Source organism: Bombina bombina, chromosome 5 (assembly GCF_027579735.1).
Source record: "Bombina bombina isolate aBomBom1 chromosome 5, aBomBom1.pri, whole genome shotgun sequence".
NCBI classification, from domain to species: domain Eukaryota; kingdom Metazoa; phylum Chordata; class Amphibia; order Anura; family Bombinatoridae; genus Bombina; species Bombina bombina.
In genome coordinates, this window is record NC_069503.1 from 13,758,800 (window position 1) to 14,257,236 (window position 498,437).

At 39.1% G+C, this 498,437-nt stretch overlaps 1 protein-coding gene across 1 annotated transcript; it reads left to right on the top strand.

The window, feature by feature from the left end:
• Window positions 1-182,901: 182,901 nt before the first annotated feature.
• On the top strand, window positions 182,902-487,159 carry LOC128659695 (uncharacterized). The gene is made up of 7 exons (XM_053713266.1): window positions 182,902-182,967; window positions 265,251-265,375; window positions 321,023-323,826; window positions 366,758-366,931; window positions 367,165-367,380; window positions 368,794-368,899; window positions 481,517-487,159. Exons 2-7 carry the CDS (start codon window positions 265,273-265,275, stop codon window positions 485,218-485,220), a joined length of 7,107 nt encoding a protein of 2,368 aa, XP_053569241.1. The 5' UTR covers window positions 182,902-182,967; window positions 265,251-265,272; the 3' UTR covers window positions 485,221-487,159.
• The last annotated feature ends 11,278 nt before the right edge of the window (window positions 487,160-498,437 follow it).

The window sequence follows — 498,437 nt, forward strand, 5'->3', positions numbered from 1 at the left end:
TCCTCCATTAACAAAGGTACTACTCTGCAGGCATGACACATGGGAACAGGCTCTGGGCAGCGGAGAACATGCGGCTAATACACCAGAGACTATGCTTTCTGAGTTGAGTGGAACATCCCAGCTAAAACCTCAGCATCCGCTGAATGACTGTCAGCTCCTGGCTTCATCTGTGCCTAGACAAGGGACATTCTACAAGGCAAGCTGTCAGATTGCAGCTACTAAATTCCAGCTAGAGAATAACAAAAACAGGCACAAGTTGAAGATTCTCTACATGCAAATCGCTCAGGGGCATAGCCTGGAAGAAAGTCTTCTAGAGCGCAGAGGAGTCGGTTAGGCATAGTTACTTCTTTAATTAATGACACATTTGCAACGGACTCAAAAACAGACTTATGTGAAACATGTTTTATCTTATAATCCTTCTTGCCTAATGGGTATTGCTATTATTTATAATTAAGAGGCTGTAACAGCTTACTTGGCTGCATATGATCGCATCAACTAGCTCAATGATGCTTATCTAACTAGAATATGACACTGCCTAAATGGTACACGAGGTATTTGGCCAAATATTTTAAACGGCAGTCTGTAGATAGATAATTAAATATTCAAAGACATGATGTTTATACCATTTGTCTCCACTAGAGGGGAGTCAAGGATTGGTTTCAGTTTAGTATAGGAAGCTGGTGTCCGTGATTCTGTAGCTGGCTCTTTTTTACTTGTTCAGGTCTGCTTCAAGCTGACCCTAGACCTGCTTAAACTGGGCTAAATATGTATATATAGATCCTCTTAAGCAGCATGTATTTTACTGCACACCAGATATGACCCAGCCAAATACTTCTCAACAGGTAACTCTAAGATCTTCTATAATACTAATAACTCTTAAAGGCTGTTATAATGCATACTATATTGTATATACACTGACACAAATGTATTTTACACAGTTTTATCCTTGATATCTAGACTTATAAGGGCATCATTGCTGTTTGATAACAATGATATTGGTCACTATATGTTTTGTTCTGCTTAAATGCTTGCTAAGCTTTGTATTCAATTATCTTCTACACATGTATGTTCATGATATGTTTTACATGTTCTGATGCCTGCGTATATATTTACCTACAGACCATTAGTATGCCTTATTAGACTGTTTTCCAGCTTAGGTTATCTTAACTCAGATTCCTCACTTAATACAATAGGCATTGTAAAATGTTATATAGATAATTGAGAGAAAGTTGAGTGTTTGCTTGTTGTTAGGACATAGGGCCCGTGTCTTGACAGCAAGATTTCTAAGTGTGTGGAAAAACCTAAATCTTACTCTCTGTTCAAATTAGAATGCCTAAATGATCATCATGCCTGAAATACTGGAGTTACTTCTATCTTTTTATAATCAGGTAGGCATTGTTAGTAGAGGATTCAATTGCTTTAGACACTCATACATAGCTTTATTGGTGAGCGAGGAAGACACTACAATCAAAACTTGCAGCTCCCTAATTATATCAAGAGATAGGCATCTCTTACTAGAGCTTAACAGGATCTTCAAGACCAAAAAATAACATATATGTATAGGATGGTTGGGCAGCTTAAACTTCCTAACAATTTCTAACGTAATATGTTCTATAACTTAAATATAGCCATCTTATTGAGATGTTAAACATTACCTCACTACCCCCTGTGTCTCTGTTACTTAGCCTATTACTGCATGTTGGACTCATTGAAGCTAATATTTTATGTAATACGAGCAATCCTGTATACCTTTTCCTATGAGTCCCTAATCTTACACTTAAAATAATATGCAGCAACTGAGAAGTCTATCTCTAACTTGGCATACATGACAGCAATGTAACTGTTGACTCGCACCTGCTTCTCTAGAGACAGTATTTCCCGTAGATAATGGAGTATGTATCAAACCTGGCCTAACACTGTATATACTTTTGGCTGGTCCTACTCGCTAACGTCAGATAGAATGAGAACCCTAGTCCCTGATTCCGCTCATTTAGATTTAACTCCCCCTTTTACATCACATTCCTTAATATGCCCCGCTACATAGTTTCAGGTATAACTATTTCATTACTAGCATATATAATGTGGCATATCTCCTTACATTGTATTTGCATAGCTCACTATTGCGTGTTTAATCTCTCCCTGTTCATGTTTTATATAGTAAAGATAGTTCTAAGTGCATTTTATTTCGTTTTAATGCTCCTAAACGGTGAGATATTCCTGAAAACATGAAAAATACCACCTCCTCCCCCCCCCCCCCTACAATAATGTATTCCCTACTCCAGGGAAACTAACAAGGCGGTTTATCTCGTCCATACCGCACCTGTATCACAGCTATTGAATGCTCACCTAGAACCTAACCCTTCATAACACAATAAGAATGCGTTCATATGACCTGTCTGGATCAGCAGGTCTGACCGCTAATGTGTATCACCTACGCATGCTATTTTAACTCAGCTGCTAGCTAATTTTATGGAGGTGTTCCAATGTTTCAACATAAACACATTTACCAGACAGGGAGCTTGACATTATATTATCCTAAAAAACAAAAAATGAGGTTTTTCAACAGGGGCCCATGAGTGGCTCTTTCCAATTTATGTTCATTCACTCTTTGTTTTATTTACAGTATCCCCATATAGCCTAATAATGACTGCTTGGTTCATATAGTGGGTCTTCAGCTACCTTGGGGTTTACTGTATAATGTGAAAAAGTATTTGTTTTTCAATCATTTGGTTTACCTATCTGGCATATGTTTGCAGTTTATTCTGTAATACTTTTCTGATTTCTTTTTTATTGCATATTGATAATTACCAAATGTTTATTTTGACAAAAAAAAAACCTCAATAAAAAAACTATTTAAAAAAAAAAAAAAAAAGCATTCGCTGTATATTTATTCGACAACATCTGATTTATATGTAACATCATAATTACAATAAGTAGTTTTTTTAAATAACCTTATGTTAATAAATGAGATTTCCGCTATGATTTAACATTGAAACGAAAAAATACATTCCAATATAGCATTCTATATAACTCTGAAGATGATGGAACGCATGACAGGTTGTTATTTTTTCATGCATGTTTCATTCTCCCTATAATAATATAAACAATGACATTAAAGTCATACACTGTATACTTATATACATTTGTGTAGATTTATAGTCATATTTAATTAATATTGTTGCTTAGCTACTTTGCTTTGTGTATAATATAAAATGGATAGATTTAAACTTTGTTATCTAGATACATTAATTATACATCTTGTAATTAAGAATATTTGTTGTCAGAATACAACAGTCACCAGGTATAAACAGGAATGCTCTCAGTATTATCTGTGCATTTTGATGTTTTTTTCTTAATTCATCTACATTAGGATTTTAGTAAATTTTGTTAGCTCAATATCTATCATTGTATTTTAATGCATATACGATTAATCATTTATTCTTATGCTGAACACCTGTTGTTATAACTTTGGTCCAGTCTAAACATGCAAATGAACCATTGCAATTGTATGATACCCATGACGAATCCAGCTATTATGCTTTTCATTGGTCCGGGTCATGTTGCTTAGTTTTGATTGGTCCAGGTATGTATTTAACAGGTGAGCAGTTAACCCTTCACTATCCCTGACGAAGTGCTGTACCAGCACGAAACATGTTGGTTTGTTTGATATAGAGCTATTGGGCTGACATGCTTAAAGGCTGTGATATTGTATCTTTACTCTGTGACTGTTCACAGTACTCTTTTTACGGATATCAATAAAGAAACTTTTAAACTCTTAATCTCGATCCATTTCCTGCTGGAATTTTTCCACCTGTGTGGACGTACCTGGATTGTGCCATCTGCCATATTCTGCACGCAACCCCTTTGATGATTGACGCTAAAAATGTGTCACCTGCAAGCAGAGATCGTTACTTCTGTCTAAATCTTCCTGGTATGGACAGGCCACTGTTTCCCACAGCAAGTCATAAGCTTGAACTACAAGATTGTCTTGAGTATGGTAGGAAATCATAGTTTATTAAAGTCTGTACTATCACCACAAAAGCTGAACTTCTTGAAGCAATGAAAATGCCAGCAATTTCCTGTTCTTATGGATGACAAGGAGGACGTCCTGTCGTGCACAGAGATGGAGAGGATTTTTGGTTTCCCTGTACACAACACAGAGATGTCTCCAACATCACCATAAACACAAGACAGCGACTCTTGGGAAGTTCCTGGAGTGTTCCGGTAGCCATCTCTTTGCGCCCCGAAAGGAATACTTTATCAGTCTTTTTGTATACATTTGACATCAGATTTGGAGACTGTGGTGACGCACATTTTATTTACTGTTGTGCAAGCTGTGGCAATTTCAATTGGCATTAAAAAGTAAGATTTGGAGAGGTGACGCACATTTTATGCATGCTGTGGCAATTGCAATTTGCAGTGAAAATAATCTGCTAACAACCACTACCTAGGACCACGCCTGACTCCTGAAGTCATGCTTCAGTTAGTAACTCAAGTTAAATTAAATTTTTTTATTTTATTATTATTATGCTCAGCAGATTCAAAACATACCATTCTTCTAGTCATATCACACGACATGTCAAAATGCTGCATGGAAAATGACAGTGTGCAAAGTCATAATCTTAGTGAACCTATAAGTGCATTAAATTTTCTAAAATAAACAATCCTTTTGAACAATAGATTACATTTAAGGCATTGATTTTAGAAACCCAGAGATAATTTTTTGCAACCGGGAAATCTAAAAAAAACATTGATTAGACACCCAGTACACGTATTTATCCTTAGGCCTTTTTATAAGAGGGTCCCGGAGCCTCAACAAAAACAGCAGCAGGAAAGAGGACATATGGCATCCTTTGGAATAATAGATTACAGGAAAGGCATTGATTTTAGAAACCCAGAGATAATTTGTTGCAACCGGGAAATCTAAAAAACATTGATTAGACACCCAGTACACTTATTTATCCTTAGGCCTTTTTAGCAGAGGCTCCAGGACCCTCAACAAAACCAGCAGCAGGAAAGAGGACATATGGCATCCTTTTGAAAAATAGATTACAGGAAAGGCATTGATTTTAGAAACCCGGAGATAATTTGTTGCAAACGGGAAATCTAAAAAAACATTGATTAGACACCCAGTACACTTATTTATCCTTAGGCCTTTTTATAAGAGGGTCCCGGAGCATCAACAAAAACAGCAGCAGGAAAGAGGACATATGGCATCCTTTGGAATAATAGATTACAGGAAAGGCATTGATTTTAGAAACCCAGAGATAATTTTGGGCAAATGGGAAATAGAAAAAAACATTGAGTGGATACCCAGTACACTTCTTTCTCCTTAGGCCTTTTTATAAGAGGGTCCAGGACCCTCAAACAAAACACCAGCAGGAAAGAGGACATATGGCATCCTTGTGAACAATAGAGTACAGGTACAGCATTGATTTTACAAACCCAGAGATAATTTTGGGCAAATGGGAAATAGAAAAATACATTGAGTGGACACCAGTACACTTCTTTCTCCTTAGGCCTTTTTATAAGGACCCTCAAAAAAAACACCAGCAGGAAAGAGAACATATGGCATCCTTTTGAACAATAGAGTACAGGTATAGCATTGATTTTACAAACCCAGAGATAATTTTGGGCAAATGGGAAATAGAAAAAAACATTGAGTGGACACCCAGTACACTTCTTTCTCCTTAGGCCTTTTTATAAGAGGGTCCAGGACCCTCAAACAAAACACCAGCAGGAAAGAGAACATATGGCATCCTTTTGAACAATAGAGTACTGGTACGGCATTGATTTTAGAAACCCAGAGATAATTGTTTGGAAAAGTGAAATTGCCCAAAAAAAACATGCTTGGACACCCACTCCAGGTCATTCTCCTTCAGCCTTTTTATAAGAGGGTCCAGCACCCTCAACAGAAACAACTGCAGGAAACACCACCACATATGCCATCCTTTTGTACAAGCGAGTACAGGTATGGCATCCATTTTAGAAACCCGGAGATAATTGAGAGGAACCGGGAAAATTTTTCTAAAAATTTGCTGGGGCACCCATTACAGGTCGTTCTCCTTCAGCCTTTTTATACCATGAGCCACGACCCGCAACAGGCACAACAGCATGAAACACCACATATGCCACCCTTTTGCACAATAGAGTACAGGTATGGCATAGATGGAACACGGAGATAATTTAGAGCAACCAAGAGACGGATAAAGATGCTTGGTCGGTCCTCCTCCTTCAAATTTGTGGCAATTCGCGTTCAATTTAATGGTCCACCAGATATGAGTGGTGTGCTAAGTTGTACTATTCGTAACAGTTTAATCACTGTTATGTGCCTTATTTTTTTTATTTGAGTTTTGTACCCACAGAGCAGTAGCAGAGGCCAGAAAAATTAGGAATGTACAAATGACTGAAAAATGTGGGTATTGTTGTAGCAACTGCTGTAGCAGCAGCCAGAAAAATTGATGTTTGTAAAACATTTATAAAGTGCCCTAAAAGCTTGTGGCTTGAACACTAGTTGTTGGCGGATAAGTCAAGCAAGTCCTCCGGCTTTATAACAAAAAAAAAGGCCAGCCTGTGTACCAGTTGTAGCCCAAGCCAGCTCATCTCATCATCAGGCCTTTTTTATTCAAATGTATCGCCCAATGTCAGTCCCTTTTGGATCCATCCCTCATTCATTTTTATAAAAGTGAGATAGTCAAGGCTTTTTTGACCTAGGCGACTTCTCTTCTCAGTGACAAAACCTCCTGCTGCACTGAAAGTCCTTTCGGACAGGACACTTGAAGCGGGGAAGGCCAGAAGTTGCATTGCAAATTGGGATAGCTCAGGCCACAAGTCAAGCCTGCACACCCAGTAGTCAAGGGGTCCATCGCTCCTGAGAGTGTCGAGATCCGCAGTTAAAGCTAGGTAGTCTGCTACCTGTCGGTTGAGTCTTTCTCTAAGGCTGGATCCCGAAAGGCTCTGATGATGCATGGGAGTTAAAAAGGTACACATGTCCTCCATCAACAAGACGTCAGGAAAGCGTCCTGTCCTTGCTGCCATGGTCGTGGGAGGAGGAGGATTAATTTGATCTCTTCCCCTGTTACATTCCCGTGGTGCTGTGACATCACCCTTATACGCTGTGTAAAGCATAGTTTTTAATTTATTCTTAAAATGCTCCATCCTTTCCGACTTGTGGGAATTTGGTAACATTTCAGGCACTTTATGCTTATACTGGGGGTAGAGGAGCGTGGACACCCAGTACAGGTCGTTCTCCTTCAGCTTTTTTATACGAGGGTCCCTCAACAGGCACGACAGCATGAAAGAACCCCTTCGAACAAGGTTGGATGCCGAGCTAATCATGTCCCTTTCCTCATCCTCACTGATCTCACTGAGGGTATCTTCTTCCCCCCAGCCACGTACAACACCACGGGTACCAGAGAGGTGACAACAGCAAGCACCATGGGATGCCTGTTGTGCTCTGTCTTCCTCCTCCTCCTCAAAGCCACATTCCTCCTCTGACTCCTCTTCCTCACAATCCTCTTCCTGCGTTGCCGCAGGTCCAGCAAGCGATGCTGATAAGGCTGTTTTTGGGGGTGATGGACACCACAACTCTTCCTCTTCACGCTCATCTACTGCCTGATCCAGCACTCTTCGCAGGGCACGCTCCAGGAAGAAAACAAATGGTATGATGTCGCTGATGGTGCCTTCGGTGCGACTGACAAGGTTTGTCACCTCCTCAAAAGGACGCATGAGCCTACAGGCATTGCGCATGTGCGTCCAGTAATTTGGCAAAAATATCCCCAGCTCCCCAGAGGCTGTCCTAGCACCCCGGTCATACAAATACTCATTAACAGCTTTTTCTTGTTGGAGCAGGCGGTCAAACATTAGGAGTGCTGAATTCCACCGTGTCGGGCTGTCGCAAATCAAGCGCCTCACTGGCAGGTTGTTTCGCCGCTGGATATCGGACAAGTGCACCATGGCCGTGTAGGAACGCCTGAAATGGCCACACACCTTCCTGGCCTGCTTCAGGACGTCCTGGAAGCCTGGGTACTTATGGACAAATCGTTGTACAATTAGATTACTCACATGTGCCATGCACGGCACATGTGTCAACTTGCCCAATTTCAATGCCGCCACCAAATTACTTCCATTGTCAGAAACAACCTTGCCAATCTCCAGTTGGTGCGGAGTCAGCCACTGATCCACCTGTGCGTTCAGGGCGGTCAGGAGTGCTGGTGCGGTGTGACTCTCCGCTTTCAGACAAGTCAACCCCAAGACGGCGTGACACTGCCGTACCCGGGATGTAGTATAGTACCTGGGGAGCTGGGAGGGTGCCATAGATGTGGAGCAAGATGCAGAAGTTGAAGAGGACTCAGCCGAGGAAGAGGTTATGGAAGAGGATGGAGTAGAAGGAGTAGAGGAGGTAGCAGCAGGCCTGCCTTCAAGTCATGGCGGTGTCACAAACTCTTCTGCAGAGCCACGCATTCCATGCTTGTCAGAAGTCAGCAGGTTTACCCAATGTAGGTGATATACCTGCCCTGACCATGCTTTGCAGACCAGCTATCCGTGGTCATATGGACCATTGCCCCAACGCTGTGTGCCAGACATGCCATAACTTCCTTTCTCACAACAGAGTACAGGTTTGGGATTGCCTTTTGTGAAAAGAAATTTCTGCCAGGTACCTTCCACTGCGGTGTCCCAATAGATACAAATTTTTTGAAAGCATCAGAATCCACCAGCTTGTATGGTAAAAGCTGGCGGGCTAAGAGTTCAGACAAGCCAGCTGTCAGACGCCGGGCAAAGGGGTGACTTTGAGAAATTGGCTTCTTACGCTCAAACATGTCCTTGACAGACACCTGACTGTGGGCAGATGACCAGGAACTGCTATGTAAGAGAGACTGAGTGGAGGATGGTTGAGAGGGGGCAAGGAGGACAGCACTGGTTGATGTGGCTGAAGATGCTGGAGCAGGAGGGCGGCTTTCACTTCGTGTGCTGCTTCTACTCATGTGTTCTTCCCATCGGCCTTTGTGATGGGAGACCATGTGCCTTCGCAAATCAGTTGTACCTAGGTGGCTGTTGGACTTCCCACGATTCAGTTTCTTTTGGCACAGGTTGCAAATGGCATCGCTGTTGTCAGAGGCAGACACACAAAAAAAATGCCACACTGCTGAGCTCTGCGATGACGGCATTCTGGTGGTGGCAACAGCATGCGTTGATGGGCGTCGGCGTGCTGTCTGGCTGACCCCGGGTGCCAATGCATGCTGTCTGACTGTGCCACTAGCTCCTTGAGACGACCTCCCCATGCTTCCAAATCGTCTCCTCCTCTCTGTCTCCCCATCTGAACTTTCCCCCTCTTCTTCTTCTCTTCTAGCAGGCACCCACATGACATCCACCGACACATCATCATCATCAACCGCTTCACTTGTATCTGACACATCAAGAAAGGAAGCAGCAGCGGGTACAACATCATCATCCTCACACCGTACCTCCATATCGGTAATGCTGCCTGACTGAGACTGATCACTATTATCTACATCCTCTGTCAATGATGGTTGCGCATCACTCATTTCTTCTAACTGATGTGTCAATAACTCCTGTGACAGATCAAGTGAAGCGTATGTGGTGCTAGTGTTGGCGACAGGCGGGCAAGTGGCACTGGTCACTTGAGACCTGCCCAAAGCACAGCTGGATGTAGATGGTGCGTCAAGGTTAGGAGGACTAGCAGCGGAAGCTGAAGAAGATTGGGTATCCTGTGTTAGCCATTCAACTAGGTCCTCCTCAGAACTTTTCGCATCCCCCCTGGCACCCGGCATCTGAACAATGTGCATATTTGTAGGGTCTAAAGGAATCACAACACCACGACCACGGAACCTGCGGGGTGGCCTGCCTCTGCCTGTCATTTTTTTTTAAATGGACACTAACAATACTATTACACCAATTATATGAGTGGTGGCACTGTGCAAGTGGGCACAGTATACGCTGTGAGACTGACAACAACAAAAAAGACAGATGTTTTAAAAATCACAAATTGTTAATTTTTTAAAATATTAAAAGTACTGTGACAACAAATATGATTGTTGGCACTAGTTGGCAAATGGGCATGTCTGGCACACATGCTGGGAGAAAGGAAACTGCAATTCAATGGCACTAGGAGACTGAAGAATCACAGTCAAAACAGTTATGATTAACAAAAATTCCAATCCTGTTACCATAAATATGATTGGTGGCACTAATTTGGCTAGTTGGGACTGGCACACAGGCATGATGAAAATGCAATTCAAGGGCACTAGTAGACTGCAGATTGACAGTCAAAACAGTGATGATTGACAATTTTTGCAATACTGTTAAAAGAAATATGATTGCTGGGAATAATTGGCTAGGTGGGCCTGGCACACAGGCTGCAAGACAGGAGGAAAGTGCAATTCAATGGCACGAGCAAACTGAGGATTCAGAACAACAATTACCAAGAATTTTAATTTTTAATTATTAAGAATACTGTGACAACAAATATGATTGGTGTAAATATTTTGAAAGTAGGCCTGGCACACAGGCTGGCAGGCAGGAGAAAAGTGCAATTCAATGGCACGAGCAAACTGAGGATTAAGAACAACAATCAAAAACATTTTAATTTTAATTAGTAACAATACTGTGACAACAATTATGATTGGTGTAAATAGTTGGCAAGACGGCCGGGCACACAGGCTGGCAGGCAGGAGGTAAATGCAATTCAAGGACACTAGGAGACTGAATATTGACAGTCAAAAAAGTGATGATTGACAATTTTTGCAATACTGTTAAAAGAAATATGATTGCTGGGAATAATTGGCTAGGTGGGCCTGGCACACAGGCTGCAAGGCAGGAGGAAAGTGCAATTCAATGGCACGAGCAAACTGAGGATTCAGAACAACTATTGCCAAAAATTTTAATTTTTAATTATTAAGAATACTGTGACAACAAATATGATTGGTGTAAATATTTTGAAAGGCGGCCTGGCACACAGGCTGCCAGGCAGGAGGAAAATGCAATTCAATGGCACTAGGAGACTGAATACTGACAGTCAAAAAAGTGAGGATTGACAATTTTTGCAATACTGTTAAAAGAAATATGATTGCTGGCAATAATTGGCTAGGTGGGCCTGGCACACAGGCTGCAAGGCAGGAGGAAAGTGCAATTCAATGGCACGAGCAAACTGAGGATTCAGAAGAACTCTTACCAAAAATTTTAATTTTTAATTATTAAGAATACTGTGACAACAAATATGATTTGTGTAAATATTTTGAAAGTCGGCCTGGCACACAGGCTGGCAGGCAGGAGGAAAATGCAATTCAATGGCACTAGGAGACTGAATATTTGCAGTCCAAAAAATTATGATTTTTATTTTTTTATATACTGTTACAAGAATTATGATTGGTTCCACTAATTGGCTAGTTGGGCCTGGAAAACACGCTGGCAGGCAGGAGGAAAGTGCAATTCAATGGCACGAGCAAACTGATGAATCACAAGCGATCAATTTGGAATTTTAAAGATTAACAATACTTTTACAACAACTAGGATTGGTGGCACTAATTGGCTAGTTTGTGCCTGGCACACAGGCTGCCAGGCAGGAGGAAACTGCAATTCAATGGCACTAGTAGACTGAATATTTGCAGTCCAAAAAATTATGATTTTTAATTTTTTTGATACTGTTACAAGAATTATGATTGGTGCCACTAATTGGCTAGTTGGGCCTGGCACACAGGCTGGCAGATATGAGTTGTGGCTGGTAGGTAGGGCAGCAATTTAACACAGTATGCTGTGTAAGTGACAAAAACACAGGCCTGATAGAAAATTAAGTTAGATTACACTAGCAAAATATTTTAAAATTTTAGATTTTAATATTAAAATTATGTTAAGAAGTGCAATGCACATATGACTATGAGTGGTCGCACTGGCTGGCTGCTATGTAGGGCAGCAATTATAACAACAGTATGCTGTGTAAGTCAGATAGACAGTTAGACACAGGCCTGCTAGAAAATACAATTAGATTACACTAGCATAATGATTTAAAGACTTTTTTGGGGGAATTTAAAGAAAAAGGTTAAGCACATACATATGAGTCGTGGCTGATAGCCTTGGAAGGGCAGCTATTAAAAACAGTAGGCTCTGTAAGTCAGATACACACACGCCTGATAGAAAATACTATTAGATTACACTAGAAAATTGATTTAAATTATTTTTTTTTGGGGGGGGGATTAAAAAAAGGTTAAACACATATGAGTCGTGGCTCATAGACTATGGAGGGCAGCAAGTAAACACAGTAGACTCTGTATGTCAACAAAACACACAGGCCTGATAGAAAATTATATTAGATTACACTATCAAACAAATTTAAACTTTTTTTTTTTTTATATTTAAATTAAGGTGAAGAATATATGAGTGGTGGCTGCCTGGCACAGACCAATTAAGCAAAAGACTGAAAAAAAAGCACAGAGCAATGAACCAGAGTATATGCTGTGTGACACAGGCCTGATAGAAAATGAAAAAAAATTACACTAGCAAAATAATTAAAAATTTTTGTTAGTTAAATTTAAACTAATGTTGTTAGGGAGATATCAATGGTGGCAGTAATCACAGCATATGCTGTGAGCCTTAAACACACAGCTGAAAGCCAGGCAAATGCTAATAAAAATACGGAGAAAAAAAAACGGCACAAAATATAGCCCTAAAAAGGGCTTTTTGGGGTGCTGTCTTTGCAGCAGAGATGAGTGGAGTCCTTCTGGACTGTAGTGGACACTAAATACACTAGCCTAGCTATGTATTTCCCTATAATGTCAGGAGCACACACACAACACGTCCTCTCATTAAGAAAGCAAGGTCGTTATGAGTCTAAAATGGCGGCTTCCGAGTAGCTGGGAGGGTCTGTGAGGGAGTGTCTGATGTTGATTGGCTCTAATGTGTCAGACGGCTGTGACATACAGGGTCAAAGTTTCCTCAATGATGACACATAGGGGGCAGATCGAACATTGCCATGTGTTCGCCCGCAGCTGCGAACGCGAACAAGCTATGTTCGCTGTGAACCGTTCGCGGGCGAACAGTTCGGGACATCACTATTCTCAGTTTCTCAAGCTTCTCATATAGTACTTCCCTTGTAGCTTATTGGTTAATTAAAAGGGTTGTGTGGGAGTGCAGTCGGTTCAAAAAGGTGGTATAACATAGTTATTAATCCCTTGTGCTCCTTGTCTCTCATTAGTTAGTAAGGCTATTATTTTACACATTTCTTCCAGGGTGAAGTGCAGTTGTTTAAGGTGGTATACTTAATTCTCTTAATAAAGGTATATTACATACGCACATGAATACTTCATAGTATTATAAGACAGGGGTATATATAGAGTATTATCCAAGTTTCAAGAAGGAAATCAGAAGATCGATAAATAAGTGCATAGACAAAATCCCTTATTCATATATAAATGGCGGTACGTCAAGTTCAGAGTTTAGACCCATAGGGTGTAGGGTTCTCCTACTATATATAAGTTCTGCTTCTTTTTTAAGCAACTTAGTTTCAAAGTTGCCTCCCCTCCATTCTGGTCTCACTTTAACTATACCCCAGAAGCTGAAATCCTTTGGTTTTTTTTAGAGAGGGACCCCCCTGTACTTGGCATAGGGTAGATATTTAGCGCCAATTCTCCTACTCTTTCTAAATTTACTTTTGTCTCTCTTTTGAGTTGAGCAGCTTTTATCATTACTTCACATTAAAAGAATACTATATATTGCTATATATCTGCACTGTATTTACACTTTAGATCTGTACATATTAAAAATGGATCTCTTCACTACTAGGAGTAATATCCTATCCGAACTAGAATGTGATGAAATCACTACTGAACCAGAAAATATACAGGGAAATAATATCAGTACAAAATAACTTACGAGTGAATTAGAGAAAATAATGATAAAGGAATTGAAACAAAAAACAGAAATGAATTATCTAGATAAATATATTGCCCAAAATATGGTCCCAAAGGGTCTAAGACTGGAAAAAAGGTGTACATTTGAACTGAACGAGAGCCTACAAGAAGAATGGTTCACCACTCTAGAAAAGGCCTCATTCACCCTTATAGAAATTATTAAAAAAGCAAGAACAATTAGTCTGGATATGATAGATAAAAGAATAAATGAGATTTGTGAGATCCTTGAGAATAGAAAGGACTCAGACAAATTTAAAGAAATGCAAGTAGAGATAATAAGAACATTAAAAATGACTAATATAGAGCTACAAAGAATAAAAAAGAAAAAAATGAAAAGAGACAAAGATGATTATACAACCAATACTGATAATACTATTAATAACACTGATCCAGATACACTTACATTAGAGCTAGACAACATCTCAGTCCCTAATAAACCAGTAAAACAAGCTACTCAGGCTAACCATGAGAAGTACAATTCTTATAAGAATCCTAACAAATATCAACAACCGGTTGACTATACGTCTAGAAATAAACATAGTACATCTAATATCTACAGGGAGAGAAATTATTGTGATAATCTACGCAGATGGCAGGATGAACCTTATAAAAGACAAGAATCTAGAAATTATCAGTCTAGGTACTATCCCCCTATGAGAGAGAGTATATGAATCACCATATCAGATGCCCCCCCTCCAGATGGAGAGAAGATATATACAGAAGATCAATTAAAATATAGAAAGGATACACACTAAGCTAAGGAACACATTTTTTAGGAGACAGTCCAAGGGCAGAAACTTCAAGAGGGAATATTGTAGAAAGAGTACAACTAGCCCCTTTGATGAATCAAAGAAAACGAGTTCTAGAGGAAAGAGAGGAGGAAGGGACAGAAACAATAAAGAAACCAAGAGAAAGATGGGAGATATGGTAGAGCCTCTAAATCAAGGAATATTTAATATAAGTAAAGTTAATCTTAATGAGGAAGAAAAAAAAGAGTTCTAGGACTTGGATTATCCTTCGCACCCACCTCCAAACTAAACAAATTTGAAACCCATATTAATGTAACACAATTCATCAGGAAACTAACATTAAAGAGATACTTCATCAAACATCCAATAGAATTTAATACTCCCAAATATAGTACAGAGGATCCCAAATATGTACACACAGAATTGAAACCCAAGTCTAAATTCTACCCCACACAAGAGAAAGGGAAAAATGTGGAATTATTTGAAAAACTGGTACTTAGAGGTATAGAAAAATGTGAGACTAACAAAAGACTGCCCTTTAATTTGAAAAAAATCTGAAAATGACACCCTAAAAAAGTTAAAAGGGAACAAAGACATCATAATTAAGCCCGCTGATAAAGAGGAGGAGTAGTAATAATGGATAGGGACTACTACTTATTAGAAGCGGATAGACTCTTAAAAGACAATACTACTTATAAAGAACTAAAAAGGGACCCCACCAGGGCCGACCATATACTAGTGAAACTACATCTAGAGGCTGCTAGAAATAAAGGGATCCTTAGCACAAAAGAGTATAACTTCCTTAATCCCGAATTCCCAAGAATCCCAATTTTTTATTTCCTACCAAAAATACACAAGAATTTAGAGAACACACCTGGCCGCCCAATAATTTCAGGTATAAATTCACTCAACTCTAATCTGTCTCAGTATATTGATAGATACCTCCGGAAATACGTCAAACAACTGCCATCATACCTTAAAGACTCTACCTAAGTGCTACAATTATTGGAGAATTTAAAAATTGAAGGTGATGTAACATCGCTGTACACGAACATTGCACATGATCTGGGTATAAAGGCCGTCTCAAACTTCCTAAAAAAAGATGAGACTATAAATAAAGAACAAAGAGAATTTCAACTAGAAAGCATCAGATTCATTCTTGATAATAATACCTTCTCTTTCAATCAAAAAATGTATGTACAAATTAAAGGTATCGCTATGGGCACCAGATTTGCACCAAGCTATGCCAACCTTTTTATGGGAGATTGGGAGTCAAATTTTGGGGGGATTAATAGCTTGGTGCAATATCTGGTGACCTATAAGCGGTACATCGATGATATCCTAATCATCTAGAAGGGGAACGAAGAAACACTAAATGAATTCTTTATGTCTATGAATACAAATAACAGAGGCTTACAATTCACTCACAAAATAAATAAAAGTAGAATCTCTTTCTTAGATTTAGACATAGAGATAATCTCTGACAAATTCAGTACAAAAACTTTCTTTAAGAAAGTAGATTCAAATAATTTTGTGCATGCGGAAAGCTGTCACCTACCTAGGTGGAAAGAAAACATCTCTAAAGCACAGTTCCTAAGGATAAGGAAAAACTGCACTAATATAGTATATTACGAAGAGCAATCAAGAATTCTAATTAAGAAATTTGGGGATAAAGGTTATGAAGAGAAACTTATTAAAGATAACTATATTAGAACAAAAGAAGTAGAGAGGAAGAGAATGCTCCAATATAAAGACAAAACAAGAGACTCTACACCAAAAGAGACACAAGATTTATCAGTACCATTTATTACCAACTACAATGGAGAGTATAAGACAATAGAACGAATTTTCAAAAAACACTGGCATATTATCAGAGAGGATCCTATTATCAGAGATAAAATCTCTATCAACCCAAAGTTCATCTATAGAAAATCAAAAAACCTAAAGAGCCTGCTAGCGCCAAGTGAACTTAGAGCTAGCTCACAGTCAAAACAATGTGACCTTCTGGGAAATATAGTTAAAGGTTTTTTTCCCTGCCATTGTTGCAGGTCTTGCAATTATAGAAATAAAACTAAAGAGTACACATTCACTCAAACAGGGAAAATCTATCACATTAATGACACTATTAGATGTACAGATAAAGGTGTTATTTACCTAATACAATGTAGCTGCAAAAAGCAATACTTGGGAGAGACCTCTAGGACTCTACGAGCGAGAATAAGAGAGCATTTATGCATAATTGAAAAAGGGAACAAAGACACACACCTATATAGACATTTTAGGGATGTCCATAAGAAAAGATTAAAAGATTTCAGCTTCTGGGGTATTGTTAAAGTGAGACCAGAATGGAGGGGAGGCAACTTTGAAACTAAGTTGCTTAAAAAAGAAGCAGAACTTATATATAGTATGAGAACCCTACACCCTATGGGTCTAAACTCTGAATTTGACGTAATGCCATTTATGTATGAATAAGGGATTTTGTCTATGCACTTATTTATCTATCTTCTGATTTCCTTCTTGAAACTTGGATAATACTCTATATATACCCCTGTCTTATAATACAATGAAGTATTCATGTGAGTATGTAATATACCTTTATTAAGAGAATTAAGTATACCACCTTAAATAACTGCACTTCACCCTGGAACAAATGTGTAGAATAATACCCTTACTAACTAACTAATGAGAGACAAGGAGCACAAGGGATTAATAACTATGTTATACCACCTTTTTGAACCGACTGCACTCCCACACACCCCTATTAATTAACCAATGAGCTTCAAGGGAAGTACTATATGAGAAGCTTAAGAAACTGAGAACACATCTTGAATAAGCCCAGAGTGAGGGGAGAAACGCGTTGATTGTGTCTTGAGTGATTTTGGATATCTGCCTATAGATATCATTTACAATCTTCATATTTCAGCTACTTGGACTGTTGCCGTTAAGGTCTGGTGTCTATACAGCCTTATGAAGTAAGACTTCACTTAACCCCTTAGTGACCAGACCACTTTTCAATTTGTTGACCATCTGGGACCAAGGCTATTTTTGCATTTCTGCGATGTTTGTGTTTAACTGTAATTTTCCTCTTACTCATTTACTGTACCCACACATATTATATACTGTTTTTCTCGCCATTAAATATCTTATAATTTACTATAAAAAAAATATAAAATATGAGTAAAAAATGAAAAATAAATGCACTTTTTCTAACTTTGAGCCCCAAAATCTCTTACACATCTACAACCACCATAAAATACCAATGCTAAACAGTTTCTAAATTTTGTCCTGAGTTTATAAATACCCAATTTTTACATGTTCTTTGCTTGTTTTGCAAGTTATAGGGCAATAAGTACAAGTAGCACTTTGCTATTTCAAAACCATGTTTTTTCAAAATTGGCGATAGTTACATTGTAACACCAATATCTGTCAGGAATCCCTGAATAACCCTTCAAATGTATATATTTTTTAAAAGAAGACAACCTAAGGTATTAAACTTGGGGTATTTTGACTTTTTTCATGCAACCATTTTACCACAAATCTATGCCAAAGTTTGGGGGGGGAAAAAAAATAATTAGATTTTTTTGACAAAATAGCAATTTAAGAATACATTTACTGATAATATTAAGAGTTACTGCCAAATAACACCCTAATATGTCTTCAGCAGCATCTCCTGGGTACAGTGATACCACCCATGTATAGGTGTGTCGGGTTCTCGGGGGGCTAAAAGCTCTTATTTTGAGAGCGCATTCCAGTTTTTCAACTTGGAATTTTCACATCGGTCATCATGCACCCATGTCCTATTTGGGACATTTCTGAAGCTGGCCAAAGGAATTTACCCCCATCAAACCATATATTTTTGAAAAGTAGACACCCTAGGGTATTTCAAATGCTGGTATTTTAACACTTTTCATGCACTAATTCAACCACCAGTCTTTGTCAAACGTTTGGGTAGTCATTTTTTTGTGTTATTTTTCACACACATTGCACTTTAGGCATGGATTCTCATTTCCTGTTATGTGTTACTGCCAAAAAAAACCTCAATATGTGTTCAACAACATCTCCTGAGTATAGTGATACCACCCAAGTATAGGTGTATCGGGTTCTCTGGGGGCTAAAAAGCCTTAATTTTAGGAAGCGCATTCCAGTTTTTCAACTTGGAATTTTCACATCGGTCATCATGCACCCATGTCCTATTTGGGACATTTCTGAAGCTGGTCAATGGAATTTACCCCCATCAAACCATATATTTTTGAAAAGTAGATACCCTAGGGTATTTCAAATGCTGGTATTTTAACACTTTCCATGCACTAATGCAACCACCAGTCTTTGTCAAACTTTTGGGTAGTCATTTTTTTGTGTTATTTTTCACACACATTGTACTTTAGGCATGGATTCTCAGTTCCTGTTATGTGTTACTGCCAAAAAAACACCTTAATATGTGTTCAACAACATCTCCTGAGTACAGTGATACCACCCATGTATAGGTGTGTCGGGTTCTCTGGGGGCTAAAAGGCCTTAATTTTAGGAAGCGCATTCCAGTTTTTCAACTTGGAATTTTCACATCGGTCATCATGCACCCATGTCCTATTTGGGACATTTCTGAAGCCGGCCAATGAAATTTACCCCCATAAAACCATATATTTTTGAGAAGTAGACCCCCTAGGGTATTTGAAATGCTGGTATTTTCACACTTTCCATGAACTTATTTAACCACCAGTCTTTGTCAAACTTTTGGGTAGTCATTTTTTTGTGTTATTTTTCACACACATTGTACTTTAGGCATGGATTCTCAGTTCCTGTTATGTGTTACTGCCAAAAAACACCTCAATATGTGTTCAACAACATCTCCTGAGTACAGTGATACCACCCATGTATAGGTGTGTCAGGTTCTCTGGGGGCTATAAGGCCTTATTTTTAGGATGCGCATTCCATTTTTTACACTTCCCATTTTCATATCCCATGCACCCATGTTCTATTTAAGACATTTCTGAAGCCGGCCAATGTAATTTACCCCCATCAAACCATATATTTTTGAAAAGTAGACATCCTAGGGTATTTCAAATGCAGGTATTTTAACACTTTCCATACACTAATTCAACCACTAGTCTTTGTCAAACTATTGGGCATTCATTTGTTTGTGTTATTTTTCACATACATTGTAATATAGACATGGATTCACAGCTCCTGTTATGTGTTACTACCAAAGAAGACACCAATATGTGGTCACCAACATCTCCTGAGTTCAGTGATACCACCTATGCATAGGTTTGGTGGCTTGTTTGGGCGGTGCAATGCCAAATGTCTGACATGTGTTTGTGATTTTTTTTCACATTTAACATATTTTCTTTGCCTATCGTCTTTTTTGGGGGTCTTTTAACATACCCCAATTTATTTGTTTTCCAGAAATGTGATTATATTTAAAAAGTTGACACCCCAAGGTATTATACATGGAGTGGTTTGATGACTTTGATGCAACCGTTTTAGCCCAAAAAATTGGAGAAAGTATATGGTGGTAATTTTTCAATTTTCATTGTTACAGACACATTGCTTTTTTACTATGATTTAGGAGAGACTGTTGTAAGTTATTGCAAAAGAATACTTCAGGTTGTTTTCTGCAAGGCACCCTGAGTACACCTATGCCCCCCATGCATAGGTTTGCCAGTATTTTGGGAAGGTTATGTTACATGATTTTAGTTATTAAAAATGAGAGTATTTCTTCTGATAGGCCTATCTTTAGTTTGGGGCCTATCGCATACCCCACTTTTATTTATTGCATTCAAAGTGTATATTTTTTAAATGTTGACACCCCAAGGTATTGTATATGGTGTGCTTTGATGCCTTTGAAGCAACCGTTTTAGCGCAAAAAATTGGAGAAAGTGTATGGTGGTAATTTTTCAATTTTCATTTTTACAGACACATTGCTTTTTGACTATAATTTAGGAGAGACTGTTGTAAGTTATTACAAAAACATACTTCAGGTTGTTTTCTGCAAGGCACCCTGAGAACACCTATATCCCCCATGCATAGGTTTGACAGGGGTTTTGGTTAAAAAAAAAACAGGCCCAATTTTAGAAAAAAATAGAGTAGTGAAATGTAAAAATCTGGCACAGTAAAAGTTAAAAAAACAAAAAAACATCTAACTGTAAACATAACCAAAAATAAAATATATATATATATATATATAACAGCAAATGTATTTATTTTTTAAAAAATTGACCATTGTATGGTACCGCTTGAAGCAGTCCCCAATGCAGAGTGCAGGCTGTCCAGGGCAATCAGGACAGTGATATATGGTGTCCCTTCTCTTCCCCCTCTTGGTACAGACTCTGCATTTTTTTTGTGGTTTCTGCTTTGCGGCAGTAGGGGGGGATTTTAAAAATAAAATGGGTAGCCCCAACTCTGCTCTCTCCCATCACCGCCCGGGGAGCAGGTGCATCATGGTACAAAATCCCCGTAATAATCTGGAGCTGAAACTGTAAAAAAGTATTTTTAACTCTGGGGTTTGCTTTTTTGAACAACAAAAAAGCATTGTGGGTTGCAATCTGCATTAGGTAAATTGCAACCTTTTTGTACCAGGCCCTTGTCTTCCGCATAATTAGGTAGGGCTGCAGCAGCTGATCAGCCAGATCAACCCCACCCATATGCCGGTTATAAGACTTGATGCACACTGTCTTCCTTATGATCTCAGCTCTGCCACGTACAGAAACCGCCACCGTCCTCTCTGTGTGGATGGTGGTAAGAAGGTATACATCCTTCTTGTCTCTGTACTTAAGTGCCAACAGCTCGTCTTGGCGCAGAGCTGAGGTCTCCCCCCTTCGTAGCCGGGTGCGTACAAGCTGTCCTGGGAAACCTGCGCGGTTCTTTTTAATTGTACCGCAAGCTACTGTATCAAAGCAATACAGTAGCTTGAACAAAAGGACACTTGTATAAAAATTGTCTAAGTACAAGTGATACCCTTTGTTCATTAGGGGTAATATCAGGTCCCAGACAATCTTGCTAGTGGTTCTCATATGTTCTGGGCAACCTGGAGGGTCAAGGTGGCTATCCTTTCCCTCATACACCCAGAAGGCCTGAGTATACCCATTCTCGCTGTCACAGAGCTTATACACCTTTACCCCATATCTGGAGCGCTTGGAAGGAATAAACTGCTTGAATCCCAGCCTTCCCTTATACTTCATTAGGGATTCATCAACACATATATTCCTTCCAGGTGTATAAGCTTCTGCAAACCTGGCAGAAAAGTGGGTTATCAGGGGGCGGATTTTATACAGCCTGTCAAATTGGGGATGCTCCCTAGGGGGGCACAGGCTGCTGTCGCTGAAGTGCATGAAATGCAGAATCATTTCATACCTCTTCCTCGACATAATCTGGGAGAAAATGGGGGTAGAGCAGATGGGGCTAGTACTCCAGTAGGAGCGAATGGAGGGTTTCTTTATGATGCCCATCAGCATGGTCAATGCCCAGAATTTTTTGAATTCTGGCACATTGATGGGGGCCCATTGCTGCTTTGCCAAATATGTTCCAGGCTTTGCAGCACGGAACTGATGGGCATATAAATTAGTTTGGGCGACAATGTTCCCCAATACATCATCGCCCAGAAACACTTCCAGAAACTGCTGGGGGCTAAAACCTGCCACATCTATATTTATGCCAGCATTTGCTGTGAAGGGTGGGATATCTGGCCTCTGGAGATGAGGTGTTACCCACTCTTCAGCAGCAATGGCAGCAACACGCCTCCTACTGGCAGGGGGGCTAGCAGGGGGGCTGGTAGGGGGTCTAGCAGCCACAGATACATCACTATCAGTTGAGACTGCATCTAGTGATGTATCTGAGCATAAGGCAGGGTCAAAATTGTGGTCTGAGTCAGACATAGAGGCATCTGACTCTGACGCAAGGATGGCATACGCCTCCTCAGCACTATATATTTTCTGTGACATTTTTGTATCTGTCACAGAAAAAATGTACTAAATTTTTTTAAATTAAATTAATTAACTAAATTAATTAACTAAATAAACTAGCAAAAAAGTACTGCTATGCTACTGCCAGTGATTTATAGCGATCACTGGCAAGCTAGGGGTTAATGGCTCTGAAAATTAAATTAAATTAACTAAATGGTTCTGAAAAGAGCCTCTGGATTTTTTAAAAATTACAACAACAAAATTAACCCCTAAAAAAATGCACAAACAGCAAAAAAGTACAACTATGCTACTGCCAGTGATTTATAGCGATCACTGGCAAGCTAGGGGTTAATGGCTCTGAAAATTAAATTAAATTAACTAAATGTTTCTGAAAAGAGCCTCTGGATTTTTAAAAAATTACAACAACAAAATTAACCCCTAAAAAAATGCACAGACAGCAAAATGCAGCAAAAAAAGTGCACCTATGCTACTGCCAGTGATATATAGTGATCACTGGCAAGCTAGGGGTTAATGGCTCTGAAAAGAGCCTTTGGTTCTATATTTTTTAACAAATAAAAGAAATAAATCTCTCTCTCTGCTAAATACAGGTCTCTCTCTCTCTCCAACAAAATGGCAAGTGAGGAGAGGGAGGGAGATCCACACTGATCAGTGCCAATATTTACAAATATTGACATGATCAGACAAATGGGGTATTTTATTATTATTATTTTTTTTAGGGTGGGAGGCTCAGATTGGGTGACCCTAGCTTGCCCCTATGATGATGCAGGCTAGGGACACCCCCAGAGGCCCCATGATGCACTAGGCATCGCCATCTTGGATGCCTAGTGAAGGGGGAGGGGGGGGGGGCTATTTAGGGCTTTTTTTTATTTAATTCGGTTTTTTTTTTTTACTTTTTTAATTTTATTTTATAACTAACTAAGTGCCTCGACCCACCGAGGCACTTAGCACACAAGCAGAGCATCGGAAGCATGTCCGATCGCTTCCGATGCTCTGAAACACTGCCGGGCTCCACGTGGAGCGAAACCGGAAGTGATCACTCTTGGGGGAGTGATCAATCCGGTCCCGGCACTCGGGAACAGTATTGCAGGATGCCTAGACATCAAGGCAAGCCTGCAATACTGTTAGAGCAGCTGGAAGCGATTTTGATCGCTTCCAGTTCTCTGTTTAACCGACGACGTATGCCATACGTCCTCGGTCGTTAAGTGCTTTTTTTTTGAGGACGTATGACATACGTCGTCGGTCGTTAAGGGGTTAACAGCCACTACTGAAATACATGAACTTATTCGGAACGAAGAAGGACAGTACAGATACTAGCTGTACACACCAGGTTCTATCACAAGCTCCTAACGCAGGTGGACCTCACTTCGTTAGTAAGAGCCTACAGCAACCAGAACAACGGTCAGAATAGTGATTCAGAGTATCAGAACTACCGGAACTCCTGAGTACAAAGATCAGCTGGATACGTCTGACATCACATGAGCTGCTGACGTAGGTGGACGGTAACCTGAGAACACACGCTCACAATACCAACACAGCCACCAGATTGAAAGGACATAAGAACTGCTCAAGGATATACTTCTATATATTGGATATCCCCTGCTTCTACACAGACAAGAGGTACTGCTCTCGTATGATATTACAGTTTGATCCTATACTTATATAGCACGATCATCTGCATACGAGAGTACTCCGCTAAGTGCACTTTAATACTCTGTTATTTTACTTTAGAGTTTTTATCTGCATCCTGCATTACTATTTTATCTATATATTAACCATTATTTTAGCCAGTATTTGCTCTGGACGTCCAGGTATCCCTGTTTACATTGTTTATACACTTCTAACACATCAATATATTTGTTTTATGTAATTAACTTTTACTCTTCTGTAATCTGCTTTTATTCGAGCTAATCCTAAGAGCCTAAGTAATTACCTATTCTTTATATTTTATAACCATCATATCCTATCATCCTATTAGGAGAGTGTAATCATTTTTTATCCTGTATCCTGTATATTTTATATTACATTCTTATTTTTTCGTAGCTATTTGTTGTTATATTCAGTATACTACTTTTTAACATCTATATTCTGTTTCGTTTTGACGATGAGTGATATTTCCTCACACTTTGATAATTTAGCCATTACCCTAGCTCTAGCGCCAGTACTTCTCCTAGTTCTCTGTCTTTTCCTTTGGGGTTTTTTTTTGAGAGGGACCCCCCTGTACTTGGCATAGGGTAGATATTTAGCACCAATTCTGCTACTCTTTCTAAATTCACATCCTGCTAACCCCAAACACACTCCTATCTTAGACACACACAACTCCCCACAACTAACCCCAAACACACTCCTATCCCAGACAGCCCCCCCACACACACACACACAACTCCCCATAGCCAACCCAAACACACTCGTATCCCAGACACTCATACACAAACGCCACACAGCCAACCCCATACACACTCCTATCCTAGACACTCACACACACACACACTCCCCACAGCAGCTAACCCAAACACACTCCTTTAACAGACATTCCCCCATACACACACACAACTCCCTAGTGCCAACCCCAAACACACTCCTATCCCAGACAGCCCCACACACACACACAACTCCCCACAGCCAACCCAAACACACTCGTATCCCAGACACACATACACAAACGCCACACAGCCAACCCCATACACACTCCTATCCCAGACACTTACACACACAGCAGCTAACCCCACACACAACTCCCCACAGCAAACCTTAAACACAGTCCTATCTGAGACAGCCCCCCCCTACACACACACACACACACACACAATTCCCTACAGCCAACCCCAAACACACTCCTATTCTAGAGAGCCCCACACACAACTCCCCACAGCCAACTCAAACAGACTCTTATCCCAGACACTCACACAACTCCCCATTACTAAACCCAAACACACTCCCAGCCCAGGCAGCCCCCCCACACACACACATACACACAAATGCCAACAACTATCCCCAAACACACTCCTATCCCAGGAACTCACACAAACACACACACACAACACCCCACAGCCAACCCAAACACACTCGTATCTCAGATACTCATACACAAACGCCACACAGCCAACCCCATACACACTCCCATAACAGACAGTCCCACACACAATTCCCTACAGCCAACCCCAAACACACTTCTATCCCAGACAGCCCCACACACAACTCCCCACAGCAAACCTCAAACACAATCCTATCTGAGACAGCCCCCCCACAAACTCACACAATTCCCTACAGCCAACCCCAAACACACTCCTATTCCAAAGAGCCCCCCACACAACTCCCAACAGTCAACCCAAAGACTCTTATCCCAGACACTCGCACAACTCCCCACAGCTAACCCCAAACCCACTCCCATCCCAAACAGCCCCCCCACACACACATACACACAAATACCAACAACCATTCCCAAACACACTCCTATCACAGACAGCCCCACACACATACACACAACTCCCCATAGCTAACCCTAAACACACTCCTATCCCAGACAGCCCCACACAACTCCCCACAGCCAACCCCAGACACACTCTTATCCCAGACACGCACACAAAACTCCTCACAGCTTACCCCAAACACACTCCCATCCCAGACAGCCCCCTCACACATACACATCTCCCTAAAGCCAATAACAGACACACTTCTACCCCAGACAGCCCCACACACACACAAATCCCAAAAACCAAGTCCAAACACACTTGTGATGGTTTACCGGCTACAACAACTGGATAGCTCAGCCAACCACTCTCCCAATGTGTGGAACCAGCCGCTATGTAGTGGAGACAAAGTAATTCAGCAGGAACCCACCCAAATAACTAGACATACAAGCATTCAGGTGAAACAAGAAGAACAACCTTTATACAGAAAACTCATCTTGATAAGAGCATGGTTCATCCCACAAGTTTCCCGCCATTCCCGCTCCTCCAGACAAGCTGGCGCCATCCCCAGAGTCCATTGTCCCATACTGTTCAGCGGTATACCGTTGCCCTTTTCCAGAGGTAACAATCCCAAGGAGAGCAGAGCTTTGGGGCTAGTGGCTCCTTAAGTGGCTGGAGGTTAAGAGGCCGGAAATGCAGGTGCGTGCAGCCGACCAATAGTTTGAGGTTGGCTGGCTGCAGAGACAATAGACAGTAAGAAACCATCTCTGTCAAGACAAGTTCAGGACACAAAAACCAAGGTAAGAAAAGACTCCTAGAGATTGAGGTTGCTGTGAGGAGCTCAAAACCGCTGAGAAACCAGAGGTGATGTAGTAGGGGGGGGTTGGGATTTAATCCTTGCAGCCCGGTGTCCGTGACAACCCCCCCCCTTCCAGTTGCTCTTTCCTGGCCTATACTGAACGTCGAAGGTAAAGGGCTGCAGGGCTAAACTCCACCTTAGTAAACGTCCATTATCTCTTGCCCTTCTTCGTCTACCTGGCTTAGCACATCTCCCAACCCAAACATGGAGGCATCTGTGTGGACACAAAAATGTTTGGTGGGGTTTAGGAGCGGCCAGGACGAGAGCAGAGATCAAGGCATACTTGAGGCTCTGAAAGGCAGTTTCGCATTCTGGGGACAACAGTACCTGTTGGGGAAGTCTTCTATGAGTCAGGTCGGTCAGGGGTTTGACGAGAGTGCTATAAATGGGGACGAATCTTCAGTAATAGCCGGCGGTTCCTAGGAAGGCTAAGACCTGGGTCTTGGTGTGAGGAGTGGGCCAGTTTGCCACAGCCCACTTGGTTGCCCAGGAACTGGACTTCTAAGCTGCCTAAGGAGCATTTATTGGGCTTTAGTGTCAGCCCGGTGGCTCTGAGGCAATCTAGATCGATGCCCAGGTGGATCAAATGGTCCTCCCAGGTGTCGCTGAAGATGGCGATGTTGTCCAAGTATGCGCAGGCATAGTCTTGGAGGCCATACAGCAGCTGATCCCCCGAAAGGTGGCTGGAGCGTTCTTCATCCCAAACGGCATGACTTGGTAGAGGCCAAATCAGGGGTGATGAAGGCGGACTTGGGGATGAATGTAGGGTCTAGGGGTATCTGCTAATACCCCTTGCAGAGGTCAATGGTAGTTAGGAAGTGACCTCTCGCTATTCTAAGAGGTCATCGACGTGGGGCCGGTGTCGGTTGTGGTTCTGTCATTGAGCTTCTAGTAGTCAATGCAGAACCAGGTATTACCATCCTTTTTAGGGATCAGCACCACCTGGGAGGCCCAGGGACTATTGGACGGTTCAACAACACCAATGTCCAAAATTCCCCGAAGCTCCTGGTGCATACTGTCTCTGACAGCATCAGGTACTTTGTAAGCTGCCTGCCTCTGGGGGTCTTGTCCCGGGGTTTCCACTCAGTGCACCACTGCTGTGGTGTACCCAGGGACATTGAAGAACTTCTCCTGGCAGTCCTCTAGTAAATGCCGGACCTGCTGTCTGACCAGCCGCTAACCTCTCATCCAGGGTTATGTCGGCTACTCCTTGAGGGGTCTCAACCGTCCCGGGGAGCTCCAGCATGGGAAGGCTCTCTGAGTCTTCCACAGCTGGAGCACAGATAGTGTTTACATCTTGGGGTCTTTCTACGTACTCCTTGAGCATGTTAACATGAAAGGTCCGTTGGACCCGGTCATCAGAGCATTTGGCTACAAGGTAGGTGGTGTTATTCAATTGTTCTTGCCAGGAAACCTGTAATTTGTCCATTTTGACAGGCTTCAAGGCTAGAACCTTCTGTCCTACTGTCAGAATTCGGCTATGATTGTTACGGTCGTACCACTGTTTCTGTTTCCTTTGAGGGCCCTGAAGGTTCTCCCACACCATGGCAGTGAGGTCCTTCAGTTGATCACTGAACTTCAGGACATACTCCACAATGGAGAGTCCTTTCTCCCCAGCTGATCCCTACCAGTGGGCTCTCAATAAGTCTAGGGGTCCCCTTATTTTCTCGCCATACAGCAGCTCAAAGGGTGAGAACCCGGTGGATTCCTAGGAGCACCTCTCTGTAGGCGAATAGGAGGTGCAGAATGAATCTTTCCCATTGGCTGAGAACATCTGAAGCAATTGCTTCAGTGTCCCGTTAAACCACTCACAATGCCCATTGGTCTGAGGGTGATATGGGGCACTGTACAGGGGTTTTATCCCACACAGTTTCCATAGCTTCTGGGTGATCTCTGCTGTGAACTGGGTCCCCTGGTCAGAGACCATTTCGTGGGGGAAGCCTACCCTGGTGAATATCTGAAGCAAGGCACTTGTCACTGTCTCCGCCTAGATATTCACCAGAGGTATTGCCTCCGGGTACCTAGTGGCATAGTCTTCTACCGTGAGAATGTACATTTTCCTGGACCAGGGTAGGTTGTCAGGGAAGGAGAGGAGTCAGGGTAGGGGGTTTTACCTGGGTCCCCAGCTGCGATGTGTTGGCTTGATGCTGAGCTTGCCGGCGGGTGGTCGCTGGTCAGGTGTCCGGGGAGGTATCCCAAAAAGGTGGAGACAAGTAGGCCAATGTCGTTTCCTAGTAGGACCTCTGCAGGAAGATCTGGCATAATGTCCACATAATGTGCTCCGGTGCCCCAAGCCAGATGGACACAGGCCATAGGGACCCATACAGTGCAACTCCAGCCACTTGAACAGCAAGAGTCCTTCCAGTAGCAGTAGAAGCAGAGGCCAGATGAGGCTGGATAGGGTTGATGGTGGACCCAGTGTCCCATAATCCCTGGGCTGCCTTTCCATTGACCCAAATGGTCTGACGGTGATGCTGACAGTTATCGGGGGACACCAGGTAGGCTTCTTGTAGAATGCCGACCTCCTCTTCTGTCCATTCAGGGTAGTCAGCTGATGCATACGCATAATGGGCAGCGGCTGGGTAGTTCGGGCTAGCGCGCTCAACCAGGCTGGTGGCGGGGGGTGTCTTGGCTGAGCTGCTGTTTGGTCGTGAGCCCATATCGAGCAAGGATACCCTCTTTTACTTTGTTATAATCCTTTTGGTCCTCCAAATGGCTAACGTGGAAAACTGCCAAAGCCCACCCTGGCAATTTGCCAATCAGGACAGACAGTCTCTTGGCATAGGCTACCCCCTGCAGTTCGCATTGGGTCTCAAAGACTTGATGATGACAGTCAATGTCCTCCTCATCTTCCTAGTAGGCTTGGAAGGCCCCATGAAGTAGCTTGGGCAGTCGGGAGCCAGCACTCAGAGGGATGAGGGAGCCCCTCCTGTGGACTGGTGGAGTTCCGCTAACTTGAGCTGGGTAGAGTCCGAGATGATCTTTGTGATGAACTCTTGAGGTGGCCGGATATCATACAAGGCCAACCGCCACTCCACTTCCTGATGTATATCAGACGTGGATGTTCCCTGGTTTGGATACTGTGCTGGGCGCTGTGACTGATGGCTCATTGCCCTGGTCATCTGACCCACTGGCCACCTGGTCCTATCCCAGCATTTTTCCGGTGGGGGTCATTTGGCTCAAGGAAATCACATTCTTTCCTCGAGTCTCCATTCAAGATTACTTCTACATGGTGGTTTGAAGGTCCCAGGAAGTTGTAAGCATCCCACCGCTGCCACCAACGTTCGGACTACCGGCTATCCCAACTGGGTAGCTCCGCCAACCACTCTCCCAACGCCTGGAACCAGCCACTATGAAGCAGAGACAAAGTAATTCAGCAGAAACCCACCCAAATAACTAGACATACTAGCATTCAGGTGAAACAAGAAGAACAACCTTTATTGAGATAAACAACATTTATACAGAAAACACATCTTGATAAGAGCATGGTTCATCCCACTATTGTCCCACCCCTCCAGACATGCTGGTGCCATTGCAGGGTGTCATTAGAAAGCTATTGGTCCCCAGAAGCTACAGTCCAAAATGCGATGTGATCCATTGCTGGGGACCGGAGTTATACGGGTTTAAATGCACACAGGAAATCCAGGGAAAATGGGGTTTGTAGAGGGTGTCCAGAACCCCCGGTTCCCAAAGGAGCTCCCCTCCGGCAATCACCCCACCTCTGGCCCACCCTACGGGACACAAAATCCCAAAAAAGTGGAACTCTGTGACAAATGGCCACTGGAGCGACCAGGGTTGAAGGGGATCGGGTACCCGAGCTGACACGGCCGACTGGCAGTTCCATAGACCAGTCGGCCAAAAGACCGATCTGCTAAGATGGCTCGGGAAAAACTCCAGTTCGCAATGGAACACATCTCCGGCAATTGGCTCATGTCCTGTCCTCTTCCAGAGGTACCAATCCCCAGGACTGCGGACCTCTGGGCTAGTGGCTCCTGAAGCAGCCGGTGGTTAAGAGGCCAGAAATGTGGGTGAGTGCAGCTGACCAATAGTTCCAGGAGGTCAGCCGGCTACAGAGGCTAAAGACAGTCAGGAGCCATCTGTGTCAAGACAAGTTCAGGACACAAAAACAAGGGAACGAAGACTCCTAGAGATTGCAGTTGCTCTGCGGATCCCAAAACCACTGAGAAACCACAGGGGTGAGGTAGTAGGGGGTAGAAGTTTAACCCTTGCAGCCCAGTGTAATGTGACAACACTCCTATCCCAGACACACCCCCCCCACAACAGTCAACCCCAAACACACTCCTTTGCCAGATAGCCCCACACACATGCACACAACTCCTCCAATCAAACTACTATCTCAGACAGCCCTACACACATGCACACAATTCCCCCACAGCCAACCCCATACACACTCCTATCCCAGACAGCCACACATACACACATGACACACCAACAACCCCAAAAACACTCCTATCCCAGACACTCTTACACACACACACACACACACAACTCCCCACACCTAACCCCAAACACACTCCTATACCAAACACACACTCAACTCTACACAGCCAACCCCAAACACACTCCTATCCCAGACACACACACACACATTCTACACAGCCATTCCCATAATTACTCCCAACCCAGATTGCCACGCACACACACAACTCCACACAGCCCTTCCCATACACACTGCCATCCCAGACAGCTACACACACACCTACACACTCCCATCCTAGACAGTCAAATACACACACACACCTCCACACAGCCAGTCCTATACACACATGCACAACTCCCCATAGCCAACCCCAAACATTCTTATCCTAGAGACTCACAACTCCCCACAGCTAAATTCCAGACATACATACACACTCCCATCCAAGATAGCTACACACACACACAAACACACACACACACCTCCACACAGCCAGTCCTATACACACATGCACAACTCCCCATAGCCAACCCCATACAAACTCCCATCCCAGATAACTCTACACAGCCAACCCCATACACACTCCCAAACCAGACAGCTACACACAACTCTACACTCTTATCCCACACACTATAACACACAACTCCCCACAGCTAACCCCAAACACACTCCCATCCCAGATAGCCCCCCACACACACACAAATCCCAAAAACCAACCCCAAACACACACCTTTCCCAGACAGCCCCACACACAAACACACACAACTTCCCACAGCTAACCCCAAACACACTCCTATCTGAGACAGCCCCACACACAACTCCCCACAGCCAACCCAAAACACACTCCTATCCTAAACTGCCCCACACACACACACATATCTCTCCACACATCTCCCCACAGCCAACCCCAAACATACTCCTATCCTAGACAACCACACACACACATATCTCCCCACAGACAACCCCAAACATTCTTATCCTAGACAATCACAAATCCCCACAGCTAACCCCAAACACACTCCTATCCCAGACACATATACACACTCCCATCCCAGATAGCTACACACACACAAACACACACACACACAAACTACACACAGCTAGTCCTATACACACTCCCATCACAGACATACACACACACACAACTCCCCAAAGCCAACCCCATACACACTCCTATTCCAGACAGCCAAACAAACTCACACAGCTCCCCAGAGCTAACCCCAAACACACTCCTATCCCATACAAACACAGCTCTACACAACAAACCCCATACACACTCCTATCCAAGACAGCCACACACACATACATACACACACACACACACACACAAACCCTACACAGCCCTTCCCACACACATGTACACAACACCCCACAGTCAACCCCCAAAAAAATCCTTTCCCAGACAACCACAATGACACACAGACAACCCCAAACACGCAACTCCCCACAGCTAACCCCAAACACTCTTATCCCAGACGCACACACACCACTCTACACAACCAACCCCATACACAACTCCCCACAGCCCTTCCCATACACACTCCTATCCCAGACAGCTACACACACACCTACACACTCCCATCCTAGACAGTCAAATACACACACACACACACACACACACCTCCTCACAGCCAGTCCTATACACACATGCACAACTCCCCATAGCCAACTCCATACAAACTCCCATCCCAGATAACTCTACACAGCCAACCCCATACACACTCCTATCCCAGATAGCCCCCCCCCACACACACACACACACAAATCTCAAAAAACAACCCCAAACACACTCCTTTCCCAGACAGCCCCACACACACAAACACACACACAACTTCCCACAGCTAACACCAAACACACTCCTATCTGAGACAGCCCCACACACAACTCCCCACAGCCAACCCCAAAACACACTCCTATCCTAGACAGCCCCACACACACACACCTCCCCACAAATCTCCCCACAGCCAACCCCAAACATACTCCTATCCTAGACAGCCACACACACACACACACATATCTCCCCACAGCCAACCCCAAACATTCTTATCCTAGACACTCACAACTCCCCACAGCTAAATTCCAGACATACATACACACTCCCATCCCAGATAGCTACACACACACACAAACAAACTACACACAGCTAGTCCTATACACACTCCCATCACAGACAGACATACACACCACTCCCCAAAGCCAACCCCATACACACTCCTATTCCAGACAGCCAAACAAACTCAGACAGCTGCCAACAGCTAACCACAAACACACTCCTATCCCAGACAAACACAGCTCTACACAACCAACCCCATACACACTCCTATCTGAGACAGCCCCACACACAACTCCCCACAGCCAACCCCAAAACACACTCCTATCCTAGACAGCCCCACACACACACACCTCCCCACAAATCTCCCCACAGCCAACCCCAAACATACTCCTATCCTAGACAGCCACACACACATATCTCCCCACAGCCAACTCCAAACATTCTTATCCTAGACACTCACAACTCCCCACAGCTAAATTCCAGACATACATACACACTCCCATCCCAGATAGCTACACACACACACAAACACACACACACACAAACTACACACAGCTAGTCCTATACACACTCCCATCACAGACAGACATACACACCACTCCCCAAAGCCAACCCCATACACACTCCTATTCCAGACAGCCAAACAAACTCAGACAGCTGCCAACAGCTTACCACAAACACACTCCTATCCCAGACAAACACAGCTCTACACAACCAACCCCATACACACTCCTATCCCAGACAGCCACACACATACATACACACACACAAACTCTACACAGACCTTCCCACACACATGCACACAACTCCCCACAGTCAACCCCAAACAAACTCCTTTCCCAGACAACCCCAATGACACACAGACAACCCCAAACACGCAACTCCCCACAGCTAACCCCAAACACTCCTATCGCAGACACACACACACACCACTCTACACAACCAACCCCATACACAACTCTACACAGCCAACCCCATACACACTCCCATCCCAGACAGCCCCCACACACACACACACACACACACACACACATACAACTCCCCACAGCCCTTCCCATACACACTCCCATCCCAGACAGCCCCACACAGAACTCCCCACAGCCAAACCCATACACACAACTCTACACAGCCAAACCAATATGCAATCCTATCCCAGACACCCCCCCCCCCCCCACACACACACACACACAAAACTCTACACAGTCAAACCCATATACAATCTCCCATATACAAACTCCCCACAGCCCTACCCATACACACTCCCATCCCAGACAGCCCCACACAGAACTCCCCACAGCCAAACCCATACACACAACTCTACACAGCCAAACCAATATACAATCCTATCCCAGACAGCCACACACACACAAACTACACACATCTCACATTACAGACAGACACACACAACTCCCCACAGCCATTCCCATACACACTCCCATCACAGACAGCCACACAACTCTCCAAAGTTAACCCCATACACACCTATTCCAGACAGCCATACAAACACACAACTCCCCACAGAAACCCCATATACACTCCCATCACAGACAGCCCCACACACATACTACACCACACAGCCATCCCCATACACACTCCCATACCAGACAGCTACACACACACACACACCTACACACTCCTATCCCAGACAGCCACACACACACACAACTCCACACAGCCAAGGTACTGGACTCCGAGAGCCTTATTGTGCATTTGTCAGGGCTTTGGGGTCAGATTGTTGGCCCTGATGCAATCTAGAATGACGCCAAGGTGGACCAAATGGTCCTACCAGGTGTTGGCTGTAGATGGCGATGTCATCCAGGTATGCACAGGCATAGTTCTTGAGGCCATCCAGGAGGTGATCCACTATCCTCTGGAAGGAGGCCGGAGCATTCTTCATCCCAAATGGCATCACCTTGAACAGGTAGAGGCCAAAGGGGGTGATGAAGGCTGACTTGGGGATGGACCCTGGGTCCAAGGGGATCTGCCAGTATCCCTTGCAGATGTCAAGGGTGGTCAGAAAGGGGCCACTGGTGATTCAGTCCAGTAGGTCATCAACTCAGGGTATAGGGTAGACATCAGTCATAGTTCAGTCATTGAGCCTACGGTAGTCTATGCAATTCCGCTTGGGTACCAGCACTACTGGGGAGGCCCAGGAACTGTTGGACAGTTCAACAACACCTAGGTCTAAGATTTCCCTGAGCTCCCAGTGCATACTGCCTCAGGGACCCTGTACGCTGCTTGTCGTAGGGGCACCTGTCCAGGGGTCTCCACTCGGTGTATTGCCACCATAGTGTATCCCGGGACAGTAGAGAACATGTCTTGTCTGTCCTCATTTCCCAGACTTGCTCCTTCTGTCTAGCCCCTAGCCTCTCATCCAGCGGGATGTCGGCTATGCCTGGGGGGGACCTCCTCTCGCCCAGGGAGCTCCGGCAAGGGAAGACTCTGAGTCCTCCACAGCTGGAGCACAAATGGCAGCCACATCCTCTGCCCTTTCTAGGTATGCTTTCAGCATGTTCACATGAAAGGTCCAGCGGACTTGGTATTCTGAACATTTAGCTACCAGGTAGGTGGTATCATTCAGCTGCTCTACCACTCGGTAGGGTCCCTGCCAGGAGGCCTGTAGCTTGTCCGTTTTGACAGGCTTCAAGGCTAGGACCTTCTGCCCTACTGCCAGGGTCCGGTTATGAGTATTCCAGTCATACAACCGATTCTGCCTACATTGAGTGACCTGAAGTTCCTCTCACACCCTTTCGGCAAGGTCCTTCAGTCGGTCCCTGAATTCGAGAATGCACTCCACAACGGAGTGTCCCTCCTCCCCTGTGGTTCCCTCCCAGTGAGCTCTCACTAGGTCTAGGGGTCCCCTTATCTTCTGGCCATACAAGAGCTCAAATGGGGAGAATCCTGTGGATTCCTGGGGCACCTCTCTGTATGCAAATAGAACATGTGGCAGGTATTTTTCCCAGTCCCTGTGAGAGGCTGAGAACGTCCTAAGCAACTGCTTTAGGGTCCCATTGAACCTCTCACATAACCCATTAGTCTGGGGTGGTATGGAGCACTGTGCAGGGTTTTATCCCGTAAAGTTTCCATAACTGCTGGGTGATCTCTGCAGTGAACTGGGTTCCCAGGTCAGATATCACTTCACGGGGATTGCCTCTGGGTATCTAGTGGCATAATCCACCACTGTGAGGGTATATTTATTCCCTGTGGGGCTGGGTCAGGCCAGGGGACCAATGATGTCTACAGCGACCCTGCTGAAGGGTTAGCCAATTATGGGAGGGGGTTTAAGGAGGCTTTGGAATGGTCCCCTGTCTTCCCTACTGTGATCCCTTGCAAATTGAAGGTCTGGGTTAGTCAGTGGTGGGTCCTGGTCTTTCCTAGATGTCCTGCTAGGGGGATATCATGCCCTATCCTCAGCAGGCAGTACTGATATTTCTTTGTTACCACCAGCTGGCGCTTGGGCAGTGGCCCTTTTCTCCTCTCAGAGATTCGGTATAGGAGCCTGAAAACGTTCCTCCCCATGGCCTTGGGGGTCTGTCCCTACTCAGTCACGGTAAGAGGCTAGGGATGGGTTGTTAAGGGTCTCCTGTGCGAAGTCAGAGGGGGATGCCTAGGAGAGGAGTTTGGGGGCTAGGGTAGGAGTCAGGGTGGAAGATCTTACCTGGTTCCCCAGATCAGATATGTTGTCTGAATTGGCAGGTGGTAACTGCAGCAACATCCATGGGGTTATCCCCAGGTATTGGTCAGCCAGGATGGTCGCCTGGTCGGATGTTGTGGGCCTCTTATCCTTTACCCAGTCCTGTACCTCCTGGGGTGAGTGGTCGTAGATGTGCTCCAACAAAATGAGCTGGGTGGCTTCTTCCAGGGTGGTTACTTTACAACCCTTGAACCAGGAGTCCAGGGACCGGGTAAGCCTTGTGGTTCCAATTTGTAAATGGCTGTCCCTCTTTTTAGTTCCCGGAACCTTAGCCGGTGATCCTCCGGTGTGAAACCATAGCGATATCCCTCTGGAGGTTAGACATTGTAGTCTCCTGGGAGGATGCCTCGCTGAGCCATTCACTGCGCTGGCTGCTAATGGCCCCGCTAGGTGGCTTGCTAGCCCGTTCGCTTTCCATGAGTTTGGCTATGATTGACATCTTGGACTTGTGGCCAGCAACAATCCCTCTAGCTTCCAGCAAGTCTTTCTTACGGAGCCCAGCATATTGCTGCTCCATCGAATATGTCTTCAGTTGGTGGACGTTCCAGGTAGACAGAAGAATCCCACCGCTGCCAACTAATGTGATGGATTCCGAATACCCCAACTGGGTAGCTCCATCAAAGGAATATTCCTGTACCTGGAACCTGCCGCTTTGTAGTGGAGAAAGTGATTTTAGGCAATCCCACCCAAATAACTAGACAGACTAGCATTCAGGTGGAAACACAAAGTACATTTTTATCGAGAAAACATGTAGTTTATATACACATTCTTATCTTGATAAAAGCCTTATCAGTCCCCCAAATCTCCTGCCATTCCCACCCCTCTAGACCGGCTGATGCCTCCATAGAGTCCCAATGTCTCCAAGTGTCCAGTGGTACAGTGATAGTGGTTTTGGGGTGATCCTGGGGAAGCTGTAGCAATTCCAGGGTATTGCTGTAAAGCACTCGGTCCTCAGCTGCTATTGTACAAAAAGTGACATGATCCATGGCTGGGGGCCAGAGTTATGGGCAATCAAACGTACACCAGGAAGACCAAGCGGAAATAGGAGTTGTAGGTGGGTGCAAAACCCCCAGTTCCTAAGGGAGCTCCCTTCTGGCAATCACCTCATATCTTGCCCTCCCTAGGAGGTACTAATCCCCAAAAGAATGGAGCTCTGGGACAAAGAGCCGCTGGAGCAACCTGGGGTAAAGGACTCTGGGACGATGCGGATGACCGTCAGTTCCAGGGGCCTGGCCAGCCGAAGAGGGGAGTGACGGTTAGAAGCCAGCTCTTTCAAGACAAGTTTCAAACACAGAATTACAGTAGAGGGAAGGTCTAGGAGATTATGAATGCTTCCAAGTGCTCAAATCAGGGGAGAAACAAAAGGGGGTTAGGTGGTAGGGGGTTGAGGTTTAACCCTTGCAGCCCGGTATCCGTGGCAACTCCTATCCAAGACAGCCAAACACACTGACACAACTCCCCACAGCCAAACCCATACCTACTCCTATCTCAGAGAGCCCCACAAATATGCACACAATTGAACACAGCCAACCACAAACACACTCCTATCCCAGAGAGCCAAACATACACACACAACTCCACACAGCCAAACGTATACACACTCGTATCCCAGAAAGCTCTGCAAAAACACACAACTCCCTACAGCCAACTCCAAACACACTCATATCCCAGACAGCCACAGACACACACACACACGTGCCCACAGCCAACCCCATACACACTCCTTTCGCAGACACTCATGCAACCCCATTCACACTCCTATCCCAGACACTCTCTCACACAACTCTACACAGCCAACCTCATAAACACTCTTATCCCAGACAGCCACACACATACACACACACACAACTCCCACAGCCGACCCCATACACACTCATGCAACCCCATTCACACTCCTATCCCAGACACTCTCTCACACAACTCTACACAGCCCACCTCATAAAAACTCCTATCCCAGACAGCCAGCCACACACACACATACACACAACTCCCCACAGCCAACCCCATGCACACTCCTATCCCTGACACACGCACACAACTCGACACTGAAAAACCCATATAGAATCCTATCCCAGACAGCCACACACAACTACACAGCCATTCCCATACACACTCCCATCCCAGATGGGTACACACACACACACACAACTATACACAGGCAGTCCTATACACACTCCCATCACTGACAGTCACACATACACAACTCTACACAGCCAACCCCATATACACTACCATCCCAGACAGCTAAACTCACACACAGAACTCCACACAGCCAAACCCAAACACACTTCCATCCCAGACAGTCACACAAAAACAAACACATACACTCACACAACTCCCCACAGCCAACCCAAAACACACTCCAAACTCAGACAGCCCCACACACATGCACACAAGTGCCCACAGCCAACCCCATACACACTCCTATCCCAGACACACACAACTCTACACAGCCAACCCTATACACACTCCTATCCCAGAGGGCCACACAAACTCGACTCCCCACAGCCAACCCCATACCCAGACAACTTTACACAGCCAACCCCATATAAAAATATGAAAAAACAGAAAAAGGTGCTCCAATGGTCCTGAAGATCACAACAATTGTAGAAAATTGTATCAATACATTACTCTACAGAATGATACTACAGAATTATACTGATAAAGTTTTGCACTATGTGGCAGTGCAAGTCAGGCAGGCTGGATAGATCAGAGCCCACCATCTGGCTCACTCCGGATCGTGGATATACCAATGGTTGCTACAAAATAAGATACAAAGAGGGAGGGGGAAGGGTACTCCAATAGTGCATGAAATCACTACAAAATAGAGAAAAATCCCAAAGACCCTCCAAAGAATATACTCACAAAAGTGGCGCACTATATTGCAGTGCAAGTCAGACCAGCTGGGTTAATATGAGCCCACCAGCTAGCTCATTCAGGCAAACAGGTACCAGATCTGCAGATGGAATAAAAACCTGAATATAATCTTCTTATGGCACTCTTTTCTCAGGCAGTGAATAAAACAAATGAACATCACATCATATATAAAGCATTTAACAAATATACAATGTTTAAAAAAATATCCAATGAAATGGAAGAATCCTGTTCATATGACCGTAATAATATATTAGCTACTGCTGTGTGAGCAGAGGGAAACGGGTGATTAATCTCCTCTGAGGCTCACTATCCGTTAACCCCCTGTTATCCTTAATCTATTGGAGTTTATTAGAGCATATATATTAATAAAGATGTTTGCCATGAAACTATACCTCCCAAATTCATAAGCATGACAGCAAAAAAGCGCAATGTTATATTATAACCGTGTTTAGCTGTGACAATCCTGATTGGGAATGATACACAAATCTGGTGAATTGCACTAATAAAGCATTCTGCTGCCATGCTTATATAACTTGCTTGGGCTCAAATTGCAGTCACACCAAACATCTACACACACATATAATATAAACAAGAGTTTCACCTACTATTCCTTTCAATATTGTGTCATTTTGTAAAATAGGCCAATATTTCTCTAGTGTGCATTTAATTTCTCTGTAGTTACTGTGAATTGTGTTATAAATTTTGGTGCATTCTCATATTTATTCTCTGTCCTGACGTTAGGCTGTAACAGTTCACCCCTATCTCTAGTTGCGGCCTTTATGTACCTCTGAGATAGTATTCGTAAATTATATCCTTTTTCTTTGAACCTATTCATTAAAAGGTTTACTTCCTCTCTAAAATCATGCTCCTTATTGCAATTTCTACGTAGTCTACAGAATTGGCTATACGGAATATTATTCCACCATCTAGGATGAGGGTTACTCCTTCTATCAATGTAGCTATTACAATCTACCTTCTTAAAGAAGGTTTTGGAGTATACACTCCCATCTGTATCCCACCCTAGGGTGACATCCAAAAACTCCATACTCTCTACATTGATATTATGTGAGAAAGATCCCAAACATATTATCATTTAGAAATTATATGAAGCTTGTGGCCTCTTCCTCAGTATATATATATTTGTTTTGTCTCTCAATCAGCAAAAAAGCCTAGGACTTATTATCTACGGGCTTCAGTTAATGTAATAGTAAAAACAGGAACAGAGATTACTAGTGTCAAATCAAATAATGTAACTTTAATATAGCTTTCTTAAAAACTGCATATAGTACTCAAAACAATTGTAGTTAAAATTCAAATGTTTTACTAATTTGGCCAAAATTTCATAAAATATAACGCAATAAATCAGCAAATAAACTGGATACAATTTGAAAAAACAAATACACTTTAAAAACACTTTAAAAAGAGCAACACTGTGTGCACAAAACGCACAAAAATTAATTAACTTCCCAAGGAGTGTTCCTTATCCTTGTTTGGTGTAGGTGATAGTTTCTGAGGACCCTCCAAAACTTCCTCGATAGATAGATGGATTTAACCTCGAGAGTCCTTCCAACTGGCAGAAACACTGTGAGTGAATAGCATGTGAAAGCCGCAAGTCGTCTAAATAGGAAGACAAAATCGGCTGCTTAAATATGTATCAATATTCTCATAACAAGATATACCCGTACTTACACATAGGTAAGCAGATGTCGGCGTTGTCTCCCCGGCTCTCCTGCTTCCAGATGCTCCTTATGGAAACCTCCTGCACCTATGGATACAGTCGCTTTCCAGGGAACCTGCTTAGCCATTAGAAACAAGCCCAGAGGAGATGAATGAGCGCGAAAAAGGAGATTGCTGCACTTAATGGTCAGTTACCAGGGTGTCCAGCTTGGAAAATTACATATCATAAAAACCCATACAGAAGTTGTGGTAGGGAAGCGGCACTCACTGGATTTGAAATTTAAAGCAAACAACTTCAGGGTCGCAAGCCCCTTCCTCAGACAGTCTGAGGAAGGGGCTTGCGACCGGACCTCGCCGCCACAATAATAAATGTATTAACCCCTAAACTGCCGCACTCCCGCCTCGCAAACCCTATAATAAATAGTATTAACCTCTAATCTGCCCTCCCTAACATCGCCGCCACCTAACTTCAAGTATTAACCCCTAATCTGCTGACCGGACCTCGCCACTACTCTAATAAATGTATTAACCCCTTAACTATTTAATAGCTACCTAGTTAAAATTATTACAAAATTACCTGTAAAATAAATCCTAACCTAAGTTATAATTAAACCTAACACTACACTATCAATAAATTAATTAAATACATTACCTACAATTATATACAATTAAATAAACTAAACTAAATTACAAAAACAAACAAACACTAAATTACAAAAAATAAAAAAAGATTACAAGAATATTAGGCTAATTACACCTACTCTAAGCCCCCTAATAAAATAAAAAAGCCCCCCAAAATAATAAAGGTCCCTACCCTATTCTAATTTAAAAGTAACCAGCTCTTTTACCATCCCTTAAAAGGGCTTTTTGCGGGGCATTGCCCCAAAGTAATCAGCTCTTTTGCCTGTAAAAAAAATACAACCCCCGCCCCCAACATTAAAACCCACCACCCACATACCCCTACTCTAACCCAAACCCCCCTTAAATAAAACTAACACTACCCCCCTGAAGATCACCCTACCTTGAGCTGTGTTCACCCAGCTGGGCACCGATGGACCAAAAGTGTACATCCGGAGCGGCAGAAGTCTTCATCCTATCCGGGCAGAAGAGGACATCCGGACCGGCAGACATCTTCATCCAAGCGGCATCTTCTATCTTCATCCATCCGACGAGGAGCGGCTCCATCTTCAAGACCTCCGGCGCGGAACATCCTTCTTCCCCGACGACTATACAACAAATGACGGTTCCTTTAAATGACATAATCCAAGATGGCGTCCCTCAAATTCCGATTGGCTGATAGGATTCTATCAGCCAATCGGAATTAAGGTAGGAAAAATCTGATTGGCTGATTGAATCCCCCAATCAGATTGAGCTTGCATTCTATTGGCTGATCGGAACAGCCAATAGAATGCAAGCTCAATCTGATTGGCTGATTGGATCAGCCAATCGGATTGAACTTGAATCTGATTGGCTGATTCAATCAAGAAGGATGTTCCGCGCCGGATGTCTTGAAGATGGAGCCGCTCCTCGTCGGATGGATGAAGATAGAATATGCCGCTTGGATGAAGATGTCTGCCGGTCCGGATGTCCTCTTCTGCCCGGATAGGATGAAGACTTCTGCCGCTCCGGATGTCCTCTTTTGGTCCATCGGTGCCCGGCTGGGTGAACACGGTTCAAGGTAGGGTGATCTTCAGGGGTGTTAGGTTTATTTAAGGGGGGTTTGGGTTAGAGTAGGGGTATGTGGGTGGTGGGTTTTAATGTTGGGGGGGTTGTATTTTTTTTTACAGGCAAAAGAGCTGATTACTTTGGGGCATGCCCCGCAAAAAGCCCTTTTAAGGGCTGGTAAAAGAGCTGGTTACTTTTTAATTTAGAATAGGGTAGGCACCTTTATTATTTTGGGGGGCTTTTTTATTTTATTAGGGGGCTTAGAGTAGGTGTAATTAGCCTAATATTCCTGTAATCTTTTTTTATTTTTTGTAATTTAGTGTTTTTTTTTGTAACTTAGTTTAGTTTATTTAATTGTATGTAATTGTAGGTAATTTATTTGATAAATTTATTGATAGTGTAGTATTAGGTTTAATTGTAACTTAGGTTAGGATTTATTTTACAGGTAATTTTGTAATTATTTTAACTAGGTAGCTATTAAATAGTTAATAACTATTTAATAGCTATTATACCTAGTTAAAATAAATACAAAGTTGCCTGTAAAATAAATATAAATCCTAAAATAGCTACAATATAATTATTCGTTATATTGTAGCTGTATTAGGGTTTATTTTACAGGTAAGTATTTAGTTTTAAATAGGAATACTTTAGTTAATAAGATTTAATTTATTTTGTTAGATTAAAATTATATTTAATTTAGGGGGGTGTCAGGGTTAGGGTTAGACTTAGCTTTAGGGGTTAATACATTTATTAGTGTAGCGGCGAGGTCCGGTCGGTAGATTAGGGGTTAATACTTGAAGTTAGGTGGCGGCGACGTTGGGGGGGCAGATTAGGGGTTAATACTATTTATTATAGGGTTTGCAAGGCAGGAGTGCGGCGGTTTAGGGGTTAATAACTTTATTAGAGTAGCGGCGAAGTCCAGTCGGCAGATTAGGGGTTAATAAGTGTAGGTAAGGTAGCGGTGACGTTGGGGGGGGCAGATTAGGGGTTAATAAATATAATATAGGGGTCGGCGGTGTTAGGGGCAGTAGATTAGGGGATCATAGGGATAATGTAGGTTGCGGCAGTGTATGGAGCGGCAGATTAGGGGTTAATAATATAATGCAGGTGTCAGCGATAGCGGGGGCAGCAGATTAGGGGTTAATAAGTGTAAGGTTAGGGGTGTTTAGACTCTGGGTTCATGTTAGGGTGTTAGGTGCAGACTTAGAAAGTGTTTCCCCATAGGAAACAATGGGGCTGCGTTGGGAGTTTAACGCTGCTTTTTTGCAGGTGTTAGGTTTTTTTTCATCCCAAACTGCCCCATTGTTTCCTATGGGGGAATCGTGCACAAGCACGTTTTGCCAGCTTACCGCTACCGTAAGCAACGCTGGTATTGAGGGTTGACGTGACGGTACATTCGGCTCAACGCACCCTTTTTGGCACCAAACGCAGCCCCTCAGACAACTCTAAATACCAGCGTTGTCTTAAGGGTGCGTTGGGAAAAAAAGCTGCGTTAGCTACGAGGGTCTTTACCGACAAAACTCTAAATCTAGGCGTTAGTGTTTGAATCCTGTATCTTTGGGAGTTTTTTGGGAGTACTTCCTTTTGAATTTTTGTGTGTTTATAAGTCATTTTGCGCTAGTCTAAGATTTGCTTTTTGGCCTCTTCCTTAGTCCCACTCCATATAAAGAGGTTATCTATGAAACGGCCATAGTAGACAAAACACTTGCCCAAAACTTAGATGGGTACATATGTTGTAATTCAAAGTAACCCATAAATAAATTAGCAAAGCTTGGGGCGAATGTTGTCCCCATGGTCGTTCCACATGTCTGCAAAATAAATGTATCCTGATATATAAAATAATTGTGTTTCAACTCAAAATTAAAAGATTCAAGAATAAAGTTTCTCTGTTTCTCAGGCATGTAAATATCCTGCTCTAAAAAAGTAATTTACTGCACTTAAACCATTGCAACTAATCCAAATATTCTTTTTAGTCAGTGATCTTGGAAGAGACCTTATTTTACCCAATAAATCCGTAGTGTCTTTTATATAGGATCCTAAATGTATCATTTTTTTTTCAAAAACCCCATACACGCTCCTATCCCAGACACTCACACACACAGAACTCCACACAGCAAACTCCAAACACCCTCCCATTCCAGACAGTCACGCACAAACAAACACATACACTCAAACAACTCCACACAGCCAACCTCATACACACTCCTATCCCAGAAACACACACACAACTCTACACAGACAACCCCATGCACGCTCCTATCCCAGACACTCACACACACACACACACCACTCTACACAGACAACCCCATGCACGCTCCTATCCCAGACACTCACACACACACACACAACTCTACACATCCAACCCCATATACACTCCCATCCCAGACAACCACAAACACACACACAACTCTACACAGACAACCCCATGCACGCTCCTATCCCAGACACTCACACACACAACTCTACACATCCAACCCTATATACACTCCCATCCCAGACAACCACAAACACACACACAACTCTACACAGACAACCCCATGCACGCTCCTATCCCAGACACACACACACACAACTCTACACATCCAACCCCATATACACTCCCATCCCAGACAACCACAAACACACACAACTCTACACAGACAACCCCATGCACGCTCCTATCCCAGACACTCACAAACACACATAACTCCACACAGCAAACTCCAAACACCCTCCCATTCCAGACAGTCACACACAAACAACTCCACACAGCCAACCTCATACACACTCCTATCCCAGACAGCCACACACACACAACTCCACACAGTGAACCTCATACACATTCGTATCCTATACAGCCATACAAACACACACACAACTCCATGAAGCCAACCCCAAACACGCTCCTATCTCAGAAAAAAACACACACACAACTCCATGCAGCCAACCCCAAACACGCTCCTAGCTCAGAGAGAAAAACACACACAACTCCACACAGCCAACTCCATACACACTCATATCCCAGACAGACACAAACACACACACACACACACACACAACTCCACACAGTGAACCCCATACACACTTGTATCCCAGACAGCCACACAACTCCACACACACAACTCTACACAGACAACCCCATGCACGCTCCTATCCCAGACACTCACACACACACACACAACTCTGCACAGCCAACCCCATATAACACTCCCATCCCAGACACTCACACACACACACAACTCTACACAGTCAACCCCATATACACTCCCATCCCAGACACTCACACACACACACAACTCCACACAGCAAACTCCAAACACCCTCCCATTCCAGACACTCACACACACACACACAACTCTACACAGTCAACCCCATATACACTCCCATCCCAGACACTCACACTCAAACAACTCCACACAGCCAACCCCATATACACTCCCATCCCAGACAACCACAAACACACACACAACTCTACACAGACAACCCCATGCACGCTCCTATCCCAGACACTCACACACACACACAACTCTACACATCCAACCCCATATACACTCCCATCCCAGACAACCACAAACACACACACAACTCTACACAGACAACCCCATGCACGCTCCTATCCCAGACACTCACACACACACACACACAACTCTACACATCCAACCCCATATACACTCCCATCCCAGACAACCACAAACACACACACAACTCTACACAGACAACCCCATGCACGCTCCTATCCCAGACACTCACACACACACACACAACTCTACACATCCAACCCTATATACACTCCCATCCCAGACAACCACAAACACACACACAACTCTACACAGACAACCCCATGCACACTCCTATCCCAGACACTCACACACACACACACACAACTCTACACATCCAACCCCATATACACTCCCATCCCAGACAACCACAAACACACACAACTCTACACAGACAACCCCATGCACGCTCCTATCCCAGACACTCACAAACACACATAACTCCACACAGCAAACTCCAAACACCCTCCCATTCCATACAGTCACACACAAACAAACACATACACTCAAACAACTCCACACAGCCAACCTCATACACACTCCTATCCCAGACAGCCACACACACACACACACACACACAACTCCACACAGTGAACCTCATACACATTCGTATCCTATACAGCCATACAAACACACACACAACTCCATGAAGCCAACCCCAAACACGCTCCTATCTCAGAAAAAAACACACACACAACTCCATGCAGCCAACCCCAAACACGCTCCTAGCTCAGAGAGAAAAACACACACAACTCCACACAGCCAACTCCATACACACTCATATCCCAGACAGACACAAACACACACACACACACAACTCCACACAGTGAACCCCATACACACTTGTATCCCAGACAGCCACACAACTCCACACACACAACTCCACACAGCCAACCCCAAACACACTCCTATCCCAGAAAGAAACACACACAACTCCACACAGTGAACCCCATACACACTTGTATCCCAGACAGCCACACAACTCCAAACAGCCAACCCCAAACACACTCCTATCCCAGACAGAAACACACACAACTCCACACAGTGAACACCATACACACTTGTATCCCAGACAGCCACACAACTCCACACAGCCAACCCCAAACACACTCCTATCCCAGACAGAAACACACACAACTCCACAGAGTGAACCCCATACACACTGGTATCCTAGACAGCCACACAAACACACACACAACTCCACGCAGACAACCCCAAACACGCTCCTATCTCAGAGAGAAACACACACACAACTCCACACAGCCAACCCCATACACACTCTTATCCCAGACAGAAACACACACACAACTCCACAAAGCCAACCCTATACACACTCCTATCCCAGACAGAAACACACACACAACTACACACAGCCAACCCCATACACACGCCTATCCCAGGCAGCCACACACACACACAACTCCACACAGCCAAACCCAGAAAAACTCCTATCCCAGACACTCACATACACACACACACACAACTCTACGCAGCCAACCCCATACACACACCTATCTCAGAAAGTCACACACATACACACACACACCACTTCACACAGCCAACCCCAAACACACTCCGATCCCAGACAGAAACACACACACACAACTCCACACAGCCAACTCCATACACACGCCTATCCCAGACAGCCTGGCACACACACACACACCTCCCAACAGCCAACCCTAAACACACTCCTATCCCAGACAGCCCCACACACACATAACTCAACACAGCCAACTCCATACACATTCCCATCTGAGACAGCCCCCCAACAAACACAGACACACAACTCCACACAGCCAACCCCATACACACTCCTATCCCAGACAGTCACACACACACCTCCCCACAGCCAACCCTAAACACACTCCTATCCCAGACAGCCCCCCACACACACACAACTGCACACAGCCAACTGCATACACATTTCCATCTGAGACAGCCCCCCCCCACAAACACACATACACACACACACAACGCCTCACAGCCAACCCCATACACACTCCTATCCCAGACAGTCAAACACACACACCTCCCCACAGCCAACCCTAAACACACTCATATCCCAGACAGCCCCCCACACACACACACACAACTCCAAACAGCCAACTGCATACACATTCCCATCTGAGACAGCCCCCCCCACACAAACACACACACACACACCTCGCCACAACTAACCCCAAACACACTCATATGCCAGACAGCCCCACACACATGCACAACTCTACACAGACAACCCCATGCACGCTCCTATCCCAGACACTCACACACAACTCTACACAGCCAACCCCATATACACTCCCATCCCATCCCAGACAACCACAAACACACACACAACTCTACACAGACAACCCCATACACGCTCCTATCTCAGACACTCACACACACACAACTCTACACCTCCAACTCCATATACACTCCCATCCCAGACAACCACAAACACACGCAACTCTACACAGACAACCCCATGCACGCTCCTATCCCAGACACTCACACACACAATTCTACACAGCCAACCCCATATACTCGAAGTAATATACTATATAGTTTCTATGCTATAGTCCGGGATATGGTAAAGGTGGATATGTAGATGTGTCGTCTATAATATACTATACACCATAAAAGATCATCAAAATTATCAATCAAATGTATTTATATAAAAATAAATAAAGCAAAAATGAGGATTAGATAAAAATTACAAATAACAAATATAAAATGTGTGACCGGTCACTTACACATAGAAATTACACATTAAATCATCAGTGCGTTTCACAGAAATTGCGCTATTTGAGGCCAAACGTTAAAAATAAAATGTCCGATTCATAAATCCACAAATTAAACCTCTCATGCAGTAATCCACCATATGCACTTGATAAACCTGTTTAACTTGTTCACTGAAGTCAAAATATATATTATATTATTTGTATTATAGTTCACCTTAGAGTTATGCTGATGCATGTAATAGATGTTACTTGTAAATACAAATGTAGCAAGTAGTTGACACTATTACCTTTCCGCTTTTTGTACCTTTAGACATATGTGTCTCTGGGTGATCCCACTTCCACAGTTTTACCTTTAGAACGTGTTTTTCCTCCCTGACCTGGGTTTAGTGACTTCCAGGCTTCACTCTCGTAGTGGGAGCTCAGCGTTTTCTATTGCCTTCCTCATTCTCTGACTGCTTTGTGCGAGGTCCCAGGTGAGCTGTGTGTGGTGTCACCTGGTCACATGGGATGTTTTACCCAATCTGTGCGTCCGATTTTTGGCTTTGCAGCTTTGTGGTAGTTTTAAAGTGTAAACTGTAAGTGACCGGTCACGCATTTTATATTTATTTGTAATTTTTATCTGAGCCTCATTTTTTGCTTTATTTATTTTTATATAAATACATTTGATTGATAATTTTGATGATCTTTTTCTCTTTTTTCAACATATGTATGTTGTATAGTATACGATAGACAACACATCTACATATCCACCTTTATCATATCCAAGACTATAGCATCAAAACTATAAGGTATATTACTTCTAGGATATATATACATATTCTGTATTCTCTTTTTGGTTTATTTTCCGCACTAATATTATACATGTTGTATATATATATATATATATATATATATATATATTGTTACGGTTGCCTCCAGGCTGGCTGGAAGTTGGACCGTAGAAAAGGATGCTCCTAGCGCTCACCAAAGGAGCAGCAGCACCGTAGACACTCTAACTGCTGCGTAGCCACCATCAGTAATGCAGACTCTATGAACCACCGCTGCTGGGCTGGTATCTTGCCGTCTGCTCTGCGCCCTGGACCTACTCCTAAGGAAGTATATAGAGCATAGCAATCCCTGTAGTGATTATAGCTGAAGCTGTCCCCTACAAACATGAGTCAAAGCTGCAAGTTAGAGGGACAGAAATAGGTCTGATGTACTGGAGCACACAGCCTGCTTTTTATTGAGGTTACATGCAAACAGGACACTCTCAGGGGGAGGCATAAAATCCCCCATCACACATTTGATATTAGATAGAGAGACACTCCCTTTGACAGGCCACAACATTACTTCAGCAGATAACATTTTACACACAATAAAACAATGCAGTCCACCTTATCACTACTAGAAGTCTGATTAGACAATTGGAATGTTTTATCACTAAACTTAATTAGAGCTGATCCCAGCAAACTTGTATTTAGAATGCTTCTTGAAGCTGAACAAAGTTATCTCTGTAGTTCTGACCGAAGGGTCTGTCACATAGCACTTAATGGCACACAATGAAACTGAACCAAGTGGGAGAAAGCCAGGGACAAGTCATTTCACAGGTCTGGGGACATAGTCTTAAAGGGGCATTGTTCACCAAAGTCACAATATGTCCCCAGACGGTTCTTAAAGGGCCACACACACCCAACAAAAGTCAATATGTCCTCAGGGGCACAATCTTCCAGGGGCAATAGTCATGTGGAAGGAGGCTGGCAAATAGGCTTCTCCAAAATCCAGGGAAGCAGGGCAATTTTCCATTTAAAGGGCCAGTTACAAACAGCATTTTGTAACATATCTCCCCTTTTGGAGGGAGACTAACCAGGCACCTGACCTTCTGCCGGTCAGTGCCTAAGTTAGTCTCGCAACCCACCCACAAATAATCGTTAGCAGCAAAGTAGCCCCCCCACAATACGTAGTACTGGCCTGTAAGTTCCAGGTTGTAGGATGAAAGTGTAGCATCCTCGGCCTTCCTGGCGCAGCTGGGCAAATAGCTGATGGTACTTGGGGGGCAGAGGCCAGCGGCACTCTGCCCTGGTGCCAGCGCTTCTGCTGGGGTGAGGGGTTTGCAGGCCAGTTCTGTAACAAGGACAAGGTCTGTAGGGCAGAGGCCAGCAGCGCTCTGTCCTGATGCCAGCTCTTCTGCTGGGGGAATTGGGGCATAGTCCTGCCCGGTGGCAAAGGGAACGTGGGGGTCAGTGGGGGTTAACATCTCCACTGTTAACCCTGGGCCCAAGTTAGGAGTTAGCTGGGGAGGGAGAGATTGGCTTACCTCCTCCTCCTGATACTCTGGCGGCCGTTGGGAAGGGAGGTCGATGCTCTCCGCTTCCTGTGGAACGTGCTGCGGCTGGGGAGAGAGACCAGTTGTCTCCTCTCCCTGGAAGGCACACTCTGGCTGGGGAGGGAGGTCGATACTCTCCCCTCCCTGTAGCTGGGTCTGTCGCTGGGGATCTGGGCCGCCTGCCCAGCATCCCTGTAGGGCCGGTAGAGAGACTGCGGTCCCATCTCCACCTGCCTGCTGGGGGTCCTCCCAGGACCAGTCTATGAGGCCTGCTGCCTCTGGTATCTCTGGTTGGGGTTGGGGAAGGAGACCGGTTGTCTCTTCCCTCTGCACAGTATACTGCCGCTGGGGAGGGAGGTCGCTGCTCTCCTCTCCCTGTGGAACATGCTGTGGCTGGGGAGAGAGACCAGGTGTCCATACCCTCAAACTCCACAGTTGGCGCTCAAAGGCTCGTGCCGCTTCGTTCTCAGTAGCCAATTCCCGGATGAGGCGACTGACTACCTCCTGTGCAGGGTCTGCACCATATCGGACTAGCCGCCTCTTTACCTCTGGAACGAAATCAGCGCCCTCATAGCGACGGATCAGGTTGAGGTGCTCTTCACAGGGTTCTGACCAGTGTCTTGTCAGCTCCATGCTGCTGTAGGTAGGGACGCTGCGCAGTGGCTAGCGTTGCCCTCAATTACTCTCCTACAATACCAGTGCTGTTGTGGTGCTGCTCCTTGCGCTAGGACGCGATCCCACCGCTGCCGCCAAATGTTACGGTTGCCTCCAGGCTGGCTGGAAGTTGGACCGTAGAAAAGGATGCTCCTAGCGCTCACGAAAGGAGCAGCAGCACCGTAGACACTCTAACTGCTGCGTAGCCATCATCAGTAATGCAGACTCTATGAACCACCGCTGCTGGGCTGGTATCTTGCCGTCTGCTCTGCGCCCTGGACCTACTCCTAAGGAAGTATATAGAGCATAGCAATCCCTGTAGTGATTATAGCTGAAGCTGTCCCCTACAAACATGAGTCAAAGCTGCAAGTTAGAGGGACAGAAATAGGTCTGATTTACTGGAGCACACAGCCTGCTTTTTATTGAGGTTACATGCAAACAGGACACTCTCAGGGGGAGGCATAAAATCCCCCATCACACATTTTATATTAGATAGAGAGACACTCCCTTTGACAGGCCACAACATTACTTCAGCAGATAACATTTTACACACAATAAAACAATGCAGTCCACCTTATCACTACTAGAAGTCTGATTAGACAATGGGAATGTTTTATCACTAAACTTAATTAGAGCTGATCCCAGCAAACTTGTATTTAGAATGCTTCTTGAAGCTGAACAAAGTTATCTCTGTAGTTCTGACTGAAGGGTCTGTCACATAGCACTTAATGGCACACAATGAAACTGAACCAAGTGGGAGAAAGCCAGGGACAAGTCATTTCACAGGTCTGGGGACATAGTCTTAAAGGGGCATTGTTCACCAAAGTCACAATATGTCCCCAGACGGTTCTTAAAGGGCCACACACACCCAACAAAAGTCAATATGTCCTCAGGGGCACAATCTTCCAGGGGCCATAGTCATGTGGAAGGAGGCTGGCAAATAGGCTTCTCCAAAATCCAGGGAAGCAGGGCAATTTTCCATTTAAAGGGCCAGTTACAAACAGCATTTTGTAACATATATATATATATATATATATATATATATATATATATATATATATATATATATATATATAGCATTTTACTAGGCATTTTCCTCTGCAGTTTTGCGCTCCTTAGAGACTATCCTTTACATTAGACACACACACAACTCCACACAGCCAACCCCATACACACTACTATCCCAGACACTCTCACACACACAACTCCCAACAGCCAACCCCATATACACTCCTATCCCAGACAGCCACACACACAACTCTTCACAGCCAACCCCAAACACACTCCTATCTCAGACAGCCCCACACACATACACACAACTGAACACAGCCAACCCCAAACACACCCCTATCCCAGAAAGTCACACATACACACACAACACCACACAGCCAACCCCAAACACACTCCTATCCCAGACACTCACACACACAACTCCCAACAGCTATATGAAAACTCAGGTTGTATAACACTATTTAGTTATTTTTTTATTTCTCCTCAGACTTATTTATCAACTGTTCTATATAGTAAACACGCAAATTAAACAGCGCTAACTACTACTAAAGGGAGATCAATAACACAGTAATATAAAAAAGGAAATCAGTTTGTAATACAAAACACTAAAAGAATGAATATACAATACTAAACATACAAGACATACAAGTTAAATAAAAGAATAAACGCTGCAAATTATATGCAAATAATAAAAAAATGTAACCCAAAATAGAGAACAATATCATAAAGACCACAATAAACAAAGTGAATATAATTGAATACGAGACCTGCTGCTGCCGCTTTACCGGTGGTGTCCTGCGTGCCTCCCGGAGTACAAAAAATCAACACAGACCTTCTCACTTAACTCCTGCAACTGCCATTTAACTTTCTACAGATAGCCTTCTGGAAAACAGCTTCATTATATTTTACCTGCTAAGTTGTTTATTGTATGTGTTTGTATATTTAGTGATAATTCTTTTTGTCTTGTTTTTATTTTAAATGTATATATTACAGGCTGTGCTAGTCATAATTTGCATAGTTTAAGCACCTCTCGTCCACTTATCTGTATATGTTTGAATGGTTTTATTTCACCCCTTGTCTGTCTTGTATGTCTGTCTTATCTCTGTAATATTTTGTTTTTTGATGTGTTTTTTTTTTGGTTTCTGCATGATTGACCCTTAGCTTAAAATGTCCATAAATGTACCCTCCCACTCATTTTAACACACTTTCTCTGGACCATCATTAACCAATTTATCTCTCTCCCTTTAAACAGTCTATCCCAGAACACAGAAAAAAAAAATCAACACAGACCTTCACACTTAACTCCTGCAACTGCCATTTAACTTTCTACAGGTAGCCTTCTGGAAAACAGCTTCCCCCCCCCCCCCCAAGCTCATTTCCTCATTTATAGATAGTCTCACACACAACTTTAACTCTCCTGAAATAACAGGTGCAAACACTGATCAGCACATCCTTCCATTCCCTTAACCCCATAGAATACACAGTACTTTTATTATATTACGTTTCATATACCCTTTGTTCCCTTATGCAATTGTTACAGTAATTCTGTGTCTTATGTTTTTAACTGGTTCCCAATTCTGTAAAAATGCTCAATATATTCATATTCCTTTTTGCTACCCTTTGTCTCTATAACAAACTACAATATTCAATTACTCCTTTTCCCTCTCCACCTGCACTGTTCATTAGCCCATCTCTCTTAAACTCACCTTACTTTTCTACTCATGAACTTTACCTATTCCTAAACACTCTCTCTACCCCCTGCAGCTCATCTCAAAAGCAGTCTCACTATTGCAAATCTGTATCTCATCTCATGTCACTCTCCCTCTTGCTTCTACTTACTGCTGGTGACATCTCCCCTAATCCCGGTCCCCAACCACTGACAAGCCATGCACATCCATGTGTACCATCCCATAGACTCAGAAAACAAAACTCTGCACACCTTTCTCACATTCCTCTTGCATCTAAAGCCACTACCCTTTTCACCTGTGCACTCTGGAACTCTCGCTCTGTCTGCAACAAACTCACTTCTATACATGACCTCTTCATCTCCTGCTCCCTCAACCTTCTGGCCCTAACAGAAACCTGGCTCTCTCCCCTAGACACAGCATCCACTGCTTCTCTGTCACATGGGGGTCTCCACTTCAGCCACACTCCTAGGTCTGGTAATAGACAAGGAGGTGGTGTAGGTATTTTACTTTCCTCTCGTTGCACCTTTCAACAAATACTCCCTATCTCTTCCCTCACTTTTCCCTCATTCGAAACCCACATGATTCGCTTATTCTCCCCTCTCTCTGTACGTGTTGCAGTCATATACCGACCCCCTGGCTCCACAACTCAATTTCTAGATCACTTGGCTGCCTGGCTACCCTACTTCCTTTCCTCAGACACCCCTGCCCTCATTCTTGGTGACTTCAACATCCCCCTTAACAATCCCACTGCCTCATCTGCTAAACAACTTCTGCAACTCACTTCCTCTTTCGGTCTGTCACAATGGACTGATTCTCCCACTCACAAAGACGGTCACTCCCTTGACCTGATCTTTAGCTATCGATGCCCTCTCTCAAACTTCTCAAACTCCCCTTTTCCTCTTTCTGACCACCATCTCCTTACCTGCAACATATCATCCCTTCCTATAACTCTCCCACCTTCTACTCCTCACACCAAACTTCACAGAAGCATTAGGTCTTTAGATCAGCAACAACTTGCTAATTCCCTTCAACCACTCCTCTCATCCTTCTCCACCTTTTCCTGCCCTGAACAATCTATCTGCCACTATAATTCCACCCTTATATCCGTCCTTGACAATCTCGCCCCCCTTACCACTGTTAGGAAATCACACACTCATCCCCAGCCCTGGCATACTCCTCTGACACGGTACCTACGCAGATGTTCCCGTACTGCTGAACGGCATTGGAGAAAATCACGGAGTTCAGCTGATTTTCTTCATTACAAATTCATCTTGAACTCCTACTACTCTGCCCTTAATCTACACAAGCAACACTACTTCTCTACTCTTATCTCTAATCTTTCTTCAAACCCAAAACGTCTGTTCTCCACTTTCAATACTCTCCTCCGCCCTCCCCCACTTCCTAATACAACTTCTCTGTCAGCCCACGACTTTGCCAGTCACTTCATTAATAAAATTGACTCCATCAGACATGAAATCAGCTCTCAACACAATTCCATTCTCTCCCCCCCTCAAATACTCCCACTCACCCACAAACCTCATAACCTGAAACTTAGTTAATTCTCCCCTGTTACTGAGGACGAAGTTTCAGCACTTATACTACGCTCTCACCTCACTACCTGTCCCATTGACCCTATCCCCTCACAGCTGCTCCCCTCTCTCTCTGCTACCCTTACCCCTATACTAACACACACTTTCAACCTCTCCCTCAGCACTGGTACATTTCCCTCATCAATGAAACATGCGCTGGTCACACCTATCCTCAAAAAACCTTCCCTTGATCCTACCTCCCCATCCAACTACCGCCCAATTTCCCTCCTCCCTCTTGCTTCTAAGCTTCTCGAAAAACTAGTACATGCACGCCTATCCCATTTCCTTATGTTAAACTCCCTTCTTGACCCGCTGCAATCTGGATTTCGTCCCTATCACTCCACAGAGACAGCTATTGTTAAGGTCACCAACGACCTACTTACAGCTAAATCAAAAGGCCACTTCTCTCTGCTTATCCTCCTTGATCTGTCCGCAGCCTTTGACACTGTTGACCATCCTCTTCTGCTCCAAACCCTCCAATCCTTCGGCATCTGTGACACAGCCCTTTCGTGGCTCTCTTCCTATCTGTCAAACCGTACCTTCAGTGTAGCCTTCGCTGGGGCCTCCTCCGCCCCGTCACCACTTTCTGTCAGAGTACCACAAGGCTCTGTCCTTGGTCCCCTTCTCTTCTCAATCTACACATCATCACTAGGTTCCATAATTAAGTCCCACGGTTTCCAATATCTTTTGTACGCCAATGACACCCAAATCTACTTCTCTGCACCAGAACTATCTCCTTCCTTGCATACCCGTGTCACTAACCATCTTTCTCACATCTCTTCCTGGATGTCCTCTCACTACCTCAAGCTAAATCTCTCCAAAACTGAGCTCCTCATTTTCCCCCCTTCTTCCAAAATCTCCACCCCCGATATCTCTATAACTGTCGACAACTCCATCATTACCCCTACGCCGCACGCCCGATGTCTCAGGATCACATTCGACTCAGATCTTTCCTTCACTCCTCACATTCAGTCATTGGCTAAAGCCTGCCGCTTCCACCTTAAAAACATCTCTAAAATTAGACACTTCCTTACACAAGACACAACTAAGATTTTAATCCACTCTCTCATTCTTTCCCGCCTTGATTACTGCAACTCTGTCCTCTCTGGTCTCCCCACCTGCCGCCTAGCTCCTTTACAATCCATAATGAATGCCTCTGCCAGACTCATCTTCCTTACACGTCGCTCTTCATCTGCTGCGCCTCTCTGCCAATCCCTTCACTGGCTTCCACTTGCCTCTAGGATCAAACACAAAACTCTCACTCTGACATACAAAGCCCTCAACTGCACTGCTCCCCCCTACATCTCCGACCTTGTCTCCAGATACTCTCCCTCCCGTCCCCTTAGCTCTGCTCATGACCTCCTACTCTCCTCTCTTGTCACCTCATCACACTCCCGTTTACAGGACTTCTCCAGACTGGCTCCCATCTTATGGAACTCTCTGCCTTTCTCCACAAGACTCTCTTCTAGTTTTAAAAGCTTCAAGTGCTCCCTAAAGACTCTACTGTTCAGGGACGCATACAACCTACGCTAACCTTTCCTAATACTAGTTCCTCTCCTCCACTGCAATCCCCTGAACCCTCTTAGCATGTAAGCCTAATAGTCCAGCTGTTAGTAGATCACCTTCTTAAGAGCTGACTACAACAGTGCAACTATTGGCAGGGGCCTCTACCCTATAATTGATTTGTTGTACTCCCCCTTTGTTTATAGCGCTGTGGAATCTGTTGGCGCTCTACAAATAACCGATAATAATAAAATAATAATACAATAGAATCCCAAAAATCTGTAGAAAAACAAAGCGCAAACAGACTCAAGTGTGGATTGATAAGACAAAAACACCACGCTATTAGATTGCACTTACAATGTAAAATGTTTAATCGGGCATTTGTTTAAAACATCAGAGTTCCAGATGAATCGTGCATAGACAGTAAAATCAATATGGGTCCTTAAAACAAACTGTGCGAGTCCCTCAGGATAGTCGTCACAAAACTAAGTAGTTCAAACCCTTGCCAACTTCCGTAATTGCGGCTCTGGTTGCAATAGCCGTGTTGGAGTCTCAGGTGCCAATGACGTCTCTGCAGAGCACTACGGGTCCTCGGATAGTCCAAAATAAGCCTCAAAGTGTTTCAACCGCCAGCGTGCGGTCTTTCTCAAGAGGTAAGGTGAATGCTAGATCCTACGGTACAAGCTAATTTATAGCCACCAGGCCTATTCCATTGGTGCCATGGTGACTGACAATTTCCATAGTCTGTTGACATGTTGCACTCGCATCCATGCAAGACTGGTGAACGTGACTTGAAAATACATAACATAAAAGAATTACATGCTGAATATATTAAAAACGAATTACATGCTGAATATATTAAAAACCCTAAGCTAAAAATAAATATTAAATTGAACACAAAATTAATATTTAATATGTTTGCAAACAATGAGTAGTATAAGAACAATATAAAAACATTGTGAGAAAAGCTATATACCAATACTATGAAAGATGACTATGAATTAAAATAAAAAACAGAAGTATGAAAAAAGACACAGAGCTATGAGTAAAAAACAATATAAAAATTTAGGTTAACAATAGAGGTATTCCAAAACTTATTCACTAAGCTGGCATATATGGGGGGAACAGCCATTTCATTCCTCATTATGTAGAACTGATATGTTAGGGAAAACAACCATTTCTTTCATTATTGCTAAGTTAATTTGATATGAGTTTCTTAAGATAACTATATTATCACAACATACATAAATAAATTTCATTTTAATCAGAATAATAAATTTCAAATTATTTTATTTTATATTTTATTTATTAATTTTTATTTTTTATTATTATTAATTATAACATTAAAATTATATATCACAACTTTCCCTATCACCACTATTTACTCTATGGAGCTTAATCACATCACATGAAGGCAGCCAGATCTAAATCCACGTTAAGACCACCTGGACACAGACAATTTAATTTCTGTATCCAGTAAGTCTCACGTTTATGAAGAGTTAACAATCTATTATGTGTTGTCGGAGGTATCCAGTCAATGACCTGTACTTTCAAAGATCTAGAGTCTCCACCATGTACATCTCTGTAGTGCCAGGGGACACTGTGATTATCCATTTTATTTTTGATATTAAGATGTTCAGATACTCTCCGCCTGATCTTCCTTTTGGTGCGACCCACATACATTAGGTCACACCCACATGTTAATAAATATATCACATATCTAGAGTCACAGGTACAACGGCACTGGATTTGAAAATCACGTGATTGGTCACTATTTGTGAAACTAGGTTCTTTCTTCACATGTTTGCACATTCCACAGTTATATTTGCCACATTTGTATGTACCCTCTTTTAGGCTCACCCAATTGCTTTTATGAGATATCACTTTATCTTTCTTTACAGGTTTTAATTTACTAGGGGCTAATAGGTTCCTCAAATTTTTCCCTTTCCTGAAGGTAATTGAAGGATGTTCAGGTAGTGAGGATGCTAACAAACTATCTGATTTTAGAATGCCCCAATGTTTATTAAACACCTCTTTAATAATTTTATGTCCTTCATTAAAGGTCGTAATAAACCTAATATGATCCTTATTGTGTTTGACATTATGGTGGCTTCTACCTCTCAAATCATGTTCCTCTTTTTTAAACAGGGAATCCCTTGTGCGCCCTAAAGCCTTCATTCTTGAGTTATCTATGATGGCTGAATCATAACCTTTAACTATAAATTTGTTGGCTAAAATGTCAGCTTCTTTATTGAAATCACTAATGGAACTACAATTTCTTCTCAATCTAAGAAATTGGCTGTATGGGATATTGTCTTTCCAATTGCGTTGATGTGCACTCTTATAATCTATGAAGCTGTTTCTTTCAGTAGGCTTCCTGAAATTAGATACTGCAATTTTATTTTCATTGTTAATAAATAATCGCAAATCAAGAAATTCAATTTCAGTTTTTGAATGTTTTTCAGTAAATTTGAGATTATAATCATTGTTATTGATATATTTAACAAATTCATCAACCAAAGTGAAATCACCCTGCCACAAGATTATCACGTCGTCAATATATCTATGATATTTGACTATATTGTTGCTAAATTTATGAGATTTCCAAATATATTCGTCTTCGAAGGTGTGCATATACAGATTTGCATATGATGGTGCAAAAGTTGTGCCCATCGCTGTGCCTCTGATCTGTCTGTAATGCACACCCTCGAAGACGAAATAATTGTGTTCCAAGATAAATTGTATACATTGTAAGATAAATTGTTGATGGGCCATATTAAATCCCCATTTAACTAGTTCTATTTCTACAGCTTTAATCCCTTTATCATGTGGTATCGACGTATATAACGCCGATACGTCACAAGTAATCCAGCAAAAATTGCTATTCCATTCGATTCCCTCAAAGATCCCAATGACATGTGAGGTGTCCTTCAGGTAAGCCCTAGTGTTTTTCACTATATCTTGTAGAAAATAATCAATATACTTGGAAACCTTGTCAGTGATGGACCAAATCCCAGAAATAATGGGCCTACCTGGAGGACACTCCACACTCTTGTGGACCTTTGGAAGGTGATAAAAATACGGGATTTTAGGATCCAATTCTTGTAAATATTTAAATTCGTCATTATTCAATATCCCCTCAGATTTAGCATTAACTAGAATAGAATTTAATTTAGACATGTAAGATCTGGTCGGATCATTTTTGAGGATGCAATAGGTGTCTCTATCCCCTAGACGTTTGTATGCTTCTTTGAGATACTCAGATCTTAGTTGAATCACTAGTCCCCCTCCCTTATCCGCTGCCCTAAAAACAACAGTATCATCATTCATTAACGTTTTGAGAGAATGTCTTATTTATCAACTGTGACATTATTCTATATATAGTCAGAAAAGTTTTGTTGTGTAGCACTCTGTACAATTCCTAAGTAAATATATGCAGGGGGTGTGTGCAGGTAACAGGGTCAAAGCTCCTTCAGAATATGTGTAGCAAAAATATAACAATATACAAGATACTATGCATCATCGCAGCTTCAGTGGATGTAAAAACGGACTTAAGTCAATTTACTCACCCCGCAATTTCTAGCGGTCGCCTCTTATGCTCGCTCAGCTTCAGTCGGCTCCCAGTGAGATCCTATCCGGGGGAAGGAAGGACTTACTTGATGATGTGAAGAAATCCTATACCTTTTCACCCACTTCCACATACAGTGGACGCTGCTCTGTTGAGTAGCTGCTACCCGTCATCCTTGTCTGATGAATCGACCGCTACTGCACACCTCCTTTTTCGTTGCTCTCTCTGTGGTACTGGATCCATTTAGCAAACTCCTCCCAGTTTGCAAAGTAGACGTGAAAAAGCAAAAAGATAGATCCAGACTCGCTTCAAAAGGTAACAGTTCCTTTTATTACATAAACTCAATTATTTATTCCAAAACAATGAAAACAGGATATTCATGGAAGTGTAAAACCGCACGTTCTTACACGTTTCGGCAGGACAAGTACGCTTTAATCATAGACCATAACAAACAACCTCACACCTGCGGCTTAAATGCCCAGGTGACAGTACACTCCCACTATCGTTCTACTCAAATCTCCTCCCTTCAGACAGGGAAAAACAAAGCAAAATTTCTGTACATATATAAGCTGTAATACCAATATCTTACTCTTATAGATTCACAGCAAAAACTGATTGGCTAAACTATTGGAGAATTAGTGTGTACAAATAAACACTGATACACAAATAATTTAATTCTATGTAACCAGTTTGCCACCACAAATACTGTAGTTTGTACCTTAAGATTGCAACAGTACAGATTTCTATTCATGCAACTTTTTACCACCTCAGAGCTATTTAATCTAAGACCAAGTAAGAGCACCAGTGTATGTAATGGACAACATATTTACATCAATAGCATAGGGTAATTTTCAGTATATATCATTTTAAAATTAACAATTGATAACATGTTCAGAATTAAACCCCAAAGGCACCAGTGTTTTAAATATGAATATCTAATATGCTTCTTGTTTATGTAGCATATTGATACTGTACAGAGAACCTATTATATATACGGATTGGATTATTCTCTGTCTATTTTCTGTTAATATTGCATCTATTAGATGCAGTAATATCAATTATTGGATATGTCAATCTTTTGAATAGGAGTTTATTCTATATATGAAAACTTAGGTTGTATAACACTATTTAGTTCTTTTTTGATCTCCGAGTCCTCAGACTTATTTATCAACTGATACATTATTCTATATATCTAATATTATAATCAATATACTATATAGATCAAATGTATATGGAAATGTATATCTAGTTTTCCCTATTTAAGAACTTTTTTTTTTCTACTTAGCAGGTTATAACAATTTTTTTTATAGAAAGCAGTTCATAACATAGCTTAATAATAGAATAATCAGACGAAAGATCATATGTATTAGGCGACTTTAGTGAAGATCGTGATAGTGAAGACGAACAAATAGTATATACATTGGACAGCCTGTTTTATGAGATTGATATGCTAAGAAAAAGGGATATCAAATTGTTTGCTTCGGGCATAGGCTCCCTCTTGGAGCCTGTGTCTCGTAGTCAGCTTGTACAGCTATGTTAGAGATTCAAGTAATCTACTTGAAAATCTTAAGAAGATCTCATGGAAGAACACGTTTAGCTGGGTCACGATCTGGGAATAAGGGCCATTAAATGGTTTTTGGATAGAGACACCCTATATCAACAGGAAGAGAAGATATTCTTATGTGATTGTTTGGAGTTTCTACTAACCCACAACTATTTCATTTTTGACAAGGAGTTTTATCTCTAACTTTGTGGTACGGCAATGGGGGCAAAGTTTGCCCCCTCTTATGCCAATTTGTATGTGGGTTGGTGGGAACTCAATCATATCTATTCTGATCTTAATATATACATTGACAGAACTGTTTTTTATAACAGGTTTATCGATGATATGATATTCATTATGGATTAAACTGACCAGGGAGGTTTCTCCATTCTTGACTTCCTTGAATACCTCAATACGAATAATAATAAGCTGAAATTTACTGGAGAACTTAATTCTTCAGTAGTAAACTTTTTGGATCTTACCTTGGAGAGTGTTGCGGAACATGGCACCATTATATCAAGTACATACAGAAAGCCTACTGCAGCCAATACCATTCTTCACACTAAGTCGGCACATCCGCCACACCTTCTAAGGTCAATTCCAAAAAGTCAATTTCTCAGACTCAAAAGAAACACTAACAGCGATCATATCTATGACAAACAGTCCAATGATTTTAAGAATAGACTATTTGCCAGGGGTTATGACTCCAGTCTTCTGGAGACAGCACAATATGAAGCTAGAATTGGTCCTACAGCTAAATCAAAGAAATGTAATAAACAATTTGCAGAAGGATCAGTGGTGTTTAGCACCCCTTACTCCAACCAGTTTAACGAGATTGTTAACATCTTAAGAAAACATATCCCACTTCTTAAAAATGATCCCCTGTTATCAACATCTTTTAATAATTGCAAATTTGTGTCCAGGAGACCAGAAACCTTGGGCTCTAAACTAGCCCCAAGTATGGTACAAACTACATGGTCTAATAGTACAACATGGCTCCACAGTAACCGTAGAGGTAATTTCAAATGCAACAACTTCAATTGTAAAGCTTGTAAATCAATCACACTTGGAAAAAAACTTTTATTCCAGTGTCACGCACAGATCATTTGAAATTAACGTCTATGCTACCTGTAGAACAAAATGAACAGTTTACTTATTAACCTGTAACCACTGCCAACAACAGTATGTTGGTCAAACCTCTCAAGAATTTCAAGACAGGGTGAAAGAGCATCTGAGGGATGTTGAAAAATTCAATAAGGACTCAGCTGTAGCCAAACATTTTAATGGCCTGCACCTCACTGGCCTGCACCTCACTGGAGTCCCCAGTTTTGGAGTGCAAATCATTGAAGTGGTTCATAAAACCACAAGAGGTGGTGACAGACACAAGTCTCTCACTAAAAAAAAAACTATTTTGCATTCTAAAACTTGATACCAGACATCCAAAAGGTATCAACTTAGAATGGGATATTTAATATTTCATTGACTAATGCATTCATTCCCTATCCCATATCAGCCTTTCCCAAATCATCAAATTTACATATAAATTTATTATAAATGATCATATTTAATTACTATATAAAAAAAGTTTCACTTATTTATATTACTTAAATCGTTATATATGCATTATTATTATAACCATTTAAGATACTTATAAAATAAAAAAATGTTTTTTAAGCAATTTATCAGATACATTAACATCCTAGGTAGTTTTGAATGTGTACACTTCTGCTATAGATTTGTATTCTGACATTCATAATAGTATTTATTTCACCCTTAATGTAATTGAGCCTGATAGCTAATACACAAGGATTTTGTACTGCTATTTTATTACCTGCTATTGTTTTAATTCCACTCTTTTTTTTGAAGGTGTGGGCTGTGGGTTGCGGGAGCAATCTCCATATGTGCCTTGATTCAGGGCCCTGATTGGTTGGGTGTTCCTTTAACTTCCAGCAAGCACCTTGAGCACCCATTCCTATGACTAAGCGCCACTAGAGGGCGCGAAACGCATCAGGATTGTTATCCTTGTCTCCTTGCATAATGATGCACTTTTAACTTTTGCATAAATAAAGATATTTTTTAATACTATCTTGCCCCTTGAGTGCTCAGATACCTGTTTTTCTGTTCTTCATGTTGGGGGTTCTGTTCCTACAAAACAGGCCCTTCATTACAAAAACTGACCAGGTCACTGACAGGACATTGGTATATTATGTACATATGTGGGTTAAAACTGTTATAACTTAAAGGAAGGTAAATATGACAACCTATGGCATATTTGATATCAAACTGACTCTCCCAATAAAACTAAAAAGTTCTAAATATGTAAATATAGAAATTTCTTACCTAGCAGAAATTATACTGGATTGTATAAATTCAGGCAAGAAATTAGTCTATTGTAAAGACAGGGGGGTTTCTTAGCCCGCCCAGGAGGGTGTGGTTAAGCAACCTGATCTCTGAAAAGTAGGGTTTAAGAATCTTATTTTTTAACAATAAGATTGTCATTCTTACAAGGGGAGCAGCTGTACAGAAGTAAGGAGCCATCATTTTCATGCCAACCCCTGGCGCAGATCTTGAAGACTAGGAAAGTATTCAATTCTGTTTTTCTCCTTTTTATTTTAAAATACTGTTTGCGTGTGTAATTTTATTTGTAACAACTTTTTATTAATAATGCATTGTGCATAATATTTTTGGCATAATAAATAATTCCTTTATTAAGTTTGGCCTTTGTCTAATAATTGAACCACGTTACTGAAAGAGACTGGAATATTAGAACTGTATAATTTAGGTTATTTTCTGCTAAATTGTATTTCTAGAGTTAATGTGTAAAGTCTGGGGTTTTCCTTAAGATTTTCCCTTTAATAAATTTTAAGTTTTGGCAGCATCTGAGCTATAGGATTCATAGTTTATTGTGGGTGGCATTGAAAAGGGAGTGTTGGGCATTTCTCTTACGTCTAGTACAGATTAAGGGAGTGCGAATTAACTCTTGCACCCACTAAACTGAATCACAAGCTTGCCTGGTGTGGCTAGATTGTGACCTATAGGTGACAGAAAAGGGGGCTGAAAACCCTTTCTGTGCCAAATAAGTGACTGGCGCAGGGTTGGATAACCTTGGTTCGTCACAAATTGGTGGGCAGCGGTGTAGATACATTTTTTTATTATTAGATTTTAGTGCTTGTGGATTTGCTAGTGTGAAAATCCCGGTACTAAAATAAATTGTTTCTTACAATTTCCAAAGGCTAAAACTCAGTGCATTATATAGTCACACATTGCAAACAGTCCCCTTCCCTATTCTCTGTTTTTCTTTTCTATTTTATTTTTGCTATGGAGGCATACGAGCAGCGATCTAGAGAGGCACTTATACTCCTATGCCAGGAGCAGGATATTCCAATACGTTCAAAGAACAAAGATTTACTAATACAAGCTCTTGTTGAATATGATAACAGCCATATCACACCAGTTGAAGTCTCAGGAGAGATGTCTGCAGCTGTGGGCGGTGATTCATCAGGATCTGGGGATCCATTGGACTGTTATTTGCAAACTGTTCTTAAACATATGGGCTCAGTGGATGCAAGTTTGCGCATGGAACTGATTACAAAGTTTTATGAAAGACAGGCTGCTGTGGCTGAGAGACAGGCGTCTCTGGCAGCTGAGAGAGAGGCTCTGGCAGCTGAAAGACAGGCTGCTGAATGACAGGCGGAGAGAGAGTATCAACTACAGCTTGCACGGTTGGAGAGAGGGATGGTCTCACCTGTTAGTGAACCTAGAGACCCCCCTGCTCCCAGAGTGCGTGCAGAGAATTTTCCCACCCTGGAGAAAGATGGAGATGTGGATGTATTCCTGCGTAGCTTTGAGAAAGTTTGCAGACAGTTCCAGTTGCCAAGGGAGCAGTGGGCCAAGTACCTTACCCCTGGCCTGAAAGGTCCTGCACTGGAGGCGTTTGCTGAACTACCCCCAGAGTTTGATCAGGACTAAGATTCCATTAAAGCTGCACTGCAGAGGAGATACAATCTTACTCCTGAAGTTTACCGAAAGAAATTCCGTTCTCTGCAGAAAGGTTTGTCAGAGAGCTATATTAAAGCTGTTGGGAACTTGAGGACAGCCTTTAAACAGTGGGTCAGAGGATTAAACGTTGCCACTATGGAGGAGCTGGAAGATTTGATTGTGAAAGAGCAATTTATGCAGCTGTGCCCAGCCGGAGTTCAAGAATGGGTTTTATGTCGGAAGCCCATAACAGCATTGGAAGCTGGAGAGCTGGCTGATTTTTACACAGCTAACAGGTCTCCAGAGAATGGGAGGAAATCCTTTTCTAAGGGGGGATCCACCTGTAAAGGAGCTGCTGCACGACCCCCCTTCACAAAACCTGCTGTGCCTTTATCCAGTGTGTCTGCTCCCTCTGGGAAAGGAGGGGCGAGTGCTACATCTGGGCAGGGGGATACCCGCAGATGTTTTGTTTGCAACCAAGTGGGCCACATCAGCTCCACTTGCCCAGAGAGGATTAACTTGGGGCAATCAGCTGGAGGGAGTAATCCCTCAGAAGTCCCAGCATCTTTTTTGTTTGTTACCTGTCCAGAGGAAAACAACCATGAGAACTTGCAACCTGTGACTGTTGGAGATAAGGTAACCCTAGGGCTAAGGGACACAGGTGCAGAAGTGACTATGGTGCATCCAAAGCTAGTGAACTCTGAGAACATTATCCCTGGAAAGACTCTAGCAGTTAAAGGGATTGGGGGAATGAAACTTGCAGTGCCTATGGCACATGTATATCTTGATTGGGGAGTGGGGAGAGGTTTAAGAAATGTGGGGGTATCTAAAAATATTCCTAATGATGTTTTACTGGGTACTGATTTGGGTAGATTGTTATCTCTTTATGTGCCTGACAATGCTACATGTGACCTAGTGACATTAGTTGCAGACCCTTATGTGGAAAGGGCTGTGTGTAAAAATGCTCAGAGACATTACGACCAGGAGGGAGGACAGAGTGCATGTGTGCGACGTGCTGTTCCTGAACTGGGGGTGTCTGTGCTGAGAGGTAAAGCTGTACGAGGAGATGCTGACTGGGGAGAACGACAGACAGACGGTGTGTGTCTTCCTGTACTTTAACCAGCAGTATCGGCAGAATTACCATTAGCTGTTCAGGGTGAGACTGATGGGGGAGAAAGGCAGATAGACTGTGTGGGTCTGTCTGTGCCTGAACTGAGTTTACCTGTACAGGGAGAAGCTGTTTGTGAGAGAAGGCAGATGAGGGGTGCGTGCCTGTCTGTGATTGAATCAGTGGATTCTATAGAAGGAGGTGAGATTGACGGGGGAGAGAATGACTGGGTGACTGGGCTGCTGGATGATGTGTGCCAGTCTCTGCCAGGGACAATTCCGTACCCTGTGAAAAGACACAATAGTTGTGATAAATGGCAGAAGGAAGATGTGTGCTTGTCTGCACCAGTGTCAAAAGGATCTCAGATTCTGTGTGATTATGCAAAGTGGCAGACTGACTGTGAGTGAGAGCAGGGTGGCAAACTAGCCCACTCTATGACAGAAGCAGCAAAGCCACAGATTTCATAGTGTGTGGGGGAGGAGGGTACAGGATACTCTTTGAGGGACCCCCAGAGTGAGTGTGAAAGATTGTGGGTGACAGAGACCCCAGTAACCTCAGCTGTGACCTATAAACAGACTGCACAGGCTAGGGGACAGAGACTGACACAGACTGCAGGCACAGGGGGGAGGAGTACAGAGAAGTGTATTTACACAGCCCCACAGTGCCATTCAGCAAATACACTGATAGATGTGCAGCATCAGTGTCCCCAGCAGTTAGAACCCACAGTCAGGAGGAGGGGGGCAGTTAGTCAACCCCCTACCAACCATAACAGAGTGCAGGAGTACAGGAATTCTACTCCAGTGGGAGGGCAAGAGCCTATGGTAGTTAAACAGCAACTGACAGCACACAATATGTTTAGAGAGCACACCATAGGTAGCAAGACACTAGGTTTCACAGGCACCTCTGTAACAGGGGATGATGTGTTATTCCTGGATAAGATGCAGACCTTATTGGGGGAGGTACCTGCAAAACCCAGAGATGCCATATTCGCACAAAAACAGTTGCAGGAGTTTACTGCCAGAGAGGGAGTGTGTGAGATGGTCCATAATGTTCTTGTACTCACGCCCATGAGACAGAACAAACTAGAGGCTGCATGGGAGGGGCCCTGCAATATATTCAATCAGTTGGGTAGAGCAACTAGTGTGTTACTTTTAAAAGGAGGGCATCCTGCTGCCAAAACTGCTAAGTGCAATCTGTCTGGCAATGGTGTTCTCACCGCAAGGGGAAGCTCCTTTTGATACGCATCGGGAGTGGCTCGTAGCCACCCCCTTTTGCGTCTCTTATTGGGGGAGGTGTCACAAATATCTCAGGATTCAGCTGCTAAGGAGTTAACTTTGTGTAGCTTGCACTCAAAACAGTTATTTGTTTTCAAGAAGAATTGTGTTTGTATTTTCTTTGAAGTGCCATAACTCCCTAAATAGCCACCAAATGTTAGTGTGTATGCATTGGGTCATAAAGTCACTGAAGCTCTTAGTCACAGAGATACACAGGATAAAGTTTATGGCTTAAGCTGTCAATAGAATGCCTGATGCAAAACAGGCCCTTCATTACAAAAACTGACCAGGTCACTGACAGGACATTGGTATATTATGTACATATGTGGGTTAAAACTGTTATAACTTAAAGGAAGGTAAATATGACAACCTATGGCATATTTGATATCAAACTGACTCTCCCAATAAAACTAAAAGGTTCTAAATATGTAAATATAGAAATTTCTTAAATAGCAGAAATTATACTGGATTGTATAAATTCAGGCAAGAAATTAGTCTATTGAAGGTTGTAAAGACAGGGGGGTTTCTTAGCCCGCCCAGGAGGGTGTGGTTAAGCAACCTGATCTCTGAAAAGTAGGGTTTAAGAATCTTATTTTTTAACAATAAGATTGTCATTCTTACAAGGGGAGCTGCTGTACAGAAGTAAGGAGCCATCATTTTCATGCCAGCCCCTGGCGCAGATCTTGAAGACTAGGAAAGTATTCAATTCTGTTTTTCTCTTTTTTATTTTAAAATACTGTTTGCGTGTGTAATTTTATTTGTAACAACTTTTTATTAATAATGCATTGTGCATAATATTTTTGGCATAATAAATAATTCCTTTATTAAGTTTGGCCTTTGTCTAATAATTGAACCACGTTACTGAAAGAGACTGGAATATTAGAACTGTATAATTTAGGTTATTTTCTGCTAAATTGTATTTCTAGAGTTAATGTGTAAAGTCTGGGGTTTTCCTTAAGATTTTCCCTTTAATAAATTTTAAGTTTTGGCAGCATCTGAGCTATAGGATTCATAGTTTATTGTGGGTGGCATTGAAAAGGGAGTGTTGGGCATTTCTCTTACGTCTAGTACAGATTAAGGGAGTGTGAATTAACTCTTGCACCCACTAAACTGAATCACAAGCTTGCCTGGTGTGCCTAGATTGTGACCTATAGGTGACAGAAAAGTGGGCTAAAAACCCTTTCTGTGCTAAATAAGTGACTGGCGCAGGGTTGGATAACCTTGGTTCGTCACAACACAATAATGTAATTAATCAGCAGACTAAAGAATCTCTCATACCTCCTTTTCCTGTCACTCCTATTTTTCATTATTATTATTATTGTTTTCAAGATTTAGTAAAGAGAGGTACTTTAGCCATATATAAAGTTATATTGTTATCTGTCCTAGACTAACTGCTAGGAATTTTATTTACAAAAATGTTAATGGTGTTATCATTGTTTTATATAGTGTTGGAAACCTAAGAATCCTTATTGACATATAAGATCCGCAGACTGTAATTAATAGAAATTAATTCATTAACGTCATTAGCTAATGAGATGGGTCATTAACACTCTTGGTCTATTATCAAACCATATTTATCTATTATTGGATATGTCTCTCTCTACAACAAATAAATATAAGAGTTCCTGTAGGGAAGCTAGATCTATATAAGGTTGATTCACTTCAGTCTCTATAAATATATGGGGTGTGGAGCCATGTATATTGTATCTATTTAGTATGCAAACTCACGCCTAGTCTATAGTATCGTTATTTATCTAGATACTCATATAGCATATCCCATGTATTGTATCAGTTGCTAAATGATGTACATTTTACATTACAAAGACGTTATTTGCATATGCCAATCAGGCTACATATACTGTTTCAGTTACCATAAGTGTACATTATATACAGATAATGTTGAGTTTTAACTTATCTCTCATCTTACCCTGACTAAGAGTGGCTCTGTATCACTCTAATTTACCAAACTCCAAGGTCCAAGAGTGAACGTATGAAACATTAGGGCACCTTTAAACTATTTAGGCTACATAGGTCCATGAGTGGCCTAGTGAAGGTCTGGAGGCACATTCATTTTCTTTAAACAAAAAAAGTGGGGACCCAGTTTATAGGTTCAGTGTTACTCTATTTAAAACTATTGTGTTGTCTGCTTGATTATATAACGTAATGCAATATATTATACATAAGTGTGTTAGTAATACTATATTAGCATTGGTCGTTGTATTTATGCAGCTGAACTTTTGATGATTGTTTTACTCATACAAGCTCAATAAAAATATTTAAAAATGAAAAAAAAGGTAGAAAAGGCTTTTACAGATGCATGAGAGCTACTTGTAAAACATACAATTTTATTACTGAAGGTGACACTTTCAAATCTAATACCACAGGTCATGAACACAAAACTAAATATTTTGTTAATTGTTATACCACTCATGTGATATATCTTTTAGCTTGTCATCTTTGTAAAAAACAATATATAGAGAAAACCAAAAGGTCCATAAAGGATAGGTTCCTGGAACACCTTAGATCTATTGAAGATCCGGAATCAGATACTCCAGTTTCTAGACACTTTAAAAGTCTTCATAACTCTGATACCTCCTCACTTACATTGCAGGGCATTGATCATGTCCCAATATGGAAGAGAGGAGGTAATAGGGAAAACAAATTAAATTTTCTCTTTGAAAACCACAAACCCATCAGGAATTAATATGAGGAGAGATCTAGATCTTTTTACATAAATAAATTAGGCAGTTTACTGTGATATTTGGGAGCCCTATCTTAAACAAACTAGATAATAAACAAACATATAAATAATATATTTCTTTAAATTTGCCTTTCTAAACATGTCCCTGTATTCTAATCTTAATCTACTGCCTTCCTAAATGTTCCTGTACCCTAAATTAAAACATATTAGGTTAAACTTGATTAGATTTAATCTGTACCCCCTTTTTTTCTCCCTATACTGTTTTCAGTAAGTTTACTGTGATTGCTGAGTAGACATAATTCACTGGTGTGTGAACTATGTGCGGCAAGTATGCTTCTATGCACTGTTGGTAATTATCAATTGCACAATAGTGCTGTAAACGGAAAAAAGTTTCTTATAAAATGTAACTTTTATTGTGTATATATTAAAAAAGACAGCTTGTGTTTTGTAATAATCTCCTGCCCTCACTTGAGTTAAAAACACTTCTCCTTTAAGTTGATATTTATTCTGTGGGTATACATTTGATGGTATGAAAATAAGATCTCTGAGGTTTCAATCTTATATTAGATTTTTATATTATTGATGGTGTACTTATTAGGTCTGGTTTATCTTAGCCTTATTGATGGCTTGTTTTATAATCCGATTAAAACAATGAATTTACAAAATGATCTACTTGCTAGACAGCAAAAGAGAGTACAAGATTTCAACACAATGTTTAATGTCTCCAATGAACAACCACAAAATGTAGGAGAGGATCAAATAAACAACTTATTATGCCAGTCTCATAACACACTTTACAGACACTCAAAGAGATGGTGGAATTTACACTTCTTTCAAAAATACCAACAAGAAAATATGATACCCAGGGGGCTTCGTATAAAAATGTTCCCAGCATATGAGCACAAAAGACAGGAACATATTGATAGGTGGGAGAAAGCACTTACAACATGCTCACTAATATTAATCCAAATCCTGATAGAAGCAGATCAAGGTGAAGTGGCATTACTAGAAGAAACAATACAAACGCACAATGAGAATCTAAAAGCTTTTGAAAACCTAGATAAATTCAACAGTCTCTACAAACAATATCAAGCTTGTGGATCTTGTGGAACTTTCTGCCTCGCCCCACAAGACTCTCCCCTAGTTTTGAAAGCTTCATGCGCTCCCTAAAGACTCTACTGTTCAGGGACGCATACAACCTATGCTAACCTTACTTTATACCAGTTCCACTCCTCCATTGCTATCCCCTGAACCCCCTTAAGTCCAGCTGTTTGTAGATCACCTTCTTAAGAGCTGATTACAACAGTGCAACTCTTGGCAGAGCCCTCTACCCATTTGATCCTTTTAATTGTTTTGTTGTACTACCCTCTGTTTATAGGGCTGCGGAATCTGTTGGCGCTCTACAAATAACCGATAATAATAATAATAATAATAATAATAATAATAATAATAATAATAATAATAATAAGCTGAACTGGATAATTTAGAAAATGAATTAATAAAAAGTAAAAAAGTAAAATACCAGAGGGATAAAGAAGATTACCCCAACAAAAGGGTATACAAATGGCAAAAGAGATGCAACACACGCCCTCATAATAGCAACAGATCAATTTAATGAAAGTGAAATAGAGATGTCAGAATCAGACACATCTACAGATAGTATTAATTCTGAAATAAGCAGTCAACCTAGAACATACACCAGATCCCAGTTACAAGCATTAGATAATAGTAATAAAGCCACCCCCTCTACTTCAACAGGATCTTTTTTAGGATTAGGAACTTACATTCAGAACATCCCTCCCATCAAAAATGCAACCAAAGATTCAAGACCCAACAAACGCAAAACACAAACAGCATCCCCCAGGGAAACAAGAAGGAGACCACCGAGCCCCTTCTCATAAATAAGAATGGGAACTTAAAAATTATTAATCTTACTGAACATATCCTCAAGTAAGATCACATTTCAAGTCTATCTAAAGATCTAAGTTTCTGCCCTACAAACACCCTAAATAAATTTGAAGTGGTCAAAGATGTAAATTTGTTTACCAGAAAATTATTGCTCAAAAAACTGTATGCTTAAAAAAGAACTAGGGGAGGATTGGACAATGACAGATCAATCAGCCTTACAGGATCTACAAGAGCAGTTACAAGAGAACACACAAGAAACATATTCAGAAACTGATTGGAGACAAAAAATAAAAAAATAAATCCAAATACATTCCCCCCAGTAATCTATCATCCCAAATACAAGTATTTAATGAAATAGTATGCCAAAAAATTGAAGAATTACCTGAATATAGGCCTACTTCTAATCTAACCAGACAGGAACAAAAGGCATTACAAGAAATTCAAACATGGCAAGACACAATCATTAAAACATCTGATAAGGGACGAAAAATAGTCCTTTGGGACAGGGAGATGTATTTGGAAGAAGCCAAGAAACAAATGAACAATGTTACAAGAAATTATTTGGGAACCCTACCCAAATGTATATAGAAAGATATAATAAAATAATGGATACAGCATATAAAGATCAAATAATTAACAGAACAGAAAATCAATTTTTAACACAAACATATCCAACTACGGGAACATTTTTCTTATTCCTAAGATACATAAAGACATTCATAAACCTCCTGGTCATCCAATTGTCTCTGGAAATAACAGTCTCACAGAAAAGCCAAGTCAATACATAGATCAAAGACTTAGAGAATATTTATACACTCCTATGTAAAAGACACTATGGAGGTACTCCAAAAACTTGAGAATCTACAATTGTCTCCAAACTCAATTCTAGTAACCGCAGATGTTGAATCTCCCTTTACAAACATCAAACATAACCTGGGAGAGCAGGCAATTTCATACTTCCTCACAACAAATGCAACTGATAATCAAGATCATAATCAGTTTATTAAACAATTACTACATTTCATCTTGCATCACAATTATTTTAGAGATACAATTAGATCCACAAGGACAAGTAAGCACAACATTATACAGGAAGGCCACAGCCACTAATACCTTACTACATCAAACAAGTGCACATGCCCCCAGTACTCTTAATGACATTCCAAAAGGAGAATTTACACGACTTAGGAGAAACTGTTCAGATATATCAGTATACAAACAGGAAGCCAAGCAACTTAGCAGCAGACTACAAGACAGAGGATATAGCAAGCATTCAATTAAAAGGGCCAATAAACAGGTTATCAAAATGGATTGCCAAAACCATAAGACCACGCGTTAAAAAACCTGACAATAAAACCCGATTAATTACAACGTTTAAGCCACAAATTAAACAAGTTACAAAAATAATGAATGAAAACTGGCATATTCTACTAAATGATCCCCTACTAGCCAGTCAAATTGGAGAAAGGATATCTGTTGGGTATAAAAAACCAAAAAATTTGAAAGACACTTTGGTCAAAAGCCATTATATCCATAGACCAAAAAAGCAGAGCAAATCAACAGGCATGTTTCAATGTGGAACATGTAGCACATGCTCCAAAGTATGGAAAATAAAAGAAATTCTAGACAAATATGGAAATAAAATATTTTTTCAGCCCATTTTTCAATCACCTCAATAGGTGTAATTTACGCTCTGCAGTGTCCATGTAAACTTTTTTATGTCGATATGACATCACGACAAGTAAGAACAAGAATCATGGAACACAGTAGAAATATCTGTAATGCAAAGAAAGATCTAGAAAAGGGTAGAACCATAACAAGTGTGGCAAAACATTTTTCTCTTAAACATAACAACAACGACCAACTACTAAGGTTTACAGTTCTACAACAAGCCACTTTGGGTATAAGAGGAGGCAATATAGAACAAACCCTTTTAAAAATGGAATGCAAATGGATACACCTATTACAAAGTGTGAAACAATATGGACTAAATGATAATAACAGCTACAACGTATATCTATGAAAGAATCTCTAAGATGCAATCAGACAAATCAAAATATTTCAGTAACAGTTATGAAACTGAATAATAATAACATATACTAATAGTAAAAATGAGTATGAGGAATATATTATTCTATTATATATCATCCTTGTAGAAATATTCCATCAAGCTATACAATGTAAAACATAATAGAGTCTCCATGTGAATATTTACAATATACCAACCAATAATAACATATTTCTATCAAAACAGGTAATAAAAGATTCAGTGAATTTTAAGGTGACATCACAGATCAGATAAATTTGAGTCTTTGGGGGGTAGTTATCAACGTGTCTATTTTACCTGCCTTCGCCGGTTTAATACGCCCGTCTAAGCTCGCCTCACATCGCCGCCGTGGACCTGCAAAAATTAGCCTAAGTTATCAAAAAAGCTGTCAAAAAGCCGCGCACCAAGTACGGGGCGATGAGCAGCGGACTGTGAGAGTTATCACTCATCTGATCTCGCTGCTTTTTGGCTTTTTTACAGCTTTATTGCTAGCCTGTCACTAAGCACCCACACTAAACTACACTGTTCTACCCCCTATACCGGCGCCCCTGGAGCCTCCCGCAACTAAATAAAGTTACTAACCCCTAAACCGCTACTCCTAGACCCCGCCGCAACTCTTATAAATGTATTAACCCCTAAACCGCCGCTCCCGGACACCGCTGCCACCTACATTATACCTAGTAACCCCTATCCTGCCCCCCCTATACCGTCGCCCTCAATAATAAAGTTATTAACCCCTATCCTGCTGATCCCGAACCTCGCCGCAACTAAATAGTTTAACCCCTAAACCGCCGCTCCCTGACCCCGCCGCAACCTATATTAAATTTATTAACCCCTATCCTGCCCCCCCTACATGGTTGCCACCTATAATAAATTTATTAACCCCTATCCTGCCCCCCACTACACCGCCGCCACTGTAATAAAATTATTAACCCCTAAACCTAAGTCTAACACTAACTCTAACACCCCCCCTAACTTAAATATTAATTAAATAAATCTAAATAATATTTCTATTATGAACTAAATTAATCCTATTTAAAACTAAATACTTACCTTTAAAATAAACCCTAATATAGCTACAATATAAATAATAATTATATTGTAGCTATCTTAGGATTTATTTTTATTTTACAGGCATCTTTAAATTTATTTTAACTAGGTACAATAGCTATTAAATAGTTATTAACTATTTAATAGCTACCTAGTTAAAATAAAGACACATTTACCTGTAAAATAAAAACTAACCTAAGTTACAATTACACCTAACACTACACTATACTTTAATAAATTATTCCTATTTAAAACTAAATACTTACCTGTAAAATAAACCCTAAGGCCTAGATTTGGAGTTTGGCGGTAGCCGTGAAAACCAGCGTTAGAGGCTCCTAACGCTGGTTTTAGGCTACCTCCGGTATTTGGAGTAACTCAAAAAAGGGTCTAACGCTCACTTTTCAGCCGCGACTTTTCCATACCGCAGATCTCCTTACGTAAATTGCGTATCCTATCTTTTCAATGGGATTTTTCTAACTCCGGTATTTAGGGTCGTGTCTGAAGTGAGCGTTAGAAATCTAACGACAAAACTCCAGCCGCAGAAAAAAGTCAGTAGTTAAGAGCTTTCTGGGCTAACGCCGGTTTATAAAACTCTTAACTACTGTGCTCTAAAGTACACTAACACCCATAAACTACCTATGTACCCCTAAACCGAGGTCCCCCCACATCGCCGCAACTCGATTAAATTTTTTTAACCCCTAATCTGCGGACCGCCACCTACGTTATCCTTATGTACCCCTAATCTGCTGCCCCTAACACCGCCGACCCCTATATTATATTTATTAACCCCTAATCTGCCCCCCACAACGTCGCCGCCAGCTACCTACACTTATTAACCCCTAATCTGCCATCCGCACGCCGCCGCCAGCTACATTATCCCTATGTACCCCTAATCTGCTGTCCTAACATCGCCGACCCCTATATTATATTTATTAACCCCTAACCGGCCCCACACAACGTCGCCGCCACCTACCTACAATAATTAACCCCTAATCTGCCGACCGCAAAGAGCCGCCAGCTACATTATAGCTATATATCCCTAATCTGCTGCCCCTAACACCGCCGACCCCTATATTATATTTATTAACCCCTAACCTGCCCTCCCTAACATCGCCGACACCTAACTTCAATTATTAACCCCTAATCTGCCGACCGAATCTCGCCGCTATTCTAATAAATGTATTAACCCCTAAAGCTAAGTCTAACCCTAACACTAACATCCCCCTAAGTTAAATATAATTTTAATCTAACGAAATTAATTAACTCTTATTAAATAAATTATTCCTATTTAAAGCTAAATACTTACCTGTAAAATAAATCCTAATATAGCTACAACATAAATTATAATTATATTATAGCTATTTTAGGATTAATATTTATTTTACAGGTAACTTTGTATTTATTTTAACCAGGTACAATAGCTATTAAATAGTTAAGAACTATTTAATAGCTAAAATAGTTAAAATAATTACAAATTTACCTGTAAAATAAATCCTAACCTAAGTTACAATTAAACCTAACACTACACTATCAATAAATTAATTAAATAAAATACCTACAATTACCTACAATTAAACCTAACACTACACTATCAATAAATAAATTAAATACAATACCTACAAATAACTACAATACCTACAAATAACGGTTCCTTTAAGGGACGTCATCCAAGATGGCGTCCCTCGAATTCCGATTGGCTGATAGGATTCTATCAGCCAATCGGAATTAAGGTAGGAATATTCTGATTGGCTGATGGAATCAGCCAATCAGAATCAAGTTCAATCCGATTGGCTGATCCAATCAGCCAATCACATTGAGCTCGCATTCTATTGGCTGTTCCGATCAGCCAATAGAATGCAAGCTCAATCTGATTGGCTGATTGGATCAGCCAATCGGATTGATCTTGATTCTGATTGGCTGATTCCATCAGCCAATCAGAATATTCCTACCTTAATTTCGATTGGCTGATAGAATCCTATCAGCCAATCGGAATTCGAGGGACGCCATCTTGGATGACGTCCCTTAAAGGAACCGTCATTCTTCAGTTGGACGTCGCCGGATGAAGATGGGTCCGCGGTGGAGGTCTTCAGGATGGAGCCTGTCCTCATCAGATGAAGATAGAAGATGCCGCTTGGAAGATGATGGTTGCCGGTCCGGATCTACTCTTCTTCCCGGATAGGATGAAGACTTTGGAGCCTCTTCTGGACCTCTTCAGCCGCCGGAAGATGGATCGCCAGCCCCCGCTTGGGTTGGATGAAGATTTTGGAGCCAGGACGGATCGGTGAACCTGGTATGGTGAAGACAAGGTAGGATGATCTTCAGGGGCTTAGTGTTAGGTTTATTTAAGGGGGGTTTGGGTTAGATTAGGGGTATGTGGGTGGTGGGTTGTAATGTTGGGGGGGTATTGTATGTTTTTTTTTTACAGGCAAAAGAGCTGAACTTCTTGGGGCATGCCCCGCAAAGGGCCCTGTTCAGGGCTGGTAAGGTAAAAGAGCTTTGAACTTTAGTAATTTAGAATAGGGTAGGGCATTTTTTATTTTGGGGGGCTTTGTTATTTTATTAGGGGGCTTAGAGTAGGTGTAATTAGTTTAAAATTGTTGTAAGATTTTTCTGATGTTTGTAAATATTTTTTTATTTTTTGTAACTTAGTTCTTTTTATTTTTTGTACTTTAGTTAGTTTATTTCATTGTAGTTATTTGTAGATATTGTATTTAATTAATGTATTGATAGTGTAGTGTTAGGTTTGATTGTAGGTAATTGTAGATATTTTATTTAATTAATTTAATGATAGTGTAGTGTTAGGTTTAATTGTAACTTAGGTTAGGATTTATTTTACAGGTAATTTTGTTATTATTTTAACTAGGTAACTATTAAATAGTTATTAACTATTTAATAGCTATTGTACCTGGTTAAAATAATTACAAAGTTACCTGTAAAATAAATATTAATCCTAAAATAGCTATAATATAATTATAATTTATAGTGTAGCTATATTAGGATTTATTTTACAGGTAAGTATTTAGCTTTAAATAGGAATAATTTATTTAATAAGAGATAATTAATTTCGTTAGATGTAAATTATATTTAACTTAGGGGGGTGTTAGTGTTAGGGTTAGACTTAGCTTTAGGGGTTAATACATTTATTAGAATAGCGGTGAGCTCCAGTCGGCAGATTAGGGGTTAATAATTGAAGTTAGGTGTCGGCGATGTTAGGGAGGGCAGATTAGGGGTTAATACTATTTATTATAGGGTTAGTGAGGCGGTTTAGGGGTTAATAACTTTATTATAGTAGCGCTCAGGTCCGGTCGGCAGATTAGGGGTTAATAAGTGTAGGCAGGTGGAGGCGACGTTGTGGGGGGCAGATTAGGGGTTAATAAATATAATATAGGGGTCGGCGATGTTAGGGCAGCAGATTAGGGGTACATAGGGGAGATAGGGATCTCTGATGAAGCGCATGTGCCCATGCGCGAAACGCGTAAGATAGGAGCTCACCTGATATGCTGAAGTCTGCTCCATAATAAACTCTTACTAAAATTGACTCCAGGGCTCAGCCTCCTTTTTCCTCATCTTGTATACATAGGGATATTGTAAGTAGCGGCAGTTTACGGAGCGGCAGATTAGGGGTTAATAATAATATGCAGGGGTCAGCGATAGCGGGGGCGGCAGAATAGGGGTTAATAAGTGTAAGGTTAGGGGTGTTTAGACTCGGGGTACATGTTAGAGTGTTAGGTGCAGACGTAGGAAGTGTTTCCGCATAGCAAACAATGGGGCTGCGTTAGGAGCTGTCGCGGCTTTTTTGCAGGTGTTAGGTTTTTTTTCAGCTCAAACATCCCCATTGTTTCCTATGGGGGAATCGTGCACGAGCACGTTTTTGAGGCTGGCCGCGTCCGTAAGCAACTCTGGTATCGAGAGTTGAAGCTGCGTTAAATATGCTCTACGCTCCAAGATGGCGTCCCTTCAATTCCGATTGGCTGATAGGATTCTATCAGCCAATTGGAATTAAGGTAGGAAAAATCTGATTGGCTGATTGAATCAGCCAATCAGATTCAAGTTCAATCCGATTGGCTGATCCAATCAGCCAATCAGATTGAGCTCGCATTCTATTGGCTGTTCCGATTCAATCAGCCAATCAGATTTTTCCTACCTTAATTCCGATTGGCTGATAGAATCCTATCAGCCAATCGGAATTGAAGGGACGCCATCTTGGATGACGTCCCTTAAAGGAGCCTTCATTCGTCAGTAGTCCGTCGGTAAAGAAGGATGTTTCGCATCGGCGGGATGAAGATTGAAGACCCCGCTTGGAAGATGACATCGCCCGGATAGAAGACTTCTTCAGCGCCTCTTGGAAGATGACATCGCCCGGATGGAAGACTTCTTCAGCGCCGACTGGAGGATCACTTCATCGGATGGAAGATTTCTTCAGCGCCGCTTGGAGGATAACTTCTGCCGCTCCGGGTCTCCTCTTCGGTTCCATCGCTGCTTGGCTGAGTGAAGATGACTCAAGGTAGGATGATCTTCAGGGGATTAGTGTTAGGTTATTTTAAGGGGGGTTTGGGTTAGATTAGGGGTATGTGGGTGGTGGGTTTTAATGTTGGGGGGGTTGTATTTTTCTTTTACAGGCAAAAGAGCTGAATTCTTTGGGGCATGCCCCACAAAAAGCCCTTTTAAGGGCTGGTAAGGTAAAAGAGCTTTGAACTTTTTTAATTTAGAATAGGGTAGGGCATTTTTTTATTTTGGGGGGGTTTGTTATTTTATTAGGGGGCTTAGATTAGGTGTAAGTAGCTTAAAATTGTTGTAATATTTTTAAAATGTTTGTAACTTATTTTTTTTATTTTTTTGTAACTTAGCTTTTTTTATTTTTTGTACTTTAGTTAGTTTATGTAATTGTATTTAATTGTAGTTATTTGTAGTTAATTTATTTAATTAATTTAATGATAGTGTAGTGTTAGGTTTAATTGTAACTTAGGTTAGGATTTATTTTACAGGTAATTTTGTATTTCTTATAAATCCTAAGATAGCTACAATGTAATTATTAATTATATTGTAGCTATCTTAGGGTTTATTTTACAGGTAAGTATTTAGTTTTAAATAGGAATAATTTATTAAAGTATAGTGTAGTGTTAGGTGTAATTGTAACTTAGGTTAGTTTATATTTTACAGGTTAATTTCTCTTTATTTTAGCTAGGTAAGCTATTAAATAGTTAATAACTATTTAATAGCTATTGTACCTAGTTAAAATAAATTTAAAGATGCCTGTAAAATAAAAATAAATCCTAAGATAGCTACAATATAATTATTATTTATATTGTAGCTATATTAGGGTTTATTTTAAAGGTAAGTATTTAGTTTTAAATAGGATTAATTTAGTTCATAATAGAAATATTATTTAGATTTATTTAATTAATATTTACGTTAGGGGGGTGTTAGGGTTAGTGTTAGACTTAGGTTTAGGGGTTAATAAATTTATTACAGTGGCGGCGGTGTAGTGGGGGGCAGGATAGGGGTTAATAAATGTATTATAGGTGGCGACGGTGTAGGGGGGGCAGGATAGGGGTTACTAGGTATAATGTAGGTGGCAGTGGGCTCCGGGAGCGGCGGTTTAGGGGTTAATACATTTATTATAGTTGCGGCGGGGTCAGGGAGCTGCGGTTTAGGGGTTAATATGTATAGAGTAGCTTGCGGTTGGCTCCGGGAGCGGCGGTTTAGGGGTTAATACATATATTATAGTTGCGGTGGGCTCTGGGAGCGGTGGTTTAGGGGTTAATATGTCTAGAGTAGCTTGCGGTGGGCTCCGGGAGCGGCGGTTTAGGGGGTAAACACTTTATTTACTTGCGGCGGTGTAGGGGGGACAGATTAGGGGTGTTTAGACTCAGGGTACATGTTAGGGTGTTAGGTGCAGACAGCTCCCATAGGAATCAATGGGATGTCTGGCAGCAGCGAACTTGTACTTTCGCTATGGTCATACTCCCATTGATTCCTATGGGATCCGCCACCTCCAGGGCGGCGGTTTGAAAACCAGGTACGCTGGGCCGGAAAAGTGCCGAGCGTACCTGCTAGTTTTTTGATAACTAGCAAAAGTAGTCAGATTGTGCCGCACTTGTGGAACATCTGGTGTGACATAAGAATCGATCTGTGTCGGACTGAGTCCAGCGGATCGAAGTTTACGTCACAAAATTCTACTTTTGCCGGTCTCTAGCCTTTGATAACTAAGGCGAATCAGCCTCGCCACAAATACGCTGCGGAATTCCAGCATGTTTGAGGTTGACGGCTTGATAACTAGGCCCCTTTATCTAGATATTTCAGCTCCAAATTTCATGCACACTGTAATTTCTCACGAGTAGCAATTTGTCACTAAATAGCACCTTTTTGATATTCGGTTCTAAGCACTCACTTAGAATACACATGTACTGATATATCCCACATCACATCCACTTATGATATACACAGAACATAACGTCAATAGTTATAATTTAACAGCACTGTAATATATATTTTTTTCTGTATACTTTTTCTATTCTTAAAATTTTAAACATATGAGTTTAATACCACCAACTACAATTAACACGGCAAAACTACTGGTAACTAGCACTTTAATTTAGAGAGTGGTACACGAGTAAGCACATTGTCAACTCATATAATCTGGGGTAAATAAAGAGATATTATATAGTTAATATCTTCTACTTAGCACTATACTATAGAGATCATCTCACAACAAGTTCACGTATGTAATATATAAATAAGTAAAATCACATTTTCAATTCAGTAACAAACTTATATACCCAACATTCATAATATTATTATAATACAATACAAAATGAATTTAGAAATACAAATCAACAAAATATATGTTTGCTGTGCAAAGAATAAATTTATTATCTCATACATCAATGTTATCAAAAATTGATAGGTCCATTGGCATTCAAGTATTATTCATGAGAGGGATTAAATATACATCTACATCGTTACATTATAATAAGTATTTAATATCCATACATTTAGAATAATGCCGTTGCTGAACACTGACGAGAACTAGCCGAATGATTGACAGACGGTCAAACGAATAACAACAGACCCTTCTATCCAATCAATGAAGAAGGAGGAGGCAGGGACATTGACCCAATAAAGATACGATCTTCTGCCGCCTCGCGTAACCCCCTCTGAGGAAGCGTATGAGAAACGCCGTGTCAGGGGTTCTCCAATTTTAAATAGCTCTCCTATAAGTTGATAAAAGATCACAATAAATTATCTATTCAATGGTGGTAAATAACGGTAATAGGAATCTACAGAGTGGTAGTCTCACTCCAGTTGTGGGCTAGTCTACGGACAGTACAAAAATTAAACTAACAGTGTAATTGTAGCGGTACTGTTGTTACTATCGACTATTTAGCATAACTATTATGTGACAATATGTACTAACTTTACAAACGTTCACTGTTGTTGATATTAAGACACAAGAGAACAGAATCAATAATGTGGAATAGCAAAGATCTAATATTTGATATTACACTATTACAAGTCTTAGGCCTCTAGTTATCAAGCCGTCAACCTCAAATACGCTGGAATTCCACAGCGTATTTGTGGCAAGGCTGATTCTCCTAAGTTATCAAGCCCTGCTGCCTGGCAAAAGTAGAATCTAGTGACGTAAGCTTCGATCCGCCGGACTCAGTCCAACACAGATCAATTCTTACGTCACTCCAGATGTTCCGAACGCAAGTTCAGCACAATCTGACTACTTTTGGAAGTTATCAAATGACTACCAGGTACGCTCGGCACTTTTCCAGCCCAGCGTACCTGGTTTTCAATCCGCCGCCCTGGAGGCGGCGGATCCCATAGGAATCGATGGGAGTCTGACCATAGTGAAAGTTCATGTTCGCTGCTGCCCGACATCCCATTGATTCCTATGGGAGCTGTCTACACCTAACACCCTAACATGTACCCCGAGTCTAAACACCCCTAATCTGCCCCCCCTACACCGCCGCCACCTATATTAAACATGGTAACCCCTAAACCGCCGCTCCCAGAGCCCACCGCCACTCTAATAAACTGATTAACCCCTAAACAGCTGCTCCCAGACCCTCCTGCCACCTACATAATACCTATTAACCCCTATCCTGCCCCCCCCTATACCGTCGCCACCTATAATAAATTTATTAACCCCTATCCTGCCAATCCCGTACCCCGCCGCAACTAAATAAATTGTTTAACCCCTAAACCGCCGCTCCCAGACCCCGCCGCCACCTATATTAAACTTATTAACCCCTATCCGGCCCCCCTATACCGCCACCATCTATATTAAACTAATTAACCCCTAAACATAAGTCTAACCCTAACACCCCCCTAACTTAAATATTATTTTAATAAATCTAAATAAAAATTACTCTTATTAACTAAATTAATCCTATTTAAAACTAAATACTTACCTATAAAATAAACCCTAATATAGCTACAATATAACTAATAATTATATTGTAGCTATTTTAGGATTTATTTTTATTTTACAGGCAAATTTCAATTTATTTTAACTAGGCACAATAGCTATTAAATAGTTATTAAAGGGACACTGTACCCAATTTTTTTCTTTTGAAATTCAGAAAGAGCATGCAATTTTAAGCAACTTTCTAATTTACTCCTATTATCAATTTTTCTTCGTTCTCTTGCTATCATTATTTGAAAAAGAAGGCATCTAAGCTTTTTTTTGGTTTCAGTACTCTGGACAGCACTTTTTTATTGGTGGATGAATTTATCCACCAATCAGCAAGGACAACCCAGGTTGTTCACCAAAAATGGGCCGGCATCTAAACTTACATTCTTGCATTTCAAATAAAGATACCAAGAGAATGAAGAAAATTTGATAATAGGAGTAAATTAGAAAGATGCTTAAAATTGCATGCTCAATCTGAATCACAAAAGAAAATTTTTGGGTACAGTGTCCCTTTAACTTTTTAATAGCTACCTAGATAAAATAAAAAAAAATTTACCTGTAAAATAAAAACTAACCTAAGTTACAATTACACCTAACACTACACTATCATTAACTAAATTATTCCTATGTAAAAATAAATACTTACCTGTAAAATGAACCCTAACGCCTAGATTTAGAGGTCTGCATTAGCCGTCAAAACCAGCGTTAGGGGCTCCTAACACTGGTTTTGGGCTACCGCTGGTATTTAGAGTCATGTAGGTAAAGGTCTAACGCTCACTTTACTCACTTTGCAGCCGCGACTTTTCCATACCACAGATCCCCTTACGCCAATTGAGTATCCTATCTTTTCAATGGAATCTTTCTAATGCCGGTATTTAGAGTCTTGGCTGAAGTGAGCGTTAGAACTCTAACGACAAAACTCCAGCCGCAGACTTTAAGCCTAAATCTCAGGTGGATAGACAGCTAAGTTCAGAGTCCTTGAATATTCTTTCAACCACCGAAAGTGAGCTGTTTGATCAGTATTCTCAGACAACAGGAGAACTTCAATCTACTATGGCATCTGAAATTGTCAACACAATCACCCAAAAAATCACTAACCTGCAAGACTCTCTTACTAAGACTTTCAAAAGTTCCATAGCAGATCTGCGAAAAGACATAGGCACAATCAGTGAGAGAGTTGAGGCCTTGGAGCAAAAACAGGAAGATTTGGCGGTAGAACAGGCGCACCTCTCTAACCATTCTCATGTAGTGGTTGATATGCTAGACACAGTGGAAGCAAAGATGGCTGACATTGAGGATCGCTCCCGCCACAACAACCTCAGTTTTCGGGGAATTTCTGAGGAAATTCCCGCTGCCGACTTAGAATCTTTCTTAGCTGAATTCTGTGGCCACCTCAAATCACCACAACTGCCTAACGAAAATTTGCTTGACAGAGTTCACAGGCTACCCAGAGGGCGAAATATTCCATTCGAAAAGCCCAGAGATGTGATAGCCCGCTTCCATTTTTTTCACATATAAAGAGCAGATTGCCAAGGCGATGTTCTCCAATCCTGCTTTACCTGAAAAATTCAGAGACATTCAAGTCTTTCCAGACCTCTCTCAGTTTACTATCCAAAAGAGGGCCACATTTAGAGAGGTTACTAAAATCCTCTGACAGCAAGGAATTAAATACAGATGGGGTTACCCAACAAAGCTCCTAATCCACAAAGATAACCAACTTTTGGCTGCTAATTCCCCGGATAGAGCCCGTCAATATCTCAAAGAATGGGATCTACTCCACACACCGGGGCCCAGGGGTCACCCTCCACCTCCGGGGGAGAAGCCTTCTGCAACTCCACTAGCTGCTCCACTAAAGCCCCAGTCTACACTAATCAGACCTGCTTCTGAATGGCAACTTTTGCCACAGAGATCACCTACCCATAAGACACCATCTTTGGCCTTTAGTTTATCTTCAGACCCTACATCATCTTCTACGGCTGGTCTGCTCCGGCCGGAGTCTCCTGTTCCAGATTCTGAATAACTGATTAACCCAGGATGATAAGTATCTTAGTTGGTAAAGGAGGGACTGTATCTTCTTTTGTTGTGTTATTGCTTGGATCCATGTTTCTTTTTCCCTGACAGGGTGGCTTGCAACTCCATAGACTGTTTATCTTGGGTTATAGAAAACCCCCTGATATTATACTTTGGGACCTTGTCCAGTCTCTCAACAGTCCACGGACCGTAATGACTCCCCGGGACCTGAGGTCCACCAGGTTGTGGGGAGAGGGGTGTGGAGGGAATGTCTGGGGGGAAGAGAAATGTTTTGAGAAATGTAAAAGTTCTTTCTCTTGTGATGTGATGTACTTCATTTTCTGATTTAATTGTCAAGGTTTGAATTTAACTCATAACATTTTTTTTTTCTCTCTCTTTCCCTTCCTCTCTCTCCCCTCCCCCCTATTGTTGACGTATAGACCACATCTTTAAGCCTTCTCACAAGATATTCCATATGTAGGATATACCAACACCCCATAGTTGATAAGGTTTGAATATCAAGTACGGCACCCCAGGAGAGTAACCCCTTCCCCTCCCTCCCTCTTTTCCCCTCCTTCTCCTTTTATTTAAATTTTTTTCTTCTTCTTCTGTAATGCATTGACGTGTATGTGTTTTTATTCTTATGTAGGTTACACAGTCATATGTTTTCTCTGTTTATATTGTTGTACACCAACTAGTAATTGTTTATTCTAGTTTTATGACTTCTTAGTCCATTCAGACATAGGTCATGACCTACTCATTTCTCCCTAGATTCCTTACCCTTTGAGTTTAACTTCCCTAGTAAACCTCTACACCCACCACGACAAGTCCCGCAGAATGTTTCCCGCCATAAACATGGGTCCAGGCTTATTATTGCATATTGACTGTCCCCCCCATGCCCCTAATCTAACCAGTTAATTGTTTCTTACTTCTTAGTAAGGTTTTTGTCAGGATGTTTTAGAATTCATCTAGGTTAAGTACCCCGTAGCTGCTGGCTACCACGTTTATCTACTTAAAAACTTAAGCAACCCTATCCAACAGGTTCTCGCCCCCCCCCCAGAATTGTAGTTTACACTGTAAACACGTGAACACAGATTCTAAATTTCTACCTCATTTCCCTACATTATTAGATAGTGTCCAGGCGTGGTTTCATATTTGGTCAGTACTCCATTGGCTGACCCCTCACTCTTTGAAGGGGTCTAGCTCTTGGACAGCGCATCTTCCCCTATACTCCAGTACTTTGCTTCTCTCTCCCTGTTTTTCTCTTACCCCTTGCTTACCTCTCTCTCTTCCCACCTTGGGGTCTCCCCCCCCTTTTTTTTTTTCTTTTCCTCTCCTCCCTTTCCTGAGCGTTACAAAATAGAAGTAAGCCTACTATGGTGCTAACCTTCCTCACTCTGAATGTGAAGGGTCTGAACTCTCCGAACAAGCGCAGTCTGTTAAGAAACTTTCTTAAATCTCGTAATCCTGATGTAGTCTATTTGCAAGAGACTCATTGGTCGACTGCACATATGCCTACACTCAAGTTCACAGATTACTCTGAAATATTCCATTCTACCTACAAAGACAAAACGAGAGGCGTTCCCATCCTGATTAATAAAAGGGTTGCATTCCATTTGGTTCATGTGGAACGGGATGAGGAAGGTTGTTTCCTTATTTTGATAGGGAAACTTAATGAACAATTGGTCACTCTAGTTAATGTATACAGTCCTAACCAAAGACAGGTTTCCTTCTTGAAAAGGACTCTCCTTTTAGTTGATAGACTGAAACAAGGCACCCTGGTCCTAGGGGGCGATTTCAACCTTGTCTGGGATCCTCTCCTAGACAAGAAAATCCCTTCCAATAAACGGATTGACTCTTATACCATATCGGTGGCCCCGAAGTTTCAACATTTGGTCGCACAGCACTCCCTTTTTGATGTATGGCGGGCACATCATCCTGAAGTGAAAGATTTCACATACTTCTCAGCCTCTCATAGATCCTACTCCAGGCTCGATTATTTTTTTGTTGATTCATGGATGCTGAACTCTATTAATGAGGCGCGTATACACTATTGTACTTGGTCAGATCACGATGCCGTCACATTTCAGATGTATGGCCCGAGGGCATCTATAGATAGGCCTTATTGGAGGTTCCCTCGGTTCTTGTGGAAGGATACTTCCTTCCTACTGGGGCTTGAGGATGAAATCACTAAGTTTCTGCAAGACAATCGAGAGGGGCAAACGTCCCACCAGATTAGATTTGCGGCCTTGAAAGCTTACCTTCGAGGTTTCTGTATTACTAAGGTGGCAGAATTGCGTCGTACAAAGGGGGCTCCCTTGGGTAAGCTCCATTGTGATCTTCGTGTGGCCGAAACACTAAATAGACAAAATCCCACCCAGGCACTCTCTATTAAGGTACAGAGTCTGAGAAGTCAGATCAAGGAGCTGGAATTACAGAGAATCCAAAATGCCCTCTCAGTTTTCAAACAACTTCTATACCATAAAAGTAATAGGGCGGATTCGCTTTTGGCCGGTAAATTGAAAAAGCGAGCAGCTACAGCAAGAATACCTTACATCACACAAGATGGAAAGAGAGTCTATGCCCCAGCTGCCATCGGATCAGCTTTTGCTATGTTCTATGACAAATTATATAACATTTCCAAAAGTGAGCTCCCTCGATCTGCCTCGAATACGGAAATTGGCGATTTCCTTAGGGATCTCGGTCTGCCGACACTGTCAGAAGAGGATGGTGAGTCTCTCCTAGCACCGTTCACTGACAGTGAAATTTCACTACTTCTCAAAAATTTGAAAAACAACAAGGCCCCGGGACCAGATGGTTTCCCTGGTGCATTCTATAAGAGATTCTCGAAATTATTGACTCCAGTGCTAGGACAACTTAACGAAATTAAATCAGATGGCCAAATATTGAGAGAAAATCTTGAGGCGTCAATCGTCGCTATTCCTAAACCGAATAAAGATACGACGCTATGCAGTAGTTATCGCCCGATCTTGTTAATAAACGTTGATACGAAACTCTATTCAAAACTCCTGGCAGACAGGCTAGTTAACCTACTACCTTCCCTAATACAGTCGGACCAGGTTAGCTTTACTAAAGGCCGACAGGGGCCTGACAACACAAGACGCTTAATTACGATTTTCTCAGATGCCCGAAGGAATGGTACCCCACTGGTTGCCCTGTCCTTGGATGCCGAAAAAGGCTTTCGACAGGGTACGGTGGGAGTACCTATGGGAAGTCCTCAGAGTGTTCAACTTTCCCCCCCAAATCGTTTTAGCCATTCAAGCCCTCTACACCTCTCCCCACGCTCGCATCAGGGGCCCAGGCTTCTGTTCGCCGTTAATAAACAACTCCAATGGCACCAGACAGGGGTGTCCCCTCTCCCCTTTAATTTTCTCCCTGGTGATGGAACCCTTTGCTCAAGCAATATGTTTATCAGATGGAATTACTGGTGTTCCATATCCGTCACGCGAAGAAAAGATTGCCCTCTTTGCGGATGACGTGACCCTCTTATTGACTAACCCGGAGTCCTCGATCCCGAAGGTCTTTGACCTCATTGATAAATTTGGCTGGTATAGCTACTACAAATCTAATGTAGCTAAGACCGAAGCATACGCTATGAACATTACCGCAGAGTGACTCCGTGCACTGCAGGATAAATTTGAATTCCAGTGGTCCACAGAATGCCTATCTCACTTAGGTGTAATGCTCAGCGACAACGTAGACACCATGATCAAACTTAACTTTGATAAGCTGACGGCCGAAATAAAATCCTTGGCGACATCATGGGACCATTGTGAGATTTCTTGGCTAGGCCAAGTCGCTACGCTTAAGATGTCACTCCTCCCGAAGGCCTTATACTTATTCCATTGCCTCCCCTTCAATGTTCCTCATCGAATTCTTCAGCAGATCCATAGAATCTTCCTCCGATATGTGTGGGGACGCGGGATTCCTCGAATAGCATATAAAATCCTCCAGAGACCCTTCTCCAAGGGAGGTGTTGCGTTTCCAAACATATATCTTTATTATGAAGCAACGAGACTCACACATATCACCGCATGGCGAGTAGAGACGGATAGACCAGGCTGGCACCACCTGGAACAACTAGCTCTGCCGGTAGATCTAGACCTCCGAGATGCCATCTGGGTACCCAAACATGCGAATCTCTTAGCTAGGATCAATAATCCCATTGTTAGTCAATCTCTACGTATCTGGTACGAGCTTCGTCACAGACAGGGTGTTTCACCCTACGCTTCTCCTATTCAGAGCTTGAGGGGTCTGCTGTGGAACTCACCGGAGATCCATTTTGATTTTTGGAAAAGCAAAGACATCAGAAAGGTTTCCGATTTGTACCACTTGGGTACTCTTACCACGGCTTCACAATTAGCGGAACCCGGGGGGTAAAACCCCCTATGGTTCCGCTTCAAGAGCTTCAGAGTGCTCAGTATTGTCAAGGCAAGGAGATTCCCCACGACTGCCCTCAGAGGGAAAACAGGTTGGGAATCTAGGTGGTGTACGGGAGTACTGAGATCCCGTCCCATTTCGTTTCACTATACCACACTCCTAAATGACTGTACACCGGGTGTGCCATGGCAGATACGTGCCTGGTGTCGTGAGCTCAACATTTCCATTTCTGAGGGTGACCTTGCTTATGCAATTACCCTCACTAAAAAGACGCTTCACTGTGTCACAGTCTTTGAGACATATATGAAAGGGGTGCTGAAGTGGTATAGAGTCCCAACCCGATTGGCAGCGATGTTCCCGTCCTCCACCAGAGAGTGCTGGAGACAGTGTAACGGTGAGGGCTCCGATATCCATGTGTGGTGGAGCTGTCCGAAGGTCACCTCCCTATGGAAAGAGGTTGAATTATTGCTTAGCTCCATGAACCTAGACGTCCACCTGACACCTGGGATGGCTTTGCTCCATATTCTTCCGAGATCTTTCTCCTTGAACACCAAGAAGTTCTTAATTTACGTTCTGGCAGCGACTAAATTGTGCATAGCTAGGGCTTGGAAACAAACAGAGCCTCCAAATCTCAATGAGATCTGTGATGTGATAAATCACTTCGCCACTATGGAGAGATATGTCACCGGTGAAAACGGCACCCTGGACTCTTACTGGGAGACGTGGTCTGACTGGATTGAACTCCGATGAGTGAGATCCATCAACAGCGCGATCTACCCCTGAAATGGGAGGAGAGAGTTTATGTAGTCTCCCCCCCCGCTCCCTCTCCTTTCTGCCCTTTTTTTTTTTTCTCTCTCTCTTGCTCCTCTTTCTTCCTCTTCATTCTTATTTCTTCTCTTTATCTCCTTCTGTACCCCCCATATGGGGGAGATGTGTATAACCCCTATTTATCAAGTTGTCTGGAAAATTTGTACGTGGGCCCTGTTGGCTCATCTTCTATTTACCCTTCTCCTAGGGCCAAATAATGCCCGATACCTGATTTTTCTTTGCTTCCAATATTGGCTACTACACTGTGTGCAGAATTATTAGGCAAATGAGTATTTTGACCACATCATCCTCTTTATGCATGTTGTCTTACTCCAAGCTGTATAGGCTCGAAAGTCTACTACCAATTAAGCATATTAGGTGATGTGCATCTCTGTAATGAGAAGGGGTGTGGTCTAATGACATCAACACCCTATATCAGGTGTGCATAATTATTAGGCAACTTCCTTTCCTTTGGCAAAATGGGTCAAAAGAAGGACTTGACAGGCTCAGAAAAGTCAAAAATAGTGAGATATTTTGCAGAGGGATGCAGCACTCTTAAAATTGCAAAGCTTCTGAAGCGTGATCATCGAACAATCAAGCGTTTCATTCAAAATAGTCAACAGGGTCGCAAGAAGCGTGTGGAATAACCAAGGCACAAAATAACTGCCCATGAACTGAGAAAAGTCAAGCGTGCAGTTGCCAAGATGCCACTTGCCACCAGTTTGGCCATATTTCAGAGCTGCAACATCACTGGAGTGCCCAAAAGCACAAGGTGTGCAATACTCAGAGACATGGCCAAGGTAAGAAAGGCTGAAAGACGACCACCACTGAACAAGACACACAAGCTGAAACGTCAAGACTGGGCCAAGAAATATCTCAAGACTGATTTTTCTAAGGTTTTATGGACTGATGAAATGAGAGTGAGTCTTGATGGGCCCGTGGCTGGATTGGTAAAGGGCAGAGAGCTCCAGTCCGACTCAGACGCCAGCAAGGTGGAGGTGGAGTACTGGTTTGGGCTGGTATCATCAAAGATGAGCTTGTGGGGCCTTTTCGGGGTGAGGATGGAGTCAAGCTCAACTCCCAGTCCTACTGCCAGTTTCTGGAAGACACCTTCTTCAAGCAGTGGTACAGGAAGAAGTCTGCATCCTTCAAGAAAAACATGATTTTCATGCAGGACAATGCTCCATCACACGCGTCCAAGTACTCCACAGCGTGGCTGGCAAGAAAGGGTGTAAAAGAAGAAAATCTAATGACATGGCCTCCTTGTTCACCTGATCTGAACCCCATTGAGAACCTGTGGTCCATCATCAAATGTGAGATTTACAAGGAGGGAAAACAGTACACCTCTCTGAACAGTGTCTGGGAGGCTGTGGTTGCTGCTGCACGCAATGTTGATGGTGAACAGATCAAAACACTGACAGAATCCATGGATGGCAGGCTTTTGAGTGTCCTTGCAAAGAAAGGTGGCTATATTGGTCACTGATTTGTTTTTGTTTTGTTTTTGAATGTCAGAAATGTATATTTGTGAATGTTGAGATGTTATATTGGTTTCACTGGTAAAAATAAATAATTGAAATGGGTATATATTTGTTTTTTGTTAAGTTGCCTAATAATTATGCACAGTAATAGTCACCTGCACACACAGATATCCCCCTAAAATAGCTATAACTAAAAACAAACTAAAAACTACTTCCAAAACTATTCAGCTTTGATATTAATGAGTTTTTTGGGTTCATTGAGAACATGGTTGTTGTTCAATAATAAAATTAATCCTCAAAAATACAACTTGCCTAATAATTCTGCACTCCCTGTATGTGAATATACACTGTTTACACACCAATTCTACTATTTCTGATTGTATCAACATGTGAGAGGTATGTCTCTGTTAACCATGCAAAGTGTTATATTTTGTTATAAGATATGCCTTGTTCTATTGCTATTCTAATATTACTGTACGGTGATTTTCTATTCAATAAAGAAAAATATTTAAAGAAAAAAAAAAAAAAAAACCTCCAGCCGCAGAGAAAATCCAGGAGTTAAGAGCTTTCTGGGGTAACGCCGGTTCATAAAGCTCTTAACTACTGTGCTCTAAAGTACACTAACACCCATAAACTACCTATGTAACCCTAAACCGAGGCCCCCCCACATGGCCGCCACTCTAATCATTTTTTTTAACCCCTAATCTACCGACCGCACACCGCCGCAACCTACATTATCCCTATGTACCCCTAATCTGCTGCCCCTAACACCGCCGACCCCTATATTATATTTATAATTATTATATTATATTAATTATATTAATTAAGAAATAATTTATTTCGTTAGATAAAAATTATATTTAATTTAGGGGGGTGTTAGGGTTAGACTTAGGGGTTAATACATTTATTAGAGTAGCGGTGAGGTCCGGTCGGCAGATTAGGGGTTAATACTTGAAGTTAGGTGTCGGCGATGTTAGGGAGGGCAGATTAGGGGTTAATACTATTTATTATAGGGTTTGCGAGGAGGGAGTGAGGCGGATTAGGGGTTAATAACTTTATTATAGTAGCGGTGAGGTCCGGTCGGCAGATTAGGGGTTAATAATTGTAGGTAGTGGCGGCGACGTTGGGGGAGGCAGATTAGGGGTTAATAAATATAATATAGGGGTCGGCGGTGTTAGGGGCAGCAGATAAGGGGTTCATAGGGATAACGTAGGTTGCGTTTGTGTACGGAGTGGCAGATTAGGGGTTAATAATATAATGCAGGTGTCAGCGATAGCGGGGGCGGCAGATTAGGGGTTAATAAGTGTAAGGTTAGGGGTGTTTAGACTCTGGGTACATGTTAGGGTGTTAGGTGCAGACATAGGAAGTGTTTCCCCATAGGAATCAATGGGGCTGCGTTAGGAGCTGAACGCTGCTTTTTTGCAAGTGCTAGTTTTTTTTTTCAGCTCAGACAGCCCCATTGTTTCCTATGGGGGAATCGTGCACAAGCACGTTTTTTAAGCTGGCCGCGTCCGTAAGCACCGCTGGTATTTAGAGTTGCAGTGGTGGTAAATTATGCTCTACGCTCCCTTTTTGGAGCCTAACGCAGCCCTTCTGTGAACTCTAAATACCAGCGGTATTTAAAAGGTGCAGGGGAACAAATACACGCATAGCTAACGCACCCCTTTGGCCGCAGAACTCTAAATTTAGCCGTAAGATAGCTACAATGTAATTAATCATTACATTGTAGCTATTTTAGGATGTATATTTATTTTACAGGTAATTTATATTTATTTTAACTAGGTACAATAGTTATTAAATTGTTATTAACTATTTAATAGCCACCTAGCTAAAAGAAATACAAAATTACCTGTAAAATAAATCCTAACCTAAGTTACAATTAAACCTAACACTACACTATCATTAAATAAATTAAATTAATTAACTACAAATACCTACAATTAAATACAATTAAATAAACTAACTAAAGTACAAAAAAAAAAAAAACTAAATTACAAAAAAAAAAAAATATTACAAGATTTTTAAGATAATTACACCTCCAGAAAAAGATTCAAGTGTGCTAAAGCAGAGACCAGACTGGGAGAGCAAGTTATCTGGCATTAATCTGAATACCCCAGGGAACGGGTCAATACGGACGAGAGTGGGAGTTAGCTGGACGACTCATAAAGTTCCAGAAGGCGTTTGTGACACTTCTCAAGTGTCAGGGAGCTTGTAAGTACCAGTTTTTCATGCGCATCTGAAGCTTGTCTTTATCGATTGATCGTACACTATGGTGGCGCCTTCTTTTTTATTCTACATTTCTACAGATTCTGTTCTTTTGGGACACCAGCAAAAGGTTTGAAGAAGCTGTGAGCCATCTGTGGACCGAGCCTGAGAGAGTACTCTCACATATGTGGACCCCCTTTGGTTTCACTAAGAAATATCGACGTAGCAATATCAGCTAAGTCATTGAACATTCACACTTTGGTTATTCACCAACCAATATAAATTGACATTCACTGTGATAGTTTTATTTGTGTTATATTTTATATATATTTTTGTGGTATAGCACCACTTTTTCACTTTATCTGTTGGCGCACTGTTCATTCATAATATATATTGTTGTTCACTTTTTTTGGGATTGGAACAGTTTTTGCGACATTCATTTTAATGTATATTTAGAATTTTGAGTACCATTTAATTTGGTCACAATAACATTTGATTGATGTATCTGTTATTAATTAATATTAAGTGGTAATATCCTGTGTGTACATATTGTGTGACTTTAGAATCACAATAATTACCACTGTGGCACAAGCAAAATATTAGATTGCTGCACGAATATTAATTTTTCAATATCACATAGATATAGACTAATATCAATATCAGTGTGTGTATATATTTAGTTTTAAATTGCGTGTTTCTCACATCACATCTTTTATTATTTTATATATTATTTGCACATAATATATAGGTACTCCTACAGAGATTTCATAACAAGAAAATCTTTGGTTGTATTTTATATATCACCTTCATCACATAACAATTTATATAATATTGAATAGACTTTTAAACACTGATAATTTCAAATATCACTAATTATCACATTATATTAGGAGATTCACATCGATTTATACAATGCAAAACAAAGATCAAAGGATTAATAGGAAGGCTCTGATGAACACAGACAATACAATTGATATGTCTAGGACACCAATGGTGATTTATCTATGGTACAGTTATTTCAGAAATTAGAGGAAGTTTTAAAAAATGAACATAGGCATTGGTGGGATATAGATACCCTTCAGAAATATAAAGAAAGAGGACATATCCCTAGGGGGCTGAGAATTTCAAAATCATGCTCTTTTAAACATGATAGTGAGCTCACTATAAAATGGCAAGAAATTTTATCAGAATGCTCTATGAAATTGATTGATTTATTAATTGAATATAGGGGAACAATTTTGCACAAAACTGAGCTAGAAATTGAAGACTTGCAGAATACTTTAGTCAAATTTGAATCTAACCCTGAATATGTGAAGTACACCAGGGAAGTACAAGAAAAAGCAGATATATTTCAGAAAAAAATTATTCACACGAAAATGTAAAAACTAGCTAGAGATGAGAAAGACTATGTAGAAGGCACAGTCTAGGACTTTAATCCTAAAAATAAGGAAGTCAATACCAGTAATGATCCCCCTACAACAAAAGAAGAGACTGTATGGACTAAGGTTAACCATTATAGGAAACCAAAAGGTAAAAGGAAACACATAATTCATAATGGTAATAAAAACAACAGTAATAACAATAGGAACAATGTTAATACAAACCATTATGATACCCCTAAACCATATGGCCATCATCCTACCCATAATTGGGAATATGATAATCAGAGGTCTAGTAAGAATTCATACCATCAATATACACCTGAGCATAGGCCACAATCACATTATAAAGAATATGAAAATTCTCCAACCAGTTTAGACTATAGAAGTTTTAATGACAACAGGAACAATTATTCATCTTATAATAATAGGGGGCTAGCCTCTAACAAACCACAGGGTTTTCAGTACGACCAGAAACAAACGTACAATCCACCACATTTGAGACAGGCCCGATTCGTTTAAAGCAACTAGAAAGGGCAGAAGAGAGGGTATATCACCCAACACCATCACCACTAGCACCAAAAAAAGGTCGTACGCAAACGTGGCAGCAGAGGGAGAGCCAAGTCATTCAAAAAGGCGAAACTTAAACGAATGAAAGGGAACATTTACAATCAGACCATGTCCTCACAAATGAGGAAATCTGTGTTCTAAATAGAGGTCTTTCTTTTTGTCCCTCAAATAATCATGATTTATTTGAGCTCTTTGTAGATCTCAACAAATTTGTACGCAAATTGTCCATTCAACGCTATTTCTGTGAGAAAAAGCTTAAAGGCTTAGACAAACAGCCCATCCTTACAAATGAGATGGTTGAACGCCCCCAGACTGATATAATTTATTATGACCCTGATGACCTTTGTGAAGATCTATTTGAAAATTACATTCATTCTGATTTAATTTCCAAATCTAATTTTAATCCAATAAACAAGGGAAATAACATAGAACTTTTTCAGAATTTGGTCCTAGATGAATTTGAAAAAATACCCAGAGGAGATGTAAAACATTCTAATTTAAATAGCTATGAAGCCAAAGCACTGTCAAGACTGGCATCTAATAAAAACCTTGCCATTAGGCAAGCAGACAAAGGGGGAGGAATTGTCCTGCAAAATATGGCTGATTATATAAAAGAAGCTGATAGGTTACTCCTTGACACAGATTATTACAAAATGCTTACATTTAACCCCACAAAGAAATATCTTGCCAACCTAATTAAATTAGTTGATACAGGTTGGCTGGAAGGGATCCTTACGAAAAAAAGAAAGAGATTATTTGATTCCATATACACCAAATTTAGCATATTACTATCATCTTCCCAAGATTCACAAAAATTTGGTGGATCCACCGGGGACACCGATTATTTCGGGAATTGGTAATTTGACATGCTATTTATCTGAATATGTCGACCAATTCTTAAAGAAATCAGTAGTTATGTTACCTTCCTATCTTAAAGATACCCCTGACCTTATATATAAAATTTCTAATATCCATAAAATGGGGAGAGAATTGCTATGGTTGACGTGTGACATCTCAGCGTTACACTCAAATATAGCACACCACTTGGGTGTCAAGGCAAGTGAGCATTATCTCAGAAAAGATATTTATCTACCTGAGAAACAGAGAGAATTTCTGCTTAAATGTATTGATTTTGTTCTTAAGAACAATTATTTTGTATACCAAGAAAGATTCTTCTTGCAAACCAAAGGAACGGCCATGGGGACCAGATTCGCCCCGAGTTTTGCAAATTTATTCATGGGTATGTTTGAGGAAAATTATATATATCCATCAGAATTTGGGGCGAGTCTGGTCTTCTATGGTCGTTTTATAGACGACCTGCTGTTCATCTGGGAGGGCACAAAAACAGAAGCGCAATGCTTTGTTAATAGCCTAAATGATAATGACATGGGCATTAGTTTTACTGCCAAAATGGACCCTGTGAGTATAGAATTTTTAGATCTAGTATTAGAATGGGATAAAGAGGGGAAAATAACAACCAAAACCTTCTTCAAGTCAGTTGATGCGAACAGCTATCTGAATTATAGGAGTAACCATCATATGTCCTGGAAGAAAAATATTCCCTATAATCAGTTCTGTAGGATACGAAGAAACTGCACCAGCTTAGGTACATTTGACAGTCAAGCAGAAATACTTAAAAACAGATTTCTAGAGAAGAAGTATCCTAACACCTTAGTGGAGGAAAGCTATCTGAAAGCTAGACAGAAGTGCAGAGAAGATTTCTTTGTTAAGTATACGAACAAAGAAATGATCCCACAGGAATTAAAAGTAGGGGCCGAATTAGTGAAGAAAAATAAAAGACCATCTAATGAAGTACGCTTCATTACACAATACAACAATAACCATCAGAAAATTAGAAACATTCTGAGCAAATATTGGCATATTTTGACAGGGGATCCCCTATTGAAAGAGAACATAGGATCTTTTCCTAATTGTACTTTTAGAAGAGCGCCAACTCTGAAAAGTAAACTTGCACCTAGCAAAATTGTAATGAAGAAATATTGCTTAAGTGAAAGTAGACATAACACCACCAGCAATACAACCACAAGTAAGCTGATAGGTAAACCAGGATTCTTCAAATGTAGTCGTTCGAATTGTGGACTTTGTGCATATACAAATGACAAACAAATTGAATATAGATCTTTTGTAACTAAAGAAAAGTTCCACATCACTACCCATTTTACCTGTGACTCCTCATTTGTGGTGTACATGCTGGAATGCAGTTGTGGGGTCCAGTATGTAGGAAGGACCTCTAGACCCCTCAAAAAAAGATGGGGCGAACATAAGAGGAATATAGATAAAAATATAAAAAAATCATAGTGTCCCCAGGCATGTTGCAGAATGCCACAGAGGAGAAACAAATACCTTCAGTATTTTTCCCTTAGAGCTCATTGTCCCCAAGTGGGGTAGAAATAGATTTTTGCATTTGAGACAGAGGGAGACCTTTTGGATATGGAAACTTAAGACCCTGTCTCCCGGTGGCTTAAATGTAAATATTGATATGGCTGCATTCAATTGAAAATTAACAATAACATTCAGTTTTTCGAACTTGAGTCCATTATGTTTATATCTAAGTTTATGAAACCCAGTATAGTATAATATAGTATAATATATAGGATTGTACCAATGACCCAATAGGTTGGATTATCACATTACATCTACTATGTATGTAGTGTCCCAAGCGCTAAAAAGACAGCCTAAAGCTCACTACCAAATAAGTCCCCTAGCGGACTACAAGAGGAAACAGTGGAAAAGGTATGGAGTGAGCGCTAAAACAAGCTTAATAGGCCAATAGGATGAAGAAGTGCACTAAAATGGTTCAAATGGGCTAGAACGATATAATACTGATCTCAATAAAATGGACAATTTAATATGCATATAAACAAAAATAGGTAGTAGACGTGGATAAAGTTAAAATACTTAACATTAGCATGGATCCATGTAATGACTAAAACAGGTATACAACAACGGTAAAAACAATGATAAAAACAGTGATAAACAGACATATAAGAAGTCAGTGAGATCCTCTGCGAATTAGGTCAGAGGTCTCTTGCTATGTGTAGATGTAGGTGCGAATAGACACAGTAGAAACAATAATAATGGTGTCTGAGTGATAAAATGCAATAAGTGAAAAAATGCAATAATGGTTGGTGAAAATTCAATTACAATTGGTAAAAAACAAAACAAAAATAATCCCAAATATGATTCAAAGTTCAAAGTACAAGTGAGAAAGTAAACAGTGACCAAGGGTGATCCAAATCAGATAAATCAACAATCCATAAAATCCATATGTTGAAAAAATTAGTGGTGTAAAGTGTCAGTCCAAAAATCCATATATAAAAAGTGATCCAGAAACAAAACAGAAATGGTGATCCAAAAATTGCAGATAATAGTTCAAAAGTAGAATCCAAGGTAATATAAAAATAAAAGTCTATGTAGAAAAACCTTCCATATCAAAATATGTTGTGGAGAAATGACACGTGAAAAACAAAACGTTGGTACAATAAATACACAAAAATTGATAATAAACAAACGATCCAAACCTGTGAAAAGACAGAAACAATTTACACCACTAATTTTTTCAACATATGGATTTTATGGATTGTTGATTTATCTGATTTGGATCACCCTTGGTCACTGTTTACTTTCTCACTTGTACTTTGAACTTTGAATCATATTTGGGATTATTTTTGTTTTGTTTTTTACCAATTGTAATTGAATTTTCACCAACCAGACACCATTATTATTGTTTCTACTGTGTCTATTCGCACCTATATCTACACATAGCAAGAGACCTCTGACCTAATTCGCAGAGGATCTCTGTTTATCACTGTTTTTATCATTGTTTTTACCGTTGTTGTATACCTGTTTTAGTCATTACATGGATCCATGTTAATGTTAAGTATTTTAACTTTATCCACGTCTACTACCTATTTTTGTTTATATGCATATTAAATTGTCCATTTTATTGAGATCAGTATTATATCGTTCTAGCCCATTTGAACCATTTTAGTGCACTTCTTCATCCTATTGGCGTATTAAGCTTGTTTTAGCGCTCACTCCATACCTTTTCCATTATCACATTACATCACCAACAATTACCATATACATTATATGGGTGGGGAATCTTTCTGATAGTACACCTTGTGGCACATGACAGTACCTGAAAACCAGCTCAATCTAGTAAGACTGATTTAATGAGCTATAGTTTGCTTGATTACACCAATTTTATCCCACATTCATCATTCAGTACCGCATTGGTTTGGAACCCAGTGACATTTAACCCTAGGTGGTAGTATGACTCTATATATAATTTTATATATATGTTGGGCTTGTATATATTGGTTATAGATTTGAGGTTTTTATTAGACATCCATATAGACATTAATAGTATATTTGATCAATTGACAGGAGGAGTGTATCCACATTTGAATTTGTACCTCCTATCTAGTGAGGTCTTTTAAGGTAATGAATCGGCACGCTATTGCGACTGATTTTATATACCACATTGTTATATTTTTATGTATTTATTTTCACATATGTCTTTTTTATTATTATTCCATATTATATTGGTTCAATTTTTAACAATTTATTTTATTTGATCAAATATTTTATTTTTAAATTTATTATTTTGGTTTGTATTTGTTTTTACTTTTAAATTTATCCACCATATTATCAGTTTCCAGACATTGGAGCTAATATTAGTCACATTGTTTTAGGCAGAATGCTAGTAATATGTATTTGAGCATGTATTCTATGTGTTATTCAATGTAAATCAATATCGAGCCCATATGCGGAGGTTACATATGAAATGTATAAAATACGATCCATGCGTGAATGTGTGTCTGGACACTGACCCACTGCAAAATTGCCCAAAAAGACTAATAACAAATCTTTGCTATAGTATAAATGGGACATAAAAGTCTCGACTTACCAAAGGTGTGACATACTTACTAACAACAGTGACACGCCAGAAACATTCACACACCCATATTGGATTGTCCAATGGGTTAAACAGGGTCCGGACACACCTCCACACATGCGCAATGGGCAACCATAGACGCCGAAAAATCGGCAATAAAAGTTCGGGGTTTTACTAATGTCAATATACACCTGATGAAACGGTCACTTAAGACCGAGAAACGTTGTGTTATAAAATAAAGTTAAGTTTTATAAGATGGATCCACGAACTTTAGTTTACTAATTTTAGCAGTTGGTTTTATATTCTTTGGAGTGTGCTGTTCACGGTGCTATACGGTTATCACTGTTATCACTGATCGGAACAGCCAATAGAATGTGAACTCAATCTGATTGGCTGATTGGATCAGCCAATCGGATTGAACTTGAATCTGATTGGCTGATTGCATCAGCCAATCAGATTTTTCCTAACTTAATTCCGCTGGGAGCGGCGGTTTAGGGGTTAATACATTTATTATAGTTGCGGCGGGGTCTAGGAGTGGCGGTTTAGGGGTTAATAACTTTATTTAGTTGCGGGGGCTCCGGGGGCGTCGGTATAGGGGGTAGAACAGTGTAGTTTAGTGTGGGTGCTTAGTGACAGCTTATCAATAAAGCTGGGAAAAAGCCGAAGAGCAGCGAGATCGGATGAGTGATAACTATCACAGTCCGCTGTTCATCGCCCCGTACTTGATGCGCGGCTTTTTGACAGCTTTTTTGATAACTTTGGCGAGCGTATTCAGGTCCGCAGCGGCGATGTGAGGCGAGCTTAGGCGGGCGTATTGGGGCCGGCGAAGGCAGGTAAGTAGACGGCTTAATAACTAGAGGCTCATGTCTCAATAATATTTTGCTATAGTTGTAGCTACCAATATAAAGCTATAAAAATGATATAACTTTTTGCCACAAAGTAACGGTTGTTGCAAAAGACAAGTCAACGTGACTAGCTCTGCAAATAATTAACCGTGTGGAGATCTTAATATCTTTGAATTACAGAGTAAAGGTGTAAACGGATATAGTACAACATAAGGTACAACAGTGTGTCTTATTATCACAGAATATTAGCGTACAATAAATTATAGTGTTTTCACTTCCACAACAGAATTAACTGGCACTGTATCTGTACTTCAGGCGAATATATCTTTAATGACTTAATAATACATCCAAGCTGCACAATTATAGTACGAATTTAAAGGGACAGCCAGAATATAAAAACACAACACGGTTGTTGCACAACTTTGTTTCAACCTGCACTTTCTTAAAGGCTACTAAAGTAATACAATAGAAAAACTAATTAACAATATAATTGCTTTATCCGCTAATAATAACAAGTCTTGTTCGCCATTGGAATACCATAATGGAAAAAGAAAAATAGAGATTTGATAGTAAGATTGAGTGTGGTAACATCTGCAACATATATTGAGAATTAATGTGTACTTTATAAAACAAGCCATCAATAAGGCTAAGATAAACCAGACCTAATAAGTACACCATCAATAATATAAAAATCTAAAAATCTAATATAAGATTGAAACCTCAGAGATCTTATTTTCATACCACCAAATGTATGCCCACAGAATAAATATCAACTTAAAGGAGAAGTGTTTTTAACTCAAATGAGGGCAGCAGATTATCACAAAACACAAGCTGTCTTTTTTAATATATACACAATATAAGAAACTTTTTTCCGTTTACAGCACTATTGTGCAATTGATAATTACCAACAGTGCATAGAAGCATACTTTCCTAACATAGTTCACACACCAGTGAATTATGTCTACTCAGTCAGCAGTAACTATATTCATGCTAAGCACTGCTCCTTATGAAGACCTATATAACAAATATACATTTTTTACAAGGTACCTAAGGAGAAATATAACCTTATCTATATAAAAATAAACTTGATATTCTTTGATTATTGTTCCAAACCTTTTGATAAAGTTTACTGTGATATCTGGGAGCCTTATCTTAAATGAACTTGACAATACATGAATGTATAAATAATTTATGTCTCTAAATTTGTCTACCTATATATGTCCATGTACTCTAATCTTAATATATTAGGTTATAAATTTACCTTCCTAACGCCTAGATTTAGAGTTCTGCGGCCAAAGGGGTGCGTTAGCTACGCTGGCTTTTTTCTGGCCGCACCTTTTAAATACCGCTGGTATTTAGAGTTCACAAAATGGCTGCGTTAGGCTCCAAAAAAGGAGAGTATAGCATATTTACCGCAACTTCAACTCTCGATACCAGCGGTGCTTACGGACTCGGCCAGCTTCAAAAACGTGCTCGTGCACGATTCCCCCATAGAAAACAATGGGGCTGTTTGAGCTGAAAAAAAACCTAACAACTGCAAAAAAGCCGTGTTCAGCTCCTAACGCAGCCCCATTGTTTGCTATGTGGAAACACTTCCTACGTCTGCACCTAACACTCTAACATGTACCCCGAGTCTAAACACCCCTAACCTTACATTTATTAACCCCTAATCTGCCGCCCCCGCTATCGCTGACACCTGCATATTATTTTTAACCCCTAATCTGCCGCACCGTACACCCCCGCCACCTACATTATCCCTATGTACCCCTAATCTGCTGCCCTAACATCGCCGACCCCTATATTATATTTATTAACCCCTAATCTGCCGCCCCCAACGTCGCCTCCACCTAACTACACTTATTAACCCCTAATCTGCCGACCGGACCTGAGCGCTACTATAATAAATGTATTAACCCCTAATCCGCCTCACTCCCGCCTCAATAACCCTATAAAAAATAGTATTAACCCCTAATCTGCCCTCCCTAACATTGCCGACACCTAACTTCAAGTATTAACCCCTAATCTACCGACAGGAGCTCACCGCTACTCTAATAAATGTATTAACCCCTAAAGCTAAGTCTAACTTCAACCCTAACACCCCCCTAAATTAAATATAATTTAAATCTAACGAAATAAATTAACTCTTATTAAATAAATGATTCCTATTTAAAGCTAAATACTTACCTGTAAAATAAACCCTAATATAGCTACAATATAAATTATAATTATATTATAGCTATTTTAGGATTTATATTTATTTTACAGGTAACTTTGTATTTATTTTAACCAGGTACAATAGCTATTAAATAGTTAAGAACTATTTAATAGCTACCTAGTTAAAATAATTACAAAATTACCTGTAAAATAAATCCTAACCTAAGTTACAATTAAACCTAACACTACACTATCAATAAATAAATTAAATAAACTACCTACAATTATCTACAATTAAACCTAACACTACACTATCAATAAATACAATTCCTAAAAATAAATACAATTAAATAAACTAACTAAAGTACAAAAAATAAAAAAGAACTAAGTTACAAAAAATAAAAAAATATTTACAAACATTAATTTTAAACTAATTACACCTACTCTAAGCCCCCTAATAAAATAACAAAGACCCCCAAAATAAAAAAATGCCCTACCCTATTCTAAATTACAAAAGTTCAAAGCTCTTTTACCTTACCAGCCCTGAAAAGGGCCCTTTGCGGGGCATGCCCCAAAGAATTCGACTCTTTTGCCTGTAAAAAAAACAACATACAATACCCCCCCCCAACATTACAACCCACCACCCACATACCCCTAATCTAACCCAAACCCCCCTTAAATAAACCTAACACTAAGCCCCTGAAGATCTTCCTACCTTATCTTCACCTCGCCGGGTATCACCGATCGGTACTGGCTCCAAAATCTTCATCCAACCCATAAGCCTGTCGATCCATAAGCCTGCGGCTGAAGAGGTCCAGAAGAGGCTCCAAAGTCTTCATCCTATCCGGGAAGAAGAGGTGATCCAGACCGGCAACCATCTTGATCCAAGCAGCATCTTCTATCTTCATCCGATGAGGAACGGCTCCATCGTGAAGACCTCCAGCGAGGATCAATCTTCTTCCTCCGACGTCCAACTGAAGAATGACGGTTCCTTTAAGGGACGTCATCCAAGATGGCGTCCCTCGAATTCCGATTGGCTGATAGGATTCTATCAGCCAATCGGAATTAAGGTAGGAAAATTCAGCCAATAAGATTGAGCTTGCATTCTATTGGCTTATCGGAACAGCCAATAGAATGCAAGCTCAATCTGATTGGCTGATTGGATCAGCCAATCGGATTGAACTTGATTATGATTGGCTGATACCATCAGCCAATCAGAATATTCCTACCTTAATTCCGATTGGCTGATAGAATCCTATCAGCCAATCGGAATTCGAGGGACGCCATCTTGGATGACGTCATTTAAAGGAACCGTCATTCGGCGAGTAGGCATCGGTTGAAGAGGTTGGATCCACGTCGGTTGGAAAGAAGATGGCTCCGCTCCGCTCCAGAAGAAAGAAGATTGAAGATGCGGCTTGATAGAAGACTTCATCCCGATGATAGACTTCCGACTTCAGCTCGATGATGGAGTTCTTCAGCCGCCGCTTGGATCCAGAATTCAGCCCGAGGATGGACGTCACTCTTCAGCCCCCCGCTTGGGCTTGGATCAAGACATCGGAGGCTCTTCTGGACAGATCGGGACCCGGTGAGGTGAAGATAAGGTAGGAAGATCTTCAGGGGCTTAGTGTTAGGTTTATTTAAGGGGGGTTTGGGTTAGATTAGGGGTATGTGGTTGGTGGGTTGTAATGTTGGGGTGGGGTATTGTATGTGGTTTTTTTTACAGGCAAAAGAGCTGAATTTTTTGGGGCATGCCCCGCAAAGGGCCCTGTTCAGGGCTGGTAAGGTAAAAGAGCTTTGAACTTTTTTAATTTAGAATAGGGTAGGGAATTTTTTTATTTTGGGGGGCTTTGTTATTTTATTAGGGGGCTTAGAGTAGGTGTAATTAGTTTAAAATTGTAATATTTTTCTAATGTTTGTAAATATTTTTTTATTTTTTGTAACTTAGTTCTTTTTTATTTTTTGTACTTTAGTTAGTTTATTTCATTGTATTTATTTGTAGATATTGCATTTAATTAATTTATTGATAGTGTAGTGTTAGGTTTAATTGTAGATAATTGTAGGTATTTTATTTAATTAATTTATTGATCGTGTAGTGTTAGGTTTAATTGTAATTTAGGTTAGGATTTATTTTACAGGTAATTTTGTAATTATTTTAACTAGGTAACTATTAAATAGTTATTAACTATTTAATAGCTATTGTACCTGGTTAAAATAAATACAAAGTTGCCTGTAAAATAAATATAAATCCTAAAATAGCTACAATATAATTATAATTTATATTGTAGCTATATTAGGGTTTATTTTACAGGTAAGTATTTAGCTTTAAATAGGAATAATTTATTTAATAAGAGTTAATTTATTTCGTTAGATTTAAATTATATTTAACTTAGGTGGGTGTTAGTGTTAGGGTTAGACTTAGCTTTAGGGGTTAATCCATTTATTACAGTAGCGGCGAGATTCGGTCGGCAGATTAGGGGTTAATAATTGAAGTTAGGTGTCGGCGATGTTAAGGAGGGCAGATTAGGGGTTAATACTATTTATTATAGGGTTATTGAGGCTGGAGTGAGGCGGATTAGGGGTTAATAACTTTATTATAGTAGCAGTGCGGTCCGCTCGGCAGATTAGGGGTTAATAAGTGTAGGCAGGTGGAGGCGACATTGAGGGGGGCAGATTAGGGGTTAATAAATATAATATAGGGGTCGGCAGTGTTAGGGGCAGCAGATTAGGGGTACATAAGGATAACGTAGGTAGCGGCGCTTTGCGGTCGGCAGATTATGGGTTAATTATTGTAGGTAGCTGGCGGCGACGTTGTGGGGGGCAGGTTAGGGGTTAATAAATATAATATAGGGGTCGGCGGTGTTAGGGGCAGCAGATTAGGGGTACATAAGTATAACGTAGGTGGCGGTCGGCAGATAAAATTTATCGAGTGGCGGCGATGTTGGGGGGACCTCGGTTTAGGGGTACATAGGTAGTTTATGGGTGTTAGTGTACTTTAGAGCACAGTAGTTAAGAGCTTTATAAACCGGCGTTAGCCCAGAAAGCTCTTAACTACTGACTTTTTTCTGCGGCTGGAGTTTTGTCGTTAGATTTCTAACGCTCACTTCAGCCACGACTCTAAATACCGGCGTTAGAAAGATCCCATTGAAAAGATAGGATACGCAATTGACGTAAGGGGATCTGAGGTATGGAAAAGTCGCGGCTGAAAAGTGAGCGTTAGACCCTTTAATGACTGACTCCAAATACCAGAGGGCGGTAACAACCAGCGTTAGGAGCCTCTAACGCTGGTTTTGACAGCTACCGCCCAACTCTAAATCTAGGCCCAAGTATGTCCTTGAACCTGGAATCAAAACAAGTTTAATGTGTCATCTGGTAGCCCTATTTTAAATACATTGGATAATACATGAATGTATAAATAATATATTTCTTTAAATTTGCCTACCTTTTCAATCTAAATATATGAGGCTATAAATTTGCCTTGCCAATTGTGTCCCTGTACGCTGAACTAAAACATATGAGGTTATACTTGATTAGATCTAATCTATATACTTCTTTCTTTTTCCTCATTCTACTAAACAAGTTGATTTTGACTTATTGAGGTATTTGTAAGAATCAGAGGGATTTGTGAATGTTTAGAAGTTTATATAATCACTTAAAGTGTAAACCGTTTATCAAGAGTTCTATTAAGTGAGATTTCTGTAATCACTTTATTGTAATTAGTATTCAGGTATCATTTGTTTCTGTTGCATTTGCTTACCAGGTAATATATACATTACAATCTGAAACATATACAGCTTTACATTGGGTATAAAAGTGTGTGTGGTCCGGTCACCGGCATGCAGTGACCAAGTGCGCATGCACACGAAACGCATCTGCGTTTGACCTGGACCACACTTACCTGTGTTTGTTCTTATCTGGAGTTTTCACTTCCCTATGCTTTTAACTTCTGGAAATAAAAGGGATGATTTCTATAACCTATGCTGACTGTCATATGTTGGGAACCGGAGCGCACTACACTTTGGTCTCATAGCATTATTTAATTTGTATACATTTTAGTGAAGAAGGTTGTCTAACGAAAGTGAAAGCAAAACCCATATGAACCAGATATAGCTCATGGTCTGCAGGAATCTGATCTCTATATCAGGTTAAATTGCTGTTAGGTTTATAGGAAATGTTCAGTTTCGTTTTCCTGGAAAGAATAAACAGCACAGGCAGCTGTTGTACCCCCCCCCCCCCCTCACACCCTGGCTTGGTCAGAAGCCCAGAGACTGATTATGTTTGTGTAAAGATACAATTCCTATAGCTCTGATGCACTACAGACTACATGAATTTATCTCTGCTATAAATAAACCAACATAACATCTCAGTAAAGATACAATTCCTATAGCTCTGATGCACTACAGACTACATGAATTTATCTCTGCTATAAATAAACCAACATAACATCTCAGTAAAGATACAATTCCTATAGCTCTGATGCATTACAGACTACATGAATTTATCTCTGATATAAATAAACCAACATAACATCTCAGTAAAGATACAATTCCTATAGCTCTGATGCACTACAGACTACATGAATTTATCTCTGCTATAGATAAACCAACATAACATCTCAGTAAAGATACAATTCCTATAGCTCTGATGCACTACACACTACATGAATTTATCTCTGATATAGATAAACCAACATAACATCTCAGTAAAGATACAATTCCTATAGCTCTGATGCACTACACACTACATGAATTTATCTCTGCTATAAATAAAACAACATAACATCTCAGTAAAGATACAATTCCTATAGCTCTGATGCATTACAGACTACATGAATTTATCTCTGATATAAATAAACCAACATAACATCTCAGTAAAGATACAATTCCTATAGCTCTGATGCACTACAGACTACATGAATTTATCTCTGCTATAGATAAACCAACATAACATCTCAGTAAAGATACAATTCCTATAGCTCTGATGCACTACACACTACATGAATTTATCTCTGATATAGATAAACCAACATAACATCTCAGTAAAGATACAATTCCTATAGCTCTGATGCACTACACACTACATGAATTTATCTCTGCTATAAATAAAACAACATAACATCTCAGTAAAGATACAATTCCTATAGCTCTGATGCACTACACACTACATGAATTTATCTCTGCTATAGATAAACCAACATAACATCTCAGTAAAGATACAATTCCTATAGCTCTGATGCACTACACACTACATGAATTTATCTCTGCTATAGATAAACCAACATAACATCTCAGTAAAGATACAATTCCTATAGCTCTGATGCACTACACACTACATGAATTTATCTCTGCTATAGATAAACCAACATAACATCTCAGTAAAGATACAATTCCTATAGCTCTGATGCACTACACACTACATGAATTTATCTCTGCTATAGATAAAACAACATAACATCTCAGTAAAGATACAATTCCTATAGCTCTGATGCACTACACACTACATGAATTTATCTCTGCTATAGATAAACCAACATAACATCTCAGTAAAGATACAATTCCTATAGCTCTGATGCACTACAGACTACATGAATTTATCTCTGCTATAGATAAACCAACATAACATCTCAGTAAAGATACAATTCCTATAGCTCTGATGCACTACACACTACATGAATTTATCTCTGCTATAGATAAACCAACATAACATCTCAGTAAAGATACAATTCCTATAGCTCTGATGCACTACACACTACATGAATTTATCTCTGCTATAGATAAACCAACATAACATCTCAGTAAAGATACAATTCCTATAGCTCTGATGCACTACACACTACATGAATTTATCTCTGATATAGATAAACCAACATAACATCTCAGTAAAGATACAATTCCTATAGCTCTGATGCACTACAGACTACATGAATTTATCTCTGATATAGATAAACCAACATAACATCTCAGTAAAGATACAATTCCTATAGCTCTGATGCACTACACACTACATGAATTTTTCTCTGCTATAGATAAACCAACATAACATCTCAGTAAAGATACAATTCCTATAGCTCTGATGCACTACAGACTACATGAATTTATCTCTGATATAAATAAACCAACATAACATCTCAGTAAAGATACAATTCCTATAGCTCTGATGCACTACACACTACATGAATTTATCTCTGCTATAGATAAACCAACATAACATCTCAGTAAAGATACAATTCCTATAGCTCTGATGCACTACAGACTACATGAATTTATCTCTGCTATAGATAAACAACATAACATCTCAGTAAAGATACAATTCCTATAGCTCTGATGCACTACAGACTACATGAATTTATCTCTGCTATAGATAAACCAACATAACATCTCAGTAAAGATACAATTCCTATAGCTCTGATGCACTACACACTACATGAATTTATCTCTGCTATAGATAAACCAACATAACATCTCAGTAAAGATACAATTCCTATAGCTCTGATGCACTACAGACTACATGAATTTATCTCTGCTATAGATAAACAACATAACATCTCAGTAAAGATACAATTCCTATAGCTCTGATGCACTACACACTACACGAATTTATCTCTGCTATAGATAAACCAACATAACATCTCAGTAAAGATACAATTCCTATAGCTCTGATACACTACAGACTACATGAATTTATCTCTGCTATAGATAAAACAACATAACATCTCAGTAAAGATACAATTCCTACAGCTCTGATGCACTACAGACTACACGAATTTATCTCTGATATAAATAAAACAACATAACATCTCAGTAAAGATACAATTCCTATAACTCTGATGCACTACACACTACATGAATTTATCTCTGCTATAGATAAACCAACATAACATCTCAGTAAAGATACAATTCCTATAGCTCTGATGCACTACACACTACATGAATTTATCTCTGCTATAGATAAACCAACATAACATCTCAGTAATGATACAATTCCTATAGCTCTGATGCACTACAGACTACATGAATTTATCTCTTCTATAGATAAACCAACATAACATCTCAGTAAAGATACAATTCCTATAGCTCTGATGCACTACAGACTACATGAATGTATCTCTGATATAGATAAAACAACATAACATCTCAGTGAAGATACAATTCCTATAGCTCTGATGCACTACAGACTACATGAATTTATCTCTGCTATAGATAAAACAACATAACATCTCAGTGAAGATACAATTCCTATAGCTCTGATGCACTATACACTACATGAATTTATCTCTGCTATAGATAAAACAACATAACATCTCAGTAAAGATACAATTCCTATAGCTCTGATGCACTACACACTACATGAATTTATCTCTGATATAGATAAACCAACATAACATCTCAGTAAAGATACAATTCCTATAGCTCTGATGCACTACACACTACATGAATTTATCTCTGCTATAGATAAACCAACATAACATCTCAGTAAAGATACAATTCCTATAGCTCTGATGCACTACACACTACATGAATTTATCTCTGCTATAGATAAACCAACATAACATCTCAGTAAAGATACAATTCCTATAGCTCTGATGCACTACAGACTACATGAATTTATCTCTGCTATAGATAAAACAACATAACATCTCAGTAAAGATACAATTCCTATAGCTCTGATGCACTACAGACTACATGAATTTATCTCTGCTATAGATAAAACAACATAACATCTCAGTAAAGATACAATTCCTATAGCTCTGATGCACTACACACTACATGAATTTATCTATGCTATAGATAAACCAACATAACATCTCAGTAAAGATACAATTCCTATAGCTCTGATGCACTACAGACTACATGAATTTATCTCTGATATAAATAAAACAACATAACATCTCAGTAAAGATACAATTCCTATAGCTCTGATGCACTACACACTACATGAATTTATCTCTGCTATAGATAAACCAACATAACATCTCAGTGAAGATACAATTCCTATAGCTCTGATGCACTACATGAAGTTATCTCTGCTATAGATAAACCAACATAACATCTCAGTGAAGATACAATTCCTATAGCTCTGATGCACTACACACTACATGAATTTATCTCTGCTATAGATAAACCAACATAACATCTCAGTAAAGATACAATTCCTATAGCTCTGATGCACTACACACTACATGAATTTATCTCTGCTACAGTATAAATAAACCAACATAACATCTCAGTAAAGATACAATTCCTATAGCTCTGATGCACTACACACTACATGAATTTATCTCTGCTATAGATAAACCAACATAACATCTCAGTAAAGATACAATTCCTATAGCTCTGATGCACTACACACTACATGAATTTATCTCTGATATAGATAAAACAACATAACATCTCAGTAAAGATACAATTCCTATAGCTCTGATGCACTACACACTACATGAATTTATCTCTGATATAGATAAACCAACATAACATCTCAGTAATGATACAATTCCTATAGCTCTGATGCACTACACACTACATGAATTTATCTCTGCTATAGATAAACCAACATAACATCTCAGTAAAGATACAATTCCTATAGCTCTGATGTACTACAGACTACATGAATTTATCTCTGCTATAGATAAACCAACATAACATCTCAGTAAAGATACAATTCCTATAGCTCTGATGCACTACAGACTACATGAATTTATCTCTGATATAAATAAACCAACATAACATCTCAGTAAAGATACAATTCCTATAGCTCTGATGCACTACACACTACATGAATTTATCTCTGATATAAATAAACCAACATAACATCTCAGTAAAGATACAATTCCTATAGCTCTGATGCACTACACACTACATGAATTTATCTCTGCTATAGATAAAACAACATAACATCTCAGTAAAGATACAATTCCTATAGCTCTGAAGCATTACAGACTACATGAATTTATATCTGCTATAGATAAACCAACATAACATCTCAGTAAAGTTACAATTCCTATAGCTCTGATGCACTACATGAAGTTATCTCTGCTATAGATAAACCAACATAACATCTCAGTAAAGATACAATTCCTATAGCTCTGATGCACTACACACTACATGACTTTATCTCTGCTATAGATAAACCAACATAACATCTCAGTAAAGATACAATTCCTATAGCTCTGATGCACTACAGACTGCATGAATTTATCTCTGCTATAGATAAACCAACATAACATCTCAGTAAAGATACAATTCCTATAGCTCTGATGCACTACACACTACATGAATTTATCTCTGCTATAGATAAACCAACATAACATCTCAGTAAAGATACAATTCCTATAGCTCTGATGCACTACACACTACATGAATTTATCTCTGCTATAAATAAAACAACATAACATCTCAGTAAAGATACAATTCCTATAGCTCTGATGCACTACAGACTACATGAATTTATCTCTGATATAGATAAACCAACATAACATCTCAGTAAAGATACAATTCCTATAGCTCTGATGCACTACACACTACATGAATTTATCTCTGATATAAATAAACCAACATAACATCTCAGTAAAGATACAATTCCTATAGCTCTGATGCACTACAGACTACATGAATTTATCTCTGCTATAGATAAACCAACATAACATCTCAGTAAAGATACAATTCCTATAGCTCTGATGCACTACACACTACATGACTTTATCTCTGCTATAGATAAACCAACATAACATCTCAGTAAAGATACAATTCCTATAGCTCTGATGCACTACAGACTGCATGAATTTATCTCTGCTATAGATAAACCAACATAACATCTCAGTAAAGATACAATTCCTATAGCTCTGATGCACTACACACTACATGAATTTATCTCTGCTATAGATAAACCAACATAACATCTCAGTAAAGATACAATTCCTATAGCTCTGATGCACTACAGACTACATGAATTTATCTCTGATATAGATAAACCAACATAACATCTCAGTAAAGATACAATTCCTATAGCTCTGATGCACTACACACTACATGAATTTATCTCTGATATAAATAAACCAACATAACATCTCAGTAAAGATACAATTCCTATAGCTCTGATGCACTACAGACTACATGAATTTATCTCTGCTATAGATAAACCAACATAACATCTCAGTAATGATACAATTCCTATAGCTCTGATGCACTACAGACTACATGAATTTATCTCTGCTATAGATAAACCAACATAACATCTCAGTAAAGATACAATTCCTATAGCTCTGATGCACTACACACTACATGAATTTATTTCTGATATAAATAAACCAACATAACATCTCAGTAAAGATACAATTCCTATAGCTCTGATGCACTTCAGACTACATGAATTTATCTCTGCTATAGATAAACCAACATAACATCTCAGTAAAGATACAAGTCCTATAGCTCTGATGCACTACACACTACATGAATTTATCTCTGCTATAGATAAACCAACATAACATCTCAGTAAAGATACAATTCCTATAGCTCTGATGCACTACATGAAGTTATCTCTGCTATGGATAAACCAACATAACATCTCAGTAAAGATACAATTCCTATAGCTCTGATGCACTACACACTACATGAATTTATCTCTGCTATAGATAAACCAACATAACATCTCAGTAAAGATACAATTCCTATAGCTCTGATGCACTACACACTACATGACTTTATCTCTGCTATAGATAAACCAACATAACATCTCAGTAAAGATACAATTCCTATAGCTCTGATGCACTACAGACTACATGAATTTATCTCTGCTATAGATAAAACAACATAACATCTCAGTAAAGATACAATTCCTATAGCTCTGATGCACTACACACTACATGAATTTATCTCTGCTATAGATAAACCAACATAACATCTCAGTAAAGATACAATTCCTATAGCTCTGATGCACTACACACTACATGAATTTATCTCTGCTATAGATAAACCAACATAACATCTCAGTAAAGATACAATTCCTATAGCTCTGATGCACTACACACTACATGAATTTATCTCTGCTATAGATAAACCAACATAACATCTCAGTAAAGATACAATTCCTATAGCTCTGATGCACTACACACTACATGAATTTATCTCTGATATAGATAAACCAACATAACATCTCAGTAAAGATACAATTCCTATAGCTCTGATGCACTACACACTACATGAATTTATCTCTGCTATAGATAAACCAACATAACATCTCAGTAAAGATACAATTCCTATAGCTCTGATGCACTACACACTACATGAATTTATCTCTGCTATAGATAAACCAACATAACATCTCAGTAAAGATACAATTCCTATAGCTCTGATGCACTACACACTACATGAATTTATCTCTGCTATAGATAAACCAACATAACATCTCAGTAAAGATACAATTCCTATAGCTCTGATGCACTACAGACTACATGAATTTATCTCTGCTATAGATAAACCAACATAACATCTCAGTAAAGATACAATTCCTATAGCTCTGATGCACTACACACTACATGAATTTATCTCTGATATAGATAAACCAACATAACATCTCAGTAAAGATACAATTCCTATAGCTCTGATGCACTACACACTACATGAATTTATCTCTGCTATAGATAAACCAACATAACATCTCAGTAAAGATACAATTCCTATAGCTCTGATGCACTACACACTACATGAATTTATCTCTGCTATAGATAAACCAACATAACATCTCAGTAAAGATACAATTCCTATAGCTCTGATGCACTACAGACTACATGAATTTATCTCTGATATAGATAAACCAACATAACATCTCAGTAAAGATACAATTCCTATAGCTCTGATGCACTACACACTACATGAATTTATCTCTGCTATAGATAAAACCAACATAACATCTCAGTAAAGATACAATTCCTATAGCTCTGATGCACTACAGACTACATGAATTTATCTCTGCTATAGATAAACCAACATAACATCTCAGTAAAGATACAATTCCTATAGCTCTGATGCACTACACACTACATGAATTTATCTCTGCTATAGATAAACCAACATAACATCTCAGTAAAGATACAATTCCTATAGCTCTGATGCACTACACACTACATGAATTTATCTCTGCTATAGATAAACCAACATAACATCTCAGTAAAGATACAATTCCTATAGCTCTGATGCACTACAGACTACATGAATTTATCTCTGCTATAGATAAACCAACATAACATCTCAGTAAAGATACAATTCCTATAGCTCTGATGCACTACACACTACATGAATTTATCTCTGCTATAGATAAACCAACATAACATCTCAGTAAAGATACAAATCCTATAGCTCTGATGCACTACACACTACATGAATTTATCTCTGCTATAGATAAAACAACATAACATCTCAGTAAAGATACAATTCCTATAGCTCTGATGCACTACAGACTACATGAATTTATCTCTGCTATAGATAAACCAACATAACATCTCAGTAAAGATACAATTCCTATAGCTCTGATGCACTACACACTACATGAATTTATCTCTGATATAAATAAACCAACATAACATCTCAGTAAAGATACAATTCCTATAGCTCTGATGCACTACAGACTACATGAATTTATCTCTGCTATAGATAAACCAACATAACATCTCAGTAAAGATACAATTCCTATAGCTCTGATGCACTACACACTACATGAATTTATCTCTGCTATAGATAAACCAACATAACATCTCAGTAAAGATACAATTCCTATAGCTCTGATGCACTACACACTACATGAATTTATCTCTGCTATAGATAAACCAACATAACATCTCAGTAAAGATACAATTCCTATAGCTCTGATGCACTACAGACTACATGAATTTATCTCTGCTATAGATAAACCAACATAACATCTCAGTAAAGATACAATTCCTATAGCTCTGATGCACTACACACTACATGAATTTATCTCTGCTATAGATAAAACAACATAACATCTCAGTAAAGATACAATTCCTATAGCTCTGATGCACTACACACTACATGAATTTATCTCTGCTATAGATAAACCAACATAACATCTCAGTAAAGATACAATTCCTATAGCTCTGATGCACTACAGACTACATGAATTTATCTCTGCTATAGATAAACCAACATAACATCTCAGTAAAGATACAATTCCTATAGCTCTGATGCACTACAGACTACATGAATTTATCTCTGCTATAGATAAACCAACATAACATCTCAGTAAAGATACAATTCCTATAGCTCTGATGCACTACAGACTACATGAATTTATCTCTGATATAGATAAACCAACATAACATCTCAGTAAAGATACAATTCCTATAGCTCTGATGCACTACACACTACATGAATTTATCTCTGATATAGATAAACCAACATAACATCTCAGTAAAGATACAATTCCTATAGCTCTGATGCACTACACACTACATGAATTTATCTCTGCTATAGATAAACCAACATAACATCTCAGTAAAGATACAATTCCTATAGCTCTGATGCACTACACACTACATGAATTTATCTCTGCTATAGATAAACCAACATAACATCTCAGTAAAGATACAATTCCTATAGCTCTGATGCACTACACACTACATGAATTTATCTCTGATATAGATAAACCAACATAACATCTCAGTAAAGATACAATTCCTATAGCTCTGATGCACTACACACTACATGAATTTATCTCTGCTATAGATAAACCAACATAACATCTCAGTAAAGATACAATTCCTATAGCTCTGATGCACTACAGACTACATGAATTTATCTCTGCTATAGATAAACCAACATAACATCTCAGTAAAGATACAATTCCTATAGCTCTGATGCACTACACACTACATGAATTTATCTCTGTTATAGATAAACCAACATAACATCTCAGTAAAGATACAATTCCTATAGCTCTGATGCACTACACACTACATGAATTTATCTCTGCTATAGATAAACCAACATAACATCTCAGTAAAGATACAATTCCTATAGCTCTGATGCACTACACACTACATGAATTTATCTCTGCTATAGATAAACCAACATAACATCTCAGTAAAGATACAATTCCTATAGCTCTGATGCACTACAGACTACATGAATTTATCTCTGCTATAGATAAACCAACATAACATCTCAGTAAAGATACAATTCCTATAGCTCTGATGCACTACACACTACATGAATTTATCTCTGCTATAGATAAACCAACATAACATCTCAGTAAAGATACAATTCCTATAGCTCTGATGCACTACACACTACATGAATTTATCTCTGATATAGATAAACCAACATAACATCTCAGTAAAGATACAATTCCTATAGCTCTGATGCACTACACACTACATGAATTTATCTCTGCTATAGATAAACCAACATAACATCTCAGTAAAGATACAATTCCTATAGCTCTGATGCACTACAGACTACATGAATTTATCTCTGCTATAGATAAACCAACATAACATCTCAGTAAAGATACAATTCCTATAGCTCTGATGCACTACAGACTACATGAATTTATCTCTGCTATAGATAAACCAACATAACATCTCAGTAAAGATACAATTCCTATAGCTCTGATGCACTACAGACTACATGAATTTATCTCTGATATAGATAAACCAACATAACATCTCAGTAAAGATACAATTCCTATAGCTCTGATGCACTACAGACTACATGAATTTATCTCTGCTATAGATAAACCAACATAACATCTCAGTAAAGATACAATTCCTATAGCTCTGATGCACTACACACTACATGAAGTTATCTCTGCTATAAATAAACCAACATAACATCTCAGTAAAGATACAATTCCTATAGCTCTGATGCACTACAGACTACATGAATTTATCTCTGCTATAGATAAACCAACATAACATCTCAGTAAAGATACAATTCCTATAGCTCTGATGCACTACACACTACATGAATTTATCTCTGCTATAGATAAACCAACATAACATCTCAGTAAAGATACAATTCCTATAGCTCTGATGCACTACAGACTACATGAATTTATCTCTGCTATAGATAAACCAACATAACATCTCAGTAAAGATACAATTCCTATAGCTCTGATGCACTACACACTACATGAATTTATCTCTGCTATAGATAAAACAACATAACATCTCAGTAAAGATACAATTCCTATAGCTCTGATGCACTACAGACTACATGAATTTATCTCTGCTATAGATAAACCAACATAACATCTCAGTAAAGATACAATTCCTATAGCTCTGATGCACTACAGACTACATGAATTTATCTCTGCTATAGATAAACCAACATAACATCTCAGTAAAGATACAATTCCTATAGCTCTGATGCACTACACACTACATGAATTTATCTCTGATATAGATAAACCAACATAACATCTCAGTAAAGATACAATTCCTATAGCTCTGATGCACTACACACTACATGAATTTATCTCTGCTATAGATAAACCAACATAACATCTCAGTAAAGATACAATTCCTATAGCTCTGATGCACTACACACTACATGAATTTATCTCTGCTATAGATAAACCAACATAACATCTCAGTAAAGATACAATTCCTATAGCTCTGATGCACTACACACTACATGAATTTATCTCTGCTATAGATAAACCAACATAACATCTCAGTAAAGATACAATTCCTATAGCTCTGATGCACTACAGACTACATGAATTTATCTCTGCTATAGATAAAACAACATAACATCTCAGTAAAGATACAATTCCTATAGCTCTGATGCACTACACACTACATGAATTTATCTCTGCTATAGATAAACCAACATAACATCTCAGTAAAGATACAATTCCTATAGCTCTGATGCACTACACACTACATGAATTTATCTCTGCTATAGATAAACCAACATAACATCTCAGTAAAGATACAATTCCTATAGCTCTGATGCACTACAGACTACATGAATTTATCTCTGCTATAGATAAACCAACATAACATCTCAGTAAAGATACAATTCCTATAGCTCTGATGCACTACACACTACATGAATTTATCTCTGCTATAGATAAACCAACATAACATCTCAGTAAAGATACAATTCCTATAGCTCTGATGCACTACACACTACATGAATTTATCTCTGCTATAGATAAACCAACATAACATCTCAGTAAAGATACAATTCCTATAGCTCTGATGCACTACAGACTACATGAATTTATCTCTGCTATAGATAAACCAACATAACATCTCAGTAAAGATACAATTCCTATAGCTCTGATGCACTACAGACTACATGAATTTATCTCTGCTATAGATAAACCAACATAACATCTCAGTAAAGATACAATTCCTATAGCTCTGATGCACTACACACTACATGAATTTATCTCTGCTATAGATAAACCAACATAACATCTCAGTAAAGATACAATTCCTATAGCTCTGATGCACTACACACTACATGAATTTATCTCTGATATAGATAAAACAACATAACATCTCAGTAAAGATACAATTCCTATAGCTCTGATGCACTACACACTACATGAATTTATCTCTGCTATAGATAAACCAACATAACATCTCAGTAAAGATACAATTCCTATAGCTCTGATGCACTACACACTACATGAATTTATCTCTGCTATAGATAAACCAACATAACATCTCAGTAAAGATACAATTCCTATAGCTCTGATGCACTACACACTACATGAATTTATCTCTGCTATAGATAAACCAACATAACATCTCAGTAAAGATACAATTCCTATAGCTCTGATGCACTACAGACTACATGAATTTATCTCTGCTATAGATAAACCAACATAACATCTCAGTAAAGATACAATTCCTATAGCTCTGATGCACTACACACTACATGAATTTATCTCTGCTATAGATAAACCAACATAACATCTCAGTAAAGATACAATTCCTATAGCTCTGATGCACTACAGACTACATGAATTTATCTCTGCTATAGATAAACCAACATAACATCTCAGTAAAGATACAATTCCTATAGCTCTGATGCACTACACACTACATGAATTTATCTCTGCTATAGATAAACCAACATAACATCTCAGTAAAGATACAATTCCTATAGCTCTGATGCACTACAGACTACATGAATTTATCTCTGCTATAGATAAACCAACATAACATCTCAGTAAAGATACAATTCCTATAGCTCTGATGCACTACACACTACATGAATTTATCTCTGCTATAGATAAACCAACATAACATCTCAGTAAAGATACAATTCCTATAGCTCTGATGCACTACAGCACTACATGAATTTATCTCTGCTATAGATAAACCAACATAACATCTCAGTAAAGATACAATTCCTATAGCTCTGATGCACTACAGACTACATGAATTTATCTCTGCTATAGATAAACCAACATAACATCTCAGTAAAGATACAATTCCTATAGCTCTGATGCACTACACACTACATGAATTTATCTCTGATATAGATAAACCAACATAACATCTCAGTAAAGATACAATTCCTATAGCTCTGATGCACTACAGACTACATGAATTTATCTCTGCTATAGATAAACCAACATAACATCTCAGTAAAGATACAATTCCTATAGCTCTGATGCACTACACACTACATGAATTTATCTCTGCTATAGATAAACCAACATAACATCTCAGTAAAGATACAATTCCTATAGCTCTGATGCACTACAGACTACATGAATTTATCTCTGATATAGATAAACCAACATAACATCTCAGTAAAGATACAATTCCTATAGCTCTGATGCACTACAGACTACATGAATTTATCTCTGCTATAGATAAACCAACATAACATCTCAGTAAAGATACAATTCCTATAGCTCTGATGCACTACACACTACATGAATTTATCTCTGCTATAGATAAACCAACATAACATCTCAGTAAAGATACAATTCCTATAGCTCTGATGCACTACACGTCTACATGAATTTATCTCTGCTATAGATAAACCAACATAACATCTCAGTAAAGATACAATTCCTATAGCTCTGATGCACTACAGACTACATGAATTTATCTCTGCTATAGATAAACCAACATAACATCTCAGTAAAGATACAATTCCTATAGCTCTGATGCACTACAGACTACATGAATTTATCTCTGCTATAGATAAACCAACATAACATCTCAGTAAAGATACAATTCCTATAGCTCTGATGCACTACAGACTACATGAATTTATCTCTGCTATAGATAAACCAACATAACATCTCAGTAAAGATACAATTCCTATAGCTCTGATGCACTACAGACTACATGAATTTATCTCTGCTATAGATAAACCAACATAACATCTCAGTAAAGATACAATTCCTATAGCTCTGATGCACTACACACTACATGAATTTATCTCTGCTATAGATAAACCAACATAACATCTCAGTAAAGATACAATTCCTATAGCTCTGATGCACTACACACTACATGAATTTATCTCTGCTATAGATAAACCAACATAACATCTCAGTAAAGATACAATTCCTATAGCTCTGATGCACTACAGACTACATGAATTTATCTCTGATATAGATAAAACAACATAACATCTCAGTAAAGATACAATTCCTATAGCTCTGATGCACTACACACTACATGAATTTATCTCTGCTATAGATAAACCAACATAACATCTCAGTAAAGATACAATTCCTATAGCTCTGATGCACTACACACTACATGAATTTATCTCTGATATAGATAAACCAACATAACATCTCAGTAAAGATACAATTCCTATAGCTCTGATGCACTACACACTACATGAATTTATCTCTGCTATAGATAAACCAACATAACATCTCAGTAAAGATACAATTCCTATAGCTCTGATGCACTACATGAATTTATCTCTGCTATAGATAAACCAACATAACATCTCAGTAAAGATACAATTCCTATAGCTCTGATGCACTACAGACTACATGAATTTATCTCTGCTATAGATAAACCAACATAACATCTCAGTAAAGATACAATTCCTATAGCTCTGATGCACTACACACTACATGAATTTATCTCTGCTATAGATAAACCAACATAACATCTCAGTAAAGATACAATTCCTATAGCTCTGATGCACTACAGACTACATGAATTTATCTCTGCTATAGATAAACCAACATAACATCTCAGTAAAGATACAATTCCTATAGCTCTGATGCACTACACACTACATGAATTTATCTCTGCTATAGATAAACCAACATAACATCTCAGTAAAGATACAATTCCTATAGCTCTGATGCACTACACACTACATGAATTTATCTCTGCTATAGATAAACCAACATAACATCTCAGTAAAGATACAATTCCTATAGCTCTGATGCACTACACACTACATGAATTTATCTCTGCTATAGATAAACCAACATAACATCTCAGTAATGATACAATTCCTATAGCTCTGATGCACTACACACTACATGAATTTATCTCTGCTATAGATAAACCAACATAACATCTCAGTAAAGATACAATTCCTATAGCTCTGATGCACTACAGACTACATGAATTTATCTCTGCTATAGATAAACCAACATAACATCTCAGTAAAGATACAATTCCTATAGCTCTGATGCACTACACACTACATGAATTTATCTCTGCTATAGATAAACCAACATAACATCTCAGTAAAGATACAATTCCTATAGCTCTGATGCACTACAGACTACATGAATTTATCTCTGCTATAGATAAACCAACATAACATCTCAGTAAAGATACAATTCCTATAGCTCTGATGCACTACACACTACATGAATTTATCTCTGCTATAGATAAACCAACATAACATCTCAGTAAAGATACAATTCCTATAGCTCTGATGCACTACAGACTACATGAATTTATCTCTGCTATAGATAAACCAACATAACATCTCAGTAAAGATACAATTCCTATAGCTCTGATGCACTACACACTACATGAATTTATCTCTGCTATAGATAAACCAACATAACATCTCAGTAAAGATACAATTCCTATAGCTCTGATGCACTACACACTACATGAATTTATCTCTGCTATAGATAAACCAACATAACATCTCAGTAAAGATACAATTCCTATAGCTCTGATGCACTACACACTACATGAATTTATCTCTGCTATAGATAAACCAACATAACATCTCAGTAAAGATACAATTCCTATAGCTCTGATGCACTACAGACTACATGAATTTATCTCTGCTATAGATAAAACAACATAACATCTCAGTAAAGATACAATTCCTATAGCTCTGATGCACTACACACTACATGAATTTATCTCTGCTATAGATAAACCAACATAACATCTCAGTAAAGATACAATTCCTATAGCTCTGATGCACTACACACTACATGAATTTATCTCTGCTATAGATAAACCAACATAACATCTCAGTAAAGATACAATTCCTATAGCTCTGATGCACTACAGACTACATGAATTTATCTCTGATATAGATAAACCAACATAACATCTCAGTAAAGATACAATTCCTATAGCTCTGATGCACTACAGACTACATGAATTTATCTCTGCTATAGATAAACCAACATAACATCTCAGTAAAGATACAATTCCTATAGCTCTGATGCACTACAGACTACATGAATTTATCTCTGATATAGATAAACCAACATAACATCTCAGTAAAGATACAATTCCTATAGCTCTGATGCACTACACACTACATGAATTTATCTCTGCTATAGATAAACCAACATAACATCTCAGTAAAGATACAATTCCTATAGCTCTGATGCACTACAGACTACATGAATTTATCTCTGATATAGATAAACCAACATAACATCTCAGTAAAGATACAATTCCTATAGCTCTGATGCACTACAGACTACATGAATTTATCTCTGCTATAGATAAACCAACATAACATCTCAGTAAAGATACAATTCCTATAGCTCTGATGCACTACACACTACATGAATTTATCTCTGCTATAGATAAAACAACATAACATCTCAGTAAAGATACAATTCCTATAGCTCTGATGCACTACAGACTACATGAATTTATCTCTGCTATAGATAAACCAACATAACATCTCAGTAAAGATACAATTCCTATAGCTCTGATGCACTACAGACTACATGAATTTATCTCTGATATAGATAAACCAACATAACATCTCAGTAAAGATACAATTCCTATAGCTCTGATGCACTACAGACTACATGAATTTATCTCTGCTATAGATAAACCAACATAACATCTCAGTAAAGATACAATTCCTATAGCTCTGATGCACTACAGACTACATGAATTTATCTCTGCTATAAATAAACCAACATAACATCTCAGTAAAGATACAATTCCTATAGCTCTGATGCACTACAGACTACATGAATTTATCTCTGCTATAGATAAAACAACATAACATCTCAGTAAAGATACAATTCCTATAGCTCTGATGCACTACACACTACATGAATTTATCTCTGCTATAGATAAACCAACATAACATCTCAGTAAAGATACAATTCCTATAGCTCTGATGCACTACAGACTACATGAATTTATCTCTGCTATAGATAAACCAACATAACATCTCAGTAAAGATACAATTCCTATAGCTCTGATGCACTACACACTACATGAATTTATCTCTGCTATAGATAAACCAACATAACATCTCAGTAAAGATACAATTCCTATAGCTCTGATGCACTACACACTACATGAATTTATCTCTGCTATAGATAAACCAACATAACATCTCAGTAAAGATACAATTCCTATAGCTCTGATGCACTACACACTACATGAATTTATCTCTGCTATAGATAAACCAACATAACATCTCAGTAAAGATACAATTCCTATAGCTCTGATGCACTACACACTACATGAATTTATCTCTGCTATAGATAAACCAACATAACATCTCAGTAAAGATACAATTCCTATAGCTCTGATGCACTACACACTACATGAATTTATCTCTGCTATAGATAAACCAACATAACATCTCAGTAAAGATACAATTCCTATAGCTCTGATGCACTACACACTACATGAATTTATCTCTGCTATAGATAAACCAACATAACATCTCAGTAAAGATACAATTCCTATAGCTCTGATGCACTACACACTACATGAATTTATCTCTGCTATAGATAAACCAACATAACATCTCAGTAAAGATACAATTCCTATAGCTCTGATGCACTACAGACTACATGAATTTATCTCTGCTATAGATAAACCAACATAACATCTCAGTAAAGATACAATTCCTATAGCTCTGATGCACTACACACTACATGAATTTATCTCTGCTATAGATAAACCAACATAACATCTCAGTAAAGATACAATTCCTATAGCTCTGATGCACTACACACTACATGAATTTATCTCTGCTATAGATAAACCAACATAACATCTCAGTAAAGATACAATTCCTATAGCTCTGATGCACTACACACTACATGAATTTATCTCTGCTATAGATAAAACAACATAACATCTCAGTAAAGATACAATTCCTATAGCTCTGATGCACTACAGACTACATGAATTTATCTCTGCTATAGATAAACCAACATAACATCTCAGTAAAGATACAATTCCTATAGCTCTGATGCACTACACACTACATGAATTTATCTCTGATATAGATAAAACAACATAACATCTCAGTAAAGATACAATTCCTATAGCTCTGATGCACTACACACTACATGAATTTATCTCTGCTATAGATAAACCAACATAACATCTCAGTAAAGATACAATTCCTATAGCTCTGATGCACTACACACTACATGAATTTATCTCTGATATAGATAAACCAACATAACATCTCAGTAAAGATACAATTCCTATAGCTCTGATGCACTACACACTACATGAATTTATCTCTGCTATAGATAAACCAACATAACATCTCAGTAAAGATACAATTCCTATAGCTCTGATGCACTACACACTACATGAATTTATCTCTGCTATAGATAAACCAACATAACATCTCAGTAAAGATACAATTCCTATAGCTCTGATGCACTACAGACTACATGAATTTATCTCTGCTATAGATAAACCAACATAACATCTCAGTAAAGATACAATTCCTATAGCTCTGATGCACTACACACTACATGAATTTATCTCTGCTATAGATAAACCAACATAACATCTCAGTAAAGATACAATTCCTATAGCTCTGATGCACTACAGACTACATGAATTTATCTCTGATATAAATAAACCAACATAACATCTCAGTAAAGATACAATTCCTATAGCTCTGATGCACTACACACTACATGAATTTATCTCTGCTATAGATAAACCAACATAACATCTCAGTAAAGATACAATTCCTATAGCTCTGATGCACTACAGACTACATGAATTTATCTCTGCTATAGATAAACCAACATAACATCTCAGTAAAGATACAATTCCTATAGCTCTGATGCACTACACACTACATGAATTTATCTCTGCTATAGATAAACCAACATAACATCTCAGTAAAGATACAATTCCTATAGCTCTGATGCACTACACACTACATGAATTTATCTCTGCTATAGATAAACCAACATAACATCTCAGTAAAGATACAATTCCTATAGCTCTGATGCACTACAGACTACATGAATTTATCTCTGATATAGATAAACCAACATAACATCTCAGTAAAGATACAATTCCTATAGCTCTGATGCACTACACACTACATGAATTTATCTCTGATATAAATAAACCAACATAACATCTCAGTAAAGATACAATTCCTATAGCTCTGATGCACTACAGACTACATGAATTTATCTCTGCTATAGATAAACCAACATAACATCTCAGTAATGATACAATTCCTATAGCTCTGATGCACTACACACTACATGAATTTATCTCTGATATAAATAAACCAACATAACATCTCAGTAAAGATACAATTCCTATAGCTCTGATGCACTACAGACTACATGAATTTATCTCTGCTATAGATAAACCAACATAACATCTCAGTAAAGATACAATTCCTATAGCTCTGATGCACTACACACTACATGAATTTATCTCTGCTATAGATAAACCAACATAACATCTCAGTAAAGATACAATTCCTATAGCTCTGATGCACTACAGACTACATGAATTTATCTCTGCTATAGATAAACCAACATAACATCTCAGTAAAGATACAATTCCTATAGCTCTGATGCACTACACACTACATGAATTTATCTCTGCTATAGATAAACCAACATAACATCTCAGTAAAGATACAATTCCTATAGCTCTGATGCACTACAGACTACATGAATTTATCTCTGCTATAGATAAAACAACATAACATCTCAGTAAAGATACAATTCCTATAGCTCTGATGCACTACACACTACATGAATTTATCTCTGCTATAGATAAACCAACATAACATCTCAGTAAAGATACAATTCCTATAGCTCTGATGCACTACACACTACATGAATTTATCTCTGCTATAGATAAACCAACATAACATCTCAGTAAAGATACAATTCCTATAGCTCTGATGCACTACACACTACATGAATTTATCTCTGATATAGATAAACCAACATAACATCTCAGTAAAGATACAATTCCTATAGCTCTGATGCACTACACACTACATGAATTTATCTCTGCTATAGATAAACCAACATAACATCTCAGTAAAGATACAATTCCTATAGCTCTGATGCACTACATACTACATGAATTTATCTCTGCTATAGATAAACCAACATAACATCTCAGTAAAGATACAATTCCTATAGCTCTGATGCACTACACACTACATGAATTTATCTCTGCTATAGATAAACCAACATAACATCTCAGTAAAGATACAATTCCTATAGCTCTGATGCACTACACACTACATGAATTTATCTCTGATATAGATAAACCAACATAACATCTCAGTAAAGATACAATTCCTATAGCTCTGATGCACTACAGACTACATGAATTTATCTCTGCTATAGATAAACCAACATAACATCTCAGTAAAGATACAATTCCTATAGCTCTGATGCACTACAGACTACATGAATTTATCTCTGCTATAGATAAAACAACATAACATCTCAGTAAAGATACAATTCCTATAGCTCTGATGCACTACACACTACATGAATTTATCTCTGATATAAATAAACCAACATAACATCTCAGTAAAGATACAATTCCTATAGCTCTGATGCACTACACACTACATGAATTTATCTCTGCTATAGATAAACCAACATAACATCTCAGTAAAGATACAATTCCTATAGCTCTGATGCACTACACACTACATGAATTTATCTCTGCTATAGATAAACCAACATAACATCTCAGTAAAGATACAATTCCTATAGCTCTGATGCACTACAGACTACATGAATTTATCTCTGATATAGATAAACCAACATAACATCTCAGTAAAGATACAATTCCTATAGCTCTGATGCACTACAGACTACATGAATTTATCTCTGCTATAGATAAACCAACATAACATCTCAGTAAAGATACAATTCCTATAGCTCTGATGCACTACACACTACATGAATTTATCTCTGCTATAGATAAAACAACATAACATCTCAGTAAAGATACAATTCCTATAGCTCTGATGCACTACACACTACATGAATTTATCTCTGATATAGATAAACCAACATAACATCTCAGTAAAGATACAATTCCTATAGCTCTGATGCACTACAGACTACATGAATTTATCTCTGCTATAGATAAACCAACATAACATCTCAGTAAAGATACAATTCCTATAGCTCTGATGCACTACACACTACATGAATTTATCTCTGCTATAGATAAACCAACATAACATCTCAGTAAAGATACAATTCCTATAGCTCTGATGCACTACACACTACATGAATTTATCTCTGCTATAGATAAACAACATAACATCTCAGTAAAGATACAATTCCTATAGCTCTGATGCACTACACACTACATGAATTTATCTCTGCTATAGATAAACCAACATAACATCTCAGTAAAGATACAATTCCTATAGCTCTGATGCACTACACACTACATGAATTTATCTCTGATATAGATAAACCAACATAACATCTCAGTAAAGATACAATTCCTATAGCTCTGATGCACTACACACTACATGAATTTATCTCTGCTATAGATAAACCAACATAACATCTCAGTAAAGATACAATTCCTATAGCTCTGATGCACTACACACTACATGAATTTATCTCTGCTATAGATAAACCAACATAACATCTCAGTAAAGATACAATTCCTATAGCTCTGATGCACTACAGACTACATGAATTTATCTCTGCTATAGATAAACCAACATAACATCTCAGTAAAGATACAATTCCTATAGCTCTGATGCACTACACACTACATGAATTTATCTCTGCTATAGATAAACCAACATAACATCTCAGTAAAGATACAATTCCTATAGCTCTGATGCACTACACACTACATGAATTTATCTCTGCTATAGATAAAACAACATAACATCTCAGTAAAGATACAATTCCTATAGCTCTGATGCACTACAGACTACATGAATTTATCTCTGCTATAGATAAAACCAACATAACATCTCAGTAAAGATACAATTCCTATAGCTCTGATGCACTACAGACTACATGAATTTATCTCTGCTATAGATAAACCAACATAACATCTCAGTAAAGATACAATTCCTATAGCTCTGATGCACTACACACTACATGAATTTATCTCTGCTATAGATAAAACAACATAACATCTCAGTAAAGATACAATTCCTATAGCTCTGATGCACTACACACTACATGAATTTATCTCTGCTATAGATAAACCAACATAACATCTCAGTAAAGATACAATTCCTATAGCTCTGATGCACTACACACTACATGAATTTATCTCTGCTATAGATAAACCAACATAACATCTCAGTAAAGATACAATTCCTATAGCTCTGATGCACTACACACTACATGAATTTATCTCTGATATAGATAAACCAACATAACATCTCAGTAAAGATACAATTCCTATAGCTCTGATGCACTACAGACTACATGAATTTATCTCTGATATAGATAAACCAACATAACATCTCAGTAAAGATACAATTCCTATAGCTCTGATGCACTACAGACTACATGAATTTATCTCTGATATAGATAAACCAACATAACATCTCAGTAAAGATACAATTCCTATAGCTCTGATGCACTACAGACTACATGAATTTATCTCTGCTATAGATAAACCAACATAACATCTCAGTAAAGATACAATTCCTATAGCTCTGATGCACTACACACTACATGAATTTATCTCTGCTATAGATAAACCAACATAACATCTCAGTAAAGATACAATTCCTATAGCTCTGATGCACTACAGACTACATTAATTTATCTCTGATATAGATAAACCAACATAACATCTCAGTAAAGATACAATTCCTATAGCTCTGATGCACTACAGACTACATTAATTTATCTCTGATATAGATAAACCAACATAACATCTCAGTAAAGATACAATTCCTATAGCTCTGATGCACTACAGACTACATGAATTTATCTCTGCTATAGATAAACCAACATAACATCTCAGTAAAGATACAATTCCTATAGCTCTGATGCACTACACACTACATGAATTTATCTCTGCTATAGATAAACCAACATAACATCTCAGTAAAGATACAATTCCTATAGCTCTGATGCACTACAGACTACATGAATTTATCTCTGCTATAGATAAACCAACATAACATCTCAGTAAAGATACAACTCCTATAGTTCTGATGCACTACACACTACATGAATTTATCTCTGCTATAGATAAACCAACATAACATCTCAGTAAAGATACAATTCCTATAGCTCTGATGCACTACAGACTACATGAATTTATCTCTGCTATAGATAAACCAACATAACATCTCAGTAAAGATACAATTCCTATAGCTCTGATGCACTACAGACTACATGAATTTATCTCTGCTATAAATAAACCAACATAACATCTCAGTAAAGATACAATTCCTATAGCTCTGATGCACTACAGACTACATGAATTTATCTCTGCTATAAATAAACCAACATAACATCTCAGTAAAGATACAATTCCTATAGCTCTGATGCACTACACACTACATGAATTTATCTCTGATATAGATAAACCAACATAACATCTCAGTAAAGATACAATTCCTATAGCTCTGATGCACTACACACTACATGAATTTATCTCTGATATAGATAAACCAACATAACATCTCAGTAAAGATACAATTCCTATAGCTCTGATGCACTACACACTACATGAATTTATCTCTGCTATAGATAAACCAACATAACATCTCAGTAAAGATTCAATTCCTATAGCTCTGATGCACTACACACTACATGAATTTATCTCTGATATAAATAAACCAACATAACATCTCAGTAAAGATACAATTCCTATAGCTCTGATGCACTACAGACTGCATGAATTTATCTCTGATATAAATAAAACAACATAACATCTCAGTAATGATACAATTCCTATATCTCTGATGCACTACACACTACATGAATTTATCTCTGATATAAATAAACCAACATAACATCTCAGTAAAGATACAATTCCTATAGCTCTGATACACTACAGACTACATGAATTTATCTCTGATATAAATAAACCAACATAACATCTCAGTAAAGATACAATTCCTATAGCTCTGATGCACTACAGACTACATGAATTTATCTCTGATATAGATAAAACAACATAACATCTCAGTAAAGATACAATTCCTATAGCTCTGATACACTACAGACTACATGAATTTATCTCTGATATAAATAAACCAACATAACATCTCAGTAAAGATACAATTCCTATAGCTCTGATGCACTACAGACTACATGAATTTATCTCTGATATAGATAAAACAACATAACATCTCAGTAAAGATACAATTCCTATAGCTCTGATGCACTACACACTACATGAATTTATCTCTGCTATAGATAAACCAACATAACATCTCAGTAAAGATACAATTCCTATAGCTCTGATACACTACAGACTACATGAATTTATCTCTGATATAAATAAACCAACATAACATCTCAGTAAAGATACAATTCCTATAGCTCTGATGCACTACAGACTACATGAATTTATCTCTGCTATAGATAAACAACATAACATCTCAGTAAAGATACAATTCCTATAGCTCTGATTCACTACACACTACATGAATTTATCTCTGCTATAGATAAACCAACATAACATCTCAGTAAAGATACAATTCCTATAGCTATGATGCACTACAGACTACATGAATTTATCTCTGCTATAGATAAACAACATAACATCTCAGTAATGATACAATTCCTATAGCTCTGATGCACTACACACTACATGAATTTATCTCTGCTATAAATAAACCAACATAACATCTCAGTAAAGATACAATTCCTATAGCTCTGATGCACTACAGACTACATGAATTTATCTCTGCTATAAATAAACCAACATAACATCTCAGTAAAGATACAATTCCTATAGCTCTGATGCACTACACACTACATGAATTTATCTCTGATATAGATAAACCAACATAACATCTCAGTAAAGATACAATTCCTATAGCTCTGATGCACTACACACTACATGAATTTATCTCTGCTATAGATAAACTAACATAACATCTCAGTAAAGATACAATTCCTATAGCTCTGATGCACTACAGACTACATGAATTTATCTCTGCTATAAATAAACCAACATAACATCTCAGTAAAGATACAATTCCTATAGCTCTGATGCACTACACACTACATGAATTTATCTCTGATATAGATAAACCAACATAACATCTCAGTAAAGATACAATTCCTATAGCTCTGATGCACTACACACTACATGAATTTATCTCTGATATAGATAAACCAACATAACATCTCAGTAAAGATACAATTCCTATAGCTCTGATGCACTACACACTACATGAATTTATCTCTGCTATAGATAAACCAACATAACATCTCAGTAAAGATACAATTCCTATAGCTCTGATGCACTACACACTACATGAATTTATCTCTGATATAAATAAACCAACATAACATGTCAGTAAAGATACAATTCCTATAGCTCTGATGCACTACAGACTACATGACTTTATCTCTGCTATAGATAAAACAACATAACATCTCAGTAAAGATACAATTCCTATAGCTCTGATGCACTACAGACTGCATGAATTTATCTCTGATATAAATAAAACAACATAACATCTCAGTAATGATACAATTCCTATAGCTCTGATGCACTACACACTACATGAATTTATCTCTGATATAAATAAACCAACATAACATCTCAGTAATGATACAATTCCTATAGCTCTGATGCACTACACACTACATGAATTTATCTCTGATATAAATAAACCAACATAACATCTCAGTAATGATACAATTCCTATAGCTCTGATGCACTACAGACTGCATGAATTTATCTCTGATATAAATAAACCAACATGTAACATCAACTCTGTGCATCTATCTCTATATATAGGAGCCAGCTCGCTTAATATAGGGTGTCTGTCCATTCACATAACTATTTAGGTTTTATTATCTAAAGGGGTTAAAGGGCCATTACAGTGCAAAATAATACCTGTTCAGATTCATTACAGCATGAATGTTTTCTCTATTCCCCCCCAATATTCAAAACATTGAGGGCTAACCAACAAAGTGCCGATAAGTGACAATGTGTTTCCCATAGGAAATAACAGGGATTGCTGCTTCTGCAAAAGTCCGCCGACATCGTCACTTGTCAGCACTTTCAGCAGGTGTGTGTGTGTGGGGGGGTCTGAAGTTCCTACACAGCACAAAGCGCTCGCTGAAACCAAACAGTGTAGGAACACTTCAAATAATGCATGAAAAGTGGTGAAACAAACATGGCTGAACCCCTACACGTAACCTGTTTCAGAGATTGGAATACATCACACTACTGGCGATTTTTCCCAATCTACTGTATATGTAGGTTACTCCCCTGGAAAGCCCACAGAACGTTTACATCTACGCCATGTCTTCACTATACCTGACTAATTAAAGACAAAAATAACTCTCTATTATATCTATAGGAGCTGTGTCAATACATTTATATACAATGTTTAACCCCTTAGTGACCAGACCATTTTTCATTTATGCAGTGTGTGTTTTTATAAAAGGGTATTGTAGAAAAGTGGATGGACCGAGATAAGGTGCATCCAAATGACCAGATATAAAGCACACTCACTATCTATAATAAATTACAGAGACCAGTAAGGTAATAAGCAAATAGAATGCATAAATGCCTAATGTTTTGGGAGCAATAGATTGATCCCATGTTGCTCTGCGGGCTCCACCATCACACGAGGTTCATTACCAAAATCGCAAACATTTTCATTCTTTTAACGTGCAATTCATTTGCGACGCATGGATGCGAATAATGAATCCGCTTGCGAATTTCGATGGTGCCGTTAACGATGCCCATATCCTCAGGCAATCATCAGTCTGGCATCAGTTTGAGGACAGGCAGTTTCCTTACAGTTGGCTCTTTGGAGAGTACTCGTGCACAGAACGCTTATATTGGCTAATAGTTTAGACAATTGCCACTGTAATGTACTCAAACAGTTGTGATTGTGTAATGTGCATATGTAGAATGATGTTTAACCATTATATTGTCTGTCTTTCAGCAAATGTCTAGGTTTCACTCAAACCAGATATGTAGCAGGTCAGATTTAAATGTGCAGATATAGAATTATGTTTAAACATTTACTTGTCTCTCTTTCAGCAAATGTCTAGGTTTAGCTCAAAGCAGATATGTAGCAGGTCAGATTTAAATGTGCAGATATAGAATTATGTTTAAACATTTACTTGTCTCTCTTTCAGCAAATGTCTAGGTTTAGCTCAAAGCAGATATGTAGCAGGTCAGATTTAAAATGTGAAGATATAGAATTATGTTTAAACATTTACTTGTCTCTCTTTCAGCAAATGTCTAGGTTTAGCTCAAAGCAGATATGTAGCAGGTCAGATTTAAAATGTGAAGATATAGAATTATGTTTAAACATTTACTTGTCTCTCTTTCAGCAAATGTCTAGGTTTAGCTCAAAACAGATACGTAGCAAGCGATAGCCTTCACAATACTTTTAAAAGGACAGTGTAGCTCTTTAAACAAAACTGATGTAGACAACAGTTTAGCAGTTTGAAAGACTCTTTCAAATCAGCAAATTCACTAGCAGAGCAATTAACGTATTTTACTAGACAGGTTTAATTCATTTCGGACTAATTTTGGCAGATTCGGAGATTCGAAGGAATCCGAATTTCCGATTCAGCATCATAACTAAAATCCCAGAAAATTCTGAAAATGTAGGTTGTTTGCGCCCATTGATCCATACACAAAGTGGGCGGATTTCAGAGTCCTTTAACATTGACAGTTGAGTTGGGCTGGCACTAGTAGAGGGGAACACACCTCCAATTTGATAGGCTATGACTCACTTCCCACAACAGAGAGCGAACACATGGGCCAATCAGTGTATAGCGCATTTAAAATACGGTAACACACTATAACGGATATATTCATTCCAGATAGTCTTATGGTAGTTAATACAACAGAAAAACAATTCGGTATAATCCCAAATAATTAAATATACACATATGTTTGCGAAAAAGGAACTGATTGGCTGTACATTCAGAGGTAAGATCAGGCGATATAAGCCTATAGGTAATCAGCACAAAAGATAATATACGTGTTTAACAAGAAAAGTAAAAATAAAAACAAGTAAGAAAGATAAAGTTCATTTAGCGCTCAATGGCCGCAACAAAACCTCTTGTGCACAAATCTTTTTTGTGCTAAATGTGTGACCAATATATTTGTTGGAAGATAAACCGACACAACTGGTATGCATGCATATATATATATATATATATATATATATATATATATATATATACATATATATATATATATACATACATATATATATATATATATATATATATATATATATATACATACATATATATATATATATATATATATATATATATATATACACATACATATATAAATGTTCTTTTTTTAAAAACTATAAGGCTGCAAGTTCTTGTGAGATAATAAAATCCATTAGTCAGCTTTTTACATATAAAAAACATTCTTGATGGGGTTGACATCATGTGATATAAAGTTGAAACAAAATGATACAAAAATGAAGTGAGATTCCAACAATGAATTGTATCTAAATGTGAAACTTTTACTCATATATTGTATATCATTTGAATTATATCCAACCACTATTGTGTCTTGATGTATAAGAATTGTTGGTTACATATATTTATAAGACAATGTAATTTAATATGTAGATATATATACTGTATATATATGTATATATATATATATATATATATATATATATATATATATATATATATATATATATATATATATATATATATATATATTCTGTGTCAATATAGAAAATACACATGCCTGGCAACTATGTAGTTAAAACTGGAAAAGTCAGGTGTTTGATATTAATTAGTAAGCATGCCCCCCTGAAGGGAGACTAGTGTTAGTTTGTGTTAGGCAGTAGGGATTTAAAGCAGAGACAACAGTAAGGTGAATAATATGCCTGAGGAAACAGCTTGTTATGCCAAGAAACGCGTTGAATTTATAGGGGAAGATTTGAATACCCCTAGTCCACTCTTTTATACATTGGTTTTAATCTGTTTTTACAATAAATAGTATTTTTTATGAAACATTTTTATGAGTGGATACACCTATCTTTGCCTGCTTTAATGGTTATTTTTTGGGAGCCTGACCATCAAGACATTGCTTCACTTGGATACTACACATTGAGGAAAAGTCTCCTTGTGGTGAGCTGTCACACCTCATTCCAATTTGCCAGCTTGTTTCTACCAGCACATTGGTGTGCTAATTTAGCATGTGAGTACCCATTTGGCATCTTTATAAAGTAAATACAAATTATACTCTGAGTGATCTGCACAATTGGTGCTTGTTTTGTGTTTCATCTTTCCACTGCAGTAGATGAGTAATTTCCACTGTGGGTGAGCTGCCACACCTGTTAAATCTGCAGCCTGTTCCTACAAGCACATTGGTGTGCTAGATGAACATGTGAGTACCCACTCGGCTCTTAATATACTGTGTTTTTGTACAAGCTTGATGATACCCCACATGAGGCGCCCCTCTGTTCTGTTTTATTTTTTATAGTTTACCTGGACCTATTGGTGAGGAGGAGGCTGCCAACACATATCTATGTTTGGTCTAAAAGAAGACTCACCCCACATCATGGAAGTGAACCTTGAAACAAAATAGTTTCACATATTTTGGGACATTGTGTTATACTTATAACTCTATATGTATGATAATTAATGTCATCAATAGGTAAATTTAAGTTGTTGAGGAATCTAAATCATTTTTGTATTTAGGTACATATTAGCGCCCCCTTCTATTGACTAGAGTGAAAATGAATAAATCAATTTCCGATTTTTCGGATCCATTCTTTATTCATATTTGGAATTTTTCATTGTTCTAATCTAAACCGCAGTTCCCAAACATCGCCGACAATATCTAAATCACTAAATAAAGCTATTAACCCCTAAAGTGTTGTTTCCCGGAATCGCCAAAACTAACTATATCTATTAACCCCTAAACCGCAGTTCCCTGACATTGCCGACACTAACTAAACCTATTAACCCCTAAACCGAAGATCCCCATCATCGCCGGCACTGACTAAAATAGTAAATAAATCTATTAACCCCAAAACCGCAGTTCCCTGACATCGCTGACACTAACTAAACCTATTATTCAAAAGGCAGAAAAAAGAGAGAAGATTCCACAAATAAGTGAAATCTCAAAGTCTAGGATACAAAGCACATATAGAGACGGAACCAGTAAATTCAATGCAAAAAAGAAATATTTTAATCTATATAGTAAGCAATAAAGTATACAAAAATATACATTCAACAAATCATTCATAATAATTCATACACACACATACTTCATAAAAAGGGGTACCCCAATTTGCAGCAAAAGAGAAAAATATTATCGTGGTGCACCACAAAAGTCCAGAGACTGTAGATCACAAATAGCACAGGATGTAAAAGCCAGGCACTAAGTAGATGCAAGTAGTTGTATTAGCAAGGTGCAATAGAGCAGTAATTAGTACATTTATCCAATGGTTGTAAATGCAGGTTTGTTAATGCGTTAAGCTTATGAGTCACAGTCCCATCCAGACATACTTTAGATGCAAGCAGTTGCGTTAATAGCGTGCAGTGAACCAAAATTCAGCACATTTTCTCTTAAATGCAGAAAAGTTTGTAAAGCACAGCTTCAGCCAAACACACTGCTATGTAGGAAGTTGGTATCAAAGTAGTGTATACGTCTCATTGGTGCATACTTTCTCACAATGGACAAGAGCCAAAGCAAATATAAAGTCACTTGCAGTTCCCAAACAAATGCTTAGCAAGCACAATAAAAAGACACAGACAGGTAATTACATACCAGCCGCATCGAGCGGCATACTTGGTTACAGAACACAGTGATCCTCATCCGTCTGTATGAAGCGTAAGTGGCAAGTGGTTTTTTCCACACATGATCTTTTTGGTTTTGCATACAAACGATGGGCCTTCCCAGTAGCGGGCAAACAGTGTGAGGTAGCGACCTACCAACGCGTCCCTGTGCGCGTTTCGCTCCGCTCTCGTGGCCGCTCGGAGCTTCTTCCGGGTTTGACGTCACTACAGCTTACGTGTCTATTTATTGGTTGTTCTAACCACATAACTTAGAGGCTTGTCCTGTTTTCCTTGTTACGTTAAAGTTCCTCATTGGCTGCAGCTGACAACAAGCGTAGTATAGCTGACACGCTTCTATGTTAGTTCAATATCGTGCCAATATTTAGTCAATTCTTAAGAACACATAAAGCCTTTTAAGCTAAGTGATTTTAAAGCTGCAGAACATCAACAGAATACACCATACATACTAAAACATACATACAATAATAATGCTAACAATTTACAAAATTTTTCTAGATTTTCCAAGATCAAAATCACAGGAACATATTATTTACACGGTATAAGTAATAAATACTGAATATAGCATACAAAGTTAGTAATTGGTTATTCTTCACGCGTGGCCAAAACCCCAGAACATCATGACGAAAGCATAATAGTTGTCTTAATTTTTAATTTTAAATAAACAAGAGACAAATTTTTCAAAGAAGGAAAAAATGTGTCAGTTCAAGAAAGAGGCAAACTCTAATTTCTCCTTTAGCCCATGTGGGGATAAAGTATTTAGATAATAAATCCAGCGAGTTTCTTTTTGTAAAAGAATGGTGTCAATGTCACCACCTCTTTTACTGGCTTTCACTGTTTCAATCCCAATGAATTTCAAGTCATCTGTCCTAGATTGATGGTACTGGGCAAAATGCCTCGCTATGGGACTGTCAATATTAAAGTCCTTTACATCATCGCGATGTTCAGTTATTCGAGAGCGAAACTCTCTATAGGTTTTTCCTACATAAAATAAAGGGCAGGAACATGATAGCAGGTATATAACACCTGTCGTTGAACAATTTATAAAAGATTTGATTTGATAAATTTTATCGGTATTACTTGCAAAAGTTTTTGTTCTCTTTACATATTGGCAGCAAACGCAATGACTGCACGGGGAGCAACCCACAATTTTCTGAGAGTGCGTCTCTAGCCAATTAGTGTTCTTAACCTGATTAAACTCACTCCTGACCAGAAAATCCTTTAGTTTTCTAGCCCTTCGTGCCGTCATCAGGGAATATTCCCCCACATGTTCCTTTAGAACGGGATCAGGAGAGAGTAGATGCCAATTTTTCTGTAGTATACTTTTAATCTTTCCCCAATGGGAGTTGTAACTCGTAATGTACCTAATTTTAGTAGTTGTCGTTTCTCTTACATTTTCAGTAGTTTGATTTTTAAATAGAAGATCCCTTCTATTCATATTTCTTACTCTAAAAAGAGCCCTTTTTACACATCTTCTAGAGTACCCTCTAGCATAGAATCTCTCAGCCATCTCCACAGCCTGCTTATTGAAGATCCACTCATCAGTGCAAATTCGATGTAGTCTTAGAAATTGCCCATAAGGGATATTTTTCTTTAGATTTTCAGGATGGTGACTGGATCCCAAAACCAGGCTGTTGGATGCAGTCGGTTTCCTGTACACCTGAGTTACCACCAAATTCTCCCTTCTGCCAACAAGAAGATCCAGAAAGCTTATTTAATTTACATGATAATTGCAGGGTAGAAATATATTGAGATCATTTTGATTAAGAACAGAAACAAATTCCAACAGCTCTTGCTCAGTTCCATCCCATAGGATAAGGATGTCATCCACATAGCGGATCCAGAGGGCCACATGTGCATCAACCCACTCAGAATGTTCACTAAACACAATGTTATCTTCCCACCATCCAAGATGGAGGCAGGCGTAGGTTAATGCACATGTGGCCCCCATGGCTGTACCGCGTTTCTGTTTGTAGTATCTTCCATTGAAGAGAAAAATATTGTTACTTATAACAAACTCCAAAAGATCAACAACAAACTGAGTATGTTTCAAATAGCCTGGTCCCCTAGTCGTTAAATAGGACCTACAGGCCTCAATTGCAACTGAATGCAGGATCGAAGAGTATAAAGACTCAACGTCCAGAGAAACAAACAACATATTTTCAGATATAGTAATACCATCCAGTTTTTTAATCATGTCAGTGGAGTCCTGTACGAAAGTACGGAGTCCATTGACAAATGGTTTCAAGAAATAGTCAATGTATCTACCGATACCTTCAGTTGGACCGTCGATCCCAGAAATAATGGGACGGCCCAGAGGTTTTTCCAAGGATTTATGTAATTTCGGTATCCAGTAGAACACAGGAGTTACTGGTTTAGCATTATATATATATCCTTGTTCTTGACTAGTGATTAGATTAGATCTTCTCGCATCATTGAGAATGAATAACAATTCATTGTGAGATTTCTGGAAATCATCAAAAGTAACTGATACATATTGCTCATCATCTTGAAGTTGGCACATTGCCTCACTGATATAGTAATTTTGGTCAAGAATGACCACATTTCCGCCCTTATTGGCTGGTTTTACCACAAGCTCATTATGAGCTATTAATTCCTCCAAGGCTTTTCGCTCACCTTTTGATAGATTATCATTCAGTACACCAGTGAACTGAATCTGTGCAAACTGTTCAGTCACACTCTGCACAAATACCGCGATGTTTGGAATAGATGAAAAATATGGCATGTAGGTAGATCTTTTTTTCATATCAGTATGAGGACATATCATCATTGGTTCTATAGATTGTTCAAACGCTAAGGTTTCAAGATTATGAATAGCCTCCCTATCTTCAGCACTCCTAAGATTAATAGTTGTTCGCGGAGTCATAATCTTTTTTAGGGCCAGCTTTCGTGCAAAAAGATGCAGATCTTTGGTAATTTCAAATAGATCAAGCCTGTTAGAGGGACAGAAACTAAGACCTTTTTCCAACAAACTAATATGTTGTTGATTAAGGGGAAAAGAAGACAAATTTACAACGTTAGATTTTTGTTCAAAAGGGGGTTCACCTAAAAGGGATACAGGATCAGATGTTAATTGAACTTCAACCTGTTTCTTGTGATCATATAGTGACCCCTGTTCCTTCTCCCTCCCCCATCTCTTCTTTCTAGGGGGGCCTTCGCGTGTCTCCACTTCCCCCCTCTCCTGGTCCAACCCCTAAACGGCATGACTCTTGAGTGATTTCCATATCAGAGCCATCAGTTCCAGAATCGTAATGATTTCTGCTGTTAAATCTATTACGATAAATGTAAACTTTATTTCTCCTATAATCATCCTGATCTCTGATCAATTTACGTCTCTTTCTTAATTTAATTTCACTTAAATTAGTTTCTGGGTCTCCTTATTTAGCTTTTCAAAAGAGGAATCACTTTCATAATATTTCAATTTCTCATAGATAGTATCAACCTCAATCTTACAATTTTCCAATTTTTTCTCATCTTCTGCAATCATTAAGGTAAATAAATCAAGTGAGCATTTTGTCAATATCTCATTCCATTTCTCAATAAATTCATTATTGGCATCTATCCCTCTCAGGTTGATGCCAGGATCTAACCTAATCCTCAAACCTCTAGGGATAATTTCCATTTTTAAATAATTGGATAAACTCTGATACTCCCATTTGATCTTAACTTGCTTTGTTAGTTTTTTCTTATAACATTTAAATGCAGAGACAACATCATTTATCAAATCCTCCTCCCCCTCGATCTGCACACTCTCCTTCATCGAAAAAGCCTCAGAAATATCTGTATTCCAATGCTCATCAGTTAATTTAAACGCCATGATTGTAATAGGGTATCGGCCACCCAGAATAAAAAAATAACAAAATCACTTTAATAATTGTAATAGTTACTCTATCTTGTTATTAGGGAGCTATTTACTAGAGACTCAATGGTTAGGGCAACTCTTATCAAGAGCTAATATGTTAATAAACACACAAAAAACTGTTTAGTAAAGCTCTCCTTTAAATTAATAAATTCAATAAATTTAACTATAGTGCAACTTAGAAAACAGTATATTTAAAAGGCAGAAAAAAGAGAGAAGATTCCACAAATAAGTGAAATCTCAAAGTCTAGGATAAAAAGCACATGTAGAGACGGAACCAGTAAATTCAATGCAAAAAAGATATATTTTAATCTATATAGTAAGCAATAAAGTATACAAAAATATACATTCAACAAATCATTCATAATAATTCATACACATAAAATTGATAAATGATGTTGATAAATGATGTTGTCTCTGCATTTAAATGTTATAAGAAAAAACTAACAAAGCAAGTTAAGATCAAATGGGAGTATCAGAGTTTATCCAATTAGTTAAAAATGGAAATTATCCCTAGAGGTTTGCGGATTAGGTTAGATCCTGGCATCAACCTGAGAGGGATAGATGCCAATAATGAATTTATTGAGAAATGGAATGAGATATTGACAAAATGCTCACTTGATTTATTTACCTTAATGATTGCAGAAGATGAGAAAAAAATGGAAAATTGTAAGATTGAGGTTGATACTATCTATGAGAAATTGAAATATTATGAAAGTGATTCCTCTTTTAAAAAGCTAAATAAGGAGACCCAGAAACTAATTGAAAAATTGCAGAGTGAAATTAAATTAAGAAAGAGACGTAAATTGATCAGAGATCAGGATGATTATAGGAGAAATAAAGTTTACATTTATCGTAATAGATTTAACAGCAGAAATCATTACGATTCTGGAACTGATGGCTCTGATATGGATTCTGATCAGGATAATGTAAATCAAGAAATCACTCAAGAGTCACACCCATTAGGGGTAGGACCAGGAGAGGGGGGAAGTGGAGACACGCGAAGGCCCCCCCTAGAAAGAAGAGATGGGGGAGGGAGAAGGAACAGGGGTCACTATATGATCACAAGAAACAGGTTGAGGTTCAATTAACATCTGATCCTGTATCCCTTTTAGGTGAACTCCCTTTTGAACAAAAATCTAACATTGTAAATTTGTCTTCTTTTCCCCTTAATCAACAACATATTAGTTTGTTGGAAAAAGGTCTTAGTTTCTGTCCCTCTAACAAGCTTGATCTATTTGAAATTACCAAAGATCTGCATCTTTTTGCACGAAAGCTGGCCCTAAAAAAGATTATGACTCCGCGAACAACTATTAATCTTAGGAGTGCTGAAGATAGGGAGGCTATTCATAATCTTGAAACCTTAGCGTTTGAACAATCTATAGAACCAATGATGATATGTCCTCATACTGATATGAAAAAAAGATCTACCTACATGCCATCTTTTTCATCTATTCCAAATATTGCGGTATTTGTGCAGAGTGTGACTGAACAGTTTGCACAGATTCAGTTCACTGGTGTACTGAATGATAATCTATCAAAAGGTGAGCGAAAAGCCTTGGAGGAATTAATAGCTCATAATGAGCTTGTGGTAAAACCAGCCGATAAGGGCGGAAATGTGGTCATTCTTGACCAAAATTACTATATCCGTGAGGCAATGCGCCAACTTCAAGATGATGAGCAATATGTATCAGTTACTTTTGATGATTTCCAGAAATCTCACAATGAACTGTTATTCATTCTCAATGATGCGAGAAGATCTAATCTAATCACTAGTCAAGAACAAGGGTATATGTATAATGCTAAACCAGTAACTCCTGTGATCTACTGGATACCGACATTGCATAAATCCTTGGAAAAACCTCCAGGCCATCCCATTATTTCTGGGATCGGCGGTCCAACTGAAGGTATCAGTAGATACATTGACTATTTCTTGAAACCATTTGTCAATGGACTCCACTGACGTGATTAAAAAACTAGATGGTATTACTATATCTGAAAATATGTTGTTTGTTTCTCTGGACGTTGAGTCTTTATACTCTTCGATCCCGCATTCAGTTGGAATTGAGGTCTGTAGGTCCTATTTAACGACCAGGGGACCAGGATATTTGAAACATACTCAGTTTGTTGTTGATCTTTTGGAGTTTGTTCTAAGTAACAATATTTTTCTCTTCAATGGAAGATACTACAAACAGAAACGAGGTACAGCCATGGGGGCAACATGTGCACCAACCTACGCCTGCCTCCATCTTGGATAGTGGGAAGATAACATTGTTTTTAGTGAACATTCTGAGTGGGTTGATGCACATGTGGCCCTCTGGATCCGCTATGTCGATGACATCCTTATTCTATGGAATGGTAAAGAGCAAGAGCTGTTGGAATTTGTTTCTGTTCTTAATCAAAATGATCTCAATATATTTCTAACCTGCAATTATCATGTAAATTAAATAAGGTTTCTGGATCTTCTTGTTGGCAGAAGGGAGAATTTGGTGGTAACTAAGGTGTACAGGAAACCGACTGCATCCAACAGCCTGCTTTTAAGATCCAGTCATCATCCTGAAAATCAAAAGAAAAATATCCCTTATGGGCAATTTCTAAGACTACGTCGAATTTGCACTGATGAGCGGATCTTCAATAAGCAGGCTGGGGAGATGGCTGAGAGATTCTATGCTAGAGGGTACTCTAGAAGATGTGTAAAAAGGGCTCTTTCTAGAGCAAGACATATGAATAGAAGGGAACTTCTATTTCAAAATCAAACTACTGAAAATGTAAGAGAAACGACAACTACTAAAATTAGGTACATTACGAGTTACAACTCCCATTGGGGAAAGATTAAAAGTATACTACAGAAAAATTGGCATCTACTCTCTCTTGATCCCATTCTAAAGGAACATGTGGGGGAATATCCCCTGATGACGGCACAAAGGGCTAGAAATCTAAAGGATTTTCTGGTCAGGAGTGAGTTTAACCAGGTTAAGAACACTAATTGGCTAGAGAAGCACTCTCAGAAAATTGTGGGTTGCTCCCCGTGCAATCATTGCGTTTGCTGCCAATATGTAAAGAGAACAAAAACTTTTGCAAGTAATACCGATAAAATTTAACAAATCAAATCTTTATAAATTGTTCAACGACAGGTGTTATATACCTGCTATCATGTTCCTGCCCTTTATTTTATGTAGGAAAAACCTATAGAGAGTTAACTGAATATCACGATGATGTAAACGACTTTAATATTGACAGTCCCATAGCGAGGCATTTTGCCCAGTACCATCAATCTAGGACAGATGACTTGAAATTCATTGGGATTGAAACAGTGAAAGCCAGTAAAAGAGGTGGTGACATTGACACCATTCTTTTACAAAAAGAAACTTGATGGATTTATTATCTAAATACTTCATCCCCACATGGGCTAAATGAGAAATTAGAGTTTGCCTCTTTCTTGAACTGACACATTTTTTCCTTCTTTGAAAAATTTGTCTCTTTTTTATTTAACATTAAAAATTAAGGCAACTATTATGCTTTCGTCATGATGTTCTGGGGTTTTGGCCACCCGTGATTCGATAAGAATAACCAATTACTAACTTTGTATGCTATATTAAGTATTTATTACTTATACCGTGTAAATAATATGTTCCTGTGATTTTGATCTTGGAAAATCTAGAAAAATTTTGTAAATTGTTAGCATTATTATTGTATGTATGTTTTAGTATGTATGGTGTATTCTGTTGATGTTCTGCAGCTTTAAAATCACTTAGCTTAAAAGGCTTTATGTGTTCTTAAGAATTGACTAAATATTGGCACGATATTGAACTAACATAGAAGTGTGTCAGCTATACTACGCTTGTTGTCAGCTGCAGCCAATGAGGAACTTTAATGTAACAAGGAAAACAGAACGAGCCTCTAAGTTATGTGGTTAGAACAACCAATAAATAGACACGTAAGCTGTAGTGACGTCAAACCCGGAAGAAGCTCCGAGCGGCCACGAGAGTGGAGCGAAATGCGCACAGGGACGCGTTGGTAGGTCGCTAACTCACACTGTTTGCCCGCTACTGGGAGGCCCATCATTTGCATGCAAAAGCCAAAAAGATCATGTGTGGAAAACACCACTTGCCACTTACGCTTCATACAGACGGATGAGGATCACTGTGTTCTGTAACCAAGTATGCCGCTCGATGCGGCTGGTATGTGATTACCTGTCTGTGTCTTTTTATTGTGCTTGCTAAGCATTTGTTTGGGAACTGCAAGTGACTTTATATTTGCTTTGGCTCTTGTCCATTGTGAGAAAGTATGCACCAATGAGACGTATACACTACTTTGATACCAACTTTCTACATAGCAGTGTGTTTGGCTGAAGCTGTGCTTTACAAACTTTTCTGCATTTAAGAGAAAATGTGCTGAATTTTGCTTCACTGCACGCTATTAACGCAACTGCTTGCATCTAAAGTATGTCTGGATGGGACTGTGACTCATAAGCTTAACGCATTAACAAACCTGCATTTACAACCATTGGATAAATGTACTAATTACTGCTCTATTGCACCTTGCTAATACAACTACTTGCATCTACTTAGTGCCTGGCTTTTACATCCTGTGCTATTTGTGATCTACAGTCTCTGGACTTTTGTGGTGCACCACGATAATATTTTTCTCTTTTGCTGCAAATTGGGGTACCCCTTTTTATGAAGTATGTGTGTGTATGAATTATTATGAATGATTTGTTGAATGTATATTTTTGTATACTTTATTGCTTACTATATAGATTAAAATATATCTTTTTTGCATTGAATTTACTGGTTCCGTCTCTATATGTGCTTTGTATCCTAGACTTTGAGATTTCACTTATTTGTGGAATCTTCTCTCTTTTTTCTGCCTTTTAAATGTAATGTTTTCTAGGTTGCACTATAGTTAAATTTATTGAATTTATTAATTTAAAGGACAGCTTTACTAAACAGTTTTTTGTGTGTTTATAAACCTATTATTCCCTAAACCGCCGTACACTTACATTGCCAATATTAACTAATACACTAAATAAACCTATTAACCCCTAAACCACCGTACACCCACATTGCCAACAATAACTAAACCTATTACCCCCTAAACCACCAGCCTCTACTTTGCAACAATCTAAATTAAACTATATTAACCCCTAAACCAAACACCCCCTAACTTTAACATTATTAAAATAGACCTTAATTAAAGTTAACATTTGTTATTTTTTATTTTATTTTTTATTGAGAATCGTTTTAGTTACAATCTCACAAACAAAGTGATACATCCATAAATGACATGTTAAATTGCAATATTTTCCTCTTACGTCTATAAATAATGTGTAAATGTTTTATATCAGCACATTACAAACAATATAAATTATGTAAATTTTTACAGCCCAATATGTTACATGCTAACACATCCGCTTCTACACATCTACCAAAAATTTGCCATCCACTTTGTTATCATGTATCCTATGATTAACTTTTTTTTAATTAATTAAACCATTCTCTTTTTAATTATATAAGAACTTGGTTATTTCTCCAAATAAATAAAAAAAAATGAAAACTTAGTATCACATCCTATTCCTTGATGTGTTTAGCTATTAAATACATTTTACCATCTCATAAAAAAAAAAATAATTAAAAATTGATCATTTAAACTCCCAGTTCCCATCCCTCTCCCTCCCTACGTCAGCCAGCTTCCCCTAAGTTGTTCCTCTTGGATATATATATCCTATAACACTATCAGATCATGCACCGATAGGTTTAGTATATGGACCTCAAATTAAGATAGGAAATAATTTTTTCCCCCAAATATTTGGCAGAAAACACAGAATTTTTTATTTTTCTAAAAAAATAAGGTAAACGGGTTTGAGAACACTAATACTCAACATATAAGGAAACCATTATTATATTGGGAAACTGCAAAAGCGGTCTTAAAATCAGAAATGATTACATTTATGGCCTATAAGAGAAAAAAACTAGGTAAACGAGATCTACAGCTATTAAACACCTTAAATAATGCATATAATCAATATCTAAGAGATGCTTCCGTAGAGAATTGGAATAAATATATATTGGCTAATAATCAAAGGAATCTATTTTTGATGCAAAAAGCTATGCAAGAGGAGATCAGGGGTAAAAGTAGATTCCAAAGATTCGGTAATAAGACCGGTAAATATCTGGCAGGTCTAAATAAAATACATAAGAAAGGAACAGTCATAGCCAATATTAAAATAAATGAAATTAATATATCTTCTCAAGAAGGGATTTTAAAAGCGTTTAAGGAATATTATTCAGATTATCAGATATATATAGAACACAAGGAATAAATCAGGAAAGAAAAAGGAAGTTTTGTGATAAAGTTAGAGTCCCTCAAATCCCTTTAGTCCAATTGGACTGGTTAAATCGCCCGATAGAGTTAGAGGAAATAGTTGAGAAGATTAAATCTTTACCTGTAAATAAAGATAGTGGTCCGCATAATCTACCAAACGAGTTCTATAGATTAATGAATAGTGAAATCGCACCAATCTTGAAAAGGATCTATAATTATGTATTTTCTTCTCTTCAGAAACCTAGAACAGATAGGTTTATGGATTCTATTACTATATTTTTACTTAAACCAGGGAAAGATTATCAAGATATGGCATCTTATAGACCAATTTCATTACTAAACTCGGATTTAAAGATATTAACAAGTATTATAGCAGACAGGTTACAAAAAATGATTCCAACTTTAATACACCCAGATCAATTGGGGTTCATAAACGGTAGATCATCTTTCTATAATATTAGAAGAGTTACTAATGTTATCTCATATGTATGGGCCAATAAGGATACATTTATTAAAAAAGGAGAGTACTTATTATTATTAACATTGGACGCACAAAAAGCCTTTGATTCGGTAGAATGGGATCATCTTTTTCAGACTTTAAGCATGTTTGGGTTTAAAGGCAATATTTTGGAATGCATCAAGAATTTATATTCCTCCCCAAAACCCGCTTTTTGTATAAACGGTTAACAATCAGAATATATAAAAATGTCTAGAGGTACCCGGCAGGGTTGCCCCCTCTCACCAATACTATTTTATTTAGCTCTTGAACCATTAATTAATCAAGTCAGGGGAACAATTCAAGGTATAAGGATTGGGATCACTGAATTAAAAGTAGTAGCATACACGTTAATATTTTTAAGAAATTCTAAAAAACAGATTCCATTAATATCGGAAAAAATAGAAACATTCGGGTCATTCTCCGGGTATAGAGTTAATATACAAAAATCAGAGATTCTCTGGTTATTAAAACAGAAGGGCTCTATTATAAATCCTAATTTTAAGTTAGCAGATGCATATATAAAATATTTAGGAGTAAATTTTTCTAATGTACAAGGCGACTGTTATAAATTAAACTATGAGCCCTTATTTCTTAAAATTATAGAAGAGGTTAAGAGATGGGCACATTTACCAATAACCCTTGCGGGGGAAATTAATATGTTTAAGATGATAACAACACCTAAAATTCTATATTTAATGCAAAACCTATCATTAAAAATGAAAAACAAGGATTTATTATGAATTAAAAAAGCGTTATTTCAATTTTGTTGGAAAGGTAAAAAAGCTAGAATATCATATGCAAAACTTTTCATCTCAAAAGATTGGGGTGGAATGGGGTTACCTGATCTAAATTTATACAATCAGGTTTTTCTGGCTAAAATGGTTCTGGCTTGGATTACCAACAATAACAGGTTTTTAGATTTAGATCTAGATTAAAATATAGTAAAACCTTTTAGGTTAAATTCCTTAATACATATAGATTATAAAAGGCTACCGGATAGTGTTAAAAAACTGGATAATATAGCAAATCTTATAATAGCGTGGCATAAAATATGTAAGTTTTTCAAAATAGATTTTCATTTTTCAAAAATTTTACCTTTAAAAGGGAATCTTGAAGTAATGATTAATGCTTTATATGTCAGGGCTAGCAGGAAAGAGGCCTTATACATTTATATCAGATAATTGATAATGAGAAGAAATGTATTTGGGATTTCAATTAATTGAAAGCTAAGTATGGTTTGGAGAATACACAATTTTTTATTTACCTCCAGCTGAGATATTACTGTAACACACTGGGAAAAGTAATTTACATGAATGATAACTGGGATCATTTGACTCCAATAATGAATAAGTTCTCCCAAGGTAGCACTAAATGCTCATTATTATATAACAAACTTAATGATTGTACTAGGATGAAATACATATATGAATCAATCAATAAATGGTTGAGAATTTCTCCAGAGCTTGAAATAACTAAGGAGGATATAAGAGAGAGCATTAATAGAACAAAGAAAGCTACCTTATTATCTAGCTGGAGAGAGTCACAAGTTAAAATATTGCATCATGTATATTTAACCCCTTATGCCTTGGCTAAGTGGGGTAATTCCCAAGACAATTTTTGTAAGAGATGCAGATATGAAAAAGCAGACATAGTACACTGTATGTACTCATGCCCTAAAATTAACATCTTTTGGTTAAAAATAACTTACTGGCTAAAAAAAATGTAAAATCAATGTGGACTTTAGTCTGAAGGAAACAGAAGAATGCACAAGCACCAAGGTAATCCCCACCTGTGGGTATGCAACAAACTGTTTGCAGGTGTGCTAGCTATTAGACCTGCACCATGGTCCAAAGTATACAGTTCAAAGGAGTGATATAGCCGCACCACCAACTGTATTTAAAACATTATTGCTTTATTGTGCCAATTAAAACAGACAACGTTTCGGACCCATGTCCTTATTCATGTCTAACATAAAACATTAAAATCAAACCTTAAATAGGCTGAAGCTCCGCCTTCCACACCTGATTTCACCTGTGTTAACCTTTAGTTATCCTTTCCTGAACTCAATGCCATCTAGTGGCCAATTTCTGAATTTTTTCAAAATACATTCAAGGTGACCTTCAACAAAGAATATATAAAGAAGTTAGTCAAATAAATTTCTCTATATCTTTACATTTTTAACATCAAGTTCTTGAACAAAAGACATTTTGTTGTTAGGTGTATAGTTATTAATCTTAACTGGCATATACTCAAATTTTCAAAATACATTCAAGGTGACCTTCAACAAAGGATATATAGAGAATTTAGTCAAATACATTTCTCTGTATCTTTACATTTTTAACATCCAATCCTTGAACAAGACACCTGATTTCACTTGTGTTAACCTTTAGTTATCCTTTCCTGAACCCAATGCCATCTAGTGGCCAATTTCTGAATTTCTCAAAATACATTCGAGGTGACCTTCAACAAAGGATATATAAAGAAGTTAGTCAAATACATTTCTCTATATCTTTACATTTTTAACATCAAGTTCTTGAACAAAAGAAATTTTGTTGTTAGGTGTATAGTTATTAATATTAACTGGCATATACTCAAATTTTCAAAATACATTCAAGATGACCTACAACAAAGGATATATAGAGAAGTTAGTCAAATAAATTTCTTTGTATCTTTGCATTTTTAACATCCAATCCTTGAACAAAAGACACCTGATTTCACCTGTGTTAACCTTTAGTTATCCTTTCCTGAACTCAATGCCATCTAGTGGCTAATTTATGAATTTCTCAAAATACATTCAAGGTGACCTTCAACAAAGGATATATAAAGAAGTTAGTCAAATACATTTCTCTATATCTTTGCATTTTTAACATCAAGTTCTTGAACAAAAAGCATTTCGTTGTTAGGTGTATAATTATTAATATTAACTGGCATATACCCAAATTTTCAAAATACATTCAAGGTGATCTTCAACAAAGGATATATAGAGAATTTAGTCAAATAAATTTCTTTGTATCTTTGCATTTTTAACATCCAGTCCTTGAACAAAAGACATTTTGTTGTTAAGTGTATAGTTATTAATATTCACTGGCATAAACTCCAATCCATTTCCCTGTTTATTCCATTAGGGGTCATAGTCCCTAACTCATGAATCCAGTACAATTCCCTGTACTTTAACATCTTTGTTCTATTCCCACCTCTCCTAGGTATTTTTATATGTTCAAGTACCTGGAATCTGAGCTGATTAATTTGATGTCCAGCCATAATAAAATGGTTGGACACAGGAGCATCTAATTTACCTGTCCTGATATTGCTTTTATGTTGGTTAATGCGCTCCCATACCTTCTGGGTGGTCTCGCCAACGTACCCCAAACCACATGGACACTTAATTAGGTATATCATGAACTTAGAATTACAGGTATAGTAATCCCTCAACCTATATTTTTTACCTGTAGAGGGGTGAGTAAAGGTTGGGCCTTTGATAACATTATTGCAATTCTGGCAGTTGAGACATGGAAAACATCCCAAGTTCTTATCCCCAATGTGCCCCTGATTTATATTTCTCTTTGGGCCCACATCAGCTTTAACTAATGTGTCTTTAAGGTTTTTACCCCTTCTAAATGCAGTCATGGGGGGACTAGAAAACTCTTTTACATGTGGATTTGAGATCTGTAAAATATGCCAATGTTTTCTTAATACTTTCTGTATTTGATTGCTCCAAGGGGAGTATTCATTAACAAAGATCATTTTTGTATTATTTTTGTTACTTCTTATCCTCTCTTTGAGTAAATCGGTCCTAGGGGTTTGTAATGCATCCCTAATTCCCTGCTGAATTAAATCTGTCGGATATCCTCTCTGTTTGAAGTGTTTACCCATTTCTGATAGCCTTTCTTTTACTAGATTTTCATCAGAGACAATCCGTTAGACATGTGCGATTCGTTTCGATTCGGAAAATTCGGCAAATTCGGCGATTCGGATCGAACCGAATTTCCAAATTAAAATTCTGCTGAATTTTCTGAATCGAACCGAATCGAATCGATTCGTAAATTCGGATGGCCATTGGGATTACACTAGTATTGTACAGTATGTTAGGTTAACACCTAATATACAGTATAATACTAGTCTAATCCCACCTAACACTTACCGAAATGCCGAATTTACGAACCGAATCGAACCGAATTTCTTCGAATCCGAATGAATCCGAAACGAATCCGAAACGAATCGATTCAGAATTTTCCGAATTCGAATCGATTAGAAACCGAACTTCGAAAAATTCCGAATCGATCCAAACCGAACCGAATTTTTTCGCCATGCACATGTCTACAATCCGTCTCACATGCATGAATTGGCTCCTGGGTAAACTCTTCAACAGTGCAGGAGGGTGTGCACTACTAAAGTGCAACAAATTGTTATAGTCTGTTTGCTTTTTGTAAAGATCCACAGCTAGCAAACCCTCTTGTTTATAAATAGAGGTATCAAGAAAATCAATTCTCTCCTCACTAACAGTCAATTTAAATTTTATATGCTGTGTAGCACAATTCAGATCATTAACAAATTGTTCCAGGGTTCCAATGTCGCCCAACCAAATGCCAAAGATATCATCTATATACCGCCACCAGGTGGCGCCATATAGATGAAACAACTGATGACTGTAGACAAAATACTCTTCAAATGTGTTCATGTATATATTTGCATAGGTTGGGGCGACATTGGAACCCATGGCAGTGCCCTGTAATTGCAGATTGAAATTATCCTGAAATAGGAAGAAATTACATCTTAATATAATGTTCAAAAGATCCAAAACAAAAGTTCGCTGTTCCTTGCTTATATTTATATCTTGTGTTAAACACCTATTTACTGCACCCATGCCTGCCTCATGGGTGATTGAGGTGTAAAGGCTTGTTACATCAAGACTAAATAGTATACCCTTGTTGTTATCTAGAGTTACATTTTGTACTTTGTTAATAAAATCCCCTGTATCTTTAATATAGGAGGTGGAGTATATATAGGGTCTAAGGACTCTATCTAGATATATGGATGCTTTAGACAGTGTAGAGCCCACCCCTGCCACTATTGGGCGGCCTGGAGGTCTTTCCAAATTTTTATGGACTTTAGGGAGTGTATATAGGACAGGTATAATGTCTTCTGTATCCAAAATAAATTTCACTGTTTTGTTGTCAATCACCCCAATTTTTTGAGCTCTTGTTACACACACTGCCAGCTCCTTCTTTATTTTGTAAACTGGATTCATTGACAACAATTGATAAACTTCCCCATCTGCCAATTGATCCATAATTTCCTGTATATAGTAATCCTTCTCCAGAATTACCAAGGCACCACCCTTGTCAGCCTCTTTAAAGATGAGTTTGGTATTCTCTCTCAGGCTCTTAAGATTACTCCTATCTTCCCTATTAAAGTTATGAGTTCCATATAAATGTTTGGAATAATTCTTTTCTATGTTTCTGCATAGATTTTCAATGTCATGTTCCACCAATTGTATGTAGGTGTTAATACCTGAGTTCACTGTTTGTGGCATGAAATTACTTTTATTATGCAACCCCAGTGATTTTAACCCAAACCTATTACATACATTGTCCTTACAGACAGCCCAATCTGAATTATCCACATTTACCTCTGAAAAATGACATTTCAATTTAAGGGATCTAAAAAAATGCTGTAAATCATTTTTTAGTGCAAAAATATTAAGTCTCTGTTGGACTGGACAAAATGAAAGTCCCTTAGAGAGAGTTCTATGTTCTTCTTGTCTCAGAGGGTGGGTACTCAAATTGAGCACTACTGACCGTGTTTGCTGCGTGTCATCACACGACAGGTGCTCCGGCCTCCACCTCTCTGGCCCCTCTGCCCTCTCCGGTGGTTCCTGGTTCCTCCACCGCATCCGATGTCTCCTGCCGCCCCGCCTGCATCGCTGCCTTTGTCCGGATCGGAGTCCCCCGACCCTGAATCAGACGTTTGGCTCCAGGAGCCTGCATAATTGCTCCTAGCATCACGGCGTCTGTAACCGGAAGTGGATCCTTGTGCACTTCCAGTCCGTCCACCAAGTCCCCGGTAAACAGTTCCGGATTGGTAGTCCCTCTCATCTCGGTTCCACTTGCGTTCTTGGATCTCCTCCTTCAACTGTGTAATCTGTTTCTCCACCGTGACATTGGAACCCTGGAACAATTTGTGATGTGGGCCCAAAGAGAAATATAAATCAGGGGCACATTGTGGATAAGAGCTTGGGATGTTTTCCATGTCTCAACTGCCAGAATTGCAATAATGTTATCAAAGGCCCAACCTTTACTCACCCCTCTACAGGTAAAAAATATAGGTTGAGGGATTATTATACCTGTAATTCTAAGTTCATGATATACCTAATTAAGTGTCCATGTGGTTTGGGGTACGTTGGCGAGACCACCCAGAAGGTACGGGAGCGCATTAACCAACATAAAAGCAATATCAGGACAGGTAAATTAGATGCTCCTGTGTCCAACCATTTTATTATGGCTGTACATCAAATTAATCAGCTCAGATTCCAGGTACTTGAACATATAAAAATACCTAGGAGAGGTGGGAATAGAACAAAGATGTTAAAGTACAGGGAATTGTACTGGATTCATGAGTTAGGGACTATGACCCCTAATGGAATGAACAGGGAAATGGATTGGAGTATATGCCAGTGAATATTAATAACTATACACTTAACAACAAAATGTCTTTTGTTCAAGGACTGGATGTTAAAAATGCAAAGATACAAAGAAATTTATTTGACTAAATTCTCTATATATCCTTTGTTGAAGATCACCTTGAATGTATTTTGAAAATTTGGGTATATGCCAGTTAATATTAATAACTATACACCTAACAACGAAATGCTTTTTGTTCAAGAACTTGATGTTAAAAATGCAAAGATATAGAGAAATGTATTTGACTAACTTCTTTATATATCCTTTGTTGAAGGTCACCTTGAATGTATTTTGAGAAATTCATAAATTAGCCACTAGATGGCATTGAGTTCAGGAAAGGATAACTAAAGGTTAACACATGTGAAATCAGGTGTCTTTTGTTCAAGGATTGGATGTTAAAAATGCAAAGATACAAATAAATTTATTTGACTAACTTCTCTATATATCCTTTGTTGTAGGTCATCTTGAATGTATTTTGAAAATTTGAGTATATGCCAGTTAATATTAATAACTATACACCTAACAACAAAATGTCTTTTGTTCAAGAACTTGATGTTAAAAATGCAAAGATATAGAGAAATTTATTTGACTAACTTCTTTATATATCCTTTGTTGAAGGTCACCTCGAATGTATTTTGAGAAATTCAGAAATTGGCCACTAGATGGCATTGGGTTCAGGAAAGGATAACTAAAGGTTAACACAAGTGAAATCAGGTGTCTTGTTCAAGGATTGAATGTTAAAAATGTAAAGATACAGAGAAATGTATTTGACTAAATTCTCTATATATCCTTTGTTGAAGGTCACCTTGAATGTATTTTGAAAATTTGAGTATATGCCAGTTAAGATTAATAACTATACACCAAACAAAAAAATGTCTTTGGTTCAAGAACTTGATGTTAAAAATGTAAAGATATAGAGAAATTTATTTGACTAACTTCTTTATATATTCTTTGTTGAAGGTCACCTTGAATGTATTTTGAAAAATTCAGAAATTGGCCACTAGATGGCATTGAGTTCAGGAAAGGATAACTAAAAGTTAACACAGGTGAAATCAGGTGTGGTAGGCGGAGCTTCAGCCTATTTAAGGTTTGATTTTAATGTTTTATGTTAGACATGAATAAGGACATGGGTCCGAAACGTTGTCTGTTTTAATTGGCACAATAAAGCAATAATGTTTTAAATACAGTTGGTGGTGCGGCTATATCACTCCTTTGAACTGTATACTTTGGACCATGGTGCAGGTCTAATAGCTAGCACACCTGCAAACAGTTTGTTGCATACCCACAGGTGGGGATTACCTTTGTGCTTGTGCATTCTTCTGATTCACAGTTTTCTAGCACCTGCTTCAGGCACAGGGTAATATGGAAGAACAAACAGAGATGCAAAAAATTGAGCCACATACCTTTTGCTACACAGAGACTGAAGCTGCTCGCATTACCACCCTTATACGTGGGTCCAGGGACTTTTTGCAAACCACACCATTGCAGACAACAAACAAGGATTTTGAACATCTAAAGAAGAAAAACACTGCATATGAACTGCATGCGGTTACCCTGGCGGAATACCATAGGGTTAGACGCATTCCTAGAGGTTTACGCATGAATGTGCGGCCCACACTGCTGAAAGAAAACCAAGATTATTGCCAAAAGTTTGAAAGAATCCTTAACAAGTGCTCCTTTGACCTAATGGTCTTAACAGTGGAATATCTACAATTGGAGCTGGACAAACAGAAAAGTCAAATAGAGGCCCTAAAGAAAGATCTGCAAACTAACCTGTCTCCAGATGCCCTGCTACAGTACAATGAAGCGGTGGAGAAACAGATTACACAGTTGAAGGAGGAGATCCAAGAACGCAAGAGAAGCAAGTGGAACCGAGATGAGAGGGACTACCAATCCGGAACTGTTTACCGGGGACTTGGTGGACGGACCGGAAGTGCACGAGGATCCACTTCCGGTTACAGACGCCGTGATGCTAGGAGCAATTATGCAGGCTCCTGGAGCCAAACGTCTGATTCAGGGTCGGGGGACTCCGATCCGGACAAAGGCAGCGATGCAGGCGGGGCGGCAGGAGACATCGGATGCGGTGGAGGAACCAGGAACCACCGGAGAGGGCAGAGGGGCCAGAGAGGTGGAGGCCGGAGCACCTGTCGTGTGATGACACGCAGCAAACACGGTCAGTAGTGCTCAATTTGAGTACCCACCCTCTGAGACAAGAAGAACATAGAACTCTCTCTAAGGGACTTTCATTTTGTCCAGTCCAACAGAGACTTAATATTTTTGCACTAAAAAATGATTTACAGCATTTTTTTAGATCCCTTAAATTGAAATGTCATTTTTCAGAGGTAAATGTGGATAATTCAGATTGGGCTGTCTGTAAGGACAATGTATGTAATAGGTTTGGGTTAAAATCACTGGGGTTGCATAATAAAAGTAATTTCATGCCACAAACAGTGAACTCAGGTATTAACACCTACATACAATTGGTGGAACATGACATTGAAAATCTATGCAGAAACATAGAAAAGAATTATTCCAAACATTTATATGGAACTCATAACTTTAATAGGGAAGATAGGAGTAATCTTAAGAGCCTGAGAGAGAATACCAAACTCATCTTTAAAGAGGCTGACAAGGGTGGTGCCTTGGTAATTCTGGAGAAGGATTACTATATACAGGAAATTATGGATCAATTGGCAGATGGGGAAGTTTATCAATTGTTGTCAATGAATCCAGTTTACAAAATAAAGAAGGAGCTGGCAGTGTGTGTAACAAGAGCTCAAAAAATTGGGGTGATTGACAACAAAACAGTGAAATTTATTTTGGATACAGAAGACATTATACCTGTCCTATATACACTCCCTAAAGTCCATAAAAATTTGGAAAGACCTCCAGGCCGCCCAATAGTGGCAGGGGTGGGCTCTACACTGTCTAAAGCATCCATATATCTAGATAGAGTCCTTAGACCCTATATATACTCCACCTCCTATATTAAAGATACAGGGGATTTTATTAACAAAGTACAAAATGTAACTCTAGATAACAACAAGGGTATACTATTTAGTCTTGATGTAACAAGCCTTTACACCTCAATCACCCATGAGGCAGGCATGGGTGCAGTAAATAGGTGTTTAACACAAGATATAAATATAAGCAAGGAACAGCGAACTTTTGTTTTGGATCTTTTGAACATTATATTAAGATGTAATTTCTTCCTATTTCAGGATAATTTCTATCTGCAATTACAGGGCACTGCCATGGGTTCCAATGTCGCCCCAACCTATGCAAATATATACATGAACACATTTGAAGAGTATTTTGTCTACAGTCATCAGTTGTTTCACCTGGTGGCGGTATATAGATGATATCTTTGGCATTTGGTTGGGCGACATTGGAACCCTGGAACAATTTGTTAATGATCTGAATTGTGCTACACAGCATATAAAATTTTAATTGACTGTTAGTGAGGAGAGAATTGATTTTCTTGATACCTCTATTTATAAACAAGAGGGTTTGCTAGCTGTGGATCTTTACAAAAAACAAACAGACTATAACAATTTGTTGCACTTTAATAGTGCACACCCTCCTGCACTGTTGAAGAGTTTACCCAGGAGCCAATTCATGCGTGTGAGACGGATTGTCTCTGATGAAAATCTAGTAAAAGAAAGGCTATCAGAAATGGGTAAACACTTCAAACAGAGAGGATATCCGACAGATTTAATTCAGCAGGGAATTAGGGATGCATTACAAACCCCTAGGACCGATTTACTCAAAGAGAGGATAAGAAGTAACAAAAATAATACAAAAATGATCTTTGTTAATGAATACTCCCCTTGGAGCAATCAAATACAGAAAGTATTAAGAAAACATTGGCATATTTTACAGATCTCAAATCCACATGTAAAAGAGTTTTCTAGTCCCCCCATGACTGCATTTAGAAGGGGTAAAAACCTTAAAGACACATTAGTTAAAGCTGATGTGGGCCCAAAGAGAAATATAAATCAGGGGCACATTGGGGATAAGAACTTGGGATGTTTTCCATGTCTCAACTGCCAGAATTGCAATAATGTTATCAAAGGCATTACCTTCTGGGTGGTCTCGCCAACGTACCCCAAACCACATGGACACTTAATTAGGTATATCACGAACTTAGAATTACAGGTATAATAATCCTTCAACCTATATTTTTTACCTGTAGAGGGGTGAGTCACCCCTCTACAGGTAAAAAATATAGGTTGAAGGATTATTATACCTGTAATTCTAAGTTTGTGATATACCTAATTAAGTGTCCATGTGGTTTGGGGTACGTTGGCGAGACCACCCAGAAGGTACGGGAGCGCATTAACCAACATAAAAGCAATATCAGGACAGGTAAATTAGATGCTCCTGTGTCCAACCATTTTATTATGGCTGGACATCAAATTAATCAGCTCAGATTCCAGGTACTTGAACATATAAAAATACCTAGCAGAGGTGGGAATAGAACAAAGATGTTAAAGTACAGGGAATTGTACTGGATTCATGAGTTAGGGACTATGACCCCTAATGGAATAAACAGGGAAATGGATTGGAGTTTATGCCAGTGAATATTAATAACTATACACTTAACAACAAAATGTCTTTTGTTCAAGGACTGGATGTTAAAAATGCAAAGATACAAAGAAATTTATTTGACTAACTTCTCTATATATCCTTTGTTGAAGATCACCTTGAATGTATTTTGAAAATTTGGGTATATGTCAGTTAATATTAATAATTATACACCTAACAACGAAATGCTTTTTGTTCAAGAACTTGATGTTAAAAATGCAAAGATGTAGAGAAATTTATTTGACTAACTTCTTTATATATCCTTTGTTGAAGGTCACCTTGAATGTATTTTGAGAAATTCATAAATTAGCCACTAGATGGCATTGAGTTCAGGAAAGGATAACTAAAGGTTAACACAGGTGAAATCAGGTGTCTTGTTCAAGGATTGGATGTTAAAAATGTAAAGATACAGAGAAATGTATTTGACTAAATTCTCTATATATCCTTTGTTGAAGGTCACCTTGAATGTATTTTGAAAATTTGAGTATATTCCAGTTAAGATTAATAACTATACACCTGACAACAAAATGTCTTTTGTTCAAGAACTTGATGTTAAAAATGTAAAGATATAGAGAAATTTATTTGACTAACTTCTTTATATATTCTTTGTTGAAGGTCACCTTGAATGTATTTTGAAAAATTCAGAAATTGGCCACTAGATGGCATTGAGTTCAGGAAAGGATAACTAAAGGTTAACACAGGTGAAATCAGGTGTGGAAGGCGGAGCTTCAGCCTATTTAAGGTTTGATTTTAATGTTTTATGTTAGACATGAATAAGGACATGGGTCCGAAACGTTGTCTGTTTTAATTGGCACAATAAAGCAATAATGTTTTAAATACAGTTGGTGGTGCGGCTATATCACTCCTTTGAACTTTAGTCTGAAGTAAGTTCATTTCCTAGTAAAGGGTTCAGTTTATGGGTCGCTTACCCGCTTATTAAATACTATAATTTTAATCGTTAGAAATATGATATTATGTGAATGGAATTCCAAAAAGAGTTTGAGCATAAAGATTTTTTGGGGTTCATGTTAGGGCGTTAGGTGTAAACATAAATTTTGTTTCTGTGCGGTATGGAGCTCAATCTTGCTCTACACTCACTTCTTGCCTGTTAACGCCGAGTTTCTGAAAACCTGTAATACCAGCGCTGTAGGAAAGTGAGCGGTGACAATAACGTGCAAGTTAGCACTGCACCTCTCATAACGCAAAACTCGTAATCTAGCCGTATATACTTTAATCATAAAATAAAAAGGATAGATTGAAGGTTTATACAATTAAAGTGACAGATCAAAACCACATTTTATTCCATTTAAAAATTTCACAATTTTCACTTTCAACTGGAGTTTATTTAATTTTTTATACTTAAATTTCCCTTTCCCATATTTTAAATAGCTGATTTTTAATGTTGTTTGAGCTATTGTTTAACAACATTTAAAACCAGCCAGCATTATAACATAAAGTAATGGTTTTGAGTACAGGATAGTTAATTAATATAATTTAAATTATACCTTGTTATCTCTTGTCTTGAAATTAAACAAAGAAATAGAAGATAAGGATGCATGTGTGTAGACAATAATGTGATAGCAAAATTAAGTTTAAAGGGACAGTCTATTCAAAATTAAAGTTTCATTATTCAGATATGACTTTTAATTTTAATTAACTTTCCTTTGTACTTTTATCATCCAATTTGATTTGTTCTTGTGTTATTCTTGTTTTGAACAAAACCTAGGGAGTGTCATATGCTAATTTAAAATCCATAGAGGAATACCTCTTATCAAATCTTTTTTAAATTCATTTTCACAACAAGAGACTGTTAAGTTGATGTGGGTCATATAGATAACACTGTGTTAATGCTCAGGGAGTTATTTAAGAGTTAGCACAACACAATACTAAATACTAAATAGTCAATACATAATAAACAGTCACAGTCATCTGATCAGGGGGCTGAATGAAGGTTCTTACATGCAAGGTAATCACAGAGGTAAAAAATGTATTAATATAACTGAGATAAGGAGCAGTCTGCAGAGGCTTAGATACAAGGTAATCCCAGAGGTAAAAGTGTATTAATATAATTGAGATAAGGAGCAGTCTGCAGAGGGTTAGATACAGGGTAATCACAGAGGTAAAAAGTATATTAAAATAACTGAGATAAGGGGCAGTCTGCAGAGGGTTAGATACAGGGTAATCACAGAGGTAAAAAGTATATTAATATAACTGAGATAAGGGGCAGTCTGCAGAGGCTTAGATACAGGGTAATCACAGAGGTAAAAAGTATATTAATATAACTGAGATAAGGAGCAGTCTGCAGAGGCTTAGATACAAGGTAATCCCAGAGGTAAAAGTGTATTAATATAATTGAGATAAGGAGCAGTCTGCAGAGGCTTAGATACAAGGTAATCACAGAGGTAAAAAGTATATTAATATAACTGAGATAAGGGGCAGTCTGCAGAGGCTTAGATACAGGGTAATCACAGAGGTAAAAAGTATATTAATATAACTGAGATAAGGAGCAGTCTGCAGAGGCTGAGATACAAGGTAATCACAAAGGTAAAAAGTATATTAATATAACTGAGATAAGGGGCAGTTTGCAGAGGGTTAGTTACAAGGTAATCACAGAGGTAAAAAATATATTTTAATATAACTGAGATAAGGGGGCAGTCTGCAGAGGCTTAGATACAAGGTAATCACAGAGGTAAAAAGTATATTAATATAACTGAGATAAGGGGCAGTGTGCAGAGGCTTAGATACAGGGTACTCACAGAGGTAAAAAGTATATTAATATAACTGTGTTGGTTATGCAAAACTGTGGAATGGGTAATAAAGGGATTATCTATCTTGTAAAACGATAAACAATTGTATTGCAGAATGTCCCTTTAAGATATATGCCAACTTTGTGGAAGTATAAAATTCAAACAATCTCTACAAGAGTGCTGAAATTTAAGAAATTAATATGTTTCATAATTGTCAAGCTGTAACTACACACAACAATTTTTTTATGCTGTATCTTTGTTTATTGTTCTATTCTTAAATATCAAGGGCGCGATCCAATATACGGCGCAGGTTTCAGCGCAAGCGTGTAAACCTGCGCCGCCCGTAGTTTCAGCTCGCACAGCGAGCTATCACATATACGGCGCCGGCAGTTGCTAAAGTACCGTAAGTCTGACAAACTAGCAATGTCCAGAAATCTGCGTAAGTACAAATTTCTGGAGTCGCCAGTGACTTACGGCACTTTAGAAACTGCCGCCGCCGCCTACAAAAACTGACTAAAATATTAAATCTCCCGTTACTGTCTAACACGCCTCCCAAACATAGCCCGAAACGTATACCCCTCTATCCGCAATCCCCCCTCTCACTCCTAACAATAAATGTATCACCCCCTAATGTGAGCCCCCTACACCGCCGCCACCTATATTATATATATTACCCCCTAATGTGAGCCCCCTACACCGCCGCCAGCTACATTAAATGTCTAACCCCCTAATGTGAGCCCCCTACCCCGCCCCCACCTATATTAAAATTATTAACCCTTAATCTAATCACCCTACCCAACCGCCACCTACATTAAAATGATAACCCCCTAATGTGAGCCCCTACACCGCCGCCACCTATATTAAAATGATTAACCACTAAACCTAAGTCTAACCCTAATACCCCCTAACGTAATTATTATTAAAATAAATCTAAATAATATTAATCATATTAACTATATTATTCCTATTTAAAACTAAATACTTACCTATAAAATAAACCCTAAGATAGCTACAATATAATTAATAATTACATTGTAGCTATGTTAGGGTTTATATTTATTTTACAGGTAACTTGGTATTTATTTTATTATACACAAATATATAGAGAGAGAGAACTGTACCAAAATAAGGTGCAGCACTAAAGACCAGGATTCAAAATGCCCATCTAGTAATAATAATAAATAATAATAATAATAATAATAATGACAAACAATACTGAGACTGAATTTGCCAGATAATCACCATGCACAATGTTGAATATCTGGCAAATTCAGTCTCAGTATTGTTTGTCATTATTATTATTATTGTCATTTGTCGATTCAAACATCATTTCTGCTGTGACATTGGAAATATCTCTCATTATCATACCATATACCATATCCATTCATTTGATACATTTGTGTGTCTTATTCATTTTTCATTTCATCTATGAGTGGTTTGTGTCATCATTGAAAGTACATATTTTATCCTCCAGTTGTTTTTCACCATCATTGGAAACTTTAATCCTTACATACTGGACTCTTTTGCCGGCTTACGATATTTTGAGTGGTATGAGGGGCCCATGTGATTTGTCTGTTTGTCTTCTGTGTGTGTCCTAATGTTATAAGTGTTGCATTTATGTATTCTGTATTTTATGGAAGCCATTAGTCATTTAATGTCTTTTATTCTATATGAAATCATGTTACATTAAACTGTATATATTTTTTGCTATTTTTGTACTCTATTTATTATTATTACTAGGTGGGCATTTTGAATCCTGGTCTTTAGTGCTGCACCTTATTTTGGTACAGTTCTCTCTATATATATATTTGTGTATATTACATTTATTTACCAGGCTATAGCCCCCTTTTTGTCATAATTGTGAATCATATATTGGTTGAACTTCTTCCTGTTTGTCGTACTGGTATTTATTTTAACTAGGTACAATAGCTATTAAATAGTTAATAACTATTTAATAGCTACCTAGTTAAAATAATTACCAAATTACCTGTAAAATAAATCCTAACTTCAGTTACAAATACACCTACACTATCAATAAATTAATTAAATAAACTACAATTATCTAAACTAAAATATAATTAAATACACTAAACTAAATTACAAAAAACAAACAAACACTAAATTACAAAAAATAAAAAAAGATTACAAGAATTTTAAACTAATTACACCTAATCTAAGCCCCCTAATAAAATAACAAAGCCCCCCAAAATGAAAAAAATGTCCCTACCCTAAACTAAATTACAAAAAGTAATCAGCTCTATTACCAGCCCTTAAAAGTGCCTTTTGTGGGGCATTGCCCCAAAGTAATCAGCTCTTTTACCTGTAAAAAAAAAGAACAACTCCCCATTACAACCCACCACCCACACACCCCTACTCTAAAACCCACCCTATCCCCCACTTAAAAAAACCTAAGTCTAACCCCCAAGTGGTCCTTACCTGTCCTAAAGACCGGCGGAGAAGGTCCTGTTCCAGGCGGAGAAGTCTTCTTCCAGGCGGCGACCTCTTCTTCTTCCAGGAACCAGCCAGCGTGGAGCGGAGGAGTTGAAGACCGATGACCGCGGAGCTAAAGACTGTCCTCTCTGGAACTGAAGACCGGCAATGTAGGAACTGAAGATCGGCGACGCTGGAACTGAAGACCGGAGCCATGGAGTGTGGAGGATCCTCTTCATACGATCGCCGCCGTACACTGAATAGGAATTCAAGGTAAGCGATTAAAAATGGCGTCCCTTGAATTCCTATTGGCTGATTTGAGCCTTCAAATTCAAATCAGCCAATCGGATGAGAACTACTATAATTCTATTGGCTGATTTGAATAGCCAATAGAATAAGAGCTACTGTAATTCTATTGGCTATTCTAATCAGCGCATGCGTTAGGTGTTAGGTTTTATTTTGCAGGTAGTTTAGGGAGTTACGGGGCTCCAATACTCAGCGTAAGGCTTACTATGCCTGCAATTTGTGGCAAGGTGAAAATGGAGTAAGATTTCTCCATTTTCGCCACGTAAGTCCTTACGCTGTATATTGGATACCAAACTGCGCTGGTTTGGTATACCTGTCTATGGGCCAAAAAACTTCTAGGTTACCCGTATATAGGATACCAAACCCGCGCAAAATTTGGCATTGCTGGCTTTTGCAGGCGACGCTGCATATCGGATCGGGCCCCAAGACTGAGTAGGGATTATCAGATGGCCATGGCTAGAAACCACTGTCAACAAATTTGGAATAGACACTAATAATAGTGCGGGAGTTTGTAATTACCGCAGCTTTCAAAAAGTCCTTTTTCAATGGGACTTCCTTTGTGCCGGTATTACGATTCTGCCTGGGAGGCCAAAAAGTGTGCGGTACAGCCTATACTGACAAGATCCATACCGTAAACTGAAAGTCAGTAGTTATGGGTTTTACGCTACAAATCTGTAGCATAAAACTCATAACTAAAGTGCTAAAAAGTACACTAAAACCCATAAACTACCTATTAACCCCTAAACCGAGGCCCTCCCACATCGCAAACACTAAAATTAAATTATTAACCCCTAATCTGCCACTCCCGACATCGCCGCCACTATATTAGACATATTAAAACCATAAACCGCATTGCAAACACTAGTTAAATATTATTAACCCCTAATCTGCTGCCCCTTACATCGCCGCCACCTACCTACATTTATTAACCCCAAATCTGCCGCCCCCAACGTCGCCGCCACTATACTAAATTTATTAACCCCTAAACCTAAGTCTAACCCTAACCCTAACACCCCTAACTTAAATATAATTAAAATAAATCTAAATAAAACCTGCTATCATTACCTAAATAATTCCTAATTAAAACTAAATACGTATCTGTAAAATAAACCCTAAGCTAGCTACAATATAACTAATAGTTACATTGTATCTATCTTAGGTTTTATTTTTATTTCACAGGCAAGTTTGTATTTATTTTAACTAGGTAGAATAGTTAGTAAATAGTTATTAACTATTTAATAGCTACCTAGTTAAAATAAATACAAACTTGCCTGTGAAATAAAACCTAACCTGTCTTACACTACATCTAATAGCCCTATCAAAATAAAAAAGCCCCCCCAAAATTAAAAAAACCCCTAGCCTAAACTAAACTACCAATAGCCATTAAAAGGGCCTTTTGCAGGGCATTGCCCCAAAGAAATCAGCTCTTTTACTTGTAAAAAATATACAAACAACACCCCAACAGTAAAACCCACCACACACATAACCAACCCCCCAAATAAAATCCTAACTAAAAAAACCTAAGCTCCCCATTGCCCTGAAAAGGGCATTTAGCTCTTTTTTAAGTGCCCAAACCCTAATCTAAAAATAAAATCCACCCATTAAACCCTTAAAAAAACCTAACATTAACCCCCGAAGATCCACTTACAGTTTTGAAGACCGGACATCCATCCTCAAATGAAGCCGGGAGAAGTCTTCATCCAAGCGGCAAGAAGTCCTCAACGAAGCCGGGAGAAGTCTTCATCCAGGCCGGCAGAATTGGTCCTCCAGACGGGCAGAAGTCTTCATCCAGACGGCATCTTCTATCTTCATTCATCCGGCACGGAGCGGGTCCATCTTCAAGACATACGGCACGGAGCATCCTCTTCAATCGAAGTCTTCTTGCAGAATGAAGGTTCCTTTAAGTGACGTCATGCAAGATGGTATCCCTTGAATCCCGATTGGCTCTATCATCCAATTGGAATTAAAGGTGAAAAAATCCTATTGGCTGATTGGATCAGCCAATAGGATTGAGCTCACATTCTATTGGCTGATTGGAGCAGCCAATAGAATGCAAGCTCAATCCTATTGGCTGATTGCATCTTTATGACCTTTGGGAGGAATACTCTTGTTACTCTTCTTCTCCTTTTTCTGTCATCATCCACAGGAGCTTCTTGAATTTGCCTTTGACTTCTAATTTGGATGTATCTAAGCATTAACGATTGCACATGTGACTCCATCACTGATAACAAATCAGTAAGTAATACAGTTCTGCAATAGACTGAGCAATACAAATGGTGTCAGTTTTGATTCTACTATCAAATTGTATTGTGCTCGCCACCTTAATGGTGGCGAGCATATTTGCGTGAATACAATGTGTAAAAAGTTACGAGCGGATAAGTTGATTGTTTAGTAATTAGGAATAATTGCGAGTTATTTGGCGAGCGAGGACTTTTATAGTGGGAAAAACAAGTCAGATCTAGTAGTAGCGAACACGTACGCTCACAAGTAACAAACAGTGGATTTAGCCATGTTTGACTGCTTAGTACATCTGAATTGTGATTTGTGCACAGATAAAGATGCGAGATTGGACACGAAAAGCAAAATGACTGCTTAGTACATAGAGCCCATGGTTACTTTTACTTTACTATGACTGGGAATTCATTTAAATGTTTCCTGTGCCAGGCATACCAGTAACATATGCGTGCTAATAAAAAAAGTTTCAACATGAAATTCTCATGTTTCAGACAAGCAGTTGTGGAATTACAATAATTTCCAAGGGCTCACAAGACGGTATATAAATACAGCACGATCAGGGCACAACTTACTTTCACTTCTGCAGACAGTGAAGTTTATCTGCTGATCACTAATTGTGTTACAAAACCCGTTATAATTGGAGTTTGCCTGTGATTTACAGTAAGTATAGTGTGATATTGCTATATATTACCTGCACGCTATATTATATTATACTATACATATATATTTACAGTGTATATATTTATATAGTTTGTTTTTTATCACTCATACAGATGTACTTACTCATACTCACTGAGATGTGTTCACTCACTCATACATATGTACTTATACACACTGAGATGTGCTCACTCACTCATACATATGTACTTACTTATACACACTGAGATGTGCTCACTCACTCATACATATGTACTTACTCATACTCACTGAGATGTGTTCACTCACTCATACAGATGTACTTACTTATACACACTGAGATGTGCTCACTCACTCATACATATGTACTTACTTATACACACTGAGATGTGCTCACTCACTCATACATATGTACTTACTTATACACACTGAGATGTGCTCACTCACTCATACAGATGTACTTACTTATACACACTGAAATGTGCTCACTCACTCATACATATGTACTTACTTATACACACTGAGATGTGCTCACTCACCCATACATATGTACTTACTTATACACACTGAGATGTGCTCACTCACCCATACATATGTACTTACTTATACACACTGAGATGTGCTCACTCACTCATACAGATGTACTTACTTACACTCACTGAGATGTGCTCACTCACTCATACATATGTACTTACTTATACACACTGACATGTGCTCACTCACTCATACAGATGTACTTACTTATACACACTGAGATGTGCTCACTCACTCATACATATGTACTTACTTATACACACTGAGATGTGTTCTCTCACTCATACAGATGTACTTATTTATACACACTGAGATGTGCTCACTCACTCATACATATGCACTTACTTATACACACTGAGATGTGCTCACTCACTCATACATATGTTCTTACTTATACACACTGAGATGTGCTCACTCACTCATACAGATGTACTTACTTATACACACTGAGATGTGCTCACTCACTCATACAGATGTACTTACTTATACACACTGAGATGTGCTCACTCACTCATACAGATGCACTTACTTATACACACTGAGATGTGATTTTAAGATTGGATATCAGAGCGCCAAACAACGTAGGCAGGGTCTATGGGCAGATAGTCAAATACCAAAGGTAACAATAGGTTGAAATAATATGATTTAATACATAAGATAAAAAAGTTGGTACATTTAAAATTATACAACAATTAGTCATGGATCCATGTTACACTTTAAAATATATATTGAAACACTTGGAACAATTTAAAAATGCTTGTAGAACAATTAATAACAACAACAACAAAAAAACTAACAAATAATGTCTATCGCATAAAACTTAAATTCTAATATGTGAATGCTAGGAGCGCTTATGCACACTCTATTTATAAAAACAAAGGGTTACAATGCACAGGTGGATAGATTCCAGGTTTGCTTGAAACCGGTGGGTGTGAAATGTTAGTGGCTCCGAATTGGGGTTTTGCCTATGTGTTTATCCACAATTATGTAAATCCTAACAGATGGACAAAAAATGTTATAGGAATGTCTAGAACCTGAATTCAAAATATAAGACCTGAGGCTGTGCCTATGTGTTTATCCAAAAAGGGTGTAAATCCTAACAAGTGAAAAAATGTGAGAAACATATTGCAGGGGTGTGTGAACCTTATTTTTAAAATAAACAATGAATTCAAAATAAAACGATATACAAGTAAATTTTTGACAAATCAACTAATGCAAACATAAAGCATAAATAGAACCAAATAAAAACAACAGCACAACTTTAACGTGTGTTCGAACGTGTTTCTGCTTGCAAACTGTGATGTGATGTGAACAAATATCTGTTATAAACACTGAATAGTGGCAAAACTTTGTGATTGGATTGAAATTGAACACAGGCTCTAAATTGATTCCCTAAAATACAAATCTAAAGGGCTCAGAGTTGCTGAGCTAGATATAAGGGACTTGCTCAAAGAGCCTCGAGATGTTAATTAAAAGAGACCACATAACAACATTGGGTTAAAAAACTGATGATATAACATAAAATACTTAAAAGTCCAAATAAATGTTCAAATTGGATAATAAGAATCTTGCTATAGTCTGTCTCAATATGGATCCCAACTGCTGATTATGTAGAAATCTTCTTGGGCGGTAGTTAACAAATAATTCCAACTTGCAATGTTGTCCCTTACCTGCCAAAAAAGGAAAGGCAAACAATAGTGCAGATGGCTTCTTAATGTGATCACAAAATACTCCTTACCAGTCAACCCGTTTCGGTCTCCACTGACCTTTCTCAAGACTCGCCTGTGTTCAGTTTCAATCCAATCACAAAGTGTTGCCACTATTCAGTGTTTATAACAGATATTTGTTCACATCACATCACAGTTTGCAAGCAGAAACACATTCGAACACACGTTAAAGTTGTGCTGTTGTTTTTATTTGGTTCTATTTATGTTTTATGTTTGCATTAGTTGATTCGTCAAAAATTTACTTGTATATCGTTTTATTTTGAATTCATTGTTTATTTTGAAAATAAGGTTCACACACCCCTGCAATATTTTTCTCACATTTTTTCACTTGTTAGGATTTACACCCTTTTTGGATAAACACATAGGCACAGCCTCAGGTCTTATATTTTGAATTCAGGTTCTAGATATTCCTATAACATTTTTTGTCCACCTGTTAGGATTTAAATAATTTTGGATAAACACATAGGCAAAACCCCAATTCGGAGCCACTAACATTTCACACCTACCGGTTTCAAGCAACCTGGAATCTATCCACCTGTGCATTGTAACGCTTTGTTTTTATAAATAGAGTGTGCATAAGCGCTCCTAGCATTCACATATTAGAATTTAAGTTTTATGCGATAGACATTATTTGTTAGGTTTTTTGTTGTTGTTGTTATTAATTGTTCTACAAGCATTTTTAAATTGTTCCAAGTGTTTCAATATATATTTTAAAGTGTAACATGGATCCATGACTAATTGTTGTATAATTTTAAATGTACCAACATTTTTATCTTATGTATTAAATCATAATATTTCAATCAATTGTTACCTTTGGAATTTGACTATCTGCCCATAGACCCTGCTTACGTTGTTTGGCGCTCTGATATCCAATCTTAAAATTGAATCCACCCTTGGCAACTAGGTGCGAATTTATTAGAGCTTGAGGTCTGTTGCGTTATATAGTTGGCGCTTAGTTATCACCTTTCCACACACTGAGATGTGCTCACTCACTCATACATATGTACTTACTTATACACACTGAGATGTGCTCACTCACTCATACATATGTACTTACTTATACACACTGAGATGTGCTCACTCACTCATACAGATGTACTTACTTATACACACTGAGATGTGCTCACTCATACATATGTACTTACTTATACACACTGAGATGTGCTCACTTACTCATACATATGTACTTACTTATACACACTGAGATGTGCTCACTCACTCATACATATGTACTTACTTATACACACTGAGATGTGCTCACTCACTCATACAGATGTGCTTACTTATACACTGAGATGTGCTCACTCACTCATACATATGTACTTACTTATACACACTGAGATGTGCTCACTCACCCATACATATGTACTTACTTATACACACTGATATGTGCTCACTCACACATATGTACTTACTTATACACACTGATATGTGCTCACTCACTCATACATATGTACTTACTTATACATACTGAGATGTGCTCACTCACCCATACATATGTACTTACTTATACACACTGAGATGTGCTCACTCACTCATACATATGTACTTACTTATACACACTGATATGTGCTCACTCACACATATGTACTTACTTATACACACTGATATGTGCTCACTCACTCATACATATGTACTTACTTATACACACTGAGATGTGCTCACTCACTCATACATATGTACTTACTTATACACACTGAGATGTGCACACTCACTCATACAGATGTACTTACTTATACACACTGAGATGTGCTCACTCATACATATGTACTTACTTATACACACTGAGATGTGCTCACTCACTTATACAGATGTACTTACTTATACACACTGAGATGTGCTCACTTACCCATATATATGTACTTACTTATACACACTGAGATGCGCTCACTCACCCATACATATGTACTTACTTATACACACTGAGATGTGCTCACTCACTCATACATATGTACTTACTTATACACACTGAGATGTGCTCACTCACTCATACAGATGCACTTACTTATACACACTGAGATGTGCTCACTCACTCATACATATGTACTTACTTATACACACTGAGATGTGCTCACTCACTCATACATATGTACTTACTTATACACACTGAGACGTGCTCACTCACCCATACATATGTACTTACTTATACACACTGAGATGTGCTCACTCATTTATACATATATACTTACTTATACACACTGAGATGTGCTCACTCACTCATACATATGTACTTACTTATACACACTGAGATGTGCTCACTTACTCATACATATGTACTTACTTATACACACTGAGATGTGCTCACTCACTCATACAGATGTACTTACTTATACACACTGAGATGCGCTCACTCACCCATACATATGTACTTACTTATACACACTGAGATGTGCTCACTCACTCATACATATGTACTTACTTATACACACTGAGATGTGCTCACTCACTCATACAGATGTACTTACTTATACACACTGAGATGTGCTCACTCACTTATACATATGTACTTACTTATACACACTGAGATGTGCTCACTTACTCATACATATGTACTTACTTATACACACTGAGATGTGCTCACTCACTCATACAGATGTACTTACTTATACACACTGAGATGCGCTCACTCACCCATACATATGTACTTACTTATACACACTGAGATGTGCTCACTCACTCATACAGATGTACTTACTTATACACACTGAGATGTGCTCACTCACTCATACATATGTACTTACTTATACACACTGAGATGTGCTCACTCACTCATACAGATGTACTTACTTATACACACTGAGATGCGCTCACTCACCCATACATATGTACTTACTTATACACACTGAGATGTGCTCACTCTTTCATACATATGTACTTACTTATACACACTGAGATGTGCTCACTCACCCATACATATGTACTTACTTATACACACTGAGATGTGCTCACTCACTTATACATATGTACTTACTTATACACACTGAGATGTGCTCACTCACTTATACATATGTACTTACTTATACACACTGAGATGTGCTCACTAGTGATGTCGCGAACAGTTCGCCGGATAACAGTTCCCGGCGTTTATAGCTTGTTCGCGTTCGCCGCGGCGGGCGAACATATACAATGTCCGATCCGCCCCTATTCGTCATCATTGAGTAAACTTTGAACCTGTATCTCACAGTCTGCAGACACATTTCAGCCAATCAGCAGCAGACACTCCCTCCCAGACCCTCCCAGCTCCTGGGCAGCAGCCATTTTAGATTCATTCTGATCCTGCATTCTTAGTGAGAGGAGGGATAGTGCTGCTGCTGCTGCTGATTTTATAGGGAAATTGATAGCTAGGCTAGTGTATTCAGTGTCCACTACAGTCCTGAAGGACTCATCTAATCTCTGCTGTAAGGACAGCACCCCAAAAAGCCCTTTTTAGGGCTACATCAGTGGGGTTTTTTTTGTTTTTTTTCTTTGTAATCTAATAGCAGTTGCCTGCCTGGCACTGCCAGCCTGTGTGTCAGACTCACAGCATATACTGTGCCTACATGCTCAGTGCCACCAGTCATATCTGGTATAACATTAGTGTGAATTTAAAAAAAAAAAAACTTTTACATCAGTCTGCTAGTGTAATCTAAATTCAGTTGCCAGGCCAGCCTGCCACTGCCAGCCAGCCTGTGTGTCAGGTTCACAGCATATACTGTGCATACTTCCTCAGTGCCACCAGTCATATCTGGTGTAACATTAGTGTAAATTTAAAAAAAAAAAACTTTTACATCAGTCTGCTAGTGTAATCTAATTGCAGTTGCCTGTCTGTCAGCGTGTGTGTCAGGCCCACTTGCCAACTAGTGCCACCAATCATATTTGTTATAAAAGTAGTGTAAATATTTAAAAAAAAAAACTTTTTTGACTGTGAAACATCAGTCTGCTAGTGTAATCTTATTGCAGTTGCCTGCCTGCCAGCGTGTGTGCCAGGCCCACTTGCCAACTAGTGCCACCAATCATGGGCCCCATCCGATATGCAGCGTCGCCCGCAAAAGCTGGCGACGCCGAAATTTGCGCTGGTTTGGTATCCTATATACGGCGTAACCTAGAAGTTAGGCTCGTATATTTCTGCCTTCGCCCATAGTTTTTTGGGCCATAGGCAGGTATACCAAACCAGCGCAGTTTGGTATCCAATATACAGCGTAAGGACTTATGTGGCGAAAATGGAGAAATCTTACTCCATTTTCACCTCGCCACAAAATGCAGTCGTAGTAAGCCTTACGCTGTCTATTGGAGCCCCGTAACTCCCTAAACTACCTGCTAAATAAACCTAACACCTAACACATGCGCAATGTCTATCTACCTGTCAACCGCGATCCCCCGCCGCAATCCCTAATAAAGTATTTAACCCCTAAACCACCACACACGGACCCCGCCGCCACCTACATTAAAAGTATAACCCCCTAATGTGATCCCCCTACACCGTTGCAAGCTACATTACATACCCCCTAATGTGAGTCCCTTACACTGCCGCCATCTACCTTACCTACCCCCTAAAGTGAGCCCCTACCCCGCCGCCATCTACCTTACCTACCCCCTAAAGTGAGCACCTACCCCGCCGCCATCTATCTTACCTACCCCCTAAAGTGAACCCCTACCCCGCCGCCATCTATCTTACCTACCCCCTAAAGTGAGCCCCTTACACCGCCGCCATCTATTTTAAAAATATTAACCCCTAATTTAATCCCCCTACACCGCCGCCAGCTATAAGCTATATTAATTATATTAGGGTTAATATAGTTAATATAGTTATTATATTATATATATTAACTATATTAACCCTATTTATATTAGGGTTAATATAGTTAATATCGTTATTATATTATTTATATATATATATATATATATATATATATATATATATATATATATATATTAAGTATAATAACCCTATCTAACTCTAACATCCCTAACTAAATTCTTATTAAAATAAATCTAATTAATATTAATATTATTAATTAAAATATTGCTATTTAAATCTAAATACTTACCTATAAAATAAACCCTAAGATAGCTACAATGTAATTAATAATTACATTGTAGCTATTTTAGGGTATATTTATTTTACAGGTAACTTGGTATTTATTTTAACTAGGTACAATAGCTATTAAATAGTTAATAACTATTTAATAGCTACCTAGTTAAAATAATTACCAATTTACCTGTAAAATAAATCCTAACCTAAGTTACAAATACACCTACACTATCAATAAATTAAATAAACTACAAATATCTAAACTAAAATACAATAAAATAATCTAAACTAAATACAAAAAAACAAACACTAAATTACAAAAAATAAAAAAAATATTCCAAGATTTTTAAGCTAATTACACCTATTCTAAGCCCCCTAATAAAATAATAAAGCCCCCCAAAATAAAAAAATTTCCCTACCCTATTCTAAATTAAAAAAGTTCACAGTTTTTTTTACCTTACCAGCCCTTCAAAGGGCCTTTTGCGGGGCATGTCCCAAAGAAAACAGCTCTTTTGCCTGTAAAAGAAAAACACAATACCACCCCCAACATTACAACCCACCACCCACATACCCCTATTCTAAACCCACCCAAACCCCCCTTAAAAAAACCTAACACTACCCCCCTGAAGATCTCCCTACCTTGTCTTCACCCAGCTGGGCCGAACTCTTCATCCGATCCGGGCGATGTCCAATCAAGCGGCAGTGAAGTCTTCTTCCATCCGGGCGATGTCTTCAATCAAGCGGCAGCGAAGTCTTCTTCCATCCGGCGATGTCTTCAATCAAGCGGCAGTGAAGTCTTCTTCCATCCGGCGATGTCTTCTTCCATCCGGCGATGTCTTCTTCCATCCGGCGATGTCTTCAAGCAAAGTGGCATCTTCAATCTTCTTTCTTCGCTCCTCCGCCGCGGAGCATCCATCCGGCAAGAAGACTAAACGAGGAATGAGGTACCTTTAAATTACGTCATCCACATGGAAGCCTTAAACACAGAAATAACAATAAACGAAATTGCCCTAGCAATAAAAGATCTTAAAATAGGCAAGGCGGCGGGTCCTGACGGGTTCTCAGGTGAATATTATAAAGTATTTAAAAAATGTCTGGTCCCCCACTTGCACAAATTCTGCAATGACATCATGCAGGGTACCCGTATCCCACAGGACATATTGCAGGCCAAAATAGTGGTTATACCCAAACCAGGAAGGAATCCCAAAAAATACCAAAACTATAGGCCGATCTCATTGATTAACCAAGATTTAAAAAATTTTACAAAAATTTTAGCAAATAGACTCAAATTATATCTACCCTCATTGATACATCCCGACCAGGTAGGATTCATAAAAGAAAGGGAAGCCCCAGATAATGTGAGACGAACGGTGTCTCTGGTGGAGTACTTGGTGGGGACAAAAACGCCTTCTCTGCTCCTATCTCTGGACGCAGAGAAGGCGTTTGATAGGGTCGACTGGGAATATATATTTGAGACACTAACATTCATGGGTTTCAAAGGACAATTCATGACGGCTATTAAAAACCTGTATTCAGACCCAACAGCAACTATCAGAGCAACGGGCCATCAGTCTAGGCCAATTAAAATATTAAATGGGACACGTCAGGGCTGCCCGCTATCTCCTCTATTATTTGCACTAAGCATAGAACCTTTAGCGGCCTACATCAGGGGAGCAAAAGACATTACCGGAGTAAAAATTAACAAAGAAGAATATAAACTCACCTTATTTGCGGATGACATTTTGCTTACATTGACGAAACCTTTAAGATCACTCCCTCATCTATATCAAGTCATTGATGAATTTTCAAAAATCTCAGGCTTCAAAATAAATTCAGATAAGTGTGAGGCTATACCACTGACACTACCACTACATACTCTTAAGTTGATAGAAGCGAATTTTGACTTTATCCAGGCCGGCAGAATTGGTCCTCCAGACGGGCAGAAGTCTTCATCCAGACGGCATCTTCTATCTTCATTCATCCGGCACGGAGCGGGTCCATCTTCAAGACATACGGCACGGAGCATCCTCTTCAATCGAAGTCTTCTTGCAGAATGAAGGTTCCTTTAAGTGACGTCATGCAAGATGGTATCCCTTGAATCCCGATTGGCTCTATCATCCAATTGGAATTAAAGGTGAAAAAATCCTATTGGCTGATTGGATCAGCCAATAGGATTGAGCTCACATTCTATTGGCTGATTGGAGCAGCCAATAGAATGCAAGCTCAATCCTATTGGCTGATTGCATCTTTATGACCTTTGGGAGGAATACTCTTGTTACTCTTCTTCTCCTTTTTCTGTCATCATCCACAGGAGCTTCTTGAATTTGCCTTTGACTTCTAATTTGGATGTATCTAAGCATTAACGATTGCACATGTGACTCCATCACTGATAACAAATCAGTAAGTAATACAGTTCTGCAATAGACTGAGCAATACAAATGGTGTCAGTTTTGATTCTACTATCAAATTGTATTGTGCTCGCCACCTTAATGGTGGCGAGCATATTTGCGTGAATACAATGTGTAAAAAGTTACGAGCGGATAAGTTGATTGTTTAGTAATTAGGAATAATTGCGAGTTATTTGGCGAGCGAGGACTTTTATAGTGGGAAAAACAAGTCAGATCTAGTAGTAGCGAACACGTACGCTCACAAGTAACAAACAGTGGATTTAGCCATGTTTGACTGCTTAGTACATCTGAATTGTGATTTGTGCACAGATAAAGATGCGAGATTGGACACGAAAAGCAAAATGACTGCTTAGTACATAGAGCCCATGGTTACTTTTACTTTACTATGACTGGGAATTCATTTAAATGTTTCCTGTGCCAGGCATACCAGTAACATATGCGTGCTAATAAAAAAAGTTTCAACATGAAATTCTCATGTTTCAGACAAGCAGTTGTGGAATTACAATAATTTCCAAGGGCTCACAAGACGGTATATAAATACAGCACGATCAGGGCACAACTTACTTTCACTTCTGCAGACAGTGAAGTTTATCTGCTGATCACTAATTGTGTTACAAAACCCGTTATAATTGGAGTTTGCCTGTGATTTACAGTAAGTATAGTGTGATATTGCTATATATTACCTGCACGCTATATTATATTATACTATACATATATATTTACAGTGTATATATTTATATAGTTTGTTTTTTATCACTCATACAGATGTACTTACTCATACTCACTGAGATGTGTTCACTCACTCATACATATGTACTTATACACACTGAGATGTGCTCACTCACTCATACATATGTACTTACTTATACACACTGAGATGTGCTCACTCACTCATACATATGTACTTACTCATACTCACTGAGATGTGTTCACTCACTCATACAGATGTACTTACTTATACACACTGAGATGTGCTCACTCACTCATACATATGTACTTACTTATACACACTGAGATGTGCTCACTCACTCATACATATGTACTTACTTATACACACTGAGATGTGCTCACTCACTCATACAGATGTACTTACTTATACACACTGAAATGTGCTCACTCACTCATACATATGTACTTACTTATACACACTGAGATGTGCTCACTCACCCATACATATGTACTTACTTATACACACTGAGATGTGCTCACTCACCCATACATATGTACTTACTTATACACACTGAGATGTGCTCACTCACTCATACAGATGTACTTACTTACACTCACTGAGATGTGCTCACTCACTCATACATATGTACTTACTTATACACACTGACATGTGCTCACTCACTCATACAGATGTACTTACTTATACACACTGAGATGTGCTCACTCACTCATACATATGTACTTACTTATACACACTGAGATGTGTTCTCTCACTCATACAGATGTACTTATTTATACACACTGAGATGTGCTCACTCACTCATACATATGCACTTACTTATACACACTGAGATGTGCTCACTCACTCATACATATGTTCTTACTTATACACACTGAGATGTGCTCACTCACTCATACAGATGTACTTACTTATACACACTGAGATGTGCTCACTCACTCATACAGATGTACTTACTTATACACACTGAGATGTGCTCACTCACTCATACAGATGCACTTACTTATACACACTGAGATGTGATTTTAAGATTGGATATCAGAGCGCCAAACAACGTAGGCAGGGTCTATGGGCAGATAGTCAAATACCAAAGGTAACAATAGGTTGAAATAATATGATTTAATACATAAGATAAAAAAGTTGGTACATTTAAAATTATACAACAATTAGTCATGGATCCATGTTACACTTTAAAATATATATTGAAACACTTGGAACAATTTAAAAATGCTTGTAGAACAATTAATAACAACAACAACAAAAAAACTAACAAATAATGTCTATCGCATAAAACTTAAATTCTAATATGTGAATGCTAGGAGCGCTTATGCACACTCTATTTATAAAAACAAAGGGTTACAATGCACAGGTGGATAGATTCCAGGTTTGCTTGAAACCGGTGGGTGTGAAATGTTAGTGGCTCCGAATTGGGGTTTTGCCTATGTGTTTATCCACAATTATGTAAATCCTAACAGATGGACAAAAAATGTTATAGGAATGTCTAGAACCTGAATTCAAAATATAAGACCTGAGGCTGTGCCTATGTGTTTATCCAAAAAGGGTGTAAATCCTAACAAGTGAAAAAATGTGAGAAACATATTGCAGGGGTGTGTGAACCTTATTTTTAAAATAAACAATGAATTCAAAATAAAACGATATACAAGTAAATTTTTGACAAATCAACTAATGCAAACATAAAGCATAAATAGAACCAAATAAAAACAACAGCACAACTTTAACGTGTGTTCGAACGTGTTTCTGCTTGCAAACTGTGATGTGATGTGAACAAATATCTGTTATAAACACTGAATAGTGGCAAAACTTTGTGATTGGATTGAAATTGAACACAGGCTCTAAATTGATTCCCTAAAATACAAATCTAAAGGGCTCAGAGTTGCTGAGCTAGATATAAGGGACTTGCTCAAAGAGCCTCGAGATGTTAATTAAAAGAGACCACATAACAACATTGGGTTAAAAAACTGATGATATAACATAAAATACTTAAAAGTCCAAATAAATGTTCAAATTGGATAATAAGAATCTTGCTATAGTCTGTCTCAATATGGATCCCAACTGCTGATTATGTAGAAATCTTCTTGGGCGGTAGTTAACAAATAATTCCAACTTGCAATGTTGTCCCTTACCTGCCAAAAAAGGAAAGGCAAACAATAGTGCAGATGGCTTCTTAATGTGATCACAAAATACTCCTTACCAGTCAACCCGTTTCGGTCTCCACTGACCTTTCTCAAGACTCGCCTGTGTTCAGTTTCAATCCAATCACAAAGTGTTGCCACTATTCAGTGTTTATAACAGATATTTGTTCACATCACATCACAGTTTGCAAGCAGAAACACATTCGAACACACGTTAAAGTTGTGCTGTTGTTTTTATTTGGTTCTATTTATGTTTTATGTTTGCATTAGTTGATTCGTCAAAAATTTACTTGTATATCGTTTTATTTTGAATTCATTGTTTATTTTGAAAATAAGGTTCACACACCCCTGCAATATTTTTCTCACATTTTTTCACTTGTTAGGATTTACACCCTTTTTGGATAAACACATAGGCACAGCCTCAGGTCTTATATTTTGAATTCAGGTTCTAGATATTCCTATAACATTTTTTGTCCACCTGTTAGGATTTAAATAATTTTGGATAAACACATAGGCAAAACCCCAATTCGGAGCCACTAACATTTCACACCTACCGGTTTCAAGCAACCTGGAATCTATCCACCTGTGCATTGTAACGCTTTGTTTTTATAAATAGAGTGTGCATAAGCGCTCCTAGCATTCACATATTAGAATTTAAGTTTTATGCGATAGACATTATTTGTTAGGTTTTTTGTTGTTGTTGTTATTAATTGTTCTACAAGCATTTTTAAATTGTTCCAAGTGTTTCAATATATATTTTAAAGTGTAACATGGATCCATGACTAATTGTTGTATAATTTTAAATGTACCAACATTTTTATCTTATGTATTAAATCATAATATTTCAATCAATTGTTACCTTTGGAATTTGACTATCTGCCCATAGACCCTGCTTACGTTGTTTGGCGCTCTGATATCCAATCTTAAAATTGAATCCACCCTTGGCAACTAGGTGCGAATTTATTAGAGCTTGAGGTCTGTTGCGTTATATAGTTGGCGCTTAGTTATCACCTTTCCACACACTGAGATGTGCTCACTCACTCATACATATGTACTTACTTATACACACTGAGATGTGCTCACTCACTCATACATATGTACTTACTTATACACACTGAGATGTGCTCACTCACTCATACAGATGTACTTACTTATACACACTGAGATGTGCTCACTCATACATATGTACTTACTTATACACACTGAGATGTGCTCACTTACTCATACATATGTACTTACTTATACACACTGAGATGTGCTCACTCACTCATACATATGTACTTACTTATACACACTGAGATGTGCTCACTCACTCATACAGATGTGCTTACTTATACACTGAGATGTGCTCACTCACTCATACATATGTACTTACTTATACACACTGAGATGTGCTCACTCACCCATACATATGTACTTACTTATACACACTGATATGTGCTCACTCACACATATGTACTTACTTATACACACTGATATGTGCTCACTCACTCATACATATGTACTTACTTATACATACTGAGATGTGCTCACTCACCCATACATATGTACTTACTTATACACACTGAGATGTGCTCACTCACTCATACATATGTACTTACTTATACACACTGATATGTGCTCACTCACACATATGTACTTACTTATACACACTGATATGTGCTCACTCACTCATACATATGTACTTACTTATACACACTGAGATGTGCTCACTCACTCATACATATGTACTTACTTATACACACTGAGATGTGCACACTCACTCATACAGATGTACTTACTTATACACACTGAGATGTGCTCACTCATACATATGTACTTACTTATACACACTGAGATGTGCTCACTCACTTATACAGATGTACTTACTTATACACACTGAGATGTGCTCACTTACCCATATATATGTACTTACTTATACACACTGAGATGCGCTCACTCACCCATACATATGTACTTACTTATACACACTGAGATGTGCTCACTCACTCATACATATGTACTTACTTATACACACTGAGATGTGCTCACTCACTCATACAGATGCACTTACTTATACACACTGAGATGTGCTCACTCACTCATACATATGTACTTACTTATACACACTGAGATGTGCTCACTCACTCATACATATGTACTTACTTATACACACTGAGACGTGCTCACTCACCCATACATATGTACTTACTTATACACACTGAGATGTGCTCACTCATTTATACATATATACTTACTTATACACACTGAGATGTGCTCACTCACTCATACATATGTACTTACTTATACACACTGAGATGTGCTCACTTACTCATACATATGTACTTACTTATACACACTGAGATGTGCTCACTCACTCATACAGATGTACTTACTTATACACACTGAGATGCGCTCACTCACCCATACATATGTACTTACTTATACACACTGAGATGTGCTCACTCACTCATACATATGTACTTACTTATACACACTGAGATGTGCTCACTCACTCATACAGATGTACTTACTTATACACACTGAGATGTGCTCACTCACTTATACATATGTACTTACTTATACACACTGAGATGTGCTCACTTACTCATACATATGTACTTACTTATACACACTGAGATGTGCTCACTCACTCATACAGATGTACTTACTTATACACACTGAGATGCGCTCACTCACCCATACATATGTACTTACTTATACACACTGAGATGTGCTCACTCACTCATACAGATGTACTTACTTATACACACTGAGATGTGCTCACTCACTCATACATATGTACTTACTTATACACACTGAGATGTGCTCACTCACTCATACAGATGTACTTACTTATACACACTGAGATGCGCTCACTCACCCATACATATGTACTTACTTATACACACTGAGATGTGCTCACTCTTTCATACATATGTACTTACTTATACACACTGAGATGTGCTCACTCACCCATACATATGTACTTACTTATACACACTGAGATGTGCTCACTCACTTATACATATGTACTTACTTATACACACTGAGATGTGCTCACTCACTTATACATATGTACTTACTTATACACACTGAGATGTGCTCACTAGTGATGTCGCGAACAGTTCGCCGGATAACAGTTCCCGGCGTTTATAGCTTGTTCGCGTTCGCCGCGGCGGGCGAACATATACAATGTCCGATCCGCCCCTATTCGTCATCATTGAGTAAACTTTGAACCTGTATCTCACAGTCTGCAGACACATTTCAGCCAATCAGCAGCAGACACTCCCTCCCAGACCCTCCCAGCTCCTGGGCAGCAGCCATTTTAGATTCATTCTGATCCTGCATTCTTAGTGAGAGGAGGGATAGTGCTGCTGCTGCTGCTGATTTTATAGGGAAATTGATAGCTAGGCTAGTGTATTCAGTGTCCACTACAGTCCTGAAGGACTCATCTAATCTCTGCTGTAAGGACAGCACCCCAAAAAGCCCTTTTTAGGGCTACATCAGTGGGGTTTTTTTTGTTTTTTTTCTTTGTAATCTAATAGCAGTTGCCTGCCTGGCACTGCCAGCCTGTGTGTCAGACTCACAGCATATACTGTGCCTACATGCTCAGTGCCACCAGTCATATCTGGTATAACATTAGTGTGAATTTAAAAAAAAAAAAACTTTTACATCAGTCTGCTAGTGTAATCTAAATTCAGTTGCCAGGCCAGCCTGCCACTGCCAGCCAGCCTGTGTGTCAGGTTCACAGCATATACTGTGCATACTTCCTCAGTGCCACCAGTCATATCTGGTGTAACATTAGTGTAAATTTAAAAAAAAAAAACTTTTACATCAGTCTGCTAGTGTAATCTAATTGCAGTTGCCTGTCTGTCAGCGTGTGTGTCAGGCCCACTTGCCAACTAGTGCCACCAATCATATTTGTTATAAAAGTAGTGTAAATATTTAAAAAAAAAAACTTTTTTGACTGTGAAACATCAGTCTGCTAGTGTAATCTTATTGCAGTTGCCTGCCTGCCAGCGTGTGTGCCAGGCCCACTTGCCAACTAGTGCCACCAATCATGGGCCCCATCCGATATGCAGCGTCGCCCGCAAAAGCTGGCGACGCCGAAATTTGCGCTGGTTTGGTATCCTATATACGGCGTAACCTAGAAGTTAGGCTCGTATATTTCTGCCTTCGCCCATAGTTTTTTGGGCCATAGGCAGGTATACCAAACCAGCGCAGTTTGGTATCCAATATACAGCGTAAGGACTTATGTGGCGAAAATGGAGAAATCTTACTCCATTTTCACCTCGCCACAAAATGCAGTCGTAGTAAGCCTTACGCTGTCTATTGGAGCCCCGTAACTCCCTAAACTACCTGCTAAATAAACCTAACACCTAACACATGCGCAATGTCTATCTACCTGTCAACCGCGATCCCCCGCCGCAATCCCTAATAAAGTATTTAACCCCTAAACCACCACACACGGACCCCGCCGCCACCTACATTAAAAGTATAACCCCCTAATGTGATCCCCCTACACCGTTGCAAGCTACATTACATACCCCCTAATGTGAGTCCCTTACACTGCCGCCATCTACCTTACCTACCCCCTAAAGTGAGCCCCTACCCCGCCGCCATCTACCTTACCTACCCCCTAAAGTGAGCACCTACCCCGCCGCCATCTATCTTACCTACCCCCTAAAGTGAACCCCTACCCCGCCGCCATCTATCTTACCTACCCCCTAAAGTGAGCCCCTTACACCGCCGCCATCTATTTTAAAAATATTAACCCCTAATTTAATCCCCCTACACCGCCGCCAGCTATAAGCTATATTAATTATATTAGGGTTAATATAGTTAATATAGTTATTATATTATATATATTAACTATATTAACCCTATTTATATTAGGGTTAATATAGTTAATATCGTTATTATATTATTTATATATATATATATATATATATATATATATATATATATATATATATATTAAGTATAATAACCCTATCTAACTCTAACATCCCTAACTAAATTCTTATTAAAATAAATCTAATTAATATTAATATTATTAATTAAAATATTGCTATTTAAATCTAAATACTTACCTATAAAATAAACCCTAAGATAGCTACAATGTAATTAATAATTACATTGTAGCTATTTTAGGGTATATTTATTTTACAGGTAACTTGGTATTTATTTTAACTAGGTACAATAGCTATTAAATAGTTAATAACTATTTAATAGCTACCTAGTTAAAATAATTACCAATTTACCTGTAAAATAAATCCTAACCTAAGTTACAAATACACCTACACTATCAATAAATTAAATAAACTACAAATATCTAAACTAAAATACAATAAAATAATCTAAACTAAATACAAAAAAACAAACACTAAATTACAAAAAATAAAAAAAATATTCCAAGATTTTTAAGCTAATTACACCTATTCTAAGCCCCCTAATAAAATAATAAAGCCCCCCAAAATAAAAAAATTTCCCTACCCTATTCTAAATTAAAAAAGTTCACAGTTTTTTTTACCTTACCAGCCCTTCAAAGGGCCTTTTGCGGGGCATGTCCCAAAGAAAACAGCTCTTTTGCCTGTAAAAGAAAAACACAATACCACCCCCAACATTACAACCCACCACCCACATACCCCTATTCTAAACCCACCCAAACCCCCCTTAAAAAAACCTAACACTACCCCCCTGAAGATCTCCCTACCTTGTCTTCACCCAGCTGGGCCGAACTCTTCATCCGATCCGGGCGATGTCCAATCAAGCGGCAGTGAAGTCTTCTTCCATCCGGGCGATGTCTTCAATCAAGCGGCAGCGAAGTCTTCTTCCATCCGGCGATGTCTTCAATCAAGCGGCAGTGAAGTCTTCTTCCATCCGGCGATGTCTTCTTCCATCCGGCGATGTCTTCTTCCATCCGGCGATGTCTTCAAGCAAAGTGGCATCTTCAATCTTCTTTCTTCGCTCCTCCGCCGCGGAGCATCCATCCGGCAAGAAGACTAAACGAGGAATGAGGTACCTTTAAATTACGTCATCCACATGGAAGCCTTAAACACAGAAATAACAATAAACGAAATTGCCCTAGCAATAAAAGATCTTAAAATAGGCAAGGCGGCGGGTCCTGACGGGTTCTCAGGTGAATATTATAAAGTATTTAAAAAATGTCTGGTCCCCCACTTGCACAAATTCTGCAATGACATCATGCAGGGTACCCGTATCCCACAGGACATATTGCAGGCCAAAATAGTGGTTATACCCAAACCAGGAAGGAATCCCAAAAAATACCAAAACTATAGGCCGATCTCATTGATTAACCAAGATTTAAAAAATTTTACAAAAATTTTAGCAAATAGACTCAAATTATATCTACCCTCATTGATACATCCCGACCAGGTAGGATTCATAAAAGAAAGGGAAGCCCCAGATAATGTGAGACGAACGGTGTCTCTGGTGGAGTACTTGGTGGGGACAAAAACGCCTTCTCTGCTCCTATCTCTGGACGCAGAGAAGGCGTTTGATAGGGTCGACTGGGAATATATATTTGAGACACTAACATTCATGGGTTTCAAAGGACAATTCATGACGGCTATTAAAAACCTGTATTCAGACCCAACAGCAACTATCAGAGCAACGGGCCATCAGTCTAGGCCAATTAAAATATTAAATGGGACACGTCAGGGCTGCCCGCTATCTCCTCTATTATTTGCACTAAGCATAGAACCTTTAGCGGCCTACATCAGGGGAGCAAAAGACATTACCGGAGTAAAAATTAACAAAGAAGAATATAAACTCACCTTATTTGCGGATGACATTTTGCTTACATTGACGAAACCTTTAAGATCACTCCCTCATCTATATCAAGTCATTGATGAATTTTCAAAAATCTCAGGCTTCAAAATAAATTCAGATAAGTGTGAGGCTATACCACTGACACTACCACTACATACTCTTAAGTTGATAGAAGCGAATTTTGACTTTAAGTGGGCTAAAAAATATATCAAATATTTGGGAGTTAACATAACAAACACACTAGAGGGACTCTATAAGGCAAACTATACTGAGATCTTTAAGACCGTAAGAAGGGATTTGGGTAGATGGAGGAGGGGGTGTTTCTCCTGGTATGGCAGATTATCGATTATAAAGATGAATATTCTACCGAGAATATTATATCTCTTCAGAGCATTACCAATCAAAGTACCGCAAAGAGAGCTAGCAGATCTCCAGATGGACCTAATTAGGTTCCTACGAGGACCCAAAACAGCTAGAATAGCCTCCCAACTATTAAAACAACACAAACAGCTGGGGGGAGTGGGGGTGCCCAATTTGTTAGACTACTATCAGGCAGCTAGGTTATCACAAATTACGCTGATAAGCAAAAACTGTCGAGAAATAACTTGGACTAGACTAGAGGCAGACTTAGCTGGGGTGAATGATCCAGCCACGATTGTTTGGAATACCTCAAACACTACAAACAAAACACTATACAAACTCAAGGTGACAGAGGAGTCCAAGCATATGTGGAAATACCTCACATCTTCTCTAGGCCTCATACCCAAGGGTACTAAGATAATACCACTGGGTGCTATACTTCCTGCAGAATTTCAAACACTAATATGTAAGTGGGAAAATAAGGGCCTCTACAGAGTTGCAGACTTTTTAGATAAAGGTAAAATGCTCACATACACCCAACTGAAAGATAAACTTCAGCCGGACACCTTACATTGGTTCCTATATCTTCAGATATCCACCACAATATACAAATACAGACAAAACAAACCATTAAACCCATACACTACAACAGAATGCATTATTGCAACCCCAGGTAGAAATAAAAAACTAATATCACAACTGTACTTGGCAATACAAGATGCAAAAAAAGGCTCCAAATTGCCGCTTCATGAGAATTGGGAAAGAGACTTAGGTGAAACATATGATGATGACAGATGGACACAAATACTTTCTAGGATTAGCAAGGGGCTGATATGCGCAGACCTTATCGAAAATTCTATTAAAACATCTTACAGGTGGTATCTTACACCCATAAGAACTGCACATTATACATTGCAGAAAAGTAGACTCTGTTACAGAGGCTGTGCAGAAATTGGAAATTATATGCATATGTGGTGGGAATGTGGGGAGATTAAACAAATTTGGAACAAACTTTCTAAATTGATAAGTATCCTATTAGATAAATCTATGACGCTAACGGCGGCGCAGGCCCTCTTGCATGTTTCAGATGAATCCTTAAACTTAGCTACCAATATATTCATAAATATACTTTGTACAACCACGAGGATATGTATAGCCAAACACTGGAGAACAGGTTCACCAACGTGGTCAGAAGTGATTAACAGGTTAGATAATATATATGCTATGTCAGAATCTGCCTCTTGGTTGCAGGATACAACAACACATTTCCAAAAGATTTGGGTCCACTGGATCATGAACAGAGATAGAAGTGAGATAAGGGAAATTTAAGTCTTTCAAGAGTTATAACACGATAGGGGATCTCTCCTAAACTTATTACCACTAAGTCTTTTATGGGGAACTTATATACATCTTAGATACAATTTGATGGTTCTCTCTCTGCTCGACGGGAAAGGTTATACAGTTATGAGTTTATTGTTTTACAGTTTCAAAAGTTTATGTTTAATGTTTATAATTATTAAAATAAAAGGAAAACACATTAGAAAAGGGAGGGGAAGGAAGACTATAGATAATTTCGTTCCTACTTCAGGAAAATAAGCAGGACCTCATATATTTCCTATGCCTGAAGGCAACTTCAGTAGGTGGGAGCTTTTCCTAGGACTCTATGGACTTTCAGAGATTTCAGTAATGATGGAGATACATTGGGAAAGCCGGATGGATATACTAATTGCTGAAAGAAGTTGTTTCATCCTCCAACTCATTTTCATGTTGTTTGAGACAGATATATGGAATTATAAAACTTTATCGAACAGGATAAGAGGTCCTGAGACTGTAACAATGAATATAAATATGTTTATCTGAACTAGGGGCATGATGTATTAGATATGTCTCTTGTCTTCCTTTTTGACAATAAAGATTATTTCAACTAAATTACGTCATCCAAGATGGCGTCCATTGAATTCTGATTGGCTGATAGGATTCTATCAGCTAATCGGAATTAAGGTAGAAAAATCTGATTGGCTGATTGAATCAGCCAATCAGATTCAAGTTCAATCCGATTGGCTGAACCAATCAGCCAATCGGATTGAACTTGAATCTGATTACAGGTAAATTGGTAATTATTTTAACTAGGTAGCTATTAAATAGTTATTATAGTTATTAAATAGTTATTAACTAGTTATTACCTGTAAAATAAATATAAACCCTAAAATAGCTACAATGTAATTATTGATTACATTGTAGCTATCTTAGGGTTTATTTTATAGGTAAGTATTTAGATTTAAATAGGAATATTTTAATTAATAATATTAATATTAATTAGATTTATTTTAATAAGAATTTAGTTAGGGATGTTAGAGTTAGATAGGGTTATAATACTTAATATAAATATAATATAATAACGATATTAACAATATTAACCCTAATATAATTAGGGTTAATATAGTTAATATATATAAAATAATAACTATATTAACCCTAATATAATTAGGGTTAATATAGTTAATATAGCTGGCGGAGGTGTAGGGGGATTAAATTAGGGGTTAATATTTTTAAAATAGATGGCGGCGGTGTAAGAGGCTCACTTTAGGGGGTAGGTAAGATAGATGGCGGCGGGTTAGGGGCTCACTTTAGGGGGTAGGTAAGATAGATGGCGGCGGGGTAGGGGCTCACTTTAGGGGGTAGGTAAGGAAGATGGCGGCGGGGTAGGGGCTCACTTTAGGGGGTAGGTAAGGTAGATGGCGGCGGGGTAGGTGCTCACTTTAGGAGGTAGGTAAGGTAGATGGCGGCGGGGTAGGGGCTCACTTTAGGGGGTAGGTAAGGTAGATGGCGGCGGGGTAGGGGCTCACATTAGGGGGTTATAGATTTAATATAGCTGGCGGCGGGGTCCAGGAGCGGCGGTTTAGGGGTTATTACATTTTTATTGTTAGGATAGTGAGGGGGGATAGCGGAAAGAGGGTTAGACGTGTCGGGCTATGTTTAGGAGGCGTGTTAGACAGTACAGGAGATTTAATAACTTTAGTCAGGTTTTGTAGGCCCTGGCAGTTTCTAAAGTGCCGTAAGTCTCTGGCGACTCCAGAAATTTGTGCTTAAGCAGATTTCTGGACATCGCTGGTTTATCTGACTTACGGCACTTGATGGCGCCGTATATAGGATAGCTCGAGTTGCGAGCTGAAACTGCGGACGGCGGGGGTTTCCTCGCTTGCGCCGCAAACTACGATCTTTATCGGATCGCGCCCTATATTTGTTGTAACAGTAGTGTAAATATTTTTAAAAAAACTTTTTTGACTGTGAAACATCAGTCTGCTAGTGTAATCTAATTGCAGTTGCCTGCCTGCCAGCGTGTGTGCCAGGCCCACTTGCCAAGTTAGTGGCACCACTCATATTTGTTGTAACAGTAGTGTAAATATTTAAAAAAAAAAACTTTTTTGACTGTGAAACATCAGTCTGCTAGTGTAATCTAATTGCAGTTGCCTGCCTGCCAGCGTGTGCCAGGCCCACTTGCCAAGTTAGTGGCACCACTCATATTTGTTGTAACAGTAGTGTAAATATTTAAAAAAAAACTTTTTTGACTGTGAAACATCAGTCTGCTAGTGTAATCTAATTGCAGTTGCCTGCCTGCCAACGTGTGTGCCAGGCCCACTTGCCAAGTAGTGCCAACAATCATATTTGTTATAACAGTAGTGTAAATATTTTCAAAAAAAACTTTTTTGACTGTGAAACATCAGTCTGCTAGTGTAATCTAATTGCAGTTGCCTGCCTGCCTGCCAGCCAGCGTGTGTGCCAGGCCCACTTGCCAACTAGTGCCACCAATCATATTTGTTATAACAGTAGTGCAAATATGTTTTAAAAAAAAATTTTTGACAGTGAAACATCAGTCTGCTAGTTAATCTAATTGCAGTTGGATGCCTGCAAGCGTGTGTGCCAGGCCCACTTGCCAAGTTAGTGGCACCACTCATATTTGTTGTAACAGTAGTGTAAATATTTAATAAAAAAACTTTTTTGACTGTGAAACATCAGTCTGCTAGTGTAATCTAATTGCAGTTGCCTGCCTGCCAGCGTGTGTGCCAGGCTCACTTGCCAAGTAGTGCCACCAATCATATTTGTTATAACAGTAGTGTAAATTTTTTTTAAAAAAAACTTTTTTGATTGTGAAACATCAGTCTGCTAGTGTAATCTAATTGCAGTTGTCTGCCTGCCAGCGTGTGTGCCAGGCCCACTTGCTAAGTGCCACCAATCATATTTGTTGTAACAGTAGTGTAAATATTTAAAAAAAAAACTTTTTTGACTGTGAAACATCAGTCTGCTAGTGTAATCTAATTGCAGTTGCCTGCCTGCCAGCGTGTGCCAGGCCCACTTGCCAAGTTAGTGGCACCACTCATATTTGTTGTAACAGTAGTGTAAATATTTAAAAAAAAACTTTTTTGACTGTGAAACATCAGTCTGCTAGTGTAATCTAATTGCAGTTGCCTGCCTGCCAACGTGTGTGCCAGGCCCACTTGCCAAGTAGTGCCAACAATCATATTTGTTATAACAGTAGTGTAAATATTTTTAAAAAAAACTTTTTTGACTGTGAAACATCAGTCTGCTAGTGTAATCTAATTGCAGTTGCCTGCCTGCCTGCCCGCTAGCGTGTGTGCCAGGCCCACTTGCCAACTAGTGCCACCAATCATATTTGTTATAACAGTAGTGCAAATATGTTTTAAAAAAAAAAATTTTGACAGTGAAACATCAGTCTGCTAGTGTAATCTAATTGCAGTTGCCTGCCTGCCAGAGTGTGTGCCAGACCCACTTGCCAAGTTAGTGGCACCACTCATATTTGTTGTAATAGTAGTGTAAATATTTAAAAAAAAACTTTTTTGACTTTGAAACATCAGTCTGCTAGTTAATCTAATTGCAGTTGCATGCCTGCAAGCGTGTGTGCCAGGCCCACTTGCCAAGTTAGTGGCACCACTCATATTTGTTGTAACAGTAGTGTAAATATTTAATAAAAAAACTTTTTTGACTGTGAAACATCAGTCTGCTAGTGTAATCTAATTGCAGTTGCCTGCCTGCCAGAGTGTGTGCCAGACCCACTTGCCAAGTTATTGGCACCACTCATATTTGTTGTAATAGTAGTGTAAATATTTAAAAAAAAACTTTTTTGACTTTGAAACATCAGTCTGCTAGTTAATCTAATTGCAGTTGCATGCCTGCAAGCGTGTGTGCCAGGCCCACTTGCCAAGTTAGTGGCACCACTCATATTTGTTGTAACAGTAGTGTAAATATTTAATAAAAAAACTTTTTTGACTGTGAAACATCAGTCTGCTAGTGTAATCTAATTGCAGTTGCCTGCCTGCCAGCGTGTGTGCCAGGCTCACTTGCCAAGTAGTGCCACCAATCATATTTGTTATAACAGTAGTGTAATTTTTAAAAAAAAAAAACTTTTTTGATTGTGAAACATCAGTCTGCTAGTGTAATCTAATTGCAGTTGTCTGCCTGCCAGCGTGTGTGCCAGGCCCACTTGCTAAGTGCCACCAATCATATTTGTTGTAACAGTAGTGTAAATATTTAAAAAAAAAACTTTTTTGACTGTGAAACATCAGTCTGCTAGTGTAATCTAATCGCAGTTGCCTGCCTGCCAGCGTGTGTGCCGGGCCCACTTGGCAAGTTAGTGGCACCACTCATATTTGTTGTAACAGTAGTGTAAATATTTAATTAAAAAACTTTTTTGACTGTGAAACATCAGTCTGCTAATGTAATCTAATTGCAGTTGCCTGCCTGCCAGCGTGTGTGCCAGGCCCACTTGCCAAGTTAGTGGCACCACTCATATTTGTTGTAACAGTAGTGTAAATATTGAATAAAAAAACTTTTTTGACTGTGAAACATCAGTCTGCTATTGTAATCTAATTGCAGTTGCCTGCCTGTCAGCATGTGTGCCAGGCCCACTTGCCAAGTTAGTGGCACCACTCATATTTGTTGTAACAGTAGTGTAAATATTTAATTAAAAAACTTTTTTGACTGGGAAACATCAGTCTGCTAGTGTAATCTAATTGCAGTTGCCTGCCTGCCAGCGTGTGTGCCAGGCCCACTTGCCAATTAGTGCCACCAATCATATTTGTTATAACAGTAGTGTAAATATTTTAAAAAAAACTTTTTTGACTGTGAAACATCAGTCTGCTAATGTAATCTAATTGCAGTTGCCTGCCTGCCTGCCAGCGTGTGTGCCAGGCCCACTTGCTAAGTGCACCAATCATATTTGTTGTAACAGTAGTGTAAATATTTAAAAAAAAAACTTTTTTGACTGTGAAACATTAGTCTGCTAGTGTAATCTAATTGCAGTTGCCTGCCTGCCAGCGTGTGTGCCAGGCCCACTTGCCAAGTTATTGGCACCACTCATATTTGTTGTAACAGTAGTTTAAATATTTCATAAAAAAACTTTTTTGACTGTGAAACATCAGTCTGCTATTATAATCTAATTGCAGGTGCCTGCCTGTCAGCGTGTGTGCCAGGCCCACTTACCAAGTTAGTGGCACCACTCATATTTGTTGGAACAGTAGTGTAAATATTTAATAAAAAAACCTTTTTGACTGGGAAACATCAGTCTGCTAGTTAATCTAATTGCAGTTGCATGCCTGCAAGCGTGTGTGCCAGGCCCACTTGCCAAGTTAGTGGCACCACTTATATTTGTTGTAACAGTAGTGTAAATATTTAATAAAAAAACTTTTTTGACTGTGAAACATCAGTCTGCTAGTGTAATCTAATTGCAGTTGCCTGCCTGCCAGCGTGTTTGCCAGGCCCAATTGCCAACTAGTGCTAACAATCATATTTGTTATAACAGTAGTGTAAATATTTAAAAAAAAACTTTCTTGACTGTGAAGCATCAGTCTGCTAGTGTAATCTAATTGCAGTTGCCTGCCTGCCAGCGTGTGCCAGGCCCACTTGCCAACTAGTGCCACCAATCATATTTGTTATAACAGTAGTGTAAATATTTAAAAAAAAAAAACTTTTTTGACTGTGAAACATAAGTCTGCTAGTGTAATCTAATTGCAGTTGCCTGCCTGCCAGCGCGTGTGCCAGGCCCACTTGCTAAGTGTCACCACTCATATCTGTTGTAACAGTAGTGTAAATATTTAAAAAAAAAACTTTTTTGACTGTGAAACATCAGTCTGCTAGTGTAATCTAATTGCAGTTGCCTGCCTGCCAGCGTGTGCCAGGCCCACTTGCCAAGTTAGTGGCACCACTCATATTTGTTGTAACAGTAGTGTAAATATTTAAAAAAAAACTTTTTTGACTGTGAAACATCAGTCTGCTAGTGTAATCTAATTGCAGTTGCCTGCCTGCCAACGTGTGTGCCAGGCCCACTTGCCAAGTAGTGCCAACAATCATATTTGTTATAACAGTAGTGTAAATATTTTTAAAAAAAACTTTTTTGACTGTGAAACATCAGTCTGCTAGTGTAATCTAATTGCAGTTGCCTGCCTGCCTGCCCGCTAGCGTGTGTGCCAGGCCCACTTGCCAACTAGTGCCACCAATCATATTTGTTATAACAGTAGTGCAAATATGTTTTAAAAAAAAAATTTTGACAGTGAAACATCAGTCTGCTAGTGTAATCTAATTGCAGTTGCCTGCCTGCCAGAGTGTGTGCGAGACCCACTTGCCAAGTTAGTGGCACCACTCATATTTGTTGTAATAGTAGTGTAAATATTTAAAAAAAAACTTTTTTGACTTTGAAACATCAGTCTGCTAGTTAATCTAATTGCAGTTGCATGCCTGCAAGCGTGTGTGCCAGGCCCACTTGCCAAGTTAGTGGCACCACTCATATTTGTTGTAACAGTAGTGTAAATATTTAATAAAAAAACTTTTTTGACTGTGAAACATCAGTCTGCTAGTGTAATCTAATTGCAGTTGCCTGCCTTCCAGCGTGTGTGCCAGGCCCACTTGCCAAGTTAGTGGCACCACTCATATTTGTTGTAACAGTAGTGTAAATATTTAAAAAAAAAAACTTTTTTGACTGTGAAACATCAGTCTGCTAGTGTAATCTAATTGCAGTTGCCTGCCTGCCAGCGTGTGTGCCAGGCCCACTTGCCAACTAGTGCCACCAATCATATTTGTTATAACAGTAGTGTAAATATTTAAAAAAAAAAAACTTTTTTGACTGTGAAACATAAGTCTGCTAGTGTAATCTAATTGCAGTTGCCTGCCTGCCAGCGCGTGTGCCAGGCCCACTTGCTAAGTGTCACCACTCATATCTGTTGTAACAGTAGTGTAAATATTTAAAAAAAAAACTTTTTTGACTGTGAAACATCAGTCTGCTAGTGTAATCTAATTGCAGTTGCCTGCCTGCCAGCGTGTGCCAGGCCCACTTGCCAAGTTAGTGGCACCACTCATATTTGTTGTAACAGTAGTGTAAATATTTAAAAAAAAACTTTTTTGACTGTGAAACATCAGTCTGCTAGTGTAATCTAATTGCAGTTGCCTGCCTGCCAACGTGTGTGCCAGGCCCACTTGCCAAGTAGTGCCAACAATCATATTTGTTATAACAGTAGTGTAAATATTTTTAAAAAAAACTTTTTTGACTGTGAAACATCAGTCTGCTAGTGTAATCTAATTGCAGTTGCCTGCCTGCCTGCCCGCTAGCGTGTGTGCCAGGCCCACTTGCCAACTAGTGCCACCAATCATATTTGTTATAACAGTAGTGCAAATATGTTTTAAAAAAAATTTTTTGACAGTGAAACATCAGTCTGCTAGTGTAATCTAATTGCAGTTGCCTGCCTGCCAGAGTGTGTGCGAGACCCACTTGCCAAGTTAGTGGCACCACTCATATTTGTTGTAATAGTAGTGTAAATATTTAAAAAAAAACTTTTTTGACTTTGAAACATCAGTCTGCTAGTTAATCTAATTGCAGTTGCATGCCTGCAAGCGTGTGTGCCAGGCCCACTTGCCAAGTTAGTGGCACCACTCATATTTGTTGTAACAGTAGTGTAAATATTTAATAAAAAAACTTTTTTGACTGTGAAACATCAGTCTGCTAGTGTAATCTAATTGCAGTTGCCTGCCTTCCAGCGTGTGTGCCAGGCCCACTTGCCAAGTTAGTGGCACCACTCATATTTGTTGTAACAGTAGTGTAAATATTTAAAAAAAAAAACTTTTTTGACTGTGAAACATCAGTCTGCTAGTGTAATCTAATTGCAGTTGCCTGCCTGCCAGCGTGTGTGCCAGGCTCACTTGCCAAGTAGTGCCACCAATCATATTTGTTATAACAGTAGTGTAATTTTTTTAAAAAAAAAACTTTTTTGATTGTGAAACATCAGTCTGCTAGTGTAATCTAATTGCAGTTGTCTGCCTGCCAGCGTGTGTGCCAGGCCCACTTGCTAAGTGCCACCAATCATATTTGTTTTAACAGTAGTGTAAATATTTAAAAAAAAAACTTTTTTGACTGTGAAACATCAGTCTGCTAGTGTAATCTAATCGCAGTTGCCTGCCTGCCAGCGTGTGTGCCGGGCTCACTTGGCAAGTTAGTGGCACCACTCATATTTGTTGTAACAGTAGTGTAAATATTTAATTAAAAAACTTTTTTGACTGTGAAACATCAGTCTGCTAATGTAATCTAATTGCAGTTGCCTGCCTGCCAGCGTGTGTGCCAGGCCCACTTGCCAAGTTAGTGGCACCACTCATATTTGTTGTAACAGTAGTGTAAATATTGAATAAAAAAACTTTTTTGACTGTGAAACATCAGTCTGCTATTGTAATCTAATTGCAGTTGCCTGCCTGTCAGCATGTGTGCCAGGCCCACTTGCCAAGTTAGTGGCACCACTCATATTTGTTGTAACAGTAGTGTAAATATTTAATAAAAAAACTTTTTTGACTGGGAAACATCAGTCTGCTAGTGTAATCTAATTGCAGTTGCCTGCCTGCCAGCGTGTGTGCCAGGCCCACTTGCCAATTAGTGCCACCAATCATATTTGTTATAACAGTAGTGTAAATATTTAAAAAAAAACTTTTTTGACTGTGAAACATCAGTCTGCTAATGCAATCTAATTGCAGTTGCCTGCCTGCCAGCGTGTGTGCCAGGCCCACTTGCTAAGTGCACCAATCATATTTGTTGTAACAGTAGTGTAAATATTTAAAAAAAAAACTTTTTTGACTGTGAAACATCAGTCTGCTAGTGTAATCTAATTGCAGTTGCCTGCCTGCCAGCGTGTGTGCCAGGCCCACTTGCCAAGTTATTGGCACCACTCATATTTGTTGTAACAGTAGTTTAAATATTTCATAAAAAAACTTTTTTGACTGTGAAACATCAGTCTGCTATTATAATCTAATTGCAGGTGCCTGCCTGTCAGCGTGTGTGCCAGGCCCACTTACCAAGTTAGTGGCACCACTCATATTTTTTGGAACAGTAGTGTAAATATTTAATAAAAAAACCTTTTTGACTGGGAAACATCAGTCTGCTAGTTAATCTAATTGCAGTTGCATGCCTGCAAGCGTGTGTGCCAGGCCCACTTGCCAAGTTAGTGGCACCACTTATATTTGTTGTAACAGTAGTGTAAATATTTAATAAAAAAACTTTTTTGACTGTGAAACATCAGTCTGCTAGTGTAATCTAATTGCAGTTGCCTGCCTGCCAGCGTGTTTGCCAGGCCCAATTGCCAACTAGTGCTAACAATCATATTTGTTATAACAGTAGTGTAAATATTTAAAAAAAAACTTTCTTGACTGTGAAGCATCAGTCTGCTAGTGTAATCTAATTGCAGTTGCCTGCCTGCCAGCGTGTGCCAGGCCCACTTGCCAACTAGTGCCACCAATCATATTTGTTATAACAGTAGTGTAAATATTTAAAAAAAAAAACTTTTTTGACTGTGAAACATAAGTCTGCTAGTGTAATCTAATTGCAGTTGCCTGCCAGCGCGTGTGCCAGGCCCACTTGCTAAGTGTCACCACTCATATCTGTTGTAACAGTAGTGTAAATATTTAATAAAAAAACTTTTTTGACTGTGAAACATCAGTTTGCTATTGTAATCTAATTGCAGTTGCCTGCCTGTCAGCATGTGTGCCAGGCCCACTTGCCAAGTTAGTGGCACCACTCATATTTGTTGTAACAGTAGTGTAAATATTTAATAAAAAAACTTTTTTGACTGGGAAACATCAGTCTGCTAGTGTAATCTAATTGCAGTTGCATGCCTGCAAGCGTGTGTGCCGGGCCCACTTGCCAAGTTAGTGGCACCACTCATATTTGTTGTAACAGTAGTGTAAATATTTAATAAAAAAAACTTTTTTGACTGTGAAACATCAGTCTGCTATTGTAATCTAATTGCAGTTGCCTGCCTGCCAGCGTGTGTGCCAGGCCCACTTGCCAAGTTAGTGGCACCACTCATATTTGTTGTAACAGTAGTGTAAATATTTAAAAAAAAACTTTCTTGACTGTGAAACATCAGTCTGCTAGTGTAATCTAATTGCAGTTGCCTGCCAGCGTGTGTGCCAGGCCCACTTGCCAACTAGTGCCACCAATCATATTTGTTATAACAGTAGTGTAAATATTTAAAAAAAAAAATTTTTGACTGTGAAACATCAGTCTGCTAGTGTAATCTAATTGCAGTTGCCTGCCTGCCAGCGTGTGTGCCAGGCCCACTTGCAAGTAGTGCCACAATCATATTTGTTATAACAGTAGTGTAAATATTTAAAAAAAAAAACTTTTTTGACTGTGAAACATCAGTCTGCTAGTGTAATCTAATTGCAGTTGCCTGCCTGCCAGTGTGTGTGCCAGGCCCACTTGCCAAGTTAGTGGCACCACTCATATTTGTTGTAACAGTAGTGTAAATATTTAAAAAAAAACTTTCTTGACTGTGAAACATCAGTCTGCTAGTGTAATCTTATTGCAGTTGCCTGCCTGCCGGCGTGTGTGCCAGGCCCACTTGCCAACTAGTGCCACCAATCATATTTGTTATAACAGTAGTGTAAATATTTAAAAAAAAACTTTTTTGACTGTGAAACATCAGTCTGCTAGTGTAATCTAATTGCAGTTGACTGCCTGCCAGCGTGTGTGCCAGGCCCACTTGCTAAGTGCCACCAATCATATTTGTTGTAACAGTAGTGTAAATCTTTAAAAAAAAAACTTTTTTGACTGTGAAACATCAGTCTGCTAGTGTAATCTAATTGCAGTTGCCTGCCTGCCAACGTGTGTGCCAGGCCCACTTGCCAAGTAGTGCCAACAATCATATTTGTTATAACAGTAGTGTAAATATTTTTAAAAAAAACTTTTTTGACTGTGAAACATCAGTCTGCTAGTGTAATCTAATTGCAGTTGCCTGCCTGCCAGCTAGCGTGTGTGCCAGGCCCACTTGCCAACTAGTGCCACCAATCATATTTGTTATAACAGTAGTGCAAATATGTTTTAAAAAAAAAAATTTGACAGTGAAACATCAGTCTGCTAGTGTAATCTAATTGCAGTTGCCTGCCTGCCAGAGTGTGTGCCAGACCCACTTGCCAAGTTAGTGGCACCACTCATATTTGTTGTAATAGTAGTGTAAATATTTAAAAAAAAACTTTTTTGACTTTGAAACATCAGTCTGCTAGTTAATCTAATTGCAGTTGCATGCCTGCAAGCGTGTGTGCCAGGCCCACTTGCCAAGTTAGTGGCACCACTCATATTTGTTGTAACAGTAGTGTAAATATTTAATAAAAAAACTTTTTTGACTGTGAAACATCAGTCTGCTAGTGTAATCTAATTGCAGTTACCTGCCTTCCAGCGTGTGTGCCAGGCCCACTTGCCAAGTTAGTGGCACCACTCATATTTGTTGTAACAGTAGTGTAAATATTTAAAAAAAAAAACTTTTTTGACTGTGAAACATCAGTCTGCTAGTGTAATCTAATTGCAGTTGCCTGCCTGCCAGCGTGTGTGCCAGGCTCACTTGCCAAGTAGTGCCACCAATCATATTTGTTATAACAGTAGTGTAATTTTTTTTAAAAAAAAACTTTTTTGATTGTGAAACATCAGTCTGCTAGTGTAATCTAATTGCAGTTGTCTGCCTGCCAGCGTGTGTGCCAGGCCCACTTGCTAAGTGCCACCAATCATATTTGTTGTAACAGTAGTGTAAATATTTAAAAAAAAAACTTTTTTGACTGTGAAACATCAGTCTGCTAGTGTAATCTAATCGCAGTTGCCTGCCTGCCAGCGTGTGTGCCGGGCCCACTTGGCAAGTTAGTGGCACCACTCATATTTGTTGTAACAGTAGTGTAAATATTTAATTAAAAAACTTTTTTGACTGTGAAACATCAGTCTGCTAATGTAATCTAATTGCAGTTGCCTGCCTGCCAGCGTGTGTGCCAGGCCCACTTGCCAAGTTAGTGGCACCACTCATATTTGTTGTAACAGTAGTGTAAATATTGAATAAAAAAACTTTTTTGACTGTGAAACATCAGTCTGCTATTGTAATCTAATTGCAGTTGCCTGCCTGTCAGCATGTGTGCCAGGCCCACTTGCCAAGTTAGTGGCACCACTCATATTTGTTGTAACAGTAGTGTAAATATTTAATAAAAAAACTTTTTTGACTGGGAAACATCAGTCTGCTAGTGTAATCTAATTGCAGTTGCCTGCCTGCCAGCGTGTGTGCCAGGCCCACTTGCCAATTAGTGCCACCAATCATATTTGTTATAACAGTAGTGTAAATATTTTAAAAAAAACTTTTTGACTGTGAAACATCAGTCTGCTAATGTAATCTAATTGCAGTTGCCTGCCTGCCAGCGTGTGTGCCAGGCCCACTTGCTAAGTGCACCAATCATATTTGTTGTAACAGTAGTGTAAATATTTTAAAAAAAAACTTTTTTGACTGTGAAACATCAGTCTGCTAGTGTAATCTAATTGCAGTTGCCTGCCTGCCAGCGTGTGTGCCAGGCCCACTTGCCAAGTTATTGGCACCACTCATATTTGTTGTAACAGTAGTTTAAATATTTCATAAAAAAACTTTTTTGACTGTGAAACATCAGTCTGCTATTATAATCTAATTGCAGGTGCCTGCCTGTCAGCGTGTGTGCCAGGCCCACTTACCAAGTTAGTGGCACCACTCATATTTGTTGGAACAGTAGTGTAAATATTTAATAAAAAAACCTTTTTGACTGGGAAACATCAGTCTGCTAGTTAATCTAATTGCAGTTGCATGCCTGCAAGCGTGTGTGCCAGGCCCACTTGCCAAGTTAGTGGCACCACTTATATTTGTTGTAACAGTAGTGTAAATATTTAATAAAAAAACTTTTTTGACTGTGAAACATCAGTCTGCTAGTGTAATCTAATTGCAGTTGCCTGCCTGCCAGCGTGTTTGCCAGGCCCAATTGCCAACTAGTGCTACCAATCATATTTGTTATAACAGTAGTGTAAATATTTAAAAAAAAACTTTCTTGACTGTGAAGCATCAGTCTGCTAGTGTAATCTAATTGCAGTTGCCTGCCTGCCAGCGTGTGCCAGGCCCACTTGCCAACTAGTGCCACCAATCATATTTGTTATAACAGTAGTGTAAATATTTAAAAAAAAAAAACTTTTTTGACTGTGAAACATAAGTCTGCTAGTGTAATCTAATTGCAGTTGCCTGCCTGCCAGCGCGTGTGCCAGGCCCACTTGCTAAGTGTCACCACTCATAACTGTTGTAACAGTAGTGTAAATATTTAAAAAAAAACTTTCTTGACTGTGAAACATCAGTCTGCTAGTGTAATCTAATTGCAGTTGCCTGCCAGCGTGTGTGCCAGGCCCACTTGCCAACTAGTGCCACCAATCATATTTGTTATAACAGTAGTGTAAATATTTAAAAAAAAAAATTTTTGACTGTGAAACATCAGTCTGCTAGTGTAATCTAATTGCAGTTGCCTGCCTGCCAGCGTGTGTGCCAGGCCCACTTGCTAAGTGCCACAATCATATTTGTTATAACAGTAGTGTAAATATTTAAAAAAAAAACCTTTTTGACTGGGAAACATCAGTCTGCTAGTTAATCTAATTGCAGTTGCATGCCTGCAAGCGTGTGTGCCAGGCCCACTTGCCAAGTTAGTGGCACCACTTATATTTGTTGTAACAGTAGTGTAAATATTTAATAAAAAAACTTTTTTGACTGTGAAACATCAGTCTGCTAGTGTAATCTAATTGCAGTTGCCTGCCTGCCAGCGTGTTTGCCAGGCCCAATTGCCAACTAGTGCTACCAATCATATTTGTTATAACAGTAGTGTAAATATTTTAAAAAAAACTTTCTTGACTGTGAAGCATCAGTCTGCTAGTGTAATCTAATTGCAGTTGCCTGCCTGCCAGCGTGTGCCAGGCCCACTTGCCAACTAGTGCCACCAATCATATTTGTTATAACAGTAGTGTAAATATTTAAAAAAAAAAAACTTTTTTGACTGTGAAACATAAGTCTGCTAGTGTAATCTAATTGCAGTTGCCTGCCTGCCAGCGCGTGTGCCAGGCCCACTTGCTAAGTGTCACCACTCATATCTGTTGTAACAGTAGTGTAAATATTTAAAAAAAAACTTTCTTGACTGTGAAACATCAGTCTGCTAGTGTAATCTAATTGCAGTTGCCTGCCAGCGTGTGTGCCAGGCCCACTTGCCAACTAGTGCCACCAATCATATTTGTTATAACAGTAGTGTAAATATTTAAAAAAAAAAAATTTTTGACTGTGAAACATCAGTCTGCTAGTGTAATCTAATTGCAGTTGCCTGCCTGCCAGTGTGTGTGCCAGGCCCACTTGCCAAGTTAGTGGCACCACTCATATTTGTTGTAACAGTAGTGTAAATATTTAAAAAAAAACTTTCTTGACTGTGAAACATCAGTCTGCTAGTGTAATCTTATTGCAGTTGCCTGCCTGCCGGCGTGTGTGCCAGGCCCACTTGCCAACTAGTGCCACCAATCATATTTGTTATAACAGTAGTGTAAATATTTAAAAAAAAACTTTTTTGACTGTGAAACATCAGTCTGCTAGTGTAATCTAATTGCAGTTGACTGCCTGCCAGCGTGTGTGCCAGGCCCACTTGCTAAGTGCCACCAATCATATTTGTTGTAACAGTAGTGTAAATCTTTAAAAAAAAAACTTTTTTGACTGTGAAACATCAGTCTGCTAGTGTAATCTAATTGCAGTTGCCTGCCTGCCAACGTGTGTGCCAGGCCCACTTGCCAAGTAGTGCCAACAATCATATTTGTTATAACAGTAGTGTAAATATTTTAAAAAAAAACTTTTTTGACTGTGAAACATCAGTCTGCTAGTGTAATCTAATTGCAGTTGCCTGCCTGCCTGCCAGCTAGCGTGTGTGCCAGGCCCACTTGCCAACTAGTGCCACCAATCATATTTGTTATAACAGTAGTGCAAATATGTTTTAAAAAAAAAAATTTGACAGTGAAACATCAGTCTGCTAGTGTAATCTAATTGCAGTTGCCTGCCTGCCAGAGTGTGTGCCAGACCCACTTGCCAAGTTAGTGGCACCACTCATATTTGTTGTAATAGTAGTGTAAATATTTAAAAAAAAACTTTTTTGACTTTGAAACATCAGTCTGCTAGTTAATCTAATTGCAGTTGCATGCCTGCAAGCGTGTGTGCCAGGCCCACTTGCCAAGTTAGTGGCACCACTCATATTTGTTGTAACAGTAGTGTAAATATTTAATAAAAAAACTTTTTTGACTGTGAAACATCAGTCTGCTAGTGTAATCTAATTGCAGTTGCCTGCCTTCCAGCGTGTGTGCCAGGCCCACTTGCCAAGTTAGTGGCACCACTCATATTTGTTGTAACAGTAGTGTAAATATTTAAAAAAAAAAACTTTTTTGACTGTGAAACATCAGTCTGCTAGTGTAATCTAATTGCAGTTGCCTGCCTGCCAGCGTGTGTGCCAGGCTCACTTGCCAAGTAGTGCCACCAATCATATTTGTTATAACAGTAGTGTAATTTTTTTTAAAAAAAAACTTTTTTGATTGTGAAACATCAGTCTGCTAGTGTAATCTAATTGCAGTTGTCTGCCTGCCAGCGTGTGTGCCAGGCCCACTTGCTAAGTGCCACCAATCATATTTGTTGTAACAGTAGTGTAAATATTTAAAAAAAAAACTTTTTTGACTGTGAAACATCAGTCTGCTAGTGTAATCTAATCGCAGTTGCCTGCCTGCCAGCGTGTGTGACGGGCCCACTTGGCAAGTTAGTGGCACCACTCATATTTGTTTTAACAGTAGTGTAAATATTTAATTAAAAAACTTTTTTGACTGTGAAACATCAGTCTGCTAATGTAATCTAATTGCAGTTGCCTGCCTGCCAGCGTGTGTGCCAGGCCCACTTGCCAAGTTAGTGGCACCACTCATATTTGTTGTAACAGTAGTGTAAATATTGAATAAAAAAACTTTTTTGACTGTGAAACATCAGTCTGCTATTGTAATCTAATTGCAGTTGCCTGCCTGTCAGCATGTGTGCCAGGCCCACTTGCCAAGTTAGTGGCACCACTCATATTTGTTGTAACAGTAGTGTAAATATTTAATAAAAAAACTTTTTTGACTGGGAAACATCAGTCTGCTAGTGTAATCTAATTGCAGTTGCCTGCCTGCCAGCGTGTGTGCCAGGCCCACTTGCCAATTAGTGCCACCAATCATATTTGTTATAACAGTAGTGTAAATATTTAAAAAAAAACTTTTTGACTGTGAAACATCAGTCTGCTAATGTAATCTAATTGCAGTTGCCTGCCTGCCAGCGTGTGTCACAGGCCCACTTGCTAAGTGCACCAATCATATTTGTTGTAACAGTAGTGTAAATATTTTTAAAAAAAACTTTTTTGACTGTGAAACATCAGTCTGCTAGTGTAATCTAATTGCAGTTGCCTGCCTGCCAGCGTGTGTGCCAGGCCCACTTGCCAAGTTATTGGCACCACTTATATTTGTTGTAAAAGTAGTTTAAATATTTCATAAAAAAACTTTTTTGACTGTGAAACATCAGTCTGCTATTATAATCTAATTGCAGGTGCCTGCCTGTCAGCGTGTGTGCCAGGCCCACTTACCAAGTTAGTGGCACCACTCATATTTGTTGGAACAGTAGTGTAAATATTTAATAAAAAAACCTTTTTGACTGGGAAACATCAGTCTGCTAGTTAATCTAATTGCAGTTGCATGCCTGCAAGCGTGTGTGCCAGGCCCACTTGCCAAGTTAGTGGCACCACTTATATTTGTTGTAACAGTAGTGTAAATATTTAATAAAAAAACTTTTTTGACTGTGAAACATCAGTCTGCTAGTGTAATCTAATTGCAGTTGCCTGCCTGCCAGCGTGTTTGCCAGGCCCAATTGCCAACTAGTGCTACCAATCATATTTGTTATAACAGTAGTGTAAATATTTAAAAAAAAACTTTCTTGACTGTGAAGCATCAGTCTGCTAGTGTAATCTAATTGCAGTTGCCTGCCTGCCAGCGTGTGCCAGGCCCACTTGCCAACTAGTGCCACCAATCATATTTGTTATAACAGTAGTGTAAATATTTAAAAAAAAAAAACTTTTTTGACTGTGAAACATAAGTCTGCTAGTGTAATCTAATTGCAGTTGCCTGCCTGCCAGCGCGTGTGCCAGGCCCACTTGCTAAGTGTCACCACTCATATCTGTTGTAACAGTAGTGTAAATATTTAATAAAAAAACTTTTTTGACTGTGAAACATCAGTTTGCTATTGTAATCTAATTGCAGTTGCCTGCCTGTCAGCATGTGTGCCAGGCCCACTTGCCAAGTTAGTGGCACCACTCATATTTGTTGTAACAGTAGTATAAATATTTAATAAAAAAACTTTTTTGACTGGGAAACATCAGTCTGCTAGTGTAATCTAATTGCAGTTGCATGCCTGCAAGCGTGTGTGCCGGGCCCACTTGCCAAGTTAGTGGCACCACTCATATTTGTTGTAACAGTAGTGTAAATATTTAATAAGAAAAACTTTTTTGACTGTGAAACATCAGTCTGCTATTGTAATCTAATTGCAGTTGCCTGCCTGCCAGCGTGTGTGCCAGGCCCACTTGCCAAGTTAGTGGCACCACTCATATTTGTTGTAACAGTAGTGTAAATATTTTAAAAAAAACTTTCTTGACTGTGAAACATCAGTCTGCTAGTGTAATCTAATTGCAGTTGCCTGCCAGCGTGTGTGCCAGGCCCACTTGCCAACTAGTGCCACCAATCATATTTGTTATAACAGTAGTGTAAATATTTAAAAAAAAAAAATTTTGACTGTGAAACATCAGTCTGCTAGTGTAATCTAATTGCAGTTGCCTGCCTGCCAGCGTGTGTGCCAGGCCCACTTGCTAAGTGCCACAATCATATTTGTTATAACAGTAGTGTAAATATTTTAAAAAAAAAACTTTTTTGACTGTGAAACATCAGTCTGCTAGTGTAATCTAATTGCAGTTGCCTGCCTGCCAGTGTGTGTGCCAGGCCCACTTGCCAAGTTAGTGGCACCACTCATATTTGTTGTAACAGTAGTGTAAATATTTAAAAAAAAACTTTCTTGACTGTGAAACATCAGTCTGCTAGTGTAATCTAATTGCAGTTGCCTGCCTGCCGGCGTGTGTGCCAGGCCCACTTGCCAACTAGTGCCACCAATCATATTTGTTATAACAGTAGTGTAAATATTTAAAAAAAAACTTTTTTGACTGTGAAACATCAGTCTGCTAGTGTAATCTAATTGCAGTTGCCTGCCTGCCAGCGTGTGTGCCAGGCCCACTTGCTAAGTGCCACCAATCATATTTGTTGTAACAGTAGTGTAAATCTTTTAAAAAAAAACTTTTTTGACTGTGAAACATCAGTCTGCTAGTGTAATCTAATTGCAGTTGCCTGCCTGCCAACGTGTGTGCCAGGCCCACTTGCCAAGTAGTGCCAACAATCATATTTGTTATAACAGTAGTGTAAATATTTTAAAAAAAAACTTTTTTGACTGTGAAACATCAGTCTGCTAGTGTAATCTAATTGCAGTTGCCTGCCTGCCTGCCAGCTAGCGTGTGTGCCAGGCCCACTTGCCAACTAGTGCCACCAATCATATTTGTTATAACAGTAGTGCAAATATGTTTTAAAAAAAAAAATTTGACAGTGAAACATCAGTCTGCTAGTGTAATCTAATTGCAGTTGCCTGCCTGCCAGAGTGTGTGCCAGACCCACTTGCCAAGTTAGTGGCACCACTCATATTTGTTGTAATAGTAGTGTAAATATTTAAAAAAAAACTTTTTTGACTTTGAAACATCAGTCTGCTAGTTAATCTAATTGCAGTTGCATGCCTGCAAGCGTGTGTGCCAGGCCCACTTGCCAAGTTAGTGGCACCACTCATATTTGTTGTAACAGTAGTGTAAATATTTAATAAAAAAACTTTTTTGACTGTGAAACATCAGTCTGCTAGTGTAATCTAATTGCAGTTGCCTGCCTTCCAGCGTGTGTGCCAGGCCCACTTGCCAAGTTAGTGGCACCACTCATATTTGTTGTAACAGTAGTGTAAATATTTAAAAAAAAAAACTTTTTTGACTGTGAAACATCAGTCTGCTAGTGTAATCTAATTGCAGTTGCCTGCCTGCCAGCGTGTGTGCCAGGCTCACTTGCCAAGTAGTGCCACCAATCATATTTGTTATAACAGTAGTGTAATTTTTTTTAAAAAAAAACTTTTTTGATTGTGAAACATCAGTCTGCTAGTGTAATCTAATTGCAGTTGTCTGCCTGCCAGCGTGTGTGCCAGGCCCACTTGCTAAGTGCCACCAATCATATTTGTTGTAACAGTAGTGTAAATATTTAAAAAAAAAACTTTTTTGACTGTGAAACATCAGTCTGCTAGTGTAATCTAATCGCAGTTGCCTGCCTGCCAGCGTGTGTGCCGGGCCCACTTGGCAAGTTAGTGGCACCACTCATATTTGTTGTAACAGTAGTGTAAATATTTAATTAAAAAACTTTTTTGACTGTGAAACATCAGTCTGCTAATGTAATCTAATTGCAGTTGCCTGCCTGCCAGCGTGTGTGCCAGGCCCACTTGCCAAGTTAGTGGCACCACTCATATTTGTTGTAACAGTAGTGTAAATATTGAATAAAAAAACTTTTTTGACTGTGAAACATCAGTCTGCTATTGTAATCTAATTGCAGTTGCCTGCCTGTCAGCATGTGTGCCAGGCCCACTTGCCAAGTTAGTGGCACCACTCATATTTGTTGTAACAGTAGTGTAAATATTTAATAAAAAAACTTTTTTGACTGGGAAACATCAGTCTGCTAGTGTAATCTAATTGCAGTTGCCTGCCTGCCAGCGTGTGTGCCAGGCCCACTTGCCAATTAGTGCCACCAATCATATTTGTTATAACAGTAGTGTAAATATTTAAAAAAAAACTTTTTGACTGTGAAACATCAGTCTGCTAATGTAATCTAATTGCAGTTGCCTGCCTGCCAGCGTGTGTGCCAGGCCCACTTGCTAAGTGCACCAATCATATTTGTTGTAACAGTAGTGTAAATATTTTAAAAAAAAACTTTTTTGACTGTGAAACATCAGTCTGCTAGTGTAATCTAATTGCAGTTGCCTGCCTTCCAGCGTGTGTGCCAGGCCCACTTGCCAAGTTAGTGGCACCACTCATATTTGTTGTAACAGTAGTGTAAATATTTTAAAAAAAAAACTTTTTTGACTGTGAAACATCAGTCTGCTAGTGTAATCTAATTGCAGTTGCCTGCCTGCCAGCGTGTGTGCCAGGCTCACTTGCCAAGTAGTGCCACCAATCATATTTGTTATAACAGTAGTGTAATTTTAAAAAAAAAAAAACTTTTTTGATTGTGAAACATCAGTCTGCTAGTGTAATCTAATTGCAGTTGTCTGCCTGCCAGCGTGTGTGCCAGGCCCACTTGCTAAGTGCCACCAATCATATTTGTTGTAACAGTAGTGTAAATATTTAAAAAAAAAACTTTTTTGACTGTGAAACATCAGTCTGCTAGTGTAATCTAATCGCAGTTGCCTGCCTGCCAGCGTGTGTGCCGGGCCCACTTGGCAAGTTAGTGGCACCACTCATATTTGTTGTAACAGTAGTGTAAATATTTAATTAAAAAACTTTTTTGACTGTGAAACATCAGTCTGCTAATGTAATCTAATTGCAGTTGCCTGCCTGCCAGCGTGTGTGCCAGGCCCACTTGCCAAGTTAGTGGCACCACTCATATTTGTTGTAACAGTAGTGTAAATATTGAATAAAAAAACTTTTTTGACTGTGAAACATCAGTCTGCTATTGTAATCTAATTGCAGTTGCCTGCCTGTCAGCATGTGTGCCAGGCCCACTTGCCAAGTTAGTGGCACCACTCATATTTGTTGTAACAGTAGTGTAAATATTTAATAAAAAAACTTTTTTGACTGGGAAACATCAGTCTGCTAGTGTAATCTAATTGCAGTTGCCTGCCTGCCAGCGTGTGTGCCAGGCCCACTTGCCAATTAGTGCCACCAATCATATTTGTTATAACAGTAGTGTAAATATTTAAAAAAAAAACTTTTTTGACTGTGAAACATCAGTCTGCTAATGTAATCTAATTGCAGTTGCCTGCCTGCCTGCCAGCGTGTGTGCCAGGCCCACTTGCTAAGTGCACCAATCATATTTGTTGTAACAGTAGTGTAAATATTTAAAAAAAAAACTTTTTTGACTGTGAAACATTAGTCTGCTAGTGTAATCTAATTGCAGTTGCCTGCCTGCCAGCGTGTGTGCCAGGCCCACTTGCCAAGTTATTGGCACCACTCATATTTGTTGTAACAGTAGTTTAAATATTTCATAAAAAAACTTTTTTGACTGTGAAACATCAGTCTGCTAGTGTAATCTAATTGCAGTTGTCTGCCTGCCAGCGTGTGTGCCAGGCCCACTTGCTAAGTGCCACCAATCATATTTGTTGTAACAGTAGTGTAAATATTTAAAAAAAAAACTTTTTTGACTGTGAAACATCAGTCTGCTAGTGTAATCTAATCGCAGTTGCCTGCCTGCCAGCGTGTGTGCCGGGCCCACTTGGCAAGTTAGTGGCACCACTCATATTTGTTGTAACAGTAGTGTAAATATTTAATTAAAAAACTTTTTTGACTGTGAAACATCAGTCTGCTAGTTAATCTAATTGCAGTTGCATGCCTGCAAGCGTGTGTGCCAGGCCCACTTGCCAAGTTAGTGGCACCACTTATATTTGTTGTAACAGTAGTGTAAATATTTAATAAAAAAACTTTTTTGACTGTGAAACATCAGTCTGCTAGTGTAATCTAATTGCAGTTGCCTGCCTGCCAGCGTGTTTGCCAGGCCCAATTGCCAACTAGTGCTACCAATCATATTTGTTATAACAGTAGTGTAAATATTTAAAAAAAAACTTTCTTGACTGTGAAGCATCAGTCTGCTAGTGTAATCTAATTGCAGTTGCCTGCCTGCCAGCGTGTGCCAGGCCCACTTGCCAACTAGTGCCACCAATCATATTTGTTATAACAGTAGTGTAAATATTTAAAAAAAAAAAACTTTTTTGACTGTGAAACATAAGTCTGCTAGTGTAATCTAATTGCAGTTGCCTGCCTGCCAGCGCGTGTGCCAGGCCCACTTGCTAAGTGTCACCACTCATATCTGTTGTAACAGTAGTGTAAATATTTAATAAAAAAACTTTTTTGACTGTGAAACATCAGTTTGCTATTGTAATCTAATTGCAGTTGCCTGCCTGTCAGCATGTGTGCCAGGCCCACTTGCCAAGTTAGTGGCACCACTCATATTTGTTGTAACAGTAGTATAAATATTTAATAAAAAAACTTTTTTGACTGGGAAACATCAGTCTGCTAGTGTAATCTAATTGCAGTTGCATGCCTGCAAGCGTGTGTGCCGGGCCCACTTGCCAAGTTAGTGGCACCACTCATATTTGTTGTAACAGTAGTGTAAATATTTAATAAGAAAAACTTTTTTGACTGTGAAACATCAGTCTGCTATTGTAATCTAATTGCAGTTGCCTGCCTGCCAGCGTGTGTGCCAGGCCCACTTGCCAAGTTAGTGGCACCACTCATATTTGTTGTAACAGTAGTGTAAATATTTTAAAAAAAACTTTCTTGACTGTGAAACATCAGTCTGCTAGTGTAATCTAATTGCAGTTGCCTGCCAGCGTGTGTGCCAGGCCCACTTGCCAACTAGTGCCACCAATCATATTTGTTATAACAGTAGTGTAAATATTTAAAAAAAAAAATTTTTGACTGTGAAACATCAGTCTGCTAGTGTAATCTAATTGCAGTTGCCTGCCTGCCAGCGTGTGTGCCAGGCCCACTTGCCAAGTTATTGGCACCACTTATATTTGTTGTAACAGTAGTTTAAATATTTCATAAAAAAACTTTTTTGACTGTGAAACATCAGTCTGCTATTATAATCTAATTGCAGGTGCCTGCCTGTCAGCGTGTGTGCCAGGCCCACTTACCAAGTTAGTGGCACCACTCATATTTGTTGGAACAGTAGTGTAAATATTTAATAAAAAAACCTTTTTGACTGGGAAACATCAGTCTGCTAGTTAATCTAATTGCAGTTGCATGCCTGCAAGCGTGTGTGCCAGGCCCACTTGCCAAGTTAGTGGCACCACTTATATTTGTTGTAACAGTAGTGTAAATATTTAATAAAAAAACTTTTTTGACTGTGAAACATCAGTCTGCTAGTGTAATCTAATTGCAGTTGCCTGCCTGCCAGCGTGTTTGCCAGGCCCAATTGCCAACTAGTGCTACCAATCATATTTGTTATAACAGTAGTGTAAATATTTAAAAAAAAACTTTCTTGACTGTGAAGCATCAGTCTGCTAGTGTAATCTAATTGCAGTTGCCTGCCTGCCAGCGTGTGCCAGGCCCACTTGCCAACTAGTGCCACCAATCATATTTGTTATAACAGTAGTGTAAATATTTAAAAAAAAAAAACTTTTTTGACTGTGAAACATAAGTCTGCTAGTGTAATCTAATTGCAGTTGCCTGCCTGCCAGCGCGTGTGCCAGGCCCACTTGCTAAGTGTCACCACTCATATCTGTTGTAACAGTAGTGTAAATATTTAATAAAAAAACTTTTTTGACTGTGAAACATCAGTTTGCTATTGTAATCTAATTGCAGTTGCCTGCCTGTCAGCATGTGTGCCAGGCCCACTTGCCAAGTTAGTGGCACCACTCATATTTGTTGTAACAGTAGTATAAATATTTAATAAAAAAACTTTTTTGACTGGGAAACATCAGTCTGCTAGTGTAATCTAATTGCAGTTGCATGCCTGCAAGCGTGTGTGCCGGGCCCACTTGCCAAGTTAGTGGCACCACTCATATTTGTTGTAACAGTAGTGTAAATATTTAATAAGAAAAACTTTTTTGACTGTGAAACATCAGTCTGCTATTGTAATCTAATTGCAGTTGCCTGCCTGCCAGCGTGTGTGCCAGGCCCACTTGCCAAGTTAGTGGCACCACTCATATTTGTTGTAACAGTAGTGTAAATATTTAAAAAAAAACTTTCTTGACTGTGAAACATCAGTCTGCTAGTGTAATCTAATTGCAGTTGCCTGCCAGCGTGTGTGCCAGGCCCACTTGCCAACTAGTGCCACCAATCATATTTGTTATAACAGTAGTGTAAATATTTAAAAAAAAAAAATTTTGACTGTGAAACATCAGTCTGCTAGTGTAATCTAATTGCAGTTGCCTGCCTGCCAGCGTGTGTGCCAGGCCCACTTGCTAAGTGCCACAATCATATTTGTTATAACAGTAGTGTAAATATTTAAAAAAAAAAACTTTTTTGACTGTGAAACATCAGTCTGCTAGTGTAATCTAATTGCAGTTGCCTGCCTGCCAGTGTGTGTGCCAGGCCCACTTGCCAAGTTAGTGGCACCACTCATATTTGTTGTAACAGTAGTGTAAATATTTAAAAAAAAACTTTCTTGACTGTGAAACATCAGTCTGCTAGTGTAATCTAATTGCAGTTGCCTGCCTGCCGGCGTGTGTGCCAGGCCCACTTGCCAACTAGTGCCACCAATCATATTTGTTATAACAGTAGTGTAAATATTTAAAAAAAAACTTTTTTGACTGTGAAACATCAGTCTGCTAGTGTAATCTAATTGCAGTTGCCTGCCTGCCAGCGTGTGTGCCAGGCCCACTTGCTAAGTGCCACCAATCATATTTGTTGTAACAGTAGTGTAAATCTTTTAAAAAAAAACTTTTTTGACTGTGAAACATCAGTCTGCTAGTGTAATCTAATTGCAGTTGCTTGCCTGCCAACGTGTGTGCCAGGCCCACTTGCCAAGTAGTGCCAACAATCATATTTGTTATAACAGTAGTGTAAATATTTTAAAAAAAAACTTTTTTGACTGTGAAACATCAGTCTGCTAGTGTAATCTAATTGCAGTTGCCTGCCTGCCTGCCAGCTAGCGTGTGTGCCAGGCCCACTTGCCAACTAGTGCCACCAATCATATTTGTTATAACAGTAGTGCAAATATGTTTTAAAAAAAAAAATTTGACAGTGAAACATCAGTCTGCTAGTGTAATCTAATTGCAGTTGCCTGCCTGCCAGAGTGTGTGCCAGACCCACTTGCCAAGTTAGTGGCACCACTCATATTTGTTGTAATAGTAGTGTAAATATTTAAAAAAAAACTTTTTTGACTTTGAAACATCAGTCTGCTAGTTAATCTAATTGCAGTTGCATGCCTGCAAGCGTGTGTGCCAGGCCCACTTGCCAAGTTAGTGGCACCACTCATATTTGTTGTAACAGTAGTGTAAATATTTAATAAAAAAACTTTTTTGACTGTGAAACATCAGTCTGCTAGTGTAATCTAATTGCAGTTGCCTGCCTTCCAGCGTGTGTGCCAGGCCCACTTGCCAAGTTAGTGGCACCACTCATATTTGTTGTAACAGTAGTGTAAATATTTAAAAAAAAAAACTTTTTTGACTGTGAAACATCAGTCTGCTAGTGTAATCTAATTGCAGTTGCCTGCCTGCCAGCGTGTGTGCCAGGCTCACTTGCCAAGTAGTGCCACCAATCATATTTGTTATAACAGTAGTGTAATTTTTTTTAAAAAAAAACTTTTTTGATTGTGAAACATCAGTCTGCTAGTGTAATCTAATTGCAGTTGTCTGCCTGCCAGCGTGTGTGCCAGGCCCACTTGCTAAGTGCCACCAATCATATTTGTTGTAACAGTAGTGTAAATATTTAAAAAAAAAACTTTTTTGACTGTGAAACATCAGTCTGCTAGTGTAATCTAATCGCAGTTGCCTGCCTGCCAGCGTGTGTGCCGGGCCCACTTGGCAAGTTAGTGGCACCACTCATATTTGTTGTAACAGTAGTGTAAATATTTAATTAAAAAACTTTTTTGACTGTGAAACATCAGTCTGCTAATGTAATCTAATTGCAGTTGCCTGCCTGCCAGCGTGTGTGCCAGGCCCACTTGCCAAGTTAGTGGCACCACTCATATTTGTTGTAACAGTAGTGTAAATATTGAATAAAAAAACTTTTTTGACTGTGAAACATCAGTCTGCTATTGTAATCTAATTGCAGTTGCCTGCCTGTCAGCATGTGTGCCAGGCCCACTTGCCAAGTTAGTGGCACCACTCATATTTGTTGTAACAGTAGTGTAAATATTTAATAAAAAAACTTTTTTGACTGGGAAACATCAGTCTGCTAGTGTAATCTAATTGCAGTTGCCTGCCTGCCAGCGTGTGTGCCAGGCCCACTTGCCAATTAGTGCCACCAATCATATTTGTTATAACAGTAGTGTAAATATTTAAAAAAAAACTTTTTGACTGTGAAACATCAGTCTGCTAATGTAATCTAATTGCAGTTGCCTGCCTGCCAGCGTGTGTCACAGGCCCACTTGCTAAGTGCACCAATCATATTTGTTGTAACAGTAGTGTAAATATTTTTTAAAAAAACTTTTTTGACTGTGAAACATCAGTCTGCTAGTGTAATCTAATTGCAGTTGCCTGCCTGCCAGCGTGTGTGCCAGGCCCACTTGCTTAGTGGCACCACTCATATTTGTTGTAACAGTAGTGTAAATATTGAATAAAAAAACTTTTTTGACTGTGAAACATCAGTCTGCTATTGTAATCTAATTGCAGTTGCCTGCCTGTCAGCATGTGTGCCAGGCCCACTTGCCAAGTTAGTGGCACCACTCATATTTGTTGTAACAGTAGTGTAAATATTTAATAAAAAAACTTTTTTGACTGGGAAACATCAGTCTGCTAGTGTAATCTAATTGCAGTTGTCTGCCTGCCAGCGTGTGTGCCAGGCCCACTTGCTAAGTGCCACCAATCATATTTGTTGTAACAGTAGTGTAAATATTTAAAAAAAAAACTTTTTTGACTGTGAAACATCAGTCTGCTAGTGTAATCTAATTGCAGTTGCCTGCCTGCCAGCGTGTGTGCCAGGCCCACTTGCCAATTAGTGCCACCAATCATATTTGTTATAACAGTAGTGTAAATATTTAAAAAAAAACTTTTTGACTGTGAAACATCAGTCTGCTAATGTAATCTAATTGCAGTTGCCTGCCTGCCAGCGTGTGTGCCAGGCCCACTTGCTAAGTGCACCAATCATATTTGTTGTAACAGTAGTGTAAATATTTAAAAAAAAAACTTTTTTGACTGTGAAACATCAGTCTGCTAGTGTAATCTAATTGCAGTTGCCTGCCTTCCAGCGTGTGTGCCAGGCCCACTTGCCAAGTTAGTGGCACCACTCATATTTGTTGTAACAGTAGTGTAAATATTTAAAAAAAAAAACTTTTTTGACTGTGAAACATCAGTCTGCTAGTGTAATCTAATTGCAGTTGCCTGCCTGCCAGCGTGTGTGCCAGGCTCACTTGCCAAGTAGTGCCACCAATCATATTTGTTATAACAGTAGTGTAATTTTTAAAAAAAAAAAACTTTTTTGATTGTGAAACATCAGTCTGCTAGTGTAATCTAATTGCAGTTGTCTGCCTGCCAGCGTGTGTGCCAGGCCCACTTGCTAAGTGCCACCAATCATATTTGTTGTAACAGTAGTGTAAATATTTAAAAAAAAAACTTTTTTGACTGTGAAACATCAGTCTGCTAGTGTAATCTAATCGCAGTTGCCTGCCTGCCAGCGTGTGTGCCGGGCCCACTTGGCAAGTTAGTGGCACCACTCATATTTGTTGTAACAGTAGTGTAAATATTTAATTAAAAAACTTTTTTGACTGTGAAACATCAGTCTGCTAATGTAATCTAATTGCAGTTGCCTGCCTGCCAGCGTGTGTGCCAGGCCCACTTGCCAAGTTAGTGGCACCACTCATATTTGTTGTAACAGTAGTGTAAATATTGAATAAAAAAACTTTTTTGACTGTGAAACATCAGTCTGCTATTGTAATCTAATTGCAGTTGCCTGCCTGTCAGCATGTGTGCCAGGCCCACTTGCCAAGTTAGTGGCACCACTCATATTTGTTGTAACAGTAGTGTAAATATTTAATAAAAAAACTTTTTTGACTGGGAAACATCAGTCTGCTAGTGTAATCTAATTGCAGTTGCCTGCCTGCCAGCGTGTGTGCCAGGCCCACTTGCCAATTAGTGCCACCAATCATATTTGTTATAACAGTAGTGTAAATATTTAAAAAAAAACTTTTTTGACTGTGAAACATCAGTCTGCTAATGTAATCTAATTGCAGTTGCCTGCCTGCCTGCCAGCGTGTGTGCCAGGCCCACTTGCTAAGTGCACCAATCATATTTGTTGTAACAGTAGTGTAAATATTTAAAAAAAAAACTTTTTTGACTGTGAAACATTAGTCTGCTAGTGTAATCTAATTGCAGTTGCCTGCCTGCCAGCGTGTGTGCCAGGCCCACTTGCCAAGTTATTGGCACCACTCATATTTGTTGTAACAGTAGTTTAAATATTTCATAAAAAAACTTTTTTGACTGTGAAACATCAGTCTGCTAGTGTAATCTAATTGCAGTTGTCTGCCTGCCAGCGTGTGTGCCAGGCCCACTTGCTAAGTGCCACCAATCATATTTGTTGTAACAGTAGTGTAAATATTTAAAAAAAAAACTTTTTTGACTGTGAAACATCAGTCTGCTAGTGTAATCTAATCGCAGTTGCCTGCCTGCCAGCGTGTGTGCCGGGCCCACTTGGCAAGTTAGTGGCACCACTCATATTTGTTGTAACAGTAGTGTAAATATTTAATTAAAAAACGTTTTTGACTGTGAAACATCAGTCTGCTAATGTAATCTAATTGCAGTTGCCTGCCTGCCAGCGTGTGTGCCAGGCCCACTTGCCAAGTTAGTGGCACCACTCATATTTGTTGTAACAGTAGTGTAAATATTGAATAAAAAAACTTTTTTGACTGTGAAACATCAGTCTGCTATTGTAATCTAATTGCAGTTGCCTGCCTGTCAGCATGTGTGCCAGGCCCACTTGCCAAGTTAGTGGCACCACTCATATTTGTTGTAACAGTAGTGTAAATATTTAATAAAAAAACTTTTTTGACTGGGAAACATCAGTCTGCTAGTGTAATCTAATTGCAGTTGCCTGCCTGCCAGCGTGTGTGCCAGGCCCACTTGCCAATTAGTGCCACCAATCATATTTGTTATAACAGTAGTGTAAATATTTAAAAAAAAACTTTTTTGACTGTGAAACATCAGTCTGCTAATGTAATCTAATTGCAGTTGCCTGCCTGCCAGCGTGTGTGCCAGGCCCACTTGCTAAGTGCACCAATCATATTTGTTGTAACAGTAGTGTAAATATTTTAAAAAAAAACTTTTTTGACTGTGAAACATCAGTCTGCTAGTGTAATCTAATTGCAGTTGCCTGCCTGCCAGCGTGTGTGCCAGGCCCACTTGCCAAGTTATTTGCACCACTCATATTTGTTGTAACAGTAGTTTAAATATTTCATAAAAAAACTTTTTTGACTGTGAAACATCAGTCTGCTATTATAATCTAATTGCAGGTGCCTGCCTGTCAGCGTGTGTGCCAGGCCCACTTACCAAGTTAGTGGCACCACTCATATTTGTTGGAACAGTAGTGTAAATATTTAATAAAAAAACCTTTTTGACTGGGAAACATCAGTCTGCTAGTTAATCTAATTGCAGTTGCATGCCTGCAAGCGTGTGTGCCAGGCCCACTTGCCAAGTTAGTGGCACCACTTATATTTGTTGTAACAGTAGTGTAAATATTTAATAAAAAAACTTTTTTGACTGTGAAACATCAGTCTGCTAGTGTAATCTAATTGCAGTTGCCTGCCTGCCAGCGTGTTTGCCAGGCCCAATTGCCAACTAGTGCTACCAATCATATTTGTTATAACAGTAGTGTAAATATTTAAAAAAAAACTTTCTTGACTGTGAAGCATCAGTCTGCTAGTGTAATCTAATTGCAGTTGCCTGCCTGCCAGCGTGTGCCAGGCCCACTTGCCAACTAGTGCCACCAATCATATTTGTTATAACAGTAGTGTAAATATTTAAAAAAAAAAACTTTTTTGACTGTGAAACATAAGTCTGCTAGTGTAATCTAATTGCAGTTGCCTGCCTGCCAGCGCGTGTGCCAGGCCCACTTGCTAAGTGTCACCACTCATATCTGTTGTAACAGTAGTGTAAATATTTAATAAAAAAACTTTTTTGACTGTGAAACATCAGTTTGCTATTGTAATCTAATTGCAGTTGCCTGCCTGTCAGCATGTGTGCCAGGCCCACTTGCCAAGTTAGTGGCACCACTCATATTTGTTGTAACAGTAGTGTAAATATTTAATAAAAAAACTTTTTTGACTGGGAAACATCAGTCTGCTAGTGTAATCTAATTGCAGTTGCATGCCTGCAAGCGTGTGTGCCGGGCCCACTTGCCAAGTTAGTGGCACCACTCATATTTGTTGTAACAGTAGTGTAAATATTTAATAAAAAAAACTTTTTTGACTGTGAAACATCAGTCTGCTATTGTAATCTAATTGCAGTTGCCTGCCTGCCAGCGTGTGTGCCAGGCCCACTTGCCAAGTTAGTGGCACCACTCATATTTGTTGTAACAGTAGTGTAAATATTTTAAAAAAAACTTTCTTGACTGTGAAACATCAGTCTGCTAGTGTAATCTAATTGCAGTTGCCTGCCAGCGTGTGTGCCAGGCCCACTTGCCAACTAGTGCCACCAATCATATTTGTTATAACAGTAGTGTAAATATTTAAAAAAAAAAATTTTGACTGTGAAACATCAGTCTGCTAGTGTAATCTAATTGCAGTTGCCTGCCTGCCAGCGTGTGTGCCAGGCCCACTTGCTAAGTGCCACAATCATATTTGTTATAACAGTAGTGTAAATATTTAAAAAAAAAAACTTTTTTGACTGTGAAACATCAGTCTGCTAGTGTAATCTAATTGCAGTTGCCTGCCTGCCAGTGTGTGTGCCAGGCCCACTTGCCAAGTTAGTGGCACCACTCATATTTGTTGTAACAGTAGTGTAAATATTTAAAAAAAAAACTTTCTTGACTGTGAAACATCAGTCTGCTAGTGTAATCTAATTGCAGTTGCCTGCCTGCCGGCGTGTGTGCCAGGCCCACTTGCCAACTAGTGCCACCAATCATATTTGTTATAACAGTAGTGTAAATATTTAAAAAAAACCTTTTTTGACTGTGAAACATCAGTCTGCTAGTGTAATCTAATTGCAGTTGCCTGCCTGCCAGCGTGTGTGCCAGGCCCACTTGCTAAGTGCCACCAATCATATTTGTTGTAACAGTAGTGTAAATCTTTTAAAAAAAAACTTTTTTGACTGTGAAACATCAGTCTGCTAGTGTAATCTAATTGCAGTTGCCTGCCTGCCAACGTGTGTGCCAGGCCCACTTGCCAAGTAGTGCCAACAATCATATTTGTTATAACAGTAGTGTAAATATTTTTAAAAAAAACTTTTTTGACTGTGAAACATCAGTCTGCTAGTGTAATCTAATTGCAGTTGCCTGCCTGCCTGCCAGCTAGCGTGTGTGCCAGGCCCACTTGCCAACTAGTGCCACCAATCATATTTGTTATAACAGTAGTGCAAATATGTTTTAAAAAAAAAAATTTGACAGTGAAACATCAGTCTGCTAGTGTAATCTAATTGCAGTTGCCTGCCTGCCAGAGTGTGTGCCAGACCCACTTGCCAAGTTAGTGGCACCACTCATATTTGTTGTAATAGTAGTGTAAATATTTAAAAAAAAACTTTTTTGACTTTGAAACAACAGTCTGCTAGTTAATCTAATTGCAGTTGCATGCCTGCAAGCGTGTGTGCCAGGCCCACTTGCCAAGTTAGTGGCACCACTCATATTTGTTGTAACAGTAGTGTAAATATTTAATAAAAAAACTTTTTTGACTGTGAAACATCAGTCTGCTAGTGTAATCTAATTGCAGTTGCCTGCCTTCCAGCGTGTGTGCCAGGCCCACTTGCCAAGTTAGTGGCACCACTCATATTTGTTGTAACAGTAGTGTAAATATTTAAAAAAAAAAACTTTTTTGACTGTGAAACATCAGTCTGCTAGTGTAATCTAATTGCAGTTGTCTGCCTGCCAGCGTGTGTGCCAGGCCCACTTGCTAAGTGCCACCAATCATATTTGTTATAACAGTAGTGTAATTTTTTTTAAAAAAAAACTTTTTTGATTGTGAAACATCAGTCTGCTAGTGTAATCTAATTGCAGTTGTCTGCCTGCCAGCGTGTGTGCCAGGCCCACTTGCTAAGTGCCACCAATCATATTTGTTGTAACAGTAGTGTAAATATTGAATAAAAAAACTTTTTTGACTGTGAAACATCAGTCTGCTATTGTAATCTAATTGCAGTTGCCTGCCTGCCAGCGTGTGCCAGGCCCACTTGCCAACTAGTGCCACCAATCATATTTGTTATAACAGTAGTGTAAATATTTAAAAAAAAAAAACTTTTTTGACTGTGAAACATAAGTCTGCTAGTGTAATCTAATTGCAGTTGCCTGCCTGCCAGCGCGTGTGCCAGGCCCACTTGCTAAGTGCCACCAATCATATTTGTTATAACAGTAGTGTAATTTTTTTTAAAAAAAAACTTTTTTGATTGTGAAACATCAGTCTGCTAGTGTAATCTAATTGCAGTTGTCTGCCTGCCAGCGTGTGTGCCAGGCCCACTTGCTAAGTGCCACCAATCATATTTGTTGTAACAGTAGTGTAAATATTGAATAAAAAACCTTTTTTGACTGTGAAACATCAGTCTGCTAGTGTAATCTAATTGCAGTTGCCTGCCTGCCAGCGTGTGTGCCAGGCCCACTTGCTAAGTGCCACCAATCATATTTGTTGTAACAGTAGTGTAAATCTTTTAAAAAAAAACTTTTTTGACTGTGAAACATCAGTCTGCTAGTGTAATCTAATTGCAGTTGCCTGCCTGCCAACGTGTGTGCCAGGCCCACTTGCCAAGTAGTGCCAACAATCATATTTGTTATAACAGTAGTGTAAATATTTTTAAAAAAAACTTTTTTGACTGTGAAACATCAGTCTGCTAGTGTAATCTAATTGCAGTTGCCTGCCTGCCTGCCAGCTAGCGTGTGTGCCAGGCCCACTTGCCAACTAGTGCCACCAATCATATTTGTTATAACAGTAGTGCAAATATGTTTTAAAAAAAAAAATTTGACAGTGAAACATCAGTCTGCTAGTGTAATCTAATTGCAGTTGCCTGCCTGCCAGAGTGTGTGCCAGACCCACTTGCCAAGTTAGTGGCACCACTCATATTTGTTGTAATAGTAGTGTAAATATTTAAAAAAAAACTTTTTTGACTTTGAAACATCAGTCTGCTAGTTAATCTAATTGCAGTTGCATGCCTGCAAGCGTGTGTGCCAGGCCCACTTGCCAAGTTAGTGGCACCACTCATATTTGTTGTAACAGTAGTGTAAATATTTAATAAAAAAACTTTTTTGACTGTGAAACATCAGTCTGCTAGTGTAATCTAATTGCAGTTGCCTGCCTTCCAGCGTGTGTGCCAGGCCCACTTGCCAAGTTAGTGGCACCACTCATATTTGTTGTAACAGTAGTGTAAATATTTAAAAAAAAAAACTTTTTTGACTGTGAAACATCAGTCTGCTAGTGTAATCTAATTGCAGTTGTCTGCCTGCCAGCGTGTGTGCCAGGCCCACTTGCTAAGTGCCACCAATCATATTTGTTATAACAGTAGTGTAATTTTTTTTAAAAAAAAACTTTTTTGATTGTGAAACATCAGTCTGCTAGTGTAATCTAATTGCAGTTGTCTGCCTGCCAGCGTGTGTGCCAGGCCCACTTGCTAAGTGCCACCAATCATATTTGTTGTAACAGTAGTGTAAATATTGAATAAAAAAACTTTTTTGACTGTGAAACATCAGTCTGCTATTGTAATCTAATTGCAGTTGCCTGCCTGTCAGCATGTGTGCCAGGCCCACTTGCCAAGTTAGTGGCACCACTCATATTTGTTGTAACAGTAGTGTAAATATTTAATAAAAAAACTTTTTTGACTGGGAAACATCAGTCTGCTAGTGTAATCTAATTGCAGTTGCCTGCCTGCCAGCGTGTGTGCCAGGCCCACTTGCCAATTAGTGCCACCAATCATATTTGTTATAACAGTAGTGTAAATATTTAAAAAAAAACTTTTTTGACTGTGAAACATCAGTCTGCTAATGTAATCTAATTGCAGTTGCCTGCCTGCCAGCGTGTGTGCCAGGCCCACTTGCTAAGTGCACCAATCATATTTGTTGTAACAGTAGTGTAAATATTTAAAAAAAAAACTTTTTTGACTGTGAAACATCAGTCTGCTAGTGTAATCTAATTGCAGTTGCCTGCCTGCCAGCGTGTGTGCCAGGCCCACTTGCCAAGTTATTGGCACCACTCATATTTGTTGTAACAGTAGTTTAAATATTTCATAAAAAAACTTTTTTGACTGTGAAACATCAGTCTGCTATTATAATCTAATTGCAGGTGCCTGCCTGTCAGCGTGTGTGCCAGGCCCACTTACCAAGTTAGTGGCACCACTCATATTTGTTGGAACAGTAGTGTAAATATTTAATAAAAAAACCTTTTTGACTGGGAAACATCAGTCTGCTAGTTAATCTAATTGCAGTTGCATGCCTGCAAGCGTGTGTGCCAGGCCCACTTGCCAAGTTAGTGGCACCACTTATATTTGTTGTAACAGTAGTGTAAATATTTAATAAAAAAACTTTTTTGACTGTGAAACATCAGTCTGCTAGTGTAATCTAATTGCAGTTGCCTGCCTGCCAGCGTGTTTGCCAGGCCCAATTGCCAACTAGTGCTACCAATCATATTTGTTATAACAGTAGTGTAAATATTTTAAAAAAAACTTTCTTGACTGTGAAGCATCAGTCTGCTAGTGTAATCTAATTGCAGTTGCCTGCCTGCCAGCGTGTGCCAGGCCCACTTGCCAACTAGTGCCACCAATCATATTTGTTATAACAGTAGTGTAAATATTTAAAAAAAAAAAACTTTTTTGACTGTGAAACATAAGTCTGCTAGTGTAATCTAATTGCAGTTGCCTGCCTGCCAGCGCGTGTGCCAGGCCCACTTGCTAAGTGTCACCACTCATATCTGTTGTAACAGTAGTGTAAATATTTAATAAAAAAACTTTTTTGACTGTGAAACATCAGTTTGCTATTGTAATCTAATTGCAGTTGCCTGCCTGTCAGCATGTTTGTCAGGCCCACTTGCCAAGTTAGTGGCACCACTCATATTTGTTGTAACAGTAGTGTAAATATTTAATAAAAAAACTTTTTTGACTGGGAAACATCAGTCTGCTAGTGTAATCTAATTGCAGTTGCATGCCTGCAAGCGTGTGTGCCGGGCCCACTTGCCAAGTTAGTAGCACCACTCATATTTGTTGTAACAGTAGTGTAAATATTTAATAAAAAAAACTTTTTTGACTGTGAAACATCAGTCTGCTATTGTAATCTAATTGCAGTTGCCTGCCTGCCAGCGTGTGTGCCAGGCCCACTTGCCAAGTTAGTGGCACCACTCATATTTGTTGTAACAGTAGTGTAAATATTTTAAAAAAAACTTTCTTGACTGTGAAACATCAGTCTGCTAGTGTAATCTAATTGCAGTTGCCTGCCAGCGTGTGTGCCAGGCCCACTTGCCAACTAGTGCCACCAATCATATTTGTTATAACAGTAGTGTAAATATTTAAAAAAAAAAAATTTTGACTGTGAAACATCAGTCTGCTAGTGTAATCTAATTGCAGTTGCCTGCCTGCCAGCGTGTGTGCCAGGCCCACTTGCTAAGTGCCACAATCATATTTGTTATAACAGTAGTGTAAATATTTAAAAAAAAAACTTTTTTGACTGTGAAACATCAGTCTGCTAGTGTAATCTAATTGCAGTTGCCTGCCTGCCAGTGTGTGTGCCAGGCCCACTTGCCAAGTTAGTGGCACCACTCATATTTGTTGTAACAGTAGTGTAAATATTTAAAAAAAAACTTTCTTGACTGTGAAACATCAGTCTGCTAGTGTAATCTAATTGCAGTTGCCTGCCTGCTGGCGTGTGTGCCAGGCCCACTTGCCAACTAGTGCCACCAATCATATTTGTTTTAACAGTAGTGTAAATATTTAAAAAAAAACTTTTTTGACTGTGAAACATCAGTCTGCTAGTGTAATCTAATTGCAGTTGCCTGCCTGCCAGCGTGTGTGCCAGGCCCACTTGCTAAGTGCCACAATCATATTTGTTGTAACAGTAGTGTAAATCTTTTAAAAAAAAACTTTTTTGACTGTGAAACATCAGTCTGCTAGTGTAATCTAATTGCAGTTGCCTGCCTGCCAGCGTGTGTGCCAGGCCCACTTGCCAAGTTATTGGCACCACTCATATTTGTTGTAACAGTAGTTTAAATATTTCATAAAAAAACTTTTTTGACTGTGAAACATCAGTCTGCTATTATAATCTAATTGCAGGTGCCTGCCTGTCAGCGTGTGTGCCAGGCCCACTTACCAAGTTAGTGGCACCACTCATATTTGTTGGAACAGTAGTGTAAATATTTAATAAAAAAACCTTTTTGACTGGGAAACATCAGTCTGCTAGTTAATCTAATTGCAGTTGCATGCCTGCAAGCGTGTGTGCCAGGCCCACTTGCCAAGTTAGTGGCACCACTTATATTTGTTGTAACAGTAGTGTAAATATTTAATAAAAAAACTTTTTTGACTGTGAAACATCAGTCTGCTAGTGTAATCTAATTGCAGTTGCCTGCCTGCCAGCGTGTTTGCCAGGCCCAATTGCCAACTAGTGCTACCAATCATATTTGTTATAACAGTAGTGTAAATATTTAAAAAAAAACTTTCTTGACTGTGAAGCATCAGTCTGCTAGTGTAATCTAATTGCAGTTGCCTGCCTGCCAGCGTGTGCCAGGCCCACTTGCCAACTAGTGCCACCAATCATATTTGTTATAACAGTAGTGTAAATATTTAAAAAAAAAAAACTTTTTTGACTGTGAAACATAAGTCTGCTAGTGTAATCTAATTGCAGTTGCCTGCCTGCCAGCGCGTGTGCCAGGCCCACTTGCTAAGTGTCACCACTCATATCTGTTGTAACAGTAGTGTAAATATTTAATAAAAAAACTTTTTTGACTGTGAAACATCAGTTTGCTATTGTAATCTAATTGCAGTTGCCTGCCTGTCAGCATGTTTGTCAGGCCCACTTGCCAAGTTAGTGGCACCACTCATATTTGTTGTAACAGTAGTGTAAATATTTAATAAAAAAACTTTTTTGACTGGGAAACATCAGTCTGCTAGTGTAATCTAATTGCAGTTGCATGCCTGCAAGCGTGTGTGCCGGGCCCACTTGCCAAGTTAGTAGCACCACTCATATTTGTTGTAACAGTAGTGTAAATATTTAATAAAAAAAACTTTTTTGACTGTGAAACATCAGTCTGCTATTGTAATCTAATTGCAGTTGCCTGCCTGCCAGCGTGTGTGCCAGGCCCACTTGCCAAGTTAGTGGCACCACTCATATTTGTTGTAACAGTAGTGTAAATATTTTAAAAAAAACTTTCTTGACTGTGAAACATCAGTCTGCTAGTGTAATCTAATTGCAGTTGCCTGCCAGCGTGTGTGCCAGGCCCACTTGCCAACTAGTGCCACCAATCATATTTGTTATAACAGTAGTGTAAATATTTTAAAAAAAAATTTTTTGACTGTGAAACATCAGTCTGCTAGTGTAATCTAATTGCAGTTGCCTGCCTGCCAGCGTGTGTGCCAGGCCCACTTGCTAAGTGCCACAATCATATTTGTTATAACAGTAGTGTAAATATTTAAAAAAAAAACTTTTTTGACTGTGAAACATCAGTCTGCTAGTGTAATCTAATTGCAGTTGCCTGCCTGCCAGTGTGTGTGCCAGGCCCACTTGCCAAGTTAGTGGCACCACTCATATTTGTTGTAACAGTAGTGTAAATATTTAAAAAAAAACTTTCTTGACTGTGAAACATCAGTCTGCTAGTGTAATCTAATTGCAGTTGCCTGCCTGCCAGCGTGTGTGCCAGGCCCACTTGCTAAGTGCCACAATCATATTTGTTGTAACAGTAGTGTAAATCTTTTAAAAAAAAACTTTTTTGACTGTGAAACATCAGTCTGCTAGTGTAATCTAATTGCAGTTGCCTGCCTGCCAGCGTGTGTGCCAGGCACACTTGCCAAGTTATTGGCACCACTCATATTTGTTGTAACAGTAGTTTAAATATTTCATAAAAAAACTTTTTTGTCTGTGAAACATCAGTCTGCTATTATAATCTAATTGCAGGTGCCTGCCTGTCAGCGTGTGTGCCAGGCCCACTTACCAAGTTAGTGGCACCACTCATATTTGTTGTAACAGTAGTGTAAATATTTAATAAAAAAACCTTTTTGACTGGGAAACATCAGTCTGCTAGTTAATCTAATTGCAGTTGCATGCCTGCAAGCGTGTGTGCCAGGCCCACTTGCCAAGTTAGTGGCACCACTTATATTTGTTGTAACAGTAGTGTAAATATTTAATTAAAAAACTTTTTTGACTGTGAAACATCAGTCTGCTAGTGTAATCTAATTGCAGTTGCCTGCCTGCCAGCGCGTGTGCCAGGCCCACTTGCTAAGTGTCACCACTCATATCTGTTGTAACAGTAGTGTAAATATTTAATAAAAAAACTTTTTTGACTGTGAAACATCAGTTTGCTATTGTAATCTAATTGCAGTTGCCTGCCTGTCAGCATGTGTGCCAGGCCCACTTGCCAAGTTAGTGGCACCACTCATATTTGTTGTAACAGTAGTATAAATATTTAATAAAAAAACTTTTTTGACTGGGAAACATCAGTCTGCTAGTGTAATCTAATTGCAGTTGCATGCCTGCAAGCGTGTGTGCCGGGCCCACTTGCCAAGTTAGTGGCACCACTCATATTTGTTGTAACAGTAGTGTAAATATTTAATAAGAAAAACTTTTTTGACTGTGAAACATCAGTCTGCTATTGTAATCTAATTGCAGTTGCCTGCCTGCCAGCGTGTGTGCCAGGCCCACTTGCCAAGTTAGTGGCACCACTCATATTTGTTGTAACAGTAGTGTAAATATTTAAAAAAAAACTTTCTTGACTGTGAAACATCAGTCTGCTAGTGTAATCTAATTGCAGTTGCCTGCCAGCGTGTGTGCCAGGCCCACTTGCCAACTAGTGCCACCAATCATATTTGTTATAACAGTAGTGTAAATATTTAAAAAAAAAAAATTTTGACTGTGAAACATCAGTCTGCTAGTGTAATCTAATTGCAGTTGCCTGCCTGCCAGCGTGTGTGCCAGGCCCACTTGCTAAGTGCCACAATCATATTTGTTATAACAGTAGTGTAAATATTTAAAAAAAAAAACTTTTTTGACTGTGAAACATCAGTCTGCTAGTGTAATCTAATTGCAGTTGCCTGCCTGCCAGTGTGTGTGCCAGGCCCACTTGCCAAGTTAGTGGCACCACTCATATTTGTTGTAACAGTAGTGTAAATATTTAAAAAAAAACTTTCTTGACTGTGAAACATCAGTCTGCTAGTGTAATCTAATTGCAGTTGCCTGCCTGCCGGCGTGTGTGCCAGGCCCACTTGCCAACTAGTGCCACCAATCATATTTGTTATAACAGTAGTGTAAATATTTAAAAAAAAACTTTTTTGACTGTGAAACATCAGTCTGCTAGTGTAATCTAATTGCAGTTGCCTGCCTGCCAGCGTGTGTGCCAGGCCCACTTGCTAAGTGCCACCAATCATATTTGTTGTAACAGTAGTGTAAATCTTTTAAAAAAAAACTTTTTTGACTGTGAAACATCAGTCTGCTAGTGTAATCTAATTGCAGTTGCCTGCCTGCCAACGTGTGTGCCAGGCCCACTTGCCAAGTAGTGCCAACAATCATATTTGTTATAACAGTAGTGTAAATATTTAAAAAAAAAACTTTTTTGACTGTGAAACATCAGTCTGCTAGTGTAATCTAATTGCAGTTGCCTGCCTGCCTGCCAGCTAGCGTGTGTGCCAGGCCCACTTGCCAACTAGTGCCACCAATCATATTTGTTATAACAGTAGTGCAAATATGTTTTAAAAAAAAAAATTTGACAGTGAAACATCAGTCTGCTAGTGTAATCTAATTGCAGTTGCCTGCCTGCCAGAGTGTGTGCCAGACCCACTTGCCAAGTTAGTGGCACCACTCATATTTGTTGTAATAGTAGTGTAAATATTTAAAAAAAAACTTTTTTGACTTTGAAACATCAGTCTGCTAGTTAATCTAATTGCAGTTGCATGCCTGCAAGCGTGTGTGCCAGGCCCACTTGCCAAGTTAGTGGCACCACTCATATTTGTTGTAACAGTAGTGTAAATATTTAATAAAAAAACTTTTTTGACTGTGAAACATCAGTCTGCTAGTGTAATCTAATTGCAGTTGCCTGCCTTCCAGCGTGTGTGCCAGGCCCACTTGCCAAGTTAGTGGCACCACTCATATTTGTTGTAACAGTAGTGTAAATATTTAAAAAAAAAAAACTTTTTTGACTGTGAAACATCAGTCTGCTAGTGTAATCTAATTGCAGTTGCCTGCCTGCCAGCGTGTGTGCCAGGCTCACTTGCCAAGTAGTGCCACCAATCATATTTGTTATAACAGTAGTGTAATTTTTTTAAAAAAAAAACTTTTTTGATTGTGAAACATCAGTCTGCTAGTGTAATCTAATTGCAGTTGTCTGCCTGCCAGCGTGTGTGCCAGGCCCACTTGCTAAGTGCCACCAATCATATTTGTTGTAACAGTAGTGTAAATATTTAAAAAAAAAACTTTTTTGACTGTGAAACATCAGTCTGCTAGTGTAATCTAATCGCAGTTGCCTGCCTGCCAGCGTGTGTGCCGGGCCCACTTGGCAAGTTAGTGGCACCACTCATATTTGTTGTAACAGTAGTGTAAATATTTAATTAAAAAACTTTTTTGACTGTGAAACATCAGTCTGCTAATGTAATCTAATTGCAGTTGCCTGCCTGCCAGCGTGTGTGCCAGGCCCACTTGCCAAGTTAGTGGCACCACTCATATTTGTTGTAACAGTAGTGTAAATATTGAATAAAAAAACTTTTTTGACTGTGAAACATCAGTCTGCTATTGTAATCTAATTGCAGTTGCCTGCCTGTCAGCATGTGTGCCAGGCCCACTTGCCAAGTTAGTGGCACCACTCATATTTGTTGTAACAGTAGTGTAAATATTTAATAAAAAAACTTTTTTGACTGGGAAACATCAGTCTGCTAGTGTAATCTAATTGCAGTTGCCTGCCTGCCAGCGTGTGTGCCAGGCCCACTTGCCAATTAGTGCCACCAATCATATTTGTTATAACAGTAGTGTAAATATTTAAAAAAAAACTTTTTGACTGTGAAACATCAGTCTGCTAATGTAATCTAATTGCAGTTGCCTGCCTGCCAGCGTGTGTGCCAGGCCCACTTGCTAAGTGCACCAATCATATTTGTTGTAACAGTAGTGTAAATATTTTAAAAAAAAACTTTTTTGACTGTGAAACATCAGTCTGCTAGTGTAATCTAATTGCAGTTGCCTGCCTTCCAGCGTGTGTGCCAGGCCCACTTGCCAAGTTAGTGGCACCACTCATATTTGTTGTAACAGTAGTGTAAATATTTTAAAAAAAAAACTTTTTTGACTGTGAAACATCAGTCTGCTAGTGTAATCTAATTGCAGTTGCCTGCCTGCCAGCGTGTGTGCCAGGCTCACTTGCCAAGTAGTGCCACCAATCATATTTGTTATAACAGTAGTGTAATTTTTTAAAAAAAAAAACTTTTTTGATTGTGAAACATCAGTCTGCTAGTGTAATCTAATTGCAGTTGTCTGCCTGCCAGCGTGTGTGCCAGGCCCACTTGCTAAGTGCCACCAATCATATTTGTTGTAACAGTAGTGTAAATATTTAAAAAAAAAACTTTTTTGACTGTGAAACCTCAGTCTGCTAGTGTAATCTAATCGCAGTTGCCTGCCTGCCAGCGTGTGTGCCGGGCCCACTTGGCAAGTTAGTGGCACCACTCATATTTGTTGTAACAGTAGTGTAAATATTTAATTAAAAAACTTTTTTGACTGTGAAACATCAGTCTGCTAATGTAATCTAATTGCAGTTGCCTGCCTGCCAGCGTGTGTGCCAGGCCCACATGCCAAGTTAGTGGCACCACTCATATTTGTTGTAACAGTAGTGTAAATATTGAATAAAAAAACTTTTTTGACTGTGAAACATCAGTCTGCTATTGTAATCTAATTGCAGTTGCCTGCCTGTCAGCATGTGTGCCAGGCCCACTTGCCAAGTTATTGGCACCACTCATATTTGTTGTAACAGTAGTGTAAATATTTAATAAAAAAACTTTTTTGACTGGGAAACATCAGTCTGCTAGTGTAATCTAATTGCAGTTGCCTGCCTGCCAGCGTGTGTGCCAGGCCCACTTGCCAATTAGTGCCACCAATCATATTTGTTATAACAGTAGTGTAAATATTTAAAAAAAAACTTTTTTGACTGTGAAACATCAGTCTGCTAATGTAATCTAATTGCAGTTGCCTGCCTGCCTGCCAGCGTGTGTGCCAGGCCCACTTGCTAAGTGCACCAATCATATTTGTTGTAACAGTAGTGTAAATATTTTAAAAAAAAACTTTTTTGACTGTGAAACATTAGTCTGCTAGTGTAATCTAATTGCAGTTGCCTGCCTGCCAGCGTGTGTGCCAGGCCCACTTGCCAAGTTATTGGCACCACTCATATTTGTTGTAACAGTAGTTTAAATATTTCATAAAAAAACTTTTTTGACTGTGAAACATCAGTCTGCTAGTGTAATCTAATTGCAGTTGTCTGCCTGCCAGCGTGTGTGCCAGGCCCACTTGCTAAGTGCCACCAATCATATTTGTTGTAACAGTAGTGTAAATATTTTAAAAAAAAACTTTTTTGACTGTGAAACATCAGTCTGCTAGTGTAATCTAATCGCAGTTGCCTGCCTGCCAGCGTGTGTGCCGGGCCCACTTGGCAAGTTAGTGGCACCACTCATATTTGTTGTAACAGTAGTGTAAATATTTAATTAAAAAACTTTTTTGACTGTGAAACATCAGTCTGCTAATGTAATCTAATTGCAGTTGCCTGCCTGCCAGCGTGTGTGCCAGGCCCACTTGCCAAGTTAGTGGCACCACTCATATTTGTTGTAACAGTAGTGTAAATATTGAATAAAAAAACTTTTTTGACTGTGAAACATCAGTCTGCTATTGTAATCTAATTGCAGTTGCCTGCCTGTCAGCATGTGTGCCAGGCCCACTTGCCAAGTTAGTGGCACCACTCATATTTGTTGTAACAGTAGTGTAAATATTTAATAAAAAAACTTTTTTGACTGGGAAACATCAGTCTGCTAGTGTAATCTAATTGCAGTTGCCTGCCTGCCAGCGTGTGTGCCAGGCCCACTTGCCAATTAGTGCCACCAATCATATTTGTTATAACAGTAGTGTAAATATTTAAAAAAAAACTTTTTTGACTGTGAAACATCAGTCTGCTAATGTAATCTAATTGCAGTTGCCTGCCTGCCAGCGTGTGTGCCAGGCCCACTTGCTAAGTGCACCAATCATATTTGTTGTAACAGTAGTGTAAATATTTAAAAAAAAAACTTTTTTGACTGTGAAACATCAGTCTGCTAGTGTAATCTAATTGCAGTTGCCTGCCTGCCAGCGTGTGTGCCAGGCCCACTTGCCAAGTTATTTGCACCACTCATATTTGTTGTAACAGTAGTTTAAATATTTCATAAAAAAACTTTTTTGACTGTGAAACATCAGTCTGCTATTATAATCTAATTGCAGGTGCCTGCCTGTCAGCGTGTGTGCCAGGCCCACTTACCAAGTTAGTGGCACCACTCATATTTGTTGGAACAGTAGTGTAAATATTTAATAAAAAAACCTTTTTGACTGGGAAACATCAGTCTGCTAGTTAATCTAATTGCAGTTGCATGCCTGCAAGCGTGTGTGCCAGGCCCACTTGCCAAGTTAGTGGCACCACTTATATTTGTTGTAACAGTAGTGTAAATATTTAATAAAAAAACTTTTTTGACTGTGAAACATCAGTCTGCTAGTGTAATCTAATTGCAGTTGCCTGCCTGCCAGCGTGTTTGCCAGGCCCAATTGCCAACTAGTGCTACCAATCATATTTGTTATAACAGTAGTGTAAATATTTAAAAAAAAACTTTCTTGACTGTGAAGCATCAGTCTGCTAGTGTAATCTAATTGCAGTTGCCTGCCTGCCAGCGTGTGCCAGGCCCACTTGCCAACTAGTGCCACCAATCATATTTGTTATAACAGTAGTGTAAATATTTAAAAAAAAAAACTTTTTTGACTGTGAAACATAAGTCTGCTAGTGTAATCTAATTGCAGTTGCCTGCCTGCCAGCGCGTGTGCCAGGCCCACTTGCTAAGTGTCACCACTCATATCTGTTGTAACAGTAGTGTAAATATTTAATAAAAAAACTTTTTTGACTGTGAAACATCAGTTTGCTATTGTAATCTAATTGCAGTTGCCTGCCTGTCAGCATGTGTGCCAGGCCCACTTGCCAAGTTAGTGGCACCACTCATATTTGTTGTAACAGTAGTGTAAATATTTAATAAAAAAACTTTTTTGACTGGGAAACATCAGTCTGCTAGTGTAATCTAATTGCAGTTGCATGCCTGCAAGCGTGTGTGCCGGGCCCACTTGCCAAGTTAGTGGCACCACTCATATTTGTTGTAACAGTAGTGTAAATATTTAATAAAAAAAACTTTTTTGACTGTGAAACATCAGTCTGCTATTGTAATCTAATTGCAGTTGCCTGCCTGCCAGCGTGTGTGCCAGGCCCACTTGCCAAGTTAGTGGCACCACTCATATTTGTTGTAACAGTAGTGTAAATATTTTAAAAAAAACTTTCTTGACTGTGAAACATCAGTCTGCTAGTGTAATCTAATTGCAGTTGCCTGCCAGCGTGTGTGCCAGGCCCACTTGCCAACTAGTGCCACCAATCATATTTGTTATAACAGTAGTGTAAATATTTAAAAAAAAAATTTTTGACTGTGAAACATCAGTCTGCTAGTGTAATCTAATTGCAGTTGCCTGCCTGCCAGCGTGTGTGCCAGGCCCACTTGCTAAGTGCCACAATCATATTTGTTATAACAGTAGTGTAAATATTTAAAAAAAAAAACTTTTTTGACTGTGAAACATCAGTCTGCTAGTGTAATCTAATTGCAGTTGCCTGCCTGCCAGTGTGTGTGCCAGGCCCACTTGCCAAGTTAGTGGCACCACTCATATTTGTTGTAACAGTAGTGTAAATATTTAAAAAAAAAACTTTCTTGACTGTGAAACATCAGTCTGCTAGTGTAATCTAATTGCAGTTGCCTGCCTGCCGGCGTGTGTGCCAGGCCCACTTGCCAACTAGTGCCACCAATCATATTTGTTATAACAGTAGTGTAAATATTTAAAAAAAACCTTTTTTGACTGTGAAACATCAGTCTGCTAGTGTAATCTAATTGCAGTTGCCTGCCTGCCAGCGTGTGTGCCAGGCCCACTTGCTAAGTGCCACCAATCATATTTGTTGTAACAGTAGTGTAAATCTTTTAAAAAAAAACTTTTTTGACTGTGAAACATCAGTCTGCTAGTGTAATCTAATTGCAGTTGCCTGCCTGCCAACGTGTGTGCCAGGCCCACTTGCCAAGTAGTGCCAACAATCATATTTGTTATAACAGTAGTGTAAATATTTTTTAAAAAAACTTTTTTGACTGTGAAACATCAGTCTGCTAGTGTAATCTAATTGCAGTTGCCTGCCTGCCTGCCAGCTAGCGTGTGTGCCAGGCCCACTTGCCAACTAGTGCCACCAATCATATTTGTTATAACAGTAGTGCAAATATGTTTTAAAAAAAAAAATTTGACAGTGAAACATCAGTCTGCTAGTGTAATCTAATTGCAGTTGCCTGCCTGCCAGAGTGTGTGCCAGACCCACTTGCCAAGTTAGTGGCACCACTCATATTTGTTGTAATAGTAGTGTAAATATTTAAAAAAAAACTTTTTTGACTTTGAAACATCAGTCTGCTAGTTAATCTAATTGCAGTTGCATGCCTGCAAGCGTGTGTGCCAGGCCCACTTGCCAAGTTAGTGGCACCACTCATATTTGTTGTAACAGTAGTGTAAATATTTAATAAAAAAACTTTTTTGACTGTGAAACATCAGTCTGCTAGTGTAATCTAATTGCAGTTGCCTGCCTTCCAGCGTGTGTGCCAGGCCCACTTGCCAAGTTAGTGGCACCACTCATATTTGTTGTAACAGTAGTGTAAATATTTAAAAAAAAAAACTTTTTTGACTGTGAAACATCAGTCTGCTAGTGTAATCTAATTGCAGTTGTCTGCCTGCCAGCGTGTGTGCCAGGCCCACTTGCTAAGTGCCACCAATCATATTTGTTATAACAGTAGTGTAATTTGTTTTAAAAAAAAACTTTTTTGATTGTGAAACATCAGTCTGCTAGTGTAATCTAATTGCAGTTGTCTGCCTGCCAGCGTGTGTGCCAGGCCCACTTGCTAAGTGCCACCAATCATATTTGTTGTAACAGTAGTGTAAATATTGAATAAAAAAACTTTTTTGACTGTGAAACATCAGTCTGCTATTGTAATCTAATTGCAGTTGCCTGCCTGTCAGCATGTGTGCCAGGCCCACTTGCCAAGTTAGTGGCACCACTCATATTTGTTGTAACAGTAGTGTAAATATTTAATAAAAAAACTTTTTTGACTGGGAAACATCAGTCTGCTAGTGTAATCTAATTGCAGTTGCCTGCCTGCCAGCGTGTGTGCCAGGCCCACTTGCCAATTAGTGCCACCAATCATATTTGTTATAACAGTAGTGTAAATATTTAAAAAAAAACTTTTTTGACTGTGAAACATCAGTCTGCTAATGTAATCTAATTGCAGTTGCCTGCCTGCCAGCGTGTGTGCCAGGCCCACTTGCTAAGTGCACCAATCATATTTGTTGTAACAGTAGTGTAAATATTTTAAAAAAAAACTTTTTTGACTGTGAAACATCAGTCTGCTAGTGTAATCTAATTGCAGTTGCCTGCCTGCCAGCGTGTGTGCCAGGCCCACTTGCCAAGTTATTGGCACCACTCATATTTGTTGTAACAGTAGTTTAAATATTTCATAAAAAAACTTTTTTGACTGTGAAACATCAGTCTGCTATTATAATCTAATTGCAGGTGCCTGCCTGTCAGCGTGTGTGCCAGGCCCACTTACCAAGTTAGTGGCACCACTCATATTTGTTGGAACAGTAGTGTAAATATTTAATAAAAAAACCTTTTTGACTGGGAAACATCAGTCTGCTAGTTAATCTAATTGCAGTTGCATGCCTGCAAGCGTGTGTGCCAGGCCCACTTGCCAAGTTAGTGGCACCACTTATATTTGTTGTAACAGTAGTGTAAATATTTAATAAAAAAACTTTTTTGACTGTGAAACATCAGTCTGCTAGTGTAATCTAATTGCAGTTGCCTGCCTGCCAGCGTGTTTGCCAGGCCCAATTGCCAACTAGTGCTACCAATCATATTTGTTATAACAGTAGTGTAAATATTTAAAAAAAAACTTTCTTGACTGTGAAGCATCAGTCTGCTAGTGTAATCTAATTGCAGTTGCCTGCCTGCCAGCGTGTGCCAGGCCCACTTGCCAACTAGTGCCACCAATCATATTTGTTATAACAGTAGTGTAAATATTTAAAAAAAAAAAACTTTTTTGACTGTGAAACATAAGTCTGCTAGTGTAATCTAATTGCAGTTGCCTGCCTGCCAGCGCGTGTGCCAGGCCCACTTGCTAAGTGTCACCACTCATATCTGTTGTAACAGTAGTGTAAATATTTAATAAAAAAACTTTTTTGACTGTGAAACATCAGTTTGCTATTGTAATCTAATTGCAGTTGCCTGCCTGTCAGCATGTTTGTCAGGCCCACTTGCCAAGTTAGTGGCACCACTCATATTTGTTGTAACAGTAGTGTAAATATTTAATAAAAAAACTTTTTTGACTGGGAAACATCAGTCTGCTAGTGTAATCTAATTGCAGTTGCATGCCTGCAAGCGTGTGTGCCGGGCCCACTTGCCAAGTTAGTAGCACCACTCATATTTGTTGTAACAGTAGTGTAAATATTTAATAAAAAAAACTTTTTTGACTGTGAAACATCAGTCTGCTATTGTAATCTAATTGCAGTTGCCTGCCTGCCAGCGTGTGTGCCAGGCCCACTTGCCAAGTTAGTGGCACCACTCATATTTGTTGTAACAGTAGTGTAAATATTTTAAAAAAAACTTTCTTGACTGTGAAACATCAGTCTGCTAGTGTAATCTAATTGCAGTTGCCTGCCAGCGTGTGTGCCAGGCCCACTTGCCAACTAGTGCCACCAATCATATTTGTTATAACAGTAGTGTAAATATTTAAAAAAAAAAATTTTGACTGTGAAACATCAGTCTGCTAGTGTAATCTAATTGCAGTTGCCTGCCTGCCAGCGTGTGTGCCAGGCCCACTTGCTAAGTGCCACAATCATATTTGTTATAACAGTAGTGTAAATATTTAAAAAAAAAACTTTTTTGACTGTGAAACATCAGTCTGCTAGTGTAATCTAATTGCAGTTGCCTGCCTGCCAGTGTGTGTGCCAGGCCCACTTGCCAAGTTAGTGGCACCACTCATATTTGTTGTAACAGTAGTGTAAATATTTAAAAAAAAACTTTCTTGACTGTGAAACATCAGTCTGCTAGTGTAATCTAATTGCAGTTGCCTGCCTGCTGGCGTGTGTGCCAGGCCCACTTGCCAACTAGTGCCACCAATCATATTTGTTTTAACAGTAGTGTAAATATTTAAAAAAAAACTTTTTTGACTGTGAAACATCAGTCTGCTAGTGTAATCTAATTGCAGTTGCCTGCCTGCCAGCGTGTGTGCCAGGCCCACTTGCTAAGTGCCACAATCATATTTGTTGTAACAGTAGTGTAAATCTTTTAAAAAAAAACTTTTTTGACTGTGAAACATCAGTCTGCTAGTGTAATCTAATTGCAGTTGCCTGCCTGCCAGCGTGTGTGCCAGGCACACTTGCCAAGTTATTGGCACCACTCATATTTGTTGTAACAGTAGTTTAAATATTTCATAAAAAAACTTTTTTGACTGTGAAACATCAGTCTGCTATTATAATCTAATTGCAGGTGCCTGCCTGTCAGCGTGTGTGCCAGGCCCACTTACCAAGTTAGTGGCACCACTCATATTTGTTGTAACAGTAGTGTAAATATTTAATAAAAAAACATTTTTGACTGGGAAACATCAGTCTGCTAGTTAATCTAATTGCAGTTGCATGCCTGCAAGCGTGTGTGCCAGGCCCACTTGCCAAGTTAGTGGCACCACTTATATTTGTTGTAACAGTAGTGTAAATATTTAATAAAAAAACTTTTTTGACTGTGAAACATCAGTCTGCTAGTGTAATCTAATTGCAGTTGCCTGCCTGCCAGCGTGTTTGCCAGGCCCAATTGCCAACTAGTGCTACCAATCATATTTGTTATAACAGTAGTGTAAATATTTTAAAAAAAAAACTTTTTTGACTGTGAAGCATCAGTCTGCTAGTGTAATCTAATTGCAGTTGCCTGCCTGCCAGCGCGTGTGCCAGGCCCACTTGCTAAGTGTCACCACTCATATCTGTTGTAACAGTAGTGTAAATATTTAATAAAAAAACTTTTTTGACTGTGAAACATCAGTCTGCTATTGTAATCTAATTGCAGTTGCCTGCCTGTCAGCATGTGTGCCAGGCCCACTTGCCAAGTTAGTGGCACCACTCATATTTGTTGTAACAGTAGTGTAAATATTTAATAAAAAAACTTTTTTGACTGGGAAACATCAGTCTGCTAGTGTAATCTAATTGCAGTTGCATGCCTGCAAGCGTGTGTGCCGGGCCCACTTGCCAAGTTAGTGGCACCACTCATATTTGTTGTAACAGTAGTGTAAATATTTTAAAAAAAACTTTCTTGACTGTGAAACATCAGTCTGCTAGTGTAATCTAATTGCAGTTGCCTGCCTGCCGGCGTGTGTGCCAGGCCCACTTGCCAACTAGTGCCACCAATCATATTTGTTGTAACAGTAGTGTAAATATTTTAAAAAAAACTTTTTTGACTGTGAAACATCAGTCTGCTAGTGTAATCTAATTGCAGTTGCCTGCCTGCCAGCGTGTGTGCCAGGCCCACTTGCCAACTAGTGCTACCAATCATATTTGTTATAACAGTAGTGTAAATATTTTAAAAAAAACTTTTTGGACTGTGAAACATCAGTCTGCTAGTGTAATTTAATTGCAGTTGCCTGCCTGCCAGCGTGTGTGCCAGGCCCACTTGCCAAGTTAGTGGCACCACTAATTTTTGTTGTAACAGTAGTGTAAATATTTTTTAAAAAAACTTTTTTGACTGTGAAACATCAGTCTGCTAGTGTAATCTAATTTCAGTTGCCAGGCCAGCCTGCCACTGCCAGCCTGTGTGTCAGGCTCACAGCATAAACTGTGCCTACTTCCTCAGTGCCACCACTCATATCTGGTGTAACATTAGTGTAATGTTTTAAAAAAATAAACTTTTAAATCAGTCTGCTAGTGTAATCTAATTGGAGTTGCCTGCCTGCCAGCATGTGTGCCAGGCCCACTTGCCAACTAGTGCCACCACTCATATTTGTTATAACAGTAGTGTAAATATTTAAAAAAAAACTTTTTTGACTGTGAAACATCAGTCTTCTAGTGTAATCTAATTGCAGTTGCCTGCCTGCCAGCGTGTGTGCCAGACCCACTTGCCAACTAGTGCCACCAATCATATTTGTTATAACAGTAGTGTAAATATTTTTAAAAAAAAAACTTTTTTGACTGTGAAACTTCAGTCTGCTTTTTTGTGTCAGGCTCACAGCGTAATATGTGCCCACTTGCCGTGTGCCACCACTCATATCTTGTTTAATAGTAGTGTAAGTGTACATTTAAAAAAAATAAACTTTCTGGATTTTGAAACATCAGTCTGCTTTTTTGTGTCAGGCTCACAGCATATACTGTGCCTACTTGCCCAGTGGCACCACTCATATTTTGTTTAATAGTAGTGTAAGTCTACATTTAAAAAACAAAATGACAGGCAGAGGCAGAACACCCCGCAGGTGCCGTCGTGGTCGTGGTGCTGTGATTCCCTTTGGCCATAGAATAATGCCCAGTGTTAGGCCACGTACCATGAAAACGAAAAGTTCGGATGAAAAAGTTGACTTTATAACACAGGACACCAAATCTTCTACAGCTTCCACTCGTAACCTTGACGCACCATCCACCTCCAGCTTAGCTTTGGGCACCTCTCAAGTGACCAGTGCCACTCGCCTGCCTGCTACCACCACCAACACTAGCACCACAGATGCTTCACTTGATCTGTCAGAGGAGTTATTGACACATCAGTTGGAAGAAATGAGTGATGCGCAACTATCATTGACAGAGGATGTAGATAACAGTGATATGTCTCAGTCAGGCAGCATTACAGACATAGACATACGGTGTGATGATGATGATGATGTTGTACCCACTGCTGCTTCCTTTGTTGATTTGTCAGATACAAGTGAAGCGGTTGATGATGATGCGACCGTGGATGTCACGTGGGTGCCCGCTAGAAGAGAAGAAGAAGAGGGGGAAAGTTCAGATGGGGAGACAGAGAGGAGGAGACGAGTTGGAAGCAGGGGGAGGTCATCGCAAGGAGATAGTGGCACAGTCAGACAGCATGCATCGGCACCCGGGGTCAGCCAGACAGCACGCCAATCAACGCATGCTGTTGCCACCACCAGAATGCTGTCATTGCAGAGCTCAGCAGTGTGACATTTTTTTGTGTGTCTGCCTCTGACAACAGCGATGCCATTTGCAACCTGTGCCAAAAGAATATGAGTCATGGGAAGTCCAACACCCACCTAGGTACAACTGCTTTGCGAAGACACATGATCTCACATCACAAACACCGATGGGATCAACACATGAGTAGAAGCAGCACACAAACTGAAAGCCGCCATCCTCCTCCTGGTCCAGCATCTTCAGCCATGTCAACCACTGCTGTACTCCTTGCCCCCTCTCAACAATCCGCCACTCAGTCTCTCTTCCATAGCAGTTCCTGCTCATCTGCCCACAGTCAGGTGTCTGTCAAGGACATGTTTGAGCGTAAGAAGCCAATGTCCCAAAGTCACCCCCTTGCCCTGCGTCTGACAGCTGGCTTGTCTGAACTCTTAACCCACCAGCTTTTACCATACAAGCTGGTGGAGTCTGAGGCATTCAAAAAATTTGTATTTATTGGGACACCGCAGTGGAAGGTACCCGGCCAAAATTTCTATGCACAAAAGGCAATCCCCAACCTGTACTCGATTGTGCGAAAGGAAGTATTGGCATGTCTGGCACAAAGTCTTGGGGCAAGGGTCCATCTGACCACTGATAGCTGGTCTGCAAAGCATGGTCAGGGCAGGTATATCGCCTACACTGCGCATTGGGTAAACCTGCTGACGGCTGACAAGCATGGAATGCGTGGCTCTGCAGAGGAGTTGGTGACACCGCCACGACTTGCAGGCAGGCCTGCTGCTACCTCCTCTACTCCTCCTACTCCAATCTCTTCCATAACCTCTTCCTCGGCTGAGTCCTCTTCTGCTGCTGCGTCTTGCTCCACATCAACGGCACCCCCCCATCTCCCCAGGTACTACTCAACATCCCGGATATGGCAGTGTCACGCCGTCTTGGGGTTGACTTGCCTGAAAGCAGAGAGTCACACCGCACCAGCACTCCTGTCCGCCCTGAACGCACAGGTGGATCAGTGGCTGACTCCGCACCAACTGGAGATTGGCAAAGTGGTTTCTGACAATGGAAGTAATTTGGTGGCGGCATTGAAATTGGGCAAGTTGACACATGTGCCGTGCATGGCACATGTGTGTAATCTGATTGTACAACGCTTTGTGCATAAGTACCCAGGCTTACAGGACATCCTGAAGCAGGCCAGGAAGGTGTGTGGCCATTTCAGGCATTCCTACACGGCCATGGCGCACTTGTCAGATATCCAGCGGCAAAACAACCTGCCAGTGAGGCGCTTGATTTGCGACAGCCCAACACGTTGGAATTCAACACTCCTAATGTTCAACCACCTGCTCCAACAAGAAAAAGCTGTTAACGAGTATTTGTATGACTGGGGTGCTAGGACAGCCTCTGGGGAGCTGGGGATTTTTTTGCCACGTTACTGGACGCTCATGCGCAATGCCTTTAGGCTCATGCATCCTTTTGAGGAGGTGACAAACCTAGTCAGTCGCACCGAAGGCACCATCAGCGACATCATACCATTTGTTTACTTCCTGGAGCGTGCCCTGCGAAGAGTGCTGGATCAGGCCATAGATGAGCGTGAAGAGGAAGAGGAAGAGTTGTGGTCTCCATCACCACCAGAAATAGCCTTATCAGCATCGCTTGCTGGACCAGCGGCAATGCAGGAAGAGGATTGTGAGGAAGAGGAGTCAGAGGAGGAATGTGGCTTTGAGGAGGAGGAGGAAGACCAACCACAACAGGCATCCCAGGGTGCTCGTTATTGTCACCTATCTGGTACCCGTGGTGTTGTACGTGGCTGGGGGGAAGAAGATACCTTCAGTGAGATCAGTGAGGACGAGGAACGTGACATCAGAAGCTCGGCATCCAACCTTGTGCAAATGGGGTCTTTCATGCTGTCGTGCCTGTTGAGGGACACTCGTATAAAAAAGCTGAAGGAGAACGAACTGTACTGGGTGCCAACGCTACTAGATCCCCGGTATAAGAATAAAGTGACTGAAAAGTTACCTAATTCCCGCAAGTCGGAAACGATGGAGCAGTTCAAAAATAAATTAAAAAGTATGCTTTACACAGCGTATAAGGGTGATGTCACAGCACAACGGGAATCTAACAGGGGAAGAGATGAAAGTAATACTCCTCCTCCCACGACCACGCCGGCAAGGACAGGACGCTTTCCAGACGTGTTGTTGATGGAGGACATGCAGACTTTTTTAACTCCTATGCATCGCCACAGCCCTTCGGGATCCAGCCTCAGAGAACGACTCAACCGACAGGTAGCAGACTACCTCGCATTAACTGCGGATCTCGACACTCTGAGGAGCGATGAACCCCATGACTACTGGGAGTGACTGTGCAGGCTTGACCTGTGGCCTGAGCTATCCCAATTTGCAATCAAACTTCTGGCCTGCCCCGCTTCAAGTGTCCTGTCAGAAAGGACCTTTAGTGCAGCAGGAGGTATTGTCACTGAGAAGAGAAGTCGCCTAGGTAAAAAAAAGTCTTGATTATCTCACCTTTATTAAAATGAATGAGGGATGGATCCCGAAGGGACTGACATTGGGCGATACATTCGAGTAAAAAAGGCTTAATGAGATGAGCTGCCTTGGGCTAAAAATGGTCCACACACTGCTGTATTTTATCTTTGAATGCCGGATGACTTGCGTGACTTAACCGCCAACAACTAGGGTTCAAGCCGCAATGTTTTAGGGCACTTTCTAACTGTCAAACAAACATCAATTTTTCTGGCCGCTGCTACAGCAGCGGCTGCAACAATACCTAATTTTTCAGGCATGTGTACATGCCTAATTTTTCTGGCCTCTGGTGCTGCACTGTGGCTTCAAAACCCAAACCAAAAAAAAGGCACATAACAGGGATTAAACTGCTAAGAATAGTACTACTTAACACACCACTCATATCTGGTGGCACAGTAGATTGCATGCGCAGTGCCCCAAATTTGAAGTAGGAGGACCGACCAAGCATCTTTTTCCATCTCCCGGTTCCTAAAAATTATCTCCGGGTTCCTAAAAACGATGCCATACCTGTACTCGATTGTGCAAAAGGAAGTCATGGCATATGAGGTCTTTCATGCTGTCGTGCCTGTTGAGGGTCGGGGACCCTCGTATAAAAAGGCTGAAGGAGAACGACCTGTACTGGGTGTCCAAGCATCTTTTTCCATCTCCCAGTTCCTAACAATTATCTCCGGGTTCCTAAAATCGATGCCATACCTGTACTCGATTCTGCAAAAGGAAGTCATGGCATATGGGGTCTTTCATGCTGTCGTGACTGTTGAGGGTCGGGACCCTCGTATAAAAAGGCTGAAGGAGAACGACCTGTACTGGGTGTCCAAGCATCTTTTTCCATCTCCCGGTTCCTACAATCCATGCCATATACATGTCCCCTGATAGGGGACACCGCAGTGGAAGGTACCCAGCCACAATTTCTTTGCACAAAAGGCAATCCCAGACCCCAACCTGTACTCGATTGTTCAAAAGGAAGTAACCTTACCATGGGTCCCAGCCGCACGTCTTGTAATTCTCTGTCTAGGAAATTATATATCTATCAAATCTATCTAACTATTTATCTATCAAATCTATCTAACTATCAATCGTATCTATCAAATGTATATTGCATCTATTGATCTATGTAATTCGTATCTATCAAATGTATATTGCAACTATTGATCTATGTAATTCGTATCTATCAAATGTATATTGCATCTTTTGATCTATGTATTTCATATCTATCAAATGTATATTGCATCTATTGATCTATGTAATTCGTATCTATCAAATGTATATTGCATCTATTGATCTATGTAATTCGTATCTTTCAAATGTATATTGCATCTATTGATCTATGTAATTCGTATATATCAAATGTGTATTGCATCTATTGATCTATGTAAATCGTATCTATCAAATGTATATTGCATATATTGATCTATTTAATTTGTTTCTATCTATCAAATGTATATTGCATCTATTGATCTATGTAATTCGTATCTATCAAATGTATATTGCATCTATTGATCTATGTAATTCGTATCTATCAAATGTATATTGCATCTATTGATCTATGTAATTTGTATCTATCAAATGTATATTGCATCTATTGATCTATGTAATTCGTATCTATCAAATGTATATTGCATCTATTGATCTATGTAATTCGTATCTATCAAATGTATATTGCATCTTTTGATCTATGTAATTCGTATCTATCAAATGTATATTGCATCTATTGATCTATGCAATTCGTATCTATCAAATGTATATTGCATCTATAGATCTATGTAATTCGTATCTATCAAATGTATATTGCATCTATTGATCTATGTAATTTGTATCTCTCAAATGTATATTGCATCTATTGATCTATGTAATCTATTTATCTATCTATCAAATCTATCGATCTTGTGGTTGTGCAAATGGACTGTTTGCGGTTGTTTGCGGTGCGTTACACGGGGAGTTTGCTCTGTCACTGTGAAGCGGGCGTAACCCTTACACTACCTGATCGATACAACATCATACCTGATGTTTTAAAGCACGTTATTCCAAACAATTTAGGAATGTTAGGTGATTTATGCCATTTATGGCTTAAAACCAGACTCTGCATCAACTATGTAATTTTCCATGGGAGTTTTGACATGGATCCCCCTCCGGCATGCCACAGTCCAGGTGTACTTACATATGTACTTACTTATACACACTGAGATGTGCTCACTCACTCATACAGATGTACTTACTTATACACACTGAGATGTGTTCTCTCACTCATACATATGTAATTACTTATACACACTGAGATGTGCTCACTCACTCATACATATGTACTTACTTATACACACTGAGATGTGCTCACTCACTCATACAGATGTACTTACTTATAAACACTGAGATGTGCTCACTCACTCATACAGATGTACTTACTTATACACACTGAGATGTGCTCACTCACTCATACAGATGTACTTACTTATACACACTGAGATGTGTTCTCTCACTCATACATATGTAATTACTTATACACACTGAGATGTACTCACTCACTCATACAGATGTACATACTTATACACACTGAGATGTGCTCACTCACTCATACATATGTACTTACTTATACACACTGAGATGTGCTCACTCACTCATACAGATGTACTTACCTATACACACTGAGATGTGCTCACTCACTCATACATATGTACTTACTTATACACACTGAGATGTGCTCACTCACTCATACAGATGTACTTACTAATACACACTGAGATGTGTTCTCTCACTCATACATATGTAATTACTTATACACACTGAGATGTGCTCACTCACTCATACATATGTACATACTTATACACACTGAGATGTGCTCACTCACTCATACAGATGTACTTACTTATACACACTGAGATGTGCTCACTCATTTATACAGATGTACTTACTTATACACACTGAGATGGGCTCACTCACTCATACAGATGTACTAACTTATACACACTGAGATGTGCTCACTCACTCATACAGATGTACTTACTTATACACACTGAGATGTGCTCACTCACTCATACAGATGTACTTACTTATACACTGAGATGTGCTCACTCACTCATACATATGTACTTACTTATACACACTGAGATGTGCTCACTCACTCATACATATGTACTTACTTATACACACTGAGATGTGCTCACTCACTCATACAGATGTACTTACTTATACACACTGAGATGTACTCACTAACTCATACATATGTACATACTTATACACACTGAGATGTGCTCACTCACTCATACAGATGTACTTACTTATACACACTGAGATGTGCTCACTCACTCATACATATGCACTTACTTATACACACTGAGATGTGCTCACTCACCCATACATATGTACTTACTTATACACACTGAGATGTGCTCACTCACTCATACATATGTACATACTTATACACACTGAGATGTGCTCACTCACTCATACAGATGTACTTACTTATACACACTGAGATGTGATCACTCACTCATACAGATGTACATACTTATACACACTGAGATGTGCTCACTCACTCATACAGATGTACTTACTTATACACACTGAGATGTGATCACTCACTCATACAGATGTACATACTTATACACACTGAGATATACTCACTCACTCATACATATGTACATACTTATACACACTGAGATGTGCTCACTCACTCATACAGATGTACTTACTTATACACACTGAGATGTGCTCACTCACTCATACAGATGTACTTACTTATACACACTGAGATGTGCTCACTCACTCATACATATGCACTTACTTATACACACTGAGATGTGCTCACTCACCCATACATATGTACTTACTTATACACACTGAGATGTGCTCACTCACTCATACATATGTACATACTTATACACACTGAGATGTGCTCACTCACTCATACAGATGTACTTACTTATACACACTGAGATGTGATCACTCACTCATACAGATGTACATACTTATACACACTGAGATGTGCTCACTCACTCATACAGATGTACTTACTTATACACACTGAGATGTGATCACTCACTCATACAGATGTACATACTTATACACACTGAGATATACTCACTCACTCATACATATGTACATACTTATACACACTGAGATGTGCTCACTCACCCATACATATGTACTTACTTATACACACTGAGATGTGCTCACTCACTCATACAGATGTACTTACTTATACACACTGAGATGTGCTCACTCACTCATACATATGCACTTACTTATACACACTGAGATGTGCTCACTCACCCATACATATGTACTTACTTATACACACTGAGATGTGCTCACTCACTCATACATATGCACTTACTTATACACACTGAGATGTGCTCACTCACCCATACATATGTACTTACTTATACACACTGAGATGTGCTCACTCACTCATACATATGTACATACTTATACACACTGAGATGTGCTCACTCACTCATACAGATGTACTTACTTATACACACTGAGATGTGATCACTCACTCATACAGATGTACATACTTATACACACTGAGATATACTCACTCACTCATACATATGTACATACTTATACACACTGAGATGTGCTCACTCACTCATACAGATGTACTTACTTATACACACTGAGATGTGATCACTCACTCATACAGATGTACTTACTTATACACACTGAGATGTGCTCACTCACTCATACAGATGTACTTACTTATACACATTGAGATGTGCTCACTCACTCATACAGATGTACTTACTTATACACACTGAGATGTGCTCACTCACTCATACATATGTACTTATACACACTGAGATGTGCTCACTCACCCATACATATGTACTTACTTATACACACTGAGATGTGCTCACTCACTCATACATATGTACATACGTATACACACTGAGATATGCTCACTCACTCATACAGATATACTTACTTATACACACTGAGATGTGTTCACTCATTCATACATATGTACTTACTTATACACACTGAGATGTGCTCACTCACTCATACATATGTACTTATACACACTGAGATGTGCTCACTCACTCATACATATGTACTTACTTATACACACTGAGAAGTGCTCACTCACTCATACATATGTACTTACTTATACACTGAGATGTGCTCACTCACTTATACATATGTACTTACTTATACACACTGAGATGTGCTCACTCACTCATACAGATGTACTTATACACACTGAGATGTGCTCACTCACTCATACATATGTACTTACTTATACACACTGAGATGTGCTCACTCACTCATACATATGCACTTACTTATACACACTGAGATGTGTTCACTCACTTATACATATGTACTTACTTATATACACTGAGATGTGCTCACTCACTCATACAGATGTACTTACTTATACACACTGAGATGTGCTCACTCACTCATACATATGTACTTACTTATACACACTGAGATGTGCTAATTTACTTATACATATGTACTTACTTATACACACTGAGATGTACTCACTCACTCATACATATGTACTTACTTATACACACTGAGATGTGCTCACTCACTCATACATATGTACTTACTTATACACACTGAGATGTGCTCACTAGAATGCGAGCTCAATCTGATTGGCTGATTGGATCAGCCAATCGGATTGAACTTGATTCTGAATATCAATCAGAATATTCCTACCTTAATTCCGATTGGCTGATAGAATCCTATCAGCCAATCGGAATTCGAGGGACGCCATCTTGGATGACGTCATTTAAAGGAACCGTCATTCGTCGTTCAGTTGTCGGCCAGGATGGATGTTCCGCGGTGGAGGTCTTCAGGATGCTGCCGCTTCGCTCCGGATGGATGCCGCTTGGATGAAGACTTCAATCGGATGGAAGACCTCTTCTGCCCCGCTTGGATGAAGACTTCAGCCGGATCATGGACCTCTTCAGCCCCCCGCTTGGGCTTGGATCAGGACATCGGAGGAGCTCTTCTGGACGGATCGGTGTGATACCCGGTGAGGTGAAGACAAGGTAGGATGATCTTCAGGGGCTTAGTGTTAGGTTTATTTAAGGGGGGTTTGGGTTAGATTAGGGGTATGTGGGTGGTGGGTTGTAAGGTTGGGGGGCTTGGGTATTGTATGTTTTTTTTTACAGGCAAAAGAGCTGTATTTCTTGGGGCATGCCCCGCAAAGGGCCCTGTTCAGGGCTGGTAAGGTGAAAGAGCTTTGAACTTTAGTAATTTAGAATAGGGTAGGGCATTTTTTTATTTTGGGGGGCTTTGTTTTTTTATTAGGGGGCTTAGAGTAGGTGTAATTAGTTTAAAATTTTTGTAATATTTTTCTTATGTTTGTAAATATTTTTTTATTTTTTGTAACTTAGTTCTTTTTTATTTTTTGTACTTTAGCTAGTTTATTTAATTGTATTTATTTGTAGCAATTGTATTTAATTAATTTATTGATAGTGTAGTGTTAGGTTAATTGTAGGTAATTGTAGGTAGTTTATTTAATTAATTTATTGATAGTCTAGTGTTAGGTTTAATTGTAACTTAGGTTAGGATTTCTTTTACAGGTAAATTTGTAATTATTTTAACTATTTTAGCTATTAAACAGTTCTTAACTATTTAATAGCTATTGTACCTGGTTAAAATAAATACAAAGTTACCTGTAAAATAAATATTAATCCTAAAATAGCTATAATATAATTATAATTTATATTGTAGCTATATTAGGATTTCTTTTACAGGTAAGTATTTAGCTTTAAATAGGAATAATTTATTTAATAAGAGTTAATTAATTTCGTTAGATTTAAATTATATTTAACTTAGGGGGGTGTTAGTGTTAGGGTTAGACTTAGCTTTAGGGGTTAATACATTTATTAGAATAGCGGTGACCTCCGGTCGGCAGATTAGGGATTAATAATTGAAGTTAGGTGTCGGCGATGTTAGGGAGGGCAGATTAGGGGTTAATACTATTTATTATAGGGTTAGTGAGGCGGATTAGGGGTTAATAACTTTATTATAGTAGCGCTTAGGTCCAGTCGGCAGATTAGGGGTTAATAAGTGTAGGCAGGTGGAGGCGACGTTGAGGGGGGCAGATTAGGGGTTAATAAATATTATACAGGGGTCGGCGGTGTTAGGGGCAGCAGATTAGGGGTACATAAGTATAACGTAGGTGGCGGTCGGCAGATTAGGGGTTAAAAAAATGTATTCGAGTGTCGGCGATGTGGGGGGACCTCGGTTTAGGGGTACATAGGTAGTTTATGGGTGTTAGTGTACTTTAGAGTACAGTAGTTAAGAGCTTTATGAACCGGCGTTAGCCCAGAAAGCTCTTAACTACTGACTTTTTTCCTGCGGCTGGAGTTTTGTCGTTAGATGTCTAACGCTCACTTCAGAAACGACTCTAAATACCGGAGTTAGAAAGATCCCATTGAAAAGATAGGATACGCAATTTACGTAAGGGGATCTGCGGTATGGAAAAGTCGCGGCTGAAAAGTGAGCGTTAGACCCTATTTTGAGTGACTCCAAATACCGGCGGTAGCCTAAAACCAGCGTTAGGAGCCTCTAACGCTGGTTTTCACGGCTAACGCCAAACTCCAAATCTAGGTGTATGGGTTTATTTTACAGGTAAGTATTTAGTTTTTAATAGGAATAATTTATTTAAGTATAGTATAGTGTTAGGTGTAATTGTAACTTAGGTTAGTTTTTATTTTACAGGTAAATTTCTCTTTATTTTAGCTAGGTAAGCTATTAAATAGTTAATAACTATTTAATAGCTATTGTACCTAGTTAAAATAAATTGAAAGTTACCTGTAAAATAAAAATAAATCCTAAGATAGCTACAATGTAATTATTATTTATATTGTAGCTATATTAGGGTTTATTTTATAGGTAAGTATTTAGTTTTAAATAGGATTAACTTAGTTAATAATAGAAATATTATTTAGATTTATTTAATTAATATTTAAGTTAGGGGGGTGTTAGGGTTAGTGTTAGACTTAGGTTTAGGGGTTAATAATTTTATTACAGTGCCGGCGGTGTAGTGGGGGGCAGGATAGGGGTTAATATATTTATTATAGGTTGCTGGGGTCCGGGAGCGGCGGTTTAGGGGTTAAACTATTTATTTAGTTGCGGCGAGGTGCGGGATCGGCAGGATAGGGGTTAATAAATTTATTATAGAGGGCGGCGGTATAGGGGGGGCAGGATAGGGGTTACTAGGTATAATGTAGTTGGCGGTGGGCTCCGGGAGCGGCGGTTTAGGGGTTAATACATATATTATAGTTGCGGTGGGGTCAGGGAGCGGTGGTTTAGGGGTTAATATGTATAGAGTAGCTTGCGGTGGGCTCCGGGAGCGGCGGTTTAGGGGTTAATATGTATAGAGTAGGTTGCGGTGGGCTCCGGGAGCGGCGGTTTAGGGGCTAATACATTTATTTAGTTGCGGCGGTGTAGGGGGACAGATTAATGGTGTTTAGACCCGGGGTACATGTTAGGGTGTTAGGTGTAGACAGCTCCCATAGAAATCAATGGGATGTCTGTCAGCAGCGAACTTGTACTTTCGCTATGGTCAGACTCCCATTGATTCCTATGGGATCCGCCGCCTCCAGGCTGGCGGTTTGAAAACCAGGTACGCTGGGCCGTAAAAGTGCCGAGCGTACCTGCTAGTTTTTTGATAACTAGCAAAAGTAGTGAGATTGTGCCGCACTTGTGTGCGGAACATCTGGAGTGACGTAAGAATCGATCTGTGTAGGACTGAGTCCTGCGGATCGAAGTTTACGTCACAAAATTCTACTTTTGCCGGTCTGAAGCCTTTGATAACTAAGGCGAATCAGCCTCGCCACAAATACGCTGCGGAATTCCAGCGTATTTGAGGTTGACGGCTTGATAACTACCCCCCATCGCGTGTATATCCAGGGCTATATACAGTATGTATGTGTGCAATAATTCCTGCCTCCGCTTGCTGCCATGTGAACAAGGATATTTTCTTTTTAGGTATGATAATAAGTTTAACATATGTATTAGTATATAATTGTATACAGAGGGTAACAAAGGTCTTGCAGACCTGATCCGACACTGCAGATCAGGTCCGCAAGACCTCGCTTAATGCGCAGAGCAATACGCCGCATCCTGCAGACTCAGAGAGCTGTCAATCACCCCGACCGGTTTGAATTTTAGCGATTCCTTTCCGCCTGCTCAGAGCAGGCGGACAGGATTGTGGAGCAGCTTCATAATATAGATAGATAGATAAATAGATAGAGACACACACACACATACAGGGGCCCATTTTAATTTATCAATCTCCGTATGGAGCTAAAAGCCCCGTGTTTCTAGCGAGCCTTCAGACTCACCAGAAACACAAGTTATGAAGCAGCGGTCTAAAGACTGCTGCTCCATAACCTGTCCGTCTGCTCTGAGGAGGCGGACAGACATCGCCGGAAATCAACCCGATCCAATACAATCGGGTTGATTGACACCCCCTGCTCACGACCGATTGGCCGCGAATCTGCAGGGGGTGGCATTTCACCAGCAGTTCACAAGAGCTGCTGGTGCAATGCTGAATGCGGAGAGCTTATTGCTGTCCGCATTCAGCGATCTCTGTTGGACCTGATGCGCTGATCGGATCATGTCGGACAGACATTTGATAAATAGGCCCCACAGACTCAAAACATATAATATATATAATTCTATTTGTGGGGGGTAATTATATATACAGTATATATATGTATTTGTGGGGGGTAATAATATATAAAGTATATATATGTATTTGTGGGGGGTAATTATATATACAGTATATATATGTATTTGTGGGGGGTAATTATATATACAGTATATATATGTATTTGTGGGGGGTAATTATATATACAGTATATATATGTATTTGTGGGGGTAATTATATATACTGTATATATATGTATTTGTGGGGGGTAATTATATATACAGTATATATATATGTATTTGTGGGGGGTAATTATATATACAGTATATATATGTATTTGTGGGGGGTAATTATATATACAGTATATATATGTATTTGTGGGGGGTAATTATATATACAGTATATATATGTATTTGTGGGGGGTAATTATATAAATATATATACAGTATATATATGTATTTGTGGGGGGTAATTATATAAATATATATATACAGTATATATATATGTATTTGTGGGGGGTAATTATATAAATATATATACAGTATATATGTATTTGTGGGTGGTAATTATATAAATATATATACAGTATATATATATATGTATTTGTGGGGGGTAATTATATAAATATATATACAGTATATATGTATTTGTGGGGGGTAATTATATAAATATATATACAGTATATATATATGTATTTGTGGGGGGTAATTATATAAATATATATACAGTATATATGTATTTGTGGGGGGTAATTACAGGGAGTGCAGAATTATTAGGCAAGTTGTATTTTTGAGGATTAATTTTATTATTGAACAACAACCATGTTCTCAATGAACCCAAAAAACTCATTAATATCAAAGCTGAATATTTTTGGAAGTAGTTTTTAGTTTGTTTTTAGTTTTAGCTATTTTAGGGGGATATCTGTGTGTGCAGGTGACTATTACTGTGCATAATTATTAGGCAACTTAACAAAAAACAAATATATACCCATTTCAATTATTCATTTTTACCAGTGAAACCAATATAACATCTCAACATTCACAAATATACATTTCTGACATTCAAAAACAAAACAAAAACAAATCAGTGACCAATATAGCCACCTTTCTTTGCAAGGACACTCAAAAGCCTGCCATCCATGGATTCTGTCAGTGTTTTGATCTGTTCACCATCAACATTGCGTGCAGCAGCAACCACAGCCTCCCAGACACTGTTCAGAGAGGTGTACTGTTTTCCCTCCTTGTAAATCTCACATTTGATGATGGACCACAGGTTCTCAATGGGGTTCAGATCAGGTGAACAAGGAGGCCATGTCATTAGATTTTCTTCTTTTATACCCTTTCTTGCCAGCCACGCTGTGGAGTACTTGGACGCGTGTGATGGAGCATTGTCCTGCATGAAAATCATGTTTTTCTTGAAGGATGCAGACTTCTTCCTGTACCACTGCTTGAAGAAGGTGTCGTCCAGAAACTGGCAGTAGGGACTGGGAGTTGAGCTTGTCTCCATCCTCAACCCGAAAAGGCCCCACAAGCTCATCTTTGATGATACCAGCCCAAACCAGTACTCCACCTCCACCTTGCTGGCGTCTGAGTCGGACTGGAGCTCTCTGCCCTTTACCAATCCAGCCACGGGCCCATCCATCTGGCCCATCAAGACTCACTCTCATTTCATCAGTCCATAAAACCTTAGAAAAATCAGTCTTGAGATATTTCTTGGCCCAGTCTTGACATTTCAGCTTGTGTGTCTTGTTCAGTGGTGGTCGTCTTTCAGCCTTTCTTACCTTGGCCATGTCTCTGAGTATTGCACACCTTGTGCTTTTGGGCACTCCAGTGATGTTGCAGCTCTGAAATATGGCCAAACTGGTGGCAAGTGGCATCTTGGCAGCTGCACGCTTGACTTTTCTCAGTTCATGGGCAGTTATTTTGCGCCTTGGTTTTTCCACACGCTTCTTGCGACCCTGTTGACTATTTTGAATGAAACGCTTGATTGTTCGATGATCACACTTCAGAAGCTTTGCAATTTTAAGAGTGCTGCATCCCTCTGCAAGATATCTCACTATTTTTGACTTTTCTGAGCCTGTCAAGTCCTTCTTTTGACCCATTTTGCCAAAGGAAAGGAAGTTGCCTAATAATTATGCACACCTGATATAGGGTGTTGATGTCATTAGACCACACCCCTTCTCATTTTAGAGATGCACATCACCTAATATGCTTAATTGGTAGTAGGCTTTCGAGCCTATACAGCTTGGAGTAAGACAACATGCATAAAGAGGATGATGTGGTCAAAATACTCATTTGCCTAATAATTCTGCATTCCCTGTATATAAATATATATACAGTATATATATATATATGTATTTGTGGGGGGTAATTATATAAATATATATACAGTATATATGTATTTGTGGGGGGTAATTATATAAATATATATACAGTATATATATGTATTTGTGGGGGGTAATTATATAAATATATATACAGTATATATATGTATTTGTGGGGGGTAATTATATAAATATATATACAGTATATATATATGAATCTGTGGGGGGTAATTATATATACAGTATATATATGTATTTGTGGGGGGTAATTATATATACAGTATATATATGTATTTGTGGGGGGTAATTATATAAAGATATATACAGTATATATATATGTATCTGTGGGGGGTAATTATATATACAGTATATATATGTATTTGTGGGGGGTAATTATATATACAGTATATATATGTATTTGTGGGGGGTAATTATATATACAGTATATATATATATATATGTATTTGTGGGGGGTAATTATATATACAGTATATATATGTATTTGTGGGGGGTAATTATATATACAGTATATATATGTATTTGTGGTGGTAATTATATATACAGTATATATATATATGTATTTGTGGGGGGTAATTATATATACAGTATATATATGTATTTGTGGGGGGTAATTATATATACAGTATATATATATATTTATTTGTGGGGGGTAATTATATAAATATATATACAGTATATATATGAATTTGTGGGGGGTAATTATATAAATATATATACAGTATATATATATATGTATTTGTGGGGGGTAATTATATATACAGTATATATATGTATTTGTGGGGGGTAATTATATAAATATATATACAGTATATATATGTATTTGTGGGGGGTAATTATATAAATATATATACAGTATATATATGTATTTGTGGGGGGTAATTATATATACAGTATATATATATGTATTTGTGGGGGGTAATTATATATACAGTATATATATGTATTTGTGGGGGGTAATTATATATACAGTATATATATATGTATTTGTGGGGGGTAATTATATAAATATATATACAGTATATATATGTATTTGTGGGGGGTAATTATATATACAGTATATATGTATTTGTGGGGGGTAATTATATATACAGTATATATGTATTTGTGGGGGGTAATTATATATACAGTATATATATGTATTTGTGGGGGGTAATTATATAAATATATATACAGTATATATATGTATTTGTGGGGGTAATTATATATACAGTATATATGCATTTGTGGGGGGTAATTATATATACAGTATATAATTCTATTTGTGGGTGGTAATTATATAAATATATATACAGTATATATATATATGTATTTGTGGTGGGTAATTATATATACAGTATATATATGTATTTGTGGGGGGTAATTATATAAATATATATACAGTATATAATTCTATTTGTGGGTGGTAATTATATATACAGTATATATATGTATTTGTGGGGGGTAATTATATATATAGTATATATATGTATATGTGGGGGGTAATTATATATATAGTATATATATATGTATTTGTGGGTGGTAATTATATATACACTATATATATGTATTTGTGGGGGGTAATTATATATACAGTATATATATATGTATTTGTGGGGGGTAATTATATATACACTATATATATGTATTTGTGGGGGGTAATTATATATACAGTATATATATGTATTTGTGGGGGGTAATTATATATACAGTATATATATGTATTTGTGGGGGGTAATTATATATACAGTATATATATATGTATTTGTGGGTGGTAATTATATATACACTATATATATGTATTTGTGGGGGGTAATTATATATACAGTATATATATGTATTTGTGGGGGGTAATTATATATACAGTATATATATGTATTTGTGGGGGGTAATTATATATACAGTATATATATATATATATATGTATTTGTGGGTGGTAATTATATATACAGTATATATATGTATTTGTGGGGGGTAATTATATATACAGTATATATATGTATTTGTGGGTGTTAATTATATAAATATATATACAGTATATATAAGTATTTGTGGGGGTAATTATATAAATATATATACAGTATATAATTGTATTTGTGGGTGGTAATTATATATACAGTATATATATGTATTTGTGGGGGTAATTATATATATAGTATAAATATGTATTTGTGGGTGGTAATTATATATACACTATATATATGTATTTGTGGGTGGTAATTATATATACAGTATATATATGTATTTGTGGGGGGTAATTATATATACAGTATATATATGTATTTGTGGGGGGTAATTATATATACAGTATATATATGTATTTGTGGGGGGTAATTATATATACAGTATATATATGTATTTGTGGGTGGTAATTATATAAATATATATACAGTATATATATGTATTTGTGGGGGGTAATTATATAAATATATATACAGTATATATATGTATTTGTGGGGGGTAATTATATAAATATATATACAGTATATATATGTATTTGTGGGGGGTAATTATATAAATATATATACAGTATATATATATATTTGTGGGGGGTAATTATATAAATATATATATAGTATATATATATGTATTTGTGGGTGGTAATTATATATACAGTATATATGTATTTCTGGGTGGTAATTATATATACAGTATATATATGTATTTGTGGGGGGTAATTATATATACAGTATATATGTATTTCTGGGTGGTAATTATATAAATATATATACAGTATACAGGGAGTGCAGAATTATTAGGCAAGTTGTATTTTTGAGGATTAATTTTATTATTGAACAACAACCATGTTCTCAATGAACCCAAAAAACTCATTAACATCAAAGCTGAATATTTTTGGAAGTAGTTTGTAGTTTGTTTTTAGTTTTAGCTATTTTAGGGGGATATCTGTGTGTGCAGGTGACTATTACTGTGCATAATTATTAGGCAACTTAACAAAAAACAAATATATACCCATTTCAATTATTTATTTTTACCAGTGAAACCAATATAACATCTCAACATTCACAAATATACATTTCTGACATTCAAAAACAAAACAAAAACAAATCAGTGACCAATATAGCCACCTTTATTTGCAAGGACACTCAAAAGCCTGCCATCCATGGATTCTGTCAGTGTTTTGATCTGTTCACCATCAACATTGCGTGCAGCAGCAACCACAGCCTCCCAGACACTGTTCAGAGAGGTGTACTGTTTTCCCTCCTTGTAAATCTCACATATGATGATGGACCACAGGTTCTCAATGGGGTTCAGATCAGGTGAACAAGGAGGCCATGTCATTAGATTTTCTTCCTTTATACCCTTTCTTTCCAGCCACGCTGTGGAGTACTTGGACGCGTGTGATGGAGCATTGTCCTGCATGAAAATCATGTTTTTCTTGAAGGATGCAGACTTCTTCCTGTACCACTGCTTGAAGAAGGTGTCTTCCAGAAACTGGCAGTAGGACTGGGAGTTGAGCTTGACTCCATCCTCAACCCGAAAAGGCCCCACAAGCTCATCTTTGATGATACCAGCCCAAACCAGTACTCCACCTCCACCTTCCTGGCGTCTGAGTCGGACTGGAGCTCTCTGCCCTTTACCAATCCAGCCACGGGCCCATCCATCTGGCCCATCAAGACTCACTCTCATTTCATCAGTCCATAAAACCTTAGAAAAATCAGTCTTGAGATATTTCTTGGCCCAGTCTTGACGTTTCAGCTTGTGTGTCTTGTTCAGTGGTGGTCGTCTTTCAGCCTTTCTTACCTTGGCCATGTCTCTGAGTATTGCACACCTTGTGCTTTTGGGCACTCCAGTGATGTTGCAGCTCTGAAATATGGCCAAACTGGTGGCAAGTGGCATCTTGGCAGCTGCACGCTTGACTTTTCTCAGTTCATGGGCAGTTATTTTGTGCCTTGGTTTTTCCACTCGCTTCTTGCGACCCTGTTGACTATTTTGAATGAAACGCTTGATTGTTGGATGATCACGCTTCAGAAGTTTTGCAATTTTAAGAGTGCTGCATCCCTCTGCAAGATATCTCACTATTTTTGACTTTTCTGAGCCTGTCAAGTCCTTCTTTTGACCCATTTTGCCAAAGGAAAGGAAGTTGCCTAATAATTATGCACACCTGATATAGGGTGTTGATGTCATTAGACCACACCCCTTCTCATTACAGAGATGCACATCACCTAATATGCTTAATTGGTAGTAGGCTTTCGAGCCTATACAGCTTGGAGTAAGACAACATGCATAAAGAGGATGATGTGGTCAAAATACTCATTTGCCTAATAATTCTGCACTCCCTGTATATATGTATTTGTGGGTGGTAATTATATAAATATATATACAGTATATATATTTATTTATTTTTAATGTATAATTTACAGACAGACTGCATAATATACCTCATTGTGTAGGTGATCTGTGCAGCGTCAACTGATAGTTGAGCTCCCTGGCTGGCTACAAAACTCTGGCATGTTGCAAGTTTTAAATCAAGCCCCTCACTGACAGCAAAGCTGTGTGTCTCACTCCCTCTCAGGTGACCTGGTAGTGAAAAAGCAGCGTTAGGACCTCTTAACGCTGATTTTTTACCCTAACGCAAAACTCGTAATCTAGCCGATAGTTACCTGTAAAATAAAACCCTAACCTGTCTTACAGTTAAACCTAGCATTGCAATATAATTAAATAAAATAAATAAATTAAATAGAATTATCTAAATTACAAAAAAACACTAAATTACACAAAATTAATTAAACTAATTACACCTAATCTAAAAGCCCTATCAAAATAAAAAGCCCCCCCAAAATAATAAAACCCCTAGCCTAAACTAAACTGCCAATAGCCCTTAAAATGGCCTTTTGCGGGGCATTGACCCAAAGATAACAGCTCTTTTACCTGGCAAATAAAATTACAAACATCCCCCCAAAACCCACCACCCCCCAACCTCCCCAAATAAAAACCTACCTAAAAAACCTAAGCTACCCATTGCCCTGAAAAGGGCATTTGGATGGGCATTGCCCTTCAAAGGGCATTTAGCTCTTTTCCATGCCCAAACCCTAAGCTAAAAATAAAACCCACCCAATAAACCCTTAATAAAACCTAACACTAACCCCCGAAGATCCACATACAATTTTTGGGTGCGTTACTTTCCCTATATCGCTCAAAACTTGTAATCTGGGCGATAAATTGATTGAGTTAAATGACCATATGGATTAATCTCTCTCTCTGCTGGATCCCAGAATGCTTTGAATTGCCATACTTTGTGAATCTCACTGAACATATAATATCAAACCAAGAGCTGTCTGTATAACTGAGTAGTGTAATTTGTTTTATTGTTAAGTAATGTATCTAAATCATTTTCTGATTCATTTCAGATAAACAGCAATTGTAAATAAAATGAATCCATCAGGCGATGTGATGACCATAGAAATGCCTGCGTTAGGACGTCCCTTTTCCCTTGGTATGCTCTATGACTGTCGGGATGAAAAACTTATTTCAGGTAAAGAGATTACATGAATGTGATAAATTTATTCCAGGTAAAGAGAACACATGACTGTGATAATTTAATACCAGGTATAGGAATTACATGACTGTGATAATTTAATATCAGGTTAGGGGATTACATGACTGTGATACATTTATTCCAGGTAAAGGGGATTACATGACTGTGATAAATTTATACCAGGTAAGGGGATTATATGACTGTGATAAATATATACCAGGTATAGGAATTACATGACTGTGATAATTTAATATCAGGTTAGGGGATTACATGACTGTGATAATTTAATATCAGGTTAGGGGATTACATGACTGTGATAAATTTATTCCAGGCAAAGGGATTACATGACTGTGATACATTTATACCAGGTAAGGGGTTTACATGACTGTGATAAATTTATTCCAGGCAAAGGGATTACATGACTGTGATAATTTTATATCAGGTAAGGGGTTTACATGACTGTGATAAATTTATACCAGGTAAGGGGATTACATGACCGTGATAAATTTATACCAGGTAAGGGGATTACATGACTGTGATAAATTTATACCAGGTAAGGGGATTACATGACTGTGATAAATTTATACCAGGTAAGGGGATTACATGACTGTGATAAATTTATACCAGGTAAGGGGATTACATGACTGTGGTAAATTTATACCAGGTAAGGGGATTACATGAATGTGATACATTTATACCAGGTAAGGGGATTACATGACTGTGATAAATTTATACCAGGTAAGGGGATTACATGACTGTGATAAATTTATTACAGGTAAGGGGATTACATGACTGTGATAAATTTATACCAGGTTAAAGGGATTGCATGACTGTGATAAACTTATTCCAGGTAAGGGGATTACATGACTGTAATAAATTTATACTAGGTAAAGGGATTACATGACTGTGATAAACTTAATCCAGGTAAGGGGATTACATGACTGTAATAAATTTATACCAGGTAAGGGAATTACATGACTGTAATAAATTTATACCAGGTAAGGGAATTACATGACTGTAATAAATTTATACCAGGTAAGGGGATTACATGACTGTGATAAATTTATACCAGGTAAGGGGATTACATGACTGTGATTAATTTAATACCAGGTAAGGGGATTACTTGACTGTAATAAATTTATACCAGGTAAGGGGATTACATGACTGTGATAAATTTATACCAGGTAAGGGGATTACATGACTGTGATTAATTTAATACCAGGTAAGGGGATTACTTGACTGTAATAAATTTATACCAGGTAAGGGGATTACATGACTGTGATAAATTTATACCAGGTAAGGGGATTACATGCCTGTGATAAATTTATACCAGTTAAGGGGATTACATGACTGTGATAAATGTATACAAGGTAAGGGGTTTACATGACTGTGATACATTTATAACAGGTATGGGAATTACATGACTGTGATAAACTTATACCAGGTGAGGGGATTAAATTATTGTGATAAATGTATACCAAGTTAGGGGATTACATGCCTGTGATAAACATACCAGGTAAAAGGATTACTTGACAGTGATAGATTTATACCAGGTAAAGGAATTACATGACTGTGATATATTTATACCAGGTAAGGGGATTACATGCCTGTGATAAATTTATACCAGGTAAGGGGGATAACATGACTGTGATAAATTTATACCAGGTTTGGGGATTACATGACTGTGATAAATTTATACCAGGTATGGGAATTACATGACTGTCATAAACTTATAATAGTTAAGGGAAATACATGACTGTGATAAATTTATACCAGGTTAGGGGATAACATGACTGTGATACATTTATACCAAGTAAGGGGTTTACATGACTGTGATAAATGTATACCAGGTAAGGGGTTTACATGACTGTGATACATTTATACCAGGTAAGGGATTACATGACTGTGATAAATTTATACCAGGTGAGGGGATTACATGACTGTGATAAATTTATACCAGGTAAGGGGGATAACATGACTGTGATAAATTTATACCAGGTTTGGGGATTACATGACTGTGATAAATTTATACCAGGTATTGGAATTACATGACTGTCATAAACTTATAATAGTTAAGGGAAATACATGACTGTGAGACATTTATACCAGGTAAGGGGATTACATGACTGTGATACATTTATACCAGGTAAGGGGGATAACATGACTGTGATAAATTTATACCAGGTTTGGGGATTACATGCCTGTGATAAATTTATACCAGGTAAGGGGATTACATGCCTGTGATAAATTTATACCAGGTAAGGGGGATAACATGACTGTGATAAATTTATACCAGGTTTGGGGATTACATGACTGTGATAAACTTATACCAGGTATGGGAATTACATGACTGTCATAAACTTATAATAGTTAAGGGAAATACATGACTGTGATAAATTTATACCAGGTTAGGGGATAACATGACTGTGAGACATTTATACCAGGTAAGGGGATTACATGACTGTGATACATTTATACCAGGTAAGGGGTTTACATGACTGTGATAAATGTATACCAGGTAAGGGGTTTACATGACTGTGATACATTTATACCAGGTAAGGGATTACATGACTGTGATAAATTTATACCAGGTAAGGGGATTACATGAATGTGATAGATTTATACCAGGTAAGGGATTACATGACTGTGATAAATTTATACCAGGTAAGGGGATTACATGACTGTGATAGATTTATACCAGGTAAGGGGATTACATGACTGTGATAAATTTATACCAGGTAAGGGGATTACATGACTGTGATACATTTATACCAGGTAAGGGGTTTACATGACTGTGATACATTTATACCAGGTAAGGGGATTACATGACTGTGATAGATTTATACCAGGTAAGGGATTACATGACTGTGATAAATTTATACCAGGTAAGGGGATTACATGACTGTGATAGATTTATACCAGGTAAGGGGATTACATGACTGTGATAAATTTATACCAGGTAAGGGGATTACATGACTGTGATAGATTTATACCAGGTAAGGGGATTACATGACTGTGATAAATTTATACCAGGTAAGGGGATTACATGACTGTGATACATTTATACCAGGTAAGGGGTTTACATGACTGTGATACATTTATACCAGGTGAGGGGATTAAATTATTGTAATAAATGTATACCAAGTTAGGGGATTACATACCTGTGATAAACATACCAGGTAAGAGGATTACTTGACAGTGATAGATTTATACCAGGTAAGGGGATTACATGACTGTGATAAACATACCAGGTAAGAGGATTACTTGACATTGATAGATTTATACCAGGTAAAGGGATTACATGACAGTGATAGATTTATACCAGGTAAGGGATTACATGACTGTGATACATTTATACCAGGTAAGGGATTACATGACTGTGATACATTTATACCAGGTAAGAGGATTACTTGACAGTGATAGATTTATACCAGGTAAGGGATTACATGACTGTGATAAATTTATACCAGGTAAGGGGATTACATGACTGTGATAGATTTATACCAGGTAAGGGGATTACATGACTGTGATAAATTTATACCAGGTAAGGGGATTACATGACTGTGATACATTTATACCAGGTAAGCGGTTTACATGACTGTGATACATTTATACCAGGTAAGGGGATTACATGACTGTGATACATTTATGCCAGGTGAGGGGATTAAATTATTGTGATAAATGTATACCAAGTTAGGGGATTACATACCTGTGATAAACATACCAGGTAAGAGGATTACTTGACAGTGATAGATTTATACCAGGATTACATGACTGTGATAAACATACCAGGTAAGAGGATTACTTGACAGTGATAGATTTATACCAGGTAAAGGGATTACATGACAGTGATAGATTTATACCAGGTAAGGGATTACATGACTGTGATACATTTATACTAGGTAAGGGATTACATGACTGTGATACATTTATACCAGGTAAGAGGATTACTTGACAGTGATAGATTTATACCAGGTAAGGGGATTACATGACTGTGATAAACATACCAGGTAAGAGGATTACTTGACTGTGATAGATTTATACCAGGTAAAGGGATTACATGAATGTGATAGATTTATACCAGGTAAGGGATTACATGACTGTGATAAATTTATACCAGGTAAGGGGATTACATGACTGTGATAGATTTATACCAGGTAAGGGGATTACATGACTGTGATAAATTTATACCAGGTAAGGGGATTACATGACTGTGATACATTTATACCAGGTAAGCGGTTTACATGACTGTGATACATTTATACCAGGTAAGGGGATTACATGACTGTGATACATTTATACCAGGTGAGGGGATTAAATTATTGTGATAAATGTATACCAAGTTAGGGGATTACATACCTGTGATAAACATACCAGGTAAGAGGATTACTTGACAGTGATAGATTTATACCAGGTAAAGGGATTACATGACAGTGATAGATTTATACCAGGTAAGGGATTACATGACTGTGATACATTTATACCAGGTAAGAGGATTACTTGACAGTGATAGATTTATACCAGGTAAGGGGATTACATGACTGTGATAAACATACCAGGTAAGAGGATTACTTGACTGTGATAGATTTATACCAGGTAAAGGGATTACATGAATGTGATAGATTTATACCAGGTAAGGGATTACATGACTGTGATACATTTATACCAGGTAAGATGATTACTTGACAGTGATAGATTTATACCAGTTAAGGGGATTACATGACTGTGATATTTTTTTAAATGAGTAAAAAAGAGGTAAGATAACCTCAAAAAGGGGCGGTTAACAAGCACTCATTCCTAGTTGTGAGTAAATTAAAATAAAGATTTTATTTGTTATATTTAAAATACAAGCCTCCAAAGCAAACAGTACCTAAAAGTCACATTGTCCCCCTGTTTCCTGGCCGATAGCAGCTCCCTCGGCTTCAGGTGACAGGGACAATGGACCACTAGTGTTTAAAATCAACAAAATGCACCTAGGTGCACAAAAAATGAGCAAACTAGTTTCGGCTGTACTATCAGCCTTTCTCAATGCGGCAGACAAACCGAGGCCCGGGTGCCACCCCTTTAAATAGCACTATGTGAGATCCATAGACCAATCGTAAGTTGCATAGGAAACACTCCCACTTAAGATCCAATCACTATGTATTGAGACGTAGTCTATTATATTCGCAATATTATTGGCTAGTATGTGGCATCTGATTCATGTGAATAAATATATTGGTTGCAATCTCCTATTATGAATACTTATTGGTGGGTTCCTATGTCTAACTATTGTATGTCTTTCTTCATTTATTGACAGTACGTGTAATGTGTCTTGGATCGTTTGTGGATTTATAACCCTTATTCTCAGAATAGTGCGGTATGTGTCACACGTAAACATAGAGGTCCTATTGGTGTAACGGACACTCCCACTTCCAACATCAACCACTAGGGTAGCGAGGGTGTGTACAGAAGCAAAGTTTTGATTCGCTAATGGCTAATATTATCCCAATTGGTTCTGATACTTCATCTATCATAATGCCGTGGGTTTTAAATTCACATGTTATAGCGGAGTCTATTTATACATTCTATAAAAGTATATCAGCAAAAAAGGGAATAAAGTCAAACATTGCTCTGCCATCCGACCTCGGTTCGGTTCTCAGTGTGATCTATTCTATCACAGCACAACCGACAGCTTACATCCCATCATCTGAATGTCTATACAGGGGTTCCATGGCACAGATGACAACGTACAACAATCCTGAATTTGGGGTGCTCACCTCAATAATGCTTATCAATATCATGTTAAGATCCATATAATAAACATGTATCATGAGCTTAATATTAACACCTATTTCTAGTTATAAATTAACGCTTAATGCTAGCGCTGCTCTAAAAATAACCGATAATAATGTATACAAAGCTCGTGGGTGGTTCATTTACCATTAGTTTCAATTATATACTTTCTTAGTGTGAAAACACATATTGGTATTTATGACATTAGGTAAGGACTGTCTTGACGATATTGTTAAAAGGTTTTATGGCGTTAATTTTGTCTATATTGGTGTATCGGTATACTGATACATTTTAACTATCATAAGCCATGATGTTGTCATTTACACAAATATACAGTGTTAAAAAATGAAATATGGATATAGGTAGTGCTGTGGGCGGCAATAAAACACCAAACTATTCATAGTTAAATGCTATCCACAACTTCTACCTATTCTCTGATATTTACAAAAACCCCAAGTATCATTTAAAGTACCGTATTCCTGAATACGTTTGAGTTGGTACTTCTCAATATTATTTTTAGGGGAATAATAATCAAATTGGGTTAGGTACAATATTGGTAAGCATGAATGTATTTGTTTACTTATTTTTGTAGAAAGAATAAAATCAATTAAAACTAATGTATATGTATGTACCATATGTTTAGATGTTTATGATTCATATGTTTCACTTCTGAGAAAGTGTAGCAAGGAATACTGATATTTAGATATCATTCTTAAATAGTCACAAGGGAAGTGATTTTAAAGAAATACCCAAAAATGATTGGCCTCATTCATCCCGTTAGGTATGACTGTATTGAGTCTGAAGATCCAACCTGTTTCTTTCTGCAACAAGATTTTCTCACTGTTGCCTCCTCTGATCCCAGGTTTTATCTGTTCCAGACTCCAGCACTTAAAGGAAGTAGTTTTGCCAGAATGGTATTGAAGAAAGTGTCTGGCCACACTTGTTAGCTGTCTGCCCTCTTCTGCATCTCTATGTGCGTTGCGAATGTTGCTTAGGGGTTCTGTCATTCTAGTGCACAATTTACGTGTAGTCGTTCCTGTGTAGATTATATTACATGAGCAGGATAAGCAGTAAATTACATTCTCACTTTGGCAGTTAATGTGGCTTTTGATTTTGGAAAATCTGTCTACAATTGTATCTTTTTTTAACCATATATTGGCATGTTTACAATGCCCACAGGGGATGGAGCCTTGATGGATAGGTTTCTTAGTTCTATTAAAGTCAGTATTTGTTAGATTATCACTAAAGTTATTGGCACGTCTAAAGGTGAAAGAAGGGTTAGTAGGTAATAACATCTTAAGTTTGTCATCACTTTTTAGAATATGCCAATGTTTGTTAATGATGGCTGTTACTTTATCACTTTGACTGTTATAAGTGGATATGAATCTTATCAAATTGGTATCTGATGGTGTTGGCTTTTTTGTTCTGAGAAATTCTCACCTATCTTTTGCTATTGCTTTCTGATAGGCCCTGGCTAATAGCTTCTTTGTTTAGCCTTTCTTTGTATAAAATCTTTATTTTACTTACAACTAGGAATGAGTGCTTGTTAACCGCCCCTTTTTGAGGTTATTTTACCTCTTTTTTTCTCATTTGTATTATTGGTAGGATAGCACCGGAAAGTATGTTTTTTCCATGAATTCCAGTTTACACGTAACTAGTGCCAGTACTCTAATTTTTCTCTAATTCACTGTGATAAATTTATACCAGGTAATGGGAATACATGACTGTGATAGATGTATACCAGGTAAGGGGATTACATGACAGTGATAGATTTATACCAGGTAAGGGGATTACATGACAGTGATAGATTTATACCAGGTAAGGGGATTACATGACAGTGATAGATTTATACCAGGTAAGGGGATTACATGACAGTGATAGATTTATACCAGGTAAGGGAATTACATGACTGTGATAGATTTATACCAGGTAAGGGGATTACATGACAGTGATAGATTTATACCAGGTAAGGGGATTACATGACAGTGATAGATTTATACCAGGTAAGGGGAATACATGACTGTGATAGATTTATACCAGGTAAGGGGATTACATGACAGTGATAGATTTATACCAGGTAAGGGGATTACATGACAGTGATAGATTTATACCAGGTAAGGGGATTACATGACAGTGATAGATTTATACCAGGTAAGGGGATTACATGACAGTGATAGATTTATACCAGGTAAGGGAATTACATGACAGTGATAGATTTATACCAGGTAAGGGGATTACATGACAGTGATAGATTTATACCAGGTAAGGGGATTACATGACAGTGATAGATTTATACCAGGTAAGGGAATGACATGACTGCCGCAATGACATTTAAATGACATCTCTACCGCAACCCCATGTTCCGCATTAGCAGCACACTTTATAACATATCATAACGAAAACGTTAAGACCTTTAGGTGGCAAGTAATAGAAAAAGTGAGCCCAAAAGAGAGGGGTGGAAATATAGATTTGCTTTTGTCCAAAAGAGAGGCATTTTGGATATTTTCAATGCAAACTCGCCTTCCATTAGGTTTCAATACTGAAGCAGATCTAATTAATGTATGGAGGTAAAGAGTTTCTGTATATAAACAATATAGAAATAAAATTAAGACTATCTCTTTTAACTAGTGGTTTATATAGTGTAAAAACAAAGGTTTATGGGAGAATAAACTAAGTTTGTTGCCAGAGCTTATTTAAGTAAGAAAGCAAATGTAATGAATACAGTAAGAACTTAATAGAGATATATAACACTTAAGTACATATGTGGATATGCTCAATAAACCAAGTATGTTATCCGAGCTCATGTTTGAGCATAATACAAACTAAAAGGATACAATATAAATTTAATATTGATATAAAGCACATAAGTTCATATGTATAAACATAAGCATTTAGACTTTCAGGTAATGAACACACTAGCATAGGAGGATTTTTGTACATGTAAGAACAGTTTGTAAGAGGTTAATTACTGTGTTAATCATCTGGTGATGTAATACATCTGTTTAACGAATCAGTAAGAAGTAGAGCCTTTATAAGGATAGATGGATGATTAAGAATTTAAGCTTCTGATGACGGCGTAAGCCGAAACGCGTCAAGCTCTTAATTTGCACTTGCAAGTGTTTGTTTTATTTGTTCCATGCTGTGGTACAAACCAATAAAGTAATTTTGGACTTTTAAGTTTATCCCGTAGCACCGCTTCTTTTTGTTTTTCAAGTGTGATAGATTTATACCAGGTAAGGGGATTACATGACAGTGATAGATTTATACCAGGTAAGGGGATTACATGACAGTGATAGATTTATACCAGGTAAGGGGATTACATGACAGTGATAGATTTATACCAGGTAAGGGGATTACATGACTGTGATAGATTTATACCAGGTAAGGGGATTACATGACAGTGATAGATTTATACCAGGTAAGGGGATTACATGACAGTGATAGATTTATACCAGGTAAGGGGATTACATGACAGTGATAGATTTATACCAGGTAAGGGGATTACATGACTGTGATAGATTTATACCAGGTAAGGGGATTACATGACAGTGATAGATTTATACCAGGTAAGGGGTTTACATGACTGTGATACATTTATACCAGGTAAGGGAATTACATGACAGTGATAGATTTATACCAGGTAAAGGGATTACATGACAGTGATAGATTTATACCTGGTAAGGGGTTTACATGACTGATAAATTTATACCAGGTAAGGGAATTACATGACTGTGATAAATTTATACCAGGTAAGGGGATTACATGACTGTGATAAATTTATACCAGGTAAGGGGTTTACATGACTGTGATAAATTTATACCAGTTAAGGGGATTACATAATTGTGATAAATTTATACCAGGGAGGGGATTATATGACTGTGATAAATTTATACCAGTTAAGGGGATTACATAACTTTGATAAAGTTATACCAGGTAAGAGGATTACATGACTGTGATAATTTTATACCAGGTAAGGGAATTACATGACTGTAATACATTTTACCAGGTAAGGGGATTACATGACTGTGATACATTTATACCAGGTAAGGGGATTACATGACTGTGATAGATTTATACCAGGTAAGGGAATTACATGACTGTGATAAATATATACCAGGTAAGGGGATTACATGACTGTGATAAATATATACCAGGTAAGGGTTTTACATGACTGTGATAAATTTATACCAGGTAAGGGGATTACATGACTGTGATAAATTTATACCAGTTAAGGGGATTACATGACTGTGATAAATTTATACCAGGTAAGGGGATTACATGACTGTGATAAATTTATACCAGGTAAGGGGTTTACATGACTGTGAAAAATTTATACCAGTTAAGGGGATTACATAACTGATAAAGTTATACCAGGTAAGGGAATTACATGACAGTGATAGATTTATACCAGGTAAGGGGATTACATGACAGTGATAGATTTATACCTGGTATGGGGATTACATGACAGTGATAGATTAATACCAGGTAAGGGGATTACATGACAGTGATAGATTTATACCAGGTAAGGGGATTACATGACTGTGATAAATTTATACCAGGTAAGGGGATTACATGACTGTGATAAATTTATACCAGGTAAGGGGATTACATGACTGTGATAAATATATACCAGGTAAGGGGATTACATGACTGTGATAAATTTATACCAGGTAAGGGGATTACATGACTGTGATAAATTTATACCAGGTAAGGGGATTACATGACTGTGATAAATTTATACCAGGTAAGGGGTTTACATGACTGTGAAAAATTTATACCAGGTAAGGGGTTTACATGACTGTGAAAAATTTATACCAGTTAAGGGGATTACATAACTGTGATAAAGTTATACCAGGTAAGGGAATTACATGACAGTGATAGATTTATACCAGGTAAGGGGATTACATGACAGTGATAGATTTATACCTGGAAAGGGGATTACATGACAGTGATAGATTTATACCAGGTATACTTACTTACACAAGTGATCACACACACAGTTACATTTACACCTGGTGCATCACACAAACACAGGGTTACTTACACAAGTGATCACACACACAGTTACATTTACACCTGGTGGATGACACAAACACAGGGTTACTTACACAAGTAATCACAGACACAGTTACATTTACACCTGGTGCATCACACAAACACAGGGTTACTTACACAAGTGATCAAACAAATGTTACATTTACACCTGGTGCATCACACAAACACAGGGTTACTTACACAAGTAATCACAGACACAGTTACATTTACACCTGGTGCATCACACAAACACAGGGTTACTTACACAAGTGATCACACACACAGTTACATTTACACCTTGTGCATTACACAAACACAGGGTTACTTACACAAGTGATCACACACACAGTTACATTTACACCTTGTGCATTACACAAACACAGGGTTACTTACACAAGTGATCACACACACAGTTACATTTACACCTTGTGCATTACACAAACACAGGGTTACTTACACAAGTGATCACACACACAGTTACATTTACACCTGGTGCATCACACAAACACAGATTTACTTACACAAGTGATCACACACAAAGTTACATTTTCATCTGGTGCATGACACAAACACAGGGTTACTAACACAAGTGATCACACACATAGTTACATTTACACCTGGTGCATCACACAAACACAGGGTTACTTACACAAGTGATCACACACACAGTTACATTTACACCTGGTGCATCACACAAACACAGGGTTACTTACACAAGTGATCACACACATAGTTACATTTACACCTGGTGCATTACACAAACACAGGGTTACTTACACAAGTGATCACACACACACAGTTACATTTACACCTGGTGCATGACAGAAACACAGGGTTACTAACACAAGTGATCATGCACACAGTTACATTTACACCTGGTGCATCACACAAACACAGGGCTACTTACACAAGTAATCACAGACACAGTTACATTTGCACCTAGTGCATCACACAAACACAGGGTTACTTACACAAGTGATCTCACACACAGTTACATTTACACCTGGTGCATTACACAAACACAGGGTTACTTACACAATTAATCACAGACACAATTACATTTACACCTGGTGCATCACACAAACACAGGGTTACTTACACAAGTGATCACACACACAGTTACATTTTCACCTGGTGCATCACACAAACACAGGGTTACTTACACAAGTGATCACACACACAGTTACATTTACACCTGGTGCATTACACAAACACAGGGTTACTTACACAAGTGATCACACACAGTTACATTTACACCTGGTGCATTACACAAACACAGGGTTACTTACACAAGTGATCACACACACAGTTACATTTACACCTGGTGCATTACACAAACACAGGGTTACTTACACAAGTGATCACACACATTTACATTTATACCTGGTGCATCACACAAACACAGGGTTACTTACACAAGTGATCACACACACAGTTACATTTACACCTGGTGCATCACACAAACACAGGGTTACTTACACAAGTGATCACACACACAGTTACATTTACACCTGGTGCATCACACAAACACAGGGTTACTTACACAAGTGATCACACACAGTTACATTTACACCTGGTGCATGACACAAACACAGGGTTACTTACACAAGTGATCACACACACAGTTACATTTGCACCTAGTGCATCACACAAGCACAGGGTTACTTACACAAGTGATTATACACACAGTTACATTTACATCTGGTGCATCACACAAACACAGGGTTACTTACACAAGTGATCACACACACAGTTACATTTACACCTGGTGCATGACACAAACACAGGGTTACTTACACAAGTGATCACACACACAGTTACATTTACACCTGGTGCATCACACAAACACAGGGTTAGTTACACAAGTGATCACACACACAGTTACATTTACACCTGGTGCATCACACAAACACAGGGTTACTTACACAAGTGATCACACACACAGTTACATTTACACCTGGTGCATCACACAAACACAGGGTTATTTACACAAGTGATCACACACACAGTTACATTTACACCTGGTGCATTACACAAACACAGGGTTACTTACACAAGTGATCACACACACAGTTACATTTACACCTGGTGCATCACACAAACACAGGGTTACTTACACAAGTGATCACACACACAGTTACATTTACACCTGGTGCATCACACAAACACAGGGTTACTTACACAAGTAATCACACACATAGTTACATTTACACCTGGTGCATCACACAAACACAGGGTTACTTACACAAATGATCACACACACAGTTACATTTACACCTGGTGCATTACACAAACACAGGGTTACTTACACAAGTGATCACACACACAGTTACATTTACACCTGGTGCATCACACAAACACAGGGTTACTTACACAAGTGATCACACACACAGTTACATTTACACCTGGTGCATCACACAAACACAGGGTTACTTACACAAGTGATCACACACACAGTTACATTTACACCTGGTGCATCACACAAACACAGGGTTACTTACACAAGTGATCACACACACAGTTACATTTACACCTGGTGCATCACACAAACACAGGGTTATTTACACAAGTGATCACACACACAGTTACATTTACACCTGGTGCATTACACAAACACAGGGTTACTTACACAAGTGATCACACACACAGTTACATTTACACCTGGTGCATCACACAAACACAGGGTTACTTACACAAGTGATCACACACACAGTTACATTTACACCTGGTGCATCACACAAACACAGGGTTACTTACACAAGTGATCACACACAGTTACATTTACACCTGGTGCATTACACAAACACAGGGTTACTTACACAAGTGATCACACACACAGTTACATTTACACCTGGTGCATGACACAAACACAGGGTTACTTACACAAATGATCACACACACCTTTACATTTACACCTGGTGCATCACACAAACACAGGGTTACTTACACAAGTGATCACACACATAGTTACATTTACACCTGGTGCATCACATAAACACAGGGTTACTTAAACAAAGAATAACAAAATAATGAAGCAAATTAGATAATAGAAGTAAATTGGGATGTTGTTTAAAACTGTATTCTCTATCTGAATAATGACATAAAAAGCTTTGGTTTAATGTCCCTTTAATGTGAAATCTAATTGTATATGTTTTTGTTAGTAGGCCAAATACCATGCTCCTCATTGTGTACATGAATGTGTGACATTAAAGGATGTTATATCTCAAATACATATAATACTGGTGTGTGGGATGTTACTCACCAGCATGCTGTGCTGATGTTGCAGCCCCTGAGTCACGAGCCCCTGGAAGTCCACGGACTGCTGTGACGCTCAGGGACCTGCGAATGAGCTCCTGCCACTCATTATATTCCGCCTCATGGTGAGGACCACTGCCTGTTCCTCTCTGCTGCATGGCTTCTTGGCTCATTTTCTCCTTGACCCGCCTCTTGCAGTCATTCCACCTTTTCTTGAGCCCATCCACATTCCTCCTCTGCTGGGCCACGCCATTGACTGCCTCCTTGACCCTCAGCCATGCATCTTTCCGCCTTCGGGCAACTCCTTTGCCCTTCTCTTGGCCAAAGAGGGCGGTGTGGTTCTCCAGGACGGCCTGGACTAGCGCAAGGTTTTCTGCAAAAGAGAAGTTGGGGCACCTCATGCGCTCCTCGTCCTGGGCCGCCTGGCTCCCTCCCTGGGATGTCCCTGGTGTGGGTTCCTCCCTATCCTCTCCCTCCTCCCCCCTTCTATCCCCATGTGCACCCTCTGTCCCTCTTCTGAGTGTGCCTGACCTTGGGGCAACCCCACTCCCATCCTCCCTTCTAACTCTCCCCCCTCCACTCACTCCCTGATGGGGACCCTGCTGCTCCTCCTGTCCATAATCCTCTCCATGCAACTCCCCTTCCCTCCTCCCCCCCACCCTAGCTCTCCCTGTCATCCTCAAACTACACACACTCACACACACTCACACACTCACACTCACTCCCACTTCAATCACACACAATCACAACCAAACACTCAGCCTATCACACTGTAAAAGATAAATAAAAAGTGTTGTATTTTGTATATGTGTGTATGCAAAATGTGTGCAATATGTAAAAAAAAAGTGTAAGTAAATGTACAGGCTTAACAATTCAACAATCCAACCTAACTAACTTAATGAAATGCTCCTCTCTCACTACTCTTACCATTAATCTCTCTACTCACTGTAGTGTGCTGTAGCTCCAAGAACCAACCAAACACACTAAAGAAAATGGCCGCTGCGCATGGGTTTATATATGAATTTTGAATGGCGTAATTACGTGGCGCATCTTTTAGAATTGGCCGTTGTTTTTTACGATTCGTAGGCTAATTTGCATAAAACTACACTTTATTGAGACTTTTACGTGAACAAAATATTGGCGTAAGTACTTGCGACGACTAAAATGTGTATTGGCGCACATTTTAGTTGATCGCAGGTTTTTCCTACTTACGCCAGTTTAGCATCTGACGGCGAAGTATATTGGATAGGTCGAGTTGTGAGGTGAAATTACGGGCGGCGCGGGTTCCCTCGCTTGCGCCGAAAACTACGACCTATATCGGATCGAGCCCCTGGTGCATGACAGAAACACAGGGTTACTTACAAAAGTGATCACACACACAGTTACATTTACACCTGGTGCATTACACAAACACAGGGTTACTTACACAAGTGATCACACACACAGTTACATTTACACCTGGTGCATTACACAAACACAGGGTTACTTACACAAGTGATCTCACACACATATACATTTACACCTGGTGCATTACACAAACACAGGGTTACTTACACAAGTGATCAGACACAGTTACATTTACACCTGGTGCATCACACAAACACAGGGTTACTTACACAAGTAATCACAGACACAGTTACATTTGCACCTAGTGCATCACACAAGCACAGGGTTACTTACACAAGTGATTATACACACAGTTACATTTTCACCTGGTGCATCACACAAACACAGGGTTACTTACACAAGTGATCACACATACAGTTACATTTACACCTGGTGCATCACACAAACACAGGGTTACTTACACAAGTGATCACACACACAGTTACATTTACACCTGGTGTATCACACAAACACAGGGTTACTTACACAAGTGATCACACACTTAGTTACATTTATACCAGGTGCATGACACAAATACAGGGTTACTTACACAAGTGATCAAACAAAAGTTACATTTACATTTGGTGCATCACACAAACACAGGGTTACTTACACAAGTGATCACAGACACAGTTACATTTACACCTGGTGCATTACACAAACACAGGGTTACTTACACAAGTGATCACACACACAGTTACATTTGCACCTGGTGCATCACAGAAACACAGCGTTACTTACACAAGTGATCACACACACAGTTACATTTACACCTGGTGCATCACACAAACACAGGGTTACTTACACAAGTGATCACACACACAGTTACATTTACACCTGGTGCATGACACAAACACAGGATTACTTACACAAGTGATCACACACACAGTTACATTTACACCTGGTGCATCACACAAACACAGGGTTACTTACACAAGTGATCACACACACAGTTACATTTACACCTGGTGCATGACACAAACACAGGGTTACTAACACAAGTGATCACACACACAGTTACTGTGACAGACCCCCTCTGTCAGTAACTTTTTTTTCAGCTTTGAGAAACTATTTTCTGAAAACAGGTTTCCTGACATCAGCTATTGTTTACTGTAATTAAGTTTAAGTGATAAGCGTTCACATTGTTTTCTTGTGTTAATTGTTTATTTGGTTAAGTAATGCAATTCTATTGTATCCTGTAAAAGGGCGTCTTCCCTCTATCTAATGTACTGTCTTCTTCCAACCCCCCATCTGGTCTCCTAGGGAGTGTCAACCAGGTGGGAGACTTGCATAAATACTGGGCATATAGCCCTCAATAAAACACATTCTGTTTTACTCTCAAGATGGAGCTTGGTCTCATGTTTGGGGGGAATTAACTGGGTTGTCTGTTGCTGATCCCATATTCAGGGCATCTTTCATCTGGTATTAACCCTTGATATCCGGGTTATACCATAACAACTGGTGGCAAGCGACGGGATGATCCTCATCGCCCAGAAGAGCAACTACACATCCGGACCTAATGGGAATACCGTATGAAAGGCTGAAAAGAGCTACCCTTAAAGACCTACTAGAACAACGGGGCCAACAAGCCAGTAACCTCAGGAAGAGGGAGATTATTACAATACTGACCGAGATAGACAGAGTACCAGGGCCCGAAGGAACCAATGAGCCCAGCATATCAGACAGAACCCCCGAAGAAGCAAGCTTTGACCGGGCGGTTAAAATAAAACTGGCACATTATGGCCCCAACCCGTCTGCCGAAATTATCGACCGGGTCATAGCAGCCGTGGAGGCCAACCTACTTTGCCAAAGCAGCGCTGCAGCAGCCCAAGTCACAGCAACCCAAGTGGAAAAGAGAAAAATACATTTTGCAGATTTTAAAAACTTCATGGAAACAGAAGGAGAGATTGATGGGTACCTTGCGGATTTTGAGAGGCAATGTGCCCTACACAAGGTACCTACAGAGGACTGGGTCACAATATTATCCAGAAAATTATCCGGCCGGGCCAGCAAGGCTTTTCGGGCCATTCCAGATGAGGAAGTCGGGGATTATAGTGCTGTAAAAGAGGCTCTGCTCTCCAGTTATGCGATTACACCGGAGGCATACAGGAGGCAGTTCAGAGACACTGTTAAACTAGCTGGAGATTCCTATGTTGAGTGGGCATGTAAGGTGCACCGCACAGCAGCTCACTGGATGGCGGGGTGCCAAGCCGTATCTGGGGAAGAGGTGCTGCAGCTATTCCTGTTGGAACATTGCTTTGACAAGTTATCAGCAGGAGTTAGAGAGTGGGTTTGGGACCGTAAACCCTCCACCCAGCATGAAGCTGCTCGCCTGGCAGATGAGTATACGGATGCCCACAAACTGGACACTGCTACCACTAAGATCCCTGCCAGAGTGGAGTACAGACCCACAGTCACCCCAGCAGCTACCAGTTAGCAACCCCCGGTGCACCGCTCTACCACACCACCTTCAGCCATGATCTATCTTCAGACAGCCCAGTTCAACTCATGGGACTACTCACAGCCTATTCAGTGCTTTGGATGTAAGTGACTAGGGCACAAAAGACCAGAGTGTCCCCTAAACACAGCGAACCAAGCACAGTCCTGGAAGAGACACGCCGGCGGAAACCCACATAACCCTCATCCGGCTGCCCACTGCATAGAGGAGGAAGAATGCTGGGGCATCCTGAAGCAGACCCCGTGCAAGCTGCCCAATGGGATAACTGGCAACAGCATTGGCAACTGGTTAAAGTGAATGGGAAGGAGGTCAGTGGTCTACGGAATACTGGTGCTACCATGACCTTGCTCCAAAAGAACTTGGTGTCTGAGAACCAGCACACCGAAGACACTGTGGCTGTGAGGGTAGCAGGGGGTTCTGTTTTCCGCCTACCTATTGCCCGGGTACATTTGGATTGGGGAGTGGGCGCTAGTCATGTGAATGTGGGGGTCATGAAGGACTTACCAGCTGATGTTCTCCTTGGAAATAACTTGGCCCCCCTTGTTTCTGCTTACGCTCCCATGGGTTCCACCGATGTTAACCCTGTGACTACCCGTGCCCGGATCCGTGCCGCCGAGACTAACCCACCTGCTGCTAATCCCCAGGACGCTGAGCTCAGTAAATCTATATCTGCTATTGATACGTGGAAGTCCCTTTACAACGTGCGGATGAAGGAGAAGAGTCAAGTAGAGGATGAAATGGTCAAGTTAAACAATCACATAACGGTGCTAGCGGGAGAGAAGAGGAGCGCAGAGGAAAAAGTGCGTTTAGAATGGGAATCTCTGCTAGACAAGCTGCACTGACAGACCTCAGAAAACACCAGCTTCAGAGTGGAACATGAAACATTAAAGACAAACTTAGCGACACTGGAGGAGAAGCTGACGCTGGCTCATAGTGAGGTGCAGCAACTCAAGGGCACCCTACGTCAGTATGAAGGACTTGTGGATACCTATAAAGAGCAGGTACAAAAAACACGTAAAGAAGCCGATGAGATTTGTTTCCAACTGGAAAGAAGCGTCTCTGAAAAAAAAAACTTGAAGGAATGTTTAGCCCTGGTCTGGGCACTGAAGAAGTTGAACACTTATTTATACGGACAGGAATTCTCTCTCATAACGGGAATGCAGATGGATTGTCCCGGTAAACTGACATTCCTACTACGTGTGAGTAATAGTGCGCTAGTGTCAAATGTGAGGTATCAGACTCCTTACTTATAGATTTAGATCCTTCAATCTAAAAAATATGGAAAAGAAAAAAGCAAAATGCAGTAAGGGCGTTATCAGCTAAAGATACCTTAGAAAAAACAGCTAGAAAGACCAAACCATTTTGAAGTTAACTACACTTATGTAAAAAATAAAATCTATGCAGGCTACCAATTGTACATAAATATTTAATGAAATTATTACATATAAAATTTATACATATAAAAACTGATATAAAATTGTTCAGTGGATAGCAGCGTCTCTGACATAAACCACTGTTATATAAGTGAGATAAAATAGTTGATGTGAATTGAACAAATATATAGAACTGATATCAGTTTAAAGAGCAATAATATCCACTTATTGAATACAATCGTGATAAACCATTTTCTATGTCATCTGTTAGATATGCATATATTAACAAAATTATGCAGATAAAAAACTTGACTACTGACTGGTTGCAGATAATCTCTAAAATTATTAAAATCAATAAAAAATGTTCATTGATGTGAGGAAGAGTCCATTACGGTTGACAGTGATTTGTAGTAGTGAAGTGGTGCAATAATGGCTAACAACACAGTTCCTTTCAAGGATCGTACCTTTTTAAGATGTTAATCCTAGACTGCAGGGTATCCAAATTCGCCCTGCGTCTTAGTCAGCGGTAAATCACAGTTGGCAGCTTCTATATAGTATTGTACCTTTCAGTTTGCTTATCCAGGGCCGCAGGGTATCCAAAGCTTCCTGCAGTGTATCACGGTTGGTGTGTGTCTCGTGTTCTCAGCGTCTTACGTCACACCCGGCAATTTTGGGGGCTCGATCCACATCTACCAATCCGTGCTTTAGAGGCTCGTCTGTGATGCTAGCTACTGAATTGCTATTAATAAAGTTTATGAGAATATCACCAATATTTTTAGGTGTATTTGAAAAAGTGCATATTCCTTGAAGTGTTATTGATACCTGCCCTTAGTGCTAATGCACGCAGGTTTTTTCGCCACAAAAAGGAGATCAAATTGAGATATATTGATATGAGGGCAACCCGGGTTGTTAAAATTCGTGGTCAAAGGTATTGTTGTGTAATCAAGGTGCACAGTCCCACAATTCCATTCAACGCGTTTCGCTCTCTCCTAGAGCTTTATCAAGGAATTTGCACTTTTTCAAATACACCTAAAAATATTTGTGATATTCTCATAAACTTTATTACTAGCAATTCAGTAGCTAGGATTAACATCTTAACATCTTAACATCTTAAAAAGGTACAATCCTTGAAAGGAACTGTGTTGTTAGCCATTATTGCACCACTTCACTACTACAAATCACTGTCAGCCGTAATGGACTCTTCCTCACATCGATGAACATTTTTTTATTGATTTTAATAATTTTAGAGATTATCTGCAACCAGTCAGTAGTCAAGTTTTTTTATCTGCATAATTTTGTTAATATATGCATATGGTTTATCACGATTGTATTCAATAAGTGGATATTATTGCTCTTTAAACTGATATCAGTTCTATATATTTGTTCGCTTCACATCAACTATTTTATCTCACTTATGTAACAGTGGTTTATATCAGAGACGCTGCTATCCACTGAACAATTTTATATCAGTTTTTATATGTATAAATTTTATATGTAATAATTTCGTAAAAAATATTTATGTCCAATTGGTAGCCTGCATAGATTTTATTTTTTACATAAGTGTAGTTAACTTCATAATGCTAATAAGGTATACCAAAGCGCCAACTATACGAAGGCTGGGTCTGGACCTAATGCAATATTGTCAAACGATTACAATAAACAATTTATTGAGTACACAAATAAGTTAAAATCATGGATCCATGTATAAACAATCAAATTTATACAACAATAATAGCTAAATGAATTGTTAAAACAAATAGTTATGTAACGGATATAGCATTTAAAATGGTGCAAACATTGCTCTTAAAAATATTCATAAAAAATTCCAAATTTAGTATAAGGCTCAAAACAGAAATTCAACTTTGTGTTTACCATATACACATACACAAATTTGTACAGCAATAATAGCTAAATGAATAGTTAAAACAAATAGTTAAATAGCAGATATGGCATTTAAAATTGTGCAAACAATGCTCTTAAAAAATATTCCTAAAAAATTCTTGATAAAGTCTTGATAAAGGTCTCTTTGTGACCGAAACGCGTCGACTGGTAAGCACAATTTCATTTTCTATTGATCTAAAAACAATCTACACCATCATATCTTTATTTTACAGAAGGATCATCCAGGGATTATAACAAAATATTTGCCAAGAAGATAGAATTTTGGGTTGGAAAACGGCTAGCAAGTACTGACACTGCTATTCAGTATAAAACACTTGGCTAGCAAGTACTGACACTGCTATTCAGTATAAAACACTTGGAAAATCACCATTACTATTGCTGTTAGGATTCGCAACACTTTAAAGATTATTGTTTTTTCTTAAAGAGACACACTACTTATTATAATTTATTGTTGGATTATTTTTTCTATTAAGTTTTCACTGTTGGACTATTTTTTGGACTATTATTTACATTTATATAAGTTACTATTGGAACACACCACAATGTTTTTGTAAATTTTTGGTTTTTCATTTTTCACAATCTTTGTTCTTAATTCACGTTTTTTGAAGATCAACCTATTTTTTGACCATTAATATCTTTTGTACACTAATTTTTGCACACAACTTTTTTGATACACATTCTTTACATTGGCTTATTGCTGTCACAAAAATTTTTTATTTGACAATGCGTATGTGGTAAACACACAGTTAAAGGTCTTACTCAGAGCCTTACACATTAGTCACTATTGGCAATATTTAGTATTGCATAGAATCGAGAACATTATTGGTTAGATAATATTATATAACTGACTAATATATTTCACCTATTATGTGTATGTGGTAAACACAAAGTTGAATTTCTGTTGTGAGCCTTATACTTAATTTGGAATTTTTTAGGAATATTTTTTAAGAGCATTGTGTGCACAATTTTAAATGCCATATCTGCTATTTAACTATTTGTTTTAACTATTCATTTAGCTATTATTGCTGTACAAATTTGTGTATGTGTATATGGTAAACACAAAGTTGAATTTCTGTTGTGAGCCTTATACTAAATTTGGAATTTTTTATGAATATTTTTAAGAGCAATGTTTGCACCATTTTAAATGCTATATCCGTTACATAACTATTTGTTTTAACTATTCATTTAGCTATTATTGTTGTATAAATTTGATTGTTTATACATGGATCCATGTTTTTAACTTATTTGTGTACTCAATAAATTGTTTATTGTAATCGTTTGACAATATTGCATTAGGTCCAGACCCAGCCTTCGTATAGGTGGCGCTTTGGTCCAGACCCAGCCTTCGTATAGTTGGCGCTTTGGTATACCTTATTAGTTTCATCTTTCCATTTTGACAACTAGGTGTCAAATTATCAAAGCCAGAGGTCTTATTTAGTAGGCGCTAGGTGTACTCCACTATCAATGTTAACTTCATAATGGTTTGGTCTTTCTAGCTGTTTTTTCTAAGGTATCTTTAGCTGATAGCGCCCTTACTGCACTTTGCTTTTTTCTTTTTGACATACCTACCACCTCCTAGTCCGGTCATCCCCAAGTTGACCCGCCAAAGGGTCAAGCCGGGTCTGCCGGAGTGTCCCACCAGAAGGGGGCCGTGTGACAGACCCCTCTGTCAGTACTGGAAGGGTTACCTTTTTTTAGCTTTGAGAAACTATTTTCTGAAAACAGGTTTCCTGACATCAGCTATTGTTTACTGTAATTAAGTTTAAGTGATAAGCGTTCACATTGTTTAATCAGACTGCCAGGTGTCAAGAAGGACTCCCTTGTTTTCTTGTGTTTAATTGTTTATTTGGTTAAGTAATGCAATTCTATTGTATCCTGTAAAAGGGCGTCTTCCCTCTATCTAATGTACTATCTTCTTCCAACCCCCCATCTGGTCTCCTATGGAGTGTCAACCAGGTGGGAGACCTGCATAAATACTGGGCATATAGCCCTCAATAAAACACATTCTGTTTTACTCTCAAGATGGAGCTTGGTCTCATGTTTGGGGGGAATTAACTGGGTTTGTGTGTTGCTGATCCCGTATTCAGGGCATCTTTCATCTGGTATTAACCCTTGATATCCGGGTTATACCATAACAGTTACATTTACACCTGGTGCATGACACAAACACAGGGTTACTTACACAAGTGATCACACACACAGTTAAATTTACACCAGGTGCATGACACAAACACAGGGTTACTTACACAAGTGATCACACACACAGTTACATTTACACCTGGTGCATGACACAAACACAGGGTTACTTACACAAGTGATCACACACACAGTTACATTTACACCTGGTGCATCACACAAACACAGGGCTACTTACACAAGTGATCAAACAAAAGTTACATTTACATCTGGTGCATCACACAAACACAGGGTTACTTACACAAGTGATCACACACAGTTACATTTACACCTGGTGCATTACACAAACACAGGTTTACTTACACAAGTGATCACACACACAGTTACATTTACACCTGGTGCATCACACAAACACAGGGTTACTTACACAAGTGATCAAACAAAAGTTACATTTACATCTGGTGCATCACACAAACACAGGGTTACTTACACAAGTGATCACACACACAGTTACATTTACACCTGGTGCATGACACAAACACAGGGTTACTTACACAAGTAATCACAGACACAGTTACATTTACACCTGGTGCATCACACAAACACAGGGTTACTTACACAAGTGATCACACACAGTTACATTTACACCTGGTGCATCACACAAACACAGGGTTACTTACACAAGTGATCACACACAGTTACATTTACACCTGGTGCATGACACAAACACAGGGTTACTTACACAAGTGATCACACACAGTTACATTTACACCTGGTGCATTACACAAACACAGGTTTACTTACACAAGTGATCACACACACAGTTACATTTACACCTGGTGCATCACACAAACACAGGGTTACTTACACAAGTGATCAAACAAAAGTTACATTTACATCTGGTGCATCACACAAACACAGGGTTACTTACACAAGTGATCACACACACAGTTACATTTACACCTGGTGCATTACACAAACACAGGGTTACTTACACAAGTGATCACACACACAGTTACATTTACACCTGGTGCATCACACAAACACAGGGTTACTTACACAAGTGATCACACACAGTTACATTTACACCTGGTGCATGACACAAACACAGGGTTACTTACACAAGTGATCACACACAGTTACATTTACACCTGGTGCATCACACAAACACAGGGTTACTTACACAAGTAATCACAAACACAGTTACATTTACACCTGGTGCATTACACAAACACAGGATTACTTACACAAGTGATCACACACACAGTTACATTTACACCTGGTGCATTACACAAACACAGGGTTACTTACACAAGTGATCACACACAGTTACATTTACACCTGGTGCATGACACAAACACAGGGTTACTTACACAAGTGATCACACACAGTTACATTTACACCTGGTGCATGACACAAACACAGGGTTACTTACACAAGTGATCACACACAGTTACATTTACATCTGGTGCATGACACAAACACAGGTTTACTTACACAAGTGATCACACACAGTTACATTTACACCTGGTGCATGACACAAACACAGGTTTACTTACACAAGTGATCACACACAGTTACATTTACACCTGGTGCATGACACAAACACAGGTTTACTTACACAAGTGATCACACACATAGTTACCTTTACACCTGGTGCATCACATAGACACAGGGGCCTAGATTTAGAGTTGGGCGGTAGCCATCAAAACCAGCGTTAGAGGCTCCTAACGCTGGTTTTGGGCTACCGCCGGTATTTAGAGTCAGTCATTAAAGGGTCTAACGCTCACTTTCCAGCCGCGACTTTTCCATACCGCAGATCCCCTTACGTCATTTGCGTATCCTATCTTTTCAATGGGATCTTTCTAACGCTGGTATTTAGAGTCGTGTCTGAAGTGAGCGTTAGAAATCTAACGACAAAACTCCAGCCGCAGAAAAAAGTCAGTAGTTAAGAGCTTTCTGGGCTAACACCGGTTTATAAAGCTCTTAACTACTGTACTCTAAAGTACACTAACACCCATAAACTACCTATGTACCCCTAAACGGAGGTCCCCCCACATCGCCGCCACTCGATTACATTTTTTTAACCCCTAATCTGCCGACCGCCACCTACGTTATACTTATGTACCCCTAATCTGCTGCCCCTAACACCGCCAACCCCTATATTATATTTATTAACCCCTAACCTGCCCCCCACAACGTCGCCGCCAGCTACCTACAATAATTAACCCCTAATCTGCCGACCGCAAAGCACCGCCACTTACGTTATCCTTATGTACCCCTAATCTGCTGCCCCTAACACCACCAACCCCTATATTATATTTATTAACCCCTAATCTGCCCCCCTCAACGTCGCCTCCACCTGCCTACACTTATTAACCCCTAATCTGCCGAGTGGACCACACCGCTACTATAATAAAGTTATTAACCCCTAATCCGCCTCACTACCGCCTCAATAACCCTATAATAAATAGTATTAACCCCTAATCTGCCCTCCCTAACATCGCCGACACCTAACTTCAATTATTAACCCCTAATCTGCCGACCGAATCTCGCCGCTACTGTAATAAATGGATTAACCCCTAAAGCTAAGTCTAACCCTAACCCTAACACCCCCCTAAATTAAATATAATTTAAATCTAACGAAATAAATTAACTCTTATTAAATAAATTATTCCTATTTAAAGCTAAATACTTACCTGTAAAATAAACCCTAATATAGCTACAATATAAATTATAATTATTTTATAGCTATTTTAGGATTTATATTTATTTTACAGGTAACTTTGTATTTATTTTAACCAGGTACAATAGCTATTAAATAGTTAAGAACTATTTAATAGCTAAAATAGTTAAAATAATTACAAAATTACCTGTAAAATAAATCCTAACCTAAGTTACAATTAAACCTAACACTACACTATCAATAAATTAATTAAATACAATATCTGCAAATAAATACAATTAAATAAACTAACTAAAGTACAAAAAATAAAAAAGAACTAAGTTACAAAAAATAAAAATAAAAAAAATATTTACAAACATTAGAAAAATATTACAACAATTTTAAACTAATTACACCTACTCTAAGCCCCCTAATAAAATGCTTTGCAATGTGTGGGGGGATTTGATGGAGTTAATAAGTAACAGATATTGTACCAAATATATAAATCATTACAGGTATAATATATACCAGTACTGTATAATAGTATATAGTAATTTAGATACGTATCTGTTGTGGATTCTTTAAAAAGCAGGACCAAACAACTAGAATACTAATTGTATAGAGAAATACACATTAGAATTTTTTAGAAAAGAATACCACAAAAATAATAAATAGCAAACTCCAACTTGTGTTTGGATATAGGATTACTCTAAGCATTAAAAATGTTCCATAACATTCATACTTTAAATTTTTATTAGGTACTAGGAATAACCATTCACACAGTAGTAGCAAGAAAAAATTAAAAACACTTAAACCCAGTTAACATGGGAATAATTAAATAAGCAACAATGATATTGATTTGCCTAGTGCCCACAGAAGAGAAATTGTAAAATAAGCTAAGCCCTTACAATCCGAGGGCTGAATTTACTTTTAGTATGACTTCTTATAATAAATAATGGGCACCAGTTATCAACAAAAGTTAGTAGAGGCTAGAATTCTATTTATAACATGGGTAAGCAGTTAAAAGCGACAGACAGGATAGAGCAAGCTGCTCCTGCTGGACCCTGACGCGCGTTTCACAGAACGCTTCCTCGTTCCTCGCTTGATAGAAGACTTCATCCCGATGATGGACTTCCGACTTCAGCCCGATGATGGAGTTCTTCAGCCGCCGCTTGGATCCAGACTTCAGCCCGAGGATGGACGTCACTCTTCAGCCCCACGCTTGGGCTTGGATCAAGACTTCGGACCCTCTTCTGGACAGATCGGGACCCGGTGAGGTGAAGACAAGGTAGGAAGATCTTCAGGGGCTTAGTGTTAGGTTTATTTAAGGGTTGTTTGGGTTAGATTAGGGGTATGTGGGTGGTGGGTTGTAATGTTGGGGGGGTATTGTATGTTTTTTTTAAAGGCAAAAGAGCTGAATTCTTTGGGGCATGCCCCGCAAAGGGCCCTTTTTCAGGGCTGGTAAGGTAAAAGAGCTTTGTTCTTTTTTATTTTACAATAGGGTAGGGCATTTTTTTATTTTGGGGGGCTTTGTTATTTTATTAGGGGGCTTAGAGTAGGTGTAATTAGTTTAAAATTGTTGTAATATTTTTCTAATGTTTGTAAATATTTTTTTATTTTTTGTACTTTAGTTAGTTTATTTAATTGTAGTTATTTGTAGGTATTGTATTTAATTAATTTATTGCTAGTGTAGTGTTAGGTTTAATTGTAACTTAGGTTAGGATTTATTTTACAAGTAATTTTGTAATTATTTTAACTAGGTAGCTATTAAATAGTTCTTAACTATTTAATAGCTATTGTACCTGGTTAAAATAAATACAAAGTTGCCTGTAAAATAAATATTAATCCTAAAATAGCTATAATATAATTATAATTTATATTGTAGCTATATTAGGGTTTATTTTACAGGTAAGTATTTAGATTTAAATAGGAATAATTTATTTAATAAGAGTTAATTTATTTTGTTAGATTTAAATTATATTTAACTTAGGGGGGTGTTAGTGTTAGGGTTAGACTTAGCTTTAGGGGTTAAAAAATTTATTAGAGTAGCGGTGAGCTCCAATCGGCAGATTAGGGGTTAATACTTGAAGTTAGGTGTCGGCGATGTTAGGGAGGGCAGATTAGGGGTTAATACTATTTATTATAGGGTTATTGAGGCGGGAGTGAGGCGGATTAGGGGTTAATAACTTTATTATAGTAGCGGTGCGGTCCGCTCGGCAGATTAGGGGTTAATAAGTGTAGGCAGGTGGAGGCGACGTTGTGGGGGGCAGATTAGGGGTTAATAAATATAATATAGGGGTCGGCGGTGTTAGGGGCAGCAGATTAGGGGTACACAGGGATAATGTAGGTAGCGGCGGTTTACGGAGCGGCAGATAAGGGGTTAATAATAATATGCAGGGGTCAGCGATAGTGTGGGCGGCAGATTAGGGGTTAATAAGTGTAAGGTTAGGGGTGTTTAGACTCGGGGTACATGTTAGAGTGTTAGGTGCAGACGTAGGAAGTTTTTCCCCATAGAAAACAATGGGGCTGCGTTAGGAGCTGAACGCGGCTTTTTTGCAGGTGTTAGGGTTTTTTTCAGCTCAAACAGCCCCATTGTTTCCTATGGGGGAATCGTGCACGAGCACGTTTTTGAAGCTGGCCGCGTCCGAAAGCACCGCTGGTATCTAGAGTTGCAATGGCGTTAAATTATGCTCTACGCTCCCTTTTTGGAGCCTAACGCACTGAAAACCCTGCCATTATGTGAACTCTAAATACCAGCGGTATTTAAAAGGTGCGGGGGAAAAAAAGCATGCGTTAGCTACGCGGGTCGTTACCGACAAAACTCTAAATCTAGGTGAGGGTTACACACAAACACAGGGTTACTTACACAAGTGATCACACACATAGTTACATTTACACCTGGTGCATCACACAAACACAGGGTTACTTACACAAGTAATCACACACACAGTTACATTTACACCTGGTGCATCACACAAACACAGGGTTACTTACACAAATGATCACACACATAGTTACATTTACACCTGGTGCATCACACAAACACAGGGTTACTTACACAAGTGATCACACACACAGTTACATTTACACCTGGTGCATCACACAAACACAGGGTTACTTACACAAGTGATTACACACACAGTTACATTTACACCTGGTGCATCACACAAACACAGGGTTACTTACACAAGTAATCACAGACACAGTTACATTTACACCTGGTGCATCACACAAACACAGGGTTACTTACACAAATGATCACACACATAGTTACATTTACACCTGGTGCATCACACAAACACAGGGTTACTTACACAAGTGATCACACACACAGTTACATTTACACCTGGTGCATCACACAAACACAGGGTTACTTACACAAGTGATTACACACACAGTTACATTTACACCTGGTGCATCACACAAACACAGGGTTACTTACACAAGTAATCACACACATAGTTACATTTACACCTGGTGCATCACACAAACACAGGGTTACTTACACAAGTGATCACACACACAGTTACATTTACACCTGGTGCATTACACAAACACAGGGTTACTTACACAAGTAATCACACACATAGTTACATTTACACCTGGTGCATCACACAAACACAGGGTTACTTACACAAGTAATCACACACATAGTTACATTTACACCTGGTGCATCACACAAACACAGGGTTACTTACACAAGTAATCACACACAGTTACATTTACACCTGGTGCATCACACAAACACAGGGTTACTTACACAAGTGATCACACACACAGTTACATTTACACCTGGTGCATCACACAAATACAGGGTTACTTACACAAGTGATCACACACAGTTACATTTACACCTGGTGCATCACACAAACACAGGGTTACTTACACAAGTGATTACACACACAGTTACATTTACACCTGGTGCATCACACAAATACAGGGTTACTTACACAAGTGATCACACACAGTTACATTTACACCTGGTGCATCACACAAACACAGGGTTACTTACACAAGTGATCACACACACAGTTACATTTACACCTGGTGCATCACACAAACACAGGGTTACTTACACAAGTAATCACACACATAGTTACATTTACACCTGGTGCATCACACAAACACAGGGTTACTTACACAAGTGATCACACACACAGTTACATTTACACCTGGTGCATTACACAAACACAGGGTTACTTACACAAGTGATTACACACACAGTTACATTTATACCTGGTGCATCACACAAACACAGGGTTACTTACACAAGTGATCACACACATAGTTACATTTACACCTGGTGCATCACACAAACACAGGGTTACTTACACAAGTAATCACACACATAGTTACATTTACACCTGGTGCATCACACAAACACAGGGTTACTTACACAAGTGATCACACACACAGTTACATTTACACCTGGTGCATCACACAAACACAGGGTTACTTACACAAGTGATCACACACAGTTACATTTACACCTGGTGCATCACACAAACACAGGGTTACTTACACAAGTGATTACACACACAGTTACATTTACACCTGGTGCATCACACAAATACAGGGTTACTTACACAAGTGATCACACACAGTTACATTTACACCTGGTGCATCACACAAACACAGGGTTACTTACACAAGTGATCACACACACAGTTACATTTACACCTGGTGCATCACACAAACACAGGGTTACTTACACAAGTAATCACACACATAGTTACATTTACACCTGGTGCATCACACAAACACAGGGTTACTTACACAAGTGATCACACACACAGTTACATTTACACCTGGTGCATTACACAAACACAGGGTTACTTACACAAGTGATTACACACACAGTTACATTTATACCTGGTGCATCACACAAACACAGGGTTACTTACACAAGTGATCACACACATAGTTACATTTACACCTGGTGCATTACACAAACACAGGGTTAGTTACACAAGTGATCACACACACAGTTACATTTACACCTGGTGCATCACACAAACACAGGGTTACTTACACAAGTGATCACACACACAGTTACATTTACACCTGGTGCATCACACAAACACAGGGTTACTTACACAAGTGATCACACACATAGTTACATTTACACCTGGTGCATCACACAAACACAGGGTTACTTACACAAGTGATCACACACACAGTTACATTTACACCTGGTGCATCACACAAACACAGGGTTACTTACACAAGTGATCACACACATAGTTACATTTACACCTGGTGCATCACACAAACACAGGGTTACTTACACAAGTGATCACACACACAGTTACATTTACACCTGGTGCATCACACAAACACAGGGTTACTTACACAAGTGATCACACACACAGTTACATTTACACCTGGTGCATCACACAAACACAGGGTTACTTACACAAGTGATCACACACACAGTTACATTTACACCTGGTGCATCACACAAACACAGGGTTACTTACACAAGTGATCACACACATAGTTACATTTACACCTGGTGCATCACACAAACACAGGGTTACTTACACAAGTGATCACACACACAGTTACATTTACACCTGGTGCTTCACACAAACACAGGGTTACTTACACAAGTGATCACACACACAGTTACATTTACACCTGGTGCATCACACAAACACAGGGTTACTTACACAAGTGATCACACACATAGTTACATTTACACCTGGTGCATCACACAAACACAGGGTTACTTACACAAGTGATCACACACACAGTTACATTTACACCTGGTGCATCACACAAACACAGGGTTACTTACACAAGTGATCACACACACAGTTACATTTACACCTGGTGCATCACACAAACACAGGTTTACTTACACAAGTGATCACACACATAGTTACATTTACACCTGGTGCATCACACAAACACAGGGTTACTTACACAAGTGATCACACACACAGTTACATTTACACCTGGTGCATCACACAAACACAGGGTTACTTACACAAGTGATCACACACACAGTTACATTTACACCTGGTGCATCACACAAACACAGGGTTACTTACACAAGTGATCACACACATAGTTACATTTACACCTGGTGCATCACACAAACACAGGGTTACTTACACAAGTGATCACACACACAGTTACATTTACACCTGGTGCATCACACAAACACAGGGTTACTTACACAAGTGATCACACACACAGTTACATTTACACCTGGTGCATCACACAAACACAGGGTTACTTACACAAGTGATCACACACATAGTTACATTTACACCTGGTGCATCACACAAACACAGGGTTACTTACACAAGTGATCACACACACAGTTACATTTACACCTGGTGCATCACACAAACACAGGTTTACTTACACAAGTGATCACACACACAGTTACATTTACACCTGGTGCATCACACAAACACAGGGTTACTTACACAAGTGATCACACACACAGTTACATTTACACCTGGTGCATCACACAAACACAGGGTTACTTACACAAGTGATCACACACACAGTTACATTTACACCTGGTGCATCACACAAACACAGGGTTATTATATAATTGCTTATAAACACACTCAAACAGACAAACACACACATACACATAATGTCAGGGATAGACACATACACACACATGCATATAGGCAGGTATAAACACACACACTCACAAACATACACACAGAAAGGCAGGTATAGGCATTCTCACATACACACACACACAGAATGTCAGGTATAGGCATTCTCACATACACACACACACATAAAGGCAGGTATAGGCATTCTCACATACACACACACACAGAAAGGCAGGTATAGGCATTCTCACATACACACACACACAGAAAGGCAGGTATAGGTATTCTCACATACACACACACTCAGAATGTCAGGTATAGGCATTCTCACATACACACACACACAGAATGTCAGGTATAGGCATTCTCACATACACACACACACAGAAAGGCAGGTATAGGTATTCTCACATACACACACACACAGAATGTCAGGTATAGGCATTCTCACATACACACACACACATAAAGGCAGGTATAGGCATTCTCACATACACACACACACACACACAGAATGTCAGGTATAGGCATTCTCACATACACACACACACAGAATGTCAGGTATAGGCATTCTCACATACACACACACACAGAAAGGCAGGTATAGGCATTCTCACATACACACACACACACACAGAAAGGCAGGTATAGGCATTCTCACATACACACACACACACACAGAATGTCAGGTATAGGCATTCTCACATACACACACACACAGAATGTCAGGTATAGGCATTCTCACATACACACACACTCAGAATGTCAGGTATAGGCATTCTCACATACACACACACACAGAAAGGCAGGTATAGGCATTCTCACATACACACACACTCAGAATGTCAGGTATAGGCATTCTCACATACACACACACTCAGAATGTCAGGTATAGGCATTCTCACATACACACACACACAGAATGTCAGGTATAGGCATTCTCACATACACACACACACAGAATGTCAGGTATAGGCATTCTCACATACACACACACTCAGAATGTCAGGTATAGGCATTCTCACATACACACACACACACACAGAATGTCAGGTATAGGCATTCTCACATACACACACACACACACAGAATGTCAGGTATAGGCATTCTCACATACACACACACACACACAGAATGTCAGGTATAGGCATTCTCACATACACACACACACACACAGAATGTCAGGTATAGGCATTCTCACATACACACACACACACACAGAATGTCAGGTATAGGCATTCTCACATACACACACACACACACAGAATGTCAGGTATAGGCATTCTCACATACACACACACACACACAGAATGTCAGGTATAGGCATTCTCACATACACACACACACAGAATGTCAGGTATAGGCATTCTCACATACACACACACACACACAGAATGTCAGGTATAGGCATTCTCACATACACACACACTCAGAATGTCAGGTATAGGCATTCTCACATACACACACACACAGAATGTCAGGTATAGGCATTCTCACACACACACACACACAGAATGTCAGGTATAGGCATTCTCACATACACACACACACACACAGAATGTCAGGTATAGGCATTCTCACATACACACACACACACACAGAATGTCAGGTATAGGCATTCTCACATACACACACACACACACAGAATGTCAGGTATAGGCATTCTCACATACACACACACACACACAGAATGTCAGGTATAGGCATTCTCACATACACACACACACACACAGAATGTCAGGTATAGGCATTCTCACATACACACACACACAGAATGTCAGGTATAGGCATTCTCACATACACACACACACAGAATGTCAGGTATAGGCATTCTCACATACACACACACTCAGAATGTCAGGTATAGGCATTCTCACATACACACACACTCAGAATGTCAGGTATAGGCATTCTCACATACACACACACTCAGAATGTCAGGTATAGGCATTCTCACATACACACACACTCAGAATGTCAGGTATAGGCATTCTCACATACACACACACACACAGAATGTCAGGTATAGGCATTCTCACATACACACACACACAGAATGTCAGGTATAGGCATTCTCACATACACACACACACACACAGAATGTCAGGTATAGGCATTCTCACATACACACACACACACACAGAATGTCAGGTATAGGCATTCTCACATACACACACACTCAGAATGTCAGGTATAGGCATTCTCACATACACACACACTCACAAACATACACACAGAAAGGCAGGTATAGGCATTCTCACATACACACACACTCAGAATGTCAGGTATAGGCATTCTCACATACACACACACTCACAAACATACACACAGAAAGGCAGGTATAGGCATTCTCACACACACACACACACAGAATGTCAGGTATAGGCATTCTCACACACACACACACTCAGAATGTCAGGTATAGGCATTCTCACACACACACACACACAGAATGTCAGGTATAGGCATTCTCACACACACACACACACAGAATGTCAGGTATAGGCATTCTCACACACACTCACAAACATACACACACACTCAGAATGTCAGGCATTGACACACAAACACACGAAAAAACACACACACAGAAAGATGGGCATAGATGCAAACACACACAGAAGCAAATAAGGATAGACACACAGATAAATTCATTAATAGATATAGAGGCAGTTCACACTGGCATACACACACATGTACTGGTATACACACACACATGTACTGGTATACACACACATGTACTGGTATACACACACATGTACTGGTATACACACACATATGTACTGGTATACACACACATGTACTGGTATACACACACATGTACTGTCATACACACGCATGTACTGGTATACACACACATGTACTGGTATACACACACATGTACTGGTATACACACACATGTACTGGTATACACACACATGTACTGGCATACACACACATGTACTGGTATACACACACATATGTACTGGTATACACACACACATGTACTGGTATACACACACATGTACTGGTATACACACACATGTACTGGTATACACACACATATACTGTCATACACACACATGTACTGGTATACACACACATGTACTGGTATACACACACATGTACTGGTATACACACACATATACTGTCATACACACACATGTACTGGTATACACACACATGTACTGGTATACACACACATGTACTGGTATACACACACATGTACTGGTATACACACACATATACTGTCATACACACACATGTACTGGTATACACACACATGTACTGGTATACACACACATGTACTGGTATACACACACATATGTACTGGTATACACACACATGTACTGGTATACACACACATGTACTGTCATACACACGCATGTACTGGTATACACACACATGTACTGGTATACACACACATGTACTGGTATACACACACATGTACTGGCATACACACACATGTACTGGTATACACACACATATGTACTGGTATACACACACACATGTACTGGTATACACACACATGTACTGGTATACACACACATGTACTGGTATACACACACATATACTGTCATACACACACATGTACTGGTATACACACACACATGTACTGGTATACACACACATGTACTGGTATACACACACATATACTGTCATACACACACATGTACTGGTATACACACACATATACTGTCATATACACACACATGTACTGGTATACACACACATATGTACTGGTATACACACACATGTACTGGCATACACACACATGTACTGGTATACACACACATGTACTGGTATACACACACATGTACTGGTATACACACACATGTACTGGTATACACACACATGTACTGGTATACACACACATGTACTGGTATACACACACATATACTGTCATACACACACATGTACTGGTATACACACACATATACTGTCATATACACACACATGTACTGGTATACACACACATATGTACTGGTATACACACACATGTACTGGTATACACACACCTGTACTGTCATACACACGCATGTACTGGTATACACACACATGTACTGGTATACACACACATGTACTGGTATACACACACATGTACTGGTATACACACACATGTACTGGTATACACACACATATACTGTCATACACACACATGTACTGGTATACACACACATGTACTGGTATACACACACATGTACTGGTATACACACACATGTACTAATATACACACACATGTACTGGTATACACACACACATGTACTGGTATACACACACATGTACTGGTATACACACACATATACTGGTATACACACACATGTACTGGTATACACACACATATACTGTCATACACACACATGTACTGGTATACACACACATGTACTGGTATACACACGCATGTACTGGTATACACACACATGTACTGGTATACACACGCATGTACTAATATACACACACATGTACTGGTATACACACACATGTACTGGTATACACACACATATACTGTCATACACACACACATGTACTGGTATACACACACATATACTGTCATATACACACACATGTACTGGTATACACACACATATACTGTCATACACACACATATACTGGTATACACACACATATGTACTGGTATACACACACATGTACTGGTATACACACATATGTACTGGTATACACACACATGTACTGGTATACACACACATGTACTGGTATACACACATATGTACTGGTATACACACACATGTACTGGTATACACACACATGTACTGGTATACACACATATGTACTGGTATACACACACATGTACTGGTATACACACACATGTACTGGTATACACACGCATGTACTAATATACACACACATGTACTGGTATACACACACATGTACTGGTATACACACACATGTACTGGTATACACACACATATACTGTCATACACACACACATGTACTGGTATACACACACATATACTGTCATATACACACACATGTACTGGTATACACACACATATACTGTCATACACACACATATACTGGTATACACACACATATGTACTGGTATACACACACATGTACTGGTATACACACATATGTACTGGTATACACACACATGTACTGGTATACACACACATATGTACTGGTATACACACACATGTACTGGTATACACACACATATGTACTGGTATACACACACATATGTACTGGTATACACACACATATGTACTGGTATACACACACATATGTACTGGTATACACACACATATGTACTGGTATACACACACATGTACTGGTATACACACACATGTACTGGTATACACACACATGTACTGGTATACACACACATATGTACTGGTATACACACACATATGTACTGGTATACACACACATATGTACTGGTATACACACACATGTACTGGTATACACACACACATGTACTGGTATACACACACATGTACTGGTATACACACACATATGTACTGGTATACACACACATGTACTGGTATACACACACATGTACTGGTATACACACATATGTACTGGTATACACACACATATGTACTGGTATACACACACATATGTACTGGTATACACACACATATGTACTGGTATACACACACATGTACTGGTATACACACACACATGTACTGGTATACACACACATGTACTGGTATACACACACATGTACTGGTATACACACACATATGTACTGGTATACACACACATATGTACTGGTATACACACACATATGTACTGGTATACACACACATATGTACTGGTATACACACACATATGTACTGGTATACACACACATGTACTGGTATACACACACACATGTACTGGTATACACACACATGTACTGGTATACACACACATATGTACTGGTATACACACACATATGTACTGGTATACACACACATATGTACTGGTATACACACACATATGTACTGGTATACACACACATGTACTGGTATACACACACACATGTACTGGTATACACACACATGTACTGGTATACACACACATGTACTAATATACACACACATGTACTGGCATACACACACATGTACTGGTATACACACACATGTACTGGTATACACACACACATGTACTGGTATACACACACATGTACTGGTATACACACACATGTACTGGTATACACACACATGTACTGGTATACACACACATGTACTGGTATACACACACACATGTACTAATATACACACACATGTACTAATATACACACACATGTACTAATATACACACACATGTACTGGCATACACACACATGTACTGGTATACACACACATGTACTGGTATACACACACACATGTACTGGTATACACACACATGTACTGGTATACACACACATGTACTGGTATACACACACATGTACTGGTATACACACACATGTACTGGTATACACACACACATGTACTGGTATACACACACATGTACTGGTATACACACACATGTACTGGTATACACACACATATGTACTGGTATACACACACATATGTACTGGTATACACACACATATGTACTGGTATACACACACATGTACTGGTATACACACACATGTACTAATATACACACACATGTACTGGCATACACACACATGTACTGGTATACACACACATGTACTGGTATACACACACATGTACTGGTATACACACACACATGTACTGGTATACACACACATGTACTGGTATACACACACATGTACTAATATACACACACATGTACTGGCATACACACACATGTACTGGTATACACACACATGTACTGGTATACACACACACATGTACTGGTATACACACACATGTACTGGTATACACACACATGTACTGGTATACACACACATGTACTGGTATACACACACACATGTACTGGTATACACACACATGTACTGGTATACACACACACATGTACTGGTATACACACACATGTACTGGTATACACACACATGTACTGGTATACACACACATGTACTGGTATACACACACATATACTGTCATACACACACACATGTACTGGTATACACACACATGTACTGGTATACACACACATATACTGTCATACACACACACATGTACTGGTATACACACACATGTACTGGTATACACACACATGTACTGGTATACACACACATATACTGTCATACACACACACATGTACTGGTATACACACACATGTACTGTCATACACACACATATACTGTTATACACACACACATGTACTGGTATACACACACATGTACTGGTATACACACACATATACTGTCATACACACACACATGTACTGGTATACACACACATGTACTGGTATACACACACATATACTGTCATACACACACACATGTACTGGTATACACACACATGTACTGTCATACACACACATATACTGTTATACACACATGTACTGATATACACACACATGTACTGGTATACACACATGTACTGGTATACACACACATGTACTGGTATACACACACATGTACTGGTATAAACACACATGTACTGGCATACACACACATGTACTGGCATACACACACATGTACTGGCATACACACACATGTACTGGTATACACACACATGCACTGGCATACACACACATGTACTGGTATACACCCACATGTACTGGTATACACCCACATGTACTGGTATACACCCACATGTATTGGTATACACCCACATGTACTGGTATACACACACATCTACTGGCATACACACACATGTACTGGTATACACACACATGTACTGGTATACACATATATACTGGCATACACACATATGTACTGGTATACACACACATGTACTGGTATAAACACACATCCACTGTTATACACACACATGTGCTGTTACACACATATGTACTGGCATACACAAACACACATGTACTGGCTTATACACACATGTACTGGTATACACACATGTACTGGCATACACAAACACGCATGTACTGGCATATACACATATGTACTTACTGGTATACACATACATGTACTGGCATACACACATATGTAAGAAAAAGAAGCACAGAGGCGCCAACATGGCCTAGTAACGTCACGGCAGTCAGATACAAAACATCAGAAGGATAGGAAATATACTCACAAACGTGGAGCACCCAAATGGTGCTATTGTGGCAGCCTGGAACTTCATACAGTGGTCCAGCTCACTGGTATCTCCAGCCAGATAGAGATGATCCTTGGCGAGGGCCTTAGGAAGATAGATATCATAGATAGCCTGAGGAAACAGCCCTGTGGTGGCTGAGAAACATGTCACTGTTTTTATAATAAAAGTTTTTAAATATACACTTGCTTTTTCACAATTATTCTGCTCCTGTCGGGGGCAGAGTGTGTGTGTATATATATATATATGTATTTTTTCTGCTAGTCCTATCTTCCTAAGTGGTGACTTTCTGCATCCTGCAAATTGGATTCCACAGTCCACTGGGCGGCTGAGAGGTCCCAGTACTGCTGATATTGCACCTGGTGGTGCTTTGTTTCCTGTAAGTACAACCTTGAATCCTTTCTTATCTGGTGTACAAACGTTACTGGGCTATGTGTGTGCCTTTTTTGCCCTTATAGGCATCATAGGATAGGCCCTCACCAAGGATCATCTCTATCTGGCAGGAGATACCAGTGAGCTGGACCACTGTATGAAGTTCCAGGCTGCCACAATGGCACCATTTGGGTGCGCCACGTTTGTGAGTATATTTCCTATCCTGCTGATGTTTTGTATCTGACTGCCGTGACGTTACTAGGCCATGTTGGCGCCTCTGTGCTTCTTTTTCTTATAGATCGCGCCACACCAGGATGACCGTCCTATGACAGAGAGCTGCCTTCTTTCTTTTGGATCATTCTTTGTGCGGACATTTTGTTTTTTGAATATACCAATATCATCTGGGTCCACTTGTGAGCATATCATCTCTAATAATCTGTTATAAGTGTGCTAGGTTTATTGTATATTCTCTTAATTATCTGTATATATCTGCTTACCTGTTTGCTGCATATTGTTAGCGCCCCCTAGGAGTGTGGTGTATGTTTTATATGCACCACCCTTCTTATATCTTTTGTATACACACATATGTACTTACTGGTATACACACATGTACTGGCATACACACACATGTACTGGTATACACACATATACTGGCATACACACACATGTACTGGCATACACACACATGTACTGGTATACACACACATGTACTGGCACACACATGCACTGTTATACACACACATGTGCTGTTATACACACACATGTGCTGTTACACACATGTACTGGCATACACAAACACACATGTACTGGCTTATACACACATGTACTGGCATACACAAACACGCATGTACTGGCATATACACATATGTACTTACTGGTATACACATACATGTGCTGGTATACACACACTCACACACATGTACTGACACATACACATGTACTGACACATACACATGTACTGGCATACACACATGTACTGGCATACACACAAATGTACTGGCATACACACACATGTACTTATATACACACACATGTACTGGCATACACAAAAACACATGTACTGGCATACACACATATGTACTTACTGGTATACACATACATGTGCTGGTATACACACACACACACACACACACACACACATGTACTGGCATACACACATGTACTAATATACACACACATGTATTGGCATGCACAAAAATGTACTTACTGGTATACACATACATGTACTGGTATACACACATGTACTGGCATACACACACATATACTGGCATACACACACATGTACTAATATACACACACATGTACTGGTATATATACACATGTACTGGCATATATACACATGTACTGGTATACACACATGTACTAATATACACACGCATTTACTGGTATACACACACATGTACTAATATACACACATGTACTAATATACACACACATGTACTGGTATACATACACATGTACTGGTATACACACATGTACTAATATACACACACATGTACTGGTATACACACACATGTACTAATATACACACATGTACTAATATACACACATGTACTGGTATACACACACATGTACTGGTATACACACACATGTACTGGTATACACACATGTACTAGTATACACACACATGTACTGGTATACACACACATGTACTGGCATACACACACATGTACTGGTATACACACACATGTACTGGTATACACACACATGTTGTGGCATACACACACATGCACTGGCATACACACACATGCACTGGCATACACACACATGTACTGGTATACACACACATGTACTGGCATACATACACATGTACTGGCATACACACACATGTACTGGTATATACACATGTACTGCCACACACATATGCACTGGCATATATACACATGTAATGGCATACACACACATGCACTGGCATACACACACATGTACTGGTATACACACACATGTACTGGCATACATACACATGTACTGGTATACACACACATGTACTGGTATATACACATGTACTGCCACACACACATGCACTGGCATATATACACATGTAATGGCATACACACACATGTACTGGCATACACAAACATGTACTGGTATCCACACATGTACTGGCATACACACATGTACTGGTATACACACATGTACTGGCATACACACATGTACTAGCATACACATACATGTACTGGCATGCACACATTTACTAGCATATACACACTTGTACTGGCATACACACCTTTACTGGCATATACACACATGTACTGGCATACACACACTTGTACTGAAATGCACACATTTACAGGCATAGACACACATGTACTGGCATACACACACATGTACTGGCAAACACACACATGCACTCGCATGCACACATTTACCGGCATATACACACATGTACTGGCATATACACACATGTGCACAGGCATATACACACATGTACCGGCATACACACACATGTACTGGCATGAACACATTTACTGGCATATACACACTGTTACAGAAGCATTAGTTATTTTGTTGTGAAGAGCTTATTTCCCAGCAGCAATGCCTGAACCAGCAAGCCAGCGCCTAAGAAGGGCTCCAAGAAAACCGTAACAAGTATCATTTCATAAAGAGTTAACTCTTTTTTTTCAGCTTTTAGAAACTATTGTCTAATCACCTCTGGAGCCAGACTGCTAATTGATAAGATGAACTTGTAAACTTGTTATCTTAAGTACTGTAATCCTATTGTGGCCTGTCAAAGGACAGTGCTCTCTATCTAAATGTGTGATGGGGGATTTTGTGCTTCCCCCCCTCTCCCCCTGGGAGTGCCCTGTGTGCATGTAACCTTAATAAAAAGCAGGCTGGGCATCCCAGTCCTGAGTTCTTGTTTGACCCTCAATCGCAGCGTTGACTCGTTTTTGTGGGCAGAAGGGTATCCTAGCTGTACTGCAGCTAAGGGAGATTATTCTATATTTGCGAGACTCATATAGAATACTATGGAAAGCAGCTTCTCCCCTCTTTAGCAATAGGGATCCAGGCTACTAAGCGGTCCATCTCTCAGCGAGACTAAGGGTAACCGTAACATTTGGCGGCAGCGGCGGGATTTTCCTGGATTTCCTAGGAGAGGTACAGAACGGATGGAGAGCGCTTACGAAAAATTGAAGCGTACAACCCTAAAAGATTTACTTGAAAGCAGAGGGGGGTACGCCAGCAACCGGCCGAGGAGAGAGCTGATCGCAGAATTGACCGAACTGGATCAGAGCTTCACAATGGCGGAAACACCGACCACGATTAGTGACGAAAAAACAAGGATTGTTCGGGAAAGGCTCTCATTATACGGGCCGAACCCCTCCATGGAATTGGTACAGCAGTTGATGGCGGAGGCGGACGAGGATATACGAGAGACTCGAGCCCACGAACTCAACCTAGCGAACGCACACCGCAATGCTGAAGCCCCGCAGGTAATCATCCCTGTCGAAAATGCTGGGAGGCCCAAGATACCCTATGCGGCATTTCGACCCTTCCTAGAGAGCGAGACAGGGATTGATGAATATTTGGCGGACTTCGAAAGGCAATGTGCCCTGCACCAGATTCCCAACAGAGAGTGGCCCACGATATTGTCTGGGAAACTATCCGGGCGAGCCCTGGAAGCCTTTCGTACTCTGGGTGCTGAGGAAGTGACACAGTATGAGCTAGTTAAGGAGACACTGTTGCGACGGTACGCTGTAACTCCGGACACGTATCGCCGACAGTTTCGGGGCACGGAAAAGAAGCCTAACGATACCCATATGGAATGGGCGCACCGAATGCGGAGAGCGGCAAATCACTGGCTGAGCGGAAGTAAAGCGGTGACTGGGGAGGAAATTTTACAATTGTTTCTCTTAGAACATTTTTATAATGGCATGGAACAGCAAGGGAAGGAATGGCTGCGAGACAGGCGGCCTTCTACCTTAGAAGAAGCAGCCAAATTGGCCGATGAACATTATGACTCCCGTCTTCACGAACCCATGAACTACCGAGCTCCAGCACGGGTCGAACCCAGAGAGGTTTACCGTGCACCCCCTCGTGCTGAATTCCGAGCCCCGGTGCCCACAGGGCCCGTCCGACACTCAGGACCACCCAATAACAGCTCTGAGCGTCCCAGACCGACTTGCCACCGATGCAAGCAACCAGGGCATTTCATGGCTAGCTGCCCCCTTAATACGCACCAGACACCCAGGAATTACAATTACCCCTCTGGGTCCTATCGTCCGGCCCGGGCCCTCTGTGTTAACCAAGAGGCCCCTATGGAGGGATATGTGGGGCCGCTTCACGAGGCAGACCCTGTATATGCTGCCTCAGATAACCGCCAGCACCATCGGCAGAGTGTATGGCTCGAGGGGCGATCTACCGAGGGATTGCGAGACACAGGGGCTACTATCACGCTGGTACAGAATCATTTGGTGCCAGAGCACAAGCGATCCGGACAGACTGTGGCCGTTAGAGTGGCGGGGGGGGATGTGTACAAAATTCCAACAGCTAAAGTGCATCTTGATTGGGGAGCAGGAAAGGGGGCTGTGAACGTGGGCCTAATGGATAATTTACCTGCCGAAGTACTACTGGGCAACGATTTGGGCCCCATGACTTCTGCCTATGCTCCAGTATGCAACAACGAGGCGGACCCAGTGACTACACGGGCCCAAGCCCGGACGGAGCGAGAGCTCTCACCAGTGCGGGAGACACAGGTAAGACCTACCCCGACCTTGCCTGACAGGTTAGGCCCCATACCCTGGGACACCCCAGATGCTTTCGAGGCAGAGTCTAAGACTGACCCGACCTTACAAAAGTACCGGGAACGAGCAGAGACCGGAGGGGGCGGGGCAGATAACGAAACATTCTTATGGGAAAAAGGGAAACTATACCACTGGACAGAGAAAAGGGGACAGCGTAGGCGACAGCTGGTAGTGCCCCACAAATACCGTCAAGAAATCCTCAAAATAGGCCACGACATCCCCTTAGCAGGCCACCTAGCCGTTACCCGTACCCTACACCGCATTACTCACACGTTCTTTTGGCCAGGGGTGCACGCTGACGTTAGAACTTACTGTAACACCTGCGATGTGTGTCAACGAGTAGGAAGGCGAGGCGATCACCCTAAAGCCCAGCTAGTAAATATGCCCATTGTAGAGGAACCCTTCAGCCGGGTTGCTATTGACCTAGTGGGACCACTGGCTACCCCTAGTCCCTCCGGTAAGCGATACATTCTTACCGTAGTGGACTACGCTACCAGGTACCCAGAGGCTGTCGCCCTATCCAACATACAAGCGGATACGGTAGCGAATGCACTAGTACAGGTGTTCTCCCGGGTAGGATTTCCAAAAGAAATCCTATCCGACCGAGGCACCCAATTTACGGCTGAATTGACCCAACAACTCTGGCAGGTTTGCAAAATTAAGTCCCTCCTGAGCTCCCCATACCACCCCCAGACGAACGGGCTGTGTGAGAGGTTCAATGGGACCCTCAAGCAAATGCTCAAGACGTTCACTCAGGAATACCGAGACTGGGAACGCTTCCTGCCGCACCTCCTATTTGCTTACCGGGAGGTGCCCCAGGAAACGACAGGGTTCTCTCCCTTCGAGTTGCTCTACGGAAGAAAGGTACGGGGACCCCTAAACCTGATCCGGGAGCACTGGGAGGGAGAGATGGAGGCTGACGGTGTCCCAATTGTGCCATACGTGCTGGAACTCAGGGACCGAATGGAGCAATTAGCCAAATCCGTGCGGGCTAATCTCCAGTTGGCCCAGAGAAGACAGAAAGTATGGTACGATCGGGGGGCCCGAAAGAGAATCTTCACCATAGGACAAAAGGTGTTAGTACTTAAGCCGGTGAAGACAGACAAATTGCAGGCGTCCTGGCAGGGTCCCTACCAGATCGTAGAGAAAAGGGGAGACACCACTTATGTGATAGCTAGCTGCCACGACAACAATCTTAGAAAGACATTCCATGTAAACATGCTCAAGGAATATTTTGAGCGACCAGAGAACGTGACGGCCGTATGTTGTTCCCCTCAGGAAGACCCCGACAGTTTACCCATTCCAGACCTATTAGAAAAGAGCCTCCCCACAGGTATAGTGGCGCAGGTTCAGATAGGGGACCGACTTAGCCCCACTGAAAGGGAGCAGCTCAACCAACTCCTCCAGTCCAAACACCTCACCTTCTCCCCGAAGCCAGGGTACACTACTTTAACCACCCACCAGGTAGATACTCCGGGACAAGCTCCCTTGCGCCAGGCTCCGTACCGAATCCCTGAAGCAGTTAGGACAGGAATGAAGAAGGAGATCGATGAGATGCTCCAGCTCAGGGTAATTGAGCCCTCCGATAGTCCCTGGGCCTCCCCAGTTGTCTTGGTGCCCAAGAAAGATGGGACCACCCGGTTCTGCGTAGACTATCGGAGGCTCAATGAAAAGACTGTGACGGACGCTTACCCTATGCCCAGGGTAGACGAGCTACTCGATCGTATAGCCAGGGGAAATTACCTGACCACTATTGACCTCTGCAAAGGTTACTGGCAGATTCCCCTGGCCCCGGAGGCTATCCCCAAGTCGGCATTCGTCACTCCATTCGGCTTATATCAGTTTAGGGTAATGCCGTTTGGGATGAAGAATGCCCCAGCTACATTCCAGCGCTTGGTGGATAGGCTCCTGGATGGCTTCCAGAGTTTTGCTTGCGCCTACCTGGACGACATAGCGATCCACAGTGAGTCCTGGGAGGACCACTTAGCTCATGTGGGAATGGTTCTGGATCAGATCCGGGCTGCTGGCCTGACTCTGAAGCCAGAAAAATGCCACTTTGGGATGGCCGAGGTACAGTACCTGGGTCACCGGGTGGGGTGTGGAAAGCAGCGACCAGAGCCGGCCAAAATAGAAGCTGTCGCCAATTGGCCCACCCCCATCACTAAGACTCAGGTCCTAGCCTTCCTGGGCACGGCAGGGTACTATAGACGGTTCGTACCAGACTACAGCACACTTGCCAAACCCCTGACTGACTTGACCAAAAAGAACTTACCTCGACAGGTCCTGTGGTCTCCCCACTGTGAAACGGCTTTCCAGGCTCTCAAAAATGCTCTAATTAACGCTCCTGTCTTGGCGGCCCCAGCCCTTAACAAACGTTTTATCGTCCATACAGATGCTTCCATGTTTGGGCTGGGAGCCGTCCTCAGCCAAGTAGGCGAAGATGGAGGGGAGCATCCAGTTGCCTACATCAGCCGGAAGCTCCTGCCCCGCGAAGTCAGCTATGCAGCGGTCGAAAAGGAGTGTTTGGCTTTGGTGTGGGCATTAAAGAAATTGACTCCCTATTTATATGGTCAGGAGTTCACTCTGGTCACCGACCATAACCCGTTGGTGTGGCTGAACCGGGTCTCTGGAGATAACGGCAGGCTATTACGTTGGAGCTTATCGTTGCAACCCTTCAATTTCACCATTACTTACAGACCTGGGAAACAGAATGGCAACGCCGACGGGTTGTCCAGACAAACTGACCTCAGCCCCGCATAACCAGCGGTCTGGACAGCCTTAGTCTGCCCCGAAAAGGGGTCAGACCGTGTCTGCCAGAGTGTTCCACAGAAAGGGAGCACTGTTACAGAAGCATTAGTTATTTTGTTGTGAAGAGCTTATTTCCCAGCAGCAATGCCTGAACCAGCAAGCCAGCGCCTAAGAAGGGCTCCAAGAAAACCGTAACAAGTATCATTTCATAAAGAGTTAACTCTTTTTTTTCAGCTTTTAGAAACTATTGTCTAATCACCTCTGGAGCCAGACTGCTAATTGATAAGATGAACTTGTAAACTTGTTATCTTAAGTACTGTAATCCTATTGTGGCCTGTCAAAGGACAGTGCTCTCTATCTAAATGTGTGATGGGGGATTTTGTGCTTCCCCCCCTCTCCCCCTGGGAGTGCCCTGTGTGCATGTAACCTTAATAAAAAGCAGGCTGGGCATCCCAGTCCTGAGTTCTTGTTTGACCCTCAATCGCAGCGTTGACTCGTTTTTGTGGGCAGAAGGGTATCCTAGCTGTACTGCAGCTAAGGGAGATTATTCTATATTTGCGAGACTCATATAGAATACTATGGAAAGCAGCTTCTCCCCTCTTTAGCAATAGGGATCCAGGCTACTAAGCGGTCCATCTCTCAGCGAGACTAAGGGTAACCGTAACACACACATATACTAGCATACACACACATATACTGGCATACACACACCCATACCGGCACACACGTGCACTGGCATATACACACATGTACTGGCATACACACATATATCGGTATACACAAATGTACTGGTATATACATACATGTACTGGCATGCATACATTTACTGGAATACACACATGTACTAGTATACACACACATGTACTTTTACACACACATGTACTGGCATACACACATGTACTGGTATACACACACATGTACTGGTATACACACACATGTACTGGTATACACACATGTACTGGTATACACCCGCATATGCACTGGTATACACACACATGTACTGACATATACACACATGTACTGGTATACACACACATGTACTGGTATACACACATGTACTGGTATACACACATGTACTGGTATACACACACATGTACTGACATACACACACATGTAATGGTATACACACACATGTAATGGTATACACACATGTAATGGTATACACACATGTACTGGTATACACACATGTACTGGCATACACACACATGTACTGGCATACACACATTGTTATGGTATAACCCTGTTATCGAGAGTTAATATCAGATGAAAGATGCCCTGAATACGGGATCAGCAACACACAAATCCAGTTAATTTTCCCACAAACACGAGACCAAGCTCCGTCTTGAGGGTAAAACAGAATCTACTTTATTGAGGGCTAAATGCCCGGTATTTATGCAGGTCTCCCACCTGGTTGACACTCTCCTTCAACTCTCAGAGCTCTGTGTTTTCTTTAAAATCTGGTCCTTTTGCTCAGATACTTGTTTATAGTCCTTCTCCTGCTTATTTCTGGTTTAAAAACAACTCCAACTGTCTTAGACAAAGCAGTTTCTCAAAACTGAAGTTAACCCCTCCAACAACAGTTACTCAAAACTGAAGTTAACCCCTCCAGTACTGTTGGATTTGCACCCTGTACCTATAATGGGCACAGGGTGACTTAACATAATGCCTGAATCCATAATCCGTAGGGAGGTTGACAGAGGGGTCTGTCACATGGCCCCCTGCTGGTGGGACACTCCGGCAGACCCGGCTTGACCCTTTGGCGGGTCAACTTGGGGATGACCGGACTAGGAGGTGGTAGGAATGTCAGTTTGCCGGGACAATCCATCTGCATTCCCGTTATGAAAGAGAATTCCTGTCCGTATAAATAAGGGTTCATATACTTCAGTGCCCAGACCAGGGTTAAACATTCCTTCAAGTTTTTGTTTTCAGAGACGCTTCTTTCTAGTTGGAGACAAATCGCATCGGCTTCTTTACAAGTTTTTTGTACTTGCTCTTTATAGGTATCCACAAGTCCTTCATACTGACGTAGGGTGCCCTTGAGTTGCTGCACCTCACTATGAGCCAGCGTCAGCTTCTCCTCCAGTGTCGTTAAGTTTGTCTTTAATGTTTCATGTTCCACTCTGAAGCTGGTGTTTTCTGCGGTCTGTCAGTGCAGCTTGTCTAGCAAAGTCTAAATGCGCTTTTTCCTCTGCGCTCCTCTTTTCTCCCGCTAGCACTGTTACGTGATTGTTTAACGTGACCATTTCATCCTCTACTTGACTCTTCTCCTTCATCAGCGCATTGTAATGGGACCTCCACGTATCAATAATGGACAGAGATTTACTGAGCTCTGCATCCTTGGGCTCAGCAGCAGGTGGGTCAGTCTCTGCGGCACGGATCTGGGCACGGGTAGACACAGGGTTAACATCAGTGGGACCCATGGAAGCGTAGGCAGAAACAAGGGGGGGCAAGTCTTTCCAAGGAGAACATCAGCTGGTAAGTCCTTCATGACCCCCACATTCACATGTCTAGAGCCCACTCCCCAATCCAAATGTACCCGGGCAACAGGTAGGTGGAACACAGCGCCCCCTGCTACCCTCACAGCCACAGTGTCTCCGGTGTGCTGGTTCTCAGACACCAAGTTCTTTTGGAGCAAGGTCATGGTAGCAACAGTATCCCGTAGACCCCTGACCTCCTTCTCATTCACTTTAACCAGTTGCCGGTGCTGTTGCCGGTTATCCCGGTGGGCAGCTTGCATGGGGTCTGCTTCATATAGGATGCCCCAGCATTCTTCCTCCTCTACGCAGTGGGCAGCAGGCTGAGGGTTACGTGGGTTTCCGCCAGCGGGTCTCCTCCAGGACTGTGCTTGGTTCGCTGTGTTTAGGGGACACTCTGGTCTTTTGTGCCCTAGTTGCTTACATCCAAAGCACCAAATAGGCTGTGAATAATCCCGTGAGTTGAACCGGGCTGTCTGAGGATAGTTTGTGGCTGAAGGCGGTGTGGTACAGCGGTGCACCGGGGGTTGCTAACTGGTAGCTGCTGGGGTGACTGTGGGTCTGTACTCCACTCTGGAAGGGATCTTAGTGGTAGCAGTGACCAGTTTGTGGGCATCCGTATACTCATCTGCCAGACGAGCAGCTTCAAGCAGTGTGGAGGGTTTATGGTCCCGAACACACTCTCTAACTCCTGCGGATAACTTGTAGAAGCAATGTTCCAACAGGAATAGCTGCAGCACCTCTTCCCCAGATACGGCTTGGCACCCCGCTATCCAGTGAGCTGCTGTGCGGTGCACCTTATATGCCCACTCAACGTAGGAATCTACAGCTAGTTTAACAGTGTCTCTGAACCGTCTCCTGTATGCCTCTGGTGTAATCGCATAACTGGAGAGCAGAGCCTCTTTTACAGCATTATAATCCCCGACTTCCTCATCTGGAATGGCCCGAAAAGCCTTGCTGGCCCAGCCGAATAATTTTCCGGATAATATCGTGACCCAGTCCTCTTCGGGTACCTTGTGTAGTGTACATTGCCTCTCAAAATCTGCAAGGTACCCATCAATCTCTCCTTCTGTTTCAATGAAGTTTTTAAAAGCTGCAAAATGTATTTTTCTCTTTTCCACTGGGGTTGCTGTGACTTGAGCTGCTGCAGCACCGCTTTGGCGAAGTAGGTTGGCCTCCACGGCTGCTATGACCCGGTCGATAATTTCGGCAGGCGGGTTGGGGCCATAATGTGCCAGTCTTATTTTAACCGCCCGGTCAAAGCTTGCTTCTTCGAGAGTTCTGTCTGAAATGCTGGGCTCATTGGTTCCTTTGGGCCCTGGTACTTCGTCCATCTCTGTCAGTATTGTAATAATCTCCCTCTTCCTGAGTTTACTGGGCTGTCGGCCCAGTTGTTCTAGCAGGTCTTTAAGGGTGGCTCTTTTCAGCCTTTCATACGGTATTCCATTAGGTCCGGATGTGTAGTTGCTCTTCTGGGTTATGAGGACCATCCCGTCGCTTGCCACCAATTGTTATGGTATAACCCTGTTATCGAGGATTAATATCAGATGAAAGATGCCCTGAATACGGGATCAGCAACACACAAATCCAGTTAATTTCCCCACAAACACGAGACCAAGCTCCGTCTTGAGGGTAAAACAGAATCTACTTTATTGAGGGCTATATGCCCAGTATTTATGCAGGTCTCCCACCTGGTTGACACTCTCCCTCAACTCTCAGAGCTCTGTGTTTTGTTTAAAATCAGGTCCTTTTGCTCAGATACTTGTTTATAGTCCTTTTCCTGCTTACTTCTGGTTTAAAAACAACTCCAACTGTCTTAGACAAAACAGTTACTCAAAACTGAAGTTAACCCCTCCAGTACTGTTGGATTTGCACCCTGTACCTATAATGGGCACAGGGTGACTTAACATAATGCCTGAATCCATAATCCGTATGGAGGTTGACAGACGGGTCTGTCACACACATGTACTATTATATACACACAGATGTACTGGTATACACACACATGTACTGACATACACACACATGTACTGGCATACACACACACATGTACTGGTATACACACACATGTACTGGTATACACACACATGTACTGATATACACACACATGTACTGGTATACACACACATGCATTAATATACACACACATGTACTGGTATACACACATGTGTACTAATATACACACTCATGTACTGGTATACACACTCATGTACTAGTATACACACACATGTACTGGCATACACACACGTACTAATATACACACACGTACTAATATACACACACATGTACTTGTATACACACACATGTACTAATATACACACACATGTACTGGTATACACACACACACACTAATATACACACACATGTACTGGTATACACACACATGTACTAATATACACACACATGCACTGGTATACACACATATGTACTGGCATACAGGCACATGTACTGGTATACACACACATGTACTGGTATACACACACGTGTACTGGCATACACACACGTGTACTGGCATACACACACATGTACTGCTATACACACATGTACTGGTATACACACACATACTGGCATACACACACATTTACTGGTATACATGCACATGTACTAATATACACACACATGTACTAATAAACACACACATGTACTGGTAAACACACATATGTACTAATATACACACACATGTACTGGCATACACACACATGTACTGGTATATACATACATGTACTGGCATGCATACATTTACTGGCATACACACATGTACTAGTATACACACACATGTACTTTTACACACACATGTACTGGCATACACACATGTACTGGTATACACACACATGTACTGGTATACACACATGTACTGGTATACACCCGCATATGCACTAATATACACACACATGTACTGGTATACACACACATGTACTAATATACACACACATGTACTGGTATACACACATGTACTGGCATACACACACGTACTAATATACACACACATGTACTAATATACACACACATGTACTTGTATACACACACATGTACTGGTATACACACACATGTACTAATATACACACACATGTACTGGTATACACACATGTACTAATATACACACACATGTACTGGTATACACACATATGTACTGGCATACAGACACATGTACTGGTATACACACACATCTACTGGCATACACACATGTACTAGTATACACACACATGTACTGGCATACACACACATGTACTGGTATACACAAACGTGTACTAATATACACACACATGTACTGGCATACATACACATGTACTGGTATACACACACATGTACTGGTATATACACATGTACTGGTATACACCCGCATGTACTTGTATACACACACATGTGCTAATATACACACACATGTACTGGTATACACACACATGTACTGGCATACACACACATGTACTGGTATAAACACACATGTACTAATATACACACACATGTACTGGTATACACACATGTACTGGCATACAGACACATGTACTGGCATACACACATGTACTAGTATACACACACATGTACTGGCATACACACACATGTACTGGTATACACACACATGTACTAATATACACACACATGTACTGGCATACATACACATGTACTGGTATACACACACATGTACTGGTATATACACATGTACTGGTATACACCCGCATGTACTTGTATACACACACATGTACTAATATACACACACATGTACTGGTATACACACACATGTACTGGCATACACACACATGTACTGGTATAAACACACATGTACTAATATACACACACATGTACTGGTATACACACATGTACTGGCATACAGACACATGTACTGGTATACACACACATCTACTGGCATACACACATGTACTAGTATACACACACATGTACTGGCATACACACACATGTACTGGTATACACACACATGTACTGGCATACACACACGTGTACTGGCATACACACATATGTACTGGCATACACACACATGTACTGGTATACACACACATGTACTGGTATACACACACATGTACTGGTATACACACACATGTACTGGCATACACACACATGTACTGTTATACACACACACACACACATGTACTGCTATACACACACATGTACTGGCATACACACACATGTACTGGCATACACACACATGTACTGGTATACACACACATGTACTGGCATACACACACATGTACTGGTATAAACACAAGTGTACTAGCATACACACATACGGGCTGGAATAAAACACATACAAACACATATAGGGTTATATTTACACACAAAGGCACATACACACTTACAGATAGGGCCACACACTGGGTAACATGTACACACAGGGTACACACAGTTACAGATACTTAAACATAGGAACATAAACACAAATAGGGTTATATTTCCATGTGAGGCATTTTGTTTTTATACTATGTCAGTGTGTATTTGTAGCAGTAAGTAAACAATCCAATATGCTTCATTATTTATAAAAGGCTAGACACTCTAAGATCCAGAAGCAATCACACATTCACTAATATTGGATATAAACAATAATAATACTTGAATTAAGTACATATTTATTTAATTGTTATTGTTATTTATTTTTTTGCTTTTTCTTTTACATAGATATCACTTTATGGAACATGGAAGAACTTAAAAAAGACATTGCTAGATCATCTCAAGATAACACGTCCTTTGAGATTCTAGCATCAGATACGGTCTCTGAAAAGTCTTCTACAATGAATATCACAGCTTCCCTAAAAGCCAGTTTTTTGGGAGGTCTGGTACAGGTTGGAGGAGCTGCTACATACATGAATGACAACAAGACGTCTAAAAACCAAGCCAGAGTCACTCTTAAATATTCAAGAACCACAAAGTTTGAACAACTGAGTATGAGTCACTTAGGATCCCAGAACATAATCTATCATGAAGTGTTTGATAAAGGAACAGCCACCCATGTGGTCACTGGTATTTTATATGGGGCTGATGCCTTCTTTATATTTGATCAAGAGGTGTCAACATCAGAAGACACTGAGGACATCCAAGACAATCTTAATATTATTATAAAGAAAATACCAACCATTGAAATTAAAAGAAATGGTTCCCTGTCAATGAATGATAAAGAAAAGGAAATGAGTAAAAAATGTAGCTGCACATTTCATGGGGATGTCGCTCTTGATTTGAATCCAGTGAATTATGAAGAAGCTGTTAAAATCTATGTCAGTCTTTCAAATGCTTTAGGGCCAAATGGGGAGAAGGCAGTGCCAGTGAAGGTCTTGTTGTATCCTTTAAAGAAGCTGGACAACAGAGCAGCTCAGTTGGTTCGAGAGATTAATGTGGACCTTGTTTATAGGGCAGAAAATATCATTAAGCAGCTGGAAGACATAAACATGCAGTGTAATGATCTGATAAAACACCCAGCTGCTGTTACTTTCCCTGGACTAAGGAAGAAAATTATTATGTTTAGAAAGCAGAGCTCTCAACTTAAACTCAATTTCCAAAAGCAACTTGTAAAGACATTGCCCTCTATTCGTGGTGGAGAATCCAATGAATCCGAGCTTGTGGATATTTTAACTAATATAGAACAGTCACCATTTGGATCCTTTCATGTTGACTTGTTTCTGAGCACGAAACACAGAGAAATGGATTTTGTTAAATCATATTTAAATGCCCTGTCAAATGTTAAAATATTACCTACAGACAAGGAGCTAAAAGATACATTAAGGCTCCCCACTTATGACAATGTTGTATGTTTTAATTTTTCCTCAATCAATGAAAATGACCAATACTTACAAGATGCTAGTAAATGGTTAGATAATCAGTATCAAGGAGATTACTATAAGCCTGAGAAACCAGCCATACCATGGTTCGAAAATGAGAATGTTATAAATATGTCCAGGCAATATTTAAAGGTATTTCAAACATTTGCTCAAAGCAATAAATCCGATAGCAATACCTGCTACTTTATTTCCTGTGCTTCAGATCCTACATATCCAGAAGTTTCCATTCATCTCTATGAATGTGGGAAACTGGTAAACACCAGTTTTGAGCCTCGATCGGTGCCAAAGCTTCCAGTAGAAGCCAATAAAATGTGTAATGATATGGAACTGCTCCTCAAACAAGGGGACCTAGAAAATAAATTTGAAGGTTACAATGTGGAATATAATCTTGCTGAATCAAAAAACTGGTTATCTCTAAATATTGAGAAGAAACAGGAGAAGATTAAGTTAACTGAACTGAAAGCCAGCACATATTATACATTCAGGTACTCTACAGTGTGTAAGAACATTCCCACAAGTCCATCTGAAACACTTCAAATTTCATCTGAACCCAAATCCTTAAAGGTGTTTTGGAAGGCTCCTGTCCTCATGGGTGATGCTGTTACTATAAAGGAGTATAGAGTTGAGTATAAAGAGGAAAGTGGCATTAAGTGGCATGAAATTCAAATACAAAATAATCTTACAAATTGTGTTATTCATAACCTTAAGCCAAACATTGCCTACCTAGTTCGTGTTCAGGCCATTTGTGGACATGATGGAGAAAGTCTGCCATGTGAAGAAATTGTTGTTTTAACCTTAAGAGAAGAATCATGTGGTTTTTCTAGTTGTCTATTCACGGAGAGTAGTTTGTTGGTCAATGGGACACCATCAATTTTTAAGCTAAAATCTGTACTTTCTCAAGGCCATAACCAAACGTATGACGTGGGGAAAGAGAATCTGCATACAAGTAACAAAGTCATCTTGTTAGTAGGTGCTACAGGGACAGGAAAAACCACACTCATAAATAGCATGGCTAACTACATTTTGGGAGTGAACTGGGAAGATAACTTTCGATTTAAACTTGTAAATGACGTTACCCATCTGTCTCAAGCAAACAGTCCGACTGCAGCAGTTACTGCTTACAAGATGAATTATAGCAGTGGGTTTACAATACCATTCTCCCTCACTCTAATAGACACACCAGGATTTGAGGACACTGGAGCCACTGAACAAGATAAAAAGATAACTGAATCTATCTATAACTTTTTCTCCTCTGATAATGGAATTGATCATGTAGATGCTGTGTGCTTTGTACTACAGTCCTCACTGCCTCGGCTGACACCTACACAGAGATACATATTTAACTCTATATTTTCTGTTTTTGGAAAAGATATCAAAGACAACATATTGACTCTTACCAGCTTCTCAGATGGACAGAGACCTCCTGTTCTAGAAGCTCTTAAAGCTGCTGAAATCCCCTGTGCTTTGGATGACAATGGTGACCCTCTTCACTTCAAGTTCAATAATTCTGCTCTGTTTGCAAACAATGAACCAAATGAAATGAGCCTTAATAAAATATTCTGGACCATGACACAACATAGTATGGAGGAGTTTTTCAGAGCATTACACAAAATGAAGACTAAAAAATATGAAAAAGCTTACTTAAGCAAGGTATGTCCAGAGGAAAGCTTTATTAAAAAAACAAAACTCAAAAAGTGGTTCTGAAAATGGTATAAGGTGAAACCTTCAATAAATCACAAAATCACTCATCAAATAAAGGTCCAGATTACAAGTAGAGCAAAAACAATTTTGCCTGAAAGATAAGCGGCTAGATTACGAGTTTTGTCGGTAAAGCTGTGAGTGCTAACAAGCAGTTTCTGCTCACCGCTCACCTACAGACAACGCTGGTATTACGAGTTTTTACAAACCCGGCGTTAGTGAGCGGAGAGCAAAATTTAGCTCCACATCTCACTGTAATACCAGCGCTGCTTACGGTAGTGGTAAGCGGGTTAAACGTGCTCGTGCACAATTTCCCCATAGGAATCAATGGGGGAGAGCCGGCTGAAAAAAAAAACTAACACCTGCAAAAAAGCAGCGTTCAGATCCTAACACAGCCCCATTGATTCCTATGGGGAAATACATTTTATATCTACACCTAACACCCTAACATGAACCCCGAGTCTAAACACCCCTAATCTTATACTTATTAACCCCTAATCTGCCGTCCCCCGACATCGCCAACACCTGCATTATATTATTAACCCCTAATCTGCCGCTCCGGACACCGCCGCCACCTACATTATACTTATGAACCCCTAATATGCTTCCCCTAGCATTGCCGACAACTACATTATATTTATTAACCCCTACTCTGCTGCCCCTAATGTCACCGCAACCTACCTACACTTATTAACCCCTAATCTGCCGCCCCCAATGTCACCGCCACTATAATAAAGTTATTAACCCCTAAACCTAAGTCTAACCCTAACCCTAACACCCCCTAACTTTAATAAAATTTAAATAAATATAAATAAAATTACTACAATTAAATAAATAATTCCTATTTAAAACTAAATACTTACCTATAAAATAAATCCTAAGCTAGTTACAATATAACTAATAGTTACATTGAAGCTAGCTTAGGGTTTATTTTTATTTTACAGGCAAGTTTGTATTTATTTTAACTAGGTACACTAGTTATAAATAGTTATTAACTATTTAATAGCTACCTAGTTAAAATAAATACAAATTTACCTGTAAAATAAAACCTAACCTAAGTTACAATTACACCTAACACTACACTATAATTAAATTAATTACCTAAATTAAATTAAATTAATTACAATTAAATAAAATAAACTAAAGTACAAAAAAACAAACACTAAATTACAGAAAATAATAAAATAATTACAAGTTTTTTAAACTAATTACACCTAATCTAATCCCCCTAATAAAATAAAAAAGCCCCTGAAAATAAAAAAAAAAACCCTAACCTATACTAAATTACAAATAGCCCTTAAAAGGGCTTTTTGCAGGGCATTGCCCCAAAATAATCAGCTCTTTTACCTGTAAAAAAAGTACAATACCCCCCAACATTAAAACCCACCACCCACACACCCAACCCTACTCTAAAACCCACCCAATACCCCCTTAATAAAATCTAACACTAACCCCTTGAAGATCACCCTACCTTGAGAAGTCTTCACTAGTGATGTCCCGAATAGTTCGCCGGCGAATAGTTCCCAGCGAACATAGCTTGTTCGCATTCGCCGTGGCGGGCGAACATATGCGATGTTCGGTTTGCCCCCTATTCGTCATCATTGAGTAAACTTTGACCCTGTACCTCACAGTCAGAAGACACATTCCAGCCAATCAGCAGCAGACCCTCCCACCTCCTGGACAGCATCCATTTTAGATTCATTCGGAAGCTGCATTCTTAGTGAGAGGAGGGACAGTGTAGCTGCTGCTGATTTAATAGGGAAATCGATAGCTAGGCTAGTGTATTCAGTGTCCACTACAGTCCTGAAGGACTCATCTGATCTCTGCTGTAAGGACAGCACCCCAAAAAGCTCTTTTTAGGGCTAGAACATCAGTCTGCTTTTTTTTTTTTTCTTGTGTAATCTAATTGCAGTTGCCTGCCTGCCAGCGTGTGTGTCAGGCTCACAGCGTATACTGTGCCCACTTGCCCAGTGCCACCACTCATATCTGGTGTAACAGTAGTGTACATTTAAAAAAAACAACACTTTTTTGACTGTGAAATAATAGTAGTCAGTTTCCTTCACACGTGTGCGTTTCAGGGCCTGCCTGCCAGGGCACAGTGTCACCCCAGTGCAACTCATATCTGGTGTAACAGTAGTGTAGATCTAAAAAAAACAACACTTTTTTGACTGTGTTAAATAATAGCAGTCAGTTTCCTTCACACGTGTGCATTTCAGGGCCTGCCAGGGCACAGTGTCACCCCAGTGCAACTCATATCTGGTGTAACAGTAGTGTACATTTTAAAAAAAAAAACACTTTTTTGACTGTGAAATAATAGCAGTCAGTTTCTTTCATGCGTGTGCGTTTCAGTGCCTGCCAGGGCACAGTGTCATCCCAGTGCAACTCATATCTGGTGTAACAGTAGTGTACATTTAAAAAAAACAACACTTTTTTGACTGTGAAATAATAGCAGTCAGTTTCCTTCACACGTGTGAATTTCAGTGCTTGCCAGGGCACAGTGTCACCCCAGTGCAACTCATATCTGGTGTAATAGTAGTGTACATTTAAAAAAAAAAAAATACAATTTTGACTGTAATAGATTGAATAGCAGTTAGTTGTCTGCAAACATGTGTGTCAGGCCTACAGCGTCTACTCTGCCAACTTCTCCCAGTGCACAGTGCCACTCATATCTGTTGTCACAGTAGCTTGCACGCATAGTACCACTAATCGAAAAAAAAATGACAGGCAGAGGCAGGCCACCCCGCAGGGGCCGTCGTGGTCGTGGTGCTGTGATTCCCCTTGGCCCTAGAATAATGCCCAGTGTTCAGAGGCAACGTACCCTGAACTCGAACAGTTCTGAGGACATAGTTGACTGGCTAACACAGGACACCCAATCTTCTATAGCTTCCGCTCGGAACCTTGACGCACCATCCTCCCCCAGCTTAGCTTCGGGCACCTCTCAAGTTACCACTCACCTGCCTGCCGCCACCACCAACACTAGCACCACAGCCGCTTCACTTGATCTGTCAGACAAGTTATTTACACATCAGTTGGAAGAAATGAGTGATAGTGATGCACAACCATTATTGCCAGAGGATGTAGATAACAGGGATATGTCTCAGTCAGGCACCATTACACACATGGACGTACGGTGTGATGATGATGATGTTGTACCCGCTGATGCTTCCTTTGCTGAGTTGTCAGATACAAGTGAAGCGGTTGATGATGACGATGTGTCCGTGGATGTCACGTGGGTGCCCGCTAGAAGAGAAGAAGAACAGGGGGAAAGTTCAGATGGGGAGACAGAGAGGAGGAGGAGACAAGTTGGAAGCAAGGGGAGGTCGTCGCAAGGAGCTAGTGGCACAGTCAAACAGCATGCATCGGTACCCGCTGCTGCTTCCTTTGCTGAGTTGTCAGATACAAGTGAAGCAGTTGATGATGATGATGCATCCATGGATGTCACGTGGGTGCCCGCTAGAAGAGAAGAACAGGGGGAAAGTTCAGATGGGGAGACAGAGAGGAGGAGGAGACGAGTTGGAAGCAGGGGGAGGTCATCGCAAGGAGCTAGTGGTCAGACAGCATGCATCGGCACCCGGGGTCAGCCAGAAAGCACGCCAATCAACGCATGCTGTTGCCACCACCAGAATGCCGTCATTGCAGAGCTCAGCAGTGTGGCTTTATTTTTGTGTGTCTGCCTCTGACAACAGCAATGCCATTTGCAACCTGTGCCAAAAGAAACTGAGTCATGGGAAGTCCAACACCCACCTAGGTACAACTGCTTTGCGAAGGCACATGATCGCACATCACAACGCCTATGGGATCAACACATGAATACAAGCAGCACACAAACTCAAAGCCGCCATCCTCCTCCTGGTCCAGCATCTTCAGCCACGTCAACCACTGCTGTCCTCCTTGCCCCCTCTCAACCATCCGCCACTCCGTCTCTCACCTTGAGCAGTTCCTGCTCATCTGCCCACAGTCAGGTGTCTGTCAAGGACATGTCTGAGCATAAGAAGCCAATGTCACAAAGTCACCCCCTTGCCTGGCATCTGACAGCTGGCTTGTCTGAACTCTTAGCCCGCCAGCTTTTACCATACAAGCTGGTGGAGTCTGAGGCGTTCCAAAAATTTGTAGCTATTGGGACACCGCAGTGGAAGGTACCTGGCCAAAATTTATTTGCACAAAAGGCAATCCCCAACCTGTACTCGATTGTGCAAAAGGAAGTAATGGCATGTCTGGCACACAGTGTTGGGGCTAGGGTCCATCTGACCACTGATACCTGGTCTGCAAAGCATGGTCAGGGCAGGTATATCACCTACACTGTGCATTGGGTAAACCTGCTAACGGATGCCAAGCATGGAATGCGTGGCTCTGCAGAGGAGTTGGTGACACCGCCACGACTTGCATGCAGGCCTGCTGCCACCTCCTCTACTCCTCCTACTCCATCCTCTTCCATAACCTCCTCGGCTGAGTCCTCTTCTGCTGCTGCGTCTTGCTCCACATCAACGGCACCCCCCCAGCTCTCCAGGTACTATTCCACATCCCGGATACGGCAGTGTCACTCCGTCTTGTGGTTGACTTGCCTGAAAGCAGAGAGTCACACCGGACCAGCACTCCTGTCCGCCCAGAACGCACAGGTGGATCAGTGGCTGACTCCGCACCAACTGGAGATGGGCAAAGTGGTTTGTGACAACCGAAGAAATTTGTTGGCGGCATTGAATTTGAGCAAGTTGACACATGTGCCGTGCATGGCACATGTGTGTAATCTGATCGTACAACGCTTTGTGCATAAGTACCCAGGCTTACAGGATGTCCTGAAGCAGGCCAGGAAAGTGTGTGGCCATTTCAGGCGTCCCTACACGGCCATGGCGCACTTTTCAGATATCCAGCGGTGAAACAACATGCCAGTGAGGCGCATGATTTGGGACAGCCCGACACGTTGGAATTCAACACTCCTAATGTTTGACCGCCTGCTCCAACAAGAAAAAGCCGTTAACGAGTATTTGTATGACCGGGGTGCTAGGACAGCCTCTATGGAGCTGGGAATTTTTTTTGCCACATTACTGGACACTCATGCGCAATGCCTGTAGGCTCATGCGTCCTTTTTAGGAGGTGACAAACCTAGTCAGTCGCACCGAAGGCACCATCAGCGACAACATACCATTTGTTTTCTTCCTGGAGCATGCCCTGCGAAGAGTACTGGATCAGGCCGTAAATGAGCGTGAAGAGTAAGAGTTGTGGTCACCATCACCACCAGAAACAGCCTTATCAGCATTGCTTGCTGGACCTGCGGCAACGCTGGAAGAGGATTGTGAGGAAGAGGAGTCAGAGGAGGAATGTGGCTTTGAGGAGGAGGAGGAGGAAGACCAACCACAACAGGCATCCCAGGGTGCTCGTTGTCACCTATCTGGTACCCGTGGTGCTGTACGTGGCTGGGGGGAAGAACATACCTTCAGTGAGATCACTGAGGACGAGGAACGGGACATGAGTAGCTCAGCATCCAACCTTGTGCAAATGGGGTCTTTCATGCTGTCGTGCCTGTTGAGGGACCCTTGTATAAAAAGGCTGAAGGAGAACGACCTGAACTGGGTGTCCACGCTACTAGACCCCCAGTATAAGCAGAAAGTGCCTGAAATGTTACCGAATTACTGCAAGTCGGAAAGGATGCAGCAGTTCCAAAATAAATTAAAAAGTATGCTTTACACAGCATATAAGGGTGATGTCACAGCACAACGGGAATCTAACAGGGGAAGAGGTGAAAGTAATCCTCCTCCTCCCACAGCCACGCCGGCAAGGACAGGACGCTTTACAGACGTGTTGTTGATGGAGGACATGCGGAGCTTTTTAAGTCCTACACATCGGCACAGCCCTTCTGGGTCCACCCTCAGAGAACGACTCGACCGACAGGTAGCAGACTACCTCGCCTTAACTGCAGATATCGACACTCTGAGGAGCGATGAACCCCTTGACTACTATCCCAATTTGCAATAAAACTTCTGGCCTGCCCCGCTTCAAGTGTCCTGTCATAAAGGACCTTCAGTGCAGCAGGAGGTATTGTCACTGAGAAGAGAAGTCGCCTAGGTTAAAAAAAGTCTAGATTACCTCACCTTTATTAAGATGAATGAGGGATGGATCCCGAAGGGACTGACAGTGGGCGATACATTCGACTAAAAAAGGCCTGATGAGATGAGCTGCCTTGGGCTAAAAATGGTCCACATGCTGCTGTATTTTATTTCTGAATGCCGGATGACTTGCGTGACTTATCCGCCACCAACTAGGGTTCAAGCCACAATGTTTTAGGGCACTTCCTGCCTGGGAAACAAATATCAATTTTTCTGGCCGCTGCTACAGCAGCGGCTGCAACAATACCTAATTTTTCAGGCATGTGTACATGCCTAATTTTTCTGGCCGCTGGTGCTGCACTGTGGCTTCAAAAACCAAACCAAAAACAGGCACATAGGGATTAAACTGATAGGAATAGTACTACTTAACATACCTTATAATAACGAAGAGAGAGGCAACGCGGAGAGAGGAGTCTGAAGAAGAGGAGTCAGAGGAGGAAGGTGGCTTTGAGGAGGTGGAAGATCAAACACAGCAGGCGTCCCAGGGGGCTTGTTGTCACCTTTCGGGGACCCTTGTTGTTGTACGTGGCTGGATGGAGGAAGAGACCTTCAATGACATCAGTGAGCACAAGGAACGAGACATGGCTAGCTTGGTATCCAACCTTGTGCAAATGGGGAGTTTGCGGTTGTGCAAATGGACTGTTTGCGGTTGTTTGCGGTGCGTTAAACGGGGAGTTTGGTCTGTCACTGTGAAGCGGGCGTAACCCTTACACTACCTGATCGATACAACATTATACCTGATGTTTTAAAGCACGTTATTCCAAACAATTTAGGAATGTTAGGTGATTTATGCCCTTTATGGATTAAAACCAGAATCCTCCAGACGGGCAGAAGTCTTCATCCAAGCCGGGCAGAAGAGGTGCTCCAGACGGGCAGAAGTCTTCCTCCAGACGGCATCTTCTATCTTCATCCATCCGGCGTGGAGCGGGTCCATCTTCAAGCCATCTGACGCTGAGCATCCATCTCGGCCGACGACTAACGATGAATGAAGGTTCCTTTAAATGACATCATCCAAGATGGCGTCCCTTGAATTCCGATTGGCTAATAGAATTCTATCAGCCAATCGGAATTAAGGTCGGAAAAATCCTATTGGCTGATCCAATCAGCCAATAGGATTGAGCTTGCATTCTGTTGGCTGTTCCAATCAGCCAATAGAATGCAAGCTCAATCCTATTGGCTGATTGCATCAGCCAATAGGATTTTTCTTACCTTAATTCCAATTGGCTGATAGAATTCTATCAGCCAATCGGAATTCAAGGGACACCATCTTGAATTATGTCATTTAAAGGAACCTTCATTCGTCGTTAGTCGTTGGCTGAGATAGATGCTCTGCGTCGGATGGCTTGAAGATGGACCCGCTCCGCGCCAGATGGATGAAGATAGAAGATGCCATCTGGATGAAGACTTCTGCCCATCTGGAGGACCTCTTCTGCCCGGCTTCGATGAAGACTTCTGCCCGTCTGGAGGACCACTTCTGTCCGGCTTCGATGAAGACTTCTACCCGTCTGGAGGACCACTTTGCCTGGCTTCGTTGAGGACTTTGGCCTGGTAGGGTAATCTTCAAGGGGTTAGTGTTTAAGTTTTATTAAGGGGGTATTGGGAGGGTTTTAGAGTAGGGTTGGGTGTGTGGGTGTTGGGTTTTAATGTTGTGGGGGGTATTGTACTTTTTTTTATAGGTAAAAGAGCTGATTACTTTGGGGCAATACCCCGCAAAAAGCCCTTTTAATGGCTATTTGTAATTTAGTATAGGGTAGGACTAGATTAGGTGTAATTAGTTTAAAAACACTTGTAATTATTTTATTATTTTCTGTAATTTAGTGGGGGGTTTTGTACTTTAGTTTATTTTATTTAATTGTAATTAATTTAATTTAGGTAATTAATTTAATTATAGTGTAGTGTTAGGTGTAATTGTAACTTAGGTTAGGTTTTATTTTACAGGTAAATTTGTATTTATTTTAACTAGGTAGCTATTAAATAGTTAATAGCTATTTAATAACTAGTGTACCTAGTTAAAATAAATACAAAGTTGCCTGTAAAATAAAAATAAACCCTAAGCTAGTTACAATGTAAATATTAGTTATATTGTAGCTAGCTTACGGTTTATTTTATAGGTAAGTATTTAGTTTTAAATAGGAATAATTTAGTTAATTGTAGTTATTTTATTTAGATTTATTTAAATAATATTTAAGTTAGGGGGGTGTTAGGGTTAGGGTTAGACTTAGATTTAGGGGTTAATACATTTAATATAGTGGCGGCGATGTTGGGGGCGGCAGATTAGGGGTTAATAAATGTAGGTAGGTGTCGGCGATGTTAGGGACGGCAGATTAGGGGATAATAAAATTTAACTAGTGTTTGCAAGGTGGGAGTGCAGCGGTTAATGGTTAATATATTTATTAAAATGGCGGCGATGTCCGGTTCGGCAGATTAGGGGTTACATTTTTTATTTAACTGTTTGCAATGTGGGGGGGCCTCGGTTTAGGGGTTAATAGGTAGTTTATGGGTGTAAGTGTACTTTTTAGCACTTTAGTTAAGAGTTTTATACTACGGCGTTAGCCCATAACTAAGTCATAACTACTGACTTTCAAATGAGGTACCAGGCTTGACAGGAGAGGGTGTGCCGCTCACTTTTAGGAAGACTCGTAATACCGGCGTTTGGCAAATCCCATTGAAAAAATAGGATACGCAATTGATGTAAGTGGATTTGCGGTATTTTCGAGTATGGCCGAAAAAGTGAGCGGTACACCTGTACCTGCAAGACTCGTAATACTAGCGGGCGTTAAAAAGCAGCGTTGGGACCTCTCAACACTGCTTTTTAACCCTAACGCAAGACTCGTAATCTAGGCGAAGGAGTTTAGCAGGGGTGTTTTTCACTCGTCGGGCTTCCCACTGGTATTAACAGTTGAAAGTAAACGTATTCATGTGGGTGCAGTCGTGATTTGTGCAAGAATTATTACAGCAACTTCAGAGCTCTGGTTAACTGTTTCGCTAAAACATACAAGTTGCATAAAACACATCAAAAATATCTTACAAAGTACAGATACACTCATAATAACACTATCTAATAAATATACATTACACAGTACAGTTACACTTATAATAACACTATCTAATAATTATACCTGACACAGTACAGTTACACTTATAATAACACTATCTAATAAATATACATTACACAGTACAGTTACACTTATAATAACACTATCTAATAAATATACATTACACAGTACAGTTACACTTATAATAACACTATCTAATAAATATACCTTACACAGTACAGTTACACTCATAATAACACTATCTAATAAATATACATTACACAGTACAGTTACACTCATAATAACACTATCTAATAAATATACATTACACAGTACAGTTACACTTATAATAACACTATCTAATAAATATACATTACACAGTACAGTTACACTTATAATAACACTATCTAATAAATATACATTACACAGTACAGTTACACTTATAATAACACTATCTAATAAATATACCTTACACAGTATAGCTACACTCATAATAACACTATCTAATAAATATACATTACACAGTACAGTTACACTTATAATAACACTATCTAATAAATATACACTACACAGTACAGTTACACTTATAATAACATTATCTAATAAATATACACTACACAGTACAGTTACAATTATAATAACATTATCTAATAAATATACCTTACACATTACAGTTACACTTATAGTTACACTATCTAATAAATATACATTACACAGTACAGTTACACTTATAATAACGCTAACTAATAAATATACCTTACACAGTACAGTTACACTTATAATAACACTATCTAATAAATATACATTACACAGTACAGTTACAATTATAATAACGCTAACTAATAAATATACCTTACACAGTACAGTTACACTTATAATAACACTATCTAATAAATATACATTACACAGTACAGTTACACATATAATAACACTATCTAATAAATATACCTTACACATTATAGTTACACTTATAATAACACTATCTAATAAATATACCTTACACAGTACACTTACACTTATAATAACACTATCTAATAAATATACCTTACACAGTACAGTTACACTCATAATAACACTATCTAATAAATATACATTACACAGTACAGTTACACTTATAATAACACTATCTAATAAATATACATTACACAGTACAGTTACACTTATAATAACACTATCTAATAAATATACCTTACACAGTACAGTTACACTTATAATAACACTATCTAATAAATATACATTACACAGTACAGTTACACTCATAATAACACTATCTAATAAATATACCTTACACATTATAGTTACACTTATAATAACACTATCTAATAAATATACATTACACAGTACAGTTACACTTATAATAACACTATATAATAAATATACCTTACACTGTACAGTTACACTTATAATAACACTATCTAATAAATATACCTTACACAGTACACTTACACTTATAATAACACTATCTAATAAATATACCTTACACAGTACAGTTACACTTATAATTACACTATCTAATAAATATATATTACACAGTATAGTTACACTTATAATAACACTATATAATAAATATACCTTACACAGTACTGTTACACTTATAATAACACTATATAATAAATATACCTTACACAGTACACAGTACAGTTACACTTATAATAACACTATCTAATATATATACCTTACACAGTACAGTTACACTTATAATTACACTATCTAATAAATATATATTACACAGTATAGTTACACTTATAATAACACTATATAATAAATATACCTTACACAGTACTGTTACACTTATAATAACACTATATAATAAATATACCTTACACAGTACAGTTACACTTATAATAACACTATATAATAAATATACCTTACACAGTACTGTTACACTTATAATAACACTATCTAATAAATATACATTACACAGTACAGTTACACTTATAATAACACTATCTAATAAATATACATTACACAGTACAGTTACACTTATCATAACACTATCTGATAAATATACATTACACAGCACAGTTACACTTATAATAACACTATCTGATAAATATACCTTACACAGTACAGTTACACTTATAATAACACTATCTAATAAATATACATTACACAGTACAGATACACTCATAATAACACTATCTAATAAATATACATTACACAGTACAGTTACTTATAATAACGCTAACTAATAAATATACCTTACACAGTACAGTTACATTTATAATAACACTATCTAATAAATATACATTACACAGTACAGTTACACTTATAATAACACTATCTAATAAAGATACCTTACACAGTACAGTTACACTTATAATAACACTATCTAATAAATATACATTACACAGTACAGCTACACTTATAATAACACCATCTAATAAATATACCTTACACAGTACAGATACACTTATAATAACACTATCTAATAAATATACCTTACACAGTACAGTTACACTTATAATAACACTATCTAATAAATATACCTTACATAGTACAGTTACACTTATAATAACACTGTCTAATAAATATACCTTACACAGTATAGCTACACTTATAATAACACTATCTAATAAATATACATTACACAGTACAGTTACACTTATTATAACACTATCTAATAAATATACATTACACAGTACAGTTACACTTATAATAACACTATCTAATAAAGATACCTTACACAGTACAGTTACACTTATAATAACACTATCTAATAAATATACATTACACAGTACAGTTACACTTATAATAACACTATCTAATAAAGATACCTTACACAGTACAGTTACACTTATAATAACACTATCTAATAAATATACCTTACACAGTACAGTTACACTCATAATAACACTGTCTAATAAATATACCTTACACAGTACAGTTACACTTATAATAACACTATCTAATAAATATACCTTACACAGTACAGTTACAATTATAATAACGCTAACTAATAAATATATCTTACAAAGTACAGTTACACTTATAATAACACTATCTAATAAATATACCTTACACAGTATAGCTACACTTATAATAACACTATCTAATAAATAAACCTTACACAGTACAGTTACACTTATAATAACACTATCTAATAAATATACCTTACACAGTACAGTTACACTTATAATAACACTATCTAATAAATATACCTTACATAGTACAGTTACACTTATAATAACACTATCTAATAAATATACCTTACACAGTACAGTTACACTTATAATAACACTATCTAATAAATATACCTTACATAGTACAGTTACACTTATAATAACACTGTCTAATAAATATACCTTACACAGTATAGCTACACTTATAATAACACTATCTAATAAATATACCTTACATAGTACAGTTACACTTATAATAACACTGTCTAATAAATATACCTTACACAGTACAGTTACACTTATAATAACACTATCTAATAAATATACCTTACACAGTACAGTTACACTTATAATAACACTATCTAATAAATATACATTACACAGTACAGTTACACTTATAATTACACTATCTAATAAATATACCTTACACAGTACAGTTACACTTATACTAACACTATCTAATAAATATACATTACACAGTACAGTTACAATTATAATAACGCTAACTAATAAATATATCTTACAAAGTACAGTTACACTTATAATAACACTATCTAATAAATATACCTTACACAGTATAGCTACACTTATAATAACACTATCTAATAAATATACCTTACACAGTACAGTTACACTTATAATAACACTATCTAATAAATATACATTACACAGTACAGTTACACTTATAATAACACTATCTAATAAATATACATTACACAGTACATTTACACTTATAATAACACTATCTAATAAATATACCTTACACAGTACAGTTACACTTATAACACTATCTAATAAATATACCTTACAAAGTGCAGTTACACTTATAATAACACTATCTAATAAATATTCCTTACACAGTACAGTTACACTTATAATAACACTATCTAATAAATATACCTTACACAGTACAGATACACTCATAATAACACTATCTAATAAATATACATTACACAGTACAGTTACACTTATAATAACACTATCTAATAAATATACATTACATAGTACAGTTACACTTATAATAACACTATCTAATAAATATACCTTACACAGTATAGCTACACTTATAACACTATCTAATAAATATACCTTACACAGTATAGCTACACTTATAACACTATCTAATAAATATACATTACACAGTACAGTTACACTTATAATAACACTATCTAATAAATATACATTACACAGTACAGTTACACTTATAATAACACTATCTAATAAATATACATTACACAGTACAGTTACACTTATAATAGCACTATCTAATAAATATACATTACACAGTACAGTTACTTATAATAACACTATCTAATAAATATACATTACACAGTACAGTTACACTTATAATAACACTATCTAATAAATATACCTTACACAGTACAGTTACACTTATAATAACACTATCTAATAAATATACATTACACAGTACAGTTACACTTATAATAACACCATCTAATAAATATACATTACATAGTACAGTTACACTTATAATAACACTATCTAATAAATATACATTACACAGTACAGTTACACTTATAATAACACTATCTAATAAATATACATTACACAGTACAGTTACACTTATAATAACACTATCTAATAAATATACATTACACGGTACAGTTACACTTATAATAACACTATCTAATAAATATACCTTACATAGTACAGTTACACTTATAATAACACTATCTAATAAATATACATTACACAGTACAGTTACACTTATAATAACACTATCTAATAAATATACCTTACACAGTACAGTTACACTTATAATAACACTATCTAATAAATATACATTACACAGTACAGTTACACTTATAATAACACTGTCTAATAAATATACCTTACACAGTACAGTTACACTTATAATAACACTATCTAATAAATATACATTACACAGTACAGTTACACTTATAATAACACTATCTAATAAATATACCTTACACAGTACAGTTACACTTATAATAATACTATCTAATAAATATACCTTACACAGTACAGTTACACTTATAATAACGCTAACTAATAAATATACATTACACAGTAAAGCTACACTTATAATAACACTATCTAATAAATATACCTAATACAGTATAGTTACACTTATAATAACACTATCTAATAAATATACATTACACAGTACAGTTACACTTATAATAAAACTATCTAATAAATATACCTTACATAGTACAGTTACACTTATAATAACACTATCTAATAAATATACCTTACACAGTAAAGCTACACTTATAATAACACTATCTAATAAATATACCTAATACAGTATAGTTACACTTATAATAACACTATCTAATAAATATACATTACACAGTACAGTTACACTTATAATAAAACTATCTAATAAATATACCTTACACAGTACAGTTACACTTATAATAACACTATCTAATAAATACACCTTACATAGTACAGTTACACTTATAATAACACTATCTAATAAATATACCTTACACAGTACAGTTACACTTATAATAACACTATCTAATAAATATACCTTACATAGTACAGTTACAATTATAATAACGCTAACTAATAAATATACCTTACACAGTACAGTTACACTTATAATAACACTATCTAATAAATATACATTACACAGTACAGTTACACATATAATAACACTATCTAATAAATATACATTACACAGTACAGTTACACTTATAATAACACTATCTAATAAATATACCTTACACAGTACAGTTACACTTATAATAACACTATCTAATAAATATACCTTACATAGTACAGTTACACTTATAATAACACTATCTAATAAATATACATTACATAGTACAGTTACACTTATAATAACAATATCTAATAAATATACATTACACAGTACAGTTACACTTATAATAACACTATTTAATAAATATACATTACATAGTACAGTTACACTAATAATAACACTATCTAATAAATATACATTACACAGTACAGTTACACTTATAATAACACTATCTAATAAATATACCTTACACAGTACGGTTACACTTATAATAACACTCTCTAAAAAATATACCTTATACAGTACAGTTACACTTATAATAACAATATCTAATAAATATACATTACACAGTACAGTTACACTTATAATAACACTATATAATAAATATACCTTACACAGTATAGTTACACTTATATAATAACACTATCTAATAAATATACACTGCACAGTTTAGTTACACTTATAATAACACTAACTAAAAAATATACATTACACAGTACAGTTACAATTATAATAACGCTAACTAATAAATATACATTACACAGTACAGTTACACTTATAATAACACTATCTAATAAATATACATTACACAGTACAGTTACAATTATAATAACGCTAACTAATAAATATACATTACACAGTACATTTACACTTATAATAACACTATCTAATAAATATACATTACACAGTACAGTTACACTTATAATAACACTATCTAATAAATATACCTTACACAGTACAGTTACACTTATAATAACACTATCTAATAAATATACCTTACACAGTACAGTTACACTTATAATAACACTATCTAATAAATATACCTTACACAGTACAGTTACACTTATAATAACACCATCTAATAAATATACCTTACACAGTACAGTTACACTTATAATAACACTATCTAATAAATATACATTACACAGTACAGTTACACGTATAATAACATTATCTAATAAATATACCTTACACAATACAGTTACACTTATAATAACACTATCTAATAAATATACCTTACATAGTACAGTTACACTTATAATACTATCTAATAAATATACATTACACAGTACAGTTACACTTATAATAACACTATCTAATAAATATACCTTACACAGTACAGTTACACTTATAATAAAACTATCTAATAAATATACATTACACAGTACAGTTACACTTATAATAACACTATCTAATAAATATACCTTACACAGTACAGTTACATTTATAATAACACTATCTAATAAATATACCTTACACAGTACAGTTACACGTATAATAACATTATCTAATAAATATACCTTACACAGTACAGTTACACTTATAATAACACTATCTAATAAATATACATTACACAGTACAGTTACACTTATAATAACACTATCTAATAAATATACCTTACACAGTACAGTTACACTTATAATAACATTATCTAATAAATATACATTACACAGTACAGTTACACTTATAATAACACTATCTAATAAATATACCTTACACAGTACAGTTACACTTATAATAACACTATCTAATAAATATACCTTACACAGTACAGTTACAAGTATAATAACATTATCTAATAAATATACCTTACACAGTACAGTTACACGTATAATAACATTATCTAATAAATATACCTTACACAATACAGTTACACTTATAATAACACTATCTAATAAATATACATTACACAGTACAGTTACACTTATAATTACACTATCTAATAAATATACCTAACACAGTACAGTTACACTTATAATAACACTGTCTAATAAATATACATTACACAGTACAGTTACACTTATAATAACACTATCTAATAAATATACCTAACACAGTACAGTTACACTTATAATAACACAATCTAATAAATATACATTACACAGTACAGTTACACTTATAATAACACTATCTAATAAATATACATTACACAGTACAGTTACACTTATAATAACACAATCTAATAAATATACATTACACAGTACAGTTACACTTATAATAACACTATCTAATAAATATACCTTACACAGTACAGTTACACTTATAATAACACAATCTAATAAATATACATTACACAGTACAGTTACACTTATAATAACACAATCTAATAAATATACATTACACAGTACAGTTACACTTATAATAACACAATCTAATAAATATACATTACACAGTACAGTTACACTTATAATAACACTATCTAATAAATATACCTTACACAGTACAGTTACACTTATAATAACACAATCTAATAAATATACATTACACAGTACAGTTACTTATAATAACACTATCTAATAAATATACCTTACACAGTACAGTTACACTTATAATAACACTGTCTAATAAATATACCTTACACAGTACAGTTACACTTATAATAACACTATCTAATAAATATACCTTACACAGTACAGTTACCCTTATAATAAAACTATCTAATAAATATACATTACACAGTACAGTAACACTTATAATAACACTATCTAATAAATATACCTTACACAGTACAGTTACACGTATAATAACATTATCTAATAAATATACCTTACACAGTACAGTTACACGTATAATAACATTATCTAATAAATATACCTTACACAATACAGTTACACTTATAATAACACTATCTAATAAATATACCTTACATAGTACAGTTACACTTATAATACTATCTAATAAATATACATTACACAGTACAGTTACACTTATAATAACACTATCTAATAAATATACCTTACACAGTACAGTAACACTTATAATTACACTATCTAATAAATATACATTACACAGTACAGTTACACTTATAATAACACTATCTAATAAATATACCTTACACAGTACAGTTACACTTATAATAACACTATCTAATAAATATACCTTACACAGTACAGTTACACGTATAATAACATTATCTAATAAATATACCTTACACAGTACAGTTACACTTATAATAACACTATCTAATAAATATACATTACACAGTACAGTTACACTTATAATAACACTATCTAATAAATATACCTTACACAGTACAGTTACACTTATAATAACATTATCTAATAAATATACATTACACAGTACAGTTACACTTATAATAACACTATCTAATAAATATACCTTACACAGTACAGTTACACTTATAATAACACTATCTAATAAATATACCTTACACAGTACAGTTACACGTATAATAACATTATCTAATAAATATACCTTACACAGTACAGTTACACGTATAATAACATTATCTAATAAATATACCTTACACAATACAGTTACACTTATAATAACACTATCTAATAAATATACATTACACAGTACAGTTACACTTATAATTACACTATCTAATAAATATACCTAACACAGTACAGTTACACTTATAATAACACTGTCTAATAAATATACATTACACAGTACAGTTACACTTATAATAACACTATCTAATAAATATACCTAACACAGTACAGTTACACTTATAATAACACTATCTAATAAATATACATTACACAGTACAGTTACACTTATAATAACACTATCTAATAAATATACATTACACAGTACAGTTACACTTATAATAACACTATCTAATAAATATACCTAACACAGTACAGTTACACTTATAATAACACTATCTAATAAATATACATTACACAGTACAGTTACACTTATAATAACACTATTTAATAAATATACCTTACACAGTACGGTTACACTTATAATAACACTATCTAATAAATATACCTTACACAGTACAGTTACACTTATAATAACACTATCTAATAAATATACATTACACAGTACAGTTACACTTATAATAACACTAATAAATATACCTTACACAGTACAGTTACACTTATAATAACACTATCTAATAAATATACATTACACAGTACAGTTACACTTATAATAACACTATCTAATAAATATACATTACACAGTACAGTTACACTTATAATAACACTATCTAATAAATATACATTACACAGTACAGTTACACTTATAATATCACTATCTAATAAATATACATTATACAGTACAGTTACACTTATAATAACACTATCTAATAAATATACCATACACAGTACAGTTACACTTATAATAACACTATCTAATAAATATACCTTACACAGTACAGTTACACTTATAATAACACTATCTAATAAATATACATTACACAGTACAGTTACACTTATAATATCAGTAATTTAATAAATATACCTTACACAGTACAGTTACACTTATAATAACACTATCTAATAAATATACATTACACAGTACAGTTACACTTATTATAACACTATCTAATAAATATACCTTACACAGTACAGTTACACTTATAATAACACTATCTAATAAATATACCTTACACAGTACAGTTACACTTATACTAACACTATCTAATAAATATACATTACACAGCACAGTTACACTTATTATAACACTATCTAATAAATATACCTTACACAGTACAGTTACACTTATAATAACACTATCTAATAAATATACATTACACAGTATAGTTACACTTATAATAACACTATCTAATAAATATACATTACACAGTACAGTTACACTTATTATAACACTATCTAATAAATATACATTACATAGTACAGTTACACTTATAATAACACTATCTAATAAATATACCTTACACAGTACAGTTACAATTATAATAACGCTAATTAATAAATATATCTTACATAGTACAGTTACACTTATAATAACACTGTCTAACAAAAATACATTACACAGTACAGTTACACTTATTATAACACTATCTAATAAATATACCTTACACAGTACAGTTACACTTATAATAACACTATCTAATAAATATACCTTACACAGTACAGTTACACTTATACTAACACTATCTAATAAATATACATTACACAGCACAGTTACACTTATTATAACACTATCTAATAAATATACCTTACACAGTACAGTTACACTTATAATAACACTATCTAATAAATATACCTTACACAGTATAGTTACACTTATAATAGCACTATCTAATAAATATACATTACACAGTACAGTTACTTATAATAACACTATCTAATAAATATACATTACATAGTACAGTTACACTTATAATAGCACTATCTAATAAATATACCTTACACAGTACAGTTACACTTATAATAACACTATCTAATAAATATACATTACACAGTACAGTTACACTTATAATAACACTATCTAATAAATATACATTACACAGTATAGTTACACTTATAATAGCACTATCTAATAAATATACATTACACAGTACAGTTACACTTATTATAGCATTTTTTAATAAATATACATTACACAGTACAGTTACACTTATAATAACACTATCTAATAAATATACCTTAAAAAGTACAGTTACACTTATAATAACACTATCTAATAAATATACCTTACACAGTACAGTTATACTTATAATAACACTATCTAATAAATATACGTTACACAGTAGTTACACTTATAATAACACTATCTAATAAATATACATTACACAGTAAAGTTACACTTATAATAACACTATCTAATAAATATACATTACACAGTATCGTTACACTTATAATATCACTATCTAATAAATATACATTACACAGTACAGTTACACTTATAATAACACTATCTAATAAATATACATTACACAGTACAGTTACACTAATAACACTATCTAATAAATATACCTTACACAGTACAGTTACACTTATAATAACACAATCTAATAAATATACCTTACACAGTACAGTTACACTTATAATAACGCTATCTAATAAATATACCTTATACAGTACAGTTACACTTATAATAACACTATCTAATAAATATACATTACACAGTACAGTTACACTTATAATAACACTGTCTAATAAATATACCATACACAGTAATACACTTATAATAACACCATCTAATAAATATACATTACACAGTACAGTTACACTTATAATAACACTATCTAATAAATATACCTTACATAGTACAGTTACACTTATAATAGCACTATCTAATAAATATACCTTACACAGTACAGTTACACTTATAATAACACTATCTAATAAATATACCTTACACAGTACAGTTACACTTATAATAACACTATATAAGAAATATACCATACACAGTACAATTACACTTATAATAACACTAATACATATACATTGCAAAGTACAGTTACACTTATAATAAAACTATCTAATAAATATACATTAAACAGTACAGTTACAATTATAATAACACTATCTAACAGATATACATTACAATGTACAGTTACACTTATAATAACACTGTCTAATAAATATACCTTACACAGTACAGTTACACTTATAATAACACTGTCTAATAAATATACCTTACACAGTACAGTTACACTTATAATAACACTTTCTAATAAATATGCATTACACAGTATAGCTATACTTATAATAACACTATCTAATAAATATACCTTACACAGTACAGTTACACTTATAATAACACTATCTAATAAATATACCTTACACAATACAGTTACACTTATAATAACACTATCTAATAAATATACCTTACACAGTACAGTAACCCTTATAATAACACTATCTAATAAATATACCTTACACAGTACAGTTACACTTATAATAATACTATCTAATAAATATACATTACACAGTACAGTTACACTTATAATAACACTATCTAATAAATATACCTTACACAGTACAGTTACACTTATAATAACACTATCTAATAAATATACATTATACAGTACAGTTACACTTATAATAACACTATCTAATAAATATACGTTACAAAGTACAGTTACACTTATAATAACACTATCTAATAAATATACATTATACAGTACAGTTACACTTATAATAACACTATCTAATAAATATATATTACACAGTACAGTTACACACATAATAACACTATCTAATAAATATACCTTACACAGTACAGTTACACATATAATAACACTAATAAATATACATTACACAGTACAGTTACACTTATAATAACACTAATAAATATACATTACACAGTACATTTACACTTATAATAACACTATCTAATAAATATACCTTACACAGTACAGTTATACTTATAATAAAACTATCTAATAAATATACATTACACAGTTCAGTTACACTTATAATAATACTATCTAATAAATATACATTACACAGTACAGTTACATTTATAATAACACTATCTAATAAATATACCCTACACAGTACAGTTACACTTATAATAACACTATCAAATAAATATACCTTACACAGTACAGTTACACTTATAATAACACTATCTAATAAATATACCTTACACAGTACAGTAACCCTTATAATAACACTATCTAATAAATATACCTTACACAGTACAGTTACACTTATAATAATACTATCTAATAAATATACATTACACAGTACAGTTACACTTATAATAACACTATCTAATAAATATACCTTACACAGTACAGTTACACTTATAATAACACTATCTAATAAATATACATTATACAGTACAGTTACACTTATAATAACACTATCTAATAAATATACCTTACAAAGTACAGTTACACTTATAATAACACTATCTAATAAATATACCTCACACAGTACAGTTACACTTATAATAACACTATCTAATAAATATACATTACACAGTACAGTTACACTTATAATAACACTATCTAATAAATATACATTACACAGTACAGTTACACTTATAATTACACTATCTAATAAATATACATTACACAGTACAGTTATACTTATAATAACACTATCTAATAATCATACCTTACACAGTACAGTTACACTTATAATAACACTATCTAATAAATATACCTTACACAGTACAGTTACACTTATAATAACACTATCTAATAAATATACATTATACAGTACAGTTACACTTATAATAACACTATCTAATAAATATATATTACACAGTACAGTTACACACATAATAACACTATCTAATAAATATAGCTTACACAGTACAGTTACACATATAATAACACTAATAAATATACATTACACAGTACAGTTACACTTATAATAACACTAATAAATATACATTACACAGTACATTTACACTTATAATAACACTATCTAATAAATATACCTTACACAGTACAGTTATACTTATAATAAAACTATCTAATAAATATACATTACACAGTTCAGTTACACTTATAATAATACTATCTAATAAATATACATTACACAGTACAGTTACATTTATAATAACATTATCTAATAAATATACCCTACACAGTACAGTTACACTTATAATAACACTATCAAATAAATATACCTTACACAGTACAGTTACACTTATAATAACACTATCTAATAAATATACCTTACACAGTACAGTTACACTTATAATAACACTATCTAATAAATATACACTGCACAGTTCAGTTACACTTATCATAACACTATCTGATAAATATACATTACACAGCGCAGTTACACTTATAATAACATGATCAAATAAATATACCTTATATACCCTCTACTAGGGTTGCCACCTCAGTCATGTTTTCCTGGATACTTATGAGTTACACATGCTGCAGGGTGTGCAGGGAGGAACATGTATTGTGTTTCTGGACAGCACTATTCATATTCCTCCCTGCACACCCTGCAGCATGTGTAACTTATAAGTGTTCTGTATTTTAAGGGACGGGTGGCAACCCTATCCTCTACCATGTGTGAGCATTATCTTCACTGTCGGCGGCATTCCGGATGATAGTGACGTCATCATACGGCATATGCAACTGACGATGACTCACAGCAGGTCCCAGTTACCATGGGAACCAGACACCGCTTATGTATTTATATATATATATATATATATTTACAGACATATATACACATGTAAACATATAAATTCATATATAGTCATAAGAGCATTGGAGCCCTTTGCCATTAAGTAGATAAAAACATGAAAAAGCAAATAAGCAAATGTATGCAAAATATATATATATATATATATATATATATATATATATATATATATATATATATATATATATATATGGCATTGTATTTGAATAGGCAGGATTTAATGGATATATGTTTCTAAATATGTCTGTGTGGGGTATATAAATATATACACTTTAGAGCCCTTTCCATTCAAATACATTAAAACATTAAAAATCACTCTTAATCAATTTTAATATTTTATGTTTTTTATGTGTATTTACTGTAAATATTTTACATTCCAATGTTCTTCACAGAGCAGAGAAATTAGTATATGTATATTGAGGCATGTAGGGATGAGATAAAGATAGACACCTGAGGTGCTTAGGTTTGAGGGAGGATAAAGACCTAGGCAACTGAGACGTAAGAGAGGTTTAATGGAGGCCTAGGTAACAGAGATTAGTGATCTTATATTGAGATTTATGGAGCTGAGACATGGGAAAAATGTATATAGAACTGATTTAGCTGAAATAAGAGAAGGCAGATTGAGGTCCAGGCAGCTGAGATATGAGGAAGGGTAGCTGGAGCATTCTGGGAAGCTAAGACATAAGAGATGGTTGATAGAGGCCTTAGGGAGCGGAGACATGAGGAAGGGTAGATGGAGCATTCTGGGAAGCTAAAACATAAGAGAGAGCTGATAGAGGCCTTAGGGAGCAGAGACATGAGGAAGGGTAGATGGAGCATTCTGGGAAGCTAAAACATAAGAGAGAGCTGATAGGGGCCTTAGGGAGCTGAGTCATGAGGAAGGGTAGCTGGAGCATTCTGGGAAGCTAAGACATAAGAGATGGTTGATAGAGGCCTTAGGAAGCTGAGACATGAGGAAGGGTAGATTAAGCGTTCTGGGAAGCTAAGACATCAGAGATGGTTGATAGAGGCCTTAGGGTGCTGAGAGATGAGGAAGGGTAGATGGAGCATTCTGGGAAGTTAAGACATAAGAGATGGTTGATAGAGGCTTTAGGGAACGGAGACATGAGGAAGGGTAGCTGGAGCATTCTGGGAAGCTAAAACATAAGAGAGAGCTGATAGAGGCCTTAGGGAGCTGAGTCATGAGGAAGGGTAGCTGGAGCATTCTGGGAAGCTAAGACATAAGAGATGGTTGATAGAGGCCTTAGGAAGCTGAGACATGAGGAAGGGTAGCTGGAGCATTCTGGGAAGCTTAGACATAAGAGAGAGCTGATAGAAGCCTTAAGGAGCTGACACATGAGGAAGGGTAGATTAAGCGTTCTGGGAAGCTAAGACATCAGAGATGGTTGATAGAGGCCTTAGGGTGCTGAGAGATGAGGAAGGGTAGATGGAGCATTCTGGGAAGTTAAGACATAAGAGATGGTTGATAGAGGCTTTAGGGAACGGAGACATGAGGAAGGGTAGCTGAAGCATTCTTGGAAGCTAAGACATAAGAGATGGCTGATAGAGGCCTTAGGGAGCTGAGACATGAGGAAGGGTAGATTAAGTGTTCTGGGAAGCTAAGACATAAGAGAGAGCTGATAAAGGCCTTAGGGAGCAGAGACATGAGGAAGGGTAGCTGGAGCATTCTGGGAAGCTAAGACATAAGAGAGAGCTGATAGGGGCCTTAGGTAGCTGAGACATGAGGAAGGGTAGCTGGAGCATTCTGGGAAGTTAAGACATAAGAGAAAGCTGTTAGAGGCCTTAGGGAGTTGAGACATGAGGAAGGGTAGCTGGAGCATTCTAGGAAGCTAAGCCATGAAAGTGAGGTTATAAAGGCCTTAGGGAGCTGAGACATGAGGGAGGGTAGCTGGAGCATTCTGGGAAGCTAAGACAAGAGATGGCTGAGAGAGGCCTTAGGGAGCTGAGACATGAGGAAGGGTAGCTGGAGCATTCTGGGAAACTAAGACATAAGAGATGGTTGATAGAGGCCTTAGGAAGCTGAGGCATGAGGAAGGGTAGATGGGGCATTCGGGGAAGCTAAGACATAAGAGAGAGCTGATAGAGGCCTTAGAGATCTGAGACATGAGGATGGGTAGATGGAGCATTCTGGGAAGTTAAGACATAAGAGGTGGTTGATAGAGGCCCCAGGGAGCTGAGAAATGAGGAAGGATAGCTGTAGCATTCTGGGAAGCTAAGACATAAGAGAGAGAGCTGATAGAGGCCTTAGGAAGGGTAGCTGGAGCATTCTGGGAAGCTAAGACATAAGAGAGAGCTGATAGAGGCCTTAGGCAGCTGAGACATGAGGAAGGGTAGCTGGAGCATTCTGGGAAATAAAGACATGAGAAATGGTTGATAGAGGCCTTAGGGAGCTGAGACATGAGGAAGGGTAGCTGGAGCATTCTGGGAAACTTAGACATAAGAGAGAGCTGATAGATGCATTAGGGAGCTGACACATGAGGAAGGAAAGATGGAGCATTCTGGGAAGCTAAGACATAAGAGATGGCTGATAAGGGCCTTAGGGAGCTGAGACATGAGGAATGGTAGTTGGAGCATTCTGGGAAGCTAAGACATAAGAGATGGTTGATAAAGGCCTTAGGGAGCTGAGACATGAGGAAGGGTAGATGGAACATTCTGGGAAGTTAAGACATAAGAGATGGTTGATAAAGGCCTTAGGGAGTTGAGACAGGAGGAAGGGTAGCTGGAGCATTCTGGGAAGCTAAGACATAAGAGATGCTTGATAGAGGCCATAGGGAGCTGAGACATGAGGAAGGGTAGATTAAGCGTTCTGGGAAGCTAAGACATCAGAGATGGTTGATAGAGGCTTTAGGGAACGGAGACATGAGGAAGGGTAGCTGAAGCATTCTGGGAAGCTAAGACATAAGAGAGAGCTGATAGAGGCCTTAGAGAGCTGAGACATGAGGAAGGGTAGATTAAGTGTTCTGGAAAGCTAAGACATAAGAGAGAGCTGATAGGGGCCTTAGGTAGCTGAGACATGAGCAAGGGTAGCTGGAGCATTCTGGGAAGTTAAGACATAAGAGAAAGCGGTTAGAGGCCTTAGGGAGCTAAGACATGAGGAAGGGTAGATTAAGTGTTCTGGAAAGCTAAGACATAAGAGAGAGCTGATAGGGGCCTTAGGTAGCTGAGACATGAGGAAGGGTAGCTGGAGCATTCTAGGAAGCTAAGCCATGAAAGTGAGGTTATAAAGGCCTTAGGGAGCTGAGACATGAGGGAGGGTAGCTGGAGCATTCTGGGAAGCTAAGACATAAGAGATGGCTGATAGAGGCCTTAGGGAGCTGAGACATGAGGAAGGGTAGTTGGAGCGTTCTGGGAAGCTAAGACATAAGAAATGGTTGATAAAGGCCTTAGGGAACTGAGACATGAGGAAGGGTAGCTGGAGCATTCTGGGAAGCTAAGACATAAGAGAGAGCTAATAGAGGCCTTAGGGAGCTGAGGCATGAGGAAGGGTAGCTGGAGCATTCTGGGAAGCTAATACATAAGAGAGAGCTAATAGAGGCCTTAGGGAGCTGAGGCATGAGGAAGGGTAGCTGGAGCATTCTGGGAAGCTAAGACATAAGAGAGAGCTAATAGAGGCCTTAGGGAGCTGAGGCATGAGGAAGGGTAGCTGGAGCATTCTGGGAAGCTATGACATAAGAGATATTTAATAGAGGCCTTAGGGAGCTGAGACATGAGGAAGGGTAGCTGGAGCATTCTGGGAAACTTAGACATAAGAGAGAGCTGATAGATGCATTAGGGAGCTGAGACATGAGGAAGGGTAGCTGGAGCATTCTGGGAAGCTAAGACATAAGAGATGGCTGATAGAGGCCTTAGGGAGCTGAGACATGAGGAAGGGTAGTTGGAGCGTTCTGGGAAGCTAAGACATAAGAAATGGTTGATAAAGGCCTTAGGGAGCTGAGACAAGAGGAAGGGTAGCTAGAGCATTCTAGGAAGCTAAGACATAAGAGATGATTGATAGAGGCCATAGGGAGCTGAGACATGAGGAAGGGTAGATTAAGCGTTCTGGGAAGCTAAGACATCAGAGATGGTTGATAGAGGCTTTAGGGAACGGAGACATGAGGAAGGGTAGCTGAAGCATTCTGGGAAGCTAAGACATAAGAGAGATTTGATAGAGGCCTTAGGGAGCTGAGACATGAGGAAGGGTAGATTAAGTGTTCTGGAAAGCTAAGACATAAGAGAGAGCTGATAGGGGCCTTAGGTAGCTGAGACATGAGCAAGGGTAGCTGGAGCATTCTGGGAAGTTAAGACATAAGAGAAAGCTGTTAGAGGCCTTAGGGAGCTGAGACATGAGGAAGGGTAGGTTAAGTGTTCTGGAAAGCTAAGACATAAGAGAGAGCTGATAGGGGCCTTAGGTAGCTGAGACATGAGGAAGGGTAGCTGGAGCATTCTAGGAAGCTAAGCCATGAAAGTGAGGTTATAAAGGCCTTAGGGAGCTGAGACATGAGGGAGGGTAGCTGGAGCATTCTGGGAAGCTAAGACATAAGAGATGGTTGATAAAGGCCTTAGGGAGCTGAGACATGAGGAAGGGTAGCTGGAGCATTCTGGGAAGCTAAGACATAAGAGATGGCTGATAGAGGCCTTAGGGAGCTGAGACATGAGGAAGGGTAGTTGGAGCATTCTGGGAAGCTAAGACATAAGAAATGGTTGATAAAGGCCTTAGGGAGCTGAGACAAGAGGAAGGGTAGCTGGAGCATTCTAGGAAGCTAAGACATAAGAGATGATTGATAGAGGCCTTAGGGATCTTAGACATGAGGAAGGGTAGCTGAAGCATTCTGGGAAGCTAAGACATAAGAGAGAGCTAATAGAGGCCTTAGGGAGCTGAGGCATGAGGAAGGGTAGCTGGAGCATTCTGGGAAGCTATGACATAAGAGATATTTAATAGAGGCCTTAGGGAGCTGAGACATGAGGAAGGGTAGCTGGAGCATTCTGGGAAGCTTAGACATAAGAGAGAGCTGATAGAAGCCTTAAGGAGCTGACACATGAGGAAGGGTAGATGGAGCGTTCTGGGAAGCTAAGTAATAAGAGATGGTTGATAGAGGCCTTAGGGAGCTGAGAGATGAGGAAGGGTAGATGGAGCATTCTGGGAAGCTAAGACATAAGAGATGGTTGATAGAGGCTTTAGGGAATGGAGACATGAGGAAGGGTAGCTGAAGCATTCTAGGAAGCTAAGACATAAGAGAATGCTGATAGAGGCCTTAGGGAGCTAAGACATGAGGAAGGGTAGCTGGAGCATTCTAGGAAGCTAAGACATAAGAGAAAGCTGGTAGAGGCCATAGGGAGCTGAGACATGAGAAAGGGTAGATGGAGCATTCTGGGAAGCTAAGACATAAGAGAGAGCTAATAGATGCCTAAAGGAGCTGACACATGAGGAAGGGTAGATGGAGCGTTCTGGGAAGCTAAGTAATAAGAGAGAGCTGATAGAGGCCTTAGGGAGCTGAGACATGAGGAAGGGTAGCTGGAGCATTCTGGGAAGCTAAGACATAAGAGAGAGCTGATAGAAGCCTTAGGGGGCTGAGACATGAGGAAGGGTAGCTGGAGCGTTCGGGGAGCTAAGACATAAGAGAGAGCTGATAGAGTCCTTAGGGAGCTGACACATGAGGAAGGTTAGATGGAGCATTCTGGGAAGTTAAGACATAAGATATGGTTGATAGACTCCTTTGGGAGCTGAGACATGAGGAAGGGTAGCTGGAGCATTCTGGGAAGCTAAGACATCAGAGAGAGCTGATAGAGGCCTTAGGGAGCTGAGACATGAGGATAGGGTAGCTGGAGCATTCTGGGAAGCTAAGACAAGAGATGGCTGGTACAGGCCTTAGGGAGCTGAGGAATGAAGAAGGGTAGATGGAGCATTCTGGGAAGCTAAGACAAAAGAGAGAGTTGATAGAGGCCTTAGGGAGCTGAGACATGAGGAAGGGTAGATGGAGCGTTCTGAGAAGCTAAGACATAAGAGAGAGCTTATAGAGGCCTTAGGGAGCTGAGACATGAGGAAAGATAGCTGGAGCATTCTGGGAAGCTAAGACAATATGTGCCTTGCAGTGGCCATAAGGGAACTAAGATATGAGGATGGGTGGATGGAGCATTCTGGGAAATAAATACATGAGAGATGGTTGATAGAGGCCTTAGGGAGCTGAGACATGAGGAAGGGTAGCTGGAGCTTTCTGGGAAATAAAGACATGAATGATGGTTGATAGAGGCCTTAGGGAGCTGAGACATGAGGAATGGTAGATGGAGCATTCTGAGAAGCTAAGACATAAGAGAGAGCTGATAGAGGCCCTAGGAATCTGAGACATGAGGAAGGGTAGCTGGAGCATTCTGGGAAGCTAAGTCATAAGAGAGAGCTGATAGAGGCCTTAGGGAGCTGAGACATGAGGAAAGGTAGCTGGGGCATTCTGGTAAGCTAAGACAAGAGATGGCTGGTAGAGGCCATAGGGAACTGAGACATGAGGAAAGATAGCTTGAGCATTCTGGGAAGCTAAGACAATATGTGCCTTGCAGTGGCCATAAGGGAACTAAGATATGAGGATGGGTGGATGGAGCATTCTGGGAAATAAATACACTAGAGATGGTTGATAGAGGCCTTAGGGAGCTGAGACATGAGGAAGGGTAGCTGGAGCGTTCTGGGAAATCAAGACATGAGAGATGGTTGATAGAGGCCTTAGGGAGCTGAGACATGAGGAAGGGTAGATGGAGCATTCTGAGAAGCTAAGACATAAGAGAGAGCTAATAGAGGCCCTAGGAATCTGAGACATGAGGAAGGGTAGCTGGAGCATTCTGGGAAGCTAAGACAAGAGGTGGCTTGTAGAGGCCATAGGGAACTGAGACATGAGGAAGGGTAGCTGGATCATTCTGGGAAGCTTAGACATAAGAGAGAGCTGATAGAAGCCTTAGGGAGATGACACATGAGTAAGGTTAGATGGAGCGTTCTGGGAAGCTAAGACATAAGAGATGGCTGATAGAGGCCTTAGGGGGCTAAGACATGTGGAATGGTAGATGGAGCATTTTGGGAAGCTAAGACATACGAAAGAGCTGATAGAGGCCTTAGGGAGTTGAGATATGAGGAAGGGTAGATGGAGCATTCTGAGACGCTAAGACATAAGAGAGAGAGCTTACAGAGGCTTTAGGAAGCTGATACATGAGGAAGGGTAGCTGGAGCATTCTGGGAAACTAAGACAAAAGAGAGCTGATAGAGGCCTTAGGGAGCTGAGACATGAGTAAGGGTAGCTGGAGCATTCTGGGAAGTTAAGACATAAGTGAAAACTGGTAGAGGCCATAGGGAGATGAAACATGAGGAAGGGTAGATGGAGCATTCTGGGAAGCTAAGACATAAGAGATGGCTGATAGAGGCCTTAGGGAGCTGAGACATGAGTAAGGGTAGCTGGAGCATTCTGGGAAGCTAAGACAAGAGGTGGCTTGTTGAGGCCATATGGAACTGAGACATGAGGATGGGTAGATGGAGCAATCTGGGCAGCTAAGACATAAGAGATGGCTGATAGAGGCCTTAGGGAGCTGAGACATGAGGAAGGGTAGCTGGAGCGTTCTGGGAAGCTAAGACATAAGAGAAAACTGGTAGAAGCCATAGGGAGATGAAACATGAGGAAGGGTAGATGGAGCATTCTGGGAAGCTAAGACAAGAGATGACTGGTAGAGGCTATAGGGGGCTGAGACATGAGGAAGGGTAGCTGGATCATTCTGGGAAGCTAAGACATAAGAGAGATATGATAGAGGCCATAGGGAGCTGAGACATGAGGAAGGGTAGCTGGATCATTCTGGGAAGCTAAAACATAAGAGAGAGAGATGATAGAGTTCATAGGGAGCTGAGACATAAGGAAGGGTAGATGGAGCATTCTGGGAAGCTAAGACATAAGTGTCAGGTTCTGTGCCGGTCAGATTCAGTGTGCAGTGAATCTCAACTGCAGACCTAATGTTTTGAGTAGCGATAAGGAATTTAGCTTGGCTCCTGCTATTTTGTTACAGGAGTGAGGTTGCAAGTCCCTGTGACAGTAGATAATAAGAGAGAAGTGGTAGAGCAAGGTATCTGCAAAACTGCCTAAGGAGTGTCTTATCCAAACTAGCAGGAAGGAAACTAGTTGAATTTTAGTCCAGAGGCTAAATGCCTTATTTGGCAGTAACAGGGTAGTAAAAGTCTTACTCAATGAGCGGGTAGTAATCAGGTACAAGGCTGTGCCAAACAGAGGAGTAACAATCAGGTCCGTTGTGCAGTGAAGGGAGAAGTGCTTGAAGCTGCAGCGGTAGCATCTCTGGAGGGTGTGTGCGTCCTGCCCAATCAGGAAGCTGGATTCCCTGACAGGCTCGGTGCACGCTGTGTGCTCGTGAGGCAGACAGCCAGGAACAGAGGGAGAAAGTAAGCGGCTGGAAGCAAACAGGCTGATAGTGAATCCCCCAGTAAGTCGGAAGCACAGCTATTAGTGAGCGGTTTCTCTTAAGGTAGTAGCACTTGTGGCAGCAGTGAAGTCCGGGACTTGTAATGGTAACTTGAGATATCCCACAGGTAGTTATAAGTCTTTAAGTACCACTTTGTGATGATAGGGGTTATGCTTCTAAAGCAGCTTAACCAATGCTAGGAATATAATCCTGGTGTTTGATAACTTTAGTTTTGCCGACGTTAGGAGTCTCTGCTTCAAGGCAGCTTGGTCAGTAACTCAAACGAATTAATTGGCCGGTGGAAGGGGGAGAAGTAGCCTTATATAAGGTTTGCTTAAAGGGACATACTCACTGACAGGTACCTGACAGATCCCCTCGTCAAAGGTGCTGCACCGCAGTACCAGCATCTGGTTTATCCGGATGATCCCTGTGGAATCGGGAGATGAGGCGAGTGGCGTTAACATTAGCAATAGGCTCCCAGGAATCCTCATCTGCGGAATAACCTTTCCATCTGATTAAGTACTGCAACTTACCACAATGTATTCTGGAGTTAAGTATGGATGAGATCTCATAGACACTTTCATCAACAACCACAGGAGGGGTTGGTTGTACAGATGTCTGTTGCCTGGTAGAGAGATAGGGTTTCAAAAGAGAGACATGGAACGTGGCATGTACAGGAAACTCTGGAGGGAGAGCCAATGTGACAGCATTTTTGTTTATTATTTTAGTTATCTCGTAGGGTCCTATATATAGTTGGGAGAACTTCCTTGATGGAGTCTTCAGTTTTAAGTGTTTTGTTGAGAGCCAAACCTTATCCCCTATTCGGTAAGTAGGGGGTTTACGTCTTTTTGAATCGTAGTACTGTTTATGTTTTTGTTGAGCCAGTTTGATATTCTCCTTGAGGAATTCTATGATGTCCGATAAAGTTCTGGAAGTCTCATCTACATGTGGAGATGCGGTATTGAGATGTGGATAAAGATGGAATGTTGGATGGTATCCATAGTTGGCGTAAAACGGAGAGCACTTTATGGTAGAGTTTAAGGTATTATTATATGCAAACTCTGCCATAGGAATGTTATTTTCCCAATCATCCTGTTGGTGGGAGCAGTAACACCGTATGTACTGCTCTATCCATTGATTAATTCTCTCTGTTTGTCCGTTTGTCTGCGGATGGAAGGCAGTGCTGTATCGATGGTCGATCTTTAAAACGGAGCACAGGTGTCTCCAACACCTGGAAGTGAATTGTGAGCCCCTGTCAGAAACTATAACAGAAGGCAAGCCATGGTGACGTACAACATGTTTTAGGAGGAGGGCTGCGGTTTCTGTAGCTGTGGGTAGTTTGTGGTGAGGGATAAAGTGGGCCATCTTAGTGAGGAAATCCACTACTACCATAATGGTGTTAGAGTGGTTAGACACTGGTAGCTCCACTATGAAATCCATACCCAATGTGTGCCAAAGCCTCTCGGGTATTGGAAGTGGTTGGAGGTTGCCGAAAGGTTTGGACCTATCAGACTTGGAGACCGCACAAACCTGACAAGATTTGATATATGTATCCACAGTTCGCTGAAGATTTGGCCACCAGAAGTTCCTTGTGATAAGTTCGCTAGTTTTGCGAATGCTGGAGTGGCCTGCAAGGGGAGAGTCGTGGTGTTCTTGGAGTATCTCCTGCCTTAATGTGGGTGGTACATATATCTTGCCATGCACATGGTTGATACCTCTGGAATCGAGGTGCTGTAGGTCCTTAGAGAGGGTGGTGTCAGCTTGTTGGTGAGAACGCAGTGTGGAGGAAGCAAGTCTTGAAGAACCCAAAAAATGTTGGGGATTTAGGATACTTGAGGGCTGTGTAGAAAAACTTGGACGCTGTAAGTGTTTAGAAAGTGAATCTGCCTTCCCATTTTTGCTACCAGGTCGGTAAGTGATCAGGAAATTGAATCTGGTAAAAAACAGACTCCAACGAGCTTGTCGGGCCGAGAGTGTTTTACAGGTCTGAAGGTATTCCAAGTTCCTATGGTCAGTGTAGATGAGAATCGGAAGGATGGTCCCTTCTAAGAGGTGTCTCCAATGTTCCAGAGCTGACTTAATGACCAGAAGTTCCTTCTCTCCGATAGCATAGTTTTGTTCGGCAGGCGTCATCAGCCTAGAGTAGAAGGCTACTCGGTGTATGGGTTCTGTGGGAGACGTGCGCTGTGATAGAATTGCCCCTAGGGCATACTCAGATGCGTCAACCTCCAGAATGAACTGGAGTCTTGTGTCCGGGAAACGAAGAATGGGAGCAGTGGTGAAACTACTTTTGAGGGAACGAAAGGCTTTCTCGGAATCTGGATTCCAGAGGAAGTGGTTTTGAGAGCCAGTAAGGGTACTGAGGGGCTTTGCAATTTTGGAAAATCCTTTGATGAACTTCCGATAGAAATTAGCGAAACCGAGGAACCGTTGGACATCCTTTTTACAGCGGGGTGTAGGCCAGTTGAGGATGGCTTCAATTTTGTCATTTTCCATTTTAACACCAGACGAGGAAATGTTGTAACCTAGGAAGGTAATTTCATTAGAATGGAATGAACACTTTTCCAACTTAGCATATAATTGATGGGTCCTAAGTCTGCCCAAAACCCACCGAACATGTTTTTTATGTTCTTCCATGGAATTAGAGTAAATGAGGATGTCGTCTAAATATATAACGACGCATACGTCCAATAAATCCCTGAAGATATCGTTGATAATGTATTGGAACGTAGCAGGGGCGTTGCAAAGCCCGAACGGCATTACCAAATACTCATAAAGTCTGTATCTTGTGCGGAAAGCGGTGAGCCACTCATCCCCTTCCCTTATCCTGATTAGGTTGTACGCCCCTCTGAGGTCTAGCTTGGTGTAAACAGTTGCCTTACTGAGGCGTTCCACTAGCTCGGAGATCAAGGGAAGGGGGTACCTGTTCTTCTTGGTCCTCCTATTCAACTCCCGGTAGTCGATTATAGGGCGTAAGGAATTGTCTTTATTCTTCACAAAAAAAATCCTGGCTCCTGCCGGGGAAGTGGAGGGACGAATGAAACCCTTCTTCAGATTTTCATCCAGGTAACCCTTTAAGTGATCCAGTTCAGGCTGCGAGAGCGGGTATATGTGTCCATAGGGTATGTTTGACCCAGGTTCTCAAAGACATCCTGGAAATCTTGGTATTCAGGAGGTATTGGTGGTGTTGATATATGTAGTATATTCTGTTGGGGGTAGCAGGTATTACTGCAGTATGCAGAATCCAAATTCACTTGCAAAGACTGCCAACAGATTGAGGGCTGATGTTGTTGTAGCCATGAAAGTCCCAATACTAAAGGGAATAAAGGGGAAGGAATAACATCAAAGCATAAGATCTCAGTATGCCCCTTACCTATCGTGACCTTAAGAGGAACGGTGTAGTGTGTAATAGGACCAGAGCTTACCATGGTACCATCAATGACACGTATAGAGACGGGTACTGCTTTCACACACAATGGAATTTTATTTTTATTTACAAGAGATAGGTCAATGAAATTTGCATATGCTCCAGAATCAATGATTGCTTCCACTTGAAGGGCCTGGAGGTCCCACTGCAAGGATAAAGGGAGAGTACAGTAAGCAACATCAATGACCTTGTTCGTCAAACAATTTCTAGTGACTGTTAACTTACTTCTTTTCTGACGTTGAAGCAAGGGACAATTCTTTACTGGATGAGTAGGAGATGCACAATACATACAGAGATCATTCTGCTGTCGGCAGTGTCTCTCTTCTAGTGTGAGTGGGCCTTTAGTAAAGCCAAGCTCCATGGGAACAGTAGTTTCTTTTGCTCCATGGGATGTTGAAGAGGTTCTTAATGTTCCATCTGACTGTTGGCGTTCAGAGCGTCTCTCTCTGATCCTACGATCAATCTGTATGAAGAGGTTCATGATACCTTCCAAGGTATTGGGCAATTCAGTACGTGCTAACTCGTCCTTCAGGATATCAGATAGTCCCAAACGATACTGATTACGTAGAGCAACCTCACTCCATTCAGAGTCTTTGATATAAAGTTTGAATTCTGAGAGGTATTCCTCTACTGGACGTCTGCCTTGTCTGAGAGCACGCATCTTAGCTTCTGTGGTGAGCTGTTTTTGGGTATCTTCATAGAGCAAGCTCATTTGTGTGAAGAAATCAGTCAAAGAAGTAAGGGTCGGATCATTATTTTCAAATAGATTGTCAGCCCAAATCCTAGCTTCACCAGACAAGAAGGAGATTACTGTCATAACCTTTAGTCTCTCAGTTTGGTATGTCCTTGGGCGCATCTGGAAAAGGAGATAACATGCGTTCCTGAATTGCCTGAAATTCTTCCTGTCACCTGAGAATCTTTCAGGTAGGCAGACCTGAGGTTCTGGTGTGTTATCCCTTAAAGCTGCCCTCAAGTTGTCATTTTGTAATTGGAGCTCTCTGAATGCCTGTGATAATTGATCCACACGTTGTGTGAGATTATAGACCACGTTGGGGAGGTCTGCTGGATCCATTATTAATAGGCCAATTAATATGTCAGGTTCTGTGCCGGTCAGATTCAGTGTGCAGTGAATCTCAACTGCAGACCTAATGTTTTGAGTAGCGATAAGGAATTTAGCTTGGCTCCTGCTATTTTGTTACAGGAGTGAGGTTGCAAGTCCCTGTGGCAGTAGATAATAAGAGAGAAGTGGTAGAGCAAGGTATCTGCAAAACTTCCTAAGGAGCGTCTTATCCAAACTAGCAGGAAGGAAACTAGTTGAATTTTAGTCCAGAGGCTAAACGCCTTATTTGGCAGTAACAGGGTAGTAAAAGTCTTACTCAATGAGCGGGTAGTAATAAGGTACAAGACTGTGCCAAACAGAGGAGTAACAATCAGGTCCGTTGTGCAGTGAAGGGAGAAGTGCTTGAAGCTGCAGCTGTAGCGTCTCTGGAGGGTGTGTGCGTCCTGCCCAATCAGGAAGCTGGATTCCCTGACAGGCTCGGTGCACGCTGTGTGCTCGTGAGGCAGACAGCCAGGAACAGAGGGAGAAAGTAAGCGGCTGGAAGCAAACAGGCTGATAGTGAATCCCCCAGTAAGTCGGAAGCACAGCTATTAGTGAGCGGTTTCTCTTAAGGTAGTAGCACTTGTGGCGGCAGTGAAGTCCAGGACTTGTAATGGTAACTTGAGATATCCCACAGGTAGTTATAAGTCTTTAAGTACCACTTTGTGATGATAGGGGTTATGCTTCTAAAGCAGCTTAACCAATGCTAGGAATATAATCCTGGTGTTTGATAACTTTAGTTTTGCCGACGTTAGGAGTCTCTGCTTCAAGGCAGCTTGGTCAGTAACTCAAACAAATTAATTGGCAGGTGGAAGGGGGAGGAGTAGCCTTATATAAGGTTTGCTTAAAGGGACATACTCACTGACAGGTACCTGACAATAAGAGAGAGCTTATAGAAGCCTTAGGGAGCTGACACATGAGGAAGGTTAGATGGAGTGTTCTGGGAATCTGAGTTATAAGAGATGGCTGATAGAGGTCTTAGGGGGCTGAGACATGTGGAAAGGTAAATGGATCATTTTGGGAAGCCAAGACATAAGAGAGAGCTGATAGAGGCCTTATGGACCTGAGGCCTAAGGAAGGGTAAATGGAGCGTTTTAAGACGCTAGGACATGAGAGTCTGAGAGCTTACAGAGGCCTTAGGAAGCTGAGACATGAGGAAGGGTAGTTGGACCATTCTGGGAAGCTAAGACATAAGAGAGAGCTGATAGAGGCCTTAGGGAGCTGAGACATGAGTAAGGGTAGCTGGAGCATTCTGGGAAGCTAAGACATAAGAGAAAGCTGATAGAGGCCTTAGGGAGCTGAGACATAAGGAAGGGTTGCTGGAGCTTTCTAGGAAGCTAAGACATAAGAGAAAGCTGGTAGAGGCCATAGGGAGCTGAGACATGAGAAAGGGTAGATGGAGCATTCTGGAAAGGTAAGACATAAGAGAGAGCTGATAGATGCCTTAAGGAGCTGACACATGAGGAAGGGTAAATGGAGCGTTTTGGGATGCTAAGTCATAAGACAGAGCTGATAGAGGCCTTAGGGAGCTGAGACATGAGGAAGGGTAGCTGGAGCATTCTGGGAGCTAAGACATAAGAGAGAGCTGATAGAGGCCTTAAGGAGCTGAGACATAAGTAAGGGTAGCTGGAGCATTCTGGGAAGCTAAGACATAAGAGAAAGCTGATAGAAGCCTTAGGGAGCTGAGACATGAGAAAGGGTTGCTGGAGCATTCTGGGAAGCTAAGACATAAGAGAGGGCTGATAGAGGCCTTAGAGAGCTGAGACATGAGAAAGAGTAGATGGAGCATTTTGGGAAGCTAAGACATAAGAGAGAGTTGATAGATGCCTTAGGGAGCTGACACATGAGAAAGGGTAGATGGAGCGTTCTGGGAAGCTAAGACATAAGAGAGGGCTGATAGAGGCCTTAGAGAGCTGAGACATGAGGAAGGGTAGATGGAGCGTTCTGGGAAGCTAAGACATAAGAGAGGGCTGATAGAGGTCTTAGAGAGCTGAGACATGAGGAAGGGTAGCTGGAGCATTCTGGGAAGCTAAGACATAAGAGAGAGATGATAGAGGCCATAGGGAGCTGAGACACGAGGAAAGGTAGATGGAGCATTCTGGGAAGCTAAGACAACAGATGGCTGGTAGAGTCCACAGTGGGCTGAGACATGAGGAAGGGTAGCTGGATCATTCTGGGAAGCTAAAACATAAGAGAGAGATGATAGAGGCCATAGGGAGCTGAGACATGAGAAAGGGTAGATGGAACATTCTGGGAAGCTAAGACATAAGAGAGAGCTGATAGATGCCTTAGGGAGCTGACATGTGAGGAAGGGTAGATGGAGCGCTCTGGGATGCTAAGACATAAGAGAGGGCTGATGGAGGCCTTAGAGAGCTGAGACATGAGGAAGGGTAGCTGGGGCATTCTGGGAAGCTAAGACATAAGAGATGGCTGATAGAGGCCTTAGGGGGCTGACACATAGGGAAGGGCAGATGGAGCATTCTGGGAAGTTAAGACATAAGATATGGTTGATAGACACATTTGGGAGCTGAGACATATGGAAGGGTAGATGGAGCATTCTGGGAAGCTAAGACAACAGATGGCTGGTAGAGTCCACAGTGGGCTGAGACATGAGGAAGGGTAGCTGGATCATTCTGGGAAGCTAAAACATAAGAGAGAGATGATAGAGGCCATAGGGAGCTGAGACATGAGAAAGGTTAGATGGAGCGTTCTGGGATGCTAAGACATAAGAGAGGGTTGATGGAGGCCTTAGAGAGCTGAGACATGACGAAGGGTAGCTGGGGCATTCTGGGAAGCTAAGACATAAGAGATGGCTGATAGAGGTCTTAGGGGGCTGACACATAAGGAAGGGTAGATGGAGCATTCTGGGAAGTTAAGACATAAGATATGGTTGATAGACACATTTGGGAGCTGAGACATAAGGAACGGTAGATGGAGCATTCTGGGAAGCTAAGACATAAGAGAGAGCTGATAGAGGCCATAGGGAGCTGAGACATGAGGAAGGGTAGATGGAACATTCTGGGAAGCTAAGACATAAGAGAGAGATGATAGAGGCCATAGGGAGCTGAGACATGAGGAAGGGTAGATGGAACATTCTGGGAAGCTAAGACATAAGAGAGAGCTGATAGAAGCCTTAGGGAGCTGACACATGAGGATGGTTAGATGGAGCATTCTGGGATGCTAATACATAAGAGAGGGCTGATAGAGGCCTTACAGAGCTGACACATGAGGAAGGGTAGCTGGGGCATTCTGGGAAGCTAAGACATAAGAGATGGCTGATAGAGGCCTTAGGGGGCTGAGGCATGAGAAATCGTAGCTGGAGCATTCTGGGAAGCTAAGACATAAGAGAGGGCTGATAGAGGCCTTAGAGAGATGACACATGAGGAAGGGTAGCTGGGGCATTCTGGAAAGCTAAGACATAAGAGATGGCTGATATAGGCCTTAGGGGGCTGACACATAAGGAAGGGTAGATGGAGCATTCTGGGAAGTTAAGACATAAGAGAGAGCTGATAGAGGCCTTAGGGAGCTGAGACATGAGGAAGGGTAGCTGGAGCATTCTGGGAAGCTAAGACATCAGAGAGAGCTGATAGAGGCCTTAGGGAGCTGAGACATGAGGAAGGGTAGCTGGAGCATTCTAGGAAGCTAAGACATCAGAGAGAGCTGATAGAGGCCTTAGGGATCTGAGATATGAGGATTGGTAGCTGCAGTATTCTGGGAAGCTAAGACAAAAGAGATGGCTGATAGAGGCGTTAGGGAGCTGAGACATGAGGATAGGGTAGCTGGGGCATTCTGGGAAGCTAAGACAAGAGATGGCTGGTACAGGCCTTAGGGAGCTGAGGAATGAGGAAGGGTTGATGGAGCATTCTGGGAAGCTAAGACAAAAGAGAGAGTTGATAGAGGCCTTAGGGAGCTGAGACATGAGGAAAGGTAGATGGAGCGTTCTGAGAAGCAAAGACATAAGAGAGAGCTGATAGAGGCGCTAGGAAGCTGAGACATGAGGAAGGGTAGCTGGAGCATTCTGGGAAGCTAAGGCATAAGAGAGAGCTGATAGAGGCCTTAGGGAGCTGAGACATGAGGAAAGATAGCTGGAGCATTCTGGAAAACTAAGACTAGATGTGGCTTGTAGTGGCCATAAGGGAACTAAGACATGAGGATGGGTAGATGGAGCATTCTGGGAAATAAATACATGAGAGATGGTTGATAGAGGCCTTAGGGAGCTGAGACATGAGGAAGGGTAGCTGGAGCATTCTGGGAAATAAAGACATGAGAGATGTTTGATAGAGGCCTTAGGGAGCTGAGACATGAGGAAGGGTAGCTAGAACATTCTGGGAAGCTAAGACATAAGAGAGAGCTGATAGAGGCCTTAGGGAGCTGAGACATGAGGAAGGGTAGATGGAGCGTTCTGAGAAGCTAAGACATAAGAGAGAGCTGATAGAAGCATTAGGGAGCTGACACATGAGGAAGGAAAGATGGAACGTTCTGGGAAGCTAAGACATAAGAGATGGCTGATAAGGGCCTTAGGGAGCTGAGACATGAGGAATGGTAGTTGGAGCGTTCTGGGAAGCTAAGACATAAGAGATGGTTGACAGAGGCCTTAGGAAACTGAGACATGAGGAAGGGTAGCTGGAGCATAATCGGAAGCTAAGACATAAGAGATGGTTGATAGAGTTCTTAGGGAGCTGAGACATGAGGAAGGGTAGCTGGAGCATTCTGGGAAGCTTAGACATAAGAGATGTCTGATAGAGGCCTTAGGGAGCTGAGACATGAGGAAGGGTAGCTGGAGCATTCTGGGAAGCTAAGACATAAGAGATGGTTAATAGAGGCCTTAGGGAACTGAGACATGAGGATGGGTAGATGGAGCATTCTGAGCAGCTAAAACAAGAAATGGCTGGTAGAGGCCACAAGGGGCTGAGACATGAGGAAGGGTAGCTGGGTCATTCTGGGAAGCTAAGACATAAGAGAGAGCTGATAGAAGCCTTACTGAGCTGACACATGAGGAAGGTTAGATGGAGCGTTCTGGGAAGCTAAGACATAAGAGATGGCTGTCAGAGGCCTTAGGGGGCTGAGAGATGTGGAAGGGTAGATGGAGTATTTTAAAAAAGCTAAGACATAAGAGAGAGCTGATAGAGGCCTTATTGAGCTGACACATGAGGAAGGATAGATGGAGCGTTCTGGGAAGCTAAGACATAAGAGATGGCTGATAGAGGCCTTAGGGACCTGAGACATGAGGAAGGGTAGCTGGTGCATTCTGGGAAGCTAAGACATAAGAGAGAGCTGATAGAGGCCTTAGGGATCTGAGACTTGAGGAAGGGTAGCTGGAGCTTTCTGGGAAGCTAAGACATAAGAGAGAGCTGATAGAGGCCTTAGGGGGCTGAGACATGAGGAAGGTTAGATGGAGCATTATGGGAAGCTAAGACAAGAGATGGCTGGTAGTGGCCATAGGGAGCTGAGATATGAGGAAGGGTAGATAGAGTATTCTTGGAAGCTAAGACATAAGAGAGAGCTGATAGAAACATGAGGAAAGGTAGCTGGTGCATTCTGGTAAGCTACGACAAGAGATAGCTGGTAAAGGCCATAGGGAGCTGAGACATGAGGAAGGGTAGATGGAGCGTTCTGGGAAGCTAAGACATAAGAGATGGTTGATAAAGGCCTTAGGGAGCTGAGACATGAGGAAGGGTAGCTAGAACATTCTGGGAAGCTAAGACATAAGAGAGAGCTGATAGAAGCCTTAGGGAGCTGACACACGAGGAAGGGTAGTTGGAGCATTCTGGGAAGCTAAGAAAAGAGATGTCTGGTAGAGGCCATAGGTAGCTGAGATTGAGGAATTGTAGATAGAGTATACTGGGAAGCTAAGACATAAGAGAGAGCTGATAGAGGCCTTAGGGAGCTGAGACAACGGATCTGTAAATTCTTAGATAATACTGTACAATGTGTGTTTATATCTAAATTACAACTGAAAATGTTGGAATTTCATATCATTTCTAGTCTGTAAGCATTTTTTCACTCTTCAAGAAAGAAGTAATCCTATCTTTAATAACATATCTGTTTACTCCACAAAAATATTGCCTCAGGAAAATAAACCAATACCTGAAAGACCGTCAAGACAAAGGCGATCAACTACTATTAATATCGGAACAGTGACAGCAGTAGATCATCCTATGGAAAGTAATCTTTCTGACGCTTCAGAAGGAGGAACAAAAAAGTCAGAACGTCTGGTAGCTGAAACATCAGCAGTGACGACTCAGGTAAGTACTGCTTATCTTTATCTCTGTGATGTCTCTGCTAATAAGGATCTCAGAAAAGAAGAGGTTTTGTTGAGTTATTCGGGAGTTAATTAAGATTAATAAAGCAATATGATAATATTTGTAACTGATTTTACAAAGTTCATCGTGTTAAATGTTTAATAGATACAGGGCAATGTCTGTCTGTCTCTATATTACATCTAAGATTGATAACATATGTGTTTACATCCAAAAAGTTGCCTCTGATACCAACAAGACGAAAGAGGGTACATACCGCTGATACGGTGGGAGTGACAGAAGAAAATCAAAGCCATCCTTCTCAGCCTTTGCAAGATTCCCATGAAGATGTTGTTGAATCTACCTGTTGTATGGAGAGAAATCTTACTGACTCCTCAGAAGGAGGAACAATAAAGTCAGAACTACTGGTATCCGAAACTGCAATGTACACCCAGGTAAAAGCTGCAAAGTTATACTTAATCTAGGCGCTTTCAAAAGTGAGATTTTATAGTTTACATAGAACATGTATTTATAAACAACTTTCCAATTGTGACTTTACTATCACTTACATAGATAAATCCATTTTAAGGTATGCGCAACTGGGTAAAAATGATGGAGAGAACTAAGTGTGGTTAGGTATCTTTCAGTAATTAGTTCTTAGGACACATTTCATTCAAGACTGTACATGATGTTGCTAACATATAAACTCTAACAAAATTTAAAAAAGTTATAAATGAAGATTAAACTCCCATAAATAGCCACATTCTGGGCTAGATTACTAGTTAGTTTGTGTACCCGCTCCCATAAATAGCCACATTCTGGGCTAGATTACTAGTTAGTTTGTGTACCCGCTCCCATAAATAGCCACATTCTGGGCTAGATTACTAGTTAGTTTGTGTACCCGCTCCCATAAATAGCCACATTCTGGGCTAGATTACTAGTTAGTTTGTGTACCCGCTCCCATAAATAGCCACATTCTGGGCTAGATTACTAGTTAGTTTGTGTACCCGCTCCCATAAATAGCCACATTCTGGGCTAGATTACTAGTTAGTTTGTGTACCCGCTCCCATAAATAGCCACATTCTGGGCTAGATTACTAGTTAGTTTGTGTACCCGCTCCCATAAATAGCCACATTCTGGGCTAGATTACTAGTTAGTTTGTGTACCCGCTCCCATAAATAGCCACATTCTGGGCTAGATTACTAGTTAGTTTGTGTACCCGCTCCCATAAATAGCCACATTCTGGGCTAGTTTACTAGTTAGTTTGTGTACCCGCTCCCATAAATAGCCACATTCTGGGCTAGATTACTAGTTAGTTTGTGTACCCGCTCGTGTGTTATCTCCGCTAGTAGTATGCTTTTTGCGTGCATTAGGTAGCACGTATAACCAGTTAAAAGTAAAAAGTTTTCGCTCAAACACTAACCCCACACAAGCCATTTGCAGTCCTTTTTTTAACATCTGAGATCTCATATCTTTGAGCCATATAACTTTTTTATGCAATATTCTTTTTTAAATAATTTGTATCATACAGTGTTATTATGAGTGTAACTGTAGTTTGTAATGTACTTATAATGTGTTTTATGACGCTTGTAGTTGAACATAACAGCTGACCAGAGCTCTGAAGTTGTGCTATCCTGACGCACGTTAAATAAAATTGCGTTCAAGCGAACACGTTTACTTTCAAACTGTGATATAAGTGCTACTTCCGACGTAAGCAAACAGCCGCGATAAACCCCTTATTGCTCACATGCAACAGTTAGTGTGCCAGTCGAAATCTAGCCCTTTGTCTTGTTTTTATCAGTGCACTTCTGTACATTTAAAATACTTGATTTTTATTTTACATTTGTATGTTTTTACTGTTGTTACAGATCCCATATCCCAGAACAGACGAATCAACCATAGAAATGCCTTGCTTAGGGCGCCCGTTTTCCCTTGGGATGTTGTATGACTGCCGGGAGGAGAAACTTATCCCAGGTAAATCCCTGACTTAAAACTATGAAACAATGTTTTGCTAAATAAGCATTCTGTATTTGTAGTTTAACCATTGTAAGCCCCTATTTAACAAAAGTCTGGCGGACCTGATCTGACAGTGCGGATCAGGTCCACCAGACCTCGCTGAATGCAGAGAGTAATACGCTCTCCTTATTCAGCATTGCACCAGCAACTCACAAGAGCTGCTAGTGCTACACCGCCCCCTGCAGACTCACGGCCAATGGGCCCCCAGCAGGGAGGTGTCAATCAACCCGATCGTACTCGATCAGGTTGAATTGTTGCGATGTCTGTCCGCCTGCTCAGAGCAGACGAACAGGGTTATGGAGCAGCGGTCTTTTGACCGCTGCTTCATAACTGCTGTTTCTGGCGAGTCTGAAGACTCGCCAAAAACAGGGGCCCTCCAGCTCCATATGGAGCTTGATAGATGGGCCCCCAAACGCAAAAAGCACACTCATCTGAACATTCTGTATATGTAGTTTTACCATTGTAAGATACTATACACTAAAAGCATAGTTATCTGCATATTCTGTATATGAAGGTTACCCGTTGTAAGATACTATAAGCTAAAAGCAGAGTCATCTGAATATTCTGTATATGTAGTTTACCCACTGTAAGATACTATACACTAAAAGCAGTCATCTAAATATTCTGTATATGTAGTTTACCTATTGTAAGATACTATACACTAAAAGCAGTCACCTGAATATTCTGTATATGTAGTTTACCCATTGTAAGATACTATACGATAAAAGCAGTCATCTGAATATTCTGTATATGTAGATTACCCATTGTAAGATACTATACGCTAAATGCAGAGTCATCTGAATATTCTGTATATGTAGTTTACCTATTGTAATATACTATACGCTAAAAGCAGAGTCATCTGAATATTCTGTATAAGTAGTTTACCCATTGTTAGTTACTATACGCTAAATGCAGAGTCATCTGAATATTCTGTATATGTAGATTACCCATTGTAAGATACTAAACGCTAAAAGCAGAGCCATCTGAATATTCTGTATATGTAGTTTACCCATTGTAAGATACTATACGCTAAATGCAGAGTCATCTGAATATTCTGTATAAGTAGTTTACCCATTGTAAGATACTATACGCTAAATGCAGAGTCATCTGAATATTCTGTATGTGTAGTTTACCCATTGTAAGATACTAAACGCTAAAAGCAGAGTTATCTGAATATTCTGTATATGTAGTTTAAGCATTGTAAGACACTATACGCTAAAAGCAGAGTTATCTGAATATTCTGTATATGTAGTTTACCCATTGTAAGATACTATACGCTAAAAGCAGAGTCATCTGATTATTCTGTATATGTAGTTTAACCATCGTAAGATACTATACACTAAAATAGTCATCTGAATATTCTGTATATGTAGTTTACCTATTGTAATAAACTATACACTAAAAGCAGAGTCATCTGAATATTCTGTATATGTAGTTTACCTATTGTAATATACTATACGCTAAAAGCAGAGTCATCTGAATATTCTGTATTTGTAGTTTACCTATTGTAACATACTATACGGTAAAAGCAGAGTCATCTGAATATTCTGTATATGTAGTTTACCTATTGTATATACTATACGCTAAAAGCAGAGTTATCTGGATATTCTGTATATGTAGTTTAACCATTGTAATCTACTGCAATATCCCTATGCTTGATCTGTGCTTATTCAAGTAGTAAAATGATGTAAATGTAGATACTCCTATTTAAAAGCCCTCAATGGGATGTGAGAGTGTTAGATAAATAGGATTAGCAGTTAGTAAGCAAGGAATATTAATTATACCTCTTGAAAAACAAATGAGTTTTACAGGGATATTTATATCAGTGAAATCCCTGGTAAACTATTCCTTTAAATATGGAAGTAAAGGTATGTAATTCCCTATACACTCAGACGTTTTTCCTTAACCCTTTTGTTTCTGTAGGAAGTCTCTAGTTACAGGGTTAGAATTGAGTGCTGCTAAACATATGAATTACCCAAGCCGTTTGTTATACAAGTGATCAACAATATCCTAATGACAGCGTGAAAAGCTTAAAGGGAGACTGAACCCAAAATTTTTCTTTCATGATTAAGATTGAGCATGAAATTTTAAGCAACTTTCTAATTTACTCCTATTATCAAATTTTCTTCATTCTCTTGGTATCTTTATTTGAAATGCAAGAATGTAAGTTTAGATGCCGACCCATTTTTGGTGAACAACCTGGGTTGTCCTTGCTGATTGGTGAATAAATTCATCCACCAATAAAAAAGTGCTGTCCAGAGTACTAAAACCAAAAAAAAGCTTAGATGCCTTCTTTTTCAAATAATGATAGCAAGAGAACGAAGAAAAATTGATAATAGGAGTAAATTAGAAAGTTGCTTAAAATTGCATGCTCTTTCTGAATTACAAAAGAAAAAAATTGGGTTCAGTGTCCCTTTAAGCTTTAAAGTTGTGATACTTGTGGTAGTGTTATGAACAGGCTTATCCTCAGATGCAGGCTGACTCCGGAGGAGTAGGAGAGATTGAGGCTTGGCAGAGATCCGTTCTAATACCGGGTTTGACTGTAATGGTGGACCGACCTTTCACTCTGAGTTGCGGCGTCTTGGGAGTTTGGTCGCACCCACTGCCGGGTCAGTGACGTCACGGTCCGATTTCAGTGAGACTGAATGCAGGGAAGCTGCAGATTATTGTGCGTGGAGGCTGTCTCAGGTTTGTGAGAGTTGAGGGATATGAGGCTAACTGCTGGAAGCGGTTTTTCTCTGTTTAACAGATTTGGTCCCAGTTTGTTTTAGAAACTCGCTTAGTAGGATAGGAAATTCCTCATGTGAGAGGGAAAGCAGTTATAATTAGCTTAGGAGTAAGGTATCCTCTAGATAGCTAGAAAGCAGGAAAGAATCACCATACTGTTTGCAATAATCAAGCAATTTGTTAAGTGAAAAGCACCTCCTTAAGTAGGTAGTAGCCTAGGAATGGAGGAACATCTCTTAAAGGGACAGTGGACATGACATATACTATACGCTAAAAGCAGCGTCATCTGAACATTCTGTATAAGTAGTTTACCCATTGTAAGATACTATAAACTAAAAGCAGAGTCATCTGAACATTCTGTATAAGTAGTTTACCCATTGTAAGATATTATACACTAAAAGCAGAGTCATCTGAATATTCTGTGTATGTAGTTTACCCATTGTAAGATACTATAAACTAAAAGCAGAGTCATCTGAACATTCTGTATAAGTAGTTTACCCATTGTAAGATACTATAAACTAAAAGCAGAGTCATCTGAACATTCTGTATAAGTAGTTTACCCATTGTAAGATATTATACACTAAAAGCAGAGTCATCTGAATATTCTGTATATGTAGTTTACTCATTGTAAGATACTATACACTAAAAGCAGAGTCATCTGAACATTCTGTATAAGTAGTTTACCCATTGTAAGATACTATAAACTAAAAGCAGAGTCATCTGAACATTCTGTATAAGTAGTTTACCCATTGTAAGATATTATACACTAAAAGCAGAGTCATCTGAATATTCTGTGTATGTAGTTTACCCATTGTAAGATACTATACACTAAAAGCAGAGTCATCTGGATATTCTGTATATGTAGTTTACCCACTGTAAGATACTATATTCTAAAAGCAGAGTCATCTGAATATTCTGTACAGGTAGTTTACCTATTGTAAGATACTATATGCTAAAAGCAGAGTCATCTGAACATTCTGTATAAGTAGTTTACCCATTGTAAGATACTATACGGTAAAAGCAGAGTCATCTGAATATTCTGTATAAGTAGTTTACTCATTGTACGATACTATACACTAAAAGCAGAGTCATCTGAATATTCTGTGTATGTAGTTTACCTATTGTAAGATACTATACGCTAAAAGCAGAGTCATCTGAACATTCTGTATAAGTAGTTTACCCATTGTAAGATACTATACGGTAAAAGCAGATTCATATGAATATTCTGTATAAGTAGTTTACCCATTGTAAGATACTATACACTAAAAGCAGAGTCATCTGAATATTCTGTGTATGTAGTTTACCAATTGTAACATACTATACGGTAAAAGCAGAGTCATCTGAATATTCTGTGTATGTAGTTTACCAATTGTAACATACTATACGGTAAAAGCAGAGTCATCTGAATATTCTGTATATGTAGTTTACCTATTGTAATATACTATACGCTAAATGCAGAGTCATCTGAATATTCTGTGTATGTAGTTTACCCATTGTAACATACTATACGGTAAAAGCAGAGTCATCTGAATATTGTGTATATGTAGTTTACCAATTGTAACATACTATACAGTAAAAGCAGAGTCATCTGAATATTCTGTATATGTAGTTTACCAATTGTAACATACTATACAGTAAAAGCAGAGTCATCTGAATATTCTGTATATGTAGTTTACCAATTGTAACATACTATACAGTAAAAGCAGAGCCATCTGAATATTGTGTATATGTAGTTTACCAATTATAACATACTATACACTAAAAGCAGAGTCATCTGAATATTCTGTATAAGTAGTTATTATTTTTTATTTTTTATGTTATTGCATATTGTGTATTTTATTTAATTATATCTTAACCTCACTGGATTAAGTAGCTAGCATTTTTATATCCATTTGCACTCACTCACTATTTGATTGTATCTATACAATTATTTTGCTACCCCCCTTTTTTTTTGCACTGCAGTGCATTTTTCTATTTTTTGGAACACTATTTTTCTAACACTAATTTTGAACACTATTGTTTGTATTATTGTTTATTAGTTTTTTGCTTGATGCACTTGCTACAGTTGTACTTAGGCTAATTCTGTTTTATCAGTATACACTCTTATTCTGGTGTACCACTCACACTGATCACCTGTTATTACCTCTGTTTTTATTGTAATTATCAGCTTTGGCCCTTTGAGCCGCTTCTGTAAGATATTCCTGTATTTGTAATTTTATTTATATGTGCTTTTTACATTTTTTATATATAGTCTTTTATTACTGATGCTTTTTAACATGGTTCATTAAATAATCTTCTTTTATCTCTCTGTGAGTATATTTATCCCTTGGCCTCTTGTTGGCGCTGTATTCACTTCTTACTACTTGTGCATATTTTTTGGAGGTTGGTTAGGATCTCTGTTTGGATACAGCTTGGGGATTACCTTAGCGCTTGTACACACACCCTTTTTCACCATGAACTGAGAAAAGTCAAGCGTGCAGCTGCCAAGATGCCACTTGCCACCAGTTTGGCCATATTTCAGAGCTGCAACATCACTGGAGTGCCCAAAAGCACAAGGTGTGCAATACTCAGAGACATGGCCAAGGTAAGAAAGGCTGAAAGACGACCACCACTGAACAAGACACACAAGCTGAAACGTCAAGACTGGGCCAAGAAATATCTCAAGACTGATTTTTCTAAGGTTTTATGGACTGATGAAATGAGAGTGAGTCTTGATGGGCCAGATGGATGGGCCCGTGGCTGGATTGGTAAAGGGCAGAGAGCTCCAGTCCGACTCAGACGCCAGCAAGGTGGAGGTGGAGTACTGGTTTGGGCTGGTATCATCAAAGATAAGCTTGTGGGGCTTTTTCAGGTTGAGGATGGAGTCAAGCTCAACTCCCAGTCCTACTGCCAGTTTCTGGAAGACACCTTCTTCAAGCAGTGGTACAGGAAGAAGTCTGCATCCTTCAAGAAAAACATGATTTTCATGCAGGACAATGCTCCATCACACGCGTCCAAGTACTCCACAGCGTGGCTGGCAAGAAAGGGTATAAAAGAAGAAAATCTAATGACATGGCCTCCTTGTTCACCTGATCTGAACCCCATTGAGAACCTGTGGTCCATCATCAAATGTGAGATTTACAAGGAGGGAAAACAGTACACCTCTCTGAACAGTGTCTGGGAGGCTGTGGTTGCTGCTGCACGCAATGTTGATGGTGAACAGATCAAAACACTGACAGAATCCATGGATGGCAGGCTTTTGAGTGTCCTTGCAAAGAAAGGTGGCTATATTGGTCACTGATTTGTTTTTGTTTTGTTTTTGAATGTCAGAAATGTATATTTGTGAATGTTGAGATGTTATATTGGTTTCACTGGTAAAAATAAATAATTGAAATGGGTATATATTTGTTTTTTGTTAAGTTGCCTAATAATTATGCACAGTAATAGTCACCTGCACACACAGATATCCCCCTAAAATAGCTATAACTAAAAACAAACTAAAAACTACTTCCAAAACTATTCAGCTTTGATATTAATGAGTTTTGTGGGTTCATTGAGAACATGGTTGTTGTTAAATAATAAAATTAATCCTCAAAAATACAACTTGCCTAATAATTCTGCACTCCCTGTATGTAGTTTAACCATTGTAAGACACTATACGCTAAAAGCAGAGTTATCTGAATATTCTGTATATATAGTTTACACATTGTAAGATACTATACACTAAAAATAGAGTCATCTGAATATTCTGTATATGTAGTTTACCTATTGTAATATACTATACGCTAAAAGCAGAGTCATCTGAATATTGCAATATCCCTATGCTTGATCTGTGCTTATTCAAGTAGTAAAATGATGTAAATGTAGATACTCCTATTTAAAAGCCCTCAATGGGATGTGAGAGTGTTAGATAAATAGGATTAGCAGTTAGTAAGCAAGGAATATTAATTATACCTCTTGAAAAACAAATGAGTTTTACAGGGATATTTATATCAGTGAAATCCCTGGTAAACTATTCCTTTAAATATGGAAGTAAAGGTATGTAATTCCCTATACACTCAGACATTTTTCCTTAACCCTTTTGTTTCTGTAGGAAGTCTCTAGATACAGGATTAGAATTGAGTGCTGCTAAACATATGAATTACTGAAGCCGTTTGTTATACAAGTGATCAACAATATCCTAATGACAGCGTGAAAAGTTTAAAGGGAGACTGAATCCAAAAATTTTCTTTCGTGATTAAGATTGAGCATGAAATTTTAAGCAACTTTCTAATTTACTCCTATTATCAAATTTTCTTCATTCTCTTGGTATCTTTATTTGAAATGCAAGAATGTAAGTTTAGATGCCGGCCCATTTTTGGTGAACAACCTGGGTTGTCCTTGCTGATTGGTGGATAAATTCATCCACCAATAAAAAAGTGCTGTCCAGAGTACTAAAACCAAAAAAAAGCTTAGATGCCTTCTTTTTCAAATAATGATAGCAAGAGAACGAAGAAAAATTGATAATTGGAGTAAATTAGAAAGTTGCTTAAAATTGCATGCTCTTTCTGAATTACAAAAAAAAATTGGATTCAGTGTCCCTTTAAGCTTTAAAGTTGTGATACTTGCGGTAGTTTTATGAACAGGCTTATCTCCAGATTCAGGCTGACTCCGGAGGAGTAGGAGAGATTGAGGCTTGGCAGAGATCCGTTCTAATACCGGGTTTGACTGTAATGGTGGACCGACCTTTCACTCTGAGTTGCGGCGTCTTGTGAGTTTGGTCGCACCCACTGCCGGGTCAGTGACGTCACGGTCCGATTTCAGTGAGACTGAATGCAGGGAAGCTGCAGATTACTGTGCGTGGAGGCTGTCTCAGGTTTATGAGAGTTGAGGGATATGAGGCTAACTGCTGGAAGCGGTTTTTCTCTGTTTAACAGATTTGGTCCCAGTTTGTTTTAGAAACTCGCTTAGCAGGATAGGAAATTCCTCATGTGAGAGGGAAAGCAGTTATAATTAGCTTATGAGTAAGGTATCCTCTAGATAGCTAGAAAGCAGGAAAAAAAATCACCATACTGTTTGCAATAATCAAGCAATTTGTTAAGTGAAAAGCACCTCCTTAAGTAGGTAGTAGCCTAGGAATGGAGGAACATCTCTTAAAGGGACAGTGGACATGACATATACTATACAACATAACATTCTGTATAAGTAGTTTACCCATTGTAAGATACTATAAACTAAAAGCAGAGTCATCTGAACATTCTGTACAAGTAGTTTACCCATTGTAAGATACTATACACTAAAAGCAGAGTCATCTGAATATTCTGTGTATGTAGTTTACCCATTGTAAGATACTATACACTAAAAGCAGAGTCATCTGAATATTCTGTATATGTAGTTTACCCACTGTAAGATACTATATTCTAAAAGCAGAGTCATCTGAACATTCTGTATAAGTAGTTTACCCATTGTAAGATACTATACGGTAAAAGCAGAGTCATCTGAATATTCTGTAGAAGTAGTTTACTCATTGTAAGAAACTATACACTAAAAGCAGAGTCATCTGAATATTCTGTGTATGTAGTTTACCTATTGTAAGATACTATACGCTAAAAGCAGAGTCATCTGAACATTCTGTATAAGTAGTTTACCCATTGTAAGATACTATACACTAAAAGCAGAGTCATCTGAATATTCTGTATATGTAGTTTACCCATTGTAAGATACTATACACTAAAAGCAGAGTCATCTGAATATTCTGTATATGTAGTTTACCCACTGTAAGATACTATATTCTAAAAGCAGAGTCATCTGAATATTCTGGACAGGTAGTTTACCTATTGTAAGATACTATATTCTAAAAGCAGAGTCATCTGAACATTCTGTATAAGTAGTTTACCCATTGTAAGAAACTATACGGTAAAAGCAGAGTAATCTGAATATTCTGTAGAAGTAGTTTACTCATTGTAAGATACTATACACTAAAAGCAGAGTCATCTGAATATTCTGTGTATGTAGTTTACCTATTGTAAGATACTATACGCTAAAAGCAGAGTCATCTGAACATTCTGTATAAGTAGTTTACCCATTGTAAGATACTATACGGTAAAAGCAGAGTCATCTGAATATTCTGTATAAGTAGTTTACCCATTGTAAGATACTATACACTAAAAACAGAGTCAACTGAATATTCTGTGTATGTAGTTTACCAATTGTAACATACTATACGGTAAAAGCAGAGTCATTTGAATATTCTGTGTATGTAGTTTACCAATTGTAACATACTATACGGTAAAAGCAGAGTCATCTGAATATTCTGTATCTGTAGTTTACCAATTGTAACATACTATACAGTAAAAGCAGAGTCATCTGAATATTCTGTATATGTAGTTTACCAATTGTAACATACTATACACTAAAAGCAGAGTCATCTGAATATTCTGTGTATGTAGTTTACCAATTGTAACATACTATACAGTAAAAGCAGAGCCATCTGAATATTGTGTATATGTAGTTTACCCATTGTAAGATACTATACGCTAAAAGCAGAGTCATCTGAATATCCTGTATATGTAATTTACCCATTGTAAGATACTATATGCTAAAAGCAGAGTCATCTGAATATTCTGTAGAAGTAGTTTACTCATTGTAAGATACTATACACTAAAAGCAGAGTCATCTGAATATTCTGTGTATGTAGTTTACCTATTGTAAGATACTATACGCTAAAAGCAGAGTCATCTGAACATTCTGTATAAGTAGTTTACCCATTGTAAGATACTATACGGTAAAAGCAGAGTCATCTGAATATTCTGTATAAGTAGTTTACCCATTGTAAGATACTATACACTAAAAACAGAGTCAACTGAATATTCTGTGTATGTAGTTTACCAATTGTAACATACTATACGGTAAAAGCAGAGTCATTTGAATATTCTGTGTATGTAGTTTACCAATTGTAACATACTATACGGTAAAAGCAGAGTCATCTGAATATTCTGTATATGTAGTTTACCAATTGTAACATACTATACAGTAAAAGCAGAGTCATCTGAATATTCTGTATATGTAGTTTACCAATTGTAACATACTATACACTAAAAGCAGAGTCATCTGAATATTCTGTGTATGTAGTTTACCAATTGTAACATACTATACAGTAAAAGCAGAGCCATCTGAATATTGTGTATATGTAGTTTACCAATTATAACATACTATACACTAAAAGCAGAGTCATCTGAATATTCAGTATAAGTAGTTTACCCATTGTAAGATACTATACACTAAAAGCAGAGTCATCTGAATATTCTGTATATGTAGTTTACCCATTGTTAGATACTATAGACTAAAAGCAGTGTCACCTGAATATTCTGTACATGTAGTTTACCTATTGTAAGATACTATACGCTAAATGCAGTCATCTAAATATACTGTATATGTAGTTTACCCATTGTAAGTTACTATACACTAAATGCAGAGTTATCTGAATATTCTGTATATGTAGTTTACCCATTGTAAAATACTATACGCTAAAAGCAGAGTAATCTGAATATTCTGTATATGTAGTTTACCCATTGTAAGATACTATACGCTAAAAGCAGAGTCATCTGAATATCCTGTATATGTAATTTACCCATTGTAAGATACTATATGCTAAATGCAGAGTCATCTGAATATTCTGTATATGTAGTTTACCCATTGATAGATACTATACGCTAAAAGCAGAGTCATCTGAATATTCTGTATATGTAGTTTACTCATTGTAAGATACTATAGGCTAAAAGCAGAGTCATCTGAATATTCTGTATATGTATTTTACTCATTGTTAGATACTATACGCTAAATGCAGAGTCATCTGAATATTCTGTATATGTAGTTTACCCATTGTAAGATACTATACGCTAAAAGCAGAGTCATCTGAATATCCTGTATATGTAATTTACCCATTGTAAGATACTATATGCTAAATGCAGAGTCATCTGAATATTCTGTATATGTAGTTTAACCATTGTTAGATACTATACGCTAAATGCAGAGTCATCTGAATATCCTGTATATGTAGTTTACCCATTGTAAGATACTATACGTTAAATGCAGAGTCATCTGAATATTCTCTACATGTAGTTTACCAATTGTAAGATACTATACGCTAAAAGCAGAGTCATCTGAATATTCTGTACAGGTAGTTTACCTATTGTAAGATACTATACGCTAAAAGCAGAGTCATCTGAATATTCTGTATAAGTAGTTTACCCACTGTAAGATACTATATTCTAAAAGCAGAGTCTTCTGAATATTCTGTACAGGTAGTTTACCTATTGTAAGATACTATACGCTAAATGCAGAGTCATCTGAATATTCTGTATAAGTAGTTTACCCACTGTAAGATACTATATTCTAAAAGCAGAGTCATCTGAATATTCTGTATATGTAGTTTACCTATTGTAAGATACTATACACTAAAAGCAGTCACCTGAATATTCTGTATATGTAGTTTACCCATTGTAAGATACTATACGATAAAAGCAGAGTCATCTGAATATTCTGTATATGTAGATTACCCATTGTAAGATACTATACGCTAAATGCAGAGTCATCTGAATATTCTGTATATGTAGTTTACCCATTGTAAGGTACTATACGCTAAATGCAGAGTCATCTGAATATTCTGTATAAGTAGTTTACCCATTGTAAGATACTATACGCTAAATGCAGAGTCATCTGAATATTCTGTATATGTAGTTTACCCATTGTAAGATACTATACGCTAAAAGCAGAGTTATCTGAATATTCTGTATATGTAGTTTAACCATTGTAAGACACTATACGCTAAAAGCAGAGTTATCTGAATATTCTGTATATGTAGTTTACCCATTGTAAGATACTATACGCTAAAAGCAGAGTCATCTGATTATTCTGTATATGTAGTTTAACCATCGTAAGATACTATACACTAAAAATAGAGTCATCTGAATATTCTGTATATGTAGTTTACCTATTGTAATATACTATACACTAAAAGCAGAGTCATCTGAATATTCTGTATATGTAGTTTACCTATTGTAATATACTATATGCTAAAAGCAGAGTCATCTGAATATTCTGTATTTGTAGTTTACCCATTGTAACATACTATACGGTAAAAGCAGAGTCATCTGAATATTCTGTATATGTAGTTTACCTATTGTAATATACTATACGCTAAAAGCAGAGTTATCTGGATATTCTGTATATGTAGTTTAACCATTGTAATCTACTGCAATATCCCTATGCTTGATCTGTGCTTATTCAAGTAGTAAAATGATGTAAATGTAGGTACTCCTATTTAAAAGCCCTCAATGGGATGTGAGAGTGTTAGATAAATAGGATTAGCAGTTAGTAAGCAAGGAATATTAATTATACCTCTTGAAAAACAAATGAGTTTTACAGGGATATTTATATCAGTGAAATCCCTGGTAAACTATTCCTTTAAATATGGAAGTAAAGGTATGTAATTCCCTATAGACTCAGACGTTTTTCCTTAACCCTTTTGTTTCTGTAGGAAGTCTCTAGTTACAGGGTTAGAATTGAGTGCTGCTAAACATATGAATTACCCAAGCCGTTTGTTATACAAGTGATCAACAATATCCTAATGACAGAGTGAAAAGTTTAAAGGGAGACTGAACCCAAAATTTTTCTTTCATGATTAAGATTGAGCATGAAATTTTAAGCAACTTTCTAATTTACTCCTATTATCAAATTTTCTTCATTCTCTTGGTATCTTTATTTGAAATGCAAGAATGTAAGTTTAGATGCCGGCCCATTTTTGGTGAACAACCTGGGTTGTCCTTGCTGATTGGTGTATAAATTCATCCACCAATAAAAAAGTGCTGTCCAGAGTACTAAAACCAAAAAAAAGCTTAGATGCCATCTTTTTCAAATAATGATAGCAAGAGAACGAAGAAAAATTGATAATAGGAGTAAATTAGAAAGTTGCTTAAAATTGCATGCTCTTTCTGAATTACAAAAGAAAAAAATTGGGTTCAGTGTCCCTTTAAGCTTTAAAGTTGTGATACTTGCGGTAGTGTTATGAACAGGCTTATCCTCAGATGCAGGCTGACTCCGGAGGAGTAGGAGAGATTGAGGCTTGGCAGAGATCCGTTCTAATACCGGGTTTGACTGTAATGGTGGACCAACCGTTCACTCTGAGTTGCGGCGTCTTGTGAGTTTTGTCGCACCCACTGCCGGGTCGGTGACGTCACGGTCCGATTTCAGTGAGACTGAATGCAGGGAAGCTGCAGATTACTGTGCGTGGAGGCTGTCTCAGGTTAGTGAGAGTTGAGGGATATGAGGCTAACTGCTGGAAGCGGTTTTTCTCTGTTTAACAGATTTGGTCCCAGTTTGTTTTAGAAACTCGCTTAGTAGGATAGGAAATTCCTCATGTGAGAGGGAAAGCAGTTATAATTAGCTTAGGCGTAAGGTATCCTCTAGATAGCTAGAAATCAGGAAAGAATCACCATACTGTTTGCAATAATCAAGCAATTTGTGAAGTGAAAAGCACCTCCTTAAGTAGGGAGTAGCCTAGGAATGGAGGAACATCTCTAAAAGGAACAGTGGACATGACATATACTATACGCTAAAAGCAGCGTCATCTGAACATTCTGTATAAGTAGTTTACCCATTGTAAGATACTATACACTAAAAGCAGAGTCATCTGAACATTCTGTATAAGTAGTTTACCCATTGTAAGATACTATACACTAAAAGCAGAGTCATCTGAACATTCTGTATAAGTAGTTTACCCATTGTAAGATACTATACACTAAAAGCAGAGTCATCTAAATATTCTGTGTATGTAGTTTACCTATTGTAAGATACTATATACTAAAAGCAGAGTCATCTGAATATTCTGTATATGTAGCTTACCCACTGTAAGATACTATATTCTAAAAGCAGAGTCATCTGAATATTCTGTACAGGTAGTTTACCTATTGTAAGATACTATATTCTAAAAGCAGAGTCATCTGAACATTCTGTATAAGTAGTTTACCCATTGTAAGGTACTATAGGGTAAAAGCAGAGTCATCTGAATATTCTGTATAAGTAGTTTACCCATTGTAAGATACTATACACTAAAAGCAGAGTCATCTGAACATTCTGTATAAGTAGTTTACCCATTGTAAGATACTATACACTAAAAGCAGAGTCATCTGAATATTCTGTGTATGTAGTTTACCAATTGTAACATACTATACGGTAAAAGCAGAGTCATCTGAATATTCTGTGTATGTAGTTTACCAATTGTAACATACTATACGGTAAAAGCAGAGTCATCTGAATATTCTGTATATGTAGTTTACCAATTGTAACATACTATACGGTAAAAGCAGAGTCATCTGAATATTCTGTATATGTAGTTTACCAATTGTAACATACTATACACTAAAAGCAGAGTCATCTGAATATTCTGTGTATGTAGTTTACCAATTGTAACATACTATACGGTAAAAGCAGAGTCATCTGAATATTCTGTATATGTAGTTTACCAATTATAACATACTATACACTAAAAGCAGAGTCATCTGAATATTCTGTATAAGTAGTTTACCCATTGAAAGATACTATACACTAAAAGCAGAGTCATCTGAATATTCTGTATATGTAGTTTACCCATTGTTAGATACTATAGACTAAAAGCAGAGTCACCTGAATATTCTGTACATGTAGTTTACCTATTGTAAGATACTATACGCTAAATGCAGAGTCATCTGAATATTCTGCATATGTAGTTTACCTATTGTAAGATACTATACACTAAAAGCAGAGTCATCTGAACATTCTGTATATGTAGTTTACCTATTGTAAGATACTATACACTAAATGCAGAGTCATCTGAACATTCTGTATATGTAGTTTACCCATTGTAAGATACTATACACTAAAAGCAGAATCATCTGAATATTCTGTATATGTAGTTTACCTATTGTAAGATACTATACACTAAAAGCAGAGTCATCTGAACATTCTGTATAAGTAGTTTACCCATTGTAAGATACTATACACTAAAAGCAGAGTCATCTGAATATTCTGTATATGTAGTTTACCTATTGTAAGATACTATACACTAAAAGCAGAGTCATCTGAATATTCTGTATATGTAGTTTACCCATTGTTAGATACTATACGCTAAATGCAGAGTCATCTGAACATTCTGTATATGTAGTTTACCTATTGTAAGATACTATACACTAAATGCAGTCATCTGAACATTCTGTATATGTAGTTTACTCATTGTTAGATACTATACGCTAAATGCAGAGTCATCTGAACATTCTGTATATGTAGTTTACCTATTGTAAGATACTATACACTAAAAGCAGAGTCATCTGAATATTCTGTATATGTAGTTTACCTATTGTAAGATACTATACACTAAATGCAGAGTCATCTGAAAATTCTGTATATGTAGTTTACCCATTGTTAGATACTATACGGTAAAAGCAGAGTCATCTGAATTTTCTGTATATGTAGTTTACCAATTGTAACATACTATACACTAAAAGCAGAGTCATCTGAATATTCTGTATAAGTAGTTTACCCATTGTAAGATACTATACACTAAAAGCAGAGTCATCTGAATATTCTGTTTATGTAGTTTACCAATTGTTACATACTATATGGTAAAAGCAGAGTCATCTGAATATTCTGTATATGTAGTTTACTAATTGTAACATACTATACGGTAAAAGCAGCGTCATCTGAATATTCTGTATATGTAGTTTACCAATTGTAACATACTATACGGTAAAAGCAGAGTCATCTGAATATTCTGTATATGTAGTTTACCAATTGTAACATACTATACACTAAAAGCAGAGTCATCTGAATATTCTGTGTATGTAGTTTACCAATTGTAACATACTATACGGTAAAAGCAGAGTCATCTGAATATTCTGTATATGTAGTTTACCAATTATAACATACTATACACTAAAAGCAGAGTCATCTGAATATTCTGTATATGTAGTTTACCCATTGTAAGATACTATACACTAAAAGCAGAGTCACCTGAATATTCTGTACATGTAGTTTACCTATTGTAAGATACTATACGCTAAATGCAGAGTCATCTGAATATTCTGTATATGTAGTTTACCTATTGTAAGATACTATACACTAAATGCAGAGTCATCTGAACATTCTCTATATGTAGTTTACCCATTGTGAGATACTATACACTAAAAGCAGAGTCATCTGAATATTCTGTATATGTAGTTTACCTATTGTAAGATACTAGACACTAAAAGCAGAGTTATCTGAACATTCTGTATAAGTAGTTTACCCATTGTAAGATACTATACACTAAAAGCAGAGTCATCTGAATATTCTGTATATGTAGTTTACCTATTGTAAGATACTATACACTAAAAGCAGTCATCTGAACATTCTGTATAAGTAGTTTACCCATTGTAAGATACTATACACTAAAAGCAGAGTCATCTGAATATTCTGTATATGTAGTTTACCCATTGTAAGATACTATACACTAAAAGCAGAGTCATCTGAATATCCTGTACATGTAGTTTACTATTTAAAATTAATGTATATGTTAACTAATATCCAGTATTATTATTTTTTTGAATGAAGCAAATACCAAATATTGCAGAACACAAATGCTTTATATATTTTTTTGAATATTCATTTATAATGATTTGTCTAAAACAAATAATTCAGTGCTGTATATGTCTAGTTGAGCTTATTTCTCCATCATAGCAGTTTCCCATCTTTAGAGATTAAATGCAGTCTCAAAGCAGGAAGAATGATGTGTTTTAGCAAATAATCCACTGTTTGTATGATAAATTGCTTAGTCTCATCACTATAAAGTTTGTAAAGTGTACAAAAACCTAATTTTCTTATATAAACATAGTATATAGAGAGGACACATCTGTTACTATGGATTTGTAACTTTCATACCATTCAGTATTTTCCATGACTGTTAATCAGTAGGTTAATCAGTAGGTAGTATCTTGTATGTCATGGTCAGTGCAAGTTGGCAATAAAGTATACATTGAAACATAAATTTCAGGTTGTGGAAGCAATCACACACTTTCCAGGTGTTTCAAAACGGATACGATCGGAGCCAACCAAAGTGCAAAGGCGGAGATATTTAATGATCCTCAAGAGGGTGGTCCCGTAGTTAGACAGGTCCAGTAGGGCTGTGGGTTTGTTCAGAAAGCTGAATTGTAATGTTGAGTTTTGTGGTGGGCTTTAAAATCCCTGTGTTCAGTCAGGTTCCTGTGTTATAAGTAATTTACAATCTGCAAGAACACGGCCAGGGAAAAATTGAGGAAAGAGGCAGAGCTGGGCAGGATGATGGACCTATTTTGGGAATAGCCCATTTTGGGGTTGATTGTGTCCCCATTGGGTGTTGTCCCAAAAAAAAGGCCAAACAGGGCTTCGTTGAATGATAGGATAGGGATCTGGTGTCTGTGTCTTATTCTTCTTTAGACATGGCTGTCAGACTGGAAGAGTGGGCACGGTGTGGGCCTTGTTGCCAAAAACGGACATTGAGACCACCTTTAGGATGCTGCCAGTGCATTCAAAATCACATAGGCCTAGATTTAGAGTTCGGCGGTAGCCGTGAAAACCAGCGTTAGAGGCTCCTAACGCTGGTTTTAGGCTACCGCCGGTATTTGGAGTCGTGTAGGTAAGGGTCTAACGCTCACTTTTCAGCCGCGACTTTTCCATACCGCAGATCCCCCTACGCCATTTGCGTATCCTATCTTTTCAATGGGATCTTCCTAACTCCGGTATTTAGAGTCATTTCTGAAGTGAGCGTTAGAGCTCTAACGACAAAACTCCAGCCGCAGAAAAAAGTCAGTAGTTAAGAGCTTTCTGGGCTAACGCCGGTTCATAAAGCTCTTAACTACTGTACTCTAAAGTACACTAACACCCATAAACTACCTATGTACCCCTAAACTGAGGTCCCCCCACATCGCCGCAACTCGATTCAATTTTTTTAACCCCTAATCTGCCGACCGCCACCTACGTTATACTTATGTACCCCTAATCTGCTGCCCCTAACACCGCCGACCCCTATATTATATTTATTAACCCCTAATCTGCCCCCCTCAACGTCGCCGACACCTGCCTACACTTATTAACCCCTAATCTGCCGAGCGGACCTGAGCGCTACTATAATAAAGTTATTAACCCCTAATCCGCCTCACTAACCCTATCATAAATAGTATTAACCCCTAATCTGCCCTCCCTAACATCGCCGACACCTAACTTCAATTATTAACCCCTAATCTGACGACCGGAGCTCACCGCTACTATAATAAATGGATTAACCCCTAAAGCTAAGTCTAACCCTAACACTAACACCCCCTAACTTAAATATAATTTACATCTAACGAAATTAATTATCTCTTATTAAATAAATTATTCCTATTTAAAGATAAATACTTACCTGTAAAAGAAATCCTAATATAGCTACAATATAAATTATAATTACATTGTAGCTATTTTAGGATTAATATTTATTTTACAGGCAACTTTGTAATTATTTTAACCAGGTACAATAGCTATTAAATAGTTAAGAACTATTTAATAGCTACCTAGTTAAAATAATAACAAAATTACCTGTAAAATAAATCCTAACCTAAGTTATAATTAAACCTAACACTACCCTATCAATAAATTAATTAAATAAAATACCTACAATTACCTACAATAAAACCTAACACTACACTATCAATAAATAAATTAAATACAATACCTACAAATAACTACAATTACATAAAGTAACTAAAGTACAAAAAATAAAAAAGAACTAAGTTACAAAAAATAAAAAAATATTTACAAACATAAGAAAAATATTACAACAATTTTAAACTAATTACACCTACTCTAAGCCCCCTAATAAAATAACAAAGACCCCCAAAATAAAAAAATGCCCTACCCTATTCTAAATTAATAGAGTTAAAAGCTCTTTTACCTTACCAGCCCTGAACAGGGCCCTTTGCGGGGCATGCCCCAATAAAATCAGCTCTTTTGCCTGTAAAAAAAAACATACAATACCCCCCCCCCCCAACATTACAACCCACCACCCACATACCCCTAATCTAACCCAAACCCCCCTTAAATAAACCTACCTTGTCTTCACCATCCAGGTTCACCGATCCGTCCTGGCATCCGGTGCTGAAGAGGTCCAGAAGAGGCTCCAAAGTCTTCCTCCTATCCAGCAAGAAGAGGACATCCGGACCGGCAAACATCTTCTTCCAAGCGGCATCTTCAATCTTCTTCCATCCGGTGCGGAGCGGGTCCATCTTGAAGCAGCCGACGCGGATCCATCCTCTTCTTCCGGTGTCTCCCGACGAATGACGGTTCCTTTAAGGGACGTCATCCAAGATGGCGTCCCTCGAATTCCGATTGGCTGATAGGATTCTATCAGCCAATCGGAATTGAGGTAGGAATATTCTGATTGGCTGATGGACTCAGCCAATCAGAATCAAGTTCAATCCGATTGGCCGATCCAATCAGCCAATCAGATTGAGCTCGCATTCTATTGGCTGATCGGAACAGCCAATAGAATGCGAGCTCAATCTGATTGGCTGATTGGATCAGCCAATCGGATTGAACTTGATTCTGATTGGCTGATTCCATTAGCCAATCAGAATATTCCTACCTTAATTCCGATTGGCTGATAGAATCCTATCAGCCAATCGGAATTCGAGGGACGCCATCTTGGATGACGTCCCTTAAAGGAACCGTCATTCGTCGGGAGACACCGGAAGAAGAGGATGGATCCGCGTCGGCTGCTTCAAGATGGACCCGCTCCGCACCGGATGGAAGAAGATTGAAGATGCCGCTTGGAAGAAGATGTTTGCCGGTCCGGATGTCCTCTTCTTGCCGGATAGGAGGAAGACTTTGGAGCCTCTTCTGGACCTCTTCAGCACCGGATGCCAGGACGGATCGGTGAACCTGGATGGTGAAGACAAGGTAGGAAGATCTTCAGGGGCTAGTGTTAGGTTTATTTAAGGGGGGTTTGGGTTAGATTAGGGGTATGTGGGTGGTGGGTTGTAATGTTGGGGGGGGGGTATTGTATGTTTTTTTTTACAGGCAAAAGAGATGATTTTATTGGGGCATGCCCCGCAAAGGGCCCTGTTCAGGGCTGGTAAGGTAAAAGAGCTTTTAACTCTATTAATTTAGAATAGGGTAGGGCATTTTTTTATTTTGGGGGTCTTTGTTATTTTATTAGGGGGCTTAGAGTAGGTGTAATTAGTTTAAAATTGTTGTAATATTTTTCTTATGTTTGTAAATATTTTTTTATTTTTTGTAACTTAGTTCTTTTTTATTTTTTGTACTTTAGTTAGTTTATGTAATTGTAGTTATTTGTAGCTATTGTATTTAATTTATTTATTGATAGTGTAGTGTTAGGTTTTATTGTAGGTAATTGTAGGTATTTTATTTAATTAATTTATTGATAGGGTAGTGTTAGGTTTAATTATAACTTAGGTTAGGATTTATTTTACAGGTAATTTTGTTATTATTTTAACTAGGTAACTATTAAATAGTTCTTAACTATTTAATAGCTATTGTACCTGGTTAAAATAATTACAAAGTTACCTGTAAAATAAATATTAATCCTAAAATAGCTACAATGTAATTATAATTTATATTGTAGCTATATTAGGGTTTTTTTTACAGGTAAGTATTTAGCTTTAAATAGGAATAATTTATTTAATAAGAGTTAATTAATTTCGTTAGATTTAAATTATATTTAACTTAGGGGGGTGTTAGTGTTAGGGTTAGACTTAGCTTTAGGGGTTAATCCATTTATTAGAATAGCGGTGAGCTCCGGTCGTCAGATTAGGGGTTAATAATTGAAGTTAGGTGTCGGCGATGTTAGGGAGGGCAGATTAGGGGTTAATACTATTTATGATAGGGTTAGTGAGGCGGATTAGGGGTTAATAACTTTATTATAGTAGCGCTCAGGTCCGCTCGGCAGATTAGGGGTTAATAAGTGTAGGCAGGTGTCGGCGACGTTGTGGGGGGCAGATTAGGGGTTAATAAATATAATATAGGGGTCGGCGGTGTTAGGGGCAGCAGATTAGGGGTACATAAGGATAACGTAGGTGGCGGCGCTTTGCGGTCGGCAGATTAGGGGTTAATTATTGTAAGTAGCTGGCGGCGACGTTGTGGGGGGCAGGTTAGGGGTTAATAAATATAATATAGGGGTCGGCGGTGTTAGGGGCAGCAGATTAGGGGTACATAGGGATAATGTAAGTTGCGGCGGTTTACGGAGCGGAAGATTAGGGGTTAATAATATAATGCAGGGGTCAGCGATAGCGGGGGCGGCAAATTAGGGGTTAATAAGTGTAAGGTTAGGGGTGTTTAGACTCGGGGTACATGTTAGAGTGTTAGGTGCAGACGTAGGTAGTGTTTCCCCATAGGAAACAATGGGGCTGCGTTAGGAGCTGAACGCTGCTTTTTTGCAGGTGTTAGGTTTTTTTTCAGCTCAAACAGCCCCATTGTTTCCTATGGGGGAATCGTGCACGAGCACGTTTTTGAGGCTGGCCGCGTCCGTAAGCAACTCTGGTATCGAGAGTTGCATTTGCGGTAAAAATGCTCTACGCTCCTTTTTTGGAGCCTAACGCAGCATTTTTTTGAACTCTCGATACCAGAGTTAATTTTATGGTGCGGCCAGAAAAAAGCCCGCGGAGCGTTAACAGTCCATCTACCGCCAAACTCCAAATCTAGGCCATAGATTTTTGGGATGTTTCTTTAATGGTGGTTATTACAATGACCTCTGTTGTCGATGGGTTGCACTATATCTTGTACATATTTTGAGTTCTTTAGAACCTTTGCGCAGTTGGTGGTGCAATGCAAGGTAAGGGAGTCATCCATTGTAGGTAAGGCCACGACTCCTAGTTCCTCATCTGCTGTTCAAAGTGTCACCAGAAGGTCAGGGGAACACTAGAATGCACACACAGCTACAGTGGTGAACGCCACAAGTTGCTGACCAAGCCACAAATGCACAATCAAATCCCAAAAACAGCAGAAAACTAAATGCACAAAGAAAAGATAGAAATTAACTTGTATTGATCTATTAAAATATCAGCACATAGGCAAGAATATGCTTATGCATTTTATGACAATAGCAGGCACTTAATCGTATGTCATTTCTATCTTTCCCGAGTGCCCTGTAATGTGCTGCCATTTCTGGGATTTGATTGAGTCATCCATAGTATACTACTTGGACTACTTTTTGTTTGTGGCTGCTGCAGAGTCAGGAGTGTTACAGAAATTGATGGCAACATTTTACCAATTTGTTAGTTGATTTGAAATACCAGTGGCTTTTGAAAAATTGGAATGACCGGTGACAGAGCTCAGTTTTTTGGGCATTACAATTGATACGGTGGTTATGGAATGCTGCTTGTCTCTAGAAAAAGCAACTGAATTAGCAACAGTGATTGAGAAGTGTTCAAGAGCCAAGAAGGTCACATTGAAGCATTTTTTATTTCAATTTCTCTTTACTAAGAATCCAACGCCTAGATTACGAGTTTTGTCTGTAAAGCTGTGCATTGCTAACGAGCCTTTTTTTCCCAGCGCTCATTTTAAACAAACAGCAACAACATCCAATGCACTTGGCATACGGCAAATATAAAAATTGCAAATCTCACACTAGGTTGAAGCAAAAAAAGTCTGTATTTCTCCAACATAGGTGTGTCCGGTCCACGGCGTCATCCTTACTTGTGGGATATTCTCTTCCCCAACAGGAAATGGCAAAGAGCCCAGCAAAGCTGGTCACATGATCCCTCCTAGGCTCCGCCTTCCCCAGTCATTCTCTTTGCCGTTGCACAGGCAACATCTCCACGGAGATGGCTTAGAGTTTTTTGGTGTTTAAATGTAGTTTTATTCTTCAATCAAGAGTTTGTTATTTTAAAATAGTGCTGGTATGTACTATTTACTCTGAAACAGAAAGGAGATGAAGATTTCTGTTTGTAAGAGGAAGATGATTTTAGCAACCGTTACTAAAATCGATGGCTGTTTCCACACAGGACTGTTGAGATGAAGTAACTTCAGTTGGGGGAAACAGTGGGCAGACTTTGCTGCTTGAGGTATGACACATTTCTAACAAGACTTGGTAATGCTGGAAGCTGTCATTTTCCCTATGGGATCCGGTAAGCCATTTTCTTAGTTAATAAATATAAGAATAAAGGGCTTCACAAGGGCTTTAAAGACTGGTAGACATTTTTCTGGGCTAAAACGATTACTTTATAAGCATATTTAATGGATTATAACTTTGAAGAGTTATTTTAATCTTGGGAATTGTATTAAAAAAACGGCAGGCACTGTATTGGACACCTTTTTCACTGGGGGCCTTTTCTAGTCATAGGCAGAGCCTCATTTTCGCGCCACTAATGCGCAGTTGTTTTTGGAAAGCAAGGCATGCAGATGCATGTGTGAGGAGCTCAGATCCACTGAAAAAGCTTATTGAAGGCGTCATTTGGTATCGTATTCCCCTCTGGGCTTGGTTGGGTCTCAGCAAAGCAGATACCAGGGACTGTATAGGGGTTAAATGTAAAAAAAAAATTGGTGTGCAATACTTTTAAGGCTTTAAGACACTGTGGTGAAATTTTGGTGAATTTTGAACAATTCCTTCATACTTTTTCACATATTCAGTAATAAAGTGTGTTCAGTTTAAAATTTAAAGTGACAGTAACGGTTTTATTTTAAAACGTTTTTTTATGCTTTGTTATCAAGTTTATGCCTATTAACATGTCTGAACCATCAGATAGACGATGTTCTGTATGTTCGGAAGCCAAGGTTCCTCTCCATTTAAATATATGTGATGAATGTGACAAACAAAGTAGGGACAATGATGCCACTGATAATAATGTTGCCCAAGATGATTCCTTAAGTGAGGGGAGTAAGCATGGTACTGCATCATCTCCTTCTATGTCTACACCAGTCTTGCCCACACAGGAGGTCCCTAGTTCATCTAGTGCGCCAATCCTCCTTACTATGCAACAATTAACGGCTGTAATGGATAATTCTATTAAAAACATTTTAGCCAAAATGCCCACTTATCAGCGAAAGCGCGACTGCTCTGTTTTAGATACTGAAGAGCATGAGGACGCTGATGATAATGGTTCTGACATGCCCTTACACCAGTCTGAAGGGGCCAGGGAGGTTTTGTCTGAGGGAGAAATTTCAGATTCGGGAAAAATTTCTCAACAAGCTGAACCTGACGTTATTACATTCAAATTTAAATTGGAACATCTCCGCGCTCTGCTTAAGGAGGTGTTATCTACTCTGGATGATTGTGACAATTTGGTCATTCCAGAGAAATTATGTAAGATGGACAAGTTCCTAGAGGTCCCGGTGCCCCCCGATGCTTTTCCTATACCCAAGCGGGTGGCGGACATTGTAAATAAAGAATGGGAAAGGCCCGGCATACCTTTTGTCCCTCCCCCTATATTTAAGAAATTATTTCCTATGGTCGACCCCAGAAAGGACTTATGGCAGACAGTCCCCAAGGTCGAGGGGGCGGTTTCTACTCTAAACAAACGCACTACTATCCCTATAGAAGATAGTTGTGCTTTCAAAGATCCTATGGATTAAAAATTAGAGGGTTTGCTTAAAAAGATGTTTGTTCAGCAAGGTTACCTTCTACAACCAATTTCATGCATTGTTCCTGTCACTACAGCAGCGTGTTTCTGGTTCGAGGAACTAGAAAAGTCGCTCAATAAAGAATCTTCTTATGAGGAGGTTATGGACAGAGTTCAAGCGCTTAAATTGGCTAACTCTTTTACCTTAGACGCCACTTTGCAATTAGCTAGATTAGCGGCGAAAAATTCAGGTTTTGCTATTGTGGCGCGCAGAGCGCTTTGGCTAAAGTCTTGGTCAGCGGATGTGTCCTCCAAGAACAAATTGCTTAACATCCCTTTCAAGGGGAAAACGCTGTTTGGCCCTGACTTGAAAGAGATTATTTCAGACATCACTGGGGGAAAGGGCCACGCCCTTCCTCAGGATAGGTCTTTTAAGGCTAAAAATAAACCAAATTTTCGTCCCTTTCGCAGAAACGGACCAGCCTCAAATTCTACATCCTCTAAGCAAGAGGGTAATACTTCTCAAACCAAGCCAGCCTGGAGACCGATGCAAGGCTGGAACAAAGGTAAGCAGGCCAAGAAGCCTGCTACCGCTACTAAGACAGCATGAGATGTTGGCCCCCGATCCGGGACCGGATCTGGTGGGGGGCAGACTCTCTCTCTTCGCTCAGGCTTGGGCAAGAGATGTTCAGGATCCTTGGGCGCTAGAAATAGTTTCTCAAGGTTATCTCCTGGAATTCAAGGAACTGCCCCCAAGGGGAAGGTTCCACAGGTCTCAATTGTCTTCAGACCAAATAAAAAGACAGGCATTCTTACATTGTGTAGAAGACCTGTTAAAAATGGGAGTGATTCATCCTGTTCCATTAGGAGAACAAGGGATGGGGTTTTACTCCAATCTGTTCATAGTTCCCAAAAAAGAGGGAACATTCAGACCAATTTTGGATCTCAAGATCCTAAACAAATTTCTCAGGGTTCCATCGTTCAAAATGGAAACCATTCGGACAATTCTTCCTACCATCCAGGAAGGTCAATTCATGACCACGGTGGATTTAAAGGATGCGTATCTACATATTCCTATCCACAAGGAACATCATCGGTTCCTAAGGTTCGCCTTTCTGGACAAGCATTACCAGTTTGTGGCACTTCCATTCGGATTAGCCACTGCTCCAAGAATTTTCACAAAGGTACTAGGGTCCCTTCTAGCGGTGCTAAGGCCAAGGGGCATTGCAGTAGTACCTTACTTGGACGACATACTGATTCAAGCGTCGTCTCTGCCACAAGCAAAGGCTCATACGGACATTGTCCTAGCCTTTCTCAGATCTCACGGGTGGAAAGTGAACGTAGAAAAAAGTTCTCTATTCCCGTCAACAAGAGTTCCCTTCTTGGGAACAATAATAGACTCCTTAGAAATGAAGATTTTTCTGACAGAGGCCAGAAAATCAAAACTTCTAAGCTCTTGTCAAGTACTTCATTCTGTTCTTCTTCCTTCCATAGCGCAGTGCATGGAAGTAATAGGTTTGATGGTTGCGGCAATGGACATAGTTCCTTTTGCGCGAATTCATCTAAAACCATTACAACTGTGCATGCTCAGACAGTGGAATGGGGATTATACAGACTTGTCTCCGACGATCCAAGTAGATCAGAGGACCAGAGATTCACTCCGTTGGTGGCTGACCCTGGACAACCTGTCACAAGGGATGAGCTTCCGCAGACCAGAGTGGGTCATTGTCACGACCGACGCCAGTCTGGTGGGCTGGGGCGCGGTCTGGGAACCCCTGAAAGCTCAGGGTCTATGGTCTCGGGAAGAATCTCTTCTCCCGATAAACATTCTGGAACTGAGAGCGATATTCAATGCTCTCAAGGCTTGGCCTCAACTAGCAAAGGCCAAATTCATAAGGTTTCAATCAGACAACATGACGACTGTTGCATATATCAACCATCAGGGGGGAACAAGGAGTTCCCTGGCGATGGAAGAAGTGACCAAAATAATTCAATGGGCGGAGAATCACTCCTGCCACTTGTCTGCAATCCACATCCCAGGAGTGGAAAATTGGGAAGCGGATTTTCTGAGTCGTCAGACTTTTCATCCGGGGGAGTGGGAACTCCATCCGGAAATCTTTGCCCAAATAACTCAATTATGGGGCATTCCAGACATGGATCTGATGGCGTCTCGTCAGAACTTCAAGGTTCCTTGCTACGGGTCCAGATCCAGGGATCCCAAGGCGACTCTAGTAGATGCACTAGTAGCGCCCTGGACCTTCAACCTAGCTTATGTATTCCCACCGTTTCCTCTCATTCCCAGGCTGGTAGCCAGGATCAATCAGGAGAGGGCTTCGGTGATCTTGATAGCTCCTGCGTGGCCACGCAGAACTTGGTATGCAGACCTGGTGAATATGTCATCGGCTACACCATGGAAGCTACCTTTGAGACAGGACCTTCTTGTTCAAGGTCCGTTCGAACATCCGAATCTGGCCTCACTCCAACTGACTGCTTGGAGATTGAACGCTTGATTTTATCAAAGCGTGGGTTCTCAGATTCTGTCATTGATACTCTTATTCAGGCTAGAAAGCCTGTAACTAGAAAAATTTACCATAAAATATGGAAAAAATATATCTGTTGGTGCGAATCTAAAGGATTCCCATGGAACAAGATAAAAATTCCTAAGATTCTATCCTTTCTACAAGAGGGTTTGGAGAAAGGATTATCTGCAAGTTCTTTGAAGGGACAGATTTCTGCTTTATCTGTTTTACTTCACAAAAAGCTGGCGGCTGTGCCAGATGTTCAAGCTTTTGTTCAGGCTCTGGTTAGAATCAAGCCTGTTTACAAACCTTTGACTCCTCCTTGGAGTCTCAATTTAGTTCTTTTAGTTCTTCAAGGGGTTCCGTTTGAACCCTTACATTCCGTAGATATTAAGTTATTATCTTGGAAAGTTTTGTTTTTGGTTGCAATTTCTTCTGCTAGAAGAGTTTCAGAGTTATCTGCTCTGCAGTGTTCTCCTCCTTATCTGGTGTTCCATGCAGATAAGGTGGTTTTGCGTACTAAACCTGGTTTTCTTCTGAAAGTTGTTTCTAACAAAAATATTAACCAGGAGATAGTTGTGCCTTCTTTGTGTCCGAATCCAGTTTCAAAGAAGGAACGTTTGTTGCACAATTTGGATGTAGTTCGTGCTCTAAAATTCTATTTAGAGGCTACAAAGGATTTCAGACAAACATCTTCCTTGTTTGTTGTTTATTCTGGTAAAAGGAGAGGTCAAAAAGCAACTTCTACCTCTCTCTCTTTTTGGCTTAAAAGCATCATCCGATTGGCTTATGAGACTGCCGGACGGCAGCCTCCTGAAAGAATCACAGCTCACTCCACTAGGGCTGTGGCTTCCACATGGGCCTTCAAGAACGAGGCTTCTGTTGATCAGATATGTAAGGCAGCGACTTGGTCTTCACTGCACACTTTTACCAAATTTTACAAATTTGATACTTTTGCTTCTTCGGAGGCTATTTTTGGGAGAAAGGTTTTGCAAGCCGTGGTGCCTTCCATCTAGGTGACCTGATTTGCTCCCTCCCATCATCCGTGTCCTAAAGCTTTGGTATTGGTTCCCACAAGTAAGGATGACGCCGTGGACCGGACACACCTATGTTGGAGAAAACAGAATTTATGCTTATCTGATAAATTACTTTCTCCAACGGTGTGTCCAGTCCACGGCCCGCCCTGTTTTTTTAATCAGGTCTGATGAATTATTTTCTCTAACTACAGTCACCACGGTATCATATGATTTCTCCTATGCATATTCCTCCTTTACGTCGGTCGAATGACTGGGGAAGGCGGAGCCTAGGAGGGATCATGTGACCAGCTTTGCTGGGCTCTTTGCCATTTCCTGTTGGGGAAGAGAATATCCCACAAGTAAGGATGACGCCGTGGACCGGACACACCGTTGGAGAAAGTAATTTATCAGGTAAGCATAAATTCTGTTTTTCATTTAAGGCAAAAAAAGAAGTACAGACAGGCAATTAAGGCAGGTCACTTCCTCAGTGACCACCATAATCTATTACCCAAAACACTGTGCTTTTTAAAGGTGCAGAAAAAACACACCCATTTTTATTGATCCAATCAAATCGTTTGTAAGCACTGGTTTATGTTAATAGTAGGAGCAGTGGTGGATTGTTTCCTGATATTTGCACCGGCTTAGCTGACAGCTTTGGGCTACGTCATCGTGACGCAAGTTGGAGTCCCAGGAGGGGTGTGTCGTTACGTGAAGAGCCGACGGCCACACACAGAGCGGATGTCTGAGCGCTCCCACGTTGTGTATACTCATTTTAAACAACGCTGGTATTACAAGTTTTCTGAATGGCTGCGTTAGCCTCAGAAAAGTGAGCGTTGATGAGCAAATTTAGCTACACATCTCACTGTAATACCAGCGTTGCTTACAGTAGCGGTAAGCTGGCTAAAACGTGCTTGTGCACGATTTCCCCATAGGAAACAATGGGGCTGAGACGGCTGAAAAAAAACCTAACACCTGCAAAAAAGCAGCGTTCAGCTCCAAACGCAGCCCCATTGTTTCCTATGGGAAAATAAAAAATATGTCTACACCTAACACCCTAACATGAACCCAGAGTCTAAACACCCCTAATCTTACACTTATTAACCCCTAATCTGCCACTCCGGACACCGCCGCCACCTACATTATACTTATGAACCCATAATATGCTGCCCCCAACATCGCCGACACCTATATTATATTTATTAACCCCTAATCTGCCCCCCCAATGTCGCCGCCACTATAATAAAGTTATTAACCCCTAAATCTAAGTCTAACCCTAACCCTAACACCCCCTAACTTAAATATAATTTAAATAAATCTAAATAAATATTCCTATCATTAACTAAATTATTCCTATTTAAAACTAAATACTTACCTGTAAAACAAACCCTAAGGTAGCTACAATATAACTAATAGTTACATTGTAGCTAGCTTAGGATTTATTTTTATTTTACAGGCAACTTTGTATTTATTTTAACTAGGTACAATAGTTATTAAATAGTTATTAACTATTTAATAACTACCTAGCTAAAATAAGTACACAATTACCTGTACAATAAATCCTAACCTAAGTTACAATTACACCTAACACTACACTATCATTAAACTAATTACATAAACTACCCACAATTAATTACAATTAACCCCCTGAAGATCACCCTACCTTGAGCCGTCTTCACCCAGCCGTGCACAAGTGGTCCTCCAGAGGGGCAGAAGTCTTCATCCGATCGGGAAAGAAGAGATCCAATTGGCTGATAGCATCAGCCAATCAGATTTTTCCTACCTTAATTCCGATTGGCTGATAGAATTCTATCAGCCAATAGGAATTCAAGGGACGCCATTTTGGATGACGTCATTTAAAGGAACCTTCATTCAGTGTTAGGATGTCGTTTGAAGAGGATGGCTCCATGTCGGCTGGATTGAAGATGGCTCCGCTCCGGTTGATTGAAAATAGAAAATGCCGCTTGGATGAAGACTTCTGCCGCTTGGAGGACCTCTTCTGCCCCAATCGGATGAAGACTTTGGACCCTCTGGAGGACCACTTGTGCCCGGCTGGATGAAGAAGGCTCAAGGTAGGGTGATCTTCAAGGGGGTAGTGTTAGGTTTTTTTAAGGGGGGATTGGGTGTGTTGTAGAGTAGGGGTGTGTGGGTGGTGGATTGTAATGTTGAGGGGGGATTGTATTTTTTTTACAGGTAAAAGAGCTGATTTCTTTGGGGCAAAGCCTCACAAAAGGCCCTTTTAAGGGCTATTTGTAATTTAGTATAGGGTAGGGAATGTTATTATTTTGGGGGGCTTTTTTATTTTATTAGGGGGATTAGAGTGGATTGTAATTAGTTTAAAATTCTTGTAATTCTTTTTTATTTTCTGTAATTTAGTGTTTTGTTTTTTTTCCGTAATTTAGTTTATTTAATTTAATTGTAATTAATTGTAGGTAGTTTAGGTAATTTAGTTTAATGATAGTGTAGTGTTAGGTGTAATTGTAACTTAGGTTAGGGTTTATTTTACAGGTAATTTTGTACTTATTTTAGTATTGTACATAGTTAAAATAAATACAAAGTTGCCTGTAAAATAAATATAAATCCTAAACTGGCTACAATGTAACTATTAGTTATATTGTAGCTAGCTTATGGTTTATTTTATAGGTAAGTATTTAGTTTTAAATAGGAATAATTTATTTAATTGTAGTAAATTTATTTTGTTTAATTTAAATTATATTTAAGTTAGGGGGGGTAGACTTAGGGTTAGACTTAGGTTTAGGGGTTAATAAATTTATTATAGTAGCGCCGACGTTGGGGTCGGCAGATTAGGGGTTAATAAATGTAGGTAGGTGTTGGCGATGTTAGGGACGGCAGATTAGGGGTTAATATAATTTTACTAGTGTTTGCCAGGCGGGAGTGCGGCGGGTTAGAGGTTAATACATTAAAGTGGCGGCAATGTCCGGTCAGCAGATTAGGGGTTAATAAATATAATGCAGGTGTCGGCGATGTTAGGGGCAGCAGATTAGGGGTTCATAGGTATAATGTAGGTGGTGGCGATGTCTGACAGATTAGGCGTTAAAAAAAATATTTTCATGTTTGCGATGTGAGGGGGCCTCGGTTTAGGGGTTAATAGGTAGTTTATGGGTGTTAGTGTACTTTTTAGCACTTTAGTTAAGAGCTTTATGTTCCGGCGTTAGCCCATAAAACTCTTAACTACTGACTTTTAAATGCGGTAGGAGTCTTGGAGGTAGAGGCTGTACCTCTCACTTCTTCCAAGACTCGTAATACCAGCGTTAGGCAAATCCCATTAAAAAGATAGGATACGCAATTGACGTAAGGGGATTTGCGGTAGCCTCGAGTTGCGGAAGAAAAGTGAGCGGTACACCTGTACCTGCCTGACTCGTAATACCAGCGGACGTTTAAAAGCAGCGTTAGGACGCCTTAACGCTGCTTTTTAACCCTAACGCCAAACTCGTAATCTAGGCGCAAATTTGTTATTTAACTCAAGACAATGTCACATTAAGAATTAAAAATAATGGGGAAGATGCCATTAAAAGTTACTGAAAAACCTTCTCTTGTTGTTTGGAATGGTGCGTTAAGCTCCATACCGCACAAAACCCAAGGCCTGACTTGACGAGCTCGTGCAAGTTTTCCCCCATAGAGATCAATGGGGAGAAAGTGTTAGATAAAACTAACACCTGCGATCACAGAATGGCGATTCCAGTAACATAACCCCATTGATGTCTATAGGGAAAACACCCTAACATAAACGTTTGCAGGGTTTCTTTAGTAATGGGGTTAGTGAGCAGCCTAATTATGGCCTAGATTTAGAGTTGGGCGGTAGCCATGAAAACCAGCGTTAGAGGCTCCTAACGCTGGTTTTTACCGCCCGCTGGTATTTGGAGTCAGTCAGGAAAGGGTCTAACGCTCACTTTGCAGCCGCGACTTTTCCATACCGCAGATCCCCCTACGCCATTTGCGTATCCTATCTTTTCAATGGGATCTTTCTAACGCCGGTATTTAGAGTCGTGGCTGAAGTGAGCGTTAGAAATCTAACGACAAAACTCCAGCCGCAGAAAAAAGTCAGTAGTTAAGAGCTTTCTGGGCTAACGCCGGTTTATAAAGCTCTTAACTACTGTGCTCTAAAGTACACTAACACCCATAAACTACCTATGTACCCCTAAACCGAGGTCCCCCCACATCGCCGCCACTCTATTAAAAAATTTTAACCCCTAATCTGCCGACCGCACACCGCTGCCACCTACGTTATCCCTATGAACCCCTAATCTGCTGCCCCTAACACCGCCAACCCCTATATTATATTTATTAACCCCTAATCTGCCGCCCCCAACGTCGCCGCTACCTACCTACAATTATTAACCCCTAATCTGCCGACCAGAGCTCACCGCTACTATAATAAAGTTATTAACCCCTAATCTGCCTCACTCCCGCCTCAATAACCCTATAATAAATAGTATTAACCCCTAATCTGCCCTCCCTAACATCGCCGACACCTAACTTCAAGTATTAACCCCTAATCTGCCGACCGGAGCTCACCGCTGCTATAATACATTTATTAACCCCTAAAGCTAAGTTTAACCTTAACCCTAACACCCCCCTAAATTAAATATAATTTAAATCTAACAAAATAAATTAACTCTTATTAAATAAATTATTCCTATTTAAAGCTAAATACTTACCTGTAAAATAAACCCTAATATAGCTACAATATAAATTATAATTATATTGTAGCTATTTTAGTGTCAGAACTCATCTCTCCACCTTAACTGTCTGACATCTGATATTCTGTAATTCCACCTTAACTACGAAGCCGCACCTTTTTACCTTACTTAAACCTTTTCCTGAGGGCAGACAGGTGCTTAGTTAATGAGTTTGGTAGCTGAGCTAACACTGCATATTGTGCTCTTTGGATTACCCTTTTGTTACAACAGGATTTAATTCTGAATATCGTTTTGAACTTTTATATTGCTTGTGCAAATGTTTCTTCACTCCTGAAACTACCTGCTTCACTGGATCACTAATTACTATCAGCGCAGCTCCTCAGTTCTAACCGTTCACACGCTGCCTGAGGATTTCTCTTCTGTCCTAATCTGACAGATCAGCTGTTACAACGGATAGCTAAAGTCCACTCTCTGGTAAGAGTGAAACTGTGACTGAATGGTTCCTTGTTATTTAAACTCCTACCTGAATTATTTAACCCCTTGGGTTCCTGTTTTCTCTAACAGCTGATTCTGTAAGAGACTGCTCCAGGTTTTAACCTGTGTCACTCTGTTCTTTTCAAGATATATTAAATCACTCCAAGCCATACGCTTCTCTTCTACATATGATAAGCAGGTGCTGAGTGAAACATTCCATCTAGATCTGCAGTTGAAGATCCATATACAATTAACTTGCTATACTTCCTGTCAGTTACTTACAGATTAACTAAGCCTAAAAAAATGGATCCAGCGGATCTACCTCAAGTTGTTTATGGCTTATCTCAGAGGGTAGACCAACTCGGTCAGGCTCTAAGTAATCTTCAAGTTGAAAATGAAACGTTAAGGAAGGTCATCAAGGACTCCCTATCTGCTAAAGTGGTACCACCTGATGCATGCCCAGAACCACAGATATCCCCTCCTGATTTATTTTCAGGGGACAGACGTATGTATAGACAGTTCAGGAATGCCTGTCTACTTATGTTCACTTTAAAGCCAAAGACCTACCAGAATGATAAAATAAAGGTGCTCACGGTAATATCTTACCTCAGAGGGGAGCCAAGAATTTGGGCAGATTCATTTTATGAAAACAACAACCCTATCATCAACTCCTCAAATGATTTTCTGATTGCCATGGATGAGTTATATCTGGACACCAACTCGCAGTTAACTGCTGAAACAAAGATGAGGGCTTTGAAACAGGGCAACAGATCAGTTGAATTATATATAACTGATTTTAAGCAGTTTGCTACAGATTCCCAATGGAATCACATAGCCCTAAAAAATCAGTTTAGGTTAGGTCTCTCTGATCAAGTAAAAGATGAGTTAGCTCGAGTGGAACTTCCTGACAGCCTGGAAGGGTTGATGAGACTGTCCATTCAAATAGACCGGAGACTACGGGAGAGAAAGAGCGAACGCCACTCCTCAGAACCTACGTATAAAAGAACCTCTGCACCTAACCAATCCCTCAGCAGTGCTGCTGCCCCTCAAGAACCGATGGAGATAGGCATGTTAAGGGGTCCTTTATCTTTGGAGGAGAAGCAAAGAAGGAAGGCCGCGGCACTGTGTCTGTATTGTGCTAATCCAGCACACACTGTTAAAGACTGCCCTGTACTGCAGAGAAATAAAAAGAGTAAGTACATTATGACCAATACTATGCCTCATATTCAATATAACCCAGTTTACTGTACCATCTCTCTCTCTTTGCAGTGGGACCGTAAGCGTTCGACTACAGAGGCTATAATTGACACTGGGGCTTATGGGGCTTATATTGATTTGGAGTATGTGAATGTTAATAAAATCCCACTTGAAAAAAAGTCTGTTCCTGTGTCTATCAGAGTAGTTGATGGGTCTTACATATCAAGCGGTCCTATCACCCATCACACAATCCCTCTATTAGTCATTACTCAGGACAATCATCATGAGTATTTACGATTTGATGTACTTCCTTCCCCACTCTTTCCCATAGTTTTAGGTATGCAGTGGATAAGACTACACGAGCCTAACATAGAGTGGAAAACATTAAAACTCACATTAGATTCCACACATTGCCGTAAGTTGTGTTATAATGACATACATACTCTACATTGTGCAGAAGAAACTACAGTTATCCCTAGGGTTTACGCTGAATATGCAGAAGTCTTCAGCAAAAGAGAGGCTGAGAGCTTACCTCCGCATCGGAGTTACGATTGTCCCATTGATTTAATACCGGGATCTAGCGTCCCATATGGACATCTATACCCATTGAGCCAGCCCGAATTAAGTCATTTAAAGTCCTATCTTGATGATAATTTGAAGAAGGGGTTTATCAGACCTTCTGTCTCCCCTGCCGGAGCCGGCATGTTCTTTGTGACGAACAAAGATCAGACTTTAAGGCCAATTATTGACTATAGGGAGCTTAATAAAATTACTGTGAAGAATCGTTACCCTCTCCCCCTAATCCCTGAACTTATAGAGCGTTTACATCAAGCTAAGATCTACACAAAGCTCGATCTCAGGGGGGCTTACAACCTCATACGCATAAGAGAGGGAGATGAGTGGTTGACAGCATTTAGAACGAGATATGGGTTATATGAGTATTTGGTAATGCCTTTTGGTCTGTGTAACGCTCCGGCAACGTTCCAGCATTTTGTCAATGATGTTTTCAGGGATCTTCTTGACATATGTGTGATAGTTTATCTCGATGATATTTTAATATACTCCCAAAACTTGGAGGATCACATTAAACACGTCACATGGGTATTATCAAGATTACAAATACATCGATTATATGCCAAGGCAGAAAAATGCCTTTTCCATACAGAAAAGATCTCCTTTTTGGGATATGATATATCCCCAGAGGGAATACAGATGCAGGATAACAAGGTGGAAGCGGTAAAAGATTGGCCAACACCTTCTAACCGTAAGGAGCTTCAACGCTTCCTCGGGTTTAGTAACTATTATAGGAAATTTATCAAAGGTTATTCCGCTATCGCTAAGCCCCTAACTGCCCTTACGGGCTGCACAACACCCTTTTTGTGGAATCCATCAGCGGCTCAAGCCTTTCTCACATTGAAAACTGCGTTCACCTCTGCTCCGATACTCCGACATCCAAATCCGGAGTTGCAATACTTTTTAGAAGTGGATTCTTCAGATTACGCTTTAGGTTCAGTTTTATCCCAGAGAGAAGACTTGAATCATCCTCTTCATCCAGTAGCATTTTATTCTAAAGTTATGTCTCCTCCGGAGATCAACTACCCAATAGGAGAGAAAGAGTTGTTATCCATAAAAAGATCATTTGAGCATTGGAGACATCTTTTAGAAGGAACACGATTACCCATCATAGTATATACAGATCATAAAAATCTGGAATTTCTCCAAAGGAACAAGACACTCTCTGCCAGACAGGTTCGCTGGAGTCTATATTTCAGCAGATTCCATTTTCAGATCATATACAGACCCGCTTCAAGGAATGGTAAGGCTGACGCCTTATCCCGGAAGGACCCAAAGCCAGTAAATGACCACAATCCAAAGGAAATCATACCACATGATAGATACATTGGTATCACTTCAACTTTCGCCTCTAAACTCAAAGAGGCTTTGGTCCAAGACTTGGATACTCCATCGCAACTCCATACCGCTTCAGATGGGATAGGATACATCAAAGACAAGATTTATGTACCCCAGACTCTAAGACAGGAGTTAATCAAGGAACACCACGACTCTCCTCTTTCTGGCCATCCAGGAATTTCCAGGACGAAGGATTTGATAGCAAGGAACTATTGGTGGCCTAAGATGAACATGAGTATCAAGGAATACATACAAGATTGTACAATCTGTACCACATCGAAATCAGAAAGAAGACCCCCATATGGGTTATTGATGCCTATACAAGTTCCTGATAAACCATGGACCCACCTGGGCATGGATTTTATAGTCGAATTGCCTCTCTCACTTGGAATGAACACGATATTGGTAGTTGTTGATTTGATGACAAAAATGGCCCATTTCATCCCATATCGGAAACTTCCAACCTCCGCAGAAACAGCCCAGTTATTTATAGATAATGTTCTGAAACTTCATGGCATACCAACCATTCTGACCACCGACAGGGGGACTCAGTTTACCTCCAGGTTTTGGAGGAATCTATGTCAGAAACTACAAATAAACCATAGGTACACCACAGCTTATCACCCACAGACGAACGGCCAAACAGAGCGTCTGAATCAATGGCTAGAACAGTACATTAGATCCTATTGTGCATTCCACCAAGAAGACTGGATGAATTATTTATCAACCGCTGAGTTTGCATACAACAACACACTCAACTCTTCATCTCGAATGACTCCCTTCTACGCCAACTATGGGTTCCATCCAAAAATGTCCTTTCTCACAACCACCAGTTCTCCAAGTCCCAAAATTGATGATATAGCTGATAGGATGACACAAAATTTGCAATTACTCCAAAAACATTTGCAATCTGCTCAAAATGCCCAGAAAAAATATTATGATCTGAGAAGAAGACCACCACCTCAATACGTAGTCGGTGACTGGGTATGGCTTTCGACCAAAAATTTGAGATTGCAAATCCCAAGCAAAAAATTAGCCAGTCTGTTCATAGGCCCGTTTCAGATTATACGAATCATCAATCAAAATGCAGTAGCACTTCAATTACCTCCCTCTCTGGCCATCCACTCCACTTTCCACGTTTCTCTGATCAAACCAGCTTCCTCCTCCGGCACACAGATTTTACCACCCAAGCCACCGATTCTGGATGCAGAAGAATACGAAGTGAAAGAATTACTTGATTCTCGGATTACTAAAGGTGAACTCCAGTACCTTGTCCGATGGAAGGGTTATCCACCAGATGAGGATACCTGGGAACCATCATCTCACGTGAATGCTCCAAGACTTGTTGCTCAGTTCCACAGGAGGAACCCTGATCGCCCCAGGCTGCAAGCCTTGGGAAGGCTTGCCTGAAGGGGGGGTCATGTCAGAACTCATCTCTCCACCTTAACTGTCTGACATCTGATATTCTGTAATTCCACCTTAACTACGAAGCCGCACCTTTTTACCTTACTTAAACCTTTTCCTGAGGGCAGACAGGTGCTTAGTTAATGAGTTTGGTAGCTGAGCTAACACTGCATATTGTGCTCTTTGGATTACCCTTTTGTTACAACAGGATTTAATTCTGAATATCGTTTTGAACTTTTATATTGCTTGTGCAAATGTTTCTTCACTCCTGAAACTACCTGCTTCACTGGATCACTAATTACTATCAGCGCAGCTCCTCAGTTCTAACCGTTCACACGCTGCCTGAGGATTTCTCTTCTGTCCTAATCTGACAGATCAGCTGTTACAACGGATAGCTAAAGTCCACTCTCTGGTAAGAGTGAAACTGTGACTGAATGGTTCCTTGTTATTTAAACTCCTACCTGAATTATTTAACCCCTTGGGTTCCTGTTTTCTCTAACAGCTGATTCTGTAAGAGACTGCTCCAGGTTTTAACCTGTGTCACTCTGTTCTTTTCAAGATATATTAAATCACTCCAAGCCATACGCTTCTCTTCTACATATGATAAGCAGGTGCTGAGTGAAACATTCCATCTAGATCTGCAGTTGAAGATCCATATACAATTAACTTGCTATACTTCCTGTCAGTTACTTACATTTAGGATTAATATTTATTTTACAGGCAACTTTGTATTTATTTTAACCAGGTACAATAGCTATTAAATAGTTAAGAACTATTTAATAGTTACCTAGTTAAAATAATTACAAAATTACCTGTAAAATAAATCCTAACCTAAGTTACAATTAAACCTAACACTACACTATCAATAAATTAATTAAATATAATACCTACAAATAAATACAATTAAATAAACTAACTAAAGTACAAAAAATAAAAAAGAACTAAGTTACAAAAAATAAAAAAATATTTACAAACATTAGAAAAATATTACAACAATTTTAAACTAATTACACCTACTCTAAGCCCCCCTAATAAAATAACAAAGACCCCCAAAATTAAAATAGAAAAGCTCTTTTACCTTACCAGCCCTGAAAAGGGCCCTTTGCGGGGCATGCCCCAAAGAATTCAGCTCTTTTGCATGTAAAAAAAAACATACAATACCCCCCCCAACATTACAACCCACCACCCACATACCTCTAATCTAACCCAAACCCCCCTTAAATAAACCTAACACTAAGCCCCTGAAGATCTCCCTACCTTGTCTTCACCACACCGGGTCCCGATCTGTCCAGAAGACTCTCCGAAATCTTCATCCAAGCCCAAGCAGGGGCTGAAGAGTGACGTCCATCCTCCGGCTGAAGTCTGGATCCAAGCGGCAAATGAAGAAGTCCATCTTCGGGAAGAAATCTTCATCCTATCCAGGCAGAAGAGGACATCCGGACCGGCAAACATCTTCATCCAAGCCGCATCTTCTATGTTGTTCCATTGGATGACGAGCGGCTGATCTTGAAGACCTCCGGCGCGGATCCATCCTCTTCGTTTAACGTCCAACTGAAGAATGAAGGTTCCTTTAAGGTACGTCATCCAAGATGGCGTCCCTCGAATTCCGATTGGCTGATAGGATTCTATCAGCCAATCGGTATTAAGGTAGGAAAATTCTGATTGGCTGATGGAATCAGCCAATCAGATTCAAGTTCAATCCGATTGGCTGATTGGATCAGCCAATCAGATTGAGCTCGCATTCTATTGGCTGTTCCGATCAGCCAATAGATTGCGAGCTCAATCTGATTGGCTGATCCAATCAGCCAATCGGATTGAACTTGAATCTGATTGGCTGATTCCATCAGCCAATCTGAATTTTCCTACCTTAATTCCGATTGGCTGATAGAATCCTATCAGCCAATCGGAATTTGAGGGACGCCATCTTGGATGACGTCCCTTAAAGGAACCTTCATTCTTCAGTTGGACGTTGGAAGAAGAAGATGGATCCGCGCTGAAGGTCTTCAAGATGGAGCCGTTCGTCATCGGATGAAGATAGAAGATGCCGCTTGGATCAAGATGGTTGCCGGTCCGGATCTCCTCTTCTTCCCGGATAGGATGAAGACTTTGGAGCCTCTTCTGGACCTCTTCAGCCGCGGCTTGATAGAAGACTTCAGCCGGATTATGGATCGCCAGCCCCCGCTTGGGCTTGGATCAAGACATCGGAGCCTGGACCGATCGGTGAACCTGGCATGGTGAAGATAAGGTAGGAAGATCTTCAGGGGCTTAGTGTTAGGTTTATTTAAGGGGGGTTTGGGTTAGATTAGGGGTATGTGGGTGGTGGGTTGTAATGTTGGGGGGGTATTGTATGTTTTTTTTTTACAGGCAAAAGAGCTGAATTATTTGGGGCATCCCCCGCAAATGGCCCTTTTCAGGGCTGGTAAGGTAAAAGAGCTTTGAACTTTTTAAATTTAGAATAGGGTAGGGCATTTTTTTATTTTGGGGGTCTTTGTTATTTTATTAGGGGGCTTAGAGTAGGTGTAATTAGTTTAAAATTGTTGTAATATGTTTCTAATTTTTGTAAATATTTTTTTATTTTTTGTAACTTAGTTCTTTTTTATTTTTTGTACTTTAGTTAGTTTATTTAATTGTAGTTATTTGTAGGTATTGTATTGAATTAATTTATTGATAGTGTAGTGTTAGGTTTAATTGTAGGTAATTGTAGGTATTTTATTTAATTTATTTATTGATAGTGTAGTGTTAGGTTTAATTGTAACTTAGGTTAGGATTTATTTTACAGGTAATTTTGTAATTATTTTAACTATTTTAGCTATTAAATAGTTATTAACTATTTAATAGCTATTGTACCTGTTTAAAATAATTACAAAGTTGCCTGTAAAATAAATATTAATCCTAAAATAGCTACAATATAATTATAATTTATATTGTAGCTATATTAGGGTTTATTTTACAGGTAAGTATTTAGCTTTAAATAGGAATAATTTATTTAATAAGAGTTAATTTATTTCGTTAGATTTAAATTATATTTAAGTTAGGGGTTGTTAGGGTTAGAGTTAGACTTAGCTTTAGGGGTTAATACATTTATTATAGTAGCGGTGAGAGAGATTAGGGGTTAATTATTGTAGGTAGGTGGAGGCGAAGTTGTGGGGGGCAGATTAGGGGTTAATAAATATAACATAGTGGTCGGCGATGTTAGGGGCAGCAGATTAGGGGTACATAGGAATAACGTAGCTGGCGGCGGTGTCCGGAGCGGCAGATTAGGGGTTAATAATAATATGCAGGGGTCATCGATAGCGTGGGCGGCAGATTAGGGGTTAATAAGTGTAAGGTTAGGGGTGTTTAGACTCGGGGTTCATGTTAGGGTGTTAGGTGCAGACTTAGGAAGTGTTTCCCCATAGGAAACAATGTAGCTGCGCTAGGAGCTGAACGCTGCTTTTTTGCAGGTGTTAGGTTTTTTTTCAGCTCAAACAGCCCCATTGCTTTCTATGGGGGAATCGTGCACGAGCACGTTTTTGAAGCTGGCCGCGTCCTTAAGCAACGCTGGTATCTAGAGTTGCAGTGGTGGTAAATATGCTCTACGCTCCCTTTTTGGAGCCTAATGCAGCCCTTCTGTGAACTCTAAATACCAGCGGTATTTAAAAGGTGCAGGAGAAAAAAAGCCAGCGTAGCTAACGCACCCCTTTGGCCGCAGAACTCTAAATCTAGCCGTATGTGTTTTGGGTTTGGATGCCCAGTCCCTAGGTGTATTTCTGGGCTTAGATTTTCTTCCAATGTGATCCAGAATTTGTGTTTCTTATGAATCCTCCAGTCTAGGATATGTTGTAGAAATATAGAGTACCTATAAGCTTCTATAGAATATGTGAAAAACGTTAAAATAGGTAAAATTGTCAAACTTCTTATTAAAACTGACCTGTATACAGTTAAATAAATATATATTAAAACCTAAAAATATAAGAAGCGCTCACAAAGGCTAAAGACAAATTAAATTTATTAATTACGGGGGGCGGAGCTAGCCGTTGAAGAAGCAAGTCGTGTTCCTATGAAGCTCCTGAAATTAACTACTTTACTTCAGCTAATATCCTCAAAATCTATCTTCAAATCTTATTAATTTGCATATTAGAAGGAACAGTAGTGAACTCTGGGCTGAGGAAACCTCGGAAGAGTTGAGATCCGAAAAGAAGTTTTACATTTATACATCAACTCTGAGACGTTACACATCTTAAACTAGAGAACCATTAATGTTACCGGAGAGCAGTGAACTTTTCAAAGAACACTCTCACTCCTTATAACAGTTACAGTGCTTAATTTAAACACCCATATGGAGAACACCTCAAAAGGGCTGTTGAACTACCTCAGAACTGAATCCTAACAAAGATGGCGACGGTCTTATTTTTATTACAACAGTTGGGGGAAAAGATGGATGCCCACTTCCTTAAGCTACGTAAAGAGCTTTTGCTGGAGCGGAACACTGCAGGAGAGGATTCTAAACCCCCCACACAGCAACCTCTGCATTTAGATGAGATATCACCCACCTCCCCCTTCTTTCAATCACAAGAGCCCGGGTATGAGAACAACATCTCCCATATAAGTGTAGGCGCACACCTACCTACCATCTTGGTGGGAGCCGTCCTGTCTTCTTGGAGCACATTCCCTAGAGCAGAGACACCGGATTCCGATCCCAGCAGCAGTGGGCACCTTGCAGAGCCGGAGGCCTCTGTCGACACCTCTGACCGTAACGACTCAGGAACCTCCTCCTCAATTCTACCACCCGCTGACAGCAAGACTCCAGAATATGAACAGAGTTCGCCAGCATGCTTTACTTCAGAGGTTTATGGAAACCCCCCACGGACAGCGCTCTCTCTATCTGGGTCATCAGCTCCTGATTCCCTCACCTCTGCATACCTACCGGACACTAAGCATGATGACTTAGCGACCACGGCGCCATTAATGAAGAATATGACCCTTAAGCAGTCTTTGATCACGGAGGGGGTCAACACGCTCCAGCATCACTTCAATATATATTTTCCCCCTACAGAGTTCCAGTCGCTGACATTCCGATTCATACTTCAGCCCTTCAGCGACAAAGGGCTAAAAAGAGGAGTTAACTGAGGCCTTTGGGACACAATATCGGATGAAGGTTTGACTGCCACTTATCCTAGCCCCTCTTTATCCTTTCTTTTTCCTAATGCTTCTTTTCGGACATACTCAAGAAGCGGGTACTAACAGCACATACCTGTTACCACTATGTGCACCTAACATACCTGTGTACTCCTTTTTGACAATAGTTAGCTGTTATTGACTGTTACTGTTTATTAAACTGGGTAGATAGTTTAAAAGTATTGATACCTGTCAAAACAGATGCTACTCACAGAAGGACACTTGATATTCTTTGAGGGAGTAATTACACCTCAGTTACTATATTGCTCAGGATATTGTGTGTCTCTGTAGGAGGATAAGATAGCTATAACAGCCCTGATACTTAGATCTATCTTTAACAAAATGATGTTTTAGAATATATATCATGTTATTTGATGCCTGTCTAGAAATATATTGTTACTGCAGGGCACACATGGCATATACAGTTGGTCTCTTAACAGAAGTTGGATTAGCTATATAGAATGTTGTCTTATACCTATTTCTTGAATACCCACACACTCTATTGCGTTTGGAGCTCTAATGTACATATAAAACGCACCTACATTTAACTGCTTGACAGTAGGATCGCCTCAAACACACAGGTGAGATACAGATGGCATACAGTGCTGCCTAATAGGGGGATGACCCATACCCACTTCAGATGATATAACCATCCTGGAAATGTTTGTCACCTTCAGTGTACTCTACCTAGCTCCCTCACATAGCGCTGATACACAGGCGAGGTAAAACACAATAGGGCAGTCCAGAAGCTACTAAGGTCACACCACTAGGAGAATACTCATAAGATCCAGCTAGGAGAAACAGCAGTCTACTCAGTAAAGGACATATGATAATTAGACCTTTGATTAAATACGCTCCCCATGCAGGAACTTTGCTGTACCTAAAATATTGGTCCCCACCGGGCCCCTCTTCTTCCTTTCCCGCAGGTACCTGTGACCTGCGGGTCATATTCACTCCCCTTTTACCCACATCGCCTAAAGCTGGCACTTACCCAGAAGAGAGGCTCATACAGCAAATCCTTGCATTATACATTTACTAATATTCCTCTCTATGCATAATTTCATCGGTAAATATGTAATTTGAAAACAAGCTTTTCAATAGCCCAGTCCCCACCACTAAATTGACACTCTAGTTAGCTCCGCCTCTCATCCCTTTCATCCCATCCCCTTCTATCTCCCTTTTTTCTAATAGGAGCGGCTCTAGCCCGCTGAACTCTCTTTTCTAGACCACCCTGGTCTGACAAAACCCAAATAAACACTACCCCACACCGGCTTCTATCCTCTTTGAACAGATAAACCTATAAATCCTCTACACAGTAAGGTGTGGGCCCCATATACCTGACATAAACTATAAAACTGAGGTTCCATTATTTTATACATAAACACATATTCTATTACTGACATTCCTGCTTTATTTGGCTATTTATAACAATTCCATATATCTCTGTAAGTTGTTATTATCTGTCTTTCCATGGGGGGGTTATGGATGTGAGACATGGATGTACTTTTCACAGCTATTGTTTACGTCTACCCCCAATGGCATATGGCATGTAACTCAAGACTCGCTACTTCCTTGCTTTATGAACATGTTTATATTACAGGGATATATTTCCCAGAAGTAAGCTATTTTTGTTAATGGATGAATATGTTTTGTAATTCTTGTTATAACCTCAATAAAAAAGTTTGAATAAAAATTTTTTTTTTTATTAATTACAAATATAAATACAACTATAGAGTGCGCACTCTTAAAATACAATTGAGACTAAACAATTCAACAATTCATTTAAACTGATTTTAAAACCATATAATAAAACAACCTTTAAAAGTCTCTTAACTTTGTTTTGTGCAAAAGGTGCTATTAGCAGATACTAAATAAAACAAACTTTCCAAAGTCTCTTAATTTGTTTTGTGCAAAGGTGCTTATAGTAGATACTAGGAGATGGATCTATATCCTTTAGTTCATTAGACTCCTTTCCATTGACCAATCAAATGTCTCTATTGTCGTTGTTTTGATATTTCAAATGTAACCGTTATAGCAATAATTGTATCAAAAACTTTTTCTAGACAGAGTTCTTTGTTTCTGTAAAACACTTTTTACCTTAGTATTCCAGTTCCTTTTGAAACATAAGTATTCCTCGCAAAGTAAGCCTCTGTTACGGCTTCCAGCAGTGGGTTTTAGTGAAGCAACAAAACCGGCTTACCGTGATTCGGCTACCGCTGATCTTAGCTTGTTTGAACAGATCCCCCGCCTTCCGATGACAATGGGCAGTCCGCCTCTATTGCCTCCAGGCTAAAAAGGGAACTTTTACACTTGCTTCTGGGTGCGGGTATATGTTGATCTTACATGATTGTGTGTTAGCGATCTCCTGGACAAGTATGCACAGCTTATGGTAAAACTGTCAGATCCTTGCAGTTTTAGATATCCAAGCCTATCTCTTATGGCTGTATATCTGAGTCTGTGGTATCCTATGAATCATCAACGCGTTTCCTCTCGCAATGAGCCTTTTTCAAGATCGTAAGAGATAGGCTTGGATATCTAAAACTGCAAGGATCTGACAGTTTTACCATAAGCTGTGCATACTTGTCCAGGAGATCGCTAACACACAATCGGGTAAGATCAACATATACCCGCACCCAGAAGCAAGTGTAAAAGTTCCCTTTTTAGCCTGGAGGCAATAGAGGCGGACTGCCCATTGTCATCGGAAGGCATTATTGCTATAACGGTTACATTTGAAATATCAAAACAACGACAATAGAGACATTTGATTGGTCAATGGAAAGGAGTCTAATGAACTAAAGGATATAGATCCATCTCCTAGTATCTACTATAAGCACCTTTGCACAAAACAAATTAAGAGACTTTGGAAAGTTTGTTTTATTTAGTATCTGCTAATAGCACCTTTTGCACAAAACAAAGTTAAGAGACTTTTAAAGGTTGTTTTATTATATGGTTTTAAAATCAGTTTAAATGAATTGTTGAATTGTTTAGTCTCAATTGTATTTTAAGAGTGCGCACTCTATAGTTGTATTTATATTTGTAATTAATAAATTTAATTTGTCTTTAGCCTTTGTGAGTACCTATAAGCATCTATGTCTGGGAACCCTAGTCCTCCTTGAGTTGTTGTCAGAAATGAAAATGTTATCCTGTTAATTTTCTGAGTATACTTGAAAAGGTCTTCACTTAGGATGTTTAGAACCTCAACTGTAAATTTGGATTTTTAAGTTTATAAGTTGTTATTACAACTATATACATAGTTTAGTTTGTGATAGTGCTCCTGCTTCTAGTTTCACAGGGTGAAGTAATGTTAAAATGTGTTTTTAACATAAGAAGCAGACTCACTCCCTTAATTTTAGGTGCAACTATGGTTAGCCTCTATTGCGGTACAGGTGGCAACAGGGAGTACAGCAGAGGTTTACGTAAGTTTCACCATAAGATACCAAGTATAAAAGTTGTTTGAATGTAACAAATACATGGATATGCATACAAAGTGGAATGCTGCAGTTACAACTTAACAAGTGGTTCAGAAGAGAAGCAGGAAGTGGCGACTCACCGGAATCTTGAAGCTGACTGTACATGTGTAGGTTAGGTAATAAGATCCTGGAAATAGATAATAAGATATAAGTCCTCGCTATCATACCTTGAGGAAGTAGGTCCAATATGATCCGGAGTGAAGTAGCAGTCTTACCCGTAAGCTGATTTGTGTGCGGTTGTCTGCATGTGACGTCACATCATCTGTTCCGCTTCGGATGAGGTTCCCGGTCTGAAGGCATGAAACTATACGCCAAACATTTTTCAGGTTTGGCGTATAGTTGATTTTGTCTTAAGTGTGAAAGAACAGTACGGACATTTTTTACATGATCTGAGAAGGTTTTTGAGTAAATGAGTATGTCATCCAGAAAGATTACTACTGAGATATCCAGAAGATATCGTTGATTAAAAATTGGAAAGTGGCGGGGGTGTTGCAAAGGCCGAATGGCATCACAGTGTACTCGTACAAGTCATATCTTGTACGAAATGCTGTGAGCCACTCGTCCCCATATCTTACTCAAATAAGATTGTAGGCTCCTCTGAGGTCTAACTTGGTGAAATAGGTTGCGCCCTCGAGTCTTTCTATTAGCTCGGGAATTAGCGGTAGATGATACCTATTTTTTATTGTGCGTCAATTTCGTTTTCTGTAGTCTACTATTGGCCTTAAAACAAGCAATAAAGAGAGATGATGGTAAGCGCTAAGAAGCTTAAAAGGCTAAATAGAGTACAATTTATTAAATGACAATGTTTTAACATAAATTCAATTTAGTAAAGATTAAAATAAGATGCATGGATCCATGTCTAACAGTACTAAAAACTATAATAAAAAATATAAAAATACATATATATATATATATGTCAATATACACAATAGAATCAGAGTTGAGAATATCCTAGTGGTGGTATAACAAACCAAATAAACTCCATGAAATAGTCGGAAATATACCGATAAAAAAGAAACACAATGCAGTACTGCAAGTGATCACACAAAAAAACACACAAAAGTAAATGTTGATATGTGCACATATAAAACTTATAATGTATCCAATGCGGTGTGGATAAAGTCACAATAAAATCCCATGTGGGTCCGTGGAAGTGTCCTCAAATGTGACGTAGAGAAAAAGTTGTGAAAAATTATATGAAAAATATATATATACAAATGCCAAAAATAAAAATTGTAAAATCCAATTAGCTAATCCAAAATTGTTGTGGGATGAACACGGGTGTGAACAAGCTGAACAAATGGTACTGTGCAATCAAATAGTCAAAGCAAATGATGAAAAAGCAAAAATAAAGTGAAAAAATGAAAAAATGTGAATAAAATTACTAAGAAAATAATCTGGAACAAATGGCACATCCGTATAAGTACATAAAAATCAGATAGTCCGATGTCATAAAACCATAGTACATTGATAGCACCGTAAAAAACTATAAAGGAAACAAAAGAAAAACAAATAGTGCAACACTGTGTATAATAAACAATATTGGTAATAAAAACCAAGCTCACCAGTATGCCAACGTGTTTCGGCCTAGACTAGGCCTTTCTCAAGACTATACTGTATAATGAGGTCTGGGAGCTTAAATAGGGTAGTTGCAGAGATGATTGGTACTATTTTGGCGCCAAAATTTGGAAACGACCTCCCCTTCCTGTTTGGCCCATTGCATCTCTGGGATACTTCCTATTGTCATATTTATGTTTATGTCCTCAATCATAAATACATTCAGTCAAAAGCATGTAGTGACCTTGACCACTAATAATATTCAAGAGTAAATCTGCTTTCCTAAAACTTATGTATTTTAACCGCTTATCAGTATGACTCCGGTAAACTTATGCGGACCAAAAGGAGACTTTCACTTTGGCTCCGTTTATGATCTAAATTCCATTCCCCACTTAGGATCTGACTAGCGCTTTCCTCTCTATGGACTTTGGATCGGTCTGTTAACCCTGTTAGTGTGATGCTAAATCTATATTTTGCTTACACTCTCGTCTTTATGTATAAAATTAAAATATCTGAAACTGGATATGCCGGATAATGCGGAAACGGCTTCCGCCTTGGCTTCTGAGATATGTAGTTGCTTACACTTTTCGTCTTTATGTATAACATTAAATTATCTGAAACCGGATCTACCGGATATTGTGGAAACGGCTTCCGCCTTGGCTTCTGGGATATGTAGTTGGCTAACCTACTTATCTCCGTGGTATGGCCAGACATAGCGGTATCGACTTCCGCATTGGCTTCTGGGATATGTAGTTATCTAACCAACTTGTCTGCATAATAACAGTAGGGTATCGGCTAAAATGAGCATAACCAGATCTGACGATAATTGTTCCTAATTTGTCTTCTGGGATGTCTGATGGGCTTTAAGAGCCGTATCCCCTTTTAGATTAAGTGTGTGAACTATAATCTATTACTCCTGGGAATTTCGTAATGATTGGGTACTGTGTTTTAATTCCCTGTGTTCTTGCCTTTTCAAAGTAGTATCTGTCACTGCTTGTGGGAAAATCATTTGTAAAACTCCTAAAATTGCCTAAAAATTACTATTATGTAGCTGTATATTTTCCATTAATCAAAATTTTTATATATATTCCCTAAAATGTTTTTTGTATATTAAACCTATGTTTATTCTTATACCTTGATAGGTTAATTAGCTTTTTAATTCTGGATCTTACTCATACTTCTAATGGTGGAGTCTATAGATATTCTAAAAGAGCTGCTATGCCATCATACAGGTTTTATAAAAACATTATGGAAACTTCTAAATACACAAGTCTACCTTGATGTAGTTTGTTAAAAAATGTGTTAGAATCAGTGCATTGAAAACACGGGGATACACTGCGGGATAATATAAGGTAGAGTTTTGGATAGGATCTTCCTAAGGGTGACCAACCTTTGGCTATGGGCTTATGGAGATAACGTGATATTAGAATAATGTGAACATATTGATAGAGGTGACTATTCTTGGGCTATTGTAAGCGTAGTAATGTTATAAACCTTTAGTTGCAATGTTTCGTTTCATATACTCATTAGCCCTTTGGTAAGCTATATAATATAAATAAGTCTATCTATAGGAGGTTTCATCTGTAAGAGTATGCAGGACTTTTCTTATTCATAAAATCAGATTCTTGTTCTATGGGCTATTAGACTGATTATGTTTTCCAGTCTTCAGTTGCTTATTCTGATACTTTAGTATTATGCATGGATCTGTTGTCAGATGTATAATCTCAGATCATTATACTTGTGCTTGTAAATATCTAGACTGGGAAGGTCTTCTATTAAGTATTATGCTCTTATTTCCAGCATTATTATATTCTTAATAGGTCTCTTGCTTCTCCAGTAGAGATTTTATTTTGACAAGTTTATAATCTGCTTGTTCTCGATTCTTATCTAATCCTTGTTTTTTCGGGGTTTTTTTATTATAGAGAAAGGTCGGTTTTTACATTAATTACTCCCACATAGATTTGTGTCTTGGTATATACTCTTGCCTCACAGGGGCTATATGGTTGATGTTTCACTGGGAGTTTGCCCTATTCAAAATGAAGAGGTAATTGTTATAGGTAACCTACTAGATAATTTCTAGCTAGGAGACTACTCCCAAAGACCTTAGTCTCATCAGAATGTTGATGTAAAAGATGCATTTAAGTTATTTCATAGAGAGCAGATGTGCCAGGTCTTCCTTATGGTTCAGACATCTAGGATAGAGACAGTCCATCATGAAAATCCATCTTGACTCATTGAATAGTAGTTTCTGCTCATGGTTCCCTCCTCGCCAGTCCTTCTTGACCTTTGATCATTACGAAATTCCCAGTAGTAATAGATTATAGTTCACACACTTAATCTAATAGGGGATACGGCTCTCAAAGCCCATCGGACATCCCAGAAGACAAATTAGGAACAATTATCGTCAGATCTGGTTATGCTCATTTTAGCCGATACCCTACTGTTATTATGCAGACAAGTTGGTTAGATAACTACATATCCCAGAAGCCAATGCGGAAGTCGATACCGCTATGTCTGGCCATACCACAGAGATAAGTAGGTTAGCCAACTACATATCCCAGAAGCCAAGGCGGAAGCCGTTTCCGCAACATCCGGTAGATCCGGTTTCAGATAATTTAATGTTATACATAAAGACGAAAAGTGTAAGCAACTACATATCCCAGAAGCCAAGACGGAAGCCGTTTCCGCATTATCCAGCATATCCGGTTTCAGATATTTTAATTTTAATTTTATACATAAAGACGAGAGTGTAAGCAAAATATAGATTTAGCATCACACTAACAGGGTTAACAGATCGATCCAAAGTCAGTCCATAGAGAGGAAAGCGCTAGTCAGATCCTAAGTGGGGAATGGAATTTAGATCATAAATGGAGCCAAAGTGAAAGTCTCCTTTTGGTCCGCATAAGTTTACCGGAGTCATACTGATAAGCGGTTAAAATACATAAGTTTTAGGAAAGCAGATATACTCTTGAATATTATTAGTGGTCAAGGTCACTACATGTTTTTGACTGAATGTATTTATGATTGAGGACATAAACATAAATATGACACTAGGAAGTATCCCAGAGATGCAATGGGCCAAACAGGAAGGGGAGGTCGTTTCCAAATTTTGGCGCCAAAATAGTACCAATCATCTCTGCAACTACCCTATTTAAGCTCCCAGACCTCATTATACAATATAGTCTTGAGAAAGGCCTAGTCTAGGCCGAAACGCGTTGGCATACTGGTGAGCTTGGTTTTTATTACCAATATTGTTTATTATACACAGTGTTGCACTATTTGTTTTTCTTTTGTTTCCTTTATAGTTTTTTACTGTGCTATCAATGTACTATGGTTTTATGACATCGGACTATCTGATTTTTATGTACTTATACGGATGTGCCATTTGTTCCAGATTATTTTCTTAGTATTTTTATTCACATTTTTTCATTTTTTCACTTTATTTTTGCTTTTCATCATTTGCTTTGACTATTTGATTGCACAGTACCATTTGTTCAGCTTGTTCACACCCGTGTTCATCCCACAACAATTTTGGATTAGCTAATTGGATTTTACAATTTTTATTTTTGGCATTTGTATATATATATTTTTCATATAATTTTTCACAACTTTTTCTCTACGTCACATTTGAGGACACTTCCACGGACCCACATGGGATTTTATTGTGACTTTATCCACACCGCATTGGATACATTATAAGTTTTATATGTGCACATATCAACATTTACTTTTGTGTGTTTTTTTGTGTGATCACTTGCAGTACTGCATTGTGTTTCTTTTTTATCAGTATATTTCCGACTATTTCACGCAGTTTATTAGGTTTGTTATACCACCACTAGGATATTCTCAACTCTGATTCTATTGTGTATTTTGACATATATATATATATGTATTTTTATATTTTTTATTATAGTTTTTAGCACTGTTAGACATGGATCCATGCATCTTATTTTAATCTTTACTAAATTGAATTTGTGTTAAAACATTGTCATTTAATAAATTGTACTCTATTTAGCCTTTTAAGCTTCTTAGCGCTTACCATCATCTCTCTTTTTTGCATTTAGATCCATTAGCCTACTAGGAGGCTATACTGATAGTAAGCATAAGGCCATTTCCCCTTAGCGCTCGGTCCACATATCCTAATCCAGTTTTTTTGTCCTAGTAGGTCCTGAGCAGCTTCACATTAGGACGGTAGTCACAAGAACTCTCATTCACGGATTACTGTAACAAGTATTCCTCCTACACAGGCATTAGCACACGTGTGCAAATTTTCATTCTCAAATATTAACATGGATCTGTTGTCAACACTAAGAAGGGACATCACCTTAAATATCACTACACCGATAGATGAAAATTACGATGACCCAGACAGATTAGACATCTCATCCATTTTTAGAAACTTAGAGAAACTCCTTATCTCTGAAGTCAAGTATAAAGCTGAATTTTCATTTCTAAATAAATGCTTGGAACTTGATATTATTCCCAAAGGCCTAAGCATCAGAAAAGATTGCTCATTTCAGCTAGCTGATCCAAATTTTGCAGACAAATGGATGAACATCCTATTGGAGACATCAAGACAATTGATGAGACTCATTATTGAATTTAAGTCTTCTTTAATTTTAAAACTAGATGATGAAATTAAAGACGATGAGGTACTGCTAACTAATTTGGACAGCACAGAACCAGAGTCTAAGGAAATAACTGAGAGAAGAGACACCCTAATTAAACGAGTCACTAAAACAAGATAAGATGTTATCCAGAGAAAGATGAAGAAATTAAACAGAGAATTAGATGCCAAGAAATAGTTGGATTTGAGTAATACACAAGAAACTGACCCAACAAATGAGGAAAGGAGAGACTGTCCACAATATACAACAGAGCAAAATTGCGAGGAGACAGTGGAAGACACACAGGGAAACTGGACAGAGGTGAACCACGGAAAGAAGAACAGACAAGGATATCATTCCAAGACAAATGATAATTATGGAAAACAAAGACCCCACTTCCGTTCACCCGCAAGGCCAAATAATAGCCACTATTCGTACACAAGGAATTCCCCATACAATAGAGGATATGGGCATAATGCTTATCAGGCGGATCATCAATACCACAGAGATTACAACAACTATGGTTACTCTGAAAGAAGACCAAGATACAACTACAGGAGAAACCAGGATCACCAATTTCGTGAGTACGAACCACGATTTGGTAATATGAGGCCACATTATGGCCATTCACGTCCACAGTCTTATAATTACAGACGTCAGTACCATTTCCGTGATGACAGAAGAACATCACCCCCATTGAGGGAAAATTAAGCAAAGAGTCCATTACCAATGGATCAAGGGAAGAACCACCCGAGGTTTGAGGAAAGGACATATGCCCACACAGGCTATAGGGAATATAACCATAACACATATAATGGTTATAGGAAACAAAGCTGGAAAGACTATCCTTCCCATAGCCAGGTTATGTCTAAAAATCCACAATGGAGGGATGATCAACAACATCCCAATTTGCCGGTGGGCCAACACAAACATACCCTACAACAGCATAGGACTATTACAATACAAGCAAATGGCAAGGAAACCGACAAAGTTTTTTTAGGGGAAAGCCCCCCACCACCAAGGGAAAAAGAGAAAAACAAACCAACACTAAATAGAAAGAACCTGGATGTGGAAGAACAATCAAGTTCCACAGGCAAACAAAGACCCCTAGAGGATCCAGGGGGGGCAACAGGGCAAGGAAACAGAAGCCTGAACAAACCACAGTATTAGGTTCCGAGACCAACGACCCCATCATAGAGGATACTGACAAGACAACCAAAGGGCTGTTCAACCTGAGTTCTACAGTACTGACAGACAAAGAAAAAGAGGTACTCTCATATGGACTGAGTTTTGCTCCATCCAAAAAAATGGACAAGTTCCAAACCTTCATAAGCGTCAAGGAACTGGTGAGGAAATTGACCTTAAAAAGGCACTTCCTAAAAACACCCATCAATACCTATCAGACAACGCAAAATGATGAAGCGAATGATAGATTTACTCATACTGACCTCAAGGTGAAGTCTTCATTCTACCCTATTACTAGTAAAGGGAGCCATATAGAGACATTCGAAATGAATGTCTGTCAAGACATTAGAAATCTGAAACAATCTAAATGTAACCAAATCAGGCATAATATGACAAGACCACAATTGGAGACGATTAAACGCCTAGAAAGGAACCATAACTTAACTATTAAACCAGCCGATAAAGGTGGCGTAATTGTTTTTATGGACAAGGTGAAGTATGAAGATGAATGTCTGAGGATTCTGAGTGACATCAATACTTACCAAAAGCTCTGTAGTAATCCAGTAGCAAGATTCAAGAAAGAGCTTGATGTCCTCCTTGGAAGAGCAAAAACCGAGGGGATACTCAGCGAAAAAGAATACAACTATATAAGAATATCATACCCGAAAACACCTGTTTTTTACCAACTACCCAAAGTCCACAAGTCCCTGCACAATCCACCGGGAAGGCCCATTATATCTGGGATAGGATCTCTGACAAGTAATTTATCAGAATATGTCGATAAGGTTTTACAGAAGTATGTAGTATCTTTACCATCAAACCTCAGAGATTCCACACAAATCCTGTCACTGCTAAATACAATGCCCTGGAAAAACAATTACATAATGGCCACATGTGACGTTACGTCACTATACACAAGCATCCCACACAACTTAGGGATAGAAGCAGTTAACTCATTTCTAACCAAAGACCAAGAAATACCAGACGAACAGAGGATATTTATACTGGACTGTATTGATTACATCTTGAACCACAATTACTTTTGTAATAACAATCAGTTTTATAAGCAATTGTGCGGTACAGCAATGGGGACCAGGTTCGCGCCGAGCTACGTGAAACTTTACATGGGCCTATGGGAAAACATCTTCTGGGACTCATGTCTGGTGGGCGTGGACCTGGTCCTATACTCGAGATATAAGAACAGGAGAAGTGGACCGAGCGCTACACCCAGGGCCTTAAGCTTACTAACTATATAGCCTCCTAGTAGGCTAACAATATAAAAAGTTAAAATGGGGAGAGAGTAAGCGCTAAAAAGCTTAAAAGGCTAGTAAAAAGTACATTTTAATACATATAAAAATTTACAAATGGCAATCAGACGCATGGATCCATGTCTGACTTAACAAAAAAATATATAATAAACAAATCTAAAAATATCTAAAAATATCCAATGGAGTAAAGCATGTGACGCTGACTTAGTGAGCCAGTGATGAGGAGTTAGAAGGACATGTACATTCAATAATATAAACAACCTAAGTGAGTGATTGAGTGCACACAATAGCTGTCAACAAAGAAAAATAGCATTCACAAAAAAGAAAAATAGCATTCACAAAAAATAGTGTTCACAAAAATTGGCGTACATAAAAAATGTTCAAATGTTCAACCGGTTATATGTAAGTGAATCCAGTAGTGTTTCCTCCAAAGTGACGTGTAGAAATATAACGTGAAGTCAATAATAGTAGAATGTAAACGTTGAGTGGGTCAAATTATTGTGGTTCAGCTGCTAAATTAAAAAATTGTAAATCCGTGAGGTGTATAAAAATAAAAATAACTTGTGAAAAAATCCACGTGGAAAACTTGAATTCAAATGATAAACAAAGGTCAAAAATCAAAAGACAAAAATCAAAAGACAAAAATATCAAAAGACAAAAATAGAAAATCAGTGATAATATTAAAAAGCACTAAAGATCTAGTGAAAACAAATCCTTAATTCAGATGTTAAAAATCCTTGGTAAGATCCATAACAAACAAATACATCGATAAAATACCTAAAAGGGAACAAAAGAGAAACAAATAGTGCAACACTGTGTATGATATATAATATAGGTAATTAAAACCAAGCTCACCAGTATGCCAACGCGTTTCGGCCTAGACTAGGCCTTTCTCAAGACTATACTGTATCAGAAAATCTGGGAGCTTTAAGTAGGGTCAGTGTTGAAATGATTGGTGCTGTTTTGGCGCCATTTTTAGAGGCACCTCCCTTTCCTGTTTCACCCATTGCATCTCTGGGATATTTCCTATGTTATGTTTCCTGTTTCACCCATTGCATCTCTGGGATATTTCCTATGTTATGTTTCCTGTTTCACCCATTGCATATCTGGGATATTTCCTATGTTATGTTTCCTGTTTCACCCATTGCATCTCTGGGATATTTCCTATGTTATGTTTATGTTTTCCCATCTTAAAGGTTAATTGGTTCCTATTATTGCCACAAATTCTAGTATAAATCTAGATTTTCCTATTTATTTGTTTTTTATTTTCATTATTAGGTAATAGTAGCGTTTTGTCAATGTTGTTATTATTATATTCTGTGTTAACTCAGTTAGTTTTCTGGGCGGGTTTCCCCTTTCTTTGGGCTCAAATTGCTTATTTATTTACATGGACTGGTTCTCATTTATGAATTGCCCCTGTTGATGTCAAAAACTTAATTTCCAATGCAATCTTATTTTGAAAATTGCTATGACCGGAAGTGGCTTGGTATCGCGGCATCAACTTCCGTTTTAGCTTTTGGGAGACATAGTTTATTCGATTCACCGGTCTCTATCATGTGACCGGAAGTTCTTTGGTCCACCGGTCTGCATCATACGACCGGAAGGTGCAGCATCATATTCCCCATTGGCTTATGGGATATGTAATTCCCTCACTTATTAGGACTACAGATCTTTCTCAGATGTTCGGTATTACCCGATCTTACTATGGCTCATTGTCTCTATGTGTCTATAACATATAATGTCAGAGTCAATGTGCCAATATGTAATAGAATCGGTTACTGGGAATAGTCAATTCTTTGAATAATGTATGTAATTTCTTACGATGCTGATCTATCACTGCTTATAGTAAAACTGCTTCTAATAAAACTCGCTATATTAATTCTAAGCACATTCTTGGATCCCAATAAAACTCACTTTCTTAATTCTAGGCACATTCTTGGATCCTAATATTGAATAGCTTTACAATTTACTTTTATTTGTTCATACTTTCGTAATGGATAGCCGTTTCACTGCTTGCTTCTAGTTCTTTTGAAAATAAAGCCTATGGGTATTCTCAAGGAGCCATTGAGTCATATATGACCTTGATAAAGTATAGACCTGCAATGTTTATCTAACTTAACATTGTGAGACGTTTATTGCATCCTAATGCTGTATCTCACCGCCAATGGTGGGATGACAAACTGTAATGTCTCAAGAGGGATCAAGGATCTTCCTATCTGTTCACAGTGAAGGTGTAAGCTCAAATCTAATTGGGAGGGTTTCATTACATTTGTATGTGTATATAAAGGACTTTAGGTGACCATTAACCAGAAATCAGCTGGTGTAAGATCAGACGTAAATACACTCAAAGTGATGGCTTCTGTTTGACTTTGGGGCAGACGTGGGGTAGAGGATACAAGATACAAAATCTTCAAATTATGATATTTCATTTCACACTTTAAGTAGTCCTACATTAGATTGTTATGTATAGACCAGTGTATGAATACAGGGTTTTTTCTTTTCTATGATTCTTTTTTAGTTCAATATGACAATTTTAAAGTTGTCATACTGAATGTGTTCAGTTTGACAAAGCTGGGTGTATTCAATACGACATTGTCGCAATTCTTTAGGTCTATTATTCCCGTGTATGGATCTGTTGCCAGGTGTTAATTACTTGACAAATGTACTTATGCTTGTATATTTACTCATTGGTGCTGATGTATCTTTGTGACCAAATTGTCCTATGCCTGATGTTATGTTTCTCTCTCTGATATGATTTTGTTCTTTAATGAGCGACTAACATTTTGTAATACAGAACAAGTATTATGCCCACTCTAAATTTTTACATTTCCCTTGGTTTTTATAGGAAACGGAGAGGGTTAGTATTTTCGATTTTCACTTCCACTCTAGTTTATAGCTTTCATGTATTTGATCTCCCTTTATAAGTACATAGAAAATAGTGATGAGAGCGGAGGTAAATATTTAGTTGGGATACTGTGTGGGGTAATCAACTTAGCGGTCGCATGTTGGCATCCTATCTCTCTAACTTAGGTCATATCATATTTAAACACTCGGAGATGGATGGTGGTTGTTATTTAATAGATGTCATTTAATGGAGATCAGGTGTGCAAGGTCTTCTTTCTGATTTAAACCTCTAGGGTATAGACAGTCCATCATAAATATCCATCTTGACTTATTGAATAGTAGTTTTTGCTCATGGTTTCCTCCTCTCCAGTCTTTTTTGACCTTCTGTATCCCAAAATAACTAAAATCTTTCAGATTCCCCTTGTGGGTAGTTGCAAAATGCTTGTAGAGTGGGGTATCTATTCTGCCTTTCTCTATGCATAGGATGTGTTCCCTGATCCTATCTTTGAGGGCCCTTGATGTCTGCCCTATATATTGTAATCCGCAGGAGCAGGAAACTAGATAGATCACATTTTTGTCGCTACATCTGATCAACTCTTTGATCCTATGTTTCTCGTTTCTCTGATGTGATGAGAAAGTATCCGTTTTTCGTCCGTTCTTACAAGCTTTACAGCTTGGACATGGGTAGAAGCCTTTAATGCTTTTTCCTTGGTGATTGGTCGTGTCATTATTATTTCCTTTCCTAGGTATACTAGGGGCTATCATCATTTTCAGGTTCCTAGTTCTCCTATAAATGAATCTCGGATGTGGATTCAGCCTTTCCCCAATCACGTCATCATCTTTGAGTATCGCCCAATGTTTCTTAATAATCTTTTCCAGGATGGATCTGTTCTCACAGTACTCGGATATCATAGGTACGTCGATTGTTTCATCATCCCAGGTTTTTCTTGGTTTATTTTTATAACTCAGGAGGTTCTCTCTCTTGATCTTACTGACTTCTTCGATTTTATCATCCAACGACTTATTGTCATACCCTCTTTCCAAGAAACGTTGTTTCAGTATGTCAGCCTGTGCAGTCCATTGTTCTATAGTAGAACAATTTTTCTTGACCCTCAAGAATTGGCCCTTGGGTATATTTGACTTCCAGGTGGGATGATGGAAGCTTGTGTTATGGATATAGTTGTTACAGTCAACCTCCTTGAAGAAGGTTGACGTCTCGAGCTTCCCATCTTTCACTTCAATTCTCAGATCCAGAAAGTCCAGTTTCTCTTGGCTGTATTGGTATGTAAACTTAAGATTCTTTTCGTTGTGGTTCATTACATTGATAGTATGTAGCAGATCTTCCAATGTTCCACTCCAAATCAAAAAGATGTCATCTATATATCTTGAATATAGGACCAGGTCCGCGCCAGCTGGACATGAGTCCCAGAAGATGTTTTCCCATAGGCCCATGTAGAGATTGGCGTAGCTTGGCGCGAACCTGGTCCCCATTGCTGTGCCGCACAATTGCCTGTAAAACTGATTATTGTTACAGAAATAGTTGTGATTCAAGATATATTTAATACAGTCCAAAATTAATATCCTCTGTTCTTCTGGTATTTCCTCATCCTTTAGTAGGAATGAGTTTACTGCTTCAATCCCTAGGTCATGTGGGATACTTGTATAAAGTGACGTAACGTCACATGTGGCCATTATATAGTTGTTCTTCCAGGTCATTGAATTTAGCAGTGACAGAATTTGTGTGGAGTCTCTGAGATGTGATGGTAATGATATTACATATTTCTGTAACATCTTATCCACGTATTCAGATAAGTTGCTTGTCAAAGATCCTATCCCAGATATAATGGGCCTTCCTGGTGTATCGTTTAAGGATTTATGGACTTTAGGTAGTTGATAAAATACGGGTGTTTTTGGGTATGGTATTCTTATGCAATTATATTCCCTTTCACTGAGTATCCCTTCGGTTTTAGCTGTTCCGAGGAGGGCATCTAGCTCTTTCTTGAACCTAACTACTGGGTTGCTGCAGAGCTTTTGGTAGGTATTGGTGTCATTTAGAATCCTCAGACATCACCGTTAGATGATCATGACAATGATCCAGACAGATTAGACATTCAATCTATTTTCAGAAACTTAGAAAAACTTCTTATTTCTGAAGTTAAGTATAAAGCCGAAATCTCATTTCTAAACAAATGTTTAGAACTGGACATCATTCCTAAAGGCTTGATTATTAGAAAAGAGTGTTCATTTCAGTTAGCTGATCCAGATTTTGCAGAAAAATGGATGAATATCCTATTGGAAACTTCAAGACAACTAATGAGACTCATCATCGAATTTAAGTCATCCCTAATCTTAAAACTAGATGATGAGATTAAAGATGATGAGGTACTACTAACTAATCTGGACAGCACAGAACCAGAATCTAAAGAAATAACCGAAAGAAGAGAAACTCTAATAAAACGAGTCACGAAAACGAGAGAGGACGTAATCCAGAAAAAGATGAAGAAACTAAATAGAGAATTGGATGCCAAAAAATCGGTAGATATGGACAACACACGAGAGACCGACCCACCGTATGAGGAAAGGGGGAACTGTCCGCAAGACACAACAGAACAAGACAGTGAAGAGAGAACGGAAGATGTAAGAGACAACTGGACAGAGGTGAACTATAGAAAAAAGAAAAAACAGGGATACCATTCCAAAACAGGGAATGAGAGTTATGGAAGACGAAGACCGTACTTCCGGTCCCCTGTCAGGCCAAACAACAGCTACTATTCTCACACAAGAGATTCTCCATACAACAGAAGCTATGTGTATAATGCACACCGGGAGGACCAACAATACCCGAGAGATTATAACAACTACAACTACCCCGAAAGGAGACCACGCTATGACAACAGAAGAAACCAGGACCAAACAAATTGGGAACATGAACCCAGGTTTGGAAATACTAGGCCATACTATGGCCACTTCCGTCCACAAACTCATTATCACAGACGGCAGCACCATTATCGTGATGATAGAAGATCACCGTTTCCACTAGGGGACAACTATGGAAAGAGTCCATTCTTCATGGACCAAAGGAAAAATCATTCGAGGTTTGATGAGAGACCTTATGCCCATACAGGCCATAGAGAACACAATGATTACATGTATAACGGACACAGAAAACAAAGTTGGAAAGACGACCCTCCCTACAACCAAAATATATCCAAAGAATCACAATGGAGAAACAACCAGCAATACTCCAATGTGAAGGTGGGCCAACAAAAACACACCCCACAACAACATAGGAGTGTTACAATACAAGAAAAGGGCCAAGAAACAGGAGAGGTTTTTTTAGGGGAAAGCCCCCTTCCACCAAGGGAAAAAGAGAAAAACAAATCAACATTAAAGAGAAAGAACCTGGACATGGAAGAACAATCCTGTTCCGTAAACAAAAAAAGACCTCTAGAGGGTCCAGAGGGGGCAGCAGGTCAAGGAAACAGAAGCCTGAACAGATCATAACACGAAGCCCAAAGAGTAGCGACCCCAGAAGTGTTGATACTGTCAAAACGACGAAAGGACTGTTTAACTTAAGCTCCACAGTTCTGACAGAAAAAGAGAAAGAGGTACTCTCATATGGACTGAGCTTTGCTCCATTTAAGAAAATGGACAAGTTTCAAACCTTCATAAGCGCAAAGGAGCTGGTAAGGAAATTAACCATAAAAAGGCATTTCCTAAAATCTCCCATTGATACTTATCAAACACCTCTAAGTAACAATATAGATAACAGATTTACGCATACTGATCTGAAGGCGAAGTCTTCATTCTACCCTATAACCAGCAAAGGGAGTCACATCGAGACATTTGAAATGAATATCTGTCAAGACATCAGGAACCTGAATTTAACCAAATGTAATAAAATCAGGCATAATCTGACAAGATCACAATTGGAGACAATTAAAAGCCTAGAAAAGAATCATAAACTGACTATAAAACCAGCCGACAAAGGAGGTGGAATTGTTATTATGGACAAGGTGAAGTATGAGGACGAATGTCTGAGGATTCTAAATGACACCAATACCTACCAAAAGCTCTGCAGCAACCCAGTAGTTAGGTTCAAGAAAGAGCTAGATGCCCTCCTCGGAACAGCTAAAACCGAAGGGATACTCAGTGAAAGGGAATATAATTACATAAGAATACCATACCCAAAAACACCCGTATTTTATCAACTACCTAAAGTCCATAAATCCTTAAACGATCCACCAGGAAGGCCCATTATATCTGGGATAGGATCTTTGACAAGCAACTTATTTGAATAAGTGGATAAGATGTTACAGAAATATGTAATATCATTACCATCACATCTCAGAGACTCCACACAAATTCTGTCACTGCTAAATTCAATGACCTGGAAGAACAACTATATAATGGCCACATGTGACGTTACGTCACTTTATACAAGTATCCCACATGACCTAGGGATTGAAGCAGTAAACTCATTCCTACTAAAGGATGAGGAAATACCAGAAGAACAGAGGATATTAATTTTGGACTGTATTAAATATATCTTGAATCACAACTATTTCTGTAACAATAATCAGTTTTACAGGCAATTGTGCGGCACAGCAATGGGGACCAGGTTCGCGCCAAGCTACGCCAATCTCTACATGGGCCTATGGGAAAACATCTTCTGGGACTCATGTCCAGCTGGCGCGGACCTGGTCCTATATTCAAGATATATAGATGACATCTTTTTGATTTGGAGTGGAACATTGGAAGATCTGCTACATACTATCAATGTAATGAACCACAACGAAAAGAATCTTAAGTTTACATACCAATACAGCCAAGAGAAACTGGACTTTCTGGATCTGAGAATTGAAGTGAAAGATGGGAAACTCGAGACGTCAACCTTCTTCAAGGAGGTTGACTGTAACAACTATATCCATAACACAAGCTTCCATCATCCCACCTGGAAGTCAAATATACCCAAGGGCCAATTCTTGAGGGTCAAGAAAAATTGTTCTACTATAGAACAATGGACTGCACAGGCTGACATACTGAAACAACGTTTCTTGGAAAGAGGGTATGACAATAAGTCGTTGGATGATAAAATCGAAGAAGTCAGTAAGATCAAGAGAGAGAACCTCCTGAGTTATAAAAATAAACCAAGAAAAACCTGGGATGATGAAACAATCGACGTACCTATGATATCCGAGTACTGTGAGAACAGATCCATCCTGGAAAAGATTATTAAGAAACATTGGGCGATACTCAAAGATGATGACGTGATTGGGGAAAGGCTGAATCCACATCCGAGATTCATTTATAGGAGAACTAGGAACCTGAAAACGATGATAGCCCCTAGTATACCTAGGAAAGGAAATAATAACGACACGACCAATCACCAAGGAAAAAGCATTAAAGGCTTCTACCCATGTCCAAGCTGTAAAGCTTGTAAGAACGGACGAAAAACGGATACTTTCTCATCACATCAGAGAAACGAGAAACATAGGATCAAAGAGTTGATCAGATGTAGCGACAAAAATGTGATCTATCTAGTTTCCTGCTCCTGCGGATTACAATATATAGGGCAGACATCAAGGGCCCTCAAAGATAGGATCAGGGAACACATCCTATGCATAGAGAAAGGCAGAATAGATACCCCACTCTACAAGCATTTTGCAACTACCCACAAGGGGAATCTGAAAGATTTTAGTTATTTTGGGATACAGAAGGTCAAAAAAGACTGGAGAGGAGGAAACCATGAGCAAAAACTACTATTCAATAAGTCAAGATGGATATTTATGATGGACTGTCTATACCCTAGAGGTTTAAATCAGAAAGAAGACCTTGCACACCTGATCTCCATTAAATGACATCTATTAAATAACAACCACCATCCATCTCCGAGTGTTTAAATATGATATGACCTAAGTTAGAGAGATAGGATCCCAACATGCGACCGCTAAGTTGGTTACCCCACACAGTATCCCAACTAAATATTTACCTCCGCTCTCATCACTATTTTCTATGTACTTATAAAGGGAGATCAAATACATGAAAGCTATAAACTAGAGTGGAAGTGAAAATCGAAAATACTAACCCTCTCCGTTTCCTATAAAAACCAAGGGAAATGTAAAAATTTAGAGTGGGCATAATACTTGTTCTGTATTACAAAATGTTAGTCGCTCATTAAAGAACAAAATCATATCAGAGAGAGAAACATAACATCAGGCATAGGACAATTTGGTCACAAAGATACATCAGCACCAATGAGTAAATATACAAGCATAAGTACATTTGTCAAGTAATTAACACCTGGCAACAGATCCATACACGGGAATAATAGACCTAAAGAATTGCGACAATGTCGTATTGAATACACCCAGCTTTGTCAAACTGAACACATTCAGTATGACAACTTTAAAATTGTCATATTGAACTAAAAAAGTATCATAGAAAAGAAAAAACCCTGTATTCATACACTGGTCTATACATAACAATCTAATGTAGGACTACTTAATGTGTGAAATGAAATATCATAATTTGAAGATTTTGTATCTTGTATCCTCTACCCCACGTCTGCCCCAAAGTCAAACAGAAGCCATCACTTTGAGTGTATTTACGTCTGATCTTACACCAGCTGATTTCTGGTTAATGGTCACCTTAAGTCCTTTATATACACATACAAATGTAATGAAACCCTCCCAATTAGATTTGAGCTTACACCTTCACTGTGAACAGATAGGAAGATCCTTGATCCCTCTTGAGACATTACAGTTTGTCATCCCACCATTGGCAGTGAGATACAGCATTAGGATGCAATAAACGTCTCACAATGTTAAGTTAGATAAACATTGCAGGTCTATACTTTATCAAGGTCATATATGACTCAATGGCTCCTTGAGAATACCCATAGGCTTTATTTTCAAAAGAACTAGAAGGAAGCAGTGAAACGGCTATCCATTACGAAAGTATGAACAAATAAAAGTAAATTGTAAAGCTATTCAATATTAGGATCCAAGAATGTGCCTAGAATTAAGAAAGTGAGTTTTATTGGGATCCAAGAATGTGCTTAGAATTAATATAGCGAGTTTTATTAGAAGCAGTTTTACTATAAGCAGTGATAGATCAGCATCGTAAGAAATTACATACATTATTCAAAGAATTGACTATTCCCAGTAACCGATTCTATTACATATTGGCACATTGACTCTGACATTATATGTTATAGACACATAGAGACAATGAGCCATAGTAAGATCGGGTAATACCGAACATCTGAGAAAGATCTGTAGTCCTAATAAGTGAGGGAACTACATATCCCATAAGCCAATGGGGAATATGATGCTGCACCTTCCGGTCATATGATGCAGACCGGTGGACCAAAGAACTTCCGGTCACATGATAGAGACCGGTGAATCGAATAAACTATGTCTCCCAAAAGCTAAAACGGAAGTTGATGCCGCGATACCAAGCCACTTCCGGTCATAGCAATTTTCAAAATAAGATCGCATTGGAAATTAAGTTTTTGACATCAACAGGGGCAATTCATAAATGAGAACCAGTCCATGTAAATAAATAAGCAATTTGAGCCCAAAGAAAGGGGAAACCCGCCCAGAAAACTAACTGAGTTAACACAGAATATAATAATAACAACATTGACAAAACGCTACTATTACCTAATAATGAAAATAAAAAACAAATAAATAGGAAAATCTAGATTTATACTAGAATTTGTGGCAATAATAGGAACCAATTAACCTTTAAGATGGGAAAACATAAACATAACATAGGAAATATCCCAGAGATGCAATGGGTGAAACAGGAAACATAACATAGGAAATATCCCAGAGATGCAATGGGTGAAACAGGAAACATAACATAGGAAATATCCCAGAGATGCAATGGGTGAAACAGGAAACATAACATAGGAAATATCCCAGAGATGCAATGGGTGAAACAGGAAAGGGAGGTGCCTCTAAAAATGGCGCCAAAACAGCACCAATCATTTCAACACTGACCCTACTTAAAGCTCCCAGATTTTCTGATACAGTATAGTCTTGAGAAAGGCCTAGTCTAGGCCGAAATGCGTTGGCATACTGGTGAGCTTGGTTTTAATTACCTATATTATATATCATACACAGTGTTGCACTATTTGTTTCTCTTTTGTTCCCTTTTAGGTATTTTATCGATGTATTTGTTTGTTATGGATCTTACCAAGGATTTTTAACATCTGAATTAAGGATTTGTTTTCACTAGATCTTTAGTGCTTTTTAATATTATCACTGATTTTCTATTTTTGTCTTTTGATATTTTTGTCTTTTGATTTTTGTCTTTTGATTTTTGACCTGTGTTTATCATTTGAATTCAAGTTTTCCACGTGGATTTTTTCACAAGTTATTTTTATTTTTATACACCTCACGGATTTACAATTTTTTAATTTAGCAGCTGAACCACAATAATTTGACCCACTCAACGTTTACATTCTACTATTATTGACTTCACGTTATATTTCTACACGTCACTTTGGAGGAAACACTACTGGATTCACTTACATATAACCGGTTGAACATTTGAACATTTTTTATGTACGCCAATTTTTGTGAACACTATTTTTTGTGAATGCTATTTTTCTTTTTTGTGAATGCTATTTTTCTTTGTTGACAGCTATTGTGTGCACTCAATCACTCACTTAGGTTGTTTATATTATTGAATGTACATGTCCTTCTAACTCCTCATCACTGGCTCACTAAGTCAGCGTCACATGCTTTACTCCATTGGATATTTTTAGATATTTTTAGATTTGTTTATTATATATTTTTTTGTTAAGTCAGACATGGATCCATGCGTCTGATTGCCATTTGTAAATTTTTATATGTATTAAAATGTACTTTTTACTAGCCTTTTAAGCTTTTTAGCGCTTACTCTCTCCCCATTTTAACTTCCTATACTCGAGATATATAGATGACATCTTTATGATCTGGAGTGGAACATTGGAAGATCTGCAACACATCATCAATGTGATGAACCATAATGAAAAGAATCTGAAGTTCACATACCAATACAGTCAAATAAAATTAGACTTCCTGGATCTGAGAATAGAAGTGAAAAATGGTAAGATCGATACGTCAACCTTCTTCAAGGAGGTTGACTGTAATAACTACATTCATAACACAAGTTGTCATCATCCTACATGGAAGTCAAATATACCCAAAGGCCAATTCCTAAGGGTAAGGAAGAACTGCTCTACTACAGAACAATGGACTTTACAGGCGGATACACTAAAACAGCGCTTTTTGGAAAGAGGGTATGACAGTAAGATCCTGGATGAAAAGATTGAGGAAGTTAGTAAGATCAACAGAGAGAACCTCCTGGGATATAAGACCAAACCTGGAAAAATCTGGAACAATAGGATAATTGATGTACCCATGATAACTGAGTATTGCGAGAACAGATACATTTTGGAAAGGATCATTAAGAAACATTGGGCGATACTTAAAGAAGATGACGTGATTGGGGAGAAGTTAAATTCCCAACCGAAATTCATCTACAGGAAAACTAGGAATTTAAAAATGATGATAGCTCCTAGTATCCCAAGAAAAGGAGGCACTAACAACATCACTGATCACCAAAGAAAAAACATTAGAGGTTTCTTCCCATGTCCAAGCTGTAAGGCATGTAAGAACGGGCAAAAATCAGATACCTTCTCATCATATCATAGAGACGAGAAACATAAGATCAAAGAGTTGATCAGCTGCAGTGACAAAAATTTAATCTATCTAGTCTCCTGCGGGTTACAGTACATAGGGCAAACATCGAGAGCCCTTAAAGATAGGATTAGGGAACACATCCTATGTATAGAGAAAAGTAAAACAGATACCCCCTCTACAAACACTTTGCGACTACCCACAAGGGAAATTTGAAAGATTTCAGGTTTATTGAGATACAAAAGGTCAAGAAGGACTGGCGAGGAGGGAACCATGAGCAGAAACTACTATTCAATGAGTCAAGATGGATTTTCATGATGGACTGTCTCTATCCTAGAGGTCTGAACCATAAAGAAGACCTGGCACATCTGCTCTCTATGAAATAACTTAAATGCATCTTTTACATCAACATTCTGATGAGACTAAGGTCTTTGGGAGTAGTCTCCTAGCTAGAAATTATCTAGTAGGTTACCTATAACAATTACCTCTTCATTTTGAATAGGGCAAACTCCCAGTGAAACATCAACCATATAGCCCCTGTGAGGCAAGAGTATATACCAAGACACAAATCTATGTGGGAGTAATTAATGTAAAAACCGACCTTTCTCTATAATAAAAAAAACCCGAAAAAACAAGGATTAGATAAGAATCGAGAACAAGCAGATTATAAACTTGTCAAAATAAAATCTCTACTGGAGAAGCAAGAGACCTATTAAGAATATAATAATGCTGGAAATAAGAGCATAATACTTAATAGAAGACCTTCCCAGTCTAGATATTTACAAGCACAAGTATAATGATCTGAGATTATACATCTGACAACAGATCCATGCATAAAACTAAAGTATCAGAATAAGCAACTGAAGACTGGAAAACATAATCAGTCTAATAGCCCATAGAACAAGAATCTGATTTTATGAATAAGAAAAGTCCCGCATACTCTTACAGATGAAACCTCCTATAGATAGACTTATTTATATTATATAGCTTACCGAAGGGCTAATGAGTATATGAAACGAAACATTGCAACTAAAGGTTTATAACATTACTATGCTTACAATAGACCAAGAATAGTCACCTCTACCAATATGTTCACAGTATTCTAATATCACGTTATCTCCTAAGCCCATAGCCAAAGGTTGGTCACCCTTAGGAAGATCCTATCCAAAACTCTACCTTATATTATCCCACAGTATCCCCGTGTTTTCAATGCACTGATTCTAACACATTTTTTAACAAACTGCATCAAGGTAGACTTGCGTATTTAGAAGTTTCCATAATGTTTTTAGAAAACCTGTATGATGGCATAGCAGCTCTTTTAGAATATCTATAGACTCCACCATTAGAAGTATGAGTAAGATCCAGAATTAAAAAGCTAATTAACCTATCCAGGTATAAGAATAAACATAAATTTAATATACAAAAAACATTTTAGGGAATATATATAAAAATTTTGATTAATGGAAAATATACAGCTACATAATAGCAATTTTTAGGCAATTTTAGGAGTTTTACAAACGATTTTCCCACAAGCAGTGACAGATACTACTTTGAAAAGGCAAGAACACAGGGAATTAAAACACAGTACCCAATCATTACGAAATTCCCAGTAGTAATAGATTATAGTTCACACACTTAATCTAAAAGGGGATACGGCTCTTAAAGCCCATCGGACATCCCAGAAGACAAATTAGGAACAATTATCGTCAGATCTGGTTATGCTCATTTTAGCCGATACCCTACTGTTATTATGCAGACAAGTTGGTTAGATAACTACATATCCCAGAAGCCAATGCGGAAGTCGATACCGCTATGTCTGGCCATACCACGGAGATAAGTAGGTTAGCCAACTACATAACCCAGAAGCCAAGGCAGAAGCCGTTTCCGCAACATCCGGTAGATCCGGTTTCAGATAATTTAATGTTATACATAAAGACGAAAAGTGTAAGCAACTACATATCCCAGAAGCCAAGACGGAAGCCGTTTCCGCATTATCCGGCATATCCGGTTTCAGATATTTTAATTTTAATTTTATACATAAAGACGAGAGTGTAAGCAAAATATAGATTTAGGGGGTAACTTCCGGGAGGCGGCCATGACAAGTCGCACATAACTATTCTGCTCCAGTCTTTCCGTCAACTGTGTCTAATATAATATTTCAAATGGCTCATCTAGATGCCACGCAGCCTGAGTTTTGAAGTACAAATGATCCTGCATCAGATGAGCCTAAATTTATTAAGATGGATCCGATTTTGAGCGCCCGGAACACGCTTTAAGGTTGAGGCCTTTCATAACCCCCCGGCTGAGGTCACTGGTGGGCCTTAGTCGTTACGCAGCAGTGCTATTTTGTAAGTCTCTGCAGAATTTTACAACACATAAGCCAAATATCCCCGAAACGGACATATCTAGTATTGAAGCTATCCACCTATTGAGCGAAATTGGCAGCCTACTCTCTGCCTATCAAAAGGATTTTTCAGTAACCCTTGGTGAGGCATTTTGCATTACCCCTTTTGAGCCTGTTCCTGAGAGCAACCATAATTATTGCGGCGAAGCCAAACCATCTGAAGGGGCATCAGTGAGTCCCGGGGCGGCCCCGGGTAAGAGACCAGAAGCTTCCCCACCAAGAATGAAAGCATCAGAGGCGGCTGGTATCACAAGCGATGGAGAGCTCCATGCAGTACTTACCTTCACACACGCTATCGCAGAAGTGATCTCGGTTCCAGATATCGCAGCAACAGCACAGCAGCCCGAAAACACAGAGATTTCACTGCAAGTTACCACGCTTCTGGCTGACAACGGGTTAGAGCCGAACCCCTCAGCGCAACGAAGTAGAGGAGACCTTGCTATCAATAAGCGTTCTCAGCAGCTCCTGGTAAGACACCAGACATACCTCGCTCAGCCTACTAATACTCTAGGCTCTTCAACACATCGAGGAACAACAGAAGCACGGCCTACAGGACCGATGCAAGTATGGCCAATATTTAATATTGCTGTGTTTCCCTGTCACCACATCTCTCTCTCTAGAGATTGCAGTAAGATCGACATGACTGCTTACTTTAGAGCTAAAGTTTTCCAGCGTCTAGGTGTAGGCTGATAAGCTTATACCAGTTTATGCTCAACCACCTCATAGTAGCCAAGCTGGTTTTATGGGCTGCCCTACACTTGATATAGATATTTGTAAGTTATGTTTGGACAAACTCTATGTATGGACTATTGTTGTCCCGTTTGGACAAAGTTAAAATCTCTAAGACTACTGTTATACCATCACAGAATGTGCTTTAAGTTAAATATAATTATGGGAACTCTCTATGAAGATTACCAATGTTCTGTTTGGACTAAGTTACTGTGTCTGCTATTATTCTACCACCATAATGCGATATGAGTGTATTTGTGGGAACCTTATATGGGGTTTATTATTGTTTGAGCTTATATGTCTATTGCTAAATTGGTCATTCTCATGTTATTATATACAAAGGCAGTTTGGTAGATCTGTCAGGCACTACATGCTTTCTGCAAAAACTTGAACTGTTTTCTATTATCAATTATTTCATCTGTGAGGGTCTAGTCATTATATAACTATAACAGTGATTGCACATGCATAAACTACATGCTAGTTGAGGACCCTATCTCCTCCCCTCTGGATCATGAGTAGAGCTGCCTGCGGCCGGGGCAGCATATTCTAGATATAAAGTGGAGACTCTCTCTGTCTATTTTGAATTGTATAACACTGTCCATAGGTACATAATGCACACTTGATTTCACGGTATCTTGTTACCAGAGAGTGAGATCACTGTATTTTCCAGATTTGTGGGTCCTCATACATAGGATGCTTTTAACTTATCGGCTCAGTGCTTATTTGACACTCCTTAATATATTACATAAGAAATATGAGTATGCCAACAGTTATTATAAAATTAACCTTAATAGCAGTTATTAGTTAAAATTGACGCTCTCTTGACACTACCCTCGCCTTTTTATCTTAGTACATCTAGGGTTTCTACTTGTGACATCTGACCAATAATGGCTTGATCTTACTAACCTTGCTTTCCCGTGTCAATACCCACAAATTGCACCTTTATAAAAATTAGGTCTTGGCGATTTTGGAAAGAGTACAATTGTCCAGTGCCCTAGTGTCATGCACCTTAATTGTAATCAGTTACTACAAGAGGCCGTTTAGACTGGCCCTTATGATGAGGACCCTCTATAATGTTAAAGCTAACAATACTATGGGGGTATTTGGCATAATTCAGCAGCATAGATAATTCTACATCTAAAGAAAAAATAAAAAATTTTACACCTAAGAAATACAATATAAAATCTGAGGTTAATTTGGGACCCATGAGTGGTCTCTTAGATACCAGTTTACCTTCTGGTGTTTTTCTCCTACACATCGTGAGGTCCAAAAGTGGCCTCTGGAGCAGGTGAGAAGGTATATAACTTGAATGGCATGTCTTTCTATGATTTATTAATATTCCCTGGTTGATATATCACTGACACATTGTTCAACACGTGAAATATGATTGTATTGTCTTCTTCTGCTTTTTCTCAGCAATATCTTGTTTGCATGCCAAATTATAAAACCTCAATAAAAAAACTATTAAAAAAAATATATATATATATAGATTTAGCATCACACTAACAGGGTTAACAGACCGATCCAAAGTCAAAGCGCTAGTCAGATCCTAAGTGGGGAATGGAATTTAGATCATAAACGGAGCCAAAGTGAAAGTCTCCTTTTGGTCCGCATAAGTTTACCGGAGTCATACTGATAAGCGGTTAAAATACATGTTTTAGGAAAGCAGATTTACTCTTGAATATTATTAGTGGTCAAGGTCACTACATGTTTTTGACTGAATGTATTTATGATTGAGGACATAAACATAAATATGACACTAGGAAGTATCCCAGAGATGCAATGGGCCAAACAGGAAGGGGAGGTCGTTTCCAAATTTTGGCGCCAAAATAGTACCAATCATCTCTGCAACTACCCTATTTAAGCTCCCAGACCTCATTATACAGTATAGTCTTGAGAAAGGCCTAGTCTAGGCCGAAACGCGTTGGCATACTGGTGAGCTTGGTTTTTATTACCAATATTGTTTATTATACACAGTGTTGCACTATTTGTTTTTCTTTTGTTTCCTTTATAGTTTTTTACGGTGCTATCAATGTACTATGGTTTTATGACATTGGATTATCTGATTTTTATGTACTTATACGGATGTGCCATTTGTTCCAGATTATTTTCTTAGTAATTTTATTCACATTTTTTCATTTTTTCACTTTATTTTTGCTTTTTCATCATTTGCTTTGACTATTTGATTGCACAGTACCATTTGTTCAGCTTGTTCACACCCGTGTTCATCCCACAACAATTTTGGATTAGCTAATTGGATTTTACAATTTTTATTTTTGGCATTTGTATATATATATTTTTCATATAATTTTTCACAACTTTTTCTCTACGTCACATTTGAGGACACTTCCACGGACCCACATGGGATTTTATTGTGACTTTATCCACACCGCATTGGATACATTATAAGTTTTATATGTGCACATATCAACATTTACTTTTGTGTGTTTTTTGTGTGATCACTTGCAGTACTGCATTGTGTTTCTTTTTTATCGGTATATTTCCGACTATTTCACTGAGTTTATTTGGTTTGTTATACCACCACTAGGATATTCTCAACTCTGATTCTATTGTGTATATTGACATATATATATATGTATTTTTATATTTTTTATTATAGTTTTTAGTACTGTTAGACATGGATCCATGCATCTTATTTTAATCTTTACTAAATTGAATTCATGTTAAAACATTGTCATTTAATAAATTGTACTCTATTTAGCCTTTTAAGCTTCTTAGCGCTTACCATCATCTCTCTTTTTTGCATTTACATCCATTAGCCTACTAGGAGGCTATACTGATAGTAAGCATAAGGCCATTTCCCCTTAGCGCTCGGTCCACATATCCTAATCTAAAAACAAGCAATATATAGAGGTGCAAGATGGAAAAAAACACACAATATTCTGTACAAATGAACTAAGAACTGATACTCTCCTTTAGGTCAGACCGCAGCCTTCTTGCAGTCTCTCCCTTGTGACTGTGTATAGATAGATAGTAGTGGTAGATGGCGCTGGTCTATTGAGTGATTTTCTCTAGTAAGTGAAGAGAAAACAGGCTTGAAGCATATATGGAAGCCAATTAATATGGGTTTCAATTCATTTATAGTCCAATTTTGGATATACCTGAAAATTCAGTATTTGACATCAGGAACCTGTGGACTCTTGCCATCTGATGTTACGTTTCCTTTCAGCTGTACAGATTCATCTTATGGAGTGAGTATACTGCACCCATATTAATTGGCTTCCATATATGCTTCAAGCCTGTTTTACAAAAAATATGCCAGCTCCCTCAGGAGATGTGGAAGGTCATATAAACCCCTTCCTCAGATTTTCCTCCAAATATTCCTTGAGATGTTCTAACTCCGGTTTAGATAAGGGAAATATTTGTCCACAGGGTATGTCTGTCTCTGGAACTAATTCTATGGGGCAGTCATATTTCCGATGTGGTGGCAGATTTTCTGCCTCCTTTTTGTTAAACACATCATGGGAATCTGAGTATTCCTCTGGTATATTATTTACTGAGCTGTGAAGGATGTGGTGAGTGGGATGACATGTGGACATACATAGGCTTACCATAATTTTTAGAGGTGAAACTGGGACCACCTGGTGTGGTGCCTGTGGGTGTGTGGCCAGGGGTGTGTTCAAGGGGGCATGGCTATTACCGGTCCTTTTAAAGTTGTAGCTTTTATATGCGTAATGTTTTGTGGATACTCTACCCTTCCTCAGTCAAACAAGTGAATCACACAGTTTAAATAGACCATAACACCACCCCTTAGTGAAAAAGGCACCATTACGTTGTCATGGCAACTCACACACAACATGAGCAAATAAATCATTCATCTAAATCTCAGATTCTAAATAATGCCAAACATCCAGCATAATTATCAATTTCATAAAATAGTGAAAAGCGTATACATCACACAATTTAATATCTGCAGTGTAATATGTGTTTTATGTGTCTAATTAAGGAACAGAGCCAAATACTGATAAGGCATAAATACAACATTGAATGAAAGTAAAAAAGAAACACGTACCTGCTAAAGCTGTTTAAGAGGCTATGCTATACCATAATGCAGGAAGATTATAGCCAAAATGCTGTATGCATGCAGTAAAGCAAGATCCAGGCCAAAAATCCTGCCTGTCTGTACTTCCTGATCATACTCATATGATTCCCCTAAAGGTGTATTACCGGCAATGACACCAGGGGTCGGGGGGTGTTAAATTCTTAGAAAAATAAACCAAGTAGTACTACAAAATTAAAAAACCCTATGCTGCTCACTCAGTCTGTTTTACTAAAAGTAAACTTTGAAGGACACAGACTCTAAGCTAAGCAGGGCTGTATGTAATAACGTACCAGCATCCAACTATGCTGGAGAGCCACAGTCCAGTCATTTTGAATAATGTGTCCAGGTTTCAGGCGGTCTTAAACCCGGATACATGATTTGAAACCCAGAGGTGGCAACCCTACTGGGACAGAATGAACAACTGGGTGGGACACTGGGACAGCGCCTCTAAACAGGGACAATCCCAGTAAAAGTGGGACTTCTAGTAAGCCTAGACATACAGTATTCTGAAGTAAAATTTATTGTGGAAGTGTTCCATGATATCACAGGGTTTTGCAATTTTAACCAGGAATATCCCAGTATGATGGGAAATAGGGGAGAGTGAATAACATCAAATGTGATGTATTCGTCATGGTTTTTTTTAATAGAGGTATTTTATTTTCATGTATGAAGGTTGAGTCAATATAATTTGCACTTGCTCCAGAGTCAATAATCGCCTGATTCTTAAGTCAATGAATTTCCCACTGTAAAATAATAGATAGTGATCAGTGGCTTGAGTTAGATGTCCTTAAATTCAAACAATAAGTTGAAGTGTACATCTTACCCCTCTTTTTGATGTGCAAGAGCTGGACAGTCCTTCACCGAGTGCTCGATGGCTCCACAATACATGCACAGGTTGTTCAGTTTTCTCTTTAATTTTTCTTGGGGATTTAGTGGCCCCTTCATTACCCCTATTTCCATAGGTTCAGGACTTTGTTTTGGAGTTGACCTAGTGCTAAGTGGTGTGGTGTTATATGGGTTTGTTCATCTCGCAGAGTAATCATTAATATTTCTTTCACATCTACGTTCTTTAAGATGTCTGTCTAGTGTTATGCTGAGATTAATTAACCCTTCAAGTGTATATGGGGGTTCAAGACGTGCAAGCTCATCCTTTAAGGGATCTGAGAGCCCGAGTCTAAATTGGTTCTTTAATGAGAGATCATTCCACCCACTATTCTTGGACCATTTTTTAAACTCGGTAATGTATTCTTCAACTGGTCTTTTTGACTGTCTGTGTGATCTCATTGCATTCTGGGCTGTGAGTTGCTTAAATGGATCCTTATACAGTTGGGACATTGCAGTAAAAAATAGGTCCAAGGAATGTAGGATAGGATCAATATTTTAAAAAAATAAATTGGCCCATATGCGAGGCTCCCCCCTGAGGTATGATATGGTAGTGAGTACTTATATGTGTTCAATGGGATAAGTTCTGGGCTTTAAAGTAAATAGCAAATAGCAAGAATTCTTAAATTCACTATAGCATTTACGGTCTCCAGAAGACTTATCAGCTAGGCTTATGGTAGGTTCAGGGTAGGAATCTGATTTTTGTTTCTCTGCTACATCTTTTATATAGGCTTTCAAGGATGAGTTTTCTTGTTATAATGCATTCAATGCTTGGGTAATGGACTCTACCCTATCTGTGAGTGTTTGGACATGAGCTACCAAATCTACTGGGTTCATTTTTCAATGCTTGGTATTATGTCAAAAATGAAAATGTTATCCTGTTAATTTTCTGAGTATACCTGAAAGGAATAAACAGTCTTCACTTAGGATGTTTAGAACCTCAACTGTAAATTTGGATTTTTAAGTTTATAAGTTGATATTGCAACTATATACATAGTGTAGTTTGTGGTAGTGCTCCTGCTTCTAGTTTCACAAGTAATGTTAAAATGTGTTTTTAACATAAGAAGCAGACTCACTCCCTTAATTTTAGGTGCAACTATGGTTAGCCTCTATTGTGGTACAGGTGGCAACAGGGAGTACAGCAGAGGTTTACGTAAGTTTCGCCATAAGATACCAAGTATAAAAGGAAGTAGGTCCAATATGATCTGGAGTGAAGTAGCAGTCTTACCGGTAAGCTGATCTGTGTGCGGTTGTTGGCGTGTGACATCACATCAGCTGTTCCGCTTCGGATGAGGTTCCCGGTCTGAAGGCAGGAAACTATTTACAGAGTGCGGAGGTTGTAGTGTTCCAAATGGAATAACAGTTTGATTTAACAGCAAGACTCAGTGGAAGTAACACATACAAGGTGCGCATCAATACCAAGCTCTGATTAGAGCATAGGAGTGAACTTTATACTGACATGATGATAAATGGTGCCACCCCTTTAAAGGTGTATAGATGGACATGAGGTTATCTGAGGCAATAGACATGATAGTTGTAGAGCGCTACCTTATGGATTTATTGGTTCTGGGGGATATCCTGTTCCATATTATTATATTATTATACTTTATTTATGAAGCGCCATCATATTCCGCAGCAATGTCCATGGATATAGTTAATTTAAATAAAACAATAATATAAAACTTCTAAGAGACAGAATTTACAAACACATACAGGAGGAATCGAGGGCCCTATTCCCATGGGAACTTACAATCCATTTGAAAGAACTAAATAATTGGTGTATCTGATGGATGTATCTGGGAGGTATTGGAATGGGGAAAAAAGGGGGGGGGCCCAGGCGCCTACCCTAAGGAGGCTAAGGTATAAGGAAACAGATAATAACTTATCAAAAACTAATTTAATCAAAAGAGAATCCTCACAAATGACAGTTAAAAACAATGCATAAGTTATATAAAGATATATAAAAATAAATGCTCTTCAGTAAAAAACAATGCATATAATAACACAATAAATATACTTCATGGATCCATGAATGAGAGAAAAAATGGTAAAAAACAGAGGGTGATACTGGTCGCTAAAATGTACAAATAGACAGAAAATATAAACAATTAGAAATTAAAAACAATGTTGGCAATCCTGAATATTCAAAGAATGGACATAAAAATGAGGATAGAAATAGTTTGCCGGATATTGCAGAATTGTTTACTTCCGTTTTCCTCATTTTTTCGTATTTAATCAGTGGTTGTAATCTAACTCTTTGAGAGAATAATTACTATAAGTTAAATTTAAGAAGGAAAGACAAGAGGATTTCATAAATTTAATATACTCTAAGCTTAATAGGTTTCGTAATAAATATCCTTTATAACTTTAATTTAATTTTATAAGATTACAACCACTGATTAAATACGAAAAAATGAGGAAAACGGAAGTAAACAATTCTGCAATATCCGGCAAACTGCCCTATATAAGGCCACCATTTAGCACTCACAAACCAGTCTTGATAAAGGCTTAGCACGGGCCGAAACACGTAGACCAGCACTGGTAAGCCTTATTCCATTATTGCCAATTTTATAGGACATTCTACACTATATTTGTTTTGTTTTTTTCCTTAGGTGGATCGTTTGTTATATTTTTAATATTTTTACTATTTTTTCACTTTGGACCACTTTTTAAGTATGTTGGCACTGTGATTGAAGATTGCTGATTTATAACTAAGTTTTTTTGATTGCCATTTTCTTCGTTTTTTTTTATTGCCATTTACTTTGTTTTTCACACCCCCTGCCACTAGTTTGGATTTGAACTATTTTCATTTGGATTTGGACTATTTTTTATATATATATTTTTTATTTGGATTTGTACTTTACTATCACCATTACTGGATTTTACTATCACCCAGCCGTTTTTACCACTTTCAACAATTTGGATTTTTTTGTGGACTTTAGACACTATTTTTTTGTGGACTTTAGACACTATTTCTATCCTCATTTTTATGTCCATTATTTACATATTCAGGATTGCCATCATTGTTTTTAATTTCTAATTGTTTATATTTTCTGTCTATTTGTACATTTTAGCGACCAGTATCACCCTCTGTTTTTTTACCATTTTTTCTCTCATTCATGGATCCATGAAGTATATTTATTGTGTTATTATATGCATTGTTTTTTACTGAAGAGCATTTATTTTTATATATCTTTATATAACTTATACATTGTTTTTAACTGTCATTTGTGAGGATTCTCTTTTGATTAAATTAGTTTTTGATAAGTTATTATCTGTTTCCTTATACCTTAGCCTCCTTAGGGTAGGCGCCTGGGCCACCCCCCTTTTTTCCTCACTCTTAATATTCTGGGTAACAGCTAGGAGTCACCCGCCCCCAGGCACTGAGGTTTTCATCTGGCGGTTAGGCCAACCCCCTAGAGGTATTGGAATGGGCAGGGTTTTTAAAATGTATACAAGTCTTGGGAAAACATTAATTTTAATAGTTTTTATCCCGCTCAACCATGTGAGAATCTTTATGTTCCACAAAGAGAGATCTTGTGAAAATGCTACTTTGATAGGAATATAGTTTGATTTATATACAGTATTTTTGGCTAGGAAAATACTGTTGTATATATATATATATATATATTAATAATGAATAATATTGATTAAAATAGTCACTGAATAAAAAGGGAGTGGCTAGAATTATTAAATATTAGTTAAATTATTTCCCAGATTCTTTAATATCAGGTTTTGACATAGACATTAAGCATACAACCACAGCACAAATAATACACCGCTAGGCAGTTTTTACAATTTTAATAAATCAGTAATAAAAAAAAAATAATCAACATACATATCCAATTACTTATTTGGCCATAGAAAATATAATGATCTTCAGTGATACCTGTCATGAGATGCAGGACATATGCTGGACACAGCAATGATGGTACAACTCTATTTTATTACAGAGCATGGAAACATACATCTAGTCAGGTTGATTGTACTAACTAACTGCGACACAGACTGCCGAACCTATGCCCCGCCCCCAAATTAGTGACATCACTTCCTGCTCTCATCACATCTTCCCCCTTTTCAAAGGGCGAAGCATACATTTAAATATAACAAATAACAGGGTATACAAAGAGCATACAACAACATTTTTGAACAGTATATAACAAATTGGTTACAGAAAAATAAACAACATTAATTACATCCTGACTTGGACATCGGGGTAGACTACCCTAGTCCACAGTGACCATGGGATTATTCTGCCCATACTTCCAGTCACTGTTCTAGCTAAAGTCAGTCCCTATATCGGGCCGGAAGTTTCACCACTCTTCCACTTGATGTAACTTTGCATGAACTGTCCTCTGATACAGAGGAAGGTGAATAAGAGTCCGCTGGAGGCAAAGGCATATCCCCGCTGTGATCTTGCTGAGGGGAAGGCACCTCTCTTGGAACAGGGGATCCCACCGGCGGTGGTACTGAGGCATCCAGTTCCAGACTCTCAGGTAGATGCTGAAGATGTCTTCGGTTACGGCGTGTAACCGTTCCTCCATCAGTAAGGACTGCATAAGACCTTGGTTCTGGAGAGCATCCAATTATCGTAGCAGGCGTCTTCCATTTCTTCTCATCATCCAGTTTAATTCTGACACTTTGCCCCGCATTTAGTTCCTGTAAGGGCCTGACAGAATGTCTCCTGTGGTAGAAGAAACGATAGCCCTTTTTGGCCTCTTCATCCCTCCTAAGGACTTCGTCCCGAGGAACAGAGCCAGTTGGCTTGAAGACACCCACTGAGGGTAAAGTGGTGCGAATCTGGCGTCCTAGCATCAGCTGTGCCGGGCTAAACCCGGTGGCTTGAATGGGCCCTGTATGACAAGAGGGCTAGGTATGGCTCAGATTGCTTTAAAATGAACTTTGTTGTTTGAACTGCCCTTTCAGCCATTCCGTTGGCCTGCGGGTAATGTGGACTTGACGTGGAATGTACAAAGTCATATTCCCTTCTGAAAGCACTGAACTCTGCAGAAGTGAACTGCATGCCATTATCACTCACCAGCTCCATCGGAATGCCCCACCGGGCGAACAAGCTCTTCAGACGAATGATAACGGCTTGACTTGTGATATCATTCAAAGGTGCAATTTCCAAATACCTGGAATAGTAGTCGATCACAACAAGGAACTTTTTCCCGTGCAGTTCACACAAATCAGCAGCTATTTTCTGCCACGGGCCTGCAGGCAGTGGAGTAGAAATCAAGGGCTCCCTTCTCTGAGTAGGCTGGCATTCCCTTCAAAAGGCACATTTTAACACATGGCTTGCAATGTCAGAACTGATCCCAGGCCACCATACTGCCATAGCTGCCCTTTCTCTGCACTTTGTAATGCCTAAGTGGCCATCGTGAATCCTGTTTAACATCTCCTTCCTCATGCTGACAGGACTAACAATGCGGTCTTGGGACAGCACCAGCCCCTCCAGCTCCGTGAGCTGCGACCTCTCTGACTGGTAAGCAACTTAAAGACATCCAGGCTGCCCGGCTCTCAGGCCAGCCTTCTTTTATGTACTTTATAACCTCTTGCAGATCTGTGTCCAAATATGTCTCTTTCTTTATTTCTTCCAGTTTCCTTAAAGAAATGGACTTTGAGGCCAGAACCGAATCAACATACACTTTCACATCAGATTCGGTTGAGGATTCTTCAGCAGCAGCCAGCAGGAGCCTGGATAGTGTATCTGCCACAACCAGTTGTTTCCCCGGCACATGCACTGCCTGAACATTGAACCTGAGCAGTCTCATTAAAAGTCTCTGGCATCTTAAGGGTCTTTTGTCGATATCATAAGAGTTGATTAGAGGGACTAGTGGTTTATGGTCAGTCTCCAGACAAAATTTCTCTAAACTCACTAGATAACGCTGAAAGCGCTCACAGGCACAAACTGCAGCCAGGCACTCTTTCTCAATTTGAGCGTATTTTGACTCAGCAGCCGTCAGTGTGCAGAAACAGTAGGCGATGGGCTGTAGTTTATTTTCATTTAACTGCAGGAGAGCAGCCCCCAACCCATAGCTGCTTGCATCAGCACTAACCACAGTCTTTTTGGAAGGGTCGTGAACCCCAGCATTGGGGCAGACCCCAGCAGGGACTTGGCCTGCATAAAAGATTTTTCTTGTGAAGGTCCCCAGACCTAGGCAACGTCTTTCTTTAGCAACTCTGTGATAGAGTGTAGAACTGTTGATAAATCTGGAAGAAACTTGCCCACATAATTTACAAGGCCCAATATCTGTCTCAGCTCATGTACATCAGAAGGACTTTTCATCTGTTCAATAGCACAAATTTTCTCGGGGTCTGGTTTGATGCCATCCCCATTGATAATATGCCCAAAGTAACATAATTCAGTTTTCCTAAAATGATATTTTTCTTTATTCAACTTCAGCCCAGACTCTTTGATAGCCTGCAGCACACAGCTTAAACGCTGATCATGCTCCTCCACTGTAGACCCATACACTAGAATGTCGTCCATAACGACTGCCATTCCCACGTGGTCACTCAGGAGAGGACTCATTTCCCTTTGAAAGATTTCAGGAGCAGAGGATATCCCAAAGGATAGTCTGCAGAAGCAAAACCGACCTACCGGTGTGATAAAGGTAGTCAGTTTGCGGTACTTTGGATCCAGGGGGATCTGCCAAAAGCCGCTAGAAGCGTCCAATGTAGAAAAGAACTTTGCCCCAGCCAACTTTGGAGCTATATCTTCTAATGTCGGCAGCACAAATCTCTCTCTCTTCACTGCCTCATTCAACCTATTCAGGTCCACACAGATGCGCACCATTCTGTTTTTCTTTGCAACAGGAACAATGGGGGCACACCAGTCAGTTGCTTCAACAACCTCTTCAATAACCCCCATAGACTTCATGCGCATACGCTCCTTCTCCACTTGAGGCATGAGCGGGAATGGAATTCTACGAGGAGTAGAAATACTGTATGGGACTGCGTCACTTTTAAGTGCTATACGGACTGGCTTGCAATTCAGTAGGCCCAATTCGCCAAACATATCTTCGGAGATCTCATTCACTCTGGCCACGAGGCCCAAGTCACAGGCTGCTTTTCTGCTCAATAAATTGCTAACGCACTGACCTCGAATCACATGCACCCACATAGTGAATTTCCTTTGCTTGTACTCACAGCTGGCAAGAAATTTCCCCGCACAATCAATGCGGCCACCGGGACTATGGACATTTGTAGTAACCTTCGCCAGCTGGGGCTGTCGAGGCAGTTTCATAAATTCAGCAAAAGACATTACAGTGATATCTGCTCCTGTGTCAATCTTAAAATCAACTTTGGCTCCCATTACAGTAAAAGTAACCTTCCAATCTTCCTCTGAGCTTGGCCGTTCCAAAACAGACCCCACAAAAGACACTTCCTGACCCTCTTGGTCACTATCCACCTGCATCTCCTTAATGTATTCAGTTTTACACACCACTTCAAAATGGCCCATTCTGTTACATTTTCTGCATCTTTTATCTCTGGCCGGGCATATAGCACTCTGATCAATGGCACGGTTGCACCGTGTGCATCGGGCATGCTGCACCCATCCACTTCTAGGTCTATCTGTTATTTTAGATCTACCACTCACACTGTGCCTTTCACTAGCAGTTTTCCTGAACTGTTGCACTTCCTCCACAATACTCTCAGACCTCAGATCAGCACTTTGCTTTTTCACCAGTTCACTCTGGCGGGCCATCCTAATAACCCCATCTAATGTTAAATCAGGCTCTAACTGCAGCTTCAGTGAGACTTCAGCATCTGCAATTCCAATAACTATTCAATAACACCAAACTCACAGAATTCAGCTAGTTCATACAGGCTGCACACAAATGACTCCACAGATTCTCCCACACGCTGATTACGTTTGTGAAAACAAGTTCTCTCATGAATCACATTTCTTTTGGGCACAAAGTGGGCACTGAGTTTATCCATAACTATATCAAAGTTAAATTCTTCCCCTTCTTGGAAAGTAAAAGCATTGAACACTGGCTCCACATCTTTCCCCATAGAGTATAAAAGAGAATTAACTTGTACTTCGCCACTCTCCTTGTCCAGCTTGGAAGCAATCCTGAAGCGCTGAAACCGCTAACGCCATGTGGGCCAAGCTGCAGGCTGAGGTCAAAAGGCTCAGGTGGGGTAAACTTTGACATTGTTATCGATCAGGAACAGAAGCGCAGGCCAGAACTTCTGACACCATGTCATGAGATGCAGGACATATGCAGGACACAGCAATAGTGATGTCACGAATAGTTCGCCGGCGAATAGTTCCCGGTGAACATAACATGTTCACGTTTGCCGCGGACGGCGAACATATGCAATGTTCGGTCCGCCCCCTATTCCTCATCATTGAGTAAACTTTGACCCTGTACCTCACAGTCAGAAGACACATTCCAGCCAATCAGCAGCAGACCCTCCCTCCCAGACCCTCCCACCTCCTGGACAGCATCCATTTTAAATTCATTCGGAAGCTGCATTCTTAGTGAGAGGAGGGACAGTGTAGCTGCTGCTGATTTAATAGGGAAATCGATAGCTAGGCTAGTGTATTCAGTGTCCACTACAGTCCTGAAGGACTCATCTGATCTCTGCTGTAAGGACAGCACCCCAAAAAGCCCTTTTTAGGGCTAGAACATCAGTCTGCTTTTTTTTTTCCTGTGTAATCTAATTGCAGTTGCCTTCTTGCCAGCGTGTGTGTCAGGCTCACAACGTATACTGTGCCCACTTGCCCAGTTCCACCACTCATATCTGGTGTAACAGTAGTGTACATTTAAAAAAAACAACACTTTTTTGACTGTGAAATAATAAGCTGCCAATACCCAAGATGGCCGCCAATAGGCAGATGGGGAGGGTTAGAGAGCTGTTTTGGGGGGATCAGGGAGGTTGTGGGAACCAACACCACAGCATATGTAAATATGCTTAAAAAAAATTTTTGGAAAAATTAAAAACCTTTTATTTTAGTACTGGCAGACTTTCTGCCAGTACTTAAGATGGCGGGGACAATTGTGGAGTGGGGGAGGGAAGGGAGCTGTTTGGGAGGGATCAGGGGGTCTGATGTGTCAGGTGGGAGGCTGATCTCTACACTAAAGCTAAAATTAACCCTGCAAGCTCCCTACAAACTACCTAATTAACCCCTTCACTGCTAGCCATAATACACGTGTGATGCGCAGCAGCATTTAGCAGCCTTCTAATTACCAGAAAGCAACGCCAAAGTCATATATGTCTGCTATTTATGAACAAAGGGGATCCCAGAGAAGCATTTACAACCATTTGTGCCACAATTGCACAAGCTGTTTGTAAATAATTTCAGTGAGAAACCTAAAATTGCGAAAAAATTTAAGTTTTTTTAAAATTTGATCGCATTTGGCGGTGAAATGGTGGCATGAAATATACCAAAATGGGCCTAGATCAATACTTTGGGTTGTCTACTACACGACACTTAAGCTAAAATTAACTCTACAAGCTCTCTACATGCTCCCTAATTAACCCCTTCACTGCTGGGCATAAAACACGTGTGGTGCGCAGTGGCATTTAGCAACCTTCTAATTACCAAAAAGCAACGCCAAAGCCATATAAGTCTGCTATTTCTGAACAAAGGGGATCACAGAGAAGCATTTACAACCATTTATGCCATAATTGCATAAGTTGTTTGTAAATAATTTCTGTGAGAAACCTAAAGTTTGTGAAAAAGTGAACAATTTTTATTTATTTGATCGCATTTGACGGTGAAATGGTGGCATGAAATATACCAAAATGGGCCTAGATCAATACTTTGGGTTGTCTAATACACTACACTTAAGCTAAAATTAACTCTACAAGCTGCCTACATGCTCCCTAATTAACCCCTTCACTGCTGGGCATAAAACACGTGTGGTGCGCAGTGGCATTTAGCAGCCTTCTAATTACCAAAAAGCAACGCCAAAGCCATATTAGTCTGCTATTTCTGAACAAAGGGGATCACAGAGAAGCATTTACAACCATTTATGCCATAATTGCATAAGTTGTTTGTAAATAATTTCTGTGAGAAACCTAAAGTTTGTGAAAAAGTGAACAATTTTTTTTATTTGATCGCATTTGGCGGTGAAATGGTGGCATTAAATATACCAAAATGGGCCTAGATCAATACTTTGGGTTGTCTACTACACTACACTTAAGCTAAAATTAACTCTACAAGCTGCCTACATGCTCCCTAATTAACCCCTTCACTGCTGGGCATAAAACACGTTTGGTGCGCAGTGGCATTTAGCAGCCTTCTAATTACCAAAAAGCAATGCCAAAGCCATATAAGTCTGCTATAATGGCATGTCTGGCACACAGTGTTGGGGCAAGGGTCCATCTGACCACTGATACCTGGTCTGCAAAGCATGGTCAGGGCAGGTATATCACCTACACTGCGCACTGTGAAGCGGGCGTAACCCTTACACTACCTGATCAATACAACATCATACCTGATGTTTAAAAGCACGTTATTCCAAACAATTTAGCAATGTTAGGTGATTTATGCCCTTTATGGATTAAAACAAGACTCTGCATCAACTATGTAATTTTCCATGGGAGTTTTGCCATGGATCCCCCTCCGGTGTGCCACAGTCCAGGTGTTAGTCCCCTTGAAACAACTTTTCCATCACTATTGTGGCCAGAAAGAGTCCCTGTGGGTTTTAAAATTCGCCTGCCTATTGAAGTCTATGGCGGTTCACCTGGTTCGCCGGTTCGCAAACATTTGCGGAAGTTCGCGTTCGCCGTTCGCGAACCCAAATTTTTATGTTCGCGACATCACTACACAGCAATGATGGTACAACTCTATTTTATTACAGAGCATAGAAACATACATCTAGTCAGGTTAATTGTTCTAACTAACTGCGACACAGACTACCGGACCTAAGCCCCGCCCCCAAACTAGTGACATCACTTCCTGCTCTCATCACAATACCATTATACTTTTCTTATAACATGTATGACATCTAAAATCAACCATTACGGTGGCAGAGCCTGGAGGGCAATGGAGTAGGACATGCACTGTAACAGCTCCGTGCATGCCAGAGATCAAGGAAGCTCAACAGCCTCATTTTTCTCCTGAAAGGGGCCCATCCAGAGAGGAGACTATGCCCTAGGGCTCAGAGACAAGACTACAGAGGTCAGACCGGGTCCGGAACATAGCGTTGTGAAAACACAGCTCACGGTACACTGCTGAGCATAGAGTGCAGCGGCCATCTTGGGGATACATGTGGCCGGTCGGTCAGCACTATACACAGGCCTGGGACGCCTCAAATGTAAATGGAGGATTCTGATCTAGCAGTGAGAGGTACATACAGAGGGGATGGGCTCCCACATAACCGCACTATGTTTTAAGGGACAACCGCTGTGACTCTGGGTCTATGAAGCCCCTAATTGAAATGGCCACTCAATCTACTCACAGGGCTTAGCGTTAGGCCCTACACACTACATGGTTACTTCACAGGGGGAAAGCATGCTAATTTTATACCCAGATGGAACGATAGACCCCCAAAAAACTCCCACCAGACAGTGGCAAAGGATTAGACAGGGGCACTGGGAGCATAAATGGTCCCAATATAAACACACTCTGAAGCTCATACGTAGCACAGATACACTGATTGGGTCCTGCCTAGATAACCCTCACCTGGCTCATGTGCAAAACAATAGGGGAGTGGAGGGGGATATTTGTTCTCCCAGCACAGAGGACTGAACTACTCTAGTTAAAAAGCTTGGATACTTGCTGGGGAGAGAGAGGTTTTTTGCTACCAGAACTGCCTCACATCAGCAGATTGTTATTAATATGGCCACAAGAAAGCCAGCCAAAACCCCCAGGGAAGCAAGGCCAATACTACACACCACTTCTTTAGGAAGTTGAAGGGAGACAAGACCATGGTAACAGGCAGAGAATGAGGAAGAGGCAGACTCAGATAATAGTGTTTCAGAGTCTCAAACAAATCAGATCCCATTCACTAAGGCTGACATTAAAATGCTGGTCTCCAAACAAGACATCTCTAATACATTTGATAAACTCTGGGAGAAGATGGATGCTATGCAAAATTCAGTTACCAGTAGTCTGGCAGAAATCAAACAAGACATCCAGGATCTGGGCAACAGGGTATATACATTGGAAGATGACGAAGCTACAGTACTAGAGGAGGTTACTTCTATATCACAGCAAGTAGAGACCCAAAAACAGGAGCTGGAACTGATCCAGGACAGGATGGAAGATCTTGAGAAACGCAGCTGCAGGTGCAATATTCTTTTGAAGGGCATCCCTGAATTGGTGTCCCCAGAGGAGCTGGAACGTTACATATCTCAACTGTTTCAAGCTATCACTGGTCACTAGGAGGAAGGCTGTTTTCAGATGGAGAGGGCCCACAGGGCTCTCAGGGCAAAACCTAGGGGGGACGCCCCACCCAGGGATGTCATAGTCCGCATGTTTCACTTCAGAGAGAAGGAGGCTGTCCAGGCGGCCTCCAGAAAGAATCCAACCTTCAAGTTCCAGGGGTCGGTGGTTCAGTTCTTTCAGGATTTGTGCCTACGGACCCTACAGAAAAGAAGTGCCATGAGACCGCTTACACTGCTGTTGTGAAAGAATGACATCAAGTATAGATGGGGATTCATCATTCATCACTCATCATTCTCCATAATGGAGCCATATTTACCATCAGAGAAGCTAGAGATATACCGAACATCTGCAACCACCTAGGCCTGGAGACTCCTCGACTGCCTTCTGATCTACCTGACTCAAACAGTAGGGATTACAATAGAACCCGCTCCTTGACGCAGAGACAGAGCTGGTTGAAGAACTCCAAAAAGAAGCAAAAGACCTGAGTCCCTACTTAATTGAGAAACTGAATAAGAAACCTGGGGAAACCATTCGCTCAGGGTCTTCTACCTTTCACTGACTGACCAGAATCAGATGAGTATGAGCATATTATTGTTGGTTAAAAGGTTAATAAGTTCCGAGCCCTTGAGGCTCTCTTTATGTGAGGGGGAGGAAGGGATGTAGGGAGAGGATGAAGATGCTTTCAAAACTAGGGGACACGGACTGTACCTCTGAGATACTCAGCCGCTAGAGGTGGTTGAGGAGGACAATGCTGAGACTTTGAGACTTTGGGGCCTGGGGAGGGAGCGGGGGGGGGATTATCCTGTTTGTTGGGGGATGTATTGCTTTAAGTAAATAATCTGTAGTAGGGAAAAGGAAGGCGCCAATAGGGTAATATCGCTAAAACCCTGAGAAACAAGTAGAGAAGGAAGAGACCAATACTCACAAACCAGGCGGCACTATGACGTGCCTAGCAGCGCAGACCGGGACCTCAACGTCGCCCGGAAGACAAACAAAGGCAGCAGCTGATCCTCGAGCCAGGCCGGATTCCGTAAGGCCAATCAGGATCTCTGGATACTGACACACCTTCCTCCTTGTGTGCCGATGATCTGTACACTGGCGGAGGGACAGGTGAATGGCGGTAAACAGTGTTTAAAGCTCCACTTAGCCGAAAAAATAGCACAGTCCACTACTGGAAAGAGGAGGGAGAAAACTCCAGCAGAGTAGAATAAAACAGTTTTATTAAAATGTTTTAAAAACAAAGCATCAAAGCAACGCGTTTCTCGGCTACACAGAGCCGTTTCATCAGGCTGTTATACATATTCTCAAAAGCCTGCTGCTTAAAAACCTCCTCTAACCAATCATATCACTTGCAATTTACACACCCCTAACCCAGCAGCTTGCGTCTCAATCACAGCTGACCGGCTAACATAAAACATAAGTAAATTAAGTAAATAAGAAGTATATAACTCCCTTGATCTCAAATCTTATGTTTCAATATATAAATTTCAACTGCACTATTGTTGTTACATATATATAGTGGATATTGTTTATAAATGCTTGCTAATGGGGTGGGGGCTTTAGGCCCATTGTCTATCTATGTTGTTAATTCTACAATGTTGAATTGTTTATCATGTTTGTTATTGTTTGGTTACTGTCGTACTAGGCACTACACCAGAAGGAGAGATAGGGGTACAGGAGACAGGCAGATTGGTAGGACCTGATTGATGGATAAGTGTATTAGAATTGTCTCACATAATATGAAGGGACCCAATACAGACGTGAAGAGAAAAACAGCACTTACTCAATACACGAGAGCTAGGGCAGACCTAATTCTGTTACAGGAGACCCACTTCACCAGTTCAGTCATCCCTAAGTATTGGTCTAGGCAGTTCCCCTTGTACTATCACTCAGTGACCGACACAAAAAAGAGGGGAGTTTCTATTCTTATTGCTTCAGTTTCATACCGAGGAAGTGATCACAGATCCAGAGGGGAGGTTTCTTATAGTTAGAGGTTCCATTCAATCTACCCCGGTTACCATATGCAATGTGTACTCCCCCAATGAGAAACAGGGGGCATTCTTTAGGCACATATCACATCTCCTAACTCAGTGGTCTCTGTCCAGAATTATATTAGCCGGTGACTTTTACATTGCTTTACTCCCACTTAGAACCACAGAGACGGTAAAATTAACTAACAAACAACATAAGCACAACTCTATGGCAAAATCTATCAGGGAGGCTAAATATGGCACAACACTATTCCTTTGCGCATCGATCATACTCTAGGTTGGACTATATTTTTGTGAGCCAGATACTGATACCAAATGTAATGTCATCCTATATCCAGTCATGTGTGTGGTCGGATCACACAGTCATACTGTTAGAAATGACGGGTTTAATCAACATCCACAGGCAACGCTCTTGGACCTTTGACCTAACGATTCTCAGGGACCCTCAGACTCAACAGACTTTTCTAAGACGATAGAGGAATACTGTTCTCACATCACAGAGACAACTGTTAACCCCCTAAACACTTGGGCGGCACACAAACCATACCTTAGGGGCTTGTTAATCAAAGAAAAATCGAGATTTATTAGGCAGCACACAGAGAAAATCAATATACTGCAGACGGAAATCGGGGAGTTAGAGAAGAATCATCAACGGACATTGTCCGTGCCTTTTTTTAAACTACTTCAACTAAAAAGAAAGACGCTAGCGAAAATATTAGATTCCAATTCGATTAGAGCTATACAGAAACTGAGGGCCCAGTACTTTGTGCACTCAAACAAACCGGATAGATACTTAGCGCATAAAATACAGGAGAGGGTTCAAGCATTCTCTATCCCCTCGATACTGAGAACAGACGGTACACATACTTCTGACCCCCAAGAGATAGCAGATACTTTCGTAGATTATTACACTATTCTTTATGACGGCAAAAAAGTAGAACACACCCCTCTTACACAGGAGCTCCTTAGGAATCTGCTGACAAATGCAATCCTCAATAAACTTAGCAAACAAGATAGTGATGAACTGAATGCAGACATTACAAGGAGGGAGATTCTTCTGGCTCTCAAAGATCTGAAAGTGGGCAAAGCCCTGGGACCTGATGGTTTCCCAGGGGAGTACTACAAAATATTTAAAGTGGAATTAGCAGCCCATATACAGACCTTCTGTAATGATGTTATGCAGGGCAGGGCCATCCCATCGGAAATGCTCAACGCCAAAATTGTAGTGATCCCTAATGCTGGTAAGAACCCTGAAAGATGCCAAAGCTACAGACCTATTTCATTGATAAACCAGGATGTTAAACTCCTCCTAAAATCCTGGCCAATAGGCTTAAGAAGATAGCTCTAAAACTGGTCCATCCAGACCAGGTGGGCTTTGTTTCAGACAGAGAAGCACCAGATAATGTGAGGAAGACGGTGTCCCTGATTGATTGTCTGAGGGGAAGAGGAACGCCTTCTCTGCTCCAATCTTTGGATGCGGAGAAGGCGTTTGACAGGATAGACTGGAAGTATATGACCGTGGTTCTTGAGGAAATGGGTTTTGGGGGACCATTTATGAAGGCAATAGGGGGATTATACTCTACACCGACAGCAGTCATTAGGGCAGCGGGATTTCAATCTAAGACTATAGATGTTTTAAATGGTACTCGCCAGGGCTGTCCTCTTTCACCAATTCTTTTTGCTTTGTGTATGGAGCCATTGGCGGCAAATATAAGAAATAATCCAGATATTTCCGTGGTGGTGGTTAAAGAATCAGAGTATACATTATCACTTTTTGCAGATGATATTCTGCTAACTTTGACTAGACCCCTGATATCTCTGCCTAACCTATACCAAACCCTTCAGGACTTTTCTCTTGTTTCAGGTTACAAGGTTAACCTGTATAAGCGTGAAGTGCTGCCCTTGAATCTGCCACAGCAGACGAAAAAATGAATAGAGACTAATTTTGAGTTTACCTGGGCCAAGAAGTCTATTACCTATCTAGGTATTAAACTGGCAGATTCGTATCATCACCTTTATGGTCTGAATTACGTTCCACTTTACAACTCTATAAATAGTGACTTGAAGAAATGGGAAGTGTATACTTTTTCCTGGTACGGTAGGCTCTCAGGCATTAAAATGAACATTCTACCAAGACTCCTGTATCTATTTAGGGCACTCCCAATAGCAGTACCGGGGCTGAGTTACAGAAGTTACAAACTTCACTGAACAGTTACTTGAGGGGGGAGAGACAGGGAAGGATAGCGTCAGATACACTAGCCAGACACAGACAATTGGGAGGTGTAGGCCTCCCAAACCTGATAGACTACTATATTGCGGCTAGACTGGCCCAAGACTCTTTACTGAGCAAGAATGACTATAACATTTTGTGGACAAAATTTGAGACAGACATGGGGGGTTATGAATACCCGGCGGTTGCATTATGGGAGCTAGGCCACACAACTGAGGGTCACTCCTCCAGGACTCAGGCCACGGCGGACACGGTCAGGGTGTGGAAATTGCTTACTGGATCTCTGAATTTGATACATAGAAACTCCAGGACCAGACCACTTAATCTCCTGTTGCACCCAGATTTGCATGCACTGGGAAGTGGCATAATAAGGGACTCTATAGAGTAGCTAACTTTTTACAGCGTAACCGCATACAGACATACTGCCAGATTCAAGATATGATTCACCCACTTGAACTACACTGGTTTCTTTACTTACAAGTAACCTCGGCCATACAGAAATACTGTCTCCCCTGGGCCACACAGACACCCACTAATCTAGAGCATATAAGTTCCTCACCCAGTGAGATCAAAAAGCGTGATCTCATCACTGTATTTGGCCCTTCAGGGAGCCAATGCTCCAAACCGGTCGACCATAGTAACCAAATGGGAGCAGGACACACGACTGGAACTCCCGAGGTCTAAGTGGGATATGATTCTATTCAACTCGAGTAAGGGACTATTCAATGCCGACCTCAGAGAAAACTGAATTAAAACAGCCTTTAGGTGGTATCTTACCCTGGACAGGATATGCCATTTTATCCCAAACGGCTCAGATCAATGTTATAGGAGGTGTGGGGTTAGGGGGACATATATATATCCATTTATATGTGCGTATAACATAAGTAGATAGGTTTGTGCACATGTATATGTATAAATATGTTTATATGTGCGTATAACATAAGTAGATAGGTTTGTGCACATTTATATGTATAAATATGTTTATATGTGCGTATATCATAAGTAGATAGGTCTGTGCACATTTATATGTATATATATGTTTATATGTGCGTATATCATAAGTAGATAGGTTTGTGCACATGTATATGTATATATATATGTTTATATGTGCGTATATCATAAGTAGATAGGTTTGTGCACATGTATATGTATAAATATGTTTATATGTGCGTATATCATAAGTAGATAGGTCTGTGCACATGTATATGTATAAATATGTTTATATGTGCGTATAACATAAGTAGATAGGTCTGTGCACATGTATATGTATAAATATGTTTATATGTGCGTATATCATAAGTAGATACGTTTGTGCACATTTATATGTATAAATATGTTTATATGTGCGTATATCATAAGTAGATAGGTTTGTGCACATGTACATGTATATATATGTTTATATGTGCGTATATCATAAGTAGATAGGTTTGTGCACATTTATATGTATAAATATTTTTATATGTGCGTATATCATAAGTAGATAGGTTTGTGCACATGTATATGTATATATATGTTTATATGTGCGTATAACATAAGTAGATAGGTCTGTGCACATGTATATGTAAAAATATGTTTATATGTGCGTATAACATAAGTAGATAGGTCTGTGCACATGTATATGTATAAATATGTTTATATGTGCGTGTAACATAAGTAGATAGGTTTGTGCACATGTATATGTATAAATATGTTTATATGTGCGTATAACATAAGTAGATAGGTTTGTGCACATTTATATGTATAAATATGTTTATATGTGCGTATATCATAAGTAGATAGGTCTGTGCACATTTATATGTATAAATATGTTTATATGTGCGTATATCATAAGTAGATAGGTCTGTGCACATGTATATGTATAAATATGTTTATATGTGCGTATATCATAAGTAGATAGGTTTGTGCACATTTATATGTATAAATATGTTTATATGTGCGTATAACATAAGTAGATAGGTCTGTGCACATGTATATGTATATATATGTTTATATGTGCGTATATCATAAGTAGATAGGTCTGTGCACATGTATATGTATAAATATGTTTGCAGTGTTATCTATTATTTCTATTAATTTTGTTTCTTAATCCTCTCTGTCTGTTTGTGTTCCAATATCTATTCATTTCCTTTTCCCGACCTAAACAAATATTTAGGATATTTCTACATTTTTAAGTTTTAGGTAACAGTTTGCAAATTCTATTATATTGATTAGCATTACTACCCACCTGACAAAGAGACACAAGCTGCAATATTGAGCCTTTTAATACTAGTGATGTCGCGAACAGTTCGCCCGAGAACAGTTCCCGGCGAACAAAGCTTGTTCGCGTTCGCCGCTGCGGGCGAACATATGCGATGTTCGATCCGCCCCCTATGTGTCATCATTGAGGAAAATTTGACCCTGTATGTCACAGCCTTCTGACACATTTGAGCCAATCAGCAGCAGACACTCCCTCACAGACCCTCCCAGCTCCTTGGCAGCAGCCATTTTAGACTCATTACGATCTTGCTTTCTTAGTGAGAGGAGCTTTAGTGTTGCTGCTGCTGACATAATAGGGAAATAGATAGCTAGGCTAGTGTATTTAGTGTCCACTACAGTCCTGAAGGACTCATCTAATCTCTGCTGTAAGGACAGCACCCCAAAAAGCCCTTTTCTTTGTATTTTTATTTGCATTTACCTGGCTTTCAGCCTGTGTGTGAGGCTCACAGCATATACTGTGATTAGTGCCACCACTGATATCTGCTTAACATTATTTTAAATATAAAAAAAAAAAAAAAAAATAATTTTGCTAGTGTAATCTAATTTCATTTTCTATCAGGCCTGTGTGTTTCTGACTTACACAGCATACTGTGTTTAATTGCTGCCCTACCTAGCAGCCACCACTCATATCTGCTTAACATTATTTTAAATTAAAAAAAAAAAAAACTTGTAAATCATTTTGCTAGTGTAATCTAATTTCATTTTCTATCAGGCCTGTGTGTTTCTGACTTACACAGCATACTGTGGTTAATTGCTGCCCTACCTAGCAGCCATGACTCATATCTGCTTAACATTATTTTAAATCTAAAAAAAAAACTTTTAAATAATTTTGCTAGTGTAATCTAATTTCATTTTCTATCAGGCCTGTGTGTTTCTGACTTACACAGCATACTGTGTTTAATTGCTGCCCTACCTAGCAGCCACCACTCATATCTGCTTAACATTATTTTAAATTTAAAAAAAAAAAACCTTGTAAATCATTTTGCTAGTTTAATCTAATTTCATTTTCTATCAGGCCTGTGTGTTTCTGACTTACACAGCATACTGTGGTTAATTGCTGCCCTACCTAGCAGCCATGACTCATATCTGCTTAACATTATTTTAAATTAAAAAAAAAAAACTTTTAAATAATTTTGCTAGTGTAATCTAATTTCCTTTTCTATCAGGCCTGTGTGTTTCTGACTTACACAGCATGCTGTGTTTAATTGCTGCCCTACCTAGCAGCCACCACTCATATCTGCTTAACATTATTTTAAATTTAAAAAAAAACCTTGTAAATCATTTTGCTAGTGTAATCTAATTTCATTTTCTATCAAGCCTGTGTGTTTCTGGCTTACACAGCATACTGTGGTTAATTGCTGCCCTAGCAGCCACAACTCATATCTGCTTAACATTATTTTAAATTTAAAAAAAAACCTTGTAAATCATTTTGCTAGTGTAATCTAATTTCATTTTCCATCAGGCCTGTGTGTTTTTGGCCCACATCATATAGTGTGATTAATAGCTCTTTTTTCCACCACTTATATCTGGTCTAACATTAGTGTAAATATTTTTTTAATTTTTTTTTTACGTCAGTCTGCTATTGTTATATAATTTTAGTTGCAAGGCCAGCCTGGCTGCCATTAGTGCCAGCCTGCATGTCAGGCTGCCAGCATATACTGTGCCTACTTCCATCCTCAGTGCCAGTCCACCACTCCTATCTGGTGTAACATTATTTTAAATTTTGTAAAATAAAACTTTTACATCAGTCTTCTAGTGTTATTTAATTTTAGTTTACAGGCCAGCCTGCCACCACTAGTGCCAGCCTGTGTGTCAGGCTGCCAGCACATACTGTGCCTAGTTCTATCCTGAGTGCCATCACTCCTATCTGTTGTAACATTAGTGTAACTTTTTTAAAAACAAACTGTTACATCAGTCTGCTATTGTTATTTAATTGCAGTTGCCTGTCTGCCAGCTTGTGTGCCAGGCCCACTTGCCAACTAGTGCCACCAATCATATTTATTATAACAGTAGTGTAAATATTAAAAAAAAATATTTTTTGACTGTGAAAGATGTCTGCTAGTGTAATCTAATTGCAGTTGCCTGCCTGCCAGCGTGTGTGCCAGGCCCACTTGCTGCCAACTAGTGCCACAAATCATATTTGTTATAACAGTATTGTAAATATTTAAAATAAAAACTTTTTTGACTGTGAATCATCAGCCTGCTAGTGCCATTGAATTGCAGTTGCTTGCCTGCCAGCATGTGTGCCAGGCCCACTTGCCAACTAGTTACACCAATCATTTTTGTTCTAACAGTATTGTAAATATTTAAACTAAAAAATTCTTAGACTGTGAATCATCTGTCTGCTAGTGCAATTGAATTGCAGTTTCCTGCCTGCCAGTGTGTGTGCCAGGCCCACTAGCCAACTAGTGCCACCAATCATATTTGTTGTAACAGTATTTAAAATATTTTAAATCAAAACTTTTTTGACAGTGAATCATCAGTCTGCTACTAGTGCCATTGAATTGCAGTTGCCTGCCTGCCAGCGTGTGTGCCAGGCCCACTTGTCAACTAGTAACACCAATCATATTTTTTTTCTAACAGTATTTTAAATTATTAAAATAAAAAAATCTTAGATTGTGAATTATCAGTCTGCTAGTGCAATTGAATTGCAGTTTCCTGCCTGCCAGCGTGTGTGCCAGGCCCACTTGCCGTTTCCAACTAGTGCCACCAATCATATTTGTTGTAACAGTATTGAAAATATTTTAAATCAAAACTTTTTTGACTGTGAATCATCTGTCTGCTAGTGCAATTGAATTGCAGTTTCCTGCCTGCCAGCGTGTGTGCCAGGCCCACTAGCCAAGCCAACTAGTGCCACCAATCATATTTGTTCTAACAGGTTTGAAAATATTTAAACTAAAAAACTTTTTTTACTGTGAATCATCAGTCTGCTAGTGCCATTGAATTGCATTTGCCTGCCTGCCTGCCTGCCAGCATGTGTGCCAGGCCCACTTGCTGTTTCCAACTAGTGCTACCAATTATATTTTTTCTAACAGTATTGACAATTTTTTTTAAAAAAAAATTTTGGACTGTGAAGCATCACTCAGCTAGTGTAATCTAATTGCAGTTGCCTTCCTCCCAGCGTGTGTGCCAGCCAGGCCCACTTGCCAACTAGTGCCACCAATCATATTTGTTGTCACAGTACTTTTAATATTTAAAAAAAAATAATTTTTGACTTTGAAACATCATTTTTTGTTGTTGTCAGGCTCACAGCGTATACTGTGCCCACTTGCCCAGTGCCACCACTCATAATTTGTTTAATAGTATTGTAAGTGTACATTTAAAAAAAAATGACAGGCAGAGGCAGGCCACCCCGCAGGTGCTGTCGTGGTCGTGGTGCTGTGATTCCTTTAGACCCTACAAATATGCACATTGTTCAGACGCCAGGTGCCAGGGGGGACGCGAAAAGTTCTGAGGAGGACCTAGTTGAATGGCTAACACAGGACACCCAATCTTCTACAGCTTCCGCTCCTAGTCCTCCTAACCTTGACGCACCATCCACGTCCAGCTGTGCTTTGGGCACCTCTCAAGTGACCAGTGCCACTCGCCAGCCTGTCGCCACCACCAACACTAGCACCACAGCCGCTTCACTTGATCTGTCAGAGGAGTTATTGACACATCAGTTGGATGAAATGAGTGATGCGCAACCATCATTGACAGAGGATGTAGATAACAGTGATATGCCTCAGTCAGGCAGCATTACAGATATGGAGGTACGGTGTGATAATGATGATGATGATGATGTTGTACCCGCTGCTGCTTCCTTTCTTGATGTGTCAGATACAAGTGAAACGGTTGATGATGATGTGTCGGTGGATGTCACGTGGGTGCCTGCTAGAAGAGAAGAAGAAGAGGGGGAAAGTTCAGATGGGGACACAGAGAGGAGGAGACGAGTTGGAAGCAGGGGGAGGTCGTCTCAAGGAGCTAGTGGCACAGTCAGACAGCATGCATCGGCACCCAGGGTCAGCCAGACAGCAGGCCAATGCCAATCAACGCATGCTGTTGCCACCACCAGAATGCCGTCATCGCAGAGCTCAGCATTTTTTTTGTGTGTCTGCCTTTGACAACAGTGATGCCATTTGCAACCTGTGCCAAAAGAAACGGAGTCGTGGGAAGTCCAACACCCACCTAGGTACAACTGCTTTGCGAAGGCACATGGTCTCACATCACAAACGCCGATGGGAAGAACACATGTGTAGAAGCAGCACACAAACTCAAAGTCGCCCTCCTCCTCCTGCTCCAGCATCTTCAGCCACGTCAACCACTACTGTCCTCCTTGCCCCCTCTCAACCATCCTCCACTGAGTCTCTCTTACGTAGCAGTTCCTGGTCATCTGCCCACAGTCAGGTGTCTGTCAAGGACATGTTTGAGCTTAAGAAGCCAATTTCTCAAAGCCACCCCCTTGCCCGGCGTCTGACAGCTGGCTTGTCTGAACTCTTAGCCCGCCAGCTTTTACCATACAAGCTGGTGGAGTCTGATGCTTTAAAAAAAATTGTATCTATTGGGACAACGCAGTGGAAGGTACCTGGCAGAAATTTATTTTCACAAAAGGCAATCCCAAACCTGTACTCAATAGTGCGAAAGGATAATGGCATGTCTGGCACACAGCGTTGGGGCAAGGGTCCATATGACCACTGATAGCTGGTCTGCAAAGCATGGTCAGGGCAGGTATATCACCTACACTGCGCATTGGGTAAACCTGCTGATGTCTGACAAGCATGGAATGCGTGGCTCTGCAGAGGAGTTGGTGACACCGCCACGACTTGCAGGCAGGCCTACTGCTACCTCCTCTACTCCTCCTACTCCATCCTCTTCCATAACCTCTTCCTCGGCTGAGTCCTCTTCTGCTTCTACGTCTTGCTCCACATCAACGGCACCCCCCCAGCTCCGCAGGTACTATTCAACATCCCGGATACGGCAGTGTCACGCCGTCTTGGGGTTGACTTGCCTGAAAGCGGAGAGTCACACCGCACCAGCACTCCTGACCGCCCTGAACGCACAGGTGGATCAGTGGCTGATTCTGAACCAACTGGAGATTGGCAAGGTTGTTTCTGACAATGGAAGTAATTTGGTGGCTGCATTGAAATTGGGCAAGTTGACACATGTGCCGTGCATGGCACATGTGTGTAATCTGATTGTACAACGGTTTGTGCATAAGTACCCAGGCTTACAGGACGTCCTGAAGCAGGCCAGGAAGGTGTGTGGCCATTTCAGGCGTTCCTACACGGCCATGGCACAACTGTCCGATATCCAGCGTCGAAACAACCTGCCAGTGAGGCGCTTGATTTGCGACAGCCCGACAATGCGGAATTCAACAATCCTAATGTTCGACCGCCTGCTCCAACAAGAAAAATCTGTTAATGAGTATTTGTATGACCGGGGTGCTAGGACAGCCTCTGGGGAGCTGGGGATTTCTTTGCCAAATTACTGGACGCTCATGCGCAATGCCTGTAGGCTCATGCGTCCTTTTGAGGAGGTGACAAACCTTGTCAGTCGCACCGAAGGCACCATCAGCGACTTCATACCATTTGTTTTCTTCCTGGAGCGTGCCCTGCGAAGAGTGCTGGATCAGGCCGTAGATGAGCGTGAAGAGGAAGAGTTGTGGTGTCCATCACCACCAGAAACAGCCTTATCAGCATCGCTTGCTGGACCTGCGGCAACGCAGCAAGAGGATTGTGAGGAAGAGGAGTCAGAGGAGGAATGTGGCTTTGAGGAGGAGTAGGAGGATGACCAAGCACAACAGTCATCCCAGGGTGCTCGTTGTTGTCACCTCTCTTGTACCCGTGGTGTTGTACATGGCTGGGGGTAAGAAGATACCCTCAGTGACATCAGTGAGGATGAGAAACGGGACATGATTAGCTCGGCATCCAACCTTGTGCAAATGGGGTCTTTCATGCTGTCGTGCCTGTTGAGGGACCCTCGTATAAAAAAGCTGAAGGAGAACGACCTGTACTGGGTGTCCACGCTACTAGACCCCCGGTATAAGCATAAAGTGCCTGAAATGTTACCAAATTCCCGCAAGTCGGAAAGGATGGAGCATTTCAAAAATAAATTAAAAAATATGCTTTACACAGCGTATAAGGGTGATGTCACAGCACAACGGGAATCTAACAGGGGAAGAGATGAAAGTAATCCTCCTCCTCCTCCCATGACCACGGCGGCAAGGACAGGATGCTTTCCTGACGTGCGGACCTTTTTAACTCCTATGCATCGCCAGAGCCTTTTGGGATCCAGCCTCAGAGAAAGACTCAACCGACAGGTAGCAGACTACCTAGCATTAACTGCGGATCTCGACACTCTGAGGAGTAATGGACCCCTTGACTACTGGGTGTGCAGGCTTGACCTGTGGCCTGAGCTATCCCAATTTGCAATTGAACTTCTAGCCTGCCCCGCTTCAAGTGTCCTGTCCGACCTTCAGTGCAGCAGGAGGTTTTGTCACTGAGAAGAGAAGTCGCCTAGGTCAAAAAAGTCTTGACTATCTCACCTTTATTAAAATGAATGAGGGATGAATCCCGAAGGGACTGACATTGGGCGATACATTTGAGTAAAAAAGGCCTGATGATGAGATGAGCTGCCTTGGGCTACAAATGGTACACACGCTGGCTTATTTTTTCTTATAATGCAGGATGACTTGCGTGACTTATTCGCCAACAACTAGTATTCAAGCCGCAAGGTTTTAGGGCACTTTCTAACTGTTTTACAAATATCAATTTTTCTGGCCGCTGCTACAGCAGCGGCTGCAAAAAAAAAAAAAAATTTAAGGCATTTGTACATGCCTAATTTTTCTGGCCTCTGCTGCTGCACTGTGGCTACAAAACGCAAAGCAAAAATAAAAGGCACATAACAGTGATTAAACTGTTAAGATCAGTACTACTTAACACACCACTCATATCTGGTGGCACAGTACATTGGACGTGCAGTGCCCCAAATTAGAAGTAGGAGTACCGACCAAGCATCTTTTTCCATCTCACGGTTCCGAAAAATTATCTCCGGGTTCCATCAATGCCATACCTGTACTCTATTGTTCAAAAGGATGTCATATGTGGTGTTTCATGCTGTTGTGCCTGTTGAGGGTCGTGGGCCATCGTATAAAAAGGCTGAAGGAGAACGACCTGTACTGGGTGTCCAAGCACGTTTTTTGTTCAATATTCCCGGTTCCTCTAAATTATCTCCGGGTTCCATCCTCAAATCAATGCCATACCTGTAATCTATTGTGCAAAAGGATGGCATATGTGGTGTTTCATGCTGTTGTGCCTCTTGAGGGTCGTGGGCCATCGTATTAAAAGGCTGAAGGAGAACGACCTGTACTGGGTGTCCAAGCACGTTTTTTGTTCAATATTCCTGGTTCCTCTAAATTATCTCCGGGTTCCTCAAATCAATGCCATACCTGTACTCTATTGTGCAAAAGGATGGCATATGTGGTGTTTCATGCTGTTGTGCCTGTTGGGGGTCATGGGCCATTGTCTAAAAAGGCTGAAGGAGAACGACCTGTACAGGGTGTCCAAGCACGTTTTTTTTTCAATATTCCCGGTTCCTCTAAATTATCTCCGGGTTCCTCAAATCAATGCCATACCTGTACTCTATTGTGCAAAAGGATGGCATATGTGGTGTTTCATGCTGTTGTGCCTGTTGAGGGTCGTGGGCCATCTTATAAAAAGGCTGAAGGAGAACGACCTGTACTGGGTGTCCAACCACATTTTTTTTGTTCAATATTCCCGGTTCCTCTAAATTATCTCCGGGTTCCTCAAATCAATGCCATATCTGTAATCTATTGAGCAAAAGGATGGCATATGTGGTTTTTCCTGCTGTTGTTGTTTCTGTTGAGGATCCGGGACCCTCGTCTAAAAAGGCTGAAGGAGAACAAAGTGTACTGGTTGTCCAAGCATCTTTTTCCATCTCCCGGTTCCTAAAAATTATCTCCGGGTTTCTAAAGGGAAGCCATATCTGTACTCTATTGTGCAAAAGGATGACATATGTGGGGTTTCCTGCTGTTGTTTCTGTTGAGGGTCCTGGACCCTCTTATAAAAAGGCTGAAGGAGAACAACCTGTACTGGGTGTCCAAACAAGGTTTTTTGTTCAATTTCCCGGTTCCTAAAATTTATCTCTGGGATCCTAAAATCGATGCCATACCTGTACTCTATTGTTCAAAAGGATGGCATATGTGGTGTTTACTGCTGTTGTTTCTGTTGAGTGTCCTGGACCCTCTTATAAAAAGGCTGAAGGAGAACGACCTGTACTGGGTGTACTGTCCAAGCATCTTTTTCCATCTCCCGGTTCCTAAAAATTATCTCTGAGTTTCTAAAATCAATGCCATACCTGTACTGGATTATTCAAAAGGATGGCATATGTGGTGTTTCCTGCTGTTGTTTCTGTTGAGTGTCCTGGACCCGCTTATAAAAAGGCTGAAGGAGAACTACGTGTACTGGGTGTCCAATCATTTATTTTGTTCAATTTCCCGGTTCCTATAAATTATCTCCGGGTTTCTAAAATCAATGCCGTACCTTTACTCTATTGTTCAAAAGGATGGCCTATGTCCTCTTTCCTGCTGTTGTTTCTGTTGAGTGTCCTGGACCCTCTTATAAAAAGGCTGAAGGAGAATGATGTGTACTGGGTGTGTCCAATCATTTTTTTTTTAAATTTCCCGGTTCCTAAAAATGATTTCCGGGTTCCTAAAATGGATGCCATACCTGTACTGGATTGTTCAAAAGGATGGCACGTGGTGTTTCATGCTGTTGTTTCTGTTGAGGGTCCGGGACCCTCGTATAAAAAGGCTGAAGGAGAACGAAGTGTACTGGGTGTCCAATCATGTTTCTTTTTAAATTTCCCGGTTCCTCTAAATTATCTCCGGGTTCCTAAAATCAATGCCATACCTGTACTCTATTGTTCAAAAGGATGGCATATGTGGTGTTTCCTGCTGTTGTTTCTGTTGAGGGTCCTGGACCCTTGTCTAAAATGGCTGAAGGAGAACGAAGTGTACTGGTTGTCCAAGCATCTTTTTCCATCTCCCGGTTCCTAAAAATTATTTCCGGGTTCCTAAAATGGATGCCATACCTGTACTGGATTGTTCAAAAGGATGGCATATGTGGTGTTTCATGCTGTTGTTTCTGTTGAGGGTCCAGGACCCTCGTATAAAAAGGCTGAAGGAGAACGAAGTGTACTGGGTGTCCAATCATGTTTCTTTTTAAATTTCCCGGTTCCTAAAAATTATCTCCGTGTTCCTAAGATCGATGCCATACCTGTACTCTATTGTTCAAAAGGATGGCATAGGTGGTGTTTACTGCTGTTGTGTCTGTGGAGGGTCCTGGACCCTCGTCTACAAAGGCGGAAGGAGAACGACCTGTACTGAGTGTCAAAGCACGTTTTTTTTTTCAATATTCCCGGTTCTTCTAAATTATCTCTGGGTTCCTCAAATCAATGCCATACCTGTACTCTATTGTGCAAAAGGATGGCATATGTGGTGTTTCATGCTGTTGTGGCTGTTGAGGGTCATGAGCCATTGTATAAAACGGCTGAAGGAGAACGACCTGTACTGCCTTGCTGCTCCTTTTAGGCAGACCAGCTCATTGCATACATGCCCACAGACTCTGTAACAGATGCCTCTTTTAGGGAGAGGTGCAGCCATAATGCAGGGTCATGTCTTGTTGATTTATTTGGTGCGGCTAATCATGCAGTCCATATAGCCCTCCCACCATTAGGGGTTGTAACAGGTATTAAACTAATAAGAACAGTACTACCGAAATAAACCTACTTAACATGGTTCCAAGAGCGCATGTTTTATTGTTGTACTTTGTTAGGCTAATCATGATGGCCATGTAGACCTCCCCCGAGAGGTGGCAGTAACAGGGATGAAAGTGCTAAGAATAGTATTACTTTATACAACCGAGTTAGCCATGGGTCCCAGTCCAAGACCGCATGTGTTGTTGATTTATTTGGTGCGGCTAATCATGCAGGCCATATAGCCCTGCCACCATTAGGGGTTGTAACAGGTATTAAACTAATAAGAACAGTACTACCGAAATAAACCTACTTAACATGGTTCCAAGAGCGCATGTTTTATTGTTGTACTTTGTTAGGATAATCATGATGGCCATGTAGACCTCCTCCGAGAGGTGGCAGTAACAGGGATGAAAGTGCTAAGAATAGTACTGCTTTACACAACCGAGTTAGCCATTGGTCCCAGTCCAAGACCGCATGTCTTGTTGATTTATTTGGTGCGGCTAATCATGCAGGCCATATAGCCCTGCCACCATTAGGGGTTGTAACAGGTATTAAACTAATAAGAACAGTACTACCGAAATAAACCTACTTAACATGGTTCCAAGAGCGCATGTTTTATTGTTGTACTTTGTTAGGATAATCATGATGGCCATGTAGACCTCCCCCGAGAGGTGGCAGTAACAGGGATGAAAGTGCTAAGAATAGTACTACTTTACACAACTGAGTTAGCCATGGGTCCCAGTCCAAGACCGCATGTCTTGTTGATTTATTTGGTGCGGCTAATCATGCAGGCCATATAGCCCTCCCACCATTAGGGGTTGTAACAGGTATTAAACTAATAAGAACAGTACTACCAAAATAAACCTACTTAACATGGTTTCAAGAGCCCAAGTTTTATTGTTGTACTTTATTAGGCTAATCATGATGGCCATGATGTAGACCTCCCCCGAGAGGTGGCAGTAACAGGGATGAAAGTGCTAAGAATAGTACTACTTTACACAACCGAGTTAGCCATGGGTCCCAGTCCAAGACCGCATGTCTTGTTGATTTATTTGGTGCGGCTAATCATGCAGGCAATATAGCCCTCCCACCATTAGGGGTTGTAACAGGTATTAAACTAATAAGAACAGTATTACCGAAATAAACCTACTTAACATGGTTCCAAGAGCGCATGTTTTATTGTTGTACTTTGTTAGGCTAATCATGATGGCCATGTAGACCTCCCCGAGAGGTGGCAGTAACAGGGATGAAAGTGCTAAGAATAGTATTACGTTACACAACCAAGTTAGCCATGGGTCCCAGTCCAAGACCGCATGTGTTGTTGATTTATTTGGTGCGGCTAATCATGCAGGCCATATAGCCCTGCCACCATTAGGGGTTGTAACAGGTATTAAACTAATAAGAACAGTACTACCGAAATAAACCTACTTAACATGGTTCCAAGAGCGCATGTTTTATTGTTGTACTTTGTTAGGCTAATCATGATGGCCATGTAGACCTCCCCGAGAGGTGGCAGTAACAGGGATGAAAGTGCTAAGAATAGTATTACGTTACACAACCGAGTTAGCCATGGGTCCCAGTCCAAGACCGCATGTGTTGTTGATTTATTTGGTGCGGCTAATCATGCAGGCCATATAGCCCTGCCACCATTAGGGGTTGTAACAGGTATTAAACTAATAAGAACAGTACTACCGAAATAAACCTACTTAACATGGTTCCAAGAGCGCATGTTTTATTGTTATACTTTGTTAGGATAATCATGATGGCCATGTAGACCTCCCCCGAGAGGTGGCAGTAACAGGGATGAAAGTGCTAATAATAGTACTACTTTACAAAACCGAGTTAGCCATGGGTCCCAGTACAAGACCGCATGTCTTGTTGATTTATTTGGTGCGGCTAATCATGCAGGCCATATAAACCTCCCACCATTAGGGGTTGTAACAGGTAGTAAACTAATAAGAACAGTACTAAAGAAATAAACCTACTTAACATGGTTACAAGAGCGCATGTTTTATTGTTGTACTTGGTTAGGATAATCATGATGGCCATGTAGACCTCCCCCGAGAGGTGGCAGTAACAGGGATGAAAGTGCTAAGAATAGTACTACTTTACACAACCGAGTTAGCCATGGGTCCCAGTCCAAGACCGCATGTCTTGTTGTTTTATTTGGTGCGGCTAATCATGCAGTCCATATAGACCTCCCACCATTAGGGGTTGTAACAGGTATTAAAAAATAAGAACAGTACTACTGAAATAAACCTACTTAACATGGTTTCAAGAGCCCAAGTTTTATTGTTGTACTTTGTTAGGCTAATCATGATGGCCATGATGTAGACCTCCCCTGAGAGGTGGCAGTAACAGGGATGAAAGTGCTAATAATAGTACTACTTTACACAACCGAGTTAGCCATGGGTCCCAGTCCAAGACCGCATGTCTTGTTGATTTATTTGGTGCGGCTAATCATGCAGGCCATATAGACCTCCAACCATTAGGGGTTGTAACAGGCATTAAACTAATAAGAACAGTACTACCGAAAAAAACCTACTTAACATGGTTACAAGAGCGCATGTTTTATTGTTGTACTTTGTTAGGATAATCATGATGGCCATGTAGACCTCCCCCGAGAGGTGGCAGTAACAGGGATGAAAGTGCTAAGAATATTACTACTTTACACAACCGAGTTAGCCATGGGTCCCAGTCCAAGACCGCATGTCTTGTTGTTTTATTTGGTGTGGCTAATCATGCAGGCCATATAGACCTCCCACCATTAGGGGTTGTAACAGGTATTAAACTAATAAGAACAGTACTACTTAACACAACATAGTTACCATGGGTCCCAGCCCGCATGTCTTGTGGTTATATTTGGTGAGGGTAATCAAGCAGGCCGTATAGACCTCCCCCGATAGGGGGAGTTACAGGGATTAATGTGCTAAGAAAAGTACAACTTAACACAACCTAGTTAACATGGGTCTCAGACCGCATGTCTTGTTGTTATATTTTGGTAGGGTAATCATTCAGGCCATATAGACCTCCCACGATAGGGGGAGTTACAGGGATGAAAGTGCTAACAGTAGTACTACTTAACACAACCTAGTTACCATGGGTCACAGACCATCTGTTTTGATGTTATACTTTGTCAGGGTAATCATGCAGGCCATATAGACCTCCCTTGATAGGGGGAGTAACAGAGATTAAAGTGCTAAGAATAGTACTACTTAACACAACCTAGTTACCATGGGTCCCAGACCGCATGTTTTGTTGTTATACTTTGTCAGGGTAATCATGCAGGCCATATAGACCTCCCCCGATAGGGGGAGTAACAGGGATTAAACTGCTAAGAACAGTACTACTTAACACAACCTAGTTACCATGGGTCACAGACCACATGTTTTGTTGTTATACTTTGTTAGGGTAATCATGCAGGCCATATAGACCTCCCACGATAGGGGGAGTTACAGGGATGAAAGTGCTAACAGTAGTACTACTTAACACAACCTAGTTACCATGGGTCACAGACCATCTGTTTTGATGTTATACTTTGTCAGGGTAATCATGCAGGCCATATAGACCTCCCTTGATAGGGGGAGTAACAGAGATTAAAGTGCTAAGAATAGTACTACTTAACACAACCTAGTTACCATGGGTCCCAGACCGCATGTTTTGTTGTTATACTTTGTCAGGGTAATCATGCAGGCCATATAGACCTCCCCCGATAGGGGGAGTAACAGGGATTAAACTGCTAAGAACAGTACTACTTAACACAACCTAGTTACCATGGGTCACAGACCACATGTTTTGTTGTTATACTTTGTTAGGGTAATCATGCAGGCCATATAGACCTCCCCCGATAGGGGGAGTAACAGGTATTAAAGTGCTAAGAATAGTACTAATATAAACACAACCTAGTTACCATGGGTCACAGACCGCGTGTCTTGTTGTTATACTTTGTCAGGGTAATCATGCAGGCCATATAGACCTCCCTTGATAGGGGGAGTAACAGGGATTAAAGTGCTAAGAATAGTACTAATATAAACACAACCTAGTTACCATGGGTCCCAGACCGCATGTTTTGTTGTTATACTTTGTCGGGGTAATCATGCAGGCCATATAGACCTCCCCCGATAGGGGGAATAAGAGGGATTAAACTGCTAAGAACAGTACTACTTAACACAACCTAGTTACCATGGGTCACAGACCGCATGTCTTGTTGTTATACTTTGTCAGGGTAATCATGCAGGCCATATAGACCTCCCCCAATAGGGGGAGTAAGAGGGATTAAAATGCTAACAGTAGTACTACTTAACACAACCTAGTTACCATGGGTCACAGACCATCTGTTTTGATGTTATACTTTGTCAGGGTAATCATGCAGGCCATATAGACCTCCCTTGATAGGGGGAGTAACAGAGATTAAAGTGCTAAGAATAGTACTACTTAACACAACCTAGTTACCATGGGTCCCAGACCGCATGTTTTGTTGTTATACTTTGTCAGGGTAATCATGCAGGCCATATAGACCTCCCCCGATAGGGGGAGTAACAGGGATTAAACTGCTAAGAACAGTACTACTTAACACAACCTAGTTACCATGGGTCACAGACCACATGTTTTGTTGTTATACTTTGTTAGGGTAATCATGCAGGCCATATACACCTCCCCCGATAGGGGGAGTAACAGGTATTAAAGTGCTAAGAATAGTACTAATATAAACACAACCTAGTTACCATGGGTCCCAGACCGCATGTTTTGTTGTTATACTTTGTCAGGGTAATCATGCAGGCCATATAGACCTCCCTTGATAGGGGGAGTAACAGGGATTAAAGTGCTAAGAATAGTACTAATATAAACACAACCTAGTTACCATGGGTCCCAGACCGCATGTTTTGTTGTTATACTTTGTCGGGGTAATCATGCAGGCCATATAGACCTCCCCCGATAGGGGGAATAAGAGGGATTAAACTGCTAAGAACAGTACTACTTAACACAACCTAGTTACCATGGGTCACAGACCGCGTGTCTTGTTGTTATACTTTGTCAGGGTAATCATGCAGGCCATATAGACCTCCCCCAATAGGGGGAGTAAGAGGGATTAAAATGCTAACAATAGTACTACTTAACACAACCTAGTTACCATGGATCCCAGACCGCATGTTTTATTATTATACTTTTTCAGGGTAATTATATATCTATCAAATCTATCTATTTATCTTCTATCGATTCTATCTAACTATCAATCTATGTATATCTATCTAACTATCAATTCTATCTATATCGTGTCCGGACTATTTTGAGACAGGCACTTGTGTTTTTGACAAATTTGAAGTAGGAGGACAGACCAATCATCTTATTCCATCTCCCTGTTCCAAAAATGCAGGCCATATAGACCTCCCCCGATAGGGGGAGTAACAGGTAGTAGTAAACTGCTAAGAATAGTACTACTTAACACACCACGGGTCCCAGACCGCATGTCTTATTGTTATACTCTGTCAGGGAAATTATATATCTTTCAAATCTATCTATTTATCTATCAAATCTATCTAACTATCAATCGTATCTATCAAATGTATATTGCATCTATTGATCGATGTAATTCGTATTTATAAAATGTATATTGCATCTTTTGATCGATGTAATTCGTATCTATCAAATGTATATTGCATCTATTGATCTATGTAATGTGCATCTATCATATGTATATTGCATCTATTGAGTTATGTAATCTATGTATCTATCTATCAAATCTATCTATCTTGTGGTTGTGCAAATGGACTGTTTGCGGTTGTTTGCGGTGCGTTACACAGGGAGTTTGCTCTGTCACTGTGAAGCGGGTGTAACCCTTACACTACCTGATAGATACAACATCATAACTGATGTTTTAAAGCACGTTATTGCAAACAATTTATTAATGTTAGGTGATTAAGGCCCTTTATGGCTTAAAAGCAGACTCTGCATAAACTATGTAATTTTCCTTGGGAGTTTTGCCATGGATCCCCCTCCGGCATGCCACAGTCCCGGTGTTAGTCCCCTTGAAACAACTTTTCCATCACTATTGTGGCCAGAAAGAGTCCTTGTGGGTTTTAAAGTTTGCCTGCCTATTGAAGTCAATGGCGGTTTGCCGGTTCGCGAACAGTAACAGAAGTTCGAGTCCGCCGTTCGTGAACTGAAAATTTTAAGTTCGCAACATCACTATTTAATACAAAGGGCTCGGTGTATTAAGCAGCGGATGCAGCTTTATAGTCTGCTTTCTGCAGTGAAAGAGGCAGCAGTCAGTCATCCGAGGTATCCAAAACCATTCGAATGCACATATATAAATTTTAATCAATAAATAGTAGAGTATGTTTCTATATGTTTAGCACAAAATAGCAAGAGCACTACACTGGTAAGAAGGAACGCTCAATTTAGTGTTTGAATATGTAAAAATTCTAATTATTTAGTATCTATGTATCCCTCTATATGTATGTATTTGTATACAAATATATATTTTTAATTATATACAGACTTATATTTTTAATGGGTATATGTGTATATACCTTATGAGCTTGAGTGCTTGTGCATAGAAACACACTAGTTACAAATGTAGTCTGTACCCACAGAAGGATAGAGACTGAAAGAATGCCCTTGGGTAGCACTTCTGTTCCCAAAAGAGAGGTTATAATTGAATGGAAACTTCAATAATTACCAATCAAAACCAAAGGGTTGATGGGGGAAATTAAAACATAACTTTTATTACCTCTATACTAGATAAAAAATATATGTGTGAATGTGTGCACTTTAAAAACACATAACAGCTCGACCAATAATGGGGATAGCTTAAAGTATCTTGTAGGTAAATTACCTAGGACCTAAAATACTGCAGGGATATGCAAGTATTGAGTATTGTAAATCTGTCAAATAAATAATATACTCATATCCATCAGAGTTGCGCACCAACAGGGGATTCAAAATTCCCTCATACAATTATTAACTTATGAGATTGAGAGACCGTATATAGAATGTGTATTAGTTGGATAAAGGGATTGTTTGAGAGAATATATCTGATGGGGCGATATTGGTTTCTATCTCTTGTTCATCTTCCCTTAGATATTAAAACTATCCCACAGTGGTTGGCAATTATTAGTATAGGGGCTTATATCTCTGTAGAATAATCCTGAATACCGTATTGAATTACACTTATTTTGGGCAATGCCATGGGGGGTAGGCTTCTCTAGATATGAGCCATTCACTCCTTCAATTGGAATACTGAGTCCCAAGTAGTTATAGGTTCTAAATACGGATTAATCTCAATTCTTATTTCTGATCACTCATATTACAGTAAATTATACTCTTTAAACACATATGGAGTAAATGATAAATATTTATTATTCCATTTTATTGTTTAATGGATTTTGTCAATGGTTAGAATTAACTAATTATATGCACATATGTTTAGAGTATAATTAGACTGTTGTTTCAACATATATTATTTGTAGATTTAATTGTTGTATACCGTGCAGCGGTGCTTGGTGTACTTTGACACAATTTATCTTAAGAGAATAAGGATTTGTGTTTTAATCAATAGTAGTATTCATGTTTCACCGGTTTTGAACTACAGTGATTATGATCTAAGTTAACATTGATGGATAGTTACTGTTGTAACTGAGAGGATTGCAATTTGTGACATATGTTATCAGGCTGTACTAATCGGCTACTGTATCTAATAGCCTTGCACAAAGGTTTAGTTAATACTGTTACATTTATAGTCGCTCACAGATTACAAATATTAGTGAACTGCTTTTGGTTGCAGCTGTCACCTCTTATATTATGGTTTTTCAGGTATAATGCTTAAGATAGCTTATGTGAGACAAACTCACCGCTGTCAAGTATACTCCACCAAAATACCTAGCCTCTAAAGTTTACGGAATTCAGTTTTAATATATGAAAAGCACTGTTGTAGATATTAAGCCCAATAGTTTGCTCCAGATTGCGTATAGCAATGCTTTTAAATTAAAAAATGGTTTGCAGATAAATTTCAAGTGCTCTATTTCTATTTTCTAACAGCCCACACAAATACACATGCCTGCAACTAGCCATTTTAACGGTCAAATATACGTAGTAATATTGCCAATGCAATGGCTAAAGCAGCCAAAGTGAGTGACTAGCCGTTATGGCTTTTTAACATTATTGAGTAACTCGCCCTTGACATATGCCACTATCAATTTGAGATAATACTTAAGATACTAGTATGGTCCTTAAAATTAACCAAGTCACTACTATATCAGTCAACTAATTCAAGTTTGTTATGCCATTAAAGAGAACTATACAGGGTATTAACAGATACCCATCCCTAACATGTTTCGCCGATAGCGTTTCGGCTTTTTCAAAGGTCTTATCTAGTATAGAGGTAATAAAAGTTATGTTTTAATTTCCCCCATCAACCCTTTGGTTTTGATTGGTAATTATTGAAGTTTCCATTCAATTATAACCTCTCTTTTGGGAACAGAAGTGCTACCCAAGGGCATTCTTTCAGTCTCTATCCTTCTGTGGGTACAGACTACATTTGTAACTAGTATGTTTCTATATGTATCTGATTCCTAGGAATTACATGTTTGTTTCTCTTTCTGTATAGTGTCTTCCTATTGGTCTGTTGCCTGCTCAGTTATATTTACTATGTTCCTGCTTTGTTTATTCAGGTATCACTTTATGGAACCATGAAGCTTTGAGAGAGGATGTGGTATCAGCATCCCAAGAGGAAACATCATGTGAATTTATAACATCTGATACTGTTTCAGACAAATCATCTGCTATGAATATTAATGCATCATTGGAGGCCAGTTTCCTTTCTGGCCTGGTAAGCGTTTCTGGATCAGCTACTTACATGAACGATACTAAGAGATCTAGAAACCAAGCCAGAGTGGCTCTGAAATACTCAAGAACCACAAAGTTTGAGCAGCTGAGTATGAACCATTTAGGTACCAAGAACATGGCTTACCCTGATGTGTCTGACAAAGGGACAGCCACTCATGTAGTCACTGGTATATTATATGGTGCACAGGCTTTCTTTATATTTGATCGAGATGTGTCCATATCAGAAAACACTCAGGATATACAAGGAAATCTCCTAGCCATGATAAAAACAATACCCCAAATTTCAGTTGGAGGGCAGGGGTCTCTATCAATGAATGATAAAGGAAGAGAACAGGTTAATAAGATTACTTGTACGCTTCATGGTGACTTTGCGCTAGACAGGAACCCAGTAACATTTGAAGATGCCATTAGAACCTATAGAAGCCTCCCAAAGTTACTGGGAGACAATGGGGAAAAGGCTGTACCTGTGAGAGTCTGGTTGTATCCCCTGAATAAACTGGATACTAAAGCTGTCCAGTTAGTTAGAGATATCAGTAAGAATCTTGTCTTAAAAACAGAAAGTGTTGTCCAAGAAATGGCAGATGTGGACATGCAATGTTATGATCTGATGAGACATCCGGCTGCAGAAACCTTCCCAGATATCAAGAAGAAAATCACTCAGTTTATCGAGCTTTGTAAGCAGTTTACTCTCATCTTTAAAAATCAACTTGCACAAACCTTACCCTCAGTCCGTAGTGGTGCATTAGAGGAGGTGGCACTAGTGGACATATTAACTAGTGTAGAACAATCTCCATTTGGAAAGGTCCATATTAAAGATTTTTTAACCCTAAAAAAACAGGAGTTGGAAGTTGTGGAATATTATATGAGTATATTACCAAATATGCCAATTTTAGCAAATAATGATGCACTAAGTAAATTTGTAGCTTCTTCAGTAAATCAGTATGTAGTGTGTTACAATTTTTCATTACTATATAAGGAGGAGCCATATCTATGTGACCTTAGTCATTGTTTCCAAACTCATCAACAGAAGTCTGAAAATAATGTCTATGAGAAAAAGAAAATCATGCCATGGTTCAAGGTCACTGATACCTCTGAAAAGATAACACAATATATGGAAGCATTTAAACATTTTTCAAACGTCAATGCTTCTACTGATAAGATTAAATATATTATCGCATCAGTTCCAGACCAACATTACCTTGGAGTTTCCATATACCTGTATGATAACCATGAGTTAGTGAGTACCCAGTTTGAGCCTCCAGTTAAACCTCATCTGCCTGTTATCAAAAGTAAAACCCATAATAGTGTGGAACTTGTCCTCAAACCTGCTGATTTTGGAAAGAATTTTATAAAAAGTTATAGCATAGAATACAGATGTCCTAAAGATGAGAGCTGGACCATTGTAAGAACAGAGGACGCTAATGAGACAGTCACAATCAGAGGACTGAAACCTAACTCAATATACCAAATTAGATACTCTTCTGTTTGTATTTTAGGAATTAGTGAGACTAGTGAGGTTCTAAATGAAGTGAGGACATGTGCAACAAGCCCACCTGAAGCAATAAAAGTTACTGCTGGGTCATCCACACTTATATTACATTGGAAGGAACCTGCAGCAATTGGAGATGGAGTCACAGTAGCGGATTATGTAGTTGAATATAAAGAAGATGTTGATAATGGACAACAGGGTTGGCTTAAAAAACAATTAGGAAAAAAAGAAGAAAAATATATTATTGAGGGACTTATACCAATGGCACATTACCTAATCCGTGTGTCAGCTAAATGTGGGGACGATGGGCTCGGCCATCCAAGTGATGAAATACATTTTTCAACACTAAAAGAGCACATTAAACATGTACTAGTTAAGAAAAGTAGTTTGTTAAAAAATGAAAAACCTTCAGTATATCAGCTAGCAATCAATCCCTGTGAAAAACCTTATCAACAATACAGCTTAGGGGAGATGAACACGTCTAAGACAAATAAAGTGATATTGTTAATAGGAGCCACGGGTACAGGAAAGACAACACTGATCAATGGAATGGCCAACTACATCCTGGGAGTAGACTGGGAAGACAACTTTAGATTTAAACTTGTACATGAGGTAACAAATAAGTCTGAAGCTCATAGCCAAACTTCTCTTGTCACAGCGTATCAGATGAATCATGAAGATGGATACACAATTCCTTACACACTCACCTTGATAGACACCCCAGGATTTGGAGACACTCGTGGTATAGAACATGACAAAAAGATTACGGAAGCCATCCGTGCGTTCTTTACAAATGACGGCAACATTGACCATATCGATGCAGTGTGCTTTGTAGTTCAGTCTTCTTTGGCTCGTTTAACATACACACAAAAATATATTTTTAATTCAGTGTTTTCCATCTTTGGAAAGGATATCAAGGACAATATACTGATTCTTATAAACTTCTCAGATGGACAGAGACCCCCAGTACTGGAGGCTATAAAAACTGCTGACATCCCCTACTCTCAGGACAGCAAAGGGGACCCTGTTCACTTCAAGTTTAATAATTCAGCTTTGTTTGCTAATAATCAGACAAGTGATATAAGTTTTGATAAGATGTTCTGGGACATGGGCAAACACAGTATGGGACAATTCTTTAAATCATTAGCTCAAAAGACAACTCAAAGCCTTACACTTACCAAGGAAGTTCTAAAAGAAAGGAAGGAACTTGAGGTCACCCTACAGGCTTTACACCCACAGATCAAGTCTGGGCTGGCACAGCTAGAAGCAATAAGACAAACAGAAGTAGCTTTGCAGCAGCACAAAAGTTTAATGGAAGCCAATAAAGATTTTGAGTTTGAGATAACAGTAACTGTACCAAGGCAGGTAGACAAAGGGAGTGGTTTCATAACTAACTGCCAGCAGTGTAACTTCACATGTCACAATGATTGTGCATATGGGGATGACAAAATGAAAGTAAAATGTTGTGCTATGACAAATGGTTATTGTACAAAATGTCCTAATAAATGTGTCTGGTCTGTTCATTTCAACCAAAAGTACAGGTGGATATATGAGGAGCGAAAAGAGAAGAGAACTTATGAAGAGATAAAAAAGAATTTTAAAAAAGCTTCTGGGGAGGTGATGACTGCAGTAAATATATTCACAAAACTAAATGATGATTATAAAATTGTGAAACAAAATGTGTTTAATCTGATAAACCAAGCATCACAGAGTCTGAAGCGTCTTCATGAAATTGCCTTGAGACCTGACCCACTGACAACCACGGAATACATCGACCTGATGATAAAGTCTGAGAAGCAGGAAGCTAAAGCCGGATATCAGGAGAGGATCCAGTCACTGACTGATGTCAAAGAGACAGCCGAGCTTATAAAGAAGATTGAGAAGGGTGAATCTTTGTTACCAGAGGATGAGGATAAACTTCCTAAAGGTGTAATGCAAGGCCTAGTAAAGTCTGGTATAGGTTTTCTAAAAACTGCTTATAATACATTTACCACATCTCTTAGCACTTCCAAAAATGAAGGAAAACAGTTTACCAACTAATACACTTGGTAAAACACATACGTAGGTATCTGAACAAACTGTTTTAGTGCAGACAAATGTAACATGCTTCAGCAGATACCTGACATTCATACATACCTTGTTTTTTTGTTAACGATAGAACTATTATTTACTTAGTTATCCAGATTTGCATCCCACTTTGCCTCATAAATAATGCAATATTTTATTTGCCTGAACTAGACTGAAATCCCTAAATAAGAGAGAGATGTATAAATATATGTATAAAGCAATCCTATCCAGCACTTTGACCACAAGAATATATAAGGATACATTAAAGGAAAATAATACTCCAAACCAATTATATAATACCAAACAAACATATTGTTCATTGCTAAACCAAGATAAATAAAGGTTAATGATTGTATAAAGCTTAGATAGAATGCAATTATACATATAGCTAAAGAACTATCACCTAGATTACGAGTAGTGCGTTATGAGGGAAAAAGCAACGTTATGGCCCATAACGCTGCTTTTTCACTAACACCGGTATTACGAATCTTGTAGGTGTAGGTGTACCGCACACCTTTTTGGCCGTCACGCAACATCAGTACTGCACTTTTCAATAAGGCCTTTTTCAATGGGATTTCCATAGCGCTGGTATTACAAGTTTGCCTGGGAGGCCAACAAGTGATCGGTACACCCTATACCGACAAGATCCTGTACCGCCATCTGAAGTCAGTAGCTATGAATTTTACGTTACACAGCTGTACCTTAAAATTTATAACTAAAGATTTAAAAAGTACACTAACACCTATAAACTACCTATTAACCCCTAATCTGCCGCTCCGCTCACCGCCACTATTAAAATTTATTAACCCTTATTCCACCTCTCCGCGAAATCGTCGCCACTATAATAAACCTATTAACCTGTAAACCGCCGCCCTCCCGCATCGCAAACACTATTTAAATATTATTAACCCCTAATCTGCCATCCGCCCACACCGCCGCTATAATAAGCCTATTAACCACTAAACCGCAAGTCCACCCACAACGAAATATACTAAAATAAACTATTAACCCCTAAACCTCTGGCCTCCCACATCACTAACTCTACATAAATATATTAACCCCTACACCTAACCCTAACGTAACCCTAACCCTAAGCATAACCCTAATGTAACCCTAAGTCTAACCATAACCCTAACACCCCCTAACTTAAATATAATTAAAATAATGCTAAACAAACCTTACAATTATTACCTAAATAATTCCTATTTAAAACTAAATACAAACTTACCTGCAAAATAAAACATAAGCTAGCTACAATATTACTAATAGTTATATTGTAGCTATCTTAAGATTTATTTTTATTTAACAGGTAAGTTTGTATTTATTTTAACTAGGTAGACTAGTTAGTAAATAGTTATTAACTATTTACTAGCTACCTAGTTAAAATAAATACAAAGTTACCTATAAAATAAAACATAACCTGCCTTACACTAAAACCTAACATTACAATAAAATAAAATAAATTAAATTAATAAAATACAATGTACTAAATTACAAAAAATTAAACACTAAATTACAAAAAATAAAAAACAAAATGATCAAAAATAAAAACGAATTACTCCTAATCTAATAGCCATATCAAAATAAAAAAGCCCCCCCCCCCCCAATAAAAAACCCTAGCCTACACTAAACTGCCAATAGCCCTTAAAAGGGCCTTTTGCTGGGCATTGCCCCAAAGATAACAGCTCTTTTACATAGCAATAAAAAATACAAACACCCCCCCAACAGTAAAACCCACCAACTACACAACCAACCCCCCCAAATAAAAATCTATCTAAATAAACCTAATCTAACCATTGCCCTTAAAAGGGCATTTGGATGGGCATTGTCCTTAAAAGGGCATTCAGCTCTTTTACGAATTGCCCAAACCCTAAGCTAAAAATAAAACCCACCCAAAAAACACTTAAAAAAACACTCCAAACGATCATCCAGCAGGCGAAGTCCTCATCCAAGCGGCCAGAAGTCTTCATCTAGATGGCGTCTTCTATCTTCATCCATATGGCGCGGAGCGGGTCTATCTTCAAGACATCCGGCGGGGAGCATCCTCTTCTTACAGTCGCTGCTGTGGACTGAAGTTTCCCTTTAAGTGACATCATCAAAGATGGTGTCCCTTACATTCCTACGATTGGCTGAAAGAATTATATCAGCTAATAGGAATTAAAGGGCAAAAAATCATATTGGCTGTTGCAAACAGCCAATAGGATTGAGCTTTCATCCTATTGGCTGATCCAATCAGCCAATAGGATTTTTTCCCCTTTAATTCCTATTGACTGATAGAATTCTTTCAGCCAATAGTAATGTAAGGGACGCCATCTTTGATGACGTCACTTAAAGGGAAACTTCCGTTTACGGCGGCGACCATAAGAAGAGGATGCTCCGTGCCGGATGTCTTGAAGATGGACTCGCTCCGTGCGGGATGGATGAAGATAGAAGATGCCATCTGGATGAAGACTTCTTGCCGTTTGGATGAGGACTTTGCTGACTGGATGAGGATGGATGTCCGGACTTTGAAAACTGTAAGTGGATCGTCGGGGGTTAGTGTTAGGTTTTTTAAAGGGTTTTTTGGGTGGGTTTTATTTTTAGCTTAGGGTTTGGGAAATTGGTAAAAGAGCTCAATTCCCTTTTTAAGGGCAAGGCAAAATAGCTAAATGCCCTTTTAAGGGCAATGCTCATCCAAATGCCCTTTTCAGGGCAATGGTTAGATTAGGTTTATTTAGATAGATTTTTATTTGGGGGGCTGGTTGTGTGGGTGGTGGGTTTTACTGTTGGGGGGTGTTTGTATTTTTATTGCTATGTAACAGAGCTGTTATTTTTGGGGCAATGCCCCACAAAAGGCCCTTTTGGCAGTTTAATGTAGGCTAGGTTTTTTTTTTATTGGGGGGGGGGGCAATTTTGAAAGGGCTATTAGATTAGGAGTAATTCATTTTTATTTTTGATAATTTATTTTTTTATTTTTTTGCAATTTAGTGGGGTTTTTTTTTTAATTTATTACATTGTATTTTGTTAATTTATTTTATTGTATTGCAATGTTAGGTTTTAGTGTAAGGCAGGTTAGGTTTTATTTCACAGGCAAGTTTGTATTTATTTTAACTAGGTAGTTAGTAAATAGTTAATAACTATTTACTAACTAGTCTACCTAGTTAAAATAAATACAAACTTACCTGTGAAATAAAAATAAAACCTAAGATAGCTACAATATAACTATTAGTTTTATTGTAGCTAGCTTAGGTTTTATTTTATAGGTAAGTATGTATTTAGTTTTAAATATGAATTATTTAGTTAATAATTGTAAGTTTTATTTAGATTTATTTCAATTATATTTAAGTTAGGGGGTGTTAGGGTTAGGGTTAGACTTAGGCTTAGGGTGATGTTAGGGTTATGGTTATGCTTAGGGTTACGTTAGGTTTAGGGGTTATATATTTATTTAGTGTTAGTGATGTTGGAGGCCAGAGGTTTAGGGGTTAATAACTTTAGTATAGTGGCGGCGACATTGGGGGTGGCAGATTAGGGGTTAATATGTGTAGGTAGGTGGATGCAATGTTAGGGCCAGCAGATTAGGGTTTAATAAATTTATGTAGGGGTGGCAATGTTGGGGGCGGCAGATTAGGGGTCAATAACTGTAATGTTGGTGGCGGCGATGTTGAGGGCAGCAGATTAGGGGTTAATAACATTATGTAGGTGGCGCTGATGTTGGGTTGGCAGATTAGGGGTGTTTAGACATGGGGTTTATGTTTTAAACATACTTTTTTTGCCATAGACATCAATGGGGCTGCGTTACTGAGCTTTTCATTCCGCGACCGCAGGTGTTAGGCTTTTTTTTTTGTCGGCTCTCCCCATTGATGTCTATGGGGAAATTGTGCACGAGCACGTAACAGCAGCACTTGTTTTTTGTGTGGTATGGAGCTCAATGCAACCATATCGCCCGCACTAGCCTGCTTTTTCTAAACTTGTAATAACAGAGCTATAGGGGAGTGAAATAACGCAAAAAAATTTGCGGAATTTCCCTATAGTGCTCAAAACTTGTAATCTGGCTGAATTATGATCTATTGGATAAGAGTGAGTATATTGCCAACCTCCTATTAGTCCCATGTGTATTACTGAGACCATGGACTATGGGGACGATTTAACCATGCCTTTCAGACAGGATATGCTGTAGCGTATCATGTCTGCCAGACATCTCATTTAACATTGCCCAAGCAGTTCTAGTGAACTGCTTGTGCAATGCTGTCCCCTGCAAATTTGCGGCCAATCATTGGTCCCTCCTTGACAACAACAAGATGAGGACACCAGGGCTTATGGTTACAACATTGAGATACAACTAACACAATCCTTACTGCAGCAATGCTCACCTGGCAGCCTACAGTTACAGCTTATTTCACCCATAATGCTTTTCTCTTGTAGCTCATGTGTTAATAATTTATGGTATCATTGATGCTTATGATGATTTATTGATGTTTCAGTATTCACTTGCACTGATTATTTCTCCTCATTAGTAAAATAAAATGTAATCATAACAATAAGCAAAGAGTCTTTTTTTATAAAACATTATCACATCCTAAACTTTATCTGACATAAATGGTTAAAGATGATTTGTGTTTCTAACAACTGCTTGGCTTTAGAAATGCATTGCTATCTGAAAGACAAGGAGTTAAATAGTTTATTCCATCACCAGACACCTGCACTGGACATGAGCAAACTCAGTATGGGAACATTCTTTACATCATTAAACCAAATGACAACTAAAAGTCTAAGACTGACTAAGGAAGTTCTTAAAGAAAGGAAGGAGCTTGAGGTCACCCTACAGGCTTTACACCCACAGATCAAGGTTGGGCTTGTAAAACTGGATGAAGTCAGGAAAATAAAGGTAGCATTACAGCAGAACAGAGATCTAATGGAAGCCAATAAGAATTTTGAGTTTGAGGTAACAGTAACTATACCAGTACAGGAAGCCATAAGTGATCATTTTATAACTAACTGCCAGCAATGTCACTTCACCTGTCACTATCCTTGTATGATTGCTGATGACAGCCAGAAACATGGATGTGCAGCTATAACCAATGGGTATTGTACAGTTTGCCCTAATAAATGTGTCTGGTCTGTTCATTACAACCAAAAGTACAAGTGGAAATATGAGGAGAAAAAGGAGAAAAGAAATTATGAAGCCATAAAAAAGAATTATGAAAAAGCTTCTGGAGAGGTCATGACAGCAGAAAATGTATTTAAAAAGCTACATAATGACTATTGTGGTGTGAGACAAGCGGTGCTGAATCTGATAGAGAAATCTGCACAGAGTCTGAAAAGACTTTGTGATATTGCTTTAAGACCAGATCCAATGAAAACCACAGACTATATTGACCTGATGATAGAGTCTGAGAAGCAGGAATCTAAACCAGGATATCAGGAAAGGATCCAATCATAGACCGATGTCAGAGAGACAGCCAAGATAGTATAAAAGATTGAGAGGGGTGAACCATTACTGCCAGAGGAAGAGGAACATCACAGTAAAAGTACATTGCAAGGGGTTGCAAACTATAGCAATAAGGTGGTTCATTATTTTAGCAATTAGATTACCTGTGATTGCCCCTTGTATGTAAAGGAAGAAACTGACATCAGGGGCGTATAATAGAGATGTGTAACTGTTTTAACAAAACAAAATCCAAATCAATTCACAAAGATATTTAAAGAAATTATCATTATTCATTTGTTTCCTTAAGGGGTTAATACTTACCTTAACGTGATCTGTAGAGCGCACTTACCCCATCCTCTTCTTGCCAGAGCCCTGGGTGCACTAACAGCAGGAGTAGCGCTCTCGGTTCCCAAGACCTGCACTAATAGCCGAGCGCGCTAAGCCTCCTGTTAGCATGGCCGGTGCTCTGGCAAGAAGAGGATCAGGTTAGCGCGCTCTCCAGATCATGTTAAGGTAAGTATTAAACTCTTAAGGAAACAAATAAACACTAATGATTTCATTAAATGTCTTTGTGCATTGATTTGGATTTTGTTTTATTAAAACAGATACACATCTCTATTATGCGCCCCTGTTGTCAGTTTCTTCCTTTACATACAAGGAGCAATCACAGGTAATCTAACTCCTAAAATAGTTTCTAGTATCACACATATTGCAAATATCCTTTGCTTCTTGAAGATAAATATTCTAGTGCTAGTTACTCTATAACGCTACAGCACATTTCTAATCCAACATTTCTTACTTTAATCTCATTAACATGTCTTAATCAGTATAAATTATTTTAAGCTTCATAAAAGGACATTCAAAAGGACATGACAGTCAAAATGTCTCTTTTGTGATTCAGACAGAGCATAGATTTTTAAATAAAAGTTTCCAATTGACTTCTACTATCAAATAGAGTTACCTAGGTAGGTGTTTGGAGCACTACATTGCAGGAAATAGTACTTACACCAACACCCCAGGAATGTGTCTGGATCTGGTGCTTGAGTGTCACCCTGCAGTAATATTAATTTAAATCCCTGAAATAAACTGGCTTCTAGCACCAGATGTATTAAATAGCTGGCCAAGAAATAGCTTCCTTGGGGACCCAATGTTCACGGTAATCACGGCATTTCTATCAATAATACATATAACTAGAAATTAATAACCAAATATAAGCAATTTCTATATCTCGGCCTATATCCTGGGTAATACTGACCAGTGAAGAACCTCTCCCCAAAGGGCCTGGACAGAACCACCACTCCCCTAATTTACCGATAAAGGTAATCCTCAGGCACCTCCTAATTTACTGATAAAGGTAATCCTCAGGCACCTCCCTTTCCTCTTCCTAGAGATATCCAGTCAAAAAAGATGGACTAAGAAAAAGTGTTATAGTGGCCCATTTATCAAGCTCCATAAGGAGCTTGTGGGCCTGTGTTCCTGGCAAGTCTTCAGACTCCCCAGAAACACCAGTTATGACCTGATGAGGCGGACAGGAATCGCCGGAAATCAACCTGATCGAGTACGATTGGGTTGATTGACACCCCCTGCTGGCAGCTCATTGGCCGTGAGTCTGCAGGGGGCGGCGTTGCACCAGCAGCTCTTGTGAGCTGCTGATGCAGTGCTGAATACGTAGAGCGTATTGTTCTCCGCATTCAGCAAGATATTGCGGACCTGATCCGCACTGTCGGATCAGGTCCGCAAGACCTTTAATAAATAGGCCCCATAGAGTCTGGTAAGTATACCCAGGATATAGGCCAAAATATAGAAATTGCTTATATTTGGTTGTTAATTTCTAGTTATCTTGGCTTTCCCTGGTAATAGTTACCAGTGAAAAGAGTATAAAGAACCTCTCCACAAAAGGCGTTGATAGAACCACCACTCCCCTAATTTACCGATAAAGGTAATCCTCATGCACCTCCCTTTCCTCTTCCCAGAGATGTCCAGTCAAAAATGGTGGGCTAAGAAAAAGGGTTATGGAGTCTGGTAAGTATTACCCAGGGATATAGGCCAAATTATAGAAATTGCTTCTATTTGGTTGTTAATTTCCAGTTATCTTGGCTTTCCCTGGTAATAGTTACCAGTGAAAATAGTATAAAGCAATACACAATAAAAGATGGGTGGGAAAAATTACTATCAACGTTGAGCAGTAGCAGATCGGCAAATGTCAAACCTAAAAGGAAACAAATTATTTGAACAAATCTCAACACTATTCAAAAAATGATCACCTTCTACCTAAATACTAAATAAATAGTCCTTAACGGGACATTAAATAATTTGGGATGGTAATATAAAATTATTTATTTTGTCCCCTTTTACGGCAATTCCATTTTAAAATTGTGATCTTTTCAGTTCCTGTTAGAAATGGAAGTGCAGAACACTGTTATATAACTCGCAGAAACAATCTAGTCACTATTGCATTCCTCTCCTTATTCTGACTCATCCATTTGAGAGGCACATGATCTGTGATCAACCTGAATTTCCTTCCTAACAAATAATACAGAAGAGACTCTAAAGCCGACATAATAGCTAAACATTATTTTTCAACAATATTGTAATTTTTCTCTTGTTGGTTTAATTTTTTACTAAGAAATAATACAGGATACTTCTCCCCTTGGTACACTTGGGAAAGAACAGCCCCCACACCAACATCAGAAGCATCAGTCTGCACTATAAAAACTTTTAAAAAAAAATCTGGAGTTACCAAAACTGGATAGGCACACAGGACATCTTTCAAATGCTTAAAAGCCTTATCTGCTGTTGTAAACAATTTAACCATCACTGTTGATTTTGCTTTTGTAAGATCAGTTAAAGCAACAGCTATCATAACAAAATCTAGAATGAACCTTCTAAAATATCCAGTCATGCACAAAAAAGCTCTAACTTGTTTCTTAGTTAGGGGCTTGGGCCTGTTTTATATGGCTTCTATTTTAGTTACCTGTGGCTTAACTAATCCTCTCCCAATTGTATATCCCAAGAACTTAGCTTCCTCTAAACCAATGGTACATTTTGGAGGATTTGCAGTTAAACCAGCAGATAAAATTGAGTCAAGAACTGCCTAAACCTTTGGAAGATGTGATTCCCAATCTGTATTATAAATATTTACAACATCAATATAAGCTGCAGCATAACGATTGTGGGGCTTTATAATTCTATCCATCATTCTCTAAAATGTTGCAGGAGCACCATGTAACCCAAATGGCAATATTGTATACTGAAACATCCTATCTGGAGTTGAAAAAGCAGTTTTTTCATTTGCCTGGTCTGTGAGGGGTACCTGCCAATAGCCTTTAGTTAAATACATTGTTGTGAACAAATATGCTTTTTCTGGTGTTTCTATTAGCTCATCAACTCTAGGCATTGGGTATTAAACTTTTAAACAAATTTAATTTGTGATAATCTTTACAAAATTGTAAAGTACCATCCGGTTTAGGAACTAACACAATTGGACTGCTCCAATCACTGTGTGATTCCTCAATCACCACAAGTTTAACATTTTTTCCACCTCCAATTTAGGCTTCAGGAACTCTATAGGATTTAAGGTAAACTTTTTTCCTGGTTCTGTAACTATGTCATGTTTAATCACATTAGTCCTCCCTGGCATCATGGAAAAAACCTCTTTGTTCCTTCTAATAAAGTCCTTGACCTCTTGTTTTTGATGCACAGATAAGGTTTCCGAAACATTTACCCCTGGCTCAGTAACCGGTCCTTCCAGCGCTTCAGTAAGTTAATGTGAGATATCTGCTCGGGTGCTCAGGTTTTCTTTTCCCTGGCTGATTCACCTTATAGTTAACATCACCCACCTTTTCAATTATCTCATATGGGCCCTGCCAAGCAGCCAAAAATTTATTTTCTACTGTACAGACTAAAACTAGTACCCTGTAACCCGGCTGAATCACTCTAACCCTAAAATTATATATATGATTATATAGCTGTGTTTTAGTGCTTCTTGGGCTTTTCCCATATATTTTAACTATGGGCATGACAGCCTCCATTTGATCCTGCATTTGAGTTATATGCTGAATAACACTTCTATAGGGTGTAGTTTCCTGTTCCCATGTCTCTTTAACAATGTGAATTATATGGATGTCGACCATATAAAAGTTCAAAAGGTGAAAACCCTGTTGAGGCCTGAGGAACTTCCCTGATAGAAAACATTAAATAAGGCAACAAAAGGTCCCAATTTTTTCCATCCACATCAATTTCCTTCCGTAACATACTCTTTGGAGTCTTATTGAACCTCTTTACAAGCCCATCAGTTTAACGGTGATATACTGAGGTTTTCAGATGATTAATATAGAGCAGTTTACACAATTCTTTTGTGACCTTAGACATAAAAGGAGTCCCTTGATCTGTCAAAATTTCCTTGGGTATACCCACTCTACTAAACTACTAAACTCTACTAAACATAAGAATAAGTTCCTTTGCTATAAATTGTGCAGAACTATTATGTAGGGAAACTGCCTCTGGCTGACTTCACTAGTGGATGGCACATCAATAATTGTTAAAGGCACTAATAGACAACAAATATCCTTAGTGGTGAGCATTTATCAGGCACTTGGGACATGAACACCCCTGGCCAGTAAAACCTTCTAAGGGCCATTTCTTTAGTTTTTTGAATTAGCAGGTGCCCCCCTAGTATATGACTATGTGCAAGATTTAACACAGTATTACGAAAAACCTGAGGTACCAACAACTGTTTAACAATATCTGTGTCCTTTTTGCCTGCTCTGTATAGCAGGTTTTTATTTACTTCAAAGTGAGAATAAGGTAATGGATTTTCTGACTGTGAAATAACACCAGTTAGAACCCGGAAATAAATTATTGCTTCAGCAATTAACCTCAAAATCTATTAAATTATTATTACTTTCTGTACTAACATCTAGTTCATTATTCTGGATAGGCTGTTCTCCTATCAATACTGGCATAGAACAATAAGTTGTACCTTTACTGTTTTCTTCTTCCAAATCAGTTCCAGGAAAAGGAAACACAAAATCCTCATTAATTGTATTGTATTTGGACTCCTTAGCTGAATTTACTATTAATGCCCATAATTCTAAAAATGTAGGAAAATCTTTTCCTATCACCACCTAATGGGCTATTTTGGGTACTTCACCTACCCGAGTGTTTTAAAGAACCACATTGTGTTTCAAAATTTACATCAGCTGTAGAATATTCATGTTTATCACTATGAACACAAAGAATACCCATTTTATGTATATGATTTATAATCACATCAGGTACTATAGATTTTGCCACTAATGTAACCATACTACTTGAATCAAGTAATATTTTACACATTCTACCATTTACAGTCACCAAACACATGTGAGAGACATCACTATTATCAGGATTAATACAGTTAGACAGAAATGAGTGTGGCCCTGTGTTATAACTATAGACTATCAGTTCATCTTTAAGGGCACAGTCTCTGGCAACATGACCAACCTCATTACACTTAAAACATTTAATACTATAATTAGATTTCCTTCCAGGTTGGTTATATTTAAATGTTCCTTTAGCTCCCAGAGGAGTGTCCCTTGTATCTTGCAAATATAACCGCTGGTCTCTCACCCCCTTTTCTCCTTGAACAGTCTTTCCAGTTCTTGTACAGTTCTGGGAAATAGGAGAGGAGGGTAAATCTGCTGGAGGTAGATGAAAAACTTATCCTGCTGCAATAAACCTTTCCACTAAAGCAATCAACTGGTCCACCGCTTGACCCATTGATGCAGGGAAGCAGGAAATACTTGTTGAAAATGATCCATCACCAATAACTCCACAATCCTATTAGTGGAGTTAACCTCTGGTTGCAGCCATTGGCAAGGTGAATGAGGTCAAACATCTGTGATCTTAAAGCTTTATCAAATGCATAACTCCAAGAGTGGAATCTTTGTGCACGTACTGCAGAAGTCACTCCTAGGTGTGCCAGGATCTCAGCCTTCAGCTTGTCATAGTCACTGGCTTGCTCCGGCTGTAGGTCATAGTAGGCCTTTTGAGGTTCTCCACTTAAAACTGTGCAAGTATGCTTGCCCACTTAGCTGCTGGCCATCCTTCTCTTTCCGCTGTTCTCCAAAAGGCAAGAAGGTACGCCTCAACATCATTAACTGCAGACATCTTTTGAATATAGTGACTAGCTCATATAACTTTAGAGCCTTGACAGTCACCATTAGGTTTAGAGCTCAGCCTCTCAGATATAGCATGAATCTCTTGCCGCAAGGTGCATGTAGCGTTCTGTTGTTCCTCACAAACCTTCCTGAATGTTTCTGCTTGAATTGTGACCATCTGTTGCACCAGCACTTTAATACTCTATTTCTCTGTTTTTGCCATAATCATAGAGTTCTCTGTTTGTGCTAACACCAACTTCTGCAGAACTGCACTGTTTTCAGCAGCTCTTCTATTGGCCTCCTGTTGCACAGCGGTAGACTGAATCAGTGCTTTAATAACTTTCTCCATGTGCTTGCAAATTATAAAACCCACAGACATAAAATGTGGCGGTCCCCCTTCTCCACCATATGTAACAAGGATCTTTGGCAACCACTGTCCTCTAGGGTTTATTTGCAATAAAGAACAATCCAGTTAAAGTTTAAAAAAAAAAATTCTTCCAAAACAGTTCGTTCACAGGTAAGGCAAAAAGGATCAGGTTAATTCCCTGCACAAGCTTTCAAAACAGCAAGTTTCTGTCTGTAGCAGCACAAATGTCCTTTAAAGAAATATAGCAGCAAAAAGTAATCCAGCAAAACTTTCACTATATAATATTTTTACCACAGAACACATCAGGCCTCCTGCCTGGCTGTAATCTACTTAGCTAGAGAAATGCTTCCCTTTTAAACCCTAGGAGCAGTAATCATGAGCCACACCTGAGTTTAATTGTCTCTAACAGCTGTAAGGTATTCACATGTAAAAAACTCTATCACTTCCCTGGGAATTCTTAGCAATATGGTGAAGTAAAATTTATCAAACTTGGCCTAATATATAATCCCTCTATCACCAAAACCAGACTTTCTGTCACAATGCTCTCAGCAATCCAGCCTGCTGTACTCCGGGAAGCTGGAACAACAAGATCCAGAGACCCTCCAACAACCCAACCAGATGGCAGAAAGCTCAAACGCAGTGAAGCAGTTCAAGTTAAAACACGTTTTTTTATGAAAATGTAAAAATAACCAAATGTCGAGCGAGGGTATGTTAGCTCACCCTCTTGATGCTCTGCAAAGTGTTTCCTGGTGTATCTGGAATCCCATTGAGTAAGCCCTTAAATATACAACTCCTACCAATAAGGTTGAGATTAACCCCTGAGGGTATATACACAGTGATCGTTAACCTTCGTCTGACCGGGTATATTATTAATCCCAAAAAGATCCTATGTGAGTAATTAATTAAACATAAAAATACAAGTGGTGTCCACAAAGCCCCAGAAAATATATAAGTTAAAATATCAGTAAATACAATAACAATGCGCCTCATGTAAAATAGTATAAGAACTTGCTCACTCAGTTATGATGTTGTATCCAATGCATATGATAAGGTGTCAACCATAGATTGAGTTGCGTGTCACTGGCACACCTACTCACTACTCATTAGATTACACAACTTTTATAATAGTGGACCGTCTACATGATGAGAAAGCTGTTACTCCCTGGCTATCAGGATGTGTAATACTCTGTAATGTAAACATCTGATATCATGATCGTAATAAGGTTTGTGTGTGCACTCACTCTGCAGTAAGAAACAATGATAATGTGATTTAAAA

Coding starts and splice junctions, on each gene's coding strand:
- LOC128659695 (XM_053713266.1), top strand. CDS start 265,273: ATGAATCCATCAGGCGATGTGATGACCATAGAAATGCCTGCGTTAGGA. Junction 265,376..321,022: donor GGATGAAAAACTTATTTCAG/GTAAAGAGATTA, acceptor TCTTTTACATAG/ATATCACTTTATGGAACATG. Junction 368,900..481,516: donor GGAGGAGAAACTTATCCCAG/GTAAATCCCTGA, acceptor TTGTTTATTCAG/GTATCACTTTATGGAACCAT.